At 34.9% G+C, this 576,716-nt stretch overlaps 1 protein-coding gene across 1 annotated transcript; it reads right to left on the bottom strand.

Annotated features, from left to right (window-relative positions):
• Positions 1-161,767: 161,767 nt before the first annotated feature.
• On the bottom strand, positions 161,768-506,216 carry LOC145669855 (uncharacterized). Its single transcript, XM_081738200.1, has 7 exons — positions 505,815-506,216; positions 497,140-497,329; positions 382,822-383,123; positions 294,166-294,355; positions 273,249-273,571; positions 234,231-234,420; positions 161,768-162,120 (listed from the first exon to the last, which is right to left on the bottom strand). The coding sequence occupies exons 1-7, from the start codon at positions 506,214-506,216 to the stop codon at positions 161,768-161,770; spliced, it is 1,950 nt and encodes a 649-aa protein (XP_081594326.1).
• Between the last annotated feature and the right edge of the window lie 70,500 nt (positions 506,217-576,716).

Genomic DNA, 576,716 nt, shown 5'->3' with positions numbered 1-576,716 from the left:
TTCTAACACTAGACCTGAACGAAAGAACAATAATTCTAGGAATCGGCGAAACAATAGTACCAATAATGAAAGGAGGAATAATAATAGTAGAAATAACAACAATAGGCAAAATCATAACAATTGGAACAACTCAAACCGGTCAAACCGACGTAATGAATGGAATTCTGGCCACTCGGAAAACAATTAGAAGGCGGTACTGAGGACCGGGTACCGGCCAATACATACTATCCCACTGTAGGTCCAACTAAGCATTTTCTGGTATCGCATACTCACATTTGTAGTGTAAATAATCCTGATTTAGCTAGAAGTGACTGTGAATCGGACACATACTGTCTAGACCATTATATTAATGCGCAACCCAACCCTATCTCTGCTAAACTTAAAGTTTTAGTTTGTAATACTGAAGTTGAATGTTTGGCGGACACAGGCTCCGATACGTGCCTCATGTCTTTAGCGCTTTGGAAACGCATTAGCGCAGATGTGATGTCACCCAAACTCACTCCAGCTGATGATGTACTTTTAGTGGATTTCAGTGGGTCAACCAGAAGAAAAGTAAGAGGTTACACATTAGTCACTATTCAAATTGATAATATTTCTGTTTATGTAAAAGTTTATGTTACAGAATCTCTCAATCAAGATCTTATTTTACGACTTGATGCACTTACTGCTTTGAGAAGCCAAATCAATCTTTCGGATGGTACGATTTCCATGGAATATAATAATTTGAAAACCATTATTAATCTTTTACCAGAAAATTTTGACTTTCAGGAAATCTCCGAAGATGAAGAGAGAGATACGATAGATAACAATTTTTCCATTTCAGCTGCCACTTTTGTAAAACAATGTGCTACAGACGAACAGATTAGAGATGCTGTTAACCGCACTTTTAATTTAAACAATCGACAGAAAAAACAATTATACTCTCTTTTGTCACAATATAGGGATATTTTTACGAATTATCCAGGTCTCTGTAAAGACTTCGTTTATGAGATGGAGGTGAAAACTGACAAGCCACTGGTACGTAAACAATATCCCATCCCTCATAAGTATCTCCAAGATGTACGAGATGAGATTCATAAGTTATTAGAATTAGGATTAATTTGTCATTCAAATTCTGTTCACAGCAATCCTATCCTTGTAGTTCCCAAGAAAAACGGGAAACCAAGAATATGTGTTGATCTTCGCTTGCCGAACCGGTTTGTGGAACTTCGCCAAACAAAATCTGAGGGCATACAGGACTTATTATTAAAAGTAAAATGTAAACCTTTCCTTAGCTCCCTGGATCTTGTAAGTAGCTATAATCAAGCCTTGCTTACTCCTAAGTCCCAGGAATACACAGCATTCAATTTCGAAGGCCAGCATTACCAATATCGAGTCACATGTTTTGGTTACAAAAATGGTAGCAGTGTTTTAAACAGTATGCTCCAAAAAGTATTGGGACCAGAGTTACATGCTAAAATCTTACGATACATTGACGATTTGGCCTGCTTTACAGATAGTTTCGAAGAACATCTTTCATTGCTGAGACAAATCTTTGAAAAGTTTAGAGAACACAACCTTACTCTTAACATTGAAAAATGTTCGTTTTGCACTAATTCAATATCTTTTCTAGGTTTCTGGATTACTCCCGAAGGCATCAAGAAAGATCCAAAAACCATAGAAGCGGTTCGTAACTTACCCAGACCCACCAATATTAAATCTTTACAATCTGTAATTGGTCTCTTTAATTGGTCACGAAATTTTATTCCTCATTTCTCAGAAAAAATGAAGCCTCTTTTTCAGCTTCTCAAAAAGGGAAAACGGTGTCAATGGCTTGAAGAACACGAACAATCTTTTCAACAAGTTAAAGACGATATTTGTAAAGATGTTCTCTTGTCACACCCTGACTTGAATTTACCTTATTACTTAGAATCGGATGCATCCCGCTTGGGAGTCAGTGCAGTCTTATATCAGTACAGTGATGGACAGAAAAAGGTAATCCAGTTCGCTAGTCGGACTTTAACACCCGCTGAGTCTCGCTATAGTGTGAGTGAGATCGAATGTCTTGCAATCGTATTTGCGGTCCGAAAATGGCGTCAACTGCTAATTGGTCACCATGTTATTTTTATTACAGATCATAAAAATCTCAGTTGGTTGGATAAAACCAAGCCTTGGAACACTCGTCTTCTTAGATGGTCCCTGGAATTACAGCAGCTGGAGTACGAAATACGTTTCCAGAAAGGTTCCGAGAACCTTTGTGCAGATGCGCTTTCACGTCTCTTCCCTTCCAAAGAATTACCAACTAAACGTGTTCATCTTTTACAGGCTATTCAAGACAAAATCAAAAATATTTCAGTTGAAGAATTACAGAACGCGCAAAAGGAAGATCCTGATTATTTTCCCATTATTTCTTTTTAGCAAGCGACGAAATAAAAGAACTTTCAAGGAATTCACGCAATTGGGAAAAATTTTTCAAACTCGATAATGGTATTCTTTTATACAGAGATTTTCATTTCCCAGATTCATATAAAATTTGCATTCCCAGGTCATTAGCGAATAACGTTCTCACAGCTTACCATGACGATTTAGATCACCCGGGAGTAGACAAAACGCTTCGGATCATCTCAAAATCATTTTATTGGAGCAAAATGAGATCAGATGTGAAGAAACATTTAAAGGATTGCGTGAAATGTATGCAATTTAAATCCGATCACCACCCACCAGCTCGTTTCTTGTCCACTAATCCTTATTCAGAACCTCGAGCTTTATTAGCCCTTGATTTTTTAGGCCCATACCCATCAGGCAAAAATGGTGCGCGCTTCGCACTGGTTACTGTTGATGTGTTTACTCAATATTGTACAGCTTACCCCTTGAAGAACGCCACTGCTACTTCAGTCATCAAGTGTTTATTTGATATATACATGCTACATTTAGGTATCGTTCAGGCAGTGCTGACAGATAACGCTGCAGTGTTTCATAGGAAAAAGTTTCTATCTAAAATGCAAGAGTACAATATTAAAGTCCATCATACAACACCGTATCACCCCATGAGTAACATCACAGAACACTCTAATAAAATTCTTGTCTCTACCCTTAGGTTATTATGTTGTCAGTCACATAATAAATGGGCCGAGAACCTGACGCAAGCAGTTCTGTTACATCACTACTCCATCGTTGAAAGTCTTGGTGTTTCACCAGCAAGTTTGTATCTTAATATTCATTTCTCTCGTCCCATTTTTAAGCATTTTGGTTTACAGGTGTCTGAAGATTTTGATAAGGAAGACGGGATTAGTTGGTCGAATAAATTACTTATGGCAGACCACCGACGAAAAGCCATCATTGAAAAAAGGAACGCACGATGGAACGATAGTCAACAACAGCGGCGACGTTTAAAACGAGGAAGTTTAATTTTTCTCAAACAGCGTAACGTCAGTAGTCTATTGAAAGGTGAAATATCAAAATTTTTTGATTTGTACCGAGGACCCCTTTTATGTGTTAAGGTCATTAATGACCGTGTTGTTGAAGTTGTTGACCCTTCTACAGGTGAATATTTAGGACTTCATTCGATAGACAGGACTAAGTTATGGGAACCTACCCCTGAAACCCGTGAAATTTGGATGGCTTTGGCACGTCGCCAACTACCAGAAGATCTTTTGCATGACCTTAATTTGTCACCTGTTAATGAAATTCAAGAACCAATCTTTTTTTCCCCTAGTGGAGAAGTCAACTTGCCAAACTCCGAAAATGACAAGTCCGATGAGAATAATTCAACTCCTTTACAGGTTAATAACTTATCAACCACCCGTTTGTTATCTCTTTATTTAGGAGATCCTTGGTTACATTATTACTTCAATTCAACATATTGGGAGCCTACGTGTATCCCATTAATCGCACCTAACCTTACCGGTGGACTACAATTACGTAGAAGTTATACAGAGAGCAGGAATTAAAACAGATGTTCAGTGAGGTTCACTTCATTAAAAAAAAAAAACTACATTGATACGAATTTTCTTTCAGGAAAGCAACGCATTTCTTTTAAAACTCCTTTTTGCTTCCAGCTTTTAACTGTTCAGCAAAGAGCAGATAACACGTTTTTCTTTATTTTTCTTGTTTTGATAAGGCAGTCGCCAGACTGTAGAACCACTTGTGTTTATGGTTACGAATAACGGGTGATATACAGCTGATTAATTCTTTTCCTCTTTTTGTCTTTGCTCCGTGTAGCACTTCATCCCTCAGTCAGCTGTGCATTTGTGTTGCAAACCTTATCACTGACTTACTATTAGTTTAACGTTATTGATTTTTTCTTGTTTTCATTTCAGATGTTTGAATTTAGATTTTTTAGTAAATAATTAACGTATCCCATACGTAGAGGGACCGTACTTATCCAAAAACGGTTTGATATCTTGGCGAGATATCCGTACCTTAGCTAGTGGGAAGATATTTTAGCGTTATAATATATTTCTATTGTGTTTTATTAAAAAATATATATATTTTTAGAATCCCTTCCCACTTTCCAAATTCTTAAACATGTTATCATACGCATGACTCTCAATTAATGTTTGATTTTCTTTTAGAATTAAAAAAAAAGAAAGAAAAATATATCGAGATGCTTAGAATGAGAAAATTTTTAGTTGTTAGTTATGTATATATTTCTGTATTTGTAAATGAAACTTAGTATGTAATCTCATGCGTAGAATATGAAATTTGACACTTATAATCAATGTTAAATTTCTTTTCAGTGTTAATCTTAGATTTTCGTTTTCATTTTGAAGTGTTTACTGTAATTTTGTTGAACCTCATGTACGTCATTTACCCGATTTTGACTTATTTGAATTTCCAAGATGTGACATGATATAATTCGTTCGAAAAGAAAAGTTTAGAACGGAAAGTAGGCTAAGCCTTAAACAAGTGATAACAGACATTTCCTTGTTGGCTAACAGTATGTGCAGGAATGTCGTGTGAATAGTATAATTCTCCGAACGAAAGCAGTAATCTTTTTATTGTAGAAGGAACTATATGAACAGATATTCTGATGGTGAACGGTCGTTTTTCCCCTCATATTAACATATATGCGGAAATATGTTTAACTTCTATATTTTCTTGTAATTTCTAATTAACATTTTTTTTCGTCTTCTCTAGACCACTGAACGACCGTAGGGGAACTTCTTCGGGTAGGATATTTTATGGGGATAAAGATAAATATTTTTTTTCAGGGAGGCAATATTTCCTGGAATTGCAGATCTGTTGCAAAAATGGATGTGGCTACTCCATTGGATATTCCATAGCTAACTGTATTTTCGCCATCAATCGCAAAATATAGTTTTCATTTCCCTTCTTCCTTTATGGTATCCGTAACTAAGTATGCGTATTCTTAGGTTAAATATTTTGAGTATATTTTATTGTCTAGTAATATTCTAGTGAATATTTTAATGTTTATGAATCGTAACTATATTGTGTACTTGTATGCTAATGAGTTGTAATGTTTATTTTTCATGTTAATTTTGAGAAAATTGTATTTTAGTTCCAGTATGTCCTAGAAACTATTCGAATTCGATATAGATCCCGAATAATAAACTTATTTTCTTCCCAACAGCATGAAGCCATAATGATTTATGAAAATTATTTTCTGTCAATTATTTCGTATGCTCGATGACTGAATTTTAATATGTTAATAAGACCATTTTGAATATTTGTAGCGAAGATGCCTAAGGAAGCTTGTTACAGCTGTTTTGTAGGGAATTTAATTTGGATGCTTTCAGACCGACCAGAAATTTGTAATATCGTTGACTATATTCTTGTTTGTATCCCATGTTTTTCTTTTCACCGGTCTTATGTATTTTGTCTTATAGAGACATATCTTTACGATACTAGGAGAGCATTTGTATTTCGTGTGTTTACACATCTTTTTCCAGGTGGATGATGCACGTTATGTTCCAGGGAACATACGTGTATTTTACTGAATATTAGTGTTGATATTTCAGTTATGTATAGAAACATTTTGTAAGTGCCTATGGTCGCAGGCCTTTCCGCGTTTCTAGTTTTTTGCCTCGCAGGTGTCGATGGCATATTGTGTGTGTAAGTACGTGTAGTATTACACATTTTTCCCACCTATGCTTTTGGTCAATTCATGGCATAATGACCATTTATTTTCAGGAATGTTTGGACTAGTGAGTCAACTTCCTTGATTCAGACCTTCGAAAAACTTGGATCAATATTGAATAGTTTTCAACGCTTTATTAATAAGTTCTCTTGCAGATAATACCCATATGTTCTGGTAACCCTACAATGTTTACGTTTTTGGAAGTGTACAGCAACCATTATTTTAGGCCTAAGCTAATAATAAATATGTTTCAGAATAAAATCATTAGTTGTATTGAGCATTATCGAATTAAAGTCTCGACGAGCAGATGGCATTTGATCTTATGGCGTGCCGAATTTTCTTCATACATGTCAACGAGATCACAATCTTTTTCTTTGATATGCAGAATCATGCTTATTTCTTGGAATTACTACGAACGTCAATTTTGACACTTAAGTTTATTTTTTTTTATTTTTTGAGAAACGATTTTTCGTTCTTTTCTGCCAAACAACACGAGGCACAGTTAAAAAAAACAAAGGACATACAGGTGAAAATCTTATTTTTGTTTATATATTGTCAGTTTATCACGTGTTTACATTTCCATTCATTTTACTTTTTCAATGATTTTGATATTTTTCAAATATATTATAGTGATATCGAAACTTTAATAATAATTTCAATATTTTAGTACCTTTAACATGTTTTGCTATTTGCTTATTCATTCATATTATTATATTTTAAATACAGATATCAGTATATTTACTAATTTTTATTGAGATATTTGATAATTCATCAAGTCGATGTTTTCATGAATAGTCATTGTGTTTGTATATTTATTTCATATTGCACAAAATCAAGTGATCGAAACGGAACACTTACATATTTTACGAAAAGTATTTGTGTGTTAAAAAAAAAGAGAATTTTAATAGCCCTACAAACGCTTTCTGCGAACTTAAAAAAAAAGTTATCATACAGGTGTTTCAACCGTACCTCGTTTCTCACACCAGTGTTAAAAAAAAGTCTCCCCTTCTCCCCTCATCAACTCATCGTTGAAAAATCATGGAGGATACTCACACAGGAAGACAGCATGGTTTCAACACGTGAAGTAACGGAAGATAAGGAAACCCAACTGCACCAATTGTTCAAGAGGATCTTATTACTTCATGGAACATTTGGATTGGACATTGCTCATGCAGGAACCTCATCATGTTGTAGTGAGTGAACTAGTTCTTTAACTATTTTGAATAGCCCTTTTTTCAGGTGAAAAACCATTCAACGTTTATGCACGTAAGTCTCACACCATATGACAGTGTTGCCAACTAACTTAATTTAAATTTTCAGTGAAAAACCTAATTTTATTCATACTTCGTCAGACGGCCAAGGGTTCTCAACCTGTCTACGTGTGCACTTAACAGGTCGTTCCCTTCAGGACCCCAAATCTATAACCGCCACCAGGTTATAGAAGTATTTTTTGTGGACGCCCTGTATATTTCGTGAAGACAGTGATTATTATTTTCGATTTATACTTTATTCTGCAACGCATATAAGTTCTTTCTTTGGTGGGAATTGCTTCTTTCCCACACAATTGGACAAAGAAGTCTTTCATCATTTTTTCATATATATATTTAAAACGTTGCTTTTAGTGAGAATATTTCAGCTAGTGACTAACCATTTCAGTGTTTCTCCCTGACTCATTATATGCACAGTATATATTCTATAGTTATTGGGAACTGAATTAAGTGCTTTCTTTAATCGCTTATGGAAACATTATGATAGATTAGAGAAATATGGGCTGACCAGATGTCCCAGTAGCCGAAGTGGCACCAACTGCGTTGTATTCCAGCCCGTTATCTGTACTTTCTCAAGCCAGTGTTATCGCCGTGTCTAGTGCATTATGGGCAGTTGACTAAAATTAACAGAAATTGTTTTCTGTATTCTGTTTGTATGTGCATACAGGTGAGTTAACTGAGTGATTTTTGAAATGAACTGCCAACACTTTTCCATTGACCATTGCAACCCGTAGCTTGAGCTTGGATGCTCGAGGAGTTTGACTCTAGGTCTGGAAGCCGTAACCACGCATCTCGCGTCGAGCTTCAAACATAAGTTGTGTTAAGGGGCACAAGCTATTTAGCCGGTGAAGGACGATTTCTTACGGCTAGCCCCAATCAGTGAAATCCCAGGTCCTCAGACCTTGTGCGTTTAAAATGTTATATACGCGCCCTCCAATATCAGTATTCCACTGTGGAGATCTTCTTTTGTGTGTTTGCTGAAGATTCACCTTTACGCTGTAGGACTGTTCGGCGTAACAACTGGATTCATCGTAAGACGATCCCGACAACGTTTCCCCAGTGTGAATTCCCCAAGTGTGTTAATGGTGTGAGCGAAGTATTTATAGTGATATCTGAATTATAATCATATATATATATAGGGCTATATTTCCCGAAAAGGGCAAAGCGTAATTTCAGCGGCAAAATTTATTAGTGTCCAGTGTTGTATTCATTTCTCTTCGTTATTTTTTTTTCAAAATAGTGTTCTAATAAATAAGTATAGTGTCATTTAACCCAGTGTGTTTTCGTTGTTTGTATGAGTGATGTTTGTGTGCGTTATGGTCTGGATGACCGTCTGATCGTCCGTGAGGTTTTCGAGACGAGACACCCGAACCTCTCGGCGCCTAATGCTCATATTATTGAGACCGACGGGCAATTTGAAAACAGTTTGTAACCTTTTCTTGGAGAGGTCCTTCATTGTCCTGTCCAGGTAAGTTAAAGTATCAGGAAGATACTTGTCGGTAGTACCACGAGCCACGAACAGCGACTTGAACTTCGGTTGATTACAAAATGCCGCACTAGCAGTAGAATCAAAAGTTAAATCAAATACCAGTAAAGTATAACCATAAGGATATCCAGCAAGCGAATATCATTGCCTTGATCCCAATAATAAACACCAGACCCTGTAAATAAGGAAGAATATTCTTGCACATATAGGTTATTATTAAAATCTGGCTGTACCGGTTTGGATTGAACAGGCATTCCGTGAACATACAATGAGAAAGAGTTCATACTAAAATGCTTAAAATTAGAAGGATTTGGCGTATAAGTACAGTTAAAATCAGCATTAGTAACAAAACCAATAATAATACGTTTAGGCACTATTCCAGAAAACAAATCCGAAGTGTGCTATCCATAATACCCCGCGGTAGAGTTTCTGTTTTTACCTGCACCTTTGTTATAGAATATTTCACTCTTAATTTTGGATTCTATAATACTTTATTTTGTGCTGTTTTTACAGCTGGGTATACAGCAACCTTTTTCACCAGCAGTGTTGCACCTGTAATTGTAACTTTTCCCTCAGCACCAGTTTCGCCCATTAGACAGAAAGACGCTTTGGCTGGAATTAGCTTAATACGCAGGTGTACACCATTCAATAGAAATTGTCCTTGATTGAATATATCACCGTGAATATAACCCATAATTCAAATGATTGACTTAACCCAATGAGAAGATGACGTTGTTTAAATCTCACATTACTATCGGCCACACTATCCATATCACCTGCGGTATCTTTAAACCACATAGCAGTCTGAAGATGTGTTGTTTTTGCATTGGCATTATAATTTAATAGTTTTTCTATACAGGATCGATATGGATATATATGCGAGGGGTAGGATATAAGTTGATTATTCAGATATATTTATACCTCACTGAACATTGCACTGAGAAAATCATTACAGGTCCAATTTTCTTATCGGCAGAAGTGAAATTTGAATCATCAGCTTTACCTTCAACATGTAACATAGTGTAGTCTCCGTGACGGGGCCTACAAACTCAATTCGAGCATTATCAGATAATGATGCCACCGATTTATATGGCACAATTGTTGTACCTATAATACTTGTTTGAGCGTTCAAACACGCAAATAAATCTAATTCTGATTTCGTACACTCAAACTGCACTTTTCTTACTAATATTTTAATTGGCTTATTTTAGAAAACTTATTATTAAGCACGACGTCGAAAATGTACACTGCTCCACAAAACTTAAGCAACTCGAAGAAAGTGGCGGAAAATAAAACGGCACGATCACTGCACCAAGTATAATGTACAAACAGACGGTCCAGATGCACAATGCAACACAAGTGAAGACGAACAATACAGTTAGGATGTACAGGGGACCAAAAAGTTCAGCACTACGATACCTCAACAGGTGAAGCTGGGTTGTGCGAGGGCATAGGCAGTCAATATGGCATGTAACCACCACGAGCAGCTATACAGGCATGACATCTGGCCTCCATGCTGCAAATCAGTGTCTTGATCAAGTCTTGTGGCAGATGGCGCCACTTGTAACGCTCCCGCGCTTAAAAGTGAAAAACCATCTAGTTCGTCCAACGATCCCACAAAAAAATTCTGTAATAAGAATTACAAGCAAGGACGATTCGGCAAATCACAATACAGTGGGGTGCTTTAAGAATCACAGCCGCGCTCCTGAAAAATTGTCAGTCTCTGTATATATAAATATATATCCCTTAAGTAAATTACCTATAGTCAAGAATTAACAATTAAAGAATTAAGATCTTAAATAATTACACTCCCAAATATATTAATTCAAAATCAACGAAATTCAATTTAACAATTTATTTTCTTTAACAGTTTGCATTAAAACCAGAAGAAAATATTACAGCAAATATTACTTTTTAATCACCCTATATATGATTCAAATCTCATTCAATCCGTAGTATAACAACAGTTCCAAAAATTAATAAATATTGAAAGTTCACAACTCTATTATAAATTCTTATATTAAATAGAATGATTTAATTTGGTCACACCGTCAATCACAGACTTCTACAACTAATCAAATTATAAATTGATAGAATTGTTTATAGGTAAACCAATAGTCAACCGACCAAATTAGATTATAAATATAATTTTTTTAAAGCTCAACAAAAGTTAATTAAATGAACCAAACAGATTTGAATCAAATAATTAATTGCTATAATTCGGAGACTAGATTGTTACAGTTAATCAACGAGTTTTTTTTTTTTTTAGTGAGTGGTGTTCAAACCTGAATATTTAGTTTGGGACGCTATTTCTAAATCGAGAACTTTCAGAAGAAACGTTATCAATAACAAATTAATCAAACAATAATATGCGAAAGACCCTAAACAGAACCTAAAGCAATATAATTAAGTTTCAAAAAAAACTCCAGGAAAAAAAAGGAATCCGACAATTTCAGAACTGAGCTAACTCCCAATAAATAGTTTCAGAGAACAATGATAATCCAAGAAAACTATTAGATCTGGCCGAAGATTTTACGGAACTAAGCTAAACTTCGAATCAAACAACTCACGTGAACTGGGAATAAAATTTGCTACTCTAACGCCAATCGGAAAATTAATTGCAAACAAACGATAAATTATAAGTTCAAAGAATATAGATTAGGACTAAAAATTGTAACAAACAATTTTTAATGAACCAATTCAGACGGTTGATTTAACAATTAAATAAAACCAAATTGAATACGAAATAAACCCCAACAACAAGAAATGTCGTTAAAGCACTGAATCGAATTTATTCCTCAGTAATTTTAATTTGAAAGCTAACTTCATTCAACTAGATAAAATAAACCAAGAGTACCGAACTTTAATAATAATCCAATGTACCAACTATGAAAGAAACCTTCAAACAATTAGGCTGACGTCGCAAAAGTACTAGCAACTAAAATCCGAATAGGACACTAAATAAAGAAACTATCCACAAACTAAATTACTACGAAAAAATTACTCAAAACTGAAAGAACTAAAAAGGACGCTAAATAAAAAAAACTTTTACAGAATTGACTATTAACGGAAGATTACTCAAAATCTAAAAGAATTAATTGTGACACTAAAGTAAACTAACCGAACTTCAAACCTAATTAATTACAAAGACCCTGAAACTGAAACAAATGAGACGAGAAACTAGAACTACTAACCTCCCAATTAATTATACAAAAATAGTCGAAATTGAAGCAACTAAATGGTGACGCTAAATTAAATCAATCTTTAAGCCAGTTAACCAAAAATAACAGTAATTGTAGCTGCTCAACGGGGACGCTAACTTAAATCAATCTTAAACCAATTAACCAAAAATAACAATAATTGAAGCAACTAAATGGAGACGCTAAATTAAATTAACTTTCAGGCCAATTAAGCAAAAAATATTAGCAATTGAAGCAACTCAATGGTGACGCTAAATTAAATCAATCTAAAGATCAATTAACCAAGAATACTAGAAATTGAAGCAACTCAATGGGAACGCTAAATTAAAAAGACCTTCAGACCAATTAACCAAAAATACTAGTAATTGAAGAAACTCTATGGTGACGCTAAATTAAATCAATCTTAAACCAATTAACCAAAAATAACAGTAATTGAAGCAACTCAATGGGGACGCTAAATTAACTAACTAAACCAAAGTCAATAGTACCTCAAACAGAATATTGAACACAAACTATGAAAAATCCACTACTTAAAAGCAAAGAACTTAACAACCCAAAAGAAAAGCAGAGAGAAAGAAATACAAAAATAATATTTCTTCACTTACCGCAATTACGTCAACTGCTGGGCTTTCTTTTCCTTTCTTCTCAATAAAAATTACAGCAAACAATTTTTCTCAATCGGAAATAAATCCAAACGATGAATAATCAAAATGATTCAAAAAGTCCAAAGATTTCGATAACAGTAACAAGCGACGTAAAAGCAAAAACCACAAAAACCGCAATGAAATCAATTAGAATAAGTCCCTCTTAGATTTTAAACACACCCACTCAAACATGCATACAGCAACTCGTTGACGTGGCAGTACAGAAAGCACGGTTGGGATTCCTTCGGTGCTGCGAGATAGCACCTCAGGCAACGTTCAATTCTTCCTAGCTTCTGGCGCGAGGAAAGCAAGGCACCAGCCACGAGGAAGAGCGCAATGGTACAAAGTTGACTATTGACGTATAAATACATAAAACACTATACAAAACATCTCTATTACTTTTCAAAGTGATTTCTTTTCAGTTTTTCTTCACAATTAATGTCTCTTCTTTATTCTTTTATTTCTTTTTCTTTTTTTTAAAAAAAAAGAAAGACAGAAAGTTCTTTATTTTTGTATTATTTTCGCATAAAAATAGTCCATATCACACCCATAGCAGAACGTATTTCTTAAATCCAATAATGCCCGTTGGTTTTAGAGTCCAAACAACAGGGTACCTCAAAAGTTCAGATACAAAAATTGAAATTGACAAAAAATATTGTGACGATGAGTCCAAGCTGTCACACACTCCTAGAGGAGAGCTGTTTGCAGGTCAGGGAGTGTGTGTGCTGGTAAACTGCGCTGCGCTATTCGCCGCCCAAGAGCATCCCACACATGCTCGATGAGATTCAAGTCCGGCGAATATGCAGGCCATGCAATACGCGTAATGCCTTCGCTCTCCAGATACTCGGACACACGATGAGCACGGTGTGGGTGGGCATTGTCATCCATGAACAGGAAGTCTGGGCCAAATGCTCCGCGGAAATTACACACATGTGTATTGAGAATTTCATCCAGGTACCGTTGTGCTGTCAAAGTGCCATGTTGCACAGTATGGAGGTCCTTTTTCCCGTCCAGCATAATTCCACCCCACACCATAATGGAACCACCGCCTTAGGAGGGCAGTTTAGCAATGAAGTTTGGATGATAGCGTGCTCCTGGCTCTCTCCACACTAAAGTCCGATCAGAATCTGACGACAGGCTGAATCTCGACTCATTGGAGAACATGACACGCGCCCACTGGTGTTCCCCCCATACAACATGTTCCTGACACCATGTGTAACGCGCACATTTGTGCTCCAGTTTCATGGCACACACAGCGCAGGCCTTTTTGCATACAGTCCTGCTCTATTGAGTCGCCGACGAACAGTTTCACGACTCACGCGTTGTCCTGTAGCCTGAAACAACTCATTGGCCAGGTGAGAGCATGAAGCTTGACGGTTACGTTTGACAGAAATTGTGAGAAATCGGCACTCGACGGCCGACGTCTTCTTCGGACGGTCTCCTCCATGACGTCTACTGACTTCACCTCCATTTTGAAAGCGATTGCACAGCCTTGACACAACACTTTTGTTCACGTTGAATTCCTGCGCCACTTCCACTTGCGATCGGCCGAATTCCACCGCCCAAGTGTTTGCCCGCGATCATAGTCACTCAAATGTCGTCTACCAGCCATTGCAACGTGTGTACCCCACACAAGAACCACTAACACAATGCTTGGAGCCTCGGACACTACTAGGCTGTAGTGTACGCCTCATGGCATAAGTTTTTCACCGCGCTTGCAACGATGCTGCTTATGCGATAGAGTGGGTGCTCGACTTGCCTGTGTGTCTCTGTGTATGTGCATGCCACTAACCAGTGTTGAATGGGCCCCACACGTCACTTATACCACGTTCTCTCGGGTTGCTTAAGTTTTGTGGAGCAGTGTAATTTTACACATACACCGCCATATTGGAAGGGAAGTGGATTACCTTACTATCCCTTAAATCAATAACAATTTGATAAAACTGTTTACGCTGCACAGTGACGTGAGAATTTTCAAAGATATGCACATTAATAGCACAGTACTTTTTAATATTTGTAGTTATAATATGTAACAGTGTAGCAACAGTATTCTCTACCAGTTGTGGTTATACAATATCGCTATAAATATACATGTGTGCGGGTAATATACATGTACTAATTTAATATACATGTAAATTAGGTGGATAAAGGGCGTAATGAACAAGTGTAATATTTTCTTCCTGTACATGATCAAAACCTGTTATTTGGATTAATTCGGGAGATAGTCGTACTTCTGTTTTCACCCAAACCTTTTCTCACTCTGGTAATCTCAATTCGTTTTACTGATGCTTTAACTTTCAAATGTAAGTTCAATATATCGCTTTTATGATTAATTTGCTAAAGAATATCGTCAACCTGATAATAATGACCTGCCAAAATGGTAGTTATGCGGTAGTCTTTCTTTATCCGTTAAATGATAATAAATATTATGAGTATATTTGAAAACATTCTGAAATAACGCTTTATAATGTACTTCAACAACCGCTGTCTCCCACACACCTTTCTCCAACACAACAGGATGATATAATTTGGTCATATAACATAAAATATTATATGAAAAATATTCCATAGAACTGTTACTGAGAAGAGTGAGGTGAAAACTACATTGCTCCGTATTTTAATTAAAAATGTCTGTTTCTTTTCACCCTGCTGCTCTTACCACCTGTCTGAGCAAATTGAGTTTTTCTTTTCTCTTACCTCATCCCTCTAATACCTGGTTTAATTTATTTTGAACTTATGTTTTTAAATATTTTTTTCTTCCTTCCACCGCCATTGTAAAGCCTCGCCAATAGGTCTATTATCACCCAATACATCTCGGGCTACATAAATATTTGTACGTATCAGTTCTTTACCAAGAGGTTTAGCACCTTGTTTCGTTAATGGAAATACACTACGAAATAAACCACCTAGAAAACTACCAATATTATACGCATCTTGGAAGGGTGCACCACGATATATAACCACTACCAGCCTGATAAGAATAATATTGAAAATAAGGGTCGTTCATTTCGCTATATACGCAAATATATTACTATTTCATAATATTGTATTATTGTTTTTGCAAAACACTCTTTAAATACAATGCAGGAATTCATGAACTAAATGATGCAGGGTAACCGCGCCAACGAACAAGCAGACGTTTACCTTTCACCTCTAAAATCTCATCTATTTCATAAACACTGTGTAACGGCACATGTTGAAATTTCTCTTCGTAAAATGTACCGAAAATCACTTCACCATTTCAATCCTCTAAAACATAAACCACTTTTTCACCTTATATTGCACGAGTTTTATTTTACATATTTCCACGGTCCAATTTTCTTTGTAACCTTCTTGAAACGACGCTTTGGTTTAGTAATGCGCACAGTATCATCTTCTTCATATTTTGCAACTTTAACAACACTATTATGAGGCGATATTAATTTATTCAACACTTGCTGAAACGTATCCTGGTTTATACTGGCTGGTGGTAATTGATGCGCTCTATGTGGACGAGAATCGTGTGCCTGAACCAACTTGGGCAATGTGTCTATGTAACGGTACGTCTTCTTCGATGTAACATATTTCCACATTTGCTGTTTAACAGAGCGATTAAAACGTACCACTATACTTGCCTTAATATTCGACTTTTTTGTTGTGAAAAACTAAATATTTCGCTTTTTTTAAATACATCTGGAATGGTTTGTTAAAAAAACTCTGTTCCTCAATTGCTTGTAGATGTGGAGGTTTACGCCACGTAGATGCAAATATTTTCTTAAATGCTTTAACAATATCGACACTAGTTTTTGTACCCTTAATATACCTGTACCCATCATTATATTTTTGTAGACTTTGCATATCGTTTAAATCGGCTTACCACTGATCATGAATATTAAACACTAGATAGTAATTACATGGAAATTGTTTTAGTGCAGGCTTGTGCAGTGTATTTGTCGGTTGTTTTTTAACCATTGTTCCACACGGTGTAATGGTTGCATATTTCTTTACGGTTTTCCATAATGCCAATGCAGTTGAAAATAAAGCAGGTTGTGAGGAGTTACAATAAACGGCAGCTAGCTAGCATCATATTTTATAGTCATGCCATTTACGTCTACGTGGTGGTTTGTCCTCTTTCTCATTCTCCTCCTTTTCTTCGTCTTCTTCCCCAGTTGTTATTTTATGAATATACGATATACGATGACTCTAAGAGGATATTAGATTTTGCTAATTGTATAGCAAAGGGCTCCCAAACGTCTGTTGGAATATTTTCCTTATGACGTCTAAGAAAATCCTATATAAAATCTATTACATTAACAGTACCTGGAATTAATTTATTATGAATATTAACATTACATGGATGCCATATACGCTGATCACGAATCTGAAACCGCCGACTCGCTACGAGGTCATCTTCAATCAAAACACAGCACTTCCGTTCTCGGTTTCTGAGCTTTGGAACTCGACATCACCAGATAAATATCGATGTCATACGGTGATCATGAATTTGATTATCCCAGATCTGTCACTCATTGCCAATAGGACTTCAACCCTAAAATCGCACTTCTGGTCCCCATTTTTGAGATTTCCAATTCGGCACCACTCGATTAATACGGGTTTCGTATACGCTGATTACGAATCTGAAACCGCCGAGTTGGTACGAGGTCATCTTGAACCAAAAACAGTACTTCCGTCTCGATATTTGAGATTTCGAATTCGACACCACTCGATAAGTAAGGATGTCGTATACGCTGATCACTAATCTGATTGTCCCAGGTCTATCATTCGTTGCTTAATAGTACTTTGACCCTTAAATTTTGACTGTCGACAAAGAAAAATTAAAACCCTGCTACGTTTTACAGAGTTAAAACATGTGGCATGTTCAAACTCTGCTGCTAAGTATGGCTGCGTAGTCTGCTGCTGATGCTGTGTTCAATCGGATTTGGAAGTTAGAATTGGAAGTCCAATTTATCTGCGCATTAATGTAATTTCTACTAAATTAGAACTGCGCCTGCTCCGCCAAGTGTGTGTGTGTGTGTGTGTGTGAATAACCAGACTTATGCTATATTGCTAATGCTGATGTTTTTTTTTAATCTCTAGCCTATTATGTTGCCATTGTCTTTTTTTCACATCAAACAATCCTCGTGAAAGAGAACAAGTACATCCCTGATGTTATATAATAGGTGAAGAAACACTACCGGCAGTATCATGGTCGTTCTGCTATGTTCATAGTCTTGCTGATATGTGTACTTCGAATTGTAAAGCTTCTGGGCATGCGTGTTCATGTGTGGTGTTCATAGCAGTAAAAAGCTACTAGTTGCGCGTAGTCTGCTCCGGGGGAACTGGAACAGGTGCTGGAACATGAATCGGAACTCGAACCGGAACTGGAACATGAACTGGAACAGTTTGCGCATGCGCACTGGTTCAAAAACACCCCCAAGTGTGACCACCTTACTTCGTACGTTATATAAATATGTGGGACGGGGTAATGTTTCCGGACCAGCGATTTGTTGATTTGACTTGTATTTTATAAACAAAATCCTTACAAAGACCAGGATAGTTAGTAAAATATCCCTGTATTCAATAAAAGAAAACCTAGTTGTTTCTTGTTGTGGTTTAATGTTATGTGTTTGATTTACAGCATCTTATATTTGTGAATTCGTTGCATGTTGCCTATCAAATGTGAACGCAGAGATAGAAAAAAAATTATCCGTTGTCATCTTTTCCGTATTTTGATTTTTAAAATTTATGCTGGTTTGATAAATGGTCGACAAGAGTTTTTAAATTGTTGTACTTTATTGAGATGGAACCCTGAGATAGATTTATTTTATTACTTAAAGCGGTAGGAGCATTTTTTTAAAATAATATTTTGGTTAGGCGATTCGGTGACATATATTTTTGAGTAAATGGAAATGTCATTAATTTGTATTGTGATTAACGTGTAACCTCCTACTTTTTTAACGGACCGACTGAAATCAACTAGGAAAATATTATTGGCTGGAGTTGGTTTTGGTACCGTTACGTTAGCACTGATACGTTTCTAGAAAGTAAGGGATAAACGACAAAGATCAGAGCCCATATTTCAGACATTTTACATTTGTGTTATAAACTTTTACTTTAAAATTTGAAGAGATCTGGGTTGGTTTAGGATTAACGTAGCTGTTTATACTATTGGTGTTCGATTTACAGTTACTTTTAACTAAATGTATGTCTGTAAATGCATATGTGCGTATAAGTTACATAAAAATATTTAGTTAGCCCTTTAACAAAATGACTTACGTTGGCTGATACTCGACCCGTAGTACAGCCTTTAAGCGTTTTTTTAGAATCAGTTTCGTTTGTTACGATGATTTGACCTTTTATAATTATGTTATTTTCATCTTTATTGTCATTGTTACGAGACTAAAATTGTTTATTGCCTTTACCTTTGTTATTTTGGTGTTTATTCTTTTTATCCTTAAAATTATCATTATGCCATCTTGGTCGTTTATTGTAATTATGGGAGTGATCATTAATATTTTGCTTACAATTAGTGTTTTGGTTGCGAGAACGGGATTGTTGATCTTTATTGTTACGATTATTTGTTTTTGGGTTTAATTTACCATCTATTTAGCCTTGGTGTTATTGACTTCTTGATTATAATACATATTTTGATTATTGTTACCAGATCTCTCATAATTTTGAAAAAAATTGGTTTTGCCTGTTGTAATAATTGTCACCCTGCAAACGTTTTTTTATTTTTTCGGAAATACAGTGTTTTTAATTTCTGAATGGATGCCAAAATTTTTTGCCATTAGTAAAGGAATGTAAATAAACTTTTTTTGTGAAATCTCTGGGGCGACATGTGTATAAGTTAATATCAAGTTTTTTGGTAACTGTGGTGTCAGTTTTCTAAGTTTATAAAATTGTTTTAAAGCAAAGGCGTGTACTGAGTTATGGATCTTGGGAGTGAATCGGGTTGCTTTAAAAGCCGATAACTTATGCTGTATCGTTGTGTCTATAGCTAAAGATTTAGTTAATGCCTTTGTAACATCTTCTATAGTTTTGAATTTATCATTGCGCTTGTAATATCAGTTTAAGGCTACACCCTCAAATAAATTAAGTTTGGCTTGTACTAAAGCTTTTTCTGACAATTTAGCAACTTTTGCAGATAATGCTAACTTACGAAGATATGTGTGTACTGACTCAGTAGCAGGATTCACCTTTAAACTTAGGTAAATATGAAATAATTGTGTGTAAGATGGTTTTTCAGTTTAGCTGTTTATGCTTTTCCGTTTAACCTTCCTATTGTTCTGTTTGAGGTTTTTATTTTTAATAACCTTATCATCAGTTTCGTCGCTACTGCTAACTTCACTTTGTTCGGTATAAGCTGAGTCACTGTTAGATTTGTATTTAGTTTTAATATGAATGTCACTTTTAGTATTTAGTTTTGATTTCCATGTTTTAGTTTTGATACTCTCCACGTTTTAGTATACTAATGCCAAATCGTGCTTAATTGTTCCTATTGCTCACTGAGCTACTATGATTTCAGTGTTGTTTTTGAAAGGCTGTTTCTTTTAACTTTAAAATGGTAATTTAATTGTTTAATTTCTTTTTAGCACATTTGGAGTGACCCTTCATTCATTTGTACTTGTTTTTTTTTTTTAAAATCCACAAATTTCTCGTGCATTTCATTTAAATTACCTTTGGTTTTCCTATAGAATACAAGACAACCTTCTTTATTAGTGTTACAAATGGCATTATTAGCCTCTATTTGTTCCTGTGTTAATTTTATTCTTTTAGATATGTCCATTAAGTGATTTGTGTTTTTAGTTACTTTCATTCCCATTGAATGTACATGATGGACTATCAATTGTATGGTATCTTTATTTTGTTGAATAACTGCAGTATTACGTTTAATTCCCTTTAGAACTATTTTAATGTTACGATTTACTTTATTTTCTAACGCTTTTATTTTATGGGTTATTTTTGCAGTCCCTATATCGCATTTTATTTTAAATGTTTCTATTTTTGCCTGTAATTTTACATGGTTTTCCTTGTTTTTACTCTGTGCCTGTTCATGTCTATCTAATTTTTGTCTCATTTTTACAAAGTTTTCTTTGTTGTTCCTGTGGCTGTTTTTGTCTATCTAAATTTTCTTCAGTTTTCAGAAAATGCTTCCTATTTTTAGCTCGTACTTGTTTAAGTATTTTAAGTATATTAACTTGCTCTTTTCAGCTTGTATTTCTTTAAATATTTTAAGTATATTAACTTGCTACTAATCCTGTAGCTTGCTACTAATCCTGTAGATGTTTCTGTGTTCGTGTCCCTGTCGTTATAAGTTATTAGAAAATGCAAGTTAAAGCACAAGCGAGTAAAATTAGCAATAAATAAGTTACTGAAACACGTTCGGTGAGTCAGTTAAAAAAAATGTGGACAAAGCACTGGCTTTTCGCGCCGTCCATGCGAGTTCGAATCTATCTCGCCTTGATTTTTTATCCATTTGAAAGAAAGTATTGTTCCTCATCGCTACAGGTAGTCTTTTTTTCGTATTTTTCGCCGTCCTTCACAGTTAAAGTAACTGGCTATTCTTAATCTTTTTACGAATGATGGATCTTCTCTTAGGTTTCATGTCAAACATGCGCACGTAATGAAAAGACGCCGTTGATAATAATAATAATAATAATAATAATAATAATAATAATAATAATAATAATAATAATAATAATAATAATAATAATAATAATAATATGAAATATTACTAGCTAACTCGCGTGTGTATTTGGACAATATAATTTTATATTATTATGTAAAAATAGATAAGGATGGCTGGCGCCCCCCTAATTTTTTCGATGCGCCTTTGGTCTCATTACACGATCACCTGTTCTCTCGATATACGTTATTAACATTTTTCCTAAAGAGGGCTCTGCCGTGGCCCCATGACTTCTCATGACAATGATTCTTCGTTCATTTTGCATTGAAATCGATTATTTTTTCTGAGTACTATGAGTGCATACTGTCCAACGTTGCTCCCATCACTACACAATTTCCCGTTCTCTCGATATAAATTGCTAATATTTTGCTTGTAAGGGAGATATGGCGTTACAATCATTACTATTTCATATCATTCATTTCAAGTAATTTCATATCATAACTAACAATCATCTTGTTCCGATACGAAAATAATACTCCTTTTGCAAAAAAAAAAAAAAAAAAAAAAGCCTCACCGTAGCGAAAGGCGTGAATCTTCTTTAGGCGGTTAATTGGGTCCAATATTTCAATTAAAGAGGATAAGTCCCTGCACACAAATATTTCAGTAAAAGAGGAAAAGTTACTCAAACTTTCTGAATATCTATTTATGGACGAAATTTGGTTCCCTTGGAACTTTTTGAGAGTTTGAAGGGCCGCCATTTTGAACATTTTCATCTGATTATTCTGGTTAACGAACTCATCAAGATATTTCAACAATTAATGTTCGTGCCAAGTTTCGTCTCAATCCGCTGAAAATTAGGGTGGTTATGGCATTCACAAATAGCGTTACAGATAGATAGATAAGTAGACACATAGAGGGAGAGAGAAAAAGTGTTTTGCCCCCTTCTCGCACCTGTGCTGCGTCAGAACTAAACCGGGCCTCTTTGCAAAATGTATTGACCAGCCTAACCTAAACACAAGCCTCTTACTTGCTAACGTAGAAACGTGGTCGAGAAGTGTAAGACATGTAGAAATTGTTTTTTAATAACCATGAGTATGGATTCGAACCCCTCCACTTCCATGTTTTTCTTTTTTTTTTTTTTTTGCAGCTACGACGAAAAGTTCAATTTTTATTCTTTACTAATTGCAAATGGCGTTTGCATTCAAAATAAGAGGAATTTTGGTGGCATTTGTTCGGATATTCTTCTCTTTGGAAATGAAGAAAAGAATAAAAGCAATACGCAAAGACAAAAAGTATTATCAGTACTAAATATTACCAATAATAATTGCCACGAAATACTAAATACGACCTCTTTTACCATCTCTCATGAGCTGTATGTATTATTAACAAAAAAATTTAAAAACTACCTACCGGAGATTCGAACTGGCGTCCTTTGCATTTGTGAGTCAGCACTTTAACCACTACACCAAGATTACGGCATGGTGAAAGTTTGGTTTTCTGTGTATTTATTGTAATTATCTTTTATGTTCCCACTTCGACAATTCTGTCTCTTTTTTCTGCGTTTAACAGCTGTTTCTGGCTTTCTCTTTCGGTGTCGTACTTTATTTACACTATGCACTATTCGTATTCCCAGCTTGTGCCCCTCTGCAATGTCTTATTCAGATTAAACTTTTCTTTTTGCCCCTCACTAAACATTTGATTGATTTAATTCTCATACTCTCCAGGGATGGAGCGCAGGAATGCCAGACTCGAAAAATAGGTGTACATTTACTTTCTTGACAGATAATACTGGCAAAGTACATACATAATTGGTATTAAAGAACTAAAGAAGTATATATATATATACCAGCTGAATATACGCGTTCTTCGCATGGGGCCAGTACTTGGAAGTCAACGCTTGTGGAAGTATTATTCATTTCGGCGACCGCGAAAACTTTGGATGTGACACTAATATCGATCATTTTGGATTACTTTAAAATGTCTCGGTATCCCCCCTCCCCGCTGACTCCCGGCCGCATACAATTGTAGCTGAATTTGCAAGTCATCGCTAATGAAAGTCTCACCATTGATCTCACCGACTGCGAAAATTATGGAATTGACGCTAATATCGGTCATTCTGGATTATTTTTACATGCCTGAGTATTCCCCCTCTGACTCCCGGCCCGCATACATATGTAGCTGCATTTGCAAATCATCGCTCATGAAAGTGTCACCATTGATCTCAGCGGCCGCGAAAACTATGGATTTGACTCTAATATCGGTCATTTTGGAATATTTTTACATGTCTCGGCATTTCGTGTCCCCTCCCTCCCCGCTGACTCCCGACCCGCATACAATGTAGATGAATTTGCAAATCATCGCTAATGAAAGTGTCAGCATTGATCTCACCGACTGCGAAAATTATGGAACTGACGCTAAAATCGGTCATTTTGGATTTTTTTTACATTTCTCAGTATTCCCCGCTGACTCCCGGCTTGCATACAATTGTAGCTGAATTTGCAAATCTTCGCTAATGGAAGTGTCACCATTGATCTCAATGACCGCGAAAACTATGGATTGGACACTAATATCGGTCATTTTAGATTACTTTTAAATTATTCGGTATCCCGCCCCCCTCCCCGCTGACTCCCGGCTCGAATAAGGTGAATTTGGAAGTTAATGTGATCAGAGTTTCACCATTAATTTCAGCGACCGCGAGAACTATGAATTCGACACTAATATCGGAAATTTTCTACTACTTTTACATGTCCCGATAAACGCCCCCCCTGAGACCCCCTAGTCAGAATTTTGAGAAAAACGTTTAACTCTGATCTGGAGCGTGAACAAAGATATTTCTGACTAAAATTTGGTAACTCTCGGTCTATTTGTCTGGTTCCCAAGCCGGTTCCGGTAAAAGCCCCCTCATACCCCCTGGTTCGAAATTTAAAAAAACGACTTCGTCTTGATCTGGGGCCTGGGCTAGGTACCCCTGACCAAATTTTGGTAACTCTCGGTCCACTCGTCTGGTTCCCAGGCCGCACACGGACAGACAGACAGACAATCATACAAACAATCTCTTTATTTTATTTATATTAGATAAAGAATTAATATACTGAATATCAGCTCTCCAACTTGAACGGCTTGTGAGATACTAAAATTTTCGCAAAAATTCGGACCCTCTTAGAATATGTAATATAATTTAAGATAACTTCCTAGTTGATATTGAGGCCTAAGTATATACCAAAAATCATTTCATTTGACTTTGCAATTTGGATACGATGATCATGCACACATAGTTACATTCATTTTTTTATATAATAATTCACATATAACACATGATTGAAACATTTTTCCCAGTAGTTAGCTTCTCTAAGAAATCACAGGCTGCGTCTCAAACAAGTCCTATTGCTATTATTACAGTTGCAAATACCAATATCTAAAATTGCCTGAAGTTCTTTTGTCAATAGAAACAAATGAAAAGAAAAAGGATGCCTTGAAAGTAGACAAATTCACCAGTGTTCAGAAGCTGTCTACAATGCACTTAGCAGAATGAGTCAGAGTGGGGGTTGCAGTGGGTCACGTTCTGTTCTAATGTGTGTGTTACGTAACAACGCTACCAGATGTCAGTAGTGGTGCTATCACTAATTTCGCAGTTACGAAATCACTCTTTTAACCCCCATTAATCTGATTTTTATATACCTACCTATCTCTCTCTCTCTCTCTCTGTGTGTCTCTCTCTCTCTCTCTCTCTCTCTCTCTCTCTCTCTCTCTATATATATATATATATATATATATATATATATATATATATATATATATATATTGACAACAGTAAGTAAGAGTATAGATTAAGTGATTCTTGATTTTAATCTACAGAAAAATGCTTTTAATGAAAACATGGGGCCTGTTACCGCAGATGGCTAAAGGCCGTAAATAAAAATCAAAATTCAAGTGTAACTGGGGTAACTCCCGACGTTTGATAGCGCGGGTAATGGCTAGTTTATAAACACACTTGCTATAGCGTGTGTAGGTAAGTGGTTACAGCGTCTGACTGTTATGCTAAGGGTCAGGGGTTCGAGTCTCAGTTCGGACTGAGTTACTGACTAATGTTCGCGTTTGATGCTGAATGAGATTTATCCTATGAAGGGAGAAAAACCAGGACGGATACAGGGGGCAGGAGGAAAGACGGAAACTGTTTATCCTTAAGTGTTAAAATTTAATTTATTCCCATGTCTTTTGCTCTTTCCTTTCCTTCTTTTCTCATTTTCTTTAGCTTTCCATACTTTTTCGGTCTCTGTATGATGTGTATTATTGTTTTCGTTTCCTTTGCATTAATTCCTATCTCTTTGATCTTAAAGTGACTGGAATTTCTGTAGATTTATCTCGTGGTTGTTTCTGTAAGTGATGCTCTCAGATAGTAATAATTTTTCCTCCAAATGGAGGAGTATCCTGGCATGTTATGTTATCGCGCATGTATTTGCTGTCATGTTGGTTGTTCAACTATCAGACATACGGAGAAACTATTCTGCTACTGGAAAAAGCTATCATTTCTTATGTATCCAACCTCCATTTTCTACTGTCGCTGACTGTACATAAGGAAATAATCCAATCAAATTTTTCTGGTTCGAACAAAACTAAACATTTCATCTAAATTTGAGTATTACAAAATGAAATGAAATTCTGATACCTTCGTTTATTTAAATAGTACAAAATAGTATAGCACTTCTGAGCCGGTTAAATTTATCCGATTGGTTGTTTATTTAATTAGTACAAAATGATTTAAAATACGCCGTTATTTCTCGTTGGTGCAAAATTGAATAGGTCACTCAAATTCACCCCTTCGTTTGCTTAAATATTAGAACATGGTCTAGAAAAATGGCATTTCACATTGGTACAATATTCCTTCGTTTTTTTAATTAGTGCAAGAAGAGTTAAAGCAGACCTTAGAACAAAAAGGTACATTAATTTTGAGCTAGTTGAAATGGCATTTCTCGCTAATAGAAAATTGAGTAGGTTCCCTTTGTTTCTTTAAATTCTCAGCTAGCTAAAATGGCATATCTTTTCTTTATTTTTCGCTAGTCCATCCAAATTATTTTTTCGTTTGTTTTGAATAACCCAAAAATGTACAGAAATTCTTAGCTAGTTAAAAATTGCGTTGTTTTGATTTTTTCTCGTTAGTACAATATCAAATAAGTCACTAAAATTTATTCATTCTTCACTTTTTCTGCTTGGTACAAAACTGAATAGGTCACACAAATTTATCCAAAGCGCTGTTTTCAAGTTATTGGGTTTAAATATTTTGACCTTTGACCTCGATGGTCAGTATTTTTGAAACTTGTAATAGTTGATGACCAATTATTAAATGTGGAAAACCCTCTGTTCTCGATGGTCAGTAGTTTGAGAACATGCTTATGTCATTTCCGCTATGTTAAATTAGGGGGTTGAACGAATACAGTTGTGTGTTTGTAGTCTTATGTATTCAGTGTCTGCTAAAATAGTGGTGCAAAATCTGCAAGTCAAGTATCTCATTGGCTAAAATAAAACTATTTACTATTGGCTCCAACGAAAAACGGCTAAAATATGTGCTAAATATTTTCTAAGTCCATTTGAGTGTCCAAAATTTTTAAAATGTCCCATATCTCGAAAACGGTAAAAAATATAAAAAAAATCAAAAGAATCTCCCCGTACCTCACCCCTTGCCGTTTTTACACATGAGGAATCCATGGAACCATGTTTCAATCTTGTACGACAAGGGTGGGCCAAGTTGCCAAAAAAACTTAGGATCGTCATATCTCGAAAGTGGTAAGAGATAGAGCAAACTTAACATATTGAAGCACTGCTTTTCGACTTTCAGAGCGTCATTGCAAGAAATACTCCAAAAAAACGTTTAAGTTCATTTTGAGTGTCCAAAATTCATAAAATGGACCATATCTCGAAAACGGTCAAAAATATCAAAAAATAATCGAAAAAATCTCCCCTTTATAATACCGCTTGCCGTTTTTACACATGAAGAACCCATGGACCCATGTTTCAATCTTGTACGACAAGGGTGGGCCAAGTTGCCAAAAAAAACTTCGGATCGTCATATCTCAAAAACGGTAAGAGATAGAAATAAAATTTTAATGGTATTCGATTTAGGATCATAAAATGTATAATCTACCCGGGTTTGGTAAATCGCCCAGCTTTCAACTGTTTTGAAAATCAAAATTTTTGACTGCTTTGTTCATAGGAAAGAACAAGTTTTCAATGTGTTAGATTATCCACCACTTTCTGTTCTCATCTGAGCCCTGCTAAAAATAGTGGTTGAAATGAATAAACTCCCTTATTATTTGTTATGTTAAAATAGGAGTTGGAAAATGTGCCATACTCTTTTATTACCTCTGCTATGTATAAATAGGGGTTGAACGAATTTGCTATGTTCGTAGTCATCAAAGAGAATGAATACACAACATGTAGACCGTGGGTGGACGGTTCAGGGTGTTCGATTGTAATCTTTGCTCATTGTCTGTTATGTTAAAATAGGGGTTGGAACGAATACAGTTGTGTGTTCGTAATCTTATGTACACCCCCTTTGCTATGTTACATAGGTATTCATTGTCTACTATGTTTATAGTTAAACTAGGGGTTGAAAAAGGGAACGAATATACCCCTGGTTTGTTTCGTAGTCTTACGTATTCTCTGCTCTGCTGTGTGTTCGTAATCTCTGCTATGTTAAAATAGGGGTTGAAACGAATACAGCCCTACTATGTTTCGTAGTCTTATGTTCTGCTATGTGTTCGTAATCTTATGTGTTATCTGCTATGTTAAAATAGGGGTTGAAAAAGTGCTCATAAAAGAGAACGAATACATCCCTGCTATGTTACGTAGTCTTATGTATTATCTACTATGTTCAAATAGGGGTTGGAAAGTAAGCCATACTTTTGTATTAGCTCTGCTATATTACATAGTCTTATGCTAAGTAATTGAAAACAAATACGCCCTTGCTATGTTATGTAATCTTCTGCTCTTCTATGTGTTCGTAATCTTATGTGTTATCTGCTATGTTCAAATAGGGGTTGGAAAATATGCTCATAAAAGGGTACGAGTCTAAATCTATGCTATGTTGCGTAGTCTTACGTATTATCTGTTCTTCTATGTGTTCGTAATCTTATGTGTTATCTGCTATGTTCAAATAGGGGTTGAAAAAGTGATCATAAAAGAGAATGAATACACCCCTAAAATGGAGGTTGTTGTGTGTTACGTAGTCTTATGTATTATCTGCTCTTCTATGTGTTCGTAATCTTATGTGTTATCTGTTATGTTTAAATAGGGGTGGAAAATATGCTCATAAAAGAGAACGAGTTCACCCCCTAAAAGTGCTTATAAAAGAGAATGAATACACCCCTAGCTTGGAGGTCGTAAAAGATCATGGGTTGACGGTGCGTGGGTCATAGCGTATCGTGAGACACTGGAAAATTGAGTCCTTGATCTCAGGAGACCCTGGAAAAAATGCGATTTTTCAGCTACCGGGGACCAGGTGTCGCCACCCTACTATTTTGGTAACAATAATATATCTGGTGATATCAATATACAGTGGCGCATGTAGGATTTTGTTTCGAGGAGGGGCTATGCACAACACGTAAATAAGCACTTACGTAAGTAAATGAGGGGAACCAAAACGTTATGGAAATATGGGTTGTCAGGTCCATGCTGTGTGGTCATACGGTTAGCGTATTGGCCTGCGGAATAAGAGATTCTAATTTCAATTTGCACGCAAAGTTACAATTTTATGCGTACTTTTTTACTCAAATAATAAGTTCATACATTTTATCTTCGATAAAAATAGTGTATTTATACGTAATTTATTAATTTGCAAGAAAATACAAATTGCAACAAAAATGTTTTTGTTTTGTTTTAAATAATCCTATGACGTCTAATCATAATAACCCTATTACTAAGTACGACATAATAAAGGTAGTTTGCAAAATCATTATCGAAATTTGTATTTTGTATAACTTGAATAAAGTATTAATTGAAGCTAAAATGTGTAAAATTCTTAATTGGGAAAACAAATAAAGAGATTGCCTTGCGCGGGAATGCAACTCAAGACCTCTGAAAAAGGCTCCATTACGCTAACCATCTGACCACAGACTACGGGGCTGATAATACTGTGCAACACGAAATCTGTCCTTTAAATGAAAATATGATTTTCGTATGTATTTTTGCATGCGAAATTCAAGTCTGTAATTAATTTTTATGTATCAAGTACCTATTTTGTTAAAAATTGAAACGTTTGAAATTTTGTATTTTGAATTAATGTCTTTTTAGGATGCTGATGAAATATGATTAATGTTTGGTTTGGTTATAAAAAAAATAGCGTACGTTTTCAGCACGGAGATTATATGAGACGTGGACCTACAGTTTAAGGTAGAATCCGAGCCACTGTGTCATTCAATGTTCTCCTACCGGGAATCGAACACGAGACGCCATGCACCGAAGGTGCGAGCACTATTCATTAGATATCCGGGAAGGGCAGAAATGTGTTTAAGATAAAAGTTGTTGCATTCGTAATATACCTTACACTATACACTCATTTAAACATCATCCAAGCGCGAACTTTTCTTTACGGAAGAAATACGCTGCCCAAAGAGAGGGTCTCCTCATCCCTCCAATTTTCTCCTATTGTGTAGGAGTCTTTTCCTGTGTTATACGAGGAAACGCTTGTTTCTCATATTTCTTCTCACTCTTTAACTTCATTTCAGGTAGTACCCCATTAAGATCTAGTGATAAGCGAGTCAGATTTATGTTGCCAAACTATGCTGCCGTATGGTCTAGCATTTATGTAATTTTTGGTTCGATTGTATTATTTGCTGACTGGTGTTTCTTTAGGAGTGATCAGATTTGCCGCCTTGTATCATTTTTGGTACTGTATGCTGTGCACCTACGTTTCAAAAAAGTACTGAATAAACGTTTAGCTAAAGCTTAGCTCACGAATCTCTTCCACGGTTGACGGCAAAAAAATTAGAAGCGCGTCAGAAAATCGTGAGCTAAACTCTACGTGCAGTAGAGTGCAATGTGCCGTGCGGGTGAAAATAAACCTGATTTTTTTGCTAGGTGTGTGATGAACTTACATCTAATACTCATAAAGCAGCCATACACCTTTAGTTAAAAAATGGCTTATTAACTGTACTTGGTTGTAGGGTTGGAGACAATTATGGGTCTTTCGCCATACACATATATTGCACTATATGTCCCAGGAATTTGAGAAACTGGCTACAAGGTAAGTGTAGTTCTGTGAAATTTGCCGTTCCTATGATTTGGTGCATGCATAATTCTAATGTTAGATTTCAATGCAGTTGTGGGAGGAAAACAGGAAGGTAGTATCGCAGGCAAATATGGTTTAGGCGGAAAAATGAAAGGGGAGAGGGACTAGTGAATTTCTGTAGACAGAATTCACTAGTAATTGGGAACACTTGGTTGAATCAGCACAAGAGAAGAGGATATTCATGGAAATCACCAATAGATGGCGGAAGATATCAGATAGACTATGTTACGATTCAGGACAGGTATCGGAATAGCTTAAAGAACGCGAAGACCCTTCCCGGGGCTGATATTTTCTCTGATCATAATCTTGTGCTGGCCGAAGTAGATATTCAACTGAAAACGTAGGCAGAAGAAAAGTAGGTAACAAAGTGTTGAATACTGAAAAGTTGAAAAACGAGGAAATAAGAAATCTTTTTGTTAAAAAATTCGAACAAAAATATTCAAACGAGCTAAGAATAGGTGCAGGTAATAACATACGGTGGGAACATATTAAACGTTGCTTACAGCAGGCTCCACAAGAAGCAGTAGGTTACCGCGAACATAAATCTCCTAAGAAACCATGAGTTACAGAGCAGATGTTAGAGAAAATGAGGGAGAGGAAGATATGGAAACAGGTTGATACAGAAGAGGGCAGAAAGATGTACAGAAAGTCAAATAATGAATTACGAAGAGAAACAGACAGAGAGAGGGAACAGTTTTACAAAAGAAAATGAGAGAACATAGAAGAATTAAAAAGAGTTGGGAAAGATGAGGAAATGTACAAGGAGGTGAAATCTATGGAATTTCGGGGGAAACAAGGGGATATTATGATGGCAGTAGAAAATAAGAATGAGAAGGTAGTCAGCGAGAGAAATGAGGTCATAGGAAGGTGGAAAGAATACGTTGAAGACTTATATGAGAGTAGGGATAGACCGTATAGTTTAAATGTTGAAGTAGAAAATGAAGTAGGCGAGGATGATAGAGGATTTAATATTCTTCGGAATGAGTTTGAAAAGGCTATATCCGAGATTAGCAATTTAAAGGCAACCTGAATAGATAACATACCAATCGAATTCATTAAAAATATAGGAGACAAGGGAAAGAAAGAATTATTTCAACTATTCAATGAAATATATGAAACAGGAGAATGGCCAAAAGACTTTCTGAAAACGACCATGATACCGATGGCTAATAAATCAAACCCAAAGAGATGTGAGGATTATAGAACTATTAGTCTCATATCTCATGCAGCTAAAATTCTGCTCCGAATACAGAACAGAAGGTTATATGAAAGAACAAATAAAGAAGTTTAGGAGGAGCAGTTCGGGTTCAGAAGAGGCAAGGGCACAAAAAATGCAATTGGATTATTAAGGGCGATCGGTGAAAGATTTGTAGAAAAAGGGAAAGAGGTGTATGTTATATTTATTGATCTAGAAATGGCTTTTGACCGCGTGAATTGGGAATTGTTGTTGGGAGTTCTGACGAAGATAGAGTTGCAATGGAAAGATAGAAGACTCGTAAGAAATTTATACATGAACCAACAAGGAAGTGTTAGGATAGGGAAAAAACTGACGGAAGAGAGTGCAATTGGAAGGGGAGTTCGACAAGGATGCTGCCTGTCGCCAACACTATGTAATGTCTATCTAGAAGAGATAGTGAAAAAGAGTTTACATGATGATGATGGCATTTCGGTAGGAGGTAGAATGATTAGATGCATAAGATTTGCAGACGATATGGCGCTTGTTGCAGAATCTGAAAAGAAAATCAATAAAATGTTAGAAAAAATGTAAAGTCTTTGAAGAATATGGGATGAAAATAAATGTAAGAAAGACAAAAGCCATGGTGATTGGAACGTAGGGGTCTGTGTCAAATATGAACGTAGGAGGAGAAAAAATAGAGCAAGTGAATAGTTTCGATATCTGGTTAGTATTCTTAGTAATAACATGAAGTGAGAACGTGAAATAAAAGCAAGGATATTAATGGCAAAAGAAGCCTTTAGGAGGAAGAAAAGTCTGTTTTGTGGAACCTTGAATAAAGAAATGAAAAAAAAAGGACTCATTAAAAGCTTCGTGTGGAGTGTTGTACTGTATGGGGCGGAAACGTGGACATTACGTAAAGGTGATGAAATTCGGCTGGAAGCCTTCGAAATGTGGGGTGGAGAAGAATGGAAAGACTTAGTTGGGTGGAGAGGAAAACGAATGAGAGAGTGTTAGAAATGGTGGGTGAGAATAGAATACTTTTAGATATTATTAGGAAGAGGAAGAGAAACTGGTTGGGACATTGCCTAAGAAGAGATTGTATCATGAGGAACGTCCTAGAGGGTATGGCGGCGGGAAAGAGGGGGATGGGGCGAAAGAGATTACAATTAATGGATGATATAAAATTAGAAATATCATACAAGAAGACGAAGAAGTTAGCGGTGGACCGTGGAGCATGGACTCTTCTAAGCTTCGGCAAGTGACCTGCCAATAAAGGCAGAATACCTATGATGATGATGATTGGTGCGAACTACTGGATCATGTAATTGACTGGTACTTTTCTTGACAGATATGAAGGGCTTGACTTCTAAATCTAATCATGAGATTCAGTATTAAAATATAATGTTAGCTATTCGACCAGTTTTTCACAGTAAAGATCTTCCAGTACCTAAAGCTCAAGAATGTTATACTATTGATTCAGAAAAAAGCTGCATCATCATTTGATCACACAAGAAGAGCTTAACGATCTTAAACGAGATTTAAATCTTCCTAAAATAAAATCGGAATTGTTGTGCTCCAAGCTTCAAGGTTGGAATCTCAAGCTCAACATGTTAAAATAAATATGTTTAGAAAATGACAGTCATTTCGAAGACTATTTTATTCAAAATGGAGGCATTGCTTATTACAGAGATGTAGATATCTTATTTCAGTCTTTGAGACATGAACATAATCCCACAGAATGGCGCTTATTTACTGACAGCTTCAAACTAAGTCTGAAGGTAGTGCTTCTCCATATGGGAAATTTTCACCCATCCGTTCCTGTAGCATATGCGGCTCGTATAAAGGAGACGTGTGAAGTAGGAGTACGATATTGGACTTCATTGAATATAATAAATTCAAATGGCATATGAGTGGGGACTTCTGGCTTCAAAGACAAGATTGCATTTCTAGCAGCAAGAACATATCTCGTAAACAAATTGTGAATCATCAAGATGTAATTTTGCCACCATTCTATATGAAATTTGGGTTCATGATTTTTGTTAAACAACTAGACAGAGAAAAGAAGAAATTCCAAAACTTAAGTCAGACAAAACGTAAGGAGTATTTGTTGGTCCACAGACTAAAACGGTCATGCGGAATGAAGATTTTGAAACGAAACTCTCTGTAATTGAGGAATCAGATTGGCTATAATTTAAATCGGTATTTTCCGGTTTTCTTGGAAATGTAAAGGCTGAAAATTATGAAGCTATTGTTAGTGACATGGTGCGCACTTTTCAAACTCATGGGATGCAACATGTGTCATTAAAATTACACTTCTTGCACTCACATCTTGATCCTTTCCCTCAAAACCTCGGCGCACTAAGTGACGAATACGGAGAACGGTTTCATCAGGACATTGCCATATTTTAGAACCGTTAAAGGGGAAAATGGGCTGAAGGTAAGCTGACTGAGTACTGCTGGTCTATCATCAGAGAGACTTCAGAAGATGTCTACAAACTTAAACGACCAAAAAATATTTAAAGGCTAAATTAACAAAATTTAATATTAGTATAATACGCCTTCCTATCCTACACTATACAGTAAATATTTATAAATATGTACATTTCGTATAATGTGTTATGGTCTGCCCAACAAAAGCGTGACGTGATGGAACATTTTGGTTGCCACCAATGAACTCAGCACCTGCCATTTAGTTAAAATCACATAATTTTATTCGAAGGACACAAATAAAGTTTAAATTTGTTGCACAGTGCAATCGGTATTCTCATAACGTTTTCTTGCTTGCTTTTCCGGTGTGTCAATTCAAGAAAGAAATATATTTTACTGGGAATTTTCTAGAGGAGGAAGACCAATGGACTTATTTGTGACACTTCCCAAGTGTAACACTCCGATTTTGATAAAATTTTAGCAGGTAGATACTACACATACACGAATACGTGTATTTTTACTTTCTGTGGAACAAAAGTTTTAAGGGGCAAATGCCCACACTCAAAATTTTGAAACCTGACGTTCAGAAGGCAAGAAGAAGTGAACCGAAGTGAATGAAATTGTGCACAGATATTGTGGACGTGAAACGAGGGAATACGTATTTCGTATTTTCCTGCAAAAATCGGTTGGGTGGAGCATGGATCCCTCCAAATCTTTGATCACGAAATATCAAAAGTGCGAATGACAGTATGTCAAAAGTGTCTGAAGAACATGAAGAATTGCAACGAAATTTTGTGTAGGGACAATACGCAAAAAATAAATATATTTTTATGCCAAAAAACTTTTGTAGGGAGCAAAATTTTGAAAGTTGATGGCTCAAAGGCAAGAAGAAGTGGACCGAAGTCAATGAAACTGTCCGCAGATATTGTAGACGTAAAATGAGGGAATACTGTTGCGTATTTTCCTTTTTATAAAAAAGTTGGACGGGGCACAGACCTTCTAAACCGTTGATTACGAAATATCAAATGTATATTTCTGAGGGGGTTTGGCCCCAATATTGTTTTGGGGGCCAAGACCCCCACTGAGAAAAGCAACTTTTACCGTAGGAGCGCAGCAAGAAGTGGAGCGAAGTAAATGAAATTGTCTGTAGGTATTGTATATGTTAAATAAGGCCTGTCGTGTTTCCGCATGTCGTGTCGAGCATGGATCCCTCCAAATCTTTGATCACGAAATATCAAAAGTGCGAATGACAGTATGTCAAAAGTGCCTGAAGGACATGAAGAATTGCAACGAAATTTTGTGTAGGGACAATACACAAAAAAATATTTTTATGCCAAAAAACGTTTTTAGGGAGCAAAAGACCACACCGAAAATTTTGAAAGTTGACGGCTGAAAGGCAAGAAGAAGTGGACCGAAGTCAATGAAACTGCCCACAGATATTGTAGATGTAAAATGAGGGAATTCTATTGCATATTTTCCTTTTTTAAAAAAGTTGGACGGGGCACAGACATAAACCGTTGATTACGAAATATCAAAAGTATATTTCTGAGGGGGTTTGGCCCCAATATTGTTTTGGGGGCCAAGACCGCCACTGAGAAAAGCAACTTTTACCGTAGTAGCGCAGCAAGAAGTGGAGCGAAGCAAATGAAATTGTCTGTAGGTATTGCATATGATAAATAAGGCCTGTCGTGTTTCCCAAGTGTCCGCATCCGATTTGTTTAAATTTTGCACCTCAACAGTAAATAGGAAATAAATCGACACGTCTTTCTGTTTATGCGGAAAAACATTGTAAGGGTTAAGACGCATCCCTAAATACTATAAAATACACTATACTGTTTGTGCTTACTGTTGATATGCCAAATTTGAAGAAATCGGATGGGGACATTTGTTGTACACGAAAGACCTTATTTTACATACATAATATCTACACAAAAGTTCATTCGCTTCGGTCCACTCTTTCCGACACGTAACCCTTCGGTCCACTCAACAGTTTTATTATTATTATTATTATTATTATTATTATTATTATTATTATTATTATTATTATTATTATTATTATTATTATTATTATTATTATTATTATTATTCTTTTCAGGAAAATTCGAATCACGTATTCCCTCATCTTATGTCTACAATATTTGTACACAATTTCATTCACTTCGGTCCACTTCTTCTTACCTTTCGAACGTCAACTTTCAAACTTTTGGGTGGGGGCTTTTGGCCTTAAAACCGTTGTTCCACAGAAAGTAAAAGAGCACGATTCGTTTATGTGTAGTATCTACGTGCTAAATTTTATCAAAATCGAAGTGTTACACTTGCGAAGTGTTACATGTAAGTCAATTGGTCTTCCTTCTCTAGAAAATTCCCGGTTAAATATCTTCCTCTATAATAAAACATATATGCCTTCACATTCGATTCCCGCTGTGAGCTCATGTGGTTCGAATTTCACGCTAATTAGTAGGTAAACATCTCCTATTGCCTTGCTAATGAAGGGAAGGTTAAACTCAACATCAACTCAACGTTAGTTTTATACCATCAATAGGAGCAAGATTTAGACGATCCTATTCTGCTAAAATCATCCATTTATTTCTTTGGCACATATTCCAAAGCATCGGAGTATTTGCGACATTAATTATAAAAAAAATTATTAAAAAGAAGCTTTTTGAACATTAAGTCGCTTCAAGCGTTCAACTCGCTTTATAAAAATCCAGAATATGAATTACAAACCTTTTTACATTGCAAGTAAAAATAAAAGCATATATTGTTTTTATCTCTCACACATACTCTCTCTCTCTCTGTCTTTTTCCTTCTATCTGTCTCACACACACAGTATCGCTCTTTGCCAACATATACACTTGTATATTGAAGTAGGTATCAGGAACATAAATAATTTTCATTTTGGACGTGTGGTTTAAAGTTGGTATTCAAATCAGAAATCTGTTCTATCTAAAACAATGTTAACGTTCCTCATTTTAGCGTCTTCATATATAAGAGATAGACTGAGGTTTGAAACGTGACGAAATGAGTCGATTTTATTTTTTCGAACATTTCAAAACAAGCTTTATATTTAAGGAAATATTTCCATATATTGAAAAAAATTCCCCATCGCAGTGGTCGATGGCCTTGACCACTGAACCACGATTACTACGCATTAATTGATTCGTTTTTAGTCTGTTTACGTGTAAATTATACTCGCAGTATTTGATTCAAAATAAAGGACTTTTGTATTTCTTTTAAAAAAAATTGCAATGTTGATAATTTAGTGAATACAATGATATAATGCCCTGCGAGTCCTCAATTACATATTCTTGTGTTTTGCCAATGTATTTGACTATAAACAAGCTACTGTTTTGAGCGACAAGAAAGGGCTCTTTATTTAGGCGAGACAGAGTAAGTTACGCTTTAGGTGAATGGTTAGCATTGAGATTTCCTAATTTTCCGATCGGGGTTCGATTTGTGACCTCTTGCTTTAGACTTTTTTCTATGTTTCATTTACAAGACTGAGCTCCAGTTGGATGCTGCTAAATGAAGATAATCTCCAGTGGAGAAATTAAGTGATGATGTTATCCTGAAAACAAAGGAAGAGAAATGAAAGCAGAAAATGAGTTGCAGATTTCGTTCTGTTAATGGTTCTATATTTGATATTATCTATTAATTTCGTGTGTTTTTAAATTGTTGTTAATTAATGCTATGTTCTCCCCTTTTCTCCTTATGTCTAAATGTGTAAATTTTCACAATTACTATACAAATCTGGAACTTTGAGTTATATTTGCAACCTAAGGAGAAATACGCTTATTACGGATAAGTACTCCAACTCGTTTCAGTGTTATCGAGTTTTGAATTTTTAATATTTACAAATAAATTACTGCATACCAATATTTAGTTTTCTCAAAAGTCATTTAACGAATAATGAAATCGGATAACTTCTTCTTTCGAAGCAGTATTATGTATCAATCAGTGGCGCCGAAACCAATGAACTCAGGCCCTGTTAGAACCCCAAAATTTCATTGGAGGCTGGGCTCTTCCCCGAGTGATCGTTCTATATTTTAATTGATTTACAGGTAGAACTATTGTTATTACTTTCGAAACTCAGCGCAAGGCGTTGTGTTTAGTTAAAAATAATCTATTACCTATACCACATAATCTATCCGTATATTATTAGATACGCATATAAATATAGCCATTTGAAGTAACTTAACTTGTTTATAATCCCTCATTTGTGTTAGTTATAAGATTATTTATGTCCCCTGATTGTTATCTTCTCATCGGCGCTTCTTGTGTCCGTATACTTTTTGGTATTGTGCAGTTTACTGTGAGTACAAGTATCCAAAGACTCCCTTTTGTCATTTCGTCAGCCAGCGTTTCGCTCCAGTTCTGCAAAGAAAAAAAACTCTTTACGATTTGTGCTTTTAACAGTTGGGAGCAATTTCAGTCTGCTGTGCTAGCTACTACCAGGCGTAATTAATCTCGGAGCAGGCGTTAGTTGGGTTGCCAATCTCGCGGACTTTTTTACGTCAAGAATTTCTGCGGCCCACTGTACATTTATTATAACATGTACATATTTGTCATTTCAGCCTATGGGCCAACGTACGCGTAAGAAAAAGTTCCATTAGCAATTTATTGCGTTGATTACGAATAGAAGCATAACAAGTAATTATTTAAAATAACAAAAAGAAGATAAAACACGTAAATATGTTTGAAATATTTATTATTAGTGAAAATAGGACGCCGTGGGTTAAAACACTAAAGCACTAAAATAGTATAAGAGCTCCTTCGTGGCTAGGCGGTTAGCATACGCGTCTTTGGCGCGGGAATCCCGGGTTCGATTCCCGGGAAGCTCATGTGGTTCGGATTCCACGTTAATCAGTAGGACCAACTCTCATATAGCCTCGCTGCTGAAAAGGGACGTTAAACGTAAAATCAACTCAACTAGAATAGAATAAAGATTTTAGCAACATTATTTGAACAATATTATTAACTTTATAGCTGTACATTTAAAGAAATGGTTATTGACAAGATTTTAATCTGACAAGAATATTAACATTAATATTATTTAACGTTGATAAATTTTAAGATTTTGGCATTGACAGAAATTATTAAAAGTTAGCTGGCATGATAGAAATAATTAGTTTGTAAAGTTGGATGCGTTTTTGTTTTATTAAATAAACAATAGTTATAATTTTTGATTATATAATAAAACATTGTTTAAATATATATTACAATGCACATAAATATAATTTTAAAATACGTGGAATAAAATGTCCTAAGAAAAATATTTTGAAAACTTAAAATAGCGGTTACATAAAAATATTCTAGATTTTGATAGAAACCTGTTAATTCGTGAAAATGGAATTAATACGTACTATAAAATTTACAAATGCTGAAATATTTACGAACGTATGAAATACAACATAATATTAATGCAATGGAACATTATTAATTTTTAATATTTAATATACAAAGAAAATTATGCTTGAAATACAAAATATAAATACACAACTTGCAATGAAATTTTAATGTGTACATGAAGAAGGGGGGAAATATTTTTAACAATTATTGAATGATGGGTTAATTATTGGAGAAGTATAAGTATTTCGTGGTTTACGACGCCATGTCTGCCTAGAATACAGCTTGGAAAATAAATGTAAACATATTCTTGTTAATATATCATAAAATAACTTTCCGAGCGATCGGTTGCATTATAATATTAAAGAAGCAAAAAAACGTTAATAAGAAACTCCAACAGTTAGGATAGATTTTAAAAAATGTTTAGTTACGTTAACCACGGCAACCGAAAGATACTACCTTAAGTTTTGAATTCATAGTTTTTTGTTCTTATAATAAAGAAAAACTACATAAAATTTTAACTTAAAATACTTAAAGATTTAGTAGTTTACACTGACTGTTGAATTTAATTATAGAATATTAATATATTATATTAAAGACATTTAAACCATAATCTTTTAAAAATATCCATTTTGTACATTTAAAGTAACATGCTTTAGTTAAAATGACCTTTCGGTAAGACAAGTGTAAATCTAAAATTTAAATATTTTTAAATACAATTAATTATATCCGTGAGTTTTAAGAAAGAAAACTTAATAATAAGTTTGTTCAATTTGTCTTTATTAGAACAGGCTTTTTAAAATAAAAAGTCCTTCAGTTAAATTTGGACAATATGCTTGACAAATGAAGACTGCCAGTAAGACGTTGAGATAATACTTCAACAAAGGATTACCTAAATGTAATTATAATAAACGAGTAAATGTTAAGTTTTTTGTTTGAATTTGATTTACTTGGGAATTAGTTTTTGGGTAATTGTTTATGCTATTTTTTGTTTTTACATAACTTTTGATAAGTCAAATATTTTCTAGGAGTAAGAGAAATAAGATTATTTGGGGTGTTAAGAGTCACTAAATTTAAATTTTGTAAAAGGTGTTTTTTTAGCTGCCTTTTTGCTAAAGTTAACTAAGTTTTACAGGTTTCAGGATTTTAGTTTGTTTTCGTTTATAGAATGTAATTTTACTTATTTACTTGTTATGGGATTAATAAGGTTAACGACACGGTTATGAAGGGCTTTTATGCAAATTAAAGGGCCTCGGTAAATGTTGACAAATTTTGAGATTCGTTTTATAGTAAATTATTAAGATTTTGCTGTTGTAGAAACACTAAGTTACCTTGGGGTATCAAACGACGTTGTAGTTGGGTTTGATTTTTACGCTTGTTTTTCTTTTAATAATTGACTTTTTGTGGAGGTTTGCCATATGGAGTTTGTTTGACCAATTAATACCATTTCTTGTTAAAACTTTTTGAGACCAGTAAGCCAAAATGTTTAAAAATGGGACGCGAAAAATGAATATTAAGATGTATACTTGTAGGAGAACTTGTAATAGAGTAAATATGTAATGAAACTGGCTGGGTTAAGTTTTTGGACCATTGCTTGTGTGCTTGACTGCATAACAACCTAAGAGTAGATAGTTCTCTAATTAGATTGTTTTATAATATTAGATTGAGCGTGATAGAGTGTAGTGTGATGTATTTTAATAGAGTAGGAAGTCGAAAATCCGAACTAATTGGGACCGCAGGTAGTTCGGATTTTCAAATTGTTCCGATTTTCGAAAATGATCAAGAAAATGCCATTTAGCCTTAAATATACTGTAGGGTATGCTCTTTTATTAATACAGTGGCTGTACAATACATACAATAATTACAATACCGTACGTAAGGCTACTTACATTTAATGCTTCTGAAAACTTGCTTGTACACTAAATTACATTGTGCTTGTAACTCACACTTAAAACTTAACTTGTATATGGCTAAGAGAAAATGAAAAATAAAAATATGTATGACAAAGCTTTTGTAAAAACACTGACGTCACACAACGCCGACGGACAACCCAATGGTTTGTTAATCGCTAGCACGAAATGTAAAAAGCTAAGACAAAATGTAAAAAGCTTGAAGGGACCAAGTTCGAATTTTTGACGTTCGGATTATCGACATCCTACTGTATTATATTTTTTAATTTTTGATAGAAATGTTTTACTGTGAAATATTGGAGCGTTAATAAATATTGCATTTAGATGATGCAGATAAATGTCAAATATTTAAGAACTGCGGTAGCTGTGACAGATTTTAATGGATAAGCTGTACTGTATTTAGTGAACACACTTACCATAATTAATGTACGCCATTTTTGTGGATAATGTTCAAGAAAATTTAATTTTAATAATGTCTTAGTGTGCGAATAAGCATTAGTAGACAACAAACGAGCAGTTGGTTGTTAATTTTTTTTAATTTTATGAATTTGATGCAATTTTTGATGTGCTAGTTTATTTTGCTCCAATAAAACGACTTTGAAAAGATTTCCTATTGTTTTGTTAGTACTTGGGTGATGAAATTGATCATGGTAAGCAACTATTACCTTTTCCATTAAAGACCTAGGGATACAAATTTTTCATGAATCGGAGAATTTAAAATTTTTATATAATAAAATGCCATTGCTTAATTTAAAGAATTTTGACGAGGATTTAGAATTTTGAGGTAAATTTTTCGTTATTTGACCTTTTAACAAGAAATAATAGATAAATAATTAAAACTTTTATGCTGTAAGCGCTAAAGTTTTTTAGGTAATATTTTAAGGATTTTATTTTGAGTGACCTGTAAAAAGTCAACACGTTTAGTAGGTAAATTGTTAGAGCAAAATAAATGGAAAAGTGCGTCGGCATAGATATTTTTGGTAACGAATTTTATAATTTAGCTGTTGTAATTTGATATTTTATCGTAAATTACGGGTGTTTTATGGTTTAGCTTTGTCCAACAAGCAGAGATTTTAGTGGTTTCTAATAAAGATGACATGATGACCGATTAATAGTTGGCGTCATTTTCGAATAGCGAAAATTATTGCCAGATGTTTTAATTTACTGACATTATACTGGGATTTTGGTGTGCTATTAATGATTTAGATTAATTTTTTGTTTCCCTATACACTGATAAATACTTGCATTGATTTTGAGTTCAGAGGCATTTGACTTAATATAGTAGGATTAGTTAAAGTTTGGATGTGACGAAAGAACAATTTTACATCTGTTGGATTTAATTTGATGAAATGCGTTTTTGTGGATAGCTTTTAAACGCCATTTTTTTACTTTTCTAAGAAGTTTGATAAGTGGTTTCATATTTTCTGAAAAATGAGAAAGTAAAGAATGAGACTAATTGGCAAGATTTATAATGGAGTGTAGACAGATTATATTAGTAGTTTAGGGTAGATTGCGTATTTCGTTTACACTTTTGGAGTATTTTTTGATCTCTTTAGAGGTAATGAGAAAACCTGAGAAAGAATGGAAGCTGTATAAAATAAATATTTTTTAAATGTTGAAAGTAAGATTATTTTTTAAATGTTTAAAAAAATTGTTTTAATAACTGAAGATGTTTTCTAAAAGTATTAGTAAAACAAGCGAGATAGTTGACGTATTTCAATATTTTATGTCCCAATTATGGCGTGTATTTTATGTCCCAATACTTTTTGCAACATACTGTTTAATACATTATTACTATTTTTATGTTTAAAGCACATTTCATGATGATGATAATGTTGGTCTTTAAAATTAAATGCTGTGTATTCCTTCGGTTTACGAGTAAGTAATGTTTGATTATAACTACTTACTAAATCAAGGGATCTTAGAAATGGTTTACACCCTACTTTTAGTAACAGGTTTTGTATAAAATTCAATTTTGTTTGTTGAAATACAATATACTTGTTTGACAATTGCAGATTGATGCATACCCGCGGCTTACCGTTGTTTGGTATACCTAATATAGGGTTACTATGAACAGAATTGGAGTGGCAAATTAACCCTAACTCTAATAGTTCATGATTTTTTCGGACAGTAGGGTGGTGACATTTAAGGGTGTTTCTTGAAATACTGCGCATGCGCAAACTGTTCCGGTTCATGCTCCATTTCCGGTTCCTGTTCCAGTTTCGATTCCGTTTCCGGTTCCGACTCAAGTTCCACTACCTGTACCGGTTCGTGAGCAGTATACTCAACAGTATGAAAAGCAGAAAGGCTGTAACCTTTTACGACCATGAACACCACCGGACGACACATGCGTCGAAACATTACAGTTCGAATTACACGCAACAGCAAGACTATAAAAATAGCAGACCGACCATGACACTGCCGGTAGTGTTTTTTTTTTTTACCTATTATATAACATCAGGGGTATACTCGTTCTCTTTTACGAGCACTATTTTGATGTGAAAAAAGAAAGCGACAACATAGTAGAGCAGAGAATAAAAGAATAACAACACGGTTTAACAATATAGCATCAGTCTGATTATTCACACACAGACGCACACATCCACATACTCATGGTTTACGGAGAACTTAATTAAGTTCCAGTGACCAGCACACACATGGTTTACGAGAGCTCCTCCGTGGCTAAGCGGTTAGTGTACGCGCCTTTGGCGTGGGAGACCCGGGTTCGATTCCGGTTCGGATTCCACGTTAATCAATAGGTCCACGTCTCATGTAGCCTCTCTGCTGAACGGGACGTATATCTCAAAATCAACTCAACACATGGTTTACGGAAAACTTAATCCCGCTCTAGTGATCGACACCCCCCACACATATGGTTTACGGAGAACTTAATCACTCTCCAGTGACCATAAATGAATAAAGGATAAAGTCATTAGCATCAACGGTGGAAATTCAGAATTTATTTATTTAAGAAATGCTGTAATGTATAACCAGACGCACATCATGCTAAATACAGAAAACACAAATGACCACAAAATTGAGATAAATCATCTTGAATTCGTTTATTGTTCCATGTATAAAATAAGCAGTTACGTTTTAGAAACCTTATATGATATGATATATACGGTAGAAGACCGTAACTATCGAAATATTCACCCACCTCCTATATTGAAATATAAATAGCAACCCAGTGTTCACCTGGTTTATCACTAGAATCAGTGTTTATAATTATCACAGCAGGAAATGTGCGAATAAAACATGGAAATTGATCTGCAGCGTATACACCCACAAAAGGATCGTTAGACAGATTTTGTTGTAACGTCTCATAAAGATGGAGTGTATTTAACATGTTAATCAATATATATTTTTCTTTGGAAATCAATTTCTAGTTCTGAAGTGAATTCGCCGCAAATAATTGCTGTTACAGGAGATGTCAATGCTTGGTTAAATGAACCTATAAACGTACACTTCCTTGCCGTTGTGGACTAGTGTGAAATTATAACCGCCACCAGGTTATAGAAGTATTTTTTGTGGACGCCCTGTATATTTCGTGAAGACAGTGATTATTATTTTCGATTTATACTTTATTCTGCAACGCATATAGGTTCTTTCTTTGGTGGGAATTGCTTCTTTCCCACACAATTGGACAAAGAAGTCTTTCATCATTTTTTCATATATATATTTAAAACGTTGCTTTTAGTGAGAACATTTCAGCTAGTGACTAACCATTTCAGTGTTATCGCCGTGTCTAGTGCATTATGGGCAGTTGACTAAAATTAACAGAAATTGTTTTCTGTATTCTGTTTGTATGTGCATACAGGTGAGTTAACAGTGATTTTTGAAATGAACTGCCAACACTTTTCCATTGACCATTGCAACCCGTAGCTTGAGCTTGGATTCTCGAGGAGTTTGACTCTAGGTCTGGAAGCCGTAACCACTCATCTCGCGTCGAGCTTCAAACATAAGTTGTGTTAAGGGGCACAAGCTATTTAGCCGGTGAAGGAAGATTTCTTACGGCTAGCCCCAATCAGTGAAATCCCAGGTCCTCAGACCTTGTGCGTTTAAAATGTTATATACGCGCCCTCCAATATCAGTATTCCACTGTGGAGATCTTCTTTTGTGTGTTTGCTGAAGATTCACCTTTACGCTGTAGGACTGTTCGGCGTAACAACTGGATTCATCGTAAGACGATCCCGACAACGTTTCCCCAGTGTGAATTCCCCAAGTGTGTTAATGGTGTGAGCGAAGTATTTATAGTGATATCTGAATTATAATCATATATATATAAAGGGCTATATTTCCCGAAAAGGGCAAAGCGTAATTTCAGCGGCAAAATTTATTAGTGTCCAGTGTTGTATTCATTTCTCTTCGTTATTTTTTTTTCAAAATAGTGTTCTAATAAATAAGTATAGTGTCATTTAACCCAGTGTGTTTTCGTTGTTTGTATGAGTGATGTTTGTGTGCGTTATGGTCTGGATGACCGTCTGATCGTCCGTGAGGTTTTCGAGACGAGACACCCAAACCTCTCGGCGCCTAATGCTCATATTATTGAGACTGATGGGCAATTTGAAAACAGTTTGTAACCTTTTCTCGGAGAGGTCCTTCATCGTCCTGTCCAGGTAAGTTAAAGTATCAGGAAGATACTTATTGGTAGTACCACGAGCCACGAACAGCGACTTGAACTTCGGTTGATTACAAATAAATGACGCCCGAACTAACGACCCGAATCGAGACCGTTGGTGCTCGAATACTTATAAGATTAATATTTTAATATACCATTTTTTTCAGCTCAGTACCAGGAATTTTAAAAAAATCTCTTTCAGGTGATTTTAATCATAGCTTGTGACATTATATTTTATTCTAATTGTATGTTTTTTCAAGTTTATTTTTGTCCAAGATGGCACAGGAAGTAGATATGATTACTAAGATAAGTTCACTTTTTAAAGAGAATTTTGATAGATTAGAACAAAAAGTAGATAAAAACGATGAGAATTTTGCTAGATTAGAGAAAGAAAGTAAAGAGTCCCGTGCTGAGAATAAAGAAAACCTAGCTAGATTAGAAAAAGATCTAAAGAGTGAGTTAGGTCAGAAGTTAGACGCTGTACAAAGGGAATGTCGCGAAAATAACCAAAGATTAGAACAAAGTATTAGGAATGTGGAGGCCGAAAGTAAACGAAGGAACGAAATCCTCGAACAAAAATACGATGGCATCACACTTAAGATTCATGACCAGCTTCACGAAGTCAGTCATAGTACTAAACAGGCAATCGAACTCGCCACACAGACCAGCGTCGAAGTTAGGCAACAGACTGAAGAAACATGCCATCGTGTAGTACAAATAGAAACAAAAGTCTGTAAAATTCAGAATCGTTTAGGAGGCTTGGACGATTACACACAATCCCTCCAAGGGCAGTTGGAATCAGCCCGAGATGTGTGTCAGGCTAATAAGGAACGCTGCGTTAGTTTACATATAGATACAATCGATAAATTAGATGAGATGCATGGCCGTATTGAGGAAATTTCTGAACGCGTGGAAAGGCAAGGTAAAGACATTAAAATGGTATATGAAGAGGCGAAACTGATAGATTACAATATGAAGGTAAAAAATGAATCTAACGCAGAATGTCGCGCCGAAATACGGGCAATAGATAAGAACATAAAAGAAATTAGGCGTGATATGGTAGAGCTCGCCCAGAGAGTAGAAAGTACCGAAAATAGAGCGTCAGAATTCGAATCCCGAGTAGAAACAGATACTCCTAGACAAGTTAGGCATTATAGTGATTCGGCTTATTCGGAGTGTAAGAACACCAGTAGTAGTGACAGTGCAAGTGATGATTCAGAAATCAAGGTTGTATGTGACCGAAGGCGCAAGCGCGACAAAAATGTAACTTTCACTAATCGCCAGAGAAAAAATACGAAATTAAAAGACGATGTCATGCTTAAGGAAATACAGTGTTTTCCTAAATTTCAGGGTGATCCTACCAGTGAATCAATTCACAATTATTTGCAAAAGCTAGAGCTTACAGCTCAATTAGCCAACCTTTCTGATAAAGCTCTGTTTAAACTCATTCCACATTTGTTGCAAGGAGTTTCGTTAAGTTGGTACAATATCAGGAAAGACGACTTTACTAACTATGAGCAAATGAAACAGGCACTTATTGAAGCTTTCGCGGGAAAAGCTACAGTACAACACAGGCTATCAACCTGTAAGAGTACTAGGTTCGATCCCAAGGTACATAGTTCCGTACATGATTTCGCGCTAGATCAATTTAATAAACTTCGTGAATTGACACCGCAATTGCCTGAATTTCTCATACTTACAGATGTAATACAGACTTTGCCTAATAGATTTAAAACTGAACTCTTTCTTCATTCATGTAATAATATCCGGGAGTTTTTGGCCGCAATTCAAAAATTAGAAACTTTACATGCTCAGCAAAGTCGTAGAGAAGAAAGATACAAGCAGGGTAATAATTATAATGGTAATCAAAATTTCAGTTTCCAAAGTAACCAACGAAATTTTTCGTATAATAAGAGTAATAATCAAAGGTACCAGGATCAGCGTGTAAATAATATGAGAATTGATAGGAATCAGAACCGAGGTCGTACGCGACATGACAATAGTAGAAATAATAGGAACCGACCCTCGAGATCACGTGATCAGAGAAATAGTGAGGAACGGAACAGGAATCGCAACTCGCGCGATAATTCTAACACTAGACCTGAACGAAAGAACAATAATTCTAGGAATCGGCGAAACAATAGTACCAATAATGAAAGGAGGAATAATAATAGTAGAAATAACAACAATAGGCAAAATCATAACAATTGGAACAACTCAAACCGGTCAAACCGACGTAATGAATGGAATTCTGGCCACTCGGAAAACAATTAGAAGGCGGTACTGAGGACCGGGTACCGGCCAATACATACTATCCCACTGTAGGTCCAACTAAGCATTTTCTGGTATCGCATACTCACATTTGTAGTGTAAATAATCCTGATTTAGCTAGAAGTGACTGTGAATCGGACACAGACTGTCTAGACCATTATATTAATGCGCAACCCAACCCTATCTCTGCTAAACTTAAAGTTTTAGTTTGTAATACTGAAGTTGAATGTTTGGCGGACACAGGCTCCGATACGTGCCTCATGTCTTTAGCGCTTTGGAAACGCATTAGCGCAGATGTGATGTCACCCAAACTCACTCCAGCTGATGATGTACTTTTAGTGGATTTCAGTGGGTCAACCAGAAGAAAAGTAAGAGGTTACACATTAGTCACTATTCAAATTGATAATATTTCTGTTTATGTAAAAGTTTATGTTACAGAATCTCTCAATCAAGATCTTATTTTACGACTTGATGCACTTACTGCTTTGAGAAGCCAAATCAATCTTTCGGATGGTACGATTTCCATGGAATATAATAATTTGAAAACCATTATTAATCTTTTACCAGAAAATTTTGACTTTCAGGAAATCTCCGAAGATGAAGAGAGAGATACGATAGATAACAATTTTTCCATTTCAGCTGCCACTTTTGTAAAACAATGTGCTACAGACGAACAGATTAGAGATGCTGTTAACCGCACTTTTAATTTAAACAATCGACAGAAAAAACAATTATACTCTCTTTTGTCACAATATAGGGATATTTTTACGAATTATCCAGGTCTCTGTAAAGACTTCGTTTATGAGATGGAGGTGAAAACTGACAAGCCACTGGTACGTAAACAATATCCCATCCCTCATAAGTATCTCCAAGATGTACGAGATGAGATTCATAAGTTATTAGAATTAGGATTAATTTGTCATTCAAATTCTGTTCACAGCAATCCTATCCTTGTAGTTCCCAAGAAAAACGGGAAACCAAGAATATGTGTTGATCTTCGCTTGCCGAACCGGTTTGTGGAACTTCGCCAAACAAAATCTGAGGGCATACAGGACTTATTATTAAAAGTAAAATGTAAACCTTTCCTTAGCTCCCTGGATCTTGTAAGTAGCTATAATCAAGCCTTGCTTACTCCTAAGTCCCAGGAATACACAGCATTCAATTTCGAAGGCCAGCATTACCAATATCGAGTCACATGTTTTGGTTACAAAAATGGTAGCAGTGTTTTAAACAGTATGCTCCAAAAAGTATTGGGACCAGAGTTACATGCTAAAATCTTACGATACATTGACGATTTGGCCTGCTTTACAGATAGTTTCGAAGAACATCTTTCATTGCTGAGACAAATCTTTGAAAAGTTTAGAGAACACAACCTTACTCTTAACATTGAAAAATGTTCGTTTTGCACTAATTCAATATCTTTTCTAGGTTTCTGGATTACTCCCGAAGGCATCAAGAAAGATCCAAAAACCATAGAAGCGGTTCGTAACTTACCCAGACCCACCAATATTAAATCTTTACAATCTGTAATTGGTCTCTTTAATTGGTCACGAAATTTTATTCCTCATTTCTCAGAAAAAATGAAGCCTCTTTTTCAGCTTCTCAAAAAGGGAAAACGGTGTCAATGGCTTGAAGAACACGAACAATCTTTTCAACAAGTTAAAGACGATATTTGTAAAGATGTTCTCTTGTCACACCCTGACTTGAATTTACCTTATTACTTAGAATCGGATGCATCCCGCTTGGGAGTCAGTGCAGTCTTATATCAGTACAGTGATGGACAGAAAAAGGTAATCCAGTTCGCTAGTCGGACTTTAACACCCGCTGAGTCTCGCTATAGTGTGAGTGAGATCGAATGTCTTGCAATCGTATTTGCGGTCCGAAAATGGCGTCAACTGCTAATTGGTCACCATGTTATTTTTATTACAGATCATAAAAATCTCAGTTGGTTGGATAAAACCAAGCCTTGGAACACTCGTCTTCTTAGATGGTCCCTGGAATTACAGCAGCTGGAGTACGAAATACGTTTCCAGAAAGGTTCCGAGAACCTTTGTGCAGATGCGCTTTCACGTCTCTTCCCTTCCAAAGAATTACCAACTAAACGTGTTCATCTTTTACAGGCTATTCAAGACAAAATCAAAAATATTTCAGTTGAAGAATTACAGAACGCGCAAAAGGAAGATCCTGATTATTTTCCCATTATTTCTTTTTTAGCAAGCGACGAAATAAAAGAACTTTCAAGGAATTCACGCAATTGGGAAAAATTTTTCAAACTCGATAATGGTATTCTTTTATACAGAGATTTTCATTTCCCAGATTCATATAAAATTTGCATTCCCAGGTCATTAGCGAATAACGTTCTCACAGCTTACCATGACGATTTAGATCACCCGGGAGTAGACAAAACGCTTCGGATCATCTCAAAATCATTTTATTGGAGCAAAATGAGATCAGATGTGAAGAAACATTTAAAGGATTGCGTGAAATGTATGCAATTTAAATCCGATCACCACCCACCAGCTCGTTTCTTGTCCACTAATCCTTATTCAGAACCTCGAGCTTTATTAGCCCTTGATTTTTTAGGCCCATACCCATCAGGCAAAAATGGTGCGCGCTTCGCACTGGTTACTGTTGATGTGTTTACTCAATATTGTACAGCTTACCCCTTGAAGAACGCCACTGCTACTTCAGTCATCAAGTGTTTATTTGATATATACATGCTACATTTAGGTATCGTTCAGGCAGTGCTGACAGATAACGCTGCAGTGTTTCATAGGAAAAAGTTTCTATCTAAAATGCAAGAGTACAATATTAAAGTCCATCATACAACACCGTATCACCCCATGAGTAACATCACAGAACACTCTAATAAAATTCTTGTCTCTACCCTTAGGTTATTATGTTGTCAGTCACATAATAAATGGGCCGAGAACCTGACGCAAGCAGTTCTGTTACATCACTACTCCATCGTTGAAAGTCTTGGTGTTTCACCAGCAAGTTTGTATCTTAATATTCATTTCTCTCGTCCCATTTTTAAGCATTTTGGTTTACAGGTGTCTGAAGATTTTGATAAGGAAGACGGGATTAGTTGGTCGAATAAATTACTTATGGCAGACCACCGACGAAAAGCCATCATTGAAAAAAGGAACGCACGATGGAACGATAGTCAACAACAGCGGCGACGTTTAAAACGAGGAAGTTTAATTTTTCTCAAACAGCGTAACGTCAGTAGTCTATTGAAAGGTGAAATATCAAAATTTTTTGATTTGTACCGAGGACCCCTTTTATGTGTTAAGGTCATTAATGACCGTGTTGTTGAAGTTGTTGACCCTTCTACAGGTGAATATTTAGGACTTCATTCGATAGACAGGACTAAGTTATGGGAACCTACCCCTGAAACCCGTGAAATTTGGATGGCTTTGGCACGTCGCCAACTACCAGAAGATCTTTTGCATGACCTTAATTTGTCACCTGTTAATGAAATTCAAGAACCAATCTTTTTTTCCCCTAGTGGAGAAGTCAACTTGCCAAACTCCGAAAATGACAAGTCCGATGAGAATAATTCAACTCCTTTACAGGTTAATAACTTATCAACCACCCGTTTGTTATCTCTTTATTTAGGAGATCCTTGGTTACATTATTACTTCAATTCAACATATTGGGAGCCTACGTGTATCCCATTAATCGCACCTAACCTTACCGGTGGACTACAATTACGTAGAAGTTATACAGAGAGCAGGAATTAAAACAGATGTTCAGTGAGGTTCACTTCATTAAAAAAAAAAACTACATTGATACGAATTTTCTTTCAGGAAAGCAACGCATTTCTTTTAAAACTCCTTTTTGCTTCCAGCTTTTAACTGTTCAGCAAAGAGCAGATAACACGTTTTTCTTTATTTTTCTTGTTTTGATAAGGCAGTCGCCAGACTGTAGAACCACTTGTGTTTATGGTTACGAATAACGGGTGATATACAGCTGATTAATTCTTTTCCTCTTTTTGTCTTTGCTCCGTGTAGCACTTCATCCCTCAGTCAGCTGTGCATTTGTGTTGCAAACCTTATCACTGACTTACTATTAGTTTAACGTTATTGATTTTTTCTTGTTTTCATTTCAGATGTTTGAATTTAGATTTTTTAGTAAATAATTAACGTATCCCATACGTAGAGGGACCGTACTTATCCAAAAACGGTTTGATATCTTGGCGAGATATCCGTACCTTAGCTAGTGGGAAGATATTTTAGCGTTATAATATATTTCTATTGTGTTTTATTAAAAAATATATATATTTTTAGAATCCCTTCCCACTTTCCAAATTCTTAAACATGTTATCATACGCATGACTCTCAATTAATGTTTGATTTTCTTTTAGAATTAAAAAAAAAAGAAAGAAAAATATATCGAGATGCTTAGAATGAGAAAATTTTTAGTTGTTAGTTATGTATATATTTCTGTATTTGTAAATGAAACTTAGTATGTAATCTCATGCGTAGAATATGAAATTTGACACTTATAATCAATGTTAAATTTCTTTTCAGTGTTAATCTTAGATTTTCGTTTTCATTTTGAAGTGTTTACTGTAATTTTGTTGAACCTCATGTACGTCATTTACCCGATTTTGACTTATTTGAATTTCCAAGATGTGACATGATATAATTCGTTCGAAAAGAAAAGTTTAGAACGGAAAGTAGGCTAAGCCTTAAACAAGTGATAACAGACATTTCCTTGTTGGCTAACAGTATGTGCAGGAATGTCGTGTGAATAGTATAATTCTCCGAACGAAAGCAGTAATCTTTTTATTGTAGAAGGAACTATATGAACAGATATTCTGATGGTGAACGGTCGTTTTTCCCCTCATATTAACATATATGCGGAAATATGTTTAACTTCTATATTTTCTTGTAATTTCTAATTAACATTTTTTTTCGTCTTCTCTAGACCACTGAACGACCGTAGGGGAACTTCTTCGGGTAGGATATTTTATGGGGATAAAGACAAATATTTTTTTTCAGGGAGGCAATATTTCCTGGAATTGCAGATCTGTTGCAAAAATGGATGTGGCTACTCCATTGGATATTCCATAGCTAACTGTATTTTCGCCATCAATCGCAAAATATAGTTTTCATTTCCCTTCTTCCTTTATGGTATCCGTAACTAAGTATGCGTATTCTTAGGTTAAATATTTTGAGTATATTTTATTGTCTAGTAATATTCTAGTGAATATTTTAATGTTTATGAATCGTAACTATATTGTGTACTTGTATGCTAATGAGTTGTAATGTTTATTTTTCATGTTAATTTTGAGAAAATTGTATTTTAGTTCCAGTATGTCCTAGAAACTATTCGAATTCGATATAGATCCCGAATAATAAACTTATTTTCTTCCCAACAGCATGAAGCCATAATGATTTATGAAAATTATTTTCTGTCAATTATTTCGTATGCTCGATGACTGAATTTTAATATGTTAATAAGACCATTTTGAATATTTGTAGCGAAGATGCCTAAGGAAGCTTGTTACAGCTGTTTTGTAGGGAATTTAATTTGGATGCTTTCAGACCGACCAGAAATTTGTAATATCGTTGACTATATTCTTGTTTGTATCCCATGTTTTTCTTTTCACCGGTCTTATGTATTTTGTCTTATAGAGACATATCTTTACGATACTAGGAGAGCATTTGTATTTCGTGTGTTTACACATCTTTTTCCAGGTGGATGATGCACGTTATGTTCCAGGGAACATACGTGTATTTTACTGAATATTAGTGTTGATATTTCAGTTATGTATAGAAACATTTTGTAAGTGCCTATGGTCGCAGGCCTTTCCGCGTTTCTAGTTTTTTGCCTCGCAGGTGTCGATGGCATATTGTGTGTGTAAGTACGTGTAGTATTACACATTTTTCCCACCTATGCTTTTGGTCAATTCATGGCATAATGACCATTTATTTTCAGGAATGTTTGGACTAGTGAGTCAACTTCCTTGATTCAGACCTTCGAAAAACTTGGATCAATATTGAATAGTTTTCAACGCTTTATTAATAAGTTCTCTTGCAGATAATACCCATATGTTCTGGTAACCCTACAATGTTTACGTTTTTGGAAGTGTACAGCAACCATTATTTTAGGCCTAAGCTAATAATAAATATGTTTCAGAATAAAATCATTAGTTGTATTGAGCATTATCGAATTAAAGTCTCGACGAGCAGATGGCATTTGATCTTATGGCGTGCCGAATTTTCTTCATACATGTCAACGAGATCACAATCTTTTTCTTTGATATGCAGAATCATGCTTATTTCTTGGAATTACTATGAACGTCAATTTTGACACTTAAGTTTATTTTTTTTTTATTTTTTGAGAAACGATTTTTCGTTCTTTTCTGCCAAACAACACGAGGCACAGTTAAAAAAAACAAAGGACATACAGGTGAAAATCTTATTTTTGTTTATATATTGTCAGTTTATCACGTGTTTACATTTCCATTCATTTTACTTTTTCAATGATTTTGATATTTTTCAAATATACAAGTATTATAGTGATATCGAAACTTTAATAATAATTTCAATATTTTAGTACCTTTAACATGTTTTGCTATTTGCTTATTCATTCATATTATTATATTTTAAATACAGATATCAGTATATTTACTAATTTTTATTGAGATATTTGATAATTCATCAAGTCGATGTTTTCATGAATAGTCATTGTGTTTGTATATTTATTTCATATTGCACAAAATCAAGTGATCGAAACGGAACACTTACATATTTTACGAAAAGTATTTGTGTGTTAAAAAAAAAGAGAATTTTAATAGCCCTACAAACGCTTTCTGCGAACTTAAAAAAAAAGTTATCATACAGGTGTTTCAACCGTACCTCGTTTCTCACACCAGTGTTAAAAAAAAGTCTCCCCTTCTCCCCTCATCAACTCATCGTTGAAAAATCATGGAGGATACTCACACAGGAAGACAGCATGGTTTCAACACGTGAAGTAACGGAAGATAAGGAAACCCAACTGCACCAATTGTTCAAGAGGATCTTATTACTTCATGGAACATTTGGATTGGACATTGCTCATGCAGGAACCTCATCATGTTGTAGTGAGTGAACTAGTTCTTTAACTATTTTGAATAGCCCTTTTTTCAGGTGAAAAACCATTCAACGTTTATGCACGTAAGTCTCACACCATATGACAGTGTTGCCAACTAACTTAATTTAAATTTTCAGTGAAAAACCTAATTTTATTCATACTTCGTCAGACGGCCAAGGGTTCTCAACCTGTCTACGTGTGCACTTAACAGGTCGTTCCCTTCCGGACCCCAAATCTATAACCGCCACCAGGTTATAGAAGTATTTTTTGTGGACGCCCTGTATATTTCGTGAAGACAGTGATTATTATTTTCGATTTATACTTTATTCTGCAACGCATATAAGTTCTTTCTTTGGTGGGAATTGCTTCTTTCCCACACAATTGGACAAAGAAGTCTTTCATCATTTTTTCATATATATATTTAAAACGTTGCTTTTAGTGAGAACATTTCAGCTAGTGACTAACCATTTCAGTGTTTCTCCCTGACTCATTATATGCACAGTATATATTCTATAGTTATTGGGAACTGAATTAAGTGCTTTCTTTAATCGCTTATGGAAACATTATGATAGATTAGAGAAATATGGGCTGACCAGATGTCCCAGTAGCCGAAGTGGCACCAACTGCGTTGTATTCCAGCCCGTTATCTGTACTTTCTCACGCCAGTGTTATCGCCGTGTCTAGTGCATTATGGGCAGTTGACTAAAATTAACAGAAATTGTTTTCTGTATTCTGTTTGTATGTGCATACAGGTGAGTTAACTGAGTGATTTTTGAAATGAACTGCCAACACTTTTCCATTGACCATTGCAACCCGTAGCTTGAGCTTGGATGCTCGAGGAGTTTGACTCTAGGTCTGGAAGCCGTAACCACGCATCTCGCGTCGAGCTTCAAACATAAGTTGTGTTAAGGGGCACAAGCTATTTAGCCGGTGAAGGAAGATTTCTTACGGCTAGCCCCAATCAGTGAAATCCCAGGTCCTCAGACCTTGTGCGTTTAAAATGTTATATACGCGCCCTCCAATATCAGTATTCCACTGTGGAGATCTTCTTTTGTGTGTTTGCTGAAGATTCACCTTTACGCTGTAGGACTGTTCGGCGTAACAACTGGATTCATCGTAAGACGATCCCGACAACGTTTCCCCAGTGTGAATTCCCCAAGTGTGTTAATGGTGTGAGCGAAGTATTTATAGTGATATCTGAATTATAATCATATATATATATAGGGCTATATTTCCCGAAAAGGGCAAAGCGTAATTTCAGCGGCAAAATTTATTAGTGTCCAGTGTTGTATTCATTTCTCTTCGTTATTTTTTTTTTTCAAAATAGTGTTCTAATAAATAAGTATAGTGTCATTTAACCCAGTGTGTTTTCGTTGTTTGTATGAGTGATGTTTGTGTGCGTTATGGTCTGGATGACCGTCTGATCGTCCGTGAGGTTTTCGAGACGAGACACCCGAACCTCTCGGCGCCTAATGCTCATATTATTGAGACCGACGGGCAATTTGAAAACAGTTTGTAACCTTTTCTTGGAGAGGTCCTTCATTGTCCTGTCCAGGTAAGTTAAAGTATCAGGAAGATACTTGTCGGTAGTACCACGAGCCACGAACAGCGACTTGAACTTCGGTTGATTACAAAATGCCGCACTAGCAGTAGAATCAAAAGTTAAATCAAATACCAGTAAAGTATAACCATAAGGATATCCAGCAAGCGAATATCATTGCCTTGATCCCAATAATAAACACCAGACCCTGTAAATAAGGAAGAATATTCTTGCACATATAGGTTATTATCAAAATCTGGCTGTACCGGTTTGGATTGAACAGGCATTCCGTGAACATACAATGAGAAAGAGTTCATACTAAAATGCTTAAAATTAGAAGGATTTGGCGTATAAGTACAGTTAAAATCAGCATTAGTAACAAAACCAATAATAATACGTTTAGGCACTATTCCAGAAAACAAATCCGAAGTGTGCTATCCATAATACCCCGCGGTAGAGTTTCTGTTTTTACCTGCACCTTTGTTATAGAATATTTCACTCTTAATTTTGGATTCTATAATACTTTATTTTGTGCTGTTTTTACAGCTGGGTATACAGCAACCTTTTTCACCAGCAGTGTTGCACCTGTAATTGTAACTTTTCCCTCAGCACCAGTTTCGCCCATTAGACAGAAAGACGCTTTGGCTGGAATTAGCTTAATACGCAGGTGTACACCATTCAATAGAAATTGTCCTTGATTGAATATATCACCGTGAATATAACCCATAATTCAAATGATTGACTTAACGCAATGAGAAGATGACGTTGTTTAAATCTCACATTACTATCGGCCACACTATCCATATCACCTGCGGTATCTTTAAACCACATAGCAGTCTGAAGATGTGTTGTTTTTGCATTGGCATTATAATTTAATAGTTTTTCTATACAGGATCGATATGGATATATATGCGAGGGGTAGGATATAAGTTGATTATTCAGATATATTTATACCTCACTGAACATTGCACTGAGAAAATCATTACAGGTCCAATTTTCTTATCGGCAGAAGTGAAATTTGAATCATCAGCTTTACCTTCAACATGTAACATAGTGTAGTCTCCGTGACGGGGCCTACAAACTCAATTCGAGCATTATCAGATAATGATGCCACCGATTTATATGGCACAATTGTTGTACCTATAATACTTGTTTGAGCGTTCAAACACGCAAATAAATCTAATTCTGATTTCGTACACTCAAACTGCACTTTTCTTACTAATATTTTAATTGGCTTATTTTAGAAAACTTATTATTAAGCACGACGTCGAAAATGTACACTGCTCCACAAAACTTAAGCAACTCGAAGAAAGTGGCGGAAAATAAAACGGCACGATCACTGCACCAAGTATAATGTACAAACAGACGGTCCAGATGCACAATGCAACACAAGTGAAGACGAACATTACAGTTAGGGTGTACAGGGGACCAAAAAGTTCAGCACTACGATACCTCAACAGGTGAAGCTGGGTTGTGCGAGGGCATAGGCAGTCAATATGGCATGTAACCACCACGAGCAGCTATACAGGCATGACATCTGGCCTCCATGCTGCAAATCAGTGTCTTGATCAAGTCTTGTGGCAGATGGCGCCACTTGTAACGCTCCCGCGCTTAAAAGTGAAAAACCATCTAGTTCGTCCAACGATCCCACAAAAAAATTCTGTAATAAGAATTACAAGCAAGGACGATTCGGCAAATCACAATACAGTGGGGTGCTTTAAGAATCACAGCCGCGCTCCTGAAAAATTGTCAGTCTCTGTATATATAAATATATATCCCTTAAGTAAATTACCTATAGTCAAGAATTAACAATTAAAGAATTAAGATCTTAAATAATTACACTCCCAAATATATTAATTCAAAATCAACGAAATTCAATTTAACAATTTATTTTCTTTAACAGTTTGCATTAAAACCAGAAGAAAATATTACAGCAAATATTACTTTTTAATCACCCTATATATGATTCAAATCTCATTCAATCCGTAGTATAACAACAGTTCCAAAAATTAATAAATATTGAAAGTTCACAACTCTATTATAAATTCTTATATTAAATAGAATGATTTAATTTGGTCACACCGTCAATCACAGACTTCTACAACTAATCAAATTATAAATTGATAGAATTGTTTATAGGTAAACCAATAGTCAACCGACCAAATTAGATTATAAATATAATTTTTTTTAAAGCTCAACAAAAGTTAATTAAATGAACCAAACAGATTTGAATCAAATAATTAATTGCTATAATTCGGAGACTAGATTGTTACAGTTAATCAACGAGTTTTTTTTTTTTAGTGAGTGGTGTTCAAACCTGAATATTTAGTTTGGGACGCTATTTCTAAATCGAGAACTTTCAGAAGAAACGTTATCAATAACAAATTAATCAAACAATAATATGCGAAAGACCCTAAACAGAACCTAAAGCAATATAATTAAGTTTCAAAAAAAAACTCCAGGAAAAAAAGGAATCCGACAATTTCAGAACTGAGCTAACTCCCAATAAATAGTTTCAGAGAACAATGATAATCCAAGAAAACTATTAGATCTGGCCGAAGATTTTACGGAACTAAGCTAAACTTCGAATCAAACAACTCACGTGAACTGGGAATAAAATTTGCTACTCTAACGCCAATCGGAAAATTAATTGCAAACAAACGATAAATTATAAGTTCAAAGAATATAGATTAGGACTAAAAATTGTAACAAACAATTTTTAATGAACCAATTCAGACGGTTGATTTAACAATTAAATAAAACCAAATTGAATACGAAATAAACCCCAACAACAAGAAATGTCGTTAAAGCACTGAATCGAATTTATTCCTCAGTAATTTTAATTTGAAAGCTAACTTCATTCAACTAGATAAAATAAACCAAGAGTACCGAACTTTAATAATAATCCAATGTACCAACTATGAAAGAAACCTTCAAACAATTAGGCTGACGTCGCAAAAGTACTAGCAACTAAAATCCGAATAGGACACTAAATAAAGAAACTATCCACAAACTAAATTACTACGAAAAAATTACTCAAAACTGAAAGAACTAAAAAGGACGCTAAATAAAAAAAACTTTTACAGAATTGACTATTAACGGAAGATTACTCAAAATCTAAAAGAATTAATTGTGACACTAAAGTAAACTAACCGAACTTCAAACCTAATTAATTACAAAGACCCTGAAACTGAAACAAATGAGACGAGAAACTAGAACTACTAACCTCCCAATTAATTATACAAAAATAGTCGAAATTGAAGCAACTAAATGGTGACGCTAAGTTAAATCAATCTTTAAGCCAGTTAACCAAAAATAACAGTAATTGTAGCTGCTCAACGGGGACGCTAACTTAAATCAATCTTAAACCAATTAACCAAAAATAACAGTAATTGAAGCAACTAAATGGAGACGCTAAATTAAATTAACTTTCAGGCCAATTAAGCAAAAAATATTAGCAATTGAAGCAACTCAATGGTGACGCTAAATTAAATCAATCTAAAGATCAATTAACCAAGAATACTAGAAATTGAAGCAACTCAATGGGAACGCTAAATTAAAAAGACCTTCAGACCAATTAACCAAAAATACTAGTAATTGAAGCAACTCTATGGTGACGCTAAATTAAATCAATCTTAAACCAATTAACCAAAAATAACAGTAATTGAAGCAACTCAATGGGGACGCTAAATTAACTCAACTAACTAAACCAAAGTCAATAGTACCTCAAACAGAATATTGAACACAAACTATGAAAAATCCACTACTTAAAAGCAGAGAACTTAACAACCCAAAAGAAAAACAGAGAGAAAGAAATACAAAAATAATATTTCTTCACTTACCGCAATTACGTCAACTGCTGGGCTTTCTGTTCCTTTCTTCTCAATAAAAATTACAGCAAACAATTTTTCTCAATCGGAAATAAATCCAAACGATGAATAATCAAAATGATTCAAAAAGTCCAAAGATTTCGATAACAGTAACAAGCGACGTAAAAGCAAAAACCACAAAAACAGCAATGAAATCAATTAGAATAAGTCCCTCTTAGATTTTAAACACACCCACTCAAACATGCATACAGCAACTCGTTGACGTGGCAGTACAGAAAGCACGGTTGGGATTCCTTCGGTGCTGCGAGATAGCACCTCAGGCAACGTTCAATTCTTCCTAGCTTCTGGCGCGAGGAAAGCAAGGCACCAGCCACGAGGAAGAGCGCAATGGTACAAAGTTGACTATTGACGTATAAATACATAAAACTCTATACAAAACATCTCTATTACTTTTCAAAGTGATTTCTTTTCAGTTTTTCTTCACAATTAATGTCTCTTCTTTATTCTTTTATTTCTTTTTCTTTTTTTTAAAAAAAGAAAGACAGAAAGTTCTTTATTTTTGTATTATTTTCGCATAAAAATAGTCCATATCACACCCATAGCAGAACGTATTTCTTAAATCCAATAATGCCCGTTGGTTTTAGAGTCCAAACAACAGGGTACCTCAAAAGTTCAGATACAAAAATTGAAATTGACAAAAAATATTGTGACGATGAGTCCAAGCTGTCACAATTCTCCCTGGCCGAATTAAAGAAAAATTCGGATAGAATTTTTCTTGTACTAGGATCCAAATACAGTTTCTCTGAAAAACTCTCAAAAAAATATAAAGTAAAAATGTATTAAAATATGATATTTTATATAAATTATTCACATGAGACAAATAATAACCACGTGGAATATTTCTTTGGCTAGCCAATATACAATCTTTTCATTTAACTTAATTTCAACATAGTAATTGAAGAATTCTCAATATTTATAACAATAAAACATAAGAAACACCTTAAAATTTATCAACTTTAAAAATTACTTAAAAACTTACTTTGAATTGTCTTGCTACCTCACCTTACAATTTTAAATTTATATCACAAAACAAATATTTCTTTCGAACTGTAACATTCTCAAAAATTTCTAATTATTACAAAGTTTCCAATTATAACAAGAAACTTAAAGTATTACAAAAATTCCTAAGAATTACGGAAGTTTGCATAATTACATTTAGATTTCTTTGTTGAAGATTTTTTAAATCAACATTTCTACGTGGAAAATACTTTTTAACTTCTGATACGTGGACTCGTTTGTAAGAATCTTTACTATCATCCAGGTTCGAAATTAGTACTGTATTTGGGGTCAAAAATCGTCTAATAACAAACGGACCTTCCCACTTGTCACTTAGAGACTTCGAAATTTTATCAGCCAGAGAGGATTTAATATGTGTTCTAATCAATATTTGATCTCCAACCTTAACAACTACAGGTCCTCTGATTTTAGATAGCAATTTTTTCCTTCGATTCCAAGCCTTCTCCATATTTTGAAGGGCGTAATCCCAGGTTTTAGATTTATTAAAAGTAGTGAAATCAGGACTATTAATCTTCCAACGGATTTCTAAAGGAGTTGATACAGGACGTCCATAAAACAATTCCGCAGGAACAGATTTAAGCCCAGAATGTTCACATATATTTAAAGAAAATTGAATCTCCGGAATCAATTGAGCCCAATCTGTTTGTTTGCTGGAGCAATATGCTCTTAAGGAATACTTAAGGGTTTTAATGAATCTTTCAGAAATTATAGCTTCAGCATGATAGGGGGCTATTTTAATATGTTGTATTCCATACGAAAACAGAAAAGACTTAAATTGCTGAGAAATAAAGACGGAAGCATTATCAGTAGAAATTGTTTCCGGAAAGCCAATTCTACTGAATGTTTCCAATAATTTATTACAGATTACCCCTGAGTTTAAGGTTCTCATTTTCTCTAAAAAGACAAACCTAGAAGCATTGTCGACACCTATAAGAATGAACTTAAACCCGTTAGAAACAGGAATAGGGCCAACAACGTCTATCATTAAACTTTCTCCAACTCTGGTCGAATATTTCGATGACAATAGACCCATTTTCTTTTTGTTATTATCCTTTATCCTCTGACAAAGTGGACAAGTTCTCACATAATTTTTAACATCATCTACGATAGTGTCCCACGTATATCTTTTCATTATTTTAGATAATGTTCTATAAGCCCCTGTATGACCACCGGACAAAGCATGATCGTGAAAATATTCGATTATTACTTTTTGTAGGTCTTTGGGAATCATAATTTTGTAAGGATAATTAAATGCCTTACTCTTCTTCATTAAGATCCCGTTATTCAGAACAAAGTTTCTGATACCTTCTCCATACTCTAATCTTTCGATAAGATTTTTTAATTCTGGGTCTTGTCGTTGTAAAATATCTATGGGCTCTTTAACAAGTGGAAGAGACCATGAATTAGCAACTCGCAAATTCTTTTTCATTATCGCGAGTCCAACAGGACCATCCACTTGAATAAACTCAAAAGGGTCATACATACGGGTTAAGAAATCTGCAACCAAATTGTCTTGGGATCTTATATGCTTAACAGTAAATGAGAACTGACACAATGTTTCTACCAATGGTCCGTATTTTAATAGACGTTTTGAATTCCCTAATATCCAAGTCAATGATTTGTTATCAGTAAAGACTTCAAACTCATTGACTAGATAGTGCCTGAACCTATTGATGGCTTTTACGAGACTTATAAATTCTATCTCGTAGATACTACGATGTCTGTCAGCTTCTGTTAATTTTTTGGAAAAAAAGGCAACTGGGAGAAGACGATTATTGTCATCATACTGAGAAATACAGGCTCCAATGGCTTTCCCTGACCCGTCGCAGTGCACAAAAAATTTCTTATTCAAATCAGGAGTTTTTAAAACCACATTATCTATAAACATTTTCTTCAAATTATTCAAGGTTTTTTGATGCTCTACTGTCCATTCGAAAGGTTTCCGAATGGAACGTAATTCACTAATGGGAGCCATTAATTCTTGCATACCACTAACAAATTTGAAAAAATAATTAAATAGTCCACAAATCTTCATTACTCCCCTTCTATTCCTAGGAGGGGGTATATTCTGAATAGCAGCTATTCTGGAAGGATCGATTTCTATGGTGTTGCCATCTGCCACAAAACCAAGGTATTTGATTTTCTTACAAAAAAACAAACTTTTATCTGGCGAGATAGTAACACCATTTTCCCTAAGTCTCTGAAGTACTAATTTTAAAGTTTTCTTATGGTCCTCAACATTGTCTGACGCCACTAAAACGTCATCAAAATATACTCTTACACCTTGATTTTTCATATCCCCCAGAATTTTCTCCACGGCTCGTGCCAAAAGACAACTTCCAGTCTTAATTCCCACTGGGACCCTCGTATATTGGTAGCTGCCTTTAGGAGTGACAATAGTCGTAATTTCTCGGGAGTCTTTGTGTAAGAGAATTTGGTTGTAAGCCTTTTTCCAGTCTAAAGAACTAAACACACGCTTACCAGCTAGACTGGTAAGACACTCCTCTAAATTAGGAGACGGATAAACGTCATCAATAATTAAGTTGTTTGCTTTACAGAAATTTCCGACTATTCTATACGTATTGTTTTTATTTTAACCAAAAAGCAGCTACTACCAAAATTCGAGTGGTCCACTTCTACAAGTATCCCTTGAGAAACCAATTCAGCAGTACAATTATCAAATATTTTTTCCTTACCCTTGGGTATGGGAAACGGATTTTCTTTGAAAGGTTTAATTTCTTTCAAGTACAATTTTCCTTCAAAATTTTTTAAACACCCAATTTCATTAGAAATAACCTCTTGAAATTCCTCACGAAGCCCGTCCACAAATTCCGGAACGCCATTATCCGCGTATCGATTTTCATCCGAAAATTTTTCACACGCTGAAGGGATTAAATTAGGTTTCAAATCTCTACTATTATGTTGGCAATTTTTGGGGGAAAAGTTTGCTATTTTTCTTAACGAGTTCATAAAATTTGTTAGATTGTTCAATGTCTAAGTCTGAAACTTCTGAGTCACTTTCAATGTTATTCTTCTTGTTCTTCATATTATCGGAAGGACTCAAGATATCATCTGTAGTTACTCCTGCTGGATGGACTGCCTTCCCTCTTTCAGATTTGCAGTGCCTCTTCTTGTTTACACTATTCTCAGAAGAACACAAGATATCTTTAGCCGCTCCTCGAGCTTGGACTGCATTCACATTTCCAAACTTACAAAGACTATCCCGATATGTAGAAAATCCTGATTTATTCTTTTTCCTTCTATTCTTCTTGCGCCTAGGTTTGATGCAGGTACTTCCATCCAAACAATCTCCCTCCAATTTAATTTCTTCCGTACGGCAACCATCAATCACTTCACTACAAATCTGTCCTAGATCCACTCGACAAGAACTCGGTAAATTTGGTACATCTCCAAGATCGATAGGTTTACTTTCAACAAAAGATGACAACATGGGATCAGAATCGACACACACCTGCAAACCCCGGTCAATAGAAATAACTTTCCCGTCATATTCAATTCGTTCTGCATCATTAACTATCCCGGAACTGGAATGAGTTTTATCAAATATTTCTCGAAGCTGATTTAATTGTTTATCAGTAGGAACCGTTATTTCAAGTAACTGTTTTTCTATAGTGAATAGATCAATATCGCACTGCACTCCACAATCGTTACGAAGTACTGGAGTTGTAACCATCCTAAAAAACAACGAAGACATTCTCTTATTTTTCCTTCCTTCAGTATTCGGAAAATTCAAACATTGGTCAGAACGAGTTCCAAACCTGACCCGAGATTGCACTTGACCAGAAGTATCAGTAAACGAGGCCTCTTCCAATCCATAATGCAAAACCAATGTTTTTCTATTATTACGTAATATTAATTTATTTTTTGAATAATCAACTACTGACGATGTTGTTCGCAAGAAGGGTATACCAACCAAGCAATCACAAGGAAGTTCTGGCACCACTCTGAATTTCACATTTTGGAACCACCCGGATAAGTTCAATGTTAAACTAATCTCCATATTGCTTAAATATTCAGTTCCCAAAGGAGCTCTAATATTTTCATGCTCAGTCTCTACCAAATAGTTCTCCAGAGAACACTTCTTAACAAAATTTTCCGTTGTTAAATTATACGAGGAGCCACTGTCCACACAAACCCGAGTTTTAACATTATTAATAATTGCATCAACAAAAGAAGCAATCAATTCATCAGACTGCGAGGGAATAGCCCGATACTCAAAACGATGTTCAGGACTCGTAGACGAAATTCGTTTAGAAGCCAAGACATTATTTCCGACCAAATCCTTTTGATTAAATTTAGATTTACTAATGTTTCTTTCCGAATTATTTCTTAAAAAAAGCTGACCTTTATTAACAGCTGCTACTGATGCCCCCGATTTAGCACCCATCTTTTTCATATATTCAAGTTGTTCTCTAAATTGCTTAGAATAATCACTACAAATTTCTCTTAATTCATACAGTGATTTTGGCACATGCCTCTGAAGCATTCTATATCGAACTGATGGATTCATTCCATCTAACGATATACTAATCAATTGGGATTCACTACAATTAAATCTCAAAACAAGAGATGCGTAATAAACATCTTCCACGAACTGATCTACCGCTTCATTTAACTTTTGTTTTCTGAATAATTTTTCAGATACTAAAGAATGTTTTACAGTATTTGACACAAATCTATCAAGTATTTTACATTTAAATAACTCCCATGAAGAGTTATTATTTATGGCATGAGGTACTTCCACTTGAAAATCTCCTTCACTACGTGTTAACAAAGCACTATAGATCACTGTCATTGGGCAAGAAAATTGCTCCAATATTTTTTCAACTACCAGTAATATATCAAAAACTATAGAACTATTTCTACCATCAATAACTTTAAACCCTTTTATTTTCGATTCAAAACATTCAATAGATTTCTGAAAGGAATATTTATTTATGTAATGCGTAGTGGTACTAACAACTGCATTATTACTCTGAACATGATTATCATAATTAGAAAAATTATTCGGCAATCTATCAAAACATCTATGATCATGAGGCATTGTCCTACCCGTCCGAAACATGCCTATAGGAGTCGAATTTTTAATTAAGGACACCCTCTTATAGTAATCAGAAAGACGCTGATAATTGTTAGTTGGTCTATCACGATTTGGCAACTCTGAACTGTTCTCAGAAAATTGAAACCCCACTTGCCTAGGCATAACAGGACTAAATGATGAATTTTGACTAACACCTGTAGGAAAACCTAAGTTCTCTCTTGTAACTTGATTAGTCTCCGCAGGCATTGGTGTAGGAGGTTGAGCAAGACAACTAAAGTTCCGAGGAAAAGGTTCCTCTAAACTATAAATTCTCGAATTATCTCTGTCACGATCATATAACTGGAAAAATTGACTTCGAGGGGGTGTCAGACTCATTGTAGCCCTGCCTAAACTATCATTTGACATATTTGTCAAGTGCCCAGTCTGATCTATAGTAACCAATCGTAGATCATCTTCTGAATTATCAATACGAGCTGACTCTTCTCGCGAAAACATTTTCAATTTTAATTCAAAACAAAATTTGATCAAATGTTATAAAAAGGTAGTAATTATTGACAAAAAATCAATTCAATAATCAAAAATCAAATAATGACACATAAATGACATCAGTATTTAATACACAGGCTACTACTCACTACACTTACTACTAATTATACTGAAGAAGAAACAGATCTACCCTCAACTATAAGCTGCTTTCAGAAATATACTACTTTATATGCATTCAAACTTCCGTTCATCCAAATATAATTTATTTATTTATTTATTTATTTATTATTATTATTATTATTTTTAACAGACTATCTTAAATGGATGTGGTCAGCAAAATAGAAACAATTCTCAATATTCATATACATAAACAATTACCTAACAACAGAATGAAAAACAAACTGAACCAATCCAACCTCAATTCCAATACCAAATATGGCGAGGTGCAAGACAAATATAATATGGTGAGATGCAAGAAAAAAATAGTGAGATGCTAATCAAAAATAATATGGTGAGAAGCAAGACAAATAGTGAGATGCTAGACAAAAATAATATGGTGAGAAGCTAGGAAGAATCTTTGTAACGCTCCCGCGCTTAAAAGTGAAAAACCATCTAGTTCGTCCAACGATCCCACAAAAAAATTCTGTAATAAGAATTACAAGCAAGGACGATTCGGCAAATCACAATACAGTGGGGTGCTTTAAGAATCACAGCCGCGCTCCTGAAAAATTGTCAGTCTCTGTATATATAAATATATATCCCTTAAGTAAATTACCTATAGTCAAGAATTAACAATTAAAGAATTAAGATCTTAAATAATTACACTCCCAAATATATTAATTCAAAATCAACGAAATTCAATTTAACAATTTATTTTCTTTAACAGTTTGCATTAAAACCAGAAGAAAATATTACAGCAAATATTACTTTTTAATCACCCTATATATGATTCAAATCTCATTCAATCCGTAGTATAACAACAGTTCCAAAAATTAATAAATATTGAAAGTTCACAACTCTATTATAAATTCTTATATTAAATAGAATGATTTAATTTGGTCACACCGTCAATCACAGACTTCTACAACTAATCAAATTATAAATTGATAGAATTGTTTATAGGTAAACCAATAGTCAACCGACCAAATTAGATTATAAATATAATTTTTTTAAAGCTCAACAAAAGTTAATTAAATGAACCAAACAGATTTGAATCAAATAATTAATTGCTATAATTCGGAGACTAGATTGTTACAGTTAATCAACGAGTTTTTTTTTAGTGAGTGGTGTTCAAACCTGAATATTTAGTTTGGGACGCTATTTCTAAATCGAGAACTTTCAGAAGAAACGTTATCAATAACAAATTAATCAAACAATAATATGCGAAAGACCCTAAACAGAACCTAAAGCAATATAATTAAGTTTCAAAAAAAACTCCAGGAAAAAAAAGGAATCCGACAATTTCAGAACTGAGCTAACTCCCAATAAATAGTTTCAGAGAACAATGATAATCCAAGAAAACTATTAGATCTGGCCGAAGATTTTACGGAACTAAGCTAAACTTCGAATCAAACAACTCACGTGAACTGGGAATAAAATTTGCTACTCTAACGCCAATCGGAAAATTAATTGCAAACAAACGATAAATTATAAGTTCAAAGAATATAGATTAGGACTAAAAATTGTAACAAACAATTTTTAATGAACCAATTCAGACGGTTGATTTAACAATTAAATAAAACCAAATTGAATACGAAATAAACCCCAACAACAAGAAATGTCGTTAAAGCACTGAATCGAATTTATTCCTCAGTAATTTTAATTTGAAAGCTAACTTCATTCAACTAGATAAAATAAACCAAGAGTACCGAACTTTAATAATAATCCAATGTACCAACTATGAAAGAAACCTTCAAACAATTAGGCTGACGTCGCAAAAGTACTAGCAACTAAAATCCGAATAGGACACTAAATAAAGAAACTATCCACAAACTAAATTACTACGAAAAAATTACTCAAAACTGAAAGAACTAAAAAGGACGCTAAATAAAAAAAACTTTTACAGAATTGACTATTAACGGAAGATTACTCAAAATCTAAAAGAATTAATTGTGACACTAAAGTAAACTAACCGAACTTCAAACCTAATTAATTACAAAGACCCTGAAACTGAAACAAATGAGACGAGAAACTAGAACTACTAACCTCCCAATTAATTATACAAAAATAGTCGAAATTGAAGCAACTAAATGGTGACGCTAAATTAAATCAATCTTTAAGCCAGTTAACCAAAAATAACAGTAATTGTAGCTGCTCAACGGGGACGCTAACTTAAATCAATCTTAAACCAATTAACCAAAAATAACAATAATTGAAGCAACTAAATGGAGACGCTAAATTAAATTAACTTTCAGGCCAATTAAGCAAAAAATATTAGCAATTGAAGCAACTCAATGGTGACGCTAAATTAAATCAATCTAAAGATCAATTAACCAAGAATACTAGAAATTGAAGCAACTCAATGGGAACGCTAAATTAAAACGACCTTCAGACCAATTAACCAAAAATACTAGTAATTGAAGAAACTCTATGGTGACGCTAAATTAAATCAATCTTAAACCAATTAACCAAAAATAACAGTAATTGAAGCAACTCAATGGGGACGCTAAATTAACTAACTAAACCAAAGTCAATAGTACCTCAAACAGAATATTGAACACAAACTATGAAAAATCCACTACTTAAAAGCAGAGAACTTAACAACCCAAAAGAAAAGCAGAGAGAAAGAAATACAAAAATAATATTTCTTCACTTACCGCAATTACGTCAACTGCTGGGCTTTCTTTTCCTTTCTTCTCAATAAAAATTACAGCAAACAATTTTTCTCAATCGGAAATAAATCCAAACGATGAATAATCAAAATGATTCAAAAAGTCCAAAGATTTCGATAACAGTAACAAGCGACGTAAAAGCAAAAACCACAAAAACAGCAATGAAATCAATTAGAATAAGTCCCTCTTAGATTTTAAACACACCCACTCAAACATGCATACAGCAACTCGTTGACGTGGCAGTACAGAAAGCACGGTTGGGATTCCTTCGGTGCTGCGAGATAGCACCTCAGGCAACGTTCAATTCTTCCTAGCTTCTGGCGCGAGGAAAGCAAGGCACCAGCCACGAGGAAGAGCGCAATGGTACAAAGTTGACTATTGACGTATAAATACATAAAACACTATACAAAACATCTCTATTACTTTTCAAAGTGATTTCTTTTCAGTTTTTCTTCACAATTAATGTCTCTTCTTTATTCTTTTATTTCTTTTTCTTTTTTTTAAAAAAAAAGAAAGACAGAAAGTTCTTTATTTTTGTATTATTTTCGCATAAAAATAGTCCATATCACACCCATAGCAGAACGTATTTCTTAAATCCAATAATGCCCGTTGGTTTTAGAGTCCAAACAACAGGGTACCTCAAAAGTTCAGATACAAAAATTGAAATTGACAAAAAATATTGTGACGATGAGTCCAAGCTGTCACACACTCCTAGAGGAGAGCTGTTTGCAGGTCAGGGAGTGTGTGTGCTGGTAAACTGCGCTGCGCTATTCGCCGCCCAAGAGCATCCCACACATGCTCGATGAGATTCAAGTCCGGCGAATATGCAGGCCATGCAATACGCGTAATGCCTTCGCTCTCCAGATACTCGGACACACGATGAGCACGGTGTGGGTGGGCATTGTCATCCATGAACAGGAAGTCTGGGCCAAATGCTCCGCGGAAATTACACACATGTGTATTGAGAATTTCATCCAGGTACCGTTGTGCTGTCAAAGTGCCATGTTGCACAGTATGGAGGTCCTTTTTCCCGTCTAGCATAATTCCACCCCACACCATAATGGAACCACCGCCTTAGGAGGGCAGTTTAGCAATGAAGTTTGGATGATAGCGTGCTCCTGGCTCTCTCCACACTAAAGTCCGATCAGAATCTGACGACAGGCTGAATCTCGACTCATTGGAGAACATGACACGCGCCCACTGGTGTTCCCCCCATACAACATGTTCCTGACACCATGTGTAACGCGCACATTTGTGCTCCAGTTTCATGGCACACACAGCGCAGGCCTTTTTGCATACAGTCCTGCTCTATTGAGTCGCCGACGAACAGTTTCACGACTCACGCGTTGTCCTGTAGCCTGAAACAACTCATTGGCCAGGTGAGAGCATGAAGCTTGACGGTTACGTTTGACAGAAATTGTGAGAAATCGGCACTCGACGGCCGACGTCTTCTTCGGACGGTCTCCTCCATGACGTCTACTGACTTCACCTCCATTTTGAAAGCGATTGCACAGCCTTGACACAACACTTTTGTTCACGTTGAATTCCTGCGCCACTTCCACTTGCGATCGGCCGAATTCCACCGCCCAAGTGTTTGCCCGCGATCATAGTCACTCAAATGTCGTCTACCAGCCATTGCAACGTGTGTACCCCACACAAGAACCACTAACACAATGCTTGGAGCCTCGGACACTACTAGGCTGTAGTGTACGCCTCATGGCATAAGTTTTTCACCGCGCTTGCAACGATGCTGCTTATGCGATAGAGTGGGTGCTCGACTTGCCTGTGTGTCTCTGTGTATGTGCATGCCACTAACCAGTGTTGAATGGGCCCCACACGTCACTTATACCACGTTCTCTCGGGTTGCTTAAGTTTTGTGGAGCAGTGTAATTTTACACATACACCGCCATATTGGAAGGGAAGTGGATTACCTTACTATCCCTTAAATCAATAACAATTTGATAAAACTGTTTACGCTGCACAGTGACGTGAGAATTTTCAAAGATATGCACATTAATAGCACAGTACTTTTTAATATTTGTAGTTATAATATGTAACAGTGTAGCAACAGTATTCTCTACCAGTTGTGGTTATACAATATCGCTATAAATATACATGTGTGCGGGTAATATACATGTACTAATTTAATATACATGTAAATTAGGTGGATAAAGGGCGTAATGAACAAGTGTAATATTTTCTTCCTGTACATGATCAAAACCTGTTATTTGGATTAATTCGGGAGATAGTCGTACTTCTGTTTTCACCCAAACCTTTTCTCACTCTGGTAATCTCAATTCGTTTTACTGATGCTTTAACTTTCAAATGTAAGTTCAATATATCGCTTTTATGATTAATTTGCTAAAGAATATCGTCAACCTGATAATAATGACCTGCCAAAATGGTAGTTATGCGGTAGTCTTTCTTTATCCGTTAAATGATAATAAATATTATGAGTATATTTGAAAACATTCTGAAATAACGCTTTATAATGTACTTCAACAACCGCTGTCTCCCACACACCTTTCTCCAACACAACAGGATGATATAATTTGGTCATATAACATAAAATATTATATGAAAAATATTCCATAGAACTGTTACTGAGAAGAGTGAGGTGAAAACTACATTGCTCCGTATTTTAATTAAAAATGTCTGTTTCTTTTCACCCTGCTGCTCTTACCACCTGTCTGAGCAAATTGAGTTTTTCTTTTCTCTTACCTCATCCCTCTAATACCTGGTTTAATTTATTTTGAACTTATGTTTTTAAATATTTTTTTCTTCCTTCCACCGCCATTGTAAAGCCTCGCCAATAGGTCTATTATCACCCAATACATCTCGGGCTACATAAATATTTGTACGTATCAGTTCCTTACCAAGAGGTTTAGCACCTTGTTTCGTTAATGGAAATACACTACGAAATAAACCACCTAGAAAACTACCAATATTATACGCATCTTGGAAGGGTGCACCACGATATATAACCACTACCAGCCTGATAAGAATAATATTGAAAATAAGGGTCGTTCATTTCGCTATATACGCAAATATATTACTATTTCATAATATTGTATTATTGTTTTTGCAAAACACTCTTTAAATACAATGCAGGAATTCATGAACTAAATGGTGCAGGGTAACCGCGCCAACGAACAAGCAGACGTTTACCTTTCACCTCTAAAATCTCATCTATTTCATAAACACTGTGTAACGGCACATGTTGTAATTTCTCTTCGTAAAATGTACCGAAAATCACTTCACCATTTCAATCCTCTAAAACATAAACCACTTTTTTCACCTTATATTGCACGAGTTTTATTTTACATATTTCCACGGTCCAATTTTCTTTGTAACCTTCTTGAAACGACGCTTTGGTTTAGTAATGCGCACAGTATCATCTTCTTCATATTTTGCAACTTTAACAACACTATTATGAGGCGATATTAATTTATTCAACACTTGCTGAAACGTATCCTGGTTTATACTGGCTGGTGGTAATTGATGCGCTCTATGTGGACGAGAATCGTGTGCCTGAACCAACTTGGGCAATGTGTCTATGTAACGGTACGTCTTCTTCGATGTAACATATTTCCACATTTGCTGTTTAACAGAGCGATTAAAACGTACCACTATACTTGCCTTAATATTCGACTTTTTTGTTGTGAAAAACTAAATATTTCGCTTTTTTTAAATACATCTGGAATGGTTTGTTAAAAAAACTCTGTTCCTCAATTGCTTGTAGATGTGGAGGTTTACGCCACGTAGATGCAAATATTTTCTTAAATGCTTTAACAATATCGACACTAGTTTTTGTACCCTTAATATACCTGTACCCATCATTATATTTTTGTAGACTTTGCATATCGTTTAAATCGGCTTACCACTGATCATGAATATTAAACACTAGATAGTAATTACATGGAAATTGTTTTAGTGCAGGCTTGTGCAGTGTATTTGTCGGTTGTTTTTTAACCATTGTTCCACACGGTGTAATGGTTGCATATTTCTTTACGGTTTTCCATAATGCCAATGCAGTTGAAAATAAAGCAGGTTGTGAGGAGTTACAATAAACGGCAGCTAGCTAGCATCATATTTTATAGTCATGCCATTTACGTCTACGTGGTGGTTTGTCCTCTTTCTCATTCTCCTCCTTTTCTTCGTCTTCTTCCCCAGTTGTTATTTTATGAATATACGATATACGATGACTCTAAGAGGATATTAGATTTTGCTAATTGTATAGCAAAGGGCTCCCAAACGTCTGTTGGAATATTTTCCTTATGACGTCTAAGAAAATCCTATATAAAATCTATTACATTAACAGTACCTGGAATTAATTTATTATGAATATTAACATTACATGGATGCCATATACGCTGATCACGAATCTGAAACCGCCGACTCGCTACGAGGTCATCTTCAATCAAAACACAGCACTTCCGTTCTCGGTTTCTGAGCTTTGGAACTCGACATCACCAGATAAATATCGATGTCATACGGTGATCATGAATTTGATTATCCCAGGTCTGTCACTCATTGCCAATAGGACTTCAACCCTAAAATCGCACTTCTGGTCCCCATTTTTGAGATTTCCAATTCGGCACCACTCGATTAATACGGGTTGCGTATACGCTGATTACGAATCTGAAACCGCCGAGTTGGTACGAGGTCATCTTGAACCAAAAACAGTACTTCCGTCTCGATATTTGAGATTTCGAATTCGACACCACTCGATAAGTAAGGATGTCGTATACGCTGATCACTAATCTGATTGTCCCAGGTCTATCATTCGTTGCTTAATAGTACTTTGACCCTTAAATTTTGACTGTCGACAAAGAAAAATTAAAACCCTGCTACGTTTTACAGAGTTAAAACATGTGGCATGTTCAAACTCTGCTGCTAAGTATGGCTGCGTAGTCTGCTGCTGATGCTGTGTTCAATCGGATTTGGAAGTTAGAATTGGAAGTCCAATTTATCTGCGCATTAATGTAATTTCTACTAAATTAGAACTGCGCCTGCTCCGCCAAGTGTGTGTGTGTGTGTGTGTGTGTGTGAATAACCAGACTTATGCTATATTGCTAATGCTGATGTTTTTTTTTTTAATCTCTAGCCTATTATGTTGCCATTGTCTTTTTTTCACATCAAACAATCCTCGTGAAAGAGAACAAGTACATCCCTGATGTTATATAATAGGTGAAGAAACACTACCGGCAGTATCATGGTCGTTCTGCTATGTTCATAGTCTTGCTGATATGTGTACTTCGAATTGTAAAGCTTCTGGGCATGCGTGTTCATGTGTGGTGTTCATAGCAGTAAAAAGCTACTAGTTGCGCGTAGTCTGCTCCGGGGGAACTGGAACAGGTGCTGGAACATGAATCGGAACTCGAACCGGAACTGGAACATGAACTGGAACAGTTTGCGCATGCGCACTGGTTCAAAAACACCCCCAAGTGTGACCACCTTACTTCGTACGTTATATAAATATGTGGGACGGGGTAATGTTTCCGGACCAGCGATTTGTTGATTTGACTTGTATTTTATAAACAAAATCCTTACAAAGACCAGGATAGTTAGTAAAATATCCCTGTATTCAATAAAAGAAAACCTAGTTGTTTCTTGTTGTGGTTTAATGTTATGTGTTTGATTTACAGCATCTTATATTTGTGAATTCGTTGCATGTTGCCTATCAAATGTGAACGCAGAGATAGAAAAAAAAATATCCGCTGTCATCTTTTCCGTATTTTGATTTTTAAAATTTATGCTGGTTTGATAAATGGTCGACAAGAGTTTTTAAATTGTTGTACTTTATTGAGATGGAACCCTGAGATAGATTTATTTTATTACTTAAAGCGGTAGGAGCATTTTTTTAAAATAATATTTTGGTTAGGCGATTCGGTGACATATATTTTTGAGTAAATGGAAATGTCATTAATTTGTATTGTGATTAACGTGTAACCTCCTACTTTTTTAACGGACCGACTGAAATCAACTAGGAAAATATTATTGGCTGGAGTTGGTTTTGGTACCGTTACGTTAGCACTGATAAGTTTCTAGAAAGTAAGGGATAAACGACAAAGATCAGAGCCCATTTTTCAGACATTTTACATTTGTGTTATAAACTTTTACTTTAAAATTTGAAGAGATCTGGGTTGGTTTAGGATTAACGTAGCTGTTTATACTATTGGTGTTCGATTTACAGTTACTTTTAACTAAATGTATGTCTGTAAATGCATATGTGCGTATAAGTTACATAAAAATATTTAGTTAGCCCTTTAACAAAATGACTTACGTTGGCTGATACTCGACCCGTAGTACAGCCTTTTAGCGTTTTTTTAGAATCAGTTTCGTTTGTTACGATGATTTGACCTTTTATAATTATGTTATTTTCATCTTTATTGTCATTGTTACGAGACTAAAATTGTTTATTGCCTTTACCTTTGTTATTTTGGTGTTTATTCTTTTTATCCTTAAAATTATCATTATGCCATCTTGGTCGTTTATTGTAATTATGGGAGTGATCATTAATATTTTGCTTACAATTAGTGTTTTGGTTGCGAGAACGGGATTGTTGATCTTTATTGTTACGATTATTTGTTTTTGGGTTTAATTTACCATCTATTTAGCCTTGGTGTTATTGACTTCTTGATTATAATACATATTTTGATTATTGTTACCAGATCTCTCATAATTTTGAAAAAAATTGGTTTTGCCTGTTGTAATAATTGTCACCCTGCAAACGTTTTTTTATTTTTTCGGAAATACAGTGTTTTTAATTTCTGAATGGATGCCAAAATTTTTTGCCATTAGTAAAGGAATGTAAATAAACTTTTTTTGTGAAATCTCTGGGGCGACATGTGTATAAGTTAATATCAAGTTTTTTGGTAACTGTGGTGTCAGTTTTCTAAGTTTATAAAATTGTTTTAAAGCAAAGGCGTGTACTGAGTTATGGATCTTGGGAGTGAATCGGGTTGCTTTAAAAGCCGATAACTTATGCTGTATCGTTGTGTCTATAGCTAAAGATTTAGTTAATGCCTTTGTAACATCTTCTATAGTTTTGAATTTATCATTGCGCTTGTAATATCAGTTTAAGGCTACACCCTCAAATAAATTAAGTTTGGCTTGTACTAAAGCTTTTTCTGACAATTTAGCAACTTTTGCAGATAATGCTAACTTACGAAGATATGTGTGTACTGACTCAGTAGCAGGATTCACCTTTAAACTTAGGTAAATATGAAATAATTGTGTGTAAGATGGTTTTTCAGTTTAGCTGTTTATGCTTTTCCGTTTAACCTTCCTATTGTTCTGTTTGAGGTTTTTATTTTTAATAACCTTATCATCAGTTTCGTCGCTACTGCTAACTTCACTTTGTTCGGTATAAGCTGAGTCACTGTTAGATTTGTATTTAGTTTTAATATGAATGTCACTTTTAGTATTTAGTTTTGATTTCCATGTTTTAGTTTTGATACTCTCCACGTTTTAGTATACTAATGCCAAATCGTGCTTAATTGTTCCTATTGCTCACTGAGCTACTATGATTTCAGTGTTGTTTTTGAAAGGCTGTTTCTTTTAACTTTAAAATGGTAATTTAATTGTTTAATTTCTTTTTAGCACATTTGGAGTGACCCTTCATTCATTTGGACTTGTTTTTTTTTAAAATCCACAAATTTCTCGTGCATTTCATTTAAATTACCTTTGGTTTTCCTATAGAATACAAGACAACCTTCTTTATTAGTGTTACAAATGGCATTATTAGCCTCTATTTGTTCCTGTGTTAATTTTATTCTTTTAGATATGTCCATTAAGTGATTTGTGTTTTTAGTTACTTTCATTCCCATTGAATGTACATGATGGACTATCAATTGTATGGTATCTTTATTTTGTTGAATAACTGCAGTATTACGTTTAATTCCCTTTAGAACTATTTTAATGTTACGATTTACTTTATTTTCTAACGCTTTTATTTTATGGGTTATTTTTGCAGTCCCTATATCGCATTTTATTTTAAATGTTTCTATTTTTGCCTGTAATTTTACATGGTTTTCCTTGTTTTTACTCTGTGCCTGTTCATGTCTATCTAATTTTTGTCTCATTTTTACAAAGTTTTCTTTGTTGTTCCTGTGGCTGTTTTTGTCTATCTAAATTTTCTTCAGTTTTCAGAAAATGCTTCCTATTTTTAGCTCGTACTTGTTTAAGTATTTTAAGTATATTAACTTGCTCTTTTCAGCTTGTATTTCTTTAAATATTTTAAGTATATTAACTTGCTACTAATCCATAATGAAAACAGAACTACTAATCACAAATAATAAATGTGAATAAAATTCAAGCAAACTACATATACTAAATAACACTGTGTGTGTACGAAAATATTAAAGGTTGCTATTGCTTTTGTTGGAACAACTTGTGAGGAGAAAACAAAATATGATTAATATGGTGTTTTATTCCAATATTAGTAGTACTTATTTACCTGGCTATTATTACCATGTTTAAATTACTGACGATTTAGGTTCGTAGTTCGGGTGTTAATTAAATTACAATAGCGTAACTGTTCGAGCACTAACGATCTCGATTTGAGTCATTGTTCAAGTGCCATTAAATTGCTAAATACCGTTTCTTTGGGTACTGGGTTTTACGAGAATTTTCAATAAACAGTTGATAACAACCTGGTTTAGAGCTCGTGTTCTGTTTAGGTAAAATTAACAATGGTATAATAAAGTAAATGATATGACATAGGTAGCCTTAGTGGTTTATAAATTTAGGTTTAATAGTATGTTACTTTTTTGTACAAGTATGCGTATTTACGACTAGCAAGCTGATGACTTTATAATTATTTGCACAAACAGAAATAAAAGACAAAATTAGCTTGAACGAATTTTTATTTACAGAATGCATGCTTATGTATACGTAGTAAAAAATGATTTTGATAATACAAATTTTTATTTCACATAGGATGAATGATTGAGCAAACAACACTGCGCATACATTTTAGAAACAAAAAACATTTAATATTACAATATATATGGCAAATGAAAACATTGAGAATATAGTCTTTCTTTCATTGCGAATAGAGCCTCGGAGGAACACAATTTTTTTTTGTTATATTTTGTAACGTTTCTATTTGCATAAAAAATCTTAAAAACTGAGATTTTCAAGGTTGACACGATTTATCATAAAACGTACTTGCTTAGTTTTTAGTGTTTTGTTTTTTCTATTTGTAAATAAAGAAAGTGCTGTAGACCTCAGTGCCCCCCCCCCTACTTGGTAATGCTAAGGAACTATTCATCGCATGTGCTGTCACATTTCAGTGTTTTGGCTATTTATTTCATTTCCCTCCGAAACAAATTTGATATTACAGTATGCAGGGACACTCTGAGTTATTATTCTGGTGCCAAGTGCAGATTATAAAAATTTAGTATATCCTTTTTTCTGATTATTCTTTAACCTAAATATTTTATTTGCTTATTCCTTCAAACACGCTAACACCTAAGTATGTCAATTTATATTATGACCACACACACACACACACACACACACATATATATATATATATATATATATATATATATATATATATATATATATACCAATTCCTAAATTTTATAGTTGTACCTATGTACCTCCTCAAATTTTAAAAAGGATAGCATTGATGTACTTATATCCTAAAAAGATAATTGACACCTTGTACTTAGTTTCAAAGCATTTAACAAAATAGAGCCTTATCCCAGAGGTTCTAACAACTTGGAAATCTTGGCATTTTGAATCTTTGACATATTTTAACCATAGAAGATGAGGAGCAAAATCTTTGTTCTGTAAAACATTTGCTATGTTTTGTTGATTGAAAATTTTTAAATTTGAAATTTGAAAGGTTACCAACGTGCTTCTTCCTAATTTTTATAAGGAGAGCTTGAGTGTACTCACGCCATTTCAAAGAGAATAGACCTTGTCCTCAACCATATAACGAGACGAAGGCTCAAGAAAGAAGATAAGTTAATAACCAACCACGTGATGGTCATTTAATATTTTGGCAATTTTTACAAATAAAAAGGTACACATACGACCGTCAAAGTTTAGAGGAAAAAAGTTTTAGGTCATAGAAATCAAATACCTATTTTTTTCTTGACAATTTCAAATTTTAATGGGTGACCCTATGTACCCTCCTAAATTTTGAGAAAGGGGTATCAAAGTACCCTTATCTTCTGAAAGATACAAGACCACCTAATCTCAACCAAATAAACATACAGTATAATGTGATAAAATGGCTTCAAAGAGAATACATTAGGTCAAAAACTTGTTACCTATTTACTGTTTTGGCAACTTATACCCTGGAAAAAGAACGATTGTTTCTCAAACTTATAGAGTTTCATAAACTGGTCCTAAACTCTTATCCCCCATTACAAAATGTAAGAGGGTGTGGTTATTTAGCCGTATTAAAACTTAAGGCTGGAGCTACACTTCGTGGGGAATGTACCTTATAGTGAGTGTTACGATGTATACCTAGGTGGATCCTCGGGCCTCCTCAAATGTTTGATGACTCGGCGTGATGTACACAGGGTATTACTCGAACTACTTTTTTGTTTATCCAACAAAAGCATGTACAATCGTAATATATTACCAGACGTTTCTCTAACACATGTATACCATAAAGTAGTAAGTAGCTTTTTATTCTGATTTATGTCAAAGTATCAGTTTAAATTCAATTGTGGTACACAAAACTTTCTTCTTTCCGTAATTTATATTTTCATAACAATATATAATTCATTTGACAAGTAGAAACAGGATGTTGTTAATGTTATTTGTAAACTCTTTAATCATATCTAGCATTCTCGGCATGCTTATTCTATTCTGTATTGTACTGACAAGGGAAACACATTACAATTAATATTCAGATTTGTTCTCGTTTATAATTCTGAGAACTAAATGAATGTTATTACAAATATAATTTATAACCAATTTTCTTACCAGGAGACCAAAAATTTCGTGTCGTTTGAGCAAAAAAAAAAAAATACAACTTTCTACAACTACAAAACTACAACCGCTTCTACAACTTTCTCCCATCTACAAACAAGTCCATACATGCCATTTGTGTAGAAATTGTCTCCTATTACTCAAAACCTGAGCCCCTGCGTTTTCAACTTCTCGAGGTTTGAATTTCCAAATGCGCATGGAATTGTCCATGTTCAAAAAGATATGGTAACCTGATAGAGCGAAGGCTTGGGAGTAAGGAGGGTGAGGCAAAAGTTCCTACCCAAATCACAAGATCATTTCCAGTGTCATCCTTGCTGTATGAAGTTTCGCATTGTCTTCATGGTACAAAATCTTTTTTCTGTTCATGAGTGAAGGCTGTTTCTGGGCAAATTTGGTAGCTACCGTTTGCAGTTGTGCTGAGTAAGCATCTTTTGTGATGGTCTTACCACATTCCCTGCAGCAGTCCTCCATAAACACAGCATTACCGTGAGCTGATGAATATTGTCTTTAGTAGACACAGGTATTGGGTCATCATGTAGGAACCAGTGGTACGAGGGCATCTTTATCATACATCACCCACTTTTCATCACAGGCCAAAACAAGATCCAAAATTGAACATTTTTTGTTTCTACACAGCAAGGATAAAATGGATGAGCAAACGTTCAGCCGCAGGAATTTGTTCACGGCGGTGAGCTCTTGCGGCACTCACTTGCTCATCTCAACGATCGTCCAAGTCATGTAAACGTAAGCAAATGATTTCATCACTTAACCCAAACCATCGAGTGAGTTTCTCACATGTTTGGCTCGAATTCTCTTCAATATCTGCATCCTTACGAAGCTCTTGGTTTATATATTATGAGCGTTGGGGACCTAAGGTCCCTTACTGTATACTTTCACGCCACCTAAAATTTTCTATTCACTTTTGGTTATAGTGGGGTACCTAAGGGTACTCATCAATATTCATCAACTTTATGAAAACTTATTAAGTGGCTGATATAAAGAAATATTTATATTATGAAATACCCTGATTGGAGTCAGTTTCACAGTTCCCGTCGGGAGGTTTTCATAAAGGAACTTTGCAAGGAATTAGCTGTTTCACATTTTATTTACCGCAAGTCAGAACAAATTTATCAAGATAAGGTTTTATATTCTTTTACTACAAGTTTACTATTTAACCTAATAACAATATTTTTTAAGAAAAAATTTTGACGTTTCTATATAATCAATACGAAGTGTATGAACGCGCTTGCTGTATAATCGGGAATTTCAAGGTTCGAATTCCGGGATCGGCCTTCATTACTAAGAGTTTTCTTCTTGTCTTCAGTTTCATATAATAAATGCCAAGAAGGTATCTTTCATTAAAACTAGCAGTATAGTGGTGACTGATTATAACTGTGTGACAGATATACAGAGGTAGACCGATATATAAACCAAACCACATGGCACAACAGTCCTAAGGGGCTAAGATCTACCACGAGGCTTTTTTGTGGGAGGCGCGTGGTCAGCGTACCGCTATTCCCAGCCGCTTTATGAGTATCGGTTAGGCTCCAGGGTTGTCCCCGGTACTCATTTCTGGAGGTTGAGGAGAAAAGTTCCTTCTATTCGTCCGCCGGGAAACGAACCTAGGTCGCTGGATTAGTAGTTGGACTCTATACCGACTTTACTACAGATAGGTATAAGTAGATAGTAAGATTGATCAATGAATTCAAATCATGAATTGTTTGCATATAATATATAAACATAGGGTAATATATATATACAGTGTGCTATATTATATATATATATATATATATATATATATATATATATATATATATATATATATATATGAATGTTATTAAAAGAGACAGACATAGAAACGAATTTCGTGAGGCTTTGATAATGACTTTTATTGGAACACGCCTGAAATGTGTCTGATGATAAAATTGAAAAGAAATTGCAAAGAAAAAGCAGGCAATAATAACAATTTTAATAAATTTTCTAATGGTAGCATTCAGGTCTTCCAATTCATCCTTTGTCCAGATTTTGAGCTTGGCTGTGCAAGTTAATATCCCCTCCAATATTCATCATCTTGATCAGGTCCAGTTCCTGAAATAATAATGTATATTAAAAAAGTATTATATTTCAACATACTCATAAAATGCACACACATTTAAGGTTTGATAGTTTCAATGTAGGTAACTAATTATTCGTAGGCATAATACATCATGTTATTGTAGTTTAAAACCAAGTGAGATTCAATATATGGAGAGACTAAAGTATTAAACCTAACAAAAGTTCATAATCCTTGAATTTCGGACGTTTGGTGAAATATTAGCGAAAAAATATCCGAATCGTGAATAACATATTTATTATACTATATAAATAAAAATACCTTAACACAAACTGAGTCAACGTAAGGTATTTAATACTCAAAAATAAATAAAACAGTTTAATAATAATCCAACCTATTTTTTAGATGATATCATATGTGATATTATAGAACACAACAAGGAACATTCAAAAGAAAAAAACAAATTGAAGTGCCTTAAGGAATGGAAATACCAGAGGATGAGTTATTTAACCTTATTATTTATCCTTAAAGTTAGAATACATATTACACTTAATATTAATTAGTGTACAACATGGGTCATAGTTTTAACGTAATTAAATTAACATTAATGTTTCCAAACTAGAAATGTCAAGTACGTATCCTATTCATATCAATCCCAGGTTGACTGCCAAGGTGTAAGGGCACTAGTTCCAGGAGGTCGTAAATTTCTTTTTATCTTTGGCTCGATTATTGATAGTTATATCACATTTTTGTCGCGATATTCTTTCTCCCAAAAATTACCAATGGGAGCCGAGCACCATATGTGATGCTTATGGTCTCTCACAGTAATTTGTAACAATGAGCATCATATATGATGCTCAAAAACGTGGATAAGTTAGTAATTTGTGACATCAAACATGAGCATCATATATGGTGCTCATGGCCCCATAGAGAAATAAGGTGAGCACCACATATGATGCTCATGGCACTCAACTTGTAACCATGGTGGAAAGACTACAAGGTGGTTGCATGCGCATGTTACCTGGAGCGCTGTCGTGGCTGTGACGTCATCTGGTTTGCAAAAGAGAACGGGAAAAGGCGCGGCTTTAAGTGACAAGTGGAAATTCCTTGTTACTTTGTTCTTTTAAATGATATCGAGAATGCCTAACTGTGCAGTGTACGGCTGTAGTAATTATTACAGAAACACTAAAGGAACTAATGTAAAATACTTTAGATTTCCTCAAAAAGAGAGGGAATGTCTCCAGAAATGGATTTTAGTTTGCAGGTGACAGGACAAAATAAACCTAAAATATGGTAAGTTTTACATAAAAGTAATAAATAAACGCAATGTTAAATGAAATTATAAAAAAGCGATTTCATTATGTAGTTTCTTTTTAGTATTAATAGTATGTAATAATAGTACATAGGGCTACAGTGGCTTGTGTTGATTCTGCATACAAAAATCCAATAGCACGATTTAAATAGACGAACTTTGAGGCAAGACCCGGATTCGAAATCATGAGGGAGGGGAACCGACAGAGATTATAATTTCTATCATCATTTCCTTGTACATAAGATATTGAGACAAAATTTTCTCCACAGAGGCAGGCATGTAACTCGAGAAGGAAGGCACGATGATCTAGGAGGCTTACCTCCGTCGAGTTACGCAAATGGAGAGCATTGAACGTGTTAAAGTAGTTCAGGTCCCATTTCATTCTAGAGGTCTGCATTCCCTGTAGCTTCGGTGCTAAAACGGGACGTTGCGCTTCAAATTAACTAACGAATGGAATTTTCGTAATAACGGTTAACGATTACAAAGATATATAACAATGTGTTAAGTGAAGAGAATAAAGTATCCACCTACCATGTCAGGGCGACATTTTCGGGACATTTTTACACTCAGATTTTGAAATTTTTGTTCATTTTAATCATAACTTTGGATAATTACATGTACATATTTAGGGGACCCCTCCAGAATTACAAAATTAAGAATGACTGCAGTAAATTTAAAAATATGGTAGATTCTCAACCAATCACGGAAGCACGGTGGCTCAGTGGCAGAAGGCTCACCTCTGGTGCAAGGGATACTGGTCCGCTTCTCGGTCAAGTGAGTTTGTGGTGCACAACATCGTGTCCGTGAGTTTCTCGGGGTACTCCCGCATTCTCATTCCACCAAATTCCACATAATCATTCACTTGCATTTACCTTTTTCTTCTTTAGTCCACGGGACAGAAAAGAGAAAACTTATCAAGAGAATTAAGAAAATTATGTAGTTTTATGGTATATATGTTTTCTAGTCTAGCTGTAACACCCCTACATCGTCTTCATCTATGCCTAATGCTTTGTTTCTTGCTTGAAATAGTCAAGTTGCAATTTCTCTGTTTGAGATGCTTTGTATATACATATTTATTTCTATATATTTTTAGAACACAATAGTATATGTAACGTTTTATTTCGTACAAATGTTTAATAATACAGTTTGTTATGGCGTAAATTTGACACTAATATTCAGAGAACTGTCAGTTTCACCAAACCTTTTGTTGAAATACAAATTCTATAAATAAACGATCAGGGATTGCAAATAAGATGATTTTTTTTATAAATCAAAAATAAAAACGATGTTTCAAATATTAAATACGTGCGTCCCTGCTCAATAAAGTCTTTAACCTCCCTGAGATTCTGTCGAAAATTACGTGGGAGCAACCTCTTTAAAAAAACTGCCCAAACATAACGAAAATATACGTACGTGCATTTATGTTCACGAAAACCATGAATTCTCCCTTGAGATATTCTCAGAATTTATATAGGGTCATCAGTAAAGAATTCTCTTTTAAGCAAAATAATAATAATAGTCAAATCAAAACCGATCAATGTGTTACGAAAATATACTTGAGCATACATAAATATATAATAATGAAATACATTAACGACACACTGTGTTATAGATTAGTCCAAGGTGACCAGATGCCCCGTTTTAGCCGGGACAGTCCCTTTTTTCCAACCGTTGTCCCGTTTTTTCTGATTCTCGAACGGGACGAATAAATGTCCCGTTTTTAAATAAAAATGACCTAGGTGTCCCGTAATTATTATTCAAAATATAAATCGTCAATGGAAATTCTACGCTCTTCCGTACCAACACTCGTTGCCAAGGTTCAGCCGTGTCTAGAACATCTGAATTTTCAAATGGGAATTGAGTGTTCGTGATTCAAGTGGGAATTGAGTGGGAATTCTGAGTGTTCAACTAGTTAAAAGAATTGTTGGGTAGAACTTGCAATCGGGAACCATTATGTGTTGTGTGGTACACGTAAAGTTAGAAACGGTGTGTTATCACTCTTACTTGTGTATTTTGTAAATGGAGAACAGTCCCAAAATGCAATCTGGAAGCCAGATGTATCCCCCCCGTAGCCGATTCTTATGCGTCCCGTTTTCGTAAGTGAAAATTCTGGTCACCTTGGATTAGTCAGGCATACTCGAGTGAATTACTTCAGATGTTTAAAAAAGAAAGAAAGAAAGAAAGAAAAAGCAGAAAATGTAGTGAGTAATATTGGCTTGTTCAAGCTTCAAAGTTGTTTAATATGAACTGATATTGCTGTTTCTTTTGCTATTGTAAATATCTTCCTTTGAATTCACTTAGCTTAAGCATTGATTACATTGCGTTTATATAATTATTGTTTGTACTAAAATTTTTACTTCGTTGAAGATCACTATAAATAGAAGAGAAGTTTGCGTGTAAGATACCAGGGAGCAAGCGCTTGTTAAAAGTTCATCTGACTCGCTGGCCACGTCTGCGACCAAGATGACGTCATGCGCCAGAGCGACAAGAATGTAGCACTGCATTGCATCCACCTTGTAGTCTTTCCACCATGCTTGTAACATTTCTAAATATCTTGTGACATAGTTTACAAGGAAACCAAACTAATGTTACTTTCCCTACTATTCACTTGCAGCACTAACACGTTTTACCAATCTACTCTAGTGCGCTTTAATCCATCAGAAAAGAGTCATTTAGTAATGTAGTCAAGCGTTCAGCATACAATACTTTAAAATCACTTCAAAAGTATCTGCTACGAAGAGTCGTTGTCATTTTAAAAACCCTTAGAGTAACAAAAGACAGATATGAGGAATTGAGAGCTTGAAAGTCAGAATATCAGACCAATACTGGAGGATATTTCTTTTTAATAGCAGTACCCAATGTGCCAATTAGGTTTGTAAAATAAACACATATATTTGACTACCTCTGCTGGGTATAATCAATCAAAACAGTTCAGTCTGCATCATAAAACAGAGATTAATTTTCCCTTTGGTGGTTAAACCTTGAATTTCTTAGGGGGTGGAAGGTGGATATATTGCCATTCTTTGGTTTTGGCTTTTACTTCCACAAAGTAACTGGTGAATACAAGTTTCACGCATTATGGCAAATATCAAAATTATCCTTGTCATCCTTGATTATCCGTAACATGTTCCGACATGATATACAACGTATCCTCTTCAGCCGACCGTCAACATTCTTTTGACCTACCGTTAAGAAACTTCTTATATGTATTTATGAATAATTAAACGTACACTGCCAGATTAGACGTTACAAGTGTCTGGTAAGTGACGGACAGTTACTCCCTTGTCTTCTAGAATGATGGCTTGCGTTATCATAATCATTTCTGCCGGAGTGGCAGTGTAAGTTGGACCACAACCACACTCGTTTTCACAAAACTGTCGACTACATTTAAAATCATTTTACTAGGTCATGTGAGGAGCTAAACTACCCACCATATCAGAACGGATGTCTTCCAATATTAGATTTATCTTAGTTAAATGTTTTACCACTGGTCCAAGCTCTGATTTTTAAAATATTTTCCGGTATGCCTAGACTTCTTACTAATCAGCAATATATATATATATATATATATATATATATATATATATATATATATATATATATATATATATATATATATATATATATATATATATATATATATGTTTAAAATTCTTTAGACTTTGTAGAGATTACTTTAAAGGGTATATGATATTATGCCTAAAATTAGAAGTGATTATTATAACTAAACGTAAGTCTGGGACGAAACCACTCTAATAACTTAGACCATTAATAAAACCAGTGAACATAAGAGCAATGACATCAAATTTTCGAATTGATAGTAGTTTGTATTCATAAAGAGTACTTGAGACAATACAAATTACACATATAACCTAAAGAGTGTTTATAGTTGTTTTTAAAACGTAAAGATAATTTTCTCTTATAATTCTCTTATCATTTCTTATCAAATTTATGTTCGTTTTCCATACTACAAGGAACTTGGTTCATTAAAACATCATATGTTCACATCAACATAGGTAACTGTACAAAGTACCTGCTCCCCATACACAGGGTGGTCGTGCATCAATGACGGAAAATTCGGGAGATGAATCTACAGGTAAAAACAAGCGAAAAATGTAAAATGAACATTGGGTGAATGCGGCTTCATTTGGACGCTAGAGGCGTCTGAAATGTCACCTTCCGAGGCGGCAGTTTGCAATATCGCAAGAACGGAGAGAAATATGAATGTCGGGTCAAAAGATATCAAAGGACACACCATCCGAAGAATCCAATTATGCATAAGTGATGGCGAAACAGTGGCTGTGCTAGAGGAGGCACAAAGAAAGTGAATGAAACATGGAGAAAAGTGAACAATTTAAACTGAAAAGTTGTAGGAGGGGATGTTACTTGGAACATGTAGCAACAAATGCTAATGAACAAAGGCAACAATGGCTACGCAGTAGGGCTCAGTATGCGAGGCGGAATGTAGGAATACAGTATCTGTATAACGGAGAGGAATAGCAATGTCGGGTCAAAAGATATCAAAGAAAATCCCATCCGAAGAATCCAATTATGTGCACATACTGTGGAACAGTGGCGGCGCATGGGAGCTACAACTGTTAAATACCCTTAGTGATAATACGTGCAAATCGTACAAAACACGTACGGACGATCAGGCCCAGTGTACTGTAGAAACAAGAAGTATTGTACTTACCGCGATCAAAATAATGTTGTTTTAAAGAAGGTGTTCAATATGTCCTCCTTGTTCTTCGAGACAGACAGTTACAAGATGGCGTAAGGATTCTCTGACTTTTGGCAATAACGCTGGAGTTTGCCGTAGTGTGGCAAATGCAGATCATTCACCCTAGCGAAGATCTAGAAAGCTATGCACGGTCCGTGTATACACGAGACTCTTCACGTAACCCCGCAGAAAAAAGTCTAGTGTTTACAGATCGGGTGAATGTGGAGGCCATACTCCTTTGCTTCCACAATCTCTCTACCTGTGTGGATTTTTTCGTTCAGATATGCACGAATAGTGGGACATGAATGAGAAGGGACGCCGTCGTGCATAAACCACATACACTGTCATGTCTTCAGTAGCACGTCTTTAAGTAGAATAGGTAGGCACTAGTTCAGAAACTGGAGATGCGATATTGCTTGCTTTCAATCGATGTGGTAAGAAGTGTTGTTTTATAACGTCGTCATCAATAATACCAACCAACACATGGAATTGGAAACGCTGATGAAGCTTCGTCTCTAAAATTGTATGCGGATTGTTGAGTGTCCATCGATGGTCACTGCGGACATTTGTGATGCCATCCCGTATGAATGATTAATCCGAGAACAACATCTGTGCTAGAATTTTTCTCCGCATTTCACTCACTTTGTTTGTTCCCCTTGGGCCGCCTTCACGTATGCATAATTGGATTCTTCGGATGGGGTTTTCTTTGATATCTTTTGACCCAACATTCCTATTTCTCTCCGTTATACAGATGCTGTATTCCTACATTCCGCCTCCCATAGTGTCCCTACAGCGTAGCCATTGTTGCTTTTATTCATTAACATTTGTTGCTGCATGTTCCATGTAACATCCCCTCCTACAGTTTGTCAGTGTAAATTGTTTACTTTTCTCCACGTTGCATTCACTTCGTTTGTGCCTCCTGGCGCCGCCACTGTTTCGCCATCACTTACGTATGATTGAATTTTTCGGATGAGATTTCCTTTAATATCAGTAGATAGATAATGGGGATTCTGCAGACAAATTTATTATTAGCCCATTTTAACTATATGTCACCCTATCATCTCTAATAACTTCTAATCTACCCCCTAATAATTTGCAGCGCACTCCCTATCCCCAAATAACTTCTATCACATCTCAAATAACTTCTATCTTACTCATAATAACTTCTAATGCATTCCATCACTAAATTTAGTTACAAAAAGTCACTAAATCTAGTTACAAAAAATCACTAAATCTAGTTACAAAAACAAAAAAAAATCACTAAATCTGGTTACAAAAATCTTTTTATAACCGGTTTTGATTTCAAAAATCACTAAATCTACTTACAAAAATCTGGTTATAACCGGTTTTGACTTCAAAAAATCACTAAATCTAGTTACAAAAACAAAAAATCACTAAATCTAATAACATTTAGCAAGAATAAACAATTGCATTTTAAACTCTGATACATACTCTTTTAAATGTTTGAATTATCAAAATCGGATAAAAAATAACGAATTTAGCATTTTGCCGCCTGTATTTATACAACCCAACACAGAAGGTTTGTGCACGCACACACATTTACAATTCGTTTGCTTGAGAGAAGCAACAGCATACATGTATGTATTTAGATTTATATAGCCTCTCTCTTTTTCTTTCTTTCTTAGCATGGGAACGTGACTTGCTTACATCATCATACACTCATCCACACTCACATTCTCCTCAATCAACCGGAGCAGCAACATATTTTCTTTCTTTTTAGTAATCAAGCAGTATATGGAAGTGCAGTAATAACAATTGCAAAACTGTCACGTTATAACTAAACTAAGAAGTTTAAAACTTTTTCGATTGTGAAGAGAGAGAAATTGTAGCTAGATAACGTGACAATGTAACGTGATGATTTTTACCTTCACGTGACAAACAGGGTTGGAAACTAATTCTTTTCATCATGTTTTTCCAGAATTGTTAAAATTACGAATTAAGCTCTGAAATTATTACGAATGAACTAGTACTAAATAAGGTAAACATGATAATTTTTTTGGAAACGATAACCAACCCTGACTTCAATGGCGGCTCATGAGGGAAAATATTTCCAGATCGTTATAACATCGTTGTTTTTAACCGATTTTCAAAATTCAAACGGTAAATGAATACTAAGAACACAACCAATTTTTTAAAATGCATAAATGGTTGCATAACCCACAGGATATGTTTCCCTTTTTCAATATCTCTACAAAATTTCAACAAATCGAAAAAATAAAAATACTTCCATAATTAAAATAAAATTTTAACACTTTTTTAAAGAATAACATTTTCCCGAAAACTCAAAAATAAACCCGTAAACAATTCCCGAAATTTCGAGTTTGCTGTAAATTCATCAAATATTAACCGATTTTCAAAATTCAAACGGTAAATAGTTTCTATTTTCTTATAATTTTTTCTAACACGTTACTGGTTGCCTATGTCTAAGGATAACATTAGCAAAATAACTTTTATGACTTAAAAATATAAATTTTACCTAAAACTAAACTATACATAATTACTCACTAACACCTATCAACTACACCACACATAAAAGTTAACTAAATTTTACCTAAAACTACACCACACATAAAAGTTAATTAAATATGACCTAAAACTAAACTACACATAAAAGTTAATTAAATTTTACCTAAAACTAAACTATACATAAAAGTTAATTAAATATGACCTAAAACTAAAGTACACATAAATACATTTTAACTATATCTTATAATGCCCCCAAGCTAATGTACTTATACCACCCTCTAATATATATCTTTTGTCATCATTCGAATCTAATGCTAACTTATTTACAGCTATAGTATATACATCATGCTTACAACTTCGAATTAGATTTATATTTTTGTATGTTTTCACATCATTGAATAGGGTTTGCTTATAATCATCAAATTGTAACTCTTTTGCTACTACACATTTTGTTATTCCTTTTGCTTTTTTCTTCTCTTTATTTTCAACTTTAAATGCATAGGGGAAGGTCGTCTGGTATCGGACACCATAGCTTTTTTCAGTTTGTCATTCTGAAAAATAGCTATATCAAATTATTTAATGCACAAAATGATACCTTGGTATCTTACACACAACGTGTTAAAGGTGATTTCACAGGTAAAAACTATTAATATATATTTTTGTAAAAAATCAAAGGTAATACAAATTAGCATTCTTAAAAAGTGGAGGGTGGTATCGGACAAACATGAAACTATAGAGAATTGGTCTTTTGAGGTAATTTAATAACAGAACTAATTGCAAATATTAGCTGTTTACTTACAAGAGTTCTTACACTCAAAATAGAGTTTTATTACGCTTTGAAATACAGCCTAAAATAAGAGTAAAAAATAGATTTTAAAATTCTTAGTCTCATCAAGAGATGTTATTTTTTTATTCTGACACCAATCACAATGATAAAACAGTCTGCCTTCAAAATTTTCACATTGTTCAAGTCACATTGGACCAAGTTTTTACACATATTGCACTGTATCCAATCATCAAAAGACTCCCAGCAGATTATAATGTTTTTCAGCAAGTTTGTAAACTAGTTTTAAAAAATTCTGGTATTCTTAGTGACATTAGACTAGTTAACTATACAAAGCCTTTACATGATTGTATAGTATTCCTTCTTGGTCACGTTCTACTAAATGTGCCTTTGTTATACGAGCAGCGAGGCTTAGCTGTTACCTCTTTCCTTTCCGACAGTTTTTCGACACGATCTCCTAATGTATTCTAAGGAACACTATATTTAGCACTGGCCGCACGTGCTCTTTGGAAATGACTTTGTCCATTACCAACTTTATATTTTCTTCATTTCCCATGGTTTCCTGAAGAAGCCAGAAACCAATAAAAAACGTCAAGTTTACTTACCAGTGTTTTGTCCGATACCACCCGATTCCCTCTTGTCCGATACCAGCCGAAAGACTTGCAACTTATGAATGGCTATCTACCGGCTTGTAACAACACGAAGGCAACTATACGCCTAAATTATAATATATATACACATCCTAATAAATACTATGATTGCAATAATATATCAATACATTTACTTTGTGACAAGTTGCAGGCACACAAATCTATCTCCGTGCACTTCATTACTCGCAAAAATACAAAAACTTTGAAGCATGAGATACACCGTTCATCGAACAAATCCACTATGGCGTGGGCTTGGCTACTTCATTTCGATCAGCCCATTGTATGCTTGACATGTGCAGCCTTAAGCAGGAAATAACGAAAACTGCTTTTGTCCGATACCACCCGCTGTCCGATACCAGACGACTTTCCCCTACATCTTTGATCTTAACTCAATAAATTCTGTCATTATTTTACCATTGTTTTCATCCTTCATCTTTCCTAATACTTTTTTGTTTATTAATGGTATTCCATATTGATTATCCTTTCCATATTCACTTGTATCAAATAAATCAACCATTTCTTTTAAGTCTTTGTAGAAGTCATCTGTCTCAATTTCATATATAAAACTATCAGTATCCATATAACATAACCCTATATCAATATCATATTTAGGTTTCATAATGTTGTAATGGAAGTCATACATTAATAGTTTTGACAAATCTAGCACACTCATACCAACATATATAGGTTTGTTGAAGGTCAATTTTTCTTTTCTCATATGTATCGCACACAAATCTTCAGTAAATATTGTTCTATAAGCGAAGTTCGGTTTCGCTATTAACTTTTCCACCCTGGCTGGATCACATTCTAAGGTAATAGATGGCCTCTTTCTAATGTTTTCCATTGTTTTACCAAATACGCTATTATTCATTAACTTGTAAAAATCTTTCTCGAAATCATTCTTAGCTTTTGTTCTCATATTTGTATTTAGATCAATATATTCCTTTAACCAGTTTGATTGCTTGAACTCTAATACTCTATGAATTTTCTTTAATATCATCCCAAGTGACATATACAATTTTAAGTTTCTGTAGTGAATAACATATCTTTCTTTATTGTAAAGCGTTCTTAATAATTTTGAATGTTTCGATCCTGGTGGACACATATTTTCTGGAGCTAATGGCTGATCTGTATGTTTATCATGTAAGTATTCTGGATATTCTAAATCAACTTCTAATATGTAGCCAGTTTCTGAATCATCTGGAATATTCATTATGTTTATGTAAGGTTGAACCCATTTAAAGTCTTTGCAAGACATGTATTGACTCATAGCCCACCCATATAAATTATTTGCATCTAGGTAAGCTAAATACTTTGAAGGTTCATCTTTGTTATAATTTTTCATATATTTATTATTTGCTTTTACATATCTCTTACTACATTGTGAAATTCCACCTCTTATACCTTTTTCAATCATTAATATTTTATCATAGTCAGTTAACATTTCTAGTTTAATCTTAGTCATCTTTAACATTGAATCCCACGATAAACCAGGAGCAGTGAAATACCAAGCAGGATCTAAACCATATGCTTTTAAACACACATCTCTAAAACTTTCAAATACATCAGCTAATATTAATACATCTGTCTTGTTATAAAGTTCTGTACATTCACCTAGATTTTTAATATTGAATAACTTCCAAACATTTTTCGCATGCTCATAATCTTCATCACTGATGTGGGTTTTAGTAAGTTTATTAAAGAACATTTCTTTTGAAGGTAGTTCTTCTTCTAATCTTTCAATTGAGTCAATATAATCATATGGGTACACACCTTTTTTAATTAATAAATCTAACAAATCATTAGGGAAGTACTTCGACGTTTCTCTATATTGTTCTTCTGTAAGGTTATTTGCTAGTTCTGCTAAACTCCTTGGCATAAACCTAAATGAATCTAGAAATCGTAAATTAATTCCATTCTTTTTATCAACCTTCACATATTTTGAGTATGTTATATATTTTTCCTCATTATTTGCAATTAGTTTTATTTCATTCTTATCATAAGCAAGTTCCTTAACAAACAGGTGAGTATCATAACCACTTAAGTTGTAAATAAATACTGGAATAAAATTAGGATTTCGATAGCTTAAGTTACAATAACTGTGAGCTGCACCTCTAAACTTCCCAGTTAAATGATCATGATCTCTTACTTTTGCTTTATTTTTATTTATATCCTTTAAACATTTTCCTAATTCATGTTTCCATTCTTCTAACTTTTCAATCATGCTATCATTATCTTTAGCGAATTGTATTTTCTTATTTAACATATTTATTTGTTTTTCAATTGCTGGTGGTAAATCATTCAAGTTTCTCTCACATATATGACAACTATTGGAATTATTATATCTATTTTCTTCATCTTTAGTTAGACCATTCATTTCAACTTTTTTTTCATATATTTTCTTTATTTCTATTGCTTCTTGTTTTAACTTCTCCACAAACACCTTTGCAGCATCTAAACCAATATAACTAACAGGACTTTTATACACACCATTTGAGTATTTAATATAATAACAGAAACTCATTGGTAAATGCTTTTGATACTTCACAGTTTTAGAACAATTATGGTCTACTTCCATTTTACATAACAAACATTCAAAATCGGCATATATCGCAAATGGTACTCTAAATGATCTATTATAATTTTGGAACTGTATTTGATTGTCATATGGTTTTGGAAGTTCTATTCTAACAGATTCATGCTCCTTACAATATAGCTCATGTTGTTGTAATTGCTCCTCATTTCTAAAATGTCTTACCAAACATCTATCACAAAATTACAATTTCTCCTTATGTTTTGTTACTTTACTTCTTATTAATCTCGATAAATCCTTTATCCAACAAAAATGACTATTATTTTCATCTTTTACATATAATAAATTAACGTGTTTGTCCTGCTTATTTTTTGTGATTTGAAGTGGGTATATATTATATTCATCATCATAATTATACACGTTAATGGATATGTTACTTCTCTTTTCAAACTTTACTATATCTTTTAATTGTACAGGAAATTCAATACCATTACAATATTTATCTTGTAACTCATTCACAATTTCTGTATAGTGTGAAGGTCGTTGATATTGAGAACATCTATCAATAGGTTTTAAATAACTTGCAATTGAATATAAGAAACATTTATTATCTTGATTTTAATATTGATTACTGCTTTCTTATCTGTAATTGGTTTAGGAAGGTCAATGTAGGAAGAAGCTCGTAATGGTACATATTTATTTAGTCTGATTTCTAAATGTTTAATTTGATGTAATGTCCATCCTGATCCTCTACCTTGAAATTCCTCCATCTCTCTACATAGTTTTTGTTTAGCATGGGTTATATATTCATCTAAGTCAGTTGATTGTAATATTCTTTCATTCATAGTTTTAAAATTGCGTTCTTGTACTTCTTTATCTTTAATATAATCACAAATGAATACAAGGTTGACTTTTAATGGGTGGTGCTTTAATTCTTCCTTGATTTTGTTAATAACTACTTTCCCACTTATATTTAAAAACTTCACTGGATCTTTATATCCTCCTATGTTTTCAATTGTGATAGTTTGTAATCGTTTCTGTATTGCTGTTTCCTTTGTTTCTACTTTAATTGGTATTCGTTGTGGTTTCGATTCTTCAAAAACATCTTGTTTAAATGGAAATATGTTTCTAATTTGTGATCTGTTTTGTTCATCTTCATATTTTTGAATACGGACAATAAGTTCAGCCTTTCTTAATTTAGAATAACCTTTTGTTCCTTTCCTTTTACAATGGTTTTTTAATTCATCAACTTTCATTGTGTATATAACTTTCAATTCATCTGGTTCATTTTGATATTGTTCGATTTTTTGATTAATTCACTCTTATTTAAAGAACTATAGTTACGGATTTTCTTGACTTTACATATTAGTTTTAGTTTTGTAATCGACATCTCCTTCATCTCCTTACCAGTAAAATTAACATTATTTATACTCATCTTATATGAAAAAATACTGTATCGTTTATTTATATATTTACCAAATTTTTAAGTTCATTTTCATAACATTTTTTTCATGTTATATATACCAACTTTAGCATACTTATTTTTCCTAACACAACTGCTAATACTTGTACACTCCTGCCATTGTCTACATATATTAGTGTGTTGTGTTAGTATAGGGCTTTTATGGGATCACCCCATCAAAGTCATTATTAATATGATAAAAACTGAATCATTTTCATAAAGTCACTCATCATCATAATTATTATTTACCTTCTTATCCTATTTACCTTTAATGAAATAACTATAAAAGATAACATTTATAATATATTACTTTTATTTATTTAATTATTATGCAATTATTAAACCCTAACCATTTAATAAACAATTTATACCTTTTATGAAATAATCATAAAATATAACATTTATAATATTACATTACTCTTATCTATCCAACTATTATGTGAATCATCAAACCCTAACCATTTAACAAACACTTTATTACCTTTCTTTCTCAATATTTTTTCAACCAAATACTCATCCTTATATTTAGTTTTCAATAATTCTGGTTCATAAAATCTTCTTCTAACTTCTTCATTGTTTAAATCTTTAATTTTATATGTTGGTGGATTAGATGGTATAAACTCATTAATAACAAACACTTCTGTTGACCAATTTGGTGTATAACCTTTTTCAAACAAACCATTAATTTTACTTATACGAACATAATCACCAATCTTATACTTTAACTTAACAGACTTATATTCTTTCTTATACACTTTTTTCAATATCACATGCTCATTTTTCTTATTCACTTCTACAGGTTTCATGCCAATTGTTCTATGTACTTTGTTATTATATTCATCAACCAAACCTTGCAATATTTATAACCACTTATAATTACCTTGAACAGTAAATTTCTTCCACATATTTTGTTTAAGTGTTTTGTTAAATCTTTCAACAACAGAAGCTTTTTTACCACTATATGTTGAGTAATGATTGATATTGTTTTTTCTCATCAAATCTTCAAATTCTTTATTGTAAAACTCTTTACCTTGATCAGTTTGTAAGTTACTAGGTTTTCTTACTTTTAACACTGATTCAAATGCTTCTGTAACATTTTTACCACTCTTATCTTTAACAGGAACAGCAAACGCATATTTTGAAAACACATCTATAATCGTTAGGAAATACTTATACCCTTTATTTAATTTTGAAACAGCTTTTAACACACCACTATCCATTTCCACAAGATCTGCTTGCCATAAATCATCTATACCTTTAATAATAACACTTAACCTAGGATAATTTTTTCTAGATGGTTTATGAATTTCTTCTATAATATCTTCTCTAATACCTTCACCTTCATATAGTCAATCGTGCTTTTTAATGAATTGGGATTTATTAGTATCACATACAACACATATACCTTTCTTAACACATCTTCCATTCCTTGTCTGTTCTATTCTAATGGTATCTTTCACTGTATCCGTTGATTTCTTACACTTAACACAATACATCCTATTTATTTTATAGAAAATCATTTAAGCTCTCTTTCTATATACATAATAACTTGCAATGGTTGCCCCTCTTCCATAGCTGAATTCTTATTTGCTTGAAACGTAATTATATCACCCTTTTTAATGTTTACAAGTAAATTTTCAATCAAAGTATCACCTAAATATATCTCTAAAAAGTATTTATCCAAACTTAATTCCATGTGCATTATTTTCCCATTATAGAGAAATTTGTAACCATTAGAGAGATTAAATATTCTAAAGATTGGTTCCTTAACATTTTTAGCTCTCAATCGACATATTAAGAGTATAGTTTCCTTCTGCATAATCAATTTAGTAGTATCCATCCTAACCTTTTGAAAATCTTCTTTCTTTATATATGTGTCTTGTAATGTTTTTAATACATCTTCAAATTTGTTTCTATCACCTTCCAATTGACTATTAACATTACTATTTATTAAATCTAGCTGTTGTAAAGTTACTACATCATGTTGGTCAATTGCATCACTTACATTAACAAGTCTTTTGTTTTTGAAATCAACCCATGTTATATTTGATGTAAAAACTTCACTTACATGATTGAGGTTTGTAGTCCTCCTTTTAGTATTACCAAAGATGTCCATATTTATTATATAACAATTCAAATTATTTAACAGCAAGTAAAACAGTTATACGAGCTCCACCAAAATCAATTAAATCACCATTCTCATCTTTAATTGAAACTTTCAAATTATTAAATTTATTGTGATGTATTGGGAAAAATATCTTTTCATTAGGTTCATATATAATTGGTTCTCTAAACTCTGCATTTGTTCTAAATGTTGCAATTAAGTCCGTTTCGTTGTGTGTTGTGTCATTGTGTTTTAAAATCATACCTTCTGCTAAATCACAATGAATATTTATAGTATCAAATGGGTGAAACTTTGGTGGCTTATCTCCAACATGTTCTATATTATTAGTTAACTTTTTCTCACTAAAACCTAATACAGTATTAATGGTATCTAAGGTTATATCACAAACCTCACTAAATATTTTAACTCTATTTCTTTTCCTGTCTTCTGTAATTTCAAAAGTATCTTTGAATTCATCAGTGTAGAATGGAAGGTTTCATTTAATATATTCTTCTAATTCTTTTAAACTATATTGACCAGGTTGAACTATGGCTTGTCTTGTAACTTCAGGTTCTTCACTGCAAAATGTTAATTTGTTGTTCTTTTCTGTAATGTTTGGTGTTAAGTATGTTGTGTAAAATCCTACAACAGCTACTTCTAAATCGTTTTCAAATGGGTAGTGCAAATACATGTTTAATACAGATGAATAACCATTTAAATTAAATACTTTCATTTATTATATAATAAATAACTAATATGGATAATTGGGATATTAAAGTAAGGTTAACAGAAGAAACAGCTAAGAGAAAGAGGAATGGTGAGTTGTTACCTGATGATATAAGATGTTTAATAGTTGGACCTAGTGGATGTGGTAAAACAACGTTAATGATTGATATTTTTTTGTTAGCACCTAAATGATTAAAATATGCAAATGTTTATATATATTCTAAAAGTTTAAATCAACCTAAATACCAACACTTAATACAACTTTTTCGAGATATAGAACGTAATATTAAAGATACAGTAGCAATAATAAAAGGAAACAATGAAGAGATAGTTCCTCTAGATGAATGTGAGGACTATTCTGTGGTAGTATTTGATTTCATTTTAGAAGAACAAAACCACGTTAGAGAATATTTTACTCGAGGTCGTCATAAGGGTTTGAATGTTTCTATCTTGGACAAACATATTCTAAAGTGCCAAAACAATTAATTAGGGACAAAATAAACTTTCTTTGTATATTTAGACAGGACAATGTAAATTTAAAACATATATATGATGAATTTGTTGCATCTGATATGTCGTTTGAAAAATTACAATCATTATGTAATAAGTGTTGGAGTGAAGAACATGGTTTCTTAACAATAGATATGACTAGGAAGGTGAATAATGGTAAATATAGAAATAAAATTAAAGAATTTCTAAAAGTGTAAACAAAACGTATATGAATGTAGGTGAACGTATATGTTATGTTATGTTATGTTATCTTATGTTATGTTATGTTTTTATTTTTTTCTTTATATAATAAATGGATGTTAATAAAGCTAAGAAGTATATTAAGTTAAAAGAATAACTTATTAAAAGAGTTAAGGAAATTAAACAAAGTAATCGAAATAAGTATGAAAAATTTAAAGAACAAGATCAGCCTGTTATTGATGCAATTAAACATTTAGGGCAAGATATATCAAAAGTAGCAGAAGGAAATAAAAATCTAATTCAAGAGTTAGTTCCAGTTGCGTATAAAAGTGCGAGAGTGGATTCAAGCTTATTAGAAACACCGCCTATGTATGATAGTTCTATAAATGAAAGTGATACGCCTATAACAGAAGAAATAAAACACATGAAAAAACAAATTAAATATAAAGTAGAAGGAATAGAATCTTTAGCAACAACTCATTTTGGTAATATTGCTTCAAGATATTATGCAACTAGAGATGATAAAAGTTTTGGAATACAGCCATATGATGAAGATGGGAAAATTGTACATATGATAGGAAATGCGGAAGTTAAAATTCATGGTGATGATTTAGTTATTAATAATCGACATTATACAGGAACAGAAGGTTTATGGGAATTATTGACAAAACATAATCCAACAAATTATAATGATGATGATCTAGAAAAATATAAACAAATAGTACTTGATTCTAGTGTTGCATTTCATAATAATGATCCGAATACAAGAAAACAAAAATCTAGTAAAGGTAAAAAATATAAAGAAATAATGAAACCTATTTGGGATGAATATATAAAACCAACAACACATTCAAAAAAGACACCAAAATCTGGAGAAGGAATAAAGGTATATAACGAATTATCAAAAGAATACATATGGATGGATGATGTGAGAAAACTGATTGATCGCTTGATTGTTATTGATGGGGAAGAAAAATCTGGAAATGATAACTTTTATAATGAGAAAGTAGGTATTATGGATATGATTAATTCTAAGCTTGCACAATTTATACCTAATGATCCAAAAGGTATAGGTTATTTGATAAAGATATTGAATACGTTGCCACCAAAATTTTGGAATAGTGAAAAGTATGCAAAAGGATTAGTAAATGATTTGATTAATAAACTTCCATTTGAGTTGCATATTCCAGGTTTTAGATTTTGCGGTCCGGGTACAAAACTTCAAGAAACATTAGAAAGAGGTGATAAAGGTATAAATGCATTAGACGAAGCTTGTAAAGAACATGATATATACTATAGGGATAATAAAGATACAGAATCAAGACATATTGCAGATAAGGAATTAGAAAATAAAGCTTGGGAAAGAGTTTTTGATAAAGATGCTAATTTAATAACTGAAAAACTACCTGCTCTTGGAACTGCTTTAGTGATGAATACAAAAGTAAGATTTGGTTTAGGTTTATAAGTAACAAATGTAAGATTAGGTTTATAAGTATATTTTAGATTTAGGTTTATATGTACTTTTTATGGAAATTTTTCATAAAAAGCTTTTAATTATATAATAAATATGCAGTTAAAAGGTTTTACATTACGATTCCTAATCAGGAACTTAAACAATTAAATATAGATCACATTTTAACTAACAAACAACTCAAACAAAAGAAAGCAAAACTAAGTAAAGGACAATGTATGTCTCTATCTCTTTCTATACCACAACTTAAGAAAATAAACAAAGAAATGAAGACAAATGATAATAAAGTTCATTATGGTGGTTTTATATTTACTATTCCAACGATTTTAGCTTTAATAGGTGCTCTAGGTTCTGTTGCTGGAGGTGCGGCTGCTATTGCTAAGACTGTAGATGATGCAAAAAAGAATAAAATGGAATTAGAGGAACAAAAGCGACATAGCTTAGCAATGGAAGAAAAACAAGGTGGTAAGCTTTCAAAAAACGTAAACTCCAAAACAGTAAAGAAAAAGAAGAAATTAAACCTTTAAGTAATTTAGACCTAATACAACTTGTTAGAAAACTTAAGATAAGAAACTTTAGAGGTGTATTTATGAGTGATGAATTGCCTAAACATCCAAGGAAAAATGAGTGTGGTATTGTTAATTTTGATACGTCTAAAAATATAGGAACGCATTGGATTTGTTATTGCAAAAAAGGAAATAGAAAGTATGTGTTTGATTCATTTGGAGGTAATCCGCCAAAAACACTCGTAAAATATCTTGGTCATAATATAGAGTACAATAGCAGCCGTATACAACATTTTAACGAGGTAATTTGTGGACATTTATGCATTACAGTGTTAAAAATGTTTACAGATGGGTATAGTTTTTCAGAAATTATTAGTCAGGTGAATAAAAATAAGGATATTTGGAGAAGTTATATTTAAGTTTTTATGGGCTTATTTTATGGGCTTAATTCATAAAACGATTACAAATATTTTTTATAATAAATATGGATAAGATAGAATCATATGAATTACAATCCTTTAAACCTAATCAAAAAACAATCGAGAATTTAAATAAGCCGAACAGGTCTATTGAATTTGATATTGACGTGGGTGATGGCTTCATACATCCTTATTATGCTGATATTTATGTAACTTTTGAAATTAGAGGTAGAAATGCTGATGGGGAATATACTACTGGTCAAAATATTAGACTTATTAATAATTTCTTCCCACATTTGTTTTCTCAAATTCAAGTTAGTAAGCATGGACAGATATTAGATATTATTGATTATCCTGGTTTAACTTCAACAGCTGTAAATACATGTACGATTTCAAAACCAGAGGCAAATCACTATGATGAATGTGGATGGGAAGGAATTACGTGGGCAAGAACAGATGAAGAAATAGTGTTTTTACTCAGACATTTGCCAGGATTTTGTTCAGATTTTAAAGATATGTGGAAAGGAGGATTGAAATATACATTTAAAAGAAGTGGTTCTGATGATAACGCATTTGCTATTTGGAAAACAAAAAAGCAGGATGGAACATGAGAATGATCAACCGCATCCAGGTAAAATTAAGATTACAAATATGGAATTAAGAATGCCTATTGTTAACTATGAACCTAACTATGCCACCTTGTTAAGATCTAATATGTTAAAAGAAGGTAAGATTCCTATTTCATTCAACACGTATCAATGTTTGCAGAAATCAGTTAGTGGTAAATATTTAGAATTCGATTTAACCACACAATTTAACTCAAGTGAATTTGATATGCCTAATTTTGTGATTGCCTTTTTCCAAACTGATAGAAATGATAATCAAGAAAGAGATTCAAGCTATTTTGATCATTGTAAAGTTCAGAATATCCATTTTCGTAATTCCAGAAATGAATCTTTCCCATTAGAATCTTTAAACTTAGATTTTGCAAAACATAAGTATTTGAAAGTTTATGAAATGTATACGGTATATAAGCGAGCTACAATTGGAAATACTGAGATGTTTTATTATCCTAAAGAGTTTTTAGAAAATAGGCCGATGTTCGTAATTAACACAAGCAAGCATAAATCAGTAACTGTAAGTGATAGAACTAATTTGAAACTGACTGTTAATTTTGAAAGCGATGTACCAGATAAAACAATTTGCTATGTTGTTATGATTGGTAAGAAAAATTTAGAGTATGATGTTGAGAAAGAAAAAATAATTGAGAAGATATAAATCAATTATATGTTTATTAGATTTGTTTAGTTTGTAAGTGTTTTTATGATAATATCATAAAAACTTATTTAATAAAATGACTATTCCAGATAACATTCCACGGGAGAATTTAATTGTGTTAATCGAAGATACTATATTAAATCTTGAGAAGTTATTAATGAAAAACAAAAGGAAGTTTAAGAGAATAAAATGTGTTTATATTACTCTTATTATGTTATCAATTCTATTATCAGCTTCTACAGGGTTCATCAATGTATTTATTCCTGTTACAGTGTATTCAATTATTACAACTGCATTTGCTTCGGCTTCTGCTGTTATCACTGGTCTATCAACACGGTTTAATATAGCTTCAAAGAAAGAATATTATAAAAATATGGTGAATCGAATTGGGTTGTTTAAAGATGAGCTTAATGTAATTAAGCTCATGAATGGTGAATTAACAGATGAAAATGTAAGAGATATTGTTAACAGAATCAATGACATACTTAACGAAATTCGAGATTATTAGAAAAAATTCTATATAATAAATACGATGGCGAGTCATATTGAACTTTTAAATAAACTTGGAAGTCTTGAACAAAAACAGGTTATTGGATTAAGAGAATTAGAATTAAATACAGAATATAAGATTGTGAAAATGGAAAAGATTAAAACTAAGTTTGGAAAGAGCATTTTAGTTGAATGTGAAGAGTTTAAGGTATTTCTTCCACCTAGATTTACAAAACACTTAACAGATAAAATGATTGATGAGATCGTTAAAGATGGAATAAAAATCAAATACACTGGTTTAAAAGATAACTATCCAACTGTTGAGTTCTGTATGTGAATCCAAAGAATGATAAAAATGACCAAAAATATGTCGTCAGAAGTAAAAAATGGAGTGAATAGAATGGATCCTCAAAAGAAATTTATACTTACTAATAATTTCAATGTAATTGTGAAAAATGTGCAAACCGAAGTTCAAGTAGTTTTTGATATTAATGGCTGTCTATTCAGTTTGAACTATGATCAATGGACTGAGTTTAAGAAATCATTATTTTCAATAGAGAATGAAGTTAGCAGAAGATTTCACTATCAATATCCTAATTTGTAACTATCAATATACTAATTTGTAACTATGATGTAATTATGTAGAATTTAGTTAACTTTTATGGTAATATCATAAAAGTTTTTTTAAATTTTATTTTACTAGATTTAGTGATTTTTATAACTAGATTTAGTGATTTTTTATTTTTTAACCATATTTAGTGACTTTTTGTAACTAAATTTAGTGATGGAATGCATTACAAGTTATTATGAGTAAGATAGAAGTTATTTGAGATGTGATAGAAGTTATTTGGGGATAGGGAGTGCGCTGCAAATTATTAGGGGGTAGATTAGAAGTTATTAGAGATGATAGGGTGACATATAGTTAAAATGGGCTAATAATAAATTTGTCTGCAGAATCCACATTATCTATCTACTAATATCTTTTGACCCAACATTCGTATTTATCTTCCTTCTTGCGATATTGCAAATTGCCGATTCGGAAGGTGGCATTTCAGACGCCTCTAGCATTCACCCAATGTTCATATGACATTTTTCGCTTGTTTTTACCTGTAGATTCATCTCCCGAATTTTCCTCATTGATGCACGACCACCCTGTATATATGGCGCTAAATTCGTTGTACAAAAGCAGAGGAGTGATTCCTGAGAGTAAAACAAAGAAAAAAGTTCCAATAAACACAAGGCGAACCCCATCATTTACGTGTTATAGGCTGCCGAAAACATGAAACAATGAATTTTAAAGGTTCATAGCTCCAAAACTATGGGACCTACCGTAGTTGAGTCATGACTCCACTTAGGAACTAGTATGTGCCCTATACAAAAATACGTGTTTTAGAATCCTGAGGTGCTTCCACAACAATTTTTATAGAGTGAGTTTGACTATAGGTCAATGATATAAAGCTCTCCAAATATCTCCATAAAAATTATTGCGTGAGTACCTTAGGATTTTAAAACATGTATTTTCGGATAGCGCACATATTAGTTCCGAAGTGAAGTCTTGAACTGACTTCAGTAGATCCCATAGTTTTGAAGCTAAGAACCTTTAAAATTCATTTTCATTTTATGTTTTCGGCAGTGTATAACACCTAAATGATGAGGTTTTCGCCCTATGTTTATTGGAACTCACCCTATGTTTATTTTACTCTCAGGAACCACTTCTTTGCTTTTGTACAACGAATTTAAAGCCATATTATATATTAGCAAAATTGTTGATCTATTAATATAAGTGATGCTATTTTGTTCCAATTTATAACTTGTATTTAATGCCAATTATGTATCAATTGGTAGTTTGTATATATTCTCAATTATAAAAAATGTAGATGAATTTAAACAAGAGAGTCCTTTTAAAACTACATATAAGAAAAACATATAATTTTATGTCGCTATACGTCCTCTGAAGCATGTTAATTCTTCTCTTGTAAACATTAATTGCATAAAACATTGAGTTATGGGTACTAAACTAATAAAACCTAGAATATATCTTAATTTTTCTAGCATTAACGATTGTTTTTAATATTTTTAATTATGTGTTAAAGGAAACAAAAATAATAATATACTGAACATTCTATATATTGTAAGGATCTCACCTTCAGCGCAAGCACATGTTACCACAACATGTTCTTTTATTTACAAACAGTACAAACAGACGAGAAACTATAACTAGGCAGACACGAAACCAAGACGATGGAGCCCGAGAAGGAACGAGCCACCAAGAGACCATCTATAAAAGCAAAGCTTGAAGAGGAACCAGCTATCAGTTTGACCGCTGATCAAATAACCTATACCAGCTCCCAAGGTCGCTTTTTTTACTAAGGAGTTCACCTATACCTAAACCCGAGTTCGCTTTGGACTAGGGATCCTAACCATAACTGAACCTAACGAAGCTGCTTTGAGCTGAGAAGGTTTCCTGCTAGTATTCACCTAAAACCCTGCACATGTTCTGGAGGCTGCTATGAGCGAAAGGGACACAGTACACAACACCTTTCTCCTTCGTATTGATCATTAAGAGGGAAAGACTTTATTAGATTACTCTTCGTAATTTCAATGATAACTGTACTTAGATTTTGTAATAAAATTGGTGAAGGAAAAACACGTAGACCTTTATTCCCTCTATCTCAAAGACATTACATGGTGATAGGTGCGAAAGTTATGTACGGACGCTCTTTTTAGTAACTGAATTTCAATTTTAAATTTGGCGCAGAATAAATCGGTCAGTATGACTTTTTCTACTTTTCCGTTTTTCCTTTTTCTTCTTCTTCTTCTTCTTCTTCTTCTTCTTCTAGTGCAATTTATGTCAGACAAGGTCTGGTTGATAGAGGTACAGTATAGAACTGGATACAATAGCAACGAAACTTTTGGGAATATGACGGAGAGCGTAGGGTGCATCAAACATGTCATTCAGGATGCCCCACCTGACTAAATTTTCTGGTCACGAACTCGAAGATCCGGACAGATTTTTAATGTTATGCGACCACATAACCACTTTGAAGTCATGGTCATCAGCGAGAATAAAAAGAAATCTTGCCTATATACATTCAAGATACCGCTTTGGATTTAGTTTTACAACTAAAACATCGAAAGCAATACGGGACACTAACCTATGGAAATCTTAAAGCTAAGCTAATAGCATTGAGTACACCGAAAGTACCTTCTTATAAAGCTGAACAAGAAATATTTCAAATTCAGCACGGAGCTGACGAAATAATAGATTCTTACTTTTTACGTAAATTAAGGGCAATAAGGCAGTTATTAATGGACACATCGGAGGAGCAGGAAATTCATCACTTATCATTACGTCTTGAGAGAGATTACCTCAATAAAATAGCACTCGAAAGATCTGAAACAGTAGAGGCGCTGCTAACAAGGTTAAATCAATTGGAATCCGCCAATGATTTACTAAGGAAGAGGGATCATGTAGAATTACCACAGAAATTACATACACTATATGGATAAAATTCAGTACCTAACTCTCTTAGTCCATCATAATTATTACCAAACGATCCTAGAATGGTATGCACAATCCGCGGCTTAGAAATTGTTACAAAAATTCTAAGCCCTAATTAATAACAAACTCTTGCCCCGTTTTCTTATGCAATCCAGAAATACATGTCTCGATCGATTATTTATTTCTTGTCTTCAATCCAACGCCCTCCCTCCCCCACCTCTACTTGTCTAAAGCAGTGTGTGTGACGTACTACGCTCTTTCCATTCAGAAAAAAACAGAAATAAAGTTTGCAATGTTATAACTCTAATATATCCTTTTGTATTCGTTTGTTCTGAAATATCTCCAAATAGCGTATTTTGTTTAAAAAATCATACAATCTTGCCATAGCTTCATTAATACCTTTAGTTTCCTTCTTTCCCTTGTTTAAAGACTGCAAGCTTGTAAGATACTCCCTAAGAAATCTATGGAAATTGCCAATAACGGCAGTAAGTTTTGTGCTTCCTAAAGTCTGTAACGCACGCACAGAGCTCGAGAATATTTACTGACAGAAATGAGTGTTATTCAATGATTACTTTCATTTCTGTTCAGTAATTGCAAGGAAATGTTCCAAGAGCGTCATTTGGGGAGGACAGCAGGGTGTAATTTCCTCCCCTTGAGCTTCATAAATACATTGTGTTTGAGCAAATATACAGTAACACAATAATAAAAAAGTGAAAATTGAGGGAGACAGACAGACTAAGAGATTGAAATATGGAGACAGAGAGGAATGATTTATATACAAAGATTTAGAACTGGAAAAAAGTGATCGAACAGCATTCGTATTGTGACGAAATATTGATTTTGTGAAACAGAAGAAGGGAAGGTTTCGAACTGCGAGGGTCATGTTAGGCAGTTGTCGAAATAAGGTGGAGAACACTTCTGAGAGCATCAGATGATTACGAATGGAGAGAAAGATCTTGAGAACTGAGGAATTACGAATTTTTAAAAAATCTGAAGCTTCCGAGACGGGTTTCGAACCGCGAACCTTGTAGTTATAGAACCAAGACTTTATCCATTCTGCTACTGAGAACTCTGTGCTCAGGCGCATGCGTTTTCTTTAGCTATGTTGAAAGCTAACTTAATGGAATATTCAAAAGTTGACTTGGTGGATGCGCCGTTCTGATAGGATATAAACCTCTTGTAACTTAGTTACAATGTGCATAATATACTTCTCCTTGTTCAGAACACATTTTAGGACAGTAAAACTTGTTACTCTTGTGTTAATTCGGTTACATTTGATAGAAACATCTGATAAAGTAGTACCAAGCCCTGTGCGTCATTGTCTGTTAGGTTAATGGTTAATGTAAGTTACTCCTACGTGTATGGTCCGAGCTTCGAATCAAGACCATTCATATTGATTATTTTCTTTGAGCTACGCTCATACTGGGCATACCACAAGTTCAATTTTGAAGTAATGTAGTCACAGCCAGTTTAATTCTATTTTTTTTTTAAATATGATATTTGTTATTACATGCGTTTCTTTAACTTGCGATATTTCAAAGTTGAAATTAAATCTTACAACCTTAATGCAACTCATTTGCCTACGGAAGGCGTTAATACAAAATTCAGTAATTGGCATAATCGTGGAACGTAAAACTCATAGATTTCATTTCATTTCATAAATGGAGAATTATTTTAAAAGTATATTTTACATTCAAGTATGATTGTTTAAAAAGACTTGTCCTTCAATATTGTGTTTTATAATTATTATCTACAGTATATCTTATTTATAATAACATATTTTCTATATATATTGTATTCTATGTTATACGTTTCTTAATTACATTTTACGTCTTACAGTTGCAGAAGAGCTTATAGCAATTCAGAGCATCAGGGACATACACAGAATGCAGGCCTTGGCAATCCACAGCTCCTGCCCCACGAAATCACTACTCGTTTGCAAATTATATCTAATTTTAGAGATGATGATAGACATTTTAGTAAAACATGCCCTCAAATAGCCTTGTTTAGGCCGCTGCAAAGTAGTGAAAATTTTAGAAAGTGAGCAGTTAGTAATGTTTCCCCAGAAGTTATATCTCCGATAAATCCGAGTGTGATATCAGTATTTGTGTATAACCCTTTTCACCCGTAGTGTATTGAAATTCACTAAAAAGGAACAGTTCTGAATTCTTCACTGGTTCCCTCTATGACCTTATGCCAATAGGATCAATCTTGGACATATCCACATCTGAAATATCACGTTTTATTTCAGTAATTCCGAAAAGCATCCATTCGACACAAATAGATATTTTCGATTCTTTTTGCCTGTCACTCTCCTATTGTCACCTCTATGCGAAGAAAGGCTTGATTTGGACTTACACAGCATACACAGTGTCACTATTCATCTTTGCACATGAATTCGACACTAATATCGTTGGTATTTGAGGTCTTTTACATATCATCTTCACCTCTTTGTAGGAGTGGTTTCAGTGTCTCGCCCTATAACTATGGAGACATTTCAACCAACGTAAGTATAATTATAAATTACCATTTGAAAAATAAGTGTACATTTGATCTTTTTCGGAGAGGAATTCGTTAACTACTTTTTGGATATCAATGTATTGCCTTTTTTTGCTTTCCATGGTAAAAATTGCCAAAGGGCGCAAGTTCATCTGCACAATTATGCAATGAATATAGCTTTTAGTGATTTAATTCACTGAATGCTCGCTTAGATGTTGCTCTTGTCACAAGAAAAGTGAGGTACAGTTATAAAAGGAAAATGAAATAAAATATTTAAATTTACGTCCCACGATTATACCGATTACGCTAATGGTGACATTGATGCTGAGAAATGAATGAAATTGTGGAATGAAGAAGTGGGATAAAACGGGAGAAACTCGAGAAAACTCATGCACACAGTGTTTGTCCATAATAAAGTTCATTCGGCGCTAGCGGGGATCAAACGAAGGACCCCATGCACCATAGGTAAAGTTATGAAAGAATAGGCGTCTAAACAAATATATAAGATTAGGTCTTTAGCTACTTCATTCTAAGGTAAACTTTCAATCAATCTTGTTATTCATTACGGTTCGAAAGAATAAAGTTGTTGCTGCAAGGATGTGATAAATCTTTTCAGGAGACTTCACAGTCTATAGCTACTTCACAACTATTTTTTTTGCGTCTAAGGCTAAAATAGTTGCATTTTAGACATTGGGGAAACAGTGTGAAATTATATAAAAACCTCCAAAGTGGAATTACGAAACTTCAGTGGGCCCCTTTTCCCTGTAGGACTCCCTCACTACACCCCCGTTAGTTACGCCGAGTGCATGATACAGTTTTGCCCTTTTAGGGATATTTTCTAAGTCAGTACGAGTTTTTTTACTGTTGAGTGAATTGAGTTGTATTTGTTAGAACTGTTTTTTAAAGGAGACGAAAGATCCTATACCCAAACTCAAAGCATGTCTTTCAAAGCTCTAATGGAAAACGAAACGAATCGTCGTATACATATTACGTTTTTGAAGAGAAAAAGAGCAAAACATTGAATGCACAAACGTATAATTGTATCATTTGCATGCAAATTTATAACTTATACAACGTGTTGGCTTGCTAGATGAGTGGTTAGTAAACGGGATTCTTCTGCTGGTGGTCCTACGTTCGAATCTCGTCCATTCTTGTTGCGTTTTTGTTTAAGCTACACTGAGTTTGTGCATTCCAGATCTTCAAGCTTAAACCAAATATAATACCAGTTAGTGAATTAAAAGTAGCTGATATTATTTTCAAATACGAGACGTTATTACATGCTTCTCATTAGCTTACAGTACTCAACTTTGATATCAACTCTTCCATCCTTCATTTAACTCATTTCTTGACGGGTTTTGTTACACAATTCATTAATCCTGACGGAAAAAATGCTTTACCAGATAATGGTGACTGCTTTCAAAGCCAGTGGAAAGTATGATAATTAAATTTGTCATATCTGTAGTTTCGTGTGGAGAAGAATCAAACTTGTGAACCAAAGGTTTAAGAACAACTCAAGCTATTAATATAAATTTTGCCAAAGATTATTCACTTATGTCATCATAAAAGAAATACGAAAGACATTCTGAAACGAAGAAATACAACATACAATTTTGCAAGCGGACGAAAAGAAATCTAACGTAACAAGGCTAAAGATGATTTAATTACGGCGTAGTAATCGTGGTTGATTGGTCAAGGCACTCGATTAGTAATCTTGAGGATCGTGGTTCGAATTCGCGTAGGGCGCTTTTTTACTTTAGGTTTTTAGATGTCGATTGATCGACGATGACACACGTTTTATTATATTCAGATATTTGAATACTCGGATGTTTCAATACTTGAACTATCAAATCTTCAGGGATAATAATAGTAATGATAATACTTATTATTATCTCGTAGAAGATTAAACGCTAGATGCTAATTATCGCTCCGGTCATACCGTTAGAAGCAGAAACGTGACATTTGGCAAGATATTTCTGTTTTATTTAATGTTGACCACGAGAAGAGATATTTCTCATCTTGTTTCTAAAACAAACAAAATAACATGAGAATTGACATTTTACATTCGAGACGGGATAAGGGTAACTCAAATTATCATATCGCTTTAGAGATGAGAATCGGGACGAGATGAAAAGTGTCGTAAACATTTTTCGTCTTGTTACGATTCTCGAAATAGTGCATGCCCATTGCTTAAGTAACAATTGGTCTGTAGACGGAATCTTATAAGCTTTTTGTTACTTTGTATACAAAAAAAGTTCGTATTTACCATTTTGGTTGAACGAATATATGGAACGTATTTAAAAATGACGAACGGAAATATTATTATTTTTAGTAAGAGTTGAAGAACATAGAAACAATTTCACAATGTCGTTTCAAACAAATTTATGACTCATACTAGACCTTAAGGATGCCCGTTTTGTATTCATGAATTGTTTGCGAAATACGCCGTTTTCAGACAGTAGGAATAGAATTAGTTTTCTCCCTGTGAAGGAAGTCGTTTCAACTCTAACTTGTAAGAACGAGAGAGATTGACTAAGTATTTTGTTATTATACATCAGAAATATTAACTTTGTACATTATAAAATATTTCGGAATTTCGTCGGCGGGTCTCGAACCACTGACTTACCAATTTTACAGCTCATTGAATTATGGTCTGTGTAGATATTTTAGCAAAGCTTTTTACTTACCTCTGCATATCCTAAAAATTAGTATATTATAAGCCTTACTGTTGAGTGATATTCAATTATTTTTATTACAGCTATTTTTCTTAAAACATACAGTAGAACACTTTCTACATGAAACATTAGTGGAAAGCTTTTGTTTAAATGTGGGTAGTTGCAGAGATGTATCTTGAAGGTACGGAAACCCTTCTTTGAAATCCTTATGTTTAAGTAAGATTTTTCCAAATTTCAGGATTACTTTAAAACTTTTAATACTACTACTATTATTATTATTATTATTATTATTATTATTATTACCGAATATTTGAGACCTAAAAATTACGTCTTATTCCGATGTAAATAAGCATACTGAAGCTAAGAAAAATCAAAAGAAGTTTTTTGGACCCTCTATAAGGATGAATTGCCTTATAAGAGATACTTTGGAAGGAAAAGAGGGGAGGGAAAGAAGGTGTCAGCTACTGAACAATATGAAAATCGATCCTCCGGAAGCCTTAACAGAAACTAAGTAGGATTTGTCTTCATCACGATACATTTCTTTGGGTAAAAGACATTGGATTGTTTGCGTTATATTGATATTTTAACAAAATATGTAAACAAAAAAAGTTCGTATTTACCATTTTGGTTGAACGAATATATGGAACGTATTTAAAAATGACGAACGGAAATATTATTATTTTTAGTAAGAGTTGAAGAACATAGAAGCAATTTCACAATGTCGTTTCAAACAAATTTATGACTCATACTAGACCTTAAGGATGCCCGTTTTGTATTCATGAATTGTTTCGAAATACGCCGTTTTCAGACAGTAGGAATCGAATTAGTTTTCTCCCTGTGAAGGAAGTCGTTTCAACTCTAACTTGTAAGAACGAGAGAGATTGACTAAGTTTTATGTTATTATACATCAGAAATATTAACTTTGTACATTATAAAATATTTCGGAATTTCGTCGGCGGGTCTCGAACCACTGACTTACCAAACGACTGCTCAAGCCACTACCCTAAACATGCTCTTCTAAGTAAGAGTCAAGAAGCACTCGTCTATATAACAAATTGCAAACGTTCAGGATTGCAATATTTTATTAACGATGAGACACTGATTTCGGTCAAAATATAATATTATAGTCCTGAGAATTAAAGTTTATTTTTTTTTAAAAAAAAGACCGACAGTATCTACGTAAGTTACCTCTTATATTCGGTTATTCTCGTTTTACATTTATTTCCAGTAACGTTGAAGGACAGGGACACGGACACAAATACATCGAGGACATTTAATATTTCAAAGGTTCTCTCATCGGTAATCGAAACTGAGACCCTGCGAACTGAACTATCTGATGGGTGGGGTGCCTGGTTCTTTCCCAAAGCAAGTAAGCTTGAGACGGACAATGTCGTGCTCGTGGGTTTTCTAGGGACACTCCCACTTTCTAATTCTATCAATTTGTCCATCATAGTTCACTTGCTTTAATCATAGTCTTCCACATCCAAACATGCAAAATCGCGGGTCATTAAACGTAAAGATTACATTTTCTAGCTGTTAACCCAAACCAATCCGAATCAAAAAGGAGTTGCATATTATTGTTCATTAAAATGTTTTCACAAAAAATATGTACAATAAAAGGAAAAACGAGGAATCGTAATCGTGTTTCAATTTAGGTGAAGGTATTACGAGTCTGCTGTTTCACTTTTGAATGGAATTACGATTCCCCGTTTCTTTTCTACATATTTGAATAAGCAATAATATGCAACTGTTTCTCGATTCGGATTATTTTGAGTTAACAGCTTGAAAATATAATCTTTACGTTTAATGTCCCACGATTATGCCTGATAGGTTGATGAAGACTATGACTAAGCAAGTGAATTATGATGGACGAATTGGTGGAATGAAAAAGTGGGAATGTCCCGCGAAAACCCATGAGCACAATGTTGTCCGTCTCGAGCTTACTTCTCTTGAGAACGAACTAGGGACAACACCCATCAGAGAGTTCAGTAGGGGGGGTTTCAGTTACGATTCCCGATGGGAGAGCATTTGAAATATTAAATGTCCTCGATGCATCTGTGTTTGTGTCCCTCTCGCTCAAGGTTACTGGAAATATATGTAAAACGTGAATAACCGAATATAATAGGGATAAGTTACGGACATACTTTCGGTCTTTTTTTTTTAATTTAAACTTAAATTTTCTGGACTATAATATTTTATTATGACATATTACAATCGTAAACGTTTGAAATGTGTTATATACACGAGTGTTTCTTGACTTTTACTTAAAAGAGCAATCTTAGGATAGTGGCTTGAGCAGTCGTTTTGTTAGTCAGGGGTGCGCAGTTTGAGTCCCTCCGACGAAATTCATTAATATTTTATAATTTACAAAGTTGATATTTCTGATGTTTAATAACATAAAACATAGTCAATTTCTCTCGTTCTTACAAGTCAGAGTTGAAACGACTTCCTTCACAGGGGGAAATCTAACATGACTGCACAGTCTACACTCTCGATTCCTACTGTCTGACAACATGGCGTGTTTTGCAAACAATTCATGAATACAAAACGGTCATCCTCAAGGTCTAGTATAAGTCATAAATTTGTCTGAAACGACTTTGTGGAATTGTTTCTACGTTCTTCCGCTCTTACTAAAAGTAATAATAATATTTCCATTCGTCATTTTCAACACGTACCATATATTCGTTCAACCAAAATTCGTAAATACGAACTATTTTTTGTATACATATTTTGTTAAAATATCAATATAACGCAAAGATAATCCAATGCCTTTTACCCAAAGAAATGTATCGTGATGAAGACAAATCCTATTTAGTTTTTGTTAAGGCAATTGAAGATTCAATTTTCATATTGTCCAATAGCTGACACCTTCTTTTTCCTCCTCTTTTCCTTCCAAAGTTACTCTTATAAGGCAATTCATCCTTATAAAGTCCAAAAAACTTTTGAGTTTTCTTAACTTCAGTATGCTTATTTGCATTGGAATAGGACATAATATTTAGGTCTCAAATATTCAGCAATAATAATAATAATAATAATAATAATGATAATAATGATAATAATAATAATAATGGTATTAAAAGGTTTAAAGTAGGTCTGAAATTTGGAAAAACTTACTTAAGCGTAGGGATTTCGAAGAAGGGTTTCCGTACCTTCAAGATACACCTCTGCAACTACCCACATTTTAAACAAAAGTTTTCCACTAACGCTTCATGTAGAGAGTGTTCTACTGTATGTTTTAAGAAAAATAACTGTAATAGAAATAATTGAATATCACTCAACAGTAAGGCATATAATATACTAAGTTTTAGGATATGCAGAGGTAAGTATAAAAGCTTTGCTAAAAGTACCTACACAGACCATAATTCAATGAGCTGTAAAATACAATGTAACAAAAAGCTTATAAGATTCCGTCTACAGGGCAATTGTTACTTAAACAATGGACATGCACTATTTCGAGAATCGTAACAAGACGAAAAATGTTTACGACACTTTTCATCTCGTCCCGATTCTCATCTCTAAAGCGACATGATACTTTGAGTTACCCTTATCCCGTCTCGAATGTAAAATGTTAATTCTCATGTTATTTTGTTTGTTTTAGAAACAAGATGAGAAATATCTCTTCTTGTGGGCAACATTAAACAAAACAGAAATATCTTGCCAAATGTCCCGTTTCTGCTTCCAACGGTATGACCGGAGCGATAATTAGCTTCTAGCTTTTAATATTCTACGAGATAATAATAAGTATTATTATTACTATTATTATCCCTGAAGATTTGATAGTTCAAGTATTGAAACATCCGAGTATTCAAATATCTGAATATAATAAAACGTGTGTCATCGTCGATCAATCGACATCTAAAATCCTAAAGTAAAAAAGCGCCCGACGCGAATTCGAGCCACGAACCTCAAGATTACTAATCGAGTGCCTTAAACACTCAGATATGATCACTACGCCTTAAATAAATCGTCTTTAGTCTTGTTACGTTAGATTTCTTTTCGTCCGCTTGCAAAATTGTATGTTGTATTTCTTCGTTTCAGAACGTTTTTCGTATTTCTTTTATGATGATATAAGTGGATAATCTCCGGCAGAGTTTATATTAATAACTTGAGTTGTTCTTAAAGCTTTGGTTCACAAGTTTGTTTCTTCTCCACACGAAACTACAGATACGACAAATTTAATTATCATACTTTCCACTTGCTTTCAAAGCAGTCACCATTATCTGGTAAAGCAATTTTTTCCGTCACGATTAATGAATTTTGTAACAAAACCCGTCAAGAAATGAATTAAATGAAGGATGGAAGAGTTGATATCAAAGTTGAGTACTGTAAGCTAATGAGAAGCATGTAATAACGTCTCGTATTTGAAAATAATATCAGCTACTTTTAATTCACTAACTGGTATTATATTTGGTTCCAGCTTGAAGACCTGGAATGCACAAACTCAGTGTAGCTAAAAGAAAAACGCAACAAGAATGGACGAGATTCGAACGTAGGACCACCAGCAGAAAACCCGTTCACTAACGCCTCATCTATCAAGCCAACACATTTTATAAGTTATAAATTTGCATGCAATTGATACCATTATACGTTTGTGCAATCAATGTTTTTCTCTTTTTCTCTTCGAAAACGTAACATGTATACGACGATTTGTTTAGTTTTCCAGTTGTCTTTCAAAGACATGAGTTGTGCTTGAGTATATCATCTTCCTTAAAAAAAAGGCAATACATTGATATCGAAAAAGTGTAGTTAAGGAATTGCTCTCCGAAAAAGATCAAATGTACACTTATTTTTCAAATGGTAATTTATAATTATACTTACGTTGGTTGAAATTTCTCCATAGTTATGGGGGCGAGACACGGAAGCCACCCCTATAAAGAGGTGAAGATGACATGTAAAAGACGTCAAACACGAACGATATTAGAGTCGAATTCATGTACAAAGATGAAAGCGACACTGTGGATGCTGCGTAAGTCCAAATCAAGACTTGGTTGGCATGGAGTTGACAATGGGGAGTAAGAGGCACAAAGAATCGAAAATATCCTATATTTGTGTCGAATGGATAGATTTCGGGATGTCTGACATAAAAGGTGATATTTTAGATGTGGATATGTTCAAGATTGACCTTTTCGGCATGAGGTCATAGGGGGAACCAGTGAAGAATTCAGAACAGTTTCTTTTTTGTACGTTTCATTACAGTGCGGGTGAAAAGTGATAATGCACAGATACTGATATCACACTCCGAAAAATCGGAGATATAACTTCTGGGGAAACATTACTAACTGCTCACTTTCTAAAATTTTCACTGCTTTGTTGGGGCGTATTATATATAAGAAATAGAATAGAAAATAATTATAAAACGTAATGTTGAAGCAGATGCTTTTTTTAAACAATCATATCTAATGTAAAATATATTTTTAAAACAATTTTCCATTTATGCAAGACTACAAACAATTAAGGAGTGCTATCTGGAAGGCACTATTCGTCCCTTCGGATCAGAAAACTATGAATTTGACACCAATATTTTTCGTATTCTATCACTTTTTTTTACTTATAACCCTTTCTCCTCCTTGGAATGGTTTCAGTGTCTTAGCCCCCACAGTAGATTTTTGAGGTGGTTATTTATACGTAGAGTAAATTCGTTTGGAATTCCTCCAAGAGTCAATGTTGCAATGTACGTCTTTTTCTGAGACAAACTCTCTAAATATATATACATACATTACAGTAAAAACTGAATTTTGTATTTACGCAAGACTGTCGTCGTTGTGCAAACATTCATAATGATATGCCGTAGGAGATCTTTCTCTCTTTTTGAGGGCATGTTTTACTAAAATGTCTATCATCATCTCTAAAATTAGATATAATTTACAGAAAAGTATTGATTTCGTGAGGCAGGAGCTGTGAATTGCCAAGGCCTGCATTCTGTGTATGTCCTTGCTGCTCTGAATTGTCATAAGCTCCTCTTCAAATGTAAGACGTAAAATGTAATTAAGAAACGTATAACGTAGAAAATATGTTATTATATATAAGAAATACAATAGAAAATAATTATAAAACGTAATGTTGAAGCAGAAGCTTTTTTAAACAATCATATCTAATGTAAAATATATTTTTAAAACAATTTTCCATTTATGCAAGACTACAAACAATTAAGGAGTGCTATCTGGAAGGCACTATTCATCCCTTCGGATCAGAAACTATGAATTTGACACCAATATTTTTCGTATTCTATCACCTTTTTTTTTTTTTTTTTTACTTATAACCCTTTCTCCTCCTTGGAATGGTTTCAGTGTCTTAGCCCCCACAGTAGATTTTTGAGGTGGTTATTTATACGTAGAGTAAATTCGTTTGGAATTCCTCCAAGAGTCAATGTTGCAATGTACGTCTTTTTCTGAGACAAACTCTCTAAATATATATACATACATTACAGTAAGAATTGAATTTTGTATTTACGCATGACTGTCGTCGTTGTGCAAACATTCATAATGATATGCCGTAGTGAAATGAGTTACATTAAGGTTGTAAGACTTAATATCAAGTTTGAAACATCGCAAGTTAAAGAAACGCATGTAATAACAAATATCATATTTGAAAAATAAATCGAATTAAACTGGCTGTGACTACGTTACTTCAAAATTGAACTTATGGAATGCACAGTATGAACGTAGCTCAAAGAAAATAATCAATATGAATGGTCTTGATTCGAAGCTCGGTACATACACGTAGGTGTAACTTACATTAACCATTCACCTAACAGACAATGACGCACAGGGCTTGGCACTACTTTATCAGATGGTTCTATCAAATGTTACCTAATTAACACAAGAGTAACACATTTTACTGTCCTAAAATGTGTTCTGAACAAGGAGAAGTTTATTATGCACATTGTAACTAAGTTACAAGAGATTTATATCCTATCAGAACGGCGCATCCACCAAGTCAACTTTTGGAATATTCCATAAGTTAGCTTTCAACGTAGCTAAAGGAAACGTATGTGCATGAGCACAGAGTTCTCCGTAGCAGAATGGATAAAGTCTTGGTTCTATAACTACAAGGTTCGCGGTTCGAAACCCGTCTCGGAAGCTTCAGATTTTTTAAAATTCGTAATTCCTCAGTTCTCAAGATCTTTCTCTCCATTCGTAATCATCTGATGCTCTGAAAAGTGTTCTCCACCTTATTTCGACAACTGCCTAACATGACCCTCGCAGTTCGAAACCTTCCCTTCTTCTGTTTCACAAAATCACAATTTTCGTCACAATACGAATGCTGTCCGATCAGTTTTTTCCAGTTCTAAATCTTTGTATATAAATCATTCCTCTCTGTCTCCATATTTCAATCTTTCAGTCTGTCTGTCTCTCTCAATGTCGCCCAGGAACTCATATGGCTTGAGATCAAACCTTCGACTCTTGAAACCAAATGTGAGCTCTCTAGCAATGTGCTATCGTAACTCTATAGATTTGTTGCTAAAAGCAGTGTCATTTTAAATTTTATTGGGGGGGGGGGGGAGTGTCCGTCGACAAAAAGTTTTCACATTTTTATTAGTGTATTCTTATACATTTGCTCAAACAATACGTATTTATGAAGCTCAAAGGAGGGGAAATTACATCCTCCTGTCTTCCTGTCTTGCCCAAATGACGCTCTTGGAACATTTCCTTGCAATTACTGAAAAGAAATGAAATGAATAATTGAATAACATTCATTTCTGTCAGTAGATATTCTCGAGCTCTGTGCGTGCATTACAGACTTTAGGAAGCACAAAACTTACTGCCGTTATTGGCAATTTCCATATATTTCTTAGGGAGCATCTTACTAGCTTGCAGTCTTTAAAGAAGGGAAAGAATGAAACTAAAGATATTAATGAAACTATGGGAAGATTGTGCGACTTGTTTTTAAATAGGCTCTTGAAAGATGTTTCAGAACAAACGAACGAAAAAGACTGTTTTAGAGCTATAACATTGTAAACTTGATTCCTGTTTTTTTTTTTCGTGTAAATGGAAAGAGTGTATTACGTTGCACACGCTGCTTTAGACAAGTAGAGGTGGGGGAGGGAGGGAGTTGGATTGAAGACAAGAAATAACTAATCGATCGAGACATGTATTTCTGGATTGCATAAGAAAACGGAGCAAGAGTTTGTTATTAATTTGGACTTAGAATTTTTGTATCAATTTCTAAGCCGCAAATTGTACAATTCAAGAACTTAGGAACAAACATATTCTGGACAGAAGCAACCCGCTTTACTGCCATCGGCTTATCATCCTGAACCTACATACCAAGTTAGCAATTGTCAAGCTAATCCAACAGGAGCATCCTGTCACCACCTATATCCAGTCACCAAAACCACCATAAAGTTATCGAACCTAGGGATGTTCCCCACCCTAAAAAATCCTCATCAATCTGATTTTTCTACTTTGCCTAACAAAATGGCAGAACTTTCCTTAGTTATTGCTCAGTAAAGTTATAGGAATAAATCCAAGGACGGAAAACACGGAAACAAGAAAAGAAAAAAATCTAAATGGCGGGAAAGGGAAGAAAGAATAGGGACCGCAGCAGAATCAACAAAGCACACCAGTAGAAGACCAAATACTAGTCTGTACGCTTAGACAAAAGCGCGGTCACGGTGCTTATATGTATTGTAAACGACAAAAACGCATAAGGTTGCCCTTTAAAAAGGGGCCCGATACTAAGAAACAATCAAATTCTAATACAGGCAACGTAGCAGTTAATAAGAACGATTCACAGAATATCAACTATGAAATTCCTATTCGAAAACAACAGTCGGAAAATTCAACGGAACGGCGAGAAAACATTACGTTGGAGCAGGGGTGCCCATCCCCCCCAAAGCTGATGGCGCACTCCCCCCAAAACTAATAATCTCTTCCCTCCTCAAAACTCAAGTTCTCTGAAAACAATTGCCCAGTGTAGCAGTAGTTTTTATAGTACTAGTAATTGTTATTTTTGTTGTTGTTTTTATTTCCTGTAGTAGTATTATAGAATGCTTGTAGTAGTAGTAGGGGCAGTAGTATTTATAAAAATGGCATTACTTTTATTAGTAGTCTTGGTAGTGTACAATACTAAATATGTTCTATAAGGATATTGAAGGGTATAGAAACTTCTACACACTGTGTGTGGCACAGGTATTTTTTTTTACAATTAGTAGTATTATTTTTTTCTTTACAAAATATTGATATAATTCCCTTGTACATGAAAAGTAAGACGCAAGTTACAAGTTATTGAGTTTGATACCAAAAGAAAATATTATCTTTGAAATTAGCCTACAAAAAGAAGTGATATCCAACAAAAAACATTCCTGTAAAAGAGCCAAGTACGAGTGGCCTTAAAAAGAATTGAAATCACAAAAATAGGCGCCAAGTTCTGGTGGACAACAGTTACAAACACTCACTGGCTCACTTCAAATTTAGATTTGAAACTTGGCTGTTGTCTGTATGGTTACCATAGCTCACAATTATGTCAAACTACTTTATAATTTTCAACAGACAACATGGGCAAGTTTCAAATCTAAATTTGAAAGTGATTCCTTGAGTGTTTGTAACTGTTGTTCACCAGAACTTGGCGCCATCCTTTCATATAGCAACTTGCGCTGTACTTCATTCATAGAGTTTCTAAGCAGGGGGTAGGGGGATTCATTCTCGAGATTAAAAAAAATCGCATCGTGTTCCAATGTTATTCTGACGACAGTAAAATTACTTATTCGACATTAGAGTAAAATTCTTCCCCAATTCTTTTATTTCCCCCAATTTTTTTCTCGATGGCACAACTTGCGCCATTCATCCCTCCTGTGGGCGGCCCTTCTCTCTTAAAACAAACCAACCTTTCCTTTCATACGGCTACTTGCGCGGCACTTCATTCATCGAGTATCGAAACACGGGGTACGGGGGTTCACCCCAGAAAATTTTTGAAAATTAGCTTCTCAAAATCGTGTTTTAATGCTATTCCGACAGTAAAATTGCTAGTTCGAAAGTAGAGTAAAATCCCCCCCAAAATTTTTCTCAATGGCGCAGCTTGCGCCATACATCCCCCCTGTGGGCGGCCCTGCGTTGGAGAATGAAATTAACGAGTCAATTTTGACTGTTAGTACTGAAATAGGACCACTAATAGCTATAGCTGGCAGTAGTAGTACCTTCTCACTTTGGCCTTCGGACAGTATACCTCCTGGTACAGAATTAATTCAACTTCCAACTATTTAATAAGGAAAATAAGGAAAACAAATGTTTTTAAATCACATATGTTTAATTTCTTTTAAGATTGGCCAGACAATATTCAAGCACTATTTTAGCATTATACATAACACAATGATGCTCATAATTTTAGGCGTAGATTTCATCCAGCCCACATATGCCACTATTGATTTAAATAGAAACGTGATTTCTCTTTACAAAAAAACCAAGGAAACAGACAATCCCGACAGAGAAACAGGAAAATTTGATGTCAGCATGTCTAACTTGTATTATAGAACAACCTCTGCAGAATTGTTTTTCTTGGCTAAAAAATAACAATTCCTGCAGGTTCAAACTATTATCTTTCTGTAGTGAAAAATAAAAAAATGACTTCATGGAATCTTTTATTATATCATTATTTCCCAGATTGCTCAAGAATTACAGGTTGCAAGCCATTGGCCAGAAAATTGATGCCAATGACTTAGTTATATTGATCTCTAATCCTAACAACCGCAATGCAACTTTACAAAAGAATACACCAGTTGCGGCTCTTGAGGGAAGTCAAAACTTTTCCTTACGACAGTACCGTGAAAGTTTTAGGGGGCAGCCAAAAATTTAGGGGGTAACAGAAGGATTCTTTGAGGTTCAGTAGCACTGGCTTCAGAGTCTTCAGTTTTTCTTGATCATGGGTGTACTGGTGACAGTACATAGTTGAGTTGATGATCTGACCAGGTGGTTGCAGATGGTGGTGGTGATGCACGACGCCACGAGCAGTCCACAAAACACACAGGATGACCTTCTGGTGCAGTGCTGGTTTCGGCTGTTTTGGAACCGGTTCAGGGGATGCTAAACAATGATTAACGGTGCCTTGGAGCTTGGTACATGACGCACTTATCATCACACGTCAACATCCAATCTAGAAATGGCTTCTTTCGCAGACGAGACAACAAAGAAACACATGTGTCTGCTCTCGTTGCCTTCCGACCCAGAGTCAAATCATGAGGGAACCATCGGCCGAACTCGTAGTGCTTCCCGAGTAGATGGAGTTGCTGTCAAATGGTTTCTCCACTCACACTGAATTGTAGGCTTAGTTTATCACATGCCTGACCACTGTTCGCCTCAATTGATGCCTGAAGATCTTCATTTTCCACATGTGTTGGTCTTCCGGCACGTGCTGCGTCTTCGAGTGTTTAGTCACCGTCCTTAAACGTGTTAAACCACTGCTGTGCTTTCCGCATAGTCACGACACCTTCACCAAACGCCTGGCAGACCTACCGGCACATTGCAGCGGCATTTGACGCCAGTTTGAACTCCTACAGCATACTCGCTTTTATGACGCTCTGTGGAGGTGCCATGGTCACTCTGTTCTTTCGCAAGTTCATGGTGTAACTGAACTGCAGAACCAGGCAATATATTGGATATACCCACACTAACAACTGACCTTCGCCTTATTTCCATTCGCTTTCAACTCACGGTGTGAGGGTCAATTGAAAACAGACCTCGACAAAATGCGAGGAAACTTTCTTGGTTACCTCTATACAATAAATCGACCTTCAATGTAATGTAATGTTAAAGTTATAGACAATGAATTTAATGTCAGCAGAGAAAAGCAAAAGGGACGCAATCACTATATTGGTAAAAACTTTAATTGTTCGACTGAGTTGTAGTTCGAATATTCATTTACGGTCTGCTAAGTTGAATGTTCTTTAATGCAACGAAAAATGTGGCTTGAAGCTCTCTTTAGGATAAATACTTTAATTTTATGTTAAAATGAACAGAACGTTTTGTGCTTCACGTACAGTATTAGATATATCGATGATATCTTTCAACGAACTTATAAAGTATGTTACTGAATTATCTATGTATTTGTGTGTGTGTTTTTCTTGTTTGCAATTTTTTTCAATTTTGTGCCTCATGCTACGCCACCTTACACATGTTAGTTTGAATTTTTACATTGGTTTGTATTTTATGCGCTGTAGCTTTTTTTTTCCATAAATACGCATGCTAGATTTATAACCAACGTTTCAAGTTAAAATTTGCAACCATTATCAAAACACCTCCAACAAGGAACACTGCCTAAGGTATTAGGAGTGCACTTCCTACTAAGGAAATTTCATATTCTATGATTGTAGGTACTCCTTCATAAACTGCAATAGTTGCAAATTAACTTTATGTTCATAGGTTCCATATGTGCAATAAATATTTACAAAAATCTACCGCAAAATACATAAAATAATATACTGTCACCAACCACTACGATATTTGTAAACCATATTTCTATTTTCTTAGAGCGAATGAAATACTATTATTAATATGATAAAAGTTATTATTTTTGCGTCAAAGTTGAGCAGCTCGGGAAAAGACAATCGTATGTGTCATTTTCTAAGTTTTGAGTAAGCTAGAAAAGGAAGTTTAATATTGCTATGCATTGCAAGGCAATGCTTATGCTTAACAACTTTACTTTCTCGTATGCAGGTAGAGTCAATAGCAAAAGTATCTCAATTCTAACTCCATTAGGCTTGATTCAGTACTTTTACTGGTTTCACAAACACCCGGATAGATGTAACAAAATTTACATCTACCATTTCAACCAGGAGGCAACAGTTGATAAGTTTGTACAACACAAAAAACAATTTTTTGCTGTGAAGTGGATGTACGAGAAATGTCTCTCTCTCGCTCTCCATATATATATATATATATATATATATATATATATATATATATATATATATATAACATATACATAACTGATCACACATGAGTTACAGAAAAGTTGAAACTAACTGAAGATATCAAATATTAAACAATTAATGCAAATACATTTGTAAATCTTTGTCTCCACTCACAGACCTACTCGAATTTCACGTCAATGACGGAAATAGAAGATGCAGTTCTTTTTCCACATCAGAAGATCTTGTATATCACATTGAGTACAGACTAAACTTAAGATTGAAGAATAATAAATATTTTGGGTCTTATGGGTATGAACTCGGCCAGCTCAGATACGAACACAATGGGATAACCAGTAATCTACGCTACGCCTATCGCATACTTGATGTTGCACAAACACTGTGAGCTAGTTGAAAATACGTACTCCATGTAAAACTATTTCAAATACAAAGGCCTGAATAAGAAGATTATCCTTATTTGGGTTACTCATTGTTTCCTTCTTCAACTCCGACATAACTAATTAGACATTCCTTAATAAGGGAAATGTTTCGAAAGGTTGCCCTGAGTTGGTCCTGAAGCCAAGGAAGAAAGAAATTAGGCAGAAGCAATTTTGTTATGCTTTCAATTATATCAAGGTGATCAGGAATATTGGTTTGTTTCGAGATATTTAAAGAAAAATACAATTAATAAAGGTATGCAGTGGCGGCGTAAGGGCGGGGCGAGCGGTGCCCCCACCCCGGGCCCCACTTTGTGGGGGTCCCCGACGGTAGGTAAAAAATAATTAGTAAGGAACCTTGTTAGCAGGAGCCCTACAACGGCCGGCAAGGTTTATAATCCACACCTTCCCTAAAATAAATGCAATTAATTGTGAATCAATATTACACCAAATCCAACAGAAATGTCTGTCTATTAAAGCTAATCAGTGCTGGATTTCCGTATAAGCTAAACAAACTACAGGCTTCGGGCCTCTGTCTCTTTGGTACACGAAAGAAATTTAAATAAATAAAACTGACTGTAGATTAAAAATAAATAAAATAAAAGTTATTATCTTGGAGGCTCCCAAAGAAATTTTGGGGAAAAGCTCTGAATATAGGTGAAAAATAAAGTAAATGTTTCATATTCTTGGGCCTTCCAGAGAATTTTAAGGAAAAGACTGAATGCAGGCGAAAAAATAAAACAGACGTTTCACTTTCTTGGGGCCCCCAAGAAAATTTTAAAAAAAGGAATGTAGGTGAAAAATAAATAAAATAAAAATTTTACTCTCTTGAGGCTCCAAGAAATTTAAAGAAAAAATGTATGTGGATTAAAATATGAATAAAATAAAAGTTTCACTCTGTTCAATAACCTCAGAGAAATTTAAAGGAAAAGCTGAGTGTAGATTAAAATATAATGAAAGTCAAAGTATATTGTGTTATTTACGAGGCACGTCCAGAAAGTAAGTTCCATTTGGTAATAAAATTAAATTGTGTACAGATACAGAAATAATTATTGCACAAACTTCTACAACTCTTAAACTACTTTTTCACAACTGCCGAAATTTTGCAGGCATTTGTCATAGCGTGGCACAAGGTTTTGTATACCTTCTTCATAGAAGTTTGCCACCTGTGTCTTCAACCAGTTGGAAACAGTTTCTTTCAGCTCGTCGTCATTGTTGTTGTAAGAAACCCAAGTTTCATCTCCTGTGACTACCTGTGTCAGAACTTCTTCGCCGCCTTCATCATAACGGGTCAAAAACTGAAGTGTACTACCCATCCGTTTTGTTTTGTGTTGCTCAGTAAGAATCTTTGGTACCCAACGTGAGCAAAGTTTACGAAATTTCAGTTGTTTGGTAACAATTTCTTATTAGTGATCGTGAGATTTGGGGAAATTCCATACCGAGAGCACTAATTGTAAACCTGCATTCAGAAAACGAATCACCGCTCTGATTTCACAAGCGGCGGGATTTTCAATCAACATCGACATTGTAAACAAGCACAACAAAACGTACGTGACTGACAACGATCTCCAAATTTCTTCTTCTTGATACACAGCGTCTACCGCGTATGTGCGGAACTGCGATCGCAGCGCTGCAGCGAATATAAATTGAAACGGAACTTACTTTCTGGACGTGCTATGTACATTCTAAGGTCTTATGATGTAAGTAATGGGGCCACGTCTGCTAGCCCGCTTCCTAAATTATCACTTTTTATTTTATTTATTTATTTATATACCAGTTCTAGAGAAGGTCGGAAAGAACGGTTCAACGTGTATAATGCTTTATTAGAGTACTAGCATTGTGTTCCTAATTAAAATCTCTTTGGTGCAGACGCTATAGTCGCTGATTCACTTGTTTTCCGTCTGTCTTTATTCTTTTGTCCTTTACAAGTCGAATTTTAAGCGAGCGAAACCCTTTTGCTTAGCTGGTTTCCCTATTTCTGCTTTTGTTATTTGGCGTATGAATTTACATTTCAGCCCACAAATTTAGAGTGAAGAAAATGTTCAATAAGAAAACAAGTGTTGAATAATCAAAATACTTCAGCATTATATTTAATTCAACTCCTGATTGTTCTCATATGGAACCCTTGTCACAAATCATTCGATTTGTTGACATACAACGTGATTCTGTTCAAGTTCGGGAAGCATTTATTGATTTCATCTCTGTCGAAGGAAAGACTGCTGGGAGTATTTCTGCTGAAATATTGAAGAAACTTCAATGTGATAGACTTGGTAGTAAGATCCCAGACGCCAGTCTTGTGATAATCAGGCTACAATGGCCGGGCAATATTCTGGAGTTCAAACTTTCATGTCCTTTGAAATATGTCCTTTGACCATTCTATGTCCTTTGACCATTCTTGTTCTTTGTAACAGTAATTCATTGAACCTTGTAGTTTATATGCTGCGCACGTTAACGTTCTGGCGGTGACTGTCGGGAGCAATGAAACGTTTTTGGTATTCTTCTTTAGATCTACTCACCGATGGAATGTGCTGCAAAATCACGTAAAGATTGGTCTGAAAGGTGAAAATGACACTAGATGGAGTTCAAAAGCAGAAGTTTTAAAGGCACTTTCTAGGTAATTGGATGAAGTAATTGATCCGTTGGAAGATTTGCGTGACACTTCGATTTAAACGCTTGATACTACAGGAGATGCTGGTCTTCTTCTTGCAAGCATCCAGTCATTTTACTTCATCGCTTTACTATATTTCTGGTCTGCAAATGTCTCATATATTGATCGGATCCAAAAATGCCTTCAATCTCAGGATATGAGTTTCAATCAAACTCTTATTCAGTTAAAGAGCTTGGTTAACACCATTAATATCTAGAAACTTGAGCTATACAAGGAAATCATATCCACACCTGGGAGAAGTTGCAGGGCATGGAACATACCAGTAACTGTGGGTACACACAGTAGGAGGAGATGCATGCCCGGAAAAGCAAAGAATGAAACCTGACTGCACAGGCCGAAGTGAAGCACTCTATCAATGAAATTCTAGATGAGATGAGGCAACAAATGTATGATCATTTTACTCAGATGCATGACTTGAATAACAGATTTGGATTCCTGTGTTCTATGGCCACTTTGTGCAGCAGTTAATGATGAGAGCGAGGAGAGGCTAAAAGCATGTTGCTCTGATTTGGCTTTGTTCAACCCGAATGACCTGGATGGCTTATTATTATTTCAGGATTGTAAGGATTTAATCCGTTCACCAAGGTGTGCTCAGAAAGCTAAAGAACAACTTGACTTTTCACCACAAGATATCCTGAAATATGTATCTTCAATGGGGCTTGAAAATTGGCAACCGCTCTTCAGATTTTGATAACACAGCCCGTATTTGTCGCATCATGTGAAAGGGTTTTCACCAATGAAACTGATAAAATCATACTTGCGTTACACAATGAGTCGTTCCATTCTTAATATCGAAAATGAAATACCATCCACTGGATTCTGATAATATAGTTGAGACTTTCGCTGCTACCAAAGCAAGGAAGGTTTCATTCTGAATGTTGGTGGAACATAGGCTAATATGGTAGTGGAACTACTGTCGAAAGTAGTTTCATCTTTCAAGTAAAGGCAATAAAAATACAAAAGTACCAAAAGAAAATGAAATCTTTGTTTTATGTCCCACGGTTATGCCGGTTAGGCTAAAGGGGACGGTGATGATGAGAAATGAATGAAAAGGTGGAATGAAGAAAGTGGGAGGAAACGGGAGAACCTCGAGAAATCCCACGAGCACGGTGTTTGTCCACCACAAAGACCACACGGTGCGAACTGGGATCGAACCAGGGACCCCAAGCACCGGAGTTGAACTCTACTACTGAGCCACGTGCCCCAAATACTACCAAAAGAGTAATAAAGAACTGTCACGATTTGTCAATTGACTGGTGATAGGTGGTAATGAAAAGTAGGATGGTATAACCCGTAGTACAATTCTGTGCTCACATATTTAATCTATAATATCCCCAACTATTCAATATATTCAGGATTTTTTGTTATAATATATTCTAATACTAAGTATGTTAGTAAATGGTAATGGAAATAGTCATAAGTGATAGAATATAAACATGACTGAATTATTAAATACAAAATAATATAATAATAAAACAAGTGCGAAAGGAAAGAAATATTCTAGTGCTTAACTATTCATTGATATTTCGGCAAATGCAGCGGGACTAAGTAGATTGTACATTATCACTGAAGAGAAACCGAATATTAAAGTGAATGGGGCTAATAGTAGCAAGGAAAATCTAATCAAATAAAACCCATCTAACGTAAATTCAGACAGGTGAGAAACTATGAATAAACTTAACCATATGAGAAATTGCGCAGGAGAAACACCAAAGGCGAGAACCGAATAAAAATATTCTAGAAAACATAGAGCTTACATTAAAAAATCGCATCGGTTATATTATTATTTGCAATTTTTGCAATATCAGCTCATTGTTACGTTTTGTACGTAAATTTGTCTCTAATTGTATTATTAGGAGCATTACTTCCACTATTCCATCTAATTACAGTACTCGTTGATACTACGATAGTATAAGTGTAGGATCAATTCTGGATTCTTGAACGTTTGTTTGTTCTTAAGATTGTCATTTCTGTTGTGGGTTGTAATTTCCGTTACACTGGTATCCCTAATCCTTTTTCTATTGTGTCCTTTAAAAATGAATAAAACAGAAAAAATATGCAATGATAATCGTGGTCCAGTTTTATTTGTAGGTGCCATCCTGAAGGCGGTACTAAGCATTTAAAAAATAGACACGGATACTTAATGTCAGCCCTATCTATTTAATATATCCCAGATTATAATGATCTAAACACACACACACCAACGGGAAAGGGGGAGGAGCAAACAGAAAGAATGATTATGTAAATGAATGTCAAATATAGAAGTGTATAAATTACACTTGTTTGACAAGGGGCCTCAACCTATTTCATTGGCCCCAGGCCCCAGTTTGCCTTACACCACCACTGAACGTATGTACTGGTTAGCTGGTACTTTAATATGAAAAACTCAGCTCAGTGCTATCGAACGAAACTGCCAAGTCGCTCACCCAGGTTCGGACGCCTCGGTGTCAATTAGTATACATAATCAAGTTCTATTCTTTAGGTACACTTTAATGTAATTCTATTATTTCTTTATTATTATTATTATTATTATTATTATTATTATTATTATAACCGATCATTCCAATCCCGAATCAGTACATGGATTCAGACTGTTTCAAATAAGTTGTTGTGACTTAAAATTAAATGTGGCTTGTATGAAAATTACGTTTACACGTTATAAGAGCTGTAACTCCTAATTATTCTCAGGAAAGTCTTTTGTCTGATTTAAGCAAACCATTGTGTAAAACTTGCACTTACTCGTCTGTTAAGACTGTCTGAACAAAATGCTTAGGAAAGGTGAAGAAGTTGATATGAGGAAAAAAAAGTCACGTCAGAATTTCCACTTCCATATTTGTGACACTATATCGAATAGTTCGAGTTGGGTGGACTTCTTCAACAGGCAAGCGACAGCTAATTCTTGCTTGACACAGGTCCAAAATATAACAATTATATTAAAATGAGTGCACGGAGCTAGCAGCAAAATGTAAATCATCATCTATGTGTTAATTCAACCGTTCTTGTAAAGATTTATGGAGATATTAAATCTTTGGTAAAAAGGAAAACGTTGGCGGTTTGTCGAAAAAATTGAATATCAAGCAACATTATTCAATTTGTCCTATCAATGAGTATGATTAAGTATGAACCATAAGGAGGAGCTCAGGTTGCTTCTAAAACGAAAATATTTAATCAATGTCCGTAATTATCAGTATTACTATTATTATACATCTTATCTATATATTTTTAATATCCATTGATAGCTACACAGGTGTCTGCGCAAGATGCCTTCTGGTCTGGAGTAAAATCATGTAGAACCCATCGACTCAACTTGTAGTGCTTCCCAATTTGTTGGATGTGCGGCCGAATTGTTTTGGCACTTACACTGAATTGAAGTCCCAGTTTCTCACATGTCTCGCCACTGTTTGGCTCAATTGCTGTCTGAAGATCTTCATTTTATACACGTGTTGATCTTCATGCACGTGGCTTGTCTTCGAGTGTTTAATCACCGTCCTTAAATTGGTTAAACCAGTGCTGCATTGTCCGCGTAGTCACGAGACCCTCACCAATGATCTGGCATATCTTCCACCGCGCTGCAGCAGCGTTTGATTACAGTTCGACTTCGTACAGCGTATATGACCTTATGTACAGCGGTAGTCTAAATTCCTACGGACAAGTCGCTGAATAGCAAGAAAAGACTCGGTATAAACCAAGCTAAAACAATATTTTACGTTGATACATTCAAATGCAAATTTTTCATTGGAACGCAATAGGTAATTTTGACAATATATTTGAGATTTCGTTAAAACAGATAACTAATAGTTGTAAGTTAGTAATAGAGCTAACAGGACCTTTTCAGATTTTGTATAACGAAGCATTTTTTTTAGAAGTTGCTGCATTATCTCTACATTCTATTCTCCAAGCGGACATATACCTTTTATGTGCTTGTTACGCTCGAGAGATATTTTTTAAATCGGAAACGACTTTTTCACTTCGGATTATTACATATTTCGTTAACACCCTGGCAATACAACATTACTTTTTGTCTTTTTGTCTTTTTGTCTCCAAAATTGGTGTTTTATTCTTGGATTGTGGTTTTCCCTATGAGTAATACTTTAAAAACAACTCAGGAAACTTTGCCCTTACTCCATCGTTTATTATTTCATTAATGTATGTTTAACACTGAGTACCCTATTTCCTGTTATACACAATGGACTGTTTACTCTTTGAAAGAGTTTTTCCCTCTGACGATTGTCTCAAATAGCTACTACTCATGCTAATTTATTGATATTTGATAAATAAATAATTCCCTAATAACTCTGCAACGATATCTTGTATTTTCAATCGTATTTTAAATACATTTTCTTATATTTCCTGGCAACGTATGATTTTAAAATATGCACTAACCAGTTTGAAAAAGAAGAAAATATGAAAAAGAAAAAGAATAAAAATTGATTGTTGAGTTTTTGTTTTTAGGTTGTCATAACAACGTTTTTGTAAATAAACGATATAATTCGGAACCATCTTATAAAAGTGTGTATGCATAATCGTAAACGTGTATTTTTATTTCAGTAATTGTGTGCCACAATAAGAGCACGTAAAGGTAAATGTCATATATACAGTTTTAAGTGATTTTACTGATATAATAAAGCTATAATTATGACTGACGTTCTGTGTATAACGAGTTACGTTATAACTAACAAATGGTACTAAAACCGCAACCAGGTTATAGAAGTATTTTTTGTAAACGCTCTGTATATTTCGTAAAGACAGTGATTATTATCTTCGATTTATACTTTATTCTGCGACGGAAATAAGTTCTTTCTTCGGTGGAAATTGCTTCTCTCCCACACAACTCTACAAAGAAGTCTCTCATTGTTTTCTCATATATATATTGAAACCATTGCTTTTGGTGAGAATGTTTCAGTGAGTGACGAACCTTTTCAGTGTTTCTCCCTGATTTATTATATGCACAGTATATATTCTGCAGTTATTTGGAACTGAATTAAGTGCTTTCTTTAATGATTTATGGAAATACTAGCTGACTAGATGTTCAAGTGACCCGAGTGACGCCAGTCACATTGCTTTTCCAGTTCCTTATCTGTACTTTCCCACGCCCGATTTATCGCAATGTGTCGTGCGTCGTGGCCAGTGGACTAAAATTACCATAATCCTTATCCATATTCTGTTTGCATGTGCATACAGGTGTTTTAACTGAGTGGTTTTTAGAATAAACTGCCAAAATTTTTCAATGAGCCACTGCAACTCATATCTCAAACCTTTGCGCTCAAGTAGTTTGAGTCCGGAATTGTGTGCAACCACCACGCATGTCGCGTCAGAAATTAAGTATGATTTTGTGTTAAGGGGCACGAGCTATTAGCCGGTGAAGGACGTTTTCTTACGGCTAGCCCCAATCAATAAGTCAGGTTCATAAACCTTGTGCGCCAAAAAGTTTTAAACGCGCCCTGCAACATCAGCATTCCACTTTGGAAATTATTTCGCTGAAGACTCACGTCGACTCTTCAGGACTGTTTGGAGTACCCACCAGGTCACTACGTGGGATTAACTCGGCGACCCTTTCCCCACGCGTTTCCAAAAGCGTTTATGGTGAAATCTCAATATATAATCTCATATAGAAATCAAAGTGATAAAAAGGGGTAAAATATAGTGAAATGTAAAGTGTGATTTTGATAGTGGAAATTATATATATATATATATATATATATATATTCAGTGTTATGCGTTGTGATCATTTTCTTCGTTATTTTTTTCTTAATACTATTCTAATAGATAAGTATAGTGTCATTTTATCCAGTGTGTTTTAGATCCTCTCGGCGCCTAATGCTCATCTCATCATTGAGATCAACGAGTGAATTGAAAAGAATTTGTAGAGGTCCTTCAACGTCCTACCCAGGTAAGTCCAGGTCTCCAGGAAAATACTTATTGGTAGGACAACGAACCACGAACATCGATCCAGTGGTTGGTTACAAATAAATGGCTGCCCGAACAACGACCCGATCCCCGGGTGGTTACAAATAAATGGCACCCGAACAAGGATCCGAATCGAGACCGTTGGTGTTCGAATATACATATAAGATCAATAGTTTAATATAGCATTTCTCTTTCAGCTTAGTACCAGGAATTTGAAACAAATATCCTTCAGGTTATTTTAATCATATGTTTTTGTGATAGTTTATTTTATTCTAATCGTACGTTATAAGCTTATTTTTGTCCAAGTTGGCACATCAGGAAATAGATTGGTCTACTAAGATAGATTTACTTCTTTAACAAAACAGTGCTCATTCTGAAGAGTTTAGAGAGAATTTTGTTCCCTTTAAAAGGGAATATTGACAGATTAGAAAAGAAAAGTAAAGAAAATTTTTCTAGATAGAACAGGAAAATAAAGAGAATATTGACAGATTATAAAAAGACTTAAAGAGCGAGTTAGGTCAAAAGTTAGACGCTGTGCAAAAAGAATGTCGCGAAAATAACGAAACATTAAAGGAGAGTATTAGAACTGTAGAAGCCGAAAGTAAACATAAGAACGAAATCCTCGAACAAAAATACGATGGCATAACACTTAAGATTCATGACAAGCTTCACGAAGTTAGTTCTAGTACGAAACATGTAATCGAACTCGACAAACAGACCAGCGTCGAAGTTAGGCAACAAACTGAAGAAACATGTCACCGTGTAGAAAAAATAGAGACAAAAGTTTGTAAAATCCAGAATCATTTAGGATGTTTGCACGAATGCACCCAATCCCTCCAAGGTAAGTTGGAATCAGCCCGAGATGTGTGTCAGGCTGCGTTAGTTTACGTATAGATACAGTCCATAAATTAGATGAGATGCATGACCGTATTGAGGAAATTCCGGAACGCGTAGAAAGGCAAGTAAAAGACATTAAGATCGTGTACGAAGAAGCGTTACTCATAGATTATATCATGAAAGTAAAAACTGAATCTAACGCAGAATGTCCTGCTGAAATTCGGGGAATAGATAAGAATATAAAAGAAAGTAGCGTGATATGGTAGAGCTCGCTCAGACCAGAGAAAATTCTGAAAACAAAACACCGTAATCTGAACTAAAGACTGGCTCTCCTAATGAACAGAAAGAACAAGAATCAGAGTCTCAAATAGAGATAGACATTTTGAATCAACCTCGTAATGGACATGTTAACGATTCTGCTTATTTAGAATCTAGTGAAACCGCTAGCAGTTGTAGTAGTAGTGAAAATTATGAACATATGACTGTAGATCACAGAGGTCGCAAAGGCACTAAAACTACCAAAAACCACAGAGAGAGGTTATATTATAGCAATAGGCAAAGATATGATCAGATCGTAAACCACAAGAAATTTAAAGGGAACCAGAACCAAGACCACACACGGAAAGGCAGTAATAGAAACAAAAGGAGTAGTAAATCTTGATCACATAATCTGAGTTATCACAAACGGGACAGGAATTGCAACTTGTGTGACATTAAGCATAGATTTGTACATAGAGGTAATCGTTGTAGAAATAGACGAACAGATTGTAGTTATCAAGATAGCAATAGTAATCATAGGAAAAGAAGAAAGGGCTAACCGATATTTTGTACATTGATACAAATTTTTCATCCAGGAAAGCGACATATTTTTTTGGTTTTTTTGCTTTTAGCTTTTGATCAGAATACATGCACACGAAAACGAGAACTACGCATTTCTTTTAAACTTCTTTGTGCTTCTAGCTTTTAACTGGTCAGCAAAGAGCAGATAAGACGATTTTCTTTCTTTTTGTTTTGATAAAATAGCCGCTGGATTCTCGACCACCTGTTTATGTTTATAATAACAGGCAATACACAGCTGATTGATTCTTTTTCTTTTTTCTGTCTTTGCTGAGTGGCGTACTTCATATAATCAATTATATACCAATGTTGCAAACGTTATTAATAATTCACTTTTATTTTGATGTCATTAATTTTTATTTCAGATGTTTGAGTTTAGGATTTTTAGTAAAAACGTATTCTACACGCGTAGGGGAATTGCATTTTGAAAGCAACTTGAAATTTTGGCTAAATTTCGGCACTCTCAGCCAGTGACAAGATATTTGGGCGTTATATCTTTTTATTGTGTTTTAAAATTTTTAAACTCTTTTTAGAATCTCTTGCCACTATCCAAATTCTTAAACATGTTATCATACGAATTACTCACAATTAATGTTTGATTTTCTTTTTAGATTTTTTTTTAAAAAAGGAGTGTATCGAGATGTCCAGGATGAGAAAAGTTTAGTTGTTAATCATATATATATTGTATATTTGTAATTGAAATTTAGTATGTAATCTCATGCGTAGAATATGAAATTTTACACTTATAATCAATGTTAAATTTGTTTTTTGTGTTAATATTAGATTTTTGTTTTCATTTTGAAGTGTTTATTGTAATTTTGTTGAATCTCATTTACGTCATTTAATCGACTTTGACTTACTTGAATTTCCAGGATGTGACTTGATATATTTCGTTCGAAGAGAAAAGTTTAGAAAGGAAAGTAGAATAAGCCTAAAACGAGTGAAACAGACATTTCCTTGCTGGTTAATAGTATGTGCAGGAATGTCATGTGTATATTATATTCTCCGAACTAAAGCAGTGATCTTTTCATTTCTGAAGGAACTATGTGAACAGGAATCATGATGGTGAACGGTCGTTTTTCTCCCATATTGATATGTATGTGGAAATATGTTTAACTTCTATAATTTCTTGTAAGTTCTGATTAACGTTCTTTCCGTCTTCTTTAGACCACTGAACGATTGTAGGGAAACTTCTTTGGGTTGGACATTTCATGGAGGTAAATATATTTTTAGGGAGGTAATATTTCCCGGAATTACAGTTCTATTTTAAAATTGGATGTGGCTAATCGATTGGATATTCCGTAGCTAACTGTATTTTTGCCATCAATCGCAAAATATAGTTCTTCATTTCTTTTCTTCCTTCACAGTAATCCATAATTAAGCATGTGTATTTTTAGGTTAGATTTGTCAGTATATTTTATTGGCAAATAACATTTCAGTGAATATTTTAATGCTTATGAATTGTAAATATATGATGTGTATTCGTATGGTAATACGTCGTAAAGTTTTTCATATTAATTTTGAGAAAGTTATATTTTAGTTGCAGCATGTCCTACAAACTGTTTGAATTCGCTTATAGATCTCGAAAAAATATACTTATTTTCTTAGTTTCCAACAGCATAAGTCCATAACGTGGTATGAAAATTACTTTCTGTCAATTATTTCATATACTCGATGCCTTTAAATTTTAATGTGTCAATAAAATCTTTTTGAATATTTTGTAGCGAAGATTCCTAGGGAAACTTGTCAGAGCTGCTTTGTAGGAAATTTAGTTTTGATGCTTCAAGTCGACCAGAAAGTTTTAATATCGTTGACTATATCTTTGTGTTTGTATCATACGTTTTTCTTTTAATAGGTCTTATGAATTTTGTCCTATGTCTTATGTATTCTACGAGAGCATTTTTTTGTTTACACATCTTTTTCTACGTGGAAGACGTACATTGTGTTCCAGGGAACATACATGTACATTACTGAATATTAAAGTGTTCATATATTTCAGTTACGCATAGAAACGTTTTGTAAGTGTCTATGGTTCCAGGGCTTTTCACGTTTCTAGTTTTGCATCGTAGGAAACGATTGCATATTTTGTGTGTAAGTACGTGTAGTATTACACATTTTCCCCACCTATGGTTTTGGTCAATTCATGGTGTAATGACCATTTGTTTCAGGAATGTTTCGATTAGTGAGTTAACTTCAGACCTTCGAAAAACTTGCATCAACACTGTTTAATTTTCAACGCTTTATTAATAAGTTCTTTTGCAGATAGTAGCGACCTATTCAGGTAACCCTACAATATTTACCTTTTTTGATGCGAATAACATTTATTCCTCTAGTCCTACGCTAATAATAACTTGGTTTCAGAATGAAATCATTTGTTATATTGAGCATTATTGAATTAAAGTCTCGATTTCACATGGCGAGCAGATGTCACTTTGATCTTATGGCGTGCCGAATTTTCTTCATACATGTCAACGAGATCACGATATTTTTGTTGATATGCAGGTTTATGCTTATTTCTTGGAATTACTATGAACGTGATTTTTGACACTTAAGTTTATATTTTTATATTCTTGGAAAAACGATTTTTCGTTCTTTTTCTTTACACAACACAAGGCACTAATAAAAAAGGGACATATAGGTGAAGACCTTATTTTTTGCAAATTGTCAGTTTTTAATGTGTTTACTTCTTACAAACCTTACGAAAAGTATTTGTAACTGTTAAAAAAAGGAAAGAAAAGAAAAGGTAATAATTTAAATAGCCCTATAAACGCTTTTTACGCGCTATGATTAAAAAAAGTTATCATATAGGTGTTTTAACCATACGTCGTTTCTTACACCAGTGTATTAAAAAACAATCTCCCCTTCTCCAACTCATCGTTGGAGAACCGTGGAGGTTATTCAACACAGGAAGACAGCATGGTTTCAAGATGTGAAGAAACGGAAGATAAGGAAACCCAACTGCACCAATCGTTCAAGAGGATCTTATTACTTCATGGAACATTTGGATTGGATACTGCTCATTCAGAAACTTCATCATGTTGTAGTGAGTAAACAAGGTAAAAAAGGCTGTCTTTTAGTAAATTTACTTCATGTTGAATTTTTTCATGGGAAAGCAGTAAATAAATGCTCTACAATACATTTGAGATAATTTTGGAGTTTTTAAGTAATATTTAGGCTTTCAGTCAAGCAGCTACAGTACCAACACTCTTAACGCTAGGATCTGGTTCATTTATCGTTTTTTTGTAATGAAGCAGAGTTTCCAACTGCATCAGTCAAGTTTCTCTATTACTAACAAATGCTAGAAATTCCCCCTCAAAGTGGAAAAAAGGGATTTTCTGAAAATAATCCTCTTTTATCGCGAATTTCTCCGCTCAGGTATTTCACACGCAAATGCGAATGATACAAAAAAACTTTGCTTCATTGTGAAAATAATGAAGAATGAAGAATGTACGAGGAGAAATAGTCTTGATGCTATAGCCGATTTACCAATTTTCCCTCAGTAATACATTTTCAGTCAATTTCTATCCATTTCCGCTTCAGCATAGAGACTAACCATTGTAGGAACATTAATCGTATGTCATCTTGTTAGGCATGAATTTTCTTTTCGAACAGTATAACTTACATATCCCATCGTGCACCTGAGGGTAGAAAATTCCCCCCAAAGGGATGTTTTTGTAAACAATCCTTTTCTTTCTACTTTGGGTCCCCCTGTGCGCCACGGGTTGTAACGCTCAGCGCCCAAAATATTTCGAAATACACTACATTGTGTATGTAATAACTGTACGAAATACCAATCTCAGATCTTGAACACTAAGGGCAAGAAAAAATATTGACGCAAGTTTCAACAATACGCATATTCCCCTATAGCATGAGAAAACGCCGAATTCTAGATAAAAAATTCCCTGACACATCCCTAATTGTCGGAGGAACACAAATCATACCTTGCTGTCTTTGGCATGAATCGACCTTTCGAACGGTATAACTTGTATATCCGTATCTTGCACCTGAGTGGAGTAAATCCTCCTAAAAGCGAAAGTTTTGTAAAAAATACCCTTCTTTTTGAAATTTGGGCTTCTCTGTGTGCCCCGGGTGGTAACTCTCAGCGCCCAAAATATTTCGAAATATACTACATAGTGTATGTAATAACTGTACGAAACACCAATCTCATACCTTGAAAACTAAGGGCGAGAAAACATATTGACCCATTCTTAGCCACGTACCCCTTACATGAATAGAACGTAAAAGCCTCCCTTTTTTCCAGCAAGAAATGGCCTGTGAAAGCTTTTTTCTGCATTCTACGTTACTAACAGAGGGAAAAATTGTTTGTGTTTTTAATCACACTTCTCTCCCCTCCCCATCCAACTTCTCATTCTTTAAAAAAAGTTAAAATACGAACGATATGGCAACTGCTCATCAAATATCAATGAAATCTATTTTTAGACTTGTCTGAACCTATACGAGTTTCATTGCTATCCAGTGTACTTTGTTGATACAGCGTAGTTTACTGAGTGAAGTTATTAGGAGTGTAGTATCTAAAAATTTTTGGTGTGCTGCTCGCGAAGTAACAGTGTTTGCACTTTTGTATAATAAGCAGGAAAAGTGTGTTGACTGGTTCGAGTTATAGGTAGTATTTTTCGAAACTTAACATGGCCCTTTCCAGCTCTCAGATACGTGAACTTCTTGGGTGATATGACACCGACGACGAGCAAATGGAAAGTGAGTTTGATCTGGAGAATGAGGAGGATTTAGAAGCGAGAATTGAGGGGGGAAGGTGTGATGATTTTTCGGGTAAGAATGGGGCAGACGGAGAGGATATAGATGATGGAAATGCTGCTCTGCATGTCTCTGAAAGAGAGAACGATGATTCTTCTGACGACGATGTGTCTAAACCTTCCACCAGCAGCGCCCTTCCACGTAAACGGCAAAAGGACTGGTTGAAAGTTCATGAACACAGTCGACAGAATGTTGTTACTCCCCAGGTTCCCTAGTTTACTGGAAACCCGGGGATGACGAATCGGTCTCTCTCTCATGAAGATGTACGGCCGCTTGATTTGCTTTTCCTCTTTTTTACTACGGAAGTTGTCAGACTGGTAGTGGAACAAAGTAGCTTGTATTTGGACCAGTTCTTCCAAAGGGCTCAAAAGCGTGCAAGGTAGTCACATGAGCAACCTTTCTCGATGGAGGAGTTCTGTGTTTTTCTCAGTGTAACTCTAACAATGGGCTTCAATCACCGTAATATATTGGTAGACTATTGGAAGACAAAGAGATTTGATTACATTCCATGGTATGGCAATACCATGTCTTAAACAGATTCCTTTATATTCTGAGAAGCCTATACTTTGAGCATAATACGCAGAGTTCGGATCGTATTCTCCAACATTCGAACGCTTGTGGAAATTCAGACGCTTCTTTGACGAGATAAATGACAAATTCTCGAAACAATACGACCCAACACAGTGTGTATCTATTGTTCAAAGGAAGAGTCTTTTTTAAACAGTATATACCTAAGAAGCATAAGCGTTTTGGAATAAAAATATTCCAAATCACTGATGCTTTAGGTTATACCCACAAAATGGAAGTTTATCTTGGTAAATTACGAGACGTGACGTTGAAAGAACAAACTGTCACCCACGACCTAGTTGTGTGGTTGGCAGAAGAGCTGAAACATGTTGGCTATAATATATACATGGACAACTTTCTCAGTTCTCCTGCCTTGTATGAAGAACTTGAGTCAGTGGGAATTCGGGTATGTGGCACAGTTAACCCTAGAAAGAAAGGGATGCCACCTTCTTTTGGTCCAAAGCAATTGAAACTCAAGAAAGGTGACATTGTCTCTTTCCAGGAAGGCAAAGTGGATGCTGTATGTTGGAAGGACAAGAGAGAGGTGCACATGTTGTCGGACATACATGTCCCTCCTATAACTGGGAATTACCGTAATCAGAGTGGCAACTGCCCCAAACCTGACATAGTCGTAGACTATAATCTGTGCATGAAGTTCGTTGGCAAATCTGATCGGTATACGGACAAAATCTCGCGGCCGAAACATCGCCGCCCAAAATCTCGCCGGCCAAAACCTCGCGGGACAAAATCTCGCCGGGCCAAAACCTCGCGTAGCCAAAACCTCGCCGCCCAAAACCTCGCGGGACAAAATCTCGCCGGGCCAAAACCTCGCGTGGCCAAAACCTCGCCGCCCAAAACCTCGCGGGACAAAATCTCGCCGGGCCAAAACCTCGCGTGGCCAAAACCTCGCCGCCCAAAACCTCGCGTGGCCAAAACCTCGCCGCCCAAAACCTCGCGGGACAAAATCTCGCCGGGCCAAAACCTCGCCGCCCAAAATCTCGCCGTGCCAAAACCTCGCCGCGAATGAAACTTTTCTTTAAAATTTACCCAATGTGTTTCCTAATATGCAATTCCACATTACAAATAATAATAATAATAATAATAATAATAATAATAATAATAATAATAATAATAATAATAACATACAAAACATCGTGTGCATGGGCTTTCTCGGGTTATTTCCGTTTCCTCCCACTTTCTTTATTCGATCATTTCCTTCATCCTGGTCATCTACGTCTTCTTTAACCTATAGGACATAATCAAGGGACGTCGTAAAAACTCATATATTGTTTCATATTTTCATAAATATTATTAGATTTTTGTTAAAATTTTAAGTTTTTGGATGTTCCAAAGTTCACGCAACTAACCTCGTTAGTTGTCATTACTTTCCTTATGCAGACTTTCTTTCTCTATAATCAGTTTAAAAACATCCTGTCGCCCTACCTTCACATTGAAATCCTCTAATACAGAAATATAATTTTCATATGGTATCGCGGGACTTGGTCAAATACCCGTGATACTTCTTCTGAAACAGCGTCTTTTATACCGTCATCCTTATCATTTGTTGGAACATTTACATTTTGGTCAGGCGAGATTTTGGGTATGGCGATATTTTGGGGCGCGAGGTTTTGGCCCGGCGAGATTTTGGCCCGCGAGGTTTTGGGTGGCGAGGTTTTGGCCAGGCGAGGTTTTGGCCCCGCGAGATTTTGGCCCGCGACGTTTTGGGCGGCGAGGTTTTGGCCAGGCGGGGTTTTGGCCCGGCGAGATTTTGTCCCGCGAGGTTTTGGGCGGCGAGGTTTTGGCCAGGCGAGGTTTCGGCCTGGCGAGATTTTGGGCCGCGAGGTTTTGGGAGGCGGGGTTTTGGCCAGGCGAGGTTTTGGTCCGCGAGGTTGTCGCCGCGAGGTTCTGGTCGCGAGGTTTTGTACCCAAACCATCTGATCAGACGTTCACAATATTTGGTATGAAGAGGAGAACTGCAAAATGGACGATCAAGCTCTTCTTCCATTTGGTCGACGTAGCATTCGTCAATTTCTACGCCATGAACGACGCGTTGAAAGAGAAGGTCAATTTCCGTGAGGAGTTTCGAAGAATTCTGCTGTATTAGTTGATGGAATTCGGAAAGGCTGGTATGGCTGGTCCGTCACGGGCGCATGGCCCTCGTACATCTGGGAGTAATTTCCCAGAGGCTGCAGAGCATGCGCCTGTGAAAACTAAAGTGCAAACGAAATACAAACCCTGCAATAAGACAAAGCAGAGATCGCGCAAGACACCACATGTGCTTGAAGTGCAAAGTGTACTGCTGCGTGTCAGAAGATGGAGCATGCTGGAAGGACTTGCATCGAGCTCCATAAAGTAAGTATAATTTGTTGTTTCATCTAATGTTATAATTCTGTTATGCAGGATTATTTTTAAATGATTTTTTCACAGAGAAATTTTATCTAGAATTCGGCGTTTTTTTTTTATACTATAGGGGAACGCATATTGTCGAGACATGGGTCAATATTTTTTCTCGGCCTTAGTTTTCAAGATATGAGATTGGTATTCCGTACAGTTATTACATGTTCTAAGTAGTATATTTCGAAATATCTTGGGCGCTGAGCGTTACCGCTCGGGGTGCACAGAGGGGCCCAAAATTCGAAAAAAAAATGATTTTTTTACAAAAATTTCCCTTTTGGGAGAATTTTCAATTTTTATAGGGGAACGATAAGTATATGCAAGTTACACCGTTCGGTAGGCCGAATCATGACGAAGAGAACGAGTTACGATTCATGATTTTAGGATAAATAGTGATAATACTGTAGATACTTTACTAATCTAATTGACTAAAAATGTGTAAATAAAGCAAGAATTCAAACATTGGAAAATTTACTGGCACATTTCTATTTACTCTAATATCATGATTTGTATCTTGCTTTGTTGCAAATAAGAGTAGGTTTCTAGCGGTACCAATTCTATTATGTCTATATTTCCCTGAGGGGAGAGATTTAGAAAAAAGGGAATTTTTTCCTGAAAAATCCATTTTTTCGATTTGGGCAGGATTTTCCCATTTCTGGTACGCAATAGGGAAATGGGAGCGCTATATTTGGAAACTCTGCTTTATAACGAATACAAACTATGTTTCTGAGATTAGTAGGGATGCGTCACGATTTTTTTTTAAAAAAAAGCTTTAGAATTTACCCTTTTTTAAAAGCCGCCTTCGTTGTTTGTGAAGTCACTGACCCTAGGCATCGCACACGTGACTGCAAAATGCCCACAAAACATGTTCTTTGATGCTTCCATACTTGAATAAATGCAAAAAGAAAAAAACCCGGTGTGAAAAGCTTTACAAAAGATTTATAAAGCAAATTTGGAAGGTCGACGCCATGGCCTGTACACAGGCCAAAAAATAAATACGTTGGTTATTTTCCCGAACGTAAAATTAATAAGCTTTATGTTCAGAAGTGGAATATATAGTTAGTTCGAATTATTTTTGTTACTGTTTGGCGGAATATTTTAGTTGCTTGTTTTAGATCACGATGCCACATTGATCAGTTCTCTCTGAGCTGATTAGCATTGGTTCTATAGTTCGGCATGGCGTTCGAGATCATTGAACAGCTCCAAGCTTGTTCATACATATACAAGGGTATTGCCAATTATCCAACAAGAAACTCGTTAAATCACAAAACCTGCAGGCACAGTATACAGAAACACGCATTTATTAATAATTTTACTTTATTAACATTAAATTTTACAAATGCATTTTCTTAATGATTTTTTTTTCAAATTTTCTTTCTTTGCTGAATAGTAATTACCTGAAACTTTGATAAGTGGCAAACATAAACAAATAAACTCATGTTATTCGAGGAGCTTTTAAGGATTGAAATATATTTTTGGTTTAACCTTTGGAATTTATAGGGTAAGAATCCATAATATGCGGATAGGCTCCTAAATTCACAGCCCTACCTATCTTGTGAAGCAAGAGCAGCAATCTAGTGGATGCGAGCTAAAATAAAAGTAAATAGCCCACCATCGGAAGTCACGTGATCTCCTTATGTGGAGAGATGTTAGTATAGTGGAAGGTGGAAGAAATTGTGCTCCTACAATCTTTCTAACGTGCAAACATCAGGAGCTGAAGATGGATAAGTTAAGTTGATATTAATTCTATCTTTACTTTCTTTTATACCAGTGAGTATGCGTATTGTAAGATGTAAAGACTTACTGGTTCTCTTCCAATTACATTTCACTTGACGTTAAACGTTTGTTTATCGATCGAATGTCTTATTATCAGAACCTCAACGGGTTTAGGATATGAGACCTGTCTCATAATATGACCCTATAGTAATATTAGGTCTTACGTTAGGAGCACATTTGTATTGACATTTGTATTCATAAAGTAGTCTCTGTCTAAATATTTCACGCTGATGATCATTGTTGGTTTCCTATTGTGACAGTTACGTTGTACATAAAAACGTAATATATCTTTACCTTCTGTTTTATTTAAGAAAATAAATTCGGGGCACTATTTGTGTATCAAAAAAGGAAAAGAACTTCAATTATTGGAAGAATTTTTATATTTTTAGGACGCATACATTTTTAAAAAATTGTTTCCAGTTGCTCATAAATCTTAACTAAATGCACATACATATTACTAATTAGAAACAAATGCTGGAATTTATTTTTCCTTTATTTAGTGCAAATGATATGCTAAAATCGCCCTAGTAAATCTTTACTAACGAGGAGTGAGTTAGTCCTCTGCATATTACTAGTAATTTCATTTTGGCATTGTGCTGTAATTTTGGACACATTTCTTACTGATTTGACACGCATTTGCTCATTTAAAAAATGTGATCAAAAGTCGTTGCAGTTTATTCCTACAAAAAGTGTAAAATTTTCTACAGTGCGTATGTTCTAAAATCCTAAATCCTAGGAAGATTAAGAAAAGATAGAACACGTTTTAAGTTTAGTGAGATAAGATTCATGACCAAGTTTCGTTGAAGGTCGGATGATACTCCAGCTAGCAACTTTCTCGAAAAACTGGCAAGACTTAGGTAATAATGATCTAAAATTATTAAATTATTTTAAACCGGAAAATCGCATAATTGCCTCTGTACGTATGCTTATACCTTGCCAATTACAGCAAATATTTATTTCTTCACAGTGTATAAACTTTAATCATTTGTTAGTTATAATTTGAAATGACAGAGTGCCTATCGGTCACGAAAGTTACCAAGGTCATGAAAAGTCATGCAATCAGAAAACGGTCATGAATGTCAAGGAAAAGTCGCAAAATTTAGCTTTGCGGTCATGATTTTTTTTAAATTTGTACAAATATAAGTATAGACTGAAAAATGTTCTATAAAAGGTCAAACTTCACCTTCAAAAATGTCTATGGCCGGCTTTAGAGGCTACCAAATCGCAAGCAAAGCACGCTTCTATGCCATATCTGAAAACTTGGGCAAATTAGCACCCAAATTCACTCTTGAAAATGTTACTAACTTTTATGGTTTGGCAAAGAAAAGGTCACGAAGAAGTCACGAAATTTCATTTTGGAATTTTAGTAGACACTGTGAAATTATGAAAATCAAGTGATGATACATAATAGTTCAGTATTAGTATCAAGTTGGCCCCACCACTTTTGCACCGAGAAAAATAAATAATGCCATTCGTTTGTGCTACGTCAGTGCTAGTTAGTGCCCAAATGTCAGCGTTTGTGCTATCAAAATAACAAAGTTATGAATGATTTAAATTTCGAGGCCAACTTGACGTCAAGTTGGCCCCGCTCTTTTCCCTAATTGAAATAGATTTGATTTTCTAATACCAAATATTTGTGCTACGTTAGTGCTGGTTAGTGTCTAAATTTGAGCTTTAGTGCTGTTCAAACAACGCCATTATAACGAAATTAATTAGCGTCAAATTGGCCCCGCGTTTTTCCCTAATTGAGATACAATTGATTCATAATGGCTAACGTTTGAGCTACGTTAGTCCTGGTTTGTGCCCAAATTTGATCGTTAGTGCTGTTCAAATAACGCCGTTATAATGAAATTAATAGCGTCAAGTTGGCCCGGTGTTTTCCTTATTTGAGGTAGAATTTCTATAATGCCAAGCGTTTGTGCTACGTTACTGCTTGGTCCTGCTTCTATTTGTCCTATAGTGATGTTGATCTTTCACGTCAGAGAACTTGGCCCCCAATTATGGCATTAACAGTAAATCAGTGTCGATCGTTTTTTCATCTTAGTGCACAACCCATAACGTTATTTCTTCATTAGTTTACATGCTACAAGTAAACAAAAAACTTCATGGCTCAAACTTCACGCTGGCCTCCACTTCAAGCACTAAGCGAATAATTAGTCATTCGTTCGTGCATCGTCAGTGCTTGTACAAAATACTAATTGTTTCGTTACAGTTTGAATATTAGTGTAGTTATTGGAATCACATTTCAGGAAAATTCCCTAAAGAAATACATGAGTAAATTTTCATTGCGTCAAATTCCCGGTAAATTCGAAAGCACTTATGATCTATTCTAGTGCAATCGTTTGTTCTTGTTAGTGCACCAACTCCTAATGTTATTTCTTCATTACAGTTGGTTGTACAAGTAAATCACTTTTGGAGGGCTAGCGTGAACTTGGCCCCCTTTTTAGGAACTAACGAAGAAATTAGAGACATTCGTTAGTGCATCGTTAGTGCTTCTAGAAAACTCTGATAGTTTCGTTGGTGCTCACTATTAGTGACTTTATGGCTAATTACATGTCATGAAACTTCCATAAGAAATATATGGGTAATTTTTGATTGCGTCAAACTCCCACCAAATTCGAGAGCACTAATGCTCCGTTCTAGTGCGATCATTAGTACATCATTGGTAAGTTTTGGTGCATCAATACCTAACGTCAGTGGTTCATTAGTGTAGGTGCTATAAGTAAAACATGTGTCAAGGCCAGTGTGAACTTAGCCCCCCATTTAAGCACTAACGATTAAATTATTGTTATTCGTTAGTGCATCGTTAGTGCTTCTTGAAATATCTGATAGTTTCGATAGTACTGCATTATTAGTGTAGTTATGGTTAATTTCTGATCGCGACAAACTCCTGCCAAATTCAAGAGTGCTAATGATCACTTTGTGTGCAATCGTTAGTGCATCGTTAGCGCTTTTTTTGTACAGAAACCTCTAACGTTAGTGCTCATTAGTGTAGGTGCTAGAAATATAAAACCTTTGGGGATCAAGTTGACACTGTCCCCACTTCAAGCACTAACGAAAAATACTACCGTTTTGTAGTGCATCGTTAGTGCTTATTTATGCACCAACTACTAACGTAAGTGCTTATTAGTGTAAGCTCTAGAGCCGAAACAATAGTAGGGATTAGTGGGGCCACAACATTATGCCCCCACTTCTAGCACTAACAAAAAAGTAGTGCCATTCGTTTGTGGATTGTTACTGCTTTTTAGTGCACAAACTCCTAACGTTAGTGCTTCATTAGTGGAGGCTCTAAAGAAAAAACACAATAGTATGTAATTACATTCTGGTCGCCACTTCAAACACTAAGGAAAAAATTAGCGCTATTCGTTATTGCATCGTTGGTGTTTCTAGGAAACACTAATAGTTTCGCTAGTACTTCACTATTAGTGTAAATATGCCCAATTACATATCACGAAACTCCCATAAGAAATACATCGGGAATTTTTCATCGGCTCAAATTTCGGTCAAATTCAAAAGCACTGATGATCTCTTTTAGTGCAATTGTGATTGCTTCGTTAGTGCTTCTTAGAGCACAAACTCCCAACATTAGTACTTCAATAGGTGGACAATAGAAGCAAATAACCTTAGCCCTTAAGAATGCACTAACGATGAAACCTAGTAAAATCGATAGTGCATCGTTAGTATCTCTAGAAAACTCTATTAGTTTCATTAGTGATTCTCTATTACTGTAGATATGGCCAATTTTATGTCACAAAGCTCTCATAAGAAATGCATGGGCAATTTTTCATTGTCTCAAACTTTCACCTAATTCAAAAGCAACTAACAATCCCTTCTAGTAAAATCGTTAGTGCTTCGTTACTACTTCTTGAAGCATTAACTCGCAACAATAATGGTTCAATAGTTGAATGCCGGAAGGAATAAACTTTGGGAGGTCTAAATACATGTTAGTTTCCCGAGAAAGCACTAATGATGAAACTCAGTGCATCGGCACAGGCGTGCGCAACATGGGTGCCATGGGTGCCTTGACACCCCCATTAGACAAACTTTATTTTATGTAGAATTATTACAAACTGAGAAGAGATTACGTGTAAATTATTTTCCATCTACATGTGTGCCGTGCGTCGCCGACGCAGCGTCGGGTGCGATGACGCTATCTTTTCTTAGGATAAAGTGAGGAGAGGACGACATTCCATATGGTGGTACTTTAGATCTGACACCTACATTCCCAATGTCCTGCGCACGCTAGTGTGCATCGGTCGTACTTCTAGAAAACACTAATACTTTTGTTAGTGCTTCACTAGTAGTGTAGATATGGCAAGTTATATCACGAAACTCCCATAAAAAATACATCGGGAATTTTTCATTGAGTCAAATTATCACCAAATCAAAAGATCTCTTCTAGTGTAATTGTTAGTGTTTGCTAGTGCACCTATTCCGAACACTAGTGCTTCTTGTCGTGAATGCTTTTGTGCGGAGGGGCTAGCCATAGCGTGTAGTTAGCTTCCCCTAAGTTTCACCTTTTAGCGTCCAAACAATTGAAGCACTAATATTAGGAGTTCTGCAATAAAACATCCTAATAGTTACCATTACACTGTATATGTTCATTAGTGGTTTTAAATTTGGCGAGAATTTTACAAAATGGAAAATGCCCCTTGTCTAAATTTAGATTCGCACGCATCTGAATTACTACCAAAACAGTTCACATGGTTAGTGCTTCGTTCATTAAACACTAACATTAATGCTATGAGAGTTTAGGAGTTATTAGTGAATAGCTCTCGTGGGACGAAATTGAAATTTATTGAATTCTACAATAATTGACCTACAAAGGTGAGATAAACCTCAAAAGTTAGTGTATCGTTATTGCTTGCCGAAACATCAAGCACTAACGTTAGCGCTATCATAGTTTAGGAGTTATAAGTGAATAACTCACTCGGGGCTAATTTAGTTTTATTGAATTTTACAATAATTATCCCATACAGGTTCAGTAAACGTCAAAGGTTAGTACATCGTTAGTGCTCCAAAAGACAGTAAACATTAACGTTACTGCTATCGTAGTTTAGGAATTATTAATGAACAACTCGGGCGGAGCTAACTTTAAATCTTTCAGTTTTATACAATTTTACACTAATTGTCGCACAGAAATGAGACAAAACCAGAGGTTAGTGCTCCATGAACTAAGTACTAACGTTAGTGCTATCTCAATTTAAGAGTTATTAATGAATAACTCGCGCAAGGCTAAATTTAAATTTATCGAATTTTACAATAATTGTCAATCAAAACGTAGAGTAATCGCTAAATATTAGTGTTTTGTTAGTGCTCTAAAACATTGTAAACACTGACGACAATGATATCATACTTTAGGAGTTTTTAGCGAATAACTCGAAGGAAACTCAATTAAAATTTATTGAATTTTACACTAAATGTGTAAAAGTTGAAAATCCTGATTTTATCCGCGCCGAGTTATTTATTAATAACTACTAAACTGTGATGGCACTGATGTTAATGATTAGTGTATTATGAAGCTCCAACAATGAACTAAGCTTTGGTGGTTACCCACCTTTGTGGGAAAATTAGAGTAAAATTCGATAAATTTAAATTCAGTCCTCTGAAATATTCATGAAAATACAACGACAGTGTTTAATGTTTTATAGAGCTCTAGCAATGTACTAAGCGCTGGTATTTGTCCCACTTTTGTGGGACAATTAGTGTAAAATTGTGTAAGTGAAAAATGTAATATGAATCTAAATTAGTGTAAAATAAATAGTCTCGCTTGAGTTCTTCATTAACAACCACTAAAATGAGATAGTACAACATTAGTACCTATTTTTTTTGACTGCTAATGATGCTCAAACCTTCAGCTTTTGTCCTACCTTTGTCAAACAATTGGAGTAAAACTCGATAATTTTAAATTAGGTCCCTTCCCAGTTATTCATTGATAATTCCTAAACTATGATAACACTAACGTTAGTGCTTTGAGTTTTATGTAGCACTAACAATGCACTAGTCTAGCGTTTGTCCTATTTTTGTGTGGAAATTAGTGTAAAATTCAGTAAGTTTCAATTCAGTACCGTCCGCGTAATTCAATAATAACTCCTAAATTATGACAACACTAACGTTAGTGCTTACTGTATAATAGAGGTCCAACAATACACTGACTCCTGGTGTTTATCTTATTTGTATCTGACAATAAGTGTAAAATTCTACAAAAACTGAAAGATCTAACGTTAGCCCCGCACGAGTTATTCATCAGTAACTCCCAAACAATTATAGCACTAACTTTAGAGATTAAATAGCACTTCCGTTATAATTTTTGGAGTACTAGCGATGTGCAAAAATTCGACGTTTATTCTACCTTTGCGAGAAAATTAATGTAAAATTCGATAAATTTTAATTTAGTCCTGAGTGAGTTATGCACTTATAACTTCTAAATTATGTTAGCACTAACCTTAGGCCTTATTGTTTCATAGACCTCTAACAATGCACTAACCGCTGGTGTTAGTTCCACTTTTGTGGTACAATTACTATAAAATTGTGCGAATGTTGAAAAATCTAAACTTAGAACTGCCCGAGCTATTCACTAATAACTTTTAAAGTATCATGGTACTAAGATAAGTGTTTAGTGCACTAATGTGCACTAAAGAAGTTCTAAATATGTAAAAGGTTTTAGTAGCATTTGAGAACCGTGCGGGACTTACTTTAGGGACGTAGCGTCTTTCATTTTGTAAAATTAAGGCCAAATTTAAAAGCACTAATCACCATTATTGTAATGGTTACTACTTCGCTAATAGGTCTTATTGCAGAACTCCCAACATTAGTGATGGACGCTATAAAATAAAACTTAGGGGATGCTAACTACACGCTAGCTCTTCTCTACAAAACCATTGACGATGAGAAGCTCTAATGTTCGGACTTGGTGCACTAGCAACCACTAACGACGCACTAACGATTGCACTAGAAGAGGTTACTGCTTTGAACTTGGCGAGAATTTGAGCAGAATAAAAAATAACATGTTTTTCTTTTGGAAGCTTCGTGACATAAATTGCTATGTCTACAACAATAACGAAGCACTAACAAAACTATTGACGCTTTTAAAAGCACTAACGATGCATTAAGAAATTATACTATTTTTTGTTAGTGCTTAAAGTGGGGCTCATAGGGTAATTACTCCGTATCATTGGTTTGGCTCTAGAGAATATACTAATGAAGCACTAACGTCATTGGTTGGCGCACTAAGAAGCAATAATGATTCACTAATAAAGGCACTGATTTCTTGTTACTGCTTGAAGTGGATGCCGTGTGAACTTAGCTCCCCAAAGCTTTTTCAATTGTAGCATTTACACTGAAAAAGCACTAACATCATTAGTTGGTTTACTGAGAAGCACTAACAATGCACTAGCGATTACAATAGAATATATCATTAATACTTTCGAATTTGGCGAAATAAGAAAATCTAAATGCATTTTATACGGGAGTTTTGGAACTTATAATTCGCTATATTTACACAAATAGTAAGCATTCACGAAACTATTAATATTTTCGGAAAGCACTAACGATGCACAAACGAGTGACACGATTTTTTTCATTAGTGCATAGTGTGGAGAGATCAGCAAGCACCATTGCTTTGGCCCTAAAACCTACACTAATGAAACACTAACGTTAGCGGTTAGTGCAGTAAGAAGCACTGAGGATGAACTAACGAATAGCACTAATTATTTCATTAGTCCTTAAAGTGGGGCTCAGCGTCAATTTGAAACCCTAAAGGTTTTTACTTTGACCATGTACACTAACGAAGTACTAACGTTAGATGTTGCTGCACTAAGTAGCACTAACGATGCAATAATGATTGACACTAATTTTATCGTTAATTCGTTAAGTGGAGCACCAACGTAGCACTAAATGTAGCATTCAATTCTATCTCAATAAGGGAAAGAAAGCGGGGCCAACTTGACGCTAATTAATGTCGTTATAACGCCGTTATTTGAACAGCACTAACACTAAAAGGTAGGCTCTAACCAGGAATAACATAGCGTAAACGATGACCATTATAAAATCAATTCTATCTCAATTAGGGGAAAAAAGCGGGGCCAACTTAGCGCTAAATATTTTCGTTATAACGGCGTTATTTGAACCGCACTAATGCTCAAATTTGAGCACTAGCCAGCACTAACGTAGCGCAAACATTTGGCATTAGAAAATCAATTCTATTCCAATTACGCAAAAAAGCAGGGCCAACTTGACGCTAATTAATTTCGTTCTAACGGCGTTATTTGAACAGCACTAATGCTCAAATTTTAGCACTAACCAGCACTGACGTAGCACAAACGTTTGACGCTAATTTATGTCGTTATTTGAGAGAACTAATAGTGAAATTTGGGCACTAATAGCACTAGTGTTTGGCATTAGAAAATCCATTCTATATGCGTTAAGTGGAGCACCAACGTAGCACTAAACGTAACATTCAATTCTAGCTCAATAAGGGAAAGAAAGCGGGGCAAACTTGACGCTAAATAATTTCGTTATAACGCCGTTATTTGAACAGCACTAACACTGAAAGGTAGGCCCTAACCAGGAATAACATAGCGCTAACGATGACCATTATAAAATTAATTCTATTTCAATTAGGGAGAAAAGCGGTACCAACTTGACGTCAAGTTGGCCCCGAAATTCAAATTGTTCATAAGTTTGTTCTTTTGATTGCGTAAACGCTGCAATTTGTGCACTAACCAGCACTAACCTACCAGAAACGAATAGCATGATTTTTCTTTGTCCAAAAGTGGTGGGGATAACCTGGCACTAAATAATTGAATGAGAAACCAAGTTAATAATTTTCCTGTAAGAAATACAAGTATCAAAAATACTAATAGTAATGTAAGGAACAATAGATTTGCTATCAATAGCAATAATAACTCAACTGAATCTATTTTTAATGGAAATTTTGATAACTGAAATTTCAGAAATAATTGTTACAATATTTCTAATTATTTATGTAATTAAAGATCCGGTAACAATTGCAGAAGTAACCGAAATATACAATGTAATGCACAATAGAAACAATATTGCAACTGTCCTAACCCCGGAATGGGCTGAAAAATAGTACCAATTAAAACAAAAAGGGTTGAATTCATTATTTTATACCAGTATAATACATGGCTCTATAACACGGAAGAAAAAGAGATAGCGTTCTAGAACACCCTCCCTCAATATGGCGCCGCTACTAAACAAGATAGCCCGGTAAGCCGGCAACTGTGTCAATGTATTTTTTCGCGCTATTATCGTTTTGATGTACAGGGTGTCTCAAAGTCCCCTACCACCCCTATTAAAATCCAAATAAATGTACTTTCAGTGAATTTGATGTGGTAGATGAACTTGAGGGTTAAGGGGGACACTTTCTGGCGTAGGTTTCGCGGACGGCCGCCATCTTGAAATTAACTATTTTATTACGAACGCTACGTGGGTCATGTGATACATGACCATAGGCTAGAAGTTCATCAGAAAACTGAATCTGAAGTCAAAATGCATTTATCTTTATGTGGCAAACAGTTATCCACAATTGAAGTTATGAATTTGACTGCGTTTCTTTTGTGCTGCAGGTTGTGAATCATGCCGTTAACGAGGAACGAATGCATCCACATCATCAAAATATGGGGCGGGAGGAGTGCCCGCGCAGTGGCTGCGGATTTGAATGCGCGTCATCCACAATGAGCACCTGTATCGCATGTTGCAATGGCACGGTTATTGACCAAATTCGAGGGAACGGGAACAATTGTGGATGGACCCCGTAGTGGACGGCCAAGGACAGCCACGAACGAAGAAACAGCTACTGACGTGCAGACCTCCTTCTCGCAGTCGCCGCAGCGAAGCACACGTTGTTTAGCAATTCAGTGTGCCGTGAGTCACAGTTCAGTGCACAGAGTGCTCCAAAGCTATAAGTGGAATCCATATAAGATGCAATTGCAGCAACATTTGTCGTAGGACGATCCCGATCGTCGCATACAGTTTTGCGAGTGGGCTATTGAGCAATTGAGGGCAAATCCGCAGTTCGCTATGCAGATACTATTTTTTCGGATCAATCCCATTTCTACGTAAATGGTGAGGTCAATAGGCAAAACATGCGCTATTGGTCCCGTGATAATCCCGCTTGGACTGATCCTCCGAAAATGACCCCAGGGAAAACTATGGTATGGGCAGGCATATGGGGAACAAAGATCGCCGGTCCGTTTTTCATTCCAGGACCGTTAAATGCAGACCGAAACCTCGCGTTATTGCAGGAAAACATAATGCCGGCTCTGATGTTCGAGGATGGTACCTACCCCAGGTTCTTCCAACAAGATGGAGCACCTCCCCATTATCCAGGTGCGTCAGTTCCTGGATGAACAATTCCCTGGGACATTGATTGGTAGACGTGGACCAGTGGAATTGCCTGCCCTAACACCAAACTTAAACCCCCTTGACTTCTACCTGTGGGAACATGTGAAGGCTATAGTGTATGCTGTGAAAATTCGTTATGTTCGCCATCTGGAACAACGTATCGTGGCTGCCTGTGACAAATATCCCCAGAAATCTTAATACGTGTCCATAGCAATTGGGAGAAGCGTCTGAACACGTGCATTGCCCAGCACGGAGAACATGTTGAGCACATTATGTAATACGAAAGTCACACTGCAATTGTGGGTAACTGTTTACCACATAAAAATAAATGCATTTTGACTTCAGATTCGGTTTTCTGGTGAAATTCTAGCCTATGGTCATGTATCACATGACCCACGTAGCTTTTGTAATAAAAAAGTTAAATTCAAGATGGCGGCGTCCGCATATCCTACGCCAGAAAGTGTCCCCCTAACCCTCAAGTTCACCTACCACATCAAATTCGCTGAAAGTATATCCATTTGGATTTTAATAGGGGTGGTAGGGACTTTTGACACACTGTGTAGGATCTTAACGACACATATATCATAGACTTACTTGAGCACACGCTGGTCTTCTTCAGAATGTTCAACACTTGATTCAACTCGAGTGTGCTTTCTTTTTAAGATTTGGAAGCTAAAATTTAAACTACACTACTTCTTTCTCGTCTCCTTCATACACGGCGAAGATGCGCCTATTTAGAGTAATTTGTTTCCAGGTATAGTTCGAAGTACGAATTTTCAGCAGTGGAACGTCACAAAACGAATGTTCAATAGCATTTTTAAGAGTCCAACACTATAGGTAACGTGAGGTGTAAGAAAAGTCCTACTGACACTTTTGAAAATGTGACAAGTATTTGTTAAATGTGCTGAATTGGGTAGAATTGTACCAACTTTTTCAGAAAACGGGCTGAAAATGCCAGCGTGGTACCAACGGGAAGATGAATGACAAAAGAGGCTGAATTAGGTACAATTGTACCAGGTGTGGCAACACTGAATAGAAATAATGAATTTCATAGTATGCGAAATCTTGGGCAAGAATGTGACTCTGGTAACTTTCAAAGTGGTAGGAATATCCCAGTTGATATACAAAGAAACAATACAGTATATTCTATACGAAATTCTAGTCACGACTGCGCTATACAATGTGACATAATTGAACCTGTATTAACAATAATTGACCCTTTATATAACAATACTAGATAGTAGATATGATTGGCGTGGAACGGATTACAATCGTCTCAGTAACTTAATCTTATTTTTATAAGAAAAATTGTTTATGCTCTTATAATAATACGTAAAATTGTTAGTTAATATTCTTTGAAAATGAAATTATTTGTCCACCGTAAAACGTGTATTTGAAAACCTTATTTATGTACTAAAAAAATAAACCCAAAATCTTTGAATTATATGACATTAAAACCGGAATACCTTTTGGTTTACGTAATATTGATGAGTTAAAAATGGTGTCGTACTCAGAATACCAAATGAAAGTCGTTACGTACTGTTAAAACTGTAGTACCTCAAATTGTATTATGGGGCCGCGGTGGCTCAGTGGTCGATTGTTCATCTCTGGTGTTTGGGGTCCCGGGTTCGATCCCAGCCCCCGCCAAGTGGACTTTGTGGTGGACAAACACCGTGTGCGTGGGTTTTCTCGGGGTTCTCCCGTTTCCTCCCGCTTTCTTCATTCCACCATTTCATTCATTACTCATCGTCACCGTCTCCTTTAGCCTAACCGGCATAACCGTGGGACGCAAATCTCACAGATTTCCTTTCATTTTCAAATTGTATTATCTAGACATAATCTCGACAATATTATGTCAGATACCAAGGGCGCCGATTTCTCTGTAAATTTGGGGGAACCATTCAGATGTAGAAAGCATATATGAGGATTTTAAAACAAATTGCATTCAAATTGTGCCAAATATTGGAAATTTACAAGTACAGTAAGGGGGCCCACATGTGCTTTGGCGGGGCCCGGGGCCCCTCGGCCCCGGAATCGGTTCACTTTTCAGATACGTCCAATTAATTGCGATTAAGAAAATTTTCTACTCAATGATTTTTCAACCGTAAGGAGCGAATAGGTATCTTACACATTGTTACGCATGTGTGTGCGGGAAAACGAAAAACGATTAATTTTATTATCATTATTAATTGCAAAGTTTTGAATAAAATGTTTCTGTTTGCATCCATTTATATTCATACTTAGTATTGATTTGTGTTGTTTTCAAAAGAAGTTATCTTTTACCTTATTTATTTTTGTTGCCGAACAAGAACACGTGCGATTTGATTGTGGCATAGTATAGTTATGTACGCTCTTTCAGGATTTGGTTTGTAGAGGAAGAACATGTAGCTCACACTCCACATATATTCCTCATAATTCAATGTTTCATATTACCTCGGTACTCAAAGCTAACATTGACAGATTCAATTAACTTGTGCGACGAAAATTAGAACGGGATTATTATATATCTACGAGCATACTGCGTGCTATTCATTTTACTGTATATTTGAGTGATATCGAAATATTTTGTGGTTAGGTTGCATGCATAATTTTAGTTTATATATATCTATAGGTAGATAGATAGATAGAGAAGTATCTAACTGTACCTGACAAAAGGTTGACAAAATATCTACTTCTGAAAACACCAATGCTGTATTTGTTCACATGGAATGCGTTGTTGTGTTTTGTTGTCAGATAAACAAGACGATTGTCATTATCAACATACCAATTCACATGAATGTTTCCATCGGGAGTAAAACTTATATCAACATATGTGTAAGTAGGATGGTTTGTGATGTTTCGTGTTACCTGAAAATATTTATAAAAATATATCTTAATCTTATTGCTTATATAATAGCAGGTTTTTTGAACACTAAATTCAAATAACTATAATTTTGACCTGGGAATTCAGCTAACTCTAATATAACACTAAAATAAATCACCGTAACATAAATGCATTATGTACTTAAATCACTATGGATTGTTATTGCGAAAGTTAATGTTATGAAAGTCAAACTAGCTGGTGAAAAATTCCGATTATACTAAATGTATGTACCATTTTCTTATTATGTTTATAACTATAATATTTAACATTATATAAAAAAATAGAAGTGAGCGACTCATAATAACTCAGGCAATACTACTAGTAGTCAGGGCATTTTTAAAAGAAAATGTTTAATATAAGGATTTATATAAGCATTTATATATATAAAATAACGATATACGTACTTTAGTTTTTTTTTTTAATATTTCGCTGTTAAGACTGTGGTGAACATTTTATAATTTTCTTCCCTACAATAAAATAGGTATAAAATAGGCTGAACGTCGCAAAACGAATTTTTGAATATTGTAGACACTACCTCATAGATTAAATTTTTGTTCCTCCATAAGTGCGATAAAGACATTGAATTTGGAGGTGTACATGGTAACTTCTGGAGCAAAGGATTGGCAGCTGAACTTATTACACAGCTAATATAGAGTCATTTGTTGGTCATGTGCGTACATACGCTTCTGCTGAATAGACTGCCACCTGGGAAGCGTAGCTGCTGCATGTAGCATGAACTGTACATATATATGGACATGTATACGAATCAATGTTGGTGGAAGTTGGTATCGAGCCATGAAGGAAACACACTAGTTTACAATTGGATATGAGAAAAGGGAGTAGTTTCAAATATCGAGAAATTGACCAGGGAATACATTGTAAGGAAGCTCGGAGTTGAAAAGAGTGTAAGGCATATGTGAAAGGGCTATACGTTTTGTCACAAATCTGTACGGAAAATAGTGAGTTGATAATTGTCAAACACCAAACGGTGACTTGTGTGTCAAGAACAATTTTATTATATATCACAGCTTTAACAAGTCAATCCGTTCATTTTTTTTCTATTTTTGTATCCTACAAAGTTACGAATATATTTTGCACCCAAATATCCATATGGTAATTCCAATGTCTTAGTCAAAAAAACTTTGGTAAAAGCTAGTATATAGTGATATTATTACACTAAAATTTATACATATACATAAATGATAATTCAAATAAAGTCAAATTACAGTAAAAAGTAAAACCAAAGTTTACAGATTCGAACCTATTGTACGAACTAAAGTATTATTTTAGTAAGTGAATTTACAGTTAAGAATTCAAAATTATAAAATGAATGTTTTGTGGCATTATTGTCATAACGTTTGTTTGCTGTGCTTAACTACAATATGTATGCCCTAAGTGGTTCTAAGAAATTATTTATTTTTATTCTTTACTATTAACATGGTTTCTTATCTACATATGCCGAACCAATAATTGTATGCATTTTAAACTTAATTTATTTGTAAGTGCTTAGTAATATAGTAAATGTACTGCCAAAAATATCGGAAATGTAGATGATGATAAAAAAATAACAGATGCAAGTTGAACCAAGTTATTCCTCTCGTAAATGTCAACAACATTATATTAATTACGTTGTCACTTACCGGCTAGTGCACTGGTTAGCATATTTTAGAACTGTATATTTATAACCAGCTATTCTAAAGCAAAGCATAATATAAATATCCAGTTGACGAATTCATAAATTTTATTAAAACATGACTCATATTTAAGTAAATTTAAATCAACTTTAGTGATATCCATTATATTAATAATAATAAGCATATAAAATATTGTTTTCTCTTTCTAAAGTTACGTATTAATAAAATCGATTTCCAGCAATACTATTTATGATTATTGCTTTCAAATAAACTTAATGAAAATATTATAGTTAATGTAAATAAAATATTAGCGTTTGTTAGAAAATAAGAAAAGCGATTCTTACCTCTCTTTCTGCCAATATAGTGCACATTTTGTGATCGGTTCCTTCACCGAAGTGGTAGTAAATGCTTTTACGACCCTTTTCATCACATAGGGCAATGCAACTCGCTTCTAATATATGCTTACCACCAGTTTGTGTGAGTTCACGGTTTGGGTGCCTCAATCGTATAATATAAGAATAGGGATGATATATATTATTTGTCCCTGTCAAATATATATTAATATATCCATCTTTTTCATACAGTTCTCTAAGTATTATGATTAGTTTTCCATTGAATTCCCCAAATGATGTCATGCTATTTTCTAGTACTATTCCTGTATCAGGAATGCCTAAAAATAAAGCGGTAAATTGGCTTAGAACATGTGAAAATATAGTATGTTTAATCATATTTCAAATATATATTTTCTCTCTATTTTGTCTAAATTCTCTTTGAGTTACATGTATTTACAAGTATTTAGAAACTTCAATCATACACAATTGTGGTGTTTCTTTTCTTAAATTTTGAATATGAAACTGATACGTCACTGTCACATAACTGCAGGATTTCTAGCAGGGTACTGACAGCTATTGAGATCTGGCTAAAAATTGTCTCAACAATAGGAATGTTGAAAAACTGCATAAGCATAGAAAGAAATACAGAGTGCGGCACGTAAAACCGGCCCGTAAAGTGAACACATAAAATGAAATGTAATGTATTGAATATGATTAACTACAACACATGAATGAAATGTAATGGATTGAATATGACTTTCACAGCAGTCTTCACAGCAGATGCTGAAAGTGTCCTCCGCCCACTTCAACACACATGTGAGCAAGATTGAGGAGATTCATATATACCCTTGTCAGTTCTTGTGTTGTAATGCCATTGGTGACATCCTGGATCCTGGTCTTGAGTTATTCAATTGTGTGTGGATTTGTTTCGTATACTCTTCCCTTTAACAGTCCCAATAAGTAAAAGTCACACGTGGACAAGTCTGGTGACCGAGGAGGCCACAAGCCTTTGCTGATTGTCCTCTCTGCTGTAAACATCTCATGCACAAGGGACAATGATGCAGCTGATGTGTGGCATGCTGCACCGTCCTGCTGAAAGTAACATAACTGACTCTCCTCTTCGGTCAAGTGTGTATAAAACTCCTCCAGGATTCCCATATACACGTCACTGTTCACTGTCGTCTCAAAGAATATGAGCCCAATAACGCGTGTGGCGGAAATGGCACACCAAACACCAATCTTCTCATCATGCAAGGGTACCTGGTGGATTGCGTGTGGATTTTCTGTCGACCAATACCGGTTGTTTTGGGAATTTACGTACCCAGACAGGAGGAACCACGCCTCGTCACTCATGATGAGCATTAGTGGATCCAACAAACCACTGGCAACATAGCTCAACAGAAATGAACAGAAATGCACCCTCTTCTGCAGGTCAGGCTCCTTCAGTTCTTGCACAACTCTTATCCGGTACGGTTTTAACTTTAGTCCCCTTAAAACACGTCTACAACTTCTCTCACTCGCATGAACCTGTTGACTCAATCTCCTGGTTGACTTTCGAGGACTTCTTGTCATTATCTCCTCCACCTGCATCTTTAATTCAGGTGTGCAGACAGATGGTCGTCTGTTCCTGGGAGCATTTTGAACCGATCCTGTACGCCGCCATTTTTCAATCAATTCCTGAATGGTGCATTTTGCTGGCACAGAACGTCCTGGAAATTTCTCCCGAAAGAAATTCTTTGTTTTCACAAAAGATCCAGTGAGAATGAACCCTTCAACAATGGCAACACGCTCGGGTATCGAATAGGGCATTATCACACACTGACACTCACCCGGTTTAACACAACGAGGCCTTTTTCTCAACTGGTTTCGACAAGTTTCACTGGCTGCGGCTGCACGTGACTGCTGCAGGTCACGTAAGTCGACCCGACATCGACACGCCATCTCTTGGTAGGAAGGTAGACTATTTAAGTGTTGCCAAAAACACAATATACCAGAATACTACGATGGGCCGGTTTTACGTGCTGCACCCTGTACTTTGGACGCCATTTGGCTTTAAGCAAGTCAGTCGTAAAAATAATGGGTTACTTCATTCCGTTAGTAGTCATTGATGACCGTATCAATACTTTATGTGGAAATTTTGATCTTGCACGTAAAAACACTGGTTTTAACTTTTTAATACTTTTGATACTCGGAATATATAGGTTAGGATATCAAATTATTTGCTTGAATATTTAAAGTATCACTAAGTGGTAAGACATATTTTAGTGTAGTGTAGTTGTATTCCACTTCTTTCTAATTGTTACCAGGGGCGGATCAAGGGGGGTCTTTCTAACCCCCTGAGTTCGTGATGGTGAGATCAACTATGGTCTCAATTGATAGCATTTGAAATATATCAAAACTAGTAAATTTCCCAATCTGATGTGTATTTCTTGAGATATTACTTTTTAACTGTTTATAACCAATTACGATTATTTTTCGATAACAGCACCATCAATGACGCAACCAAAAAATGTTTAGTACAAAAGTTACAATTTTTCCCCAGAGAATCCGAATATGCAATAAAACGTAATGGTTCCAATTTAAGATTTCAAAATTGACCTCTTTCCGTGACCGATATGGGGCAGAGTGTCGAGTATCGTGTCATTGAATGTCCCTCCTTTAGACGAATAACTTTTATTACAAACTTTGAAACTCCAATATGTAGTTTTCCACTTGTCTCCAAAAACAATTTTAAACGCATCGTTTTTAAACTGTTTGTAACCCATTTTGATATTTGTCGATTACAGCGCCATGTATCATGCAGCGAAAAGGTGTTCAATACAAAAGTTACAATTTTCCCCCGGCGAATCCAAATATGCTATAAAGAATGGGTGTTCCTATTTAAGATTTAAGACTCCCTATCTCCACCGGGAGTGGAGCAGGGGGTCGAGTGTAGTATCATTCAATGTCCCTCCTCGAAACGAACAACTTTCATTACAAATTTTTAAATTCTGATTTTTTAGTTTTCCAGATATTTCAAAAATAATTTTAAATGACTCAACCGATATATATATCGTCTGCGAATATGACAAAACGCAAAACAAGTTCATCTTTATTTTAAGGGGCTTCGAGTTTTAGCTATAAAAGGTCAACCCCAGACATGCTCATATAGGGGTACGTGGGGTCAACTTTAAAATTTTAAATGGCAAAGGGGTCGAGTAATATATCGTTGTAAAGGACTCTACAAGTGAAATATTTCGCTGAAAGTTTCAAGTCCCTAAGTTGACACATCCAAAATAGCAGAGACCCATCCAAACTCTATCCAACGGTGTGGTCGGAAGTCCTCACAGCCACAGTCGTTCAGTAACGCAAATTGACAGCGACAGGACAGTACATAATCTAAAAGTTAGAGGGCACCTGGACTGAAGGCTGACAGCTTAGCCTAGCCGCCAAGAACTTCTCAGTGCTGAAACAATAACGAGAGTTTTGCTCACACGGAATCGTGTATTCAATTTTTTATTAGATATCTACGGTTTAATAGATGGCATAAGATCGCCAGACTAGGAAAATTGTCATTTATGAGCACTGAAGTCAGTTTGAGAAATGACTTAAGGCCTGGTTAAAACCTATAATGTTTTTTATTAGCTCTACAAATAGCTACAGACTCCTATAAGAAACAATTATATGTTTGGGTTCTTCAATGCTAGCCTGTTATTACTTCAGCTGGCCTTAAAATTTATTGAGTGTATGAACTACCCTTAGAAAATAACTATATATACCCTATGTAATACAAATGCAAAGTTTTAATCTGCATTACATGAAATTTTGAGTTATCATAGAATTATCAAAACACGACAAACTTCACTATATTTGCATATTAAAACTGCAATATTATCAAATAATTTTGCGTCTTGGAAATTCAAACGAAAGACACATAAAAATCCGAAAACTGAACAATTATTAAGAAAATTAGGAATAGTCGATAACAGCGATCAATTAAAAAAAATCAAAAGCATTGGCTTCGAGTGAAAAACCTGCTTTAAAGTTTTAAATTCAGAATAATTATGACATCTTCAAACATTTCAGGAGTCTAATTCCGTAAATACCGCACTACACTTAGGTACGATATTAACTACCACGATATTTGATTCCATAACTAGAAATATCTGCAAAGTACATCTACGGGTGACGTTCTAATCGTAAGTGCCATTTAGTTTAAGATAAGAATAAATGGCGATAGTGAAAGATCTCGTCTTTTATAGGCTTCATACGTCCATCTATTATCATTACTTATGTTTATAACTTGGTGTCTCTGACTATGTTCCAATAACAGGAAGATTCACTCCTACACCTTACTGCAGTGTTTCCATAGCAAATGTAAATTCGCCTACGCACTTCAGCAGCGCATTTATATATAAAACAACTCCCGTTCTAATTATACGCAAGTGTCGAAACTATCTGATAAGCAATTGAAGCTGAAGCGAGAAATAGAGGAAGATGTTTATATTACATTACAGGAAATGCATGACGCATTAATCCCACACCACACTTAACTAGCTTTAATAAAGAACAAAAGTATGTGACCGTGAGTATGGCCACAAGGTTACACTTTTGGACAGAGTGTGTATTTTTTTAACTTTTATTTATCATGCAAAATTATTATTTCAGTAGCATATCATCCTCACTACGAGCGCAATTTCCCCTCCCAGTACTTTGACCAGCGCAGAAGGACCCAACTAATTATACAAAGTTACAGAGCGCAAAAAACATTTACATAAGAAGCACGAATAAGATAGAAAACTTTAATCTAACACACATAACACTGAAAGAAAATAAACAACCTAGGACACTTCTTATTTTCCCCCGTACTTTGATTATTAGCACAGAAGGAAAACACAAATTTACAGAAGAGTCCAACTAACTATACATAGCACAAAGTATTTCCATAACTACAATCCTAAAGTGAAATCTCATAAACTTTTATGACTTATAGCATATAGTGCTGTCCTTGATTCAAAAAATAGTTTTTGTTTGGTGCAAACCGGTTCAGAAATAACTGAATTATAAAAGCTTAAAATTTAGTATGTTGTATACAGCTGTTACAGGTATATATGTATATACACTTGCTCTCATTGCATACACATGCATTCAGTTGAGAGAATAATAGCATACATGTACATGAGATTTATGATCATTCTCCTTCTTTATTTTTTGAAGAGTGACATGCAATCCAGTTCTTTCCTTCTCCGCACGCTAACATACATATACATTAGCTTAACAGAACTTTTAGCTAGCAGCTGCGAGAGGGCGCTATATCTGACGTAGTCTCCACAGCCATAATAACATGACGTCATTGAATCCGTGAAAAAAATCTTTCTCTTTCTCTCTTTTCTTCCCAGCTCTGAACGATAGAGAGGTTTTCATCGTCCCAACTTTTCCCTCGTAACGGTCAGCTTTCAAGCAAGTGCATGTTCTTTGTTATAATGCTCATCAGTCGAGTTGAGTTGAGTTTTGAGTTTTACGTCCCGTTCAGCAGCGAGGCTATATGAAACGTGGACATGAGCTCCCGCCGGGAATCGAACCCGGGCCTCCCACGCCAAAGGCGCGTACGCTAACCGCTTAGCCACGGAGGAGCTCATCAGTCGAGTTAGTATTTAGTTCTAAAACGTGCCACATACATGCGCTAGTGTCTCTCTCTTTCCTTACCATCAGCACTCAGTGATACCAGAATATTAGAATTAAATCCTAAGTTGTGAGACAAAATTCTATAAACAGTGTTTGAAGCGAATTATTTTTAATGTTTTTCCAGAATTGTTAAAATTGCGAATTAGGCTTTGACACTATTACTAACGAGTCGCTATGACATATGGTATACATGATATTTTTTTGGAAACGATAACCAACCCTGTCATTAATGGCGTACTCGAGGGATACTATTTTTTAAATCGTTATATTTTCGTTGTTTATTAACCAATTTTCAAAATTCAAACGGCAATCAATAGAGAAATAAATTTACTATCTATCAAATGTCTTGTAGGTTGTATAACTCTAAGGATATAATTACAAAAGCTCAAATATCTTTCTTATTTATACATGTGTCTTTAAAATTCAAATGGTATTACGTTCAAAACGTCCAACGGTCTTAGTTTTTATAGTCTTGAAACCATAAAAACACTTATACACTTAGAACATACCTAAAATTACAAGTTCGGATATTTGTAATGGAATCTTCTGCTAACTTCGTTCTCTATGGGAAACAATGATTTCTTAAACCCTGCCCACTGATAGTAATTCAAGCTGAATAGACAGCCGTTAATATCAAAAACTACTTGAACTTCGGTTTGCACATTTTTCACAATAACATTGAAATTATTAGTACGTATAAACTTCATTTGGGGATCCATTATAACCGATTCATTTTTTTTTACTTCAGAAAACATATTTTTAATCATTTTTGTTATTTTTTGGATTCATTTCTAAAGTAAAACTGATGTATTTTATAACTATTATCTAAATCTTTCAAACCCTCATACTTAACAAACAGCTTACACATTTTCATGTCTTTCAACACTTGCTAAGTATCATCATTATATATTTGTGGTAATAAAGTCTTATATTTTTCATCTAAACGTACTAAAACTCTTTTACCATAACGCTGTGTTTGAATCAATTTCATAATGTTATCTCACACGGTTTACTTTTTTCTAACTCACTATGCGAAGGAATCTCAATGCTTTAACGTCATTTTTCTTATTCAAATAATTAGCCATAGTTTCTTATTTGTTATAAGAAAAATGTTCGTTTTATGAAAAAAATCATAAAACCCCTTCTCACTTGAAATTTACATACGGAACTCAACAGTTGGATAATTATCTTTTAGTCCAGTGTATTTGATTTTTATTCCATCTTTAACGATCTCATCAATAATTTTATCTCTTAAGCGTTTTGTGAATCTAGGTGGAAGAAATACCATAAACTCTTCGCATTCAACTAAAATGCTCTTTCCAAACTTAATTTCAATCCTTTCCATTTAGCAATCTTATATTCTGTATCTAATTCCAATTCTCTTAATCCAATAACTTGTTTTTGCTCAAGACTTCCAAGTTTATTTATAACCTCAATATGACTCGCCATCGTATTTATTATATAGAAAATCAACGTTCACTATTCAATTTCTTATCTTCACCAAAAATATTTTAATCATTTTTGTCAATTTTAAAATAATGTTTATGGAAAACCTCCATAAACATTTCAAAAAATACATTTAACTATCTAAAACTCTTCTACTACTTTCTCATTCTTAGGGTCATATGTAAAGTTCTTTTGTCCAATTAAAATCGCATAGCATATGGTATTATCAGCCACAGATTCTGCAAAGTCTACTACAATCTTCATGTTTGTTCTCTAATTTTCCGATACATTCTTCCTCTTACTACAATTAATCACATACATTGGTCTGTTATCTATAAACTCTTTAAGATCATAGTACATTTCGGTATTACCACATGTTATTCTCTTAAATGCAGTATAATCTTCGTACATCTTAAAATAATCCCTCTTAGCAATATCTAAGTTTCTTGATTCTTTTGGAAATACCTCATTCTTTCCATTTTTAAAATAGATATTCTTTACTTTACAATGATAGAACTTACTTGCATCTGCTGTTTGTTTACCACTTCTATCAGTTTGGAATATTACAACTATGAAATCAGGCATATCAAATTGTCTAGAATTAAATTGAGTAGTAACATGGAACTCTAAGAAAGAACCGACAACAGTTTTCTGAACACACTGATAAGTATGGAATGAAAACATGATTTTAGGTTCTTTAAGAATATCCAACTTTAACTGGTTTTCGTAATTAGATACGTATTCTATAATTGGCATTCTTATCTGCATACTCTTTATTGTTATTTTTCCATCATGAAGAGCTGTTGCACTTGCTCCTGTTACAGTCCATTTGTATAAGGCATCGTTATTATTATTAGCTTTTGTAAATGTTATTCTCAATCCACCTTTCCACATAACCTCTTTATAATCACTTAAAAAGCCAGGAATTAATCTTAATTGGTACAAAACGCTAAAATCCTTTCGTAGACCATGTTTATCATCCGTTTCAAATCCTGGTTGTTTTAGATATTCAACTTCTGGTTTGGAAATCTTTAATGTTCCAATAGCTGTAGATGTTATTCCAGGTAGTTCAATCTTATCTATAACAACTCCATGCTTTCTAACCTCAATTTGAGAAAAGAAGAACTGTAAGAAGTTATCTTCAAGTTTTATAGTATTATTTGCACCAAATGTTCCTCCAATTGATGGTCAAACATCTTCAAAAGTCATATGACAATCTGCTTTGTGTGGATGTATGAAACCATCCCCCACATTGAAATCGAACTCAATATCTTTTTTAGCTTCATTCAAATTATTAAATGTTCTTGTGTTAGGTTTAAAACTCTGTAACTCGTAACTCTCAATACTATCCATTTATTATAAAGAAAATCTTGAAACAACGCTTTTATGGAATGTATCCATAAAAAAATCATACATAATAACATTTAAAAACTTATAATCCCCATCCTAACTTAACCTTAGCATTCATAGCAGTACCAACACCAAAAGCAGCTAATCGTTCACCAATCGATGCATCACTACTAAATGCTCGTTTCCATGCTTTAGTTTCTAGTTCCTTATCTGCAACATGCCTTGACTCTGTATCTTTATTGTCTCTGTAAAATATATCGTGTTCTTTACAAGCCTCATCTAATAGGTTAATACCTTTATCACCTCTTTCTAATCTTTCTTGCAGCTTAGTTCCCGGACCGCAGTACAACATGCCAGGAATATCTAATTCAAATGGGTGGTTATTAATCAAATCATTTACTAATCCTTTTCCAAGCTTCTCATCATCCCAGAATCGTGATGGTAATGTATTTAAGATCTTAATCAAATAACCTATACCTTTCGGATCATTAGGAATAAATTGTGAAAGCTTATTATTAATCATACTCTCTATACCTACTTTCTCATTATAAAAGTTATTATTACCAGCCTTTTCTTCTCCATCTATAAATATTAACCGATAAATTAACTTTCTCACATCATCCATCCATATATATTCTTTACGTCATTCGTTGCATATTTTTATTCCTTCTCCAGACTTTGGTGTTTTCTTTCTTGTTGGTGTTGGAGGTAAATATGGTTTAATATAATTATCCCAAATAGGCTTGATAATATTATTATACTTAGAAGCTCTATTAGATGCTACTTTTTTATTTCGATTATATTTTTGGAAGGTAGCATCTGATTCTATTATTATTTCCTTGTACTGTTCAAAATTGTCATCATCATAATCTCCATTTTTAATTAGTATTCATCGTTAACAATTCCCACATACCTTCTGTTCCTTTATATGTTTTACCCTTAATTATCAAATCATCACCACTCACTTTAACTTCAGAATTTCCTATCTTATTTATTATTTTTCCATCTTCGCCAACAGCTCGTATTCCAAATACACTATCATTTCTTTTACTATAATATTTAGTTGCAATCTTACCAAATGATTGTGCCGTTGTTAAAGGTTCTACTTCTTCGACGTTGTCTTTAATTTGTTTTCTCATTTGTTTTATTTCCCCTGTTATAAGTGCATCATTACTACTTGGAGGACTATCATAAGTTATCTTTTTAGGTGTTTCTAGTAGACTAGGATCTATTGAAACCGTCTTATGTACAGCTGGAACAAGCTCAGTTATTAGATTTTTATTTTGTTCTGCTACTTCTTTGATCTCACTTCCCAAATTTTGAATAGCATCAATTACAGGTTGTTCTTGTGTCTTAAATTTATCGTATATACCTGCTCTTTCTTTCTTCCAAGATTTCAAGCCCTTTATTAAGAACTCCTTTAACTTAATATTCTTATTAATTTCATTCTCATCCATTTATTATATAGAAAACGAACAAACGCCAATAAACGTCAATATACGTCAGTAAACGTCAAAAAAAGTCAAAAACGTAAACCGTTAAAACGTAAACACTTGAAAAACGTGAAACGTTTAAGAAGTGTTTTATCTTGTTCCTATACTTACCAATGTTTACCTTCTTTGTCATATCAATTACTATAAAACCATAATCTTCTCGCCAACATTTTGAGCATATCTCTTTAAATTTATCATAAGGCATATCTCCTCCAACAAACTCGTTATACACATGTTTAAGATTAGTATCATCATGTCTAAATACGCATAGGAAGTTAGCGTTATCTCTTATAAGCTATTTAGGTACTTTTGAATGTCTGTGCAAGATAGAAACAGTCTAAATGTCTATGTCTACCTCTCATAAAGTAATTTCTAACAGTATCTTGGTTCTCCAAAATGTAATCATCAAACACAAGAACATAGTATTTTTCACATTCATCAATAGGTACAATACAATCATTACTGCTTAAGAACATTGCTATTTGCTTCTTGAACTTTAGTTCTGCTTTTTCAAATCGATCTTTTAATTGTGCATACTTTGGCTGATTCATGCTTTTAGAATATATGTAGAAGTAATTATTGTTTAATCAACCTGGTAGTAATAAGAAGTTAAATAACAGAAAAGTGTAACCACAACCAGATGGACCCACGACAAGACACCGAATATGATCAGATATAAGTTCTCCATTTTATTTCTTAACTGTTGTTTCTTTTATCATCTCTTATACACCCCAATTAAAAGTTTTGTTACTCATTTATTATAGAGAAAATTTTGATTCAGACTCGATAAATCGTTAGGTCCTTATATCTTTAAGTTGTTCTCTGATCTTATGCAACGTATTTTTATATATTCTTCATCCATTTCTCCATTTAATGTTATTAACATCTCTAATAGTTCTTTAAATGAGTTAATACAAGTGACAATGCTTTTATATTCATCTTTTCTTTTGCTTATGTTTAACTTAGAAGACAAACCTGTTATTATAGCACTTCCCATTGCAAGAGACGTTGTTAATATTGAGTAAATTGTTACGGGTATAAAAATATTAATAAACCCAGTTATTGCAGAAAGTATAACCGATAACGTGATAAAAGTATAGAATGCATATCTAACAATTCGTAGTTTTCTCTTTTTCTTCTTTAAGCTGTATTCTAACTTTTGAATGACATCTTCTATTAACTTGATTATTTTCTCTCTTGGAATATCTCTAGGTAAATCAAACTCGTTCATTTATTATATAATAAATGGCTAAGGTATTTAAGTTAACGAGTGATACTTTGTTTTAAAGAAGATTCTCCATTACAAATTAGACAACAGTAACAACTATTTAAGTGTAGGACTAGTTGGGCTTTACAATACATATCTAACTACAAACATTACACATGGCACGTTGTTTAACTATGGAGATGAACTTGTTCATATACCAAATGGACAATACAGCTTAAACAGTCTTAATGATTATTTAAAATCACTCCATAAACATAACGTTAAAAGAGGATCATATAACAAATAGAGTAAAAATAGAAACAGGTGATATTGATATCAAAATGGGAAATTTAGATACTGTTCTTGGATTTAGGTTTTGTGAATTTTTAGAAAAAAAAAACAAAACACAAGAAAGTTACCACAGTTTCACCCATTCGATACAATTAATGCTCACTGTAATATAGCACATGGTATCTTTGTTAAAGATACGGAGTACACACATAGAGGAAAAGTAATTATACCATCATTTAAAACAGATACTGAGTTTAAACATAGTATTATTTATGAGCCTACTTATCCATTATTTTTCCCTATATCTAAAGACAAGCTTGATAATTTTGAGATAAGGATAACAGATGAGAATGATTCCTCAATTGATTTTCGTGGAGCTACAACAACTGTACTTTTACAAACCAAGATTTTCTCTGAAATAGAAAGATGCGTTCTATTAAAGTTTGTATGTTTAGTGTTCCTTACGGTGAACTAAAGGATTTAAATATTGATCATGTATTAACAAAGAAACAACTTAACGATAAATCTAAGAAAATTAAGGAAGGTTAAGGAATGGATTTAACTCTAACTACTGCACAAATGAAAAAGATTAAGAAAGAGCATATGGGTGGTTTTATCTTTACAATTGCAGCTTTAGGAGCAGTTGGTTCATTAGCAGGTGGTGCAGCAGCAATTACTAAAACTGTACTTGATGCTAAGAAAAATAAACAAGAACTTGAAGAACAAAAAAGGCACAATATGGCTATAGAAGAAAAACATGGAGCAGGTAAACCAAAGAAATCAAAAAACTAAAACCATTGACCAACTTCGATATAGAGAGGTTGGTTAAAGAATTAAAGATAAAACGATTTAGAGGAGTATTTATGAGTGACGAACTTCCACAGAAACCCTATGTAAATGAGTGCGGTGTAGTTAACTTCGATAAATCAGAAAACATTGGTACTCATTGGATATGCTATTGAAAAGAGAACAACGACAAGTATGTGTTCGATTCTTATGGTGGTGTTCCTCCTAAACAACTAGTACAATATCTTGGTACCGAAAACTTATTTTACAATGACGAACGAATACAAGACTTTAATTCAGTTATATGCGGTCATCTTTGTGTTAAGATTTTAAATCTTCTTAATAAAGAATATTCTTTTAGTGACGTTATGTATATGATTAAAATGATTAAGTGCTTTTATGATTTGTATCCATAAAAGTTTTGTTTAAAATAAATATGGAAGCTATACACAATAGATTTTTAGATTATTTTGAGAAGCATCAGGATGAACTAGATGCACTAGATAGATATAAGTTTTATGAGTATTTTGAGTATGTTAGTGAGATAGACTTAAAAGATAGAAACAACGTATATAATGTTATTGATTTATGGAAAACGTTAATACCAAAATTTTTGTACACGGAAGAAGAGTTGGAAAAGTTACGTCCAATAATTACCTTAAAGGAGTTGTTGTTAAATTATAGCTCTAGACCATTAGAATGCAGTAATTGTGGTAGTAACTCATTAACAAAAGGTAAGAATAGCTACATTTGTAATGATTGTTCTGTAGAGAGTGGTTGGGTTTAGAGTACTAAAGATGAGATGAAAGCTGGTTGTGCAAGAAAACCATGGTATCATACTATAAAAAGATTTAAGTTACAGCTATCTCGTTTACAAGCTTTACAGGATAGAATTATTTCCGAATATGTGTTCAAGGTGTTAAATTATGAATTTAGAGATATACCAAAAGATTTAATATCAACAAAAGATGTTCTAGAAGTACTAAAGAAAAACAAATACACAAAATATTATGATGTCTATTTAATACACTATCACGTTACCGATCAAAACCCATTAAAATTACAACATATTTAAGAAACACTTATAAACGAGTTCGAAAACTTACACGAGACCTTTATAGAACTGTATCCGAAAAGCGAATTGTTTATTACCTTAAAATGTGTATTGTACTATCTGTTGAAAAAGCATGATGTTCATGTTGATATTGATATTAAACACTCACCAAAACAAATAGAGATGTTAAAGAAATGTTTTGAAAAATTAGGATGGACATTTTCTTTATAATAAAGTGAGCATGGATATATTTGGTACTGTTAAAGATAGAAAGGATGTTTCAAACGTTAATATTAGTGAAGAGTAGCTGAAGCTGTTAAGGAATTTAGATAACGTTGTTAAGAAAGAACTTGAAAAATATAAAAGAGAAAATTATTACACACATCAAAATTTAATGAGTTGTGCAGCTTTTAAATCCGAAATAAATAATGTTTCACAACAAATTATAGATCATGGATTGATTTTACAAACAAAAGAATAGTTAATGTAACCAATGGTATTAATCAGCAGGATGCTGTTACGACAAACCAGCTTGAATCAATGAGAAGCGATATTAATAAGAATTAGAATCTCAATTAGGGAACGATAGAAAACGATTTGAAGATGCATTAGAAATGTTACAAGACACATACATAAAGAAAGAAGATTTTCAAAAGATTAGGACAAATACTACTAAATTGATTATGCATAAAGAAAATATACCTCTATTATATCGATTGAGAATTAAGAATGTTAAAGACCCAATCTTTAGAATATTCAATCTTCCTAATGGTTATAGGTTTCTCTATAATGGAAAAATAATGCACATGGAATTCAGTTTGGATAAATACTTTCTAGAGATATATTTGGGTGATACTTTGATTGAAAATTTACCTTTTAGCTTTAACAAGAATGATATAATTACAATTAAACCAAATAAAAATTCAGCTATGGAGGAAGGACAATTATTGTTTGTTGTAATGTACATAGAAGGATAACTTTCCTAGAGACGTTTGCTATATAATAAATATGGATATTTTTGGTAATATTAAAAGTAAAAAAGAAGAATATAGAGAAGTTTTTACTTCAAAATACACATCCTGGGTTGATTTTAAGAACAAAAGATTGGTTAATGTATCTAACACTATTGATAAACAAGATGTTATAACATTAGAACAGCTCGAATCAGTGAAAGAAAAGTTTTATTTACTTACACGAAAGAAATTTTTGGATTTCCATCTCGATTGGCAGATGATCTTGGGAAACCAGCCTTTTTTGTATATAATTTAGTTGCTGCCTACAAATTTCTTTATAGAGGTAGATTAATGCATATAGAATCAAGTTTTAATAAATATCTTATAGGCCTATTTTTAAATGACGTTTTAGTTGAAATTTTTCCATTACACTTTAATATGCATGATCAGTTAAAATTAGACCATCCAAAGATTCTAATTTGAAAGAAGGTAAATTATTATTGATTATTATGCATATAGAAACAGAAGATGAAAGTGAAAACGAATCAAGTGATGATGATGATAATGTTATAAATAAAAGTATAGTATTAGGTAATGATAAATTTTAAATTTTTCGTTGATTTTCTATACAATAAATAATAATAATGATAATGTATGGCGTTAAATGTAAGAAATTAACAGATACGAAGAAAGATACCATTAGAATTGAACAAAGAATGGAAGATATCTAAAAAAAGGTATATGTTCTGTATGCGGTGTTACTAAATCTCAATTCGTTAAAAAGAATGATTGACTATATGATGGTAAATGTGTTAGAGAAGACATTATAGAAGAAATTCACAAACCATCTGGAAAAAACTTTGACAGACTAAGTGTGGTTATAAAAGGTATCGGTGGTCTTTGGCAAGCTGATCTTGTAGAAATGGATAGCGGAGTATTAAAAGGTGTTTCCAAAATAAATAAAGGCTATAAGTATCTGCTAACGATTATAGATGTGTTTTCGAAATATGCGTTTGCTGTTCCTGTTAAAGATAAGAGTGGTAAGAATGTTACAGAAGCATTTGAATCCATATTAAGAACGAGGAAACCTAGTAACTTACAAACTGACCAAGGTAAAGAAATTTACAATACAGAATTTAAGAAGTTGATGGAGGAAAATAGGATTAATCATTACTCAACCTATAGTGGTAAGAAAGCTTCTTTTGTTGAGAGATTTAATAGAACACCTAAGCAGAACATGTGGAAAAGGTTCACAACACAAGGGAATTACAAATGGATAGAAATATTACCAACATTGGATAGTGAGTATAATAATAGAGTACATAGAACAATTGGTTTAAAGCCTATAGAAGTTAATAAGAAGAATGAGCGAACAATATTGGAGAAAGTGTATAAGAAAGAATATAAGCGTGTGAAGCCCAAATACAAATTAGGTGACCATGTTCGTACAAGTAAATCGAAAGCGTTATTTGAGAAAGGATATACACCTAATTGGTCAACAGAAGTATTTGTTATTAGCAAAGTTATTCCATCTAATCCGCCTACGTATAGAATTAAAGATTTAGAAGAAGAAGATGTACAAGGTAGATTTTACGAACCAAAACTATTAAGGACGAAACTTAAAGATGAATACTTAGTAGAAAAGGTTTTGAGAAAGAAAGGTGACAAAGTATACGTTAAATGGCTAGAATTTGATGATTCACATAATAGCTGGATAGATAAAATTAATGTTGTAATGTAAATATAAATGTTGTCTTTTATGGAATAATAATCATAAAAGGCTAGTTTGAATGAGATAAAAGTAATGAAACGTTACTCTTCAAACAACAAAGGGTAACGAAACGTTACTCTTCACCATGGATGTTTAAACATTTAGCCCGTTAAAACGACGGGTCAAGAACAAATGAAACCCGTTAAAACGACGGGTAAAATCTATATGTTTATGTGTAAGGGCGGTCCTTTTCGTTCCTCCGGTTGTTATGTTTATGCGTAAGGTCGGTCCTTTTTATTTCTCCGGTTGTTTCCAGTGGCCGAATTCGGGTCGATGAAATTATTAGGAAAGTAACAGGTAGTAAGGAGAAATATGGAATGAATTAAGAGGAATATATGTTTGTAAAGAATTGATTCTAGATATATCACGATGGGTATCTATAATGAAAAATTAACAACACAACGGAAAAGATCAATGGAGCACTTTTGCTCTGTTGCTCTACATATCTACTAAAAGGAGGAGATAAAGGAACAACGAGGAAAAGAAATTTTATAAATGGTTAGAAAATAAACAATCTAAAGAGTTAATTTCTTATATAAAGTCATTGAACCGAATTGTTGGGGGTGACTTTAAGATTAGTAAGAAGTAAGAAGTAAGAAACTACTTGAATATTATGATAAAAATTAACTGGAGCAGATATGCTCCGACAAAAATCATGATTTTCTATATAATAAATATGAGTACTATGGACAGTTCTCTTAGTTTAAACAATATATGCTACGAACAGATTAAAGGCAGTTATTGGTATGGTGTTTTTGGTGATTTTAAGTTGATTATAGATAAGAGTACAGGATACGTTAACGCTACTAAGCTGTGTCAAGATGGTGGGAAAAGATTTGATAATTGGCTGAAAATAAAGAATCAAAAGAACTAATAGAATATATATTTCAAATGCTATAATAATAGGAGATGAAATTATCAAAACAATAACAGGAGGTAAAGGAAAGATATGGAATGAAATAAGAGGAACGTAGGTATGTAAGGAATTGATCTTAGATATATCTAGATGGGGTTCTCCTATGCTTTATCTTAAATGTAATCAAATCATTATCAATTACTTCGTCAAAGACTTTCAACAGCAATATCTTACTAACAACGATCAACTTGAAACAAGACTACAAGAAATAGAACAACAAATGAATGAATTACGTATAAACAATGAGAAACAAGAAAAGGAAATAAATCGTTTTAAAACAATTGCAGCACCATATACAGAGGATAATTCAAAAGATATTTGTCTAATCACATACAAGAAGAACAAACTTAATGATCCTTTCCCTTATTATGCTATCAGATGCCAAAAGAAAAGTCTATATAAGCCTCTTAATGAAGCAGAAGAAAAATATCCGAATCATGTAATAATATACGAAAAGTTCAGAGATCCTAACAGTATTAAGCTATTCAACCTAATGCAACAAGAACTAGATATTCGTAAAGGTAAGGGTAATCAGTTTTGGACATCACTATCAGAAGAAGATTTGGTTAAAGAAATTGATTGTTTATATGATCAGTTAATATCTGATAATTAAGGTTACGACTTTTATGGTATAATAGCCATAAAAGGTGATTAGTTAAACATTAAACAGACCATCTGTTGTAACATCGAATGCTAAATTCAATATACTACCTAAATCAGGATTATTATGGTATCTTATTATAACTCTCCAATCTACGATATGTCTAAATAAATATATAAATTTTACAGAGAGGTCTTGATAAATTGAGATGTTATGCCAATGAACACGGTCTTTGAACTCCGCAATGAATCCTTCTGTTAAATTTTGAAACATTGAAATCGTTGTCCAATTTACTTTGTCAGCGTAATCTCTTATAAGGTTTTCTGATATTTGCTGGGTCCCACATAAGCGCCAACAAGAAAGTTTCTCTGCATGTTTTCGTATAAAGGCTTCAGAGAGTTTGCTTCCATAAGATATAGCATCAAAATCAACTTTGTCTATAAATTCATTAATAAATTCTTTAGATAGGTTTTGATTTAACGATACTTCTTTCCAATGAACTCTATCTGCAAATTCTCTTATAAAGTCTTCTGATAAGTCTTGGCTTTCTCTAATAATCTCCCAATCAACTTTCTCAGCCAATTCTCTTATAAACTCTTCTGGTAACTTTTTCCATGAACATATTTCACTCAAATTAACTTTCTGTTGATATTTGCGTATAAAGTCTTCTGTAATGTGATCATAGTTATATTCCTCCTCATAATCATCATAACCTATAGATAACCATTGTTCATCAGTCAGTGAATCTAGCATCTCATCGGACAAGTTCATAACGTTTGCCTAGAGAATGTTTTGTATAAGAAACGAATTCTTTTCTTTAGTAGCTTTCTTGAACAATTGATCTAACATACCTATGGACACGCTAAAATTTATTTTGTCTTCATCATTATAGCCACCAATATGTAAATGTTTACATACACAATCAAATATAGGTTTGTAAGATAATATTTCCTTAGCACTAGTCATATTCACCTGTTCGTTTTTATTCTTAGATTTTTTAAAATTTATTTCATTTTTGATTTTCTATATAATAAGTATGGAGAAACATTTTGATTTATTACATGATAGACTTAAAGTAATTCATCAAGATCTTAAACTCTTAGCGACACTACTAGAGAAGCAAACTCTGTTAATAGAGAAGCAAATAATGTTAAAGGAAAAAGAATTATAAATAACACAACAAAAACATCTGATTTGAGTAGTGATGATGAATATGAATATGGTAGTGATGATTATGATGATGAATAAATTTACAAAAATGATTAAGATTTAAAATGTATAAATGTAACTTTGATGGGTTATTCCCTTGAAAGCCATGTTCCAATACAACGCGTAATATGTAGACAATGGCAGAAATATACAATGTTAAGTGTTGTATTAGGACATATGAAAGTAAAAATAGTACAAAAATGATTAGAAATAATCTGGTGAAGATAAAAAGCGATAGAGTGATACAAAGATTTTCTATATAGTAAATAAGATGAGTAATTATAATAGATTTACTGTAATAGAGTTAGGACGACAATGTAAAGAGAAGGGAATCAAAAGATATTCCCGATTACGAAAAGCAGAACTAATAAACCTTTTTAAACAACATGACGATGAACAAAGGAGAAGCAGATTAGAAATATATTCCCATTTAAACAAGAAATAATTGAAGAACCAAGAATCAAAATTGAATCAATACCAATCGATGTAAAACGTCAAAATATTGCATTAAAATCAAGATTAGAAACATGGATATTTAAAACAGATTATAAGCCACAAGATCCACTCGAGCAATATATTACTGCAACATCTAAAGCTATATTAAACAGATTACAAATTAGCTTAAGTAAACTAAGTTCATTGAAAGCTAATCTTTATATAAGTTGTACATATAAGACAAGTGAAGAAACTCAAAACTTCTATTTTAACACTGAAAACCAAGAAATATATCAATCAAGTAATTTAAAAGAAGAAATAACTAAGATGAAACAAAGATTAAGAACAAGAATGGATGAGTTCCAAGCTAGAGGTTCTGGCTGGGCTCTTATAAACATTAACTTTTTACAACTAGCAATCGTCAAATATACACCATATAGAGGATCGACATACATAGATTTACCTGATAAAATTAGAAATAAACAAGCAGTCATAAATGTAAAGAACGAAGATGAAAATGTTGCTTATATTCAATTTGTTCTGCACTGTACCCAGTTAATAAAGATCCGCAACGACCTTCCAAGTACAAGCAAGTTGTTAAATACTTAGAAGAAAAATTAAAAAATATTCATTTTCCGGTAAAACTAAGCGATATTCCAAAAGCTGAAAAATTATTTAATATTTCTATAAATGTCTATGCCTATGATAAAGACTATTCAATCTATATGCTACATCACACGCAAAACAAGAAAGAAAATCATGTCAATTTATTATATATAAAAGAACAAAATGAAGACCAACTTAAAACACATTATTGTTGGATTAAAGACCTAAGTAGGTTAGTAAGTAGTGAAATAACTAAATGGAGAGCTCGAAAATATTTATGTGATAGATGTTTGTTATACTTTTACTACCGAGACGCTTTAAATAAACATGAGCAAGATTGTTCGTCAAATGAGCCAATAAAAATAATAATGCCTAAAGAAGGTAAATACGTTGAATTTAAAAACTACCAATACACAATGAAAATGCCATTTGTGATTTATGCTGATTTTGAATGCTTGTTACATAAAGTTATGAGTGGTCAAGAATGTTATCCAGATGACGAATCATATACGAAGAAATATCAACAACATAAGCCATCTGGATTTTGTTATTATGTAGTAAAGAGCGATGGAAGTAAAACTAATCCTGTTTTGTATAGAAGTAAGAACGCCGCTAATAAATTTATAAGACTGTTAACAAAAGAAGCTAAACACATATCAAACATATACAAACAAAATAACGAATTACCATTAACAAGAAGTCAGAGAAAAGAGTTCAATAAATCTGAATGTTGTTATTATTGTAAGCAGAAGTATACTAAAGAAAATCATAGTTAAGCATCATGATCATATAACAGGAAAATTTGTAGGACCTCTATGTAATAACTGCAATTTAAAAGTTAAAGTACCAAAGTTTGTACCAGTGATCATACATAACTTGACAGGATATGACTCTCACTTATTTATAAAAGAGCTTGGAGGTAATAAAGAAGAAATAGATCTAATACCCAATAACGAAGAAAGATACATTTCATTCAGTAAAACGGTTGGAACTATTAAATTAAAATTTGTAGATTAATTTAGATTTACGGCTTCTAGTTTAGAAAGATTGTCAACGAACTTGAATCCTGAACAAATGATACATACTCAACACTTTTATCCTAATCAAGAACAGTTTCAACTTGTAATAAGAAAAGGTGTTCACCCATGTGATTATGTTAACGATTGGAATAGGTTTAGAGAAAGAAAATTACCGCTAAAAGAAGCATTCTTCAACAAGCTTATGAACACACATATAAGTGATGAAGATTATGAACATGCAAAGAAAGTATGGGAAACATTCTACATTAAGAATCTTGGACAATACCATGATTTATATTTAAAAACGGATGTATTATTGTTAGCAGATATATTCGAAAAATTTAGAGAAACATGTCTTAAAGCTTATGACCTTGATCCTGCTTGGTATATGACAGCACCAGGTTTAGCTTAGGATGCAATGTTAAAGATGACAAATATAGAATTAGAATTATTAACAGATTATGATATGGTATTAATGGTAGAGAAAGGTATAAGAGGTGGAATTAGTCAATGCTCAAAAAGCTATGTAAAAGCAAACAATAAATATATGGAAGATTACGATAAGAATAAAGAAGTTTCTTATTTAATGTATCTAGATGCTAATAACTTGTATGGGTGGGCAATGAATCAATATCTACCGTATAAGGGATTTAGATGGTTAAGTGAAGACGAAATAGAAGAAAAAGATTTCACAAATATACCTGATGATTCTGATACTGGTTATATATTAGAAGTTGATCTTGAATATCCTAAAGAATTACATGACTATCACGAAGACTACCCACTAGCTCCTCAAAACATATGTCCCCCTGGTTCAAAACAATCAAAGCTATTAACAACCCTATATGACAAAGATAAATATGTAATTAACTATCGAAACCTAAAACAATGTCTTTCACTTGGATTGAAACTTAAGAAGATACATCGAGTAATAGAGTTCGAACAATCAGATTGGTTAAATAAATATATTGATTTAAACACACAAATGAGAACGAAAGCAACAAATGATTTTGAAAAAGACTTCTATAAGCTCATGAATAATTCAGTATTTGGGAAGACTATGGAGAATATGAGAAAGAGAGTTAATATTAAACTTGTAAGTGATGAGAAAAATACGAGAAGCTTGTAGCAAAAATCAAATTATAAGAGTACTACAGTTTTTACGGAAAATTTAGTAGCAGTTCACATGAACAAGATTAAAGTGCAATTTAACAAACCGATTTATGTGGGTATGTCAATTTTAGATTTGTCGAAATATTTAATGTACGATTTCCATTATAATGTGATGAAGCCAAAATACCAAGACATATTAGAAGTATGTTATGCAGATACTGATAGTTATATATATCATATTCAAACAGAAGATGTGTACGAGGATATGAAAAATTATATTGATTACTTCGATACGAGTGATTAATCTAAAGATAACAGAAATATGATACCACAAGTCAATAAGAAAATACATGGTAAGATGAAAGATGAACTTAAAGGAACAATCATAGAAGAATTTGTTGGTTTAAGATAAAAAATGTATGCAATCAAGTTCCAAATGGATAAATGTTGTAAAAAAGCAAAAGGAGTTTTAAAAATGTTGTAAGTAAAGAATTATCATTTAACGATTATAAAGACTGCTTGTTCAACCAAAAAGAATATTATAAGAAGATGAATTTGATCAGAAGTTATAAGCATGATTTGTACAGTATAGAAGTAAATAAGCTAGCTTTAAGTTGTGTAGGTGATAAGAGATGTGTTTTAAAGAATTGTATAAATATGGGGACATTATAAGTTAGAAGAGATGTAGTTTTAGATGTAAGTTTTAGATTGTAAGTTTTTAGATATAAGTTCTTTATAGTTAAGTGCTATAAAGTTCTAATTAATTTGATTCCTTATGAAAATCCTTTTGTAACTAGATTTTATGATTTTTTGTAATTTTGTAACTAGATTTAGTGATTTTTCGTAATTTTGTAACTAAATTTAGTGATTTTTGTAATTTTGTAACTGCATTTAGTGATTTTTTGTAATTTTGTAACTAGATTTAGTGATTTTTTTGTAATTGTTTACCTCGATTGTTTATTTCTTTTCAGTGTCATATGTGTTGGCATAAAGTTTTCTATCTGATTCGCGCTTCTCATCTAAATACTGTGCGCTTTGTAAATTTGTATAATTAGTTGGGTCCTTTTGCGCTGGTCAAAGTACTGGGAGGGGAAATTGCGCTCGTAGTGAGGATGATATGCTACTTATTTTATTCACGAAAAAGGAGAAGTTATTTTTCTTGTTTGGCTATGAACGCTTCCGAGCTGGTGAGGAACCCTCTTCTTTCTTTACCCGCAGGTGTTCCTCACAATTATCGCCTCTGACGATAAAACAAAGAAATCGTTGTTTCTGAACCGAACTCTTGTCTCATTAGCAGAGTGCTTTGAAACAGCAATTTTTTTCTTTCACTGGGTGAAGTTACCAACTCATGGTTTTCGCTACTGAGACTGTTTTGTATATATTTTTTATAACAATAATTATTAAAGTTGGGAAATCTTTTTTAGACACAAAGTTGTTACAGTGTAAACAAGTGCGCGTTGAACATTGCCCTGCCACGCATTAAGGTTTCGTCATCCCACCTATCGTGGGACAGTGCTCGCAGTCTGCATAAGTCGCAGACAGAATGATTAAGCCACACAATTGCCAATGTGCATTCTTTTTTACCGAACTGCTTTGCATTGAACTATAAGGAGGAAAATCCATCAGTCATGGACTGAACCTTCAAAGTTGGTCTGCAACACTTGTTTAGTTGCAATCTCCAAGTTTTCGTTCCCACGAAACTAAAACATGTGTTGCCAGAGCTATTAAATCTACCACCACTATATTTGTATTATGTAGAGATATGCAAACTTTGGTATTTCTCTTATTAAATTTTTACAATATACTGCCAACCAGAGGCACGATGAGCGGGATTTTCCCAAATGTTGGCAGAAGCGAGGAGTTGGCGCTCAGCATTGAGTGAAGAAGGCACAAAAGGTCTCCTGCGGATAAACTTACCCACGTATTAATATAGGACGACCATGAAAAGTTATTAAGTACGTGGTAAAACAGTATCAGCAGTACCAAGTAGTTACTGCAGTATCGACCGGAAAAGTGAACGAAGTGATGTTCCAATAATTATCTCCTAAAATACAGCATCTTCTGAGTTGCGGGGCCTCGTCGGAAGTTAGTGTTGCCTCCAATTCCCGCACTCATTGCCCCTACTACGCAGTGAAAGCCCAACTTCAATGTGAATAGCGATTTAGTGCAAGTGATTACAAATGTAGCTAAAGGGCTATATTCTTAGTGTTTTCGTCTACCATATACATATCTACGTATATTTTCGTGATAAAAAGTGTTTTATCTTTCTCAATTTCATTCGTTCAGTTTGTGTACGTAATTTCATTTGTTCAAGCAGTCATGCCATATGAAGTGAAAATTTTGTGTGTTGTTAATATATTTTCGTTTTCTTCGTACATCCATATATCTATTCAATAAATAGGAGTTCATCCAAGGTAATATTATCTTCTTTATTTATGTGTGTGAGAATCCTTATGGATCGTCAGCTTGCCGGTCGTATATACATGCAAGTATAATCACAAAAATAAGTATGATTAAACCTAAGTTCCCGAACCACTGAGGCTACTCATATCAAATCGCTATTTTTATGTTTCTACTGTCAATTTGCGCTTAGACATGACACGAGCTCTGACCTGAATTGTTATCAACTGTTTCTTTAGGGAATGCTCTAGAAGCCAGTACCCAAGGGAGAAGGTAGGTAGCAAGTAAGACACTTCTTTCTTTTGACCACGAAATCATATAACTGAATTACAGAACTTAACATTTGAATAGTTCATTATAGCTTCCTAATGTTAATTGAATCATATTTTGTATAGGACAGTACGAGTGTTCATTGCTAATGGAGTTAACAATAATGGTTTGCTCGTGAAGTCCAATCCTATGTACCAAATTAGATATGCATTTCCTTAAGGCACCAATACACAAAGAGTGTCACTAAATTTCTTAGGCACTGCTAAACAATTACTAAGGTTTGAGTGTTATGGTCATTCTACAGCAATATGCCGAATAATCACTGAGATTATAAAATTCGAATACGAAAGAACAGAATCCTGCACTTACTAGACATAGATACAATAAGAATGTTTCGTAAAAGGTCAAGCGTGTATCGCCTCCTCTCAGTAACTACTATGTGGTGTTGTATGTCAATTAGTCTAAATACGTTTCGGCGAGTAGACAATCTTTTCTTAGCCTTGTTAAAAGCCTCTTACCAGCCACAGCGTATTGACTGAGAGAATAACTACTGATACCAAATCAGGGAACACAGTGTTGAATGTGAACGAGCTGGTCTTGACTGTTAGGTTGTGTTGTGTCGTCAAGTTCCCGCACCCAACAGTAAACAAAAACATCTTTGTTTCTGTGGCGTGTATATTACAAGAATATTTTGCACTAAATATGTTCGCTAAAAGTACTATGAAAGCTTATATTAAAGTTTGTATGTGAGCCTAAATAAGTACAACATGCATGAAATAAGATGAAGCTTTTGACCAGGCGTAAATTTTGCCGGTGTTACTTTAGCAATGTAACTGGAACTCTTATTGCCGAAGAAGATAACAGAACTATCAAATTTCTTACAGCCTGTATTTTATTTATCAATACCAGATACTGTTTTAACAAGAAACGTATTTCGTGTTACAATTCTTAGTTACTTTTGTGCTTTCTGGAATGTGATAATAAGCCAAGATTGGACCTAGGGTGAATACCAATACCGTGTAGTACCACTGCACAAAGAAATCTGGGTTTGCGAGATAACAATTTTCACGTGTTAAGGAAACAAAGTAACTTTGAGGATAGATCCAGAAGAAATAAGTTTGATTTTGACAACTTTAATTCGATCATATCAGCAAAATTCTTACAAGTGAACATCTATTTATCTATTTCGGTTATTTATGACACGGAAATATAATTAACTGGATTTATTCAATTACACGACAAAAAAAGTATGAAGTAGCAGCCTATTGATTGAAAAGAAGTTTCTTTCCTACAGAAACATTGCATTACTTGAAACAAATTTGGATTTTATTTGTGTTAACACGCAGACGAGAAAGGAAGATATGTATAAAAATTAAATTTATATGTATTTAAATTAAATGGATTGAGCCATCACTTACACTATTGACGTCACGTATGCCAACATAACACACCCTATCTAATACAATATGTTGATTATTCATGTTATACCTAATCTTTCTTATGTCATGACAAATCTTAGCACCATATATTTTCTACTTTTCGTATATCTGTCGAACACGCTATCTGTAGAATACCTATGGACAAACACACAATTATATGTTTTTGTTCCGAATTCCGACTTGATTCTCTACGCTAAGGTAAATATGTACTACAGGTTACTAATGACACAGTTGCTAGAATCGCAACTTTTTACAAAATTACTCCTACACAAGTAAACAAGTGATGGTTGAGGTAATGAGCAATGCCTTTTAAAAATCCTCACTTAAGAATAGAGACATGCTACTTAGGAGGTACATAGATTTTTTTTACTTCATTGACTATTTATAACGTAGTTTGTGATGTGATTTATTTAATTTCATTATACCTTTTTTGTATAAATTTCGTTTCACTTTCGTCATTCTTATTTTGGTTAAATTTGGCTAATATTTAATAAACTTCAAATCCAATTAATCTCTGCTTCTTATGCTCCTTTATATAAGCTCTAACGAGTAGAGATCAATTATTGTTTCTTTCTATCATATACAATCGAATAAAAAAGTCTGACTCACAAGAATCGTAGGATTGTTCGGAGCGAGAATATATGTGAATATTTGATTCTCGTTTTCTGACTGATAAAGTACCGATTTACTGTTGCCAGTAATCACTACTTAGTGCACTATTATGAAAGAGTGCTTATTTCTTTTCTTTGATAGGCGTATGCATATATATCGTCATATGGGAAAAGGAGGAACGTAACTCCATTTTGGTAGCTTCACAGGAGAGAGGAAAAAAGTTTCTTTTTTCAAAACAAAATGCTATTTTAATAAGATGGTAAACACATTGTCACATCAGGCAAGGTATGACAAAGTCAGGTTCAATAACAGGCAAAAGACACCAGATTGGGCTTTCAGAATTATGTTCAGATTTCAAGCAAACAAAAATTACATTCTTGGGGTTATGTTCCTTTGGTTCTCATATGACGTTATGGACTGTGGTTAATCTTAAATGAACATTTCCTTTCTGGCCAAAGGTTATAATTTAAATATATATTTGTGGAAAACTAGTCTTTATTATACCAGATACCAAAAACCTCAGTTCGTTTCAGAGATACCATGATTCAAACAATGCAAAAATGGACAGCTTACATCACAGCAACAAAACAAGTGTTTTGGAGTGATGTTATATCTTGGCATAATTTTAGTCGTATTGAAAGCTGCAGAGAATGCGTTCATATTACAGTTTCGTACTGGGAACTACATATAAAGTTCCCAGTGGAATAGTGAAAGAAAGAGTGACAAAATAAGTAAAATACTATATATAAAAGTAACGTGTCAATAAGACGTATTCTATTAGTTTTCAAATACATTAAAGGTGATTTGAAATGTTCTATCGTTACAAATATTTGAGATACATATACGCAAGATTACTTTATTATTGTATTACACCAAATATTAAGTGTCTTTGTACCATATCATTTCAAATTAAATCACGCGCAGATTGAGAATATCTAAGCAACCATATTATAGCTTTTATTTATTTTGAGAATTTGTCGTGATTCCTATGATATTATAGTACGGCTACAAATAATATCTTTTTGCACCAAAAGATTTAATACCTTGTAAAAAAATACGTATCGCACTACATCTTTGCATTGTCTCTACTATTTACTCTACATATTAGCAATTGGTCTCCCCACACTATTGCTATAATTATTATCTTTATGCTGTAAGAATCATATTACAAATATATACGCTTTACTTTCTTACTATATTTCTACAAGGAACATGCTTTCGTGGTCACCGCAGTGATTCGGAACTGAATAAATCTGTGGCGAAGAGGCAGACATACCGAAAGCCTACCGAAAGAGCATCAAAACAAGAGAAGTGCTCGGAGGCTTTTATTCTGATCCAGGCGCCAATACTCTACGCTAGGCACCATAAAGATACAATTTCATTCATGGTACTACATAAATTTATTTTGGACTTAAATTATTCAGCCACCAGACTCGCAGTTCCAATCACCATGACTAACTGGCGCCAGGAGATTTTCGAACCTCAACAAGAGGACTACTGAAAGAAATTCACTATGTATTGTGTGTGTTGTTACATTCAAACTTCGACTTTCTGTTTTCAATAACCCCACATGAAATGTTGTTAAAACGAATGCGAGCTAAATTCTCTCGTTAACTCTGAGGTGATCAATGGTATATGAGTTTTGAGTTTTGTATGTTTTCCGCAGGTCCACAAACGAAAATATCATTTAAGCAAACTTTTGAAGATTTCAGCCCTTTGTGAATAAATCACCGTGTAGATTGATTTCTCTTATATTGCTTCACTCGCGGGAACAGAATATTGTGTTTACTTCTTGTCATGACACACCACAAACATTAATTTCAAAGGATACTGTGGGTAAATAGTAGAATGCTCTCTCTAGTGCGAGGGGTTCCTGGTTCGAACCCAGGTCATATAAATTTATGTTGGACAACATATTATTAGTGGGTGTTCTCCCGTTTCGACGTCCTCTCCCACATGGCCATCCACCGATTTTTTATAATAATTTACTCTCTTTAATGATCCGTCTCTCTTTCCCTACAGGCATATCCGTGTAACATAAAAGTAGAAATTTCATTTTATTTTATTCAGTAATCAGTCAATTGTAACTAGTTTTATTTATCATTACTGGGTACCATATCTGTTAATTTCTTAATTTAAGTGTTAACTAATATGTTAGAAACACATCAGTCGATCTTTTAATGTTTAAATGGATTAATATAGACAATTTAAGAATGTGTTCCATAGGCTAAAGAGAATGATGTTAAGCGCAAAGATATTATAGTGAAATAATATTATTAACTTCGATAATACCACTGTTGAATTCTCAGAGGTCATGGACATGATTATCATCTCAAGTTTGTGCGTCCTTGTGTTGAACTCAGTATAGCGAAATCTTATGTCGTGTGTTATTTCCTCGGGTTCCCCCTGAAACCATAATTATCGAATCCATGACCAACTTCATTACCAGAACTTAACACTCTACTATCAAATCACAGTGCTTTAACATTGTGGATTTTTCTTAAGAATGAATAAAATTCGCTTCGTAAAGTCGTTTGATGACCCACACATGGAAACATTAATTAATTTATTAACTCAGGATGCAAGGAAGGCCATTAATATTGCAAATTAGTGCACTACAACTTTGTTCTTAGATATTCAAGCATATTGAATCAATTGGTAATAAAAAAATAGACAAATAGTTTACTTTTAAAAGAAACTTTATATTTTGTTACCTTTCTTTCACACTGTTTTATTAATAAAGTCGTACATATTTGAAAAACACGCATCGTAACTTTCCCTAAGGTGCTTTTCTACTGAGCGGCGCAGACAGTTTGTCCTAAACCGGCATATGGGTCACAAACATGGTGATTATTTAGAACCATGACTAGTTAGAATCATCCAATGAGCGAATTTAAACCATTTCAGACCCGAGAACAAACTAATTGTTATAATTGGGTTTCATTCAAAGATTTTCGTTGCAATACATGCATATGAACTAATTTTGTTCGATTTTGTTCAACACTAGTAATCACTGACCAGCAGTGGATAGGTCGCCCTAGCGACCACTAGGTATCAGTGCCAAAGATATACCAAGGTAGAAGTTTAATTTTTCATTGTAACTGTTTTATTTATCTTATTTTTAACAAAAAATATCTCAATGATATTTCAGCTCTTACCCTTGCATCTTATCAGCTTATTACAAATACAATAGTTTTACTATAGGTTTATTACATTATTACTACAACAAATTCGTTTTAGTTCTTAAAATTTTGTAGAGTAGAAATTCTTTTACCGAGGCAAGAAAAGCCAGAGAGTATCACAATAAATCGGAGTCATAATAGAAACAGAACCCTCCTATCGTTTCTTGAATTGAATTCCATTTATGGCCTTTAGGGATCTAAGGCTCAGGCCGGTATAGGAGAGGGGTGAGAATACTGAAAATTGTTGGTCACGGCCTACGTTGAATGTGCCAAGCTAGCAATTACCTGCTGTGACTGAGAAAAAACTTTAGAAAAACTTGAGTTACGGCGGATAGTGTAGCGTTCCCATCCGCCGTCAAAGTCTGGAAAATTGCCAAATGTCCAACACACATGGATTAATAAGGGTCTCAAGATATGTTGATCAATCAGCAACACCCGCAACCAACTACAGAGGAATCTACGCAAGCTGATGTCTCTCTTGGTATCCAAGGCGGAGTAGGCAATATTAGATAATTCAGCATTCACCAATTAAACAGGATAATACCACAAATATCAAAGAAACTTAAATTTAATAAATAACAACGGACACAATTCAACTTAACAAATATTTATTAACAATTAATTTACAGGTCGATATCTGATCGTTCAGATATCCCAAAACAACATTAAATTCGCCGTCGAAATACTATGTCGTAGATCCAATTTCTCCAATTCCAATTTAAATACGTTCAGTATTAATTTAAGTTGATAATTAGTCAAATAGTCAATTTTCAAAAGTTATAATTAATATTCAAAAATTAAGGTATTTATTATATTCACTATTCTATTAAGGAGAGAGGTTAAGATTCATAAAGCCTCAGTATTATCAATATCATAAAATACTTCGAAATAGTCTAAACTCTGGAGGGGATGAATTCTAAATGTAAAATCAATAACAATACTTCTAATATAATTAACGTTTCAGCAAGGGTAATCATTAACAAGGTATTTACGTCGAATACGATAACGTCGTATCTCACTCTGTAATCTTTCTAATTAAATATCAATCTAAACGATATATTAATCCGAACCTAATTATACTATGAAAGCAATATTGCAGGGAACGAATTATATTTAAGCAATAACAATACTCTCACAAATACGAATAATGATATCGGCTCTCAGCCAAAAATATTAAATGCTGAATTATCAATTTCTTAGTAACTATAATCGTATGGGTGACGAATCGAACCAAAACGAGCAACCATGGATGCGAATCGACAACCAACCAACACAAAACACACTCAACGGACAAGCCAAAGAAATAATAAACAGTTTAACACTCACCTCACACTTCATTTGGTTTTATAATTACCTCCTTCCACATTGGACCTGGGACTGCATGTCTTCTTGCAAGTGAAAAGGAGGAATCGAGAATAATTTGGCCGTTGCTGTACAATCAGAACAAGAAATATCGAAGTTTTGGCTATTCTTAGTCAGTTTGATGGAAAACTCAACTTTCCAGTCTATAAGCAAACTGCTGCACTTTGCAACACTCCCTTGTAAGAAATTACAATTGAGTGGCAAACATTTAATATTCCAAATAAAACTTTAAACGGGCCCAATGAGGATATTTCTGGTATAGATACACTCTTACTAACCAATTGACCAAAAGTCTTCCTCGAACTTCCCACATCCGCATTCCACCATTTACAAAACGTCGAAACCATGAAAGTTAAAGAACTTTCTTGGAACAGTGGGAATAAACCTTACTAAGACAAACTAAAGGTTTAATTGCCATACGCACTTACGTCTCCCCACATTCTCATTTCACCATTCCAAAAATAAATCTATAGCATCTCATAGAATACTAGCACTAAGCGAATTGCATTCAACAAGCAACTCTTTGGAATGCTTAAACGGACTAAAGTGGGATATTTCAGCCAGTTCATGCACAGGTTACCTACGTTCTCATTCCACTAAAAATAGAGAACTTAATAATAATATCCAGCAAGGGATTTCCTTCAACAAGGTAACTCGGCAGTTGACCAGACTTAGTCTAATATACTTTCGTATAATATTTTCCTCTCGTCCGAAACACGGCTGAAAAAGGCGAGGCATAAAAATAAAGAAAGAAACTCCACTTGAATGGAAACACAATTGGGCACAAGCAGCACTGAAAGCACATTTACAAAGCAACACTCTACTTGTTCCTTTTTCTTTAACTTCACTTCTTTTTGGAAATTGCACAAAACTAATTCACAGCAACGACTCACTATTCTCATTCCTGTAACTTTGCACACAACGTTGAAATCCAACAAGGACTCTGGTAAGAATCAAAGGATGAATCAAACGTCCCAATAACTAAGGACCGCTTCAACCATATCGATCGCTAACAGAATAGCCATTCTCCTTCCCTCGAAACAGCAAACCCAATACATCTATACTCCTCGGACAGCAAACCAAGACACCTGCACGCCTCGGAAGTCACATAGTCAGTTCGCCGTCACAACGAACGGATGAACCCACCATAGTTCCCGGCGCCACAATCGCGTCATGAGATACACACGTAACGTCCACGGCCTTGAGGCAGTATGATAGAATACCTCCCCTCTCTCTCCTTAACTACAACTTCCAGCTGATAAACAGCTCGCAAATTACAAATTCTTTCATACATTTCTCTTCTCTTATCTTACTTTTTTTTTAAAAAAAAAAGGTAATCAAGACTGAAAAGATACATTAATTTATACATTCTCTTTCTAGAGGAAAGCATAATTTACATTAATAAGATGTTTTAAATCCTTTTCTTCTTATTTTGCCCTCTCTCCACAGCTCATCGTAACGGGATCGTTACAATAGGTCCATTGTTTCTTGAAACCACCAACAAAGAGCGGGGATATCCGTGGAAAAGTGATCATCGAGAGATGTCATGCTCCACAAATGACAGCCTTAGGCCAATACTGTCTGCTCAGCTCATTAATTCAGCTCGCCGCAGACATGTACGCAAAAGTTGGATTTGGGGAGACTCCAAGGTGTGTCTCAGTGCGAAATTTACCTAATATGTACAGAATTTTGCAAAAAGTTATACTAATTTCACAAAAAAGTCTTACTTGTGGGGAAGTCCGGATCCCCAAGACACTCCGCCCCTCCGCTCACGTTTTTGGTTCAGTCTGTTCACAAGAGAACTAAACCAATTACTTGTATAGTTTGCCCTTAATAAACATTGATTTAATGCCACATGAGTGTTTTTCTAGAGAACAAAAAGTTATGGCTTTAAATCCACTGGTTGCTCTAGCGACCACACAAATCTTCGGAACTGTAGTTTTATCGAAAAAGCTTTTCAATCGCTAATTATTACGTGCTTTGTGCAATCCGATGTTAAACATGAAAATTAATGCATGAAACTTGTCAACTCTATCAATAAACATATATAATAAATAAATACTTACGACATGCAGCTCCAACACGCGTGTTTCTAAAAGACGCTGCTATTGTGTGACGATCCTGCTTTCTAGTGTCAACGTTCCAAACTACTTGTAAGTTGGTTCTACAGAGGAAGGTTTCCTTAGGGACCAAAGGTTCCCACTTACAAGAAAAATTGTTTCTATGGTGGCACCCTCCGGCAAACACAAGGCCGCTTGAGCGACCACAAAACACCGTCAGGTCTAAGGAGGTGTTCTTCATAATCAACTAGCTCTTAAGATTTTTTATAGAGTAATAAAAGTCTCTGGAAATGTCCGTTATTAATAAGTTATCGATTAAAGCCAGTAATGCTGGCAAAATACAACATATTGTCATTAATCTATTCTACTGATTCATATTTTATTTCAAAGTGTTTTAGGAGATGAGTAGGATCTGATGAGTCGTGAGTTAATGTGGTGGTATAAGCATTACAAGCTTGGCCCACTTAATTCTGCGCAATGTGACAGAAGTTGTCTATATAACGTCAAATTCGAGCGAATCTAATACACTGATCTGGATAAGTAGGGGTGCTTTCTATGCTTTGTGCCAGAGCTCTAGGGTATTTGTATTTTATTGCATTTGTCAAGAACACTCTTTATAGTCTTCTCTTCATTGTGTGAAATATTTTCTTTCCCAATCTTTTTTCTAAGCGTTGTTATAATTCTTCACGAAGTGGTAAACCTTTTCTTCAGTTTTTGTTACCTTCTTTAATCTAGTTCTATTCTTGTTCTGTTATTTTTTCTTTCACTGAATTCTCTCTTAACATCAGACTGTAGAGAATTCTCGATAAATTCAATACACATGGGTTCTAATGATCTTCTTTCGTTTCTTCTCTCCCAGCACAATTTTTACGCTTATAGTACTATTATTCTTACCGTTCATTTCTTAGTTGTTTTATGTGTATGTAAGACAGACGCATTTCCTCAATGTTCCTATTTGTGTATATGCCATTTCTGTGACCAACAAGTGTTCATTTAGAGTTATACATTCCATCATTTAGCTGCAGAGACTTGGTTTCACAGTTGATGATATATTTCTTATCTTAGTGGTACCGTTTTCTTTGAACATGCTGGTTGTTTGTCTCTAAAATCAGCGAAAGTAACGTGTAGATTTTTTCTAACCTATAAGAACAGACATCTTTCAGCGATTCATTTTCTTCTCTTAGTGCTTCAGAAATGACTACCGATTGAAATTTCGAAAGAAGGGACACACTTTTTAGAGTACTTAATACAATCATTAAGCCTAAACCATTATTTATTAATGTAGTATATTAATAGATTCCTTTTGAGAAGTGAAAATTTTGCTGGCAAACATTGGTGGACTTATACAATACTGAAATAAATCTCAACTTGGGTTCTCAGAAAGTTATGCCAATTTAGCCTCTTTTTTTTGGCTAAATCTAGCCTATGTGGAGAGGCATTTAGGCATACAAATCTAGGAAATGCTTATAGTCTTAAATATAACTTATTTTATGAAACTATTTTGCTATTTTTGGCTTCTATAATTAGCCGTTAAATTACTTCTAAAAATACTTTTTCTTTGAAAATAAAGTGTATTTTTAAAAAAACAGCTTATTTGTTTTTATACATTATCGTATTAATTGATTTCTCTAGACGGAGGGCGTTTTATTACGCAGCAAACACTTGTTTCTCATTCTTCCTCTCCCTCCATCCACAGATTTACTAGTACTTAATAATACTTATCGAGTCAGAAAAAAAATTAATGTCGCTTCCGTAACAGCCCCATTTACTACGTTTTAGTTATTTTAATTTTCGCATTTCGTTGCAAGAATGAGAGTTTTCTAACAAACAATTATTAAACTGTTCGGTTCTTTAAGCAACAGGGATTGATTTTCTTTATTAAAGGCAACAAAGAGGAAATCTAATTAGCTTGAAAACTCTCAATACAATCAGGATTATTCATATGGGCGTACGGAGAAATAAGAAATGTTTATAAGGACTATGACTTGCCAAAAAATACTACTGAAAATTGAGACAATGGCAACCTACGCAAACAAACAATCTACAATTCAACGATAGTGCATCTAGCTCCAGCGTCTTGGCTAGCTCCGACATCATCGATGATGACTTATTTCATTTCAACTGATAATACAGCTGTTGGCTTTCACCGATCAGATGAGTTGATAATGTACTTCATTGGAATTTAATGTCGTGTATGTTTCCTGTTAGTATTCAGCGAATAAAATGCAACGGAAAAGGTCTTTAAAATCTATAATGTAAGTTATGGGTTAGCAGTTCAAAATCTAGCCAATATTTGTGTAAAAAAGCATAATTAAAAGTCATTTAGCTTATTTTCTTCAGAGGTTTTTGGCAACATTGTTCTTAGGGTGTTTTCCTAGAATTGGTTTCCTAGTACTGAAAGGGAGCCTTATTTGACGTGTGAGCAATTTAAAAATCACAACAGGAAAAGTTTCAAGAATAACATGGTTTCATAAACAACCAAATCTTAAGAGGGGTTTGCAGAACAAGGTGCTAACTAAAGTATAGTTTATTATCTTTATGCGAAATAAGATTTAATGTTAACGGCAATCGTTGACGTCCATAACAGAAACAGGTTCAGTTGATTACATACAGTCTTCTGCCAGATTATTTCTGTGTGGTCGGTAAGAAGAATTGATAAAGTATCGTATCAATGTACGACTGGAAGAGGTAACTAGGTATTGCATACACATTTCTGAGATAGAGGAAATGAAGACTAATGTTGGTGGCAAGCATTTTATCCATATCTTCCACTTTATTCCGAATTTCAATTATTGATGATTCTTTGTTTGATTCAAAAAGCCTTTTTTAAATACAAAAAGCTCTTAATATTTACCATCACAATACTTTCACTCTTCAGCACTTCTGTTGACAATCATCTCCCAGAATTCCGTTTAGAAACCTTAAATCCATCTATGAGAGTTCTAGATGAACAAAAAATGCTAGAATATTTTTCGATTATTATAGAGAACGTAGTGGTACCATCTCGTTCCGATACATTGGTGCACTTACGACCAGGTTGAGACACTATCGGAAATAAGGTTTTCTTACTATCATGTCCGCATTTTGATGATTTATTGAGAATTTTTATCACACAGGCATCATTGCAAAATAGTCTCCAGTGCTGTATGTTACAAACTCTAATAGCCACATTGTAATGCAGCAAATTTTAACTGTTCTAAGGAAAGCTGAAGGTTTAAAAACATGTTATTTAACAGACAGAAGAAGTATACAGGGCAGTACATTTGAAGAGGAATCTCAGCACAAGAAGAGTTCAGAAATATGGGAGTACCAATTAGAGTAGGGATTAACCCCGAACTTCCTGCAGAAAATAACTAGGGGTTCTGTGAGCTCCTTCGTACGTTTCCAGTTATGTTCTCGTGGGCCGGTTCTCATCTCGCCAGATGATATGAGCATAAAATTGGGTTGTTTGACACTACTCCAATGAACAAATCCCTACTCGTTCCCATACCATATCTGGGATGATGTCAAAGAGCAGTTAGATTGGTTTAAATATTGGCAGATATCTCGATGAGATCATACCATTATATTGTTAAAGAAAGTACTTTGTAGTCTATATATTCATTTCAGACGTAACAGGTCTTAACCCCTAACCGTTGTCTTTGAAATTTTCTACTCGCCTCAACGAATTACAATTTTCCTCGGATGGCATGAAAGCTTAATTTCTCTTCATATATATGACACGGTTTGTTTCAACTACACATTAAATAAAGCTGTAAGGAGTGCAAAGGACTTTCAGTTCTAGACGTTGAAGGTAGTCTACATCACGCTTATTGTGGCAAACATTTTATCGACTGCCGCGCTAACAGACTCGCGAAACTTATGCTACCAGGCTTCCCGTTTTCTTGCATCATCTATAAGATTGACCACTTGTACATCGTATCTTCATGTGTGGGTGAAATGATTGAAAGCTTTGCAAGGTTTTGATTGAAAGACTTCGTTGTAGTGGATCCGTTATGCGAAGTAGACTCGTTATTTGAAGGAATTCTCTCAAATCTTGGAACCCTTCTAATCGAGGTTACAAAAGGTGACAACTTCACTTCCAATAAAGAACAACAGTATTCAAAGCTCTGTTAATAGATACCTCGGAGTTTAATTGTGAATATCATAACTTTATGTATGCTTGTCAAAAAGGTTGGCTGCAGCGACAAAAACAGTTGTTACAGATGGCCCCGTGTCCAATCTCGTCAGTTGTTTCTGAGTTGTTTGTCCTGATGTTCCTTAGTTCTCCTGTATACATTTTGGTGTTTTCGGTATTTTACGTCGAATCAAGATTTCTACCACCATACTAAATCCAAACTTCCTCAAACATTGCTAAAATCTTATCCAGAACCTGTCAATATTCTGCCTGAAATAGAATCGTATCACCTACTATCTTATACGTTTCAGCAAAACAGAACACAGTGGGAGATGTTTTGAGTTCCTCTAAGAATCACAAGTCTGATATTGCGCTCGAAGTTTCTAGTGGATCTGATATAAGAATTTATTACTTGAAAGTTAGTGAACTATTGCGTTGGAAATCTCAGTGCAAGGTTAATAATCTTAGTCACATCATCATTTATTTGAAGGATACACAGAAAAAGGATACAGTTTATGAAAAAATAACCTCACACCTTGCAATTCGAAAATCCATTTTCCGCAAATTAAGTACTGCGGACGTTTGCTGGGTAATAAGATTACAGTCATGGAAACGAAGTTGCCTTGAGTCGCATCTTTCTTCAATGGCTTGATCGCAACGTTTCAGCTTTCTGTCCCCATGTTTTGTTCCATGCTTTGGCAACAGCACATTCGGTTCGTCTTTCTTCGTTGCAACTAATAGCTTCTTCTTCCGTTTTGTTATAGCATCGTGCATTGTCCCTCATTCCTTCCTCAACATCGTACATTGTTCCCTTGTTCAGTGAGTAACTACTTAACACTGTTTCGCAAGATAACAGAACATTACCTAAGGCATTCTTTGAAATGTGTTAAATTCGTTCTAACTACGAGGTGAATAAATTTTAAAATAAAATTATTATATTGATTACGCAAGTGGAATACTTGTGTTTTAAACGATAAAGAGAAGAGAAGAAAAATATTTGATATATTATATTTGTGTCTTACTATCCTATTGAGACTTCTAGCATGATGGAAAAATAAACTCTTTCTACTATTTAATCAGAATGATAAAACAATCTAACGCTATTACCGACTTAAAGACGATATAGGCCCTAATTCGTGGAACTTTATATTCTATTTTGAAACATTTATATATGGTGATAAGAAAGACAACAGAAAACATTTAATGAACCAAAATGGTAGCTACAAAAATGATCGGAAAATATCGTAGTATATATGTTTATCTTGAGCATCGTTGCGAGATACGAGGATTCAATTCCTGATTTAAGCTAATTTGGGTCGAGATCCTACGCTAAGCTAAATATTTATATTTTATATGAAGGGTAGAAGATAAAAACGATCCAGGTGCATTTTTAAACGTTTAGAGAAAAAGTTATTTAAATGTGTAAGGGCCATTTTCAGTTTGTTCTCGCCAATTATTACATTATGTTTTTCTGTTCTTAAGTAATACACAGTTTTACTGAATTCTATATTCATTTAAATATAATGATTTACAAATACAGTTACAAATAAAAAATACAGTTACAGAAAAAATACAGTATCTTTCGTTAATAAACAATACATGCATAGAGATAATATTTCACCTTTTGACTTTTGCCTTACGGAATGCGTTTTCCTTTCTTATTGAATTCTAGTGTCATGTAGATTACAATGATTAACAGTTAAAAATAAAAAAAAATACAGTTGAGAAACAAAAATACAATTGCAGAAACTTTATTGAATAAACAGTACGTGCAGAGATAATCAGTGATTTAAATTTTCCGATTCATAAAAAAGCATACTACACTTATTCCTACATCGTTGTTTAGTCCTAACCTTTATTTGCAATAAATATTATCTGAAAAAAGTTTCAAGAAGTGAAAAACTAAAGATTCATCATTTCAGCAAAAATGTTTGAAAAACGTCAATGTATTCTTCCATCAAAATTCACCTTTGATCTAAGAAAATTACATTTCGTTAATTTAATACGCGTAAGACTGTTTTCTTATAGCTTTAAACACAATAAAAGTCAAAGCATTTCTTTTTATTTTCTGTTACAAAAATAACCTCGATATGGAACTGCTGGAACTTCTATGTAGTTATTTCATTAGATAGGTAGGCTTATATGTGAAGACATAGTGGAATTTTCTGTTTTTGAAATAATTGATAAATTCACAAGATTTTGTCTTCGCTTTCTTGCATTTTAAACAATCGGATGGGATATTTGTACTCTACGAACTCGATTTATGTTCCCTGAATTCTACACGGACACACAAACAACTCCCACTATCCCCACACAGAGAACACTATGTAAGTTTTCACTTTCCAACTCAACATATTAGAAAATCTTACGGTTAACCGAAAGCTAATTGGAAAATTATAATTTGTTGCTGTCCAACTTTCCTCTACAGGAACTCAATTTTATAGCTGAATGTGTTTTTAAATATAGTTTAAAAAGTTTGCACCTAATATCACTATATATGGTACTAGCTGAAAATACCCATTCTTCGCATGGTGGCTCTATTTGGAAGTAAACGCCTGTGAGAGTATCTCCATTAATCTCAGCGGCCGCGAAAACTGTGGATTTGACACTAATATCGGTCATTTAACTACTACTTTACATGTCCCGGCAAACAATCTTCCTGAGACCCCCTGGGTCGAAGTTTGAAAAAAAGCGCTTCGTTTTGATCTGGGCCTGAACCAAGGTACCCGTGACCAAAATGTGGTAGCTCGTGGTCCAGTCGTCTGGTCCCCAGGCACAGGCACACACACACACACACACACACAAACACACACACACACACACATACACACTTTATTTTATTTATATTAGATTCAAAGTTGTACGGGTTATGAAATGTTCTTTCACTTGTGTCCACATCATAATGAAAATTTTCCTATCCATGAAAATTCCTTTTACTTGTTTGTACAGAGAAATTAAACTTTCCAATTCATAAAAAGTTATTTTACTTTTTGCTTCAAAATGATGACAGTTTTCATACTTATAAAAAGTTTTTCAATTTTTCCATACACGAGAGGAAAAATTTCGATCCATGAAGAATTGTATCACTTGTTTACCGGAAATATAATACTGGAAAAGTAATACCACAAATTTTCTGAGCCATGAAAATTTTCAGATACTGTAAATGATATCCAGGTTGTAACATTTCTCTACATGAAGTCAATCAATTTTGTGGTTAAAGAAGAATTGCTACTTGAATTGCTAGTAATATAGAGGAAAAGTTTCCGGAAATTTTTTAAATGGAAAATTTTCCACTCCACACAACTAAAGATAATATTCCACTTTGCCTCTGGTTTGTGTGAGGTGTCTGTACTGAAACTTACTTACTGTCTTTGTACACCTCATTTTCGCGTATTCAAAATGAAGTGAAGTACTCTAGAGCTTCTGGACCACAAAATTGCTTCAAGAGTTGCAAGTCTTCAAATTTTGCACGGAAAATTCTAATAAGCTGTCCCTGCTTTATTCGAGGCAATAAACCTGAAGTCAACTGTCGAAATTGAGAGGTGTCTATGTTTCGTATGAATTAAAGTATGACTTTCAAAGGAGAACCAAAGTATCCATCTTCTTCACAAGGAATTCTGAGGTTTTCATTTGTGCGAAAGGACATTACTTGTATCTCTTGCGAATAAATGTCCATTGCTGGAAAATTTCCGGATTATAATATTTTACAATGAAAGGTTCTGTATTTTGCGTGCATGTTCAACAACCTCATGCCAGTCATTGGGTGTTTCATATATGGATCGGTGTTTATTATGTCATCTTCTAAGTATGAATTTCCCCTTACTGAAAATGTAATCTGAATGAAACTTTTCCTTTGTGTGGACCAGAAAGTAACAACATATGAGTATTGTGTAGTTTTTATTCTGCCCTGGACAGGAATTGCAAAATATGTGCACGTTACCGTCAGTGTTTCATACACCTTGCGTGCTTTAATACCACAACATGAAGGAAGCTCCATCCGGACTTTTTTCGATATTGTTTCGTTGTATGTGTTGAAAGCAGACTTTTCCGTTGCAAAGTTGTGGACATTTAAGGAATAAAATGACGGCGGCCAGCGGTAATATATGTCGCTTGTGAAAATATTGCGAATAGTGTAACGTTCCTAGTTGGTCGTTACATACTTCCCCAAACAGAATATTTTTCTGGTTCTTGTCCACTTTGAAGGACTCAAAATGGATGACAGTCGGGCAAGTTTCGCTCAGATGTCTGCGTAAGCATTTCTTTCTTCTGCTATGCGATGTTGTTCTTGACGTTTATATTACCACGATAATGTACATTTCTTATGTACTTTTAAGTATTTTTTGCACGGGCAAAATGAGCTATTTAAAAGGCACAAGCTATCAAGAAGAAGAAGAAATAATTTAAATATTTTGTATTATATTGAGCATTTTCTTGTAGTCGTTGCTATGATGATTTCTTTATCTGCTTAATGTCGTTGCTATGGTAACTAAAAGAATATAGATGTAACGAAGAACCATATTGTGTAATTCGGATGTATAATATTTTAATGCGGCGAACGAGATATATGTTGAAGGATAATAATATATACTTGAAGTACATAACTGTGTTGAGTAATTCTAGATAATTTTGTGCATTGCATAAAAATGTAGAATCCGGGAATATGTAACGTAGTTGGCGAAAGAATTAACGTTACATATTTTAGGATGCCGAAACCATGGACCTTGGAGATCAGTTTGAAGTATTAGTAAACTATCCTTCAGCATCACGGATTATTTGTTGCTTCGTAATAAAAGAAAAATTTACAGAAGACCTACAACGAATGTGAATATCAGAGTAGTGATGGGTAAATTCCCGGGAAGATATTTTTCGGGAATATTCCCAGGGAATATTCCCGCAAAGATTCCCAAAATGGAAATTTTTCCGGGAATTTATGTACAATCATAAAGAAAAGTGCATTTTATTACTATTATCTACTCCAGGCAACCTGATAGGAAACTCCCCTCCCTTCCACCACTCTCCAGTACAGAGGGGAAAAGCAAGCCGTTGACCTACACAGGGAGGGAAGCTTTTCTACTAAACAGAATCGTGAACACTCGAAATTCGTACGTCAATACGCTCGCACCTGATGTTAAGAAAGCACTGCTGTTCGTTTTAGCCATCAACCCCGAGTAACAAACAATTACTGTTCTTAATTTTTGTTTTTAAGAAAAGTTTTCTTTCAATTTATGTATTAAAGTTTTGGCTTTAATCCAATTTATTAAATTGCATTTCTAGAAATAAGAACTAATTCGTTATAAAGCTAATTTCCATCATTGTTTCACTTAAGAATCGGGAGAGGAAGCAAACCAATTCTGTCGACATTCTGTCATTATTTACAATTTCAAAGAAGGTAATCTTCTGGTTGTCTACTTTTCGAGTACGCAGACTATCGACCTGTGCAAGTATTGTATGAATTTAGCGTGTATGGCGACTACATTACATATAGTGTCGTGTGAAATAACAGCATATTAAATTGTATTTTGTATCCATTATATTTCGTATAGATTATATTACCTGAAACAAATTTTAGTCCATATTAAATTGTAAATAGTTGCGTATTTAGTGCTTTGTGAAGCGAAAATTCATGATACTTGCAGTAGTTCTGTGATAAAACATGAGCCCGGGAAAGCGTTACGAAGTGTTGAGATGCGTTGCATTTTGAATGTATTCCATGCTTTAAGAGAACAACACCCTAATTTAACTGTTTAAGAATTAGCCGACATGACTGGGAAACAGAAAAGTGTAGGAAAGGCAACTGGTTATAGAATTAGGCGGGAGGCTAAAATTAATGAAAATAAAGTCCCAAAAATACGCGTACAACTATTTCCTTCTGGGAAAACTATGACTTCACGAAATCGGCAATTCATCAAAGGTACATCATTCTTTTTGCGTAATGAATTGCGAAATAAAATTCTGGTAGCTGTAAATACCGATGAGAACCTGACCTGCTTTTCTCACACAACTCTCCATAGACTGTTGAAAATAATGAAATTCACGTATGTATCGCGCAATAAAAGGTCTGTTGTAGTTGATAGGGATGGCATAGTATTATGGAGGAGAAAATATCTGCGTTTAATTAAGAAGTACAGAGCAGAGGGTAGGAAAATCTACTATCTTGATTAGACATGAGTAAATAATTCTCATACTGTGTCAAGGGTAATGGTAGATGAAACTGTGAATTCTAGTTAACAAGCCTTTCTCTCTGGACTCTCCACCGGACTTTAGAACCCTACCGGTAAAGGTAAACTGTCACCTTGGTTTCAGAACATACTTCCACATCTAGAACCGAACTGCGTTATAATCACGGATAACGCATCTTATCACAGTGTAAAGGTAGGCCGGGTTCCCTCCATGTCTTTGACAAAAAATAAAGTAATAGGATGGCTGCCAAATAAAAGCATTTCTTAAGAGGCTCGTTTGTTAAAACTGAGTTAATTAGTCTTATACCTCTTGCAGTCAAAAGTGAATGCGGCAAATATAAAGTGGACATAATGGCGGCCTCTTCAGGTAGGGAAGTTCTCAGAATACCCCCCCCCTACTACGGTACACTTAATCCAAATGAACTAATTTGGAGTCAAGTATGATATAGCACGAAACAATAAACGTTTTACACTTAGTGAAGTGAAGAATCTTTTGGAGGAAGTGTTAGAAATGGTAACAGGTGAAAAGTGGAAAGATTGTATGCAAGATGTAGTGGAGATGGAATAAACAACATACTGGGAACTTGACAGGTTAACTGTCGAAGTTACAGAAAAAAATCGCTAACCTTGGAGACATCAGTGACAACTCTGACGAGAGTGACCAAAATATGAATACAGAGACTCTGGAGAAGAGCAACTGATACTAATACCTTTTACTCAGTATTATTTGTCCTTCCGTGTGTATTTATATATGCTGATTTTATAGAGGATTTGAAGTCACGGCAAGTAAGCACCCATTAATTGCATTGATCTCCAGACAAGTGTTCTACGAGAACTCCAAACTTTTGTTGGAGCCGTGGTAGAGTGTTCACCTCTCGTGCATGAGGCTCTGGTTCGATCGTAGCTCGTCCCAAGTGGGTTTTGTGGTGGACAAGCACTCTTTTCGCAGATTTTCTCGAAGTTCTCCCGTTTCCTCCTACTTTTTTTCTTTCCATTGTTTCATTCATTCTCTCATCACAGTCTCCTTTAGCCTACCAGGCATTACTGCGATATGTAAAACTCAAATATTTCATTTCATTTCCAAACTTCTGTTACTCTTCCTCCCCCACAACGGTCGTCAGCACTATTGACAACTCCGTTTTTATTAAAATAGTCAAGTAACAATTCAAAAGTCAATTTCCTCTATTATCAATTGACTAGACTCAAGGCCGACGAAAGGGCTGGGCGAGGATTGCAACCGCACAAGGCGAAACACTTTAGGGGATTTTAGAGTCGTCAAATTCACTATGATTGTTAAGCTCCAATAATTATAATTCTGCTTGCAAACGGCAAACTCAGACATGGGCCTGTTCAAATTACGTGGCATCTGTAGTTACTACTTCGTGTCAGGCTTCAATCAATCTGGAATTGTTTTTCTAAGTCAACCATAACAATGTTTTTTCCCTTAATAATCTCGGAAGACTTCAAAGTTGATTAATCTTGTATGTGTGATGCTTTACTGTAAATTTAACGCCGCGTATTAATAAACAACAAACAAAGAAACAAATAAAAAGATACTTTGCCACCATCAGATCAGGTGCACGTACGAAGAGAAAAAGTAGGAAAATGATTTCATTGAAAAATAATCAATAGAAATCAAGGCATTCGCCTGAGTTGGGGTGCTTTGGGTGAGTGTATTATTATTATTATTATTATTATTATTATTATTATTATTATTATTATTATTATTATTATTATTATTATTATTATTTCAGGTTCTATTGTTATCATCTTAACGTTCTGATAATTTACTCATACATATTGTACTTGGTTTCCGATTTGATATTGTGAAATTATTGTATCAATGCAGTAAATACCAACCCTGCCATCCCTTGCCATTCCAACATTATGTCACAACCCCGACTGCCAGAAAAGAAGGAAAATAAACAACACAACTCTTCAATAAAATTTCCATTATAATAACACATGTGTTACTTACCTCACGAATACAGGTAAATGTAATTGGTTGAAAATACGTAGTGTTATTATGAAAGTTGTAAATTATTATTTAGACGTATTTAGATACACTCTATACCTCCTAGTGCGCGGGAGCTGATGGTGGAAGAGGGAACACCAACATTCTCCTGTACTTGAGTGTGGTGGGGGAAAAAACTTCTTCTTTTTCCTATCAGCTTATGTGAAACAGAGAATAGATTAAGATTTCGAAGTTAAATTCGTTTTTTTATTACAGTTTATTACAATTGTCTTCAGGGTATTCTTTAAAATGTATATTCTGAACGGTACTATGTTGCTTTATTAATATTTTATTGTGTTTAGATAATAAGCATAAATGTATATTTACTTACAATATGCTCTATGAAAGTTAATATGTGGAAAAAATAGTATAGTAAGTCCACATATTTGTATACCGCTAAACAGTTTAAATTAATAAGTAAGTGGATTTTCTATACTTGACTCTACTACTGATATTATAAACATATTAAATTTTTAAATGTTATAAACAAATTAGATTGGGTTACTGCCGTAAGAAACACGTCTCACTATTTTATCAACATTTGCGCATACGCATTTATGTTCACAAAATTTGCAAGATACTGATTTATATTTATAATTTAGCACATAACATTGCCATACACGACCTTTCTTCCTACCTATTTCTCGAAATTTCATGCATAAATTCACATGTAAGAGAAGTCCGAGTACCTCTTCAGAAATTCGAGTCAGAGAGAGGTGACAGACCGACGTCTATTACTAACGGTGGTTCAGGGTTTATTAATAGTACTTCATCTCTATTTCTACATAATTCTACATTACTTTACAAAATGGTTCCTTTTCATCATTTGTAAATTAGTACTTTGCTAATTTTGCCTATTGTTTAGCATATGAGGGCCAGCTTTTGCACCTACTTTTTTGCGATATTCTATTGCGATGCTGTTGTTTTATGGTTTCATACGTTAAATTACATTACCAACATTAAATTCAGACAGCATTGCAGAACGAGCGTTAGCGAGTGAAGATGGGCTAGAGTCCCGCATAGCACGTTGTTTTGTTTTCTATCTTCGTTACCAAAAATTCACTTTCTTTTCTCACATAAATCACTTCCACTTACCTTTACGGTTTGTATAAATCCTCTACTGCCCTAAAAAAATTGTGTTCGATACTTCCTTGACTACTTGAACACCACTATCAACTAGTTTCTTCCGTAAATCATCCCACTTTTTGCTAGTTTTGCCCCCCCCCAATACTAAACAATTACCTTACTTGCTAGTGCAAATGGAAATGAAACCTGAAAAATCATATTATTGGTTATATGAAGTACAGTGAAAGAATTTTAAATTTTTTAACCTCCAAATTCTTTAAAACCTTGAAGTAAATCATAATATATTAAACTAAAGTAATTAGTCATATAGTTCTTATAATTTGGAAGATAAGTAAACAAATGGAAATAAATTCCTTCCCGGGAATTTATAGGCCAGGGAAAAAACCCGGGAATATTCCCATTTTTAAATCCCTTCCCACCGGGAATATTCCCACTGCCCATCACTATACCAGAGTTGAAGAAGTTCATATTTCTGGAAGTGAGACTTCAACAAATGTAATTAAACTTTTACAACAGCTAGAACAACAAATGAATTCCATGTCACAACAGATGGATACTAAGTTGGAACAAGTTATACACAACATTGATACTAGATTGAACAAGTTGCTCAAGAAATAGGACAACAAATGGATTCCAAATTGGACACCAGATTGGAACCAGTGGCTCAACAAAAAGGACAACAAATGGATTCCAAATTGGTCACCAGATTGGAACAAGTAACACGACAAATAGGACACCAGTTGGATTCCAGATTTGAACAGATAATTACTAAATTGGAAGCAACTGACAATACGATGGAACAGATTATTCATAGGTTTGCATTGGTGGAAAGTACTGTTGACGTAGTCGAAACCCAAGTCAATGAACATTCCACGCAAATTCGAAGACTGCAGGAAGAGATCCATACTATTAAAGAGAAAATCAGTGCGGTCAACTTTAATCCTGATCCTGCCCTCAATGTTGTGCATGATGTATATAGGAGACCTGAGTTAAGACACTGCGAAGAAGACAACAATTCATCAGAAATCTATTCTGAGGGAAGGACACCATCTCAAGTACTGAGAATGTGGAAAGTAGGTCACCTCACAGGAATCGTACGCACGTAAAACGACATCTAGGGCATTTTACTAATAAGAATCGGGTGAAGGTCAGTGAAATAAGGTCAGGAACAAAATTTAGTGGCAGATAAAAACATCCCAGCAAGTACGTTTCTAGAGAAATTTGAGAAAGAATGCGAGTTAATTGGCATAGGTACGGCCAGTTTTCTTAAACTCTTACCGTATATTTTGTTAGAACCCTCTTCTGTATGGTACAAAGCAATTAGGGGTAGTTTGCGTAACTATGATTTTAGAAATGCATTGTTGGCTTATTTCGAGAATGACTTTATGTTAGCAGACACGGATGCATAGATAAAGAATAGACGTTTTGATCCAAAAGTCGATGAAAACCTTCCTGATCTTGTAATCGCAGCGTATAATGACCTGAAACAAATCAATCCTTACCAGCAGGAGTCACGTATTATCGCACCAGTATCAAAAATTACTACTGATATTAATAAGCTTCAGCAAGTATTGATTTCGTCGCAATGTATAAATTTCAATCATTTAATAATGATTGTTCAAAATTATGAAAGTCAGATTTGATTGCAAAGTAATAATAAAAGAAATGAATCTAACTATATTCCTGTTCGAAATATACGTGTTAGAGAGGATTGTAATCATAGTACGAGGAGTAAAATTAGATTTACTCGTAACTACAATACGACAGAATTTAATTTCAGAAGAAATAGAAGTAATAATAGTTCCGTTTCTAGGAAGAATGTAAACAATCGATCTAATTTTCCACGTACTCCCAGATTTTGTAATAATTACATAGGTGGCAGAAATTTTCAAAATAGGAACCAAAGAACTGGTGAAATAAAAAAAATACCGGACTGTAATCAAGATTGTGCTATTCAATGCAACCTAATCCAATCTCTTAATAATGTAACTTAACCTAAGGTTATGGCATCCGTCAAAACATACCAAAAATAAATGGATGCAATTAGTTAAAAAGCTAGTCCCTTCAGAAGTCTTATCTAAGATTAATATAAATAATATCGAAGTTTCAAATTAGTCATTAGCGTAAGCAATTCTTGATTGTGTGATTGTTCTTTTTGTGATATTAATTGGTTTCTGTTTTGTTTCACTTTGAATATTGTTCTGATTTCGATGTAATTCTCACTTCGTCTAAATTCAATACAATCATAGCTATGCATTAAATACAAATATTGTATATCAAGCTTATATTACATATGCCCGAATAAATGAATGTTATATTGTATCCCGACTTTCATAAACTTTCCTGTTAACGAGAATAAATGACATCAAATTAAAGAATCTACTTACGACGTAAAATAACCAACAAGTGCACCACATTTTGAATATCTCCTTATCGTCTTTAATTTTATAGACTTAAAATTGATTATGGGATAAGTATAAAAATAATATTGAGATAAAATGAAAATGATATGTTATTTTATGAATTGTAATTTTTAAATATAAGAGGGTTATTCAAAAACTTGTATACGAAATGTCTAACGGTCCAGGATTCTTTCTTTAATTATGATCAATGTAAAGAAGTCCCATACATCTGGAGCCATTACACAACAATAATGTATATCTCTTATGTACTTTTAAGTATCATTTTTATTTACGGGCAAAGTGACCTATTTAAACTGCACAAGCTATCAAGAAGAAGAAGAAGAAATTACATAAAGAAATAATTTAAATATTTTGTATTATATTGAGATTTTTCTTCTAGTCGTTGCTATGATGATTTGTTTATATATTTAATGTCATTGCTATGGTAACTAAAAGAATATAGATGTAACGAAGAACCATCTTCTGTATAATATTTTAATGTGGCGAACGAGGTATAAGTTGAAGGATAATAATATATATTTGAAGTGCATAACTGTGTTGGGTTATTCTAGATAATCTCGTGCATTGCACAAACATTTAGAATCAGGGAATATGTAACGTAGCTGATGAACGAATTAACGTTACTATATGTAATGGTCTTTCATAGTAATATTTCGTTTTCTTTAGTACATAAAGAATAGTATATTGGCATCTTTCAATGATAATAGTTATTTTGTATCAAATACAAATTAATAGTACTTAGCAAATTTCCTTCGTATGTAAGTAGTTGTTTCGAACTGGCCAATCAGAAAAGTAGAAAGGTAAGCCGGCCCGAAAGCATAATTCCAACGCATACTGGAAAGTATGGTGGCTAATTATCTCATCCCTCTATTATGTAGTCTGTTCAAATTTAGCTCGTTCGGATAGTAATTTTGATGCGGCCTATTTGGACAGTTACCATTTGGTGGAAGGTAGCGTTAGTTATAAATACTATTTTCAATGTTTCAAGCACGTTAAAATAATAAAAATAATTTGGATGTGTACGGATATGCAGCTATGCGTTGCAGAGAACCATGGAGTTTCCTTTGTCTATAAGTATTAGAATTAACGGGCCATGTAAGTTAGTATCATTTACTCAAATTTCCTAGTTGAAATCGGATTCCCTTCATCGCTGGAATTTATCTATGTCTGCGGAATTATAAACGTTGCTTGAAAGGCTAGTTAGTTCGGCGATACAAAGAAGTCATGGCTGCGTATTAGTGGAATAGTTAGAAGTAATTTAATTTGTATGTAATGAATCACTGAGTCAAAGTGGATAATTATAGTAAAAAGTTAATGACAAAGTACAGGCCACGTAAGTGTCTTAATTAGTAATTCGTGTATTAGTAACTTGAACTATGTCTCATAATAATTGTCCTTTCTGTAGGTACGCTGTATTGATAATGATGTTCTAAAGTTAACGAGTTCCGCTCTTGTTAAACTCCGTTCTGCACCAGCATAGTAATTATGCGTGGTATTGTCTTTCCTCATGTTCATATAAACAGTCTCTAGTATAACTTTAAGTAACCATGACATCCGAGTTTCGGTATTCATATTGTCCAGGAGGTGATACCTTTTCCCACTCTTTTCCTTCCAGGCACTAATTCTTCGAAAGTAACTCTTATAAGGCAATTCATTCTTAGACAGGGTCTAAACCAATTTATTTTCCTTTTTCCCATCAACTTTAGTATGCTTATTTGTAATGGAAAAGGATGTAATATTTAGGTCTTATTCGTTGGGTTAAATTAAAAAGAATAGTAATATGTCCAGTTAGTCAGTCAATCTTTACTACTATTAAAGCGCTCTCTGATATTGGCAATTTTCTATAATTTTTATATTTCTCTCCTCTCCTCTCCACCACGTGGCGTGGTTGAATTTAGATATAAACGACATAAAAATGCCACTTTTCTCCACAGCGATCCCACAAGCTATTTATTCGACACTGATATTGGTGATATACATTCCTCCTCCGCAAAGTTGCAGGTCTGAATTTGCTTTTAAACTTTATCAGAATGGTCACTGTTCATCTCAAGACCCCAAAAAGCTATGAATTTGGCACTAATATAAGTCATTTTTGATGATTTTATGTACTTCTCCTACCCCTCTCCATCTTGTGAACCATTACATCGGAAGTGTCATTGTTCATCTAAGCAACCCCGAAAATTATGGATTCGACACTGATATTCGCCATTTTCTACCATTTTTATATATCTTCTTCCTTTTCCTTGTCAATTTGCGGTGCTGAATTTTGATTTAATTAGCATCAGAAGAGCCACTTTGCATCTCTGCAACCCGCAAAAACTACATTTGACACTAATATCGGAAAATTTGTGATCATGCATAAATGATCGTCCCGCTCCCCAAAATTGCACAGTCAAAGTGAAACGACAAAACCACTTCAGGTCTAAACTTCATCTATGATGAAAATTTCACCGAGATTGGTTGGAAGGTTAAAGAGTGAAGAAGTCAGAAAGCTCCCCCTCCCCTCCTCTAAAATGCATAGTCAATATAAAATAATAAAAATCATTACATACATTTACATAGATATAAGGAACATGACATTTTCCTTTTCAACATCTCTAACTTTCCATTATGATGAAGTTTGGACTTTTAATAGAGAGTGTTTCTGGCATAAATTTAGCAGTAAAATAGCACTCATTCATTTTTCTCTTTTCGTTTCGATTCTTTCTCTTTTTAAATTTGCATTAGTAGTCTGTAATGGAAGGTATGACGTACACTACCTACTGGGTTTATTAGAATGTATTTTGGATCAGTATATCCAATGAACACCACCGAATTTGCAACCGAACCTTACGTAAACAACAAAGTATGTTGTAAACTTTTTACATTATTCAAGACGTGTCTCAGGGATTTACAGTTCTACTGGAAGTTAAGTAATTTATATGACTACCAAGTTTGGTATTCATTTTGAAGTGACTTAATGAACGTTTCTAGCATCCTTTATATTATTATTATTAATAATAATAATAATAACAATAATAATATTTATATAATTGCAGTGTAGTGGGCAATAAAATCCTCTATGATCCTTCGTATTATTGTGCCTGACGTCCTCATGTCTTCTTTCCAGAAAATTTATAACTACATATAGAATTTGCTTCGTTTTCAGTGGACTCGACTACAGTTCGAGACAATTTTGCGAATCAAGTCAAGTTCCAAATAAAACTCGCTCGAACTTGCCTATGCCCATCCCTAGGAGGCAGGATCAGTAAACAAACCAACCACATGTCTTCAAATTCTGTCACACAAGAGTATTGGATTATAAACACTTATGCTTAATATTCAGCTTGCACGACTACAAATAAACAATATTTTGATTCCTTTCTTATTTTCATGCAACCACTACTTCATTATACTCTTGCACGACTCCACAATTAAACAATATTTTGATTCCTTTCTTATCTTCATGCAACCACTACTTCATTATACTGAATTATAGTGATCTTTTCTGTTAAAAGAAATTAGTCATTTTTTAATAATTGTAAATGAATAAGTTAAGTAATTCACCATGGAAAGACAACCAGTAATGTTTTTGTGGTAAATAATATGTGAAATTTTTGTTAACAAACTGAGATTTGAGAGTCGACAAACTTTACAGTTTCGGTTACCGATTACCTCGAATCCCCGGTGGCCAGAACAAGCCTGCCATAGGAAACATATTTAAACATGACAATCTCAGCAAAATGCAGAAGTCTTTTAGTCTGAGAGAAAAAAAGGAATGAAATCTCTAATTTCTAGTTTTGTTAGTCTTGTAGCTCTGAGTGTGTAGCAAAAGTACTGATAGAAACAAGGACAATGAATTATGATTATTTTGCAGAACTCCTCTTCTAATATCACAGGAAGCTTGTTCCGGTTTGCCTAGTTGTGAACAATTATAGCGTATACTCCTACATTAAATCTTTGAATTCTACTCTCACGCGTATTTCGGTTACGTTAAAGGAGATGGTGATTATTAGAAATTAATGAAATGGAGGAATGAAGAAAGTGGGAGGAAAAGGGAGAACCTCGAGAAAACTCACGTCCACGGTGTTTCTTCATCATAAATTTACTTGGCGAGAGCTGGGATAGAACCAAGGACCTCATGCACCAGGCGAGAACGCTCTATCGATTAGCCACCGCGGCCTTTACTCTACTATGTAAGGTATGTGTACTGTCGTTGATTTGCAATGACAAACAGAAATGAAAGGAAAATTACAGTAATAGTTTCCTACTAAGAGGAAAGTATAACTAATTTTAAGATTTCTTTGTTATACAATTTTTTTTCGGGTTCACCGCTTGCCCCTCAACCTTGGATACGAAAATGGAAGAACATAGATTTTGATTGTTGATTCCAGCATATTTCAAGCTTCGTGTCTAGGTTGTAGGCCACTGAGATAGGTCGATATATCGAAATCGTCGATATAAATATTGAAATACATCAATATTCGATATCGCAAATATATCAACATCGATACATTAACATCCTAAATTTAACATGTTGATATTCGAGGGGGAAGGGGTGATGTGTAAAGGGTCCCTAAGACTTGCGATGGACGAAGAAGTAAAACTTAATTTTTACAACAATGTCTTCTATCGACAATTTCTTTATTACCACAAACTGCAATGTAAATAAATCCACTTGCATATTTGCAATATTATATACTGTAATTTCTTAGGCGCCAGAATTTTTCTAATCCCGAAACAAAGAAACAAAATAGCATATGTTAAAGGTTAGTACTTCGAACTTTTATCCTGGAATTTATCGTATGAAAGTTTATTTTGTTCCTCTCTCGGAGATTTCCATACCTTTTGGCCCTTGGAAGCGCTCATTGGCAAAATGTGCCCACATGATCGCTATATGCAGACATGCTCTTAGGCACAGTCAGAAATTTTGAAAAGGAAACGAGTTATTATTATTATTATTATTTTAGAATTGGATTTACAGCCACGGCCCCATCTCTTTGTATTCCAAGGGAGACGTGCAATTCTGCTATGCCACTGGTGTCAATTATTGTGTGTTTGTGTCTCTTTCTGTTTCGTATGTATGTTTGCTTCTGTGCTGTTAAGCTTTTATGTTAAACCTTTACAGTATGTAACATTTATCTTTTGCGAGATTTTTTTTGAAAAAGGAAAGAAAATGCTTTCCTCTTATATATTTTTTTTAGCATTCAACTTCTTGAGCTGCTTAAGTTAGATCATTTTGTAACTTTTTACGTCATCCATTGCTCTCACGATAATATTATCGTCATCCTTAACAATTTTATTTTCTTAATTGCAGTTTGCCACATTGTCATATTTGTAACAAAACTGAAGTTTGGACCAACGCCTTTCTAATCCTCAACCACTCCAACGTTCCTTTGGGGGTTGCCTACTATTGCAGGAAAGGCATAATTTCAGATGGGAATGCACTTCTGGAGTCGTGTATATCTAGGTAAAAGTTTTCTTTTTCTTTTTAGACGAGAGATCCTGAATGAAATTTCCCTCGCCTCTCGTTGTTCACACCAGGCAGATGCTAGGATAGTTCCAGATAGTATCAACCACAAGAAGACTTTAACTATTAGCAAGGGCAGGGGCTACGGTTTCGGAAGAGAGAATAAGCGGCCACATTGCTGAACTTTCCACCTATCTTGAACCTGAGAGATTAAGTGCAGTTGTGGTTGACTCATGAAGAATCTTCAACGCAGATGAAACAAACTTTCTACAGGGTTTCATGAAAGTACCTTGGTATGAGAGGAGACCAGCTTCAAATTACAGCAACATCTAAAGAAAAAGAAGACATAACAGTACTCAGCAAATTCTGTGCTTGCGAGCATTGTGCCGGAACCGTAATTGTCTATAGCAACATACGACTTCACCAAATTATCAAGAATAATATACTAGAGCCATGGGTCTATGACAAAACAGAAAGTGGCTGGATGAGGACTACAGCATTTTTGTCTTACCTTCAACAGTTTAGGCCTTGGCTAGAGACTGATAAAATCACACCTCCTGTTATTCTCTTCCTTGATGTCCAGAAGAGTCACGAACCACTTCAGGTCAGTGAATATTGTCACGATCATGAATTGTCATTTCCTCAACGTCAGTCATCTTCTGCAACTAGCACGCAGCATAGGTGTATTTTCACAGTTGGAACGACCATGTGAGAATGCTTTTCAGAGCGAGAAAATTTGAACTCTTGGACCATCGGTTACGAAAGTAAATTTTCCACCAATGTTGAAGAAAGTTTGGGATAATGCCGTCAAACAAGAAATAGTGGAAAGCACATTTCGTGCGTATAGTTTTTATCCATTGAATCACGCTGTAGACTACAGCAAGTGTGTTGGCGATATTCTGAAAAACCCCGAAGGGATACCCATAGCAAGAGAGTGACCACAGTAGCCCTTCATCTTCTTACCAGCTGTTCCCTACTTCTTATCAGAAACTGAATTTCGTGCTTGATGATGTGAAAGAATTACTGCCTCCTTGTGTTCTTAATTTGTTCTGTGACACACTAACATGTGATGAACAGTAACAGAGTAGTGGTGACCAAGAATTGTATGCTTATCGGAAAAGTATTAAAACCGGGTACAATGCAACACATGAAACTAAATTGGCTCATCAAAACGGAACAAGTGGTAAAAGCTCAGCTAAAGGAAACGAAGAGGAAGACAGTGATAATCGTAAATTCACATGGAATAATGAACGTTTAGAATTGTACGCACCTTCACCCAAGAAGGATTTTCCAGAGCCCGTCATTTCGAAAAGTGAGGCAAAAATTATAAGCAAATATTAATGCATCAAGATGAGATCACTTCGGAATTTGCATGCTCGCCTTCCTCAAGTTGTAGTGATGATTCTTTCAAACAGTTTGTCAGATTTCATGATGTTTCGGAAATTTCATCAATTTATGTTGAAGGGAACGTATCCAATATCTTTCGAAGAATACCGGGAAGAACTGAAGGAAAAAAGGAAACAAAAAGGATTAACGTTAGACGTGCTTCTCTCTGTGCTGAAGAGTGGAAATATGAAACATATTTTGTAGCTTAGAACAATCTAATATATCTCTTTGTATCTGCTGTCTTAGTTTATACTATTTATAGATGTGAAATGTTTACAATGTTACTATATCCATTGAAACATTAAATTGAACTTAAAAGTGAAATATTCTGTTCGATATTTAAACCTTGCTGTTCACTTAGGTTCGCCATTTTTTTAAATTTCGATTGGCCGGGTTGCGTAAAAGTTGCCTTGTGTTAGTGGTAGTCTACACACAAAATTAATATTTTTTTGTGTCAACCCTTTCTTTGCTTCGTGGGACTCGAATATTATCATAGCTGCGGCTATGCAACCCTCACGACACTACGAAGATAATTGTGGTGCACAGCTATTTCTTTTTTTTCGATTGGCTTGGTGTGGAAAAGTTGCCTCGTGTTAGTTGTAGTCGACACAAAAAAATTGGATTATTTTGGTCAACCGCTTCCTTTGCCTCATGGAACTTAAAAATTTTTATATCTGCGGGTATGCAACCCGCACGACACCACAAATTTAATTATGCTGCACAGCTATAATCTTTAGTTCTTTTTCAAACGAAAGCATACTGTGACTGAAAATAAAACGCAAAAGGAAAGTAAGAGGCAATATTATTCATATGTGTTAAAAATCATAATCACTCAGACGAAGAAATTACATTAATATTTTCAAAACACTTTATAAATTGTGGCAGAACGCATATATTTGGTTACTTATTTTATTTAATTTTCTATTTGTGACTATCTTTTCATGTACAACTAAAATTCAGATATTAATCATTAAATTATGTTCAGCAAAACAGAGTTAAGAAAGAAACGATAACAAAACAGATTCCATAAAAGCTTGACATTCCATTTAGTTTATGATACGATTATATAAGATTGGCATTAAGGAAACTACAATTTGGCAGATTACTCGAATTGTTAAAAAGGATAACAAAATCTAAATCATACATTACTGGAAAGAATTAAGGAAATGTATTGGTCTGAAGTTGTCCGTAGGAAAATGCTAATTCATGGAACAAAAAGTGCTGGCGTAAGGTTATCTAGTCAGCGACGCACGTTGCGAGATCAGCCCGAAGGTCATTGAAGCAATCAAGGCTTGTAAACCACCAAAATCGGTTAAGGAATTAAAGTCATTTTTAGGCTTAAGAGCCGGCGGGAGTCAAGTGACCTTGACAAATCGAAGATATCGCAGTGCAAAGTGTTTCCTTATTCTGGCAACAGATGGGGTTGTCGCTGAAATGCCGTCAATGCAAATGCACACGTCCTTTTCCTTCGTTTTCCCCTGCATGTGGTCAAAGTTGGACAGAGTAGGAGGGGGATGGTTACGGCTGTAAATGGGACAGAAGAGTGAAATTCTTTTCTTTTGGCTAAAAGAGAAACAGAACTGAAGAAACAAATAAATAACAGGGACCAACATGATATCAGCCGTCAGCTCCCTGTCAGAGAGCCACTCAAATATCTACAACGGTCACAAACATACCATAGAGAACTAAAGCACTTGTCGCCTGTCTCTTTTTCAAAGGATTCTACCTATGGTAAATAACAGAATAGTGCGGGAAGAATCTGATATAAAAAGAAGAACCATGCCAGTATTTAAAAAAAAAAACACACACACGGGAGAGTCGATATTCTAATTTATTTAGAGCCTTCGTGGTTTTAAAAAAACTTGGAATTGAAAGGCAGAAAACCCAGACAAAGATTTGAAATGTATTGACAATGTGAATCATTTTTTTAGTGGAATCCATTTCCTTATTTTCTCTTCAAAATATGACCACCAAATTTACCCTCTCTCTCGCCTTCACATTCGAATGGTCCTGGGTTCGATACCAGTTGCTGACCATCCTGAGTTTTTCCTATTATAACAGGAAAAAGCCGCAACGTTACATTCAGCCTTGGGGCCCGTCTTAGAAGGACAGGAGGGAGCACATGCCCTGCTTGATGTTGGTTTTTATTGGGGGAAATAGACCACTTCATTAACAATAGAATTAAAAGATGTGTCACTCATGTCCAAAATTATTGTCGCATGTCTATAAATATGTTATTGTAGGAATATAATTTGATAACGAATTCACCCGGTATTTCTTATAATGTTAGTATGCGTACAATCGGCAAAGACATGTATGTGGCAAATTTCCTGTCAAAAGAGCAGTAAATAAGAACAATAAAACGAAAACAAAACTTTCGTGTCCATTTAGCAACATTTTATTTTACTCATTCTAATCTTCGTATTTATAATTACTGTATTTTCCTATGAAATTTACCACATATATTTCCCGATTGTACACATAGTATCAGTATTAAAAGTCTCCTGCAAAATCATTATTACATGATATTTTTACAAGAAGACAGTTATAGAAATGCGACAATCATTTTGGACATGAGTGTACAAGGATGTAACAGGTGTTTGTTTCAAACATTAAATAAGTGTTCGTATAAATTGAACTTATTTCCTGACGTCATAGAACTAAGAACTGTTGCAGAGCGATGTAAGTCCGGTGACAATACAATATTCCATTCTTACTTTCATACTTTGCAATATATCTATTTATTTTAAAAGCAAATTTTAATATGTTTTTATTTTCAACTTCCATATCCTAAAATAAATACTAGCCTTTAACCAGCCCTGGTATCCCTGGTTGCATATCACTTTAGGATTTGGAAAAGGTGTCCAACGAATTAAAAAAAAATGATAAGACACCTTTTAAAGACATTCTTTTGTTAATAAATTCCCACTAAAAAGTTAAAAATAATTTTGTTTATGCAAGACTAAATAAAAAGAATGGAGTGCGTCATTTTAAGAATTTATAAGTAACTGTAAGCCTATATGAGAGCGCATCCCTTTTTTTTAGTCACGCATAAACATTTTTTTTAACTTTTAAGTGCGACTTGATTAATGAAAGAATATCTTTAAAATGTTTATTATTATCTTTTTTTATTATTGTTTATTTATTATTTATTGTTTTATTATTGTTTTATTATTGTATGTTTGCGTCCTTGGCATAGGGTGTTTATTTTGGTAAGGTACCGTATGGTACGTTTCTATACTACTAGGGTATATTAAAATTTAGTTTCCTATGCATACTACATACATTAAAAAACATTTTTTTAAAAGAATTACTACCGGATATTACTACCGCTCCGCTAATAAGAGGGAGACAGATTGAGGATACCAAACACCCCTACCGTTGATTGAGAAATATTTAGGTGTCGACACTGATGAGCAACATTACATATGAATTTGAATGTTTTATGGGCTTTAGACAATTGATTCAGACCGGAAAACATGGGGGACAGAATGTTGGAAGCAAGTAGTCCAGTCCCTAGTTTGAATGCCTGGAATGAGTAAGGACTCTTCCCCCCTTGGTAAAACCTGCCGAAATTGGAAGCAATATCAAAGAAGCACTGCTTCGAAAAAAGAGGGAGCAAACATGCATAAATAGGGAGAGTCGGATTTAGGTTTAGTGGGGCCCCAAGCTGTTGAAGGTAATGGGGTCCTTTATGTGTCAAGATGAACATACGCACCCTACATACAGCAATGAAGAAACTAGAGATAATTTAGGGAGCAGACTGGTAGGAGCCCTATTAATTAAACGAACGTAGGCTACACAGCAGGAAGCACTGTTGCTACGTATATATAAATTTTACTTTATTTTTTTAAATTTTCTTATATTTTAGAAATCCAATTATTCTTCAGATTTTAGGGCCCCCAAGAGAGCGGGGCCCTAAGCTATAGCTCGTTTCGCTTACACGTAACTCCGGCACTGTAAATAGTATACATATACAGGCGCGGATCCAAGGGTGGCTATAGAGGCTATAGCCCCCCCCCCCTTGACGCTCAGGTATACACTGAATAAAATGGGCTTCAATCCTGTTTACTCTGGATAAAGATGCAAACTATGGTTTACCTCCTCCCTTGATCATATCCTGGATCCGCCACTATATATATATATATATATATATATATATATATATATATATATAATATATATGTACATGTATGTATGTATATAAATGTGTGTGTCTAGTATGTTGTACGATGGAAGCTGATGAAAGAGCTTTATACCATATTATTCTTGATTTTTTGACAGGTAAACAAAGAATATTTCGGGAATTAATCTATCCTAAAGATTATAATAATGTATCTTATTTTTTCTCTTGCATGTATATTCTTAGCCTGCAGGAAGTTTTCATTTCTTTCTTGGAATAGATAAGCGCGCCATAGACGCACGCACATGCATTACGAACATGTATGAAAGGTTTCTTTCATGATGCATCTTGAAAGAATTTTTTGACCACACACGTACCAACGTGCTGTCCAACATACTGAAAGTAGTTTGAGAAATGTGGAGGACGAGGAAACGCGTGCTTTTTCTTTCTGCAACTTCACGACCTTGGCATGCGACGGAGGAGAGACTCACGTGATTTCTTCCGCTGTCGTGATTGGCGGACCTAAATATAAAACAGCCACCTTGCATGAACGAGCCCATACACGGTAAACATGCATGCAGAACGGCAAAAACATCTAACATGTTTTCAGAAGATTTTGAAAACTTTCAACATGAATGAACGAGGCCATACACGATCAACTTGCCTGTGGTTTTATCATTTCTCATACAAGTCGGGCTGTTTCTTCAGGCATGTGTTTACGTGTATGGGCCGCTATAAACGAAGACTTTGGTTCGGCTTCTCCTTCACAAATTTTTGTCGAAATGTTGACTTTATCGCTACAAACATAAATTACTTCTTCTCACAGAAACCATCTACAAACACACTGTACTGCTGAAACAGAAACCATCAACCAAAGAGGTCATAAATTTTGCCATTCCTCGTGTTTGAAGTTCCCGTTCTTCACGATGATTTTCTTCCTCCCGCTCCTGTTAAGAAGTTCAAAGTAGATTTTCAAAAGGACTGGCTCCCGCTGAGAAGGAAAGGGGGATGAGGAATGACTATAGTGCCATCTAGCAGTTATACGGCCAAGTACGTGAACAAGAAAAAATCTGATTTCTGATTTCTGTAGATTCAATTATGAAGGATATAATTTCTCATCGATTGTGAAATGGATGTCTTTGGAAACAGCGAAAAAATAGTACAGTAGCGCACAAATACAAAGATTGTACTCCATTCTCAAAAAAGTCCGAAGTTTTTAGCTCTTTTCCTTACTGTAAAAAAACAGAAGACTTTTCCGTCTGATTTTGATCATTTTCATATGGGAATTTGGATTATAATTATCTATATTTATAAGAAGAAAATATCACGCACAGCGTTCAAATTGCATCTTTAAAATGAGATGCATCATGTTTAGTGCGCTACTGAGACATTTTTGCGAAAGAACGAAATGAAGCCGTGATTTGCCTAAAAAATGGTTGAGATCCCATGTTAAATTGAACACCAATATTCCGGCCGCTGTGGCGCACTCCTCCGTCTTAACAAATTGTCCGAAAATTTTGTAAAAATTATGCGGAAAAAGCGGTCATAAGTTCGGGTGCTTTGAGCACGAAACTTTGATCAAAAAGGGTCAAAAGTTCGAATGTTACGAGAATCACCAGGAAGGATTTGAAAAATTACAAGAAGCATTGATGAATGCCCCTTTGCTAGCTCCATTTCGTGAGAACTTAAAAAAGGGTATATACAGTCACATCAACAAAATCTATTGGTGCGGTATTGATGCAGAAACAGGAGAGGGAGAATGGTCTCCCGTAGCGTATTATAACCGCGTTTTAAGGCCAGAAGAAGAGTTGAGACACATGATAGAATTAAAAAGTTTGGCTGTGGTGAGTGCATTAAAAAAATTTAATTACTATTTATTCAAAAAAGTTCGAATTGTTCACTGACTGTAAGGCGCGTACCTACCCCAAAACAACGCAAAAATTAGCTCCAAAGCTAGTTCGTTGCAGTCTGTAATTTCCTCATTACAATTATACGCCTGTTCATTGTCCGGGAGAGAAAAATCCCAGCGACACAATATCACGAAATACAGCAATAGAACCATCAAAAGTTGATGTGGATTTGAGACATTAAAGGTGAATAAAGAAGAGTTTGAAATTAATTTAACATTTGACAAGGACGTGGACGTAGGTGAATTACAGAGAAGATATTCGTTTCTCGGTCCAATTATGATTGCGATTGAACTTCCAGAAGACGTGGACATAAATGCAGAGAAACAAGCAAGATTGTACATCACTAAGGAAAATAAATTATACCGAACACAGAAATTGGCGAGTGGTACAAAATTGTTGTTGTTTATTCCGTTCTCATTAACGGAACAAGTTTTTAGGCAATTACATTGTTCGATGTACGGAGGAGGACGTTACTCCTACAGTAAATGTTACAGAAGCTCATTACGGGTAATTAAATTTCCTAATATGAAGAAATACACGAAAAGGTACACCAATATGTAAGCTGTCAAGTACAGAAGACCAAAACAGGCAGAGTCTCGTTTCATGCACAAACATATCCGAGTTATACACCATTCCAATTTGTAACATTGGATGAGATAGTACCGTTTAAAAGATCGAAAAATAATATAAATAAGTATATTCTAATGTTTGTTGATAACGCAACACGGTATGTATTTGCCCGAGCAGTACCTGCAATAAATGCGGAGATAATAGCGCAGGTAATGTTCAAAGAGTTAATTACTAAATATGGGTCCAAGAAATTCTTAATGTTGACAGATTGTCTGCTCACCGGAGTAAGATCTTGGAAGAAATGGCCGAAATGTTTAGAATGAACCTTCATTTTGCAAACACAGGAGCTCATTATTCAATAGGCAGTTCTGAACGAGAATTGCGTCAATGCAACAAGTCATGAAACATTACATTGCTAAAGAATTTACGAATTGAGATGAGATATTACCAAGTATAATATTCTGAATGAACACTCAGGTACACAATGTAACAGGATTATCGCCATATTATTTGTTGCACGGACAGAAGCCAAGAACATTTTTGGAACACGACTTAGACATTTCTTGTGAGTATATAGAAAACGAAGTACGAATTCAAGAGGTTAAGGAGACGAGAAAGCTTGCGTACCGAAATCTAGAGAAAAAGTTCAGATCGCAAAAGAAACAGATTGAAAAGCAATTTGGAGTTTTGGAATCGGTCAAACTGTACTTATAAACGAAATGGCCAGAGCAGGAATTCAAAGTTCTTTTGGAGGACAGTATAATATTAAAGACATAATACTAGATAAGATCAACAATAATTCTTACAAGGTTCAGTATGGAACAAAGAAAGGAGAAATAAATGTTGACACAATAGATATTGGAAGGATTAAATCGTTCAGAGATCAAGAAGAGGATAAACAGGGTGATGAAGATGAAGATGAGGAGTCGGAAAGTGACAATCAAAAGAGAACGGAACAACGAGAAGATCGCGTATAGGAAATTGGAACGGACTGAAATGATTTAAAAATTGAAGTAATTAAGAATTTATTTAACTGTAAAGGAAGTGGGTCTATCGATGGACTGCCAGTAGGGCGGCAGTTTAACAACCAAAGCCTAATCCGAGGTCTGAGGAAATGCAAAATTCCATCAGAATTTTGAATCGGTAGACATGTGTTGGTTACAGTGATTAGACGATTAGGATGTTAGAGTTTACACACACACACATAATTATATATATATATATATATATATATATATATATATATATATATATATATATATATATATATATATAATTTGTTTTGAAGATGTACCTCTATAACAATCGGTGTCTCTAGAGTACAAATAAATTAATACATACATAAAATTAATAATTAAATAAATAAAAATCTTGATAAATTTGTAAATGTGTATAAATCTTCTATATATCTTATGAAATATCACTATAATGAAAATAATATCGATTTATTGTTGGAAACGCCAATTACTTACGATAATAATGTGTCAAAACTGTATAATGTTATTTCAATGGGCTATTTAATTCAAAATTGTATAAGTTTTTATAAATGACCACAAGTAGTTTACTTTGCAAATAGTATATATATCACACGCTAGGTAAATGAAAATGCAAATTCAAAAGTTTTCTAAATTTCTGCGAAATAGTAACATTAGATAATGAAGCGAAGTGCTTGAATAATATTGCATTTAATGGATGTTTGCATAGTTTCCAACAAAATTTGTGAATAATTGCTAGCTAAAGTAATATATAGATAGACATACGCAGGAGTACTGTATTCATCATTAAGGGAATGTTATTTAACTAAATTAGGTGAACATCATGAGGTTACATCTACGAAGCTGATGTATGGTAATAGCCGTTCGTATTTTGTAAACTACAGTCAATTTGATAATATGATAATCTAAGAAGTAGCTATGCCAACCAAAAGAACCGTAATTGAAGCTAACAATAGACATTTGATTTAATATGAAATTGGGCGGAAAAATAATTAAATTTTTCATAACATACGCACGAACTAAATTCATTGGCCGAAAATTTGTTAAAATTGAAATTGGATACAACCATAAAACGATTGGTATTACAAACAGACTACATGATTTATGTAATTGCAGCAATTATGACTACTAATTATTATGACAAGTTCATTTGTAACATTGTATTGTAGATTATATAAATCTATCAGGGGATATAAACTGCAAAACGAAGATGTATAAATAATAATAATAATAATAATAATAATAATAATAATAATAATAATAATAATAATAATAATAATAATAATAAATCAGAAGTAAGGACAATGTTTTTGTATACTGTGACACAAAAACAATAATGGTTTAAGAATATTTAAATTTTCAAAATTTACCTAAAATTGCAAAATTTGAAAAAAAAATACAAAATAATTAGTCATGAAAAAATGAATAAGGTTGAATACTCAATCGATATATAGAAAACACGCAGTAGGTACTTACGTATCAGCCATTACCGTCACCGTCAACCATAGGTATAGATAGATCTATGATCTAGTATCTAGGATAAGCTAGACCAATCAACCGAATGAGAAGTAAGTAGGTGAAATGATGAAGTCCAATTAAGACCACGAAAGACACAATAAACGAAAAAAATATAACAAAACAAATAGATAATGCCTAGACAAGCTAGATAAGGCTAGTTAAAAAATCTGTTATGAGATAAAAGGGGGAAATAAAAACATCAAAAGCATCAAAAGGGCGCATGGGATAAGCTTTAGAAGAAAACAACGATGCTTAGCTAATAATAGTAAATAGATAAAGCTAGATAAATATTGTAAAAGTAGTTATTAGTTACTCGAGATTGCTAGTAATATATATATATATATATATATATATATATATATATAATGAATATAGAAATTTTATAGAAGCGCTAATACAATGATTAAATTTGCATAATGAAAAACATTATTAGTTAAAGGGTTACAAGGATTCTATTAAGCCTAAAGAAAACAAAAATAGTACTAAAAGTAAATTCGTATATGGAATAGACCATCTAGGAATTCAGCAAGTGAAATAGATTATCTAGGTATGAGGCAAATGAGAATAAAAGAAAATAAAAAAAATTGTGTTGGTCACCTATTGATGTGGTTAGTATATACACAAGTAATATATCTTGTATGAAAATATAAGAAGTTATTAATATGTAATAAAATTTTGAAAATTATTTAACATTTAAAATTCTTGAAAAGTATTTTGGTTCAATAATTGATAACTAATAATTAAAATGCATTAAAGTACAAACTAAGATCATTTAGTTAATATATCATAATTACATTACTTTGATTTTGGAATTATAAGTTAATTAGCACCGAAAAGTTATTTATTAACGTTGCGATCAACAAGTTACTGACTACTTGTGACATCAAGCGGAGGAAAGACGAAACAGGAATGACACTTGTATGAAAGCTAGTTTTAAGATGGCCGACTTCCAGAAAGGACACGCCTACTAAACTTATTTTTTCTGCCAATTCTCAACTCAGAAGAACAACATACGTAATAGATGCCACGAATTACCATAAAATTAACAAGCTTAGGACTATACACAATAAAAATATTTAATGATTAGTATATATAAAGGCTTAGATAAATATTAGAGCTTCAAAATGAGCCTGTTTCTTCCAAATTTTCTTCCAACTATTTTTTTTTCTCTCTCTCTCTCTTTCAGATAAATATTGGAAAGATGAACTTCGATAATTGGTATCTTGTATTAATTATTATGTTTTTAGGGATTATGCTGTCATTTGTGATTTTAAGTACATGTTATATTCTAGTAAAAATAAGAAATCTTGAACAAAGCCAAGAAAGTAGGAATAGATGTGACAAAAGTATAGAGCTGAAATGTATTTCGGATTTGCAGAAAACAAGCAAAATAGATACTCACTTCATGCATTATTCTGCGCCTATATATGCTAAGGTGTACAAGCACAAGATAATGTTTTTTAGGCAATAACACGGATACACTTCTCACACAAGAAATCTCACACAAATCACTTTGCAACGAAAATTCGCCAGATCATAATGCGTCATTTACTATCATTTTATCTTTCGATAATTTAGAAAGAAATACATATTCACAGCTCAGAAAGGACACTGAGAATGATCACCAAAAGGAGAGTAGAGTGTGATATAGTGGTCCCGACAGCCAACCGGAATTACGAACTGACAATATTTTCACGAAAAAATGCAAAATAAATGGGAAATCGGTTCGGACAACTAAAGGTATGAAGGAATCATTCTTTCACTGCGATATCGTAGTGTTATGAACAAAATTTCTGGAATTTAATACAAACTCAACGTAAAAAGGGACACGTACTTCAAGACGTTTCAGGAACCGACGCTTCACTAAAAGAGACACGTACGAATAATTCACATTGAACTTCAAAATCCGGGGTGTCAGCAAGGGCAAGAACAACGTAGCAATCCCCTCAAAAACGGATTATCATAGTATAGTTAACAGTGGTGGTGGTAGAATATGTTACGTTGTTCTGAATAAAAACAAGTCATAATAAATTCTTGAAAGGAAGTGCAATATTGAGTGTTGTATATAAAATAGTGCATAAAATGTTTTCGTTTGTAAAATAAAGTGAATAGAGTGTGTAAAAATTTTGTATCCCTGTCGTGACGAATCATGGAAAAGCAGAATAATTACCACAAAGTGGCAAGACTGCTCATGGACGTTCTGTGTTGAGATGTTGGAAATTGCAAAGAGACTGCACATGACGAGATGCAGACATTAAAGAATTTAGCTCATGATGAAGTTGTAATGTATAAAGTATCGAGTCGTAGTAATTCCAGTTGCACCTGATAGACGGAGCGAGAATGCTCAATGATAAACTTAATGTATATATTAAACCTCAAAATAGTAGTAGAAGAATTTGAAAAAATAAATAAAATAATAATAATAATAATAATAAAATATTAAAATATCTTTGGAATAGGGATATTTAAATATGTCATTAGATGTTTTAACTGTTTTATAATATATATTGTGTAATATTTTATATTTTATATATTTTATTGTATATTGAAATTTTGTATAGAGGCTGTTGGTAAATAATTGATCTCCTTTGAGATCTAGTGAGTCAGCGTAGCAGCCTCTAATTAGGCAGGGGGCATGTGGCAGAACGCATATATTTGGTTATTTATTTTTTTAATATTCGATTTTTGACTTTATCTTTTCATGTACAAGTACAATTCAGATATTAATATTAAATTATGTTCACCAAAACTGAGTTAAGAAAGAAACGAATATCAAAACAGATTACATAAAAGCATGACATTGCATTTAGTTTATGAAACGATTATATACGATTGGCATTAAGGAAACTACAATTTGCAGATTATTCTAATTGTTAAAAAGGAGAACAAAATGTAAATTATGCATTACTGGAAAGAATTAAGGAAATCTTTTGTCATGAAGTTTATAGAAGGTTTGTTAACACTGATACAATTTCGGGTATGTCAGAATTGCCAAATATCGCGGACACAGGCATTCTAGGGATTGCAATCGATGTACAAGAATGAGGAAACTGAGAAGATTCCTGGAGCAGAAAGAGAACACGCTTCTGAAGTCATGGTGAGAATGCAGATTCCAAATTTGAGGAAGTCAACAAAAACTAGACGATGGAAGGTCTCGAGCGAAGTAGAAGGAGAGGTGAGAGAGAAGTCTGGAGTCAGAGGTAGAGAGAGTTTGGGGGAGAGAACATCGGAGTGCGAAGTCGAGAAGTTGTATTCTAAGGTAAGTCGAATTATGAAAACGAGTAGTTTATGTTGAATTCAGTTAAATTATACTCTATCGTTGTTACAATGAAGACGTAAAAGATTACGCATCGCCGTTTGTGAGATTCACCCACGATATCCAGGAGACTCAAGGACCATCGATCACGTCAACCATTTGGGATTGCCGTTGTGGAGCTGGTCATTATTCCAAGGACTACTAGGAACATTGGAGCTATGTGTTACTTTCTAAATCAGTTGTCAGCGATTCAATGTTTAGAGATGCCGTATTTGATCTGGCAGGAATGAGATACCCGAATTTGACACACAACACATTATACAATAATTTACACCTTAAATGAAAATACATGAACAAATTAACTATCGAATTTGAGTTATCATTTCATGCAAGTTATTACCTCTCGCTTAGTCTGTTTACTTTAAGATTCCCGTTCATTTCAGAAGGTGAACGGAGGGTAACTTTCCTGCGTTCTATTTCATCTCCAAAATTTAGACACTGAACCAGGGAGGATCTCAAAATGTACATAAGATCATGAAATATTGTTGACAAACTCTCCCTTGCAGGTCTTATATCGTTTCTGCACATCCACTCTGAAACTTCCCCAGAACCCACCAGGGGTACATAGCTGGAAAGTGAGTTTCACCCGTCCCCTATTTGCTTCCTTTTCTGGATCATTTATATTTGATTGTGCTGCTTGGAGTCAAACTCTTTTATTTTTTTCTAGAATCTAATTTTTCCCTGATAAAGATATCTCTTCGATCTGCTCTACATAATGATGCTGACGGTTTTGAAACTACTTTATCATCCTGTCCACTGCTTGCGTACGGCACGGAAAACATCTAATTTCCTCAGAAGCTCTAACCACGACTCTAATATTTTCTTCTACCTTTCTCGGAGAATTTTCTCTTGTTCATGGTGGCTCAATGACGTACGTTGAGAACCAATCGATCATTTCATGATATTGACTTGCGTCTAAGTTTACTTGCGAGGCAACAAACTCACGTAGATTTGATCTGTTTCTCTGACAACACTTTTTGATTCTTCTCCACCCTAAAACTCAGATGTCCTGGCTCCTGTAGGTGATCATTGCCAACAAATTTTCCGGATGGGCAAAGTAAGTATTGGAACTAAATACATTACACACGATTCATCTTAAATCCTCTGGAAGATGGATGCACATTGTGCGAATAGCTACAAGTGTCGCGTCCCGTTAGTGAGAGAATTCCGTTTCCCTTTATTTGATACCAAACTCGTGCATATACTTTGCTGACATACTGCGGTAGCCAACAAAGTGCTTCTTCGGGATTTTCGGTACTAATATATATTAGGAGACGGAGGTACGAGAAGCTGGACATGAAAATTGGTCCAGGTTTTTTCTTCTGAAGGTATGACGGACACAAAACTTCTGAAACGGTTTGGCAAATGTCCGAAAGGTGTTGCTGATCGTTACTGGACTTGTGTAAAATCACAATGTTTCCTACCTCTTATAAAACAATTCTTTACATATTATTCTCCTCCGTGGCTAAGCGGTTAGCGTACGCGCCTTTGGCGTGGGAGACCCGGGTTCGATTCCCGGCGGGAGCTCATGTGGTTCGGATTGCACGTTAATCAGTAGGTCCATGTCTCATATGGCCTCGCTGCTGAAAGGGACGCTAAACTAAAATCAACTCAACTCCTTACATATTGACGTGTAGAATGTTGTAGGTAAATACATATATTCTATTATCGCACAGCCGATTTCAAGATTATTCGAGATCAGATTCCTTGATTAAAAGTTTCTTTATTATATAAACGGGCCTAAAAGAAATTGTTCACCATATGAGGATGTTCACGATATAAAAGTGAAAAAGCTCCAATATGAGGATGTCAACATTGTTTTTCACACTATATGCAAAGAACATGAATTGAGACATAAAAATAAAGTTTGTCGTGTAAGTAATCACCATTTTTACTACATAGGAACAATATCGCATCTCACCGTTCTCTTCCACAGCCTCAGAATGCTTCAGTGTAAAAATGAGTCAAAGTTTATAGCTATGCAGCCCAATTTTCTTCGTGGTGTCATGCGGGTTGCATAGCCACATATAAAAAATATTCAAGTTCCATGAGGCAAAGGAAGGGGTTGACCAAAAAAATATAAATTTTATGTTTAGACCACCACGAACACACAGCATCTTTTCCGCAAACCGGCCAATCGAAATGAAAAAAAAAAAATCGGCTCACCCTACTGTTCACTATATAAAACATTCTGTTCGATAATTAAAATCTCATTGATCGATATATAGCACAACGCGTTCGGTACAGGAAATAATACAACTTTGCTGTTTAAATACGAACTGTTAATTGTAATTGTCAGAATTGGCTGGTTTCAACCCATAAATAAAACTCTTAGGCCGTATGCAGAGTCATTTTGACGCGTGATTAGAGTCATAGTAGAGAGTTCGACTAACATAAGGTTCCTGTAGTAGTCAGTCTTTAGTATGACGCTAATCATACGTCAAAACGACTCTGCATAAGGCGGTTACAGTTTTATCGCTCATGCAGGTGCCCGTTCCTCACTGATAGAAATTATTGATTAAATATTCATACGAATGACCTTAAATGTTCTGCATATCGTGTCATAACTTTATCTATATCTATCTATGTATCCATATCTGTATCTATATATATTTATATCAGGGATGCAAACAAGCACCAAAATTTTACTAGACTAGGAAGAAAAAGAAATTTATTTTCTTGATCCTCTATCTTACTGTCACCTGTTTTACATTGTTTTGACTTTCCCTATTTCTTGTTCTTACATTTGGTCATATACACTAAATGTTCGTGATCTTACGTACTCTTGCCATTTTCGCTGCTTACTTTCTCACTACAAGTGTATTTTAAATTATTTAATAATCTAACATGCATTAGTTAAATAATGAATATATGGTTAAATATTCGGTACTGTATCTCTGCTGAAGCATCGTCATACCTTCCGTCACCTACATATTCGATTAACTATTTATTTTTTCTCAGTAACATTACTGTATGTGAATACACTCTAAGTGTCTTATGACTATCTTCGCGAGAGTACTGTCCTGGGTATATAATCGATTTGCCTTCCATCTCTGGCCAGCCATTTACACAATTCTGACTCGGATACGCTTCAGCAGATACCAGTTCAAGCATTTTCACTTACTACTTGGGTCTAAAATTCCCCCATTCAGATGATTACATCGTCTCACTCAGCGTTATATTCACTGTTGTAGAATAATCTAGATATTTAAACTTTTGACAATATTTAGGATTATTTTAATTTATTACATATTGGAACATAACGTCGTTAAGGTGAGGCCATTCTGACTTGTACTCGTGAAATTGGAATATTTATAATTTTTAAAGGTTTCCCGAGTTACATGTTACGAATAAAACCAGGTTTTGATATATATATATATATATATATATATATATATATATATATATATATATATATATAATATATATTAACATTTTATATTCTATAATGTGATTTCGATCGAAGTTTTAATTCGTAAGGATTAGTTTGGTGCCTCCTTTTTTATAGATAGAGTATTGATGATATATCGAAAATATGTTACTTCGAATTTTTAAATTGGCAAATTATTTAAAATATGTATTTTATACCGACGGAACAATTACGTCGAAGCTGCCACTTTCATTAAGGTATAGCAATTCACTTAATCATTTTTTATCTCTAAGAATGTCAAGCTAATCCGTAGGTTATTTATAATGACGAGATTTTTTAATCAGTGGTAAATTGGTAACTTTTACTGAAATAAACATTATGGTGTAGAGAACGAAAACAAGCAACACAGATATGCACATTATATTTTCTGTAAATTTTATAACAAAATTAATGTTATTTGCGTTTCAACTTCGTATTGTGCTTCATCATTATGCTTATGATACGATTTGTTTACAACAGTTATACATTTCGAAATAGCAAGTAAAAGTGGCTAATACTTATGCATTAAATTTTTACAGTATGAATGTTCCTATTATTGAAAGAAGAAAATTTGTTATGACTAACAAGGGATGATGACCTGAAGAACTAGAATATTATTTGAACAACTTATTGATTAATTTTAACTCTGAAATATATTGCACTAAATTACCATTAGCCGTAGTATATATTTATCATTAGCAAAACAGATCTTACCTTTAACCCTCGACAGGGGTCTTATTGTGTCTCGATACACTCCAATAGAATAATATAGTTGTGGGTTAGTTGGCAGACCAGGAAGTTCCATATTCATGACTTTCTTGTTAGACCAATGTACTCTCATACCTTTGTTGTCGTGGACAATAACCACAGTTTGTTGTGTTTCTGTATTCCAACGACCTGGAGTCTTAAAATAGAAGATTGTATGGTGAGTTTATGTATGTGTTTTGACATAAGATGCTAAGTATTAAAACAAAAGAGAGTAATCAAGATTAAACTTATTATTTCCATTATTATTGGTAATAGGAATATAATAGTAGCAGTAGTAATAGCTTTGAATATAGTAATAGAGTCCCTTCTTTAAGACTCTCATCTAGGCTGATCCCCTTTTTTTATAAAATAGTAAACAACTTGAAAACAAAAGAAGGATATGAAAATGTGGAAAGGAAGCCAAGTAGTATCTGCTAAACGATATGATATGAACTAATAATTGCTTTAAGATCTCCGTAAAGTGAATAAATTTGTACACATAATAATTAAAGTAAGACTATTCATGGCTTTGGATTGATTGTTTTAACAAAAGAGACACTGACCAAAGCTTAATACCCACTTTATTTTAAATTATAACTTGTAACTGTTTCGGATATCTAGCATATCCTTCTTCAGACACTATCGAAATTAATGAAAGTACAGACATATATATAAATGTTGTTATAACAAAGTTTAGATTCTTTAACCGTCATATATATAGTCATTGTTATAAAAAGTTTTAAATTCTTTTAACAGACATATATATATATAGTCATTGTTGTACTTATTTATTTTTATTTATTTCTTCTTTTTTTCTCTTATTTACTGAGGTCGTCAGCCAATCCTATAAGTCTTCGTGTACACTTTCCAATTAATCACTTTCCTTCATTTTCGGTTCTTATAAGGGCTTTTTTTCTCAATTTTCTTTTTCTCTATGCTATTCAAACTTCCTTGCCATAATTCATTAATTGGTAAGCCCCCTGTCCAGTTCATCAGTTTATCTCTTCCTACCTTCTTCATCCAATCCGCTTCTTTCCACTTCCTTATTATCATTCTTTTCTCCATCTCCAATACTTCCGTCTTATCCCAATTAATTCCGTGATTCGTCTCCTTAACATCTTTAAATATGGCATTGGTATCTTTCTTCCTTCTAACATCATCTTCATGTTGTTTTATCCTTTCTTTCATTCTCTTTCCTGTCTCTCCTATATATGACATATCGCAGTCCTCACACCATACCCTGTAGATGACCCCTTCTTCCTCTTCGTTAATCTTTTTAGTTCCTTTTCTATTCTTCTTCTTTATTGATCTTAATAAAGTTTCTCCACTCTTTCTATAAGTTCTGACCCTTCCTTTCTTCAATAAATTCTTCAGTTTCTCCATATTTACCTATGCCATATTTAAACATGTTAAGGAGACGAATCACGGAAATAATTGCGATAAGACGGAAGTATTGGAGATGGAGAAAAGAATGATAATAAGGAAGTGGAAAGAAGCGGATTGGATAAAGAAGGTAGGAAGAGATAAACTGATGAACTGGACAGGGGGCTTACCAATTAATGAATTATGGCAAGGAAGTTTGAATAGCATAGAGAAAAAGAAAATTGAGGAAAAAAGCCCTTATAAGAACCGAAAATGAAGGAAAGTGATTAATTGGAAAGTGTACACGAAGACTTATAGGATTGGCTGACGGCCTCAGTAAATAAGAGAAAAAAAGAAAAAATAAATAAAAATAAAAAAGTACAACAATGACTATATATATATGTCTGTTAAAAGAATTTAAAATTTTTTATAACAATGACTATATATATGACGGTTAAAGAATTTAAACTTTGTTGTAACAACATTTATATATATGTCTGTATTTTCATTAATTTTGATAGTGTCTGAAGAAGGATATGCTAGATATCCGAAACAGTTACAAGTTATAATTTAAAATAAAGTGGGTATTAAGCTTTGGTCAGTGTCTCTTTTGTTAAAATAATAATTATGACCTTAGAAACTACGGACATTAATTTCTGGGCTAGAATAATATTTGCAAACTGAACGTTCTACATTTTAAACATATTTCATTGTCTTTAATTTATTCAATTTAAAAAAAATGTTGATAAGGTTAACTTTGAGCTTAATGTTGAAACTGATATCGTTTTAATTGCCGTTTAAATTGTTTGTATATTTATGGAATACTCGACTTTATAGCTAGAAGTTAACTACGGGTTATTAAGTAATTAACGAGACCAAAATATTTACAGATCTTAAAAATATTTTTTCATCTCTTGTCCCACAGTTGTTCAAACCAATAGCATTATCAAGAAGGATTGCATTATAATTCTTAGAAAATGACTTATTACGAAATGTATGTTCTGTGGAACTGGAAATCGGAATGTTGTTCTGTGGGAAACAGAGACAAATCACAGTTGGCAGAGTTGGGCACTGTCTCGTCCACTTATTTAGATTTAAAAGTAGAATGTGGAAGCTCATGTATAGACATCTACATAACTGAAGACAGAACTCCGCTCGTGATAAGTGTCGCAGACGACACAATCGCTGTTAGACCCTCTTCTTCAACCAGGAACAATAATGCACGTTGATCTCCTAAGTGTAGTGCAACGAGTTATCATTTTTGAGCTGCCTGTACCTACGAGAAATGGACTCGTCCAAGGATTACATAAAAAAGTAAAAGTAAGGAGTGTCAATAAATAATATTTGGTTATAATTACTCTGAATGTTGTTATATTTAACAATTATTAGTCATTAATTAATTGCATTGGGCGGTATTCAGAGAGAATTCGTTAACCGAGTGTTAGTCACATACTAGTTAGTAGCATTCTAACTCTTTACTAAGGAAGGTGCACTTTTTGGTATTCAGGGTCTACTTTGAGTACAACTAAAAAGATGATTGGGTGTGATTAACTCATAACCCCAATGCATTGGGATAGAAAAATAAATGTGGCAACTACGGAAAAGTAAATCAGCGCACGCGTAGTCTGTATAAATGAATACACATGAAATACGAAATACGTAATGTTGTGTCGCACGCTAAACCGTGGAGAAAAGATTAGCCTCTGCTCTAGATTAATTAGTCACATGTTATTGACTTCGTCAAATACTACGTCCTAATCAGAGACTCTAAATACAATTTGATAACCATCCGTTAGTCAACCCCGTAGTATGGGGCCGCGGTGGCTCAGTGGTAGAGCGTTCACCTCTGGTGCTAGGGGTCTCGGGTTCAAACCCTGCTCCCGCCAAGTGAACTTTGTGGTGGACAAACACCGTGTGTGTGAGTTTTCTCGGGGTTCTCCCGTTTCCTCCCACTTTCTTCATTCCACCATTTCATTCATTACTCATTATCACCGTCTCCTTTAGCCTAACCGGCATAAGCGTGGGACGTAAAACTCAAAATTTCATTTCATTTTATTCTTTCAACCCCGTAGTATGGCGTTAATCAGTCATCAAAATGACTCTGAAGAAGGCCCATTGTATTTAAACTGGTCATTGTTTAGAACTGTTACTTTTAAAAATGAAATGAATGAAAAAGAAAGATTTGGTTCGTAGAGTTTTGCTGTGTGAGAGAGAAAAAGGAATGAAATTGCGTAGGAGGGGGCGTGGCTTCGTCACGCGATTTGGTCTTCGAGTCAGGGTAACACTATGTGTTACCTGACTTGTTCCCTAATCTTCCTTACTACTTTTCGATCGTTTGGGTAGTTGTTGGAAGTGCTTCGTTATTCTATGGAGCATGGGGCAACTTGGAACATAGTGCCAAAGAAATGAAAGACATAGTTATTATTAAGTGTGCTATATTACTAGAAGTGAGACTTCAACATAAATGCCCAACTGTGAGTTTTATGATATTTTATTAAAACGTCAATCTCTAAAAAAGAGATTGGAGCCAAGTCGAGGTGGCCTATTTCGGGGTAATTTAATGCCAGCAGTAAAGTGATGCTTTATTTATTCAGTGCTGTTTAATATTCAGATTAATTGATTTTGTGAATTTGTAATCACAGAAGTCTGTGAAATAGTGGCTACTTCAAGTTTTTATGGTAACCTTGTATGTGGAGAATCGTAGTTGTGTGGTGGACAAATGTTGAAAGTTTAATTTGTGGCTGGATGATTGGTCTTGACTTTTACCAGCTAAAACCTGTATTTAATTCGATATTTATATTTCTTTTTGAAAATGTTGTTGCCTTAGTAGCTTTGAAAGGTGGGGTGAATGGCGACGGTAATTCATTCACTGGCACTCAATCTACCAAATTGTCGAATGCTAAGGTTCAGGAAAATTTAGTCTGACAGGAGTCGAAGGTTACAGCTTTTACTGAATTGAGTGGAGGTAAAATATAGAGCATCAAATAAGGTGAGTGTGAATTGCTTGTTAATAAAAGAAAAGTAGTTGTGTCACGTTTCATGTTTTTGTATTGTCAGATTGTGACTCGAATATCCGCCTTGTTTAGGATAGAAATTTGATACTTATTCCCTAATAGTGCTCTTTACTTGGTAATCAACCTCCCCAGATTTGGCAAGAAAATTTTGAGCTGGATTTTTTTAGAGGAAAATTAAATGGATTATTGAATAATGACCCAATATTTCTTCCATTCTTGTTTTTCAGTTATTTAATGGTTATTTATTTCGATTTAGACACATTTAAGCCTGAATAATCGATGAGAATTGATAATATTTTTCCTTTTCTCCAAAAAGTAAATGTTTAAATGAAGAATAAATTTGGTAAATTAAGCTTTGCTTTAATAAATGAATTGCGAAATTGAGTCATTAGTAGTAAAAGATTTGTCAGGTTGAAATATTATTCATGCGCCGACAATATATTTATATACAGAAGTTCATAGATAATTAAGAAAATTTGTTGTCAGATTAAATACTTAAAATGACCAAGTTTTTGAGAGAATTTATTGTTACTCAGAGTAAATACTAATTATATTATTCAATTAGTTGATTGTTTAGCAAATATTTGTTTAGAATTAAGACTGGAGTTTTTCTTAGATAATTCGCAAGAATTGTCGTATAGGATAATATTTTTGCTGATTCGTGAATTTGACTAAATTAATTGAAAAGAATTTGATACATCTTTGAGAATTCGCTATTTTTCTGAATTGGAAATTATTAACTTTGATACAACACGTTATATGAAACGACCAATTATTATCAAAATTAGATAGCTAAAATTCATGTACATTCCATATTTTGGAATTTTATATTTTGTTATTCGTTTTGTGTTTATGGATTATTCTAACGGAATAACGCATATACCCAACCAGTTTCTCTCGTTGAATAAAATTGTTATTGATAATTGAATCCTTGTGTTCATTTAGTTTATAAGTATATGTCTATCCTGATTTGTTTCGATTTGCACAAGGAATATTGGAGTATGTTGTTAGCTTTACATTGATCTGGGATGAGGAAGATCCTATCAGCAAGTCCCATCTGCAAGGCTTTATCTAAAAGAGTTCAAATCGACAGTTTTTGTTATTGTTATTATTTTTGAAACAGTCTCGATTTGGGTTCGAGCTGAAGAGGTTAGGTGGAGGTGGACGTTACAGTAGTGGGCTAAAGAGAGATCGAGAGAAAATTCGGAATGTTCAGTTTATTTCATTGAAACTATGAGCTTGGTTATGCATTTTATGGTATTGGGATATCTATTAGATACCTCTTTAAGGACGTTAAATTGATTTTATTTTAAGTTTCAACTTTTAAAGTCTGACACTCAGGCTGAAGAGGTACTGTAAATTGCATGAATCGAAAGAGAATGCATGCTTTAGAGAGAATATTTTGATAACATTTTGATTTTATTTGATTTTTCATGTAGTCCTCAGCTTAATTATCAGACTAATTTGCAGTTAACGTTGAAGTCATGCAAGATGATATCTTACATCAAATTTATGTTCGAATTTTAATAATATGGAAACAAGTGTCACTATTTTAGCATTATATTATATAATCTGGAACTAAATGGAAGGAGGGGCCATTGACTACAATATCCCGGTACACAACATACTTGTATTTATTCCAGTAATACTAAAACAGGCTAACATTCAAATGTTATTACCTCAAGTTGGACTGTTTGTAGCTAACTTCTTGTCAGTTTCTCAATTCCGTGCACCTACCTGGCCTTGTCCTTAGTAGCAAAGAAATCAGACACTGCTATTTCCACCACCTATTAGTTGGTGCAGCATCATGATTTGAGGAAGTACACCAAGGACCGATACAGGTACTAATACGAAGGAACATTTGAGGCAACTATATGCCAAACATGTCCTAAGTTCAATCCCATCGAAGTCTTGAATGTTTAGTTGCGTCTTTAGCGCCAAATGTGATTTTCCGTTATTCTGTTCTAACAAAGCGAGCTTTTGGTTTATAAATGTAATATTAGTTTTGGCGGAGTGAAGCATATATCTGGTCCAACTGAACGGAATAAAGGTCGTAATTGATGATATGATATTTAGGCATGAACTCAAAGTGAATTATTACTTGTAGTTTCACCACTCACGGAGCAGAACTTTATGCTTGGAATGGCCCTATTTGACAATTGGTTCTGTAAGTTAGCTGTTGCTGTAATATTGATTTTCCACATTCAAATCTAGAAAAGAAAAACTTTTATGCGTATTTGATAATCTACTTCATGAAATGCACATACAAGCGTTTTGAAGAAGTTCTTGACAAACGACCGTTGCTTTTAAACCTGAGCTGAAGTCACCTCGTGACACAGTGTGGTTGCCTTGATAACGTGACCGGAAAATGACACACTACAGTGAACTGGACATGCTGAATTGTTTCGACCAAAGTTGTATATTGATTTATGTATTTTCTGCAATTACGTGTCATATGTCATAAAATATGTTAACCTGAGCCTGACCTTCTAGCATCTTCGACATTTTTACAACCTACACGGAATATCCAGAACAAACGAGTTGATGTGCTATGATTTACTTCATCTTTCTATCTCGCAAATGTTTCCAGGATGTTACAACAGGATTATGTCTGAGTTAGAATTCACATAGTAACACTTCACGTATCAGACGTCGTTTTGCACTCATCCTCACTAGCAAAAATTACAGGTGGAAAGGTGGCTTCCGTATTAAATGGTCAAGTTGCCACAATATCACTTAAGCCAGTTTGAACTTTTGTAGTTACGATTGATTATGGAGTATGCCACTCAGCTGTTTTAGTTGGGAGAATGTTGCAAGATGTATGACTATCCTTGTGTTTATTTGGTTAAATATCTACCGTTGATACCATTGTGGTGGGGTGGAGCTGGTTTGATTTTAGGTAGAAACTTTCTTAGTACAAATTTGTTGCTATGATGTATGTCTGGATCTGATGTAATTCTCGATTAAGTAAGATTCTGATGAACAACATCATGTTCGTGGGTTTCTTTCATTTTCTCCCACATTCTCATTCGATCATCATTCAGTTGCTTTCATCTGTCTTCCTTAGCCTAGCGGGCATACTAGTGGGATGTTAAAATCATAGATTTACTTTAATTTCATTTTTTGTGTCTGACGTAGTCTTTGTATTGAATAAAGATTCTAAGAAAATCTCTATCGAATAGCAAGTGTCACTATTTTTGTGTGTGAAAAAAGAAAGCGAAAGGAAAATACTTTAACGAAACAGAAAATACATGAAACCTCTTACACTTGGTTAGTTTCCTGATACACCTTTCACATACGCATGATATATGGTAATCATCTATTACATTAATGTCTTTGTTATATTATAATAAAACAAATTCAACGTAGAGCTCAAAAAGTGGTCTAGGAGACCTCAGGCTCAATTTGCAACATCTTATCAAAACTAAACGAAAGGTACCCGCCACTACATTAAATTTTATCGCCATAATTCCCAAAATCAAATCATGCTATGTTAAAGTTATTTTAAAAAATAACGGTTTTACTCCCCTTGCGCCCACACGTAGGAACCACTGATTATCAGAAATTGACGACCAACTACAGCAACAGCCTCTTGTTACTACATTTGTAACAAACACTTTGTTACAATCTTTCCTTCCAGGTTTTCGTCCCTGCCTTTTTTTTAAAAAAAAAACTCATTTTCTTTCCACTGAAAATCTATTATAAATTTTTGATCTAATGAACACTTTGCCGTAAGATACCGTTTACATCTTTACTCCTCATTCAGTATTGATATTGAAATTATAACTGTGGATATCGCCGCTGTAACAAACGAGAGAAAATATATTTCTTACAATATTGAAAAAGTGAAAAGTAACAAATATAATGAACAAAACGTTCTCTTGTATTAAAAAAAAAGTAGATCAGTTCACAAACCGCAGAAGACAGGTACATAAATCTCCAATTTTTTCCATGTGGAAACTTCAGAAAGGAACACTTGGATAAAGAGAATTTCAGCCAAGTGTTCCGAACTGCGCTGTGATTGGTTAAGGGAAAAAGAAGTTAAGCGGAGTGGCGCGAAAAGAATCATGCTTCGTTGTCGACCTGCAAACAATGTTGATGTAAAGTTCAATGACTACCAGACTAAAAACGTGAGTTTTGGACAGGGCCGACTGACTACTAGTTGGCCCCGGCGGCTAACATATTCTGTTGCCCTGAATTCTCTATCCCCAACCACCATTACAACAACTGTCCGTTGTTTTCCCACGATAAAAACACATTGTTATCTTAGATAAAGCACACTTTTCTTTAATAGCCACGTCGTACATTATACCATAGTCATAATATAAAATCTAAGTGTATGGTAGGTAACAATATTTATGAGAATAACACAGGCAGTATTAGCAAACATTTTCATCTCTTTTTGGAATGGCTGAAATTTGTAATTTGTTAATAACTAATACGTTAATTTGTTAATAATAATAACTACGAAAAGAATTAATTTAATTAACTTTAGCACCGGCGGTTCCATTATTCGTGAACAAGTTATACGATAAGGAACACCCACTTCACGTACCCGAAATATTTTTTGGGGGAAATATATACTTTCCGGAACAAGCACGAGAAAATGTTCTCGTATGAACATTAATATCAGTAAGCACTTGTGATCCATGAACTACGTCAAGTACCCATACTGTGAGTATTTATGCAAATCGTGTGCACATATAGGCCTACAAGGTGGTCGTGATGGAATTATATACTATGCGACGTGATAAAAGATCAGGAAAAGAAATTATCAATAGTAAATTTTAATATTGCTACTAGAAATTGGTGTAATCCATTTTCATTTCGATTTACGTAATTTTATTCCAAATTTATGTATACAGGGTGGTCGTGCATGAATGTCGGAAAATTCGTGAGATGAATCTACAGGTAAAAACAAGCAAAAAATGTCCTATTAACATTGGGTGAATGCGGCTTCGTTTGGATTCTAGACGCGTCTGAAATGTCACCTTCCGAGGCGGCAATTTGCAATATCTCAAGAACGGAGAAAAATACGAATGTCGGGTCAAAACATATCAAAGGAAACCCCATCCGAAGAATCCAATTATGAATAAGTGGTGGCGAAACAGTGGCGGCGCTAGAGGCGGCACAAAGAAAGTGAATGAAACATGGAGAAAAGTGAACAATTTACACTGAAAAATTGTAGGAGGGGATGTTACTTGGAATATGCAACAACAAATGTTAATGAACAAAGGCAACAACGGCTAGTCTGTAGGGACTTTAGGGGAGGCGGATTGTAGGAATACAGTATCTTTGTAATGGTGAGAAATAGGAATGTCGGGTCAAAAGATATCAAAGGAAATGCCCTCCGAAGAATCCAATTATGTATAAGTGATGGCGAAACAGTGGCGGCGCCAGGGGAAGCACAAAGAAAGTGAATGAAACATGGAGAAAAGTTGAAATTGGTGAAAACACAACTATTTGAAAGCACTCAGGAAACAAGGAATACAACTCTAGGTGTACTGTATGATACATGTCCGATGACAGAGGGCGCATAGCTACAGTAGGTGGAACAAGGGGGCGTGCAGAGCGTCGCGTAGTAGAGTTAGTTATAGGAGTAGTGAAAGCGTGGGTAACGAGAGCGTTCGCATCGAAGGTGCAGAGGACAGCGCACAGTTCATTCGTACTGAATGGGGCAATGACAATAACAGCACAAGCGTTTTAGTGCTACACTCTACAGGCAGGGCAGTAATCCATGTGTATGCGAATGTGGTTTACTTTGTGTCGTGTGAAACAGTGTTGATGTTGACAAGCGCTATGTGTAATGCACCACAATGAGTAGGGTAGTATACACTAACGCCGAAATGGCAGATATGCATTTGATGTACGGCTTAGCGGAAGGTAATGCAAAAGAAGCACGTAGGTTATATGCGGAACGCTACCCACATCGAGAAATTCCAGCACCGGGGATGTTTATTCGTATTCATCAGCGATTGCGGGACACTGGGTTATTCCTTCCCAACACAGACATTCCGAGACGACGACGCGTTCGAACACCCCCCTGGAAGAGAGGGTACTCCGACATGTGACCCGGAACCCGAGTATTAGTACCCGACGAATAGCAAGGCAGGAAGACGTTTCGCATCAAGTCGTGCTAAGCATCTTGCATAGTAATAATCTCAGACCATACCACGTACAACGAACGCATGCGTTATACGATGGTGACTATGAAACCCGACGACGTTTCTGTCGTTGGTTACCGCCGCTGCCGTGTATCACCAGCCTTTCTAACACAGGTATTGTTCTCGGATGAGGCATTATTCACACGGGATGGCATCACAAATTTCCACAATGACCATCGATGGGCACTCAACAACCCGCATGCAATTGTAAAGACAAAGCATCAACAGCGTTTCCAATTGCATGTGTGGGCTGGTATTATTGGCGACAACGTTGTGGGACCACATTTCTTACCACAGCGATTGAATGCAATATCGTATCTCCAGTTTCTGACTCAGAATCTACCTATTCTGGTTGAAGATGTGCCACTGAGGGCACGACAGTGTATGTGGTTTATGCATGATGGCGCCCCTGCCCACTCATGTCACACCATTCGTGCATATCTGAACAAAACATTTCCATGCAAGTGGATAGGTTGTGGTGGAAGACAAGCATGGCCCCCACGTTCACCCGACCTGAATTCCCTAGATTTTTTCCTGTGGGGTTACGTGAAGAGTCTCGTGTATACACGGCCCCTGCATGATGTTGAAGATCTTCGCCAGCGTGTATGTGCTGCATTTGCCACATTACGGCAAACGCCAGCGATATTGGCACCAGTCAGACAATCCTTACGCCATCGTGTAACTGTCTGTCTCGAAGAACAAGGAGGACATATTGAACAGCTGCTATAAAATGGCATTATGTTGACCATGGTAGGTACAATACCTCTTGTTTTTATAGTACACTGGGTCTCATCTTCCAGACGTGTTTTTTACGATCTGCACGTTTCATCACTAAGAGTGTTTAACAGTTTCTTTGCAGCTCCCATGCGCCGCCACTGTTCCGCAGTACGTGTGCATAATCGGATTCTTCGGATGGAATTTCCTTTGATATCTTTTCACCCGACATTTCTATTTCTCTCCGTTAAAATGATACTGTATTTCAACATTCCACCTCTCATAGTGTCCCTACAGCGTAGCCATTGTTGCCTTTGTTCATTAACATTTGTTGCTGCATGTTCCATATAACATCCGCTCCTACAGTTTGTCAGTGTAAATTGTTCACCTTTCTCCGCATTTCATTCGCTTTCTTTATGCTTCCCCTGGCGCCGCCACTGTTTCGCCAATACTTATACATAATTGGATTCTTTGGATGGCATTTCCTTTAACATTTTTGACCCGACATTCCTATTTCTCACCATTACAAAGATACTGTATTCCTACAATCCGCCTGTCATAAAGACCCTACAGACTAGCCGCTGTTGCTTTTGTTCATTAACATTTGTTGTTGCATATTCCAAGTAACATCCCCTCCTACAATTTTTCAGTGTAAATTGTTCACTTTTCTCCATGTTTCATTCACTTTCTTTGTGCCCCCTCTAGCGCCGCCACTGTTTCGCCACCACTTATTCATAATTGAATTTTTCGGATGGGGTTTCCTTTGATATGTTTTGACCCGACATTCGTATTTCTCTCCGTTCTTGAGATATTGCAAATTGCCGCCTCGGAAGGTGACATTTCAGACGCGTCTAGCGTCCAAACGAAGCCGCATTCACCCAATGTTCATATGACATTTTTTGCTTGTTTTTACCTGTAGATTCATCTCACGAATTTTCTGACATTCATGCACGACCACCCTGTATAACCAGTTTTTATTATAATATCAATTGTGGTACATAAATACCCAACGACAACCGTGAAACCGGATTCAACAGCAGCCACTGTTTTATTTAAAAGAAACATTTCTATTATATACAAAGAATTGAATAACTTTTCACTCGTACCCCCTGTATATTCAAGAAGTCCGAATTTATAATCTATGAGTTACAATACTACTAACCTCCGTTTCCACGGTAATTTTCTACATGACACTATAAGAACATAGACATACATTACCTTACAGTAACAGACTTTGAATAACTGACCGCAGCTCGAATTCTTGGCTGATAAAATTTACAACTATTGAAGGATGAAAGCAAATGCTCATGAGTGACTCAACAATGGCAAAACCAAAGGATCGTGTTATAGAGGGACGACTCGACGCCATTATATTATAAATCTTAAAAGTGATCTCAGATCTCTTTCTGTTGTATTTCAAATTGTTACTTTTCCCGGCCCAAGAAACTAACCTTTAAAGAATTGTATTGTCAGGCAAGTATACTTTGGGCTCTCTTTTATACTCCGGGATAGGAAGCGCTTTGGATTTCACTACTGGTTTTGCTTGAACCGACATGGCTCTGAAGCTCGGTTGCCCATCCTTACTTTATAAGGGGCGTGTGTCGCAACAAAATTATAATTAAGAGCTCAAAGATCATGATGTATGCAGATTGCCGACGTGACTGTTCACAAGACTTTTGTTGTCGCGCACGTTTTCCACATTTTTTCTCTTCTTTCCGACTTCCTTCCTTTATTAAAATTTTCATTTGGCCATTTGATTTAGTCCCTGTCTGGGCGGCAATCGGCGCAAGGCAATAATTAATTAGGCCTAAAACCTACAAGATTAAATATAGTAAATTAAAACAAAAAATCAATGATAAGGATAGTGAGGCTTGCACCTCGGTTCTTTGGAGTAAGCCATTTTGAATACATTTGTGAAAGAAAATTCTCAATACGAATAGTCTAATTTATTGCTATCTCATTTTTGTAAGAATTCTAAAATATGTCTTCTTTATTTCTTCATTATGGCATTGAAGTTAATATGACAAATTGGTGGTACATTTTTGTATAGTGACCTAGTCTTGCGGGATTGATATGACATAGGAAAATAGTATTCGTATAGCATACCCTCTTCCTCTCTGTGAAAGATTTAATTTTATAAATATTAAAATTTTCACCTTTTTTTTAAAAAAAAAAAATCCTGGTTTGTTGTGGTTAGTGGTAACAATGAAAGTTTTGTCCTCAAAAATATTCATTTTAAGTGGATTGTCTACACAGGCCCATATCCAGAGAGTCTAGGGGGGGCCGGGTCCCCCTAAATTTTGGGTGCCCCCTAAAATTACGCGGTAGGCTTGCAAATTAACTATAATATGGTGATGAAATATAATATGGTTGGATTGTCCCCCCTAACTTTAGCAGGTCCCCCTACATTTTTGGGCTGGCTACAGGCCTGTGTCTACATCTATTATGTGCATGTTTTATGTTTTAGGTTAAGTTAGTTTTAAGCATAGGAACCTTGTTCAAGATATTAATATATTGCGAATAACCGTGCATTCAGTTTTCTGGTGTTTCCGTGTATATATTCTGTTCATTCAGTATGTGAGTGTCCAGTGAATGATTCGGTATAGAACGACATTTTTTTCTTTTGTCATGCTAGGACATGCACCTTCACAAGAAATGTTTCTAGTATTCCAGTTCTTCGGTCAGTTCGGGAATAAACACAGTAGAAGGTACTGGACAGTCAGTATTCTCTATTTTGATCGTTATAGTTTCTTTTATATTTTGCTTCTTTACGTTAAAATTTGAGTACCGATATACACGGTGTAACAAAAAGGAACGGCAACTTGTCAGGGGTTGATTCCTTATGGGTAAACAAGCAAAAGATGTATATGACCACATGTCAGTAAGTGCATCGTTACAGTGTTGTGCATAATGAGTACGAAGAATGCAAGCTGGCATCACCAAGCCACACTCTCGGGGGTACCATATAATGGACTGCTTTATTGCTTCACATACTAATTTTTATGAGTTTATCCCCAAGCTAGAAGGAATGCCATCCCCAAAATCCTGACGCAAAACAACAGGTATTTTCACTCCCCCCGCCCTGGACCCCTCACATACATGAAATACGTATCGGCTGAAAGCTTCAGCTTTAAGGAACACATTGATACCAAAGTTATCTTAATACTTATGTAGCTGATGTCGAAGTTTTTGTTCCCCCAAAACCACAAAAGACATCCAAGTTCTCTTTTTGGTTTGATGCTGAGATTTGGTCTTGTCTTAGAAACAAGAAGCTCGCGTGGTCACTCTGGAGACAACATCCAAGCCAATTTACTTACAATAGTTTCTCGCAATGTTGTCGATACGACAAGTCCCTGCTTACAAGGAAGGGTCACTCAGTGGCTCCGCTGAGATCGGAACGAGACAATTGGGTTTGTATTTGATATGTTATAACTGGATGGATCCCAAAGTTATACGTGCCACCGGGCGGAATATTGTGAGTTACAACATATTTTGTAATGTAAGAACTACAAAGCTGGCAGAATATTTTGAACCGAATCATTTGTTCGGAGACGGTTGGGTAAATGGAAAACTCGGATAATATATATCCCGTCATTTTCAACGACACATTTTTTCGGATAAAAAAATATTGCCCAGGGTCCTCGCAGGGTCCCAGACGGGGTCCAACTCAAAATTTTCAAATGGCAAGAGGGGCTAAATAGCACATCGTTTGAAAGCTGTTGTAAAATTAAAGAAAATGCAGCAAGTCTCGACTTTCTACGACAACCCTGTGCAAAATGCCGGAGGGTCAAAATGTAAACAAAAATTTAATTGATGAGCTCCTTTGTGGCTAAGCGGTTAGCGTACGCGCCTTTGGCGTGGGAGACCTGGGTTCGATTCCCGGCGAGAGCTCATGTGGTTCGGATTCCACGTTAATCAGTAGGTCCACGTCTCATATAGCCTCGCTGCTGAAAGGGACGCTAAACTAAAATCAACTCAACTCAACTCAAAAATTTAATTGAAAAGTCAATGGTCCCTCCTATAAATTGGAAACGGTGAGACAAATGTGAAAATGGGAAAGGAAATGTGGCATTATTTTCAATGTACAACAATTTAAGTTGAAACGTCTTGTCCCAGGGTCCCCACATGGTCCCGTTGGGGTCCAACTAAAAGCTTTCAAATGGTAAGAGGGGTTAAGTAGCTCGTCGTTTGCAAGATCTTGTTAAATGAAAGTAGATGGAGGAACTCTCTACTCTTTACGACAACCCTGTCCAAAATTGCGGCGGGCCAAAATGTAATCAAACGCTTAATTGAAAAACTATGGCAACCTCGAATCCAAGATGGCCGCTTAAAACTAATGTCATTCATAACAGTACAAATCTAAATCTCTCAATTATGTACTGTTCTCAATTATGTATTTAGAAACAATAGGAAGACTAAAGAAAAATTGAATTTCGATTCACTTCAACTATAATTTCATTCGCTAAAACACATATATGTTTTGTTCTTAATGCACTTTCGTCGCGGTTCCCTCGACATTATTTACTCGAATAAAACGAATATGCGATGAACACACAACTCTGACTTCCTCTAATTTTGTCATACGTAGTTCATGCATAAAGGACTTGCTGCATCAGTAGGTTGGTGGCTCTATTTTAACGTATTCATGGCGGTTCTTTTTGTATGTCATTCGTTTGTCTGATCGCAATACTCCAAGTAATACCAAATATACAAAAAAAAAAAAAAAAAAAAAAATCATTTGCAAGATTGGCAAGTAGTACCAAACCATGTGAAAGTCATTTCAGTACTTCGAGCTGCGTCAAACTTTGTTGGTTTAGTCGCAGTATTCCAAGAAATAACATATTTATATACAAACTCATTTTTCACGCTGGCAGCCAAATTGGATTACAGATTATACTGATCAACGTAAATACTACATTTCGCTTCTCCAACACCAGTGGTTTGAGCTGGATATGCGTTTGATACATACTACGGCATTTTGAACTCAATACGTTTCTTTTTTGAACATTTCGCATCTTTTCGTCACCCACTGATCAAGATTCATGCCAAAGTTGGTTTTCCTACCTTCAGCAGTTTGGTATGCCTATCCTTTCAATATAGATTTTAAGTGGTCATCTTGGATACAACATGGCCATAGATTTTTAATTAAGTTTTTGTTTATATTTTGACCCGCCGCAATTGTGGACAGGGTTGTCGTAGAAAGTCGAGACGTGCTCCATCTTCTTTCACTTAACAAGAACTTTCAAACGATGTGCTACCTCTCTTGCCATTTGAAACTTTTTAGTTGGGCCCCACCTGGGACCATGTGGGGACCCTGGGACAAGACATTTTCACTTAAATCGTTGTACTTAGAAAATAATGCCTCACTTCCTTTCCTGTTTTCACATTTGTCTTACCGTTTCCGATTTATAGACGTGACCATGGACTTTTCAGTTAAGTTTTTGTTTACACTTTGACCCATCGCCATTTTGCACATGGTTGTTGTAGAGAGTCGAGACTTGCTGCATTTTCTTTCATTTTACAACAGATTTCAAATGATCTGCCACTTAACCCCCTTGCCATTTGAAAATTTTGAGTTGGACCCCGTCTGGGACCCTGTGGGGGACCCTGGGGCAATTTTGTTTACCACAAAAAGTTTGTCGTTGAAAATGGTGGGATAAGTGTTGGCAGAGTTTTCCACTTACTCAATCATTTCCGAACAAATGACTCGGTTCAAACTATTCTGCAGGGTAATCTATTGTAGTTCTTACATTACAAAATATGTTGTAACTTACGACATTCCGCCCTGTGGCACGTATAACTTTGGGATCCATCTAGATATAACATATCAAATACAAACACAATTGTTTCGTTCCGATCTCAGCGGAGCCACTGCGTGACCCTTCCTTGTTAGAAAAAGATACAATAATTACATTTACAACATTGCAACTTCGTTTTGTTTGAGACCTAAGAACTTCTGGTCTCTCATTAATTCAAGGAGAAATAATACTAGTATGCCCAAGAACGTCAACTATGTTGGGAAGACTGTTACTGGAGAACACAGCTGAATCATTCGATGACTATTTTTACAGAAATTTGTTCACTCAGACGGTACCAAATCCTCTTTCTGATCTTAAAGCTGTATGCTTACATTCTCTATCTTAGATTTCTACTACGCCTCCTGAAGTCAAGTCACCTTTGTCAGCTCTCCCTGACTATCGTGCTCTTGGACCCGACAATATTTATATAATCTTCCTTCGCAATATTACAGCGCCAATTGCTTATCCCGTGGTCTTTTTATCTAATAGACGTTTTACAGAAAGTAGTTATCCTCAACTTTGGAAACAAAGTAACATTTTTCCAATCTAAAAATCTGGCACTAAAACTGATGTTTGTTCCTATAGACCTATTTCTCTTCTCTTTCCGTTGGCAATCCTTTCCGAGAAAGTCATTAAGGATAGACGTTACAAGTTCACAGCCCCTCGTTTGAACATTATGCAGTATGGGTTCCTGCAACAGAAATAATATCTTACCAACCTATCAGAATTTCTTATTGATGACATAAACTGTATCTCAGAAACTTCTCAACTGGAAGTAATATACTTAGATTTCTCCAAAACGTTCGACAAAATTGACATTAAATTGCTTCTTTATAAGCTATCCAACAGATTTAATCTTCATGACAAATTTCTCTATCTACTAAAGGATTATTTTACTGATCGTATGCAAAGTGTTGTGATGACACATGTATCATCTAAATTTATTCCAGTTCTTCCTGGAGTTCCCCAGGGTTATATTCTAGGGCCACTGAGATTTATTCCTTACATGAATGATCTCCCTTCGTTTGTGTCTTTACCATCTTCGAACATTCTTATCTTTGCTGATGATTGAAAATTTTCCATAAGAGCTCTAAAATAGATGATGGCCTAAGACATCAACAAATTCTTACTAAAAATACCGACTGGTGCGACTTAGAATTTAAAACTACATCCTCAAAAATGTTGTATTCTTAATATTTCTTTAAAGAAAAAGAAAATTTATCACAGATAGTGTATTAATAACAGTCCTATCGCGACACATAAAGACCTAGGAGTATTATCATAGCCGTCTTCAGAAAGGCCCCAGCCTTCGGTGTGGCAACGCTGTTCCCCACAAAACTCGACGGCCATCGCGAGCAACGCGGGACAAATCTTTGCTTTCGCTGCAGGTTGTTTTTCTTTTTTTTTCACTTCGTTTTTATTATTATTTTGTCCAACAAACAAGTAGAATTTTCTTGTTGAACGAAATAAACAAGAGACTAATATAGCGTAACCTATTTAAGTTAATAATGGGTAATCAAAAAGTAATTGAAAAATATAATATAATTAATAAGATATGTTTAAAATACAAGGATCATGGGAACACGTTGACTAGAATAACATAAAAATTATCCATAAAATTAGAAGTACTCGTAAAATAAGGTTACAAAATATATTGACAAGGAAAGGTAAACGAACAGCAGGATAGGCTTAATATCATTAAGTTGACAATTGAATTGAAGTTCAGTGTTCTTTTCAGCACTGAGGCTATCTGTATAAGTGACTATGATATATACATAAATTCATATTCTAGTTTTATAAACATTTACATAAGTATTTATAAGCACGGTCGCCCGAAGGTGGGGGCCAAGGTCCCCTGGCTCACAAAAATGTATATGTGTATTATAACTTAAATTTCTTAAGATTTTCTTAATACAAATAGAAAATACCAAACTTCATATAGCGACCTGGGAGATGCTCCCTAAAGTCATTTTCTTCTGCGTCCATTTTCATAAGTATTGTAGATAATACACATACAGTATATTTATACACATTTGGCATAATTACCAGAACTGTAGGTCTATCCAAGACCGTTCTCATGCTGAAAGGATGTCTAATTTCCTTCTATTCCTTTCTTTTACAACAGATTGCTTCATTAATTTTGAATAGTTATTCAAAAGAATATTACACATAATAGAGACAATGTTTCCTACCAATTTTTCATTGTGGTGGCAGGAATTTACAATATTATACAAACAATCAAGAATGTTATTGTCTATGCTTATCCCTAATATACTTATGTGATGCAAGACTAATTTCTGATTATTGTTTGAAATGAACTTGTTCTCATATTCTATAGATATTAACACCTACATGATGGCTAATACATGTTTGCGTACTCTTACAATAAAATCTGATGGATCGACAATTTGCCTCGATTTATGTTAGTGAAATATTCATCTTTTTATTCCTCTTTTTGTATCAATATATCATTACATACATCACAGTTAAATTTGGGTGCTGTCCTGAAACACACATACCCACATATGTACAGAGATGCAGAATCATCTACTGTAACACTGCTCAAATAATCTTTGTTTAGAATCTCAATAAACAAACTATCAATATCATCTTTACTCTTTACAAATTCGTAATGATCATCCAGTATTTCGCTTGAGAATGAAACATTTCCATATATTGCGGAACAAAGTCCAATTTACCTTTGATCCTGAGCGTCCGTTCAGCTTCTCTCACCTGTGGTATTGTGATATTGTAATTTCTTCCTGCTAACTGTCTATATTGACCAAAACTAGATTCCAATTTATTGGTTTTAAACTTGCCTGTTAGTACATAACTAACTTTTAAAACCTTATTGAGTACAATATAATTTCTTTCATTACGAAAGTGCAGTGATACAAAGCATTATATGTGTCTTTGGTCAACCTGCCGATTTCAGAATTTGCGCTCTTAACTTCATTCCATTTATCCAACCAAGCCATAAAACTGTCGAGGAAACGTATCTGAATGTCATCACCATCCTCAAACGGTTTCTTTAAAGGATTGTTTTGCAGACAGTGTGTCATAGGTCTTTTGATGTTCAAAATCAACCACCATGTCAAAATGAGATTTATAAAATATGTTGTGCCCTCATAATCAAGCATACATAACGCTGACACAAGAACTTCATTAAACACGTCAACGACCAAATTAACCTTTTGTCTTTCAAACTTGTCAGGACATACACTTGAAAATTTCAAGTGAGGTGCTAATTTAGCCAGCTTACTCTTTCTTTCTCATACAGCTGACGTATTTCTGAAAACGAAGCTTCAATGAGATCATCACCCTGCATAAAGGTTAATTCTGTATTTGACAGAGGTTTATCTAAGCTACGCCAAAAGGGTATGTGAAAAGTTTTGATTTCATTTCTTATATTCAGCCAATTATTGCGAATATTTTTTAAAACATGAACACTGTGATATTGTACAAAAATTTATAAAGAATTGCCTTCAATACGAAAATAATATTTAGGATCTGATGTTGTTGTTAAAATACTAAACATGACTCGATTGATTCTATTGTTATAACTTATTATGCATAAAGTTTTGAGACCTGACATTTGCAGCTGCATTATTAGATTTTTTGTCATTAGTGCTAACTCTGAACCTTTCACCTGTTTAACAGGAATTAATCTGACAACTTCTTTGAATGTTCCAAAAGCAGAACTGATTAGGAATGCAAGAACACTATTTGCTAAATTTTCGGAATTATTAGACGAAAAACCAAGTATATGACCACTTTTATAATCTAAATTTTGCTTAACATGAATTTCCTCAACTAATAGGTTCACAATTTTCTCATTTTCTGTAAGACTCTTAGTAACATGTTTAAAAAAAATGGATATTCTCCTTTTCACAAGCAGGATTTACAGCAAAAGAAGCAGACAGTTTTTGCAAATGCCTTGGATGTGGTAAAGATAAAATATTATTAACCATAATTACATCATAACATTTGACAGACTGCATGTATATCAAGAATGAATTTAAAACTCTATTTACATTGTATTTAGGTTTCTTTGAAAATAAAAGACAGACCTGATCATACAAAAATGTTAATTTCTGTAGTGTAGCCTCCGAGCTTTTACTGTCATCATTCTGAATAGTAGATTTTAATTGTTCAAATGAAGCAATAATTTGGGCAATTAACAGTTCTTTGTTGTTATCTGGAACCTAATAACTGTCACAAAATTTGACGAGTTGAAACAATTGACTCCACTGTCGAAGTATACCATTTCTACAAATAGGTATTTTGTTGTTGTTACACACTAACATGTCATTAGACAAGATCCCTCCGTTCATGTGTAGTTTAGTATGAAACGTTTGATGTATTATAATACTGCAACTAAGTTTTGGAGCATTAGCAAGATCTAATTTATACAACAAACAACATGCATTGTTTTGAAAAATAGACCAATTGCTTTTGTTTACCTTATTCCTAATGGATGCAGAAAAAGCATAAAAATCTTTAATTAAGTCGTCCTCCTTGTGGCGTTTTTCTTCAGCGTCTTTCTGTCTTTTTTGCAAATTAGTAAACTCTTCTCTTATTTGTTCTGGATTTCTTCGTTTTCTTGAAGCTTTGTTGTCACTCAAATAAAATGGAAAGTTTGGAAAAATTTTCGGAACGGCATCTTCACACAAAATGGATTGTTCTCGTTTATATTCACGAAAATTTCCAATCCCATCTTTGTGTTTCTCCACATAACTTAAATCACACTATTTAAAATGTTTTATACACACCACGAACCTGTTTGGTGGAGTCCAGTTGGCTCGTGGGATACCCCAAATCCATCGTTCACGTAAGTCCTTGTTTTTTTGGAAATCGTAAACACTTTACATATCCTTCCTCGTTAATTGTTTTGGCGTAATTACTGTGACACCCGGGCACAACACATTTATCTGACATCCTGTCCCCTAATTTCCATAAATTTTACACTTCACAGCACCAAAATAACAATACGTTTTACTGACAGCATGCGATTTTCACCATTTACTGAAAGGCAAATGTCACAGCCAATAGGACGTTCGCGCTGCGTTGCCAAGTCTCGATGGCAGGGGCTTCCTAGAGATAGCTATGGTATTATTCGATGAGAAACTTACATTTGCTAATCACATCACCTTTACTATTAAAAGTGCGATGATAATACTGGATATTCTTATAGATTTACTTAAACTCGCGATCTTAATTCACTGAGTATTTTCTTGAAAGCTTCTGTATCTCTTAAATTCAATATTTCTCACCGATATGGAATATGGCCTGTGCTTCAAATTTATTCCGTTTTGGTGCTGTCCTTATTTTGTTCTTGCAATCGTCAAACAAAGAGTTTCTTCAGTGCGTAGTCTTAATAAAACACAGTTCCTGAACAAACCCAACTTTTAGACTTAAATTACTCGACGTATGGTGGCGAACTTGTTGCTTGTTCATAAAATTATCAAGGGGAAAATTAACTCCCAATCGTTGGTCTCCGTTCTCAATTATCACGTGAATATTAACTCGTCTTAGCTGCAGTCATACGTTACGTACATATGTAACAACCAGATTATCAATAATACAATGTTCCTTATACTTTAGGCTAGCATCATTGTAAATAGTTTATTGTCAGATGTTATTTTTGACTTTCAAAATCATTTTAAAAATAAGTTCAAGTGTCTGTAAATATGATACATATGCCATGTATATATAAATATATATTTGTTATTTCTTACATACGTTGTTACATTGTTTCTGTATAAAACGCAAATTGATCTGTATCTCAAACACTATAAATAATAAATAAACACCTTGGTTGTATACGTTTTTTGAGCCGATGACCTCGGGTGAATCAGTCACATTTCTATCTCTCTCTTCAAACTCTTTTCATTTTTAAATCACTTTCTTGATTGTTCTACATCTTTTCTTTTAGTTTTTTGTTCTGCTTTTCCTACCTTTATATTTACAGTAAAACATATTCGATTATATTTTATTTTCATTATAGACTTCAAGCACTTCCTTGCTTGGATGCATTCTGAGGACGAAAAGTAGACGCATTGTTAGGTTAAAAACTCACGTTTGTTTGTCTTTTAACTCAAGTTGTGTAGTGTTCTGGCTTTGAAAGAGCAATGTCCCACGTCATCACTACAGATTATTATAATATCTCAAGCTTTTGGTTCGTTGTGCAATGCCGTGAATATCATAACGATGAGGTGATATCTTATGAGACATTAAATAGATATATGTATCTACTTATCCCACCTAACATGCGAATATTTGAATAGATTTTGGTCGTCTCATTAATAAATAACTTTTGGTGAGACTGATCTTAAATGTATAATACGTACAAACTTTTAATAATTCTGTGACGTTAGGCTTAACGAAATGTGATATTTTGGCGTTGAGATATTTTCAATTTTTTATACGGGAAAAAACAGAAATAGCATCTTTGCTTAGTAGCTAGAACGAATTTAGATGTTTAATTTGTTTTTTTTAAGAGAGTTTATTCTCGATATAGGAAGAAGTGAAAATATTCCATCGCTAATTTTATATTGAGTCTTGTTCTTATGGGATAAAAAGTCTAGAGGAAATGACTCCATTTTATTTTGTATTAAATAAATATTGTATGGTTGTTGATGATTGTATAGACTTCTGTAATAGGGATAGGATAGCGTTAATAAAACACGGCTCCTAAACAGATTCAATATTCAGACTTCACTTATTCAACGTATGCTGGCGGACTTGCTGTTTCTTCATAAAATTAACGTTCCTAGTCTCCTACAATTTGAGGACTAATATACTCGTAATATTGATCTTAAATGGTATTTTCCTCCTATGAAGTGATTCATGTGCCTACCAACATAGCACTGTCCCCATTCTTCTGAATCTATTGCAGGCGGAACATTCTTTGTAAAATGCCATTTAAACAAAAAATAATTGTTAATGTAATTTGCTTTTGTTGGTGATTTACATCATATTGTATTTGTGTCAATTTCTATGTAATAAAATAATGTAAATCAGTCGAAGAAGCAAATATATTCCTACCCTCTTCAGTGATCTAAAAGCGTTACAGTGAAAAATTCAGTTGGGATGTAATGTTGAAAATTTCAAAAAGTGTGTTTATCAACATTATACAGTATATTCTGAAAGTTTGCAATAATTCTTCATTTCTTGTTTACAGTGGCGTATTTACAATTTTGTTTTGGGATGGGCTTTGCTAACTTTCGGGGGAGGGTGCTTTGCCTGGAAATGTGAAAATTCTGCAAGATATTTCATTTACTTTACTATACTAAGTAAGATTTCGAGGGGGGCTTAAGCCCGGAAGCCAGCCCCCTAAATACGCCACTGCTTGTTTACAATCTCTTCTATTTTATAAGAATACTACTTTCATTTTCTTGCAATTCTGAGGCATTTTGATTGATGTATACTTCTTTAAAAATAATTGAGAGCTTGGATTCGTTTAAGTCCACTAAATATTCAATTTGACAATAATATATTCGATGGGGAAAGAGCCGAAGTAGTGGAGCATTCAAAATATGCTTCGAAGTTTTCCTTTCGAAGCTCCACTTTTGTTAATTAAAGCTATATAAAATGTTGAAGTATGTCAAAATAGTAAGTGGATAAATACATGGTATTTTGTAGTAGTTAAAAAGTATGGAAATTATTTTTTGTCACGAAGTAGTTGTAAATTGTGAATAGTGTTAACTTAAATTTCAACCAAACGAACTCATATTTTACACTAGTTAGACCTCTTATGACTTTTACGTGGAGTTAAACCTCTTATGGCTTTCACGTAAAAACGCCGTAAGCATCTATACTTCATTTAAGAGAATAATATGTAGATGTTCAGAAATGTACTAAATGAATTCATGAAAAATAGAAGAAGGAATATATCCACAGATGAAAGAAGAAATATAAAGTTTGGTGTAGTTTTTAACAGAAAATTCCTTGATAATACAACAGTTATGCAGATATAATTTGTGAATATTATATATATATATATATATATATATATATATATATATATATATTCCTTTATGTTTTATTATCCATAAACGTTGTTCGTTAATAAAAATGACAAGGTTTACTAACTTCTTAACTGGTTATGAAGTAGTACTACGTCATGGCATATGTGCAATGGAAATGGCTACGACGTAGTACTCCGTCTTGACTATAATGTCATTAATGTTTAGTGGCAATGAGGAAGGTCTCACTTGCAATTTTTTCTTTTCACATTTAAATCGGAAACAAATTAATAGATGACTTTGAATGCATATAATGTGCAAACAACATTGGCTTTTGGAATAATAGATGGCACATTGTTTCTCGTAAGAATAGCATTGCTTCTGCTGTAACAAAAGAAGCAGAAACTGCATTTGAAAACACTAGCAAACGTCTTGCTGAGACGAGGACGTCTTTGTAACGTTTTTAGTTTATTCTTGTGTGCTATTGTTGTTTGTGTGAAACATATATCATTGTTTCATAGTTCTACTAAGTAAGAATGTCTTCTACAAGTAGAAAGAAGAAAGAAGAGATGTGTGATGATGACAGAACGCGCACACCACTTCAAGATGACGGTTCAGATGATAGAATGGATGACTGGCTCAATACAGATGATGAATGCGAGCCAGATACATCAGAAATTGGTTCAGAAAGTGAATATAATGATTATGATAATGACAATTCGGATAGTATGACTTGGAGTTCCAAGCCTTGTGGTTACGTCATAGTACTTACTACGTCTTCCACCTGAGAGTACTAATTTTATGAAAATGTGCCAGTTAGAGGAATTATATGAAATTTGACGAACCGTATATCTCCTTTAAATAGTCGGATAAGATTTTGAATTTTTATATAAAAAATGAAATTCCCCTTAGATTTTTATACCATAAATCACTGCAAAGCGTCTCGAGATTTAAAGAAGATGTGAAATATTGAAAGAAAACCTATTATTAACTAGGAAATAAATGAAAATAAATAAAAGTATAAAATTTGAATGAGGGAAAAGCTAAATTCTTAGTTTGGAAAAAGCATTTTAGTTGAATATGATGAATTTAAAATGTTTCTTCCTGCTCGATATGCAAAACATATGACAGATATAATCACAGATGACATAATTAAAGGTGGCATAATAAAAGGCTTGTGCATTAAATATATTGAGTTGAAAGATCATTATCCATCATTAAAATTTTGTATTGATATAAATGATCAACTTAGGAACATGTATAAATAAATCCATAATGGCATCATCAAGATTAAACAAGAAAACAATATCAAAGTGTTAAGAATTGTTAGTTACAATATCTAGAGGAAGGAAAGCCATATGAGAAATTTTATGGAAACTGATTAAGACAAAATGTACTGGTAAAATAGAAAGTGTACATCTAGATGGAAAATATAAAACTTTATTCCCACAGAAATATGCATGACAAAATACGGAATAAGTCTTAAAAGTAATAAAGACAAAAGATGAATTATGCGGTATGATGGGATGAAGTATATTTCTAATTGATACTTTACGATTTTTATAACTGGAATTATATAAAAATATGCAAAACGAGTTGTTTATATAGAGATTCCAAAGAAATTTATCCTTATCTGTAGTTTCAATATTACCGCAAGAGATATACAAGATATCATATAAGTTTTATTTGAAATATATGGCTGTTCATTTTCTTTGAAGTATGATCAGCTTAAGAAATCAGTATATGCAATTTAAATTAAAGTTAATAGAAAATTTCACTGTCAGTATACCTACTTGTAACTAACATGTAACAATTTAAGCACTTTTGTGGTTATAATAGAAAAAAACTATCTTCTGTTTTATCCTTATACTTTGGTAATCAGGGCTAAACTCGAGAAAACTTCCCTTTAGTTCCCTATTGCTTTTTGATTGATCTTTGATTTGGGTAATTGATAACTGCATTAGAGCAAAAGAAACATTATGGGAATTTGGATTTTTTCACGGGTTAATATTTGATTTTTCGAAAAATACATTCTCTAAAAGTTTTAAATTTTATGCTGAGGATAATGATTCTCTATTTTCAATTTAGGCTGAAAGTGACAACATTAGAGCAAAGAAATATTTCGGTGTTTGAAAGTTTCATGTTTATTTTTGATTTTTCGAATAAATATTCTTTAAGAAAGTCTCAAAATTTTATGTAGAGGCTACATTGAAATATTTTATCGATTGAAATATTGTTTTGCAGTGGTTCCATCAATCAATATTTCTTAGTAAACTTACTGATTTTTATTATATATATTGGCAACGCTTATAGGTTGGATTGTGACAATCTACCAAAATGCAATATTAAACCTCTATTTCTGTCGATGTGAGTAATTACTACGTTAAAACAACTATTCATGTACCTAATAGATGGCGTTAATATATGACGTTTCAATTTATCAATTTTTTAATAGTTTCTTCATATATACAGACCGATTTTAGCATCGTTTTATGAACCTGGTCTTTTGTTGTGCTTGTACACTTGTGGAGTTGGTCGCATATGAGAAAATTAACGTCCAACGATGAAGGTTCGAATTTAGCTTCCAACCGACGAAGGTTTTTTACACTTTGTCCTATTCAGCCAAGATAGATTAAGTCGATGTAAAAGTAGATGGAACTAGTGATAAAAAGCAAGAAACAGCAGCAGAAACAAACAGTCAGAAGAAAAAAAGTAACAGTAAAATGAGAAACAAAAAGCATCACATGTGGAAAGTAATCAGGAAGAAAGGATCTGGCTCTAGAAATAACTGAGTAAAATAAATAGAAATCATATTATCTATCCAGAATGTTCCGTTGTTTTCTCTCTTTTAAACCTTGTTTTTCTTTACTTTTAGTTATATATTATGTTGTTGCATAAATAAATGCAGCCAAATTATTAAAAACAGTGTTGGAAATATTGAAAACGGATTTGGAAAAAGTTAAAAAAGGGAAAATTTTCCATGTTATAAATTTTAATTATCCAATTAAAGGAAGCAAATGATTTATTCAAGGTTAGAAAATGCCCAAAAACGTGTGTAAATGGTCTGTTTCAAAATATGTTCAAAAAGGAAGCTTTTTATTTGAAAAAGAAAACCGGATCCGAACAATCTTATAAATCAACGACGCTATAAATGGTAAAAGTCATACTACTGCTCTCTAACCTCAAGTAAATAATGCATCTTCTTTGATATATCTCTAATTCATGCAATGCTTGAAAAGATAAATGAACAGTTTAGTTTGGCATATATATATAATGAAGAGGTGTTAAGGAACATCAGTATTTATACATGGACGTTTGCATATCGCGATAATTTAATTTCCATATACCGAATTAAAGCTACAATGTTGTTTAATAATGTTGAGTAAAACCTGGATAGATTAAAGATAAAACATACATAAGTTCAATATTTATATGTCACATTAATTTTTCAGCATGTGTCCTTTTGGTAGATATATTTTGAGATCCTTTTCTATGTGAAATAGTATGTTATTAACACTTCTCGTGGGTAATGAAAATTATGAGTATATAATGGAATTGCTTTAATGATACAACACTAATACAGATTTTGTACTATATTATTATATGGTGCCACTATTATATTATTTTGCGATTTTAGCATAATTTTGTTTTGCTGGCCTTAGTTTAACTTTTATGTAGTTGAAGAATACTCATGTTGACGTTTATTGTGTTAAACTCCGCCTGGTTTTCAGCATGTAAACTATGATTTGTGCTTACATTAGGTTAGTTTCACATATTCTACTTTAGGGTAATTTAGGATAGGTTATGTTAGTTTAGGTCCACTTAGGTTACTTTGGATTAGATTATATTAGGATATGTTAGGTGTACTTCAGATACCTTAGTATATGGTTTGGTACGACAAGGTTTACCTAAATTTAAACCTTAAACTCTTCTTTTACATCAAGACTACATAATCTTTGCTTATTTTTTATGTGTAAAATAAGACATTATTTCATTCTGTAATAACATATTTTACGTGATCATCTTAGCATCTATCAGTAAGCAACTTTACCTCAGAGTTAGGTAAATTACTTTCTCGTAACTGAAAACAGAATCTCCTATTTCATGAATATTATAACTCGAAAATTTTATGTGAACTCAAAAATCTGGTAAGTTTCGATAGTTAACCATTTCGGATGTGATAATAAGTTAATAAATGATTCATTCAGTTTCTAATTTTTAAAATTACAATACAGTGATATACACTACTGGTTCTAAGTCAGTAAGTAAATATAAACGAAAATTATCGGTTTGCATACCATTCTCAGAATCTAAATTAGGCACTATGTATAAGAGGTATAGGACTGGAGTTGCCTAATTCACGTACCGATTAACCATCTGCTGTTAGCTTTGCCGGTAATGAGATAAAAACAACCATGGTCAGTCATGTGCTAAGAATCAGCATATTGAGTGCAGAAATCTAGTAGGTTTTGGTCACCACATACCCTTGCATTCACTTATATTTTTATAGAAAATTCTCCCTCTTCCCTTGGAATATATTTTTTTAAATGGAACATATTCCCTCTTACTTTTAATTACAATGTTATGCACCGAGCTTTATTTGTCTAACTTGATGGTCATTGCATTTCTGCATACACGATTTGAGCCTACTCTAATCGGAAGGATAAGCCTTCATGGAAACGAATGCAAAAGAAACCTAAACGAGATAATACAACAACATGTATTGAGGAAATTTAAAATCGGAGCAGCCATCTAGGAGGAGTCTCAGATTCTTATGGTAACTCTTAGTACCCCTATTCATTTTAAAAATACGCACATTACTTTAAACCCCAGGTATATTTTAATGTACTAGTAGCATATTTGATTCTTTTGTTGACGGTATCTCTTGTGACGCGAGGACTAGAGTAAAAGCAGCGAAACCAGAAGATCTTGGTAAATTGTAATAACCACAGAGCCAAATCCATTATCCAAATCTAAATCCAGGATGAGAGGCGAATTGAATTACGCTACCTTGAATTAATATTTATCATTTTAATTTGTTAGCGTGGTCATATGACACGTTGCTTAGGGTAAACTTTCTCTCCAGAAACAGTCAGTTGATAAAATGTCCAACTTTCTTCTAATCGTTTAATAATTTGTGTTCATTAACTTATTATTTTAGTACTTGCATACATATTTCAAGAAGTTATGAAGTTATGAAACTATTTGTAAGAATGCAATTATCCAAGAGTATTGATATAAAATGAAGACAAAATATTACTCGTAGTTTGAAACATTAGTTATGAGGGAAAAATAAACATATTTTAATACATCTTAATAAACCATATAATAATGTGAAGCATAAATTGCAACTTAAAAGATAACTACACTTAAGATACAGCAAAACCGGTTTACTACGCTATGTAATGCAAATTGCAAAATAACATCTGTTCTTTTTGTCGAGAAATTTTTGGTGACAGATGCTTTGTATAAGTTGTTAAAATGATATTGCATTCTCGAATTAACGATTCATTGTTAAGGAATAACATTTGTTAAATATTATTTAGAAATGAAAACTTGGTTAAATTATGCATTTATGTTATCCTATTCGTCAAGGTATCTCTGTAAGTAGGAACATCAAATCTACAAATGTGCAATGGTTTAGATGTTACAAAATGTCTAACTTCTTTTAATATCATATTCCTAATATACACTCATCTAACATCTGTTTCTTTGTATAGCAGTAGGTAACGCTGGTTTTTGTACCTGATCTTATTGTTTTACATGTAATTTTAAAATCCTTGGAATCAAGTTGATGACAAAGTACAATATCTCCTAATTTAGAAGAAACCAAACATGACCATAAAACTTTCTGGAAACATGATTTGTAATATGAGAATGTTAATATTCAAGTGGGTTTCTTTTTGTTCTAGCGAAATAAATCTGTAACTGATGCTTGGATAGTTCTAACGGTGCTTTAACACAAACTCTACCACTTGAAACATATTTGTCTTTTAGAGCTTCTCTTGTACACTTGAAGGTGAAACGAGCTTTTAGTCAGAAATATTCTGAAGCAATATGAAACCTGGGATTGCGTTTGTGAGTAATAAAATACTCAGAGGTACCTGAATGAATTCGGGAGATTATTTCCCACTAACAAGGAATATGCGAGATCTCAAACACTCAGAACTCTACCGCAGTGGGCTTAGAGCATACATCGTTTATCCTGAAAGCAATAGTATGAACGAAATGAAATTAAATATTTAAGTTTTACATCCCACGATTGTGCCGGCTTGTATGGACCATTCACATGCAAGACTGAGAGTCTTACGACGAGAGGTTTAATAACAGCAGTGACTATGCGGCAGTGATTAATAGCAGCAGTGATTTAATAGGTTTATAGATGGCGAGGAAACACTCGGAGACGCATCACGTGACGGAAAACCAAAACATATACAAAATGAAGATCTTAAGGCAAAAATTGAGAACAGTGGCCAGACACGTGAGGAACTGGGACTATAATTGAGTGTGAGTGCAGAAACCATCCGGCAGCACCTCATCGAAATTCATAAAACTTTGCAAAATACTTTGGAGGAACACACTCTTGGATATACAACAGTAGCGAGGTATATGAGGCATTTTAAGACTAGTCATCGTGAGACTGAAGATGAACCTCGCTTAGACAGGCCGTTAAGTGCAGTGACCACGGAAAGTCCACAAAGTGCATGACAGATGATATAATCATGAAGGATGGGCGCATATCGATCAAAAACATTGCTGCGTGTGTGGGGATATCGCGTGAGCGTGTGGGTGTCATAATAGCATAATATTTGGATATGCGGAAAATCAGTGCCAAATGGATCCCAAAACGTTTGAGTGCTGATAAGAATAGAACACGGGACCAGATGTCACAGGAAATTTTGCAAAAGTTTCGAAACCCTGGTGAGTTCTTACGCAGTCTGGTGACAGAAGATGAAACATGTCTGTACTACTACGATTCAGAGAATAAACAACAATCCATGGAGTGGTGCCACAGTCTATCTCCTTGACCGAAGAAGTTCCGAAGCCAAAGATCAGCTGTGATCGAAGGCGCTTGCATCGGTGTTAGGGAAATGTAATGTGTCATTCTTATCAAATATCTCAAAAAGGGTGAAACCATCAATGCTGGGGTTTATTCCAACTGTTTGATTGAGCTGAAGAAGGCTCTGAAGAAAAAACGTCGGGGAAAAGTGAGTAGTGGTGTTCAGTTTCTCCAGGACAATGCATCCTCCCACAAGACTCATAAATGTCTTGGTGCAATTGGTGGTGGATCTGAATTTCACGTGTACCTCATTGACCCTACTCACCTGATCTGGCCTCCACAGTCTGTAACCTCTTCCCACATTTCATAAAACATCTCAAAGGCAAAAGTTTTCCATGCGATGAGTCACTCATTGCGGAGGTGGAGGGCTAGTTTGCACAACAGGACAAGACCTTCTATTTGCAAGAGTTAGAAATATTGCAACATCGTTGTGAAAAGTGTATTGAGCTTCGGGGAGAATACGTTGAATATTATATTAAAATGGTTCTTCCAGGTAGGTCTCTTCTTGGTGGTTTCATGAACATTCCAGCCTCCCGTCGTATAGGTCCTAAAATAGATCTTCCTTGAACATCTACGTTGACGTATTCAGGTTTTGATTTGTGCTTACTTATGTATTTCGACTGTTCTTTAAGTGGAATATTTCTATAATTTGTATTCTGTCCGAGAGATAGGATTCTATCCAGGATAATGATACCGTATCTCTACAACTAATTTAATAAACTCTTGTGGTCCATGCAATCTAGTGGTTTATTCAAGTCACAGAAGATAAAGAAAGGATAACATTTTGTATCCATGGCGTGTTTGACGTAATAATCAAATCGTAGATAGCAGTTTGAGTTGATTTCTTTTTAAAAACCGTTTCGAGATGAGTATATAATATTACATTTAAAAGGTTGATGTAACGAAGAAAGGAAAATATTTTCAAATATCTTAGGGAACATTGAAATAAGGGAAATTGATCTGTAGTTTTCCACTTTACCCCTGCTCCTATTTTGTGTAATGGTTTTACGATTGATGGTTTTGATTTCGTTAGAAATGTAAGATTTTTAAAAGATGCATTGATGACACAGGCAAGCTGGAAGCTACTATTTTCGCTGTCTTTTTAAATACAAGTGTAGGGTTTTGTCAGTATCAGGGGAAATATTATTGTTTAATTTTAAATAACAGATTCTACTTCCTTTGAAGTAACTGGTGTCAGTAGCATAGAATTTAAGGTCATATTTTTGTGGGCTATGTTTTGAGAAAGATGTCTGATTCGGAAGTTTTTCGTTTTCTTTTCAGCCGAACTGAAATGCTATTGAAATGATCCGCAATCCTAATTTATTTAAAATTTCGTTTGAATAATCTATGTGTAATTTTGTTTTCCTGATTTTGTTCATGTCTGTTAGTCTCCTGATTTAATATTTTTCATGTCGCTTAATTTTTATTTTGTGACTTAAGTATCAGTGAACCTTAGTAGTTTTGTTTGCTTTGGCGTATTACCCTTCTGTATGTCTTCTTATACTTTTTGTAAATATCTTTCTAATTTGTCTTTCTACACTTGACGTGTATTTCCTTTATGGTTCTGCTACTTATGATAATACCATTGGTAATCTACGGCTTTTTTCTGTCTTGTTTAACATTTTTAATTTTGTTATGGAATGAATAAGATTCATATCTCTATTTAGGGGGGCGCGTTGGGTCTGTGGTGGAGCGTTCACGTCAGGTACTTGGGGTCCGTGCTTCGATCCTCGCTCGCGCCGTGTGGACTTTGTGGTGGACAAATACCGTGCTCGTGGGTTTTCTCAGGGTTCTCCCGTTTCCTCCCACCTTCTTCATTCCACCATTTCATTCATTTACCTTAATCACTGTCTCCTTTAGCCTAACCGACATAACCTTGGGATGTAAAACTCAAAGATTTCATTTCATTTTCATATCCCAATTCAAACTTTGAAATGAAAATATTATATTTTGCATCTACTGTACAAATTATAAATTCAGTAAGGACCAGGCTTTTTCACATAACAATTGAAGAAAATTATTTAGATTGTTGTCACTGAAATCTCGTTTGTTGATTAAAGTATACGATTCGTTTGATGGTTTTTCCGATCTCTTCCATAGAAGGATATTGCGTCATAGTCTTAATAACCGATTCTTGAAACTTGGGTTGCATATTTCCAATTTTCTGCGTTTCTTGGCGCGTGGGAGTATTTATGATTGCAGTTAAGTTAAAAGTGCTTAAAATCAATTCAAGCTCAGTTTTGGATCAAAAGTTTCAATATATTTCAAGGAAAATTTTTCTTGTAGGCCTTATATCTGGAGAACTACACATAGTGTAGCCTAACCCAAACTATCACTGAAATCAATGTGATGTAGTTATTCCATAAAAAATTATGAAAACTCGATTTAGTGTCCGTTCAATACTTTTGTGGTCCGTAATCCACAAATTCATCAAAAAGTCGAATACATTTCAATCAAAAATTTTCTTGTACATCTTTTAACTGGAGAACTGCATATAGCATAGCCAAATCTAAGCTGTCACTTAATATGATGTACTTATTTCGTAAAACATACGAAAACATAATTTCGGGGCCGGTCAAAAATTGTGTGGCCCCTGATCCAAAAACTAATTATTGGCCAAGATCGTTTGATGCGTTATTTGCATTATTCCTAAAATTCTTGACAAACGTCGCATTCTTTTGATCCACTTCTATGGATCATTCCTAAAATTCTTGTTCTTTTGAATCTGTTAGCCAGTCTACATTTATATCACCACATAATTACGCTTTCTTTAAGTATGTAAGTAATGTGTCTAATTTGGTGTAGAAAATGTTTACATCTTCAGACGTCGATCCATATAACCCCAAAACGCAAATTCTAAATGCGTGTAAATATACTGTTACCGCTTCTATATATATTTCCGGGACAAAATTTGTTATGTTTATTTCCTTAACCTGGGCGTCTTTGCATGTTACTATACAAACACCGTCACACTTTGCAAATGAACGCTAAAAGTTAATCACTATTCTATAGTCTTCTACATCGACATAATTTTTGGCTCTAGTATCTAGACAGTGCTCTGTTATACACAGTAGTTTAACTGCTGGAGTTCTCCAACAAAAATGACTCTAGGAAAATCTATTTTATTTCCTAAACCTCGTACGTGATGATGAAGTGCTGTTAATTCGTTATTGTTGCTTTTCTAGTAGCGCTTTGGAAGGTACCATCAAGATTAGAATCGAAAGAAAATCGTAAGGTTTTTAATTGATGTTTTGCTCTCATCAATTGGACTCGCTACAGTTAATTTACTCTCGACACATTCGCTCCTTGTACTAAAAATCATCATTGTTTTCTGCAAGGTTAGAAATTAGTAACTTTTCTCTTTCTAACTGCATGTTTTCTAAATTTTGTACTGGACTAGGGCTTGATACAGATTTGCCGCAAAATAAATCAAGCTATATGTTACAACAAATAATTTTTACTTCTTACATTAAAATCAAGGCTTACCTAGTATGATATTTGCGACGGATGGCACTGATGGCTAACACCTTAACATTGTTAAGAGGTTTACATATCTTCATTATTTTACTACTGATTTTGCGCTTTTCTTCATTCACAGCTGAAAAGTGCGTTAAGTCATAACAGTAGGGAACAGTACTCACTATAACATTTGTAAGTTTTGTATGAAGTAAAGTATTGTGCAATGTATTGAAACCTATCTTCTGCTTCGTTTTACACCACATCATTTGTACCTTCGAAAATAACAACAGTATCCTTCAACGTCAAGTTTTTCAAAGTTGTGGATAAATGTTGCAGTATGTTATTTTGATCTGCATCTGGCTTTACAATGCCCAATGATATAAGATTCCAACCCTTTATCAATACGTGTCTTTGTAATTAAGTGGCTATGTGCCACCACAAAAGTCTTACTTTGTACATTTCCTTTAGATCTATTATTTACACCATTTTGACCCTTGTACCATTCGATACAATCATTGTTTTTATGGCTGTGTTTTTTCAATGGTTGAGTGATTCTTTCTACTCTCGATTCACATACGTTATTACGAAATTCAGGCATAGTATTCTCATGGGAATCACTGAGATTTAAGGGTTCATATGGATTTTTCTATTACTAAATTTGCACTCATACACATATTTGTTTCGTTCCTAACCGCCGTTTTCTTTGCTAAATGTTCCTTTATTACATCACTCCACAAACTACACAGACAGATTGTGAGGCTTCCAAAACCATAATTTCATTCTTAACACTATCGTCTGTTAACAATTTTATAATCTCGTCCTTTGTACTCAAGATCTGCTGAAACTTAGAGCAGGATTTTCATTTCATCCTTGTATTAGTCGAACCGAATGATAAATAAAGCATTTAAGTGTTACCAACGGTTTATTTCTTGATAAACTCTGTAAACTACAGTGCATGACGCTACTGAGGCATCAGCAAGGATTGTCCAAACACGGAAGATGGCAACGACCACTTCGCACTATAATATAGCAGTTCAAAAGTTATATGGTTCCCAGAGTTGCAAAAATTCTTAAATTGAAGATTAACGCAAATTTTCTGCCAACAAATAGAAACACAAGCCCTACATCGCTATTGCGCAATTAATTATATCTCAAAACATAACTAATATATAGAACTAGTTCTGCAAGATGGATATCCCCGTCGGCCCTATAAACGGAAGATCAAACACTAGATTCACATTGCAATTTTAACATCTATATATCCCCTCTTATTGTTTCAAATTTTCACCTAAAGTTCATTAACCTTGCCAAAGTTGATCTCGATATTCAGTGACATGATATTAAGAAAATACATGACAATCACTTTGCTATGCACTCGTTGATATAAACGACGTTTTATTTCCATATTGAGTTTTGTTAGTTGTTAGTTTATAAACGTCTAAATTAATAAAATATGAAGTAACACCACGGTTTGCTTCCTTCTGTTAATTTAAATCATTACACTACATTCACAAAGCTTACATCAGTCACAATTAACTCCGTAAATACACCATAATGGAAGTATGCAATCGATCGAATTGGTGATATGGCCATTTTGCTAGCTATCGCTTGAATACTAAATTATGGTATTTGATATTATGTATTTTTATTTACATACAGTTCTAAGTAATAATGAAATAGTAAGTATTTCTTGTTTGATCATTTTAGCTGCTATAACAAAGAGTGCCCAAATTCCGTGATAGTTTTATGGGGGCAACGACTACATCTTCCTTTTTCCACTTACTCGCATCTTTAACTTTACGTTCGTTGATAAAAGTATTCGAGTCTATTAAATTGTCCTTGCCAACCTCTTTTGACGCATCTGGTGCCCATATTTGCAGATATCAATAGTGAGGAGAGGTTCCATATGCTCTTACCCTACCAAATTGTGATATTACATATTCTTTTATAGTTTTTCTAAATTCTGCCAGCCTATTTCCATTGCAGTGAGATCCATCTTCCTTTTGCTAGTCATATAATCTAATATTACCCTGTAGTTTTATTTACTTCGAGAGATTTATAACGCCACTTATTTGCTATAGGTGTTTAACCCATGATGGTAATAACCTTGATAAATGTCTCTAGTATATAGTCATCAATATATTGTAAAATACTGATCCTCGACATTTTAGCTTACACGCCTTTGGCGTGGAACACCCGGGTTCAATTCCCAGTGGGAACTCATGTAGTTCAGATTCCACGTTAATCACTAGGTCCTGTCTTATATAGCCTCGCTGCTGAAAGGGAAGTTAACCAAAAACCAACATAATATATTCATATCGAGAACTTTTGATCAGGTAAGTTTTATTAATTGAAGCGTCCTTGCATTTTGATTGCCATAACGAATCCGCCAGAACTTTGAAATAATTTTGAGAAGCAAGAATTTTTTCAACTTTTATTATTCTTCAGTTGTAAATTGGGTAATTACACTTTTCCCTTTCATGCTCAAGAATGTAAGCCAATCGTAAATTGTCAAAGCAAAGTAAATTAACCACGCGTGAGTTTATGCTAATCATATAATCTGTTACATAATTTAAGCGCGAATATAAGGAATATTTCTTTTCTGATGTAAAATTCTCTATATAAAATAATGTCGAAGTAATATGAACATTTATGTTCACGGATCTTCTTTTACACTTTCAAAGGCATGTCCATATAGTGCATGTTGGTGCATCCTACCCAGAAACTATTTTTTTGTTGTTTGCTTGTAAATTTATTTTATGTCCAAATATTTCTTCTACATAGTGAATACGTTATTGTAGGCACCTCAAACACCGAACTAATTGGGTTTCGTACAATTTTCTGCTTCATATTGCGCACTTCTACTTTTTGCCCAGAATTCGGTGCTTTCGCTCCACTGTGCGCTGGAAGCTACACTTTTCTCTCCTTGTAAATCATATTTCTGCTAATACATACTAGGACTGAAAGTGAGTTGTTTTGTTCTTCCTGTAATATTTAATCGCCCTGTAACACGCTTAAAATAAGTATAATGTCACGCTGCAATTTGTGCTTACATTTTCGAATCTAAAAGTTAAAAAAAAAATTATAGTTTCTAATTTAATGGGTTATAGCTACTTGTAGTGCATAATATTATTAGTTAGACCTTTTTTAGACACACACACAACAAATTTAAACAATTATTTTAAAACTGGAATCCAAATTAAATAGAAATATAAATACGATTCCAACTTGCGTGGACCTTGAATTAATATATTTAAATGTAAAATAATACTCACTTGTTTCTATATAAAATTGCGCTCGAATAGCTGGTCCTTGTGTTATGTTATAAACCAGTAAAATATATATATAAGAAAGTTAATACACATGGGAAATCAATTAATTTTATTTCATAGAAAAATTATCAAATGATGCATTTCATATGTTAGCAAAAGCTTTATAATTACTTACTGTAGCACTTGTAAGTAATCTGCACTTTCTTTTCTTTCCATCGTGTAACAATACGTCAAAACCCTTGCTATTCGACGTACACTCAGCGATGTAACTTGCTTGAAGGTAGCTCGTCCATTGACAGTGGAGTTTACCATGCCTGAGAACAATAACATACATATCGGAGGTAGTAATATCCTGAGTCTTTGATATATATATTGCAATGAATCCATCATTATCCATAACGGTTTGATACGTAAATGACAGGTCACCATTAAATATTCTAGCTGGTGTTCGCGTTCCGCCAATAATTAACGGAACCAGTTGTTCTTGTTTAGGTATCCCTGTGAATTAAATATAGATGTAATATTCAATATAGTGTACATAAGGATAAGAACTAGTTTATGACAGGAAGTAGAATTCACTTACATTTCATATGAAGTGTGTTTAGAAAGAAACCGAACTTTTGATATACCATATTTATTTTTCATTGTGCATTTTAAGCACTGTCCCCTCGAACTGTTCCCTTCCACTGAAAAAAGACAATTCAAAACGTTTCTTCCATTTTTGAAAAGCCTTCTGAAATGCAATTCCTGGGATGGCACGAAGTCTCTTGTCAGATTGGTGAGAATGCCTTCTATGGTTTCAAAACGACGCCCCTTTAACATAGTTTCAAGTTTCGGAAAAAGGATAAAGTCGCCTAGGGCTAGGGGTCAAGGGCACAACGAGAGGGTGAGTTTTGCTAGTTTACTACCGACAAGAAGCTACGCCTTACCCAGCTCATTGTCATGAGTCAACATCCAAGTCTGATTTTCCCACAATTCAGGACCCTACCTGTACAGATCATTCCCCAAACGCGTTAGAATTCCCTGGTAGACTATCTTGTTTACCATCAGACCTCGCTGTACAACTTTCTGATATAAAATGTTTTTCCATTCAAAAACACAACCGACATCACCTCGATCTTTGACTGATACATGTCTGTTTTTTGGTAAATGTGATCCTTTTTCCACCATCTGCAACAACTGCACCTTCGTTTCAAAATCATAGCCTTAAATTTGTCTCGTAGCTTGTTATGACTGTCTTAAGAAAGTTCTCATGTTCATTGGCAGTTGTTGGCTGAATTCTACACGCGTCTCTTTTTAATTTTAGTCAACAAACGCAGAACGAATTTTGCACTAAACTACACATCTGAAATTTTAAAATAAAATTTGATAGCATGATCTTCCGTTCATGCTCACTTCGTGAGCAACTTCTCGAACAGTTAACGATGATTCAAACGAATCAGAGCACGAACTCTCGTCACATGGTCATCATCTTTTAATGTGTAGGGTCATTCGGTCTTAAGATCGTCACCGACCCATATTCTGCCATGTTAAAATCGTCTAAATCATTCATAGTACTGTGTTCGACTCATACAATCCTCTCCTTATGCTTGGCAAAGCAAAAAAAAATGTCTCTGTAAAAGGTTTGCACAGTTTGTAGCAAAATTTCATACACAGACGTTCTTCTTCAAGCTCTTTCGTACTTACTTCGTCACTAATCCCTGAACAGCTTGAGCACCTGTTCACTTCAGGGGCTTTATCTCGGCAACTAATTGTCAGAGCGAAACAGTAAACAGTAGTTTCTTGTCTAAACCTGCCGCTAGGTGTGCTTAGTAGTCGAGCTGCGCTCTCTTTAACAGTTGACGCACTATTACGAAAGTCCAGTTTCTCTCTGAACAAAACTCATATTTCATCACTTATTAGAAATAAAATGGAAACATGAAATTATGAAGTTATTAGTAAGTCGAATAACCATTCTCCACTTATATTTATAACATTTTTATTTATATGATTTAATTATTTATCGTATATATTTCATCGTAATTATTATACTTTATTTAGTACTCAATATTTTATAATTATCATCAAAGAAATGATAACGTTTATGAGAAAATAATATACTTTTAACTAAATACTTACACATTAAAAAGGTTATATTTACCTCTGGTTAATAATTTCTCAATTTGGTGGGCCCCTATTAAAAGACATATGTTTACTATTTGAGTTTACAAGAGATTTGAAACTGAAGTAAATGAACATTAAAGAAAAAATGTATTTAAGTAAATATTGGAGAAACGGCTGGTTACATTTTAGAGATGGTAGCAATCCTAGATATTTGAAAATAGTTAAAACCTCTTTGTATCCCCTGTTGTTCATTGTTTAGAACTGGAAAAGATTATGTAGTTTTGCACATCAGCGTCGTTTGATTTGTTTATCCTTATAGTATTTTCGGATAAATCATTGATAAAATAAAGGCTTTTTTAGATATATACGTTGCTGTAAGGGCATAATATTAGATTTAGCTATTGATATTAGACATAGTTTAAAAAGCACTGAGCCTTCCACAAGTTGAACGACACATGCATGTGCACTAAAAGTGGATTTCTGATATTTACGAAATGTCTTATAAGCCGCTGTCACTATTTAGATCATCAGGGAATTTTTGATCATCCGAAATCATTGTATATTGGTAAAATTGTAAATCATGAATTGAAGACCTAATATATACATGCTGAGGAGTCCTCTTAACTCGAAATAGTTTATAATTCGAACAAAAATGCATTTTTTAAATACTATACTGAAGACAATAGCAAAAAGGTAGTGTGTGATATGACTTTATGCACCGTTTCATTGGATACTATAAAATAAGACAGCAATAATTTTAAGGTTGGAAAGATTGCAAATAGAGGAATGCCTTTTCCATTGTTTTACGCTTGTCTAGACGCAGCCGTAACGAAGAATGAGACGAAAACGTACTTCTTGTGATGATGGTAGAGCAAATGAAGACATATAGACAATGAGTAAAGCAGCGTGTGTCAACCTCTCTGATTTCTTCAATATGGTGGAAAATTTAAGAAAAATTACTGAACGTCAACCACATACTATTAATGATGTATTTCATTCATTGAATCAAATTAAAGTCTTTGTTAAACAAGTAAAGGAATCAAATCGAAACAAACAATAATCACGCACGCGGTGTACTGTATAGACTGAGATTCTTCTTCTGTCTCACGGTAAACGTTTTTACTAGTGCATCCACAACTAGCTTATGCGCAGTTTGTTAGCTTGAGGAGGGACAATTAAGACACAAAGCTGAGAAACCAGGAAAAGACTTGGAAAGAATTGGGCAATAACATCAAAATTTATGATGTATGTTATGACGATAAAAATTTGTGACTTATTTTCAAGAAGTTACATGAATATATGTTTCCAATGAAGACCATTATTGTGAGAGAGAAAAGTACGTTATTATGAATGAATGCTTTATGCTGAAATACTGGGAATATATTTACAGTTACTATTTTGTAATTTAACAAATCATGTAATAGTCCTATAGGCATATCTCCAATCATGACCACATTTTTGTTAATATGCCGATCTGTTATAAATATTGTTTTAAAGGACGCTATAAGAAAATAACCTCAGCCAGAATTGTAGCTCTCTGAAGGTACATTGTGGTTAACGAAAGTGTATTTAAACATAGATATGTGTTGCCATAGTCTCTTTCAAAACAATTTCGCAGAAAATAGGAATATTGGTCGTAGCTAATAAGATCTAGTTAAGGCTTCGGAATAAAGACAAAGCAACATTCAATATTTCGAGGTATGTTTCTTTGGCGCTAATTTAGTTGCAAAGAGGGTTAGTATTGTATGGCTGCACCCTCAGTTTCTGCATTGATACCAGGGCGACGTGAAAGCAGCACAAAGCACATTTATATTATTTTGTTTTATTTATTATCATTAAATAAAATGCTAAATCATGTAAAATATTACAAATACACACGAGGCCCTGCACAACTTTCCATTTGGTTCAATATTCGTGAAATGCCTGACATTTAACATGCAATACTTTCAAACGGTACAAGCTATAGTAAAACTCACTACACCAATGAATTTTTGAGAAAATTCTACATTAATTTGATATATCATTTGCATCTATTTTCATTCGAAAAAACGAAAGTTGAATCCAATGGCGGATCCAAGACGGCGGTCTGGTGGATAACATGTGTCAGAGAAGCAGTACTTGATTGAATTTGTTTTGCATATGCCCACATTAATGTCCAGTTACATCTAAACAAACTAAAATCAATTTTGTGCCCGACCTTTGTAGTAGTGTATGATTGAAAGCCGGGTATATGGAATTCCATCAAAGTGCAATTATCGATATGAGCCTCTAAAATAGTACAATACACATTAGGCCGCGGAGAATTTTGCATTTGAATCAATTTTACACGAATCCCGAGGGGACACATCGCGAATGTACCATGTAAGTGACATCACCTATGTACGAGTTATATATTTTTGCGTCTTATTAACTGTCCACTTAACCTGTATCAATTAGCCTCTTTTCAGACCTGCACCTCTTAGTGTGCATCTGCATACTAAATTTTGGTTCGATTGGGTTGGTGTTTCTTGCTACAGAGAAGCTACATTATTCATTCCATGGCATAGATGTTCTAGAATCAACAATTTTCTTTCGAAATAAAAAAAAATTAAAAACTTTGACGTAAGAAAACTCAGCCCAAAATTAAACAACTGCTTGTGTTTTTTATATATATAAGAAATTAGTTGTGTCATATATTTGAATTATTACTGGAGATATTCGTTTAGGGAATATGAACAAAATCGCTCGAGGCATTTTTAAAAAAAAAATAGTTGGAAGAAACTTACCTTTAAAATATACAAGTAGTAGATTTGTTTAGAATACATTAGCTATGTTATATTAAAATGTTATTAAAACAACTCTTATTATCAGATAAGTTATTATTGACAAACTCGCCCAACAAACACGCATTATTAAGAATAAATTACCGAACCTCTCGCAGAGTTTTCCAGGACTATTTATGAAGTCTACAGAACACTAAGAAAGTCTACAGAATCATCTTTAAGAAAATCGTCAGAAAGGACCTCACCATCAAGTATAAGCTAGGGATTTTCTTCATTGTATAGATCAACTTAGGTTAACATATACTAAACTCTATATATTTGAAATCAGCGAAAAATGTATAGCAATTTGATATATCATACATGTAGGTGACACAATCTATTTACAGCCGGAAGTGTGAGATATTACTGTTTCTAGTTGAGGCACTAGCGACCCCACCAACGCAGATTGCCTCGAAAATAGCCACAATCGTTATTGAAACTGGTGCATGTCTCTGCAACAAAAATCTCGTTTTTATACAATACGAAGTATGAAATTTTGGTGTATCGCTTTTGGACACTACCTTCCGATTGGTGCCTATCGGTTTCGGTGAGGATTTCGGCTCTTTAGACTAGATTAGAAGGACTTGAGCCAAACGTGCAGTATACATAGCATTTTAAATTACGATTAAAATGTATAAAAATAAACTTATCTATTTGCCTATACAAAAGGGGACAGGGGCCATACTTCATAAAATTTGTCAGAATGAAACAAAACTTACAGAATTTACTTTCTATGGAGCTCTAAAGAATAACATACCTTTTTAAGGTTTGTGTTACTTATTTAGGGAGGGCAAAGAACCATCTAAGTCTGGTCTTAGTTCTATCATAGAAGGACAGGGAGGTTTGGAATCAAAGTTGGAAGACCAGTTTTTCTTCTGCCTACACCTTAAAACAAACTAATGCTAATAATACACGTATTTATTTACATAAACAAGGATACAGTGCGCATATCGCATAAAATACTTGTACAAAGAGAACAAAATTTGTAAAATTTACTCTCGTTGACGCCTGAAAATTAAATAATTTGCATATGTATGTTTAACAATTAAAATTTTAAATCAACAATTATAAAAAGTTTAATCGTAACACTATTTAAATATATATAATTAAATTGATAGTATGACGTCTTACGAGGGGTGATTCAAATGTTTTGAGCCTTGAGGGAAATATTAGAAGTACAGATTTGGAAATACCTTTATTTTTCAACATAATCCCCTTGGACAGCAGCACACTTGCTCTAACGGTGCTGCAGTTTTCCGACCCCAGTAGAAAAAAAGTATCTTATATTGTGACTACAGAGACTCCTCCATTGATGTCATTACGTCATTATCGCCTGCAAAATATAGTCCTGCTAGAGCCGATTTTAGATTGGGGAACAAGTGGAAGTCTGAGGAGCCGGATCTGGAGAATAGAGTGGATGAGAAACGAGTTCAAATCCGCATTTGTAAATAGTAGCCATGGCAACTGCTGATGTGTGGATGGGAGCATTATCGTGATGGTAGAGAACGTCTCTGGGCTTAATTTGTGGCCTTTTTATTTCTTGGATTTGCGCTCGAAGTTTTTTTTCAAAATGTCACTATAGTACTGTCCTGTGATGATATGATCTCTTTGCAGGTAATCGATGAATATCAGACCTTGAGAACCAAAAAACAGAGGCCATCACTTTGGCAGTGGAGGGGTTACCTTTGCCTTCTTTGGGGTAGGGGAGGAATGGTGCTTGAATTGTTTGCATTCCTGTTTTGTTTCTGGCTTTTAATGGTGTACCCAACACTCGTCCATAGTGATGAATCGACAAAGGAGATCGTCCACATCACGTTTCAAATTTTTGTTCGGAGTGAGAAGACGTGGGACCCATCGAGCAGGAAGATAAACTAAGCTCATTCTTCAGAATATAACTTGCTCTCTCCTGTGATATGCCCAGCCTGTCTGCTATCTGCACAGGTAGAGTTGACAATCGGAGATCTTCCATGATCATATCAAGTACCAGGCCAATGTTTCCCGTGGTGGTTGCAACTGATGGTCTCCAAGATCTCGACTCATTTTTAACACTCTGCCCACCACGTTTGAGTTGCTGCACCCATATTTTGATGGTGGCATATGTAGAGGCAGATTCATCTACGGTATTGACCATATCCCGGTGGATCTCAGACGCCGACATTACTTTTAATTGTAGATACTTGATGACTGACCTGTACTAGATTTTTTCAATTTCCAAACTTCTGCCATCTCACCCCACTTCAAAAACCTCTGAAAGATAAAAGAAATTACATAGAACCGAGAGCTTGATACACATTAATACCAAAGTTGTGCTATTCAAACAGACATAAATATTCCATTTTAGATTCTCATTTTCTATGTTAGGGTTAAACCTTTTCAGTCAACCCTCGTAAACTACGTAAGTCAAGTGTTTTCTGTAGTTTCTAAAAATTTCACTCATGTAAAAGAAGGTAGCCACATTTATATAGTATATTATTTCTGTATGTTCACCTGTTTTCCATTTTGTTTTTGTTAACAGTACTGGCACTGCAAGTTGGTTCTAGTCATCCTATCTATTTTACGCCATACTTAAATGCCGAACATTGGCATTACATAGAGAGAGAGAGAGAGAGAGAGAGAGAGAGGACGATGGGTAATAGGAAAAGAAAAATTGAAAAATTAAGTATTTTTTTCAGAGCTACATGGAGAGTAAATTCTAACCTTTTCCTGTTATTTGTATGTGTAAATAGAATGTTTGTTTCTTGGTTTTTAATTCTGAGCCAGAGACCTATGGATACTGCAAGTTTAGCACCAATTATCCCAATCTTTCTAGGCTAAGCTCGAAAGCCGAAAACCTAACCGTAACCAGTTTGGTGTCAATCGGTAGGTTCTGGATAGCTGGTTTCCGAATTGAGAAATGCCAAAACTTTACACTCTCTTTCGTACACAAACGATGAGTTTTGAGTACACAAATGTACTTAAAGGACGAGTTGGCTGTTTTCTAAACTAGATACGGTATATCTCACACTTCCGTTTAATCAGAAACGAAACTTTTGCGTGTACAAACGATACACTAATGGTTGAGACAATATTGATAGCAATTGCAGTTGTTGGGGAGAGGCTGGCACCCAAACAAGATACGTCAATATCTCACATTTTCGTTGGTACATAAACGGAAATTTTGCGTAAACAAAGTGGGCAAACAATGCACTTAAAATTGAGGACTTTGATTTAATAAGGGCGTGTAGCAGTATTACGCACTTTTTGAACCAAAGGCATAAAAGGCTTTTACCATGCTTGTTTTAACTCCTGTCAATATTTCAAGTCAATATCTAGATTCTAGAGGTCTGGAAGACTGTTCGAATTCAGAGCAATATCAGCCAGAGTAGCGTGAAAACAATTACACTGCTTCTACCCCGCGTAAACCTGTTCATTTCCCTCCAAACACAACACTATAGTTGCGTACCGTACTAATTTCGCCTAAATGACTTAAGCAGTGAATCTAGAAATAAAAGACAGAAAAGGAAGAAGAGAAGAAATAGTGTTAAAGAATATAAGAGATCTATTGAAATGCATTGATGGAAATGCAGTTTTAAGAGACTTTAATAATCATTTCATGGACTATCTATACCCAAAATTTAAGAGCAAAATTCTGTTCAAACTTCAATCATACGTAATGGTGCAGTGCTCTACTAACGGTACATATATAGTATCAAGTAGATAAATGCCATTGTATAAGCCATTCCAGTACATCAAGAAACCGTATACTGAAAATATAGTGCTATTATTGACACCAGTAACAAAATCAAGAGTAAGAGCCTCCAAGTTATCTGATGTTAGAAGTCTTTGTCGATTTGTGCGTGATCCTGTCAAAGCATGATATAAGCATGTTTTGTCAGAGATTGTTCTAAAAACAACGAAAGAAAATCCGGAAAGTGATTACATTCCGCATGACAGTGAGAGTGACAAAAACACAGGGTACTTATAAAAGTTTCATGTAGTTTTCTTATTATATATTCTCATAACATTTTACTTTGTCTTTCTAAGAGTTACTAAAGAGCAGCAGTTTATTAATATCTAATCAATTTTAATTTTAACTTTTAATTTTAGAGAAAAGTTTTGATGCTAGTGGTTTGATGCAAAAAGAACGTATAACACTAGTTGCTTTCTTCACAAATACATTTAAATAGGAAGCTATGTACAATGTTAAAAACGTATACTATCTTCATTAACATGTTATTTACCAATAACGGAAATAAAATGCTGCATATTATGTTGTTTTATGTACGAGAAACACCACTTAAATTTTCAACATCGTTTTTCTCAAAATGCATATTTCGGGCTTACGGTCTTATTGCATTGAAGTCCTCGATTGTGAGCATTTTGGTGCCAATTAACGTTGCATGAGGCTATGTCAATATATCAAACTTCGGATTGTGTACAAGCGTGCATAAACGATGCAATAATGATTGAGACCAATCTGAACCAATTTGGCGGGGTAAGGGGATGAAGTTTAGACAGCCTCTCAAATTAATTTTCGAATAAATAAAATTGATTTGTGCAAAAACGCCAGTTTTCCATCCAGAAACTATTTCGATGAAATTTTAAAGAAGTGAACGAGGAGGCTGTTTAAACATCAAAGTTTGGACAATTTGAACCTGTTTCCTCTCCGCTTGCAATTAGATTTTAAAACGTTCTTTGTTTATATACTACCTTTCTTTACTTAGTCTATGGAATCACAGAGAATGTTCAATAGTGGAGCGTAACATAATGAATACTTACACGAAATATAATTCGTACCCGTCTCATTCTAACATAATGAATACTTGAAAGAGTTGTATTTCCATACTTTTGCCTGGTATATATTCAATCAAAGGGACGTTAAATGAATATAGTAGAATATATCGAAACACTTTTATTGCTTAATGCTATAGTAGTAGAATTGTTTCTTAAAATTTATGAAATAGCGATACATTACTTCTCAGAGATAAGCATATTTCCCTGATATTTTATCTAAGCAAATATATATCATGGTATTAACATATAATATCTGTATTTTGTGACTTTCTATTAGCATGTTTTCTGCATGAAATACTGCACTTATTACATTAATTTGTTTAAATTGCAATTAGTTATTATTGAAACATTTCTAAAGATGCTTAAAATAACTTGTTTTTCCTTTACTAAGTGAGAGGTGAAGTCGAAAAACTTCGTAATCTTATTTGCAAGTTTGTATACAATTGATCTGCGTTTCTCGAATTAATTTAATCATCGTAGTGATTACTAACAGTTGAAACAGAGAAAATTATTTATTAAATATTAACTCAAAAAGTAAATTTTATAATGTTATGGGACGAATTTTGATGTCATGTGTTTTCAGTGTACGACCCTGTCCATAACTACTGTATATACTGTATAACTACTGTCCATGACTACTGTATAGTTTATGCTGTATAAACTACTGTATAAAACTGATTGAACATTTAGATCCTGAATGAGTAAAGTTAGAAGAACATGAACGAGAAACACTAACATTTATATAAACGAAAATCGTGGATGAGATATGACACAGGAAGTTGCAGCCAGATTACAAATTCACTTCTGCAAACTTCAAATGATGACTTTCAAATAAAAGAAAATTATTAATAATATTTAAAAAAAATTAGGTAATAACAGGTAAAGAGTCGCTCAAGACAATATCGGAGTGACACAACGATAAAAAATAGCATTTTTCTACTGTACTGGAATAAAAATCAAAAGTGTCCGGGCTTGACCCTCAGCCGAGTTCCGTGCCCAGTAGAAAGAGTTATGAAAGAGGATAGTAGATTGCTAATGTAGGACATGGCTTGGGTGTATTTCGTTGGCTGAACGGAGAAGTAACCCTGACCAAATGTATACATGACTTGTAACTAATGTGTAATTATTGGCGGGTCGCTGAAAACCCGTGTCTGTAATAACCAGAGGTCCTGGGTTGAGTGACTGGCGGGGCATAAATAGCCCTAAAATGAGTCAGGACCGATGACCTGAGATTTATAGATTTTACGTCGGATATATAATGAAAGGCACAAAGCAAGAAATGTGTTGGACAAATAGATATGGATATTTAAGTGTTGGTCATAAGAATTGCTGACTATCTCTAATGTCTTGTGGAGATAGCAAGAAACATGCTGTAATAAACGCTAATTACAGTACATGGATAAGATGGCTTTACATTAAATTCGCTTAGCTGCAAATTGTTACAAGCGGTTTACTTTTTATGATTAATTCCTATAATACAATGCTGATACAAAATTGGAATACGAAAGTAGAATTTTCTCTATCCTTCGTTGTGTTCTTTACCTCTACGGAGACATCTAAGTTAAGTACTTAGATTAATTTGATTTCATGTAAAATTCTTATTTTTCGACATCAATAACCGAACTCACAGTAAAAATTAAATTTTGGTCCCCTCTAGCTGACGATGATAGAATGATATCTAAGGGACTAAAAGTGCCTGATGGGAACGAATTTACTGTAATAAAATTATAAACTTGGAAATGAATTATTCTCGGCTGTAGTTGAGTAGTCTGTAGTTATTCCGCTCTTATGTTTCACTAATAAATTGATCTAATCGTTCAGTTGAATTGAAATCCCAGAAAGACCTCTGGAAACTTCGTAAGAGGAGACAATTTTCTTTTCTACGTTTTGGTACATCTGTAGGAAGATAAAATAATTAAATACCAGAGTAGCGATCGACCAATCCTTCTGTCGCAAACTATAATTGTTCCACCACTTCTGGTTTCCTGACGGTGCATGATGGAAGCCCGTTCTGTTAAATAATCCTATAAGCTCGTGTTTCCTCGAAGTAAGGTGCTATTGCTTGCAATAGAACAATCTATCGACTAAAATCGAGATGTACCAGATCTTTCCTGATCCAATAATCATTCAACCTACGGCAATATTTTAATCTATGTTGTACGAAAACACAAAAACATGTAACAGTAATAGTTTCAAGATGCGATTTTGCATATTGATTTTTAATTTTAATCGCTATTCTACAAAACAGCAATTGGGCATTGAAATTTTTGGGCCACATTTCTCAATTATTATAAAGAAAACTTCGAGAAAGCACGATCGTTTTAGCAACTTTATTTCACTAGAATGAAGTACATAAGACTGTAGTAGTTTTGACTCAAGAAAAGTGTCGGGTATTGAACATCGTACAAATGTAGTCACATAAGCAAAACAACGGCATCAAACTTACAAAGCCCAACACTTTCTGTGGACAACTAACATTTGCATTAATTTTAATTAAAATATAAATTATCTAAGGATCACAGCTGTTGTAGCTAGATGGTTTTGTAACCGTTGATACATTTTCATGATACTTGGAAGTTATTGCTTCAAAATGAGTCGTAAATTCACATCAGTTTAAAATAACATTAGATACAAAGCAATATTCTCCCCTAAAATTGCAAGATTTGAGTTGGTTACTATAACTATATATGTTATATAAAGTTGCAACAGAAATTGTATATCCACCTATGTATAATTATATTGTAAAGATATGTGTATTCAGACACATAATGATACATTTTTAAGTTCATTTACTTTTCTTACAAGGAAGTTTTCTTGATGTTTGCTAATTCCTTCAACACATCTAACTTCTTAATCAATAAAAATGACAGATTGTTTCCCTGTCAGCACTCCTATCATCACCTCACCTTTGGTAATCTATGACCACGCACTTTTCATTGAGACTGAAGAAATAGTCAACGACCAAGGTATTAACCCGGAAGAGACATCGAACAAAACCATTAGTGACTTTTGGGAAGAGGTAGTCCGAATCGTATGAGAGACGAGTCAACATGTAGGAGCACGAGCTACAATTCCGAGTTTACGAGAAGTTTACCGTGCTCTAGCCTAGAGAGCACTTTGTCTTAGCTAACTTTGCTTTTGGCTTAGCTAATATCAATTTCGTACCAAAGTTACCTATTTAATGATCAATTGTGAACGGTAAAAATGTGATATATGAACGATTATCAAGTTCATATAACTTGTTCTGGACGTGATCAACTAGATGAAAAACTGGACTTTACCTATGAATTCTGTATGCACATTCATGTCCTTATTTAAGTACAAAGAATGCTATCTCATTTTAGTATTAAGAACAAAAAACAATTTATTCTTTATCTGAGTACAAGCAATATTTCATAAATATTGCGACGTTAGATGGAGAGCTTGAAACAGCAAACTGCATGGAATTTGTAATAAAAAGTCAAGGCTATCTCACCTCGGGAGGGTTTGGAGTTATAGGAAAATCCTCCGATATGGGTTTGATGCCTCTGTGCTAGAAGTCTGTTATAGCGATCTTTCTTCACTTACTCTTCCATTCCCTCTCAGCTGACGGGCTTGAATAAAACTCGTATCTAGCTTAATTCATGAATGCTATCATTAGATCCCTAAGTACTTAACTCGAATCGAAATAACTGGTACTTCATGTGAGGAAAGAATCTCAATTAGCTTTTTAGGGACGGTTTGTGTCAGACGTGTGCCACACTTGGAATCACTACATGTATAGCACTTCAGTCTCAAACAATTTTGCCTTAGATCTCATAGGGTATACATTGAAGGAAAGTGACGAGAAATCTTTAGTAACAAAGTGAGTTTATCATAATAACAAGAAAAGGAACTCGATGATAGAGAAAAGGCTACAAAAGTTACAGAGAAATGTCTAAAATACAAATTAGGCCACAAACTTCAGAATATAGGAGAAATTCATAATAGGTGGAATATGAAAACACTGAATTAACCGTGTTGTTTGACTAGCTGAAACGCAAGTTTGCAATTTCCAGTACTTAAATAGCAGGAATCAGTTTCGCCAATACCAAGGGTAATAAGGAAATTTGGAAGGAAAGCATACAGAAGTAATAAGATCGAGCGGTCCTAATCTCAAGCCCGGTACGGTAGAATGGCTAAGTTCAAGGTCTTTAAATGATGTTAAAAAGTCCTATGCTAGATCACTAACCTCCTACATGTTCTAAGTCTCATGCTGCCACAGCGTTTAATTTAGAAAATTACCATCTCTGGATCTTTGATGCTGCAAAGAGTACAATTGGCTGGTAACCTTAGAAAATTACCCTCAATGGATTTTTGTTGCTGCAAATGGTGCAATTGGTAAAATTGTGCCGGTCTGTTGGAACCATTTTAAGCAAATCAGACCTGCATCAGAACCTGCTGATTCCTCACACATGCAGATTTCTCCTGAAGGTTAAGCAACATATTTTATAGACACTGGGTTCCTCTTTACTGTGGCGGACAGAAAGGAGTGGGAGAGAGCATTAATCCTCTGTTCTTTTTCTTCTTTTTATCTTTCCACTTCTCCCATATTGCTACCACGTCACCCGGATGACATTCGCTGACTTCCGCCGAGATATTTCTTCGGCTGGTACGTAGCTTGTTCCCGCTACCACGTGATGAAAGCTACTTTAGTTGTAGTTAGCGTAGTACCTTTTATATTATTCTTACAACTATGGTTTCCTTTAAGTTTCCATTGCTTCGTAGCACATAATATCAGAACTGCCAACGGCCCGAGACACAACTTGGTAGATATAAATTGCATTCATAAAATCACAATCCGGTAGCACTATATGATGTATTTCCCAATCTTTTGTTTCCTTCTGTTCAGCTAATGTACAGGATCTTCATTTTAAGAAGAAGAAAGCCTGGCTTCCAAGCTACCAAACAACGTACGTAAGAATGTAATTATTCAACATTATTTTAATTTCTTCATTCCGTTGTACAAGCGACGATCGGAAAACATTACAAAGTGCAACACGTTGCAAACATAACACAAACAAGTTTTGTGTTATTCACTGTAACTTAACGAAACATTGTATGTAGATTAATAACGTATTGGTCTTCTTGCAAGTTTTAGAACAACGAATTCTGACCATGCATATGTACGAAGCGGATATTTATAATGACTCATTAAATAGATTGGTCAAGAAAGAAAAAGCAAGTTTAGCGGAATCAGAGGTCAAAAGCACCTGCTGAGATTCATAGTCAGATCGTAGAGGTGTATGTGGAAGGTTTAGCTTCAAGGTAACACGTGGCGACTTCACGTCTTCCTATAAAGAAGGACAGACCAGTATTGTTAAAGAAAACCATATGAATGTGGTAGACCGAATACCTTAACTATTCACGTAAACTTCGTTCGTTTGAGTGAGTGTATTCGTCTGGACAGAGAAAGAACATTATGGTAAATATCAGCTGTGCTGAGATTACAATAGAGTATAGTACATAAAATTTTAGTTAATAGCCTCAAGTATAGGAAAATATGCGCGAAATGAGTACCATAACGCTATCCGACAACCATAATGGCAGTATTGTTGAATATCGTGCATAGTTAGTCAGTGAAAGAAAGTATTTTGTTTACCTGATATTAACTCGTGATGAGATAATGTTGCATATTGTCATTCTATCAAGGAAACATGTATCCATGGAACGGAATCATGTATTTTCTTAACGGGAGAAGAAATTCAAAATCCTTGTTTTGTCCAGGAAAATTTGTACACTACATTCTGAGACGAATCACGTGTCCTACTGGACGATTATTTGGAGCAAGGGGAAACCACGAATGCTGAAAGCAACTGCAGAAGACTTCTAAAGCTAGGGGATAAAATCAAACAAAGATGTACTGATCTCCTCCGCAGTGCTGTGTTTCTTCTGGATGATAATGCGAGTCTCAATTCAGCACAATAAACTATTAAATTTATTCAGCATTTACACTGCTGACTACACTGGAAGAGTCTGTATTGCCTAACAAAAGTGTCAGTTAATGAAGATTTTTAGCCATACACTTTCATCAGTTCAGCGTGGATTTTTGCAGTGTTCCGCTCAAATGCAGAAAACGAATTACCTGCCATCAAGTTTTCCGCCCATGTTCGGTATTTTAAAGAAAGTGGATACTCTTCCAAACGTTCATTTGGTTACCAGTTTTCCCGTTATATGTGAGAAACGTCCTCCAACTTTACAAGAGAACCTTGAGTCTCGAGCTGTTACTTCTGATACTACTTTCCCCAATTTACCCAATGTAAATGAACCTAAATGACAAATCGATGTTTCCATTAGTTCTACATGTTCACCTACGACCAGTTACCCCGTTAGTCTCCCAGACGATTATTGCTTTCACTACATTGCAGAGTGACTCATCAAGTTCTACTCCCATAGCAGCAATTCCTTCGGATTTTCCACAACAGAATCTTACTGGTCCAGCATCTTCAGAATCGGAGATGGATACGTTACCTGTAACCGCAGCAAGTACTCCACCGTTAGCAATTACTGATTACTCCTACAAGGAAGTGATATGGATTCGATATGGGGTATGAAACAGATCTCCATCACAGTGAAACAAGTGCTAAGGCAAATGATAAAACTGCCTCTCAAACAAGTTATCGTATCATCCAATTTTAAATGGGAATATGTTCGTGTGTTTACACCCGTCTTTGTTCTTTCAAGTGCAGTGTGTCATTTCCTTGTGTAGTGTTTCTTTGGCGTATTTTTATCTTTCTGTAACCATTAACTATGTTTGCAAAACGTATAGCCACTTTTAATATCAATACTAAACGGTATTTCTAGTTTTACCAAGCAAAAAGCACTAGCCGATTACATCAATGAATCACTCTGGATATAATTTTTCTTCAAGAATACAATACGGACATTTCCTCCTTTCTCTCTAATCACTTGTGGGAAATCAATCCTTCCGAAACTGGTTCTGGAACAGCTACTTAATATTGCAAAGACATCTCACTAACCGACTTCTCAAAATTTCCGTCAGGTTAAATTCTTAAACCCTATTCTGAACATATACAGTTTTGAAACATATTCGCCGTCCGGGAATAACAAACGTTCTGAGCATAACTCCTTCTATCTCACCGACGTTAAAAGCTTAGTTACACTCTGGTGATAGAGATTTGATCTGTGTAGGAGATTAGAGTGCAGTGTTAGACTCAATACATACAAGTTTTATTTACAACAATGACCACTGTGCTGTAGTTTGCACTTATTGATTTGCCTCTCCATAAGTATTTAAAATCTTTCTTTGTTTACTCACTTAATAACAGCATTTTATCTGACGAAGTTGTACAGTTATTCAGTACCAATAGATGGAACTATTTAATGCGCTTTAAATTTCAACAGAGAAGTTTATTTTCCTGGTGGTTATCTCACATTGAAGTGTGTTTTCGGTCTATCTGTAAGCAGCACAGATAAGTTAGGTCCTCTCTTCCCAACGAACAATATGATTATTACCCTAATTTATTGTGTGTCTACTACAAAGAACTCGCGTAAGGAGCTGATGTACTACCTAATAGTAAGGAAATTAAAGCAGTTCTACTTACATTGGATCGTAGAAAAAGTCACATTTCTTTTTACGAGAGACATGACAACGATGGTTCAACATAAAGTTCCTCCTTTACATACTGTTATCCGTGAAAGACCTAAAGGTAAACAAAATTGTATTTCCAAGTTCATCTTTCCTAGCGGTGAGGTTCAGAGGATGATCTTGTCTTTAAGCTCTGTACGATGTATACTAGCACCTCTATTCTTCAGGTCCAGTCTACTCTTCTGTCTCTGACTTGGAACATGAGACTCTTCTTTCACACCGGAAGCCCGTAACATCTCCAATACCCCCTTTACAGAATGAGAAGTCAACCAAGCTAGTTTAGCGGGAAAGTTAAATAAATCTCCGGGACCCGATGGTCTTACGCTCGAATTTTACTGCCAATTTCGCAACATTCTTACGCCTCTCCTTACAGAAAAGTATAACGAACTCTTATTTCCCCCCACGTGTAACTCTATATTTACTGCTGTTATTATGGTACTTGTACCTAAACATGCTAGCGCGCATGATTTTGATAATTTTGAACCAATTACCCTCCTTAATTTTGACCAGAAAATTTTGTCTAGTTGCCTTGGATCTCTTTTAGAACCATTTTTAAATCAGATCTTACACAATAATCAGTACTGATTAAAATATATCATATCTATCTTTTTAACATTAAGTAATATACGAGAAGGTATAAAATGGTATCCGAAAAGTAGTTCTCCACATGTCACTCTACTAGCTCCTGATTTCTATAAGACATTTGACAGGTTGTTACATCATTATATATTTAAGGTACTTGTAAGTATGGTTTCTGAGACAGTTTCCTTAATTTGATTAAATTTTTGTAATTCAACGATATGCAAAATTAAAATTTAATGGAGTACTAATAAATCCTATCAATGTACTTCGAGATATTCCACAAGATTGACCCTGTTTTCCGTTATGTACAGCCTGGTTCTCGTTATTTTTTTTTCACATGGGAACAATACATTCAAGGTATCCAGATTGGTGCAACAACCTTAAAATTAGAAGCATTTATTGACGATATACATTGCTTTATTAACAGTTCACAAGAACTGTCACGTGTTGAAACTCATATCGAATTATGTGTCAATTTCGGGTGCTGTTCTAGACAAACAAAGGTCAAGCCTGATGTGTATAAACACAGCTGACCAACACGTGCATTTGTCTGCGATTCATTTTACTGATCGCGTCAAATCTTTGGCATCACTTGGTAATGTCGCATAGCAGACACTATTGCCTACAACTTTCATACCAAAACATGTACTTTGGCTGCCCTTATCATTAAAGTAAATCACGGCATGTAAGTCTTACATCCGAGTTTACCATTTAAATGTTTTTTAAATTTAGCGATCTTAAGATCCTTACACAACTCTTTTATTTGCCAAAAGTATATCTCAGTATCATACGCAAACACACAGGGCAACTGCTGTGGCATGGTCACTGCCTAAGGATGAATGACGTGACTGTGTGCTTATCAAAACGTGACGGTGGCCTTGGTCTAAAACACAATGAACTTCAGAGCTACTGGCTGTTGTTACATCGTGTGTAACAGACACTCTGAGTCCCTTCCCATCATGGCTTTGTGTATACCACTACGTTATATTGACTTACAAGCTCCCTTCATATACAACCTTGGAGTTTCATTTTGCCATAGCTCAATGACGTGTTTATTGATATTAGCTCAGGGGTGCATATGATCACTCGCCCAGGGTTAGTAGTTCATCGGTGCGGGCGAATTTTTAAACAGTAAAGATTATTAAAACCATTTGGATATGGGATGTGGGCTAGTAGCTTTTTCCTTGGGCTATAACATTTTCTTGCTTATTTGCATCCATATATTAGCTACTCGCTTATTGCACGGTGTCACCTTCAAGATCTTTCTGTAAAGCAATTATATAATCGCTTCCACTCCACCAGAGCTTCGGTTCTGCATTTTGTAGGACATTACCCAATGGCAAACTGGAATAAAATCTGAGCGAACATTCATGCTCCAGTATTGTCCCCTGCCATGGTACAGTGTTGTTCATAATATATATCCTACTAACGGGAGATTTTATGAATTGGTTATCAGTAATATTTCTTTGTGTGGTACTTGTTATACTCTAGACACTCTCGAACACCGGCTCGAAAATTGCTCAAAGAACATAGCGATATTGTTCCATTATGAAAAAAACTATTGCTTGTATCTCCAGAACAACTCCTTCTAATATTAATTGTACGTCACTCATGTTGCTTCCTAATTATCAATTTTAAATCTGCACTAAACGTAATGCAATTCTGTGGAAAACGTCCCAAACTATGTATATTCTTTTACGTAATGATTTTAATGGCATTGTCATTTTGTACTTCAGCCTACTGTTGTTACGCAAGCAAACTATACCACTTTCAAGCCGGAAACAAAAGTTTGCTAATTTTCTAGCAGCAATATAGTAATGTGTCTATTGTAATTTTTGTTTCTTTGTTTGTTTATTCTTTCTAATGTAATTGGCTGCAAAGAGTACAAATTTTGTTTGTTATTCTTTCTGATGTAATTGGCTGAGAAGAATATTTAAAACCAAAAATGGATAAAGTCATGCTTTGATAGCTATAAGGTTCGTGGTTCAAAACCCGTCTCGAAAGCTGGAGATTCTTTAAATTCTTAATTCACCAGATCTTTCTCTCCGATCTCAATCATCTGAAGTTCTAAAAAAAGTTCTTTACCGAAGAGTTCGGAACCTTTCCTTCTGTTTCACAAAGTCACAATTTTCGTCATAATACAAAGGCTGTCCGATCATTTTTTTTTCAATTCTAAACTTGTATATGTAACTTATCGTTTTGTGTCTCCGTATTTGAATCTCACTCTCTCTCTTCATGTTGTCCACGAATTCATATGGCCTGGGATAAAACTTTCGACTCTTGAACCAAATGCAAGCGGTTTAGCAATTTGCTATTTGACTATATTGGTTTGTTGTTAAATGCAGCCTTATTTGAGATTATGGCCCGGGGGCGGGAGGATTCAGAGATTCACTTTTTCCATTAGTGAAAAATGAAATGAAATGTTTAAGTTTCACGTAACACTATTATAGCGGGTAGACTAAAGAAGACGCTTATGATGAGCAATGAAGGTAATGATGACGAAGAAAGTGGGAGGAAACGGCAGAACTCACATGCACTCATTGTCCACAACAAAATTTGCTTGGCACGAAGTGGGATCGAACTTTTTTTACTACTTTGAGATTTTGCACCCTGATATATATATATATATATTCTTTGTTATCTTGTCTGCAGAGAGTATGTAGTTATTAATTATATTCTGACGTAAATAAAAACATTATTATTGTACTTAAATTTCTGTAAAAAAATAAATTTTCTCTTAATTCAACTTGCTTTTTTATACAGAAAGAGCGCTGTTAGATTTTTTATTTCAGTTTTCGAGTTTAGAACTTTAGATTTAGTTGAAATGGCCTGCTTTCGTTCATATAGAAGATTACATGTTACATTTATGGAGTGGTGTAATTCTATCAATTAATATTCTTTATTATTATTACTGTTTGTCACAATGCTCGTATACATATATCATTTATGTTCAAATAAATTTAATGAGCCAACATTTCTAATATCGGAAGTGTCAATATTATTAGATTTAAACAGTGGGAATTTAATGCACAGGTTGTTCTAGTAAATTGAATTAAAATCAGATTTAACTAAATATTTTACTCTGTTCACTAAAATAATGATAATATACTTATTGACAGAACAGTACATAAGTTATTAGTATTGTTTTACGCTTCATTTCTACAGCAAAAAAGTTCTGAAGTGAAAAAGAGAAAACATATACATACCTTTTCGTTCTATAACATACCATTTATCCATGTATGTTGCCACTGAATAATAGAAAATTTTACTTCCGCCAGTAAGTTTAACTTCCATTTGGTTTAATTCCTTGGTATACCATTTTACGAGCATAGTATGGTTATCGTGAATTTCAATGTGTATAAAATTGTAATTAGCATTATTTCTAATACTCGGTACCTGAAATGAAATAAGAATATATATGAGGGATGCAAATAAGCAACAAAATTTTACTAGCCCAAGAAAAAAGCTACTAGCCCACATCCGATAGTAGAAATCATTTACTTAACTTCGGTATTTTAATACTGATATTAAAAACTCGCCCGCACCAATGAGCCACTCGCCCCTAGCGTGAGGTTATTTGCATCCTTAATATATATATATATATATATATATATATATATATATATACAGAGGGTTGATTAATTCGTGTGTCAATTTCATTTGTTCACTGTGCAAAAGTGGTAGGACTTAAAGTCGTGCAATTTGGTGTAACTTTAGACGAAGGACATAAGTTTTGTTTACCGGTAGAAGCGTGTCACTTGTACTAAAGATTGAAGAGATATAGGGTCAAAGGGCAAATTTCGATTTTTTCCTTATGGACTGCAATGGTAAATTGTGAAAGAGCCTGAAAAATGTAAATCGAAGTGATAACAAAGAGAAAGCTTCATTCTATGATTCTACGTCGCAAGCCGACAAAATATGGGTCAATCGTCAAGTTCAGAGGTCACGGTCAGATCAAGGTCACAGATCACCTTGAGAACCCATTTGAAAACACTGAAAACAATGTAATGGCCATATCTCATTATGTCAAATAGGTTCTCAAGGTGACCTGTGACCTTAATCTGACCGTGACCTCTGACCTTGAAACATGACTGATGCATATTTGATCGGCTTGCGACGTAAAATCGTACAATACAGCTTTTTCTTTGTTATCACTTCGATTTACGTTTTTTCAGGCTGTTTCATAATTTACATTTGCAGTCCTATAAGAAAAATTCGAAAGTTGTCCTTTAACCCTATGTTTCTTCAATCTTAAGTACAAATGACATGCTTCTACGGCGAAACAAAACTTACGTCTTTCGTCTAAGGTTAGACCAAATTGCATGACTTTACCTCCTACCACTTTTGCACAGTGAACAAGTGAAATTGACACTCAAATTAATCAACCCTCTGTATATATATATAATGGTGGTCCATCGTAACATGGTAGAAAATTAGTTTCAGATTATCTTTTCTCTCATCTCCCCGTTTTGTTCCATATACAGTAATTTCTCTAAGTAAGAAAAAAATACAACAATTAAATAATATTAACTGGCGCCCCAAGCAATTCAAAGTTTGATCTATTTTGTTCATCAACTGATAAACATGATTCCAGAACTTAGAGAAAATAACGTATTATCCGTCGACATTCGAACTTTACTGTGCTCTGTCCACATGGGAGGGCAAGAACATGCATTTGATTCATCGCACATGAGCAAAATTATGTCTAATTTTACACGGTGATGATCAGCCGCACGGGACTGTCTGGTGACACAGCACTGCTCTGTGAGGTGTGTGTTATCAAGCCGATCGAATTGTTGTTTGTTGTCGCTTGTTGTGCGTGGTGAAGTAACTGGAATGGCGTCATCGTGTCGAAGTAATTTCCAGCTCTGATCACAGAATAATATATAATTGGTTGGCAACTTATCAAACGAAATTCTTAGAAGCAAACTATCTTCAAACAGATAAGTTATCTCTCTGTTATTGTACAATGTACGAAATGTTAACCTGAAATTAAGTGAAAGTGCTAAGCTGGTTATTCAAAAAATTACCTTGTTTTGGCGCAAAGCCCGTATTTTCATTCGTGATGAACAGCATTGCATTTCAAAATTAGAAAAGTTATACCAAGTGTGGTCAAACAATCAAAACCACCAAAAACGTGAATCACAGACACAACAAGACCATGTCACAAAGTTTGTAGATGCGCTTGACGATCTACTTGATATTACGCATGTGGAAGCGTTATCTTTGATTCCACTTGAAGAAGGCGGATTATTTTTACAATTGCAAAAACAGAAAGGAAGAACTGGATGCATGATGGGAACGAATAGAAAAGTGGCGCAAAAGGAGAAAAGTGCAGCAGAGAGACTTCGGATGTTTGATGAATGCAGAACACCGGTTTGTACGGAATTGGAGCAAGATAATATATTCTTCATTCGTCTTGCTACATAAGCTACTTGCTATGAAAAGCCTTTTGTATTTGATTCACTTAAACACAGATACCACACATTCAACTCTGTGTTTACGTCATTAACAATTGGTTGGAGGGTCAGAGCAAACAGTGCTGGACCTAGGGGGTCGCCCTACTGAATGCCTCGTTGAGAAAAGATGATATTGTCTCATACAGAAAGGTTGCTAGTTTCAGAATAGCACTGAAACACGTAAAGATAGAAATTTTGGGAAAAAATATTTTTTTTACTGCAACTAGCATGAAATGTCGATTGATTTCATTGAATGCCTTTCAGAAATCGATTTTCAAAAACGCCTTCACTTGTGAGGGTAGAAACAGTAAAACATTCTAGCAGCATGTACGGTAGCTTCAGCTCCAAAGGTATGCATACACCAACTTGGTGTGCGGACAACATATCTATTAATGATTCACGCATTCGGAAAGGAATGATCTTAGCCGCCAAACATCTCCAAACGTTTCCAACCGCTACTGGGCATATCCCTCCACTTTTCTTTCTGAGCGCTATCAATGATGCGCCGAAGTAAATAGGTCTTTAAAAGAATGGTACATTCCAGATATTATTATGTGTAATAAATCACAAACAGAAGTGACTAGATAATCATTTGATTCACATTTCTGACCAAGAATAAGATTTTTCAATATCTATGTCCTGAGATTATCCATTCCTACAGCTAATCAGGAAGGGTAAGGTTTTAGTTCCTTAATGCATTCATCAGCGGAGACTCTGGTTACTGGAGTACTGTATTTATCTGGTGGCTCCGGTGTAGCTAATGAATATGAATGAGCAGGATGCTTCTCTCTGAGAGCTTCCAACACTGATGAATCTGGAATTGTCATGACGTCTTCCAAAGTTAATAGCCTCACTACCGCACGTATATCTCCATTGGATAATTGGTGCTCAACACTCTTGAAGTTGAAAGACTTATTTGTCGGTAATTGGCGAGGTTTGTATGTTTTTGTGTGAAAGTCTAATAGAGCTTCTCGGTGATATTCCGACCAATTCCTAACCCTTTGCTTAACCAATGTTGTAAAATTAGTAACGTTCTCGGAATATGGAGGGACACACCGAACTCCGCAAGGAAATAGCAAAAGGTCTATCAGAAATTCAAGTCACTACTGACTGTTATCTTTTGAACCAGTTCATATAATGAATCGCCACCGACAATCTTATTGCAGTGGAGGCATTGTATGTCCTTATAATGATTGGTAACAGCAGATCTGGTATCTTGAGTTTTATTGCATTTTGAGACGTCCGTCTTACTAGCAGCAACGTTATAGCCGTCATTCATATTTCTCTCAATCATATGAGGTGTGGCTTCAACTGACAACACTGCCGTGTCGCGACAAAACACTGTAACTTGAGTTACATTGTTTTGTCGCTATAAGCATTTTTTAATTTCCCGCCACCGATATTTATGTTCACCAGTCCCAGCATTGAGCTCAGTCAAATACTTTTGAAAATATACCAAAGAGAATTTCGATGTAAGTAGGAAATTACCCGGCCTGTGGCGACTTTACGGCTCTTTTCTCAAAACTTCTCCGCCAAAGTTACAGCGTTTTGTCGCGACAGAGCAGAAAAGAACGTTGGGTTTGTCTGTATTCATATTCATTTGTTTAATTATATTGATCATTTTTAATCTTTTGAAATTGTTTAGGGGTTAATTCCTACATTACTTACTGGAAAGCATCGCAAGAAGAATTTTTAAACACTCCGCTGATTGAATATAAATTTTATATTACTTATGTTACAGTAATATTTTTATATTTTTATTATATAAAATAGAGTCCTTTGCAATTTTTAAAATTCTGTAACTTATTGAAATGAAAATACTGTAACAGCACACATTACATGAAAACTTTCTATACTATGGTAAATGTAGTTCATAATATTTCATTACTTCTAAATTGTTTGCCAAACTTTCAAGCGAAATAAACAGTTACTTAGAAATTTTTAATTTCACGGCCTTAGAAGTGAACTTTATAAAACTATTTATTATTATTATTAAGTTATTTATTTTTATTAATCCTTATAAATAAAATAAAGAGTTTATGTGTCCGTATGTCTGTGTGTTTGTCTGTCTGTGGTTGTTTGGGAGCAGACGAATGGACCTAGAGAGGTACCTCTGTACGACATTTTGGTCATAGGTACATTGGCTCAGAATCGAATGCAAGACGAAGCGTTATATCTTTCAAATTTCTAATTAGGGGCGTCGCAAGGGAGGTTCAGAGGCATATCTAAAAAGCCGAAAATGACGAACCTTAGTATGTAATCTACGTATAGTTTTCGAGGTCACTGAGATGAATTGTGCAATTATCAATGGCGCTTACATTTAGGGACGTCACAGGTGGTTCACAGCCATATGTAAAAATGTTTTCCACAAACCTTTTTTCCTTATTTTGCAGGTATATCTTTGGTAGAGAAATTTATTATTATTCTTCTGTAGGTACATCTTCCACAGCTGCATGGACCTCTAACACAGATTAACCACTTGCCGTATTAATCCGAGTATACTCGGAATCCTATGTATATCATTAACCCGAATTTACTCGTAGGATCTGCATATTGCTGCGAACCCAAGTATAATTGCTACAGAGTTAACTCGGGATAATAATGTTAAGTTTTTTGTTAAAGTATTTACGACGTCATAGCGCCGTCAATTATATATTTCGTTTCAACCGTTGTTAGTGGCATCAAGTGTACATTCCAAAAAGCAAATAAACAAATGTGTAAAATAGGTAAAATCTTTGTGCCTAAAATATGTAAGGCAAGTGGTTAAGATGGATACACACTGGAGATGGCAGAAAATGATGCTTATTTTGTTGAATCATCACCTTCGAGAAGCAAAAGGGGAACAACACAATTTCATTACAGATAAGTCATTGGCAGCCCTCGATAAGTGCAGAATTAGTAATAGCGGTCCGCGAACACTGATTTTAAGTAGGTCATCCATAAGACGCTTAAATCAAAAATTTAGGAAAAGAAAGGCAAGGGCAATGAGGATCAAATTCATTTGAAAATATGACCTCTCTCTTTGTGCACTAGGATTTTAAACTTTTTTCTGAAGCAAGTGCACACGCGGAAAATTTCCCAGAAAATTTTCCGATTCATAAAAACATACTCCACTTATTCCTACATCGTTGTATAGCCGTGATGTGAAATGGAAAATTTTCTTCTATATTTTCCGGAAAATTTTCCGTTAACAAATATCAGTGATCAAGTAACAATTCCTCAGTATTCAAAAATTGATTAAAATGATGTATAAAAATGTACAAAAGTGAAAGATCGTTTAAAGAATCTGAAAATTTTCATGGCTCAGACAATGTTCAGTACTATGTAGGAACAAGTGAAACACTTTTTCATGAATCGAAGAATTGTCTCTCCTGTACAGTGATGAAAATTTTCCGGAAAATTTTGAAACGGAAAATTTTCCGATTCATAGAAAGATACTCCACGTATTCGTATATCGTTGTTTAGCCGTGATGTGAGGTGAAAAATTTTCTTCTATATTTTTTCGGAAAATTTTCCGTTCTTAACAAATATCAGTGATCAAGTAACAATTCCTCAGTGTTCATAAAATTGATTGAAATCATGTATAAAAATGTACAAAAGTGAAAGATCGTTTAAAGAATCTGAAAATTTTCATGGCTCACAATTTTCATTACTATGTAGGAACAAGTGAAACAATGTTTCATAAATCGAAATATTTGGTGCCTTGTATGGAAAATTGAAGAACTTTTTATGAGTCGGAAATTTTTCATCATTTTAAAGCAAAAAGTAAAACAACTTTTTGTGAGTCGAAAAGTTTTATTGCTCTGTAAAAACAAATGTAAGGAATTTTCATGAATCGGAAAAGTTTCATCACGATGTAGAAAGAAGTGAAAACGCTTTTCATAATCCGGACGGTTTTGGATATTATGTATAGTTTTATAGGTGGATTTTCCACTATATTTAACTGCACATTGAGATATACTATTCCTGTAGAGGAAAATTAGACAGCAAGAAATTATAATTTTCCAATTAGATTTCGGGAGCCAGAAAATTTTCTAATATTTCAACTTGGGAAGTACAAATTTACATAGTGTTTTTTTTCTCTCTCTCTATTATATCTACTTATTTATAAATGTTGCAGAATGTAAATCTATAGAAGTAGTAAAGCTATGAGAAAATCGTCTTATGCATATTAAACTGACGAAATCTAATATTGTAAGATCAAAGGTGGATTCTGAGGGAAGAACGCACTGAAGTTTTTGAAAAATTCTTCAAATGAAGTATTGTTAGATTTTCACTTCATGAAACATTTTAAGATAATATTTATTACCAATAAATTTTACGACTAAACAGCGATGTAGGAATAAGTGGAGTATGTTTTTACGAATCGAAAAATATTCATGACTTTTAATAAATTGAAATTTTAAATAATAGAATGGGATATTTGTACTCTCCGAGCTCATGTTCTCTGCACTTTGCATACACACACACACACACACACACACAGAGAGAGAGAGAGAGAGAAAGAGAGAGAGGAGTGGAATTGAGTTGATTTTGAGTTTAATGTCCCTTTCAGGAGCGAGACTATATAAGACGGGACCAGCTGGTTAACGTGAAATCCGTACTACATTAGCTCCCGCTGGGAATCGAAGCCAGGTCTTTCATGCCAAAGGCGCGTATACTAACTGCTTCGCAACGAAGGAGCTCGCAGATGAAGAGAGAGAGAGAGAAACACTGTGTAAAATTTACTTCCCAACTTGAAATATTAGAAAATTTTCCGGTTCCCGAAAGCTAATAGGAAAATTATAATTTGTTGTTGACTAACTTTCCTCTACTGAAATTCAATTTTGTGGCTGAATGTGCAGTTAAATATAGTGGAAAATTTTCCACCTAACATCACTATACATAATATCCAAAATTTTCCGACTTATGTAAAGTTTTTTCCACTTGTTTCTACATCGTGATGAAAATTTTCCGATCTATGAAAATTCCTTTCACCTGTTTCTACAGAGCAATAAAACTTTCCGGTGCACAAAAACTTGTTTTACTTTTTGCCTCAAAATGATGAAAATTTTCCGACTCATAAAAAGTTCTTCAATTTTTCCATATAAGACAGAAAATATTTCGATTCATGAAAAATGGTTTAACTTGTTCCTACATAATAGTGAAAATTGTGAGAGCCATGAAAATTTTCAGATTCTTTAAACGATCTTTCACATTTTTACATTTCTGTACACGAATTCAACCAATTTTATGATTGCTGAGGAATTGTTACTTGATTACTGATATTTTTTATAACGGAAAATTTTCCGGAAAAATATAGCGGAAAATTTTCGACCTCACATCACTATGCACACGTAAATGTAGACAGATTACCAATCACAGTGTCATTTGGTGGGGAGATACAACTGCTTGGTGTTACGAAACTGGACAGTTGTACTGGTAAACATCAAGCGGAGGCATTGTTTGATATATTAAATGAATGCGGCGTCACAGACAAAGTGAAAGGGTTATGTTGCCTGATAACACCCTCCACGAGAGGACGCGTTAAAGACACCTGTGTTCTGCTGGAAAACTTATCAGACAAGAGATGCTTTACTTACCTTACAGAAGGCAGGCATATTTACGAATTTGTATTAAGAAGTTTGTTTGATACGAAGTTTCAATTGTCAACATCATGTCCAGACGAGCATTTATTCAAGAAATTCAATGAATAATGGGCAATTTTTGATTTGACAAAATATGAGCCTCGAGTGAAGGACAGTTTTGTGCAGTCGTATGTTCAGATTATTATGACAAAATGCTTCACTTTACCTTCACTACTCTCAAACAGCAACAGTGTAGGGATAATTGTAAAGAATTCTTGGAGCTCATCATATTTCTAGGATATACATTAACGTACCAAACTAATTTCCACTATCCAGGTGTCTTACATCATGAGAGATGGATGTCAAAGGCCATTTACTGTTTGAGGATGTTTGTGTTCCGAAAGCAGTTCCTTCTTTCAACTGTTGAAGAGAAATTCGTAAAAGCCAATTGTGAATTTCTTAATAACCTGTACGTCGAAGCTTGATTCAATTGCATAAATTCTATTGCTCCATCACACAATAATTTCCAATTTTTAAAGAAATTAAGTTAATATCCGAAGCAAACCACCTCAGATTACAAAAGATTTGAGCCAATTTGTTACTCCCCAGGCAGTGAATTTCTTGACAACGTTGAAACTTTCAACTGACTTCTTGGAAATAGAGAATAATATCTGGGAAGCAAAGTAAGGCTATAAGAAATTATTTGATCTGATTTCAAACCTTTTCGTGATCATGATGCTGTAGAGCGTGGTATCAAATTAATTCAAGAATATAATAATATTGTGACGAAAGATGAAAGCCAGAACCACTACTTGTTACAAGTGGTGAATGTTCAGCGTGCACAATACCCAGACAGCAACATCCATTATTCCTATTTCCGCTGACATTACTTGTCTATTGTTTGTACTGTTTTCAATGCACAAACTTGATGTACTCGGATTCATGTGCCCCAAAATTAATATTTACAAGTAAATGCAATACAACCAATACAGTCTAAACTAAGTAAAATAAATTCGCCTGGGGCACCATTTATTACTATCCAATTTGGCTTAAAATTTGAACACAACAGTACATCATAAAAGAAACAATTCCAGGGTATGAGACCAGCGCGATCTGAAAACTGATTTTTATGGACAACCCAATATATATATATATATATATATATATATATATACAAACATAGTTCCAGATACCCCTGAACGCCAATTTACACTGGAATATCTAACAAATCTAAGAGATGAGTCTCTCTCTCTCTCTCTCTATATATATATATATATATATATATATATATATATATATAAACGATAAAGTAATTGCTCTTCAACTGAGTCAGTGCCTGGAAAACAACGGTCGTTCATTTAATACTGAGAAAATGAAACAGGTATGTGAATTCATTACTATTATAATCATCACCATTAGTAATAATATGGTAGAATTTTTTAAAGTAAAACTTAATAAACATTTCAATAATTAATTAATTTAAAGCTGTTTTTTATCATACTTTAAAACTTCTATAATACTAATAATTAAATCAAATTCATTTTTTCCATATAATGTAAAATAGTAGTGAAGTAATGAATGATACGTTTTTAGAAACCATATTTAAGTGACAGCCAAGAAAACAATTTTCTAAATAAAATATATCACTTTCATTATATTATTTTATTGAATGCACTAAATTAACTACAGTGTTCACTATAACGGACACATCATTGTGTTCTTCTTTCCTTCTTGTTTGTAGTTTTTTTTTATCTATACATATCCATCTCATTAATACCTTCCAATGGTTGAGTATCGGTCCCCGGCCAGCATAATTGTGTTTGGACTCTGTCAAATAATTCATCCCCAATTGTTTCTATGAAATTTGTTTACGAAATATTTTCTCTTTGCTCTAAGAATTCACAAGACATCTGTCTTACATGCCTGAGTGCATGAGGAAGTCATCTCCAACGTCAGACACAAAAATTTAACAAAATCACACAGGATTGAAATGAATATCAAGCTCATCAGTTCTCCTGAGTGTAGTGTGAGAACATCCTGCAGAAACTTCAAGGTGATGTCTTAACAAAAGGCATTACCAAGCGTGTGTTCACACATTACATGAACAGAGTCCATTTCTTTTGAACACTTAGAAATTAAACGTAAACGAAATCGTGGAATAATAATAGGCTCAATTGCGTTATAATTAAAACGTAAACGAACCGAAGAATAATAATAAGCTGAATTGCATATAAAAATTAACTTTGCAATTAAGTAAACTAATGGTGAACATAATGAGAAAGAGAGAGAGAGAGAGAGAGAGAGAATTTGCTCATCAAAGTTATTAGAATTTATTACAACTAAACTCAGCAAATTAATGTCATACGTGTGACGATTGCATTTCCAGTGTTGTTCACGTAATGCACTTAATGTATCAATCATATTCGTTTTTTGTAGAATTATTTACAAGTAATAAATACGTATATTAATGTTAACGCCGTGCAGAGCAAAACGGATAACGCATGTGCCTCTGGCGTAAAAGACTCTTGTTTGATTGCGATAAAGTATAAATTTCTCAATAAGTTGTAGGCTCGACCCTTCGGTTCAGGTTTCGATTCCAGATAGGGTTGCACGAACGACATCCTTGACGCTCATTAGAAGTAACGATCATAGTTGAATTCGTATTATGTGAAGTCCATTATTGTGTAGCTTTGTTCACTCTTCTGCTTGTTTGTCTCTTTTTATCTCAAGTATTTGGTTATTCAAAAAGGTGGATAAAAGTTACGAAGGAATTGCAGCATTATACCTGCATCCAAATTAGATCATGAATCCAGTTTCCGTCCGATTCTATGTAATAATTATTTTAGGCTTAATCAAATACAGTGATGCTGATATTGATATTTTAGTAATTATAATAATGTAGTTTAACGTCTTAAAATTATGCAGCAGGCTGAGGGAGACGATGTTGATGAATGACGAAAGTGGGAGTGGATCGAACCAGGATTTCACACGCATAAGAGAGCGCTCTCTACCAGTGAGCCACCGCTGCCTAATATTAATTTTTGTTAATTAAACTTCATACTAATGATTCTGGCAAGGATATGCGTCATACGATAGAATGAACGGGGTAAATTTCCCGTCTTAGTTTGTTGCTTCTCTTATACATTAGGCAGCGTTTGCGAAATGAAGAAAATTAATATTTCTATGCGAGTTAAATAAAAGTAAAAGTGATTTAAAAGGAATGCTTTTAGTTCTTAGAATATTAAACGATTAACAAAATCGATAATAAAATTAGAATAGGATAATGTTTTATATGTAGAATATTGAAAACGGAACAAGAGAGAAGAAATCGATCTTCTAACCGATAGACAATATAAAATAATTAACTTTTTCATATTTTGTGGTGCGTTGCGCTAAGCAATTTCTGAAAATGCTGGTAGAAAATAAGGACCCGAATCAATTTACCCCAAAGTTGGTTCACGAATCAAAATAATACATTCTGTGCCCCGCCATGAACAGAAGCTGGCTTCGTGAAAATAACACATTCTGATCAATGGACTACTTGGAACGAGACAGACATTTTGGAGAATAAAATAATATTTAAGAGACATTTCTTTTTGGAATAATAGTTGAAGTTATACGAAATCTATCTATCTATCTATCTATCTATCTATCTATCTATCTATCTATCTATCTATCTATCTATCTATCTATATATGTATGTATGTATCTATCTATCTGTCTGTCTGTCTATCTATCTATCTATCCATATATATACTGTATATATACATTAGAAATAACATCTGACGCGTGACCTTTCTTCACGAAAAATACAATATATTAAAATGTACTTAATCTGATTCTGTGAAATGTTTTGTTTATTCACATCAGGTTTAAAATTGTAGTATCAATGTATATCACATCAATTCACTTTTTATCAAAGAAAATGTAAAACTCCAACTAGCCTACAAGATCATTCGAGATCTCCGCAGTCGTTTTCTGAAGTATAGCATTTGAACAGCTCCTCCCTCTCACATAATCAAGTGTAAAGAATGAAACTGTATCAAAGTTGACGAGTTTAAAATATTGTTTTCTTTTTCTCTTCTGATCTTCTCAGAAATTGTTTCGTTTATTAACTCTTCACATCTAGTTTCTATTACATTCGTTTGATATCTACGTGCTTCAAGCAATTTGATGTCACGTAGTTCGTGCCTGATTTGATTATGACAAAGTTTTCGTGCAATTAGTGCTTATTTTTCCTTACTTTCATGAACTGATTTAGTTTCGTAGTGGAATTTACGATTAGGCAGGTCATAAATCCCTTTCCAGTCATATCATTCTAAATTATATTTTGTTTAATTATAGTGATACCATTTTTGCAGTTCTTCCTTGTGTCGCGCTGTGGTAACTTGGAAACTATTGGTGCCGCAGTAATACAATGAATGGTACAAAATATGAGCCATACCTGTGGGTAATTTTCCTCTCTTTTCAAAAATGATGGTTCACTAGACGTGCTTAAACCATGCATTTTCTGTATCTTCGATCTGTTCTGGGTAAGCTACGAACATTTTTTCCTAAATATCACTTAGGTACAACCAACGTCTACCGACGGTCTTAAATTGCAGAATTATCTTTGGTAACCAAATGTTGTTTATTATAAATCACAATTTAAAGTCAGATCTCGATTCGGACATAATTTGAGACCAGCTACACTCTTCTTGTTACATAGAAAAAAGGAGCGAATGCATACACGTTTTTTATTTATATTGGCTATTTGACCACTCGGCTATTACTGTACTACCATATACGATTTGAATCAAAATTTATATTAAAATTTGAATATTTAAAATAGATTCTTCGAATAACATCTGTTACTCGAATATTCAAATAAAATTCGTTTTTCGAGGAATTGAGTTGAGGTGATTTTGAGATTAACATCCCTATCAACAGCGAGGGTATTTGAGACGGGACATACTGATTAACGTGGGATCCGAACCACATGAGCACCCTCTGAGAATCGAACCAGGTCTCCCACGCCAAAGGCGAATATGCAAACCGCTTAGCTTTTAAGGAGATCTGTACGAGGAATTCATCGAATAACTTTTCAGAGCCAATATTCGCAAAGCAAAGAAGAAAAAAACACTCAAATAATCGTAATAGCACTATTTTCAATCCAACCAGTGTGTGTCTTACCAAACATTACCAAGCATATACTGTTAATGATATTGTTGGTAACATCTTTTAGGTTACGCACTGGTTGGGATAAGATTAGTACTGTTATAATTATTCGAATATTGAGTGCAATTTAGTTAATAATCTCTATTCTAAAGAACTTTGTTAAAAATATTTTGGTTAGTAATTTTATCTGATTGCATTTTTTAAAGAAAGATATTGTCTTTGTCTTTGAATATTGTTATTCGAGTTACCTGTTATGACATTATCCAGAGTAGTCGCAGGATGTATACAGCACGAGAAACACTTTATTTTTGAGTATGGTTGAGAGTACCATCTAATTTTCCCTTCTCTCGTATTTTTGTTGAGTCGAGCTGGGTACTTGCCTCGTATGCGAACTTAAGAAGTGTTTTAGATTCCCTTTTAAACGGTAGGCCCTGTCTCAGTAGTCTAGGTGCTGAAAAGGGTCGTTGAACTTCTTGTTGCACAACCAAGAACCTTTTGTGTCACTAGGAGTCTCACTTACTTCGATTTCTTTTCAGCTTTCATACATTAGAGATGTAGCTCGATTGACTGTACCTAAAGTCTTTATGCAATATCGAGGTTCGTGAAAATGGGGCTTACTGTTTAGGTTGAATCAGAACAACGACGGGATTTGAACCCAGTGTGGTTGGTGAGCGCAGAAGCTATTATAGACTATTACTTTATACGGAACATTTCCTTGGTCAAATTGTTACATAAATTTCTTCTTCAAACTGATTAGACAATAATCATAATATATCAAGAGGTGCTTTCATCATGCACTAGATTCAGCTATGTTCGATTTAACATGTACCACTTTTAAAGGCAATATTTCATTTTACCATTATAACCTGATTATCAAAGATCACTCTACAGCAAACACTATGGATGTGACAATAATATTGGTCATTTTGAATTATTTTTACATGTCTTGGTATCCCTATCCCGGTGACCATCTTTGGCCCGCGGGTGAATGCGATCGGAGTTTCACCGCTGATCTCAGCGACAGCTTTATCTTTGTCTGAAATCTCGACCAAGGTATCTGTGACCAAATTTGGTAACTCTCGGTCCACTCGTATGGTCCCCAGGCCTCTCAAAAACAGATATACTATTTAGTTTATTTATGATACGTAAGTTGAGAGCACGGCAAGGACATCATTCACGAGGTTCAGGATTCGATTTCCGGAGGAGCAAGCATTCGGGTTCGAACCAAAAGTTCATCTGACCCGGTTGACATCACTATACGTGTTGGTTTTCTGCTTGTGCTCAAAAATTCGATTCGATATTAGACTTGATGGTAAGAACTATGGTATATGCTTATATTGATGATTGCAGCATTTGAGGTTGTCTCGTTATAAAAATCAATTGTCGTCTCGTTATCGAGATGAGATGCGAGTAATGTCCTCTATCCTGAGCAACACAGAATTATTGCACGTTATTGCTTATATTTCTCATGGCTTATGCTTTACAGTGTAATCAGGCCATGATTTCAAAACGAGTTAAAACGAGCTGAACAAACGAACCATTTATGAAACTCGATCTCAAAACAGTGGCGCGACTCGGAATTGAAACTCGAATTGAATTCGAGTCGAATGGAGTTTCAGCTCGACTTATGCCTATCCCTATTCTTCATTTGTTGTGGACAAAAGGTAGGTCAAAGGGTTTGAACCCCATTTCTCGACATCCCGTCTTTTCCGTAAATTTCGTCTAATTTAGGAAAGATATCACAAATTTAATACAATTTGTCCTCATTTTAAATTTGGACAACTCCCCAAAATAAGTTCCTGCTCACGTACCTTACTATAAATATGAAACACGTTTAGTAAGCGAATATTTAAGAATTATATAATATGGGATACGAAACTTAATTTTTGGTCCTTTTCTCCGGCTGCAAACATTACATAAATTGCTAGTATTTAACACATATCTAGCACCACAAACTTACTTAACCAGGGATCAAACCAAAGACCACGAATGTAGAATCTTCAGAATTTGAAAAGAAAAATTGAAATATTTTTTTATTAAATGTTCCACTTGTAATGAAGTGTCTACGTCGGAAATAAGATTTTCTTACGTCTGTGATAGTTGGTTAACAACAGTCACATTTGTAGATAATATATGATTATGCATTTAGAAATGTCTCAAAATCTTGGCCCCGGGCTCACGAAGCACTCTCCAATCTGAGAAACGCAACTTTTCCGAAAATTCCAAAAACCGGAATTTTTTTTAGCTTAACACTTCTACAGGACATATTTTCAAAACATCCTGTACATCTTTGAAGAGGTGTCCTAATAAAAGACATTACGAAGCATGAGTTCACGAATTACACGAACAAAGAAAAACATCAATCATAACATATAAAGTAAAATGTAAACGAAATCGAAGAACAAATACACTCAATTACGAAAGAAATTAAAACGTAAAAGAAATCAAAAGTAACGAGATGTTTCTTTATATTTGAATTTTCAAACAAGCTTAAAAAGTGTTAAGCAAAATACGATATCCATAGAAACACATAAGCAATAACTCGTCGATCACATACACATTGAAAAGTAAACGAAATCGAAGGTAAAGGAAATTACTATGAAAAAGATTCTAGGAAACGCATGAGCTTTCATAGTGATTGGAACCCTACTTTCCACATCATGTAGTTCCACAGCTGTTGAATTTATAACACTGAGTCATTTACTTGTTCACACATAATTCGATAAGCGTATCTTCAGCGATTCTCATCTAACGAAACAAACTTGACCTTCATCACACTCAGCTTAGCGCTGTGACGTTCACATTGCCTATCAATTTCATAGTTAGTGATTGCAACAACTTATTATTATTATTATTATTATTATTATTATTATTATTATTATTATTATTATTATTAAGTATTCCGTATTTTGGTATATCATGGGTCAAGTGTTTTTTTGAAGGCTTCAGCTTGGATTCCCGTTGGGGTACTTAGTCGCAAATGTAAAAAGCTTTCTTTTAGAGCATTTATCCTGAATGAGTTTTCCCAATTTCAACCAGACAAATGCCGGAATGGTCCCTAATATATACTCATTTGAGTTTTTCATGTCAAAGACACGTACGCAAACAACTTAACAACGAGGGAGCTCAGTGTGGTTTATAACAACAATTTCTGCAGAAATTAGCAAAACGTGTTGCACTGGTTTGAAGGATGCAATCATTAACACTACATACTGTTCTATGGTCCGGATCCAACACATTGCACCCCGATTTAACAGATATAATTTACTCGAATGTCAATCCATTCGAATGACTGTATCATCGTTAACGTTCGCTTAATCAAATATAGTACAGTGCTATGCTATATATCGTTATATTGAAGTTTCTCCAGAACAGAAAATAGTTTTAGAAGACTAAATAAGTTTTGTCAAAGTGCCAATTAGGCTGATAGTATTAGATATAGTTGTAAGTCAGCATCTTATTATTTAAACATAATCAAATGCATTATAACATGGAGAGTTTTAGTCGTCCGGAGACTTATATACACCAAGCTTAAAAGGTGTTGAGCAAAATTTCTTCTTCTTCTTCTTGTTATTATTATTAAATATTGTGCCTTTCGGCATGTCATGGGTCTAGTGTTTTTTGAAGGCTTCCACTTGGATTCGGGCACCCGAAGAATAATTTTTTTCAGAACTCTTTATGCATGACTTTGATTTAAAAAGAATTATAGCAAAACGCTTCCCTCCAAGCCAGATTTGAACCATCAACCTATGAACATCACACATGAGTTCGATTCCAGTGTGGCCTCTCTCTCTCTCTCTCTCTCTCTCTCTCTCTCTCTCTCTCTCTCTGTCTTTACAGTTACAAATTTCCTTGTAGGTCTTAACTCTCTCTCTCTAAGGCTTAACTTAACGGGGAGGATCGGAACCATATATGTTGCCTCAATGCATGATGTTCTTTATTCGATCTCAGGCAGGGCTATGCCAACAATTTGCGTCTTAAATTACATCGATAATGAATAAAATATATAAATAACCCTACTAAAATAAAGATGCGTACATGATCCCGCTCTCTCTCTCTACAATATCATACCTTCACCAAAGTAAAACATAAGTGGTACGTCCACCTAACCTCAATACATTCATCAGAATAGGCAAAAATCCAAAATTTCGGAGATCATTACCTCAGGTGTATTGTATACTAAGAGTAAATATTTATATCACGCAAAACAAAAAGAAAAGGGTGAATTCTAAAACCGATCCTTAGTGACTAACGAAAAGTAGTCTCACACACTCTTCACTCAAGACCAAATTCGACGGAATCTGGCAACAAATGTAGTTCCCATAGGAACTTCCGGGTTTCGACAGTGGGCGGAGTTTATCATTGAGTCCTATACACATCATACACTGTCTAGCCCTTCGCAATTAGCTAGTAAAAGGAGGTTCTGAAGGTCAAACCGGTCAAAAGGTCAAATTTGATGCTGTCTTCAACATAATCATACAATTCTATATAACATAGCAACTAAATAGCCAGCGCCAAGGAACTTTCCCAGGAACAAACTTTTCCCACAGGAATGAAGATGGGAACATTTACTATGCCATGAGACACATCAAATAGTAGTGTTGCGGTGCCGCCCTTCATTGGAGCCCAGCACTCAACTTTAAATACTAAATCGAAATATAGAGTTACTGATACCTCATTCAATAGATGTTTAAGAACTGAAAAGAGATGTGGAAAAAGATTTTTCATGTCGGTCACTGTTTCAAACTGATCGCCAAGATATAGCACCTCTATCAAACAAAACGTCCAGTGCCACTAATACAAAAACGGTTGAAGATAAGAGCGAAAAGTGATACACGAAAATGGCATGGGGAACGTCGATAATGTTACTGCGGTTACCGCCAGGGCGAATTTTAATGAAATCCCAGCGACTTACTTCGAAATTTAACCCTTATCCGGCCAACCGGGGCCTCGCAGGCCCAGTAGCTTCATTTTTCTAAAATTTCTCAATAACCATACATATTTCGAAGACATAAAATACTGAATTCTTCTATCTTTCGTCGAAATTAAAATCATGAACATATCGAGTTGGTAAAGCTAGTGTTTTTTTTTAAATTTGAAAATCTTTTCCTTACGTAACAGGGCAACCGGGGCCTAGGAGGCCCCGTATAACTTTAGTGAAATTCCTGTTAAATATAAGATCAAATTGTCACATAATTATATATTGAACACGTGACTATTGTAACCTTTAGTCGGAACAGTATACGACAACAGACATTGAATTTTGAGTGTTCTGCACTTAAAATATATACTGGGCCTGACAGGGCCCGGTTGCCCGTTTACGTTACAAAAATGTCTGGACCGGATTTGCTATTCTGCTTGGCTTACAAAAGCGTGACACGAAGTTTCGCTACTTGACAAAAATATATACCGGTACATTCTAGACTAGTCTAAACCATAAGTGACAATAGGCATTGATATTTTGTATTCTGCACTTAAAATATATACTGGGCCTCACAGGCCCCGGTTGCCCGTTTACTTACAAAAATGTCTTGCCCGGATAAGGGTAGAAAAATTGTTCAATAGATATTTAAAAACTAAAAATGTTGTTGGAAAAAATTCTTTACATCGGTCACTATATTCATAATAGTAGTCATGATATGGTGGCTACCTGTATTAGATAAAACGTCTAGTACCACCAATATGAAACAGGTTGGAGATTAATGCACAGAACAAAAAGTGAAACAGAAAAATGGTATGGGGCACGTCGAATGATGTTACGGTAATTCCCAGGGCCGTATTTCATAAGGGCACAGGTCGCAACTTTGAAATATGTAGGCGAGGGGACTCACGCAGGAAACCTACCCCGGAAAAGAGACGCAAGAGGACTCATGAACAAAAAAAAGGTATTTCGCTCGTGAGAGGTGAGAAAACTCACAAAGGAATAGCCCTGGACGTGATATGCAAAATGACACAAAAGGAAAAGAATTGGACTAATATCGTGTAGACGAAGGTTTTAAAAAACTACGTTTGTACACATTGTTCTAAAAACTGCATTCCTCGGCAATTCTATTTCGCATTCCAGTTGATTCCATTTTGCATCAAATAATCGCCTGCAATAGAAATTGAAGGCACCATGTAATACTAATTTTACCTAATTTTTCTAATAGGAGAGGAGCTTACGGGAAGTAACCTGCACTTTGTGTTTAAAAGGTGCCACTCGGATATGTTGTTCCCCTGATTAAACTAAGCAGGAATCGAAGTGGCCCCACTCCGACAGGTGGCCAGAATCCAATATGGCGGATATCAAAGATGGCCGCCTCTGCGAATTCATAGTGTTGGTTTTAGAGGCCTATATCTCCTTACCTAATAGTCCAATCTTCACGATTCAAAACCTAACGACGTAGATGATAACTGGGTATAATGAATTATCAAAAGTTGTTACCTAACACTGAAATTAACCCCTACAAAAAATATTTAATTTGGAACTTTACATTTATTATGATGGAGCTTATTCATATTTTTTAAAATAACAAGTACACGGCTGGGATTATCGAAAACTATGTTTTATAACCTTTTAAAGAGTGTTAAATTATCTTTCGTTTGGTTTATAGTTCCTTCAAATTGGTTAATAAACAACGAAGTTATGATAATTTAAAGATTCATGTTGAGTTGATTGATTTCCGAAATTTCGAACGAAAGTTCATTTACCGTAATAAAACACCACTGATTGATGCTACATTTTACGAAACAAATCATTCTCTTGTGATGTGTTCTTCATAAGTCCCACTTTCACCAGAAGCACAAAGTAGCCAGACCAAGTCCGGTTATCAATTCAATATGGCGGCCATTATTATGATCCATAAAAGTTAGTTTCTTTCGAAATATTGACCCGAGTATCTAGGTTTGTAAACGAATACGGACAAAGGAATATCACCTATTCTGTTAATATTCACTTTTACATATGAAATAAGTTTAAGATTATCTTAAGAAATTACGTGCTTAGCGTTACGATAGAAAAGTTTTATGGTTTTATCTGAATTAAAAGAGAACTGCACGGGAAGACTAAGAAGTAAGTTCATGTCTGTATACCATAGACATTGGCTTTATATCCTTTACAATATTATAAGGCAATTACGTAAAGCAATATATTGTTATAAATTAGAAAGTAAATAGTTTCCTTCGTAATGTAAGAACAGAAACGCAAGACAAACATTTTGTTCGATAATTTGAAATTCACAATATATCTTTTGGATTTTTTACGTGTACAAACAGTTTTATGATTTCGACGAACAGTTAATATTACTTTGTGTACAAGCTATTCTACAAAGAATCATACATTTAAGTCTATCTATTTATTGGTACGTTCCCGAAGTGGTGTAAATTTACTGTGGATCAACTGAATTTTCAAAAAAAAAATTAGTACTACTTACATGAAAGTTTTATTGGTCTAGATCTTTCTTTTCAGTTTCCATCACCTTTCCACATGTTCTCCTACACACAAAACACAAAAAGCAGCAGGAACGCTGGCATTTCTACAACAACATCTTGTGATACATGTCGTGAAGGCACATTTCAAAAAGAATTTTCTACAGCTTTGTATACAACTGAAATGAAAGTCCATATTGGAGAAAGTTCACTTCCATTGTCAGTCCATCCCCAGTTTACTGGTGAAGTAACATATGCTGTCTTCATTATTGCCTGGCCCCAGATTTATCTAGTTTGGTATGCTGCACGCTTGGTGTGAAGAAGCAATGCATCACAAGTTGGAGGAGGTGCTGTAAGAGCCCTTTTCCAGAAAGATTTCTCGTCGGGCTTCATTAACTTTGAATGTTTCATTTGTTTTTGAATATAATAATATAACATATCGTTACAGTGAATTAAAACAATCTTCGCTTATGTTGATTACAGGGCGTGGAATTGTTAGGAAAGCTGTGGTCACCTCTGGATACAAAAGCCATGTTTTCCATGCTGATATTTTTCCATGTCCGAGAAAGTTTGAAACTGTATCACATCCTGTAAAAGCGTGGAAGCCTTGTAACACAGTTGACTTTTCTTTTCCTAATGGTTTTGAAATATGATGAACTCAGAGAAATCGATGATGTTTCTTGGTGGCGAAAGATATCCATAATTCTTCTAGACTGTCTCGCTCAAAGTTGTAGAAAAACGGTACAGTAAATATTACAACATCTGTGTCTTCTTGTGTCCATTTAATATTGCATTAAAGCAATGTAACATGATCCTACTATCAGCTTCTTCTAAATTATTTCCTGGTGACTAGTTTAAAATTGTTGGAAGATTTATTGAAGTTTCTATGTGACATCCATTGCTCGTTGTTACCTCAAAGTTACTTCCTCCCTTTTCACACATAGATATTCCAAGAAAAAGGAACAGTTCTTTATTTTCGTCATTACGAAGGATATCGTTCCACTTCCTAGGAATTGGTGTAACTTTTGTCCTTATTCCTACACCCCTGGTTTCTCTTGTGGAAGATTTTATGCTCTTTGAAGAGTATCTATCACATATCAAATCCACTCGCTTTGCATGGAATGTGTCTTCTTCTCTTTGAACATATTTGTAGAAATTACACTGGATATAATCGCAAAATTATTTTCCTGATGCCGGTTGCAAAATATGAACCAAAACTGCTCCATCAAATAATGAAACGTCACAAGAATTAGGAAGGTATTGTTCTTTGATGTTGGCTTCACTCTCTAGAAGCATAACTAAATCGGACTTTGAGGATTGTGAATTATGGCAGAGAGACTGTGGAATTGGTTGATTCTCGTGCTGAAAGATTTCATCCAAGTCAAGCTGTCTTGTTTGACTGACATGTAGTAAGCGAGAGAATAGATCAACGTTCATCTTAAGTAATTTTATTTCATTTCTGTTTGTTTTATTCTTTTGAAGGGAAGAAAGAAGCACTAGAGGAGATGTTTTCATGGGCGAAAAGAATGGCTTGCTCCATTCTACTAATCTTTCTTTACAAATTCTTTGTACGTATGGGACCCTTTTTCTTCTGCTGAATATAGGGATTCAATTATATCACCGCTATAGATGATTCTGGAAAGAACTTTAACAATTCCACTACTTTTTTCAAACGGATTCCCCAATTCGACGAAAACTTCTTTCATCTTTCCAACAGACGATTTAAATCTTTCTTGCATCGACGAGTAATCTAAATGGTGCTTATTATCAGGATCATATTCATTATATGACATATTGAATTCATTAATAATTCTACTAATTTCTGGTCCCGCTGTTATTCATTTGACAAGAGCATTGTCGTCGTTTAAAAGACCAATCGGCCCGCCATCCACTTTTATAATTTTGTTATTCTGTTCGTGAGCCTGGTCTATAGCTATAGCAGACACAGGTCTTGATGTCTTTCAAATCACAAAGTAACCCATTTCGGAAGCATTCATAATCTCAGGATATGTTTCTTCCAACTTTTCCAAATGTAAAATGCGAATGGGAAGCCAACGAGCATAGTTCAGGTAGTCCATTGCGAAAAAACATTCTGTCATTAGATTTACTGTTTCAACGTAGAGCTTAAAATTTCCTTGACGTATGGCTATGATGTAAATTAAGAGTAAAATCACGAGACGGTAATATATTATCCAAAACTTAAACGTTGGACACAAAGATGCCTTTTCAGTGCACCAGTTATTGAAAGATTGTCTTGATGAAGAATTCTGATATGCACCACACAGCAAATGATCTAAAACTGTCAGAGTAATCTGATGAGCAAAACAAGCTTTTCTAATGTGAGTTACTTTCAATAAACTGTCAGCGCTTCCTGGTGTTGTTACATCTGACTTGCATAAAATTTCTACACAACCACTTCCACCTAACCATGTGCCTATAAGACGCAGGAAGGCTTGTTCGATGTGTAACCCTCCCAGCATCAGAATTTGATGATCGTCGCCGTATAACTCGTTCGTTTCCCCAAGGCAAAAAGTGGTTGATCCATTACAAGACCGGAACTTGTCCTTTGTTGAGTTTGTCTGTAAGTTCTCATACAACATTCATTCCGTGCCGTATCATAGCAACAGATTTAGAGACTTCCTTAAACAACGGAAGCAGGCAGCACGTACTTGGCATTTGCAGGGTTTTCAGTTTTCGAGGTATGGTGTACAAAGCAAGTGCAAGTAGTGTCATTTTTATCATGGTTCAAGCCAACACTCCTCGTTTTTTTCTTCTGCAAAAAATGCACTTCGCGGAAGAACTTTCCCTACAAACTACGGGTTCTGTTGAGGTAAAACTGATTCCTCATTAAGCAGAAGGTAATAGAGCATAATTATCGGGGAGAACAGGAGCAGTTCTAATTTTTATATTCACATTATCTAGTGAGACATGGTCACGTCGAATGCCAGGGTCATTCTTAGAAGGATGCTGGAAAATAGAAATGTTAGTACGATGAAAAAAAATCATTTGATGTTGTGCTTGAAGGATTTTAGTCAATAGTCAATATTATGTAATATTGCAACGGTTAAAATACCTCGACGAAGAGTGGAAGGACACAGCATTTCGTCACTTTGATTTATCAAGCATTGAGAAAGACTTGAAGATATTCCTGAACACATGTAGACGATATACAAATGCCTAGTGAATGCAATTTATTTATGAAAGATTTTTACGAGTTTTAGCATAAACGCTCAGTCCAACATAGAGAGGAAGAGGTGGCTCGCGATTGCATTTATGCCTTGCTGCTTCTGTTTCAATATCACTGCTTTCTGATGGAAGTTATAAAATACAAGTTGATTAATAGTTGAAGTTGGCTGACTTGCGTTGCTATCAGATGAACCATAATGTAACATATTAACAGCAGCAAATAGTGAAGGAGTAACAGAATCTTCCTGGCAGTGATTCTCAAATTTTCCTGCAAAATGACTCTTGTGGTTTACTATATCCTTTCGAGGCATCTTAACAACACGACTTAGTGCCATAGCATCTTCATCAATGTTTTTCTCCAGCTCACGTATTATGTCAGATCCTTCTGAAAGTAAAACATTCTCTGCCAGACAGATGAGCTGTTAGCTCTGACCTGTGACTTAGAATCCTTTCACGAAATTATGTACTATGAACTTCTATTTCTTCTGATTCAGGTTTCTTGATAATCGTCATTAACTGTGTGTTGTACGGTTTAAGAAGATCGCTCATTTTGAATCGGCGACTTCTTCGTAACACAAGAATTGCGTAGGTGCCTCAAACTTCGCCTTTTTTGTGATTCCGAATTATTCCCGCCGAAACATTACACGGTATTTAGTCATTGTTACTTTCAATAGAAATACTTCGAGAATAGTGCAGTTGTTATTACTTAAGTCTTTTAAACACTCAGTTCTATCCGATTCTTTTGATGTATTTCGAAACATGTTATTGCTTTGTCGTACTTGTTTATAAATCTAGATACTTCATTCAATATTTCGAAAAAGACTTATATTTATGGATCATAATTAATGGTCGCCATATTGGATTCATATAAACGGGCTGGGTCAGGCTGTCTTGTGCTCTGCTGAAAATGGGACTTATGAAGAACACATTGCAAGAGAATAACTTGTTTCGTACATTGCAGCATCCATCAGTGATGTTTTATTACGGTAAATGAATTCTCGTTCGAAATTTGGGAAAATCAGTCAACTCAACGTAAACCTTTAAATTATCATAATTTCGTTGTTTGTTAACCAATCTGAATGAACTATACACCAAACGAAAAATAATCTAACGCCCTTTAACACTTTATACGACATCTTTTTCGATAATTCCAGCTGTACTTGTTATTTAAAAATATGAATAAACTCTATCATAAGAAATGTAAAGTTCCAAATTAAATAATTTCTGTAGAGATTAATTTCAGTGTTAGGTAAAAACTTTTGATAATTTATTAGACCCTGTTATCTTGTACGTCGTTTAGTTTTTGAATCGTGAAGATTGGACTACTAGTTAAGGAGATATAGGACTCTAAAACCAACACTATGAATTCGCAGATGCGGACGTCTTTGATAGCCGTCATATTGGATTCTGTCCACCTGTCGGAGTGGGGCCACTTCGATTCCTGCTTAGTTGAATCAGGGGAACAACATATCCAAGTGGCACCTTTTTAACACAAAGTGCAGGGTTTGGCCATTTTTTCCCTTAAGCTCCCCTACTATAATTACAGAGACTTCTATCTGTTATAAAAATACATTTCAAACATTTTTGTTGCGTAGATTCAATTTGCTAAAACTAAGCTCTCATTTGAAATTTCAGCGTTCCTTCCTGCTTCACTCACTTACAGAGGGAGACTCGAGAGCAAAGGTATCCATGTTATGGTTTCCAGGAGGGGGCAAGTATACGCAATATTTCAAATGTAGTCTCAAATTTAGCGGTAACTATTCTTTAAAAAATCTATTGGGTTTTCGACCTTCTGAAGTACAATTTCCCCTACCTTGCACCCCCCCATGGGCGCCCTTGTTGAAGAGATATTCTTTTGCATTATAGTACTTTTATCTTAATCATCTATCCCTCTATTACAACATTCTCTAGCCGTCGAATGATAAATATCCTCTCTACTTTCCTATTCACATTTTTGTTATATTCATTTGTCCTTAACTGTTTTTATCCTATAGGCATTGGACGTTTAATGTCATACTGGTACCATATCTTGCTGATCATTTTGAACACAGTGACCCATCTGAACAATCTTTTGCCACAATGCTGTTTAGTTTATGCAGGTTTATCGAACGAAGTTTCACTCGGGTTTACATTTAATATTTTGAAGTTGTCCCTGGGCCGCCATCAGGTATGGACCTGGAGCTATCACATCATTCGATGTGTTCCATGGCATTTTTCCGTTTCATATATTGTTCTGTTAATTTATCTCCAATCGTTTTCATATTAGTGGTACTGGACGTTTTAAGTGATATAAGCACAATGTTTTGGCGGCCACTTTGAAAACGATGGCCAATATGAAAAATATTTTACCACACTCTCATTAGTTTTTAAAGATCTATCGATCGAGGAAGAACTCGCCCCATATTTCCATTTAAACTTTTGAAGCTGGATCTTTGGCTCCCTACTACCAGGGACGGAGCTAGTAGTTTCGCCACTCTAGGCGCCTGGACGGTACTTTCACATGCAACCCCTGTAATCTGCAAACCTTATTTTGACAGAAGACGTTAAAGTGTCACGAAAAAGTAAGGTGTTCTATTTAAAAACATTTATGAAATATAAAAGTAAATAAAAAGATTATCTACCTCTCTCTAATGCTTACGTAACATTTAAACGACTCCATACATAACACAATATTCAGTATGCTCGATTTCGCTGTATATTTGTGATATACAGCAGTTCACACAGAAAATTAAAAAAATGCTTTAGTCACGACTAAGAATTTTAATATTTTTTTGTATCAAAAGGTGTTTCCAATAGAGAATGTATCATGAAGATAATATAGTGAATAAGATATTACGGCAAAACTAAGTGATTAGCCTAAGCCTTATAATGTACTAAAACAATATACACAAATTTAACATCTCTTAATTGAAAGAAACTTATCTTGCTTTGAGGTCAGAAAATTCTTTTATCAGATTCACGTAGTCAAATATTTCAGATAGTTCTTGTTCTATTGATATCATCGCTAGACCACTCAAGCGTGTTCCGTTCATGGAAGAAGATAGATACGTGATTTTTAATAAGCTTAAGTTTCGAGAAACTTCTTTCTCCACTTGCTACTGTTACTGGTAAGGTAAGTGCAACACTGACATTGGGAGGAAAGTCATGTACCCTAATTAATTTTAAAGTCGTTCCGGTGAGCTTTTAGGGTTAATTATAGCGGATAATACTGAGAGTTCGTGTTTCAAATCAGTGGGGTTAATATCTTTCGATTCTTATGCTCAGTTGCACCAACCGAGAATTAATCCGTGGATAGGGATTAAAGTTAATAATGAAAGTGAGGATAATGTGTTGCACCAACAGTGATCTGAAGATTATCTCGCCAAATCGTCAGGTAAAGATTAACCATCCAAAACGGGAGATTAATTCTTGTTAACGTCGTGATCAGCTGCGAGTAGAGTGAATATGCTTGCAAACGATTTGGCTATTTTAGATGAGTTTGAAGTACTGGAAGAGATAGAATATGCTATCCGACCTTGAGGAATAATGAGACACAGGCAAAATCCTTTTGAGTACTTCAACGATAATAAATTATGTATTCGTTTTCGCTTGTAGGACTGTTTTGGATATTTTACAACGTTTTGAGGCAGGATTGCTTACAGAAGAGTACATCAATAATTTGCATGTTTATGTGGATATAAATGGTGTTACTGTGTTTATTTCAATTTTTCCTAAAGCAAGAAAGAGTGAATGATATTTGTGTCAATAAAAATCTGTCATTACTACAATGGACCGATTAAAGTAGCATATTTGCACTAATTCAATATATTATTTATTTTATTATTGACTTATTTATTAACTACAGTTTGTGAATTGAAGGAATTTAGTTTCTAGTCGTCACCTAGTAGAGATGGTGTGATTTATCTTCAAAGATTCTACCTTGCTGCAAGACACCCTCTTAGGCTAGCTATATTATACCAGAGATGTGCGTCTACGCGTAAGAAACGATAGTTTACGTTTACATGTCAACTATGCGTAGACAATGTAAACAACGTAGACTATGTAGAATATATCAACAACACGTAATTTAATATAGCGTGGACAATAAACGAGTTTTCTTTTGTCGTTATCTTGAGAAATTGCGCATAAAATGAAATGCCTAGACCAGCGAATACTTAGTTTCGTTTTGATGAAGGAAAATGAAAAATATTATGCATTTTGTAAAATATGGAAATACAGCAGATTCAAGACTGAAAGCCCACAGGTGAGAATTAGTTTTGTAAGTTTCATTATAAAAGCAGTGCTCGAAGTGGAAAATCTAACGAAGTGGTATGTGCAGAGCAGAGTAAACATACAGATTAGATAATTCCCTCTACTTTTTATATATTAGTCGTTTCCCTAATCTTTCGCTGCACCGAAGCAAAACAACTGAATGAGGAAATATGAACAAACGAGCAACGAAATTCGTTCCTTACATTTGATAGTGGTTGTCTACATAGTCTACACGGGAAAAGGTGTAATGTAGATTACGTATAGATTACAGTAGACAGTCGAGTAAACGTAAAATTATAGTTTACGGCACTTTACTGTATTATACTGCATACACTACTCCATTCGTTAATTTAACAGGCCTACAGGTATATTAAGTCTTTGCAATTTTGCTTTATTTGGGTTGAATATTCCTTTGTGTATTAAATACTGCATCAATAAGCGCGAAATGAAAAATAATAAATCGAAGCAGAAAATCAGAGCAATTAACTTTGTATGTCATAAACTAGAATTGTTCCTACTCTTACATTAAATTTGTTAGGTTACTCTGCAAATTTTACAATAAAAACTATTGATTGCTGCTATCGTGTAGCGAGAGTGTTGCAAACAATTGGGTTTGTGGTGATGATACGAGTTTCAATTGCACTTGGCATTGTTTTCATACTAAAAGTTCCTCACGTGTAAACATAAAATACACTTTCTGCACTGTTTGTTGTAATACACTACTGTAGTGGCCACCTAGCAAGTCAGGTTGGTTAAGTTACATTAGGTTAGGTTATAATTTGATAAAATTCAAGCACGAGTGTCAGAACCTTGACATGTATGCGATATTCCCATAGTGCTTTCCCGCCACAAAATCATAACAAGTGTACATCTCCGCCAAGTAGACCCTTCCGCCCCCATATGTAATGCCGCTTACATAAAAACATCCAACAGCAACAGACACTTTCTGAACTTCAACTATTATCATCACATGACTTTCACTCATTTTTCATTAGATATTAAAATAAATTAACCAATTCACCCGTAAAATTGCTAAATCTGATTCGTCGATACAAAACTTCATTTGGTACATCGTCGAGATATTACCTACAACGTCTTTAGTAATGTACAAATACATTATTCAACATGCAAAGAAATTTGATGTCATATATATTGCTTGCAATATCCTTGTTTATATGTATACCCACCTTCGCTATCAGTCGGGCCACTCCTCTGCGCTCCTGCCCTAACTCGGTTAGCATTCATGCTCATGCGCGCCGACTAAGTTTGCGGCTGCGGTACCCACACAAATAATATTTTGGGTGCGGCGCACCCGTAAGATCTTAAATTTGGACTTCCATTTGCACCCGTTTTTCTTCGTTTAAGTCTGGCGTGTTACCGAGTTAGCCACCAAATGCGCAATGGCAGCACCAACTTATCTTTATAGTACCGGTATACCATCTAGCACAAGCTGGTTAGTGACTTTTGCGCAATAGTTCGTATCGTATGTATTCACTCAAGTTTACACCCCAAGAATGATTATTTAAGATCCAAAAGTCTATTTGCTGGAAAAGAAATATAATGTAAGAAACTTGTTGTTGGGCTAATAAATAAAGCTGCCTGCGGGGTAGCATAAAAGAACGCCGGTATGCCGGCATCCCCTCTTAATAAGAAAAAGTACGTATTTAATTATATATAAGTTGTTTGCTTGTATTTATCACAACTATTTCCAGTGCTATCTTCTGCATGTAGTCTCTCGCCTTGTTTTGACAAGCGGAACCTGCGCACGTGCGTCACTCAGATCCACATTTTGTGTCCTTCCTCTTGTCGTATGCTATGTTCTTTGGGCATCCAGGCCTACTGCAAGCATCAGTTTTCTTCTGCTTCTGTCGAATGTGCATGCCCAACTACTTGTTTCTTACCCCTTTTCATCCCTTTCAACCCAACATTTGCTTTAGATATAAGCTGGCGTATTCGCAAGTATTACCAACTCTTATCTATTTAGAACCAAGTTATGGTTTCTGTAATGAACGTACGAGAACTAACGTCAAGGAAATAGAATAAAACAGAAATGGTTAGTTCAACGAGCTTTTAAAGTATGCCGTTTATGTAAATGATAGTATAAAAATAGTTATGCTTTAATAGTAATTAAATACGTACATCGTAATTGTGATTGTAATTAAAGCTAAACTATCGATCTTCATCATAAATACATAGTATGCCCAGTGGCGGAGCCAGAAACTTTTTGAGAGGACTTATAGACACAAGCATACCGGTAATATAAAGCCAAGAAAAGTCAAGGTCACCGATCTGGTAGGTCAAGAAAGCCAGCACGCTCCTCCTCTCGCAAAGATTGCTTGGGCCCTTCAGTATCTGGATATCTGACAAAGAAATATGCATACAGATATAGGCCCCCAGAGTTGTCTTAACTGCTTTTATTTGCATCTTCAAATGATATGTACACCTTGTCTCAAAAAGGTTGAGCGCATTCTTTATTGGTGTTTTGAGCCAAAAATTTTCTAAGTCCAGCTTCGGGTATCTTCGGGAAAAAGTAAGCCAGGTTCGAACCTCCAAGCCAGCCTTTGCAATCGGGAAAAAGTTTGCAGATGTGTTTTTCTTCTTTTAAATATAATAAGACTTGTTACCAAGTGTTTAAAAAAGCAACATTGATTGAAATACTTAATGATACAGTATATCGAAACCTTGCACATGCTTGTTTGTCATTTAGCTCTCTATACGTAATGGAGCATTTAAATACGTTAAAGAATCTTTCCATATGTAAAAGAATGCTCAAAATTAAGAAATAGAACATAATTATCGCCTGAGTACTAAAATAAAAGTCAAAGTAGAACAGAAACAGCGTTTGTAATGGATATGAATGTCATAATTATCTTGAGATCCGCTCGTATACATCGCTAGAAGCTTAGTTCTAGAAGTCCTTGTGTTAGCTCACTGGTAAGCGGTCGGATTTCAAATCATAAGGTTGTGAGTTCGAATCCCATCTGGATCAATACTTTTTTTAAAATTATATTTTCCGCAATGCATGAAAAATTATATAAAATAATTACATTAAAATACATAAGTTGTTTTATATATAACATAACAATTGCAGAACATAGTAATTATTATGTTTAAAATATAACATCTGAGATAATTTTCACAGTAGGTCGTTATTATATATGAGAATGTTAAATACAAGTTAGGAAAATCGTTTAATAGCAATAAATAAGTTATGTAGTGTATTTATTTGCAGCGTTTTGTCATACAGATTTAACTTCTCAATATTCTCATTACAGTATGTTATTTATATTCGTGAAATACAGTATATTCCTACGGATATAGAAAGTGTATAAACAGAGTATCCAAAGTCGTATCCTGCTTCAAGACACATAGCTTTTCCCGATCCCCTTAACGTCACGGGAAGAAACACAAATTCTCTTTAGAACGGAATGTCGTTACTTAGAGTCTCATTCGAATACGTTGAATATGCTTTTGTGTATTCATCTCTCTCTCTCTCTTTCGCTTTTTTATGTGTGTGTGTGTGTTGCAGAATATCCCAAGTTGAATACAACATTTGCAAAGTATATGAGCATCATTGTTATCGAATACCAGAAAGTCGTGTTTCTTCGGGTTAGGTTTACGTGTTCATGTTAGCTCACTGGTAGAGTACGGACTTGCCACTGAAGAGGTCTTGAGTTCAAAGCCTACAGCTAATTATCATTCTTTTGTTAGTAGAATTGCACAGAAATCGGATAGAAGGAGTGGTTTACTTCTAGAAATATTTTCAGAAGCGTTTAGGTAGCCCTGAAAAGGGCTGTTTTCGGGAGTTAAGGCGGGGTCATTAATATTGTGTCCAAGACCCTTCTGAATTTATTACACGCTCCATTCTTCTGGGCATGGAATCTATTACATGGGTGACAAATCTATCTCCTTCCCCTACCTCCAGCCATGCTTCGGAAACAAGATGCCACAGGTCATCCTGAGTTCTTGGTGGATCTGCCTCAGGCCAACTTTCCCTTAGAGTACGCTTCACTTCTGCTCACATATTTTCCATGAGATTGAGGTCTGCTCCACGAGGCGGCCAGTCGATTAAATCAATCTCAGGGTGCCCTGCGAACCATTCCTGAAGCACACGGGAATTATGTATTGGCGACTGGTATTGCTGGTACTGAATTACACCATCAGGCTGAAACAGATGGCACCATGATATTACTGATAATGTCTAAGTACTGAGCATTGTCCAGATGTCCTTCAATTCTATGAAGCTGTCCTGCTCCGCGACTGGAAATCCAACCCCAACATAAAATAGATACATGGCCACTGCGATTGCAAGCAGCCACATATCCATGGTCATATCGGGTGCCTCTCGGACGATACACAAAACGGCGTCCCTCCTTTGATGTTGTGAATATGGATTCATCTGAGAAAACTACGTTTTCCCAATTGAGACCCACATTCGCCTGTGCAAACGCGAGACGGTAATTTTGTGGTCGTCTGAGAGTTTTTCCTTCACGGCAGCAACACGGCCACGTAACCCAGCATGACGAAGCCTTCGCAGAGCTGTATGCTTACTACCAGGAAAGAGAGAAGCTTCCCTTAGCTGTCTAGACGTCCTTAGTGGGTCTAACCGGGCTTCGTTTACTAATCTCGCATCTTGGGCTTCGGTTGACACATGCGGACGACCAGGAGATCGTAAATTATCAGTCTGACCTGTAGCACCATATTTCCGAATCCATTGCCTTCCTGTAGAGGCCGGGACACCTACTCGCCTGCTAGCTGCAGTTACAGAATAACCTTCAAACTCCCATAAAGTAATTACTGCTGTACGTCTATCCATAGTTACCAATGTTCTGAGCTGTGAGAAGAAAGCAATAGGTAAAAGCTAGTACCTGACGTGTGATTGGTTACTTGCACGACAAGCCTATTGTGGGGAACAGTGTTGCCAGATCTAGCATAATGATGCTAGATCTAGCATAATTTGCATGTCTCTAGCACCTAGCATCTTGCTTTTAGCATCCTGCCCAAATCTAGCACAATTTCAGCAAGTTATCAAAAAGCCGTAAAACCTGGAGAAGTTGGTCGTGGGAAGAAAAAGAACGGCAGAAATGTATCCTCTTCCATTGATTCATACACTCGGTAAACCATACAGGCAGTCTTATTTTCCTAAGTAAGTTCGGAACGGCTTTGGGTTTTTTTTTTGGCTCCACCCAGGGTTTTCTAATCCTTTAACTCCGAGGCATGGGCGGAGCTATGGGGGCCATTCTCCCCCCAACTTTTTGACAACTTCACCATCTTTACTTCTGACTTCATGATCATATTTATTCCTGAAATGACAGCTCCGAGACCGACCAAAAATCTGCCCCCTCCCCCAGCAGACGATTCCCAACTCCGCTTATGCTGCGAAGTAATTTTCTTTCAAAATATGTAAACAAAAACTTTGCATTCATTTATACGATATATACGCCATTGAGTTTGGCAACGACTGCAGTAATTTAGTTGAGTTAAAATTTTGGTGCGTGAAGTATTGAGTTCTATCCGTGCATTCTTGCTCTCTGTGTATTTTAAGTTACGTTATCGTATCTCAACTTTGTTTATTTTTAAACTCCTGAATTAGTAATTATGAGGATCTAGCATAATTTGACCGAATCTAGCATAAGTTCGATCAGGTTTTGGAATAATTCCGAGCTGTGAGTCTGGCAACGCTGGTGGCGAACGACTTGGTCAACGACTCGCGAAAGAAATCTGAAAATGGTGCGCCGTAATAATAATAATAAAAACAGTTTTTATAAAGGAATATTAATACATACGAAAAGCTGTTTAAAGAATGAATTGTTATACTGACTTTACACGTATAAAAACTTATACCATATACCAAACAGATTGAGCGATATGATTATAGCTGTTTTGAGACCAACACTTTCGAAGTCCAACTTCGGGTGTCTTCGGAAAACAGTAAACTAAAGCTGCTGGTTCGAACCTCCAAAGCCAACCTTAGTAATCGGGAAAAGATGTACAGATATGTTTTTCCTTCTGTTAAATATAATAAGACATGTTGAAATGGTATTAAGTGTAGAAAAAAGTAACATTGATTGAAATACTTAATGATACAATATTTCGAGACTATGTATTCACACTCTCGTTTTGTCATTGTGATTTCCATACGGAAAAGAGCATTTACGTATGAGCTCAGTTATATTTCAGAAGCAGCTTCCGAAAAGCGATCATGTTAGCTCAGGTGTACACCCCGAGCGTTTAAATCGTGAGTTCGATACCCGTTCAGGTGAGATTCCTTTATGATATTCTACTTTCCTCAATGCATGAAAATTATGTAAAATAGTTACATTACAATTCATCAGTTGTATATATATTTTCATATCATCAGTTGTATATATGAGTTGAATATATATATTCATATCATCAGTTGTATATATCAGTTGAATATATATATTCATATCATTTCACGACATAAGTAATTCTTATCTTTAAAATATAACATCTGAGGTATTCACAGAACGTCGGTGTGTTATGTGTGAATATTCAATACAAATTTAAAAAATCGTGTAATAGCAATAAATAAGTTATGTAATATATTCATTTGCAGCTACTTTCATCGCAGATAATTTCTCAATATTCGCATTACAGCATTTAGGTAGAGCATATCGAAAATCGGATCGTGGTTCAAGACAAAAAACTAGCTAGCCCCAAACTGTCACGTAAGAAATTCACGAATCGCAAAAGTAAAGTGAAGAGATTGAGAGCGGTAATTCCTTAATCGCTCTCTCTCAACTCTCTCTTATCTGCATTTATACAGATAAAAGTGTATGTATGTATGTTCCATCATAACTCATGTATGCCTAGAGCCAGGCCCGTGCTGGCCCACCGGGACACCGGGACGTGTCCCGGTGCGCCCTCCAAAACATCACAGTATAAATGAAGGTACAAGTTTTTAGTAATAAATTCTTACGCTTTTATTGGTAAAGAACCCGTGAAAGGTGCAGTGCGCCGTTTATATTAGGCGCCCTTGCGAGTCCACATCAAAGATGGACGATTTTATTTATCCTTCTGCACTGAGAAAAATGCATAATCCAGTCGGCATGTAAATGCTGTTCTTACCAGGTTACGCGCGTCACCACATTAAGTAATGTTGTTTCATCCGTAGTACGATCTACACAACCGTCCAGCAAAAATTTTGTATTGTGGGACCACCATTTTAAATCTAGAATTAACGCCATATCCATTCCGACGGTGGTAACTTACGTATATAATGTTGTTACCACCTTCCTACGGCTGTTCCCTCTTGGTTCTTTCTAAATCTGTGACTCCCTACCTTACGGGAGTATTAGTTTTCAACACGAAATCAATCATGTGAATAAAATTATCCAATCACAGCGAGTCTAGTTCGACGCCGAACTCCAGACTTGGCATGGTGTTCCCACCTACTGTACTTTTATACATGAAATTACATTACTTAAGGAGCGCACCCGCGTAAATACGATGTATCCACACAGAAATCCTAGTCCTTTTTTTTCTCAGTGTGTATACCACAGTTCTGTACAATAAATACATACAGTTACTATTGGTAAAGAACCTTTGAAAGGTACAGTGCGCCCTTTACATAAGGCGCCCTACGGAACATCACATTATAGATAAGTGGTTTTAGTTATTCTGTGTACCAGTTTTATATAATACATTCAAATAATGATTGTTAATAAAGAACCTGTGAAGAATACAAGGCACCCTTTACAATTCATAAAGGTGTTATTGGCAGAGAACAGGTAAAGAGTATAATCACTTACAAAAATATTATAAAGTTAAGTAGCTATAAAACGAAACAACGTGATACATCAAGAATAGTTCGTATAGTCAAACGTACAAGCATTCATGAAATACTACACTGACACTAGTCTCTAATTTACGATTTTTACGGCATCGAAGCTTTCACAGTCTTAATATGCATTCATATATCCGAGCACATAGATTGCTCCTGTGTGTTTTAAATCAGTGTTCGGATAATCAGTGCCTATTCTAATTCTAAAATATAGCTATATTAATTTCCGTAAAATGTGGTCTTCTTGTCAGCACGGCACGGCGCGTTCTCAGGTTGTGGATCGAGGAGAAGTCCTCTGGGATATAGAGGTTAGTTGCGAATATACTGAATAAGCAGTCGCGGACATACAAGGGCTGATCCTCCAACTTGGGGATTTGATGTGGGGCTAACAACCTCATCCTGTAAAAAAAGGATTGTTCAGATAAGTTCGCAGAATCCTCGGATCAAAACTGATAAGTTGGCACAAACTCAGCAAGGTAAAATCGACATGAGATTTGGAACATGGAAGATAAGAAGTCTCTATAGGGCAGGCGGGTTAAAATGTGTAAGGAATGAGTTTAGAAATAGAAGCTGGACCTAGTGGGATATCAGGAAGTTAGATGAGAAGGAAATGGAGGAGTCCAGTCGGGAAATTTTATGTTCTTTTACGGGGAATGAATTAAAAATTGCCAACTAGGATCAGGGCTTTTCGTTCACAAACGAATACGTAATATCAGCAATTACATGGGTGGAATTTGTTAATGATAGATTTTCTTTTACTTGTCTTAAGGGTCGGTGCTGTAATAGTTTTTGAACGCACAGGGCATAGCACCAATCGAAATCCATCGTAAGCTGTGCAGGTCCATGGGCCTAACGGCATGATCAAGCAGTTCCTGCAGATTTTCCGCTCCTTATTGCACACCACTGTAACGGAGTGCCTGTTGATCAAGAAGTTTTGTGTTGAAGCAACTGACCCTAGAGTACAAAGCAAGGCGCACAGGGTCAGTATTGACATTTTTGCAACGATACAGCTGACGATGAATTTCAATCGGTGCTATGCCCTGTGCATTCAAAAACTTTATCACTGCTCGCACTTAACACGCGTCGGGAGCTGGAATAGGAACGCCAATCTTCAATCACTGCCACGACGCTGCTGAGAGAATTAGGGAAGTTCTGCTGACGCATGCGCCATGTTAGGACCTTACTCTCTCATATACAAGCAGTCGCTTCGCGCAACATACGGTTTCCTAGCTTTGGGACGCATGGGAACTTACTTTCTGGATGCGCCTTGTATATTAAAGAAAGCGGAAGGAACAGTTCTCACTGATCAGGATAGCATCTTAAATAGATGGAAAGATTTCTTTGACAATTTGCTTAACACATAATCAAAAACTAACGTGGAGAATGTGAAATGCATACAGAATATCCGTATATTCCAGAACCTAACCAGACAGAAATAGAAATCGCTATTAGAAATTAAAGAAACATATATTTCCGGGTGTAGACGAAATTCTGGTTGACTTAATTTTAGCTGGGGGGTGGAATTGTAGAACAAGATACACAAACTCATTCTCCTTGTGTGGAACAAGGAGGAATTATCACAAGAATGAAAAGAAACAATCATTGTTCCAGTTCAGACGAAAAGCACCAAGAGTGATTATTATTGAGGTATTTCCCTTCTGTCAATATCCAATAAATTTTCTTAAACATTCTATTAGCAAGATTGACTTCATACGCAGATGAAATTATTGGAGATTATCAGAGCGGATGTAGCTAAAATCGATCACCTATCGACCAGATATTGACTATCCAACTAATACTTCAAAAGAAATGGGAATACAATATTCTGGCACATCAATTATTGACTTTAGACTAGGGTAGGAGGGAAACATTTCACAACATGCTTACAGACTTTACAATACCGAAAAAGATAGATTAATTAAGATATGTCTAAATGAATCCCAAAGTAAGGTTCGAGTAGAGAAATTCTTGTTCACGAGCTTTCACGTTGAGAATGGCCTGAAAGAAGGAAATGTGTTTTCGCCAATATTATTTAACTTTGTTCTGGAGAACACTATAAGGAAAATCAAAGACAGGAATCAGGTCCTAGAGCTGAATTGTATTTACCAGGTTATGGCGTATGCTTATGATGTAAATTTAATAGAGGATGATAGAACAATAGAAAAGAATGCAGAAATCTTACTTAAAGCTTGCAGCGATATGGGCTTAAAAGTAAATGCAGAGAAAACTAAATAAATGGAAGTTTGTCGGGATCGTAATACTGCATTTTATGGATGCGTTAAAATATCAAATAATATTTTCTTTCGACAAAGTGGATACTTTCAAATATCTAGAATCATTATTAACAGATCAAAACCATAATCACAAAAAAAATATGTCAACTGAAAGGAGGTATTTCGTGTTATTATCCAGTTAAAAACCTTTTTGTTGTCGCGAATTCTGTTGAGGAATTTGTAGCTTAAAATTTAAAACGATAATCATGCCTGTTATGCTGTATAGTTGCGAAACATTGCCACTGACTCTGAGAAAAAAATCGCATACTGATAATATTTGAAAACAAGATTCTTAAACCAATATTCGAACTCAAAGAGGAACGGGAATGAGGAATGGCGGAAACTCCATGGCGATGAACTGCATAATTTTATACCGTTTACAAAAACATTGTTAGGGTCATCAAGTCTAGGAAAACCAAAATTTGGAAGACCGAGGCGCAGATGGGAGGACAATATTAAAATTGTTCTCGCAGAGATTGAAATATAAAGTACAAACTGGCTCCAGTAAGGTAAGGACGGAAATCAATTGAGAACTTTTGTAAATGCGGCACTGAAAATCTTGTGTCCATAGACTATAGAGCTATATTAAGTTGTTGATACATTTAGATTCTTTTTATTTGACAGAAACTTTATTACAAAAGGAACTAAAATGTTTTTCTCTAGTAAAGAGGATTTCGATTCAGGGTTTCCACAAATTAGCCATGTACGTTAATACTAAAAGAAATTTGATGGTGATTTTGATATAGAAAGGAATCTATACTTTCTTTTAAACTATATATATGGGCGCCCTTTTACTAGACTTGTCCACCGCCCTCATTAGTATCCCAGCACGGCCCTGCCTAGAGCAGGGTTTCTCAACCTGGGAGTCGCGGCCCCTAGGGGATCGCGAAGATAGGCGGAAGAGATACATATAGTTAGATTCTAATACCAGAAATTATTTTTAAATATTATTTTTAATTTTGTTCTGATAGGCATACTTTTATTTTTTATACACACTGTAAAGAACAATAAAAAATAAGTCTACTGAACATTTTCAAAGGGTGTAGAATTCGTGTTACTATTCGGTTCAAAGTCTCTTCTCGTCGCGAATTCTGTCGAGAAATTTGAAGCTTAAAATATACAAAACGATAATCATGCCTGTTGTTCTGTATGGTTGCGAAACATGGTCGCTTACTCTGAGGGAAGAACATAGACTGAAAGTATTTGAGAACAAGATCCTTAGACGAATATTCGGACCCAAGAGGAACGGGAATGGGGAATGGCGGAAACTTCATAACGAGGAACTACATAATTTATACGGTTACCCAACATTGTTAGGGTCGTCAAGTCTAGGAGGCTTAGGTGGGCAGGTCAGGTAGCTAGAATGGAATAAAGTAGAAACGCTTTGAAAGTCTTGACTGGAAGACCAAACGGAAAACGACCATTAGGAAGACCTAGGGGCAGATGGGAGGACAATATTAAGATGGATCTCGCTGAGATAAGAATACAAAGTAGAAACTGGATCCAATTGGCTAAGGATAGAAGTCAGTGTAGAGCTTTTGTGAACGCGGCATTGAACCTCCGGGTTCCATAGGCATAGAGTTAGTTAGTAGAGTTGTTTAAAAATGAATTTAAATCAAAGAGGTATGATATAAAACTAATGAGAACTGTATATAGAAAGACTAGAAAAATACACATGAAACAAAACCTGCACATTGAAATACAATTAAAATTAAAACCTAATGAGATACCTAAGCATGCTGTAATTTCACTAGTGCAGCAATGCCCGGTTCAATCTTCATGACGAATATTATCAAGCCGTTTTCAACTGATAAGCGATTCCTTATCTTTGTTTTAATGTTTACCATTAAAAAAAAAAACTTTCGCACAAGTACGATATAGGAAATGGAATTATTACTTTAAAGCAGCAATCACCAGACCAGGATATTCTTCTCTCCTTATCAGGCAGAACTTGTCCAAGTCTTCGTTACAGAAAACCAGTTGCAAAGACTTGTCGCATGATCATTCTATTATTTGGTCAAGAAGTTGTGGGCTTAGATCGGATACGTTAATGCCCTCTTCAATGAAGGAGTTTAACATCCATCTTGAACCAGCACCTTCGTCGTTGGGAATATAGATATTACAGTTACTGTATCCACTGTCAGTGCCGGGCGCCGAAAAGAGGGGCCACACATTTCGGAGGAAATGTGTTACTCAAGTTAGGAAAGTGCATGTGCACATGTGTAAAATAGAAGGAAAAACGTAATAAAATGTGCTCAAAATTAAGGAAAGGTAGGGTTTATTTTGAAAATGTTATTGAGCTTCGTGCCAACCATGGTGGCGCTTCATAGCTAGTCTGTCGACGTCACTCATATATACGGTGACATCGTACTATACTCTCGCCCCGGGCAATGATTTTCCATGGCACTGTTCACTATAAACAAAAAAAAAATGGATTCTACTATTATAGAAATAGGTATGTTAAAAATCCCACACAAGCTTATTATAAAACAAATTATAAAAGGGTCGCTGGCAAAAGCGTGTGATAAAAGGGGATCGTGATAGGAATTAGATTGAGAACCACTGGCCTAGAGTAATTTTAACCACATTTCTTATAGTTTCAAAAAGAGCGCTGTCGGGTTACCTATGGTGAATGGGAGGGGGATACATATAAAAGATTGCTAGAAAATGATCGATATTAGATTCATAGTTTTCGGGGTCGCTTAGATAAATAGTGAGACTTTCAATTTCGCTTAACTCCGATTAAGCTCTCATTAGTAGGGATGGGCACGAACGACTTTTCTTTGAAACTCGACTCGACTCGAAACAGACATCTTTGAGGTCTACTCTTGGACTCGGCGCAAAAAATATCTTCCAACTCGACTCGGATTAGAGTCAAGTCGAACCAAAACGAGCCAAATCCTGTGTGTAGTCCTACCTAGACAATACATAGACAATAATTATTCTATCATCAATTATACTACTGTTACTACAAATAATAATAATAATAATAATAATAATAATAATTATTATTATTATTATTATTATTATTATTATTATTATTATTATTATTATTATTATTATTATTATTATTATGACAACACCGTGTACAAACATGAACGATAGATGGTTAGTAAAGGAATACTAAAAGCTAGTTGACTGCCGACGTCGGTAGTCATGAAGTCTACAAGGCAAGGACATCGTTCATTACCCTAAGCTGTAAGCGTCGGTGGACTTCAGATGGTCAACTATTAACCTCTCGCCAGAAATTGGTGGCCCCGCAGCGACGATCCGTGATGGCCCAAGTTCTATATTGAAAACTTTACTACCAGCGGCAGAGACGCGATGAAACGCCAACGAAGCACAAAATTACTCTCCCAAAATATGTTAAAATTTGAGATGCAAAAAAGCCGGCTTTTTTGAATCGATGGTTTTTTTCACATAAAAAGCCGGCTTTTTTGGGAAAAAACGAGAATTTTGGAAATTTTGGCTTTTTTCAACTTCATGATTTTTCTATCTAAATAGCTTTCTTATAGTATTTTCTATAGTTAGATAAAAATTCCATGACCTGAATGTGATATTTCGCTCTGAAATTCACCATCAAGATGGATGGAGCACATGTTTTACGAATTAAAGCTAACATGAAGAATGTAATATTTGAGGGTAATTTTAGAGGCTATTTAACTTTATTTTAACTTTTGAGTTATCGACATCTTTTTTCTTCTCTAGTTTGTCATTCGTGTTTCATTTCTAAGAGATTTTAGTACTCTAGCTTCTAGCGCAAAAGTTAAACTTGCCCGTTTTTCTATTTATCCGTCAAAGCGTACGTTTTTCAATATATCCGTCAAACCGTACTTCCACATTTCTGTTATACTGTAGCTGTGAAGTGATTTAACAATAATTTTCCGGACACAACCTTGAATACCAATTTATACAAATAATCAGTAGCGGATTTAGAAAAGTACTTTAGGAGGTTTTTTTTCTGATTGTTTCGTTTCCTAAAAAGTCCTAATTTTATTTGGGAAGTGCTTGAAGTTTATGAGTACAGGCATAACTAATATTTCGTTTCGTTTATATGTTTAGCAATAATCTTCCTGATACAACTTTAAAAATCATTTTATACTGAGAATCAGTGGCGGATTTAGAAAAGTATTTTGGGAAGGGTTTCTTACTAATGTTTAGTTTTTTTAAACATTCGTAATTTTTATTTGACGGGAGCTTAAAGTTTATGAGTAAAGGCATAAATAATAGATATTTCGTTTGTTGCAGACATTCCGTAACTTTGGGGAACGGGCTTCAGTCCGAAAGACCGCCCCCCTAATATTCGCAAAACCGTCACTGCTGGTAATTAGTAATAATAACGATTTAAAAACAATAAAAAAGGAAGTCGCCCAACTCACAGTACACGCACTATTTCTACATTCACAGATGGAATGAAGAAAAGCTTTGTCAGAATGGTCGAATGCTGGTTGAATCCCGGACTTCCCGATAGAAGCGCAAAAGCTAGTCACTCAGTCATGTTTATTGTGCAGTTGTATTTAGCTTAACTTAAATATATTCCGTAGTTTTTTTTTGGGGGGGGGGAGTTCCGTAATGATATGTTGAATCCCTCTTGTTAAAAATTCAGAAAACTTGAGCATTGGGTAAACTGTGATGGTGGTTCTATAAAACTTAACTGTAGAATTTCAAGAATATACAGAACCAAAAGCTCTAGATGTACAGCCTTTAAGTGTATCATATAAATCTAAGTATTTCTCTTATGTTTTATTTTAATTTTATTTTGTTTCAAAAAGAGGGTATGGAATATTTTGAAGTAAAAATACTACATACTATTTTGCTAGTTATTTGTGTATTCTTTAAAAAGAAGTGTTTACTTTTAGGGTTGGCTGATTTACACCAACTTTTTTTTTAATAACTGGTTTAAAACCACAAAAATAAAAAGAATAAAAAATGCGAATCGTGTGAACTTCATGGTAACGTTTCCAGATATCAAACTACCTGCAATAGTTTTATTTCCCTTTCACCTTTTTATCAAGGTGTCCCATGTTCAATTCTCGGTCGAACCACAATCCTTCTTTCATGCGTAACCCAAGTAGCGGTTCGGATGTCAGTTTAAGCGAAAGTCTTCTCCTTGATAACCTCGGTATTTCGTAAGGATGTTAGGCCTAAATATACGAAACAAACCAAATTGTATATTTCTACATGCCTAAATGCGTGTTGTTTTATAAAGAAGCCAATATTGCTTAAATATATTGATAGAAATTGGCAAAATTTATCGATTGCCTACGTAGCTTATGGCTAGGGCGGGAGATTCTCAACTTTAGAAATTTACTGACAGCACTTCTTTAAGCTTATGGGAGTTCTTCCGGCATAACCCCGCTGTTGCATAATAACATCAAGGCGAAACAAACTTAGGCTATTTCTGTGAATATGTAATATAAATACATAAAGCAAAAAATCTAAGTCAAAAAAGCCTGGTTTAAACCAAAAAAGCCTGGTTTAAACATCCCCCAAAAAACGGGTTTTTGGCATTTTCAAAAACAACCACGGTTCTTGCCAACTCTGCTTACTTTTGTATATAGGAGGTTAAAAAAATTCTTATTATATACATTGGTTAATCCTGTGGAATTCATAATGTAAATATGTTGAAGAAAAATTGTTTGAAATATTTTTTCGAAATTCATAGTTTATTTTCGATGTTTTATATTATTATCAGCATCAACCACTAATTAAATGATTTTTTGTGTTATAGAGAAGCGATACAAAGTCTGTTTTATCAAATTAAAGCAGTATTTTGAAAAAAAGCCCAAAATTTCCGAAGCAAAAAAGCAAAGCAGAAAAAACCGAGTTTTTTTCCAAAAAAGCCGTTTTTTTTTCGAGCCCTTGCATCTCTAGTTAAAATGCCTATATGTGTGATTTGTGTATATTTAGGTGAAACAAAAAAACACAAAACAAATACCCCGGGGTGGACGCGAACTATCAATATTACGATTACTAGGCACGTGTTCTTCTGACTTCCCCACGGAAACGATCATAAAAAGCTTGGTTGTTGAAGGATAAATCATTGACGTCTTAATTTAGCCAATCAGACAGACCCCTACATCTCGAGTTCTAGGAGGTCATACCGTGAACCGTTTCAGATTTATTGCTTTCTGGTGGAGTACTATCCATGCGCAAAATTTGAGCATAATAGCCGACTTGCATCTTCGGTGCCTCTTATCTTTAGTACAATTTTAACCAGAGATGGTGTGGGTCAATGAAAATTTGATCCACGACCCACCATGACCCACTATGACCCACCACCCAAATGACCCATTGGCCCACTCTGACCCATCAACCATCGTGATCCACTCTGACCCACCACCAACTATGAACCACTCTGAACCATTGCGACCAACTCCGACCCACCAAAACCCATCGACATCAACTCTGACCGATGACCCACGTCCTCCTCTCCATTGACTAAAGAGATTACACTTGTAATAAAACAAGACTGTGAAATTATCACTTATCGGAGTTTGAATTTCTACCGTCATTGGCTCAAGCACCTCTTTGTTACAATACTGGTGGGTCTGCCCTTACGATATATAATGGCAAAGTGTTTCTCATCTTCCGAATTAAAATGAATTTAAATTTATCATAGGTAATTATTTCTTTGTTGCCTTACAGACACATTTCAGTAGAAAATAGGGTGAAATTTAAAAGTTTCGAATCAAGGAAAAGTAGACCAACGTTAAAAAAAAAAAAAGAGAGAGAGAGAGAGAGAGAGAAATTAATTTTCTATATAATTAAGCATGCCGTACTAATTGGTAATGCCCATGTAATTAAGTTTAGAATACAAATCTTATGGCCATTTTTCTCTAACTTTATGGCTTGATTGCCTTATGCTCGGAACGCTCCATATATTAAACACCAGCTTCAGCAATTATAAATAGAAAGCAGTGGGTATAAAATTCAAAAAGAACTTTAGTTTGCATTACTCGAGATTTTTCTCAACTAATATCAATCGTTTTCGATTATTTTTACAAATCAACCCACTACCAATTTCCAATATATAGAAAATGCACCCCCGTCCCCCCGCTCATAAAAGACAATTTTAAAAAATGCCAGGGCATATTCTCTTTATTTTTAATAAAGAGTTATATGCTGAATTTCAGCTCTCAGTTGAACGGCTTGTGAGATACTAAATTTTTCGCAAAAATTCGGACTTCTACTCCCCCTAAGGATATGTATTATAATGAAAGTGACACGCGTATGATAACTTCCCAGTTGGGATTGGAGCCTGATTATATACCAAACGTCAATTCATTTGACTTTGCAATTTGACCGTGATGATTACGCAGATATAGTTACTTTCAATTTTTTATGATACATATCCTTATTTCATATGTTACAGATGATTCAAAAATATTTTTTCAAGCAGTTAGCTCCTCTAGAATCTCACAGGCTGCATCCCAAAATCCAACTCCTACTATCCTATGACAATCCAAAAGTGACTGAACTTTTTTTATTAGGAACAAATGACAAAAGAAAAATGGAGATCTTGAAAGTAGAATGTAGAAAAGCTCGGTGCCCCCAAAAACTCCATATTTCTCCGCCCCTTCATTCCGAACTTAAAAATAAAACTTAATTCGAATATGGTTAATTAGTGAATTTATTACAGTTATATTCCACTCACTACATGCTACAGCTACAACTATGTAAGAAAAAATAACAACTGTGAAACATGTTCTGAATTACTATTACATTTCTTACGCTATTATTAAACATATTAGAATAGTAAAAGAGGATTGTTCGTGAAATAGTATATTTGCTCATAATTTTTAACTTTTTCATACGGAAAAAATTAAAATATTATTCAAGTTTTAAAATTTGCACTCTGCAAATATGTTGCCCTCTAGGCAATGGGACTAATGTGGACTAATGGGAATTGCTGCACTCTTAGCGGCGCTGAAAACTTATGATTCGATTCTAATATCGGTTGATTTCGATATCTTTATGTCGCTACGTAACCACCCTGGGTGCTAATGGGAGCTTAATTGGACTTGAATTGAAAGTAGAGCTATTCACCTAAGCGACCACGAAACTATGGATTCAATAATAATATCGACCCGTTTCTAGCATTTTTGATATGTATCCCGACAGTACTCTTTTTCCAGACTGTAAGAAATATAGTTAAAATTGCTCTAGATATATCAGAATTATGTTGAAACACACACATAAATCCACTTTTATATTCTGTATAAATAGAGAGAGAGTGAGCGAGCGAGCGAGCGAGAGAGGGCGACTCAAGGCATCACCACTTCCACATTGCAAAAGCATATATCAGGAATTGAATTGAAAATCTATGTAAAGACTTTCTGCTGTGGCATGCTTCATAAGGACAATTCCAGTCTGCTCACGTGACCTTTGGGGTTCATGAATTTTTTTGCGAGCGTTCCGACTTTGGATTCTCTGTTTATACCCTCTGTTTATGCATCGAATAACTTTTCAAGAACATAAATGACATTCTATATTATGAATGTTGAGAATTACTCTCTATATGACAAATAGCTGCAAATAAATACACTACATGATTTATTTATTGCTATTGAACGAGTTTCTTAACTTGTATTTACATCCTCATATATAATACCGACCTACTGTGAAAATTATCTCAGATGTTATATTTTAAACATAATAATTACTATGTTCTGCAATTATTATGTTATATATAAACAACTTATGTATTTTAATGTAATTATTTTATATAATTTTTCATGCATTGCGGAAAATATAATTTTAAAAAAGTATTGACCCAGATGGGATTGGAACTCACAACCTTATGATTTGAAATCCGACAGCTTACCAATGAGCTAACACAAGGACTTCTAGAACTAAGCTTCTAGCGATTTATAACGGATCTCAAGATAATTATGACATTCATATCCATTACAAACGCTGTTTCTGTTCTACTTTCGCTTTTATTTTAGTACTCAGCCGATAATTATGTTCTATTTCTTAATTTTGAGCATTCTTTTACATATGGAAAGATTCTTTAACGTATTTAAATGCTCCATTACGTATAGAGAGCTAAATGACAAACAAGCATGTGCAAGGTTTCGAAATATTGTATCATTAAGTATTTCAATCAATGTTGCTTTTTTAAACACTTGGTAACAAGTCTTATTATATTTAAAAGAAGAAAAACACATCTGCAAACTTTTTCCCGATTGCAAAGGCTGGCTTGGAGGTTCGAACCTGGCTTACTTTTTCCCGAAGATACCCGAAGCTGGACTTAGAAAATTTTTGGCTCAAAACACCAATAAAGAATGCGCTCAACCTTTTTGAGACAAGGTGTACATTCAGCCCCATATTCACAAACGGGCATCTGAGGTCCGGACCTAAGATGACAAATTTCTAGGCGCATTTTTTTAAAGAACGAGATTGAAGTATGGTATGCAGAGAAAGAAGCTGCCCACGAGAGAGAAGTAGTGGAAATTATACTGCAAACAGTGTTTCCACAACAGTAGGGCCGAGTTTTCTCGTCACAACGGTAGTGACAAGAAGGAGCTGAGAGAATTGCTTATTGGCTTATAACGTATGCCCACCAGGCCAGCAATTAAGGTTGCCTGCCCCCTAATTTTTTATAATCCTATATTTCCCCTCGAAATAGCTATGTATTGCTGATGGCAGTAGTATTGTATCGCACAAGTGACTAACTTTGGCATCCTCATTTCGGAATACCACGCTACGCTACTGAAAGCTGCACCGCATCGCCAGTTGGTAACATTATGCAAAACCGATGGAGAATTACTAAAATAAACTTTGTTTAATTAAAACGATCATATTTACGTACATCAGTGCTAGTTTCTGGAATGAAGCATGATGAACTGGCGAAGCAAATTCAAACCTAAATTTTTGCTATTTTACTGAGTGGAATTGGAGCGACAATGTAAATGTATGTCTAAATTTAAGTTTTGAAGGACTTGTCCGGGCAGGGTCGTGGGGAGAGGTTATTTGCTGACGTAATTGTTACATAAAGTGTCATGGTGAGACGTGGCAGTACGGTGAGCTAACCTAATCTAACCTTTCCTCCTCTACCCTACATTTCGAACTAATCGCTAAATATTGAATGTCAGGAAACCTAACGTAACGTAACATAACTTACTCTCTACCTTACATTTGGAGCGCTTACCCTTGCTGTGTGGGGTCGCTGCTTCGAGTACCAGACAAGAAAATGTGTATTGGACAACATCGTGTCCCTGGATTTCTCAGGGTAGTGCCGTTTCCTCCCACATTCTCATTCCACCAATTCTTCGGGCCGCGGTGGCAGAGTGGCAGAGCGTTCACCTCTGGTGTTTGGGGTCCTGGGTTCGATCCCAGCCCAAGCCAAGTAACCTTTGTGGATTCTTTGAGTGTTAAAATGGTGGTTAGTTTAGTGCACTTTTCAAATAAAAGTTTAGGTGGCATATCTTTAAGATTAGTTATATCGTAAATAAATTCGAAACACTCGCTGTGATATTTAAGTTGCTCAAACCTTTCCCTTAAAGTCAACGCAATCACGCCTAGAACTTTGTAATAAAAATGTATCTTCCATCTTTTTGTGGATCTTCAATAGCTCCTTCCTCTGCCTCGCACTGAAACTGTACTTCTAGCTTACACTCTATTACCTATCCGTGGATCATCCATATCTAATGCTGATGCCAACTCCATCACATCAACTTCAGTAAGTAAGATCGAAACTTTGCACCATTTCTGTTACTCTCAAAGTACACAGATATATTGTCAAGAAACCCGACTACCTCCAACACTTGAGAATCAATGCTTTGGAGACTTTTGTTTACTATTTTTATGTGGAGTACAAGTCATATCAGATCACGAGTGAGCAAAGAAAACTAAAGTCATGCAGCTGGTTTGCTATACACAAAGCATCCTCGTCGACCATTCCATCTATTCTATTGTCGTTACTTATTTGAAGTAAGTCATCATAAACCTCCCCTATTTGACATCTAAGCGGAGTCAGACCATAAACTTGGCTCCCCCACCTTTGGGTGCTTAATGATTTTAAAGTGATATTCCTAATATGTTTCCTTAGTATGACCCAACGTTGAACTGACACAAAAAAGTTATACACTTTTTAAACCATACTAAAAAATTAAACGGCGTACTGAAATGCTGTGGTTGCATCGTTAACGACAAGGTTTTGTGAATAACTACTGCAAGGAACATAGAAGGTAGGGAATTTATTTCTAAAATTCTCTTCTAAATACCTGAAGATTTGCCTTTCATATTGGATCCATTGTTATATCCTTGGCCCCTCATGTTTTCGATAGGAAAGTTTATTTTCTTCAACTGTTAGTTATTACTTTTGTCAGCCCTACACTAGTCGTATCTGTTATCGGTACGAAATGAAGAACGTGTTCGCAAATTTTTACAGGACATTCTCCATTACTATATATAATTCAGTGGCGGCTGGTACTACATGTTGTATGGTTGTGCAACCGGATATTTCTTTAATACTAAAGATATTTTTAAGTATTAAAGTAGTGTATCAGTAAAAAATAAACCTTTGCTCTTGAGCGCAAAACAGTATTGATGCATTTCTAAAAAAAATTAATTTTAAAAAAACTGAAAGAAAGAGAGTGATATACAAATCCAGTGGCAGCAAGCGTTGCCACTGGAAGCAGTAACATTGAGCATATGGCAGCGAGCTCCTATCTCTTAACATGAGGAAGTGGATTTATTCTTGCATCGCTGCTATCCTCCCGTATTACGTGTTTGCAGTTGCTATTTCGTTGCAACTGGTATATAGTCAGCTTCTGTAGTAGTTACGAATTCCTCCGTTTGGCAGCGCTTGACTCAATTGATAGGTTGAGTGAGATATAGACGCTTGGAAGAAAGAAGTTAGTCACCAAACAGAAACTCGCAAAGAGCAAATACGCGTCTGGTGGTAGCAGGGGCGGATCCAAGCTGAATATTTGGGGGACGGCAGTCGTTCGAAGTCAATAGATTTTATTTTACATTTATAATACAAAGGTAAAAATTCTTGGGATAGATTTTATTTTTAAAATAAAAAATATCCTATTCTGGGGGGGGGGCTATCGAGACTCGAAGAAGAGAATGTCTTACCACTGGTCTAATTCCTATCTGTGTGCCGCTAGTGCACATGATCCCGTGTTCGATTTCCGGCGGAGAGAATAAAAAATTAATCTCAAATTATTCACTTTCAATAATCATCTGTCTTTTTAGCCTAAATTGCTGGAATGTTAAACTATTTTTTTTTTCATTTTCGAAGGAAAAAAATCATATTTCATGCTTCTTTATAATAGAACAGCAGACAAAAATACGAGTTACTGAAAATGAACTCTTTGTCCCTTATATTCATACAAAGAAATGCTAACAAAATGCATATTGTCGGAGAAGAGAGGTGTTTCTGTACCTTAAAGAAAATAAAGCGGACAATATTTGCAGTAGCGATGCTTTCTATTCAGAAAAAGTTGGCGAGCAGCATTTCAGATTTCAATGAAGTCATAGAAAAATTGAAGCTCGAAAAGAACGAAGAAAGACCTTCCATTTTAAAATAATGCATAGTTTACTTAATTAAATAATTTTTTTTAACTGTGTGCATGAATATATGCAATTTTCTTGCTTCTTTTAGGGATAACGATATCATTCATGATTTACAGCACATGCTATATATTCGATTTATCTCTTGCTCAATAACATGAACGTAGAAGTTTGTGTATATAAATAGTGTATAAACGTACATTGATAGTGGCTGTTTGAAAAAAAGGAAATAACTTATATATTAAATTAATATTAGAGAATACACTTTAATCAGTAAATATACAAATGGAGCTTATAAGGACTTTCTTCTTCATATTTCCTGAATATTTTTTGGATAACACTGGAGAATGCTGGGGGGAGGGAAACACTTGCGCGTAACTACATACCTTTGATATTGCAACATTGCAACCGGTACTTCTACAGATCACGAACCGTTACTGATATAATTTGTACAAAACGAACAATCATTGTCATTTGCTCTGTACCAGAAGTTGAATAATTTCATTTTGGACATCTTTTCCTAAGGAATGGTATTATTTATTTTGTCCTACCATGTTTTTTAATGTATTCGGCCATAACGGTGTCGAACTTTGCAAATAGTCCCACCAGTTCCAGAAAATTAACATTATTGCTTGTGTAAAGTTTAGCTGACGTTCCACGTGGACGGTACACATTATCCACCTAAAACTATATTATTGCAACTAGTCGTTCTATTACGTTCTTCCAATCTTGTGCTTCGGCATTTAACATTTTCGGATATTCTGCGTAAATTGTAAGACCACTATTCAGACTTATCGAAACTTCATTCATCTTTTATGCGACTCAAGGTGAATAGGAGACCTATCATGACCAGCTAAAGTTTCAGAAATGTGGCGCCAATTGTTATAGCCATCAACTGTGAAAGATACTTTCTTTGTAGAAAATGCTAATTTGCAACAAAAACAGAAAACAGCATTCTTACGTTCTAAATAAACTAACCATTTTCTGAACAGTTTCGCCATTACATAACGTGTACTTGTAAAAGTTACCCGAGAACCGACGGTTGAAATTATCCCTGGAAGAGTTGATAAACTTGGTTAAATGCTCTGAGTGCTTCTAATAGAATCATTTATACTACGAGGCCAATTCGCTGGATTTTGGTCTAGAACAACATCATTATGTATGTTATTTGTGCTCGCTTTCGTGGTGAGATCGTCATTCATTAAATCTATAGACACTTTGATAAACTTATCCACTGTATCTGAAAATCTTATCTTTGCCGCTGCGAGAAAATATTGAACGAGATACCTGTGGATAGTAGTTTGATAACTCAAAAAGATGGGGAATGTTCTGAGTTTCCTGAGTATTTTCCTGAATGTGAGTGAAATTAGTTTAATTACATTCTCAGGCGAACACAATTTTATTTTTCCATGTGGGCTTGTTACGAAGATTAAATTTTGATAGTATTCATTTCATTTTGAAATTTTGCCGCCCATTAGACTTGTCGCCCTGGGCGGTGGTACGGCTCGACAACGAAGCAACTATAATAGGGGACATTGTTTTACGTGTTAAGCAATATCATCCAGTGAACAGTGTTGCTATTACAGTATAAATTTATAGTTTTCGAAATAGCACTACGACAGATTATTACATATTTCAAATCAAGATGTGAATTAAAAACAAAATACCAATATATTATTCAGTGTTTCAAACTAAGGACGTTATAGTATCACAAATATGCAAAGTTTGGAAGCCACTATCATATAAACAGTACAACGGAGATGGAAATGATAATTCACATCGAAAATAACTTAGCTTTGGATACTATGGCCATGGCATGACTTGTTGCAAATGAATAGGAACGAAGTTACTACCGCTCTAAGAGTTGAATATTTTTGAAAGGCTTTATTTCGAAAAATGCTTAGATAACTGTAATATCTGCTTAATTGTACGGTTTTCAATGGACGTACAAATTATTATGCCATTTACAGCACTTCGACATTTCAAACCGTTTCGGAGATATGATGAGCATTAATATAATTCATAACACTGCTCAAAATGGTGTATTTGTGGAAAATACTTAGAACGGTTGTTGTGCTACTTCTCTTTTATATTAGTACAGAAATAGGTTTTAGTAGCTGTAATTACAAGTCCTGGTAATTACAGGATTTGAGCAATTTTGCAAACTTCAGCAATGTTTATCATATCTCCGGAGCGATTGAGATATCGAATTGCTGTAAAGGACAAAATAATTTACACATTTGTATCGAACCACACAAGTAACTAAATATGATACTTATCTAAGAATTCTTTCGAAATAAAGCCCTTCAAAAAAATCAAATTTCCAAGCACTGGTAGCTTAGTTTCTATACATTTGAAACAAGTCATTTCGTAGCCATGGTATCCAACGTACCCAAGGTATTTTCGATGTACATTATCCTGTCCATCTATGTAGTGCTGTATATGTGATATGTAGAGGCTTCTAAACTTTGGATGTTTGTGATATTATAACGTCCTTATTTTACAACACTGATTATTTAATGTGATATTTTAAGTTTTATATTTGACATGTTTATTTGAAGTATGTAATAATCTGACGTAGCGTCATTTGAAAAAATAACTTTATAGTGAGATGGCAACACTCTTTACTGGGTGATGTTGCTTAATATGTCAAACGATGTCCCATTCCTTATAGTTGCTTCATGGAAAGTTTCGCTTTCTTCCTTATTCAGTTTCCCCGTTATCACTGATCATTAAGGTAAATTTGTCCAGCCTCCATATGTAGGGTACTAATGAACTATACCGACAAACTGTAAGAGGTGATCCCTTACATCAAAATAAGAGAAAAAGTTCATATGAACCTATGACGAAAAGTGCATAGTTTCAGAGCTAGAGCTGTGCGAAATCGCGAAAAAGCTAAATTTCAATGGCCCTATTTCGAATTCCAGAAATTGTGGATGGTGGTTCTTATCAGCGTAAAGAAAGCCAGGTATACACAATCCAAAATGCACATTTCGTCAATTGTCAATAGGTGTAGAGGGTATTCCCTACAGAGTGTAATTCTCAGATATGCTCTCAATAGAGTTTTCAGATATACTCTAATTTCAGGGACGGCGTTAAGCCTTAATAACAATGAACATCAAATGCGTCGGAGAGACGGAAGTGTTAGGAACCGGCAGCTCCATGTGATTTTGTGTTCGGAATAACGTCGATGGTATGTATTTCTTCACGGTATATTTCACGTTTTCTTTACTTATAAGAGTGAAAGAAAACATCACAGCATGCGTTTCCCCGACTGTGCTTTTGACGACCCTTAACATTTCCGACATCGAACCAAAGGATTCCGTGTTCACTGCTACCAAGGTTTATCTTTTTCCTACTTTGAACCAATCATAATGTCAGAGCATGTCTCAAAATCCGCTTGATGGCATGTGTAGAAATTTCACTCTGCACAGAATACTCTGTACATCCATTGAACATTAATGAAATATACATTTTTGGATTGCGTATGAGTGTCTTCCTTTACGCTGATAAGGACCACCATCGAGAATCATTCGGATTCAAAATAGGGCCTCTTGAAATTTGGCTTTTTCACGGTTTTGGACAGCCCTACCTCTGAAACTATGCACTGTTTGCCAGAGGTCCATGTGAACTTTTTCTCTTATTTTTATGTGAGGAATCATTTCTTACAGTTTCTCAGTATAGTTCATTAACACCCGGTATATATATCACAATAAAAACCGCTGGATTAAGTTCATTGTAAGACTGAAACTAGGTCTACTGAAAAAGTTAATATTATGTAACTGATAAATTATATGAGGTTAGAATAATTTGTTAAGTGGTTGGAACGGGAAACGAAGATCATTTATTTACAATGAAATACACTCGAGGCGACGTTGTCAGAGAAAAATTACCTCAACCTGGAGTGTGTTTGTTATAAAATACTAGGTAGAGTACACAATTAGGTTTGTGTTGGATTTTAAATTGGACTCATAGTATCATATGGATTAAATATATCAAAGTTTGATCCATACATAAACATATCTAGAATGATTAAACATATAAAATATTGAAACCGAGAAGTATTGGAAAATATCAGTTGTTGGGAAAAGTGAGGAAATATTGTGTAGTGAAACAATACCGTGCTAAATAACGATGAAATATAATCTCCCTTCTGAAAAGTATTGGAAAATATCAGTTGTTGGAAAAAGTGAGGAAATATTGGGTAGTGAAACAATACCGTGCTAAATAACGATGAAATGTAATCTCTCTTCTGAGAAGTGTGGAAACATTATTGTATTATGTTACTAGGGAAATGTTATATTCCTCAAACTGCAAAAGGAACCCCGCATCCTCTTTCATGATATATGAAGTGCTTATCAATGTTTCCCTTGTTTCCCAATAGCTCAAACAATTTACAATTTTCGAGTTCTTGCTTTCTGCTAGTTTTAAAAACAATTAACGTCTAATTATAGTATACGTATCTCACATTCAAAGTAATCCGACAGGCGTTTTCGCGGAGTAAATAACTGTTACTAGAAAGTGACACCAAAGGGAACTCTTGGTCTGAGAACACCTGTAAACTGGATCCTTCAGTTTCCAAAACATACAAACGTTATTTGGGAATATTTCTTGTGAACCATCTTCTTATTCAGAGTACCATCTTCACTTCATCGAGTTGACGAGGTACCTAACGTGAACCGTCCTTAATAATATCACGTTGTCCTAACAATTATTTTCACAATACGATGACAGAAGCAAGTAAGCTTGCATATATTTTCAAAGGTTAATCTTCTATCTCCCCTAACCTGGGGTTTAACAGAAATTTTAGGAGATTACAGAAATTGAGATTTCAAAAATTGGCAGCTCTTAAGTTAAGCTTATCTCCCATAAATGCAGATCCCGACTTCCTGATAGTATACTAAGCAATGGCTGTGCTCCTGCATATATTCTTCCATCTGCGATGAATATCGTCGTACCTTTTTCACAACATATAGGCAAAAGTCATTATGAGGCACCTCAATGGTGAAATCTGTCATTTCAGGAAAATATTTAAAGTGAGTGTTTCTTCACAAACAATAACAATATTAATAGAAATAACGGAATTTTCAAAGGTTTAAATCTTTGGATATTTAAACGTTAAAGATTTATCAGATTTTATTATCTAAATCCAGGTTTGATAAATATTGAACTTTCGGCAAATAACGCATACTTCCAGTACTCTTCTTGCATAAGTTGTAATTTACATTATAAATACCATAATACGTTATAAATAAACATACAGTGGGTGGGTCGGAGAACACTTTTTATTACTGATGATAGTGGAAAAAGGATCGGAAAACACTTAATTCCTAAAGTAACTTTTATACTTTTCATATCTGATTTTACGAACGTGCCTTATAATTTGGTTGAAACAACGATTTCGAAATGCCATTAACAGTATCTTATTTGTAACAGTATGCATGTCTACGTATATGTTTAGTTTTCCTATTGACTAAGTAGGCTCAGATTAAATCTTTTTAAGGGACTATGTGCCTTCTAAAGTAATTAAATTTGCTTTCTTCTACCACGTACAAATAGAGTTGACTTGAGTTGATTTTGAGTTTAACGTCCCGTTCAGCAGCCAGGCTATATGAGACGTGGAGCTACTGATTAACTTGGAATCCAAACCACATGAGCTCCCACCGGGAATCGAACCCGGGCCTCCCACGCCAAAGGCGCGTACGCTAACCGCTTAGCCACGAAGGAGATCCGACTACAAATAGACAAAATGTGAAATTTGTTTCTATCTCAAGCCGGGTGCTCTCCTACGTGCTTATATTTCCTACAACTCCTTATTTTCCTTGTCTTGTTCGATATGTAGATGCATCATATTATTGCGTAAGTTCGCGCAGCACAAATTGGTACATGCTCGGAAAAAGAGGAGAATGTGAAATTGTGTAATGCGGTGTTTCTGGATAATGCTTGTCCAGCGAGTTGCTTTTCTGGGCTCAGTTTGACTACATTTTCCTAGAATGAATGTGAAAATTTTTCCGTTGTGACACAGCTTTTATGTATTTGTAAAAAGATAAACGTGTCATAATTCTTTATGCATTAATATTAAGACGATTTGTTGAATGTGGAATACAGAAGGATACTGCCATGAAAAGATATGTTATACTACGAAAAGTAGCCCTTTCGTCCACACATCCTTTCTCGGGCAAGTCTCTAATCTTACTAACTGCAACATGATAGAGAGAAGTCTATGATTTTCGTACGCATTCTTCGCGTTCTGTCTTCCGTATGTATAAGTGAGGTTTCCAACGATCGACACTTATAGTAGTTCTTAACGTTTGCGTCAATATCCGTTTGGAGACTATAGATACCTTTATGCAGATTATAGTAACATTTTTAACAACCATCTGAGCAAGATCATCCATGGTTTGAAGACAGACACGACAGTTTTGTATGTCATTTCACAGTCAGTGAAAGTAGCAAAATTGAATTTCCTTATGTCTAACCGAGTCTCTATAATAATTTAGTTAAGGAAAGATATATGATCTGTAATGTTAAATGTTTCACAGTGTCGTTTATGAGCCTCCGGTTATGGTCAGAGTGGTTGCTGATGAATGCTTGGTAAGTAACTACAAACTATATTGATTTTGAATTGGTTCGATTCCCAAACTAAACTTGGTCAGGGAGTTCAACGCTTTGCATCAAGTTGAAAACTTACATTAAGATCATACCAAATATTTCAAAATTTTACGTGATGGATCCGTTGTTCATTTGAACTTTAAGCCCTTCTTTTGTGGATCAACAACTTAAGCTTTCTTGCTATTCTCACAATGAGTTATTTGAAATTTCACACGTATCAACATAATTTCAACACTAAAAGCTCAGTAGAAAGTTATTTGACCGCACCTCATTTGCAGGAACCCACTGATAATAAGTCACTAGCTTCGAGCCTTGTAAAATGTATTTATTAAACATTCAATTTTAATTTATATTTGTAAAACTATGAAAAAATTCTAGCAAACCATTAAATTGGCGGAGACTAAATAACTTAAATGTATTACTGGGCTCGTCCCTTTTACGAAATTTGAATTTCTGAACACATGTGGTTACAACACAAAATGGTAAAAATATTACGTAATATAAAAAATATTGAGTATTATGGAAAAGATGATATTAGTGCATGAAATCTCAACTTATGTACAGCAGCTAGGCACATCTAATGCTTTTAACAGCTGATATCTTGGGCTAGAATATATGTGGAACACACTGGAATACCTTGAATCAGACGTAAAGTATTGAGCCGTGAAGATTTTTGAAATTTGTGCTCAATTGCGCTACGTTTGAAAAGTTTATTCTGATAACGATGCATGTGATGAACAAATCCCTGAAGAAATATATGCTATTTATGGGAAAGATACGTTATCACAGAGCAACAGCTAAAATATGACTTAATAACTCTCGTTCTAGAAATTTTAATTTTTAAACCTCTATTCTTAGTATGGAAAATCTATAAACAAGTAGATTATATTTGAGCTAAATTTTAGCAAGCTGATACGTAGGAAGTCATGAGATTACTAACAATCTAAATACTCATCCCAAACAGTGATACATCATTTAGAGAAGGCTGCCTAGAAAATCAACCTCACCATATTATCTGACTCACAACATATGTTTGACTGGATTTCTATCTGCAAATCTATTGAGACATAATTCAATTCATGATACAATGTTAATAATCTATAGGGTGGCCCAAATGTGGTAAAAATCCCTGCATTGATCAATTATAATATTCTAGTTTACGGATTTATTTGCTTCGACTATTCCGAGCTTAAAATTTAGGTAAAAAGACGTTAAGAGCAATAAGAAAGAAACTAGATCTACGGGTTTGATAACAACGCGATAAAAAAAGATGAAGCGAGAAGATGCTCCACTGTTTGTGAAAAAGTCCACACTAACGTCCGGGAACATTATACTAGACATTTGCCTTGGCCCTGACACTGTCAGACTATGATTTGTTTTTTGTCTCTGAGGAATTATCTGTGATTTCTTTAAGTTAGCTTGAAACGAAACCGATGAAAGTGTGTGTGAGTGTTTTTTACCGGAAATAGCAGAAGTACCACAGTAACGGAATCATAGTGTTGTATTAGCAATTTAAGAAATAATTAAATAGAATAATGCATGTCTGGTTTCAGAATGCTTTGTTCACCTGACTATATAAGCCTTCTCAAGTTCGACCTTTAAATATTAAATAGTTTTTAGGTAACCATTTATAATCTTAGACACCCAAATCAGTGTGAGATAAAAGATATGGGACGTCCAACCAATAAATCAAACCCATAACAACTAACTAACACCTACGACTAACTATGCCATATTTGTTAAGTGATTTATTAATTAACGAATTGAGATTTAAAAGGGGCCGCGGTGGCTCAGTTTACCTCTGGTGCATGAGTTCCTGGTTCAAATCCTGCTTCCCAAGTGAACTTTGTTGTGGACAAGCACCGTGTGCATTGATTTCCTCCGGGTTCACCCGTTTTCTCCCACTTTCTTCATTCCACCATTTCATTCATTTCTCATCTTCGCCGTTTCCTTTACCCTAGCCGGCATAACCGCAGGACATAAAACTCAAGGATTTGATTTCATTATTACAACTTTCAAGTGCACCACTAAACAGGACGCTAGTTTTAATATAAGTACTTTTTTCCTACCGAAACAATCAATCCTTTTCGTCGTTATTATGAACAATGTAAATATTTTCTGATTAATGTCTACAAACTTTATAATGTTGTCACTTCAAAGTGTTGTACAAGAAGGAAATGAATTACTTTTTTAAGGACATTGCAGAATGAGTTTATGATACGACTCAGAGAATAAAGTGGCTTGTTAGAGTTTGTAGTAACTTTCAGCAGCAGGCATATTTGAAACATGAACCAACAACTTAACGTCAATGCAAACTTTTAAGCTACAACTGAGAATCAATCCCTGGGGCCTCGTGCTCGAGACGATAATAACATATTGAATGCATTAATCTTTTTTCTTAACTACGGCATTTTACATTTACAATTATGATATTGTTTCCTACATGACTTTGAAAATAAAAGAAACTAAATTGTTAATATTTTTAATATTCTTAATGTCTGCGTATGTTAGTAACAAAGAAGTAAATTCAGAATTTGAACAGATGAACCAAAGACTAACAATCTGTTTACCCAAACCGCTCGATTATATAATACGTTACTTCAAATTCGTATTGTACTGTATCATGTGTTGTTTTCACTCAAGGATTTTTTTACTGTCAGTTACGACTGTATTCAGAGTGAATAATTGGACATTACATGCCTTGCCATATTTAAACGCATTTCAAACTCAAGTCACAGTTTTCTTTGGGCCGCCACAATACTTGAGTTGTAAAACAGGTTGAATCACTACATTGATTGTCACTACTAATGAAGAAATAATATAATTGAAATATTAACTATTTACGCAATACAATTTGATGAAGAAAATTAATTAACTCAAATAATGACTTCTCGTCGTAGGGCCTTAGTGACTAGTCTAGACTTACATGAAAGAATTTTTTACTTATTACAACTCCTTGCGTAATCTCTAGGAACTCTTTACTGTAGGTGAGTGGTTAACGCATTGGATTTTCAAACGCAAAAGTATGAGTTCGGATTCCAGTAGGTTCAAACTTTTTAACATGGATCAATTTCAATTCCAATCCATACTGAGTGTGGTAAGAAAGTTGATGTTCTCTGGGACAAAAGAGACGTTGAGATGACAAAAATGATGCAGATTTGGAATAGGGCAATAAACTTAGACAAAGATTTACAAAGGTATTTCCTTCAATTGATCCAGATATGATCTGTTCAGTTCATTTCGACAATATCTTAATATATGATTGATAAGTGTTTGTTCCTTCTTCTTATATAGAGTACGTAGTGAAGTAATATATTATACGAAAGACGAATTAATGCTTTTCACGTATATCAGTCACTGGACAATGCACTCTAAACAATAGATTATAACTCTAAAGTGAGGATTTGTCTTCGTATATCAATTGCACAGCAAAACCTTGTTTTAGTGATCCACAAGATTACCAACTGTTTGAAAAGTTGTGTGAAAGTTGGATGCCTATCTAGATATTTGTGATACCAGCAAAAGTGCTGGACTTGACCCAATGGAATTTTAGCAGTCTCTGATTCATGTATTTTTGTTGCTGTCTGCACATAATGTTTCTGCGGACAAAAATTGAGTTCCTTATGTAAAACCATATGCATTACATGCATCGATATGCCACTTTCACGGGATCCGTTGCGAGCTGACTTTTCCACACTGCTGGTACATCATTCATTGATCTCTTGTCACACATTCCTCTATCGTGAATCGTATAGGTTAAAACTTTTTCTTATATCTTCTACAGACTTTGTGGTCATTAACTTACTTCAACAATACTAAGTTGTTTCTTAAGGATTTGAAGTATTCATACAATTCACTAGACTTGCTATCTACTAGTAATTTGAACTAACTAATAAATTTAAAAGTAATTGACTATGATTGTTTACATTGCCTGTGCAGATTTCGACGGTCAACGATTGTAGTAAGTGATGCATACAATAAGAAATCTTAATAATTATTTTACAGTATGGTATAGTTTTCAACATGCTATCTTTTATAATTTTTGGAGTAATAAAAATACTTACCTGTAGTTAGTTTTCTGTCATTGAATTATATATATATATTCTTACACAGTTAAACGTCGAAGTCCTAAGCCGGACTCAAATTATGGGGTGAGACGCACGCGCTTTTCTAATTGTGTGTGTCGAAGAGAAAGAGAGAAAGGGAGAACGGAGTCAAGTGAGGCTTTGATTGTATTAGCAACCTGATGCCTCATTGACGCCAACCCACACGCATATATTAGTGGTATGACCCTGGCTTTGATTTGCCCAAATCACAGTGCTGGTTCGAGGCTGTAAATTTACTGAACATCACTCAAGCAACAAGTACATAAAAACATTATGTATTTGGAGCTGAATGTGAAATTAAGATGTAACAGTAAATGTAAAATAGGTACTTCCGCCCCGGCGTGATGGGGAAAATCATATAAAACTAGAAGTCTTGGCCACTATTGGGCATGCGCGTGAAAAGCTTCTCCAAACTCGTCAAGGCTCGTGACGCAGCTCTCGAGCTACGTCAGAAACTAGCAGAAAATGAGTGGGACGAAGTCGCTTTATAAGCGAGGCCCGTAGCCGAGCTTAGGTTGTTCGTTTCCGGCTTTCGTCTAGTGTAATTGGATCTTCGCTCCGGACGGTCGTTATAAGATCAGGTATGTGATTGTTTTTTCTAAGCTCCCTTGATATGGCACGAGCATTTGAGACTTGTTAGAAATTGACATTAAGTTGTGACTTAAAAATGAGACCAAATTTCCACTTCGTAGTTTATCATTCCCCCTTTTGCCCAATGCAAGTTGCAAGTACAAATCATCAAAATTACTATTTTCAATAAATCGCGGCTTAGCGTGGTAACCTTTATCACCCACTTTGTAATGTAGGGGTTGTGCCCATACATGTCATTTGATAATACTTTAAGCTTGTATTTTCAAATTTCCGAATTGTAAAATTCTTTGTATTTTCATTTTTTCTTTACTTTTTATAAATAACATTAATGACGGAAATGGCCTCTTTAATTTATTCATGCTATCCCTCCGTATCTGGATTTAGTTCACAGTCTTCATGAGTTACCCGGGTTTCGATTTCCAGTACAAGTTCTTCCTCTGAGATACAAGTCTTCCCCCCATTATTGAGACGTATTAGTGCACTTTCTCATCATCTTCGAACCAGTAAAGCCTAAGACGTCCCGCTACTGAGGCTTAAAAGGAGTGGGGTCAGTACCTACTCGACATACTGGATGGAGAATAGAGAAGTGATTTCAAATACAATTTCGCGAAAGAAAGTGTACACAAAACACAACGACAATCTCTCAAAACACATAACAGTTTTATTGTGTTCGGTGTTCGCCGGGTAACGAACTGTGTTCTTAAATCCTTGAACTAGTCCCTGGTGCTCGCTCATTTCATTGGTGAACCAGAAATCTCAGTTGTGCTTTAGGGCAAATTGCGAGTGAATTTTTATCGAAGATTTTTTAATACATAAAAATGTAAAGTTACGGTGCAAAAAAGCGAATAAAAGACTCGAAGTTTTTTCTATTGACTAGTCAACGAGACGCGAATGTTAAGATATAATTCTGCTTTCGTCTCATGTACTTGCAAAACCCTAAACCTGCTTATGCTTCTGCTAGCTTTTGAGGGATCACTGTCAGTTTATCTCTGGACAGCAGAACCGCCCGCAGGAATGAAAGTTCGATGGTCTGTCCGACGATAAGTGTTTAAAATCCTTTCCTATGCAAGCTTGGGAGTCACAGGTATCTTATCCCCTTGGTTCAGCAGAACCCCCTATACTAGAAGTAGAGGTGCATGTCCGATGGCTGCCTGGGAATAACTGCCTAAAATTCCTATTTATGCAAATGCAACAAACCAAAAAGAAAAATATCTGCAGGTATATGATCCAATGGTTGAATGTTTCAGTCCCCTGTGTGCATTAAAGAATTAAAACCAAACAAAAAAAGTAAAAGCAAAATCATTATAAGTGAACAAATAGACGTTTTCTTTAAAATAACTATCTAGTCACTTTCCATTTCCCGTTCTAAAAAGTAAAGCAAATTTATAAAGAAAGTGAAGTTGAGTATTCAAGTTCAGAGGAAGTTAAAGAAAGACATTGAAATAATATGTTTATTATTATCTTAAATTAACGTAGCATTTCCGAGGGAAGTAGCTGTCAGTGATTCAATTCTTACTATATCGGAGAAAATAAGTTGATTACACACTGCCATGGTTTAAGAGGCCACTGACTAGAAAAATAGAGTTAATTCATCAAAAATGAGTTTCGCGCAGAAAATAAAAGATATTAGATTTTGGGCAATCCCATTGTCCTAAGACACCTACGGGCAACCACCGTTATATTTTGGATCGGTTGGATAATTATTATTGTATTGAATGTAATAAAGTGAAAGTACACGGGCATTCTCCTCCTCAATTTTGCCGTTGAAAAAAGAACCCATTACCGAGATATTTGGATACGTGGAGTCAGCCCAAACTCCTGACGCTCCGGCGAGTGGCTACGACCTAACGCCGCTTGCAGCGTCCAGTCCTATCCCGACTAGAAATGATACAGAAATACAAAGTGCTGGTTCGAGTGATAAACCAACACCAGCCCCTAAGACGATATATGTTAATTCAGATACTGACGAAACCCCACCATGGGAAGATCCGAAAACTCTAGTGAATGAATTAAATTTAAAAGACGAACCAGAACTAATAACTGCAGGTCAGGAATGCCCACAAGTAACAATTGAGATGGAATCAACATCAGCTGTAATACCTGGTGTTCCCTCGAACCAAAGACTCTTAAACGATAATAAGCTAATTGATAAGGACAATAGATTAAGTAACTTAGCGTTAAGTTCAGGAAATAAAGATAGTGGTGTCTCAAAGGAACCAGATAGCCCGGTAGCGTTATATTTTCCTATTAAATACGAACCGTCAGATCCTAAAACACCGTTAGAAATGCGAAGACCGGCCTTCGAATTTTTTTATGCTGGTAGCAGTGATGAAACAGTTTATGCCGAGATCGGCCCTAGAACTATATATGCTAACTTAAATTCTGAATCAAGAATCTCAACGAGTAAAGAGCATAGTTACACTAACATAGGTCCCGAACCACGGACCTTAGCGACTGAAGAGCCAATTTACGAAAATCTTGGTCTCGAACCCCAGACTTTAACGAATAAAGAGCCAATTTATGCGAATATAGGAACCGAACCAAGGGAAAGGAAAATTGAAAATCCTGACGAGATTGCTCTCTGTGACACAACCTAACGATGAAGCATTAATAGACCAGATTAGGCATTCATTACAAACAGAACTGTCTCCCGCAGTAGGAAACCTAATTCGACCCTTAACAAAACAACTACGGAACAAGAAAGTACATATCACAGTTATTCGTCGCCAGGGTGACGATGAAAAGAAATTAGGTATTCTTTTTCAAGCTGACTCCTCAGGCCCCTTTGAAGATTTATTACCTGAGGAAAATGTAGTTGGGAATTTTGATATGGAAATACAGACCGAAGTTTTTCAAAAGAAGGATGTTAGCGTTCAGACCGAATATAAGTTTTCTAAAATGACCAGGATTGACACAGATCGTGATGTCAGAGTTATTCGGACAACAGCTACTCAGAACAAACCTGTTATGTTTGAAAATAGCCTTACCCTCCAAGAGAAACTGCAATATTTGGACAGTATAGATAACATACTTAATGTAGTAGTTACTAAATTTAGGTGGTCCAACGGAGATATTAGTAGTGCAGATTCAGATGGGGTTGAATCTTTGAAAGATGATTGGTTGGGATAGGAACTGCAGCAATTACAAAACGAAGAAATAACCCAATTTCAAGAAGACAGCCCGGAGTCCCCTCCTGCGTCATCCCTGGAGGATGAGTCAAAACCTTCTTGGAACTGTGAAGAAGAACTCCGATATGACCATTGGGATACTCCTACGTTTTCTACTCCCCGAGCAGTGAACCAAGACCCTCCCACGGAGGACGCCGATCAGAGAAATGATCTCGTCGCCCCTGCTCCGGTTGAGAGGATGTTAGACGATGAGAAGAAAAGTGATGATGTTTTTCCCTCAGTTTACTGCGACCACCAGAAGCAAATTGGGGAAAAAGAAGAAGAAGACAAGGATTTCTGATCTGAGAGTAGAATAAACGAGAACATTGGTAGAATATTTGATTACGCGGAAATTAGTGCGTCCGTAATTTGTTTAGATGAGGTAGAAAATAGAGACGATCCCTCAACCTCTCCAACCCAAAGTGAATCTAACAAACAAACTAACAGTGTTAAGAATATTGGATTACAAACTTCAGTTAGTGCTAGTTCTAAACTTAGTTCCTATAATGAGACTAGTGAATCACCCACTACCATAGAAATGAAAAAATACCAACAAGAGGAAAAGTTAGATCCCTTAGTTAGTGTTTGTTTCGCCACCTAGCAGCGTAGTTTCACCCACGACTCCGGTGGAGAAATTAGGGTTTAGCGAAGGAGAAAAGACAGACAAATCAGTACTTAGCGAACAAGATAGATCTTATACATCAGAATTTAGTCCAGAACAAATCTCCGAGTTAGAAAATAGAAGCGCAACTGATACCGACTATAGGTCAGTTTCTGAATATTTCAACACCTCAGCTTCTCTAGATAGGTCCTTAGACTTGAAAGATGAGCCTTTTTCACATACATCAAGTGAAGATAGGAACTTTGATAAGCAAAAATCTAATCTTTCGTCCTTTTTAAAATTAGGTCCTGAGGATAAGCCTTGTATAAATTTGAAATCTGAGCAAGAAATTAAAACTAGTCCGGCTACCGAGCCATCTATACCATATAGTTTTGAGAAACCTAAATTCACAGATACAGTTGAAACAGACCAAGTTAGCGCCCCTCCTCCCGAGGGTGACAATCAAAATTCTACTATTAGTGCTAAACCACAAGCATTTAAGATCTATCCAAATGTTGAAATTCCCTCTTTCTCTGGTAATAGACATGAGTGCGTGGAAACTTTCCTACCAGAATACGAATCAGTGGCTAGCATATACGAATGGTCGAACCCAGAGATAGTGAATTATTTCCCTTGTTGTTTGAAAGGGGAAGCCTTCTCCTTCTATTCAGTAGATATAGCAAACCTTCCACCCATAAGCTATAACGAGTTGAAGGAAAAACTTAAAAAGGCATTTCCCAGTATTGAGTACACCGCAAGATTGGAATATGACGTTGATATAAGAAAACAACAACCTAATGAAAGTACTTTAGCATTTATTTACAAGCTGATGAAGGATCTGAAATTTTACGAGGTTGGATTAATGAAAGTGGACTGATGAGTAAGCTTAGAATGAGTTTGTTACCAGACGTTCTAAATAAGCTGTTGCTTGAAGTGGATGATTGTGATAATATCGAACAGTGCATGCAATATCTTGGAAAATATCAGACAGCACAAAGGTTAATTAGTCAGAGGATTAATTATGACATAATATGGAAAAATGACCACTTGGACTGGTCAATCATTAAAGAAACTACCCGACCGAAATTTGTACATGTTAGTTCCTGCTACTAAGACGAAGTAAAAGCAGAACCGGTTATAAAATGTATAGGAACACTCATCAAAATACCTATGGCTTTGGCCATGGGCGAGCCCATCTCTGTACAGTCAAGATAAAAATAGGAGACTATTGGGCGCAAGGACTTATTGACACGGGGTCAGAAATCTCTCTGGCTTCGAAAATCCTCTTACCCCCAAGGTTTCCACTGACTGAGAGACTGAAGGGTTATGTCAAGCTTCGCGAGGTAGGTGCCCACCCCACAGATTACATTCCTGTGGTGAGAATAGCGTGTTGTTTCAAGGATCACTTGAAGACAACCAGGCGATGGTTTCTAGTCGTAGCTATAGTTGACCCACAGTTTTGCGCCTGTGATGTTATTTTAAGGGTAGATGTTTTGCACAAATATGGCACAACAATTCATTCCAATTACTTGGAGCTAGCAGATAAAGACGGGAATCATGTGGAAGACCTATGGTTCGCAATCCCAAAAGATACAAATGGGCATCGTCAAGATGTAATTCATACTTTAGATTTAACACATGTTGAACGATATCCACCGTCAGTAGTTAAATTAGAAAAAGGATCGTTTAACGATTCCCAATTGGCACAGGACGATAACTTTAGACAACCGGCCCTCTCTAACCCTCCTCGTAGAAAAAAATAAACTTATAGGAAACGGAACCTCCCACTCAGAATTAAGGATCCGTCTCCAAAGTTGATCACCGGAAATCCCCTAAATCCCGTTGCCAGTGTAGCCGGTAAGAGACAAAAACACCCTGCTAAAGAAATTACATCTCGAGCATTCGTGCGTTCCAGGGAAACTACAAAATTTCCCTCGGAGCCTACAAGTAGAATATATGGAAACGTGAATAGGCGTGAAAAGGCAAGACGTAAACGAACTAAGAAAAGCAAGGTATCTTCCAGTGCTCCTGAGCTGGAACCTATCAATTCGCCTGGCTTAGGGAAAGGGGAAAAGAATCTATCCAACCTTGCCCCTCAACCAGGCCCTAGTGGAACTTTGGTAGCTAGCTCTACAGAAAGTTCTAGTACAGAAACTATTCACAGAAAGAAAAAGAAAGCGTTTCATGCAACAAAACATAGCAAAAAGAACCAACACTCTGTAAAGCCACCCCCTGGCCTCACAGTAGCCTTATGAGCCTGTAGAGGACAAATCAGATAGAGGACAGTCAGAAACATTTGAAAAACCTTCGATAACGCAAGGAAGTGTAAATGATCCAGCAACTCTCTCTGGCCTAGAGAGTTTTGCTCCAGACCATATTAAGAAATAGGTCGTGCCAAACCCTTTGTGGTTGTGTGACAAAATTTTTATCTATCCGGACACTACCTATAAAGTGCACCTTCCAGCAAATGTCCGCATGCTGTCCAAGGCTTCGTATGACATAGAAATTACAGCGCCAACCGGGAAAGTGAATATTTGGGAATTTTTACCGTCTAAAGGAATTCGGTATTGACACCATTGCATGATCCCCAGGGGATCAGTTTTTACTGAGAACGGAAATATTTATCTGACTATTTTTAACGGTTCGGATCGAACTAGAACTTTGTCTAAAAACCGTTATTTAGGGAAACTTGTTCTCCAGGTTGAGTCTTTAAATGACGAAACAGACAAAGACGTGCAGGCTGTTAATCAGATCATACGCCTTACTAACAAAGATGAAACCGACGATGTGGAAGTCTCTGGACAAAACAAAAAGTCCCACAAACGAAGGAAGAATTAGCTCAAGTTCTAAATATCGGTCCAAACTTAAACCCAGAAGAAGGAAACCAGTTACTGGACTTACTGCTGGAATTTAGGGATGTTTTAATCTGAGACAAATCTTGTCTCACTGCGGCCACCGATAGGTTTATGTGTCCCTTGGAGGTCATCACAGATATTCCTGTCTCTCACCTTCCATATAGAGAGACACCAAAATAGAGATAGTCGCAGAAGAGATCCAGAAAATGTTAGACAGTAGTATTATCCGGGAAAGCAATAGCCCATATTCGGCACCAATTGTGATAGTACCTAAAAAAGATGGCTCTCCAAGGATATGTATTGATTACAGAGCTTTTAACAATATTAGGGCCAAACTTTGTGCCAGTGCCGCGCATAGATGAGGTGCTAGCTTTCTTAAATGGTACCAAATTCATAAATACGTTAGATTTAAAAAATGGGTATTATCAGATGCTCATCCGTCCGTGCGATGTACAGAAGACTGCATTCATCTGCAGCCGGGGAAAATTCAAATTTTTGAGATTACCATTCGGCCTAACCACGGCCCCGACCCTTTTTCAAAACATGATGAATGTTATTTTTGGTGACATCATGTGGAAGTATGTAATATGTTATTTAGACAATTTGGTTTGCCCTGGTCCTTCCTTTCCAGCTCTCATAGAGAGGACGAGGATTATTCTATCTCGGCTCCGGGAGGCGAACCTAAAACTCAACCCTAAGGAATGCTATTTTGGATATGAAGAAGCCTCGGTGCTTAGTCACGTCGTCGGTAGAAGAGGAGTTTGTGTAGACCCGCCAAAATTGAGGATATATCGAAAGTACCATACCACACTACAGTCAGAGACTACGTAGTTTTTTCGGACTTTGTTCATTTTACCGAGCTTTCGTTCAAGGATTCTCCCGGATCGCAAAACCACTCATTTCATTGACTAAAAAGAACGGCAAGTTCGACTTTGGAGAAACCGAGAAAAAGACATGGGATACATTGAATTCTTGTCTCATATCTGCTCCAGTCCTCGCACACTATTCGGATGCCTGTCACACTGTTCAATGAAATGAGTGGTTTAGTGGGCAAATCCGGCACGGCAAATCCGACTCAGGACGCCATAGACTATTCGGATGCCTGTCGAGACGGAATCGGTGGATACGTCGCACAAATTAAGGAAGATAATAAAGAGCACCTGAATGCCTATTTTTCGAAATCTTTGACTCCAGCGGAGCTCAACTATTCCACGGTTCAGCTTGAAGCTTTAGGTGTTACTAAGACAATTTTGCACTTCCACTTTTTATTGGCAGATCGCCCCTTTATTGTTCGGACAGACGCCTGTGGCATTTGCTATCTAAGAAATAAGATGCTCAATTCTCGTCTTATGCGCTGGGCCATCCGTTCACAACCTTATCAGTTTACGATCGAACATGTAAAAGGCTGCAATAACGTTACCGCAGATTTCTTGTCAAGGTGTCCGTTGAAGGATGAGTTACCCTCCAAATTTAGTCAAGAAGAAGATTGTGCAGACGTGTGCAACCTAGTGTTATGCCCCAAGATAGATATAAGGACAATGCAAAGACAGGATGATAAAATTAGAGAACTAATACAAAAGAAGAAAGATAACCATACTGATCGTGCTCTAAAACCGTATGTCATTATTGACTGTGTTGAAAAAATGAAATGAAATCTTTGAGTTTTACGTCCCACGGTTATGCCGGTTAGGCTAAAGGAGACGGTGATAATGAGAGATGAGTGAAATGGTGGAATGAAGAAAGTGGGAGGAAACGGGAGTACCCCGAGAAAACCCACGAGCACGGTGTTTGTCCACCACAAGTTGACTGTGTTCTATATCGAGTCATGAACAAAGATAGGAAACTAGTGATACCGGAAAAGGCTATCCCCGACATCTTACAAGAGGTTCATTCGTCTCCGCTGTGTGGAGGCCACACGGAATTCTCTCGCTCGTACTCTAAACTAAACGAACGATACTACTTTCCCAACATGGGGAAAATATTTAAAGAATATGTCCGCTCTTGTGACGAATGTCAAAGGGTGAACATACCTCGAGAAAAGAAACAAGGTTTTCTTCACCCCTTATCTGTAAAAGAGGAACTATTCTCCCGTTGGAGTTTGGATATTTTTGGCTCGTTACATCGTAGTGCAGGCTACAGTTACATCCTGGTTATGGTAGAATATCTTAACCATTTCGTAATATTAGTACCGCTGCGAAACGCGAAAGCTCCTACAGTGGTTAGAGCCATCTTGGACGAGTTAATCACGCGTTTTGGCCCCCCAAAGGAGATATTAACAGACATGGGAACTAATTTTTTAGCAGCAATAATGGCAGAACTAAATGACTTATTTGATATTAAAGATGTTCGAACTGCAGCATTCAAACTGTCAACCAACGGGATATGTGAGCAATTTAACTCGGTCATTGCTAATTTTCTAAGTAAGTACACAACTAATCATCCTACCAAGTGTTCGGAATATGTCCGATTGTGTGCATACGCTTATAATGTATCAACCAACCCTATTAGAAAATACTCCCCATAGGAGATTGTCTTTGGTCAAAAGGCAAGATTCTCCACTCAGTTGAACACACAGTATCAATTTACAAAAATACAGGAACATCAGAAACAACTAAAGTTAATCCGTAAATTAGCCCAGCAGGCCATGACACAAGTCCAGCAGCAGACTAAATTACGGATTGAGCGAACTAGACAACCTATAAAACTAAAGGTTGGTGACTTAGTATTGTGTAGAGACAACCTGAAAAAGAAGGATATTTCTCCTAAATTGACACCAAAGTTTATGGGACCGTATTACCTAAGAAGTATTTCTCCCACAAATGCATGTAAAATCGAATTAGTGGCAAACCCTAACCGCACTCAAATTGTAATCATTGAAAGGTTAAAGAAGTATTTCCCCCGAGACAACTCACGCGTGCTGGAAGTTTCTAGCGATAGTGAGGACGAGGAATGTTAAGAGTATCGTATAAGTTGACTCTGAGGGCTAGACGCCTCAATTAAATGGACTTATGCCCAAAAAAGAAAAAAAACTTGGAGTATGTTATTTGTCAAGTGTGCTGAATATTTCATATATCGAATAGACCACTAAAAGGTGGAGTACACGTATTTAAATATGACCTCTGGCACACCGGAATACGTAAATACATAACTATAGATAGAGCCTAAAGGTATACATACATATTACCATGACTCAAGATCCCCTCCCTCAGGATAACTTGAACTCCACCCCAGCAACAGAGGGATGGGCCACTAGGGTCAAGTACTGTCACTTTCTCATAATGTTAGTCTCACTTTATCTCAAGTATGAACACTAAGTCTTCCTAGGGTTTTCCAAAAGCAACGAAGGGATCTCTTACAAACAGTAAAAATATGAAATAGAAAAACTTTATAGTATACTCTTCGAGAATCAGAATCAAAAAGTTGCTTCTCCTCTTACTTCCTGGGATCCATTCCCCTCTCCCCTCGATGCCGTAAGAGGCACTAGTAGGCCGTGTGTGATAGGCACTCATCTTAGTTCGGCGGTGCTAAGACTGATCTGAGGATCAAACAAGTCACTTTTAGGATTAGGTCCCTACCACACCAAGTATGTAGACGCGTCACAGGGAAATTACGTCGAGTCGATACCTAGATAAATGCTATACCAACATATTGGGATGAATATTTTTTTGTTTTGTTCTTTGTGTGAATGTGACCGGCCGCGACTGAGTTACCCTTCTTCATCTCCTATAAGACTCCCAATATGCTGACGAACACGGAGGACATATAAGAAAACAAGTGTTGGCATACCTGAAAGAGAAATTACTATTAGTGAACCCTAACATTTATACATACATGTGTATATCCCTGTATTACCGCGTATACTCAACTCCGACTTTAAGTATACTTCGTTGTAGCTGCAAAGTCCCTCGTTCACATTACAGGGATCCATCCGTTGCCGACTCCTGATTATTTTATTTCTTTCTCTCCAAGAAACCCCACGCTCTCCCTCTTCGTGTCTAGGAATGTATTGACCTGGAACATACAATAGATTCAGTAGTTTTTATTTTGCTCACCTACAGACTTACTCCTACCTATGATACACATGTTAATGTTTACATTTCGCTTTACATTTGTCCTGGGTTGTCTACCCGTAAATTAAAAAAGGGGGCTTGGTTCTCCCCGCAAGACATTTACATAGGCTCCTTTAACTATGCCCGTTATTCCTTTCCAGGGTATCATCTTGAATGTTGCGTTTATCATGGCCATGGCACGAGGTGACCAAGAAGAGCGACATCTACCGCTCGGTAATGTTAATTCTGTCGCTTCCGCTTATTTTCTTTCCATTGCTGGGGTCACATTGGACCCCAATCTCTTTATCCCCTACGAATTATCTTTTCTTGTCACCAATGAATCCCCCATGGACGGACCTGTCGTGTATGATTTTGATACTTACCTTCTGGCTGCTCCTTTTTCTTCCACGGCTGACCTTTCCTATGTTAACCATTTACGTATTGTAATACAGGAAGCGTCCACTCACACCGCCTTTAATGCTGGCCATCACCTCTTAGAGGGTGTACTGGGGAGGCTAATGACTCATGTCCCTTATGGGACGGTCATTTTAGTTACGGTAAGGCCGCCACCGAGTTGCTACAGGTCAAACTTCCTAAGCGATTGTTTATGGACTTGGTAGTGGTGTGCCCAACCCCTGGTACCATTGCCTCGCGTATCCGCAGTTGAGGATTGACTTTACCTGCCCGGTGGTGGCACATCATGGCATCGATCCCACGCGCTATAGCCACAGCACGCTAGAACGTATGTACACCTCTTACATTAATTGGAATCTGCCTTCCCCTAGTCCCAGTAACTGGGATCCGGACTCAGGGGCCTCTGGGTGTAGCCTACCCAGTCTCGCACCCGGAACCATTTGCACACCAGATGGGTATGACCCCATTGTCTGGTGACAGGTGTCATTTGGGGGGCGCCATTGCAGTCCCCACCCGTTATGCACTCCCGCTACTGGTCAGTGCGCATGCGATACCATTGAGCCAGTGCGTCCTTGCGACCGCTTCTGAGGCGAATAAATCAGACACCTCACATGAATGTACCAGAGCTACCACTAAACACGGACGAAGCGTCCAGGGATATTGTCCATGGCGTGGTTGTCGTGCCCAACTGGTACTCCCTAGGTACGGCCAGCCTCCTCCCCCTTCCTTCTCCCTCCCTCTCTCCTACAGCATTATTATTTTTTTGTGTGTGTTGATGCTACCTTCTCTTTGCCAGAGGCGCTCATATTTCTCTAGCCTTTTTATGAGTTTTCGTCTGCTCTCCCTCTTCGAGTGCTACAACTCTTACCTGCCTTTGTGTACTCCACCGATGACTTGTCCCGTTTGTTTTTCTTTTGAGCCTGTTTAGCGATTATTATTTTTTATTTTTTTTCGCGTAGTTAAGACGGGAAGGGTATTAAGTTTAAAAAAAATAAAAAAATAAATTAAAAAATAGGGAGAAATACGCCTTAGTCTCTGTCATGCTTTTTCTTCTGCTGCTGTGACTATTGTTTTCAGTTATAAGGACATTAATGATATTTATCAAACTAATTAGTAGTATCATACTGTATCACTATCTCTTGTTCATTGTGGCACGCTGAACTTATGTATGACGACCTCTTGATCTCATTGCCAACATTCTAGTTAAATAGTTGCAGACCCCACATATTTTACCACTTCATCAAGGATGGTTAATAGTTAAACATATTAGCTTATCTATTGCTATTAAAACTATTAATGTTTGTATACTTAGTGTTAAGGCTACCATATGTATTAGGTAAGGACATTGGGTGTAGATCGAGGCCCCATATTTTTTTATGTCCTCCCCGCATTGGGTAATGGGCTCGAACCCCTAATAGTTCAATTATTGTAACTAACTTGATTATATTAATTATCGATATGTTAAGTAAATTAACGGTTACATGAATAACATCATTGTGGGCTATAGTGACTTGCTAGATGTTGTCTTACCACTATACCACTATACTCGTGTTGTTCCATCATCCCTGTGTAACTGCCTTGATACAAGTTACAAGCTTAGCTTGGTTTGAATAAAACGCACACAACGCCGATAATACAGAGCAGAGTGGTATTAAATCACGCTATCACTTGCACATTTAAAGAAATAACAAAAAAACACTGGAAGAGAATCATTACGTGCACATCATTTCGTAATGGGGTTCAATAATCGAATAATAGAATCCATCACAATTTACATGACACTTATTAAGGACATTCGAGCTCTGTCAACTCGTTTGTAATAAATCCGGTATAAACCAACTTAATTCTAGTCAGAATAAAACTTATGATTAAACCAAACAAAAGACTTAAAAACTATAAGTCATGACACTTTCAAATTGGGTGGCCCCCTCCATAAGCGGCCCTGTTTAATAGGTGGGTAAGATCACATCGCGGCAGCGCACAGCACCGTTGACACACGGTGAGTCAAAGCCAGATTATCCGTGAGAGTGATATACGAAATTTAGGATGTAAATTTAAGAACTTGACGTTAATTATAATTTTAAGTGAAATAAGTTAAATGTCAAAACAAACAAACAAAAGTAGTGCTCTTTCAAACTTAAAATTTAATCGAATATCATTTGTTTAATGAAATTTCTTAAAATGATTGTGGATAATCCCCCCCACCAAAAAAACCGCCTCTCATTCAGTGTTAAAACTAAAGCAAATCACCTTTTATCAGGTTACGAGAGTGAACCCAGCTGCAATCAGGGACTCATGATAATTGCGCGTAACTTCAACATTGAAGAACACACCAACATTTACAACGAGAAAATATATAAATAAATACGGATAGGGGAATTAAACTACAACGAAACGAATAATAACAATAATGTTGCCCGACAAATCACCACGATTGGGATACACCGTAGTCTCTGTTGAGCAATTGGTTCCTAACAACCTCTGGTTCGACCCCCGTTGAATTTCTTCTTTTATCCTATATCTGAATTATTGCTCCGCACAAGCTCAAGATTATAATCGGATTGGTTACTTGTAAGTAGGTTAAAATTAAATACCTTCATTAGAAATGTAGTTTATCACATATCATCACTATCTACACTAGGGGTCCCGAGTTCGAGACCCGGAATATGATTGTCAAAATGATCTCAGTTTCCGGTAATTATTGGCATTTATACAATCGCTTCCAACTTTGAAAAGAAACAGATAAGTCTGAGATCGAAACTCGACGGACGTACTTTCTGTGTGCGTGACACGCTCAAAACTATAGTAAACACCGTTTTTGTTTTTCCTTAAGGGAAACACTTACTAAATTCATAGCTATCGAAGTCACACAAAGTAGTACACTATCTGAAGCCTCGACATCAACTATCGGCAAAACGCACTCCTTATAATCACTGCTAAACTGCAACTTCGGACATTATCTTTCGTTGTGGCTTTCACTTAATTCAGTGATAATAGCATTTGGTATGGGATACTCCCGGGATACGAACCTCGATTTCGTTGCACACTAGAGTTCAGCACTGAACCATGTCAACACTCAATAGCTAAACGAATTGGTAACTTGAAGTGAAGTAATTGAAAATACATGCTTCTAGTATAATACACTAAAAACCCAGGGAGATAGTACTTGCCCCTTTTTCCTTTTTTATTCTCCTTCAAGAAATTCTTCTGGTAACAGGAGACCTCCTCTCATTGTCTTTGGAAACGTAAGTCTCCCCTTCTCTTTTCTTCGCGTTCTTCGAAGCAAAGATGATAAGCATACCCCAACAAGCTGAAAAAAAACATGAACCACAAAATTAAGAACTTATTTAAACTCGTTTGTAATTATACCTACTAATTAGCATAGTGTAGAAATCAGATAAATTTAACTACTAATTAAATCCAGTAAATTTTTAACTATAGGGTTCTTTAAATTTCGAATAATAATTATATTACATTATTATAACACGCCGACTGATAATTACCTCTAAATTAACAAACATAAACATATATAAGTGGTCAATTCCAGTATATTGCACCAAATGGTTATTGATGGACGATTATTTAAAAAAAATCTAAATAAAATCTAAGGTAGAAAATGTATGGTAGTGAATGAGTGGTAGAAAATAGTAATAATGTTTCCGCCACACGAAACTCTCGGTTACAACTCATTTCAAAATAAATACGCAAGCAGACACTACGATCACACTCGAGACCCCGGGTTCAATCTATAATACCATTTTGTGTGTGAGAATTTTTCGTTCCAGAACTTTCATTCTCGAAGCCTTTCAGCAGAGCCTGCCCAGGTGAGAGAAGTGAATGAAGCTGCGCGCCTTGCATTGGAGATAACTGAGTATTCAATTTCCTTTTTATTTTTGTTAAAAGTTATTAATTTTTATCACTTAATTATCAATTTACTTCTAAAAGAAATTTGTCTTGATTTTTTTTCCTTGTTATTCTTACTAAGCTACCTACAAAGGTATACAGACATAATGAACAAATCATAATGTGCACAAGACAAGACTGCCTCCTCCTCTGAGGACCTAATTTGCCAATAATTAACTTTACAGTGTTTCACCAAAGCTTAAAAATTCCTATAATATTAATTCAAGAAATTAACAGCAATTGAGATAACATATCATCAATGATCTAGTGAAACACTATTAAAAAAAAGAAGAGGAAATCAGCATACCAGTGTGAAAAATATGCACGTTAACTGAGAATTTCTCAAATGTTTGTTATGCCCTCTTGTGGGATATGTCTTATCTTGAACACTATACGTACACAAGTTGTAATAAGGCGTAAAACTAGAATTGAATTTCAATTATGAAATATTACATGTTTCAAATTTATATCACCTTTCCTGAGATTTTTTATTTTTTTTAGTTTAATTAATTGCTAAAAATATTGAAGATACCTTGGAACTACCCCCTAACTTTGTTCATATCCTGGTCAAAAAAGAAATCTAATACGAATAATTCCAAACTAAAGACAAAAATAGTAAAGTCGAGAATAATTGAAAAGAAAGGGAGAGAAATGCTCCAAGGTACCTTATCTCAATAAAGCTACGGGAACTACCATCTACATGAAGTAATTGGCTTAATTGCAAATATATAAAGAAATTTAATTAAATCTTGTTAAATCTCAGATCTGCTTGATAATCCTATGGTTCAGTAAGTTACTTGAAAGCATCTCATCAACAGGTTAAGTTTTATTTTTGTTAAAATTAAATTTTAAAAAAAGCGTAGATAATGTTAACATCTCAAGGTGTAAAATACCGTATACAACACAATTTCTACACTCATGCATAGCAGTCCAAAAGACCGACCACACGCATTCTCTATTTTAGAAATAAATACAAATATACTTATCTGATAATGTTATTATGTCCCTGGTCTGAAGTGCTTGGTGAACTGGTAGAGTAGAAGGGCGTCTTTAACAGTACACGAGATATTCTCTTTCAGTTGCGTTGCTAAGCCCCCTTTACTTCCCTCACCCCCGAACATTTGTAAGCTGAGCTGATAATTTACAAACCACATATCATTACACCAAGCTCTATAATTAGCTAACTTCCGCCAAGCGGACTCAACTCATACTTCCTTTTAACACTCCTCAACCTGACCGCTTCTGAAAACAAAATATACGGCAAATGTATGTTAATACGACAACTAATTCCCGATATTTTAATAGCATGCAAAGTATTGCCCTTCTTGTAAATTACCTTGGATTTATTCACCATATGACTCATCACCCACTAATCCTTTTAGTATATGAAAATTATATTTGACAGTCCACTTTCCTCCGTCATTATTGTTCCACTCACGAAGAAACAGACCAGATTAAGTAAATCAATCATCTTGCGAAGAACTTGTTCTACCGTAGTATTATCTTTATCTTCACACACAGTCACAGCTCAAACACAAGAGGCATCCTAATAGTAATGTGTGGTCAGCGCACATACACATATTTCCAGCTTTCCGGTTTAATTTGTTCATGGTACAAAATTGATTCTTAATATCATTCTGATATTAATATGATCACACACGCTATTTCAACAGGCATCTATACTTAGTCTCTGACGATGTGTGGACAGCACACTCAGGACATTTGGATAAAAATATTTTCCCCGTTCGACTCTCACTTTCAGATAGCTTCATTATTAGTAAGTTTTGCGGATTCCATCTTTACCTTTCCTAAACTGATGGATGGTCAGCCCATTTAAAAACAACATTCCCGCATTAAGTCATCATATTCTGACTCATGCTTTCATGTCCTAATCCCCGACACACACCCTAAGTAATACCTATGCTATGCATTAATGATGAACAATTACACCTATCTTCCCGAGAAAGATACGTTTGATCATCCCGTATAAACAAGTACTCCGCACAAACCAAAGGTATTATGTCAAGCATTAATGATAATATAGTCTAATAGTCTCTTTGATTTCAGGTTTCCATTCATTGCTATCCTAGTGTGATGCCTAGAGTAAGGCCCCCACAGTCCTAGTATCTGGCGATACCGAAGGGGTCCAGATCACAGCTTGTCGGCCCCATCCAGGGCTGATTCAGAGGGGCGATATGGAAATAATTTTTTTGCGATCCATCACGTTTTATTAGTGGACAACAGTTATCTAATATCCGAACCTCCATCCGGATACAGAACATCTCTGTGCCATAAAACTTATGAACTTCTATAGTAACGTTGAAATTTTTTCCGTCTGCAGACAGACCCCCATTTACAAACATCAGTTCATTTCCTACCGGTGAAAAACTCTTCTCGTACCAGAACAAACTCAAAATTTGGACAAGTGATAATTCTCATAAGCAAAATGAATAAAATTCTTTCCAATCGGCGTTGTGATAAATCATAAGAAGATTGTAATAATAAACAAACAGCAAACGTCAAGAGACCATTAAACTCTACTCGAAATAACTCAATTTCAATGTAATAACCACGATAATAATGTAACAAATCCATTGAAATTTGTTGCATGATATATAGTTCAAATTCCTATTATTTGGTCAAGTAAAATCACAAGAATCGTTTAGTCAATTGAAGAAGCCTATATGTGAGAATGGTAATCGTATCTCCACATTCTCATTCCACTAAGTTAGAGACCGTAATTTTTTTTATAACTCCTGTACACTTTTGTCAAAAAAGGAGAAAGAACAAGGAAGTACTTTATTGAATTATCCACTGCACATTGAAATTAATCATAACTGCACTCAACCGTTGCTCAACAAAAGGATATATATATATATATATCCATGTATTTAGTATCTATGTAGAATTATTCTCTGTATAACTAAGTCACTTACAATATGTGTTTAAAGAAGTTTACAACAGAAAAGTTGGCCACAGAAGGAAGTATATGGTTGAGTTATCAATCAAGGTCATTTAATTTAAAAGTAGAGAACGGAACATACTTCCGGTGGTTTTTAAAAATAGTAAAATCTTCTATCACAACCATAGCTCTGTTGTGGTTAACTTTTGTGTTTAAAATCTAACCTATAAAACAACAGGAACCACCAACATGATGGAACTAGGGCTGTTCCGATAGTCGAGTAATGATAAAATTTCAAAACCGTTTCATCGATAAAGAATTTGAATTTTATCGAATTATCGAACTTTCGAGACTCTCGAAATGATCGGGAGTCCCGAAATGTTCGAGACTCTCGAAATGATCGAGACTCCCGAAATGTTCGAGACACTCGAAATGTTCGAAGGCTCCTGAAATGTTCGGGGCTCTTGAAGTGTTTGAGGGACTCGAAATGTTCGAGGCACACGAAATGTAAAAAACATTAGACAACTTCGAGACACTCCAACTGTTCGAGAGTCTCAAATTGTTTGAAAGCAGCAAATACAATAATATATCAATATGATCGCATTTGTCGAGTCGCTTGTATATTTTGAAAAGTTCGGGATTATCGGAGTGTTCGGAAGAAACGATGTATTCGAGGTTAGCATAGTTGTATATAATATGTATTACATATATGCAGGGTGTTCATTTTAAAACTTTTCTCCTTAGCAATGAAGTGAAGGAAAAGTTTTTTCCCCCACAGAAGAGAGAAAGAGGAAGAGAAAACATGCATCACCCGAATGGAATTGGAATCCAAGACACCATTAGTTTACTAATAGTCACTTTGCCGATTGCGCCAATAACGGGACACATAGTTTTACATATGATTTCGACAAATACAACTTTGCAATAACTTATCCGATGAAAAAAAAGTTGTTTGACTAGTTTGCCTGCAAGAGGGACTCATTGGAGAGGTGAAGGAACCGAACTGTCCATCACTACTTTTGATAATACCCGAAACTTCGATAATACTCGCAATACCGATAATACCCGAAACTTCGATAATACTCGAAATATCGATAATACCCGAAACTTCGATAATACTCGAAATATCGATAATACCCGAAACTTCGATAATACTCGAAATGTCGATAATACCCGAAACTTCGATAATACTCGAAATTTCGATAATACCGAAACTTCGTTAATTTCAAATACTCGAACAATTTCGAGTAACCAATGACAACTCGATAAATTTTCACTCCCGAAGTTCGATAGGTCCTCAGCCTTATCGAACACCCCTAGATGGAACACGATCCCTGTAACTTTACGACGTAGATTTCCTTCTAACTACAAAGAAATCCCTCTCGACTTCGTTTTGTATTTAGAGAAATAAAATAAAATATAAAGGCTAATACAAATACTACTTCTAATACTACTAATAATAAGAATAAGAATACTAACAATACTAACCTATAGACCCCCTAACTACGAAGGAATTTTATAGCGTTTCCTTGTACAGTCCCTTTCAAAAACATGTACTCTAGTATGGTTAATGTAACTGCATCCCTGACCATTAGAATTTGTATCCGTTATTACTGTAGGCCATTAGGGCATAGACTAACACACTAACCATAGGGCCAGCTCGTCACCTATTATGTCTCCTTCTTGCTGACAGAACCTCTCATAGAAAGTAGATCCATACTTATTTGTATTCAATCCCTAGGTGCGCTTAAGTGCGCTAATCAGCTCGTAATGTCTGTATATTGCCAGTATATGTAAATGTCAGTGTGTATAGCGTGATGCATACCACACAGGATTACATACACGCTTTAAGCATTTAGCATGCGATCGATTCTTGTGTTACAAGAAATGTATTACAGGATAGGCTATGTAACATTGCACATAAATAATTTTCAAGTTATATTTTTTTTCTTATATGCCATAAATATTCAACATTTACTTGATTCTTGTTTTATAGGAAAGTAGAGTATCGCCTATGCTTTGTTAATTATAAATGGTATATTGGAATATAATGAATTTTGTTCACTAACTGTGAAACACAACTCCGCAAGGTTTTCAGAAATAGGGCAAAAACGGTCGAGTGTACTATTCTATATCGTTCTGTGTTTCCCATTTGGTTTATACTATAGACAAGGGAAACTGCTCTTGTAATTTTGTTGTACAGATCAGTCAAACGTTAAAGCGCTTCACGTTATTTCTTGGTTGTACTTAATTTTGATCTTTTTATTTCTTTGCTGAATCATGTTATTAGCCTCAGACACTCACATTTAACACGTGTGACTATCTACACAAAAAACATTGGTAACATGTATCTGTAATTCAATTATGTACTATTCTTCACTCATTATTTGCCAGTAAATTTGATTGTACTTAGCAAATCAGTTTATTCACAAAATCTTAATTTTCTTTTATGACATTAGCGGTTGCACTCGTAATTGTTTCGAATTCATGCTTAATACTAGGGTTAGAAACTGGCCTTTAAAAAAAGAATCTATTATTTTGATTTCACACGAAACCTCTTTGCTGTTATACGCTAGAAGGATACCATGATTGTAAGGTTTCATTTTACAAATTTCAATTCATAGAGCTTCGTATATACTATATACCTGTTCTACTGAAAGCAATATTATACATGGTTCTCTAATCTAATACTTTGTTGATGAAACCACTGTAACATTTAAACGTACTATAGTCGAAAGACATGAAATCTTACAATTCCGCTCTCTGCTAATTAATTTGTTCATTATCTCCAGATTCTCGTTATTTTTTTGTTCCTTAGCGCCTTAAGTAAGGCCCGTTCTATCTTAACCCTTTAAATTCCAGCAACTTGCCTTGGATAAGAGTTTCCGTATTTGGATACATTTTATTAGGAAGATAACTTTCACATTTTTTGTATTTTTAATGAGGTCGGCGGATAACTGTTACACAGTTAAGCGTCGAAGTCCAAAGCCGGACTCAAATTATGGGGTGAGACGCTCGCGCTTTTCTAATTGTGTGTCGAAGAGAAAGAGAGAAAGGGAGAACGGAGTCAAGTGAGGCTTTGATTTTATTAGCAATCTGATGGCTCATTGACGCCAACCCACACGCATGTAATAGTGTTATGACCCTGGCTTTGATTTGCCCAAATCACAGTGCTGGGTCGAGGCTGTAAACTTATTGAACATCACGCAAGCAATAAGTACATATAAACATTATGTATTTGGAGCTGAACGTGAAATTAAGATGTAACAGTAAATGTAAAATAGGTACTTCCGCCCCGGCCTGATGGAAAAAATCATATAAAACTAGAAGTCTTGGACACTATTGGGCATGCGCGTGAAAAGCTTCTCCAAACTCGTCAAGGCTCGTGACGCAGCTCTCGAGCTACGTCAGAAACTAGCAGAAAATGAGTGGGACGAAGTCGCTTTATAAGCGAGGCCCGTAGCCGAGCTCAGGTTGTTCGTTTCCGGCATTCGTCTAGTGTAATTGGATCTTCGCTCCGGACGGTCGTTATAAGATCAGGTATGTGATTGTTTTTTCTAAGTTTCCTTGATATGGGACGAGCATTCGAGACTTGTTAGAAATTGACATTAAGTTGCGACTTAAAAATGAGACCAAATATCCACTTTGGATTTTACCACTCCCCCTTTTGCCCAATGCAAGTTGCAAGTACAAATCATCAAAATTACTATTTTCAATAAATCGCGGCTAAGCGTGGTAACCTTTGGCACCCAGTTTGTAATGTAGGGGTTGTCCCAATACATGTCATTTGATAATACTTTAAGCTTGTATTTTCAAATTTCCGAATTGTAAAATTCTTTGTATTTTCATTTTTCTCTTTATTTTTTTATAAATAAAATTTATGATGGAAATGGTCTCTTTAATTTAGTCATCCTATCCCTCCGTATCTGGATTCAGTTCACAGTCTTCATGACTTACCTGGGTTTCGATTTCCAGTACATGTTCTACCTCTGAGATACAAGTCTTCCCCCCATTATTGAGACATTTTAGTGCACTTTCTCATCATCTTCGAACCAGTGAAGCCTAAGACGTCCCGCTACTGAGGCTTAAAAGAGTTGGGCTCAGCACCAACTCGACATACTGGGTGGAGAATACAGAAGTGATCTCAAATACAATTTCACGAAAGAAAGTGTACACAAAACACAACGACAATCTCTCAAAACACATAACAATATATATATATCGAGAGAGAGAGAGAGAGAGAGAAAGTGTAGATGGATAGATAACTCAGGAAACAAAGGAACAATAGAAAATAGACAAAACGAAATTTTTTACTGGGTACCACAAGGGAGAATAAGGGACCTAAATGTTCTGACGAAATTACGTAGCACTACGAATATCTTGGAAATGAACTATCCAAGATACAAGATAGACGGTTAGCAAATTCAGCAATGGATCGACAATTGTTGATAATGATATGTACTCCTTTCAAATATATCTAACCCTCCCCATAATACTCTCGAGTTCCTACTTCTTATTCTTGATATCTGAACATTTGAGATTAAACAATAATTGCTTACATCTTGTTCTGATAGATCATTTACTTTTAACCCTATATCTGTATGAATGTGCAGAGTAAAAACAAAGATAAATTATAATTTAATGTTCCTGGCTATAACTGTAAAATACGCTGTAATGTCAGAGTATAAGAAACGGTTCTGCGAACTCGAAATATTTTAACAACCGGTTCTAGCAAACCGGTGAGAACTGGCTGAATAGCACCACTGTATATACTTTATAATATACACACGTATAGCTTTACACGTGTATAGCTTCATAGTTAACCACGAATTTTCAATGGATCGCGAAGGTGAGTGGTATAGCCTTTACTTCTGGTGCATCCGGTCTCTGATTCGATCCCAGCTCGAACCAAGTAGGCTTGGTAGTGTGCAAACACCACAATCGTTGTTTCTCTCGGAGCTCTCCGTTTGTTCATACTTTCTACATTTCATTCATTTGGTATCATCATTGTCATCTTTATTCCACGCTGCATAACCGTGAGACGTAAAACTCAAAGATTTAATTTAATTTCATTTTCCATAATTTGAGTATTAAATAACGTTTCTTATAAAGATAACCAAGAAAGTTCTGTCGCTTTTCCACCCATCACCTTCGAACATCGATATGTGACTTAAGACGCACCTGCAAGTACATCAAAAAGTAGTCCCCATCAGTATCGACGACTTTCTGCCAAAGTTTTGGAAGGCCGATGGATACATTGCGGAAGAACTTGGTGGGACATGAAGCGAAGAGAGTATCAAGTTCCTTTTGCACCTCTGCTGGGGTTTGAACCGCTGTCCTCTAAGTTGATTGTCGAAGGAATGCAACATGTGATAATTGGACGGTACAATGTTCGGGGAGTGTGGCGCATGTAATAGTGTTTCCCATCCAAGGCGTAGAATGGTGTTCCTGGTCATCCTAGCCACGTGGAATTTAGCGTTCTCTAAATGGAGAATCCCTTTCGGATTCAGAAATGCTGGTTCCAGAGTTTTGAGTTTTTCTTAAACACTCCTCAACTGCTCACAATACACAGTTGCATTGATGCTTTGACCAGCTGGTAGGAGTTCGAATGCACGATATCGCGAGCACTCCAGCAACCCTCGAGCAGTTCATCATAGGAGGACCTTGTTATCGTGCAGTGCTGGTATCAGCTGTTTTGAAACCGGTTCATGGATGTTGGCCAATGATGCGTCACCGCGGAGCTTCGTACAGGATCCACTTCTCATCACATTTCAACACCCTGTCCATAAATGGCTCCTTCCTCAGACGAGACAGCAAAGAAACACAGGTGTCTGCTAGTGTTTCCACCTGGCCCGGTGTCAGAGCATGTAGGACCGATCGACTCAACTTGTCGTACTTCCCAAGTTGATGGAGGTGCTGCCGAATGGTTTTTCTACTCACACGGAAGTGTAGGCCCAGTCCCTCACATGTCTAGCCACTGTTCGCCTCAATTACTGCCTGAAGATCTTCATTCTTTTACATGTGTTGGTCTTCCGGCACGTGGTGCATCTTCGAGTGTTTCGCTACCTTCCTTGAACTTGTTAAATCACTGCAGCACTGTTCGCGTAGTTACGACATTTTCGACAACTGGCCTGGCATATCTTCCGGCCGCTGCAGGGGCATTTGACTCCAGTTTGAGCTCGTACAGATTTCACGCCCTTACCATGCTCTGTGGAGGCCCCATGATCACACTGTCCTTAATCAAGGTCACGGTGTAACTGAACTGACACAACCAGGTATTAAGATGGATATACCCGCACCAACAACTGACCTTCGTCTTATCTTCATTCGCATGCAACTCGCGGTAACAACACACGCCTGTAACAACACAGGTCTACTGATCACACTGTCCTTAAGGAAGGTCGCGGTGTAACTGAACTGTCACAACCAGGTATTAAATTGGATATACCCGCACCAACAACTGACCTTCATCATATCTTCATTCGCATTCATCTCGCGGGTTGAGGGCTAATTGAATATAGATCTCTATAAAAACCGACAGAATTTTCTTGGTTAACTTTATATTTTAACCCGTAACAACATACGCCCGTCTCCGAGACTGATCAAAGTACCACTCACATGCTTTTTTCTTTTCTTCAGTTGTATAATTATATGGCGCTATCACCTAATCGCTCCTTTTGCTGCTGCCGTTGTAACCTCATTGTAGTGTGTTTGTAGCTCTTATAGGGGTCACATGATTAATTGTTCATTTTGGCTTGCCGTCTGAGAGACGGGCCTGTGTTGTAACGTAATGGATGCTATTTTTGGTCCTTCGCTTTCTGTGAGCTTAAATGGTCCATCTTTTTGGACTCTTGTAATCCAGTGGTTGGAGAAAGAAGAAGGAAGTGGTGAAAATCTGACAGTTGATGAAAACTTTGCTTTCGAATCGGACCATGATGCAAATACCATGATCGGACCGTGATCGGGCCATGAGTGTTCTGTTAAGATTTGCCCCCATTGTACAAAGTAAAAACTACAAAACAAACAAATCACCTTGGTATTTTTGTTTTAAGAACATTAACTAATCTTGATCACAATGAAAATGGAAAATCTATTGGTCATTGGTACAGTTTCTAGTAACTCAAATATTGAAATTTATAGCACAGTTTAATTTTCCTTTTGAAAACATGACTTTCTAGAAACAATGTATTTTTCTTAAAATGTTTGCCTTTTTATACCTTTGTGTATTTTTCATAAAAAGGATCATTTATTTCATTGGATGTGGATCATGTAGTTTCTGTGGACTATAGTAAAAGTGTTTTTTCAATAGTAATATATTACTATCAAAATAGGAAAAAGTTTTCGTTATTGTATTTGGTATTTGTAATAGTTATCATGTAATGAATTTTGTAACGGTTATTTGCATTTATTTGGTAAGTAAGCTTTGACAGAGCATAAAAATACACAATTTTTATTGTTCAGTACAAATATCGGTTAATAACGACTGTAAATTCCAGAGAGACCCTCAGAGACGGACCTGTGTTGTTGTATCAAAAATTCTGACGTGTTTTGTTACGGGTTAATCTCTAATTTTGTTCAACCAAAGGACCCCGCACAATTCTTATCGAATTTGGAATTCGTTTGAATTAATCGAAATCGTAATATGTTGTAGATATTGTGATCTTGAGATAAAGTCTCAATAGCACCAGCATCAATCACTGACCGTTTGCCCACTTCAGTGCATTTTTCTTTAAAATATATCCGAGTATAAAGTTGTTCTCTATTTCGGTGAAAATGAATGAAATTTTGATGTGTTGTAGATCTTGTCAGTGTTAGAAAATGTCTTAATGAACATAATCATCATTCATTTACCGTTTGGCCACTACAGGTTGACATTTTTTAAAACAGCCGGGTATAACGATATTTTACATTCCTCTGAAAATGAATGAAACTGATACGTTTTAGATGTAATGCTGAAAAATATGTTAATTTGTGGCTACTGAGCAACTTTAGGTCAGTTGATACAGTATTTGTTCACATTCGGGAGGCTCGGCTTAAGCCGGTCATTTTCTGTAGGACTTCGGGGTCTTTCCTTTGTCCGCTTGATGAATATCGGGATGTTACCTATGCTTAAATGATGTTAGCTGCTACTCACCACCTTCCTTTAGCAGGTTGTAGTATACGATGATAAAAGCTAAGTATTTTTACTGTTTTATACATAATCACCATAAATCCAGATTGTCATCAGGTTCTGGTGTGTTTTTTTAAATGACCGCGTAGTGGCCAAACAGACAGTTATTGGTGGTTATGTCCATTGAGTTTTTCTTTTCTCAGGATCACAATATCTACACCATATCACGGTTTCAAGCGATTCCACCGAAATCCAATTTCCATAAGGATTTTGCGGAGTCCTATAATGCACACAGTAGTCTATTAACAAATCTTAATATGTCTTTTATAAGTAAAAAGTTAATTGTCAGAAATCAGATATTTAATTTTGAATTCAATTAAAAAAAATCAGATATTCTCAAACTCTGACTTCTGTCATAAAGTGTTTAAGATAAGCAACTGTATCTTATATCAATTACCTTGGAATAGAAATATCAATGTACAGTTTTAGATAAAAGTTAATAGGTTGAAATCAAACATAAATATGAATATTGATTTCAAAAATTCATTATATTTTTCCTTTCTACATATAAATATATATATGAAACTGTGGTAATTTCCTAAATTTTAAGATAACATGAGAGACATATGCGATTGATTCGTAGGTTGAAACTTTAGAACGGAAAACAGTAGCAAGTAAATTATATTCCCAGAATGCATTCCTCCCGAGTTTCTACTTATGCAATCAAAACTTATGAGATTTATTAGGTTATGGTGTCCAATTCAGAATTCTTTTCGATATAATTTAGACTTTTCATCATTTTGAACAATTTAATAGTACAAACTAGATTAGGTGAAATTGATCAATTGATGCATGACAGCAAATGTACAATGATTTCTATTACATACTAATGAACTCTAAATAATATATTTACTTACCCTCGTCTCTTTCATTATATTACAACTCCTTGTCTCCCCAGTATGAATGTGTAAGTTAGTATTACCCAAACTACCACAATGAGCAATTGAAATACTCGTTATTTGTTGTTTGCATTTTTCGTTCATAAGGCCAAGTCTGATAAAATACATACTATCTGTACTGACGTTTGTACCCTGTGATAAGTAAATTGCAATATATCCATTTTTATGGTTAAGCATTTTCGTTTTAAGGTACAAAGAAACGTTAAACTTTCCGAAAAGTGTCATGTAGTTTTCTAATACGATCCCTGTTCCAGGTACTCCTAGAAAAGGAAAACATAAAATGAGTTACACTTTACACACAAGCACACGCACACGCACACGCACACGCACACGTTAATTTCTGCTTAAACTTTAGGCGGATAAACGGAACATTAGTTAGATGCCTAATACATGCATCCAGTAGAGTCTTTGGTTCGATACTTGAATTAGTTCCGGAAATAACTAGTTGATGCACCACTCCGGCAGTGTCCTATTTAGAGGTTTATAAGTTATAACATGATTCAAGAACGTATACAAAAATAGCAAATAATTCGACTGTGATGGAAAGAAATAGCATTGTTACCATACGGAAACACCTCTACACCTTTACATACATGTACAGTGAACGGAATCACCGCGGTGACGAGTGGTTAACAGTAATTTGTGAGACTAGTATGTGTGGTTAACTGTACGAGACTTGTAAGCAGAAAGGATGTGACAGTGGATTCTATATTGTAACCACAACATTTGAAGGAGTTCCTCATGAATACTAGGACCTAGAATGTGTCATTATTATTAGTAAACTTTTATTGTAATGAAATTATCAAATAGGAAATACGCTGTAGAAACATGTTCTAGTACAGAGAAGTTCAATATGGTCCCCATTTTGATTTTGAACTATATTTAAACGAACATTGTTGTTATTGATTACCCAAGGGTGCATGCTATTTGTGATTTCACTGCACACTTCAACAGTAAGTTTTCTGAACTCCACCGAAAATTGGAGATGTTTTGGTAAAATAGTATTAATATAGTATTGGGGTTCCTCCACATAAAATACAGGATTGTACATAACACATGGATGGATTTGAATAATGTATATTTTTTCTTCTGTGTGGAAATTCAAGTAATTATTCCTTCTCCATATATCAAGTACATAGTTGGGAAATGTGAAAACACTAGATGTGGATAAAGTATCCACACGCAACCTCACAGTCAGTGATCATTTCCAGTACATTATCCAACACTTTGCCGACAATTTCCGGCTGTAATTCACGGCCCTCAGTGTGATTATTGATATTGCATGCTCTATGCTGGCTATATGTTTGATGTATATATGTTCATTGAGATATTCCTTGAGGGAAAAAGTGTGGCTTTTATGTCAGTTGAAGATGATGGTCAGTTGAAATTTGAGTACGGTACTTGGAAATAACACTCTCCCCAAAGATTGTGATAGCAATGCCCAGAATTTATGCTGCGTGAGCAGTTGCGTCATATTGCTGAAACCAGTGAGCAGGATTATTAGCTACAGACGATCTTTAAAAAGTCCCTGATTCTTGTGCAATATTGCTCCCCTGCAACTGTAACTGTAAAATTTTTTCCTAAGAAATAAATACCGATGATCCGTTCTGAGATCCTGCCTGATTCTGAAGAAAGTCCTGTTGTTCCGTTACCAACTCCCGGAAGCGAAAATCATACTTGAGACGGCTGGTGTGTCTCCGAGGGTTAACTTCTGCATCAGCTGCAATATTTACGGGAACAATTTCAAGTTTGTATTTACAATTCTTTGGAATGACCTTCGCGTCATCACCAGCTGAGTGCCACGAAGTGGTTTATATTGTCAGATTACTAATGGTTGGGTTGTCATTAATGATATTCCTCTCTCGTTGAACGTTTCCGAGAGTCCGAGCCGAACGTAATCTAGGTTAACTTTGATAGTTTGAAGACCGAATAATATTGCCGAAACCGTTCTACCAGACGGATAATTGTAGTGTGGTGAGGGCAGTTGCTCACATTGAAATAGCGATTGCAAGCCATCTGATTGTGGATAATGTATCTTTGTTCTACAAAATACAGTTCTACTACATTCGTGGGCTCTATCAATTTTTAGGTGCTAAGCTTAAACAAAAAATTAATTCCGCTACTTTTGCTGATATCTTTTTATACATACCATCAAAAATACAACATTTCTTTAAGGAAGGATGGGCATTGCTACTAAGATTTCATAGATGTTTGATACTTTTCCCATCTAAACCTATGTGATTGCATATCATCAGTAAAACTTTTCAAGCAGAAATAAGCAGTATAGCTGACAGTTCCGTAACACTATCAGTACCAGTAAATAAATTATATTATCATTAATGGAGGGATCACTTTGACTCTTGCGTTAACACAGCCCACATTTCGAAACTAAAATGAAATATTGTGTTTATTTGGCCGTAGGAATATTTGTAATATTTTTTAAAAAAGTGTTTATTGACCTATACACATAACCAAAGCAATTGATAACAATTTTGAGAATATGTTTAAGATATGAATAAAGTCAATATCAAAAGTTTTTCGTTACACCTCTAACAGTAATGTTTTCATAAGTTGTTGAATAACTTCTTAAGAAAGAGATGTTTATTGTCCTCTATTGATTTTTCCTCGTATGGAATACTATTTATACTATTTATAAACTGAAAAAGTGAACAAACGGCTAGGGTACTTAAGTTTGGATAAAATAAATCCTTTATTAGTTGTAGGTAAACGGACATAATTTCAAAACTAATATTTGCAGAGTAAACTCTATTACTACACTAAATAAAGTTCCATCCGATTAACGCTTTATAGTTTATGTTTATATCAAATAGTTTTGATTGTTTCTGAGAGTAACAGTTCACTTATTTAGCAGTTCTTAAGAATTCTTTTTAAACAAATATGCAGTGGGCTTTTTCCTAGACGAATAGCATAGGACGTAGAGATTGTTTTCCCAGAACGAAGAGATTCCAATAGTGATTCTCCAATGTTATAAGTCTATATAGTTTTGAAATTCAGAAATCAAGCTTGATATGCAACTACTACGATGGAATCTCAGAGTTTCCATCCGTCATATGATATGTTATACAGGGTGTTTCAAAATAAATACCGACAACGTTTGCGAGGTGATTCCCGACATCAAAATAAGGCAAAAGGCATAGACCAACCTAGGTGCAAAAATCCGACATTTCGGAGTTATAGGCTGCCGAAAACATACAGAAATCAAATCATTTTCCTGTATGCTAAACTGTGAAGACATTTGCAATACTTCACCAGGAAAGCTTCAATGGACATTTTATGAAAAAAATAATTTTAAAAGACCATACCTCCAATATCATGGGACTCCCTGTAGTCGGGTCAAGGCTTCACTTAGGAACTGGTAACTGCCCTATCCAAATATCCGTGTTCCAGAATCCTGTGGTACTTCCGCAACAATTTTTATACACGTAGTCGGTGGGTACTTCTAATTATATGCCCGTAGCCAAACTCCCTCCATAAAAATTGTTGTGGGAGTACCGCAGGATTCTGAAACGTATTTTTGGGAAGGGAAAACCGGGGTATTGGCGAACACTGAGGTAATGCCGAACACCTAAGTTTACGTCCAAGAAAGCTTGTTAGCAAACACACGATTTTGCTACATACGAGCGGAGGGAGCGGAAAAAGTGTAGCATAAATTTGGTGACCGTCAGTTGAATGAATTGCCACGAAGAAAAGTTTTCTTCTTTTTGTCAATTCACTTATAACGTTGATTCAACAATGTGGGAAGGTAAGTTGGCTCATATTTATATTGTTACAGATAAAGCTATATATTCCCCTATATTTGAACACTAGTTCTTTGTAATCTTACTAGCCTCTATACAGTCAACAATTAGTTTCAACTATAATAATAAAATAGCGTCTCATGGGGAAATGCCAGACAGAATGTTTGTCTTTATCCTGGAGGTTCGGTTTACCCCATCGTGCGAAAAAAATTCTCAACAATTTTTAAATGGTTTTCTTTATTGAAAAGAAAGTAATAAGTTAATGAAATTGGTTTAGGAAATATACCATGTCTTGGTAATAAGTGTTATTAGCTTTATTAATTAGAATAGTTTGCTATATTTATTATTTACTAAATTTATTGACTATGTCTATAATTATAATTCTTACTAAAGATTTAAATATTGAATTACGGTGTAATTTTCATGTATTTTAATGCATTTCATTTCTTTCGTAAAGGAAAGTTTAAAGTAAACACTATGTTTGGTATTACCCCGACCACTCGGGCAATATCGAACATAGGCACATTTTTAAAACATCTCACTGATTTGTTTAAAAAATGTTACTTTTGACTTTCCTCTGCACTTTAGTAAACTTCAAGCTTTCTATACATAAGAAATCTTAACTTTATCTCCACAAACAAAACAGTTATTTATAATCAAAGCTTAAGTGTTCTTGAACACTCTGGTTTCCCCTAGTGCACTTATTAATTCCTAAGTGAAGTTTTGACCCGACAACCTTAGGTCCCATAGTTCTGGGGCTATGGACCTTTAAATTTCATTTTTGCTTGTTTTCGAAAGCCTACAACTCGTTAAGAAAGCATTTGTGCACCCAGGTTTGTCTATATTTTTCGTCTTATCTTAGTCTCAGGAATCACCTCCCGAACGTTGTCGGTGTTGTTTTGAAACACGCTCTAGATTTATGGAGCAAACCACGTACTTCGACTTTTACAATGTAAGTTACATGGGGTCTGAAATATTTCACCATAGTATATATATCGGGTGTGGAAAATTAGTGTTACAACTCTTGTCAGGTGACTCCTGCCGCTGAGACAAGAAAAAAAGTTCTCTTGAACTTTCGCCTATCGGACATAGCTTCGGATCTACAAGGTGCCGGAAGCGTGGGAAAATGACTTTCGGACGCCAATAGTTCGGAAACTATCCAACATAAAGAGGGCGGGTAAAAAATTCACTGAAGAAGTCATACCTGTTGTATTGAATTTTACATGCTTCATAATCCTACAATGCACGCGCAAGGGATTCTCCAAAGGAACGTAGGGAGTCCCGGATAATCTGCCAAATGAAATTGGTCTAAATGTTTATGAATTGATAGGGTTTCTATCAGCTAACAATAATTATTTTGTATTAAGTCGATATCTGGAACAAGTACAAAATGGCGGACACCTTCATGCCCGTTGTGTGTGGTTACATAATCGCCAAGTACGGATGCTGGCCAACGGTGACGTTCTGAGTATTAAGTGTTGCGAATTTGTACTCAAATGCTCTTGAAAGACTTCGGGAGTGTTGGTAGAGCACAACAGATGAAGCGGGGTGATTCACATGTTTGAAAACACTTAAAGAAAAATGCCCAAAAATGCACTTATACTCAGTAAGCGTGACTTGAAAGCGTCAAAAATGTAAGGAATAGCACCAAGAACATGAAAGCCATTGCCAATTCACCAATAATATTCCCTCAATCCGATGCAATATGATGTGCACGGTTGCATACCAATAAGAATGCAACAACTGATGCCAAGTTGAATTTTGTAAAAGGGGACGCACTAAGAAACTGGGTAAACTAAATGAATGTTCCATGATCGATATTGAAATGTGGCCAATGTGTGTGTTGATATCAACATGTACCTAATGAATAAATGTCAATATGTCCCACTACTGTTGGGACACCGTCCGAAGTGCGAAAAATAGGAAAATAACTACTCGGGTCTTGAATCTGAGGCCGTGGGCTCCCAGTAAGATTGGAAATTGCGACCACGAGAGCAAAAGCGAGCGCTCTAGCCCTCACTTTCTCTGTATTTATTTCTTTGAGGAGTACTCACTTTATTTGGCAAGCGCTCTTGTACAGCTTCCCGACAAGCTCGTGTGTTTCATTTTGTTATCCTACTGCACACTTGTAAACAATCAGAGCTTTAAGACGTTTATTCCTATTTCTTATGTCGTTTAATTTTCCATATGTAAGTGTTCCAGCAGTAGTGTTACATGTACCAAATTAGTTCATTTTCGTCTTTGTCTTGGCATGTACACTGTGTAAGATACGAATTTCTGAAGGCATTTTCCTATATTTCGAGAACATCATATGTCCCAAAAGACGTGGGACATGATACAAGTTTGTTATTTTCGCGCTCTATCAGAATTGGAACCATGGATTAACAGATTTCTTTTCATGTGTGTCGACGGTGGGACAATTGTCCCAAACAAAGACGGACATTCGTGTTCTAGTTACGTTCTACCAAAAACGTGCATCAGATATAATAGCAGAATGTACAAGGTTATTTTCCTAGTTTTTGCACGTGGGACAGTGTCCCAGCAGTAGTGGGTCATGTTGACATTTGCCCATTAACTACATGTTGATATCAACACACACATTGGCCACATTTAAAAATCGATCATGGGACATTCATTTAATTTACCTAGTTTCTTAGTGAGTCCCCTTCCACAATTTCAACTTGGCCTCAGTTGTTGCATTCTTATTGGTATGCAACCGTGCACATCATATTGCATCAGTTTGAGGGAATATTATTGGTGAATTGGCAATGGCTTTCATGGTCTTGATGCTATTCCTTACATTTTCGAAGCTTTCAACTCACGTTTACTGAGTATTCGTGCATTTCTGAGCATTTTTCTTTAAGTGTTTCCACACATGTGAATCACCCTGCTTCATCTGCTGTGCTCTACCTGGCGATTATGCAACCATACACAACGGTCATGACTAAATACAAAATAATTATCGTTAGCTGATAGAAACCCTGTCAATTCATAAACATTTAGACCAATTTAATTTGGAAGATTATCCGGGACTCCCTACGTTCCTTTGGAGAATCACTTGCGCGTGCATTGTAGGATTATGAAACATGTAAAATTCAATACAGCAGGTATGACTTCTTCAGTGAGTTTTTTACCCGCCCTCTTTACGTTGGGTAGTTTCCGAACTATTGGCGTCCGAAAGTCATTTTCCCACGCTTTCGGCACCTTGTAGATCCGAAACTATGTCCGATAGGCGAAAGTTCAAGAGAACTTTTTTCTTGTCTCAGCGGCAGGAGTCACCTCCCAAGAGTTGTAACACTTATTTTCCAACACCCGATATATGTTAACAATATCAACATGTATGTATAGTAGTTATGTTATTTTCCTCAATCATTGTTGGGAAACAAGTCCCTTTCTAGTTTCATAAGTTTGTTGAGTCACAGTGTCTTTTTGACAAAGGCTGACTATGGCAATGTCTGTTGCAGAAAGGTTAGTATACAGAAATGTTTGACCAAGGATACATATAGTTTCTTTCATTGAATGATATAAGTGCTAAACACATTCTTTTTAAACATTCAAAGTGACATGACATATGCAACTGGTTCTCAAAAGCCGTTGCCTTTTGCAGCTAGTCGAATGGGAATACAATTATTTTTCAATCATATACAGGGTATATGCCAAGACAAGGACTAAATATCAAATTAAGAATATTGCTGAGGGTTTTAAATAATTTCTAATTATTTCAGTGTAATAATAATAATAATAATAATAATAATAATAATAATAATAATAATAGTAATAGTAATAATAATAATAATAATAATAATAATAATAATAATAATAATAATAATAATAATAATAATAATAATAATAAACAAAAAGTTAGATCGATTCGATTGCTGACTGTTCAGAGTGATTTGCTATATGGTGGAAAAACTCTGAATTATTTTGGCTCTACTAAATTTCTGTACGATGCGTTAGCTTCCTAACTAAGTCATCGATCACAAGAGTCTGAAGAATACCGAGGTACTTTTGTGTCATATAGTATATCGTTGAATGGAGTCCGTTACCAATGCTTGAATATGAGATACAATCCTGCATTTTCACGTATTTCTTCCAATATATTTAGGGGGTTCATGAATACTTATGTAATTGAAAAGTTATTTAAATTCTGAAAACTATATTGGGAATGTTTGAGAAAAGTAATTCATTGCCCTATATGGTTATGAAATTATTGCGTGTGTGAGAAATAAGTTCATTGTAATTTAGAAGAGATTATTATGAAGTGTTGTTATTAAATTTAAGAGCTCAATTCCAAAAGAGGCTAAGTCTAAAAGTAAGTTTTTTTCAGGAGACGAATATTTCGTGTGTGTTACCACCATTTTATTTCTGTAAAAGAAAAGTAATCTACATAAAACAAACTTGTAATTGCCTACTTTTCGTAAAATAACTGTGCAATAGTCGTCTATAGCAAGAGTTTTACAAGTGTTTTTAGCCATGAGTCAGAAAATAAACTTCAGAGAGTACCGCAGACTAAGGACATTTTGGTAAACAACGTTTTTTTCTTTTGCCTACAACTAATTCGACTTATCGAGTTTTGGCATGAAAACCTGTTCAATTCGCAGATGTTGAGATATAACTTAATGAAACCAATATTTCAAAATGGACAAAAATTGACTTAGGCTCTTTTGAAATCCACCCCTGCAACTATTGCTTCGTTTTTTTCCTGTTATAGTTCATAGCTTGATGGATTGTAATAATTCTTTTAAAATGAGTATCTGGTAGAATGTCTGTCGTAAACTTTACCTTATTAGTATAAATCTGTTAAATTGATCTTGAAGTTTCGGTTATGACAACCAATGATGAAGATAGTTACATTTAAATTGTTAAGGAGATTGTACTATTGATATTTGACGATACCTATAAAAGTGTTTGCGTGAGTTCACTGTTTTTGTTTTCATATCACGTCAACAGATATTTTTGTGATGAAACTAGGATATAGAGTAGGTACAATATAATTTATTTTACTTTGGTATAGGATTTTATAAAATCAGATCCTGTTGTTAAGAACTAATGGACTCAACATGAAGCTCTTACCTTGGTGAATCTGGAAGCAGTGTACTTACCACCACTGCATATCAAATTGACTCGTATGAAACATTTTGTAGAAGCTCTTATAAAAAATATTCTGCATTCATGTATTTAAACTTTCAAGTTCTCAATGTTAGCGATAAAAAGAAACTGAAAGCAGGATTATTTATTAGGCCGGAAATCATCATTCTTGAATGACTACCATTTTGCAGAACTGTAGAATCCCCTTGACAACAAAGCGTGGAAAGCTTTTATAGTCATCTGTCTTGGTTTTCTTCCGAAACATAAATCAGGCAACTATCATGAAACGAATGATCTTGTGAATTGGTACCAAGCTATTGCATGTCATGTTATTAAAAATGCAAGTCTTAGATTTTCATATAGATTTTTTTCCCTTGAAAATCTTTACAGAGTAAGCGTTGAAAGTGGCTAGCGATTCTATCAGCAAATTTCTAGAAGGAAAGGTACGTCATGGGGAAATGTTGTCCCAGGATGCTAAACATTGAAGAGAGCATCGCAGAGACTAAATAGAGCCGAAAATCATCATTTATAACTTCATAAGCAAGTAACAATGAAGTTTACTCTTTTTATTTTTTCTTCATTGTACAGCATCTTCCTCATACGATATGTGTGCCCCATAAACTGTCTAAATTTGTATAATTATTTCGTCCGCTGTTAAAGCGCGTCAAGGGGAGGAGGATTGTCCAATTTAAATATACAATTTCACAATATTTATTAAATTTCAATGACCCCTTCACTTTCGTATAGAGTCAGTGACAACAAAGATAATAACCAATGAGATGTAAAGTTTATTCTATCATAATAATCTGACATCTAAGTCATTCTACATTAATAAAGAGCTAATGTCATATTTGATGTTATATTTTTCGCGTTCGGTGCACAAATAAATCAAGTGTTGGTTTTTATTACTGATACATTTTATATTAAGATTTCTGTCTAAAATTTCATTCAGAGCTTGGAACATTCAGGTGCAGGTATTGCTAATAAGTTTAAAGCTATAAGAAAATAGGGTATTTGTTCATGAACTGTAGCTAACAGTATAAATTGTATGTCTCTTTCGTTACAACGTTAGTGTTTTGACATAATTCCAATGTGCTTTGAATGTTCCTTTTATTCGATGGTGTTGTAAACTAGTAACGACAGTATCACAACATTAATATGTTCGATGCCTCTAAGGAATAATCATAAGCAAAGATAGATAAACTAAGCCAGAGCAACACCACATAATATATACAAGTTTGATCATTTGTGTTGTTACATTCTTGTAACTTTTCAAGTAATAGATACAAAAATTAAATTTTGTACCATGAGACTCTGGTTTATATACTACACAACACCACCAAGCGGACAGTGTTGCCAACCAAATATAAAAGTTATATTTTCTCTAATGTCATTGCTTCACGTTATTACATACTTCAAATTTGAGTATCAATTGGAAAGGTACAATGCGACACTCATTATTCTTTCTGAAGTCAAAGAACGTTATTGCAATAACAACGTCCAAATTTTGGTGACCTCTACAAAAGTAAAAATACAAGTGAAACTGACAGGCTGATACATATTCCAAACGAGTTAGTGACTAAACTATGATCATGATATGAAGAATTTTGAACGAACAGGAGGAAAGTTTCAAGGGACTAAACATTAGATATTTTCAAAAAAGTCTTTATTTAAAAAATAGCATAGGTAAATAGATCATTTAATCGCATAGATATATTTCAATGGTTGTAATAATCGTAATATTGTTTACGGAAATTAAACACCTGAAACCGGTTATGAAATGTGGTAAACGCTTATGAAGTTTGCAACACTGCTTTAAATATGCAATTCCAGGAACTCACCTATCAAAAGTTTTACTGAAATGCTGTATAAACAAATGAAATTAATAATTGCTTTAAAATGCTGTCACAAATACATTGTAATCGTTGTAAGAGATTATACCATTTTCCTCAGCATCTCCGGAAGGGTTTAATATCTTTGTGTTTTGTGTCTCACGGTTATGCCGGTTAGGCTAAAGGAGACGGTGATGATGAGTAATGAATGAAATGGTGGAATGAATAAAGTGGGAGGAAACCGGAGAACCCCGAGAAAACCCACGCACACGGTGTTTGTAAACCACAAAGTTCACTTGGCGGGGGCTGGGATCGAACCCGGGACCCCAAGCACCAGAGGTGAATGCTCTACGACTAAGCCACCGCGGCCCCAAGGGTTTAATATATAGAAGATTAATGTATATAGCTTTACGATGCTTACGTTTATAAAAATCATCTATGTAACGACGTAACAACTAAGTAACTGCTTTTTGAAATAAAGCTCTTTGATACAAATCAATATTCAATTCTCTATAACTTTATTTCTGTTTGATCTAAATACGTCACATAATGACTGTAGTATCCCACGCTTCTGTACCTTAGACATACATTACTTTATCCGTCTCACTTGTGTTATTTTTCTTGCATAAGAAAAAAATTGCTGAAAGCAGCATTAAAAGTAGATCTGAAAAGGTAGGTGACATCACTAAGTCCCATGTGCCTATTTTTGCCAATTCTAATATTTTGTAGGAAGTGGAGGGATGCCATGGGTAATATCTGAAAGGGGGGTAAGGGCGTCCGCCCACTTTGCTCTCACGCTTACCCCTACCTAAAAGGAAGTAATCATTGTTGGTAATAATTATGGTAATTTGTAAATACTCGAAATTTTTACTCGATTGAATTGCTTGATCCTACTTAAAGATTTGTTCAAATTCGTGCCCCGAAAGTTCATGAATGATGTAACCTATAAATAATTCATGTAGTCATGCAACGTTTTGGGTGCGTTTATAATGAAATTCCGTCGTGGCTAAAGGATTGCCATTAATGGGTTGATTAGTAATATTACATAAAAATCAGCCATAGAAAAATATTCATCATATTCATAGATGCGCTCTTCTGACGTCTTGGGATCTTGATAGTACCCATTAACTCTGAATCCTGCAATAAAGTACATTTTTGACGAGCTCCATGTAAGATTTGTTTGCCTTCTCTTTTCTCAATGTAGGCCAACCATGGAATTTCGGCAATCGATTGGGAACTCATCCATCGGTAACAATTTGCACGTAGAATTCCAATTGTGTTCGGGTTGAGAAAATTACGATGCAATTCCAAGGCTTCCAAGTGTTAGTCTCAAGAGTGGACTTATTTTTGTTACTCCTTCAAAAATTGTCATAAAGGAAACACGTGCTTGACGAAGTACATTGACATCTTCAATACAATTGTTGGAATTTCCTTTCGGAAACAAATTTGTATAGTTATAATGTGTGTTGTACCACAGCATGAATTTGCTTTTGTCTTCGGTGGATATTTTATTTGCGTCATGAAACCTTTCAGGAAGTTGTCCAATATACGTTTGATTTTCTATTGTGTTAAAGAAATGTTGAAATAGCATTTGGTTGCAGATATATTAATTGCTTTTCACAATTGGTGCGATACTAGAACAATATTCTTACACACATTACAATCCGTTTCATTATAATCATGAATTCGTTGCTCAGTATATACAAATAGAGTATACTCTGAAACATTTGGTACACTGCTTCACCATTTTACAGACAGGTTCTCCTTTATAATATGGTGCATTCTGCTAACTGTGAAAACATTTTGCTGTAAAATTGATGATTACAGGCATTAAATAACATCAAAGTTTGACTCTTGTGACAAAAGGTCTTTATAAGTATTTAGAACATGTTAAAGGGCACGCTCATTGTACTTTCTGTGCACGCTTCACAGTAGAAACTTGAGACAAAGCAAGTAGTCAAACTATGAACAATATGAAAATGCCCAGCTAAATTAATTAAATTTATGGGAGTGCGATTCCTTCATTGGGTCCCTCGTAAATGACTCTTGTCTGGAAAAACTGGCATAAATGGTAATTTTGTACTGCTTGAGATGAGTCTGGAACTGAGGAATTTCATTCGCACTGACACCGTGGTACAAATTGATTTCAGCATTAGTATATAAAGCATCACTTCTTTGTCCACAATATGTTTTGTTTGATGTTGATACTGCGTATATCGTTTTATGTCTACACTCTTGTATTTTTTTAATGCAATAGAAATTACAATGGACTAAGATAGGCATCTTGAATCCTGATACTTTTACACGTACAATCGCTCACTTGCTTTTCAGCAGTTCCTCATTCTGAAATATTCCTTGGCGAATACCACCGTCTTAGCCACGCGGTATATCTAATCGATGAAAATGAATGGTAAATGGTTCGTAAAGAAGAAATGAGTCGTTACTCTGGAATACTCTTTCAAACGTGGCCACATCGTCTCCAATGTCAAGTTCTGACCATGACGAAAGCTTACACGGAACGGTTTATTCGTATTACGTGGAGAAATCACTGAGAAGTCTACCATAGCCTCATCACTGACATATTCCAGTAAGTGATCCATCATAACTTGAAAACTATTATGTAACCAGTTAATGATATTGTTTCCTGTTGATGGTGTGTTAAACTGGATATTGACAATACTGGGCAACGAATTCATGATTATAATGAAACGTATTGTAATGTGTGTAAGAAGATTGTTCCAGCATCGCATCAATTGTGAAAAGCATTTAATATATCTGCAACCAAATGTAATCTCAGCATTTCTTTAACACCATTGAAAATCAAACGTATATTGGACAACTCTCTGAAAGGAGGTTTCATGACGCAAATAAAATGTCCACCGAAGACAAGAACAAATTCATGATGTGGTACAACACATTATAACGATACGAATTCATTTCCAAAAGGAAATTCCCAGCAATTATATTGAAGGTGTCAATGTACTTCGTCAAGTATGTGTATCCTTTATGACGACATTTGAAGAAGTAACAAAAATAGCCTTAGAATCGCGTCGTAATTTTCTCAACCAGATCACACGATTGGAATTCTACAAGCAAATTATTACCGATGGAGGAGTACCCAATCGATTAGCGCAATTCGATGGTTGGTCTACATTGAGAAAACGGAAGGCAAACAATTTTACATGCAGCTTGACAAAAACGTTCTTTATTGCAGGGTTCTATCAACATCCCAATACGTCAGGAGAGCGCATCTATTAACATGATGAATATTTTTCTACGGCTGTTTCTTATGTAACATTACTAATCAACCCACCAATGGCAATCCTGAAGACACGACGGAATTCCGTTATGAACGCACCCAAAGAAAAATTGCGATACTACATGAATTATTTATAGGGTATATCATTCGTGAAATTTCGGAGTACGAATTTGAACAAGTCTTTAAGTTGGACCGAGCAATGGTGACGTACCTCAAGAGACAATCCTACAAGAATAGCACATTTTTAAATCAGAGTTGTACCTTTTTAGGAGGGAGGAAAGGAGAAAAATGAGATATCTGAATATTTTAACGGAAGAAACACTGGCCAAAGCTTAAAACACATTTTATTTTAAATTATAACAGTTTCGGATATGTAACATATCCTCCTTCAGACATTATGGAAAATAAATGAAAATACAGTCATATATATATATATATATATATATATATATATATATATATATATATATATATATATATATAGTCATTGTTATCAAGAAGTTTAAATTCTTTTAATAGACATATACATAGTTATTGTATTAGTTCTTTTTTTGCCTTTTATTTGCTGAGTCCTTTAGCCAATCCCGTAAGTCTTCTTGTTCACTTTCCAACTAATTACGTTCCACCACGTTCCAAAAGGGAGTCTTTGCATACTTGTGCTCACAGAAACAGCACAATACCAGAAAAAATATATAGACACCAGAGGCACCGAAGAGAAGATAACAGTCAGAGGACTTAAATAGTCTTATAATTAACTCAAGTGAGGGATTATATAAACAGTTAACTTACTTCAAATGACTATACATATATGCGTATCAAATAATATACGGATAGATTATGCAGTATATGTATTAGTTTATTTTTCTAAAGTAAACACAAAGCCTTGCGCTGATTTTTAAAACTATTAACAGTAGTCCTATCTGCAAATCAATTAAAGTATGGATTGATCACTCAGGAGAAGAACCCAGCCCCTAATGAAAATTTTGATTATCTAACAGGGCCTGAGCTCCTAGGTTTCAACGACACTCATTGATACGTAATGTTACTTCGAAAGAAGAACTTGTCTAATTTCATTATTCGTTAAATTACTATTGAAAATCGTAAATATTGTTATGCAGTAATTTATTTGTAAATATTAAAAATGCAAAATTCGTTAACACTTAAACGAGTTGGAGAAGTTACCAGTATTAAGCGTGTTTCTCCTTAAGTTGCAAGTATAACTTAAGGTTCGCGATTTTTTAATATTTGCGCAAATTTACACCTTGAGATACAAGAACAAAAGGGGAGAATACACTCTCAATAAACAAAATTTAAAAATGCACAAAATTATCGGTTAACATCAAATATAGAACCATTGATAGAATTAACTCTGTAGCTCGTTTTCTTCATTCATTTTCCTCCCTTTATTTTCAGCATTACATCATCAACGAATTTATCCACTGGAGAGTATCTTTCATTTAGCAGCATCCAACTGGAACTCAGCCTTGTAAATGATACATTTTAAAAAGTGTAAACTGCGAAGGGAGAAATCAAACACGGATTGCTGTATTAGGAAACTACACCGCTAACCACTCATCTAATGCGTTTCTTCTTCCGGCTCGCCTAAATAAAGTGCCTTTTCTGTTTGTAGATTATTAACAGTCAGATTGATTGGCAAAACACAGGAATATGTAATTGAGGACTCGGAGTGCATTATATCATTGTATTCACCACAGTATCAACATTACAGATTGTATAAAAACAAAATACAAAACTCCTTTATTTTGAATCAAATACGGTGCGTGTATTATACTCGTAAACAAACTAAAGATAAATCAATTGCTGTGCAATAATCGTGGTTAAGTGATCAAGGTGCTCGAAAGTAATGTGAAAGTAGTCGAATCGAATCGGATCGATTAACGACTAGTACTTTTTTATTTTCAAATTTTCGATGGCAATTGATCGGCGATGACACACGTTTTATTTTCTTCTGATATTTGAATACAGGGATGTTTCAACACTCGAGCTATCAAATCTTCAGGAATAATAATAATAAACTAATAATAATTATTATTATCTTATGGTAGATTAAAAGTTAGGAGCTTATTATCGCTCAGGTCATAACATTACCACCAGAAATGAACATTTGGCAAGAATATTTCGGTCTTGTTTATTGTTGCTCACGAGAATAAGAATTTCTCATCTCGTTTTTGAAACAAGACAAACAAAATTGGGACGAGAGTTAACATTCTCATTCAGGTCAGGACAGGTCAAATTTTCGTTTCGCTTTGGAGATGGAATTCGAGACGAGACGTAAAGTATCGTAATAATTTATCGTTTTATCTCGATTCTCGAAATAGTGTATGTCCATTGTTTACTCCTTTTAAATTATGGCTTATTTGAGGTATTTTGTAGATTTTCACACAATCATCTATTGCGTCAAGACTCTCGTAGGATTATCGTTCATACCCCGTTTTGTTTCTAGTAAAGCAGTGTTTCCAACTGCGTCCGTAAAATGTCCCTTAATAGTATCAAATGCGGGAAATTTCCGCTCAAATTTGGAAAAAGGGATTTTCTTTAAAAAACCTTTTTATCGCGAATATCTCCCCCTTTGGTATAGGATACGATCCTGCGAATCCTCCAAAAAATCTTTGCTTTATGGTGAAGAGAATAAGATGCAAAGAGTAGCCCTGGCATTAATAGATTTGTTGCTACAGCCGATTTAAATATTTTCTCCTGATAATACCTTTTTAGTGAATTTCTATACTATCATAAAGACTGTTCATTGTGGGAACATGTATTGCACCTCGTTTTCTTTGCGATGAACTAGTCTTTCAAATGGTACCACTCGCATGTCCCTAGCGTGTACCATAGTGGAGATAATTCGCGGAAAAGGGAATGTTTGTCAAAAAACCCTTTTCCCCCGATTTTGGGCCCGTCTGGCCGACCCCTGTGTCAACCCACAGAGCCCCAAAAATCACAAAAATACTATATACTATTGTGGTGTCTGGTTCGGTGTTGATGATTTATGATCGTAATTAATCATTCGATGCTAGCATTACCGTAATTCGGTCAATCTGGGTTCGATGATAGCGAACCAGACAACCAGCTAAATAAATACACTTAGCATATATCATTAAATAGTTTATTCTTGATTATCGTGACAATTAGATTAGTAAACAACTTAGGGCTTTGCGTGGGCAGTGTGGCTACTATCTATCTTCCTATTTCATTCGTAAAGTGTTGGATTTCCAGTTTAAGCTTAAGTTAATTTAATTGGCTTTAGTTGAAGCTAAAGATCGTTCGGTTTTGTTATTAATTGCTTAACTTAGACATCTCAAGAGAAGCTACTAACCTGGTTGCTGTTGAAGTACTTCGGTCTTGGTATGGAAGTGTCCAGATTATAATCACTAAGAATATACAGATTTGGATGTCGACTCGCGGGATCTTTCCGAAACGGGAGTTTAGTCGAGACTATCCTCCTCGAGCTCTATCTGCAGGTCGAGAACTACCTTCCGTATTTCTTGCAATATTCTGAATTCCTATCGATGCAATTACCTCGTAGGTGACTTCCTTGTAGCAAGACTTCCTTATATCTGACTCTGAAGTTTTACCATATTTCCTGGTTGCGACGTCTATAGAGCAATGTGCGTATACACGGAAGTCTGGTTTTTAAGCAACTCAAGAAATTCTTAAGTCGATGTCCTTATACACTTATACTATCTAACCTGCCAATTATTAATGTATTCACCACACTGCCTGGCCTTTAGAAAATAAATCGGATGGTAATCCGGTTTATTTACAAAACATAGAACTACAATTATGAATCACCCTGTAACAAAAATAGTTAATCACAACATAATAAAATATACGAGAAAAAATACAAATGCAATGTGTATACGAAAACATAATAGTAAAGTTGATTATTGATCATGAATAGTTTTCAGTTCTTTATTAAAGTGTTTCTAGTTTTATGTCTTTTTTTTAATATATATGGAAAAGTTACCATTGAAATCATAATGATGTAGGTAAGCCATGAAGACTACCTAAAATGTGTCAGTAAGAACACAGAAAAAAAATCTAAACGAAGCAGTCTTACTTTTTTTTTAACAGATGTCGGTCGCAACTGTATACTTCTTACGTTTGCATATTTAGTAAGTACTGGGAACTCGTGTAGCGAGTAGATAACGATATATATGTATCGACTTTATTAAAACACAAAATTAAATTTATGCACCTCATCAAATTCACTCTTCACTGCTTACGTGACGATAACTCGATGTAGAGAATCACTAAGGATGTACACATCCGTAATTAAACAATTTAAGAAGAAAAGAAAAAAACACTGAATCAGCACTAACACAAACTCGCAGTCGTAACACTGAAAGATTTCTTCTCACAGTTTGATGAAGGATGGCTTCCGGACGTCGTATCGGAAAGAATAATGAGGGGCGGTACTCCCTTGTTGAGCCCCCCTTCAATGCAATCACAAAAGAATGGATACAGTTTGTTTTGGATATAGTGAAGTTCCTTAAATGGATCATGAAATAATCGATAAAACTCCGGGTAGATAGTCTAAATCCTATTGCCGTGTTAACGTGTTCTAAAGGATGGTTAGGCAATTTTGAGTGATTAATGGACGTGCATCACAATTTCAAATAGGCTTCTTCTTCTGGAAGGATATAATAGATCTGTGCCATCGACGTGAAACAATTATCCAAGATTAAGATGGTAAGTTTATATTATCGGGTAATAAATGTCATTAATATTACTTTATTATTTCTAGAAAGTCACTGGTTCGATAATTTTTAAATGTAATCACTAGGCATAACTTGCGTATTTACCTTGTTCTTTAAAGTTGCATATTTGCATTGTTCAAAGTATTTCTGCAACTATGATTTTCGTCTGTATGGCACTGGCAACACAGGATCGAGAGTTGCTTGGACGTGAACAGTGATGGTGAATCGTTGTGATTCGTGTTATTTGTGTGTTTTTGTTCTTGCAATGGTGTAGTGTTATTTAGGATTCATAGTGTTCAAAACGAAAAATAAAACGGTAATGTAGATAATTATTATTAATGTAGAGCCCAGACGACGATCAGTGGTTAAAACTCTGCGTAGGTATGCCAAGATGGCGTTGAATTCCGTATATGCAACTTGGTTCATTAATCACTGTAGAATACGCACTTCAAATACACTTATTTGATTTAGTTTCTTAGTATGTTTAATAATAAATATGATAGTAGTTTATTTGTAGAAATAAAACTACTTCAAAATCATTGACACAAACACAGAACATCCACACACACTAACGGTCAGTATTAGTAGTCTATCTTGAAATGTCATAGACAAAACCATGATAATTAGCTTCAACTTTTAATAATTTTAAATACCATAGGAAAATAACAATAAGTAAACTCAGTAAATTCAGTAATAACAATCAGTAAGTTTATTAAATATACGCTCTAAATCTATTAAATATATGAATAATATCGTACAAATCTAAAGTATAAAATACGCCGTGCATTATATAATTTACCCTTGCACTAAAAGTTAAATGTCGATTATAGTATATTTACAAAAGATATTAACTGGTTTAATTAACATTATTAGTCATACAATAAATACTAAAAGTTACTTTCTTTTTCATAAAAATGTTTTTAAATGACTCTTTACGACCTGTTTTCATTTAGACTATACGTAAATCGAGACATATTTGTTCGCATGTATTGGTATCGTCGAGAAAATGTTTAGTATTATTCGTGCGAGCTTCAAATGAATGTTTTCCTCGCATGACGGATTTTGATACGCACTCGCGTTTGTTCCTTGCACTATCTTGGTGTATGCCAATGGTGTTCGCATTCGTTGCTGAGGAACTTGTCACTTGTGTATTTGAATTAATTTTAGAAACAGTCTGTGTACTTTTGTGAACTTTTTGGCCATTATTTAATATCGTTATTGCAGACAGTTCATATTCGGGTGTTTCGGCTGTAACTCGCTGATTATTACTGAGCTTGTTTTTCTTACTTTTCTTGCATGCCTTGTAAATAATATAAATAGGTGTAATAAGAAGAATAAAAAGTAACGTAGTTATACAACTAATCACTGATGTCTCAAAGTTGTTCATGATATCTGAAAAAAAAATAAATAAATCGCGTCTTAATATCTTCGCTTTGTACGTAAATATGTAAATAAATTTACAAAGCCATAAAAATGTCTTAGCAACTATTTTATCATAATCTCGTATAAAATTCAAGTGTATCCTGAATATTACAAGCTCTGCTCATAAATGATCAAGATGCATATAAGAATTCTTAAACACTTATGGTAGTCTTTGACTGCCGTGCGTAAAGTTTCAAAGTTGTATATGGATCGTAATTCCATCAGAAAAACCGGCTTCCAACAGGTAAGTCTGCAATGGAATGACCCCATTAATAAATATGTACTTGGGATTTGATATGACATCTGTAATATAGGTCGCACCTATATCAGGTTGTCTATTGAATTCTAAATATATATTTTATTAAGGCTGGTTCCAAGGCCAAACTGAGATTTGAAGGAAAGAAAAATTGTTTACAACTTTTTCACTTTTAATCTCAGAATACAGAGGACATTGCATTTTCTTCTAATTATTCATCTTCTATCTCTATTCGTTTCTTGTCTATGAAGTAATTAATTCATTGTTGTGTACATTTAATTTTTTTTACAATACTTAGTTCTTTAAACAAGGCATTAGAAGTCACATATACATATATATAAATATAAATTCTTTGAAATAGCTTAATGTATAAAGCTTGTTTACTAACAGTTTCTGTCTTTCTATACTAATATAAGCCATTTATTAAGCCACAAAAGTACTAATATAATGTTTTCTTTTTCTCTTCTAGGTAAGTAACGTGATTCATCAAGTGACATCTATTTATGCTGTAAGACGTGTAGCACTGGGTAATATTGAGGCGTGTTAAATATGTGTACGTTGTACTGTAAGTAACCAGTTTCTCGTTTAATTATAGACGTATTCCGATTATATCAATTCCGTTCCTAGCTAGAGGAGTATGAAAGATAGTCAAGTAGCCCAATGTTAGTTCTGCATTTACCTAAGGCATACTGTTGAGAGAAAAAAATAGATCGGGTTTTAAGTCGACCTGTTTTAATACTGTTATATTATACAGCCGCAGTAAACTCGGCTGTTCAAAGTCTGCCTTATGTAAATACCCCTTCACCAATAGGTGTATCATTGTGGAAGGCCTCTCTAACCGTATTCGGATAATAAATAATTTCGATAATTAAGTTATATAGTTACAGGGTTGTTAGTATAGGACGTACATATATGAACTCTAATAACCATAGTAATTATATACTAGTCATGCTTTTTTTTTCAACTATCTTGTACATCATGCGCTTGTGTAGTTTGTATCAGAGCAATTTGCTTAGAAAGTTTACGTATTTGATACCATGCGAATATCACTAAAAGTGTTAATATCAGTAGTATAGACACTAGTATCACTAGTGCAAGAACTGATGGTTTATGAGAAGAAATTATATGATATACGTTACTATCCTTAAGCTTCAAAACATCTAGTTGAGATACGTATTTATCCAATTCCTGGGTAAAATTATCTGGCATTGATTCTTGTAATATCGTGAAGTTAACGGTGAGTAACTTATAATGAATATTAAGCGTCTTTCTTGATTGTAATAGAACTGAATCCGTAATGATAGTCGTAAAGTCTTGATAAGCAATAAAATGTGAACGATTCATAGCGGGAGTAATTTATTTTTCTCACCCTTTGATAAAATAGTTCCTGTTTGGAGTGAACTATATAATAAACCTGACTCAGTATATTCGTAAATAAATTCATTTTTCGTTAAAGATATCAACATTTCGCAGCTATTAGTAGTTTTGTTAGATATTATGTCTGATAAACATCGGGATACTTTATAATCATTTTTCTTAGTATTATCACATAGAAATAGCATTGACTTCCATTGACATTTGGAATCCACTAGTTCGTAAATTTTGTCATTAAACCTAAACACTTGTTGTGGAATAGTATATTTAAGAATTTTGTTATTTGAAAGAAATCCTAAATTTGAAATAAAATATAACTTATGCAAATTTTCAACAGAAAGAATTGGAATTTTCAAAATTACAGCCAATAAATCAAACTTAGCATTATATTGAATTATATGCGCTTCAGTAGTTGTAAATAGTAACCCAAGATCGTGTTTAAATGCTGATTCTTTTAGCTGATCGGTTTCTTGAATTAATTTCTCGGCATTTCCTATTGATAAAATGTGATTATTGATTTCGTTTCTAAATAGTGCGTGTAGCAATTCTCGTACTTGTAAGTTATGAACACTATGCACTATATCCATTGACATTGATATTAGTTCAGCTTTCATTTTCTAGCGTTAATTTGTTCTTAAGTGTATGTAAAGCCGAAGAAACTTTCATAACGATACCTTTTGTTATTTGAATTTGTTGATTGAATTTTAAAACCATTTCATGCGATAGATTAATTAAATGTCTCTGATTACTGGCTAAGTGATCAAGTACACCATTAATTTTATGAATTTCATAAGAATTATAAGCTGACCACGCAATTCCTCCTAGTGAAAATATAGCTGAAAGTATATTTCTCTTTGTTCGTGCCGGACAATGATTATTCTCTGCATTTATTATTAAATGGCAGGGAATTGACGCTTCTATTTCCGTTCTTAGTTGTCTATCCTGTTCGTATAGTCCTGAAGTTGCGTAATGGTCCGCATGGACTTCACATGCATTTGAATGAAGACTAGAATGAAAGTAATCAATATGTATTACCGATGGTTGGTACAAATATTCATTAGCCATAGCCACTAGTCCACGTTCCGACATCGAAATTCCTAGTTCTTCAAATATAAGATGAGGAACTTGTATGTCATTCTCGGCGTGTATTGCTGAGAACGAAATTAGCATAATAATGTGGATCAATCGTGCCATAGTCTGAAACGAAATATAGGTCTATATCAGTGTACGAAGCTCGTATTCGTACGTTAATTTGCTAATCTTATCTATTGTAGTATACTATCTTATCTATTTAGTAATACTTAAATATCTGATAATTAATCCAGTTATGAGTTTTTTTTCATCTTGTTGAAATTTTACGTACTTTTGTACGGTCGCCAGCAATTATTCCGGATCCATTGCCATAAGCAGCCTACATTTGGTTGGCGAAGTCCAAGTCCACAGCCTCAAACAGCGGATAGAAATAATTGTAAAATTTCAAGCTTTTTTTTTAGTTAGCATTGGGCATTACTTTGATTCGTCGAACTTCGATGCAGTCGGTTTTCCCTTTCTTTTGACCATCCAAAAATTCGACTTCAACAACGTTGGGATTCTTAAATGACAAGACTCTCGCCTTCTGATTGTACTTGTGCGCAAAAACGTCGGGTTGATTGAACTTTCTGTGAACGTCGAGTATTCTTACTATACTCCCAACTTTAATATTGTCATGTTGATCTTTCCCATGTTTAACTTTACGTTTTTCAAAATCTTTCAATAATTGTCCGTTCACAAGATCTCTGATTATTTTCATATGCTCAATACGGCTTTCGTTCTCAAGATATTCAATTTGAGTGTGAAATTCAATATCCTGTGCTTGTTTCGGTTGATATCCCTGAAGAAGTTCAAAAGCTGAATACTTCGTTCGTGAATGTTTCGAACAATTTATAGCCATGGCGATGGTTGGAAGGATTTTAGTCCAATTAGAGCCTTCATCATCCAAATAACATCGCATTATATCCTGAGCAGTTTTTGAAAATTTTTCTGCTAAACTTTGACTTTCGTGGTATGCTGTCGGGCCAAATACCAATTTGAACCCTAATCGATTTGACAATTCTTCTAGAATCTTGCTTGTATGGCCAGGAAGGCGGTCTAGGTTAATCGTATCCGATATGCCGTATCTTAAAATTACATGCTGGTAAAGTGCTTCAGCAATTTCGTTACCCGTAATATCTTTAATAGGTATGAGAATAAGGAATCTCGTTGCTACATCTACTACAACTAACACATGGCGAAATTTATGGTCCGTCTTTAGTGGTCCAAACTCGTCTAGATGTATATGACTAAAAGGATTTGTAGATACTCTAACGCCTGGAATTAACTTAGGTTTTCTATGTACCTTCTTATTTAATGCACATTCCTCACAGTTTCCAATCATTTTAGCTAATATTTTCTGAATCTTGGGAAAATATATTTTTGCAACAACTCTTGGATAGATCTTGGTTAACGAGAAGTGCGCGCCAGATTCAGGGTTTACATGGTAGTATTGAAAAACTTTTGGATATAGTTTCTCTGGTATGCATGTTAACAATCTCGTGATATTTGCATACTTCGCTTGAGTATACAAAATTCCATTTTCAAGTTTATATGCTAAGCACACCCTCGTAATTTCAACTTCTTCCGGATTGTCTTGATGGTCCTTAAGCTTCTTATATATGGGCCCACACCACGGATCCTCCTTTTGCAATGTCGCCAAATCTAATTCCGGTTCCAGTGAAAGTAAACACATGTCATAATCGTCATCTTTCCCTACATTAAAATCTCCCTTGTGGGGTTTTGTTCTTGTTTCCCTGGATAGGTAATCGCTTTCATTCTGATGACGTTTTACAAGAATAGGAGTAAACTCATATTCTGAAATATACATATTCCACCTGGCTAGTTTCGCTGTTAAATTTTTCGCTTGTTTAATGAAAAATAGCGCCCTGCTATCCAATTTTACATAAAAATGTCTACCCAAAAGATGATAACGAAAAGCTTTTAGACAAGAGATGAGACTAAGCGCTTCAATTTCCAAAATGGTAAGATTACGTTCTGCTTTCGTTAATGTTCTTGAAAAATATGACAATACACTAAGCTCCTTCAATGTCTCATCTTCCGCAATATAGAGAATTCCTCCTATTCCGGACATTGAACCGTCGGTCACTAATAACAATGGCTTTTCAGGGTTGTATGGTGCTAGTGTTGGTGCATTCGCTATTGCCCTTTTCAGGGTCTCAAAAGCCTGTTGTCTCTCATCATTCCAATAAAATTTCGCTCCTCTCTTAAGCAATGGCTGGAAAGGTTGCACAATTTTCGCGTAGTCTTTTACATATTTTCTACAATAGCTAGTCAATCCTAACCCTGAGCGTAACTTTTTAATGGTGTTTGGAGGTGCACATTCTTCCACTGATTTCTTAATCCTGTCACAAATAGCGTAACCATGCTGGTCAATTTTATAGCCTAACGCTACTATGCTTCTTTGCAAGAAGGCACACTTGTCTAAAGATAATCTAATTCTCATGCGCTGTAAACGCTGGAAAATTTCACGTAGAACTTCCACCATTCTTTGTTGATCGTCAGTGTAGGCCAATATATCGTCCATATAATGAGTCATTACATCTTCTGACATACCCTGGAAAGTTATAAACATCAGTCTAGCATATATTTGAGGACTGAGTCGATAGCCCTGTGGTATCTTGCAATACTGAAATGATCCTAAGTGTGGAATGTGGAATGCTGTACATGGTCCAGACTCTTTAGCAAGAGACACGTGGAAATAAGCAGATTTTACGTCACACTGTGAATAGAATTTATGACCGGATGCTTTTGCTACTATTTGAGGAATAGGTTGCAAATTTATAGATGAAAAAATAACGTGTTCATTCAATCGACGAAGATCCGTGACTAGCCGCCATTGATTACTGTCCTCCTTCTTCAAAAATAACGTTGGAGAGTTATATAAACTCTGGGAAGGTTCCAGTACTCCCTGTTTTAATAATTGTTCAATCTGTTCAGTTACTTGTTTCGCAGCCCCCGGAATAGCGTATTGACGTATACAAAAAGGTTCGTCTGACTGCAATGGTATTTTGTGTTCATAGTTCGGTATGGTCCCAATTCTGTCTGGATTCCAATTAAAAACATTGGCATATTCATAACAAAGATCCAAAATTTGTTTTCTAATCTCATTTTTGGCTACACTTCCAATTTTAATTCTCTTTGGGTCAAATAATTTCCTGTCTTCTTCCAAATACTCCTTCGAGGGGTCTTCTTCTTCTTCTTTCTTCTCCTGTAGTAGGTGAATGGATTGCACAGCTCCAATCTTGAAATTTTTCTTTAATTTTACGCTCTCAGGGGTTGGATTCACAATTTCCACACATGGATGCTTCCTAGACACTAAACACACTGGTATCTCTATACCCTTCTCTTTCAAAACGTCATCCTCGGGTTCCAACAAGAGATCTTGATTTTCCCTGGTGTACATTGGTTTCAGTGGAATTAAAATCTTCGACCTTGGTGAGATCCAAATTCTTCTAGGTGTTAGTAGCTGTGGCTCCAACTTCATATTTAAATGTTCTCCTACCGTCGTAGATACTAAATGTAACGTTCGTTCTTGTTGTTGTGCCAATTTGATGGACCTCCTGGGTTGTACCATTAAGTGTACTATTTTATCTTGAAAATTTATATTCGCATTTGCCGCCATTAGAAAATCTACACCGAACAACATGTCAAAACCGACTCCTTCGACTACTCGAAAACAGTGATAAAGCTCATTTGGACCAATTTTAAATTTTAAATTCACAGCATTAGATAGGTTAAGAACTGTATCTCCAATTCCTTTAATTTGAGTTTCCAAAGGCCTTAATACCACATTCTTCGGCAAAATTTTCTTATCAACTAAAGATAATGTTGACGCACTGTCTAAAATACTATTAGTATTTAAGGTATCAATCTGAACTTGTAATCTAATTATATTGCCTGTGATATATATAGGTACTTGAATTTGTTTTCGTTTGTTTAATTTATATCTATTTGTCGCCATTCTATTTTTACCTTTATTTTGTTGGACTAATCCTATCTTATTTACTTGGTTGTGTGCTTCTGGTATTGTCTCTGAACATGTAGGAACCTGTGTTCGTTTCCCATTAGTATGGCGGTTAACATATTGTCCACCTGGAAGATCACCGCCACGACATCCAGTATTATTTAGTTTAAATTTGGCTGTAAACAGTTCTCCGCCAAATGGTTAGGCATAAAACATTTTGAACATACTTGCCCTACATTCGGAACAAAGTTAGGAGCATTGGGGTTAAGTAACGCCTGTTGTTGTTGTTGAGGGTAAAAGTTTGGTATGCGCTGCGTCTGTTGTTGTAATTGTCCTGTACCATATGCTTGCCTACCATTAAAATTATTCGTTCTTCTGTTCCAATTAGACGGTTGTCTTCCATTCCAGTTCCCGTTGTAATTTCCTCTTCCATTAAAATTTCTCATAGCGTTATTGCGTCCACCGAAATTTCCTCTTCCTCTCGGGGTCGAATTCTGAAATTGTTGTTGACCATCAAATCTACTAGCATTACCACCACGACCTCTGAAATTTCCACCTCTTCCTCGAAAAGTAGATCTTTGCTGTTGTCCCCTCGCACTGAATGCTGGTTGGTTACCTTGATGAACTTGACGGGAAGTGTCCTCTTTCGGCAATTGAGTATCATGTGACATACTCAACGTAAGTTGTTCTAGCTTCTTAGATAGGTCACGAAGTTCATCCCGCTTGTTCCTTTTCTTAGGGGTGTCCTCTTTCCCTGGCTTCATCATTGCTCTGGTCATGGACTTGTCTCTTCCTGTTTGCTTCTTCTGTTTCTTCATTTTAAGTTTCCACCTCCTTTCAATTTCAGATGTCTCCGACTCAGAATCCGAAGTGGAACTGAATGTAGATTCGTTTCTATCAGTACTATCATCATCCTCAGAGCTGTCCTCTGACGAACTTGATGTTGAAGAATCCCTCATTATCTTCTTTCTATTGTTTTTCTTGCTATTCTTCACGGTTGACCTCTTCTTCTCCATCTTTCTCGCCATCTTCACCTTTACAAGCGCGTTCTCTATGTCTGTAACCGCATCAATAAGTTGTTCTGGGGACCTGAACTTCTTATTCCCTAACTTTTCTACTATTTTGGCCCTTAAGCCACATGCTAACATTGACACAGCCGTTTGGGGAGATATATGCCTGGCATATTTATCTATTAACGCTAATTTGTCATATAAGTAAAACTTCGCACTTTCGTGTTTCCCCTGTGTCCTATTAGTAATTTTGATAATAGGATCCGCACTCGTCTTAGGATCAAGAAAAAACTTTATAATTTCTCTCTTAAAGTTCTTATACGGTAGTGCATTTAAATTATTGCGCTTAATTAAATTCTTTACCCAACCTTGCGCTTTACCTACAAAACAGGCAGGCAACATGTGTTTAGCCTTGCGTTCCGAATAATCGTTTTCCCGTATAAAATCCTCGAATGTTACGAAAAACTTTTCAATACAATCGTGTTTTATGTCAAATTTAGGTGTATTATTGGTGTGTACGTGAATTACCGTCGTCCTATTCTCCCTCCTTGGACTATGATCTCTTCCACGCTGCTGATTTTCTCCTGTTCCGTCATTCTCGCCATCATTTTGTGCTCCTTGGTCCTGTCGTCTGTTTTCATTCTGCGGGTCATCCTGTCGTCTGTTTTCATTCTGCGGATCATCCTGTCGTCTGTTCTCATTCTGCGGGTCACGTTGTCGCCTACTGCGCCGCCGCTCAAAATTTCTCTCTGGACTGTCTTGGTCGGATGACGAACGTCCCTGATCGCTGCTAACGGACGGGTGGCGTCTACATCTCATCTGATCGTCGGTATCGTCTGTACTCAGAAAACTCATCTCTCCTCGTTGCGCTCTGGATCTTAGATTATAGGGGCTTCTATCAGAAGTTTGTGACCTCACGTGTTGTTGACGCTGCTGTCGAACTAGGACCGGTGTTGCACGTCGCCCAATTTCGTCCAATAAATTACCCAATTCGTCCCCTAATTGCCTTAAATTCAGGCTGCTCATAGATTATAACTAATATATATGTATATATATATTTGTTTGCTTTTTTTTAATGTACTGTGTAAATAATTTTTTTGGCCTGGCTATACTTTAACTCTTAATTACGCAAATATTTCTAAAATTCATATAACGTTATTCTTTTCTCTCCAGTTTTTTTTTCAAATAAGAGTAATGTCACAAACGGACGTTAACATTATGCAGCATTCGAACTGCAAGGTCATTTCATTTCCTGTTAACAAGCTAAACTACGCCAAAATTGCTGACTTATAAATATGTCGCACAGACTAACCTGAGTAAAACATTGTGCTTTCATGTAAAATAATAATGATGAATGTCGCGTATCTTATCGTTATAGCTATATTCTTTCCGTCAATAAAATTGCTTATAATTAAAAGAAAATAGAAAGTAGCTTTTGCCCCAAACTAAATTATATGATTATCCACTTTTAACTTGAGTAATTACTTTTTTTTCGTACTACAAAATTCCTTTAAAACTTATACTGGCCATTATGTATCTCTGACAGGGAATCGAGCCCCGTTCTCTCACTTAACAAGCAGGGTTACTACCCACTATACTATAATTAAACACATTCTGCCACCTTCAAACAAAAGAACCTTTCTGGCCATCATGTGGTCCTAATCCCGTTTAACGAAAAACACTCACTGGCCACCATGTGGTGTCTGGTTCGGTGTTGATGATTTATGATCGTAATTAATCATTCGATGCTAGCATTACCGTAATTCGGTCAATCTGGGTTCGATGATAGCGAACCAGACAACCAGCTAAATAAATACACTTAGCATATATCATTAAATAGTTTATTCTTGATTATCGTGACAATTAGATTAGTAAACAACTTAGGGCTTTGCGTGGGCAGTGTGGCTACTATCTATCTTCCTATTTCATTCGTAAAGTGTTGGATTTCCAGTTTAAGCTTAAGTTAATTTAATTGGCTTTAGTTGAAGCTAAAGATCGTTCGGTTTTGTTATTAATTGCTTAACTTAGACATCTCAAGAGAAGCTACTAACCTGGTTGCTGTTGAAGTACTTCGGTCTTGGTATGGAAGTGTCCAGATTATAATCACTGAGAATATACAGATTTGGATGTCGACTCGCGGGATCTTTCCGAAACGGGAGTTTAGTCGAGACTATCCTCCTCGAGCTCTATCTGCAGGTCGAGAACTACCTTCCGTATTTCTTGCAATATTCTGAATTCCTATCGATGCAATTACCTCGTAGGTGACTTCCTTGTAGCAAGACTTCCTTATATCTGACTCTGAAGTTTTACCATATTTCCTGGTTGCGACGTCTATAGAGCAATGTGCGTATACACGGAAGTCTGGTTTTTAAGCAACTCAAGAGATTCTTAAGTCGATGTCCTTATACACTTATACTATCTAACCTGCCAATTATTAATGTATTCACCACACTATGTGTAATAACTTCGTTTCAATGTTATATCTTGAAAAATAAGAGAGAAAAAAATAATGCCACATATGCAAACAGTACCAGCTTTCCCCCATGTGAGCAATGGATAACCCATTTTTATATAAAAATTTCCAGACTCATCCCTAATTATCATGGAGACATGAATGATACACCGATTTGTTTTGCCAGAACCAGTCTTTTAAACGGTACAAGTCTCATGTCTCTAGCATGTACCATAGTGGAGAAAACTCGCGAAAAACGGAACTTTTGTCAAAAAATCCCTTTTTCCCCGATTTTAGGCACCTCTGGCTGGCCACTATGTCAACACACAGAGATACAAAAAATCTCAAACATACTACTTACTATGTGCAATAACGGTACAAAGTTTCAATGTTATATCTTGAAAAATAATAGAGGAAAAAATATTGCCCCATGTGAAAATGGGTTATCCATTGCTCACATAGGGAAACCTGGTACTGTTTGCACATGTGGCAATATTTTTCCCTCCCTTATTTTTCAATATATAACATTTTAACTTCGTACAATTGTTACACTTAGTATGTAGTATGTTTGAGATCTTTCGGGGCTCTGTGGGTTGACACAGGGTCCGGCCAGCGGGGCCCAAAATCAGAGAAAAAGAGATTTTTTGACAAAAATTTCCCTTTTTTGCAAATTTTCTCCACTATGGCACACGCTAGAGACATGCAAGTGGTTCCGTTTCAAAGACTGGTTCATGCCAAACTAAACGAGGTACGTATCATAACTTTAGAATAAATAGTGATAATACTGTAGATACTTTACTAAACTAATTACTAAAAATGTGTAAAAAATGAAAAAATAAAGAAATCGAGACTTTTTTGACACACGTGTGGTGACTCTAGCAACATGAGTCATACCTAATTTTCTTCAACGTAAGGAAGCCTTTCAAATGATAGCACTCAAATTTCGCTATCGTGCACCTGTGAAGATAAAAATGGGAAAAGTAAAAGTTTTTCTTTAAAAATCCCCTTTTTTCCATTTTGGACAAGATTTTTCCACTTGTGGTACATGATAGGGAAATTGGAGTGGTACATTTCAAAAGCCTGTCTTATAAGGAAACCAACGAGGTACAAACCATGATTGTAGTGTAAATAGTAATGTGTCAGAGATTTTCTTGAAAACACTTCTCAAATATATCCTTCTTTTAGACCCACCGTCCATGTTTGTGATATCCCAGCCCCCATACAGAGCACTCGAGACTGCAAACTGCCCATAACATATATTTTATGATGCTTTCATCTTTAAATGAATGCAAAAAACCTGGTCTAAAAAGCTTTACTAGAGACTTATAAAGCAAATTCCGAAGGTCGACGCCATGGCACAGGTGTTGTGCCATCATAATTTAAAAGGGTTATGTAATAATTGCTTTGTAGAGTGAATCTTATACGCTATTTTGTTACTTTCTATTTCGGATCTCATTGAATTTATTATGGTATTTGTAGGTATTTTTGTGGGAAGCCTTTTATAATTACTTCTGCATATCCTAAAGTAAGTTTATTATATGCCTTACTGTACAGTGATATTAACCCTAACAGCACAATTACATAGCAGGCATATGCCTATCATGTTCCCTTAGGTCCATGGAAATGTGCCTAGTATGTGCCTTATGTCCTTGTGAGAGAGAAATCTCATGGACAACAAGAGATAGTCACAGTCTATGTCCGCCCCTAGGCACAAGCCTGACATGTACTTGAGGAACTTACCTAGTATGTTTTAGGTGTGTTGTTCTCCATACCGTAAGCTAAAATACTCCCCCAAAATATGTTAAATCGCCTTTATGCGTAATTTCTTTACATTAAGGTGAGTCTAAAAAGCACTTTAAAAAGAAAAAAATACACAATTGGGGTGGGGCGCGAGTCACCAACCCTTTCATTACTAGGCACGTGCTCTTCCGACTTGGACACGGAGGCGATGAAGAAAACGTCGCTTGTAGAGGGATAAATCCTTTGGGTTTTCTAGCTTGGTTAATCAGAGTGCTCTTGTAACCCTGTATATTCGACGACAACCGTTTGGAATCAGATAAAATCCGTTGTCTATGTAATATTATAGCAAAATGACGCGCGTCTCTTTACTTTATTTGATGGTTCTTCCATATTCAATTCAAATGATCGGCGACAGTTAGCATCTAAGAGTACAATTCTTTATCGCTAACTTCTTAAATAATTAACTGTTCATATATAAATGAAAGATTCATCTTAATTTTTATTCATCAGTTATATCATTTCTTGCTTCTAAATTCATCTTCCAAATTTGATGCATTTATTTCTTCTTTTTTCTAAGCGATTGTGTACTAGAAGTAGTGACGTGGGGTGGAAAATTTTCCGAAAAATTTTCTGTTCTAAAAAAAAATATCAGTAATCAAGTAACAATTCCTCAGTAATCATAAAATTGATTGAATTCATGTATAGAAATGTTAAAAAGGAAAAGATCGTTTAAAGAATCTGAACATTTTCATGGCTCATACAATTTTCAGTACTAGTAGAAACAAGCGAAACAATTTTTCATGAAGCGAAATGTTTTCTGTCGTCTATGGAAAAATTGAAGAACTATTTATGAGCGAAAACTTTTCAACATTTTAAAGCAAAAAGTAAAACAACTTTTTGTGAATCGGAAAGTTTAATTGCTCTGTAGAAACAAGTGAAAGGAAACTAGTGAAGTGAAACAAGTAGATCAGAAAATTTTCATTACGATGTAGAAACACGTGGAGAAAATTTTTCATAAGCCGGACAATTTTAGATATTATATATAGTGATGTTAAGTGGAAAAATTTCCACTATATTTAACTGCACATTGAGCTACAAAATTGAGTTTCTGTAGAGAAAAGTAAATCAGCAACCAAGTATTATTTTCCAATTAGCTTTCGGGAGTCGAAAATTTTTTTAATATTTCAAGTTGAGTAGTAAAAATTTACATAGTCTTTCTTTCTCTCTCTCTCTCTGTATATCTATATATATAAAAGAGAACGTACAAATCCTTTGTGAACTCATCACGCTAATACGGCTGAACCGATTTCTTTCATTTTTGGGGGGTTGTTAGGATTTGGACCCTAGATGGTTTTTATCATATCACTTTAATTTTTAATTACCAGTGTCTTGAGATAATGGACCATTCAAGTCTCCATAGTTCATCATAGGTAAAAATAAACGTATGTATATGCAACCCGCATGACCACGTGACTCGGCGGGTTAACATAAATGACAGGCGCTTGCAATTTGAAAGCGAAAAAGTAAAAATTATCTAAGTAACAAAGTTTATTGCGTTCCGGGGTGACCGCAGCGAAGCGGGGTGAACGCTGCTAGTATATATATATATATATATATATATATATATATATATATATATATATATATATATATATATATATATCAAGTGCCGAGAACAGACACCGAGTTTGAAATTTGTAGAGCACAAATATCTCATTCTATTATTTAACATTTGAATTTATTAAAAGTCATGAATGTTTGCCGATTCATAAAAACATACTTCACTTATTCGTACATCGTCGCACATAGAACAAGTATATGTATGTACTTATTCTATAGAATTGTCATTAATTCCAATACATTTTTATACATAATGATGCTAGTTTTGCAATACAGATATCTGCTCTAGGATGATGATTATACAAAATTACAATATTGAAATTATGATTTACGAGTGTTAAACACAATAAAATCAAAGCATTTCTTCTTATTTTCTGTTACAAAAATAATCTTCATAAGGAACTTTTATGTAGTTATTTCATTACATAGGCAGGCCTATATGTTAAGAAATAGTGGAATTTTCTGTTTTTCAAATAATTGATAAATTTACAAAGGTTTGTTTTCGATTTATTGTTAAATTGTAAATATTGGAATGGGATATTTGTTTTCCACGAACTCGATGTACGTTACCTGCACTTTACACACACACACACACACACACACACACACATATATATATATATATATATATATATATATATATATATATACCCTCCATTCCAAAAGAAACCGAACTTTTGAAAACAAATAGTACCACTAGTGCCATCTGTTGTAATATTTTACCGCTAAATGACGTAGTCCCTCATTGACAACTGGTATAAATGTCATGACATTTGGATGCACGGCAACAAAGTTATTGCGTTTCAACTGTCAGTGTGTTGTGTACATCGGTCGGAAAATGAGTTTCAAACAACGAGCTGCAATTGAGTTTTGTGTTAAACTGGATAAAACTTTTAGTGAAACGCACCAAATGCTACAAAATGCATATGGTGATGAGTGTCTATCCCGTACGCAAGTTTACGAGTGGTTCAGGCGATTCAAATCGGGTAGAGAGACGCTGGATGATGACGAAAGATCAGGCCGTCCCAGAACCGGATTATCGGAAGAAAACATCGAAAAAGTGCGTGAATTCATCAAACATAACAAAAAATCGTCGGTGAAAGTTATTGAAATGGAATTAGGCATTCCTCAAACAGCCGCATACCGCATTTTGACCGAAGTTTTGGGCCTTAAGAAGGTTAATTCGCGGTTTGTATTACACAAACTCACCGAAGACCAAAAAGTTGATCGAATTGCGCATTGCAAAGACATCGTTAAAAGTGCTCGGCAGGATCGAAACTTCTTGAAATCGATTGTAACTGGTGACGAGACGTGGTGTTTTGAATATGAGCCCGAGAAAAAGCGGCAAAGTGCTGACCCAGGTAACACAAACCGGACCATGAACGTCTTTTTTGGGGGTTCGAATTCAAAATGACGTCTTTTGAAAATTTGGAACGTCTTTATCACGTACCAAAATGGTAGTAAAAATGACGTGTCAAATATGACCGAAATTGTACGTGTTTATCACGTGCCAGAATGGTAGTAAAAATGACGTGTCAAACATGACCGAAATTGTACGTGTTTTTCACGTGCCAGAATGGTTGAAAGAACTGACGTCTCAAACATCACCTAAAATGGACGTCTTTTTGAGGTGCTAAAAGCGCGGACGTTCTTAGAACAATGCGTGTTGGGAGTCGTGCTTGATAGAATCACATGATAGAATAGCGCGCGTCCATCATTTAGAAAGTCGCGTAGTGTTAATTTAATTTTTAGTAGTAAAAGTTCTCGTTTTACAGCAAGATTGTCATAACAGACCACTGTGCTACTATACCGGAGGAGAAGGTAAATTATCTCATCTTATCTTTTCAGAACATTGCATTTAATTAGTGTGAAGAAGAACCATGTATTGTGTCATTGAGAAAGAACCGGAGATACAGTTGCCTGAAGGCAATCCAGTTATTATTGCCAACGAAATTTGGCTCACTCCACGAAAATGTGAAGTTCTATGGCCTCCATATAAAGTGTCTACTCGTTTCGAACGCGCGCTTAAAACAGGGGAACAGCCACAAGAAAATTGGCTTCCTGTGAAAATAAAAAACATCAGATTTAAGACAAGTGAGTATTTGCATTGAATTTGCCGTACAGGTTTACTTTTGGCAAATGACTTGAAATAATTGTTGATAAATTATAAATCTTTCATTAATTTCCTTCTTATTGTTTCCTAAAAGCTTTCCACTTTCGCATAGATACAATTCAAGGGTGCCACCGGAATTGTTTTAAAAATTACAATTAGATATATGTCTAGCGGAAGAGGTACAGCAATTTTTTCTAAGAAAAATGTTACAATTTTGGTTATTTCTTTTCACATTAGCTTATGTTAGATTAGTTTCTTAGATTGTTACTTTAGTGTCCAGCATAATTTTCGAATAAATCATAGACTTTCACTTGTTTCTGTTAATAATAGGTTTGGTTAGGGTTATGTGAGGTCTAAGTACTTGCATCAACCCATTTCTATAAATTTTATATTTATTACGTACTTCTGGAACGCTGCTGCTAAACATAGCCCAACGATTGTTTTACGATTTACTTAATGCGGCTTCTAGATGTGTAGCATAAAACTTTAAAACTAAACTAACCTTTGCTATGTTGCCACTAAGAAGCACAAATACTATCTAATCAAGTCAGGGCAGTGCGAACGCGCGGGAATGCGTCCGAAGGGAGCAGGCACGTCAGCGATTATGGGTATACGCGCTAGTAAGGGTAGTGGAAAGAAGTGGGTTTTTGGCAGTGATACGAGTTTTACTAGCACTGGTCGTGGTTTCATAGGAACGCTCCAATTGTGAACTTAAAAAACACAAGTGGCATTACTTGAACACGCGGTTCTACCAAATTTTGACATCTCTCTTACATGATTACCAGTGGGTACCAGGATAACCAAAAGGGTACCTCAAGTAGGTACCAGGATGACGTGATTGAGGTTAAAGAGATGACGTACCATGATGGTACTATATAGGTCATCAGTAGACGTCTACGGACGACGAAATCGAGGTGAAAGAAATGACGGTGCACAAATCGTCCTCTGTAGACGTCTACTGCACCTTATAGAAGACGTCGCAGATCACGTGATATTTGATGACATTATCACCAAAAAAATGACGTCATGTGATACCCTTTAAAAAACGTCTTCTGTTCCAATTTGTGTTACCTGGGGAATGGAGAGCGCCGGATGAAGGCACACCCAAAAAAGTCGCTTGTGAAGTCAAAAGTTAAGATGATGCTGATTTGTTTTTACGATTCAAAAGGAATTATCCACAAAGAATTTGTTCAGCCCGGCCAGACAGTCACTGGAGAGTTTTACTTGGGCGTCATGAAGTGTTTGCTGGTAAGAATTCGTCGTATTCGCCCCGAATATCGCGAAATCGGCAGTTGGACTTTTTTGGACGATAATGCACCATCACATCGTTCGCGACTTGTAACTGAATTTTTGGTGAAAAATCACATTATTCGGTTGCATCATCCGCCCTATTCACCAGATCTCGCTCCTTGCGATTTCTATCTGTTCCCGAAACTGCATTTGGCGATGAAAGGAAAGTGGCATGCATCGATTGATGCCATTGGGAAGGCGACGACCGCCGTCCTAAAGACCATTCCAATAAAGGACATGGAGAAGTCGTTTGACAACTTGTTGGAGCGTGCAAATATGTGTATCGATGCAGAAGGGGAATACATTGATTAATAAAAATGATTTGTTCCAAAATGTACATTGCTTTTTTGTTTTTTAAAACGTTCGGTTTCTTTTGGACAGAGAGAGAGAGAGAGAGAGACAGAGAGAGACACTGTCTAAATTTTTACTTCCCAACTTGAAATATTAGAAAATGTGTTGGTTCCCGAAAGTTAATTGGAAAATTATAATTTCTTGCTGTCTAATTATCCTCTACAGGAATTGAATTGTATATCTCAATCTGCAGTTAATATAGTGGAAAATGTTCCACCTGACATCTAACTAACTAACTCTATGTGCTATGGAACCCGGAGGTTCAATGCCGCGTTCACAAAAGCTCTCCACTGACTTCTATCCTTAGCCAACTGGGTCCAGTTTCTACTTTGTATTCCTATCTCTGCTAGATAAAGCTTAATATTGTCCTCCCATCTGCGCCTAGGTCTTCCTAATGGTCGTTTTCCGATTGGTCTTCCAGTCAAGTCTTTGAAAGCGTTTCTACTTTCTTCCATTCTAGCTACATGACCTGCCCACCTAAGCCTCCTGGACTTGACGACCCTAACAATGTTGGGTAAACCGTATAAATTATGTAGTTCCTCGATATGAAGTTTCCGCCATTCCCCATTCCCGTTTCTCTTGGGTCCGAATATTCTTAATATCTAAAAATGTCCGGTTTATGAAAGTTTGTTTCTACATTGCAATGAAAATTTTCCGATCCATGAAAATTCCTTCACTTGTTTCTACAAAGCAATAAAATTGCTTCGAAATGAATGTTTTTCGACTAATAAAAAGTTTTTCAATTTTTCCATAGAAGACAGAAATATTTCGATTCATGAAAAATTGTTTCACTCGTTCCTACATAGTACTGAAAATTGTCTGAGCCATGAAAATTTTCAGATTCCTTAAACGATCTTTCACTCTTTAAGAATTTGTTTAGAACGGAAAATTTTCCGGAGAAATGTAGAAGAAACTTTTCCACTTCACATCACGGCTAAACAATGAAGTAGGAATAACTGGAGTATGTTTTTATGAATCAGAAAATTTCCATCACTGACTGGGACAGAACGCGCGAGAAACCGTATCATGTTACTGCGCATGAGGAAATTCAAACATAATGTCATTCGTACGTTGCTGCAGATATCAATTATGTGTCATAAGTATCTGAAAAAATATGCACATAAAGGAAGTGCCTCGAACATGAAAGATATACGTCCCGAGTGACAACATAAAAACAAATGACCAACACAGTGCGAAACTGAGCGAAGTATACAAATGCTACATTTGTGGTACATAGTCGCAAATATCAATTAGGTGTACAAAGCAGCTAAAACTTATGGAAGCTGAAGTAAACACTTAGCACATGTACACCATATGCACCAAGTGCTGAGTACCTAAAAAGTAGCTTGGATACCTAAGTGGAACGTGCCAAGCACGTTTTGTGCTATTATGGAAGTTATTTTTATTAGAGTTATCTTCCTCAAAACGTACAATAGAATACTTTCTACATGAAACTTTAGTGCAACGCTTTGGTTTAAAGTTTTGGTAGTTGCAGAGGTGTATCCTAGAGGTCCAGACACCCTCCCGAAATCCCTATTTATCTGCAAGTTTTGCCTAACTTTAGGGCAACTAAAAAACTTTAATACCCTTATTATTATTATTATTATTATTATTATTATTATTATTATTATTATTATTATTATTACTAAAAGTTTAAGACCTCAATATTACATCCTAGTGCAATGTAAATAAGCATTATGAAGTTGATAGGAAAAGAAAAAGAAAAAAGGATATTTTCGAGGGATTAGTAAATGTAATCCCTGAGTTTTACGTCCTACGGTTATGCCGGATAGGCTACAGGAGACGGCCTAGGGATTACTGTCCGAAAGAAAACGAGAGGGGAGAAAGAAGCTGTCAGCTCCTGTACAATATTAATATCGAAACTTCGGGAACCTAAACAGAAATTAAGTAGGATTTGTCTTCACCACGATACATAGTAACACGCTTTTTTGGATAAAAGACTCTGAATTATGTATGCGTTATATTGATATTTGAACAAAATATACATACCAATATAAAACAGAATAGTTTCTATTTGCAAATGTTGGTTGAACGGATATATGGAATATGTTGGATATGGCGAAAGAAAATATTATTATTTCTAGCAGTAGGAGTAATAGTGGAAGACGTTCGGAATAATTGCTCGGAAAAAATATCCTTTCGTACTCATTTATGACTCATACTAGAACCTAAAAATGACCCTTATGGGTCGTATTTATGGATTTTTCCCTCAACACGTTACGTTTTCACACAATACGAATTAACTTTGTAGACAGACATGTGACGTTATTTTGTTAATATTTCCCCTGTGAAGAAAGCCGTCTCCACTCTAATTTGTAAGATCGAAAGAAATTGAGTACTTTTCATTGAATTACACATCAAAAATATGGGTATTGTACTTGATAAAAACAAGTTACCGCATAGAGAATCGAACCCAGGACCCCTCAATTATGAAGCGAATGCTCACTATACTACGCTAAGACTGCTTAGGTAAGTAAGAGTCAAAACACACTCGTTTATGAAGCAAATTGCACACGTTTACGTTAAGGCCGAAACACACTGATGTCTGTCATGATAAAATACTATAGTCAAGATACTTCAAATTTAAATTAAAAAAATATACATATAATGCCTCAGACCACTTTCATATTTGAACCACCGAAAGTATCTCCGTAACTTGTCTTTATTATACTTAAACGTGTTAGTAATACTCCTTTTATAGTTATTTTCAGTAATCTTGAACAACCGGGACACGAACACAGATACATCGAGGACATATATAATTTCAAAGGATCTCCCACCGGGAATTGAACACGGACCGCGAGCACTGAACTATCTGAGGCACTGATGGCGTGGGTCAATGAAAATTTCATGCACCACAAACCATGAGTCACCATGACACTCCACCAACCGTGACCTGCTCTGACCCACAACTCACCACCACCACACGGACCCACCTCCCACCATGACCCACTAGGACCCACCATCCACAATGACCCACGAAAACACGTCGTTATAACTTTGACGCATGATACACAGCCTCTTTTCTACTGACTACATAGTTTATACTTGGAATGATAAAACCAGGTTGTTTGATTCCAACTAGTCGGAGTTTGAACTTTTACAGTCACTCGCTCAAGCACCGGTCTGTTATAATAACGGTATATCTCACTATTAAGATAAAATGGTAAAGTGTTTGTCATAGACCAAATTTCAACGAATTTCAATTAAATTATCATGGTATAACTATTTCCTTGATGAAACGCATGAACTTTGAAAGTCCCAAAATCAAGGTAAGTAGACCAATGTACACTCCAAACTTAAAATTTCCTTGTAATTCAGCGTAAAATACATTTTTTATGTCAATTTTTCTCACAAAGTTTTTGCTTGATTGCCCTGTACCCCATGTAATAAACATAAGCTTCAGCAATTATTATAGTAGAAAGCGCATGGTTTCTGTTTCTCAATTTGTTTGTGAATTTGTTAGTCAACTAATATCAATCGTTTTCGATTATTTTTACAAACCAACCCACTACCAATTTTGCATATATAGAAAGTGCAGTAGAGGCACTTTCCATAAAAAAAAGAATTTTAAAAAAATGCTATGAGACGTTGTGTTCATTCATAATAAAAAGTTAATATACTGAATTTCAGCTCCGTAAACGTAACGACTTGTGAGATATTCATTTGTTTTCGCAAAAATTCTTATCCCCACTACACCCTCAAGATATTATTGTAATGAAAGTGATATGATAACATCCCAATCCTAACTATATACCAAAGTCATTTCATTTGACTTTGCAGTTTGGTCGTGATGATCAGGCACACATAGTTACATTCATTTTTATATAATAATTTATATGGTATAGTGATTCAAAAATGTATTGTTTCCAGCAGTTAGCTCATCTAAAAACTTAAAGGCTGTGTGTCCCGACAGCCAAGTTGTAGTAAGTCCTGTTGTTATTATTGTAATTCAAAAATACCTGAAGTTCTTTTTTCACTTAGAAATACTCATCTCAGATATGTAAACAGAAACAAATGAAAAACGAAGGGTAATGGAGCCCTTGAAAGTAAAACGTAGAAAATTCACCAGTGTTCAGAAGCATATTTTTTATGGACGCTCGACCCTAGCAATATGAGCTAAATACACGGTTGTGATTAGTTAAAATTATGCCTTTCTCACCACCTACCACAAATATTGCAGAAATGAACCACATACTACTGTCAATCTTTGTGGCCGAGACTGCTAGTACAACTGGTTAGTAATTAAAATTACTTTTGGTGTGGGTTGTAACTTGGCTCAGAGAAACATTTTTAATTCTTATATTTTATTTTTTATTAACTTTCCATAACACTTTTTCCATTAAAATATGATAAATAATACTCAAAAAAGTGATTTACTTACGTTAGGTGTGCAGTATTGCTACACGACTCCATAGTATAGGTAGTAGTAGTTCTAGTAGTAACAACGGGTCAGAAGCCCGGCAGGGGTTGTTTTGTTCCAGCTTGACTGCCCTGATATTAATTTAACCTCAGCTGCTTCTTCAATTTTTTTCTTCTTTAATTCCAGCAAAGTGACAATTTCCTTCTCTTACTATAATACACAATATATACACCAGAGGATTTGGACAATCTCAAACTGCAACCAATCAGAAACGTGTATTTAGTTACTATGGCTAGGGTCGAGGGGAAAAATATACTGTTCAGAAGATACTGTCCACAATGCAGTAATTAGAGTGTGTCGATAGATCAGAGTCGGTCGGTGGGTCGCAGTGGGTTGACCCTCTACCCACTGATCCAGTCAGAAATCTCAACCCAGTTGACCCACCGACCCACTCCAACTCTGATCTGAAGGTAGGGTACTTGGTTCGTTTCCAAGGCAAGTAATCTTGAAGTGGTCAACATCGTGCTCGTGGGTTTCCTCTGAACGCTCTAATTTCCTCCCATTTTCTGCTTCCACTAATTTGCCCATCATAATTAAAATGCTTTAATCATGGCCTTCCTTAGGCTAACAGGCAAAATCGTGGGACATTAGACGCAAAGATCACGAAATATTAAAAGTGCTAATAACAGTATGTCAGAAGTGGCTAAAGAACATAAAGAGTTGCAACGAAATTTTGTGTAGGGACAATGCGCAAAAAATAAACGAATACGTTTTTCTTATTTTATGCGGAAAAACGGTTTTACTGGATAAAAGCCCAAACCCAAAATTATTAAATTTGACGCCCAAAAATCAAAAAGTGGACCGAAGCGAACGAAATTGTGCACAGATATTCTACACCCGAAATGTGGGAATATGTGTTTCATATTTTTCTGAAAAGAAAAGGTTGGATGGGCACGGATTCCGGGAAACCTATGATCACGAAATATCAAAATTGCTAATAGCAATATATCAGAAGTACCAAAAGGTCATGAAGAGTTGCAACGAAATTTGGTGTAGGGCCAATACGCAAAAATGAACATTTTTTTTTATTTTTTGCGGAAAAACTGTTTTAGATTGCAAAAGATCCTACCCAAAATTGCGAAAGTTCACGCCATAAATGCAAGAAGTAATGTGAATATGAATGTAATTGTGCACCGATACTGTATACGTAAAATGAGGTAATATGTGTTTCGTATTTTTCTTTAAGAAATTAGTTGAGTGGGGCAAAGACCCTTCCAAACCTTTGATTACGAATTTTCAAAAGTGCTAATAAGTATGCGCCGGAAGTGCCTAAATGATATGGAGAATTACAAGAAAACTTGTAGGGACAATATGCAAAAAATAAGCAAACGTGTGTTTTTAGCTTGTGCGAAGAAACAGTGTTGGGGCCAAGGGCTTTCCTAAAAAATTAAATATTATCGTAGAAGTACGGGAAGGAGTGGATACAAGCGATTGAAATTGAGTGTAGATATTGTATATGTAAAATAAGACAATTCGTGTTTCCCAACTGTCCCCATCTGATTTGCTTCAAATTTGGCACAACAAGAGTAAACAGAAATCGAAACGTGTTTTTATTTATGTGGAAAAATATTGTAAGGGTCAAAGGCGCTCCCTGAAATACTATAAAATACGTCATACGTAGGAAACACCTAGTGTTAAAATAGTGAAATGTTATCAATAGATAGATGACCTAAAAGTTAGAATCAATAAAGTGAATTTCGAGTGTGCCCTGTTTCGATCCTCAAAAGTTCAAGTTCAAAGAGTGAACATTGCGCACTCTAGCGTGGTACAAAGAGACAGACAAACGAGCAATTGCCATATAAACCAAACACGTGTCGATTTATTGTCTCTTACTTCTGATATGCCAAATGTGAAGCAAATCGGATGGGGACAATTGGGAAACACGAATTCCTTTATTTCACATATACAATATCTAAATACAATTTCATTTGCTTCGATCACTCCTTCCTGCACTTCTACGATAATATTCCCTTTCTTCGTAGGAGGCGTTGGCCTCAACACTGCTTGTCCACACAAACTAAAAACACATGTTTGCTTACTATTTGCATATTGTCCCTACACAAAATTTCGTTGCAAATCTAAATATCCTTCAGGCACTTTTGTCGTATACTTATTAGCACTTTTGATAATTCATAATCAAAGGTTTGGAAGGGTCTGTGCCCCACCTAACTCTGTTTTCCATGAAAATACGAAACACATTTTGTCTTATTTTACATATACAATATCTGTGCACAAATACATTCACTTCAGTCCACTTCTTCTTGCCTTTAGACGTCAACTTTCAAAATTTTGGGTGGGGGTTTTTGACTTCTAATAGTGTTTTTCCGTAGAAAATAGAAAACTTATTCGTTTATTTTTGCGTATTGTCCCTAAACAAAATTTCGTTGCAACTCTTCATGTCCCTTAAGCATTTCTGACATACTGTTATTAACACTTTTGATATTTCCTGATCTTTGCGTTTAATGTTCCACGATTTTCACTGTTATATTTACAGAGACCATCATTAAAGAAAATGAATTATAATGGACGAATTAGTGGAAGGAGGAAGTGGCAGGAAATCGGAGTGTCCGGAGAAAACCCACGAGCACGATGTTGTCTACTTCAAGCTTACTTGCCTTGGGAACGAACCAAGTACCCCACCCTCAGATCAGAATTGGAGTTGGTCGATGGGTCAAGTGGGTCGAGTTTTCTGAGTGGATCAGTGGGTCGAAGGTCAATAGCATGTGAGCTACTGCGACCCACCACCCACCATGACCAAATGCGACCCACCGACAGACTCTGACCTACCGACCCACTCTACTTGCTGCATTGTAGACGGTATCCTCTGAACAGTATATTTTTATTTCACTCCCGACCCTAGCTATAGGAACTAAATACATGTTTTTGATTGTTTGCAGTTTGCGATTGTCCATACCTTCTGGTGTATGTATTATGTATTATAGTAATAGAAGGAAATTGCCACTTTGTTGGAATTAAAGTAGAAGAAAAATGAAATTCTTAAATTTTACGTCCCACATTTATGCCGGCTAGACTAAAGGAAACGGTGATTATGAGAAATGAATGAAATGGTGGAATTAACAAAGTGGGAAGAAACGGAAGAACCCCGAGGAAACACACACACACGGTGTTAGTCCGCGACAAATTTCACTTGGCGGGGGCAGGGATAGAACCCGGGACGCCAAGCACCAGAGTTCAACGCTCTACTGAGCCACCGCTTCACCCAATGGCAGTGAAGCTGGAACAAAACGAGCCCTGCGGAGCTTGTGATCCGTTGTTACTACTACTACTACTACTACCTATACTATGGAGTCGTGTAGTAAAACTGCACGCGGAAAGTAGGAAAATCACTTTTTTGAATATTATTTATCATATTTTAATGGAAAAAGTGTTAATAAAAGCGGAAGCTTAATAAAAAATAATATCTAAGAATTTAAAAAGTTTATCTGAGCAGAGTTTGAACCCACGCCAAAAGTAATTATAATTACTAACCAGTTGTACTAGTAGTCTCAGCCACAAAGACCGACAATAGCAGGTTTTTTATTTCTGCTATATTTATTGTAGGCGGCGAGAAACTCATAGCTTCAACTAATCACAACCACGTGTTAAGTCGTATTGCTAGTGTCGAGCGTCCTTTAAAAATATGCTTTTGAACACTGGTGGATTTGTCTACGGTTTACTTTCAGGGCCTCCATTACTCTTCTTTTTTCATTTGTTTCTGTTTACTTACCTGAGATCTCTAAGTGAAAAAACAAGATATTTTTGGACATTGATATTTGCAATTACAATAATAACAATAGGACTTATACTACTACCTGGCTTTCAAGACACACAACCTGTAAGTTTTTAGAGGAGTTATCCACTGGAAACTATACATGTTTCAATCACTATACTATATAAATTATTATATAAAAATGGATGTAATTATGTGTAACTGATTATCACGGCCAAATTGCAAAGTCAAATGAAATTACTTTTCGTATATAATTAGGCCTTAAGGAAAACTGGGATGTTATCATGTCACTTTCATTATAATAATATCTTGAGGGGATAGTGAGAATCCGAATTCTTGCGAACAAATGAGTATCTCACAAAGCCATTAAACTTACGGAGACGAAATTCAGTATATTAACACTTTATTGAAAATGAACTAGTCTCATAGCATTTTTTAAACTTCTTCTTTATGAGGGGGGCGGCACTTGTATATATGCAAAATTGGTAGTGGGTTGGTTTGTAAAAATAATGGAAAACAATCGATATTAGTTGAGAAACAAATTCACAAATTGAGGAACAGAAACCATGCGCTTTCTACTATAATAATTGCTGAAGCTTATGTTTATTATATAGGGTACAGGGCAATCAAGCAAAAAAGTTGAGAAAAATAGACATAACAATTGTAAACGGAGGATGGCTTCAAGCCCTACCTTCTCACACACTTGGCCTACACCTTTCTAATGAGAGCTTTCGTATTGCTACAGCTCTGCGCTTAGGTGCTAATATTTGTGAGCCTCACTTTTGTCCTGCTTGCAACGCATATGTTGATAATAAAGGATTACATGTTCTTTCATGTAAAAAAAAGAAAGTGCCGGAAGACAATCTCGACATCATGTTGTAAACGATATTATTTGTAGAGCCCTCGTTTCAGCGGGAGTTCCTTCAATAAAAGAACCAAATGGTTGTTGCCGCTCTGATGGTACATGCCCTGATGGCATGACCTTGGTACTGTGGAGAAATGGAAAAGCACAAGTCTGGGATTTCACATATTCCGATACGTTTGCTCCTTCCAACTTAGACCATTCTTCAATTCAGGCAGGTCTCGTCGCCGCTCACAGAGAATCAGACAAAAGACTAAAATACTCAAACCTATTGGACAAATATTGGTTTGTAACAGTAGCAATAGAAACCAGTGGGTCTTGGGGTCACGAAGGATCTAATTTCATTAATGAAGTTGGTCATCGAATAGCAATCAAAACTGGTGACCCCCGGGCTACTGCATTCCTTTTCCAACGTATCAGCATCGCCATCCAGCGCGGGAATGTGTCATCGATCTTAGGTACATTACCTCCTGGTAAAGAACTGGATGAGATTTTTCTTCTGTAACACACAATAAGACGGAAGTATAGACATCCTAGGAGGCTGACAACCACTTTGACTATGTTCATGAAGATTTTTTTTGAATCCAGTTTGGATAAATATAAATTCTTGGAAGTCATGGCTAATACCGGTAAATTTGGGAGTGGTAGCAACATTATCTACAGATCTTACTTTGTTGCTCAAAATCGTTAAAGACCCGAAAGATGTTATCAAGCTGTCCGATGTTTATTTTGAAAAAATATGCTATAACTAATGTTTAAAAAAACACTTCGTCATATTATTTAAAAATATGTTGGTATGCATGTACAACTGAAATAGTTTTCTTGGAATGACATGTTAAGAAATGTATAAAAATATTTTTTTCTGACTATTTCCTAGAAAATAAATGTTTTTTATTTTGTAAATAAAAATTGTAATATGCGCTTAACTACACGGAAATTTTAAGTTTGGACTGTAAGTTGGTCTAGCATTTTTGCGCTGAAAATATTGATAATTCGTCAAGGAAATAATTATACCATGATAATTGAATTGAAATTTGGCCCATGACAAACACTTTCCTATTTTATATCTTAAAGGTCAGATCCGCCATTACTGTAACAAATCGATGCTTGACCGTAAAAGTTCAATCTTCGATTAGTTACAATTTGACGACTATTTTTTATTATTAACGATGTGTTTTGGTAGGTGGTGGGTCGGAGCGGGTCGATGGCTGGTGGACCAGAGTGGAATATTGTTGGTGGTGGGTCCGAGTTCGTCATGGTGGGTAGTAGGTTCGAGTGGGTCACGGTTGGTGGAGGGTCATGGTGGGTGGTGGGTGAAGTTTTCATTGACCCACGCCATCACTGCCTCAGATATTTTAGTGCCTGCGGTCCCGTGTTCAATTCCCGATGGGAGATCCTTTGAAATTGTATATATCCTCGATGTATCTGTGTTCGTGTTAGTAATGGGTAAATTCCCGGAAGATATTTTTCGGGAATTTTCCCTGGGAAGATTCCCATAATGGGAATCTTTCCGGAAATTAATGTAAAACCACAAACAAAATTTCATTCTATTACTATATTATGATTTCAAAGTTAAATTCATTTTTATCACAGTATATTATTACAGTTGTCTCCAGAGTATTCTTTAAAATGTATATTCTGAACGGAACTATGTTACTTTATTATTTTTTTTATATTTAGAGGCTTAGGTGGGCAGATCATGTAGCTAAAATGGAAGAAATTAGAAACGCTTTCAAAGTCATGACTGGAAGACCCATCGGGAAACGACCATTAGGAAGTCCCGGGCGCAGATGGGAGGACAAAATTAACATGGATCTCGCAGAGATAGGAATAGAAAGTAGAAACTGGATGCAATTGGCGAAGGATAGAAGTCAGTGGAGAGCTTTTGCGAACGAGGCATTGAACCTCTGGGTTCTATAGGCTATAGAGTTAGTTAGTTAGTTATTATATTTAGAGAGTACGCATAAACGTATATTTACTTACAATATGTTCTATGAAAGTTAATATGTGGAAGAAAATGGCATAGTTAAGTCCACATATTTTTACATTGCTAAGCAGTTTAAATATATAAGTAAATGGAATTTCTAATCTTCATTCTACTACTGATATTGTAACCATATTAAATTTTTAAATGTTATAAACAAATTAGATTGGGTAACTGCCAGAATATACATGTCTCATCAACTTATCAACATTTGAGCATACATATTTATGTTCATAAAATTTGCAAGATACTGACTTTCTATAATATAGCACGTAACATTGCCACACACGACCTTTCTTCCTATCTATTTCTTGAAATTTCATGCGTTAATTCAGATGTAAGAGAAGTTCGAGTACCGTTTCAGAAATTCGGGTCAGAGACAGGAGATAGATGAACGTCTATTATTAACGGTGGTTCGGGATGTATTAATTGTACTTCATCTCTATTTCTACTTAATTTTTACAATAGGGGGGCGCGGTGGCTCAGTGGTAGAGCGTTCACCTCTGGTGCTTGGGGTCCCGGGTTCGATCCCAGCCCCCGCCAAGTGAACTTTGTGGTGGACAAACACCGTGCTCGTGGGTTTTCTCGGGGTTCTCCCGTTTCCTCCCACTTTCTTCATTCCACCGTTTCACTCATCTCTCATAATCACCGTCTCCTTTAGCCTAACCGGCATAACCGTGGGACGTAAAACTCAAAGATTTCATTTCATTTTCATTTAATTTTTACATTACTTTACAAACTGTTTCCTTTTCATCATTTGTATATTAGTAGCTTGCTACTGTTAGTGCAAATGCAAATTGAACTAAGAAATCATATGATTATTTATATAAAGTACAGTCAACGAATTTGATTGTTTTAACCTCCAAATTGTTTAAAGCCCAGAAGTAAATCATAATAAATGAAAATAAAGTAATTAGTCATACAGTGCTTATAATTTGGAACATAACATAAAGAAATGGAAATAAATTCTTCCCGGGAATTTATATGCCAGGGTAGAAACCCGGGAATATTTCCATTTTTTATGTTCCTTCCCACCGGGAATATTCCCATCACTAGTTTGTGTCCTTGTGATTCAAACTTATGGAAATAACTGTAAAACGAGTATTATTAACAAGTAACACTTCCAAGTGTAACACTCCGATTTTGATAAAATTTGGCAGGTAGATACTACACATGAAATAAACGAATACGTGTTGTTTTTTCTGCAGCGAAAAGGTTTTAGGGGGCAAAACCACCACCAAACATTTTGAAAGTTCGCGCCCGAAAGCCAAACACAATTGGACAAAAGTGAACGAAATTGTTTCCCGATATTATAGGCGTAAAATGAGGGAATACGTGTTTCGTATTTTCCTGGAAAAAACGGATTGATAGGGTACGGACACCTCCAAACCCTTGATCATGAAATATCAGAAGTGCTAATAACCGTGTATCGAAAGTGCCTAAAGGACATGAAGAATTAAAACAAAACTTTGTGTAGTCAGAACACGCAAAAAATAAACAAACACGAGTTTTTTTATATTCTGCGGGAAATCGAAGTTAGGGGGAAAATGCCCCCACTCATAAGTTTGAAATTTGACGCCCGAAAAAGGCAAGAAGAAGTGGAGCGAACTGAACGAAACTATGCACAGATATTGTAGACGTAAAATTAGGTGATACGCATTCCGTATTTTCTTGGAAGAAAGCGTTTAGGTAGGGCACGGACCTTCTAAACAGTTGACTACGAAATATCTAAAGTGCAAATAACTCTTTAAAATCCAACGAAACAAAACTTTTATTAAGATTGTACATTTCCACACAACTTCTTTAATCACATAAACACGACTAGTTTCCTTCTTACCCTTCCGCGTTCCTTTCCGCCCATCTTGACATATCCAAATTCACTGAACGTCAGAATCATTATTTTGCAACCAAACAAAATCACGAAGGAAACATCGACAGGGGGTATTCACCACAAAGTTTAGGAAGGTGAAGGATCAACAGAGGCAAGCGGATCGCACCAGTGGAAGACGACCGACTTCATGTCTCGAGAATACCATTCTATTGGTTCATTGCCTCAGATACATTTGAGTTTGACATCTGAGTAGTGGCATGAAGATGTAGAAGAACAACATCGTAAAACGCGCATCGTCAAGAGAGAACTCGACGCCCCTGGCAGTCCAGCAGGATTAAGGTCCAGTTGTTGGCTGACTCCTGTACATCCAGGCTCGCCAGGGAAAAGCAATGATCATCCAGACGACCAGGACGACCCCGTCTAATTGGATTTATCAGACTGTGCTCATTTATCTTTTAATCATAACCTCTCTCTCTTTCTCTCTCTTACCCATCTATTTCCCCATCTAGTCATTATTCAAAATTACAACGTTTCAATTTTATTTAAATTCAAACATAATTTTACAGTTAAGTACCATGTTGTGCATCAGTTAAATTCCCAATTGCTGCATTCATTTGAAAAGTATTTTAGAGATTATTCTGAGCTACAACCGATGGCACGGCACCGGCACATGGTGGTAGATGCTGTACGATTCCAAAACTTCAAATATTTTACATGTACCCGCCGGTAAATGGTGGTAGATGCTTTAAAGAAAACTATAGCTAATAGTTTCGATAAATAAGTCAGGCATTTTTAATAGATAAATCCTATTGAGTTGAATATATCATGATGCATTTTGAGTAACGTGTACAGTGTAATTTTTAGTTTTTTCTGAGAGAAATTGAGTATTGTTACTACTAGCCCACCCACCTACCCTCGCTACTTTTGTGCATTTGCTCGGTTACAGTAATTTTTGCTTTATTGTTTCCTAGTAGAAGGATTAAGTGGGTAAGAAGAGAAGATTTTGCCAAGTTGTTATATTTTATTTTTCTTTCTCATAGTATGTAAGAAGTGTAATTTATATTTCGGTGTTGGATATATATAGATAGTGGACAAAATATCTAAAAACTCTTCATACAGGACACATAAGTTTGGCCCTTCACTGTACAACACGTGTTGCGGTTGCCGATCGTTTCTTGTTTTCAATGTGTAGTGTGGACCTTTCTTTTCCGTCAGCAGTAACCAATTCACCTGTGAATGTCGTGGTGTGAAAGTGGTGCGGTAAAATGGGCGATCTAATAGATTTCAAAAGTGGCATGATCGTTGGTGCCCGTCTGCTTGGGGCTTCAGTGGCTACAGTGGCGAACATTGTAAGGGTATCGAAATGCACTGTGTCCAATGGCACGAGGGCGTACACAAACGACGCCACGAAGGCAATTCATGGGCAAAGAACGTCTGCAAAGTACAACAGTGGTCGAAAGATAGTCCTGTCAGATAGGGACCGGAGGGCATTAAAACGGATTGTAGCAGCTAAAAAGAAGACCATAGTAGTTAGGGGTGGTTACTTCTGGCGCACTTTCTCCCCACCTAATATTTTTGATCAGCGCAGAAGGAACCAACTAATTATTCAAAGTTACATGGCGCAAAGTATTCCCATAATTATAATGTTAAAGTGAGATTGAATATGCTTTTATGACATTTAAAATCATAAGAACTTACATCTAAAAACTTACAATCTAAAATCTTACATTTAAACCTACATCTCTTCTATCTTATAATGCCCCCATGGTAGGGTGTTGATCCCATCCTTTAAAACACATCTCTTATCATCTACGGAACTTAAAGCTAACTTATTCACTTCTATACTGTACAAATCGTGCTTATAACTTCTAATCAAATTCATCTTCTTATAATATTCTCTTTGGCTAATTAAACAGTCCTTATATTCGCTAAAGGTAAGTTCTTTATACACGACACTCTTCTTAACACCTTTAGCTTTCTTACAACACTTTTCTTTATCGAACTTACCTTTAAAGCCTTTATCTGTTAAATCTATTTGAGGTGCTTTTATACTGTACATCTTACTTCTTAAACCCACAAACTCTTCTATGATTGTGCCTTTAATTTCATCCTTCATCTTACCAAGTATTTTCTTATTGATTTGTGGCATCTTATATTTGTTAACTTTAGGGTAATCACTCGTGTCTTAGTAATCAATGTAATTTTTCATGTCCTCGTACACATCTTCTGTTTGGATATGGCATATATAACTATCGGTATCTGTATAACATACTTCTATTTTGCCTTGGTATTTTGGTTTCATCACATTGTAATGGAAGTCGTACATTAAATATTTTGAAAAATCTAGAATTGACATACCAACATAAATCGGTTTGTTAAATTGCACTTTAACCTTGTTCATGTGAGCTGCTACTAAATTTTCCGTAAAAACTGTAGTACTCTTATAATTCGGTTTTGCTACAAGTTTCTCGTATTTTTTCTCATCACTTACAAGTTTGATATTAACTCTCTTTCTAATATTCTCCATAGTATTTCCAAAAACTGAATTGTTCATGAGCTTATAGAAATCTTTTTCAAAGTCATTTGTTGCTCTAGTTCTCATCTGCGTATATAAATCAATATATTTCTTTAACCAATCTGATTGTTCGAACTCTATTACTCGATGTATCTTGTTAAGTTTCAATCCAAGTGACATTGTTTCAGGTTTCGATAGTGAATTACATATGTCTCTTTGTCATATAGGGTTGTTAATAGCTTCGATTGTTTTGAACCAGGCGGACATATATTTTTAGGAGCTAATGGATAGTCTTTGTGATAGTCATGTAATTCTTTAGGATATTCAAGATCAACTTCTAATATGTAACCAGTATCAGAATCATCAGGTATATTTGTGAAATCTATTTCTTCAATCTCATCTTCACTTAACCATCTAAATCCCTTATACGGTAGATATTGACTAATTGCCCACCCATACAAGTTACTGGCGTCTAGATACATTAAGTAAGAATCTTCTTTATCCTTATCGTAATCTTCCATATACTTATTGTTTGCTTTCACATATCTTTTTGAACATTGACTAATCCCACCTCTTATACCTTTCTCTACCATTAATACCATATCATAATCCCACAACAATTCCAATTTTATATTTGTCATCTTTAACATTGCATCCCAAGCTAAACCTGGTGCCGTCATATACCAAGCTGGATCAAGATCATAAGCTTTAAGACATGTTTCTCTAAAGTTCTCAAACACATCTGCTAACAATAATACATCTGTTTTCAAATATAAATCATGGTATTGTCCGAGATTCTTAATGTTAAATGTTTTCCATACTTTCTTTGCGTGTTCATAATCTTCATCACTTATATGTGTGTTCATAAGCTTGTTGAAGAATTCTTCCTTTAGTGGTAATTTTCTTTCTCTAAACCTATCCCAATTGTTAACATAATCATATGGGTAAACACCTTTTCTTATTACAAGTTGAAACTGTTCTTGATTAGGATAAAAGTGTTGGGTATGTATCATTTGTTCGCGTTTCAAGTTCGATGACAATTTGTCTAGACTAGAAGCCATAAATCTAAATGAATCTACAAATTTCAATTTAATAGTTCCAACCTTTTTACTGAATGATATGTATCTTTCTTCGTTATTGGGTATTAGATCTATTTCTTCTTTATTACATCCAAGCTCTTTTATAAACAAGTGAGAGTCATATCCTGTCAAGTTATGTATGATCACTGGTACAAACTTTGGTACTTTAACTTTTAAATTGCAGTTATTACATAGACGTGCTACAAACTCACCTGTTATATGATCGTGATGTTTAACTTTGTGGTTTTCTGGTGTATGTTTTACTTTACAGTAAGAACAGGATTCGGATTGGTTGAAGTCTTTTATCTGTTTACGTGTTAATGGTAGTTCATTATTTTGACTATATATGTTTGATATTTGTTTGGCTTCTTTCTTTAACATTCTTATGAACTTCTTAGCTGCATCTTTACCTCTATACACAACAGGATTGGTTTTACTTCCATCACTCTTTACTACATAATAACAAAATCCAGATGGCTTATGTTGTTGATATTTTTTCGTATATGGCTCGTTATCCGGATAACATTCTTTACAACCCATAACTTTATGTAACAAACATTTAAGATCAGCATAAATCACAAATGGCATTTTCATTATGTATTGGTAGTTTTTAAATTCAACACATTTACCTTCTTCAGGCATTATTATTTTTACTGGTTCATTTAAAGAATAATCTTGCTCATGTTTATTTAAAGCGTTTTGAGAGTAAATGTATATATAACATCTTTCACATAAATATTTTCGAGCTCTCTTTTAGTTAATTGTGTACATACTAGTCTGCTTAAAACCTTAATCCAACAATAGTGTGTTTTAACTTGGTCTTCATTTTGTTCTTTTATATATAATAAATTGACATGATTTTCTTGCTTGTTTTGTGTGTGATGTAGTATATAGATTGAATAGTCTTTATCATATGCATAAACATTTATAGAAATATTAAGTAATTTTTCAGCTCTTGGAATATCGCATAGGTTTACAGGAAAATGAATATTTTTTTAATTTTTCTTGTAAGTATTTGACAGCTTGCTTGTACTTGGAAGGTCGTTGTGGATCTTTATTAACTGGGTATAGTGCAGAACAAATTGAATATAAGAAACATTTTTCATCTTCATTCTTTACATTAATTACTGCCTTTTTGTTTTGAATTTGTTTAGGTAATTCTATGTATGTTGATCCTCTATATGGTGTATATTTTACGATTGCTAGTTGTAAAAAGTTAATGTTTATAAGAGCCCAGCCAGAACCTCTAGCTTGGAACTCATCCATTCTTGTTCTTAAGCTTTGTTTCATCTTAGTTATTTCTTTCTTTAAATTACTTGATCGGTATATTTCCTGGTTTTCAGTGTTAAAATAGAAGTTTTCAGTTTCTTCACCTTTCTTATATGTACAACTTATATAAAGATTAACTTTCAATGAACTATGTTTACTTAAGCTAATTTGTAATCTGTTTAATATGGCTTTAGATGTTGCAGTAATATATTGTTCAAGTGGATCTTGTGGTTTGTAATCTGTTGTAAATCTCCATGTTTTTAATCTTGATTTTAATGCAATGTTCTGGCGTTTTACATCGATTGGTTGTGATTCAACTTTGATTCTTGGTTCTTCAATTACTTCTTGTTTAAAGGGGAATATATTTCTAATTTGCCTTCTGCTTTGTTCATCGTCATGTTGTTTAAGAAGGTCTATCAGTTCTGCTTTTCTTAATGGGGAATATCTTCTGATTCCCCTCTCTTTACATTGGCGTCTTAACTCTACTACAGTAAATTTACTATAATTACACATCTTATTTATTATATAGAAAATCTTCAATTTTTATCTTCACCGGGTTATTTCAGTTCATTTTCATTGTCCTAGTACAACGCTTAACATTGTACACCCCTGCCATTGTCTACATATTACGCGTTGTATTAGAACACGGCTTTTATGGGATTAACCCATCAAAGTCACATATACACATATTAAAATTAAATCATTTTTGTAAACTTACTCATCATCATCATCATCATCATAATCATCACTACCATATTTATATTCATCATCACTACTCAAATCAGATGTTTTTTGTTGCATTATTAATAATCCTTTTTCCTTTAACAGTATTTGCTTCTCTAGTAGTGCTGCTAAATGTTTAAGATCTTCATGAATAAGGTTAAGTCTATCATGTAATAAATCAAATTCTTTCTCCATATTTATTATATACAAAACCAACAAAAATGAAATAAATTTTAAAAATCTAAGAATAAAAACGAACATGACTAGTACTAAGGAAATATTATCTTACAAGCCTATATTTGATTGTGTATGTAAACATTTAGATATTGGTGGTTATAATGATGAAGACAAAATAAATTTTAGCGTGTCCATAGGTATGTTAGATCATTTGTTCAAGAAAGCTACTAAAGAAAACAACTCATTTCTCATACAAAACATTCTCTATGCAAACGTTATGGACTTGTCTGATGAGATATTAGATTCACTGACTAATGAGCAATGGTTATCTATAGGTTATGATGATTATGAGGAGGAATACAACTATGATCATATTACAGAAGATTTCATACGCAAATATCAGGAGAAAGTTAATTTGAGCGAAATATGCTTATGGAAAAAGTTATCTGAAGAGTTTATAAGAGAATTTGCAGATAAAGTTGATTGGGAGATTATTTCAGGAAGCCAAGACTTATCAGAAAACTTTATAAGAGAATTTGCAGATAGAGTTGATTGGGGAGAAGTATCGTATAAAACCTATCTGAAGAATTTATTAGTGAGTTTATAGATAAAGTTGATTTTGATGCTATATCTTATAGAAACAAACTCTCTGAAGCCTTTATACGAGAACATGCAGATAAAGTTTCTTGGGCGTGCTTATCTGGAAATCAACAATTATCAGAAAACCTTATAAGAGATTACGCTGACAAAGTAGATTGGGAAATGATTTCAATGTCTCAAAATTTAACAGAAGGATTTATTGCAGTGTTTAAAGACAGAGTTCATTGGGATAACATTTCAACTTATCAAGACCTATCTGTAGAGTTTATATATGCATTTAGATATTAATTAGATTGGAGAGTTATAATAAGAAAATATCATAATAATCCCGATTTAGGTAGTATGTTGAATTTAGCATTCGATGTTACAACAGATGGTTTGTTTAATGCTTGAAATTGTACTTTGATGGATTAAACCATAAAAGCAATAGCATATTTAGTTTTTCGTACTTAAATGTCTCTTAACTGAATAAACCTGTCAACAAGATCTATATCACTTAAATCTGTGTTCATATGCGAACCGTGCCAAGTTATTCTATCATCATATTTTTCTTTAGCTCTGTTGTATAAGTTGATAGAGTTTGGATCGTCGACGTTAAGCAGAATACTCATACTTGGATACTTAAGTTTGAGCTGTTTAATCCTACTTTCGTAATTGCATGTTTGTACTCTTCCAACCCAATACTAATATCGTTCTATTCTTTCTTTTTGATCTCGTTCTTCTTCGTCATAGTAAAAGAGTATATTTTCAAGTTGTTCTTTAGTAAGGTTTTTCTTGATAATGAATAGCCTATGTATCTTTCCTGGATCTTCTGTATATGGTGCTGCAACTGTTTTAAGATAATCAAATTTGCTTTCTAGTTCTTGATTGTACAATCGTAATTGCTCCATTTGTTGTTCTATCTCTTCTACTCTTGATTGTAACTCTTCTTGGTCTTCTTGAATCTGTTTAAAAGTAGAAAGGAAATAGTCTTCGATGATTACAGAACATTTTTCGTAAAAGTCATGTGATGTCCAAAAAGCAATAGCTAGGAAAATTCTTTTGTATACATATGTGCCAGAAATTAATAAATCTTTCTCGTTTGTACCTTTTGGTTCTATATAATACGTTAAATTTAGCCTCCTACAATTATAGGAAGCTAATTTTTCATTGTAGTATTCCAATAATTCTTTAGAATCTTTATTTTTCAGCCAGTTGTGAAACCTCTTTCCACCACTCTGACACAGCTTAGTAGCATTGAAGTATCCTGTATTCTTATCTATAAACAATTTGAAATCACCAAAAATACCATACCAATAATTGTCTTTAATCTGTTCGTAACAAATGTCATTAAGACTAAGCATTGAATCCATTTGTATTTGGAATCTTGTTATTCACCGTACTCATTTTTTAAACGGTGTGACGTGATTGACGAAACCAATAAAACTTTCTAGCAAGACTAACCAACTGTAAAACAGTCAAATTTTTACTTCCCTTGTTTAGTTGGGTTTGATGAACGAACCATAAAACCTTTTCAACAACGACAAATACGCTGAGACACTTATGACCTTATACTCAAAAACAAATCAACAACAAACTCATAATCGTTTTCTTCTCCTTCAATATCTACGTGACAACCATACGAAACAACAAGCTGTATTTTTCTTTGACTTTGTTTAGGAGGTTGACCGAGTTTGGATCTTTGGTTTCTGATACCACTGACATTCTTGGGTACTTTTCTTTGAGACACTGAAGTCTTGCTTTGATGTTTCGCTGCTGGACCCTTCCAACCCAATATTTGTATGACTCGTAACGCCTAACCTGATCGTGTTTGTCTGTGTCGTACTTGTCTACTATGTCTTGAAGCTGACCAGCTGTGAGGTTCTTTTTAATAATAACTAGTTTGTGTACTTTCCCTGGATCTTCTGTATGTTCTGCAGCAATTGACTTGAGTTTTGATATTTCTTGTGCTTGTTCTTTGTTTTCTATTTTTAATCTGTCCATTGTTTGTTCTATCTCTTCTACTCTTGATTGCAATTCTTCTTGGTTTTCTCTATATTGTCTAAAGTCTTTTGTGTAATAGTCGATAATTATTTGATTGCATTTAAGGTAAAACTCAGGAGAAACCTATCGAGATATATCCAAAATCAACTCTTTACATACATATGTTCCTCTTATTTCGTTCCATGTTTCACCTTTACCTCCTGTTATTGTTTTGATAATTTCATCTCCTATTATGAGAGTAGATGAAATATACTCTATTTGTTCTTTAGAATCTTTATTTTTCAGCCAGTTATCAAACCTCTTACCACCACTCTGACACAGTTTAGTAGCGTTAAAATATCCAGTGCTCTTATCTATAATCAACTTGAAATCACCAAAAATACCATACCAGTAATCATCTTTAATCTGTTCATAGCAAATATCGTTTAAACTAAGAGAACTATCCATAGTGCTCATATTTATTATATAGAAAATCTTTATTTTTAACTTCATTTTCGTAACCGGCTAGTTTTACTGTGTAAGATGAGTTTCTGAAGTGGTCTGAATCCTGACCACTTCGAAGTTCGTTAAACCAGCCTATCTTGTTTATTTGTTCCTTTTGACTCAACTATGTAAATTAGGTTTTGGTGGTGCAGATCTGGCCCACCTAATTTCTTGTTATAATATCGCAGGGGATCTTTTGATTTATTTAACCTTGTCCAATGTTTAAATTGTTTTCCCCCATTTTGATCAGTATTTGTACCTTTTTGGCTCTATATAATACGTTGAGTTTTGCTGGCTTGGATGTAGGCCAGCTAATTTTTATCAAAATATTCAAGTAGTTTCTTACTTCTTACTAATCTTACAGTCATCCCTACGAATTCGAGCGCTGGAAATATATGCTATGCGGGTATCGTTTCGTTATCCCCTATCTCATTTAAACTATCCTTTTATGGCTATTATTCCATAAAAGACAACATTTATATTTACACTACAACATTACTCTTATCTATCCAACTATTATGCGAATCATCAAACCTTAAGCATTTAACGTATACTTTGTCACCTTTCTTTCTCAACACTTTCTCCACCAAGTATTCAGCTTTATGTTTCGTCTTTAATAGTTCTGGTTCGTAAAATCTACCTTGCACATCCTCTTCTTCTAAATATTGAATTCTATATGTAGGTGGATTGGATGGAATAAATTCACTATTAACAAATACTTCTGTTGACCAATTAGGTGTATATTAGGGTGTATCGAAAAAAACTTTTTTTCGAAATCTGGTTACGGCTAGTGCGGATTTTTGGCCAAATGGCATCAATAAAACGTATAAAAAATCTCAACTCGATCAGGCAACTCCTTCTGCTGCCGAGTAGAGCCTAAATATTAGAAAAATCAACAAAAGATTCACTTTTCAACTGATTTTCCAAAAAATATTTTTTAAATATTTCCTATATTTTTCGATCTTTTAAATTATTGAAAAAGCATTGGAAAGGAGAAATAAATACATAAAACAAATTTATTACGGTTATTTCTGTACACCACAAGCATAAAAACCTAGTAAATTATTTGTAAAAATGCACTGATTTTCTGGCGTATCGTACAATTAAATTTTAATATAAAATTATTGAAGTCTCTTTAATAACGAAGAAAACACTTTAGTGCTAAATTCTAAGAGCATTAATAGTATAAATAATTTGCTCCCAATGCCGTATGCATCTGCTTATGACACTAAATCACCTGCCGCCCACCTCTCCCCGAACGCCTCTTTTCTTGTACTTGCCCAGCTGAAAGGATCGGTCTTATCAGTCGCCTCGCCAGTAGTCAACCAGCTGTGTCGAACGTGATTGTCGCTGCTTGAGTTATTTATTAGTGTTGTAGGAAATTTTAACTAAATAATTTGTTTTCGTGTGAAGTGCAGTATGTAGAAGTGAGAACAGTGTTTCAGTTGTGTTAAGTACTTTTTTATAGGAAGAGAGTGACAGATACGCTGACGTTATGGCATCGACAAGTTTGTTACAGTCTGACGTTAGGAATAGCATTATTGAGACACCCAAGGAATTGGGTAGAACACAGCTACCAACCGTTGAAATGTATTGAGACAATACCTATGGGAGCGAGAAGAAAAATGAGAATTTCGGGATTCCGGCAAGAGCCTTCAACAAAGGATCTATCTTCTATCATCGCCAGAAAGATTGTAGAAAATCGAGATTACGCCTCAATCAGCGGCGAAGCAATTTTCAGTGTCAGAAGAATTGTTGCAATGATATTGAAGTACCATAATATTGTCCGTGACTTGCAAAACTCACCAAAGTCCGGTTTCCAAATTTCTGCGAAACGAATTCCTGATTTTCAATAGTCTGCCAAAAATATTTCATTTGATATAGCCTTTTGTAAGTGTTCCGATCCTCTTGCCTGCAACTGCGAAAAAGGAAGAAAAGTGCCAGTGCTAGAGGCGCCTTTTCTTCTAGATCAAAGAACCACAAGATTGAGGCGTAATCTCAATTTTCTACAATCTTCCTGGCGACGATAGAAGATAAATCCTTTGTTGAAGGCTCTTTACGGGATCCCAAAATTCTCATTTTTTCTTCTCGCTCCCATAGGTATTATCTCAATACATTTCAACGGTTGGTAGCTGTGTTCTACCCAATTCCTTGGGTGTCCCAATAATGCTATTCCTAACGTCAGACCGTAACAAACTTGTCGATGCCATAATGTCAGCGTATCTGTCACTCTCTTCCTATAAAAAAGTACTTAACACAACTGAAACACTGTTCTCACTACGGTTAAAGTTCAGTGGTTAAAATTCATTCCTTTACCTTCTTTAATTTTCTTAGATTTATCACTAAGTTGTTTCTTTGTTAATACATGATCGATATTTAAATCCTTTAGTTCGTTATAAGGAACACTAAACATACAACCTTTAATAGAACACATCTTCCTATTTATTTAAGAGAAAATCTTAGTTTGCAAAAGTACAGTTGTTGTTGCTCCACCAAAATCAATTAAGGAATCATTATCATCTCTTATCCTTATCTCAGAATTGTCAACCTTGTCTTTAGATATAGGAAAAAATAATGGATAAGTAGGCTCGTAAATGATGCTATGTTTGAACTCGGCATCTGTTTTGGATGATGCTATGATCCCTGTTTCTCTATGTGTGTATTCTGTATCTTTAACAAACATGTTATCTGCTATATTACAGTGAACATTTATAGTATCAAACGGATGAAACTTTGGCAACTTACTTCCAATATGTGTTTTGTTCTTTTCTAAAGATTCAAAAAACCTAAATCCAAGAACAGCACTTAAATTTCCCATTCTGATATCAATATCACCTGCTTCTATTTTTACTCTATTTGTTACATGATCTTCTTTTAACGTTATGTTTATGGAGCGAGATTTTAAATAATTATTAAGACTGTTTAAGCTGTATTGTTCATTTGGTATAATAACAAGTTCATTTCCATAATAAAACGACGCATTATGTGTAAGGTTTGGAGTTAGATATGTACTGTAAAACCCAACTAGTCCTATACTTAAATAGTTGTTACTGTTGTCTAATTCGTAATGGAGTTTCTTCTTTAAAACAGAAGTATCACTCGTTAGCTAAAATACCTTAGCCATTTATTATATAATAAATGAATGAGTTTGATTTACCTAGAGATATTCCAAGAGAGAAAGTAATCAAGTTAATAGAAGATGTCATTCAAAAGTTAGAATACAGTTTAAAAAAGAAAAAGAGAAAACTACGAATTGTTAAATATGCATACTACACTTTGATCACGTTATCGGTTGTACTTTCTGCAACAATTGGTTTTATTAATATTTTTATACCTGTAACAATTTACTCGATATTAACAACGTCTCTTGCAACTGGAAGTGCTATAATAATAGGTTTGTCTTCTAAGTTGAACATAAGCAAAAGAAAGGATGAATATAAAGCCATTGTCACTTGTATTAACTCATTTAAAGAACAGTTAGAGATGATAATAACATTAAATGGTGAAATGGATAACGAATATATAAAAGGTACGTTGCTTAAAATCAGAGAACAGCTTAAAGATACAAGACCATAAAGAGTAGATTTGAAGACCTGGAAACTACAAATGGCGTCCGTAATCCGGACACCCTTCCAAATGAACAACCTCACACAACTTTCATCAACGAACCGGGTCTGTACTAGTACTATGAGCAGAAAATTAATCATCGGAATTCCGAGGGATTTAAACAAGCATCATATGAGGTCAAATTAGCAGGTAATCAATAACACCATATCAGGCACATACGTTTACAAGAAGGCAGTCCAGACTCGTTAATGAAGATTGTATGTAGTTGTGGATTAACGTGGGGGCGTTGATTCAACGCCCCCCTAACTTCTGAAAAATTTTTCTTATCTTCTTCGTCTACATGATCTTAGATGGCGTTTCTAGGTTGTGAATACTCTAAGACAAATAAGATCATAAAAGGTGATGATTTTCTCTATAATAAATAAGTAAGAAAACTATTAATTGGGATGTAAAAGAGATGATAAAAGAAACAACAGCTAAGAAAAGAAATGGAGAGCTTATACCTGATGATATTCGATACCTTATCGTAGGTTCATCTGGGTGTAGTAAGACGTTTTTGCTATTTAATTTTTTATTACAGCCAAGTTGGTTAAACAATAATTACTTCTACATATATTCTAAAAGCATGAATCAGCCAAAGTATGAGCAGTTAAAAGATCGATTTGAGAAGGCAGAACTAAAGTTCAGTAAGCATATAGCAACGTTCTTAAGCGGTAATGATTCTATTGTACCTATTGATGAATGTGAAAAATACTCTGTTGTTCTGTTTGACGATTACATTTTGGAGAATCAAGATACTGTTAGAAATTACTTTACAAGAGGTAGGCATAGACATTTAGACTGTTTCTATCTTGCACAAACATATTCAAAAGTATCTAAACAGCTTATAAGAGATAACGTCAACTTCTTATGCATATTCGGACAAGATGACACTAATCTTAAACATGTGTATAATGAGTTTGTTGGAGGAGATATGTCTTATGATAAGTTTAAAGAGATATGTTCAAAATGTTGGCAAGAAGATTATGGTTTTATAGTAATTGATATGACAAGGAAGGTAAACAACGGTAAGTATAGGAACAAGATAAAACACTTCTTAAACGTTTGATGTTTTTTCACGTTTTACGTTTTAACGTTTGACGTTTATTGACGTTTATTAAGGTTTTTTCACGTTTATTGACGTTTATTGACGTTTGTTCGTTTTCTATACAATAAATGGATGAGAAAGAAATTGATAAGAATATCAAGTTAAAGGAGTTCTTGATAAAGGGCTTCAAATCTTGGAAGAAAGAAAGAGCAGGTATATACGATAAATTTAAAACACAAGAGCAACCTGTAATTGATGCTATTCAAAACTTGGGAAGTGAGATCAAAGAAGTAGCAGAACAAAATAAAAATCTAATAACTGAACTTGTTCCAGTTGCACATAAGTCGGCTTCAATTGATCCTAGTCTACTAGAAACACCTAAAAAGATAACTTATGATAGTTCTCCAAGTAGTAGCGACGCGGCTATAACCGGAGAAATAAAGCAGATGAGAAAACAAATTAAAGACAAAGGGGAAGGAGTAGAACCTTTAACATCAGCACAGTCATTTGGTAAGATTGCAACGAAATATTATAGTAAAAGAAATGATAATGTGTTTGGAATAAGAACTGTAGAAGAAGATGGAAAAATAATAAACAAGATAGGAAATTTGGAAGTTAAAGTGAATGGTGATGATTTGATAATTAATGGTAAAACTTATAAAAGAACAGAAGCTCTATGGGAATTGTTAACGACGAATACTAATAAAACCATTGAAGATTATGATGATGATGATTTTGAACAGTACAAGGAAATAATAATTGAATCAGATGCTCCCTTCCAAAAATATAATCGAGATAAAAAGGTAGCATCTAGTAGAGGTTAGTAGTTAGGGGTGGTTACTTCTGGGCCAAAACTCCTAGCTAACACATTTCGTATATATTTTTAGTCAACACAGAAGGACCCAAGAAACTGTACTAAGTTGCATACCCCAAAGTGAGATTGAATATGCTTTTATGACATTTAAAATCATAAAAACTCTATAACATAAATAAATTTTCAAAGTAAAAAGCAGCAAAACCTGTGCACAGGTGGACCTGAGAGGACTTACGCCTTTCTCTTATTTGTTTGTTTGGTTTGCTTTTGGCTGCCTCTCAGGCTCCTTTTTCTGTTTGTTTCTCTTTCTGTTGCTGCTTCTCTTGTGCCTCCGTTTTCTTTCTGTTGCTGCTTCTCTTGTGCCTCCGTTTTCTTTTCCCGACTAGCGCTAGTCTCCATTCCCGTCAACTCAATCTGATTTGCTGCTTATAGATGAGAGAGTGAAAATCCTTCTCTGGCTTGGAGGCGACTCGAACCTGCGACGTCCACGCCGATAACTACTTACAGCTGGCCAGACTGCAAGCGAGCGAGGTCGGCTAACACTACGCTCAAGAAATCAAGTGAAAATTGGTCCTTATATATGAACAAATACTTCTACAAGCAACGCCATCTATTAGCAAAGTGATAAACTACACGATATGCAGCACTATCTACTGAGTAACTGAGTAACTTCTTAGAATATCCACCTAGCTAGCAAATATAGCTAAAACATCAATGTTCAAAAAAAAGAAAAAAATGTCAGTGTTGCCAACTCACTTGCCCAATATTATAATGTTTACCCAAAATATTTTTAATAGGGTAGTTTTACGTCCCCATAGTTATAATGTGCTAACTCATCAAATAAAAAAAGTTGGCAAATTTCAGAAAAAAATTATGAGTTGGTATACACTGCAAAAATAAAAATTCAGATATTTGAAAAATAAAAAATACTAGCATAATCTTCAAAAAATTCTAAGACTTTTTTAAAGAATAACATTTTCCCGAAAACTCAAAAAATAAACCCGTAAAAATTCCCGAAATTTTGAACTTGCTGTAACTTCGTCAAATATTAACCGATTTTCAAAATTCAAACGGCAACCAATAGACAAATAAATTTCCTATCTATTGAATGTCTTATAAATTGCATAACTCTAAGGATATATTTATAAAAAACTCAAATAAATCCCTTATTTATACATGTATCTTTAAAATTCAAATGGTATTATGTTCTGTATATTCAAAGGCCTTAGCTTTTATAGTGCTGATACTATAAAAACACTTATACAGTTAAAACATACTTAAAATTACAAGTTCGGATACTGATAATGGAGCCTTCTGCTAACCTCGTTCTCAATAGAAAACAACGACTTAAACTCTGTCCACTGATCATAATTCAAGCTGAATAGACAGCCGTTAATATAAAAAAACTTCAACTTCGGTCTGCACATTTTTCACAAATACATTAAAATTATTAATAAGAATGAACTTTTTTTCGAGGATCCATTTCTAACCACTCCATTTTTTACTTCTAGCGACATATTTTTGTTCATTTTTGTTCATTTTTTGGATCTACATACAGAACTTAACAGTTGGATAGTTATCTTTTAGACCAGTGTATTTGATTTTTATTCCATCTTTAACGATCTCATCAATCATTTTATCTGTTAAGTGTTTTGTAAATCTAGGTGGAAGAAAAACCTTGAACTCCTCACACTCGACCAAAATTCTCTTTCCAAACTTAGTTTTAATATTTTCCATTTTTACAATTTTATATTCCGTATTTAATTCTAATTCTCTTAATCCAATAACCTGTTTTTGTTCAAGACTTCCAAGCTTGTTTAAAAGTTCAATATGACTCGCCATCGTATTTATTATATAGAAAATCAATCAACACTCCTCATTTTTTATCTTTACAAAAAATTTTTAATCATTTGAAGACCGCGAAGGCCATTGAAAACACGTAGATGAAGAAGACAAAGTTACATACAAACAAATCAAGGTCCCGTTTTCCAGGACATTGTCAAGTGTATATCCTCATACAATCTTCATCAATGAGTCTGGTCTTTACTCTTTAGTGTTATCATTAAAGAAGCCCAAAGCTAAAGAGTTTGAGAGATGGATAACAACCGAAGTACTACCATCAATCAGACGAACAGGTCAATACAAACTAGATCAACCAAACGACATTCTCCAGCCATCCAAGATCATGTAGACGAAGAAGATAAGAAAAAAATTTCAGAAGTTAAGGGCGGCAATTCACCGCCCTTACCAAAAACACATCCAGATACAATCTTCATCATTTTTTTATCAATTTCGTTTTATGGAAAAACTTCCATAAAACAATCGTTAATGAAAACAGTTTGAGGATGCAAGGGTATCTTTTCGATACCCTTTAAAGTCGCCTATGGCTTTATGTCGCCTATGGCCTATGACCACAATCTTTATGTTTGTCCTCTCATTTACCGATACATTCTTCCTCTTACTACAATTAATCACATACATTGGCCTGTTATCTATAAACTCTTTAGGGTCATAGTACATTTCAGTGTTACCACATGTTATTCTCTTAAATGCAGTATAGTCTTCTTACACCTTAAAATAATCCTTGTTACCAATATCTAAGTTTCTTGATTCTTTTGGAAATACCTCATTCCTTCCATTCTTAAGATAGATATTCTTTACCTTACAATGATCAAACTTACTTGCATCTGCTGTTTGTTTGCCACTTCTATCAGTTTGGAACATTACAACTACGAAATCAGGCATATCAAATTGTCTAGAATTAAATTGAGTAGTAACATCAAACTCCAAGAAAGAACCTACAACAGTCTTTTGAACAAATTGATAAGTATGGAATGAAAACATGACTTTAGGCTCTTTAAGAATATTCAACTTTAACTTGTTTTCGTAATTAGATTCGTATTCAACAATAGGCATTCTTATCTCCATTTTTTTATTGTTATTTTTCCATCATGAGGAGCTGCTCCTGATCCAGTCCATTTGTACAAAACATCGTTATTGTTGTTAGCTTTTGTAAATGTTATTCTCAATCCACCTTTCCACATAACCTCTTTATAATCACTTAAGAAGCCTGGAAATAATCTTAATGGATACAAAACACTAAAGTCCTTTCTCAGACCAAGTTTATCATCTGTTTCAAATCCTGCTTGTTTTAGATATTCAACTTCTGGTTTGGAAATCTTTAATGTTCCAATAGCTGTAGATGTTATTCCAGGTAGTACAACCTTATCTATAACAACACCATTCTTTCTAACCTCAATTTGAGAAAAGAAGAATGGGAAGAAGTTATCTACAAGTTATATAGTATCATTTGCACCAAATGTTCCTCCAACTGATGCACCAACAACTTCAAAAGTCATATGACAATCTGCTTTGTGTGGATGTATGAACCCATCGACCACATTGAAATCGAACTCAATATCTTTGTTAGCTTCATTCAAATTATTAAATGTTCTTGTGTTAGCCTTAAAGCTCTGTAACTCGTAACTCTCAACACTATCCATTTATTATAAAGAAAATCTTGAAACAACGCTTTTATGGGATATACCCATAAAAGATTCATGCATAATAACAATTAAAAACTTATAACCCCCATACCAAATTAACCTTAGCATTCATAGCAGTACCAACCCCAAAAGCAGCTAATCGTTCACCAATTGACGCATCACTATTAATGCTCTTTTCCATGCTTTAGTTTCTAGTTCCTTATCTGCAATACGTCTTGACTCTGTATCTCTATTGTCTCTGTAGTATATATCGTGTTCTTTACAAGCCTCATCAATGGGTTAAGACCTCCATCTCCTCTTTCTAATCTTTCCTCTAGCTTCGTAAAAGGTCCGCAAAATTTGTAGCCTGGAATATGTAACTCTGGTATCCCTTTCATGTTTAAAATCTTATTCATTAGTCCTCTCCCAAGCTTGTCATCATTCCAAAATCGTGGTGGTAACGTATTTAAGATCTTAATCAAATAACCTATACCTTTTGGATCATTAGGAATAAATTGTGAAAGCTTCTTATTAATCATATTCACTATACCTACTTTCTCATTGTAAAAGTTATGATTACCAGCCCTTTCTTCTCCATCTATAACTATTAACCGATCAATTAACTTTCTCACGTCATCCATCCATACATATTCTTTAGGTATCTCGGTATATTGTTTAATCCCTTCCCCAGACTTTGGTGTTTTCTTTCTTGGTGGTGTTGGAGGTAAAGATGGTTTAATATAATTATCCCAAATAGGCTTGATAATATTAATATTCTTAGAACCTCTACTAGATGCTACTTTTTTATCTCGATTATATTTTTGGAAAGCAGCATCTGATTCTATTATTATTTCCTTGTACTGTTCAAAATCGTCATTGTCATAATCTTCAATGGTTTTATTAGTATTCGTCGTTAACAATTCCCATAGACCTTCTGTTCCTTTATAAGTTTTACCATTAATTATCAAATCATCACCATTCACTTTAACTTCCAAATTTCCTATCTTATTTATTATTTTTCCATCTTCTTCTACAGTTCTTATTCCAAACACAGTATCATTTCTTTTACTATAATATTTCGTTGCAATCTTACCAAATGACTGTGCTGTTGTTAAAGGTTCTACTCCTTCCCCTTTGTCTTTAATTTGTTTTCTCATCTGCTTTATTTCTCCGGTTATAGGCGTATAGCTACTACTTGGAGAACTCTCATAAGTTTTCTTTTTAGGTTTTTCTAGTAGACTAGGATCTATTGAAGCCCTCTTATGTGCAACTGGAACAAGTTCGGCTATTAGATTTTTATTTTGTTCTGCTACTTCTTTGATCTCACTCCCCAAGTTTTGAATAGCATCAATTACAGGTTGCTCTTGTGTTTTAAATTTATCGTATATACCTGCTCTTTCTTTCTTCCAAGATTTGAAGCCCTTTATCAAGAACTCTTTCAACTTAATATTCTTACCAATTTCTTTCTCATCCATTTATTGTATAGAAAACGAACAAACATCAATAAACGTTAATAAACGTCAATAAACGTGAAAAAACGTTAATAAACGTCAATAAACGTCAAACGTTAAAACGTAAAACGTGAAAAACATCAAACGTTTAAGAAGTGTTTTATCTTGTTCCTATACTTACCATTGTTTACCTTCCTTGTCATATCAATTACTATAAAACCATAATCTTCTTGCCAACATTTTGAACATATCTCTTTAAATTTATCATAAGACATATCTCCTCCAACAAACTCATTATACACATGTTTAAGATTAGTGTCATCTTGTCTGAATATGCATAGGAAGTTAACGTTATCTCTTATAAGCTGTTTAGGTACTTTCGAATATGTTTGTGCAAGATAGAAACAGTCTAAATGTCTATGCCTACCTCTTGCAAAGTAATTTCTAACAGTATCTTGATTCTCTAAAATGTAATCATCAAACAGAACAACAGAGTATTTTTCACATTCATCAATAGGTCCAATAGTATCATTACCGCTTAAGAACGTTGCTATTTGCTTCTTAAACTTTAGATCTGCCTTCTCAAATCGATCTCTTAACTGCTCATACTTTGGCTGACTCATGCTTTTGGAATATATGTAGAAGTAATTATTGTTTAACCAACCTGGCTGTAATAAGAAGTTAAATAACAAAAAAGTTTTTACCACACGCCGACGGACCCACGATAAGACAACGAACATCATCAGGTATAAGTTCTCCATTTCTTTTCTTAACTGTTGTTTCTTTTCTCATCTCTTGTACATCCCAATTAATAGTTTTCTTACTCATTTATTATAGAGAAAATCTGAAGGTGAGCAAAACGCTCACCTATGATCTTATATCTTTAAGCTGTTCTCTGATTTTAAGCAATGTACCTTTTATATATTCGTTATCCATTTCACCATTTAATGTTATTATCATCTCTAACTGTTCTTTAAATGAGTTAATACAAGTGACAATGGCTTTATATTCATCCTTTCTTTTGCTTATGTTCAACTTAGAAGACAAACCTGTTATTATAGCACTTCCAGTTGCAGGAGACGTTGTTAATATTGAGTAAATTGTTACAGGTATAAAAATATTAATAAACCCAGTTGTTGCAGAAAGTATAACTGATAACGTGATCAAAGTGTAGTAAGCATATTTAACAATTCGTAGTTTTCTCTTTTTCTTCTTTAAACTGTATTCTAACTTTTGAATGACGTCTTCTATTAACTTGATTACTTTCTGTCTTGGAATATCTCTAGGTAAATCAAACTCATTCATTTATTATATAATAAATGGCTAAGGTATTCAAGTTAACGAGTAATACTTCCATTTTAAAGAAGAAACTCCATTACGAATTAGACAACAGTAACAACTATTTAAGTATAGGACTAGTTGGGTTTTACAGTACATATCTAACTCCAAACCTTACACATAATGCGTCGTTTTATTATAGAAATGAACTTGTTATTATACCAAATGGACAATACAGCTTAAAGTCTTAATGATTATTTAAAATCTCGCTCCATAAACATAACGTTAAAAGAGGATCATGTAACAAATAGAGTAAAAATAGAAACAGGTGATATTGGTATCTTGATAGGAAACTTAGGTACTGTTCTTGGATTTAGGTTTTATGAAGATTTAAAAGAAAACAAAACACATATTGGAAGTAAGTTGCCAAAGTTTCATCCGTTTGATACTATAAATGTTCACTGTAATATAGCAGATGGCATGTTTGTTAAAGATACAGAATACACACATAGAGAAACAGGAATTATAGCATCGCTCAAAACAGATACTGAGTTCAAACATAGTATTATTTACGAGCCTAGTTATCCATTATTTTTCCTATATCCAAAGACAAGGTTGACAATTTTGAGATAAAGATAAGATATGAGAATGATTCCTTAATTGATTTTGGTGGAGCAACAACAACTGTACTTTTACAAACTTAGATTTTCTCTTAAATAAATAGGAAGATGTGTTCTATTAAAGGTTGTATGTTTAGTGTTCATTATAACGAACTAAAGGATTTAAATATTCATCATGTATTATCAAAGAAACAACTTAACGATAAATCTAAGAAAATTAAAGAAGGTAAAGGAATGAATTTAACTTTAACTACTGCACAAATGAAAAAGATTAAGAAAGAGCATATGGGTGGTTTTATCTTTACAATTCCAGCCATTTTAGCAGCTTTAGGAGCAGTTGGTTCATTAGCAGGTGGTGCAGCAGCGATTACTAAAACTGTACTGGATGCTAAGAAGAATAAACAAGAACTTGAAGAACAAAAAATACACATTATGGTTATGGAAGAAAAGCAGGGGGCAGGTAAACCAAAGAAGTCAAAAAACTAAAACAATTGACCAACTTCGATATAGAGAAGTTGGCTAAAGAATTAAAGATAAAACGATTTAGAGGTGTATTTATGAGTGATGAACTTCAACAAAAACCCCATGTACATGAGTGTGGTGTAGTTAACTTCGATAAATCAGAAAACATTGGTACTCATTGGATATGCTATTGGAAAGATAACAACATAAAGTACGTGTTCGATTCTTATGGTGGCGTTCCTCCTAAACAACTGGTACAATATCTTGGTACCGAAAACTTCTTTTACAATGACGAACGAATACAAGACTTTAATTCAGTTATATGTGGTCATCTTTGTGTTAAGGTTTTAAATCTTCTAAATCAAGGGTATTCTTTTAGTGATGTTATGTATATGATTAAAAATGATTAAGTGCTTTTACGGTTTGTATCCATAAAAGTTTTGTTTAAGATAAATATGGAAGCTATACACAATAGATTTTTAGATTGCTTTGAGAAGCATGAGGAAGAACTAGATGCACTAGATAGTTATAATTTTTATCAGTATTTTCAGGATGTTAGCAAGATAGACTTAAAAGATAGAAACAACTTATATACAGTTATTGATTTATGGAAAATGCTAATACCTAAATTTTTGAACACGGAAGAAGAGGTGGAAAAGTTACGCCCAATAATTACCTTAAATTAGTTGTTGTCAAATTATAGCGCTGCGCCATTAGAATGCAGTAATTGTGGTAGTAAGTCATTAACAAAAGGTATGAGTAAATACATTTGTGACGATTGTTCTGAAGAGAGTGGCTGGGTTTACAGTACTTGTGAAGAAACGAAAGCTGCTTGCGTAAGAAAACCATGGTATGATACTATAAAAAGATTTACGTTACAGTTATCTCGTTTGCAAGCTTTACAGGATAGAATTATTCCCGAAGAGGTGCTCAAGGTGTTAAATGATGAATTTAGAGATATACCAAGAGATTTAATATCAACAAAAGATGTTCTAGAAGTACTAAAGAAAAACAAATACACAAAATATTATGATGATGTCTATTTAATACACTATCACCTTACCGATCAAAAACCATTAAAATTACAGCATATGGAGGAAACACTTATAAATGAGTTCGAAAACTTACACGAGGTCTTTAGGGAGCTGTATCCGAAAAGAGTATTGTTTATTAACTTGAAATGTGTATTGTACCATCTGTTGAAAAAGCACGATGTTCATGTTGATATTGATTTTAAACACTCGCCTAGACAAATAAAGATGTTAAAGAAATGTTTTGAAAAATTAGGATGGGCATTTTCTGTATAATAAATGAGTATGGATATATTTGGTAATGTTAAAGATAGAAAAAGTGATGTTGATATTAGTGAAGAAAAATTAAAATTGTTGGAGAATTTAAATGATGTTGTTAGCGTAAGTCAACTTAGGTCAATAGAAGCCCAATTAGAGAACGATAGAAAACAATTTGAAGATGCATTAGAAACGTTACAAGACATGTACATAAAGAAAGAAGATTTTCAAAAGATTAGAATGGATACTACTAAACTGATTATGCAAAAAGAAACCATGCTCCTATTATATCGATTAAGAGCTAAAAACGTTAAGGAGCCAATCTTTAGAATATTTAATCTCTCTAACGGTTACAAATTTCTCTATAATGGGAAAATAATGCACATGGAATTAAGTTTGGATAAATACTTTCTAGATATATATTTGGGTGATACTTTGATTAAAGAGATACCTTTTGACTTTAAGAAGAACGATATAATTACGATTAAACCAAATAAAAATTCTGCTATGGAAGAAGGACAATTATTGTTTGTTGTAATGTACATAGAAAGAGAGATTTCCTAAAGACGTTTGCTATATAATAAATATGGATATCTTTGGTAATGTTAAAATGACATCAGAGTTAGATAATACGGTTGTGAGAAAAGATATTGCTATGTTAAAAGAAGAGCTTAACTTCATCAAACGGAGTTATGTTATAGAGCTTCATAGTCGATTGATATCAGAAAATGTTGAAACTCCGTTCTTTTTAATACATAATCTATCTATCGCATACAAATTTCTTTATAAAGGTAGGTTAAGGCATATAGAATCATCTTACAATACGTATTATATAGATATATATTTAAATGATTCTCTAGTTGAAACTTTTCCATTGCACATTAATACAAATGATAAATTAACAGTTAGACCATCTAAAGATTCTGATCTGAAACATGGCAAATTATTATTGCTTAATATGCATGTAGAAAGAGAAGACGAAGATAGTGATGATGATGATGAGAATGTTGATAGCATAATATTAAACAGCGATAGTTATTGATTTTCTATATAATAAACAGGATGTATTGTGTTAAGTGTAAGAAACCAACAGATACGAAGAAAGATACTATTAGAATTGAACAAAGAATGGAAGATATCTAAAGAAAGGTATTTGTTCTGTATGTGGTGTTACTAAAACTCAATTCGTTAAAAAGTCTGATTGACTAGAAGAAGGTAAAGGTGTTAGAGAAGACATTATAGAAGAAATTCACAAACCATCTAGAAAAAACTTTGACAGATTAAGTGTAGTTATAAAAGGTATTGCTGATCTTTGGGAAGCTGATCTTGTAGAAATGGATAGTGGAGTATTAAATGGCGTTTCCATATTAAATAAAGGTTATAAGTATCTGCTAACGATTATAAATCTGTTCTCGAAATATGCGTTTGCTGTTCCTGTTAAAGATAAGAGTGGGAAGATTGTTACAGAAGCTTTCGAATCCATATTAAGAACGAGAAAACCTAGTAACTTATAAACTGATCAAGGTAAAGAGTTTTACAATAAAGAGTTTAAGAAGTTGATGGAGGAAAATCAGATTAATCATTATTCAACCTATAGTGGTAAGAAAGCTTCTGTTGTTGAAAGATTTAATCGAACACTTAAACAAAACATATGGAAAAGGTTTAGAACACAAGGAAATTATAAATGGATAGAGATATTACCAACACTGGTTAAAGAGTATAATAATAGAGTACATAGAACAATTGGTTTAAAGCCTATAGAAGTTAATAAGAAGAATGAGCGAGCAATATTGGAGAAAATGTATAAGAAAGAATATAAGCGTGTTAAACCCAAATACAAATTAGGCGATCATGTTCGTATAAGTAAATCGAAAGGGTTATTTGAGAAAGGATATACACCTAATTGGTCAACAGAAGTATTTGTTATTAGTGAAGTTATTCCATCTAATCCGCCTACATATAGAAATAAAGATTTAGAAGAAGAGGATGTACAAGGTAGATTTTATGAACCAGAACTATTAAAGACGAAACATAAAGATGAATACTTGGTAGAAAAGGTGTTGAGAAAGAAAGGTGATAAAGTATATGTTAAATGGTTAGGTTTTGATGATTCGCATAATAGTTGGATAGATAAGAGTAATGTTATAGTGTAAATATAAATGTTGTCTTTTATGGTTATTATTCCATAAAAGACTAGCGAACCGTTACTCTCTGTGTTAGATGATTATGTAAGGGTGTAACGATTTCGAAAGTGTTAATACTTGACATGACAACATGGTGAATGAAAATTTATTTGTGTGAGTAAGAACTCCGAAAATGATTAAATCAACATTTTTATATAATAAATATGACTACTATGGATAGTTTAAACGATATTTGTTATGAACAGATTAAAGATGATTACTGGTATGGTTTGTTTGGCGACTTTAAACTAATTATTGATAAGAAGACTGGTTACTTCAATGCTACTAAACTGTGTCAAGATGGTGGGAAAAGATTTGATAATTGGTTAAGGAACAAAGAATCAACAACACTAATAAAAAGATTAGAAGAAGAGCATCAATCTCAAAAAATATATTATGTGGTTACTGGAGGAAGAATAACAATAATCAGGGGTACATATGTTCATCCAGACTTGTTCCAAGAAATAAAAAGATGGTCTCAATTGAAAAAAGATAATGATAAGTCAGGTTTTATTTATATAGCAACTACCAAACAGCACCAAGAGAAGAGTATATATAAAGTGGGTTATACAAAATACCTTGAACAACGCCTAGGTCAGTTTAATGAGTTTAGACTTGACTTCGAGCTATTTCATTATGAAGAAACGTATAAGACAAATGATGCTAAAAAGTTAGAGTCACTTGTGCATAAAAAATTAGATGAATTTAAATATAAAGGTGAATTTTTCAAGTGTGAACTCAACACGATCAAAGAAGTTATAGAAGAAATTCAAGATGATGAAGTAATCGAAAAATTAAAAGGATTGGAGTTAAAAGTTGAATAGTTATGTAAGGGTGTAACGATTTCGAAAATGAAGTTAAAAATAAAGATTTTCCATATAATAAATATGGGTACTATGGATAGTTCTCTTAGTTTAAATGATATTTGCTATGAACAGATCAAGGACAACTATTGGTATGGGAATTATTGGCGACTTCAAGTTGATTATAGATAAGAAGACTGGATATTTCAACGCTACTAAGTTGTGTGCTATGGGCGGTAGAAGATTTAAAAAATGGTTGGAAAATAAAGAATCACAGAAAATATTAGAATACTACAATAACAAACTAAGTGGACCGAATTCGGGCCACTTTGAAAACTCATCTTACACAGTAAAACTAGCTGGTAAAGAAATAAACAATCTAATATCAGGAACATATATGTATAAAAAGATATTTCTCGCTTTTGCTTTATGGGTATCACAAGACTACTATGACAAATGCTATGATATTATCGAAGACTATTTCGTTTCTAATTTTAAGCATATTCAGGAAAACCAAGAAGAGTTGCAATCAAGAGTAGAGGAGATAGAACAAACAATGGAGAGATTAAAAATAGAAAACAAAGAACAAGCACAAGAAATATCAAAACTCAAGTCAATAGCTGCAGAACATACAGAAGATCCAGGGAAAGTACACAAACTAGTTATTATTAAAAAGAACATCACAGCTGGTCAGCTTCAAGACATAGTAGACAAGTACGACACAGACAAACACGATCAGGTTAGGCGTTACGAGTCATACAAATATTGGGTTGGAAGGGTCCAGCAGCGAAACATCAAAGCAAGACTTCAGTGTCTCAAAGAAAAGTACCCAAGAATGTCAGTGGTATCAGAAACCAAAGATCCAAACTCGGTCAACCTCCTAAACAAAGTCAAAGAAAAATACAGCTGTGTTGTTTCGTATGGTTGTCACGTAGATATTGAAGGAGAAGAAAACGATGATGAGTTTGTTGTTGATTTGTGTTTGAGTATAAGGTCATAAGTGTCTCAGCGTATTTGTCGTTGTTGAAAAGGTTTTATGGTTTGTCCATCAAACCCAACTAAACAAGGGAACTAAAAATTCGAATGTTTTACAGTTGGTTAGTCTTGCTAGAAAGTTTCATTGGTTTGGTCAATCACATCACACCGTTTAAAAAATGAGTACGGTGAACACCAAGCTTCTAAATACAAATGGATTCAATGCTTAGTCTTAATGACATTTGTTACGAACAGATCAAGGACAACTATTGGTATGGGGTTTTTGGCGACTTCAAGTTGATTATAGATAAGAGTACAGGATACTTTAACGCTACTAAGTTGTGTCAAGACGGCGGTAAGACGTTTGATCATTGGTTAGAAAACAAGCATTCTAAGGAGCTTATTGAGTATTATAGTACAACGCTTGCTTCCCAGGAAGCCGGGGAGCTAAAGCCTTCTTATTACATTCAACCCGTAGGAAGATCCAAACTCACCAATCTTATATCCGGAACTTATGTACACAGGAGAATTTTCCTTAGCATTGCTTTTTGGACATCATATGACTTCTATGACAAATGCTATGACTACAACAAAATTCGAAGTCCCTCGGATCGATCCTAGGAACTTCAGAAACTCATCTTACACAGTAAAACCAGCTGGTAACGGAAATGAAGTTTTTTTCTATATAATAAATATGGGTACTATGGATAGTTCTCTTAGTTTAAACGATATTTGCTACGAACAGATCAAGGACAACTATTGGTATGGGATTTTTGGCGACTTCAAGTTGATTATAGATAAGAACACTGGATATTTCAACGCTACTAAGTTGTGTCAAGATGGGGGTAAAGACTATAAACATTGGTATCAAAATAAAGGATCGAAAAACATAATAAAGTATTATTCCAAAAAATTAGCTAGTCTTAATATAGACCAGCAGAACTCAACGTATTATATAGAACCAAGAGGCACAAACAAGAAAGAGCTATTGATATCTGGAACATATGTCTATAAAAAAGTATGTCTTGCTATTGCTTTTTGGATTTCACAGGACTTCTATGATAAATGTTACGATATTGTCGAAGACTATTTAGTTTCTAATTTTAAGCAGATTCAAGAAGGCCAAGAAGAGTTGCAATCAAGAGTAGAAGAGATAGAACACTAAATGGAGCAATTAGGATTGTACAATCAAGAACTAGAAAGCAAAGTTGATTGTCTTAAAACAGCTGCAGCACCATATACAGAAGATCCAGGAAAGATACATAGGCTATTCATTATCAAGAAAAACCTTACTAAAGAACAACTTGAAAATATACTCTTTTACTATGACGAAGAAGAACGAGATCAAAAAGAAAGAATAGAACGATATAAGTATTGGGTTGGAAGAGTACAAACATGCAATTACGAAAGTAGGATTAAACAACTCAAACTTAAGTATCCAAGTATGAGTATTCTGCTTCACGTCGACGATCCAAACTCTATCAACTTATACAACAGAGATAAAGAAAGATATGATGATAGAATAACATGGCACGGTTCGCATATGAACACAGATTTAAGTGATATAGATTTTGTTGACAGGTTTATTCAGCTAAGAGAAATTTAAGTACGAAAAACTAAATATGCTATTGCTTTTATGGTTTAATCCATATGGTAGTGATGATTATGATGATGATGAGTAAGTTTACAAAAATGATTTAATATTAAATGTGTATATGTGACTTTGATGGGTTATTTCCATGAAAGCCGTGTTCTAATACAACGCGTAATATGTAGACAATGGCAGGAGTGTACAATGTTAAGCGTTGTACTAGGACAATGAAAATGAACTGAAATAACCCGGTGAAGATAAAAATTGAAGATTTTCTATATAATAAATAAGATGAGTAATTATAGTAAATTTACTGTAGTAGTGTTAAGACGCCAATGTAAAGAGAGGGGAATCAGAAGATATTCCCGATTAAGAAAAGCAGAACTGATAGACCTTCTTAAACAATATGACGATGAACAAAGCAGAAGGCTGATTAGAAATATATTCCCCTTTAAACAAGAAGTAATTGAAGAACCAAGAATCAAAGTTGTACCACAACCAATCGATGTAAAACGTCAGAACGTTGCATTAAAATCAAGATTAGAAACATGGAGATTTACAACAGATTACAAACCACAAGATCCACTTGAACAATATATTACTCAACATCTAAAGCCATATTAAACAGATTACAAATTAGCTTAAGTAAACATAGTTCATTGAAAGTTAATCTTTATATAAGTTGTACATATAAGAAAGGTGAAGAAACTGAAAACTTCTATTTTAACACTGAAAACCAGGAAATATACCGATCAAATAATTTAAAGGAAGAAATAACTAAGATGAAACAAAGATTAAGAACAAGAATGGATGAGTTCCAAGCTAGAGGTTCTGGCTGGGCTCTTATAAACATTAACTTTTTACAACTAGCAATCGTAAAATATACACCATATAGAGGATCAACATACATAGAATTACCTAAACAAATTCAAAACAAAAAGGCAGTAATTAATGTAAAGAATGAAGATGAGAAATGTTTCTTATATTCATTATACAGAGCCCTATATCCTACAAATTCACATCCTGAGGGAGTACCAAAAAATAATGAGCTTTTGTTAAACTTAGAATCTAAATTAAAAATATTCATTTTCCTGTAAAACTAAGCGATATTCCAAAAGCTGAAAAATTACTTGATATTTCTATAAATGTTTATGCATATGATAAAGACTATTCAATCTGTATACTACATCACACACAAAACAAGCAAGAAAATCATGTCAATTTATTATATGTAAAAGAACAAAATGAAGACCAAGTTAAAACATACTATTGTTGGATTAAGGATTTAAGCAGACTAGTATGTACACAGTTAACTAAAAAGAGAGCTCGAAAATATTTATGTGATAGATGTTTGCTATACTTTTACTCTCAAAACGCTTTAAATAAACATGAGCAAGATTGTTCGTTAAATGAGCCAGTAAAAATAATAATGCCTGAAGAAGGTAAATGTGTTGAATTTAAAAACTACCAATACATAATGAAAATGCCATTTGTGATTTATGCCGATTTTGAATGTTTGTTACATAAAGTTATGGGTTGTAAAGAATGTTATCCGGATGACGAGCCATATACAAAAAAATATCAACAACATAAGCAATCTGGATTTTGTTATGTAGTAAAAAGCGATGGAAGTAAAACTAGTCCTGTTTTGTATAGAGGTAAGAACGCTGCTAAGAAATTTATAAGACTGTTAAGAAAAGAAGCTAAACACATATCGAACATATACAAACAAAATAATGAATTACCATTAACAAAAAGACAGAGAAAAGAGTTCAATGAATCTAAATGTTGTTATTACTGTAAGCAGGAGTATACGAAAGAAAATCATAAAGTTAAGCTCCACGATCATATAACAGGAAAATTTGTAGCACCTCTATGTAAAAACTGCAATTTAAAAGTTAAGGTACCAAAGTTTGTACCAGTGATCATACATAACTTGACAGGATATGACTCACACTTGTTTATAAAAGAGCTTGGATGTAATAAAGAAGAAATAGATCTAATACCCAATAACGAGGAAAGATACATATCATTCAGTAAAAAGGTTGGAACTATTAAATTGAAATTTGTAGATTCATTTAGATTTATGGCTTCTAGTTTAGACAAATTGTCATCGAACTTGAAACGCGAACAAATGATACATACCCAATAATTTTATCCTAATCAAGAACAGTTTCGACTTGTAATAAGAAAAGATGTTTACCCATATGATTATGTTAACAATTGGGATAGGTTTAGAGAAAGAAAATTACCGCTAAAGGAAGCATTCTTTAGCAAGCTTATGAACACACATATAAGTGATGAGGATTATGAACATGCAAAGAAAGTATGAAAAACATTTGACATTAAGAAACTCGGACAATACCATGATTTATATTTGAAAACAGATGTATTATTGTTAGCAGATGTGTTTGAGAACTTTAGAGAAATATGTCTTGAAGCTTATGACCTTGATCCAGCTTGGTATATGACGGCACCACGTTTAGCTTGGGATGCAATGTTAAAGATGACAAATATAAAGTTAGAATTGTTGTGGGATTATGATATGGTATTAATGGTAGAGAAAGGTATAAGAGGTGGAATTAGTCAATGCTCAAAAAGGTATATAAAAGCAAACAATAAGTATATGGAAGATTATGATAAGAACAAAGAAGATTCTTACTTAATGTATCTAGATGCCAATAACTTGTATGGATGGGCAATGAGTCAATATCTACCGTATAAGGGATTTAGATGGTTAAGTGAAGATGAGATTGAAGAAATAGATTTCACAAATATACCTGATGATTCTGATACTGGTTACATATTAGAAGTTGATCTTGAATATCCTAAAGAATTGCATGACTATCACAAAGACTACCCATTAGCTCCTCAAAACATATGTACACCTGGTTCAAAACAATCAAAGCTATTAACAACCTTATATGACAAAGAAAAATATGTAATTCACTATCGAAACCTAAAACAATGTCTTTCACTTGGATTAAAACTTAACAAGATACATCGAGTAATAGAGTTCGAACAATCAGATAGGTTAAAGAAATATATTGATTTAAACACACAAATGAGAACGAAAGCAACAAATGATTTTGAAAAAGACTCTTATAAGCTCATGAATAATTCAGTATTTGGGAAGACTATGGATAATATTAGAAAGAGAGTTAATATTAAACTTGTAAGTGATGAGAAAAAATACGAGAACCTTGTGGCGAAACCGAATTATAAGAGTACTACAGTTTTTTTACGGAAAATTTAGTAGCAATTCACATGAACAAGGTTAAAGTGCAATTTAACAAACCGATTTATGTTGGTATGTCAATTCTAGATTTGTCAAAATATTTAATGTACGATTTCCATTATAATGTGATGAAACCAAAATATCAAGACAAAATAGAAGTATGTTATACAGATTCCGATAGTTATATATACCATATCCAAACAGAAGATGTGTACGAGGACATGAAAAGTTATATTGATTACTTCGACACGAGTGATTACTCTATAGATAACAGATATAAGATGCCACAAGTCAATAAGAAAATACTTGGTAAGATGAAGGATGGGATTAAAGGTACAATCATAGAAGAGTTTGTGGGTTTAAGATCAAAAATGTATTCAATCAGATTCGAAAAAGATAAATGTTGTAAGAAAGCAAAAGGAGTTAAGAAAAATGTTGTAAGTAAAGAACTATCATTTAACGATTATAATGACTGCTTGTTCAATCAAAGAGAATATTATAAGAAGATGAATTTGATTAGAAGTTATAAGCACGATTTGTACAGTATAGAAGTAAATAAGTTAGCTTTAAGTTGTGTGGATGATAAGAGATGTGTTTTAAAGAATGGGATAAATACTCTACCATGGGGACATTATAAGTTAGAAGAGTTGTAGTTTTAGATGTAAATTTTTAGATTGTAAGTTTTTAGATGTAAGTTTTTATGATTTTTAATGTCATAAAAGCATATTCAATCTCACTTTGGGGTATGCAACTTAGTACAGTTTCTTGGGTCCTTCTGTGTTGACTAAAAATATATACGAAATGTGTTAGCTTGGAGTTTTGGCCCAGAAGTTACCACCCCTAACTACTGAGGTTCTAAGTACATTAATATTATCAAGCCTATTTGGGATAATTATATTAAACCAACTTTACCCCCAACTCCTAAAAAGAACACGACACCTAAAAGGGCTGGTGAAGGAATTAAACAATATACAGAGATACCTAAAGAATATATATGGTTGGATGATGTGAGAAAGTTAATTGATCGGTTAATAGTTATAGATGGGAGGAAAAGGCTGGTAATTATAACTTTTATAATGAGAAAGTAGGTATAGTGAGTATGACTAATAATAAGCTTTCACAGTTTATTCCTAATGATCCAAAAGGTATAGGTTATTTGATTAAGATCTTAAATACATTACCACCACGATTCTGGAATGATGAGAAGCTTGGGAAAGGGTTAGTAAATGATTTGATTAATAAACTCTCATTTGAATTACATATTCCGAGTTTTAGATTTTGCGGTCCGGGAACTAAGCTTCAAGAAAGGTTAGAAAGAGGTGATGAAGGTATTAACCCATCAGATGAGGCTTGTAAAGAACATGATATATACTACAGAGACAATAAAGATACAGAGTCAAGACATATTGCAGATAAGAAACTAGAAACTAAAGCATGGAAAAGAGCATTTAGTAGTGATGCGCCAATTGGTGAACGATTAGCTGCTTTTGGAGTTGGTACTGCTATGAATGCTAAGGTTAAGTTGGGATGGGGATTATAAGTTTTTAATTGTTATTATGCATGAATCTTTTATGGATATATCCCATAAAAGCGTATTTCAAGATTTTCTTTATAATAAATGGATAGTGTTGAGAGTTACGAGTTACAGAGCTTTAAGGCTAACACAAGAACATTTAATAATTTGAATGAAGCTAACAAAGATATTGAGTTCGATTTCAATGTGGTCGATGGGTTCATACATCCACACAAAGCAGATTGTCATATGACTTTTGAAGTTGTTGGTGCATCAGTTGGAGGAACATTTGGTGCAAATGATACTATATAACTTGTAGATAACTTCTTCCCATTCTTCTTTTCTCAAATTGAGGTTAGAAAGAATGGTGTTGTTATAGATAAGATTGTACTACCTGGAATAACATCTACAGCTATTGGAACATTAAAGATTTCCAAACCAGAAGTTGAATATCTAAAACAAGCAGGATTTGAAACAGATGATAAACTTGGTCTGAGAAAGGACTTTAGTGTTTTGTATCCATTAAGATTAATTCCAGGCTTTTTAAGTGATTATAAAGAGGTTATGTGGAAAGGTGGATTGAGAATAACATTTAAAAAAGCTAACAATAATAACGATGTTTTGTACAAATGGACTGGATCAGGAGCAGCTCCTCATGATGGAAAAATAACAATAAAAAATGGAGATAAGAATGCCTATTGTTGAATACGAATCTAATTACGAAAACAAGTTAAAGTTGAATATTCTTAAAGAGCCTAAAGTCATGTTTTCATTCCATACTTATCAATGTGTTCAAAAGAATGTTGCAGGTTCTTTCTTAGAGTTTGATGTTACTACTAAATTTAATTCAGGACAATTTGATATGCCTGATTTCGTAGTTGTAATGTTCCAAACTGATAGAAGTGGCAAACAAACAGCAGATGCAAGTAAGTTTGATCATTGTAAGGTAAAGAATATCTATCTTAAGAATGGAAGGAATGAGGTATTTCCAAAAGAATCAAGAAACTTAGATATTGCTAACAAGGATTATTTTAAGATGTACGAAGACTATACTGCATTTAAGAGAATAACATGTGGTAACACTGAAATGTACTATGACCCTAAAGAGTTTATAGATAACAGGCCAATGTATGTGATTAATTGTAGTAAGAGGAAGAATGTATCGGTAAATGAGAGGACAAACATAAAGATTTGGTAGACTTTGCAGAAGCTGTGGCTGCCAATACTATATGTTATGCGATTTTAATTGGACAAAAGAACTTTATATATGATCCTAAGAATGAGAAAGTAGTAGAAGAGTTTTAGATAGTTAACAAAATATCAAAAACAATTCAAGGATCTAAGGGCCAGTATCACTGGCCCTTTATCAGTTAGTTATAGGCGACTTTAAAGGGTATCGAAAAGATACCCTTGCATCCTCAAACTGTTTTCATTAACGATTGTTTTATGGAAGTTTTTCCATAAAACGAAATTGATAAAAATGATTAAATATTTTTTGGTGAAAATAAAAATGGAAAAGTGTTCATTGATTTTCTATATAATAAATACGATGGCAAAACACGTTGATTTTTTAAATAAGCTTGGAAGTCTTGGACAAAAACAGGTTATTGGATTAAGAGAATTAGAATTAAATACGGAATATAAAATTGAAAAAATGGAAAAGATTAAAACTAAGTTTGGAAAGAGCATTTTGGTCAAGTGTGAGGAGTTCAAGGTTTTTCTTCCACCTAGATTTACAAAATACTTAACAGATAAAATGATTGATGAGATCGTTAAAGATGGAATAAAAATCTAATACACTGGTCTAAAAGATAACTATCCAACTGTTGAGTTCTGTATGTAAATCCAAAAAATGAACAAAAATGAACAAAAATATGCCGTTAGAAGTAACAAATGGAGTGGTTAGAAATGGATCCTCAAAAAAAGTTCATTCTTACTAATAATTTTAATGTAATTGTAAAAAATGTGCAGACCGAAGTTCAAGTTGTTTTTGATATTAATGGCTGTCTATTCAGCTTGAATTATGATCAGTGGACAGAGTTTAAGAAGTCATTGTTTCCTGTTGAGAACGAGGTTAGCAGAAGGTTCCATTATCAGTATCCGAACTTGTAATTTTAAGTATGTTTTAACTGTATAAGTGTTTTTATAGTATCAGCACTATAAAAGCTAAGGCCTTTGAATATACAGAACATAATAACATTTGAATTTTAAAGACACATGTATAAATAAGGGATTTATTTGAGTTTTTTATAAATATATCCTTAGAGTTATGCAATTTATAAGACATTCAATAGATAGGAAATTTATTTGTCTATTGGTTGCCGTTTGAATTTTGAAAATCGGTTAATATTTGACGAAGTTACAGCAAGTTCAAAATTTCGGGAATTTTTTACGGGTTTATTTTTGAGTTTTCGGGAAAATGTTATTCTTTAAAAAAGTCTTAGAATTTTTTGAAGATTATGCTAGTATTTTTTATTTTTCAAATATCTGAATTTTTATTTTTGCAGTGTATTCCAACTCATTTTTTTTCTGAAATTTGCCAACTTTTTTATTTGATGAGTTAGCACATTATAACTATGGGGACGTAAAACTACCCTATTAAAAATATTTTGGGTAAACACTATAATATTGGGCAAGTGAGTTGGCAACACTGACATTTTTTCTTTTTTTTGAACATTGATGTTTTAGCTATATTTGCTAGCTAGGTGGACATTCTAAGAAGTTATTCAGTTACTCAGTAGATAGTGCTGCATATCGTGTAGTTTATCACTTTGCTAATAGATGGCGTTGCTTGTAGAAGTATTTGTTCATATATAAGGACCAATTTTCACTTGATTTCTTTGAGTACATGTTAGCCGAGTGTGCTCGCTCATGGTCTGGCCAGCTATGAGTCGTTATCGGCGTGGTCGTCGCAGGTTCGAGTCGCCTCCAAGCCAGAAGAAGGATTTTCACTCTCTCATCTATAAGTCAAGCAAATCAGATTGAGTTGACGGGAATGGAGACTAGCGCTAGTCGGGAAAAGAAAACGGAGGCACAACAGAAGCAGCAGCAGCAGAAGCAGCAACAGAATGGAAACGGAGGCACAAGAGAAGCAGCAACAGAAAGAGAAACAAACAGAAAAAGGAGCCTGAGAGGCAGCCAAAAGCAAACCAAACAAACAAATAAGAGAAAGGCGTAAGTCCTCTCAGGTCCACCTGTGCACAGGTCTTGCTGCTTTTTACTTTGAAAATTTTGTTTATGTTATAGAGTTTTTATGATTTTAAATGTCATAAAAGCCTATGCAGCATACTAAACTTTATCTTCTTATAATTCAGCTATTTTTAAACCGATTTGAACCAAACAGAAACTATTTTTTCAATCAAACACAGCACTATAACTTATAAGTTTTAGATGTTAGTTTTTATGATTTTAGATGTCATAAAAGCATATTCAATCTCACTTTAACATTATAATTATGGGAATACTTTGCGCCATGTAACTTTGAATAATTAGTTGGTTCCTTCTGCGCTGATCAAAAATATTAGGTGGGGCGAAAGTGCGCCAGAAGTAACCACCCCTAACTAGTGACCATTGAAACGATAATTACGTCTGAACTCAATTCACCCTACAAAACCCGGTTTCATCTTAAACAGTGCAAAGGGAACTTCATAAAATGAAAATTCATGACAGGACAGCTATCGCCAAACCCATGGTCACAGCAGTAAATGCGAAGAGGCGTATCCAGTGGTGCAAGGACCACAAGTCGTGGACCATGAGCAGTGAAAACACGTAATGTGGTCCGATGAATCGATTTTCACATTCTTTCCAACAGCCGGTCGTGGTTACGTATGGAGAACACCGTCACAGGCCTATGACAGAGACTGTCTGCTCCCAACTGGAAAGCATGGGGTGGTTTTGTTCCAGTATGGGGGTGATATCGTGGTTTTCTGCAGATCCTGTCATAGCTCTGCGTGGAATGAGGAATACTAAGGCGTATGAGGTCACTTTGGAGGACCAGGTTCTACCCATGGCCCATGGCCCTGATTGCGATGGCATCTACCAAGATGATTTGGCACCCTGTCACACTGCAAAAGCGGTGAAATCATTGTTTTAGGAACATAACCAGTAGCTATCACACCTTCCCTGGTTCCCACAATCACCAGATCTGAACATCATTGAGCCATTGTGGTCTTAGTTAGAAAGACGTGTTCAGTCTCATTACCCTCCACCAGCATCACTTAAGAAACTGGATCATGTTTTGGAGGAACAATGGTACAAAATTCCACACATGACGATTCAGGAGCTGTATATGTCTACTCCACGTCGGATCCAAGCTGTTTTGTAACCAAAAAAGCCCCACACCATACTAAGTATGGTTTTCACACTTTTGCAAACGTTTTAGTTTGTTGTCTAACCCCTGTATATGAATAGTAGTGTAAGATATTTACCTATTAGTGTGATTAGGAATGTTGATTTAGAAAAATAGCTATAATGGAGAATACTACAGTCATTTCATTTGCCTTAGATCGTTTAGTAAAACCCCCAAATTACCTGGTAAATTCAACGAGTCAGTTCAGTCGTTCTTTAATCATTTGAGGATTTTTCTATCCTTCAGAAACTTCGTGATGTACAGAAATATCATTTGTTGCCATATTGTTTAGAATATTGGGTCGCGTCTTTTTGTTAGTTTTGCAATCGACTGCAGAATATGATAAACTTACGTAAGTTCAGATTAATAAGAAATTAATAGAGGTCTATCAAGATAATAGAATTTCGTAAGTTTTAGAGCAAGAAATGAGAAATAGCTAACAGATTCTGAATCTCTTTTAGATTTAATTTTTCATAAGTGGAAATTGATACTAGAGTACGATCCGAAAATGCCGTTGATCGAACAAATTAACTAGATAATTGATGGGCCATCGCCTTCATTCTATCCTGTAGTAGCAAGAAAATCACTGAAGACTGTCATTGAATTAGCGAAGTTCTCAGATTGAGAGAAAAGAATTAATTTTCTTGTCAGCATGCGTAGTCAGCGATTGAAGTCCTTGGCAATAACAGACAAACATAATATACAGTTGTTGGTAATAATGCTATACAGCAAAAAGAAAATATTTTAGATTTTAATACTCAGAATGTGAATGAAATTGCCAGTCAGCCTGAAAGAAAAAATAGCTTGTTAGCTCAGTTAGACGATATCAAAGTTCAACTTGAATTCCTGGTGCAACGAACTTGGCTTGCAAAAGTTCCTCACGCAAACAAAGGAAAGTCTGTGTGTATACAATCTCATGAGCGTTCTTATTTGAAGCGTAGAAATCCTCTTTTTGCATCTTCGTCTCATATACAACCTATTACTTCTGTTAACACAGTCAATGTAAATCAGAATGTTAAGTCGAATAATAGGGATAAAGCAGACAGCAATATGTGTAATAATATTAGAAATAGTAAACGAAATTATGTGCCTATTCAATAGGAAGCTAATTTTCCTCATGCTAAAGTATATATTGATAATAAGCCGCAATTATTTCTATTGGATTTAGGCAGCACTATCAGTATAATTTCTGGTAACATTTTAAGTTATAAGCTTAAAATAATGAAAGGAATTACTTTTATTCGTGGTGTTACTGGAAATTCTCAAGAAAGAGATCAAATCCCTTAAGCGAAATTTAAATTAGGAGGAGTCTATAAAGATTTTCCGTATAACATTGTAATTGGCCAAGATTTAAAAAAAAACATTTTGCAGTAGTTGATCGCAATAAGAATTCTATCAGTTTTGTTAAATTTGGTATCCCTCCAAGAGTTGGATTGCCGCCGTACGTATCTTTTGATGAAATTTTTAACTACATAGCGAAATTATATAAACCTCAATTTTTAGTTTCTCGTTCTGTCGTTTTACCTCCAAATTCAAGTGTTCAAGTTACAGTAAAGAATGTAACGGATCTTGCAGGTATTCGCAATTTACTTTTTCCTAATAAGTTAATAGATACGCAAATAGTGTTCTTTTGCGTAAATTCATCCAGTTGCAGACGAAATTCATCCAGTAATTTCTGTAGTTAATCCTACCAAAAGTAAACTTTATTGGAAAAAAGATATTGTTTTGTGTTCTGCTGAACATGATACCAACTTCAAGAAAGAAAATTGTGGTAACAATAAGGTCCATTAAGTCAATCCAGTAGAAACAAAATCTTTTCCTGAAGGTTATGAAAAATATCGTTTGAATCTTTACTCTGAATTCTTGCCACATCAGCAACAGCAACTATATGACTTAGTAGAAGAATTTTACTTTATTTTTTCTTGGAATGAATATGATTATGGTTGTACTAAAGGATATAAGCATAAAATTGAATTGATAGAGAATATTCCCGTCAGTCGTCCGCAATTTCTCATCCCATATCATCTACGGGATGAGATCAAAAGACAAATAGATATTTTATTGAATAGTAAGGTTATTGTTCCTAGTATCAGTCAATATAATTCTCGGGTAATACTTGTTAAAAAGAAGAATTGAAAATATAGCTTTATTGACGATGCGAGATACATCAATAAAAATGGTTCTTGATTCCTTTCCGGTTCCTCCTATCAAGGAAATTTTGACTAATTTAGCAGGACGCAGACATTTATGTTCTACTGATGGTTTTGAGCATTTTTTAATATTCCCCTGACTGAAGAGTCAAAACCTATCATAGCCTCTTCGATTCCAGGCGATCGCTAATAACATTTTAATTTTCTGCCCCAGGGTGTTAAGACATCTACTAGTGGTATGAATAGATTAGCGAAACTGACCTTAGAAGGTCTTCCACAAGATAAAATATTTGCATATATTGACGATTATTTTTGGTCTAGTGAAAGATTTTATGAAATTGTGCTGTTAACTCGTATGTTGTTTCAAAGAATAAAGGAAATTGGTTTAAAACTTTCCCCAGAAAAATAAAATTGCATAGTTTCATTAGATGTTCTTGGTCGCACTGTTAGTAAAGATGGTTTGTCTATTTCAAAACGAATAATTAACTCAATTTCTAACTATCAACGTCCAAAAACAAGGAAACAAGTCAATTTTTCTTTTCAGGATTGGCTTCATCTGATTTTTCATACTTAACTAATTTCAGTCAATTGGCAAAAGCGTTACTTTCTTTGTTAAAAGAAGATGGTCTTTTTCGCTGGAAACAACCGCAAGAGACAGCATTCAATATCAAGCAAGCCATCCATTCAGCTCCTTCTTTAATGTAATATAAACCTGATTATCCTTTTTATCTCTATTTTGATGCCAGCAAAGTTGCGCTTAATGGAGTAATTAAGCAACCTCAAATTTCACCTGATGATACAAATCTGGATCCCATTAGTTATTGTAGTTGTGCAATATTTCCTAGTGAGTAAAATTACACCCATACCCGCTTGAAATTCTAGCGTTGCTGTATTCTTTTCGTTCATTTAGATATTTTCTTTTAAAACCTCATTTTTATTTCAAGACGGAATGTCACAGTTTGTTGTATTTGAAGTAAACAAAGAATGTAAGTAAAATTTCCAAATGGTTGAGTGAAATTGAATTGTATAATTTTACTATTTCACATATCAGTGGCTCGAGCAACGTAGAGACAGATGCCATTTCACGTTTTCCTAACCTCCCTAGGGACTTGTAAGATGAGAAAAAGAATCAGGAAGATTTTGTTTATTCAGGACATAAGTTCATTTTCAATTTTAGATGCACCAATTTGGTAATAGAGCAGCGTAAAGATCCGGTTTTCAAAGAAATGTTTTCTTGGTCGGAACAAAAAGAAAACAAAAATCCCAAAATTGAACTCCAAGTGTTATATTTTACTATTAAGGATGGAATTTTATACACGAAACAGAAAACTTCCTAACGCACAAAATTTTTAGTTGCAGTCAATACTTCTTTCCGTTACAAAGTTTTTAATGCTCGTCATACGTCTGAATTGGGATTATTCTGGTCATTCTAAAAACCTATGATATGTTAGTCAAAACAGTGTACTTTACCAACATGAAGAAATATATATATATATATGAGAAATGTCGTGAGTGTAAAACCTGTCAGATATCGAAATCGCAAATTGGTTATTCGTATAGTATATTCCTTACTTATCCCTCAGTTCCGCCCTTCAATTGCGTCCACACAGATGTAGGTGGGAATTTTTCCCCCAAAAATATGTTGAATCATAAACATTTGTGGTTGTAGTTGACATTTGTACCAAATTTCACACAAGTAAATCCTCATGCTTAGCGGGTCTGCATATCCAGGCTCCTATGAAAATATTTACGATCACTCCAACCCCAATCATTTCACAAATTCAACCTGTTGTATGTAAGTTATTAGGACGTAAAATTGAATGTAATTTATATTAAAAACCCTTTTATGCATTGCAAGACCTGTAACGTCACAATATTCACCACAATCTTATAGTCGTATGGACATAAACAAAACAAAAGTGTGGAGCAGGAAACCACTTTACACAAAAGTCAAAAGAGGGCCATTGAAGACATACGAACTGGTCGAGCGGTTTGGGTCACTAGTCAATCAATCAGAAGCTTTTGTGTTCAAACCCTAAAAGAAACATTCTTTTTGTTTTATTCTTAAAAGTGTGTTCCTATTTTCATCAGAGAACTGAAAATATTTCTTCCAATAAATCTCTGGAAACTACTTCTCTCTGAAATTCGATTAGAAGCGAACATTATATGAATTGCAAATCTAAAATCCACAGCTGAGAACAGAATATTAAGTATGTTCAATATTTCATTATTATCCTTTGATTTGTAATGAAAAACTAATTATAAGCATTGACGATTTCAGAAGATTCTCCCCCGGTAATGGTCAATATATGAATGAGAGAAAACTGATAAAGCGTTATTAGTCCACTTTGAGCATGATCGAAAATAACTTATGTCCACGAAGGGGAAATTTGTGTCGACAGGGTCTCAAATTCTCCCACAGGTCATGACTTGAAATCATCATTATTTGAAAGGTTTTCTTAACAAATAGAATATTATATTTATTTCTCGTTCTACATTTTGAAATGGAAAAATCATAATTTTAAAGAGAATTATAATGCGATAAACATAAAGATTTGTAGAACTAATGAAGTAAATATCCTTGTGTAAGTTTTCGATTTCTAATCGGATTAAAACTCGAATATTCGTTTGCATCACACTTTAAAGTAAATCCTCTTTCTATATAGTTCTTACTGGAAAGAATGTTTAACTCCAATTACTTAATCAATATTTTAATAATATATTTTTATTGTAATACTCTTACTATTCAATGTCGTATGCACTTCATTTCCCAAAGCAAAACATCGCAAATGTATAATTGACTAGTAAATATTATCAAATAAATTATAATTTAGTTTACGTCAATACTGCATCGCCCGATTTGAAGCTTCGCCAATACAGCAACGCCCGATTCGTACTTTAAATAATAATAATAATAATAATAATAATAATAATAATAATAATAATAATAATAATATAATAACAATAATAATAATAAAATTATAGCCATATCTTTATCAGAATTTCAGGCTTAGTCAATAAATGAATTCAACGTGGTCTCTATTCGAAGTCCTATTTAATCGAATCCGATAGAAATACGAAGAACTTCGAGAACAGGTAAAAGAAAAATGTTACTTTGTTTGAACTGGAACTAACTTTTAAGAGTTCTTTACAATTTACAAACAAATGCCTTAGACACATTTTTTCTTTTATTTAAGTTAACTGATTCACCAAAGGTATCTGAGTAACTTGTCTCTATTTTCTACCCGGTTATACACGTTTTACGATCATTTCCATTAATCTTGAACGACAGGAACACGAATACAAAAACGCCTAGGGCAAATAAAATTCGAAACTTTCCCACCGGGACTCCATATACCTGAGGCACACGTGCTAGCCGTTAGACCAGTGTGGAGAACGAGTGAAAAGTATTTTGTAGAGCCTGAAATTTATGCCTATTTCGCCCTGATATAATATGTCTATTAATGTTTTTATTTTTACCGTGTTCGTTACTTTGATGAATGATATATGTTATTCATATAGGTTCTATTACGTATTCGTCCATAAATATTATATAAATTATCAGAATTGTTCATGATCTTGCATGGAAATTCACTGGTGCATACACTGTAGACATACAGCGTAATTGGAAGGTGAGTTCAACAGAGATTATATATTCCGCCGATTATATTTTATTTAGTAGCTACTTCGAAGAGATAGCGAAAACGAGTCTACATAATGAAGATGGGATTTCGGTAGAAGATGGAATGGTGATGTGTATACGGTTTGGGGTTGATATGGTTGTTGTTGCAAAATCTAAAAAGAAAATTAATAAGATGTAGAAAACTTAAGAAAGGCTTCTGAAGAATATGGGATGAAAATAAATGTTAGAAAGATAAAATCCATGATGATTGAAACGAAACGATCGGTGTCAAATATAGAAGTAGGAGCGGTTAAAAACAACAAGTGACTAGTTTTCGATATCTGAGTACTATTATTGGTGATAATATGACATACGAACGTGAAATAAAAGCAAGGATAGAAATGGCGGAAAAAGCCTTTAAGATGGAGAACATAGTATTTTGTAGGACCACGAATAGAGTTGAAAAGGAAAAGACTCATAAAATGCTTATGAAAAAATGTATACTGTATTTTACTGTATTTATAGTACATAAACATGTACATTACGAAAAAATGATGAGAAACGCTTGAAGGCTTTCGAAATGTGTGCGTGGAGAAGAATGGGGAGAAATAGCTGGGTTGAGAGGAAAACGAACGAGAGGGTTTTAGAAATAGAAGGAGAAAGATATTATTAAGAAGAGGAAGAGAAACTGGTTGGGATATTTGTTAAGAAGGAACTGTATCATGAAGGATGTGGTAGAGGGTATGGTGGCAGGACAGAGAGAAAGGAGACGAATTAGACTATATAGGAACAGAATTAGACTATTGGCGATATCAAAACAGAAAAATCGTATGTGAAGATGGAGAGGTTAACAGAAGATCGTGGAGCATGGCAGCTTCTCAGCTGCGGTAAGTGACCCGCTGGTAATGGCGGAATACTTCTGATATAATGATGCTGATGATGCACAGTAGAAGCAGAAATATCCACTTTACTGTGATTGCTAATACGAATCGCAATGCAAATTTCTACAGGCTTCCAATATGCCTCGCTCTAAAAGCAGTAGAAAACTATCTGTTACTATGCGAGGGGAAATCATAGGTCGAGCAACAATGAGACAAACTGCCATTCAGATAGAACAGAATTAGACTATTGGCGAGAATTAGACTAGGGGTATGAGCTGTGACGAGAAAACAGTGAAGAAATTGATTTAGCGGTATGAAGAAGGTAGTGAATATTTCACATCTTGGCCAAGAAGCAGGAGACCAATAATAATAATAATAATAATAATAATAATAATAATAATAATAATAATAATAATAACCTCAGAAATTTATATTTATTTCCAGCAAGACTTTTGCATACCCTCCTAGTGCAATATTATGTTTTTATAAAACGGTCATTATAAAATTGTCAACCTAATTTGAAAGTCATTATAAGTGGTGCTTTGTTTACTTATTTATTGCACAATTCATTTGTGCCAGTAGCTTTCGGCACCTTACTCCCTCTTCATGCTTACTCAGGAGGAAGCTGCGCGTCCCCAGGTTGGGAACTACTGCTTTCCACTAAGAAATTTTGACAACCTTGCGTTCTTCTGTTTCTACTGCGCATGCACCAGTGAATTTCCATGGAAGATCATGAATAATTCTGATAGTTTATATAATATTTATGGGCGAATATGTAATAGAACCTATATCAATAATATATATGATTCATCAAAGTTACGAATACGGTAAACATTAAAAAACCAATAGACATATTACAACAGAGTGAAATAGGTATAAACTTCAGGCACTACAAAATGCATCTAATTCACTCTCCCCGCTGGTCTACTGGCTAGCGCGTGTGCCTCCGGTGTATAGGGTCCCGGATTCGATTCCCCGTGGGGGAAGTTAGGAATTTTAGCTGTCATACCTAGGTGGATGTTTTTGTGTTCGTGTTCTTGTCGTTCAAGGTTAACGAAAAAGATTGCAAAACGTGTATAACCAAGTAGAAAATAGAGACAAGTTACTCAGATACGTTCGATGAATCAGTTAACTTAAAGAAAAGGAAAATGTGTTTAAATCACTTGCCCGTAAATTGTAAAAAAACTCTTAAAAGTTACTTCCAATCCCACAAAACTAACATTTTTCTTTTACCTGTTCTCGAAGTTTCTCTTTGTATTTGTACCGGATTCGATTAAATAGAACTTCAAATAAAGACTACGTTGAATTCATTTATTGACTAAGCCTAAAATTCTCATAAAGATATGGCTATGATTTTATTATTATTTTTATTATTTAAAGTACGAAGTTTCAAATCAGGCGATGCAATGTTTACGTAAACTAAATGATAATTTATTTGATAATATTCACTAGTCTACTATACATTTGCGAAGTTTTGCTTTAGGAAATGAAGTGTATACAACACGCTTTGGGAAATGTAGTGTATACAACATTGAATAGTAAAAGTATTACAATAAAGATATATTATTAAAAATATTGATTACGTAATTGGAGTTAAACATGCTTTCCAGTAAGAATTATATATAGAGAGGATTCACTTTAAATTGTGACGGAAACGAATATTCGAGTTTTAATCCGGTTAGAAATCGATAGCTTACACAAGAATATTTACTTCATTAGTTGTATAAATCTTTATGTTTATCGTATTATAATTCTCTTTAAAATTATGATTTTTTCATTTCAAAACGTGGAACGAGAAATAAATGTAATATTCTATTTCTTAAGGATACCTTTCAAACAGTGATGATTTCAGGGCATGGCCTGTGGGAGAACTTGAGACCCTGTCGACATAAATTACACCTTCGTGGTCATAAGTTATCTTCGATTATGCTCAAATGGACTAATAATGTTTTATCAGTTTTCTCTCATTCATATATTGACCATTACCGGGGGAGAATCTTCTGAAATTGTCAATGCTTAAAATTAGTTTCTCATTACAAATCAAAGGATAATAATGAAATATTGAACATACTTAATATTTTGTTCTCAGCTGTGGATTTTAGATTTGCAATTCATATAATGTTCGCTTCTAATCGAATTTCAGAGAGAAGTAGTTTCCAAAGATTTATTCAAAGAAATGTTTTCAGCTCTCTGATGAAAACACTTTTGAGAATAAAACTTAACGAATATTTCCTTCAGGGTTTGAACACAAAAGCTTCTGATTGATAGACTAGTGACCCAAACCGCTCGACCAGTTCGTATGTCTTCAATAGCCCTCTTTTGACTTTTGTGTAAAGCGCTATCCTGCTCCACACTTTTGTTTTGTTTATGTCGATACGACTATAAGTTTGTGGACGTTACAGGTCTTGCAATGCATAAAAGGGTTTTTCATATAAATTACATTCAATTTTACGTCCTAATAACTTACATACAACAGGTTGAATTTGTTAAATGATTGGGGTTGGAGTGATCGTAAATATTTTCATAGTTAGGAGCCTGGATATGTAACCCCGCTTAACGTGGGGATTTACTTGTGTGAAATTTGGTACTAAATACATAATTGCAGATTCCCTTCCTGACGTTACAGGAAGCACTTTGGCTTCATTTCTTTATCATAAGGTAATTTTAAAGTTTGGAATTATCTAGGAAATTGTTTTAGACAAAGGTAATGCATTCACTAGTGGAGTAATTAAAGAATTATGTGCTATAATTGGTGCTAACATATGTACATGGACATTATATTAATGATGTTTGTTAAATTAGTATTAGGAACATATTACCACGATTGTAATCAGCTTTATGTAACAAAGATTTAGGAGAAAGGATTGACTTATTACAACCCATAGTCTTTTTGTTTAACTTCACCAAGAATTTATCTTCTCAATTTCACCATTCGAATATCTTTTTGGCTTTAAACCTACGTTACTTCATCAGGTAATTTTAAATACCCCGTGTTAATGCGAAGACAATGCCATTCGTTTACAGCAATTACAAGAAACTAGGGACAGAACGCAAGATAATCTTTACAATCATCATAAAACGGTGAGAACATTTTTTGACAAGAGGCATACAAAAACTGCTTTTAAAGAAGGAGAAAATGTTTGGATATTGGATACTACAAGAAAGAGTGTTCACGCGAAAGCTTTCAGTGGAAAGCTCATTGGTCCAGGCATAATATAACGTGTGAGAAATCCAAATTCCTATTTCGTTAAGTACAAGACTGCCCGAGAATCTTATAAGATAGGCAGCATAGCAATCCAGAGATTGAAGAAGTTTTATGAGAAAAAAAAACCGGAAGAGGAAGACAATCTTGAAGACTCTGACGAAGAGATGCCTATCAACGTCTGCATGGAAGACCATACGATGAAAAAGAAGACAAGATCCGAAGATCATCAAGGACCACCAACTGAAGAAATATTTCAATTCCAGGAGACAATGTATAGATGAATTTTCATCCCTTCTCTTCATATCAAAGATGTATTTGCCGAAAATCTACCAACGTGGGTAATTATAGGGAAGAATTCCACAGAAGAAAATCCGAAAGTTGCTAGCAACACTTCCATCAATCAGAAGATAAGTATTTATAAAGGTAACTTAGTGGACGTAAAAGCAGATGCCTTAGTAAATCCGACGAAACATTAACTCGATTAGGTGGGGGATATAAAGCTATTCAAGACGCAGCTGGGACTGAATTTTTAGAATAATGTTTGAGTATTTCATCATTGAAGCCAGGAGAAGCAAAGTTTGCCAATGGTTATCGTTTACCAGCTAATTATGTAATTATGGCATGTGGATCACGGAATTCAGACAAGATTTTAATAGAGACATACACATTTTTTTTAAGATAATGTTGGAAAATGATCTTTCTACAATTGTACTACCTGACATTTCGACTGGAACATTTAAACTTCCGAAGTTAGAAGCTACCAAAATTGCCTTGACTACAACAAGAATATTTTTAGAGAAATACCTAAATGAGGTAGACCCTGTCGTATTTCATGTTTATGATAGAGAAAATTAGGATATTTGTCAGGGATTACTCCCAATAATATTTTCCTATTGTTGCAGAATTTGCCCGTCAGTCCGCTCGTAACATCTATATGGATCATTTTTCTTAACTATTGGATTGTTTATAGGAATACCTTGTAGATGGATGATGATGAACTTTTAGCACTGGCCACGCTTAGAATTTAGTTTAGCTTGGTTTTGAATTGGGGATCCAAAGCCATGGGAGGAACACTTCGAAAGCTTGAATACCTTGAAACTTGAAGCACTTCAAACAGTTGAAAAGACATGTTCGAATTACTGTGTTATTTACTATCAGCTAGCCTTGTTAACAAATTTGGAAAATGTTGGTGTTTCCAACAATTGTAAAATTTCATTAGATTGGACAACGTATGACTACAAAAGTTTCTTACTATTATTCATTTGAAATGTGAGTATGTGAAGAATGATGAAAATTAACGTCATATATATGAATAGCTGTTTCGATATTACATGAAGAAGATGCAAGATCGATGTCAATACTGCAAGAACCATGCTTCATCCCTTTAGATATCCAGGAATTGATGCCATGATTTGTCTAGGATTCGATGCCCGAAGGGGACAAGACTTAAGAAATAAAATGAAGATACGAAGAATTTATATTTTGCTCACGGTTTTAGGTTACATGTAGTGAATAGTTCTATCGGGCTGATTTCATATAGTTAGATTAGAGCCAGTATGTGAGGCTATAACCATATTTTTGAATTCTCTTCCAGTCTACGGGCGCTTTAAGCAAATAAATTAAAGCCCATTTTCTCAAACTGAAATCAGTACCCTTTTTGTGCAATCTAACTTTACTATCTTTGGTTAGCTAGATTGTATTAAAATGTTTTCTCTTCTTGCGTATTAGACACGTTTGATATTAAAATTATTTTTTGCTTTAGAGGAATATATATATATATGTTGTATATATAGAGAGAGACAGAGAGAGTTCTATATTAGATTTTACTACATTTACAAGATATTTATTTATTTGCTTACGATTTTTTTATTATACGTATCTAAGTTTCCGATCATCTGTATTAGTGATAATTGAATTTATCATTATCCCTACCTTTAATTTCCCATCCTAAACAGCACTAACGCAATTCCACACCATCACCTTAAAACACATGTCACTCCCAATGATATTATGCAAGTATTAGTGTTTATTTTTCTTTCTCTTACCTCTTACCTCTTACTTCTTCCATCTTCCCAGAGACGCTGTCCACACATGTTCAAGATTACTCAGTGACATGAACTGTTTTCGAAATACATACTCAGCAGTTTGGAATGAAAGCTTGATTACAAACAAACAATATGTTTTATAAAAACATTCTTACAAACATTTTTTGTTTGGAATATCTTCGATACTTCTTTGTACTACGGAAAATTGAAATTTTCGTCTATTTACGATTTCCAGGAGGGGCTATGAAGTATCTGTGTAATTACAGTGATGTGACAGTGAGATGACTGCGAACTATTGATTTAATTTGTTAAATTCTATTTTATTATTTTTACGATTATCTTCGATAGAATCATGAACTCTTTAAAATCCATCGGAACGAAACTTTTATTAATATCGTATTTTTCCACACACCTTCTGTAATCACATATTTGTTAAGGGTGATCACTGATCACTCCTTTCTGCCCATCTTGATATTTCCAAGTTCACTGAACATCAGAATCATCATTTTGAAACCAAACAAAACCACGAAGGACATATCGACAAGGGTTATTCGCCACGAAGTTTAGGAAGGTGCAGTATCATCAGAGGCGAGCGGATCGTGTGACGCTGAGTCTAAAAATATGGTTACATTGCTCTTTATTGATGGAATTGAGAAGGCTATTTTCAATTAATATGCATTATAAAAGACATTTTTCTCTCTTGATTGCCACAAGCCAGTAACAGAGAAAGGAAATACGTAAAACCTTCTGAAGGTAACTGATGTTGCTTTTGCTGCGCAATTTTGTAGCAAGTTTACTTGTCGAATGTTACTCATAGTCATCCTACAGGATACAAAATCATGATTTTGACAACGTGACGCAGCATTAATGTGCGGAAATTGGTTAAATAGTTAGGAATCTATAGGCAAATTAGAAATCATGCTATTGAATTCTTCCGGCTGTGACAGTACACGTGTGTACATGTGTGTCACGCCACGTATCATGGGTGCGACAGTCTCTAAGAGCCAACCAGAATGCAAAAGAGCAATAAGTTTCCATATTTATGGAGATGATAGAACGGATGAACTGACTGATACGAGGTTTGGGTGTGTCCCTCGAAAAATAATAAAAAGATACCTCAAGGTCTCACTTCATTCATTCGGAGCTTCGGAGATTTGAGAATCAGACCGAGACGCAAGTTGTGTGCTGACAATCATCGTCAAAGTTCTACGAGTTACAAGACCACTCCTACAAGGTATGTACGAGCACTTATAGCGTTATTAATTTCAAGTTAACAGATGTCATGGAGTACTATAAAATGATTTGTCAACCTATAGTAAAACTTTCAATGTTGAGAACTGAAGTCGCACATTCGTATTTCATTTTCCATCTCCAATAACTTAAATATTTGAATATCTTGCCTGTTAATCAATCTATATTTAGGTATTTAACTGTCAAATGAACTATCAGATATTCCATTACTTTTGTTGAATCACTAAATTAAATGTTGTTGTATAATACAATTTTAGTTATGTAATAAACTCAAATATTTTAGAATTTATGTTGTCATTCCCCTAGATTAAACCACCTTTCCCATGAAAGTCATGGTGTAATTTGATTATATTTTCTTTGTGACATCCGCTACAGAATTAGCGTGAGCAGATCTCTACATTATGGTGGAACAAAACGAGCTAAGTAAACAAAAAGAGACGTACACAATCGTAACAATCGCACCATTGGAGGACGACCGACTCCATGTCCCGAGAATACCATTCTGTCGGTTCATTGCCGCAGACACATTTGAGATTGACATGCAGTAGTGGCATGAAGGTGTTGAAGAACAACATCGTAAAACGCGCATCGTCAAGAGAGAACTCGATGCCCCTCGCAGTCCAGCAGGATTAAGATCCAGTTTTTGACTGACTAGTGTACATCCAGTCTCCTCCAGGAAAAAGCATTCATCATCCAGATGACCAAGATGACACCAGTCTATTTGGATTTGTCAGGCTAGTGCTCATGCTTTATCTTTTAATTATAACCTCTCTCTTCGTTCCACCTATTTCCACATCTAGTCATTAATCAAAATTTTTAAAAAATTGAATTTTATTTGAATTCAAACATAATTTTACAGTTAAGTACCGTGTTGTGCATCAGTTTATCCCGAAATTTTGCATTTATTTGATGACTAGTTTAGAGATTATTCTGAGCTACAACTGATGGCAGTGTACCGGCCATAAGTATACGTCAAAAATTTCTAAAGTATGTGGAGAATTTTATGGAAGCTTCGTAAAGGAACAATTTGCAAAAACTAAATGAAACGCGTTTTAATTTGTGCGGAAAAATAGTGTTAGGACCTAGGCCCCTCCGAAAATAAGTAAATATTACCGTTGTAGCGCACGAAGGAGTACCGAAGCAAATGAAATTGTGCGTAGATATTGGATTTGGAAAATAAGGCCTTTCGTGTTTTTCAAGAGTCATTATCCGATTTTTTCAAATTTGGACGTAAACAGTAAACACGAAATAAATCGACATGTTTTTTTGATATGGAAAAACATTGTAAGGGTTCACGGCGCATTCTGAAATACTATAAAATACGCTATCGTGTTTGTCCTTAGTGTTAATCTGCCAAATTTGAAGGAATCGGATGAGACACTTGTGAAATAAGAAAAAAAGCATTATTTTACATATCCAACATCACCACCCAGTTTCGCTCGCTTAGGTCCATTCCCTCCGCCACACAACCATTTGGTCCAAAAAACAGTTTTTGCTTTTTCAGGAAAATACGAAACACGTATTCCCTCATCTTCATTCACTTCGGTCCACTTCTTGCCTTTCGGACGACAAATTCCAATTTTTTTCTGAACCGTTTTTTCTGCAGAAAATAAAAAGCCAGTAGTAGTTTTTTAACGTATTGTCACTACAGAAAGTTTAGTTGCAATTCTTCATGTACTTTAGGCACTTCTGATATACTGTTAATAGTACTTAAGAAATTTCATGATCAAAGGTTTGAACGGGTCCGTGACCCAATCAACGTTTTTTTCTATTAACGTATGAAACCTGTATTCCCACATTTTACGTCTACAATATCTGTGCACAATTTAAATTACTTCGGACCACTTCTTCTTCCCTTTAGTGCGTCAAATTTCAAAATTTTGGATGGTTGCTTTTGCCCACTAAGACCGTTTTTCCCAAAGAAATTTTTTAAAAAAAATCATTGCTTATTTTCCCTACACATTTTTTCCAATCCTTCATGTCCTTTAAGCACTTCTGATATTTCATGATCAAAGGTTTGGAGGGTCTGTGCATCACCCAAATGCTTTCTCTGCGAAATTACGAAACCTGTATTTCCTCATCTTACGCCTACAAAAACTGTACACAACTTCATTGACTTTGGTCCACTTCTTCTTGCCTTTCGCGCGTCGAATTTCAAAATTTTGGGTGGAGTTTTGCCGTTCCGTAGAAAATAAGAAAGCCCCATTGGATTATTTTTTGACTATTGTCTCTACGCAAAGTTTTGTTCCAATTCTTCATGCCGTATATGCACTTCTGATATACTGTTCTTAGCTACTTCTGATATTTCATGATCAAGGCTTTTTAGGGTTCCATGAACCACACAACCGTTTTCTTTAGAATATACGAAACATTTTAAGTCTGCAATATCTCTGCTTAATTTCATTCAGTTCGATCTAGTTCTTCTTGCCTTTCGGTAGTCAAATTTCACAATTTAGGTGGGGGCTTTTGTCCCCTAAAACCGTTTTTTCCGCAGAAAATAAAAAAAATGTTTGTTTATTTCTTGTATGTTGTCCCTACCCAAAGTTTCGGTGCAATTCTTCATGTCCTTTGCACACATCTAACATACTGTTATTAGCATTTTTGTATTTCGTGATCAACGGTTTGGAGGGTTCCGTGCCCCACCTAACCGTTTTTCCAGGAAAATACGAAACCCGTATTCGCTCATTTTATGTCAACACTATATGTACACAATTTCGTTCACTTTGGTCTTTTTTATTTTTGCCTTTCGGGCTTCAGCATTCAAATATCTTGGTGGCGAATTTTGCCGCTTGAAACCGTTTTTGCGCAGAAAGGAAAGACACGTATTCCTTTATTTGATATGTGGTATCTACCTGCGAAATGTTATCAAAATCGCAGTGTTACACTTGGGAAGTGTTACTTGTAAATATAATAAAGACAAATTACGGAGATACTTTCGGTGAATCAGAAAAAAAGTGGCCTGAGTCACTATATATATTTTTGTTTGTTTTTTAATTTAAATTTGAAGTCTCTTGACTATAGTATTTTATCATGACATAAATCAATGTGTTTCTTCGTCACCGTAAACGTGTGTAATTTGCTTCATACACGAGTGTTTTTTGACTTACTTACCTACGCAGTCTTACGGTAGTCGCGTAGGCATTCGTTCCGTAATATACGGGTCCCGGGTTCACAGCAAACGGTGCACTTTTATTTCTCATACTGAATTCTTTCTAACACCATTTTGATGTTTTCATAGATTTCCTTCATATTAGTTCATAAGCCAAAGGCACTGAAGGAATTATGTTGCCATTGTGCAAAAGAACAGGCTTCAAACTAGTTTTGGAGGAGTCAATAAACAATCTCCACTCTGTACTTATATGTGCATGTCCGAGTGTATCCATCACAGCACAAACATTATTACAATACACTAAATCATTTTCTTGAGTATAGTAGTTTTGAAACTCTACGACGGTTTCGAAAAATACACACTTTAGTGTCACGATAGACCAGTTTTCAACCTTTAAATCTAGAAGCAAAAAGTTCTGCCTATATCTTGGAGAGTTTTAAATCCCCTACGAAATCATTTAGTTCACCCTGAGTTATCAGATGAGGATCCAATGTAGATGTGCTTCCTACATATGTAGAATCACCTTCCTCATTTCGACCTTCAGCAATTGCCTCAAGTACGTAATCCTCATTTACCGTAAGATGAGCAGGAGGTACTGGTATAGGTAATTCTGCACTGTGTGGAACTGGCCTAATTACTGATCGCAAATTACGCTACTGTACTGTGGGCTTAGATTTACTGGTTATTACTTTTACCTGTGTCATACAAAAGTGGGTCTGTAGAATAATCTTTAGGTTCCCTCCAGATCATCGGTACTGCGAAGTTCATGTTTAATTCATCATTTGCCCACCCAGCCAGACGATTCACGCAAGTACAACAAATGTAAAAATGAAATGAAATCTTTGAGTTTTACGTCCCACGGTTATGGCGGTTAGGCTAAAGGAGACGGTGATTATGAGAGATGAGTGAAATGGTGGAATGAAGAAAGTGGGAGGAAACGGGAGAACCCCGAGAAAACGCACGAGCACGGTGTTTGTCCACCACAAAGTTCACTTGGCGGGGGCTGGGATCGAACCCGGGACCCCAAGCACCAGAGGTGAACGCTCTACCACTGAGCCACCGCGCCCCCTACAACAAATGTAGTGAGCAGCCCAATTCTTATCTTGGTCTCCTACACAGCAACGAAAATGTAACTGATAACACTTCCTCACAAGCGGAGTAAAACATCGACGTTGTGATTCAATGTCAGCTCCCCACATACATGAAAGAAATTGTCCGAGGGATTTATACATTTCCTCGCCATCGCCTACAAACACACACACACACACACACACACACACACACACACACACACACACACACACACACACACACACACACACACACGAATCTATGCTTCATCAATCATGAAGCACCACAAACGTAATCTAACTCAGTGCATCAACACACAACACAATCTATTCGAACTCCACAATGCACAAACACTTCAAATTACATGCGGCCACATCTAAAACACGTCCAGCTTGACCGTCACTCAACGCTACTAACAGTCATAAGGCTACTTGAATCATCAATTTTTTTTCCATTGTTGCCAGATCAAAATATAAAAAAGTGACTTATTTTCCACAGAAAGCATGCGTGTATTTGAGTATCCACCTATGTGCCGACAATAATACGTCAACGTTATGTTTTTGTGTTTGGTAAAAGTCTTGCATAGTATTTTCTTTAATGCGATTCACATGAAATTAATATTATTTATTAAGTAGACATAAAACTATGTTCTAGTGAAGTTCCTGTTTCTGTATCACTATATACAAATAGCAAGTAGAGACAGAAAATCTTATAAACTAATTTTTGGAGGGAATGTCCCACAAAATCTCTCTAGAACTCCCTCATATAAAAATGGCGACAGGTGTACTCATCATTGAAGATATGTTTTATTGGAAGTCCAATGAGGCATAAACCGTGCTTATATTGTAATCTTCGTGGAAGTTATATGTGATTTTATCTGCACTAATGAATATAGTAAAACGAACATTACACGTAGCATATTTTTATATAAATATGTTTATTCTCTAGAAAGAATAATGTGAATGTTAATAAACTTAGAGGGATTACTAAGTATAAATCAAGCCAACAAAAATACAATTTGTGTGTTTATGTACCTAAGGGTACCCGAGCTACAGGTACAAACATTCTTTTTTAAAAAGGGAAATTTGAGGGGAAATTTCCCGAAACTCCCTCTGTCAGGGAAAACTGAGGGTGATGGAGAAAAACTGATTGCAGATTCAAATTGTGCGTGAAAATTTCAATTAGAATCAGGTATTTTCATTTCTGTGCCAAAATCTTGTTTACTAGTGTAATTGGTAGGTTAGATAGTATAAGAGTATATGGAAATCAATTTAAAAACCTTAATTATAAATCAACATCGAACCAGACACCACAATTATAATAATAATATCAATAATAATAATAATAATAATAATAATGCTATTAACATTTTGAATGTTGTCCTAAAATTAGGCAAAACTTACAGATAAATCGCCATTTCGGGAGGGTGTCTGGACCTCCAGGACACACTTGTACAACTACCAAAATTTTAAAGCAAAGAATTGCACTAAAGTTTCATGTAGAAACTATTCTACTGTACGTTTTGAGGAAAATAACTGTAATAAAAATAAATATCACTGAACAATAACGCATATAATAAACTAACTTGTAGGATATGCAGAATTAATTATAAAAGCTTTGCCCACAAATACCTATACAGACCATAATAAATTCAATGAGCTCCGAAATACAAAGTAACAAAATAGGGTATAAGATTCAGTGTATGAAGCAATTTGTACTTAAAGAATGGACATACACTATTTCGAGATCGAGATAAAACGTGAAATTTTTACGATACTTTTCTTCTCGTCTCGATTTCCATCTCGAAAGCGAGACGAAAACTTGAGTTAGCCTTGTCCTGTCTTGAATGTAAAACGTCAACAGTCGTCTTGATTTTGTTTGTTTTGTTTCGAAAACGAGATGAGAAATTCCTCTTCTCGTAAACAACACTAAGCAAAACCGGAATATTCTTGCCAAATGTTAAATTTCTGGTTGTAATGTTCTTCTTAGCGATAATAAACTCCTAACTTTTAATCTACTATAAGATAATAATAATTATTATTAGTTTGTTAATATTATTATTATTCCTGAAGATTTGATAGTTCAAGTATTGAAACATCGAAGTATTCAAATATCAAAAAAATAAAATAAAACGTGTGTCATCAACGATCAATCGGCATCATAAATTCTAAAATAAAAAAAATATATACTAGTCGTTCGCGTATCCGATTCGATTGGACTACCTTTATATTACTGGTCGAGCGGCTTGACCAGAACCACGATTATTACGCAGCAATTGATATACACGCACCGTATTTAATTCAAAATAAAAGAGTTTTGTATTTTGTTTTTAAAAAATCTGTAATGTCGATAATTTAGAGAATACAGTGATATAATGCACGCCGAGTTCTCCATTACATATTCCCGCGTTGTGCCCATCAATCGGACTATTAACAATCTACAAAGAGCGAACAACTAGTATAAGGCTCTTTATTTAGGCGAATCGGAAAAATAAACGCTTTAGATGAGTGGTTAGTGGTGTAGTTTCCTAAGATGGCAACCGTTGTTGGATTCCCGCCCCCGCCGTTTACACTTTTTAAAATGTTTCGTTTACAAGGCTGAGCTCCTGTCGGATGCTGCTAAATGAAAGATAATTTCAGTGGAGAAATTCAGTGATGATGTAATATTGAAAATAAAGGAAGTAAAATGAATGGAAAAAGCAAGTTACAGAGTTAATTCTATGAATGGGTCTATATTTGATATCAAACATTAATTTCGTGCATTTTTAAATTGTTGTTTATTGGCACTATAATCATCCTTTTCTCTTTGTGTCTCAATGTGTAAAATATCACAAATATTAAACAAATCACGAATCTTAAGTTATGTTTGCAAGCTAACGGAAATAAGCCTACTTTAATACGGATAAGTTCTGCAAAGTTTAAGTGTGATCGAATTTTGCATTTTTAATATTTAGAAGTAAATTACTGCATAACAATAATTACCATTTTCAAAAGTAATTTAACGAATAATCAAATCAACAATTTCTTCTTTCGAAGTAGTATTACGTATGAGTCGGTAGTGCCGCAACCCAGGAGCTCACACCCTGTTAGACCCCCAAAAGTTTCATTGGGTTCTTCCCCCCAAATGATCCATCAGTACTTTTAATTGATTTGCTTGCAGGACTACTGTTAATAGTTTCAAAACTCAGGGTAACGCTTTGTGTTAATTAAAAAAGTAACCTACCCTATATACCGCATTGTCTGTCCGTATATTATTTGATACGCGGATATGTATAGTTATCTGAACTAAGTAAACTTGTTTATGTAATCCTCACTTGAATTAATTATAAGATTAAGTAATTCCCCCGACTGTTATCTTCTCATCAGCGAATCTGATATCCGTATATTTTTTCAAGTGGCTGTGTATAGTTTTACGTGTGTATCATACAAACAAGAAGTACTCTGAGTACAAGTATCCAAACACTCCATTTGGTCATTTCTTCAGCCGGCCTTTCGCTCCAGTTCTGCACGTAAACACTCTTTACGATTTGTGCTTTTAACAGTTGCCGGCAACTTCACGCTGCTTTGCTAGCTACTACCACTGTAATAATTCTTCTAGCAGGCGTTAGTGGGGTTGCCTATGACGGATTTTGTACCTGAAACATTTCTGTGGCCCGCTGTACACACATTGAACAGTAAAATAATTACAATAAAAATATATTAGTAAAGTATTGGTTAATTAATTGGAGTGAAATATGGCTTTCCATTCAGGATTGTATAGAAGATTTACTTTAGAGTGGAATCGGATAAAAATATTTGAGTTTTAATCTCACCAGAAATCGGTAACATGCAGGATAATATCTATGTAATTACTATTATAATTCTATGTTTTTATTATAATTCTCTTAAGTTATGATTTTGTAATTTCAAAATGTATAACGAGAGAGAAGTATAATACTTTATTTCTTAGGAAAATCTTTTTAACAGTGATGATTTCAGGAGGTAAGCTGAGGGAAAATTTGAGACCACTCTCGAGGTAAGAAATTTCTCTCTTCAGAGTCATATCTTCTATAATGCTGAATGTGGACTACTAGTGCTTTCGCAGTACTTTCTCCCAACGCATATTGGCAATTACCCCAAAAGAAACTACTGAAATCACCTGTGCATGTAAATAGTTTTTCGCTACAAATAAGGGATAGTGAACATACCTAATATTTTTATCTCAACTATGAATTTTAGGTTCCGTTCTAATCAAATTTGTAGGATAGGGAGTTTCCAAAGAACTATTGAAAGAAATATCCTTAATCTCCGGATGAAAAGAAGAACACACTTAAAAATACTTCCTCCTAAATTTGAACACACAAACATCTGATTATCAGACTGTCGAGCCAAACCAGTCGACAATTTGGTATGCAGCAGCGAATCTTCTTTAGACTTTTGCGTAAAGTGGTTTTCTTTTGTACACTTGCTTTTGTATAATTTGTTACAGCTATGAGTCTACTTTGAATATTTTTAAGTGGCAGCTCTTGCACTATTATTATTCGAATAAATCACATTCAATTTTACTTCCTCATCTTACATTAAAGATGTTGAATCCGTGAAACGTTTGGAGTTGAAGTGATCGTAAATGTTTCCATAGTTAAGTCTGGTTATGCAAACCCGCTTAACGTGAGGACTTTGTTTATTGAAATATGATGCATGCAATAACGTAATTAAAATTAGTAAAACATTCTTATTACATTAATTAATTATGAATACGTGCAGTTTAATTATACGAATCCATAGTATAAGTAGTAGTACTAGTAAAGTAGAAGTAAGAACGGATTAGAAGAACCGCAGTGGTTGGTTGGGTTTTGTTCCCCACATGAGAGGAGAAATTAAAGACTTGCTCAGTTTTTCTCTACATTTTACAATCTATGCATCCGTATAGTAAAACTGCACCAAAGAATATTCACTATTATTTGTAGTACACCCACTCTTCCTCACGTAGATGAAGGCCGGAGGGAGTTGTTAATTTAGATAATTATTCCTGATGTACTTTTCGACAATAACATTTCTTTACATTTAAGACTATATAAAAATTACGATTTCGAGTTGCTTCGACAGAAAGTTACTTATCAGATGTAGCTGTAAATACCAATAAGAGAGCAACTTGAATTTCCAGATGTGAACAAATTGTACATCCTATATATTTGATACACCTAATGGTACCCATAGGATTTCGGGAGGACGTTAATTTACATACACATCATTTTATTTTTATATCTTCCATCCAATAAATCAATTTCATCAAACTAGGAAAACGAAAAATAAATATTAGCAATTCATTTTCTAAGTGAATTGTTTGATGTGTAAGAGACACAAAATTATTTTCGAAATACTTTGTCATTACTTTCTTTACAAAGGTAACACAATATAGCAGGGGACTCTGGATTCAGCCTTTCTGCTCACATTTTTGCCAGGATACTTTGCGGTCGGTGTCGTCACGTAGAAATATCGCCAAGGATGTTATAAAATAGAGGATCTTCCCATACCGCTAAATCATGAAGCTGTACGTCACAGCCATACGTATCCTATGATTGGTGATTTTCTTACCTGTGAGAGGTTATTTTGGATAACATCTCACTCCCACTCGTACATCCATACATGCAGCATGTAACCATTGTATATATAAATCTCAACTGACGGCTTAATAAAAATAAACGAAAGACGCACTGCATGTCTACATACGAAGACCACAATGGTTTGAGAAAACATATATGATGGTCATTCAGTTAGCTAATAGGATGAAGATACATATGGGCATATCCTCTATTTTATAACGAGAGTATCGAGAAGTATCGTTCAAGAGAACAAGTGAAATACTGCATACGCAATTACGTTAGTTGGTATGGGCAAAAATTTCCTCTACAAGACGTCATGGAGAGTGTCGAGTGAAGATATGTGAGGATGAATATGAGAAGTGAGGGGGGAGATGATTATGACTAATTAATATTAAAAAGATGACTGAAGGTCCAAATTTATTTACTTCTCACATTCGGTAGAGCAAAATTATAATAAACAAAAGATAAAGTGATTAGCTAAACAAAAATAATAAGTTAAATTTTGGTGAGCATAAAACTCTAGATTTCAGAGCAGTTTTAACTCCAGGTGAAACTCCAAATAGATTACCAACACAACAACAAAGTTACTGGTTTTCATCTTTTATAGGCTCTGCATACTCTTAGCAGTTGAAATAAAAACAGGATACATTTATAAATCTTTTGCACATACCTTATGTTCTCCTGGAGAAGTCCAAGAAAGACGACAGGGATCCTTGGTAAAATCATTTAATTTCCAACAGCATACGGAAAATGAACACTGTACAAGTGATGCACCCACACTAATAGATTTCTGATATTAAATAAATCAATTTTGAAACTTTTGACATTTACACTTTATTTACGCCTTTTATGTTTTCTATCGGAGATTATTCAAGTTCGTGCACGTATCTTTAATGTTCCGTGAAGTCCGTCGTTAACATCCTTGGGGTTTCATGTGGGTTAGCATCCCACGTTGGCATACCTTTCCCCATCTGGCATGCTTTGTTGATTGTTGAAATCTCTGATTGTAGAAATCTGGTCAATCCTCCAACTCCTCACTGGACCTGCAGCAGCATGTTGAGAAGGTGTCTGCCGATCTCGAAGATCTAGCAGCCTCCGTTGTCGTCTCGCCTGGAGGTTTCTAAGTGGTGGTCGTGAACGGTCTGGCTGTTGACTGACACTTGCATTGTATTATAACACAGATACTCGTTGCACCATGGATTTGTGCGCTGATGAGTCCACGGTTGCGCTAGTAAATGAAAAGTTCAGGCACTGCGTCTCACACACATGATACAAACGAAACAGCACTTTAAGTAAACAGAAATATGAATGTATACAATTATTTACAACCTGGGATGCAAGGCTACTCCCACTGTCTAGCTAACGAAGACTGTTTACTTTTCTGACTAGACGAAGAAGTTTCTACTTCAAAGACTCATTTTCGAACTGCGACGTTTTAATGCTTTTGTCTCGTCGGCAAGTGCTCACACCCAAAGCCAATTAAGTTTCAATGAAACTATATAAGACTCACAATATTGCCTTGCATAGTAATTATCACAATCTAAGACGCTACATTGTTCTCCAATTAACCAACATTTGGAGTTGGCCAAAGTACGTACTGTCTAATAAACAACTGCTTTCTTGCTCCGCGTCTAAAAGTCACTGCCTTGTCTCTTCCCTTCCAATTATTTTTATCTTTTGTCATTTCTAGCCAAAACTATAGGTTTGCGCCACATATAGCATGTTTTCTTATGGTGGGGAGGAGTGCGGTGCAGGGTGATCGGTTCGACGTGCTTACCTACCCCTTTGATCCATTTACTTTGCAAAATTACACTTCTGCATCTTTTTACATTAATTATAATTCCCTGTAATGTTTGATTACAAAGTTGCTGCTATCACTAGAAAGTATGAACATGCAGCTTTCCAATGATGTATAACACTTGGTATCTACTACAAGATTTTAATATAAAAATACTGTGTGAACATTTAATACTTTTAAATAAACACTTGCCTCCCTCACCCTGCCTTGTGTCAATCTCAGGGAGACACCTAGTGAGTGACTTCAAAAAGTTTCCACCTGTACGAGAGGCGTGAGGGAGGTTCCCCAAGCTCTAATTTTTCCTGTTTAGCAAGTTTGTAGCACCAAACTTGTTAAAACGCATTACAAAATAAATCTACAATCAAAACTATACATATATTTTGAATACCTTGTGCTGTCATCTGATAATTAATATATTACAATTGAAAATTCCCCATTGCAATAATCCTGGCCCTCAGCAGGAAAATTTCTGCTATAAACATGGCGGTATCCTATCTCATTCAAGTACTGTGAGAGCTGCCATTCTTTTCAATATAAGCCTTTATTTCATTCTTATAAATGCTAAAACTAGCTACGACCTAATTTATTAGAACAAAAACTATAACGAATATATCAAGACAATTTTTAACACACGTATAAAGAATTATGTGTAGAACATCTATACACAAAGGGGTGAAGTCTTCTAGAAAGAATAGCACTGAATCATAGCTTCTCAGGTATAGTTTGAAATTATAGGATCGCTTGGCCAGCGGAAAACGTCCCTTGCTATCCAGACGCTTGCATACTAATATGTGCGAATAGTGGGCGGAGTTTCCAAAAGTAACACGTTTTTGTATGCAGGGTTTCGGTATGTACATGCTAGGTTCCAGATCCTTCCAGTAACAATAGATCTCTGCGACACTCCGATTCCGAACTGAAATGTTTCTCCCTCATGCAGAGATGAGTAAAATATAAGTCCATATCCGGACATACTCTTCCTGAGTCTCTAATTTGATACTATGCCCTACTCTTCTCCCTCAGAACGCATAGCTCTTGTGCAGCACAAAGACTCTGCTTTGAAGCTTGTTATTTTTTCTGAACTCTACGCTCTCCCAGAACGAGAGACTGAAGCTATCTTTCCATAAAGATACATGATACATAAGATTATTAATTAAATGAACGCTTCTGCTCATGATAATTGACATAATAATATATACAAATAAACTTAACCTAATTAATGATTCCAACATAATCCTTTATTTTAAAAATAAGTGTAAATATGTAACTGAAAATCTATATATTCCATATGCAAATAAGGCAAAAAGTTAGTATGCAAAATAGGTATATGTATGCACTATACAAGAGGAAGCCAATCACAACGCTAAACGCGATCCGGTGCTACCCGTAATTTTATATACCTTGACAATGTAGAGTCGTAGATTTCATTGTCTTTTCCAATCTCGGGTATAACGATCATTTATATATATGCTAGAAAGTCAGTTTACATAATTATAGGAACAGATGAAGTATACCGTAGCCTTTTACAAGAAACATTAAAAACTAAATAGAATATAAATTTCATCGCACATAAACACAAGGTAATTAACAAGCAATAAATTGAACACAAACAAGCACAGATCGACATAAGGTCGGCATATAAAAAATTAAAATAAACATAAATCAAGCAACATTGGAACAGTGAAATAGAAATGTGCATTGCTGAAATGGTCGGTTACATTGTTATTACAATTAGGAGTATTAGTGCTACTAGTTAGTGTATTAGCTATACTAGAATAGTAATTCATTTGTTAATTATTTGTTGATGAAAAGGAATATGAAGAACAAACTAAAGAGTTACCTTTTTCTTCTTCATACAATTGTACTGTTTCAATCCAAGTTATAACAACATATTTCTCGATGTTAAGTGGTTTTGGATCGTGTATTTGGAATATCATTACTTCATCGCTCGACCAATATACTTTAACACTATTTCTCTCCTTTACTATAATAATGTTATTCAACACACTCATATCCCAATCTGTCGGCATCTATTTAGGAATGAAAAATAAATGATTTAAATTTAGGAGAAAGTACGTACCATATATACGTATTTAATCCTGCATTTATATATATGTTTATTTGTTAATACATTGTACAAGACACAGTACATTCTATATTTTGCATCTAATCATGTAAGAACAGTAATTTACAGAACTTTGCTAAATAGATTTTAAATAATATCCTTTAAATTCAATTTTTAACAATACAGAACATTTCAGTGGTAAACATATTTGTGATAGTTGAACTTCATTTAACTAGTATGATACCTGTACTTGATCAACGTAGAGGTTGTTTCGTGTTCAAGTTTTTCGGAACATAACTTATACTAATATTTTGTGTTGCATGAATGAATATTATGAATTTTAACTGAAAGTAAAGAGTGAGTGTTTGATTCCCTACTTTAAAATCTTACCAAAAGACAAAATTTGAATTTCATTTTTTTACGACAGCTACTGTGTGATGTTATATTGAATATTTTGAAAATAATTTAACTTTCTAAGTTATATAGATCTGAACAACCTTGAATAACAATAGTTAACAACGAGGTTGGCATCAGTATCTCGCTTGTAAACAGTATGAGTCAGGTCAGTGGCGGATCAACGATTGTCTAAGGGCCAGTGTACCATGTAACATTTCTCCAAGAAAAAAAAAATAATTAGTTTCTGGACGTTGTGAAACAGCTGATTAGTTGTTTAATCAAGAAGTTGGCATTGTCATTCATTAAAATAATAGTAACGCCACCTGGGAATTGTGGCCGAATATACAACTACCTGTTTACGTCAGATTTGGAATAAAGATAAAGTGCGACGTATCTTTCTAAATTTTAACGGTGCTTTGTTAAATATGTAAAATTGAAATTAGATTGTACTTGAGTAACCTAAAATTGTTCGTTAAAGTTGTGTGGAATTTAGGACTGGTAAGGATTATTAGTAGTTTATCTGAGTGAATTGCTGTTACATATTCAGGAACTGTAAATACATCATACTTATTAATCTTTTAGTTTGCCCTTTTTGGATCAACTGTACTTCGATTCTGGTAGTTGTGTTCTATCAACTCACCGGAAGCCATTTATTATAATTGTACATTCTATTTTGAGAAAATTAACTATGAAGCTTTGGACGTAATTTTGAAATTATTACTAAGTTACCGTACTATTTCGGTACATTTATTATGAGGAATAATAAGGGCGTAAAACTGTGAAATTGTTCACACAACTATCAGAAAAGTAGAAAGGGGAAATTACAATTCCATGTTGTTATGCTATATTATTCGTTTTATTAACATGATTATTATCATTATTATTCATTATATTTATTCATGAATAAATGTTAGTGTTATTGAAAAATAAGGAATATTTCCTGACAATTGGATTCTTGTTTAAAAATCCGCATGGAAGGAATATATTTCGAACCCTTTCAAAAGGAGGCATTCTACCCGTTTTGGTGCATTGCTGCTTCAAGCAATAACTACCAATAATAACCAATCTTACTGACTCTTCAACGTGACATGTGACAATATTATTTGCTCTGACAACATTGATGCATAGAACGGAGGAAAGTATTTTAAAGAGGGTTGCAAGTGGACTGCACGACAAAAATGTTCTTCTCTCCTCCTGCCTTCAGTTTTCTTCCCTACTTGACAAATGTTATATTGTTTTGCTTAGTGATTCCTTTTCCATCAACCTTTAGAAAATCGAGTTAAACTATTGCTTTTGCGAAGCTCTGCATTGTTTCAAGCCCCAAATGGAAATATGACGGTAGAAAGATTTGGAGAGTCTTGCTATTTTCATTGCTAGCTTCTTATTTTACATAGTCTTGTAAATAGTGCACCATTGCACCCCTCTAAATCCGGCACTGAGTCGGGCCGTAGAGCAAATAGGAGAATAATGTTTGACCAAAACTTATCAAAGTCCTTAAATATGTCAAGTTTTAAATTTCTTTAAATCTGTGCACATATATATTTATAACAATATCAACTGAAAGAAAGTTTGTAACCCAATGTAACACTACGAGTAAGCATATTATGATTGAAACTCAAATGTTAAGTTACACAGAAAGAAGCACGTCTTGGGAGATAATTTTGAAGAATAGTTAAACTTTGTTACACTAATAGTTGTTCATGAAGATTAAAAAAGAAAAGCACTGGAAAATACGGGAACAAGAACGATTCCCTGTAGGACGCCAATTGTAACTAACATAATTCTAAAGTTGTCAAAACAAATGACTACACGTTATTGTCTTTTAGATATGCTGCTTACAATAAAATATTCATATTTTTCATATCGAGCATACTATATGTATATAAAACAAGTTGTTTATCAAGTATACTAACTATTTGCAAAACAAATGTATAAAACAAGTTAATGATTTACTAAATGAAATACCTTCTTTATATCTAGATGCGAAATGACAAAAAAAAAAGGTATACTTGGATATACAATTCATATCATGAACGAGAAAAACGTAAAAGTGTATTACACAATAATTAATATGAGGAAAACAATGTTAATATTACATGATGAAGGGGATTTGAAATTAAATATTTTACATGTTTTCTCATATTTCCAATACAGATTATAATATTGGTATTGGTACCAATGATGAGACACTGTAACTTATTTTAAGCATTACTACACTCATATTAGTAAGATATACGTGTATTCATCTATTAAACTGAAATTTTACTTCTGAACGAAAGAAGTGTATACTAAATGACTTTAAAAATGGATACTACTAAGAAACAACAGTGTCCGAGTTGTTTTACTTGAAATTTGAAAATACACAGAAAAGTATATTTACGAGAACTAAAATTTAGGCGATAATAAGTGGACGATAATAAGAAATCTAAACTGTAACTAACATTGTGATCAAAAGAGTTTTGTATAAAAGCGTTATATCCGGATATTAGGAAGGCTGTTTTGTATGAGCAATATCTAATTAGTAACAGCCAATGTTTATTTAACATGTAACATAGCCTACATATGTGTACATATATCAGATGTACCAGCCATACCAACTAATGAAATATTTTTACAATGATTTCTTTTCACTTTATTTATTTCTTTTTAAAAGTAGAATGAAGAGTGAAAAGCCCGTGTTGGCCGAATAGATTTAAGTGAAGATTTCAAGAGGTTTACCGGGTGGATATTCTCCGAAGTAATAAAATTCCCTACATTCCCCTTTTCTTACTTTACTCCACACCATAGACATCCGCAAGATTTAGAGAAAGAGAGAGCAATACCCTACCTCTAAATATTTCAAGAGATTCTGTTTTTTCTGAAGTGCAAATGAAATTTACTTACTAACAAAGTTATTGTTTTCACGGACGTCCGCAGCATAGGGAAAGTCGATTAAAACCCTCTTCCTAAAATCGTTACTGTTCTTTGTAATGCATGTCAAAACAGATTTGCTTACCTACCCATTACAACATTTACTATAGGCAACGAGGTTATGTAATGGGAGTCAATGCCAAATTTAGTGGATAAACAGCCCATGTCGAAAGGGGTAAACATGCTATATTAGGCAGACAAATTTGACCAGGAACAACGTAAGCTCGGCTCGACTTGCATGGCATTTAAAACTTCATTTTTCAGCATCTCAAGGAAATTCTGTGGGCAAATAGCACTTCGGAGAGAGGATAAAGACTACTATATTTGTTGGCTGGGCTTGGCTAGGGCATGTTCGGTTGGTTAGGCTCTGACCAACTCTCTTTGTATGCGGTAATTCATTTCTCGGTAACTACTCGTACTAGTTCGACTGAAAGTAATTCAGTGGACAAGTAGCTCCTCATCTAAAAAATAAACAAATTTTATGGGCAAATATTATTAGAGCCAGGGAAATAAAAATTGCTATATTTAGTGGCCGAACTCGGTTAGCGACAGGCTCGGTTACACTCGACTCATCTTCTATGTGAAAGGTGCCCACGGCATTTTTCCCAGAAGGAGAGCATTTTTTGTCTTTTCCCTTTCATTTATTTTTGAAAAACACCTTATGTCCTTTTGCCGCATAAAGGGATCTCAGAAAATGAAAACGAAATCATTACCATCATCATCTCATGTGCATTCTGCCACTATTGGCAGATCACTTTCCGCAACTGAGAAGCTTCCATGCTCTGCGGTCTTCTGCTAACGTCTTAGTCTTGGCGTACCAAATTTCACAGAAGTAAATCCCAACGTTAAGCGGGTATGCATATCCAGGCTCCTAACTATTAAAACATTTACGATCACTCCAACCCCAATCATTTCACAGATTAAACCTGTTGTATATAAGTTATTAGGACATAAAATTGAATATAATTTATATGAAAAAGACTTTCATGCATTGCAACAGTTGTAACGTCAAAATATTCACCACAAACTTATAATCGTATCGACAAAAGCAAAAAAAAAAAAAAAGTGTGGAGCAGGAAACCCCTTTACATAAAAGTCAAAAGAGGCTCACTGACGACATACGAACTGGTCGAGCGGTTTGGGTCAGTACCCTATCATTCAGAAGTTTATGTTTTGAAACCCTGTATGAAGTATTCGTTTTTTTTTTCTTAAAAGTGAGTTCCCACTCTCATTAGAAGATTGAGAACATTTCTTTGAATAAATCTTTGGCAATTACTTTTTGTCTGAAATTCGATTACAAGCGAACATTATATGAATTGCAAATCTAAAATCCACAGCTGAGAACAAAATATTAATTATGTTCAATATTTCATTATTACCCTTTGATTTGTAATGAAAAATTAATTATAAGCATTGACGATTTCAGAAGATTCTTCCCGGGGGATGGTCAATATATGAATGACAGAAAACTGATAAAATATTATTAGTCCACTTTGAGCATGATCGAAGATAACTGATGGTCAAGAAGGGGAAAATTTATGTCGACAGGGTCTGAAATCCTCCCACAGGTCATGCCCTGAAATCATCACTGTTTGAAAGTTTTCCTCAACAAATAGAATATTACATTTATTTCTCGTTCTACATTTTGTAATGCAAAAATCATAATTTTAAAGAGAATTATAATACGATAAGCATAAAGATTTATAGAACTAATACAGTAAATATTCTTGTGTAAGTTATCAATTTCTAATCTGGTTAAAACTCGAATATTCGTTTGCATCGCACTTTATATTAAATAATCTCTCTATATAATTCTTACTGGAAAACATATTTAACTCCAATTAATTAATCAGTATTTTTAATAATATATTTTTATTGAAATACTTTTAGTATTGAATATTGTAATAGCTTTATTTCTCAAAGCAAAACCTCGAAAATGTATAGTGGACAAGTGAATATTGTCAAATAAATTATCATTTAGTTTACGTAAGTACTACATCGCCCGATTTGAAACTTCTTACTTTAAATAATAATAATAATAATAATAATAATAATAATAATAATAATAATAATAATAATAATAATATAATAATAATAATAATAATAATAATAATAATAATAATAATAATAATATCATACCTATATCTTTGAGAATTTCAGGATTAGTCAATAAATGAATTCAACGTAGTCTTTATTCGAAGTTCTATTTAATCGAACCCGGTACAAATACAAAGAGAAACTTCGAGAACAGGTAAAAGAAAAATGTTAGTTTTGTGGGATTGGAAGTAACCGTTAAGAGTTCTTTACAATTTACAGGCAAGTGATTTAAACACTTTTTCCTTTTCTTTTAGTTAACTGATTCACCGAACGTATCTGAGTAACTTGTCTCTATTTTCTACTCGGTTATACACGTTTTACAATCTTTTCCATTAATCTTGAACGACAGGAACACGAATACAAAACGATCTATGACAAAATTTCAAACTTCACCACGGGGGATCGAGCCCGGGACACCCAAGGCACACGTGCTTGCCACTAGACCAGCAGGAAGAGCAAGTGAAATGTATTCTGTAGTGTCTGAACTTTATACCTATTTCAGCCTGCTGTATATGTCTATTGATTTTTAATGTTTACCGTATACGTTACTTTGAGGAATGATATGTGTTATTGATATATGTTGTATTAGATACTCGTCCGTAAATATTACATAAATTAGCAGAATTATTGATGATCTTCCATGGAAATTCACTGTTGCATGCGCAGTAGAAACAGAAGAATGCAGTTTACTGATATTAGTCAGAATGCAAATTTATAGCAGGCTGTCAGAATTTCTTAATGGAAAGCAGTGGTTCCCAACCTGTGGACGCGAAGCATCCTCCTCAGTAAGCAAGAAGAGGGAGTAAGGTGGCGAAAGCTACTGGCAGAAGTGGATTGTAAAATAAATAAATAAAGCACCAGTTATAATGTCTTTTAAAATTTAGCTTGATAATTTTATAATGACCGTTACAAAAATATTACTGTACTAGGAGGGTATGCAAAAGTCTTGCTGGAAATAAATATATATTTCTGAGATTATTATTATTATTGTTATTATTATTATTATTATTATTATTATTATTATTATTATTATTATTATTATTATTATTATTATTATTTTGTAAGGTGTCTCTGGTTCGTATTTAGTAATCTTCAAAATAATTCAAACGTTTTTTTTATCACTTTCTTTACTGATTTTTAATACTCAACCATGAGAAGCGTACATAATCAACTTTTCTGCATATCCAACAAGATGTCTATACCTTTATACACACTTATTTACTCAACAAGATGTCTACATAAATGCGCATTTATTTACCACGTTGCTATAGCAACCACTCTCTTTTCAGTTAACGATTACAAAATAAAACTCTCGAAATCTCTATGTGTCTTTCTTTTCTTTATACATAATACTGCTCAAATAATTCGCCTCTGATCCCTTTTTATAAACTGGCACAGATTGCTAATATTATATACAACGTTATCGTTGTAGATGTTGCCCGGACGGAACTTCCATAATAGTTCTACTATGAAGGAAAGAACCCTGGTTTGAAGATTATAAAGCATCTACCTTTTGAATAGACCTCGTATATTTAATATCACCTTTAATACAAATCTTTTACTTTTTCCATATATATATATAACATTACACATTTTTATATTTATCAATATATCTCAATACTAAGAACGACGATTTACAATTATCATGAATGAGGCTATTCAAAAATTAAACCTAACTGATAGTTTCCTTCATGTTCAAAATTACAAATAAAGATCTTTATAATATTAAATACTAGTATGGTCATAAGGCAATAAAATTAGAACATATAAACACATTGAAGATTATCATTTAATACATTAATAAACTTTGAAAAATTAAGAGATTCGATATTCCTTATTCTTATTCTTTCCATATAATAAATTGCATCTATTTTATATATCTCTGTAATTACCTTCATACGTTTACATTAAAATTTTGATCTTTTATTTTTTAAATATTTATAATATTCATATAATTAATTATGAGAGAACTTACAAAAGACATGAAACACAAATTAATAATTCCTCAGTTAATACTATAAAAGGAAATTGCAACAAAACTATAAGGAACAAATCAATAATATTTTCAATTGATTGCCATAAATTAATTTCATCACTATTTCTAACTATTTCCCAATTGCATATATTTTGAGCATACATTTTAATAATAAACTGAATGAAGAACACATTAACCATAGACGTAAGCAAAGGTCAATTTAATACAAATCCATCGCACGCCTTTTTGATAGTTCAAGTTATATGTTCGAAGGGCTCATTTAAGGAACATTGTATCCCACAATCTATAGTACTTCTTGAGCGATTAGGCACTGTTTCCATATTTTGATTCCTATTTACAAAATTCCTGCCATCTGCAAATTGATTTTGTGAAAATCGGCGATAATTATTATTTCTACTGAAATTCCTGTTGCTATTTCTAAAATTCCTAGCTCCGTTTCTGTGATTAGGTTGTGTCTGATTACCGGTACGTTTATAACCATTTATTCTATTATTAAAACTACGGACATTAGAATCATTTTATGTTGTATATTTTCATTACGAACAGAAGCATATTGTGTCTGATTAAGTGCATAATTACCCTGACCTCTATCCTGCATTTTATTGTTATTCTGTATTGCCGACTGACTCTCATAACTATGTATAAGCATAATTAAATGGTTGAAGTTTATGCACTTTGCCGACATTAACAACTGTTGTAGTCGAAATGGCAATAAGATTCTAATGGAAGCTATAATTCGGGATTCCGGATGGTTTGGATTTAGTGATCTTAACTCATGATATGTAGAAACTACGAATTCAGTAATACTCCGGTGTAATTTTGGATTGAAATGCTTCGTTCGCAAGACGGCATCTCTATTCGCTATCATAAAATCGTTTTCATAATTTGATAGAAGAGCATTCTTAAAATCTGAATATGTATGAAGACTACCTCTGATGACTTTGAACCAGGTTAAGCAGGGTGGTAATAAGATGTGCGGCAGTAATTTTAAAAACTGAGACTCATCTACACCCATGAGCTCACACTCATCCTGAAATTTTTCGAGAAATACCCTAGCGGGGATATCTTCTGGCACACCACTAAATTTTGTAAGCGACTTAACTTCACTGAATCGCAACTGTTTACCTATATTCGTCTTCATACCTCTATTGGAGATGTGTTTACGCCTGGATGTTTGCCTCACTCTTCCTTCTCTTTCAGTACTCTCTACACAACTCGAAGATCCGTCAAGTTCCAAAGTTGGTCTGGGAGAATGATCAGGTACCCAACCTGTAGATGTAGGATGATTCGTGTATCCATTATCCTGAAATGGAGTTTCGGGAATACATCTTTCCTTGATAAAATTTACTTCGTCTTGCAGTAATTTGAGGTGATTTTCATGAGCATTAATCGTTGATCCTAGAACATCCACTGACTCTTGAATTTTCGTGCTCCTTTGCGCTACTTTTTCCATTTTCTTATTGTATTGCTCAAATTTTTCCACTACATGTTGGTTTCTTCTGATTTAATTGACGTTGAACAGGATCTCATCTGTTTTCATTGCATTGTTCCAACTTCGCTATCTTTTCATCAAAATCATTAGCTAGCTGTGTTATCTTCTGATCCAATTTTTCATTAAAGTGTTGAATTTGCTCTGATTGGTTCCTCATTTGCTCAGATTGGCTTCTAATTTATTCAGACTGGTTCCTCATTTGTTCAGACTGGTTCTTTATTTGTTGGGCTATTTCATCACTTTTTCGTACTTGATCCTTAATTTGATGAGCTAAGTCTCTTAAAATGTCAGTTAAATTTTCATTAGGATTCATTTCTGGATGCACACTCTGATCACCAATTATATTAATACTTGTTGTACTCATAGCCATATTTCGGTGAATCACTTTTCCACTTCTCAATATGGTAATACTAAGGTCACGTTGAAAGCTTGCCGTTTTTACTATTCTTCAAAACGACACTTTTATATATCCCGGTTTTGAGGCACCAATTTGTAAGGTGTCTCTGGTTCGTATTTAGTAATCTTCAAAATAATTCAAACGTTTTTTTTATCACTTTCTTTACTGATTTTTAATACTCAACCATGAGAAGCGTACATAATCAACTTTTCTGCATATCCAACAAGATGTCTACACCTTTATACACACTTATTTACTCAACAAGATGTCTACATAAATGCACATTTATTTACCACGTTGTTATAGCAACCACTCTCTTTTCAGTTAACGATTACAAAACAAAACTCTCGAAATCTCTATGTGTCTTTCTTTTCTTTATACATAATACTGCTCAAATAATTCGCCTCTGATCCCTTTTTATAAACTGGCACAGATTGCTAATATTATATACAACGTTATCGTTGTAATTATTATTATTATTATTATTATTATTATTATTATTATTATTATTATTATTATTATTATTATTATAGGTCTCCCACTTCTTGGCCGAGATGTAAAATATTCACCAACATCTGCATGCCGCTAAATCAGTTTCTTCATTTCTATCGTCACATCCCATACTTCTAGCTATCTGAATGGCAGTTTGTCTCATTGTCGCTCGACCTATGATTTCTCCTCGCATAGTGACAGCAGATGCGTTGTCGCCATTATTATTTAACTTTGTGTTGGAATACGCCATAAGGAAAATCAAAGATAGCAACCTGGGCCTACAGTTGAACGGTATTCACCAGGTTATGGCATATGCAGATGATTTAAATTTAATAGGTGATGATAGCAGAACAATAGAAAGAAATGCAGAGATCTTATTAAACGCTTGCAGAGACATGGGTTTAGAAGTAAATGCAGAAAAATATAAATACATGGAATTGCGTCAGGACCGTAATACGGAAAATTGTGGAGGTGTTAAAATATTAAATAATACTTTAGATAAAGTGGATACTTTCAAATATTTAGGATCAATATTAACAGACGAAAATCATATTCACGAAGAAATTAAATGTAGACTAAAAGCAGGGAATTCGTGTTATTATTCGTCCCAAAATCTCTTGTCGTCGCGCATTCTGTCGAAGAATTTGAAGCTTAAAATATATAAAACGATAATCATGCCTGTTGTTCTGTATGGTTGCGAAACGTGGTCACTTACTCTGAGGGAAGAACATAGACTGAAAGTATTTGAGAACAGGATCCTGAGAAGAATATTCGGACCCAAGAGGAACGGGAATGGGGAATGGCGGAAACTTCATACCGAGGAACTACATAATTTATACGGTTTACCCAACGTTGTTAGGGTCGTCAAGTCTAGGAGGATTAGGTGGGCAGGTCATGAAACTAGAATGGAAGAAAGTAGAAACGCTTTCAAAATCTTGACTGGAAGATCCATTGGAAAACGACCATTAGGGAGACCTAGGCGCAGATTGGAGGACAATATTAAGGTGGATCTCGCAGAGATTGGAATACAAAGTAGAAACTGGATACAATTGGCTAAGGATAGAAGTCAGTGGAGAGCTTTTGTGAACGCGGCATTGAACCTCCCGGTTCCATAGGCCATAGAGTTAGAGTTAGTTATAGTAACAGATAATTTTCTACAGCCTATAGAGCGAGGCATATTGGAAGCCTGTAGAAATTTGCTTTGTTATTCGTATTAGCAATGACAGTAAAGTGGATCTTTCTGTTTCTACCGTGTATCATCAGCATCATTATATCAGTAGTATTCCGCCATTACCAGCGGGTCACTTACCGCAGCTCAGAAGCTGCCATGCTCCACGATCTTCTATTAACCTCTCCATCTTCACATACGATTTTACTGTTTCGATATCTCCAATAGCCTAGTTCTGTTCCTATGTAGTCTAATCCGTCCCCTTCCTCTCTTTCCTGCCACTATACCTTCTAGCACATCCCTCATGATACAGTTTCTTCTTAACCAATATCCCAACCAGTTTCTCTTCCTGTTCTTAATAATATTTTTCTCCTTCCATTTCTAATACCCTCTCATTCGTTTTCCCCTCGACCCAACTGTTTCTCCCCATTCTTCTCCACACACATTTTTCGAAACCCTTTTATTGTTTCTCATCATTTTTGAGTAATTTCCATGTTTCTGTCTTATAAGTACAGTAAAATACAGTACACGAAGCATTTTATCAGTCTTTTTTCAACTCTATTCAAGGTCGCACAAAATAGTACTTTTTTCATCCTAAAGGCTTGAATCGCCATTTCTGTTCTTCCTTCTATTTCATGTTCGCATATCATTTCATCACTAATAATACTACTCAGATATCGAAAACTAGTCACCTGTTCGTTTTTTCCGCTCCTACTTCTATATTTGACACCGTCCGCTTCGTTTCAATCACCATGGCTTTTTTTCTTTCTAACATTTATTTTCATCCCATATTCTTCAGAAGCATTACTCAAATTTTCTACATATTATTAATTTTTGGTTTGGATTCTGCAATAACAACCATATAAATCCCAAACCGTATACACATCATCATTCTATCTCCTACCGAAATTCCATCTTCATTATGTAGACTCCTTTTCGCTATCTCTTCTACATAGCTATTAAATAATGTCGACGAAATATATAATCTCTGTTGGACTCGCCTTCCAATTAGACTGTATGTCTATTGTGCATGCAAAAGTGAATTTCCATAGAAGACCATTAATAATTCTGATAATCTATATAAAATTTATGGATGAATACGTAACACACCCCATATGAATAACATATATATAATTCCTCAAAGTAACGATTACGGTAAAAATAAAAGCATTAATAGACATATTATATCAGGGCGAAATAGGCATAAACTTCAGACATTACAGAATACATTTCGCACTCTCCGCTGTTCTAGAGGCTAGCACGTGTGCTTTGGGTGTACGGGGTCCCGGGTTCGATTCCCGGTGGTTCGATTCGATTTTAATTGTCATAGATGTTTTTGTATTCGTGTTCCTGTCGTTCAAGATTAATCGAAATGATTGTAAAACGTGTATAACCGAGTAGAAAATAGAGACAAGTTACTCAGATAGGTTCGGTGAATCAGTTAACTTAAAGAAAAGAAAAGGTGTCTAACACATTTGTCTGTAAATCGTGAAGAACTCTAAAAGTTAGTTCCACCAAAGCAACTTTTTTCTTTTACCTGTTTTCGGAATTTCTCTTCGTATTTCTGTCGGATTCGATTAAATAGAACCTCAAATAGAGTACAAGTTGAATTCATTTATTGACTAAGCCTGAAATTCTGATAAAGATATGACTATGATGTTATTATTATTATTATTATTATTATTATTATTATTATTATTATTACTATTTAAAGGACGAAGTTTCAAATCAGGCGATGTAGCATTTTCGTAAACTAAATGAATTTATTTGGCAATATTTACTAGTCAACTATAAATTTGCGAGATTTTCCTTTGGAAATGAAGTGCATACAACATTAATAGTAAAAGTATTAGAATAAAATATATTATTAAAAATATTGATTAAGTAATTGGAGTTAAACACGCTTTCCAGCAAGAATTGTATGGAGAGACGATTTACTTCAAAGTACGATGCAAACGAATATTTGAGCTTTAATCCGATTAGAAATCGGTAATTTACACAAGAATATTTACTGTATTAGTTCTATAAATCTTTATGCTTATCGTATTATAATTCTCTTTAAAATTATGATTTTTGCATTACAAAAAGTAGAACGAGAAATAAATGTAATATTCTATTTGTTAAGGAAAACTTTCAACCTGATGATTTCAGAGCACGACCTGTGGGAGGATTTCAGACCCTGTCGACATAAATTTTCCCCTTCTTGACCATCAGTTATCTTCGATCATGCTCAAAGTGGACTAATAATATTTTATCAGTTTTCTCTCATTCATATATTGACCATCCCCCGGGAAGAATCTTCTGAAATCGTCAATGCTTATAATTAATTTTTCATTACAAATCAAAGGATAATAATGAAATATTGAACATAATTAATATTTTGTACTCAGCTGTGGATTTTAGACTTGCAATTCATATAATGTTCGCTTCTAATCGAATTTGAGAAACAAGTAGTTGCCAAAGATTTATTCAAAGAAATGTTCTCAATCTTCTGATGAAAGTGGGAACTCACTTTAAGAAGAAAAAACAAAAGGAATACTTCTTACAGGGTTTGAACACATAAACTTCTGAATGATAGAGTAGTGACGCAAACCACTCGACCAGTTCGTATGTCGTCACTGAACCTCTTTTGACTTTTATGTAAATTGGTTTTCTGCTCCACACTTTTTTTTTGTTTATGTCGATAAGACTATAGGTTTGTGGTGAATATTTGGACGTTACAACTCTTGCAATGCATAAAAGTCTTTTTCGTATAAATTATATTCAATTTTATGTCCTAATAACTTATATACAACAGGTTTAATCTGTGAAATGATTGGGGTTGGAGTGATCGTAAATGTTTTCATAATTAGGAGCCTGGATATGCAAATCCTCTTAACGTGGAAATTTACTTCTGTGAAATTTGGTACCATTTTTTTCTGTTTTGATATTGCAACCTCTTTCGTCCCCTCCTTCTCATTCCCACTAGCGGATCCCAATCATATTCTTTACTATTTTCGACGTTTATGGAACTTTACAATTTTTGTTTTAAAATGAACCAAGAATTTTTGTTTGTAATTCTTGAGATATGTGTGCTATAATACATTTTTTTTACCTTGTAAGAATTCAGCATTAATTGGGCACTAATGTTTATCATATGTTTTAAAATTTGTTCCGCTCTAGGAGAGGCCATTCATGAATAATTTCAGAAAAGTTTCGATATTGTTCGGAAAAAGCCAAGAAAAAAATGGTGCTACTATAGAAGTAACCAAGAAAATTCTGTCGCTTTTTCACCCACAATGTTCGAACATCGACATGTCTTCTAACACGTTTCTGAAAGGTCAAAAATAGTCCCTATCAGAATCGACGAACGTCTGGTAATGTTCTGAAATTCCATAGGTTTCATCGCAGTAGAACTTGGTGAACCATGAAACGAAGAAAGTATCATGTGTATTTTGCGTCTGTACTAGAGATTGAAACTGGTGTTCTCTAAGGTTATTGTTCAAGGAATAAAACAGGTGATAATCGGACGGGGTAATGTCTGGGGAGTATGATGGGTGCAATAGTGCTTCCCATCCAAGGCATAGAATGGTGTCCCGGGTTATCCTATCTACGTAGGGCTTAGCGTTATCCTGTAACAGGAGGACCCCTCTGCGATTCAGAAGTGATGGCTGCAGAGTTTTTTTTTTCGTGAAGACAGCACAACTGCTGAAAGTACACAGTTGTATTGATGCTCTAAACAGCTGCTAGCAGTTCCCGATATACGATGACGCAAACAGTCCATCAAACACATAGTAGAACTTTTTTCTGGTGCAATGGTGTTCTAACTGTTTCGTGAATGCTAACCGATCATGACGGCACCGTGAAGCTTCGTAGAGGATTCACTTCTCATCACATGTCAATACCCTGTCCATAAATGGCTCCTTTCTCGGAAGAGACAGCCAAGTAACACATGTGACTGCTCGCGTTGCCTTCGGGCCCGGAGTCGAAAGCACGTAGGATCCAACGACCCAACTTGTAGTCAAGGTGCTGCGGTATGGGTTCTCCACTCACTCTGAATTGTAGTCCCAGTTCCTCATATGTCTGGTGACTGTTGGCCTCAATTGCTGCCTGAAGATATTCATTTTGTATATGTATTGGCCTTCAGGCACGTGGTGCGTCTTCGAGTGTTTCGTCACCGCCCTTAAAGTTGTTAAACCACCGCTACACCGCCCGCGTAGTCACGACACCCTCACGAAAAGCAGGGCATATCTTCCGCCCCGCTGCAGCGGTGTTTGACCTCAGATTGAACTCGTGTAGCATACACGCCCTTATGACGCTTTGTGGAGGTCCCATGTTTACTCTGTGCTCTGTTAACGGTGTAACTGAACTGCAATAACCAGGTAGTAGATTGGATACATTCACACCAACAACTGAAATTCGCCTTATCTTCATTCGCATTCAACTCACGGTGTGAGAGCCATTTGAACATAGACCTGCACAAAAAGCGACAAAACCTTCTTGATTACCTGTATAAAATTACAGTTTTCTGTACCAATATAATTAGCATATACATCTTTTGCACAGGAGACCCAGGTTTCGTTCCAAGTGGGTGGACATGCGATTCAGATTGCAGTTTAAAATTTAGACTAATAACTCACATAGCCTCGCTCCTGAAAGATATAGTAAACTCCACTCAATCAAGCTACAGGGGTCGCGGTAGATCAGTGATAGAGCGTTCACCTCCGGTGCTTGGGGTTCGTTGTTCGATCCCAGCTCCTGCCGTGGGGACTGTGGTGGACAAACACCGTGCTCATGGGTTTTCTCGGGGTTCTTCCGTTTCCTCCCACTTCATTCAAGCATTTCATTCATTTCTTATCATCCCCGTCTCCTTTAGCCTAATCGTGGTGCGTAAAACTTAAAGATTTCATTTTATTTTCAATCTAGCTACAGCAAAATCTTTGTCTTTCGGATACTTTTGCATTGTTAGAAGAAGGAACAAAAAATGTTGTTAAAAGTTTTCTTGTATTTGTAATATTACTTACAACGATATTGTATATATGTTTGGTAAATTACTTCCATTTTCTTGTAGTTATTTTGGGCAACGGCGTTTAAAAATGCACAATTTGTTGATAAGAAGAAGAAGAAAAATGTAGAATATGTGTTGATTTATATTCTTCTCTTACAGTCAGTTATTCCTAAAGAGGATAAAGCCGGGATTCGTGCTGCATCATCCCTACATGCTGGGGCATGGTTGAATGCATTACCCTCCCCACCATTAGGTCTTCATATGACTAATGAGGCATTTCGAATCTATGTCGCCTTAAAATTAGGTGCAGATATTTGTGAGCCACATCGCTTTCCAGCTTGCGGGGATCAAGTTAACCAACGCGGCCTGCATGGCCTGTCATGCATGAAGAGCATGGGTAGACACGCTAGACACTCCTCTGTGAATGATATCATTTTACGAGCCCTTACCACAGCTGGAATTCCTTCAATACGTGAACCTTCAGGATGTTGTCGTTCGGATGGTAAACGACCTGATGGCATGACATTAGTTCCTTGGTTGAAAGGCAATTCACTAGTATGGGACTTTACATGTTCAGATACATTTGCCCATTCAAGTCTCCCTTTAGCTGTTATGAATACTGGGGCTGTTGCTTTGCTCCAATTGCCATCGAGACTAGTGGTGCTTGGGGATCTGCAAGCCTTGATTTTATTAGAGAAGTAGGCAGACGTATTTCTATCGTTACTGGAGATATTCGTTCAACATCTTTCTTAATACAACGCATATCTATTGCTATCCAACGTGGCAACGTGTCGTCGGTTCTTGGCACCTTACCACATGGAAAAGAACTAGATGAGATATTTCTTCTCTAACACAGAGGACAGTACTGAACATTTGTACAACTGGACGACGTGCTATGCAAGTAGGGTGTGGTGTCATTGGATGGCGTGGAAATGCAGGCAGTGGCACTGGATGTGATGCCGTTGATAGGTAGTTTTCGACCCCTTCCTTTGGTTCGACTATCGAAATATGTTTCCTGTTGACAGTTATTTTTTCTTAATTGTTTCATAAATTTATTTAATAAATGTGCCATATGTTTAATTAAAATAATAATAATAATAAAAAATTATAATGTTGATTTATATATACATAATCATGTAATGTTAGTCGTTGTTAAAAAGAAGAATATGTTCATGAAATGAGAAGAATAAAAGTTAGTGGTATCAAATATTTAATGTGCTTGTGTTTACTAATTGAATGATTCGAATTCTGGGTATATATGTAACAAGTTAAAATATAAAAAATATAAAGATAACGTTACATATTTTAGATGGTGTTATCTCGCCAGGGAAATACATTGAGAGTTGCGTGAAGAAAAGTACGCAATCTCAAAAATACGTCAAAACGGAGTACACTTTGTTGCGAAGTAAAAGAAAAATATATTGCAATCTCAAAATGGATATATCTATAGTTGAAAGTAATAATGACGAGCGTGGTGAAATATCAGGTTTGGAGGCATCAATAAATGTAGCTGCATCAAATGGACATTAAATTTGAACAAAAGTTTCAGAAAATAGATACTAAATTTGAACAAATTACACAGCCTGTGACTCAGCGAGTTGATAATAAATTAGATCAAATAACACAGCGAATCAACACTAAATTTACAATTATACAAAGTGCAGTACATGTGGTTGAAACGCAGGTTAGTGAACATAGTAACCAGATTAAAATATTATAGGAGGAAATAAACTCTATAAAGGAAGTGATCATCACCCAAATGTTAAATCATATTTTAATGAACAAGGACCATTTATCTCATTAACTTCGATTACCAACAGAAGAAAGTGATGTACCGAGAAGTTCTTCGGAGAGAGATGAAAGTGCATGTAGCATTGGGAAGAAAGAAAGGAGACCTTGTTCAATACATCGCAGAAAAACCAGATGTGTAAGATCTAATCATACGATACAGTCTCATAGTAATAATTATCACTTTAGATTCACTGAAATACAATCTTTAACAAAATTTAGTGGACGGTTGGAAGATATACCTGCCAGTGTATTTTCTAGAAAAATTCGAAGAGGAATGTGACCTAATCGGTAGAGATAAATCTAAATTTCTCAAAATTTTAACCCATGTTTTAATACCACCCTGCTCTGTTTGGTCCAAAGCAATTAGGGGTAGTTTACAAAATTACTTAGATTTTAAGAACGCTTTGCTTTCCAATTTTGAAAATGATTTCATGTTGGTAGATCGATACGCCTTGGTTCATAACAGACGGTTTCATTCCAAAATTGATAAGAATCTATCTGATTTTCTGATGTCTGTATAAAATGTAACGGTCCAGGATTCTTTCTTAAATTGTAACCAATTCAAGAAGTCCTCATCGGGAGCCATAATACAACGATATTGTATATCTGCTCGGTAAATTACTTCCATTTTCTTGTAGTTATTTTGGGCAACGGCGTTTAAAAGTGCACAATTGTTGATAAGAAGAAGATGAAAAATGTAGAATATATGTTGATCTTTATATAGATTATCATGTAATGTCAGTTGTTAAAAAGAAAAAATATATATTCATGAAATGAGAAGAATAAAAGTTAGTGGTATCAAATATTTAATGTGCTTCTGTTTAATAATTTAATGATTCGAACTGTGGGTATATGTGTAACAAGTTAAAATGTAAAAACTATAAAGATCATGTTACATGCTGATAAAAGAAAAACATGAAAATGAAATTATATCTCTGAGTGTTACGTCCCACGGTTATGCCAGTTAGGCTAAAGGAGACGGTGATGATGAGAGAAATGGTGGAATGAAGAAAGTGGGAGGAAACGGGAGAACCACGAGAAAACCCACGAGCACGGTGTTTGTCCACCACAAAGTCCACTTGGCGGGGGCTGGGATCGAACCCGGGTCCCCAAGTACCAGACGTGAACGCTCTACCACTGAGCCACCGCGCTGATAAAAGAGTGAAACGTCTTAGAGAATTATAATTTGTTGGTTCGAGTTAGCGCGTTTTTAACTCCGTGGTTATATGAGTCATGGACTTACAGTTCAAGATGTAATACGAATGAAATTTGAAGGCTCTCCCTAGGCATTTCGAAGGCAAGATTACGTGCGTCAAATGTCCTGCGATACCCACTATATCCGAGAAAAAACTTGTGAAAACTTTAACTGATTGGGGTAAAAATTTCTGTTGAAGGAAGGGGAATCACTTGTGTCTTCGGATAATAGCCAGAGAATGATGACTTGAACACTTAGAATATCAAGATAATGATGTACCTATGAATGAGAAGATAATGTCTAATATTAAAATTAATCTTATACCGTATGTAGTAGTCTAACATTAAGTGATGAACATGTAACACTGCCGTGTATATTTAGATATCGTCGTTTCCAATAAAAATGGGTGTAACTTACATTTTTTCGTAATTTGAGATTTTCAGCTCTTTCGATAGATGTCGATCGTCTATTTCTATTGGCAAATTTTTGTGACTGTAGGGTGAACTGTTCAGCTGTGGGGAGTAATTTTCATAAGAGTGTTAAAAGTTATATAAGTAAGTAGTTCAATCATAAGAGCTTAAATGACACATATACTCTTCTGCAATGAACGACCTGAGTAAACAATGTTACGCTCTAGCGTTCATACGCCACAATATGTATTTAATTTTTTGGTCTCTTTGTATGTAAATGCCGTCATGAATTGTTTACAATATTGTAGATTTGGATTCATTTACGACTTTCTTATTACAAACGTGGTCAATGACCTATAAAAGTGGTTATCCTTTTTGAGTTCTGGCTTCGAAGGAGCACAATAAATTTTTCCTCCATATATTAGCAACGATGATAAAGGCTATGAGATAGGAAGGCAAAAGTTGCGGTGAATGATTTTTAGTCAAGACCACTTGGAATCTTGTTTGTTTTAAAACACGCATGGGGCATGAATTCTCCAAACTTTCCGAGCACCAAGACTCCCCGCGAAGTTATACACTAAACCAGCATATACTCTTACCCCGCTAATCTTCTGTTCACCTATTTCTCAGCAAAAGAAGAAAAGCTTTAAAAAATTGTGCAATATACGAGCTATACGGCGAGACTACCACGCCTACTTCCGGAATCTCCAAAGTGTTGGCCATGTCAAAGATTTTGTTGAACTTGATTTGTAAAAGAACTTTCCGTTGTGTCAATACAGCAATAATTACCTTCTTTGAGACAGTTTCATTTTTATATTCTATGGCGTGTAGTAAAACTTTAAAAAAATATAATATTAAAAAACCTTTATAATTATAACAAAAATAAGAGAAAAAAGGAAATTAAACCATTAAGAGTATCCTTAATGTTCATTATGTTGACAAGTATTTAAAAAATCTGAAATAAAGCACTGCAACATACGCCACATTATTATTAAGAACACTGGAAATTAACACACATCTGTTTACAGCATAAGAGTGTAAGTGTAAAACTTTGCAATTTTGTCAAGGTAAACGAACAGCTTGAAAATAACATTGTCATGAAAATGAACACCTGTCCTTGGACATTAAGCGTGCAAACATGAAACCTTACGTCTGTGAAGTTGTCCCGCCCACCTAATGAATTTTTCTTTTTCTTATCTACATTGTTAGTTTATCGTTAGTTTACGTTAGTTTTGCTAAAACTATCGTTAGTTTTGCAAAAATAACGATTTTATTCGAGAAATAAATGGGCAGGCCAACTTCACGGTTCCCTGCCCACAAACGAATTTCAAAAGTGTTTCATATCACATCGTTAGTTTATCGTTAGTTTACGTTAGTTTTGCTAAAACTATCGTTAGTTTTGCAAAAATAACGATTTTATTCAAGAAATAAAGTTTCCCGCCAACTGCGAATTAGCCTGCCCATATTGAATTCTCATAAAATTCCAACTCATATCGTTAGTTTATCGTTAGTTTACGTTAGTTTTGCTAAAACTATCGTCAGTTTCGCCAAAATAACGATTTTATTCAAGAAATAAAGTTTCCCGCCAACTGTGAATTAGCCCGTACATATTGAATTCTCATAAAATTCCAACTCATATCCTTAGTTTATCGTTAGTTTACGTTAGTTTTGCTAAAACTGTCGTTAGTTTCGCAAAAATAACGATTTTATTCAAGAAATAAAATTTCCCGCCAACTGTGAATTAGCCCGCCCATATTGAATTCTCATAAAATTCCAACTCATATCGTTAGTTTACCGTTAGTTTACGTTAGTTTTGCTAAAACTATCGTTACTTTCGCCAAAATAACGATTTTATTCAAGAAATACAGTTTCCCGCCAACTGCGAATTAGCCCGCCCATATTGGATTCTCATAAAATTCCAACTCATATCCTTAGTTTATCGTTAGTTTACGCTAGTTTTGCTAAAACTATCGTTAGTTTCGCCAAAATAACGATTTTATTCAAGAAATAAAGTTTCCCGCCAACTGTGAATTAGCCCGCCCATATTGAATTCTCATAAACTTCCAACTCACATCGTTAGTTTATCGTTAGTTTACGTTAGTTTTACTAAAACTATCGTTAGTTTTGCAAAAATAACGATTTTATTCCAGAAATAAATGGGCAGGCCAACTTCACGATTCCCCGCCCACAAACGAATTTCAAAAGTTTTTCATATCACATCGTTAGTTTATCGTTAGTTTACGTTAGTTTTGCTAAAACTATCGTTAGTTTCGCCAAAATAACGATTTTATTCAAGAAATAAAGTTTCCCGCCAACTGTGAATTAGCCCGTCCATATTGAATTCTCATAAAATTCCAACTCATATCGTTAGTTTACGTTAGTTTTGCTAAAACTATCGTTAGTTTCGCCAAAATAACGATTTTATTCAAGAAACAAAGTTTCCCGCCAACTGCAAATTAGCCCGCGCATCTTGAATTCCCATAAAATTCCAACTCATATCGTTAGTTTATCGTTAGTTTACGTTAGTTTTGCTAAAACTATCGTTAGTTTCGCCAAAATAACGATTGTATTCAAGAAATAAAGTTTCCCGCTAACTGTGAATTAGCCCGCCCATATTCAATTCTCATAAAATTCCAACTCATATTGTTACTTTATCGTTAGTTTACGTTAGTCTTGCTAAAACTATCGTTAATTTCGCAAAATAACGATTTTATTCGAGAAATAAAATTTCCCGCCAAATGTAAAGTTAGCACGCCCATATAGAATTATCATAAATTTCCATCTCACATCGTTAGTTTATCGTTAGTTTACGTTGGTTTTGCTAAAACTATCGTTAGTTTCACAAAAATAACGATTTTATTCGAGAAACAAATGGGCAGGCTATCTTAACGGTTCCCCAACTACAGACGAATTTCAAAACTTGTTCATATCACATCGTTAGTTTACGTTAATTTTGTTAAAGCTATCGTTAGTTTCGCAAAAATAACGATTCTATTCTAGAAATAAAGTTTCCCGCCAAATGTGAATTAGCACGCCCATATTAAAGTCTCATAAAATTATAACTTGTCGTTAGTTTATCGTTAGTTTACGTTAGTTTTGCTAAAATTAACGTTTGTTTTGCAACAATAACGATTTTAATCCAGATAAAGATGCTCCCGCCAAATGTAAAGTTAGCCCGCCCATAAACAATTATCATAAGTTACCAGCTCAAATCGTTACTTTATCGTTAGCTTACGTTAGTTTTGCTAAAACTATCGTTAATTACGCAAAAATAACGATTTTATTCGAGAAATAAATGGGCAGGCCAACTTCACGGTTCCCCACCCACAAACGAATTTCAAAACTTTTTCATATCACATCGCTAGTTTTTCGTTAGTTTACGTTAGTTTTTGTAAAACTATAGTTAGTTTCGCAAAAATAACGATTTTATTCAAGAAATAAAGTTTCCCGCTAACTGTGAATTAACCCGCCCATACTGAATTCTCATAAACTTCCAACTCACATCGTTAGTTTATCTTTAGTTTACGTTAGTTTTGCTAAAATATCGTTAGTTTCGCAAAAATAACGATTTTATTCGAGATTTAAATGTTCCCTCCAAATGTAAAGTTAGCCCGCCCATAAAAAATTATCATAAGTTTCCATCTCAAATCGTTAGTTTATCGTTAGTTTTACTAAAACTATCTTTAATTACGCAAAAATAACGATTTTATTCGAGAAATAAATGGGCAGGCCAACTTCACGGTTCCCCACCCATCCACAAATTTCAAAACTTTTTCATATCACATCGTTAGTTTATCGTTAGCTTACGTTAGTTTTGCTAAAACTATCGTTAGTTTCGCAAATATAACAATTTTATTTTAGAAATAAAGTTATCCTTCAACTGTGAATTAGCCCGAACATTTTTTAATTCTCATAAAATTCCAACTTATATTATTAATTTTGCAAAGATAACGATTTTATTCGAGAAATAAATGTTCCCGTCAAATGTAAAGTTAGCCCGCCCCTAAAGGATCTTCATAAACTTCCACCTTGTATTCTTAGTATATTTTTAGTTTAGGTTTGTTTCGAGAAAACTATCGTTAGTTTCGCAGAAATAACGATTTTATTCAAAAAATAAATGTTCACGGTTCCCGACCAACAAACAAATTTCAAAATTCTTTCACATCGCATCATTAGTTTATCGATATTTTAGTTTAATTTTGCTAGAATTATCGTTAGTTTCGCTAAAATAACGATTTAATTCTACAATATCTTCGACTGTGGCGTAGCCAGGATTTCGTTTCGGAGGATCCTGGGCCCTTCCTCGAAACGTTTTGGCTATATGCAAAGTGGGATCACAAGTTTAGGTTATATTTTAAGGACCCCTACAAATTTTTGGGATGCATGGGGTCCTACCGCTGAAAATTTTTGGCAATATATAAACTGGAAAGGCAATTTTAGGTTTTATTTTTACAACGTTTAAAAGTTTCTGGGGATCCATAGCCCCCGGAACCTCCCCTTGGCTACGCCGATCTTTCCAGCCAAGTGTGAAGTTACTCCGCCCACTAAGAATTTTCATAAATTCCACCTCATATCGTTAGTGTACATTAGTTTTGCTAAAACTATCATTAGCTTCGAAAAAATAAGGTTATCGCTCATCGATATGAACGATAATTAAGTGCATAAGAATAGTATTAGATCGGCGAAAATACACGCTTTATTTAATGAAGTGTGATTTTTTTCCTTATTAACCATGAACCTCACAAAAAATGTCGCTTTATGTAGATTTATTGTTGTTTGTGTGCTTTCTTTGAACACCAGGGTGTCAACAAAACGTACCACTTGCTTTAATGATAAGCAGCTGATTTTTTTTTCCCACAAAGAAATCGCTCAGGTGTTGGACATGTCAGGATAGTCATGATAAAACTGGGTGATTAGCAAGTCGTAAAACCTGTCGGCAACAGTAAATAATGATTCGAAACAATTGCAGGTGTAATATCAGAAAATCTGTCGCCTTAATATTGAACAGTAGTTTTTAGTTGTTAGATAGGTAAAGATAGCGTGAGGAGTCAGCCAAACCTTTGTGTGTGTGGAGTCAAAAGATGGTATCGTCAACAAACAGCTACATCACCATCTTATGAAAAAACTTCAATGTGGATTAGGATCATTTTCACGCATTTGCATTATTTACTTTTTTATTTACTGTAATTCAATCTGAGAGCTGTTAGAAATTTTATTTCATGTTCATTCTGAAATATTTAATTATTTTATTTATTGTAGTATCTTTTGGTGTGTGTTTATTAAGAAAAATATAGGCCTACTCTGATTTCTTATGACGAGTTGGATGGATGTTAGAGGCTGTGAAAACTAGTTGCTAATGTCAAGGTGACAGCAAGTTCTAAAAATTGCATAGACAGCAGAAATGTATACTTCATGTATTATTGTCATAGACAGTCGAAGATGCTTTACTATCTCTGATAATTTCCACGTTTATTTTCGAATAAAAGGAACATTTAAAAGAAACCAACAATAATTTTAGTAAACCCGACATAAATTTATGATATGGGGTGAAAATTCAGGAGATTTTTACTTGCGGGTTAACTTCAGATATGACGGGAATCATTATTTCTCGAATAAAATTTTTATTTTTTGCGAAACTAGCGATAGGTTTAGCAAAACAAGTGTAAATTAACGAAAAGCTAATGCTGTGATGTGGAAATTTATGGAAATTCTTTATGAGAAGACTAACTTCACAGTTGGCGAGAGATTGTATTTTTGCGAAACTAACAATGGTTTTAGCAAACCCAACGTAAACTATCGATAAACTAATGATGCAATGTGAAAGAATTTTGAAATTTGTTTGTGGGTGGGAAACAGTGAACATTTATTTTTTGAATAAAATTGTTATTTTTGCGAAAATAGCGATAATTTTGGCGAATTTAACCTAAACTAAAAATAGACTAACAATATGAGGGGAAAATTTATGAAGATTCTTTAAGGGCGGGCTAATTTTACATTTGGCGGGAACCTTTATTTCTCGAATAAAATCGTTATTTTTGCAAAACAAACGTAAACTAACGACAAACTAACGATATGAGTTGGAATTTTATGAGAATTCAATATGGGCGGGCTAATTCACAGTTGGCGGGAAACTTTATTTCTTGAATAAATTCGTTATTTTTGCAAAACTAACGATAGTTTTAGCAAAACTAACGTAAACTAACGATAAACTAACGATGTGAGTTGGAATTTTATGAGAATTCAATATGGGCGGGCTAATTCACAGTTGGCGGGAAACTATATTTCTTGAATAAAATCGTTATTTTTGCGAAACTAACGATAATTTTAGCAAAACTAACATAAACTAACGATAAACTAACGATGTGAGTTGGAAGTTTATGAGAATTCAATATGGGCGGGCTAATTCACAGTTGGCGGGAAACTATATTTCTTGAATAAAATCGTTATTTTTGCGAAACTAACGATAATTTTAGCAAAACTAGCGTAAACTAACGATAAACTAACGATATGAGTTGGAATTTTATGAGAATTCAATATGGGCGAGCTAATTCGCAGTTGGCGGGAAACTTTATTTCTTGAATAAAATCTTTATTTTTGCGAAACTAACGATAGTTTTAGCAAAACTAACGTAAACTAACGATAAACTAACGATGGGATATGAAAAACTTTTGAAATTCGCTTGTGAGCGGGGAACCGTGAAGTTGGCCTGCCCATTTGTTTCTCGAATAAAATCGTTATTTTTGCAAAACTAACGATAGTTTTAGTAAAACTAACGTAAACTAACGATAAACTAACGATGTGAGTTAGAATTTTATGAGAATTCAATATGGGCGGGCTAATTCACAGTTGGCGGGAAATTTTATTTCTTGAATAAAATCGTTATTTTGGCGAAACTAACGATAGTTTTAGCAAAACTAACGTAAACTAACGATAAACTAACGATATGAGTTTGAATTTTATGAGAATTCAATATGGGCGGGCTAATTCACAGTTGGCGGGAAAATTTATTTCTTGAATAAAATCGTTATTTTTGCGAAACTGACGATAGTTTTAGCACAACTAACGTAAACTAACGATAAACTAACGATATGAGTTGGAATTTTATGAGAATTCAATATGGGCGGGCTAATTCACAGTTGACGGGAAACTTTATTTCTTGAATAAAATCGTTAATTTGGCGAAACTAACGATAGTTTTAGCAAAACTAACGTAAACTAACGATAAACTAACGATGTGATATGAAAAACTTTTGAAATTCGTTTTTGGGTGGGGAACCGTGAAGTTGGCCTGCCCATTTATTTCTTGAATGAAATCGTTATTTTTGCAAAACTAACGATAGTTTTAGTAAAACTAACGTAAACTAACGATAAACTAACGATGTGAGTTGGAATTTTATGAGAATTTAATATGGGCGGGCTAATTCGCAGTTGGCGGGATACTTTATTTCTTGAATAAAATCGTTATTTTGGCGAAACTAACGATAGTTTTAGCAAAACTAACGTAAACTAACGATAAACTAACGATATGAGTTGGAATTTTATGAGAATTCAATATGGGCGGGCTAATTCACAGTTGGCGGGAAACTTTATTTCTCGAATAAAATCGTTGTTTTTGCGAAACTAACGATAGTTTTAGCAAAACTAACGTAAACTAACGATAAACTAACGATGTGATATGAAAAACTTTTGAAATTCGTTTGTGGGCGGGGAACCGTGAAGTTGGCCTGCCCATTTATTTCTTTAATAAAATCGTAATTTTTGCAAAACTAACGATAATTTTAGCAAAACTAACGTAAACTAACGATAAACTAACGATGTAGATAAGAAAAAGAAAAATTCATTAGGTGGGCGGGACAACTTCACAGACGTTGAAACCTTCTATTAAAATAGTAAAAAGGTTATTTTGACTAGAACAGTGTTTGTCAACGTGTGGGCCGCTGCCTACTAGTGGGCCAGCGTGTTTGCTAGTGACCCGCGGCATATGTGATTTAAGCTAATTTCATTAATTAAGCATGAGTACGTAATAATGCGAAAAATAAACATTACGTTCTTCCTGAATCATTCGACCGCTCTTTATGTCTAGTAAATTGCTGCTATTGGGACATTATGAACATATTTCGCACAGTATCCTTTTCATCACGAACGTAGTTAGAGTTCTGATCTTGGGGGGACATATTTGCAAGTGGAAGTGGTTTGGCCCCCAAATATGGTGATTTTGCAGATTGATATACAGTAAACGCACGATATTTGGGATGACCAAGAGAAGTTTTTGGAGGGAGCATGCTCTCTTAACTATGTCACTGCACTTCATATTTGTGGTCGATCAACGGGGCAGAAAACGATATATTTTTTTTTAACTGGCACTGAGACAAATTAACTGTATTTGAAGAATGTGCTTGTTGCTTCCATAGAAACCTATGTAGGTAATAAACTAGAGAAAATGCGTAGAAAAATTTTAACAGTCTTGGGCACGAAATCCGCTCAATACTGTGAATATTTATCTATGCACTTTCTCAACTTTATTTGAACAACTTATTTTATATATACCTAACTTTCTAAGCTTCACAAGAAAATCACTTACAAGAAAGCTGTGTTTTTCATTCGTAATTTGTTTCGACTATAACGATGGGACTTAAATAATTTTAGCATATCCACGAGCCATATCCATAATTTTGTTTTCTCCATTTCTTTCTCTCTCTTAGGATCTAAAAAGATAATCATATTAACAATAGATTACGCTTGACAACATCACTTTCAAGCAAAATGGACAACATCGAAGCTCACAGGACCTTTAGAAACCCTTATTCACCATTATAAAAATTTCAAACTTCAGATTTCTTTTCTGTGCTATGGGAGGAAGAATTCGAGTGACAATAAAAATATAGCATTTCTACCGAACGGACGGAGACAATGATTCAACATGTGTGCGCAAAATGTCAATCGCCACGCCGACGTTGAATACCTCTGTGTTTCCTTGTCATTTAAACCACGATATCAAATTTGTAGAGGAAAATTTCGTGTGAGTGTATTTTATTTCGGAAAAGAGATGATCAAAGATCAGTTTCTTGTTAGCCTCCCTGTTGAGAAAGACCATTCGTTTTGCGAGTCGTGGCTTAGGGTGCGCAACATTTGGGTTAACATGTTTCGTGGATAGTGACTACTAGTTCCGAAATAATCCTGATTTCTTTTAAATGAAAATGTTATGACAAAGAACTGTGTTTAGTGGATGGATGCTGTGTGATTATCGTTTATAACTGAAACTTATGTGTTGTTTTCCATATCGAAAATGAGTAAGAGACAAGTACTTTGTTTAGTTCTGAAATTTTAAAAAATCCTGTACTATTGATAGTGTTCCTAGTGTGACTGCATGTGATCAAAATTCTTCGAAAAATGTGGTTAACAGTGACAGTAATACTAAAGATGACGTACAGGAGAACGGAAGTGCGTCCATTCCCTTGTCGTAAGTACGAAAAGGATATTTGAAGCATGATTTTATTCAGTTTTCCGGCTTAAACAATTTGCCGAAGGCTCAGTGTGTTATCTGTGCTGTTCTTCTGGGTAAAGAAGCTATGAAGCCTTCTCGTGTTATAAGACACTTAAACACAAAACATTCAGGCTTAAAACACAAACCGGTTGAGTTTTTTTATGTGTAAGAAAGATGTTCTGAAAATTGAAAAAATGGCGATCAAACAAGTTTCAACTACAGGTACGACAGTTTTAAAAGCATCTTATTTAGTATCTCTGCAGATTACTAAGTGTAAGAAACCACATTCTATTGGAGAAGATCTCGTTAAACCTTCTTTAATAGCAGCATGTAATGAAGTTTTCGGTCAGTCTACCGCTTACAAAATTAAGGAAATACCTCTACAAATGATACGATTGAAAGACGAATTTCTGATATGGAAGACGATACAGAAGCCCAACTAATTGAAAATATTAAAAATTCCGAAATTTTTGCCATGCAACTTGACGAATCAACAGACATACAGAACAACAGTATATTACTTTCTTATGTACGATATATTGCTTATACCGTTGGTGACATCAAGGAGGACTTACTCAATGTATGTGAGTTACCAGTTCAGACTACTAGCTCGGAAATTATCAATGCATTGGATGCGTTTGTTCGTACGAAAGGGTTGGAGTGGGAAAATTGTGTTGGGGTGTGTACCGATGTGCCGCTTCTCTGACCGGAAATCATTCAGGGCATCCAGAATAAAGAAAGTAGCAAATCAAGACATCATACTAACCCATTGTTTCATACATAGAGAAAATTTAGCTTCGAAGAAAATGACTTCTGAACTGAATGAAGTTCTTTCGCAAGCTGTGAAAATTTTTAATTTTATTAAAAACAACCATTTGAACACACGATTGTTGAAACTATTGTGCGAGGAACTGGATGTAATTAGCATCATCTTTTCCATACAGGCGTTCGATGGTTATTAAGGGGAAGTGTTCTCAGAAGGTTGTACGAATTGAGAAATGAACTTCTTATCAATAAGAAAAACACGTATAGTCAATATCTTGAGAACAACAAATGGGTAGATAAGCTTGCTTATTTAAGTGACATTTTTTCCACAATCAATGACCTGAATTTGAGTCTTTAAGGTTCACAAACAACTATTGAGTGCCTACAACAAAATAGAAGCGTTCAAAAAGAAAATTGAACTTCGGCTCAATATGGTTTCTGAAGGAAATTTTGAAATTTTGAATCGTTCTCTAGTTTTATTAGTGAAGTCGATGTTGTTGATATACCAGAACTAATAACCAGTTATCTTAAGATGCTCTCTTTATCATTTGAAAAGTATTGTCTTAAGGATAAAGATCCTCGGGAGAGCAATATGTGGATTATAAATCCTTCTGTTGAGCATACGCATTCATTCCTTTCATACAAAAAAAGAGTACAGTTAGCCGAATTATCATAGGACAGAGAGCTTGAATGTCTACAAATCTATGAATATTTACAAATTCTGCATAAAAATTAGGAGAGAATACACGAAAATACATGAAAGAACAATGCCATTTCTTCTTTGCTTTTCCTCGACATATCTGTGTAAAACAGCACTTTCGGCAATTACTGCTCTCAAACAAAGCAAAGGAATCGGTTGCAACTTTCTCACTATTTACGTTTGGCTCTTATTTCCCTTCATCCAAGAGTCAATCAATTGGAAAAACAGAAGCAACAGCAGAGGTCCCATTAATTTAATTTCATTGCGAATCCATTAACTTCCTCACCTTTAGTTTCAATTGTATACATAAACGATTTATTATTTTATTTAAAGCTAATCACATATGAACATTATTTGTGTTTAGTGTCTGAAACTAAGAATTTAGAAATCATAGTTTTCAATTGAAAATTGGGCAGATAGTATTTAACAGTGGCGTGTGCAACAAGCTTAGAAGTGTACTGTGTGTCGATTGTGCATGCGTGTTGAATGGTGCTGCTGAGAAGATGCGTTTGGCCTTCTGTAATCCAGCTTCTTTCAAACAGTGGAGATGGTGAGTCTAAAGTAATTTTATTCTTACTTTCATTAGTTTATTACATTTTCATTGTAATAAATCTAACATCCATTACAGTGCAGATGAACGAAACTTTTCAAGAGATCAAAACAAAAGTATATGTTGCATACATGTTTTATCATTTTAATTGTGCAGCAAACTGAGATTAGCAGTTACTTCTAATGAGTATTCACGTATGCAGCATTATATTTTACCTTAGTTGCTAAATATTGCAACTTAATGGAAACTAATAATTGTAATTTTTATGGTGGGCCGCAGTTTCACAAAGGTTGAGAAACACTGGACTAGGACATACCACAAAATCTTCTTTTGCTCCTCCTGTAGAATTTTGAAAATGTTAGATACGCCCTTTTGTATCGAAAGCTATGATAACTAACTAACTAACTCTATGGCCTATGGAACCCGGAGGTTCAACGCCGCGTTCACAAAAGCTCTCCACTGACTTCTATCCTTAGCTAACTGCATCCAGTTTCTACTCTGTATTTCAATCTCTGCGAGATCCATCTTAATATTGTCCTCCCATCTGCGCCTAGGTCTTCCTAATGGTCGTTTTCCGATTGGTCTTCCAGTCAAGACTTTGAAAGCGTCTCTACTTTCTTCCATTCTAGCTACGTGACCCACCCATCTAAGCCTCCTAAACTTGACGACCCTAACAATGTTGGGTAAACCATATAAATTATGTAGTTCCTCGTTATGCAGTTTCCGCCATTCCCCATTCCCGTTCCTCTTGGGTCCGAATATTCCTCTCTGGATCTTGTTCTCAAATACTTTTAGTCTATGTTCTTCCCTTAGAGTAAGTGACCATGTTTCGCAGCCATACAGAACTACAGGAATGATTATCATTTTGTATATTTTAAGTTTCAAATTCCTCGACAGAATTCGCGACGACAAGATATTTTGAAGCGAATAGTAACACGAATTCCCTGCTTTTATTCGACATTTAATTTCTCCGTGCATATGATTTTCCTCTGTTAATATTGATCCTAGATATTTGAAAGTACCCACTTTATCAAAAGTATTATTTAGTATTTTAACGCATCCATAATTTGCTGTATTCCGGTCCCGACGCACTTCCATGTATTTAGTTTTATCTGCATTTACTTCTAAACCCAAGTCCCTGCAAGCGTTTAACAAGATCTCTGCATTTCTTTCTATTGTTCTCCTATCATCTCCTATTAAATTTACATCATCAGCATATGCCATAATCTGGTGAATACCGTTCAACTGTAAGCCCTGGTTGCTATCTTTGATTTTCCTTATAGCGTATTCCAAAACGAAGTTAAATAATAATGGCGACAACGCATCTCCTTGTTTCAGGCCATTTTCGACGTGAAAACTCGTGGACAAAAATTTTCCTACCCGGACTTTACTTTGGGATTCATTTAAACATATCTTAATTAATCTAATTAGCTTTCTCGGTATTCCAAGTTCTGCAAGAACGTTGTATAATGTTTCTCTCTTAACCGAGTCGTACGCCTTTCTAAAATCAATAAATAGTTGATGTACCGGAGTACTGTATTCCCACTTTTTTTCGAGTATTTGGCGAATGGTAAATATTTGGTCGATAGTTGATCGATTTCGTCTAAATCCGCACTGATAATCTCCAATAATTTCATCTGCGTATGAGGTCAGTCTTGCTAACAGAATATTTGAAAGGATTTTGTAGGATGTTGACAGAAGAGAAGTGCCTCGATAATTATTACAGTCAGTTTTGTCGCCTTTCTTGTGGGTTGGAACAATGATTGATTCTTTCCACTCTTGTGGCAATTCTTCCTTGTTCCAGATAAGGAGAATGAGTTTGTGTATCTTGTTCCACAATTTTTCGCCTCCAGCTAAAATTAACTCAGCCGGAATTTCATCTACACCCGGAGATTTGTATTTCTTTAATTTCTTTATAGCGGTTTCTACTTCTATTCGGTTGAGTTCTGGAATATAGGGTTCTGCGGTGTGTACCTCCTTTTCTCCACGAACACTAGTTTTTGGTTGCGTGTTAAGCAAATCGCCAAAGAAATCTTTCCATCTATTTAAGATGCTATCCGTGTCAGTGAGAACTGTACCGTCAGATTTCTTTAATATATAAGCACGAGGTTGATAGCCTTTCTTAAATTCGTAGATTCCCTTATACATGTCCCGGATGTTTTTATTTTTACTATTATCTTCAAGTTCCTTAATTTTAGCTTTCAGAAAATCGCGTTTCTTTGTTCTAAAAGTTTTGGAAGTTTCCCGCCTGATATCTGAGAAATTTTGTGCAGTCATTTCATTCGGATTTTGTAGCCAGCGTAATTTTGCCTGTTTTCTCTTCTCTGCTAGTTTTATGCATTCCTGGTCGAACCATGGTTTGTTCCTACGTCTTTCCGCGTGTCCCAATTTTTCTTTTGCTGAAATTTTAATGCTATCTCTAATTTCAATCCAGGTATCCTCAATACTAGTGCACTCCGAATCTTTTAAAGCCGATAATCTATTCGAAACTTCAGTCTGGTATTCCTCTCTTACCTGGCTCTCTTCTAGTTTCTTTAAATTGAATCTCTCCGTTTTCGGACAATGAATATTACCTTTATTCAACGATAACCTCTCTCGTATTATCGCTGCAACCAGGTAGTGGTCAGTGTCACAATCAACCCCTCTAAACGACCGGACATCAATTATGCTAGATTGCCTTCTTCTATCTACTAAAACGTGATCAATTTGATTATGTGTTTTCCCGTCTGGTGATGTCCAAGTGTATTTATGAACGTCGCGATGTGGGAATTTTGTACTCTTCACGATTAGGTTTTTGGATGTTGCAAAGTTCACGAGTCTAACACCGTTGTCATTACTTTCCTTATGCAGACTTTCGTTCCCCATAATCGGTTTGAAAATATCCTCTCGTCCTACCTTCGCATTGAAATCCCCTAATAGAATTTTCATATGGTATCGCGGGAGTTGGTCAAATATCCGTTCCACTTCTTCGTAAAAACTGTCTTTTATATCGTCATCCTTATCTTCCGTTGGGGCATGTACATTTAAAACAATAATATCACACCACCGTCCCTTAAGAGTAATAAAAGAAAGTATGTCAGTAACAAATTCAACCCGTTTAATTGCTGGTAATATACGTTTATGAACGAAAAACCCTGTTCCTAACTGGTGATTTTTATTTCCTTCCCCGTAAAAGAATGTAAAATTTCCGGAATTCTCAGATCCATTTCCTTCCCACCTAACTTCCTGAACTCCTACTACGTCCATCCTGTATTTCTCTAACTCCCTCGTTACGGATTTTAACGCGCCTGCCCTATAAAGACTCCTAATATTCCATGTTCCAAATCTCATGCCCATTTTCTTTCGCTGAGGTCGTGCCAAGTTATCAGTCCTTGTCCGAGGCTTTTGTGAATATTTCTGAGCAAGTGCTTTTTTTTAAAGGATGAGGTTGTTAGCCCTACCCAAACCCCAAGCTGGAGGACCACTCTTAGTCGGCTGTCCGCGACTGCTTATTCAGTATATTCGCAGCTAACCTCTATATCTAGAGGCCTTCTCCTCGATCCGCAACCTGAGGACGCGCCATGCCGTGGCGACAAGAACCCACGTTACACGAAAGCTATGATATTTATTTCTAAATAGATTAAATGCATCTCGAATATGACATTGAAAACCTCCAATACGTTTCTCGTTTATTATCTTAAAACTGCTCAAAATAAGTTCGCATCTTTTGTGCAGCCATCAGTTCAAATTTAAACAATAATTTTAGTTCCTGATGGTCCATACTCCCTCTTACTCTATTGCACACGTCCAGTTTTCTGTGTAATGAATTTCTATCCCGGGGAATATCCTTTCCAAACAGCCACTGCATATTTGACAACCTACAAATCTATACACAGTGTGGTCCAAAAGTGCTGAGACACCTTCCCTTTCCCTTACAAACGCAGCCCCTCACTATTGCTTGTTATCTTTTTCTGCGCTTATGCTCTGACTCAGCTAGCATTCTTGCTTTTTAGTACCAATTTAGCACAAGATGTTTAGTGTCTTTGCACAATTATGTACGTACACTGAAACTCACCTAAAGTAAATCTGTACAGATGAATACAAGTGCACACCACAAGAATGATTGTTTAAGATACAAAAAGTCCATTTACTGAAGAGGAAATATTTATGCAACGAACTTACGTATGGATCCCTAAAATATATCTCCACCAAGGGTTCATCCAAGAATTAACCTCGGACCCCTTTACCAAATACGCACCGTTACTCACAATATCAGCACGGAAGTTACCCTATAATGTTATGTGAGGGAGAAATTTCGTTAAGCCCTGCCACAATTATTTATATCATGATTCACCAAACATAAGCTACTATAAACTAACCTAATATTTACCTAAGCCTCACCTAACCTTGTGTTTTGTAAGCTGGCGGGGGTTAACGAAATTTATACCGGGATGTGATGTAAAGTCCACATTAGGAATTTCGAAAAGAAGTTTGTTAGGCATCCTTCGTGTGCTAAACTTACGCAGTAACATTTTCATGAATATATACACTTTTTATTATAATCTAACGAATATACAACCGCTACACTGGTGCTTTTGATTACACTAGTGATTGATTTTTTCAAACATAACTATATAATTTTTATGATTTTGTGTACACATGAAGCAACTTGAACAGGGATGCTACTATGTAACATGAGTTGATGGTACGAATTCCATCATTACATCCTCCTTCGTTCCATTCAGTAAGAGAACTGAATATTTGGAAGCGTGATATATGAGATCTCAGTACATTCATAACCTCAATATATAGGATTATTACCTACCACTCAAACTAAAGATAAGGTATTTCTGCATCCTGATTTACTATAAAGAAATGTAGAAGGCTCCATATTAGAGTGGAGCGTTTTGCACTTTTGTTGGAAATTCGATGACTGCTAGTGCGGAAAAGGTGTCATTAGTGGCACTGACCTTACTGATTTTTTAAAATTTTTTTTGGACAACCCCTTACATTGCCCAAACGGACTTAAAGTTTGTTAAGGGTTTGGCTAGGCAACACGCACAACACCAATGACAGAAAAGCTACTTATGGTCGTGTTTAGACTTACATGATGGCTATAATACAATTATTTTACTAACGGTTTTAACGATTTTAGTTCGCTATTGTTTCTGTTAAGACAGAGAGTTTGTGCATTCTACCTAAAGTTACAGTCTTCTTAGTGCGATACGATTTAGAGACATTTTGCGTACTTTGGTTTCCAAATTCGGAAGCAATGGAGAGCAAGATGAAGAAAAAGCCTCATAGTAGACCAACGCGGGGAAGTATGAAACGAGGCTTATTTGGCACTCCAAGGGAAATGAGTGAAGTGCAGTTACCCATGTACGCTGACGTTATGCGACCTTATCATTGGTTTCGAAGTGGTTTAAGTGGTGACGAAAGTGTAACTAAGTTAGCAGTGACTAACATTTGTAAACTAGTTGGGCAAAGAGCTCTACATATTTGGTGTAAAGCAAGCATTCCTGTGGTTTTAGAAAAGAGAGTTTTTGACATGTTGAAAACATTTATAAAAATTGTCGCACCACGGAAAAACATCTCAGTTGACAAGGACAAGAAGCAACACTTCGTTCAGGTTTTGTTTCACACGAAGAAAAGTCTCTTTTTGATATTGCGTCTTGCAAATGTAAAACCGCCGAAGATTGCAACTGTTAGGAGGACACGCAAGATTCCAAAACGAAAATTCAAGTTTCTTTTGGACCACAGAACATCACGGAAAATGAGCATTAGTAACATTGACGTCCGAACAAGCAAATCTCTGTCAAAGATGTTTTCCCGTAAATTGAGCAGATTTAAGGGACAGACAACCAAGAAGGACGCTGCGTCGTCAGTGAAATCCAGCGAAGCTGTTGAATCGGGAAACACGTCTGGGTCTGACTTCGAGGCGCGACAAAGAAGAAAACATAGCCTAAAGCGCATCTGTCTTCAAAATTCAAGCTTCAGGCAGACAGGTTGCTCTGATCGCTTCTGCCGTACTTCAGGACGCGAGACTCATAACGCCAGAGGAGAAAAATCTTGTTGTTGACAGATTTAAAGTACGAAGAGGAAAAGATGAACTGGGTGAGAAGATCCAGAAAGAAAAGGCTCACCTAGGCCGGGTGATTACAAGTATCTACTTCGACGGAAAAAAATGATGCAACTCTTGTGCAAGAAAAATTAACGGGAAACTACGATGACGAGAGGTTACAGAAAAGCATAACACAGTTCTATCGGAGCCCGGTTCAGAATACTTGGGTCATGCCACATTTAGGTCAAGCACTGGCAAGGATATTGCCGACTCTATATTGGAGCTTTTAGAGAAGAAAAAGTACGACGTGTCAAGTCTGGAGGCAGTCGGTAGCGATGGTGAAACCATGAACACAGGATGGGATAACGTCCTGATAAGTCAGATAAAAAGATCGCTAGGAAAGGAATTGCAGCATCACATTTGCCTCCTTAATACCAACGAGTTGCCATTTCGACACCTGGTTACCGAATAGGATGGTGGGACGACCGGACCAAAGGTTTTCTTGGCCCCATCGAAAAGAAATTAAAGGATTATGAACGTTCACTGATCGTCTCCTTTACACCCATTCCCTTTGAATTGGTGTTTGAAATGGTGAAACCAAATGGTTTAAGCAGCGACCAGAATTATCTCTTAAATTTGTAAGGCTGTTGCTACAGGAATGTGTACTACCGATCTAGCAAACAGAAAACCAGGACAATTATCACGTTCACGATAGCTTACAATGGCCTTACACGATGCTTTACATGCTTCGCCACTGCATTAGAATTTTTAAACCTAGTTCGAGTTTGGGTATACTTTGTCAGTACATTGTTAAAGTATACGCTCCCGTCTGGTTTTCAATACGTCGAAATCCTTCGTGCGAAGTAATCGCCATGCATGTGTTTAGCATAATTAAGCTATCATGTTTTCTGCCAGAAAATCTACAACACATAGTTCATTCTGTTCTACAAATAAACGGATACTACGCTCATCATGAAAACCTGCTGATAGTGTTGACAGCAGGTGAAAATCCGCATAGTCGAACAGTAGGCTGGAAAAAGATTAAAAAAGTGCCGCATCCAGAAGATTCCGAGATCAAGCCGCCCACGTGACTTCATTGTTCCGAAATTAACCTTTACAGCTGAAAATTACTACGACATGATTAATTGGCCTAAATGTCTAAGGGAGCCGCCAATCACACGAAACATAACGGATCAGCAGCTTGAAGAAAACATTCCCTTGCCATAGTCAAGCAGTGGAACGTACAGTGAAACTGGTGTCCGAGGCAGCGTCGAAAAAGTGCAGCCAGAACGCAAGAGATATCTACGTTAGAGGCAAACTGAAGTCTAGAACAAGAATGCCCCGCTTTGAGACCAAGAAGAACTACGTGACCTAAGGTCAAATGTCAACTTATGCTTACTGTGTGGGTGGGTGGGTGCGCGTAACTTGATGTGCAACCACCTCTCCGTGGTGAGGTCTGGGTTATTTTGCGTACCGCGCAAAATAAGCGCGAGTTCTACAAAGAAAATCGTGTTATAACATGGGCTATTCCTATAACCATCGTTAACATGACATTCCAAACAAAATCTGGACATTAATTCCAACAACTGAGCTAATATGGCTGTACTTTGACTCACAAACATTTTAAAATTATTTGCTGGCATGGCTACAAGTTTCTTTTAATAAAATAATTGTATTATAGCCATCAGGTAACTAAAAACGAAGACAAGTAGTTTTTTGTCATCGGTGCTGTGCGTATTGCCTAACCAAACACTTAAAAATCTGAAGTCCTTTGGGGAGGGTAAGGGGTTGTTAAAAAAAATTAAAAATCAGTAAAGTCGTTGCCACTAATGACACCTTTTCCGCACTAGCCGTCATCGAATTTCCAACAAAGTGCAAAACGCTCCACCCTCTCCATATACACACGCACAAATACATTTGTGATCCACTCAGACTCACTGACCCACTCTACCCACCGACCCATTGTGGACAACATATAACAACACTGCTGAATTTTTCTACGTTTTTCTTTCATGGCCTCCATTTCTCTTCCTTTTTCATTTCTTTCTATTCACTTATCTGAGATATCTAAGTGAAAATAGAACTTCACGCACTTTTGATATTGATATTTGTAATTGTAATAATATTAATAGGACTTACTACTTGGCTTTTGTGACACAATCTAAGAAATTTTAGAACAGCTAACTACTGGAAAAAATATTTTTGGATCATCTGTAATAAATAAATTACATAAAAAATGAATGTAACAACGTGTGCGTGCTAAGCACTGCCAAATTACGAAATCCAATGAGATTACTTCGGTATATAGCTAGCCCCAATCTCAAGTGGTATGTTATCATATAGTTTCCTTTATAATGCATATTCTAAGAGAGAGTGAGGGTTCTAATTTATGTGAAAAATTGAGTATCTCACGAGCCATTCAACTTCAGGAGCTGAAATTCAGTATATTAAGGACAATAAATAGGCATTCACACATCTGGAGAATTTTGTTGTTAGACGAATGCGCCACGTAGTGGCATTTCCTGTAACTCACACAAATACAGCAAACACAGTAGAGGTACAGGTCAAAACCCATCCGGCCTTACCTTCTGGAAGCACATATTTTCTCCCTGTGCAGAGAATGGTGGTAAATTCTTGTCCATTATAAACCCTCTCTTCGATGGTTAGCCTCTCTGTCTGATAAACATCGTTCTCTTGCGATGATTTACACTACAAATTAGATGTTATTGGCTACATATGTAACACGTGTCTTAAGAAAACTTTTGAATGTACATAGAATTGTTCAATGTAAGAATTAAAAGCATAATGCTCATTTTTAACGTAAATCACATTACACAGAGTTATACGTACGTATAGGTACAATTCTTATGTGGAAATGACTACAGTAGCAAAGGACCGAAGCACGTGAAAGGCTCCATTGGCCTTGCCAGAAAACTCGTCAAGGGGGGACTCACAAAGTATTAGGCTGAACGCAATTCTTGTATTCATAAAGAAATAACCAAGAGTTTTTACCTTTACTACAGATAAGCTTTCGATTTTATTTTCGTATGAGTTTCCTTCCTCGCACCTGTGTCAACTACACAAAACTACTTCACATTGTTTTTATCTAACAAAGGACCGAAGTAAGCATAATTGCTATACAATACAGTTGTGTCGACTTGGCGCTTAAACCGACTCGCCCAAAGTTTGTACTATTATTATTATTATTATTCCAAAAAGCGCGTTGCACGAACTGTCAACCACCAAATTGTTCTTACATACCTTATCCAAAATATTAGTACCAACTAGTAAAGTTACCAGTGGCGTATTTAGGAGGCTATCGGGTTCCAGTCCCCTCTCTGGCCGGAAAATCATTAAAATTTGTTGGCATACATAAGGAAAACTCAATGTGCTTATTGACATATTGTGCATAGCCCTCCGTGTTCTAAACAACATCCTAAATACGCCACTGAAACTTACTCAATATTCAATTACTGATGGAATATGTTATTGCATAAATTATACTTTATAATTTTAAATATTTCGTCTTTTTTGAATCAAAAGATCCAATATATTTCAGGCAAAAATTTTCTTGTAGGCCTTATATCTCGAAAATTACATGTAGTGTAGCCAAACCAAAACTAACAATTTACTCAGAATGATGTGCTTATTCCGTAAAAAAAAACTCGATTTAAGGACCATTCAAAAATTTTGTGGCCCCTGATCCACAAAATTCAATATATTTCATACAATCAAATATTTTCTTGTACGCCTTATATCTGGGGAACTACATATAGTGTAGCCAAACCCAAACTATCATTTAATTCAGTATGGTATGTTTATTCCGTAAATAATAAGAAAAACCGATTTAGGAGCCTCTCCAAAGTTTTGTGTCCCCTGATTTAAAAAAAAAAAAAAACAATTATTGGCCAAGATGGGAATCTTCTGATACAATTTTTGGATCATTCTTTAAATTCTTTTAAGATGGCAATCTTTTGATCCATTATTTGTGGAAAAATGAAATGAAATGAAATCTTTGAGTTTTACGTCCCACGATTATGCCGGTTAGGCTAAAGGAGACTGTGATACTGAGAAATGAATGAAATGGTGAAATGAAGGAAGTGGGAGATCCCCGAGAAAACCCACGAACACGGTGTTTGTCCACCACAAAATCCACACGGCGTGAGCTGGGATTGAACGCGGGACCCCAAGCACCAGAGGTGAACGTTCTAAAACTGAGCCACCACGTCACTTTTTTTATCATTCCTAAAATTCTTGTTCTTTACGTCCCTCTTTTAAAATTCACGACGCAATTTGAGTTATAATTTCAACATGTATGTAGATACAAAATTTAACAAAAGTAACAAATAAACTTATTCGTAACGAAAATAAAATAAAATACAATAAAACGCTGTTCAATTGGCTATATGAACCCTTCTATGTGATGGGGAAATCCTTAGTAAAATAACTATGGCAATAACAATTTCGTACCTTCAGTGTTCTAGAACTAAGTAGATCATAGTGACTTATCGATATTAAGAAATGAATATGAGATCCAAGTATACCTAAGCTTATTCTTTTATCCAAGATCATGAAACTTAGATTACTCTTTTTGTTTCTTTCCTTTTGTTTTCAAAACGTGATATTTCTAGTATAACCAGAAGGAAAAGTGTAATCCCAAAGTTAGGTTTTGTTGTATAAAAATTTTTGTAATAAATCGATCGATTCGAATGCGAATTTCATTAACGATTTCTCCAAGCCAGGAGAAATACCCAAATTGGTCTAAAACAAAAACTTCCGGTAACGATGGAGTTCTACTTCTTGCTGTACAATAGTAGAATTCCAATTTCTGCGTAAAACCACGCGGGAGCAACCCTTGCATGTATTAAGGTCACAGTAAACCTACGAGAAGGTCTTTTATGGACCCCCTACGCATCTTATGGGCATCACAGTCAGTATTTGAAACTTGAATGGTAACAACGCCTTCTTTGCTGTTACTATTTTCATTTTTTTTTTTTTTTTTAGTTTCTTGTAGTAGTCACACAAGGATTTCGTCTCTAATATGAGGAACAAACGAAATAGAATTAGAAAGATAGGATACAGAAGTCGAAAGCGCAAAGCCATCGCAAATGAAGCCATGTACAATATTCACAGGCGAGTACAATCTACAATAATATTTTAAAAAGAAAATATTATACAAAATTAGTGTATGTGCATTACAATTTTAACCAAGTCTAGATGTCAATCGACATTATAATGGGTTGAGGTTTGTGTAGTAATATCTAGTATTGATTACTTCAGTACTTCTCATGATGAGGTACATTAAATTGATGAAAGAAATAAGCAATATGTTTCATTCATTTAGGTGTGAAATTTTGAAATAAAGATATTTTCGTAGTTCCTTCAAACGGAAATAAAAAAAAGAACTTCAGCGAGTTTTACAGAAATATTATTATCAAGATATTAAGAACTACACAATATAAAGATACGTATACGATCAATAGAGGAAGAGAAGAGGCGGGAAAGATGAGGTTTGACGATATACATGTACACTGAGAAAAAAATTGTATGTGGCGTACGTAAAATCGAATGTTACATTTGTAAATCCTGTAGTTTTCGGACTTAACACACAGCAAATGTATAACTGAAAACGCATGCTTTATGATACTTTCTGTATAAGTGTTCCATCTATATGTACTTTCCGTATCGAACAATATAGGTGGTCACGATCGCACATACAAATGGGCGTGTATAACATACAGCTGACGAAGGTAACATACATATATGTATGTCATATAAGGAAGACTGTTAGATATCAGACATCCTGCAACAGCATGATGTAACATCTAAGAGCAATGCCTACGTAGCATACGGATATCGTATGCCCTGTACTGATTTCTGTAGTGAGCAAGAGGATTCTGTATATTTGTAAAATATACCGCTTACCTGAGAACGGATTTTTCTCTTTGTGGGATCAAGTGGGATACGGAAGAAGTATTCCAGTGGCCTAACATATATATGACCCTTGGCGTTGCTAGATTGCATATCGTTCAAGGAATTTTATAAATGTTTGCAGTTGTGTGGATTATTTTGATTGGTTGAAGTCTTGCATCCCTTTTCAGCACCGAGCATAAATAAATGAGTTGTGGTGCTTCCAACTTTGATTCCTCTCTTGCCAGTAATCGAGCCCGAGCCAATATGTACACTCATGTCCATTGTCGCATGTCTATAAATATGTTGTTGTAGGAATATAATTTGATAACGAATCCGCCCAGTATTTCTTATAATGTTAGTATGTGTATAATCGGCAAAGACATGTACGTGGTAAATTTCTTGTCAAAAGAGCAGTAAATAAGAACAATAAAACGAAAATAAAAATTTCCTGTCCATGAGATTTACCGCAAATATATAAATCCCGATTATAAACATAATATCAGTATTAAAAGTACCCTGCAAAATCATTATCAAATTATATTCTTACAAGAAGACAGTTATAGATATGCGACAATCATTTTCGACAAGAGTGTACCTAAGACGCGTGCTGTTATCATTAGGCCACGGGCTAGGGCAGCGTTCACGTGGAATTTTTCAGGTTCCACGTCCTACCTGAATCTGCAAGTAGACCTATATTATATGGAAATCGAAATTATTTTCAAAAAGTTGTTTTTTATTTCCGAACAATGTGTCCATATAAGCCTACATGATACGTTCTGTATATTTAACATCATATCCATTAATTTATTCATAAAAGTAGTATTCATTTGTACCATGAAATATATTTTCAAAAAATATTGCTTCTTTCTTCTCAGCTGTATTGTATATCTTAGGAGGGATTAACCTAACAGAAGTATACCAATATTATGTTCGTAATTATTGTCGCCCATAAAAAGTAACCACAAAATACTTTCTTCTGAACATGGTGGTCTAGTTATTAGTAAATTTTGAGAACCACTGGAGGATTGAAAATATTGACGTTGGATTCGGCGGTAATGTGTAACATGCATTCTTTTCATACATAACATACGACTATAAATTGAATCAAAAATGTGTTGCATTTCTCACAGACGATGGTTTCATTTATCATATTGGAATATAATGCTGTTGACTCATCAGCCCCAAGGCTATATGAAGCGCACCCTACTGGTTAACGTGCGTTCCGAATCACATGAGCTCCCATCGTGAATCTAATACAGGGCTCCTACGTTGTAAGTGCGCACTCAAACCATGTAGCTGAGAGGGGGTTCACACAAAGCAGTGTTTCTGTCAGGTCTGTTTTTGCGGGCAAGTGTCACGCGACAGGATCGCGGGTGGTGACGCAATGAAACCCAAGGCAAGGTACTGCTGAGCCGCTGCCATGATTCACAGTTGGGTGGAGACACTGCTATGACACACTTCTTTAGGCGTCCACCATACACAATCATGGCCCATGGTTTGATATAAGTTTAACGATGACTCATCCGACAAATATCACACGTTTTCAGTCATCAGCAGTCCGTGCAGCATTTCATGCTCGAGGATCATTACCGTCGTGTTAAATGTTATATGATCGCTTATAAACAGTTTTCCCCATGCAACTCCCCACGTGTGTCCATGTCCATGTCATACAACTCGTGGCGGGGGTCGCAGTGGCTTAGTAGTAAATCGTTCACCTCTGGTGTATTGAGCCCTGGGTTCGATCCCAGCTAGTGCCAAGAGAACTTTGTGGTGGCCAAATTCCATTTGCGTGGGTTTTCTCGGATTCTCTTGTTTCCTCCCACTTTCTTCATTAAACCATTTCATTCATTTCGCATCATCACCGTCTCCTTTAACCTAGCCGGCATAACCTTGGAAAATAAAACTTCCAGATTTCATTTGAACTCGGGGCGGTGTGTGATTGTTAACACAGAGTATAGGAGGTTCTATTTGAGTTTCTCATCATGCACTGCAGTCAAACGGTGATTCTGAGTGCAGGCAATTCACTTAATGTTCGGCGGCACTTGTTACTGGCCGTTTTGTTCCGATAACTGTTTCTTTTCTTTGATACTTCTCAAGTATGTTATTATAAGAATATTGTTTTCCTCTTATGTCACAGGAAAATACATAAAAGCCAAGAGAGTGATTCTGAAGATACTTTGATGGTTAAAATACCTACAATCACCCATCCTGCGCGTCACAGACTGACTGTTACATCAACACCGGTGAAGACGGACTCAGACGAATGTCAATACGATTTACATGGTAACATCCCAGAATCAGAAACGTGCATGGAAGTAGATGAAGACATAAATTGTGATCTTTACATTGACAGATGTGGATATTTAGAAATGTCAACACTCGAAATAGTACAGGGTCATGGAATAACTGACTTGGCGGATGTTTTAAAAGAAGCAAGGTATCTATATGAACACAAATGATTCTACGTAAGTGCATCGGGTGGTTTCAAGTGCGTTAACAAAACACGTAATGGGTCACTTTATTATCAGTACTCCCTGTGTAATGAAAAATATATATTAACAACGGTGAATGATGATGATGAACTTAAACTTCGGAAAAGGCCGGGAGTATAGAGCCGACCGTAATCGATATTAACGACGAAGCAATGTGGGCAGCAGTCTCTGTAGGATTAAGTTTTGATCACTTACAAGAGATTCTTGCCATGTTGAAAATACCATCCATGTTGAAAATACCATCCATAAACATATCTGAGGAAAGAAAAAAAAACTAGGAGAAATATGGCAACAAGTACTGGAGAATCAACTCAAGAACAATGATAAAGAAGAAAAACAACTGGCAATATCATTAGGTAGACTATTCCATGGTATTCCTTACACACGTGTCATTGTTGATGGTAGTTGGTCACAGACATCCTATGGACACCGTTATTCTGCTATGTCTGGCTGTGCGGTGATAGTAGGTTATTATAAAAAAAAACTATTATACTTAGAAGTACGAAATAAATATTGCTATGTGTGCTCAAGTGCAATGTATTCCGGGACAGAAGCTGCTGATCATGCATGCGCCAGAAATTGGAGTAGAAGTTTAGGTGCAATGGAGACTGATATAATTTTTGAGGGATTTAATAAGAAGTCAGGAATTGCACGTACTTATTTACAAAGAGTATGTGGGTGATGAAGATTTCAGTGTGGAGAGTGCTATTTATGAAGAAGTGCATGACTATGGACCAGAAGTTCAAAAATTTGAATGTGCCAACCATGCAGTAAAAAATGGCACGAAGGCATTGTTCCAATTGTCGTCCTAACCTGGTTTTAAGAAAGTTTTATCTAAAGCAAAAATCAACCATTTATCGAGATGGCTTCGTAAGGCAATTTAGAAAAACAAAAAGTCCAAAGGTAATGCAGAAGAATCACGAAAATAGATCAAGCTCGTATTTAATTATTGCTTTGGAAAGCATCGTAAGTGTACTGAGAGCTGTGACAAAGCCGGACAATGTCGTTCAGATTACTTTCTTACTTCGGAAGACGTCTCAAGAAACATGAAAAACAGAATAATTAGTGGTGGTAACATATTATTGAGGAAAGTTGATCGTCTCTCGGAAGATGCTACTACTAATGCTGCAGAGACATACATGCACTTTGTAACAAAACTTGTAGGTGGCAAACAGTTTAATCGGTCATATTAATCATCATATAACTATAGGTGTACAGCAGCAGCCTTAAATTAATCCGTGGAGCCTGGTTGGCAAGTTTCCGTGAAGAGAAACATCAATCACAGGAGCCCAAATACAGTAACCAAAAAGTGTGAAGCATCCAGAAAAAGAAGACTGGAATACGCCAGAGTTAGAACTACTGCAGCTATGAGTAGATCTCAACAGAAAGAAAGGAAATTAGAATTTTGGGTTTTCAGTCTACCAACACCTGGAGGAGATGAAAGTTACGGTTAAAATTCACAAAAAAGAAACAGATTTAAAACTCGAACAATTGACATTTGAATGCGAAGAACTGTTGAAGTCTGTCCAATTACCTCAGCAAGTCATTCAAAAACTGAGTATTGAAACATGTCTGTAGTCCAGTAGTAAGTTATGGCATCACGAACGACGAAAAAGGCTGACAGATAGTTCATTTGGATTGGTAGACAAAAGGAGAGATAGTGTCACAATCTTGTGCATAATTTGCTTTATAGAAAGACTCCTCAAACTGAGAGTATGACGTATGGGATCACACATGAGCCGTTAGCGATAGAGGAGTACAGTAAAATGATTCCATCCTTCAATGTCACACGATGTGGACTGGTAGTTCACAGTCTCTACCCTTGGTTAGCTGCCAGTCCTGATGGGCTTATAAACGACGATGGATTGTTGGAAGTGAAGTGTCCAAGTTCAGCTCGTGATCATACTCCAACAGAAGCGGCCACAAAATTGAAGAATTTTTACTTATGCATAGACTTTCTCACCAACGAGCTGAAACTGAAAACTAACCATAATTATTATCATCAAATTCAAGGACAGTTACAAGTTACAGGCAAACAGTGGTGTGACTGCCTTTGGACACCAAAGGGACTATTCATTCAACGTATTCGGAGAGATGATAAATTTTTGGAATAAAGTATTTCCAAAATTACAAATATTTTATATGTGTTGTATTTTACCAGAGTTAGTGGATCCTCGAGTAAGAACTCAGAAGATGCAATTTCGTGATTGGAGTGTTAATCTCATCTCGTAGAAGGAAACGTTGTATCAGTCCAAAATACACCCAATTAACTTTGGGAAACGCATGCATTCAGTTGTGCATTTCTTTATTTTTATTTATTTACTCATTTATTTATTTTCACAAATTACTGTACACCTGTCTGCCTCAAATAACATTTAAAGGTGAAGAATAAAACAACATAAAATTTTACAATTCTTAAAAAGTTATATCTAGAATTTCCACCACGAAACTGTTTACATTTTTCAACAGAAAATAAAAAACACGAAGCTCGCAGACAATATTTCATTGGATATGATTTGAATATAACATGTAGAAACGTAAGAAGTACTGAAAAGTGATAAGACTTTTGAACAATATTTTTATTTGAGAAGAAAGCGAGTTTTCTTTCAAAGTAAAAAACTACAATAAGCAGCTTCCAAACTATGGAAATTCAATAATAAAACTGGAAGTAGAAGAAACGAACGAGGTCAAATGCTTATCGATTTCTGTAGGCAACATGATCTGGTGGTCTTGAACACCTGGTTTAAGAAAATAAAAACCAAGCAGTATATATGGGGAAGTCCAGGAGATAAGAAACACTACCAAATCGATTACCGTAGATGCGGGCTACTTGGACCCAATTTTGCAAAAAATTGGTTCTTTCGGCCTGCTTTCATCCACGAAAACTCGAAAGTTATTCTCATAACCCATATTAAGTAGAACTACAGGCTTTATTGTACATATCGAGGACATTTTTAGTTACATATATTGAAAACAAAGCACAGGCGATTATTGTAAAAAATGGGTCCAAGTAGGACTCACGTTCGGGCTACTTGACCCACCCCCATATTTTCCTACAGAAAACCATTGAAATCTGCTCTGAGACTAAGTAGGACGTAGGTGTTCCAAAAACAACACTTTTTATTTACTGCAAACCACAAAGACAACATGTTAAGATGTACTATCAAATATAATGACTGTAATAGCTAATTACGTTTTCTTCTACAGCTGCACGAGCACTATCTATATTAGCAGCGAATCTAGATGTTGACTGGGGGTGCATTTTCTAAAATAACTTCACCCAATCTCGACTGGGAAGATTGTCTTAGAAAGCAATTACAGTTCTCCTATGCATGGCTAAATAGGACTTCATAATAAATCTGAAATCAAGTTAATTAACGAGGAATCCGAAATCACAAACTTTATCAAGATGACTAACGAAGGCTAATCCTTCTTATTCAGTGAACACTTTCAGATGGCCCGGATTCTGCCTTGACCTGTTCTTTAATCTTCTTTCTATGGTGGAACGACTTATCTTGAAGTGAGCTTCTGTTTCTTTTTGCGACATTTTCCCCGACTGAATTGCTGGTAATCATTCTTCAAGCTGTTATGAAAAATCAGCATATTTCCGACCTGCAGGCAATCTTTTATATTGATGTACCATTTTGTACCGGTATCCTTACGGAAACAATGAAAAGTCCTTACTGGTGTGACACGTGACAACATACCTTTATTTTTCATTGATAAAGATAACAAAGGATGGGGTGGGATAAATATAACAAAAGATGTAGTGGGACAAAATATCCATGTTTTCCAGGTCATATCTACACACTTCATAAATAATGCAATTACGCACACATCTTATTGTATATGAGAAAGTTTACCATGTCAGTTTCATTAACCTATATGTAACTACTTATGTGTTTACTTAGCATTGGTTCCACTTCCTTCCAAATAGTGTCCACACATAAAAGTTTGGCGGTCAATAAATACACTCTTTTCGTCAACGACCTTTCTCACCAATGCTGCTCAATCGTAGCCTACCACAGAACTAGTTTCAATGTGTGTATGCCTGCATTATGATCCCGAACTAACTCTGATCTCACTCTAACTCTGAAGTCACTCATTATTGCATTGCATATGGGACTTTAAACGAGTTTTTGGTATGGGTCCAAGTAGACCCTTAAGGGTCCAAGTAGCCCGCATTTACGGTACATTCTTTTGAAGCAACGTTTCAGGAATAGCGTACGAAACGTGAAATCACTGCCAGGAGCGGACATTGATTCGGATCACAAGCTCCTGGTGTTGGAAGTGCAAACCTGGTTAAAGTTGGTCAAGAAAAATGGGAGGAGAAATCGAAATGGAACTTACAGCGACTAGAAACATCGACGATGATGTGAAAGAAGAGATCGAAGAAAAATTCTGTGTAATTGGAGATATCGTTGACAATATAGGGAATAGATGGGGAAAAGTTAAACATATTCTACTTGACACACTCCACAATAACATTGGCAGGCTGGAAAGAGCACCGAGAAAACCATGGATAACTGAGGTAATGCTTAAGAAGAATGAGGAACGCAGAAGGGAGAAAAACACGGACATCAAGGAATACAGAAGGCTGAATAATGAATTGAGAAAAGAAATGGACAAAGCCAAAGAAAAGTACATGGAACAGATATGTGAAGAAATAATGGAACTTCAACGGTGCGGCAGATATGGTCTGATGTACCAGAAAGCACAAGAATTAGAACGGAAAGCTAACAAAGTATAAGAGTGTTTGGCATCGAAGACCAATAAGGTGATGTAATCACTAACCATCGAAGCATCCTTAGAATTTGAAAGGAATACATAAAAGATTTGTATGATCAAAAAACCGTCCCAAAGATATAGCAACTGAAGCAAAATTAGAGGTGCATGATGATGAAAAGGGCTCTAGTATATTGAAAAGTGAAATAGTACAAACAATCAAACACATGCGAAGGAAAAAGGCCACTGGAGAAGACGGCATACCAGTAGATTTGCTCAAGGGATTAGGAGACAACGCATTGAAAGTACTGACTTCACTTATTAACAAGATATATTTGAATGGAGAATGGCCAGAGAATTTTCTTGATGTTACAATGACTACCTTACCCAAGAAAAAGCAAGTAAACAAGTGGAGCGATCACAGAACTATTAGCATAATTTCCCACACTGGAAAGATTATTGCAAGCATACTGAAAAGGCGGCTGGATAGTAAGATAGATGAGAGGTTGAAGATCAATTTGGATTCCGGAAAGGAAAAAGCACCATAGATATTATTGGCAAATTACATTGGTAAATTACTAACTGTAACATCGTAGCCATCGTACTCTACAATGGAGTGCTCACAACAATAGAAGTAATAAAGAATTTAAATTTTGCACGCATAATGCACTAAATGTTGTATTATTATATACATTTACGTAGTTGGAGAGCCATTGGTGAATTGCTGATTGAGATATCGTTGCCAATGTTTTAAACAATGAAATTCTCACAACAATGGAAATAACGTGGAAGTCAAAATTCCGTGTGGGTAATGCACTAGATGTTGTATTAGAACATACGTATCCTGATTTGAGGTCCACTGTAAATTATCGAATGAGATATTATGACCAGGGGTTTCAACAATGAAATGTTCACAGCAATGCAAATAATGAGGAAATAAAACTTTTGCATGGATAATGCACTAGATGTTCTACTATTACATATGTGTGCGTGATTTGACATGCATTGGTGAATTACTGGACTATGATATCGGAGCCATCGTTTTTTTTACAATGGAGTGCTCAGAACAATGGAGGTAATGAAGTAATTAAAATTTTGCACGGATAATGCACTAGATGTAGTTTTATTATATACGTCTACGTGATTAGAGATCCATTGGTGAATTGCTGACTAAGATGTCTTTGCCAAGGTTTTTTAATAATGAAATACTCACATCAATGGAAATTACGTCGAAATCAAAATTCCGTGTGGATAATGCACAAGATGTTGTATTAGTACATACGTCTGCCTGATTTGACATAGATTGGTGAATTACAAACTGAGATATCGTGGCCTGCGTTTTCATCAATGAAATGCTCACAACAATGGAAATAATGAGGAAATCAAAATATTGCGCGGATAAAGCACTAGACGTTGTATTAGTACAGACGTTGTATTAGTGCATACGTCTGCGTAATTTGACAACCATTGGTGATTTACTGACTGAAATAGTGTGCCCAGCATTTTCAAGAATGGAGTGCTAACAACAATGGAAATAATAATGAAATCACCATTTTGCACGGATAATGCAGTAGATGTTCTATTATTACATACGTCTACGTGATTTGATATCGAAAGGTGAATTACTGACTGAGATACCGTGTTCAGAGTTTTGAACAATGGAGTAATCAAAACAATGGAAATAATTAGAAAATCAAAATTTTGCACTAATAATGCACTAGTTGTATTCTTACATACATCTACGTGACTTGATATTTTGTTGTGAATTTCTGAGTGAGATATCGTGGCAAGCGTTCTCAACAATGGAGTGCTCACAACAATAGAAATAATTTGGAAATCAAACTTTTGCACGGATAATACGCTAGATGATGTACTAGTATATATGTGTGAGTGATTTGACATATAATTGTGAATTACTGATTGAGATATCGTGCCCAGCATTCTCAATAGTTGAGTGCTAAGAAGAATGGAATTAATGAAAAAATCAAAATTTTGCACGTATAATGCACTAAATGTTGTTATTATATACGATTACGTCATTGGAGGTCCATTGGTGAATTCCTGACTGAGATATAGTTGGCAAGGTTTTCAACAATGAAATTCTCACAACAATGGATATAACGTGGAAATCAAAATTCTGTGTGGATAATGCACTAGATGTTGTATTAGCACATAGACCGCTGTGAATTGCCGAATGAGATATCATGATCAGGGTTTTCAACAATGAAATGTTCACAACAATGTAAATAATGAGGAAATCAAAATTTTGAACGGATAATGCACCAGTGGTTGTATTAGTACATTGGTGGATTTGATATCCATTGTTGAATTACTGACTGAGATATTGTGGCCACGATTTTCGTCAATAAAATACTCACAACAATGATAATAATGAGAATATCAAAATTTTGCACGTGATAATGCACTAGATATTGTATCGGTAAATACGTTGTATTAGTACATACGTATGCGTAATTTGACAACCTTGGTGAATTACTGACTGAGATACCGTGCCCAGCATTTTCAACAATGGAGTACTCGCAACGATGGAAATACTTTGGAAATTAAAAATTTTGCCCCGATAATGCACTAGATGTTATGTGAACTAGTACAACAATAATACATATATCTGCTTCATTTGACATCATGGGTTAATTAATTACTGAGATATCGTAGCTAGCGTTTCCAACAATGAAGTGCTTAGAACAATGGGAATAATTAGAAAATCAAAATTTTGCAAAGATAAAGCACTGGATGTTGTACTAGTACATACGTCTGCTTTATTTCAAATCCATTGGTGAATTACTGACTTAGATATCGTGTCCAGCGTTTACAACAATGGACTGCTCGCAACAACGCAAATAATTAGGAAATCAAAATTTTGCATTTATAATGCACTAAATATTGTACTAGTACACATGACTGCGTGATTTGACATCTATTGGAGAATTACTAACTGAGATGTCGTGATCAGCGTTTTCAACAGTGGAGTGCTTACAACAATGGAAATAATTAGGAAATTAATAATTTTGTACGGGTAATGCACCAGATGTTGTACTAGTACATACCTCTATCTGATTTGACATCCACTGTGAATTACCGGACGAGATATCATGACTAGCGTTTACAACAATGGAGTGCGCACAACAATGGAAATAATTACAAAATCAAACTTTTGCAGGAATAACGCACTAGATGTTTTATTGTTACATATGTCTGCTTGGATTTGATATCCAGTGGTGAATTTCTGACTGAGATATCGTGGCAAGCGTTTTCAAAAATGTAGTGCTCAAAACAATGGAAATAATTAGAAATTCAAATTTTGCACGGATAATGCAATGATGTTACAGTAATACATATGTCTGCGTGATTTGTAAGGCAATTGTGAATTACTGACTGAGATGTCGCAGCCAGCGTTTCCAAGAAGAGAGGCTCACAACAATGGAAATAATAAGGAAATAAAACTTTTGCACGGAGAAGGCACCTAGATATTGTATTAGTACAGACGTCTGCGTGATTGGAAATGCATTGGTTAATTACTGACTGAGATATCGTGTCCAGCATTTTCAACAGTTGAGTGCTCAAAACAATGGAAATGAAAAAATCAAACTTTTGCACGGATAATGCACTAGATGTTCTACTATTACATATGCGTGCATGATTTGACATCCATTGGTGAATTACTGACTAAGATATCGTAGCCATCGTTTTCTACAATGAAGTGCTCACAACAATGGAACTAATGAAGAAATCAAAATTTTGCACGAATAATGCACTAGATGCAGTATCATTACATTCGTCTACGTGATTAGAGATCCATTGGTAAATTCCTGACTGAGATGTCTTTGCCAAGATTCTTTAACAATGAAATAGTCACAACAATGAAAATTATGTCAAAATCAAAATTTCGTGCGGGTAATGCACAAGATGTTGTGCTAGTACATACGTCTGCCTGATTTGACATCCATTGATGAATTACTGACTGAGATATCGTGGCCAACGTTTTCGTCAATGAAATGCTCACAACAATGGAAATCGTGAGGAAATCAAAATATTGCACGGATAATGCACTAGATGTTGTATTAGTACAAACGTTGTGTTAGTACATACGTCTGAGTGATTTAACAAGCATTGGTGAATTACTGGCTGAGATACTGCTCCCAGCATTTTCAACAATGGAGTGCTACTACAATGGAAATAATTATAAAATAAAAATTTTGCACGGATAATGCACAATATATTGTATTACTAAATATCTCTACGTGCGTTTGACATCCATTGGTGAATTACTGACTTAGATATCGTGACCATTGTTTGAACAATGAAATCCTCACAACAATGGAGATAATGAGGAAATCAATATTTTGCATAGATAATGCACTAGATGTTGTATTAGTACACATCTCTGAGTAGATTTGTAAATTAGAAAAACTGATTTTTTAAGTATTTTGTGAGAAACATACTGTAAACTGAGAAATCTTAACCTTTTCCATATTGTACAGGGCTGTGACGTATTTAGAATTTTGTTTCGGGGGGCAATTGCCCACCTGAGCTTGAGAATTAAATAAATTTTTAACGATTGTCTACTAATATACCCAGAGAAAACGTGAAACTCGTATGTTAGTGGAGGATCTTACTCCTCCTCCCTGGGCAAATCTGATATGAAGCTCCTGCAAACACACGTTGAATATTTGTAAAGTCATTTGAATTTAACTTTTTCCAATTTGGAAGAAAATGATAAATTCAGTTTTATCTGTGTACGTTTTTACCTGAATGAAAATGTTGAAGTTGAAGCTGAAATATACTGATTGCAGTTTGAATGGCAAGAATTCCAGATTGGTGAATCTTGTGTAATATGATACACACAAAACTTTAGCAGTGAATCTAACCTTTTATTCTATTCATAGAAGAAAATTGGGAAACATCCTCTCCGTCTACCTAATTTGACGGACTACTTATCCCCTTTCTTGATTTTATTAATTTAAACGTTTATCTTTCTTTACAACTAAACGATGTAAATATTTTTTTGATATAATAAGTAAAGACCCGTTATGTTGATATCCGTACATGTTGATGTGGAACACCAGTTTCGCTTATCAGCTCTTCTTAGTTTTGATGTTACTGACAACGGCCGACTTGAGTGACAACTAACAATTGTCAAAAGTATGATAGGAGAAACGAAAGAAAGTAACAACTAAGAAAAAAAGAAACAGAAAGTAGAATGGACGAAAGAAAGAAATAAAGATCACAGTCCTTACATGGAATGAAATTTGACAAACACAATATTAATTCTGAACAAAGAGCATAAAAATATGGAAAGTCAATAAAATTCTTAGAAGTGGTAAGCAGGATTATTGTTGTAGGTACGTGCAATGCGAAAAACTAACAAATTTATTTCGGAGGGTGGGCTTGAGCCCGATAGTTCCCCTAAATACGCCAGTGGCACAGGGGTATTTTCCTGCGAGTAAAAGTTTCTTTTGGAATGGGTTGAGAAATTACCGCCTAGTCTGCAAGAGTACTCCCCTAGTACAAGTGTATTTTAGACACACACCAACTCCTTCCCCCCTCGAAGTGCTTCAATTTTCACACTGACATACACTATTCTAGTTTGTGGTGTTTGATTCATCAACTTCCAGGTTTGGCTCCCCTGCAGTTGGCAGGTCTGTTTGACCTTGAGACGGCACCAGGGCTGATTTATCCCTCTGTTTCCTCAGTTCAGTCCAGGCAGGCGTGCAGTGTAAAGCAACTCAGCAACAATCTGTACTCCGCAACAGAAAGCGCAGTGTGTTATTTGGCTTGTGAAAACTGAGTCAGTTACAACAGTTCAACGTAATTTTAGACGTCAGTATGGTGGTGAACTACCTACAGCAAAAACTATCCGTCATTGCCTAAAGTCTTTCAAGAAAAGCGGTAGTGTACAAATGGAAACTGGTAGTGTACAAATGGAAACCGGTAGTGTACAAATCAGGCATCAAGATCCTTAAGGATATTTTTTTCTGATCAGAATAAAATATCTTTACACCATATTGAATTGTATGATCGCATTATAGGTAATACTGACAACACTGACACAATCTAAGACAAAGCTGGCATATGTAGTTAATTTGTGACATTATCTCCCCAATAATCGCCAACTTTACGATGACGCGTATTGGGTGGGAGGATCGTATCCTACAGTGGAATTTAAAGCTATTTTTGTGGTAGTTTACTACCAAGCATGCCATCTCTAGCACATATGTCTCAACGGAGTGGTTAGACGAAGAATGTTCTATGAGAAGGCAAAAGCCCTCCTGTTGGTGGAAACCATAATGATTGGCGCACCAACGTAGACATTAGTCCCAGGCGTGAGCAGAATAACTAGAACGATTGGAATTCTGTTTAGTGGAAGGCAACTGAGGAACACCACTCATTTTGTCCTAGTTTGCTGACGCAAGAAAGATAACATATTTACAATATTTTTTGCAGATCAAAATAGAATTCCAGAGCTAAAGTATCTCCTATTCGGTTCTCCGAAATGAGGATTCTTCTGAAGGACTATTGGACGAGAGGGTAATAATATGGGGAACATAGATGAAGCAAGGAAGACAAAGAAGAGCAGAAGGTTTAGGATTGTGCATACTAGAGACCTGTGACGTACATACTATGCTATAGGAAGGAAATTAGAAAATCTTAAAGAAGAAATTAAGCAAAATAATCTACACTTTGTAGGAGTTTGTTAGGCCTTCTCGTAGAACATTCTTCGTCTAACCACTCCGTTTAGACAAATGTGCTAAAGATGGCACGGTGGTAATAAATTACCACAAATATAGCTTTAAATTTCACTCTATAATGCGATCACCCCCCAATACGTGTCATCGTAAAGTTGGCGATAATTGGGGAGAAAATGTCACAAATTTACTACATATTCCAGCTTTGTCTTAGATTGTGTCAGTGTTGTTAGTATTGCCTATAATGCGATCATAAAATTTAATATGGTGTAAAAATATTTTATTTTGACCGGAAACAATATCGTTAAGGACCTTGATGATACATACATCCCTGAATGTAAGAAAACAACCCAGATTAAGTTAGATTCGAAGATAATGAAGAGATGACACGCACAGGATATACGAGGGTTGACCAACAAAGACTGAGACTGATTATTGTACCGCAGTTTTCTTTGTTGCCGAATGCCGACATGTTAGATAGTTGAAAGAGTTGTGTTTCATGTATACTCTCACTAGCTGGCAGCACTGTCGTATCGCTAGGTTGGAAGTAATGCTGTGTTTTAGATGCTGCTTCCACTTCGCCTCACAAAGAACAGTATGGAGAAATAAAGTTGTTTTCGCTTGAACCATACTGCTTCTGAAACATATGAAAGGCTCAAGCAAGCTTGTTCCGGAGTCAACAGTCGTAGTACCCAACGGGCATAAACACGGGACATGTGTAGGTACTCGTGCGTTGTTGAAAAAAAAGAAAAAAAAACACTACCATATGAAATTCCCAACATTTCACTTAGTTTACATAATGTTATCTTTCGATCTTCATAGAAAATCACAGCAGCAGTATTGATGTTTCTTTTTGTCACAGCAGACACCAAAACACCAGGTCCACCTTGCTTAACGCTTGAAATTCGTCCTTCTTTGAATTCTTTGAACCACCGAAACACTGTTGCTCGAGGTAATGCACTTTCAACGAAAGTTTGCTTTAGCTTTTCGTAAGTTTTAGAAGCTGTATCGTTCAAGCGAAAACGAAGCTTTATTGCTCCATACTGTTCTTCTCATGTAACTTCAATTGTATGCACATACACAGCACGTTGTGAGGCAAAATGGAAGCAGTATTTAAAACACAGCAGATTACTTCCAATTTACCAATACGACAATTTTGCCATTTAGTGAGCGTATACATGAAATACATCTCTTTCAACTATCAAACGTGGAGGCATTCGCCAATAAAGGAAATTGCCATACAATAATCAGTCTCAGTCTTTGTTGATCAGCCCTCGTAGAATGTTTCAGTCAGGTAATGAAAAGAGTGTGGGAATAATTCCTAGTAAGCACTTAAAAGAGAAGGTAGTGGAATAAGGAGATGTTGGTGATAGACTTACGGTATTAGCGCTTAAAGGAACAGCCAGAATCTAGTGATAATATAAATAAACGCATAGACCACTTTCCATACAACCGAAGAAATAGAATAAAAGTATAAGAAAATATAAAAATTGCAGTCAGGAAGAAGAAAAGGGTATTCGTAATTCAAATGGGAGACTCCAATTCAGTTGTGGCAGAAAAACAAATAGATATCTTCGTAGTCAAATATAATTATTAAGAATTTGAAACGAAATATGCGAAAGAGGCGAGTGGCCAAAATATTTTTTTAAAAAGATCATGATACCAAAGACTAAAAATATTGAACCTAGATAAATGTGAGTATTATTGAACTATTACTATCATATCGCATGCTGCATAGATTTTACTTTTATCATCGAAGAAAAATAACATGGAGAAAACACAGTGTAAAGTGAAGAAGGAATGTTTCGGGATTAGAAGAAAGGACCCAAGAGTTAAAATGCTTTTATTGATCGTAATTAGTGACAGGGAAAGAGAAAAAAACGCGTAGTTTAGTCATTGGTCTAGAGAAAGGCTTTTGGTTACCTTCTTTAGAGCTCTCAACAACGATTGCTATTTCACGCATAGTTTGAATGTAAAAATCGAAGGTTTGTAAACAGAAATAGTTGTGGGTCGTTATCTATTTTGGAAGTCGTGTGCGGATGAAGAAAAAGCTTGTCCTGTTCTGTAAAAGGACTTAAAAGTTAAATATTGCTACTTCGTTTACTATAACTACATTGTACTGCGTGAAAAGTAAAAGATCACAATTCTTTTTTTCCTAAATGGCCATCAGATTTTCTAAGATTTTATTTAATTGAACAAAAAATCGCGTTTAGTAGTACGTGACCATAACGTCACAACTACATTTTATTAGAAAATAGAAAAAGACTGAAAAATAATAAAAGTTATGAAAAAGATTATATCATTCTTCGTAGCGATTGTTCACAAGCAGAGTTGCTCTGTGTGATAAATCTCCACTTTTCGGTCAAATTATTAGAAATCGAGGAAAGCAAACTTTAGAAAATAATATCCACGACTGACTGTTGCAAAGTTGAGATGTACCCGAAGCTCTCAGCAGAATTTCCACAGGTTGGTGGCGGTCGTCACTAGTTTCCATCTACTCATCTTCAATAGTAATAAAGAGCTACTATTGATCAACGGCAAATAAAAGATCATATGGAGAATTTATTTATAACCAGTAGTTGTTACTCATGATCTTCGACTTGTCGAAATATACAGGGCGATTCTTTATAGGGTTTACAACTTCAATCAGTTACAATTCTTCATTGCATCCACATACAGATTTGGTTTAGATGTCATTATCCTGCAAAACACTTCAAGATTTTTTTTAGGGTGACAAATCCATTATGGTTCAATGTGTGCACCTACGGTCATCCTGCATATTTCCAATTAATTCGATTTCCTGCCAAACAGTAGCCAGCATTTCGGGGGTAACGTCCGTGATGACTGTTGTGATGCGATGATGATGTTTCAGTTCATTAACATTATCAGGTAGGGGAGGGGTGTACACCTTATCTTTCACACACCTCCACAGAAAGAAGTCAAGTGGCGTGTAATGTGGAGACCATGCAGGCCAGGCAATTGGTCCACCACGACTTACCCAGTTACCTGGGAAACGCTGATGAAGACATTTTCTTACATATATCAGGTACTGCGGTGGAGCACCATCTAGTTGCCACCCTAAGTGGCCATCGTGGTCATTTTGATCTCAATATGGAACAAGGAAGTTCTGGAGCACATCAAGATAGGTGAAGCCGTTGATAGTGCCCTTCGCAAAGAAGAATAGTCCATACTCCTTTGCTCTGGAAACAGCGCAAAATACGTTCACTTTGGGGCTGTCACGAACCAGCTCTAATTCGCATGTGGATTTTCCGTGCCCTAAATACGAGAATTGCGTGTGTTGGCTCGGCCAGAAAGGTGAAAAGTTGGTCTGTCACTAAATATCACATTGTTCAAGAGTTACTCATCACCACTAATGCGACCCAATATGGTAACACATAATTCATGTTGGCTATGTTTATCCGCTTCAATCAGACTTCAACCAAAGACAGTCTATATGGCTTCATAGAAAAACGTTCCTGCCATACACGCCAAACAGTGGTCTGAGGGATACCTTGTGATGCACTTCGTGTAGATTTTCGAGGACTACGGACAAATTCTTCCTATCTGCTTTCACCACATGGTCAGTCATGAGTAATAGCTCTGGAGCCGTTATGTGTCGTGTAGAACAACCTGTTTCAACAAATGCCTGGTGCCATTTTCACACTGTTGATCTGCTGGGTGATTCCTTGCCTTAAAATGTGCGAAACGTATTCTATACACTCGATGTTGACTTTGTTTCTTCAAACAAAAGCAGGCACTTAGCTCTTTCCGCACCAGTGAATGTCTCCATTTTCAACGGTGGCGCCGCGTGTGGTCATCTCCGCAGCTACTCACTACGTGAGTCAAACTCGAAGTGTTTTGCTGTATAGTGATATAAACCAAGTCCAATAAAGAATTATAACTGATTGAAGTTATAAACCTATATTCACCCTGTATAAGTAAGTTCTTTGTTCAATATTTACACAATAATTAAATGTAGTTACTTAATACTATTCTAGGTTCACATATTTAAAACTAGGTGTCATTTATACTAACATTCACTCCACACAACAATAAACATTTACTTATATTAGGTTATGTATTTAGTTTTTGAAGAAAAAAACGCTAACTATATATTGAGAAAAAATTTATTACAATCAATAAAAAAAGGGAAAGAGAAAGATAGGGAAAAAACTCCATTTATAAATGAAAACGCTCCTATTATCATCAAACATTACATCATAATCCATAAATTGTTTCACGAGAGATTGAAACATACAAGAATTTTCATTTCTTTTAACGATTTTCCATATTAAAAGAGTATGTTGTTTTAACATATTTTGGTATCCGCATTAGAATCTTTTACTATGGTAGAATTCGACATAAATACAACAAATAAAGAGAAATTGAGTTTCCGAAGATAGCTAGGGGTCTAACATGTAACACTTAAAATGAGAAGACAAATTCCGCTTTAGTCCTCGGAGGGAAAAAATGACGTTTACATGACCAAATCATCATTAAAACAAAATAAAAACTTCACTTGCTTCTTTTACGCTCATAGTTTTAATAAGATGTATATTTTTCACTTTGCGCTAGTTTTAGCGTCCATTCACACTCAGCATTTGGTCTTAACTTAAATGATCATATATGTTTTGTCTAATACTTTGACATAATTGAAAAAGGGTTAACAGCCAATTCTCTAGAAAGTTGATTAATATACTTGTCAAATTAATGATTTCAGTTTTAGAATATTCAATTTACTTACTTCCAGGGTAAGTAGTTGGTATGTGAATATAGCTTGTGTCCAAAAAAATTCCAAACAATAATTTTGCGGATAACTCCATTGGGAACGAACATTACCCTGTAAGTGCCTCAAACAGATTAGAGGGTAATCACGTTTCATAAAATAAAACCACTGTCTTTTTTCTGGTTCACTGACTTTCACTTTTAGATTGCACTAATGGTGATCTCATATGTTTTTAGAGATTTGCTAACAGATGAGGAAAATTTGGAGGGGGAGGCAGTAAGTTGGATATTTCATTGCATTAGGATTTAACTGCTTGGTCTACAAATACTTCACCGTAACCTGCTAAACTAATCGTATTCCCATGCATGCGTTTAAGTAATAGTTATTATACACAAAGTTATAACATGAATACTTCACACCAAAAGCTACATGCATTGACCTTGGCGGTATAAAGAAAATATAAATATGGCACCAGATTATACAATGGGAGTAGAAAGAAGATTCGATGTAGCAAAGCACGTCGCATCATCGACCGATGCGTTAAAAGGAAGACATTAAGTCAATCATATTCACATCTACATTGATAAAGTATGGTAATATCCACAAATATAAGTAATTATATTCGATTGCCTTGGTAACGCGTGCCCAGTTTACACAATTTTAACATAATTACTAAAACATTAACAATATGACTCCCGACCAGAAACAACCGCGTTAGATCAATAGAGTGCGTACTCTAAAATATTTCTATTTACTAAATAACGTTGGTAGTACGTCAACGGACGTACAGAAAATAATTTTAAAAAAATAAAAAATATTGCTCATAACTTTAAGAAGAGAAGAACAAAATTAAAATAATACATTTAAGTTTTCGAAATCAATATCTCCAAAATATCATATAATAATATGTATTAATATTGAATATTGTAGGCCCACAATTGTCATTAAAGTAATCACCTCTGGGATAAATGTTGAATTAAATGTGTAAATGATTTTATTAGTGGGACTCAGGTAACGAAATACTGAAACTTACAAGAGAAACTGTAATCTTGTATTTGTCAGAATTATTGGCCAAAAAAAAAAGGAGCACGAAAACCATCAATCCGGATTATACGATAGCCAATGCTGCCGATCGAGACCAGGGGCGGACTGGCCCACCCTGCTACCCTACAAATGCAGGATGGGCTCCCAAACAGGTGGGCCCCTCCACCAATTCTAAAAAGATGTGCTCAATTAAACCTACTACGAGGGCAAGTCAAGAAAGACTTGGACTGATTTTTTTCCCGGCAGTTCTGTTAACTCTGGAGCTTCATAGTTTGGCATACAAGTAGGGTGGGTCTTGCTGTGCATATATATAAAATGTTGTTTAGGAATCATTGCATGTTTGGTAACCACGACTTTTTATTGCAGGTGATGTTCTGCGCCGCCTCTAGAAGTCGCCTGTAGAAGAAATGGAGTCATTACGAGATGAACAATTTGCAGCTATACGGTTCTGCTATCGCCTGGGGAAAAGTGCAACAGAAACTCTAGGAATGTTGAGAGCAGCCTACAAAGATGACGCTCTGCCACGAAGTACCGTGTTCTGGCGGTTCAAAGAGTTTAAAGAGGGCCGAATGACAATCACGAAAGCTGGTGGACCAGATGTATCAGCGTCAGCTGTTACTGAGGTGAACATTAACACGGCAGCAGTCATTGTTAGAGAAGATCGCCGCATCAGTATCGACGATCTGGCAGCCGCACTACGCATATCTCATGGCAGTGCCTTCAAAATTTTGCATGATCACCTCCACATGAGCCGAGTGTGTGCGCGATGGATTCCGCGACTCCTGACACCAGAGCAGAAGGCCGTTCGAGTGGAGACTTGCAGGGAGCTGTTGCAAAGGTTTGAGGATGGTGGAAACGCCTACCGCACCGTGCGCCTTTTTTCTATTCCCTGCCCTAAAATCCGGACTGCGTGGACGCCGCTTCTCCGATAATTCCGAGGTTCTGAAGGCATCGGAGGCGGTTTTGAAATACCTCTCAAAGAATGGCCTGCGACACGTGTTTGAGGACTGGAAGACTCGAATGAAAAAGTGCATTCAAATGGGCGGGGACTACTTTGAAAAGGATCATGTGCCTGTTGCTGAGTAATAATAAATTGCCTAGAAAAAAATCAGTCCAAGTCTTTCTTGACTAGCCCTCGTAGCATCAAAAATATGGCAGGATAACTCCCGCAAACTTGTGTTTTGCATAAAAAAGACGTAAAGTTAAACTTTCATGAACAGGCCTTATTCTTCTTCACGTTTATCGACTTGAAAAGGTTCCGTCTATGAGACAATCAGGCCCTAAAACATTGCGGGGTTTGTGATACAGCAGCTGTTAAAAACGAGCACGTTAACTATTACTTTTTTAAATATAAGAAGTACAGTAGATTTCAGGCTGTTATTGGATTTGGACACAATTGCCTACTCCGGTCCTTTTACAAGCCGGCGAGTGGCGATGTTTTAAAGAAACAATAGTTTCGTAGATATTGTAATTGTGGAAAGTGGAGGTGGAGCCGGAACGCTTTTGAACTGCATTGTCCTCAGACCAAGCTTCAAAGAAAGAAATCGGATCAGTCTTCGTTGTTGTTGTTGTTTTTTTCAGTGCGGTAAAACGAAAAGAAATTAGTCGCCACTATCAACGATTGTTTTATACAAACCTCAAACAATTACTATGAAGTTGCTGCCCTCGGCTCGTGTTTTATTTGTATATTACATCGAAGAGCAAATCCGATAGCAGCAATTCAATTATTGGAACACAAGTTACGTGTCATTTGTCGTGGAAGACAGAGGAACTGCTCCAATTTGCTCGTCATTATAGGACTATAATCCACCAATATGTAAAAGGCAGGATATTTTAAGAAATTAGCTTGGCAGCGAGCAATATGCTCATAGTAGTGAAGAAGAGGAAGATAATCAAACAGAGTAAGGAGGAAGATGAATGGAAATGCAAACCTGCAAGACAGTGTAAAGTGTGTCTAGTTTGTGCACTACACCTGCTTCACAAATTAAATCTTTATGGTCCATTATATCCATCGTTGTATAAAGCGTATAAGTATGTCCTAACTCTATAGTGTACCCAAGTATCATGTGAAAGAATTTTCTCGATTATGAAAGTGTTCAAAAATCGGTTGCGTTCATCGCTTGGACAAGATTTGTTGGAATACTTTATTCTTTTATACATAGAAAGATCATATACGCTTGATTACGACAAAGTGATTGACGATCTTGTATCTAGCTCCAAATAATTAAGGAGATATTTGAAATTGTGAGTGTAACTGGGGCATAATGAAGATAATATTATAATACATTTCTGGCATTAATATTAATATTATATTATATTAGGTTACAGTATGCAATTCAGTAGAAAATTTCAACCAATTTGATATTAGAACTGATTTATGAGGAAAGAAACTTACATTATTTTTGTCAGTGCTTTAATTATTTAGTGTTTCAAAGTTGACTTGAGATTAGTTTTTACTTATTGCACATGTATATATTTTGAGTTTTCTAAAACATGACATTCATTTGTTTAAATAAATGGTTTAAATTCATTACATAAAAAAACAATAGCACTTTATAAATAACAGAAAGCACCAATTCCGGTATTGTGTGTGTTTACAATAAAAAATGATAATGCCAATTATACACTGTATGAGTTACTATTAACATGTTCCTAGTTCAGATTTTTTGCAATTAATGTTTTGCTTTTGTATGAATATATGGGATACTATTTATGGGTTTGAAGATGGACTTTTATATGTAATACATATGAAGAATGCCAAGTACAGTTTTTTACATTTTTATACACTGGGCCCACATTTCAGTTTAGCAGGTCGGGCCCTATGGTTGCCAGTCCGCCCCTGATCGAGACAATAAGAACCACTGGCTATGAAACAAATGTCCCCTAGGTACAATATAAATGTGTCTCTCGAACCACGAAAATTCATCCTTCATGATGACTGTGGAAAGTGATTTTAAAGCTTTCCCCTCACGATAGAAATAAATTGGCTCTTGATTAACAAAATATTGTAAGTGTAGAAAATAAATATCATAAATTAATAATTATATCGATAGCTTTGTGAATAAACATCTACATGCATAACCATTAAAACTAATAATAAAAGAAATGAATACTTCGTCACTGAATATTTAAATTTACAGGGTAGCTAAATTTAAGACATCAAAAATGGGAGGGGAAGGTAGTAACAAAAAATATTTCTTAGAACTAAGAGTTCAAAAAGAGAGTGAAAGAGACAAACGATAGGCGTAGTAAGACAAGATAAACTGAGGAAAGATGGCACGAAAATGGTATTCGATCATATCAAAAAGTTACAAGGGTCAATTTTAAAGCAAAAATTGCATCTCCAGAGGCCGAAACATTTGTGTCTCAAATAAGGCCCCAAGGGGTCCTTCCGCCAGAAAGATGCAAGTCTGTTCCCTAAATAAGAAACTAATGAAAAAAGAAATGTTTATGAAATTCTCACCATTCACTCTATGCGACTTAATCCGAAAAAGTTACGGCCAGTCGATGCTGAAATGGTGGTTGGGCTGCCTTAATTTTGACATTTCCACAACAAAAATTATGTCCTACGCCACAACGGCAGAGAACGAAGAAAGAACTTAGTTTAGTACGAAGAGAATAGTGAGAAAAAAGAGAAAAAAGGGAAACTATTATCAAATGGAGTAGCCGAAAATGAAAGAAATTAAATAAAAAATACTGATTATAGGCAGAAATCTAGCTAGTCACGGCCAACCACATAGATGTGACCCCTGAGCGCCATCCCTTTGAGCTGCTTCTATAATTAAAAAGAGAAATAGAAAGAAAAAATGGGGCTGCGCCTTGGTACGAGATTAGTACCGAATAAATTAATTATATATATATATATACAAATGTACCTAACTATGTGGCCAAAAATACAAAAGGCTATACTAAATTATTATACGGTGCCCTCCTTACGATGCGATATATATGGTATGGGGAAAATCAGTCAACTGTTCAATTAAAATTAGATATAATTAATAATAATCAAGCCCAAGTATGAGTGCATTTATAATAACCACTAAATCTCAGTAATGTTTACTGAAACTAAGTTTCTTAGATTTCATAATTATTAGTCCTCTACAGAACACGATGATTGGTAAATCTTACTCTTTAATAAATTATTTGCTAAACTCTGACTGGTGAAACGAAAGATTCAATACTCCATAGCTCTGATCGATATGAAGTAACATTCCTAGACATACACAAGTCAAATATTGCTATGTCGTAATTATTGAATCCATTGTTTACTACTCACTTGCATACGAAAGTTCAAAATATTAAGTAGATACGTAATATTACGTTTATTAAACGTAATATTACTTTTAACGCTACTAAGTTATAACAGTGTTAACTGATATAATATATTTAATTACCATACACGGAGCTCAACTGAACAATTTTAATGAGACTTGTTACTTAATTAAATATTAACATTTTAAAATCGATTTCTATATTAAGTATAGTTTCACAATAAACAACATATGAAATACGAAATGCGAACATCCGTCGTTACCGTCGATCAAGGTTCGTTAGAAGTAAACTATCCTCTCACATAACGAAATAGACTAAGTTTATTTTAGGTTAAAGGCCGAGAATTGAGATACAAAATAGACGCAAGAGTATGCACTTAATATGTAATGCACTAAATATATTGGACGTGAAGTAATACGTCATTTGTATACAGAGACACAAATAAACATGTTAAATGCCGCCATTAGCCTACCTCTAGTGTTGTAAAAAAAAACGGTTTTTTTCTGTGAAGACTTTTTTCAATAAAAACATCGTTCTTTTTCGTGTTTTTTTCAAATGTCTGTTTTTTTTCTGGCAACTATTATTTATTGATTTATGTTGCAGATTATTGAAATAGTCAACAGAACTTGAGTCGAAGCCTTCGTAACTTACAAATCGTTTGTTTCTTTGTACTTATACTACGAGCAAAATTATGTGATTATTCCTTTCGGACCCAGGTCATTTTTGGCATTTTCCTACATTTTCAGTTAGTGACTTATTGCTCAAAAAACATTCATTCGATTGATATAGTTAAAGCTTCGCTTTTTAGAAAATGGATGTGACTATGTTTTGATGTAAGTTACATTGCAGTGTTGCCAACTGGTGGGAAATTATTGAGGGAAATGTAAGGGTGAAAATTTACAAAAAAATCCCTAAACGAATTCCAAAAATTTTGCATCTAGCACCACTGCTGCTATATGGGTTCAAGTCATTTAAAAAATTTCTTTGGTATGTTCACAAGGTACAGTGAAATCCTGAACTCGCTGGCTTCCATTCGAAGAGGGAAAGAAAAAAATTCTCTGTCATCATACTCATGAAATTTTGACACTTTTTACGCCTCAGAAGCAAAATTCAACAGATATGTCGGAGATACAGCTTTTATAATTATCCGATTGAAACTTTTTATGGTGCGTTCTGTAGGGCAAAGAAGAAGCTTTCAGATAGTGGTACGTTTGTTTCAATGTAGCTAGCAAAAGGGTAATAATAGAGGGGAAAAGAGAAATTTTCCGAATTTTTCACCTAAAATCGGAATTAATTGTTTTGGCTAGAAACACTGCCATCAGACAGACAAAAGCTATCTGAAAATAAGTCGTAGTACTCCAAGAATATATCCCACAAGTATCATGGCAATATCTAACAAAGTAAGCATGCAATTTTTAAAACATATCTCATTCTACCTCAGAAATTTACCATTTTCTTACCATTTCCAGAACATAGTATATTATAAACCTCAATTGTACTTCCCCTAATTATTCTAGTGAAATTTTTATGGTGATCTGTGTAGGCTAAGGACGAAGCTTTTTAGACACTGGTACGTTTGTTCAAATGTAGCCAACAAGAGGGAAAGAATAGAAAAAAAGTAATTTTTTCCAAAATTTGACCCTGAAATCCGGAATTAAAATTTTGTGTAGCTGGCAACACTGATATCACACAAAAACACACACACAAACTATCTTAAAATAAACTTTGGTATCCCTCTAATATATCCTATAAGTATTGTGACGATATCTAGTAAACTAAGCATGTCAATAAAAATCTCTCAATTTACCTTAAAGAAATCACAAGTTATCTTTCCAATTAGAGAACAAAGTCTACTGTAAACCTCAACTGTACTTCCCCTAATTATCCTATTGAAACTTTCTATAGTGCTTTGTGTAGGGAAAAGACGATACTTTGAGATACTCGTACGTTTGTTCCGATATCGCCAACAAGAGGGAAATAATAGAGACAAAACACATAATTTTCCCAAAATTTCCCTCTAAAATCTGGAATTAAAAATTTTCTGTAGTTGGCAACATGCTACCAGACAGACGCAAACTATCTTAAATTAAATATTGGCACACCACTAATATATCATACAAGTATTATGGCGATATTTAAGGAACAAAGCTTCTAATTACCAAAAATATATTACGGTAAAGAGAAAAGTAGGGGAAAACTAGAAAAATCAAGTATTATAACCTAAATACGAATTTGACATGCGCCCCCTAATTATCCCATTGTAACGATCTGTACTTGCGTTTGGTAAGTAAGGACAAATGTTCGATTGGCGTAAGTTGACTTGCACTCGGACATATAGGCACGGATTTATAAACAAAAATTTCGAATTTTTTGCCCAAATTTAGGGAAACTTTAATTTCTCTAACTGGCAACACTGCGCGCAGGCCAGTCCAATTGATGTCAAAAGTTAGGTATGCATCCGAGGTATCTACCGGGCCAGTCTTAAGGTTTTTCTACAACAAAGGAAGCTACAGAGAAAAAGAAATAAAGGAAATTCGAGATTAGAAAATTCTCAAATTTTTGACTGGGGAGAGATTTGAGAAGGAAATTCGACACCAGAAGAAAAAGAAATTAATATGATAAACTATGGTCCAACCATATTTGGCATGAATAATATCCCGATATCTTAATTAGTGCCCACGCAGGAGCGGATTAAAAAAGTGACACACCCGTGTGTGCCACTTTGGCCAACTGGGCCACCGAGTGTACATTTGATTACATTTTTTGACTACTAATCCGTGTTTTGTTGTTGTAGTTATAATCTCGACTAATAATAATATCGTTGTTGTAAACAATAACTTTATAAGGAAAATTTTCTCTCCTTTTTACATCTTAGTTGCAACACTGTTGGTGAGAAATGCAGGGTGTTTCAAAATGAATATCGGGGTTTTAAGTTTTAGTAGCACTTATTACATTTTACGTACAATTATAAGCAATGCATCAAGTAAAAGAGCACCTCAAACAGTCTTTGCTACAAGTGTTCGATGCGAGATTCATTCGTCACAAGACACACATCAGGTCGATAGGCGAGAAAGGCCCATAAACTTTCCGCCATATGGCACAAAACACATTCAATTTAGAGGAGTCTCGTTTCAACTGTACCATCTGCTGAGGATCTGCTGACCTAAAGGTAAAAACATTATGAGTGTTCACATTTGCTCTTAGGTGAAATGTCAATTTATCACTGAAGACGACACGATCCAGAAAATCTTCATTGTTATACAGCAATATTTCACTTGCGAAATTGGCACGTAAACCGTAATCTGTAGGCTTTAGACCTGTAACAACTGCAAACGATAAGGACATAGTTGCATGCGTATCCTTAATATTCTTCACACAGATGGTTGCACTGTAACTACAGATTCAATCTTTATTAAAACACAAAAAGCTTTCTGCTCTCCAGTCTCCATCTTTGCTACTTGCTAACGGCAGACAGAAGAAACAATGCATGTGCATGCGTGCGTACGAAACTGTTTGAGTTGCTCTTCCATTTGATATAATATTTATAATTGTAAGTTAATTGTAATAGATACTACAAAGTTTCAAAACCCTTATATTTATTTTGAAGCACCCTGCACTACTTCAAATTGTGTCATCCTATATTCATGTTTTGTATATACATATCATCATAGCCGGCGCTAGGCAATTTGTCGCCCTGTGCAATGGCATAATTTGCCACCTCCCCCTTTCTCCAGAAAGAACAAATCTTAAAAGTTATGATTTTAAGTATGGTACTCCAGCATGAACAACGAAGGGGAGGGTAAGTGCAGTTGCACTCAGAAAGGTTTAAATACTACTAAATCCCGTTGTGTCTGTTTTTTCTTTAAATATCAATCTATTATGTTAGTGAAAGATAACGCAAACACACCTGCAGAGGAAAGATGGTAATCCCTTTTATAGAATTCAATATCGAGCTTCAGTCTCAATGTATCAGTTTGCAATCCAGTGCAACTAGCTCTTTTATCTTTATATTTTGATTTTTCTTCTACATTTGTTAACATTAAAAAAAACTTGTTTCTATCTTCAATGATAAGGAACTTGTTTCTGATAAAAACATGACTAGTTGTCAAATCAAAACTGCGATAACTTACTAAATGAAACAGATATTCGCTACTATTCGAGAATTGAACTTTTGCATTTGACAACAATCAAGCAATTTATGCTTGGATTTATTCGACCATTTGCTTTAGCATTGTCCATGTGATCTTAAACTAATGCAACCTAAACATAATTTCTGAATGTAGTATTCAAAAAGGTCAGCTTAGTAAATGTAATTACCATCATCGTGAAGTCTGTTTCCAACAAGAATAATTTAATTTAAATGATATACTCACGACAGATTTTGCCGTACCCTCCAAACTTGCCGCTCCACGCAAATGCACGTGTTGCATATATGGTAGAGCCGGCTCTGCATATCATATATATCTAGTCGACAATTTTTTATATATGAGATTTAGAAAAATACTAGTAGGCAAATTAATATTAGTTTTTACCTTTAGACAAGTTATTTAAATTTTATTCTGTTCGTGACATTATTTTCGTATTTATTAAAGGCCTGCTTTCACGAAAAAACAAAATTTCATTTCTACTTTTATTTCTTAGTTGATATTGATCAAAACTGCTGAAACCCGAATTGATAGCAGGTATGGTATTCATGTAAATTGTAAAATATTTGTAGCGTATCAGTATCTAGCGTTTAATTTATGTTGCATTTTACGGTGATTTCACCTACATAAAAATTTTTCATACTTAAATAGACGGAAGATGCATTACAAACGACTATTTGAAAAAAAATTAGAAAAAAACGAGAGGCAATGTATTTTTTCTAAAAAAACGTAAATTTCTGAAAAAATACGAACGTTTTTTTTTTCTATTTACAACACTACTTAGCTCTACAGCCAATTCACTAAACTAACTGAGCCAGCTACCTAACAAACCGAAAATATAGGTAAATGGGAGGGAGGCAAAAAAATCGAGCCTAACAAACCGACTCGAGGCAAAAAAATCTCCAAAATTAATCTCACTGAACACTTGTTAAAAGAGACACAGCTTCGATGCAATTCTCATTCCTATATCTACAACTATCACGGCGGTTCCTGTCAATTGTTCAGAATTTTAAATTTTCTTTGTTCCTACGTAAAGATTGTTATTATTCGCGAAATTGCAGTCCCATATTGCTACTAAGTGTTTAATCTTATTTATTTTGATATGAATTTGCCTGGTTTTGCAGCAGCCTATCACATTTCCATAAATTTCGGACAGCGTGAATATGCACGACCTTTGTCCTTCAAACTGTATTGAGAAGGGCACTATTCCTATGGCGCCAAACTACTGAGTCAAGACCAAATACCAATAAACTGCTAGATTCTTTCCACGCTGAGCGAAGGAAATCGAATAATAAATAGTTTAACTGAATTAATATTTATTTTGCCAAAATATTGGTATCTCATCGGGCTGAAGGTTAACGTGGATATTCTTTTTGACACGGCATTGACAAATAACTTGGGAAATTTGCATATAATTAATGAAATATGTTTTAACTCAAGAACAAAAGCATAGATCGTGGTTTCGTCAGTGAGATGTCCGTATATGGAAAGAACATATAGAGAAATCAAAAATGTTTAGAAATGCCTAAAAATTTCACTATTTAATTAAAACGAAGATTTATATTTAAATCATGAATGATTAATTCTTTTACGCTTAAGTAAGTACGTATAAACGTTATACAGGGTTGTCAAAACTTTTAGGTAAGGGGACCTGCATAAAAAAATTAGATGGTAAATTAGATGATAGCTGTGTGGGTATAGATTCATAAAAAAAACATGACCATGAATCAACAAATAATTGATAAAATATTGGAAAAAATGAGAGAGGAGATTGCAATTGGAAGGGAAGTTCATATTCACGCTGTCTCTCGCCTGCATTATCTAACTACAAGAGATAGTGAATAAATATCGACATTATGAACATGGGATCTTAGGAGCAGCAAAATTTTCTGTATTCGGAATCCAGAAAAGATGGCGCTGGTTGCGAAATCTATAAAGAAAATAAAAATGAGGTTTGAAAAGTCAAAGTATGACTATGAAAAATGTTAGATGAAAATAAATGCTAGAAAGAAGAAAAATATGGTGATTGAAATGAAACGGTCGGTGTCAAATACACATAAGGAAAGTAGAATAGGTATCTAGTTCTATTCTCGGTAGTATTATTAGTGATGATATGAATTACGAAGGTTAAATAAAAGTTAGAGTAGAAATTGCAAAAACATATTTTAAGAGGAAAAATAGCCTATGCTCTGAGATTTTGAATAAACACTTAACAAAACGACTCATAATTCGTTTGAGTGATTGTAGTCTATGGAGAAGACACACGAACATTAGGAAAAATCTATGGCAAACGACTGAAAGGATTCGAAATGTGTTTGTGCAATTGAGTGGACACACCTAGCTGGGTCGAGCGGAAAATGTATGTGAATGAGATGTTCTGGGAGAAAAGGAGAATTTTAGTTATTATATAAAGGATAAAAAGAAACTAGTTGGAACATTGATTAACAATACATTGCACCATGAGGGGTGTTGTAGATGGTATGATTGTTGAAAAGAGAGAGGCAAAAGAGGCTACAATAAATTGTCGTACGCTATCAAAACAAGAAAATTGTATATGAAGACGAATATGCTAGCTGAAGATCGTTTACTATGGAAGCTTTTCAGTTCCAACAGCTGACCTACCAATAATGTTAGAATAACTATTATTATTATTATTATTATTATTATTATTATTATTATTATTATTATTATTATTATTATCATTATTATTATTATTATTATTACATCATTACTTTATAATTTGATATTAATTGTTTTATGGCATTACTAAGAAACACTTACTTTCTGACAACAAGTTAATTTGACACTTTAAAAGCGTTTTGGAGTATATGTTTTAATTTACAATCAAAAGTATTTTTAAAAAAACTCAATACTTACATCCTTCAAAGTAATTGCAGAACCACAGTATTTATAACGCAAGTAACCATTCCAATAATAAATTTTATAGTGGTCGATATTCGAGTCGTGGGTACATTTTGTTAAATATGCGCTTGACTTTAATTTAACAGTGTCGTACGAGTCCACTTTATATTCATTGTAAGTCAGTCTCAACAGATAGAACTTAGCATCCCATGTCTCACCACCTCCTATCACCCATAACTTACCACCTTCTACCAGCGCAACCATAATGAATCCACCCTGAGGCATTTTTAGTCGAAATTTGAAAGATAATGTTCCATCAAAGCCGAAGTAGCCAGAATAATTCCCTTTGACTACTAAACGTTCTAAGAATAAACAAAAAGACATAAAGTTATTAATAAGAAGTTAAGAAAAGATTCACAAATAATTATTCCCTATAAATTGCCTAAAATAAAATGACTTAGAAATGAAGACGCATTTCGCTTCCGTTTTATATTCTTACAAGATATTCTAGACATGAATTCCTTACAGTTTATTTTAAATGTATTACTTAATAAATTAGCATACGTTATTGATATAGTTCTCATTGTTTTTGTCAATTATATTTTTGAAGCAACTGTGATAGGATGACTTTTCTGCTCCTTCAACAATATTATATAACTCAGTTTGATATACTTTATAACATCTTTAAATAATTCTGAAAGATTAGTTCGTTAGCTTATATATTAAATGGAAATGTGAAATAAGTTGTACCTGAACAATTGAAACTATTGAAATGAAAATGACAGTGTTTGTGACTTCACAACTCTTGATCCAACCGACCAATCACGATCCAATTTTCAACTTACACTCATGTCTAAATTATTGTCGCATGTCTATAAATATGTTATTGTAGGAATATAATTTGATAACGTATTCACCCGGTATTTCTTATAATGTTAGTATGTGTATAATGGGCAAAGATATTTATGTGGAAAATTTCATATCAAAAGAGCAGTAAATAAGAACAATAAAGCGAAAATAAAACTTTCTTGTTCATTTAGCAAAATTTTGTTTTACTCATTCAAATTTTCGTATTTATAATTATTTTCCTGTGAAATTTACCAGAAATATACATTTCTCCCGATTATACACATAGTGTCAGTATTAAAATGTCGCGGAACGTAACCAGAGTAACGTAACTTCATTTTCGATGGTTTACAGGCGAGAGGACAAAACTATTATTTTATTAGAGAGAGTTGTTTTTAATAAGATGGCAATTGAGCTACATTACAACAGATGATCGACAAGGAGAACAGATGGCGTTCCGTTCCATTTACACCAAGTTGGGCTTTCAAAGTTATGTCCAAACATGAAGAAATCAAAAAGAGTGACTCCGTGTTTCATGATTTACAGATTTGGTAAGCATTGCCTAACAGGTATGTGATAATATGCAATATACTTTTAATACCAATTGCAATAGCTCAGTACCTATCATTATGACATTATTATAATATTCCTCTACGGATTGAGGATATTTCATTCAAAAAGTTTTTCTTTTAAAATTCACAATAATTTTAAATTTATTTATTTTTTCACAATTATCATTGTCCTATTGCTATTTTGAAACATGATTATCCTACAAAAATCAAGAATTGAATAATTAACTTGATAAACAAAGCAGATATATTACTTTAGTTCAGAATTTTCATAATATGATTTTTAACGTGGTGTCTATTTCCCGTTAATGGAAAACAGTTTTAGTAAAAAGTCGACACGAGAAAAAAAATATTTATCTTTTAACATATTGATGTGAATTACTGACTTAATTGACGAGCAAACACAAACTATAATATTCACCACAATAATAAGAGGAATCATTGGTTTTAGATGAGAATTCCCCTCAGTCTCTCTATCTATCTATCTACCTATCTATCTATCTATCTATCTATATATATATATATATATATATATATATATATATATATATATATATATATATATATATATATATCGGGTTTTTAGCAAAATAAGTGTTATAACTCTTGGGAGGTGAATCCTGCCACTGAGACAAGAGAAAAAGTTATCTTGAACTTTCGGTAATCGGACATAGTTTCGGTGCCAAAAGCGTGGGAAAATGACTTTCGGACGCTAATAGTTCGGAAACTATCCAACGTAAAGAGGGCGGGTAAGAAATTCACTGAAGAAGTGATACTTGCTGTATTGAATTTTTGTTGTTTCACAATCCTACAATGCACACGCAAGAGATTCCCAAAAGGAACGTAGGGAGTCCCGGATAATCTGCTAAATGAAAATTGGTCTAAATTGATATAAATTGATCGGATTTCTACCAGGAAACAGTAATTCGTTTCTATTAAGTCGATATCTGGAATAAATACAAAATGGTGTACACCTTCATGCTCGTTGTGTGTGGTTGCATAATCGCCAGGTACGGATGCTGCTCAACACTGACGTTCTGAGTATTAAGTGTAGCGAATTTGTACTAAAATGCTCTAGAAAGACATCTGGGGTATCCGTAGAGCACAACAGATGAAGTAGGGTGATTCACATGTGCGGAAACACTTAACGATAAATACCCAGAAATGCACTCATACTAAGTAAACGTGAGTTCAAAGCATCGGAAACGTAAGGATTAGCGTTAAGTACACGAACGACATTGCCAATTCACCAATAATATTCCATCAATCCGATTAAATATGATCTGCACGGTTGCATCCTAATAAGGATACAACTGAGGCCAAGTTGAAATTGTGCAAGAGGACTCACAAAGAAACTGGGTAAACTAAAGGAATGTCACTATTTGGATCGCATGAACGATATTGGAATGTGGCCAATGTGTGTGTTGATATCAACATGTAGCTAATGAATAAATGTCAACATGTCTCGCTCTTTTGGATGTTTAAAATCTGTTTCTAGTATATAAGGAGTATTGGAATTATCGAGTATATTTGTAAATTCTATTTCTTCTGTTGATTTCTTACTTAGCCACCTAAATTCCTTATGCTGTAAATATTGATTCATTACCCATTTTAGCTTTTTAATAAACAAGTGAGAATCATATGCTGTTAGGTTATGTATAATCACTGGTACACACTTAGGTACTTCAAATTTTAAATTACAATTATTACATAATGCAGCTACGAATTTTCCAGTTATGTGATTAATATGGTTAACTTTAAGATTGATTTTAGCCAATTTTCTCGTTGAGTGTGCAACACTAATTTAGCTTCTTCTTGTATATGATTAAACAATTATCTTTTGAGCTGCTCTTAGTAATGGTGCTGCTACTTCCTTTACCCTGCATTTTGAAATTTAAATACATCTATTGATTGTTCGATTTACTCTAATTTTGGTTGTAAATTTTCGATGTCTTCTTGACATTGTTTAAAGTCCTGAGTGAAATAGAGTACAATAATTTTGTAACTTTATTCACAAAATCACTTGAAATCACAAACGAGACACTCAGTAGTAATGAGCAAACAATTTACCTCCACTTTTTCATAACTTAGTAGCGTTAAATTATTGTGTGCTCTTATCTGTAATCAATTTAAGATTAGCAAATAAACCATCCTAATAATTATCTTCAATCTGTTCGTAATAAATATTGTTTAAACTAATAGAAATATTAATAATAGTCACATTTATTATATAGGAAATCTCTTTTTTATTTTTATGGTTAATACAGATATACAAAAATTTTAAGACCGAAAAGAAAACCATTTTACCAAGGGATCCGGCCTTTACTCTTTAATACTAACGTCAAAACTACCAAAAGCAAAATAGTCAAACGTTGGGTTACAGCGAAGGTTCTACCATCAATTAGAAAAACTACCCCGGCGATTTACGTGGTCTGATCTATAACGAAAAGGAAATATTTTTCAATCAATCTTAAAATCGGGCCCTTCTGAAAACATCCACGCACAAAACATATCAGGAAATACGAGAACGTGTTGACGAATAAGACAAGAATACATGCAAAAATTAAAGGCCTCTCTATTTTACAGGACTGTATCCACAGACTATCTTTATCAATGAATCTGGTCTTTATTGTTTAGTATTAACCTCTAAGAAATCAAAAACAAAAGAACTCAAACGATGAGTTATTTCAGAAGTTGTTCCATCGATAAGAAAAACAAGACATTTTGTAAGAATATGAATAAAAAGTCAAACATACAATAAACCCACCCTACATGATCTCTATCTATCAAACTATTTTGCGAATCATCAAACGCTACCATTTAACATATACTTTATTACTTTTCTTTCTTAATACTTTTTCAACAAGATACTCATCTTTATACTTAGTTTTGAATAATTCTTGCTGATAGAACCTTCCTCGCACATCCTCGTTATTTAATTTGTTTTTTTGTGTATTTTAGAGGATTAGACGGAATAACCTCTTTAATAACAAATATTTGTGTTGACCAAATAAGTGTATATGCTTTCTAAAACATACTTTTAGATTTACTTATACAAACAAAATCGTGAATTTTATATTTAGATTTAGCATGCTTACATACTGTCTTATACACATTTTCCAATATTATTTTCTCATTCTATCTATTAACTTCTATAGGCCTTATGCCAATTGTCCTATGTACTTTATTATGGTACTCACTAACCAATTCTTGTAGGATATCGATCGATTTATAATTTCCTTGCGTAATAAAATTTTCCACGTGTTTTGCTTAAGAGTTCTGTTAAAGCGCTCCAAGATAGAAGCCTTTTACCAATATAAATTGAGGAATGATTGATATTGTAATTTTTCAACAACTCTTTAAAATTTGTTATAAAATTTTTACCCTGATCAGTTTTTAAATTATTAGGTTTTCTAATTGTTAATACTAATTCGAAAGTTTCCGTAACTTTCTACTGTCCTATCTTTCTAACTTTCTTTCTACTCTTATCTTTAACTGAAGTAGCAAACTCATATTTAGAACTAAAAAACAAAACTAAAAAACTCGTTTGTTAATATTCGCAACTTCTATTTAGCTTATAAAATCTTTTAATACACCACTATCTATTTCGACGAGATCAGCTTCCTCAATACCTTTTGTAACAGCATTTAATCTCATAGTTTTTGTTGCAGACTTGTGAATTATTTCTATAATGTCTTTTCGAATAAACTTATATTCTTATAGCCAATGATTGTTTTTACGCATTTATATTTAGTAATACCCATATGGCACATACTCCTTTGTTTATTGTTCTGTTGTAATGGTATCTTTCTTCGCGTCTATCGATTTCTTTCAATTCACAGAATTCATCATCATTGCTATTTATTATATAAAAGATCACAAAAATAATAATTATCACTGTCTAATATCTCATTACTAGCATTTCATTCTTTTTCTTCGTCATCTTGATCTTCATCCCTTTCTGCATACATATTAACAAGTAATAGTTGATCATGCTTGAAATCAAAATTTTTAATTTGATGAACTGATAACTTATCATTTATACCAAAATGTAAGGACAAAATTTCAATTGAACTGTCACTAAAAATACATCCATAAAGTATTTATAAAAACTTGATTCTATATTCGTTATTTTACCATAGTAAAGAAATTTATAGAGTGGAAAATTATGTATAAAAACAA

The sequence above is a fragment of the Thermobia domestica genome, chromosome 14 (genome assembly GCF_964235325.1).
Source record: "Thermobia domestica chromosome 14, izTheDome1.hap1.1, whole genome shotgun sequence".
NCBI lineage: Eukaryota > Metazoa > Arthropoda > Insecta > Zygentoma > Lepismatidae > Thermobia > Thermobia domestica.
The sequence above is the reverse complement of the archived record's forward strand: the minus strand, read 5'-3'. Positions and strand labels throughout refer to the sequence as shown.

Coding starts and splice junctions, on each gene's coding strand:
- LOC145669855 (XM_081738200.1), bottom strand. CDS start 506,216: ATGGAAAAAGTAGCGCAAAGGAGCACGAAAATTCAAGAGTCAGTGGAT. Junction 294,356..382,821: donor ATATAATGAAAGAGACGAGG/GTAAGTAAATAT, acceptor ATTTCATTTCAG/GTACCGAGTATTAGAAATAA. Junction 162,121..234,230: donor ACCCCTGTCGAGGGTTAAAG/GTAAGATCTGTT, acceptor CTTTATTTTTAG/GCATTCCTGATACAGGAATA.